At 37.9% G+C, this 547990-nt stretch overlaps 8 protein-coding genes and 2 long non-coding RNA genes across 50 annotated transcripts; 3 read left to right on the top strand and 7 right to left on the bottom strand.

Annotated features, from left to right (window-relative positions):
• Positions 1–7375: 7375 nt before the first annotated feature.
• On the bottom strand, positions 7376–62947 carry CPE (carboxypeptidase E). Its single transcript, XM_064417638.1, has 9 exons — positions 62610–62947; positions 25973–26169; positions 24058–24225; positions 23013–23130; positions 21817–21999; positions 15893–16032; positions 13762–13861; positions 11297–11415; positions 7376–10107 (listed from the first exon to the last, which is right to left on the bottom strand). Exons 1-9 carry the CDS (start codon positions 62887–62889, stop codon positions 10009–10011), a joined length of 1404 nt encoding a protein of 467 aa, XP_064273708.1. The 5' UTR covers positions 62890–62947; the 3' UTR covers positions 7376–10008.
• A 7423-nt stretch (positions 62948–70370) lies between these two features.
• MSMO1 (methylsterol monooxygenase 1) lies at positions 70371–78826 on the bottom strand. The gene is made up of 6 exons (XM_064417639.1): positions 78695–78826; positions 76776–77085; positions 75675–75823; positions 74675–74801; positions 72800–72954; positions 70371–71316 (listed from the first exon to the last, which is right to left on the bottom strand). The coding sequence occupies exons 2-6, from the start codon at positions 77028–77030 to the stop codon at positions 71109–71111; spliced, it is 894 nt and encodes a 297-aa protein (XP_064273709.1). The 5' UTR covers positions 77031–77085; positions 78695–78826; the 3' UTR covers positions 70371–71108.
• A 797-nt stretch (positions 78827–79623) lies between these two features.
• Positions 79624–133775, bottom strand: KLHL2 (kelch like family member 2). 4 transcript variants are annotated; one of them, XM_064417608.1, is made up of 15 exons: positions 133572–133775; positions 130489–130614; positions 126157–126263; positions 121526–121647; positions 99333–99495; positions 92492–92601; positions 90965–91081; positions 89812–89961; positions 88768–88885; positions 87937–88134; positions 87131–87232; positions 86088–86216; positions 81664–81804; positions 81354–81497; positions 79624–80742 (listed from the first exon to the last, which is right to left on the bottom strand). In XM_064417608.1, the coding sequence occupies exons 1-15, from the start codon at positions 133592–133594 to the stop codon at positions 80714–80716; spliced, it is 1779 nt and encodes a 592-aa protein (XP_064273678.1). In that variant the 5' UTR covers positions 133595–133775; the 3' UTR covers positions 79624–80713. The 4 variants fall into 4 exon arrangements, with proteins under 4 accessions (XP_064273678.1, XP_064273677.1, XP_064273680.1 ...); XM_064417607.1 differs by lacking the exon at positions 133572–133775 and adding an exon at positions 132858–132876; XM_064417609.1 differs by lacking the exons at positions 79624–80742; positions 81354–81497; positions 81664–81804; positions 133572–133775 and adding exons at positions 83572–85186; positions 132858–132876.
• A 10147-nt stretch (positions 133776–143922) lies between these two features.
• On the top strand, positions 143923–161543 carry TMEM192 (transmembrane protein 192). 3 transcript variants are annotated; one of them, XM_064417603.1, is made up of 6 exons: positions 143923–144131; positions 147295–147441; positions 151465–151729; positions 153671–153805; positions 157514–157616; positions 159928–161543. In XM_064417603.1, the coding sequence occupies exons 1-6, from the start codon at positions 143958–143960 to the stop codon at positions 160049–160051; spliced, it is 948 nt and encodes a 315-aa protein (XP_064273673.1). In that variant the 5' UTR covers positions 143923–143957; the 3' UTR covers positions 160052–161543. The 3 variants fall into 3 exon arrangements, with proteins under 3 accessions (XP_064273673.1, XP_064273672.1, XP_064273674.1); XM_064417602.1 differs by lacking the exon at positions 143923–144131 and adding an exon at positions 144304–144540; XM_064417604.1 differs by lacking the exon at positions 143923–144131 and adding an exon at positions 144337–144490.
• A 3013-nt stretch (positions 161544–164556) lies between these two features.
• On the bottom strand, positions 164557–170292 carry APELA (apelin receptor early endogenous ligand). Its single transcript, XM_064417605.1, has 3 exons — positions 169650–170292; positions 169126–169222; positions 164557–166900 (listed from the first exon to the last, which is right to left on the bottom strand). Exons 1-2 carry the CDS (start codon positions 169723–169725, stop codon positions 169134–169136), a joined length of 165 nt encoding a protein of 54 aa, XP_064273675.1. The 5' UTR covers positions 169726–170292; the 3' UTR covers positions 164557–166900; positions 169126–169133.
• A 24792-nt stretch (positions 170293–195084) lies between these two features.
• Positions 195085–208869, bottom strand: LOC135299121 (uncharacterized). The gene is made up of 2 exons (XR_010361173.1): positions 208740–208869; positions 195085–196832 (listed from the first exon to the last, which is right to left on the bottom strand). It is a non-coding gene; the product is annotated as an uncharacterized LOC135299121 (long non-coding RNA).
• An 84447-nt stretch (positions 208870–293316) lies between these two features.
• MARCHF1 (membrane associated ring-CH-type finger 1) lies at positions 293317–525327 on the top strand. 33 transcript variants are annotated; one of them, XM_064417546.1, is made up of 13 exons: positions 320447–320527; positions 321343–321402; positions 347758–347955; positions 375920–375998; positions 397781–397820; positions 397906–397989; positions 434886–435019; positions 478252–478302; positions 490277–490356; positions 490640–491371; positions 502548–502728; positions 518736–518883; positions 521196–525327. In XM_064417546.1, the coding sequence occupies exons 5-13, from the start codon at positions 397805–397807 to the stop codon at positions 521495–521497; spliced, it is 1728 nt and encodes a 575-aa protein (XP_064273616.1). In that variant the 5' UTR covers positions 320447–320527; positions 321343–321402; positions 347758–347955; positions 375920–375998; positions 397781–397804; the 3' UTR covers positions 521498–525327. The 33 variants fall into 33 exon arrangements, with proteins under 33 accessions (XP_064273618.1, XP_064273631.1, XP_064273625.1 ...); XM_064417550.1 differs by lacking the exons at positions 320447–320527; positions 321343–321402 and adding an exon at positions 293399–293421; XM_064417545.1 differs by lacking the exon at positions 347758–347955.
• LOC135299111 (uncharacterized) lies at positions 335188–343169 on the bottom strand. The gene is made up of 2 exons (XM_064417544.1): positions 342992–343169; positions 335188–336823 (listed from the first exon to the last, which is right to left on the bottom strand). Exon 2 carries the CDS (start codon positions 336800–336802, stop codon positions 335501–335503), a length of 1302 nt encoding a protein of 433 aa, XP_064273614.1. The 5' UTR covers positions 336803–336823; positions 342992–343169; the 3' UTR covers positions 335188–335500.
• Positions 525328–525484: 157 nt separating the features above from the next.
• On the top strand, positions 525485–536635 carry LOC135299120 (uncharacterized). 2 transcript variants are annotated; one of them, XR_010361172.1, is made up of 5 exons: positions 525485–526119; positions 526608–526689; positions 529984–530074; positions 530835–530931; positions 533796–536635. It is a non-coding gene; the product is annotated as an uncharacterized LOC135299120 (long non-coding RNA). The 2 variants fall into 2 exon arrangements; XR_010361171.1 differs by having other exon boundaries at positions 529984–530931.
• TMA16 (translation machinery associated 16 homolog) lies at positions 530290–546374 on the bottom strand. 3 transcript variants are annotated; one of them, XM_064417599.1, is made up of 7 exons: positions 545940–546374; positions 544786–544898; positions 538130–538167; positions 537239–537323; positions 536633–536781; positions 531893–531935; positions 530290–530529 (listed from the first exon to the last, which is right to left on the bottom strand). In XM_064417599.1, exons 1-7 carry the CDS (start codon positions 546300–546302, stop codon positions 530361–530363), a joined length of 960 nt encoding a protein of 319 aa, XP_064273669.1. In that variant the 5' UTR covers positions 546303–546374; the 3' UTR covers positions 530290–530360. The 3 variants fall into 3 exon arrangements, with proteins under 3 accessions (XP_064273669.1, XP_064273671.1, XP_064273670.1); XM_064417601.1 differs by having other exon boundaries at positions 545996–546128; XM_064417600.1 differs by lacking the exon at positions 545940–546374 and adding an exon at positions 545684–545900.
• Positions 546375–547990: the final 1616 nt, after the last annotated feature.

Here is a 547990-nt window from a genome sequence, read left to right as displayed (position 1 = left end):
CCAGTGAGGTCCTGCCTGGCTGCACAGAACACAGATTCACAGCTAGTACATATTGGAACACCTCTGCTACCATCCCCACAGCAGTGCCACTGGTGGCCATTGTGGACCTTCAGCCTAATTTCAGTATCCCAAAGTTTCAATGCATAATCCAATTTCAATGCATAATCAAGTTTCGAGGTTTCAACATCATTTCTATAAGAAATATCTGGAAAACTTAAAATGAAAATATATGCTTGAGATTGGCAGAATCTAAACAACATAAATTGTGACTCTGATATTAGAAGAAATATTGCTAAGGAGTTGTAGTTACTTACTTGATGACAGAGAAGTGTAAAGCAGAGTAAATCAAACAGAATCCCCTTTTGAAGCTTCCCCTCCTCCCCACCAATTAACTAGTCAGATGTGAAAATCCATAGTACAGTTGTGCCCAGAGAAGGGACAAAAATTTTGTGGCTTAAAATATAAAGTGTGGTGTTACTGTTATTTTCCTTCACTGTACATTCAGTGTCTCCAAAAACACACAGCCTTCCATTTCTCAGCTCCAGCTGTAGGCAAGAAAGAGTTTTTTCACTGGACGTGCTCCTGGATGTTTGTGTTCTTAGCTGCCCGCCTACAGTTAATTAAGCTTATCCTGATATTTCCTCTCATTACCAAGCATGGTTTTGATTCTAAGATTAAGACTATCCAGGTCGTAATCCAAGACTATAAAACAATAAAGCAGCAGTTCCAACTATTTGGAAGAGTAAGTTTATTAAGTATTGAAATTGTTGTGGTGGGGATTAGGGTAGGTCAAGCAGAGCCATTTCATGGGTCATCCTCTCTTGGAGGAAAAATATGCCTTGCAAGGGAAAATGAGAAATTGAATAAAACCATGAGAATCAACTACAATTGACTGTAATATGCCAAGAAAAGTGCTGGGCCTTGCACCCTTTTAGAAGCCTTTGTTTTCCTTTTATGAGTGCTTTTTCATGGTTTCCACAGTATCCACCTAAGCAGCCCTTTGTCATGGAATAAGCTGTCATGGAATAGTTTGGTATGAGAGACTTAACAATATGAAGAACTGAACTACACTCTATGATCACACCTTTCTAGCCCTATCTTCAAGAAGGATAATACCTGAGTGAAAATCTGATAGAACATGAACTCATCGCCTTCAACAATTTCTATCTAAAAGCCAAGAATAATGACGTTGTTCAACAGAAATGATAAAGCTCTGCATGCTCTGTGACTCTATGACTTTCTATTACTACCAGCAGCTTAGTTTCACCTTTTAGGTAATAGATATCATCATATTGTAATCTCTTTCACATTTACTGACTTGGAGACCAGCAGCTTTTGCAGTGCACAGGTCTTATCAGTATTTTAGCATCCATCTCGGGGGGTCTTAGAGTGAAAATATGAGGGTATGGAGAAAGAAAAAACAGAAAATACTGAAGTGGGGAAGAAAGAATGTATGGCTCTGACATCTCATCTCTCCCCGTGGAAGTAGGTATGTTTCTGAGGAATGCAGACTTGCAGTACAAAATATTTTCTTAGATATTATAGGAGTGAAGCTGCTAACATTAAAAACATTATGCAAGCAAGCCAGTCTTTAATTTGTAAATTCTAGGAATAGTACAATTTCAAGAAAACCAAGAAACATGTAAGACTGAAGGAGGCAAGAAAGCCCTTTGGAGCATTTTAATTGATCTGAATATCAAACACATCTCTGTAACACTTCAGCAGGTTCTGTTGTGTTTGAAAATTCAGCTCAGAATCAAAGCTAAAAAAATCTCACTCAGCTTCATTCAGATCACAGACAGTAAAGGAAGTAACTCAAAAGCAAGCACGGAAAATCAATACCCAGATATTTTTAACAGCATATACATACTGCCCAGGGAATCCAAGCCTGAATTTTTAGAACTTTGTAATTAATGAATCCAAAAATGCTCTTAGGTTAAGGAAGCAAAAGTTCAGAGGGATGTGTGATTATCTAAAATCTCAGGAAACAATTAAACCAGGTGGGACAATCAAGTGAAAGGGTGTACCCCATGAAGAATAAAGTAGCTCAGCCAAGGAACACAACAGCATTTAAATAGCTTTTAAAAAGAACAACAGCCTTACTTCAAAAAAATTATTGTGATGAAAAATCTACTGCACAGCTACATGAACTATCTCAAAGGTAAATTAGCCTCACTGAGAAAATACTGAACATTAGTTCTGCTTCTAAGTTTGCCTAGTTTCAGCTGCCAACTATTTGATCTTGTTCAGTCTTTCTTTGCTAGACTGTGGTTTCAATTATGTGGCTACATTAATAAAAACTACAAAACTAGTAAAAATGCTTTTAAGTGTAAACATTATACTATAAAATATCAAAAATCTGAATTTTCATTTTTATAGATGAAAGAATCAAGTTGAAACAAAATAGTTTGTTTTTCAAAATTTTACTCTTTACCTTTCAATAGCCCTTTTTAAAAATTATTTTTCAACCCACAGTTTCCAAATGCATCTAAGACACCTGGGAACTTTATAATAAATTAATTATTTTGGTACAGAAATGTTCATTGCAACATTTTTCTGTATTTAAAAATTTGTATTTGTTGTATTTTTGTGTTGAAATTCATAGTGTTTTCTATTTTTATCTTGGCTCAAATTTTCTTAAATTTTAAACAAGGGGTTTGAGATTAATTACTTTAGAAACAGTCTGTGAATACATCTCCATATTTAAGTACTTTGTTGAAAAAGAATCTCACTAAAGAAAAATTTCATTCTTCTCTGCCACTTGTTCAAATCTATTATATATAATTATTATTTTTTTCATTTGAACTTTGTTTTCCTGGCAACTATTTATCTGAGAATTCTTAACATATTGTGCCAGCAACTTATGTAAACCCACAACCAATATGACTGCATATTTTTCATGTTAATTTGAATTTATCTTGGCATCTTATAATACCATCCATTGCATTGGCAAACAAATATTGTGTGACTTAATTTGGGACGTCCTCCAAATTTTGTTTCTTTTCAGTGGAAATTCCCTGCAAGCTATGTCTAACTTTTCAGACATTACAAAAATGATCAGAAGATTTTGCAGATGTTTAACATCTTGCATGTTACCACATATGTTAACAAACATTTGATGTTGAATCCTGTCAGACATACGTGGAAATAGAAAACTGAGGACAGAATCTGTATTTATTTGGAAGGGCATTTATCATGTCTTGGTATAACGAGAAATTTCTTTTCATTTAGTCTTGCAGTTTCCAAAAGAAGGCATAAAAAAAGAAGTCCTTTTAGAAGTTTCTTTTGCAAAAGCCCTGCTAAAACAGCTGGTAAGATTGTTGGGTGGAAATGCAGTAAAAGACCCAGCTCTGCAGGCTTCAGCACAGTGCATGACAGGCACCCAGAGCCTCAGAGGCAGTGCAGGGCAGCCACACAGCTTGACACGGCCATAGCTACAGCAGAGCTGTGTGATGTGCACTTTAAAACACTCCTGTAAGCACTAGCTGGATCCCAGGCTTCCACAGCCCTTTCGGGGTTGTCTGCCTGGCTCTCCCAAATCAGGGGCACCTTCTTTGCCCTCTGGGGACACCGGGCCCCCTAACACAAGGCTCAGCCTGGGGGTCACTCGCCTGCCTTAGGAGTCTAATTTAGACACAATTCATAAAACAAGGAGCCTGCATTCCCATTATGGCAAACAGAGTAGGTGCCTTTAAGGATTTCTGGGCAGTTAAATTACTAAAATAGCCTAGGGAAGATGATGTACATTCTTGCCCTGCTCTCTTGCTTCCACACACGCTTATGTATGTATGCACACAGTGAATCCAAAAGATAAACTTTGCAGTACTGCTTTTCTTTGCAGTAAGACCTTCCTGGGTCCTGAGTTTTTATGCATTAAATGTGTGCAAAAATGGACCTCCAAAACTTTTATTTTTGTCTATTGAAACCTAGTAGCACTGGGACTGGAGTGAATGCCCTCCTTTCCCACACATTAATAATAAATGCTGAGCAGCACAAGCCAGTCAGATGTTTTTCAGTGTACTCCTGCTCCCAAAGCTGCTTCTGTATTTCATCCAAAACTTCTTTAAACTGAAAAGCCTTCCCTCCCCCACAGGAAACAAAGCAGATATGCTGATATATGCACATACAGGGATAAATACGAGTAACATGATAAACTTTCAAATATATTACCTGAATCTGAAGGGGAAAATAGGTGGTATGACATTTGCTGATATTCCTTTACAGATTTGAGTTTCTTCAGTCACTTCTCAGAAACCATGTCTCGATCATGTCTAACCTATGGAATCCAGGAACAACTCCCAGCTTACAAGTCAAAATGTGTACCTCCCACATTCTGGTGTGGAGTCACAGGCACAGGCTATCTCATCCCTTCTAAACCCCCAGGAAAGTCTAGCAGCTGTGTTCTGCTGAAGGAAACCCAAGCACACAGGCCAAAAGCAAGATCCTGGTGGGGTCCTTGTTCTGGAGACATGAAGATTCACAATGCCAGGCCATGCCAGGGCACCTGACTGAACAGGATGCTGCAGCACCCCAACAAATTCACAGTTGTGCCAATTATGGTGTGGACAGTACACAGGAAGTTCTGAATGCCTCACCCCTGGAAGTGTTCAAAGCCAGGCCAGATGTAGCTTGGAGCAACCTGGTGTAGTGGAAGGTTCCCTGCCCTTTGCAGAGGGATTGGAATTACACGATCTTTGAGGTCCTTCCAACACAAACCATTCTGTGATTCTGTAATTCTAAGTGCAAACTTGGGATCTTTGTAGACACCAGAGAGCCCTGCAATCCACTCCTGATGGGTCTTGGAACAAGCGATCCTTGAGCTTCTCAAGCTGGGTTAGTTTTTGACACACCCTGCGAGAGAACTGGAAGCAGCCAAGAAAAGCCACATGAGCGGATATTTAGCAAGCTGAAGGGAGGGAAGTCAGACTGTAATTTTGTACTGCTCTTGGCAGCTGAGTCCTCTCTTGAGTGTTGTCCATAGTTTCTGAAATGTGTTTAATTTACCTTTTGTTCAAGGGGTGCTGGAATACAGGGGAAGGAGGCTGTTTCTACACCCTTGGATACCAGCACGTGCACCCCATCACACTGCAGAGCTGATGCTCTGCTAAGCTCATGAACTGGAATCTCCCACGGCAGGTGAGATGCTCATCTAGCTCTGTATTTTGTCTCTAAATTAAGGCCCTGATCACATACTCAGTGGGTGAATGTAACAAAAATGGCATCCAGATTTACCTTTCACTGAGCAGCATTTCAAAGGCTTAAGTGTGCTGTAGGTTGCAACTGGTCCAGCTCACCTCCATGATTTCTACTTTGTGTCTTGCAATGAAACTTAAGTTCCATAACCAATTCTGCACATTGTGAAAGTAGACTTCATTTCTTGTTTATTATTTTGCATCTTTCTCCTAGAAAAGATGAGAACTACTACTGCTCATGCATAATGAGCAGCCCTGACAGCAGATAGTTCTGACTACTAAGATTCCAGGCTTAAAGGTCTTGTAATAACAGGAACCTTTTCAGAGCAGCTTTACCTTAACACTGTAGACATGGACATAGTGCACTCCTAGAATCCCACAGCCACATAACCCTATCCAGCCTTTACTAAAGAATAATCAGAAAAAAGCTCTGTAAAATCCACTTATTTCTCAACACCAGACTGCTTCCAATGCATTTCCAGATGTTGAATTCCCTCTACATTCCCAATGCAGGAGCCAAATTCTTCAGCTTCTCTCTTTGACAATTTCCACTGTGTGCAGGGATGTGTGATTACAAAAATCTGTAGTGGCTTAACTGAATATGAAAGGAGAACCAAGATAAAATAACATGGATTATTAGCCATTAATTCAGGGAAAATGTAGCACTGTGATAAATGATGCCTGATCATGGATGTGTTTAACATTGCTGAAACAGAGTGCCTGCAGCAGAGAGGTAAAATAAGGAGGGGTGAAGATCAGCATTGTGAGGCCATTTAACTCAATTAATATACTCCCATTATCAGAGTTAATAAAAGCAAACAGCAGTTGTATCTCATTTTCATACTGCTGATTCTAGTACTTGTTATACTGCTCAAAGCCTTGGTCTCTGGATGTGTAGGATTACATCAACTTCTCTGTTGTCATCCACTTCTCTCCCTAAAGCAGGCTTTAGAAACAAAAACTCAAAGCAAACTCACCTGGGACCCTCAAGGCTAAGAGGAAAACAAACCCACTGTTTTGGGGTTTTTAATGTCATGAATTTCAGAACATCTCCTGAGTGCTTTTGTTTTCTGGGTTTAATTATCTAAGTCAGAAATAATGGAAAAGAGGCTGTGTCAATGGCCAAAGCTATGAGCCAGTTAAACAAGCAGTCAATTATTCATAACAGACAGCTCTATACAAACATAAACATACACAGAGAATAAAATACTTGCAAGGAGATGATCAGAACAAGTATTTTGCAAGATTCAGGAAGGTAGAAAACAAGCACTGCAGTGGCATTTCTCAGTTCTGCATTTCCAGAGCTAACCACAAGCAGGAAACAAGGCACTCCTCCAGAGAAGCAGGTTTACTGGGGAAGCTCTAGAGAGCTGCTCTAATTCAGAGAGGCTGTCATTAAACTGCTGCTATTCTATAGCCTCCACAGACATGAGTCAAGCTAAACACAGACACAGGAGAAAATCAGTTCACTCGAACAGCACCTTTTAACTTTAAATTCCATCTCCTCTAAACCTATATTCTCTGAAACCTCTTCCTTTCATGGCCTAGTTATTAAGTATTCCTAAGGCACCCGTTATAGCTGAAAAATCTGGTAGCAATTCTTTCTAACCTACCATCTCAGTTTTAATTTACACTTTAAGTATGTTATTAGCAGCTCAGGACTAGCCAAGACTGTATGTGAATTCACATATATGGATATGAACACAACCTAGCGGGCAAACATAATTCAGATGCAATTTTTCTACAATCCTGACCCCTGCAGTTAGAAGGAATGTGTAGTACCACAGATTTGCAAACATGCTGCACTATGTGCTTTCTAATCCTAGAGATCAATACAGAAAAAGATTTGTAAATACTGTAAAACAGACACACTGAAGTGTATGCCCTGTCCCCACCAACCCTGCGTGGAGGCAGAGCACCTCAGTACTGTCCCTTGCTTAGGTTGAAAGCCTCCATGGGAGAACTGCTCAGAAAGACATATACTCTAAAAGGAGGACGCTCTGGCACAAAGTTAAGGGGCTGTGGATGGCTCTCAATGGGATATCAGCAGCAATCCTGGTCTCCTTTCTCTGTTCAAACAGCAAATTAATTGGCACACACACCCACTGAAGATGTTTATGGCATACTTTGCAGACATGCATGGCCACAGAGGTCACATTTTGAACCTGCAAATTACTCACACGTTTTACATTTTAAATAAAACTGTAGATTTATTGTACAATAGTACAGCATGTGCCTTTTTAACCAAAAGCTCAGCATCACATAACACTTTAATCTTCCATTAAACATACACAGTCCTACAACACAGCTCAGCTCAGCAAGCTACATAATGAATTAATTTATTGAGTATCCTGGCTACACTGTTCTTAAGGATGTTTACCTAGAGCAAGAACAGTGGCAGTGGTTCTGGTGCTGTAACATTTAATCACTTTAACCTTTTCTCAACACAGTAATAGCAAGCAGTCATCTAGAGCACAACAAACAGATCACTTGAGGAACACCACATTTAATCGCAAATGTATGAAACAGTAGACCAGGGGATCTCACACACATCACACAGGTGTGGATTAGAAACCTGTTATGAGATCACTTTGATGTAATGTCTGCACTAACTATGCCACAGGAAGACTGGATGCATGACAGGTATTGTACCATGAAAAGCTGTAATTTGGACTGAAATTCTTAGGTTGGAAGAGGCAGACCAGGGTGCTCTGTACAAATATACACTTGCCTTATTACATTAGTTTACACTCCTGTAGCCATTTGCCCATGTGACAGCAACATCTCTGAATGTTATAAATTATAATTCATTTTTATACCATTTACTTCAACTTTACCTGGTTCAGTTAAAGCCAAGATTATTACTTACAGACACAGAATGTGTTCTGTGCCACATCTTGGCCTTTCAAATTGTCATAGACACCCATGTTGGTGTAACCAGGCATCCTTTATGCATGCTCTTGTGCACAGCTAGCCACAAGGTGTTATTAAGACACATTCAGATAAGATTCTTTATTTGCCCCTGGGGTTTTTCATTTCAATGGAGAATCAAAGCTCATCACTATATAATCACTTATAGTATATAAATATACTCTGAAATTTGGAGTTAAACATCTACAACCCCAATGAGCTGCAGGTTACATGACAAACTCTTCATCAGAGAGAGAAGGTTTATGCTTTTTTATTGCTGTTTAGTTTATCATTGCGTGTCAAACCTTAAGCCTGTTCCTTAAAATGATCAAGTTCTATTTTTATTAAAGAATTTAAAATTCTCAGAAAACAGTATTTGCAGTAAATTTTTAAATACCCAAAGGAGGTAAATTTGGATCCTGCACCTGAATATGTGATTTTTCACTTACAGCAGGAGTGTGATAGTCCACTCTTGATTGGTTCTGAACAAGCATCAGATAAAATAATATGCCAATCAAAACACAGAGAGTGATATTAAAGAAAGAGAGGAAGGAAATCTATATCAAATATCTGATCTTGAATTAAAATAGACTAGCAATATAAGTAAGCTTTCAAACAGACGAGATGCTTAGCTTATCTCAAGTAGCATACCAGGAGTCACTTCCGAAGAATTGCACCAAACTTGCACCTACTATGGTCCATGTGTATTCTCTGGCTCTGCAAATTTCACTCACCTGGGCCAAAATGCTATAGCATGTTAATTAAAAAAAAAAAAAAAAAATAAAAGGGACCAAAAAGAATTGTTTTAAATCAAAGTTGCTTTTGTATCACCTTCAACATTTTTCTGAAAATTTCACCACACTGCAAAAAATTTCATGTATCTGTCTTGTTTCTAGTTTTTGATAAGAGAAGCCAGCAGAAGAAACAGAGCTTGAAACAAATCCATTCTTGACTTGCAACACTAAAAATGCAATCTCATCAGATTTCCATTTAATTGTCTAAACTGTAACACTTTGACAGCCTTCAGTGAAAAGATGAACTCTTGGCTGATTATCTAGACATCACTGATAACAAGTAATGATTGTTGAAAAGGTAATTATTTAATTAAAACAGATTTCACCTGAAATTATTTTTTCTTGCCATAAAACAAACACAAGCAGCATATAAATGAGATGCACTAGCTCTTCTCCTTTCACTCAGAATTTCTAATTTGTTTAACAAGTAATGAGAAATCATTAAAACTTGATCTTCAAAGATTATCAACTGTTTAAAGAATAAAGCTCTGCTTTTTCCTGAATTCATTGTATGCCATCTTTTATTAAAGAGTTTATGCAGATTCTTTCCGCTTACTGAAATGAAGTCAGCTTGTGTTTCTTACATATTTAAATAGCTCCAACACCAGAGACATACAAAGTGTTATACTGAATTTTAATCCCTGTAAAACATTATTTCACCACACACTGTTATTATATACCTTTTCAATAACATCCATTATAGAACTCAGTAAAGAGCACTGTCTACTACTATGCACTGTCAAATATTTCTGGCAGTATTGGTAATCAACTACAGCATATTTATTTTTTAAAATCAAGTGTTAACCTACATATTCTGAACTTGCAAATAATACACAACAGATTTTACTGTCATATAGGCTGCATATTCATTCACTTTTTCTGATTTTCATAGAAGAGTAAATTTTCTATAACAATATGAAAGAAAATTAATAACTTATTTATCTACCTAGGAGGCTAGTAGTTATTTGTAATCATATTAATCAAAAGATGACTGAAAAATTCAGAGTTAATTATTGTGAAGTGCACAAAATCTAGAATATAGGAAGTTTCCACAGTACATTATACTAAGTCAACATATAATAGATTAAAAGCTGTAAAGCCAAAATCCTCATTTAAAAATTTAGTGTTTCTGACATCATCTTCCACCATTCCATCAACTCTTCTTTTTCCTCTTCTTTTCTTTCAGACAATGACTCCAGCTCAAAATCAACCTGATTAAGAGAAACAATTTAAAACATCAGTAAGGCTTACAGATAGAGAATAGTTAGGCTTTTAAAAGTCATTTATTGAAAGAAGATGCTTGACACAAACATAGGGCTTACACAGGTACCTTCTGGTTCAGCTGGGTTTATTTCAAAGTATCTCAAAGCTGATTTAAATATGTGCAATACTAGTATAACAGTACAGTAACTTATCCAAAAATACACACAGGTGAGCAAAATTTCGTAAAGAACCAAACATCTGTCCACTTGTATTTGACTTGACTAAAAATTTCAGAAAGTATGGGCCAATGAAATTAAAATTGAATAATAGCCAGCCACACAAATCATATGGCATATTACAAAAAGTATCATCAGCATATTGCCAACACAGATCACAAAATATTCTGAGGAAGGGACCCACGAGGATCATCAAGTCCAGCTCTCTTATGAGCTCCATTCTCTAACCAGCTGAGCTAATCTCAGCTAACACCTAGCACTGCACACCCCCAGCATTTCAAAACATGCATTCATTTTTGTGCCATCAAAAATATCCAGAGAGCTTTTCCTAAGACATGGCTCATCTACGTAGATACAATGTGCTAGTTTAGTATATCTTAACATGTGATTCACACCAGTGAAATAGCATTTAATTTAAATACCTCCACATCTGTTCAGAGAGTGAATTAAAAATGCTTCTGAAACCTTAGATGCAATCTAGGTCTTATTAACCTCACATACTGGATATCTATGCAAAGCAGTGGCCCATTGCTACCCTTCTGCATGGAGCTGGACGCTGGTTTTAACCTAAGCAGGTACTCATTTGACAAATTAAATTAAAAATATGTCTCAATCAAAACCTCAACATCTCTTACTTTTTATGTTGTGCTATTAAAAGATATTCCATAATATTCTGACTGGCTATTCAGACATGTACCAATAACATGTTATCTCAATATTATCCTTCTCTGTGTCTTTTTATTATAAATAGGAATGCCAAGAGATTAAATGAGTTCACAGTGAAATTACTCTCAGTGGCTGGTGCATCAAGTGCTAGAAGAGTAATTTCCAGACTTTCTAAATTAACATGTTCTGGAATATTCTGAAAAATCACCTCCTGCTTACATTTATACTGCAAAGGAAAAAGGAACCTTTTAAATATATAATAGGGGATAAATGAACACAAGTGGTGAGCACTTACCACAACAGCAGGGCTGAAGGGCACAGCCACTTTTTTAGTTATTGCTAGATAGCCTGGTGCTGAGGCCGTAACTTTGTAATTTCCAGGCACAAGCAATCTCCAGTAATCACCATCCTTGGCTGAAAAGAAGAAGAAAAGAAAATAAATATATAAAAAACTAATTACACAGCTAAGAAGAAAGGCTCATATGTCAGTCTTTTATATTCCTCTCAGTGCTTTCTTTTTGACTGCCTGAAATGAGTCTTCATTCTTTTTTCCTTCAGGAAAAACTGTGTGTATATATATATATATATATACACGTGTGTGTGTGTGTGTGTGTGTGTGTGTGTGTGTTTACCATATTTTCTTCCTTTCAGGTAATCGAAAAAAAAATTTAAATTTTGAAGTTGTGCTGGAGCCCCCATGAAAGATTATGCCTGCTGAGGCTGAAGGCTCTCCATCACACTGAAGAAAAGGACATTATGGGACATTATTCCACTTTAGAAGCACCCCCCAGCCAATGTAAAGCCCCTGCAAAATGTCTGAGATTCTGTTTGCAGTGTGATGCGGATTTTTAGTGTTCCTCAGTATTCTGATAGCCCAAGTGTAAATAAATTTTATTCCCATCAAATTTAAGTAAAAGTGGGACTACCTTTCTCATCTTTCAGAAAAAGCTACATATCATAATTTCCTAGAATATTGGATGTGTATCACCCTTGAAGCATCATTATCTACAGGTTTCAATATTCAGGCATTGTCAAGGGTTTTTTCTTTTATTCAGAGTAACAAATAAATGGAAGCTTGATCCACTCAGGTCAAAGAAAGGCTCCTCCCACACTGCTACTACAGTTTATATTTTCCAGTCACAGAATCAAAACTCATCATCATCATCTCTGGAAATGACCCTATTGACTTTTCACTAAGACTCAGCTCTTCCCTGCACCAGCAGCAGGCAATTATCTAATTTGTCACAGGCTAATAATTTGAATTTCTTGACCTCCAGAAAAGATTGCAGAGCTATTCTAAAGTTCAGCTAGCAGTGCCATTTAGAAGATTTGGCCATGCTCTTTGTACTAGTCCCTTAAATGCTTTTTCACCACATCTGCAGCTACACAGGGTACAAAGAGAAAAATTACTTAAATATCTGCTATTTACATAGTCAAAAGAAATGTCAGTAGTCAGTCCAGTTGTTCCCAGATTTTTCTCTTCATAAAAAAGAATGGAAAAAAAAATTGCTGTAGAGCTACAGCAATGATCTATTCTAATTTCTGTCACTGGAACAAAGCAGAATTTCAACTCATGAATAAAAAAGCAGGAGAAAAGCCAAAGAATATTTCTCCCTCATTTTGACTGTGCTAATATTCAAGTACTTGTTTTCATCCCTGTTTTGACAATACATGACTTTAAGTCTTCTACACACACAAAGATGTGAAAAGATTTATAATTAGATGCAATTTTTGTATCATAGAAGCATGAGCTCCTCTCTCTCAAATACCTCTTTGCACAGTTTATCCCCTTTTTATTATGCCTGACAATTTATTTCCAGTTTCTGTACATTTTGCCTCCTTGTTTGCAGTGACAGAAAGTAACTAATCTTTTCACAGACTGTTCTCCTGCTTGGCAGAAGTGCTGGTGGTATCTTTGCAGGTGATGTGCAAACAGAAATCAGAGGTGACTGAATAATCTACCAGTCCTGTTCCATAATATTCTGCATTTCTGTGACAGTATAGTGAGACATATCATCGAGAAAATGACCATAAAATAAGCTCATGCATAAAGCAGTGACATTTACTTATTGGTATCTTTTGCAAATCAAAAAAATATTGTTCAGGATAGGAGAGCATAGGTGTACAGGGAAGGCTGAAAGTTGGCACACTGTGCAAGCTACCTTATGAACTCACTCCTAGAACAAAGCACATCATCACTCAAGAGGTGACACGTCATTTTCTGTCAACACCAACCAACACAAAGCTTTCATCTTTTAGAATCACCCTTCTGAAAAAACATCACATAATTCTAAACAGCAGAGGGAATTTATCTTTGCTGAAGGAAGTTATGTAAATTGGAAATCTGTCAAGAATTTATATACCAAAAGGTATGACTGCATTGTGAAAAATATAACACTTTTGGATAAAAATTTAGCCTTCAAACTGAAAACAGCACTGTTAACAGGGCTTTAAATCCTGTCAGAGCTGTGAAACACTATTTGCTTCACAAACCAGAAGACAGACTAGAGCATTAATAACCAAGAGCCACCCAAACCAATTTACACCAGAGACCCATGAAGTAAAAAAACCAGTCTCACCTACTCTGAGTGCAAAATGCAAGTGAAAGATTCAAGAAATCCTGTGGGCAACAAGCTTCTTGGGGTACAACGTACCATCCTGGTTTCGAACTTTTGCTGCCTTAAAACTGCAGTTAAAAAGATGTGAAATGGCTCCAGGCTGCTAAGCCAAGGAGAAGCACTGCTGAGGTACCACACTCACCTGATGTAACATCATGGCTTATGCCCTCCACAGAAATTGTAGCATTTGCTATTGGATTGCCCTGAAGATCTTTAACAAACCCCTTCACTCCTCGATGAATCTAAAATAAATAAGGTCAACAACAAATGATAAATAAAAAATTCTTAAGAAAAGATGGCGTTTTTTGGCAATGGAATATCTATTGATATATCTAACAAAGCATGCTATGAATCCCACAGTCCACAGGATGACCACTATCAATGATAAATTATAAATATGATAAATACTAAATATCATAATGGAACGGGGAATGAAGAGGACACATAATTCAGCAGATAGTTATAATAATATATCTGTTCAATGCAAGTAATTCTCAGAAATACCCAGCAAATCATAATACATGTAAATATTGACTTGCAAATCTTTATCATATTGGGGATTAATGAATGCACAGAAAAGCTTTGAAAGAACGGCCTACAGAAACCTTTTCTTTGAAGTTTCATCAGCTGTAAGAATGTAGAGCTAATGATATTATTCCTTAAAGGTGAAGCATTAGCAAAGTAAATGCAGTCACTTGGACTTCAGTGGGCAATCCCCCTGTGAGAGGCTTGAGCTTTCTATTGCACACCCCAAAATCCAGTTCTGTGAGCCGGGAGCACAGAGAGTCAGGACACTCTTCCTGGACTGTGGGAGAAGGGCAGTGGTGGCTCATGTCCTTGCTCCTTCATGCTCCAGGTAACAGCCCCAGCAGTAGATAATCTATCTGCTCCCACTATGTATGAAATTAAAACACTAGTATGATCTGACTGTGCAGAAAGACCAGTCCTGCCAGTGTATCTTAAGCACAGCCTGAAAGCAAACTCCTCAGAAGCAAGAAACTGAGGATCAGCTGCCTTCTCATCTCCAGAAATAGGGAACTCTTGGTGCTGGGGCTGAGGGGATGTTGGGAACCTCTGTGGAGATGCAGCTCACTGTGAGCCTGGAAACAAAGCAGCAAAGTACTGGGAAGTTCAGGCTTCTATCAGGTTCCATGTCCTTTGAAAAGGCTTGTGGATCCCGAGTTTCATTTTGGGATATTGACGTTCCCATTTATGAATATATATGGTGCATTCAGCTGCTACATTTTAGTTCAGATTCCTCTAATATACACTCTGGGAGAAGCCTTAGAAAAGCAGAAATTACATATTTGCACTGTCCCCAGCACTCCCAGGGGAGCTGGAGCAGAGACCTGGTCATTTTATCCCGCAAGAGGATAAAAACCAATGCCAAACAGACCATCTGAACTTCAAGGATAAAGCCGGTAGCTCTGCAGGAGCAAAGGAAGTTGGCAAAATAGTATCTTATACATGAGCAATTTTGAAAATGCAGTGACAACACAGCTTTCCATGAGTCAGAGAAAATTAACCCCTGTGCAGAGGAGCTAACAATTTGAGATGGATTCCATAAAGAATGGGTAAAAACCCAAAGGACAAGTACAGCTTTTTCCTCAGCCTACAGATAATGTTTTAAAAGAACAGTATAACACTTCAAATACTCAAATATTTCAGATTTCTGGCTAACTGGAGCATTTCTGCATAATTAAGTCCTTAAAGAAATGAATGTATTAATTGATCAGCTCTGCTCACAAAGTGTGTTTCTCGTTTTACAATCTCAGGTGTGCAATCACTAATGACATCAGATTTATTTGCAATTTTTAACTAAAATATTCAGGTTTCAGAAATTCTATATGGTCTAATCCAGCTGCCCAGGTTGCTGTACATCCACAGAATGATCCATCCCACATCTGCAAACACACTGGAATATCTCAGAGAGAATATCCATCTCTCTGAGAACAAATACCAGCACTGGGGGGAGTCAATCATAGACTATGGAGATTTGTAATTTTTTTTTCATTGAGGAACCCAACACAAATAATTTAATGTCTGCAACAGTTTAAGTAGGGTGAGAAGGATTCCATACTGTAAATTTGTCGTTCTTTACCACTCTTCTTCCACTTATTTAGAAATATCACACAAGATTTACCACCACAGAGACTAACAAGAATTAAAGCAACATCTGGATAATTATGATATTTTGAATTAGATGTTCACAAAGCACAAAGTTTAGAAGCTTTATGCACAATGACTGATTTTGCCATCCTCTCTTCTGTTACCTGCTCAATGTAATTTATAAGAGAGTTCTTGTTGTCCTCCCAGTAGCCCTTCAGAGTTTCTTCAGGTGGGAATTTTTCACAGCTGAGCTCCACTGTGATTTCAAAGCAGTTGCTGCTGAGGTAATTGAAATCCTGCATTCCTGCAATGCCAGAAAAGAGGCAGTGATGCATTTGGCATTACTCTGAAGTAAATAAAAGGGGCACACACAAAATGCTGGGATTATTAAGAAAAAAACAGTCATAAATACAATTGATACAACTCCATGCCATCTGCTTAATTTTGAATTCAGAAGCTTTAAATCAGAGAAACCAATAGGACAAATAATTCCAAATATATTTTCTTCCCAGAGCAAGTTTAGAAAAGCCTTGATAAACAGGCTGTATACTTCTACTTGATGCTACACATGACCTGTATACTTTCAGCTGATGCATTTTTGGATAGCTGACATATAAATTACATTTTTGATCTTTGGGAAATAAAATTATTTTAGATTATGGCTAAAATATTTCCATATAAATAAACAACAAAAAAAAAACCAACCAAAAAGATGCTCACCTTGTAAGGTAAGAAGAATGACAATTAATTACAAAGCAAATTAATTGTAATAAAGTGATATTGAAAAGGAGATTTATAAAGATGGGTCAAAAATGTGTTGAGTTTTTTTTCTGAAAATATAACATTTCACGTTACTAATATTTTACATAGAAAACATTTCATTATCAGGAATTTCTGCATAGATTTCAAATATTCACCAGAAATATACAAAATAAAACTTCCTATAAAATTTATTTATATGAAAATTTTTCTATGGATAGGGTTTCTCCAACTCAATGCCTCTGTAAAATTAATATTAGATAGCCTTTGAAAGAGAGGAGAAGCATCACTATAAATGCAACTTTAGTAATTGAAATTTTAAAAAGTAACTAGCACAGTGGCATCATCACTAAGAATAAAAACTTGATGGAAAATTTTCATTCTTTTACATTTCTGAGCCCCCCCCCTCTTACTACATGAGTATATTGGCCATTTGCTTAAATTGGTCAACCAAAGTCGAAGGAGGTTTCCTGGTTTTTGTAACAGGATCAACCAACTGGAGAGAGACAGTGGCAATCCCCAGGAGAGTTACAAATATATATTTAGCAGAAGCTGCTGTAGGACTACCTCTCTTCTCCCCAGTCTGTCTAACTAGCAGAGTCAGTGGATTCCCAAACGGAGGCCTGAAAAGAAAGCAGCTATCAAGCCTTTTGAGCAGCCCCATGGAGGTCACTGAGGGATTTAGATGTGTTTCTAGGACAACTACTAATTCATGCAGCTCTGTGCTCCCCCACGCAAGCTACTTGAGACCTGAGGCACTTCACTAAGCACCAGTGTTGTTCAGGGTCTATAACTACCCAGAGGGCTGGTGGCACATCCCAAAGAGAACCCCAAGGATGGCAAACAGACTGAGTCACGCGGGATTTTGCCAGCACACTAAGGTGAGGAGGCTCTTTTCTGTCAACCAGGCAATGAGAGTCCCAAATACTGACAGGCACAGGGATTTTTCTGACTGCTAAAAGAGCCCTTTTTATTTCTAAGCCTTTTTTTTCTTTAGAAAAATGAGAACAGAGAAGGCAAAGGCTTCTGGGACGGATGGCTCTGGTGTTCCAGCAGGCAGAACTCGTGGCTGGACCATTCAGCAACACACAGCAAGAGCAGTGGAGTAATGAGTAAAATCCTGACAGCAGTGCTTACTATCATGCATCTGTTCTGGACATCAGATAATGCTGCTTTTGTTGATTTTTTTACTTCTTCTAAAAGAAAGAAAGAATACATGAAGAAGAGAACGGGGAGTCGAAGGGCATAATGTAATTTTCCTGTAGTGGCAGTAATTTTTGACCATTACTGTTCCAATTCTCACAAAATTTCTCTTTCCTCCCAAAGTATTACTCAGGGATGCCCTAGTTTCTCAAGAACAGAGAAAAGAAGCAATATATTTTCCAGTTTTGTGCACAATGTCCATATTCTATAGTTTGTTTCCAGGGCCTGGCTTTGTCCTTGCTTTATATGTTGCTCCTGAAAAAAAATCATTTTTTTGTATCTCTGGGACAGAGAATGGGATGAAGCTGGCCAAGATCTAAACTACTAAGCCTGCCACATATGCAATCTGGAGTGCACTGGGCTGTGCACTCTTGACCTCACTGTTCACAGTGGTAATTATGTGAAATGCACAAGAAACCAAAACATTCCTAAAATATTGCAACAACTTTGTTGCCCTGATCAAGCCCTCAAAGTGCCCTATCCGTGGCACGTATCACATGCATGCACATCATCACACTCCCAAAGCCTCTCACTGTGACAAAGTGTAGCACTGACTTTCTCACACTTTAACAGGAACTTCCCTTTGAAGATGAGAAAGGCTTAGAGACCTCAGATGTAACTGAGATTCAGCAATGAATGCCCTTTACTGCTGACCATGAGGAGGACTTTGAGAACACAAAAACTTCTCTGTTGCACTAGCCCAGTGACTGAGGGACTATAGTGTCTTTATGCTACTGCTTACAAAAGTAAGCTTGGAATATGGGGAAAAAAACTAATTTCTTCATGTTTTAATAAAGTCACACCAAGCTTCATAAATAAAATGGAATGGGGGGTGTGCCCCTGGCATCCAGGCATCAGAATTACTTCAGATTTTGAACTGCAAGCTACAGCACTAAGTTAGCTCAGCTTCTTCACATAGAAAAGAGAGTAACCTTTATCAGGACAGGATGTCCTTGAATGGGGAGAACATGAATGCCTCCTACATTAGTATTTAGTGAAATCCTAAAAAAAAACCTAACACTGCTTCCAAAACTGGTTATCCAAGTTAGGAATTAGTTGAGTGCCAAGGGTGATTTGAGAGTATCTGAAAATTAAAAAAGACAGTTAAACAATAGCCTAATGGTACAGCAAAGTAAGCTGCTTTAAAAAGCTATTTTTGTAAAGTCATGAATCTGATTAGACTCAGGTGACTCTGTAATGACAGAAAAAGCAGAACAGGCATGTGGCTAGGTAGTTATTGATTACAGTCTGTTCTTCTCATTTATGGTTCCAGATAGGTACTCCACACAAAAGGTACATTAAAAAGTCATTAAGGATGTTGAAAATTTATACAGTCAGCAGCTAAGGAAATGCCAAAAATGAAAGCTGTTTGTGCAAATTTAGTTTGGCTTTCTTGTGCATGAGTGACATCATTAATTAAAGGCTGCTAGAGGGAAGGCCTCTGTTAAAAACAACATGATTTTGTGTACAAACTTGTTTCTCCCCAGAGTCTGATGGCTAAAAGAGCCATTCCTGAACACAGAAGAATGACCTCTTTGCCTTGGCTTGCTGTCTCTGAAAAACCTATACGGATCAGCTGATTACAGATGATAACTACTACAAGTGTAACAGCATCATGGCCTCAGACTTAGCACAAAGGTGCTCTTGGGGAGAACTTTTCTCTGTACCCCTGCTCTGCAGAAGGAAGTAACTGCCAAACAGTAATGCTGAGAAAAACCTCACAGAAACTGTAATTAAGAGAGAGAAGAAAAAGTCAAATATTCCTCTACGTCATCTACTCTCTCCATCCAAAAAGCCAGAAAGGGGAATTGCCACCTTGCATGAGGTTGCTGAGGAAATCCTGAGGTCAGACAAAAGGGAAGGACAGAGCATGAATGCAATGGAGGGTTCCTCCTTACTTCCAGTTACAGCCAAGGACTATTACCAGATGTCCCTGCCACAGATGTTCAGCCTTCCTACTGAAAGAATCCAGGTATTCAGAAAGCCATGAAAATCAACCCACAGTCACATGAGAGCCATCCATACACCGCCCTGAAGACTGAAGAGCCAGGAGATGGCTGCTGGCCCACCTGTCTTTTACAGAAGGTACAAGGCCCTGAGGATCAATTACGTGGGCAAAGAATTGATGTTGCACAACTGGGGCACCATAATAAGCTCTTACCATATGGACAGCAAAAGATCACTGATACCATCAATAACTTAATTACCACATCTTGGTTTTCAGATGGAACTTTTCATATTAAAACTTCCCAGAAAATTTGTACTTGAACTGAGCAGTGTTTAGTCATTTTCCCCAGCACTAGACATAGAAAGAGTAGAACTATTCTCACTGAATTATATTTGGTTTTTTTAAGTCAGCAAACACTACCACAGAGGTTTTGTTCAAAAGTCACAGCTCGCCAGCTGATTTCTACACTTGAAAAAAAAAAAAACAAACCAATAAAGGATTAAATCTTTATGGTCCAAAGTATATTGTTGTCTCTCTATTTTTTATTAGCTGCACCATATTAGGATAATAGAGCATGCTTAGCACTAGGATTCCTGCCTATTAATGTCTATACAAATATGAAAAAAGAAAGGCCTCACTTGGGGGATTAGCAGTCTAACTTAAAACAAGATCCAAAAAGAGGAAATCAAACTTTCCAAAAACTTTTTCCAATGGAAAAATGTGTCTTTGCCATATGCTGTTAAATCAGAATCAAAGCATTTCATCAAAACAATGGAAAAACTGCTTTTCATAGCCTTTTCTTAAGGAAGAAAAAGCTGAAATTAAATATATCCACATTTTTATATCCAATATTTAATATTTCATTAAGATAAATTTTAACTGAATTAAAACAAATTTTAATTACTAAACTTTTCAATATTTTGTTTATATTAATATTTTTCAGCTTTTGCAAACTTCAGTTTTCAAGGGTGTTTTAATGGTTCCAATTCACAGTCTTAAAAGCCTCACACAAATATTTTGGAGTTTTAGTTACATTCGGAAATGTCAACATTTTACTTCACACTCAGCCCCTGGTGATCACTGGCTGTGTGAGCACTACCAGTCATTGTTCTGTTTCTAATTTCTTCACAGAAGCTTAAATATTTCCTTCTTTTAATACCACCTTTACTGTAAGAGAAGCAGTTAGGCTACCATTTAGGCTGTCCAATGCTTTGAAAGATTCCAATTCACTTCAGGTAAAAATTTTAAATTCATTCAGAAACTGTAATTGAATATCAAGAGAAAAGCAAAGAATAAAACAGTTATGTGTGTTCAAAGTTATCCAACATAAATCAACAAAGCCAAAGCACAGGCAAATCACTCCAACACAAGCTGGCTCAAAAATCTTCAGCTCTGTTTTCATTCCAAGTCGAGCAGTTGCAGAACACTCAAAGATTTAGTTATCCCAAGACCTGATTGGCTCAGTTTACAAAGATATCATAATTCTTAATAGAAAGGAATGAAATGTCTCATTTGAATTGTGTCTAAATTCAGGCTCCTCTTTTGGACTTCTGGAAAATTAATCTGGACATGCCCATAGTAGCTCTGCTGCTCCTCTTAGCACAGAAGGCTCTACCAAAGTCTAGGGAAACAGAACCTGGGCAGGAATCAGGCACCAACCAAGCCAGAGTATGGAGATGTAAATGCAAGCATCTTCATGGCTGGTTTTGTTCCCATTAAAATCCAAGGCCAAACCCCCATTTTCTCTAACACTGCGAAATCAGCCAACCATGCTTCCCTGCTTCCTTCAGCTTGGATGCCTTTGTTATTGAGGTTGAAATGAGCCACCAGCACTCTGCTCTGTTGAGAGTTTGTTGGGGGATTTTTCACTCTTTTCTTGACCCCTCCCCCCCAAAAAACCTCACTTAGTATTTCATGATAGCAGAACTATCATTCGCTCACTGTAGAACTATTAAATTTGCAATGATATGGAGCCTGAAGAAATGCTGTAGAAAAAGCAATAAATAATAATAAATAAATAATATTTTAATAGTTAGCACAGTGAGCTTTATCAGATTTTACAGAAGTACTGTGGTGAGCAACCAGGCTTTGATTTAGCCTCAACCAGACTAAAAGTTGTGGACAACATAGCTCAAGCTCAGAATAAGCAGTGACACAGACTCCTGTAGGTGGGCTCACCTCCTGGGACGCTGTACCACGCACCACCATTAGTTGTTCCATCCACAAAGCTGCTGTCATCATCATTTTTACGACACGGTGGTCTGTTTGGATCAGACATAGCAGGGTTAAAAGAAGAATAACTGCGAGCCAGGCTTTGAAAAATAGCATCATCAGGGCAGGAGCTGTACTCATGAGCGCTGCCTAGGGAGGAAAAAATCCCAGGAACAAAGATTATTAAAAAGGCAGTCACAGTGACTAGACTCACAAGACAATCACTGCACAGCAGAACTGTGCCTGAAAATACTATGTACACAGGTAAGCATCCTATAGCATCACAAGTTAACAGGCCATTATCTTTTTAACTTTAACATTTTCCTATTACCTCAGCAATTGTTGCCCTATCGTTAAAGTGGCTAATCATAAGAGTCTCAATATTTATGAAAATACTACTTTAAAAGTGCACCACAAAACCTAAACTATTCCAGGCTTTAGATATTTTTTTAGAACACAGAGTCCAAAAACACAGATTTCTCCCTCAAGAGTTTTATAGTCAGATATTAGAAAGACTTGCAATTAAACCATGATAAAGTCAAATGAAAGAAGAGAATCACAAACAATATAATTTAATTTCAAACTTCGGTCATTTGTTCATCCCATAGTAGCAGGAAAAATCAAACTAATATTGCTGTATATTTATGATAACATCTATGCCACAATATGATCCTTTTTATAAAGAACCAGTACTGAAAACAGTAACAGTGATAGCTGTTTCTGTCAGCCCACTACTGCTTTTAGAAGTTCATTTTTTATAGGTGCAGGAAACCATAACCTAGATACATCTTTCTCACTTCATTTAAACAGGATACAAACAGCCCCAGGTAATTTAAGAGCTAAGTTGACTTGATTAATATATCTGAGGGACTATGATTCCCTCAGGCATTACATCATTTTTGTAATGAAACAAACTATCACCTTCAAAACTAGAAAATATGGTCATACAGTGACTAGCTTTAATCGCGTGATTAACATGATAAAATAAGTCATTAAAAAACAATGGCTATAAATAATGGGGGGTTTTTTCCATTTTTATATGGTTTTGCAGTGTTTTATGGTTTTGTTTGCAAGGTTTATAAAGTGGATCTTAGCTACCAGTGAAATAAGTACAGAATGAAATTTCTCTCTCATACTATTTCATGTAACTCCTATTTACATACCACTCCGAGTCTCATCATAAGGATAGTTTGCAACAAGGTCTCCTCCATGAAGATTGGCAGAAAGCACAAAGGGAATATCCATAATCCAGTGAATGACACCTTTTGTTTCAGGAGCAAGCTACAACAAAACAATATTACAGCAGTTACAAATGGATAATCCAATGTAGAAACATTCCATTAAATACACTGGGCTTAATTATTACCACATAAACTGTGCAAGACACTTAAGTGAACAGTAATTTTATTCTGGCTTCAGAGAAAATTAAATCAGTCCTTACGTTAGCTTTATAATTATATTAACTGGATTAATATAAGTCCAAAACTGGTGTCAGCTATCTCAGAATAAGACTACAAAAAAAGCAATCTCAATCTTTTACTTCTTCCCATTATGGATAAAGAACCTACCCAATTTTAAACAAAGAAATATAAAATCATAAAAAGAAAATGTTGGTGCAGTCTTTTCTCTGCATGGAAGGTAAAATTACTTTATTAATATTTTTAATTTGAAGACAGAACACAACTGTTAAGGCCACAGTCCTATGGGACTGTAGTCACAGCACTCCATTTTCTAGAACTTCCTCTGGGGGTAAACATAAGAAGATAAAAATCCTTCCAAATATACAGCTGCATATTAAAGGCTTAAACTTAACAAAAATGCATGTGTTATATCTGAGAATAGCTATCTGGCTAGCAAGATAATTAAGCATAATACACTAGTGAATTTCCGGCAATGGTAAAAATGCAGAATATTTGGAAAACCAGCTTAAAATCAAGAGAGAAGGCTATGCAAAAAAATTGTAAGATATCTTTTAACTGAGGAATTGTCTAAGGATTAAGATGGATCAAAAGAGTTTACCACATCAATCCATTTTGAGGAAACAAATCAAGAAGCATCAGATGGATACATTTAACAAAATGAACAAAATATTCAGAACAAGATGAGTAATAAAGACCACATACAGAGCTTTTAGGGGTCACTACTGTTTGCTTACATAAAAGGGAAGAGATGGGCATGTCAGTGACCTAACATTCAGTCCCTACTTACCTTGGGATTCTGGTCCACAGCTTTTTTCATGTTCTTCAGAAGATGGTTGTTTGGGCCACCTTCCTTCTCATTAACGTAAACTATTCTATCAAGATCTGGAAAATTTCGGTTTAGATCTATCCCCTGGGCATTGCTTCGACCAACAAACCAGTCTTTAAGCTCACCAGGCTAAATGAGAAAAGGGAACACAAAGAGAAGGGAGATGAGTAGATTCAGGAGATTGAATATCAAGCTTTATGTGGGTATGTTTACCTCCCATGTGCTTGAGAATAAGAAGGAATCATGTGGGAGAAAAAACTCCTGAGGCACCAGGAGCTGAGTCAATCTCCCCGATTCCTTCCTAGAGCTCTGTGGGGACAAAACCAGCCTCTATTTCACTGAGGGTCTTGCAGGACAGGCTTATTCTCATTTGGCACACTTGGGCTAAGAATGAGTAAAATTACCAGCAGTATCAGATTTTTCAGTGCAAATCCCCCCAAGATTTGCCTTTTCCCCACTGCCTCATGCCCTGACTATGAATTACAGATCTCATTGTAGTGAGAGTCACAGCACTACAGGCTTATCTGGAAGCCAAAAAGAATGTTTGTTCTTGTTTCAAGTTCCTCTAAATTACTTCCAGGGTAAAAAAGGACCTTAATCTTTACTGGCAGCCTTGTTCACTGAAATGGTAGCCATGAGAATTTTTGCAAAATTATTTCTTTAAATTGATTCTCTAAAATAAGTTTTTGATTTCAGTAAGGAAATGCCTTCAGAACGCATAGTTTTTCCTAGCTTCTCTCTGTAAGCTTTCAGTACTCTTTACTGTAGGTTAAGTTTGGTTACTGGTTTTAATCTTGGGGTATACTGAATCTTCTATCAAACTCTGTGTACAGGATCAAGATATTCTAAATTAGAACAGCAGTACTAAATCGAATCTTATTATAAATCATATTTAAATTTTAAGGCAACCATATAAAAGCAGGTGTACTTTGACTAAGGAGCCAAAGTTTCAGATAATATTATGAACCTCTACAGAGAGAGTGAGATTTCAAAGTAGTAAAATGCCACACCAATCTGAGGACAGCTTCTGCTTCACTGCCACAAGAGGGAGATGTACGACCAAATATAAACAGTCTGTGCATATTTTTAAAGACTTCATGAGAATCAGTTTAATAAAGATCTTAATAAGGTTTGACTTATTTAATCATAAACAGAGAACTTGAGAACTTTCAACATTTCAATATTAATTTAAAAAATAAATATACCTTGTAAGCCAGGAAATTCTTTTTTTGTTTATAACAAAATACACACCAGAATCTGTATAACAGGGTTACTATTTGACTTCCATTTGCTAATTATGCATTAATATATTATATGTTTCTTGACTGAGTCATTGCCCTAAAATGCATACTAAATTTTCTTGACTAATACCTTAATTAAAGTACTTCATGTATGAAATTAAGAATCAAAGTTATTAATATTAATAAGATGGCTCATAATGCTTGTTGTTTTGGGACCAAGCTCTGGTGAGCGTGTGAATAATTTTTTAAATTGTATTTGCATGGGAATATCCTTAAAGAAAACAAACTTTCACTTTTCTAGAACTTTTGGAACATCATTTATTGCTAGTTTAGGAAGCTACGTCTTTAAGAAGCAGTTCAATCTGTGAACTTAGTGAAAGAATATGCATGAAACATAAACATAATTATATTTTAAAATCACAGGAGAGATGGCTACTTGTTGGACAGTGAAGTATAAAATCCTCCTTGCTAAACATAACAAGCGTACAGTACTATTAGAAAATACTTTGGTTTTGTTGTTCCAGCCAACAAGTGGCACCAAGAGTCCATGTATGTGTAAAACTGTTGGTCCAAGAGCCATTATGACAAAACTGACAGACACTGATAGATATTCTTATACACAGAGCCTTACAAACCTGGGATGCTGCCTTCTCAAAGCCATCTGGGTTCAAAGATGGCATGATATGGATACGTGTGCTGTGGATCAAGTTGATAATAGTATCATTTCCTTTCTGGTATTCATTACACAAGTACTGTGCCAAGAAGATGAGTAACTCCCTTCCAACCGCTTCATTCCCATGCATATTCCCAACATATTTAAATTCTGGCTCTCCTGCAAGAAAAAGAAGAACATGTCTGAGAACAACATACAAAAATCACCCATGGACCAGATCACGCAGCACACCTGAGATGTGGGTATGACTATCACTACAACTGGGCATGGTATCCCCAGGAAGCTTCAAAACTCCTTCTAAACACTGGCTTAACAAATGCTAATTGATATTCAGCTGTTTGCCAAAGGCAGAGAAGAGAGGAACAGAGGACAACACAGTGTGCCAAAATAAATGCTAAGCACTGACATTAACATTACTACTGTTGAGATCTAATGCAGTTGATGCATCAGTATTACAAAATTGTGTCTTGATTACTTAGTTTTGAAATATATAAACTGACACTAACAGAGCTTCTTATCTTAACTGTTCTCTCCAAGATATGGTAAAGCTTATTCTATTATACATGCATTAAACTGCAATTCTTTCATGAAAGCAAGGCCATGACCAGCTGTTGATCACAGTGATTGAAAAATCTTACTCAGCAGGTGTTTTGGATATTAATGGTCCAATTATATTTATGGGCCAAGTGCAACAACCTAACTCATAAAATCAACAATTTCCATTTAACATTCTAAAAAACAGAATTAACTACATGCTTAAATATTCCATATATATAATCTATATTTAATGCTTATGTGTATATTTAATATAAATTTTATACATATTACATAATCATACAACACACATATTAAATGTGTAACATATAGATATGTTGTAGAACATACAGAATGTGTAACAAATAGATATTCTCTGTATAAAAAAGCCATCCAATATTCCCAACTGCTAAATAGTCTCGTTTCATGACCACAGGCATGAAAACCACACACAACATATGTCTTATGGAGCCGTGAAGGATTTGCCTTTTAAAAGACTGCATTTTGGGCTCTCCTTCCAGAGAGGTTTTAGTGTACATATAAATAACTAAACGAGATCAAGAGGGATGTCCTGGAACTAAAATGAGGAATATGCTATTTTCTAGGCTGAAGCTCCTTTTCCCTTATGCTTTTCATTTTGAAATGTAGTTCTGTTGTAACTGCTTTAATCAAACATTCAGTTAATTGTAGGCTCTGGATAGTCTTCAACCACACTTTGTGATAGCCTTTAGCACTATAAAAGGGGCAAATACAAGCAAGGAAAAATGTTACACAAACAAGACCTAAGTAATTGCTAATCAAGCATGCAGCCATATCTACTTACAACCCTTCAGTCTGTGCTTGTTAGCCTTAATCCAGTGATAAGATGCTAGCACACACAGTGCTATTAAGATCATGGCTTCCTTTCCCTCCAGCTAAGTTGGTTTTATAAATACGGATTCATCTCTGAAATATTTTTCTAGACAGGTTTAAAAGTTTCCTAATTTGAGCTAAACAGTTTCACTTTGTCTGACAGAATGCCATTACTGTGACTAAACCTCTCCATTTCCTCTTTTGGCATTGAGATCCTATTTACTGTTTCTTTCTATCTGCTAATACCAGGGAATGCAAGAGGTTTAATCAACAAGAGTAATCAGACCGCGCAATCAGCCTGATCCCATGAAAACAGATGGATACTGTATAATGAAATATGCAGCGCTGCACATCACTTGTACTCAGAATACTCACACAAACATACACTGGCATGTTACTTATGGGGGAAATGCTTCACAAACTAACTGCCCAAAATATGAACATAAAATATGCAAAATATGCATTTTGCACCTGTGTTTTTCCCTAGGACATACCTAAGGAAGCCTGAAGGAGAAACTTTTTCTTCTGATTCCCAGACCTGTACATTAATCTCCCGCCTTTCTCACCCACTTGGATTTTACAGGCCTGGTTCAAATGAGTGAAGACAAACATATGTTTCCCATAGGGTATTACTTGGCCTTCCCCCAAAGCAATCGTTAACAGTGTTTGTAAGGGTTCATGGAAACAGTCACAGTCACACAGGGTCCACAGCGAGCCAAGAGTACAGCTTTGTATCTTCAGTAGTAATGACCCAGCCCAAATAAGCCAGGAAGAGCTACCTTCACTGGAAATATAGAAAGTGTTTCCTATGAAAAGTAATTTAAGAGGTCAGCCCCATTTTCCTTAGGTCAAATATACCAATAATTATGTCACAGAGGGCTTGGTCAGGAGAACAGAACTTCTCAATACCACAAACAAGGGAGTGATTTTCAGTGAAAGAAAGAAATGACAGTTTCTGGAATGATAAAGAAAAATCACAGAACTCATAACACAAAATGTGAAACCAGTACTCAGAGAATCCTCTTAGCACTGAGGTGTCAGCACAACTCCTAAGTTTTGCTATCAAATCAAGAGTTAAAGACTACTTAAAGTATTGAAAAGCAAATGTAAAAAGAATGAAAAGGAAAAGACAACAGAAAGCTGAATAACAGCCCTGCTTCAAAATGTAAATTCTGTATTTATATTTTATCTCCCTTGGGCATTTTCTTATCCCTGTCTCTGAAGCAAAGAAACCCATGTCCTCCTACCCATCCTCTGGCTGCAGAGAACAAGGATGCTTGGTCCACACCCACCCACACTTCTGTCAGCTCCGAGCCCTACCACTTTCTTAATTCCAGGCACAGCAACCAAATAAATGCTGGGTTTCTTCTCAATATAAGTACTGAATGTCGTACTATACCCAAAAGTCTTAGGAAAACTCATTCATTTCATCAGTGCAATGCAGCCAGCATTCCACACCCACTGCTGCAGCAGAAAGAACCAGCTGCTGCTGCTGCTCCTCCACTGCATAGGCTAACACACACCTCAAAAGCCAAGGGTGCCAGCAATCAGGTCATTCAGCCTTAGCACTTTGTGGTTTCCCTGGTCCAGTCATAGAATATGTCCTGCCACACCATTTCCACAAAGTTCAGCCTTCTCTGGAAAGCAGCCTCTGGGTCACCTGTTGCCAGCATCATACTTAGCTAGAGAAGAGCTGCTCTTCCCATTAATCCTTCATGAGCCATTTAATGCAGACCCTAATCACCCTTTGTAAGGCTCCATAACTGCAATTACCTCAAAGAATTTTTTTTTTTAATTAAAAGACTCTGTAATTATCAATTTGATGAAGAACTTTTAAACAGTGTCTTCAAACCAGTAGAAAAACTTCTCTGCCACTGCAGAACTGGAAGTAGCTTTAAAGAAGAAGCTTGAAGAAATAATAACTGCCTTTTCTCATTTCTTTGACCCCCCCACAGAAAAAAAAGTAAGATTGTTTTCATGGATTCCCAGGATCTAAGATAAAATAAACACAAAGGAACATTTACATTGTTTGAATATTAAAAATTCTTCTTTAATGAATTTTATTATTTTTCTGATTATGTATCTTGACAAATGATAGCCTGTCATTCCCAGTAGAAAAAGTATGTCTTGCAAACAATGTATGGCATTTATAAATGCTTACACCTAATTTCAGCTCAGAGCTAATTTCAGATACAGAGATTTGTGATAAAGAATGAATGAGTGAATTCTAACATAAGAAATGAAATGCAACAATCAGGTTTGTAAACATCTTAGTAATTCTGGTGAAACCTAAGCCATCACATCATTATTGTTCTTAGAAGGCTTTCACATCCCTCTTAGACTATGTGTGGTATGCTCATTACAGCCTGCTGAACGATTGAGGAAAAAGGATTTTAAAATGTCATGCTTTTCTGGTACCTGGCAAACACTGGGAATATCACCATTCGCTTCTGCAGTTACTGTCAGCAAAGGTCTTTCACAGTTTCCTAGGAATAGCTTTTACATCGTTAATGCCAAACAGGTCATCCAATTAACAGTGACTAACCACTGCCATTTGCAGGTCAGGCTGTATTTGTACAGTAAAGGCAGTAATTTTCTAAAACATAGGGACAAAAAATTTACCACCTACTAATTATATATCCTACGAGTCAAGGCAACATCATGCCACCAGCCATGGTCTAATGTCAAGCAGTTAGCCTTAAAATGTACAGTATTTCACTCGTGGAACTGAAAGCCATATGGGAGAAAAACAATTAAGTCACAGGAAGTTTAAGTGCTTAAGGAATCTTCTGCAAATCAGCCTCAAATATCCTTAAAAATTTAAGTCCTTCTGCTGTCCTTTATTTCTTATGGAAAAGCCAACAACATTCCTGAAATAACAAATTTAGTGTTTTTGATTACTTACAGTTGCTTGTCATTTTTAATATGGCAACCAGCAAAATTCTCTTGTTGATGAATGGCAGAAAAAAAATAAAAGTCTCAGAATTTTGCTGGCAAGAAATTCATTCATTAAATGTTATTGAAGACTTTTTTACACTCCAAATTTTTATTAGCATTTCAAAGAGAAAAAGAATTATCTGGAGATAAACTACATGGAAAAGCAAAGATTATAAAATGGGTTTCTCCTTCAAATATGAATTTTAAAAAAAAAGAGTAAAAAAATAAATGAAGGTGAAATATAGAAAAGTGAAAAAACTAGAACATTTAGGTTTCTAACACCCTGTAAACTGAATGTCTTGAACCTGCCTCATAACAGTATTTCAATGGAAATGTTGATCTCCACAAATTGTGGAGAAAATGGCATTGAAAGACAGAGCCACAATGTAGTATTAGTTTCTAAATCACTGGATAGGCCTTATGTAAATGTACGACAACATTTGCTAAGATGGTAGCATTAGTCTAAACTTGCTGAACAAGAAACTACTGGAAGTTTCACAGGTGGCTTACATGAAAGCAGAAACACGTCAACAGCCAACACCAAAGATTTTTGAAAAAAATAGTATTTCCCTTTCTCACTGCTAGCTGCTGGAAACTAAGACTGGAAGAAAACAAGATTAAAAGAAAATCAAGGACCTTTTGGCAACACCTTGTTTTAAAAAAATCACATGTACTTTTAAGAGCTATGATTTAAAATCAGTTTCAAGCTCTTTCTGGAAATTTTCATAATTACTTGAACACTGCTGCTTAAAATCAAAATTAACAATAAATTCTGTAGAACAGCTTAAACTTGGAGTGAAAGCTCACAAGCAGCAACTGTTTCTGCTGACCTTGACATAAAAATTAAGATGCAATCTCCATTCTACTGAGTACAAAGCCTGTGAGTTGGGCTTCAAAGTAGGATCTTACATGTCCTTGCATTGGAAATGAAATTCTCCAGACAGATTACCTCATGCCCAAGACAGCTATTTCCACCACCAAAGTTCTGGATGACTCAGTGCTTTCTCCAGGTTTCCAACATCCCACTCTCACCCCAGCAGCTACAGGACCTGGCACAGCCTCCCACAAAAAGTGGGCAAAGCATCTGCTCAGCTCCTGCAGCCCCCACCTACAGCTCTGTGCTGGCACATCCCTGTCATCTTTCCACAATATGCTGCACTTACACTGAAGTGTTGCACAATGCAGCACTGCATCCAGCCTTGTGGGAAAAGCCCAGCTGCTTTACCACGGAATACAACCATCTTTCCCTGCTAGATTGGTGTTACTTCACACAAACTGATGGCTCTATCCAATACAGGTGGTGATGATTCTCTAAATCATAACAAATCACTTGTAAAGGAAAACAAGTTTATTTATTTAATCAAACACTTTTAACTTAGTAAGAAACACTGAAATGTGACACGCAAAACCTCCTCATTTTGTGTAAATGTGTTAAAAAGGCCTCTCAAGTTCAAAGCAGATTTTAAAAATCATCAGAACTTTAGAAGCAACAAATAACCTTCTACATATACATCTGGATTAACCAAATTAGTTTTATAACAGATTGCATTTCTTCTGCCCTAAGAAAACTAAATAGGACTTTGCATTTACAGAATTCCTTAGCGTTACAGCAGCAAGCATTGTTAGCTCAGCACTGAAGACGAGGTTCCTAAGAAACCAAACATGAAATTGATTTTCACCCTTACCAATCTGTGAACCACCCTTACCAGTCTGTGGCAGAACACAAAACAGGGGATTTTTTTGCCTACCAGTTTCTGCTCTCATTGCTAGGAAAAAACACAGACCAAAACATACCCTGGCATTCTTTGTAAAGGACACTGGCACTACAAAGATGTCATGAGTAACTGTCTGCAGTGCTGCTGGCTCTGGGCTATAATAGATTCATCTCTTCCACTGTGCTCAGTAGGAAAGGAGGATTTTCCATTTATAACAAGTGAATTTTCATTTCAAAAGCACTCACTGTAACCCTCAAGTTTTGGTTGGCAGAAAGAGCAGGGATTTTTTTATTTTCAATCTATCAATTTATCATCAAAATAAACCCAGTTACGAGCAAGTTGACATAATTTAGACATGTATTCATGATGGTTCCTCATCAAGTTCACTTTAACAAGCTTTCTCTCTTCAGCAAACTCTAGAATCAGCTTTTTCACTTCAGCTACAAAGGTACTTGCCAGTTATCACAGCACTTCAAAAGGACGGAGCTCAACTATCTCATTCCTTTTGCATGTAACAGCTATGTGGGGAATTTCAAAGCTAAACTAGTTCAAACGCCTGCTGCCAGCAGGAGACACATTTGGGCTCTGGTTTTCCTCATTCTCATTTCATGAAGAGAAGAAATAAAAATCAGAAAAAATCCACATTTATATCTAGATTCCAGGCTCTACAGTCAAAGAACTGGGCAAGAATGCTGGACAAATAATTGAAAAAATGAAAGTAAGGTCTCCCTTATTACTGGAAACAAACAAGGAAAGACTTGATGAAAACATGTAAATAATTCTCTTTCAGTAAATTATATGGGCCAAATTAAACATTGCTATGTAGGTTTAGATTAGAAAAAAATCTTCACTGTGAAGGTGGTGAGGCACTGGCACAGGTTGCCCAGAGAAGTTGCGGATGCCCAATCCCTGGAAGTGCTCAAGGACAGGTTGGATGGAGCTTTGAGCAACCTGTCTAGTGTAAGGATCCATGCCCACATCAGGGGAGCTGGAACCAGATGATCTTTAAGGCTCCTTGCAACCCAAACCATCCTGTGATTCCCCCTGCCATATGGGTGACCAAAACCACAGAAGTGCAGCCAAGAGCTTCTGCAGCAGCAACTTCCAAGATGGAAACGATGAACATTGTGATTTTCCCAGCAGTGTCCAGAGCATACAGCAAATCTGAAAAGAGCTGAGGGACTAAAGTCAGGCCTGGGCTCCTCTTCTGTAGCATCATTCTCCAGAACTCACTGCAAGGCCATTTCCCAGAGGAAAGCAAGCTCGGGCAGCGTTCAGGGCTGCGCTGCCTTGGGCCCTGGGCTGCACCAGCATGTGAGAGGGAAGCACAGAGTTCATCTTCATCCAGCAAAACTCCTTGCATTGCTCTCTCCATAGAGGAGAGCTGTTTCTGACTGCAAAGTACCACAATTGCTGTCACAAGGATGTTCCGAGTCCTTGGGAAATATATTTTCTCTGCTTAAGAGGAATAAGAAATAACTAGTGGTAAGCCTCCAGACTTGCTTCCTGGATTTCCAGGAGCCTTCCTGAGGCATCACAGTGGCACTTGTTACTCTACCAAGGCTCCTGGTACTGGATGTTCCTTCTTGATTGGTAACTGGAACATTCTTTTATTTCACTGCTATTTTGTCACAATCTGACACTGTGTGAAAAAAACCTGTGGGCTGCAAATCTGTGATTCAGGCAGATGATGCTGAAGTGCATTGGTCATTGCTAACAGAGGGAAAGGGATAAAATTTCCTCAAAAATGTATCCCTGCAAAAAGTTCCTTGTGTAGACACCATGTTACAGAATAATATCTCATTTTGTACTGGCATGTTTATTCAGCTTCCCTTGCTTAGATGAGCCTGAATATTTACTAATCTTCCCTTCTTTGATTACTGTCCATGGAAGTTACAGAAAATGTTATGAAGTGACTTTCTATAAAAATGACAGAAGGACAAAGGCAAAGTGCAGAAGTTAATTATGCTGTTAATTTGCTCCTATGTGGGAAAAAAAAAGAAAAATTGACTTGTGATGACAAACAGAGACACACCATTTACACCAGAACACAAACAACCTGATTTATGTCAATATTGTCAGAAACCAATAGATACCCACATAGCTTCTTTTAGTCTTAAAAATTATTTTATTATCATGCTTTTGATATAAATATTTCTTAAACGAGTTCTGTTATTTCAAATGCTGGGGAAGGGGAGGGGGGATTCCAGAAAAAATTCATCTGCATTGATGAATGCTGGCAAATTCTGTGAAACTCTCATGGAAAAGTGCCTGATTTTAGCAACTAATGTTCCCTCAAGTTTCTGAATTTAAGGTATGAAGCCTATGTGATAACCAGCAGTAAATCTCAATTGTATTTGTGCTTCAGACCGCAGTGGTTAAATCATGCCAGTATAAAGCAAAATAAAATAAAGGTTAAATGGGTAGAGAGTGATCAACACTGGTAGAGCAACATTACATATCCAAACATTTTAATATTGCCTCCAGAAGTTTTCAATGTTATGTAAACATTTTCAAGAAAAAATTTGTATTGTACCTTAATAATTTATTTACAGCCAGTCAGTAGAAATGCAGACCTGTAAACTTGGAGAAGGTCTGTCTGTTCGCACTCAGATATGTTTGAAATATAGACACTCTTTAAAAAATGCCCCTCATGTCATCTTACACAATAAAAAGCAAAGAAGCAAAATAGTAGGATAATTTAAGAAGAGGAAGCTAATCTGGTGCAGAGGCTAATAAAATCAACCTTCCTGCGTAAGAGGAAGAAGTGAATCATGCAACAGATTTATGACTCAGTAGTAATGATGGAGATAACTGAACCAGACAAATCCTTTGTCTCCACAGCAGGTGTGAGTGGATCCAGAAGGCTTCCTGGAGATGTTTTGCCTTTAAATAAGGGAGCTCTAGACAAAAAAATCGCATATGGACATTGACCCTGACACTGCAAAGCACGGTACAGCTGTATAGATGAGACACAGAACAGCCTTCATAAGATAGAAATGGTTAACAAAAAAATCTGTAATGGCTTTTAGGTCTGCTCAGAGCACACACTGTGGTGTCCTAAAACCAGGTATTTTTCCTTATCAAGGGAACAAACGTAATGCCTTTTATTTTCTCAGTTTTCATCAGAGCTTCCACTGGGTTTTCCCTCCAAAGAGTAGTAAGATATTTCTGCATTTACATTTACAATATGCATTGTACACATGGTCTCAGTCAAGAACAACAGAAATTGCAATCCTGATCTTGAAGAGCACTGTGTAAGTGCAGCAAGTCAACCAGCAGCTGAGCACTCACCTGTTTCATAATGAACCCTGTGTATGGCCATAGAGCTCTGTGAGATTTGGTATAAAATGAACCTAGCTAGGTTTATTCTAATTGCACACAGAAAGGCTATTTCAAAGAAACAAGGCACGTTCCTCTCAAAAGGGCAAATAATAGCCATGTTCTGCCATTATGCCCACTATGCCTCCAATATGCCAAGGACATTAAAGGGCAATGACCAGCAGGTCAGTAACCAAGGAGCAATCCCTAGCACTGTCTAATTACTGTTTCCTCTGAGCAATACAAAGCAGCTACAGAAAATCCATCTTTTGTGGTCCCTTTCATCTCACTTGAAACTTCCTTTCCCTTTTATGTTACTAGCAGTAGATCAGACAAGCTCCTTTTTGACAATGCAGAGGAAACATCATGTTAGTGAAAAAGTACATTTTATCCAAGGACAATTTTGTTCACTAATAAAAGTCCAAGGGCTTTTGTTACTTCTGTCAATGGTATCTGACATCAGTCTGAGCATTTTCACCACAATTTTTCTGCAGCCACTTATATATTTTTAGTAAGTATAATAAAATACCAGGAGCTGAGATTTTGCCACACTTCTGAAATTCAGGCCAATATTAAAGCACTGAAACCAGGAAGAAAATAATACCTCTGAAAGGACCTAACTTTCAGATTTATTGTGTTTTATTTCAATTTTATGCAGGTGTAGAAAACTGGCAAAGTAGAGCAAAGAGGTATAATTAAATCTGGCATGTTGAAAAGCTGGATTCATACATTTTGTACCTTTATTCAAAACATTCTGAGATTTGTGAAATTACTTTTATCACACATACTGCCATTATTCATGGCATGAAGTTAGCCATAAAGTATCTAACTAGCCAGCCCACAGAAGAGAGCATAATACAGCCAAAAAGCATCTCCTGAGAAGCCCTACAGCAATATTCTCACTTGAGGCATTTGGGGCACTTTGAGAAGGAAGACTTCTCTAAATGAAGAAAAAAAGGGAACCTGGGAAATAATAATGCCAATCAAATAGGAAGATGATGTGATGCCTGATCCAAAACACATCTATCAAGCTCTTAATTCAAGAACAGTAATACAATAAACTGAGCAACAGTACTGAGTAGTGTGGCCGCAAAATCTTTTCTAACTATACAAGCACTTCTCCACCTTTGTGCTTTTATGTGCATACAGGCATCTCATAAAAAGGCAGGAACATCCCTCACTGAGAGACTCAAGCAACAAGGAGGTCATCCCCCGGTCATGAAAATAATTTTTGTGTTTCTTTTCACTAATATCTTTGATCTAAAGCACACTTCCAGTTTTAACTAAAGAAATTGCATTTGCAGGTACTCAAAATCATATGAAAAGACAGTTTTGGCACAGTTCACAAACAAAATCAAAACCACATGATTACAAGACTGACAGAGAAAAAACCTTTTGGGAAGTGACCTAGTATTCCCTGGTTTTATTAACCCTGTTACACCTTATGATTCAGTAGTTCATTCTTATTCAATTAAACAATCTGAAAGAAAACATTTTTAATGAAATTATTATATTTTTGTGCTAAAAGACAAAATTGTTTGGATTGTTTCATAAAACATTAGCTTTCCAGTATTTGACACATTTTCTACTTTTTTTTTAAATGTATGTCACTTTTTCTTTCAACCCGGTCTTAACTTTTATGATCACAGTGTGATGGCTGCCAAAAGCATGCTTCAGGACATTTTTTCCAGCAGTCTGCTAAACCATAAAGAAAAAAAGAAATAGTTACAAAATGCAGGTAATCTAAAAAATGTGTTCAGATTTTAGGAACACATAAACAGGAAGGCAAAGGGACTGAAGATTACCACACTGAACACTAAAAACTGCACCTAATAGAAGGCAACAAATTTGGTAAAGAGTAGCAACACATAACTCACTAAGACAACTACTAACCCTACATGAAGGAACTGTACTTTTCTCCCCCAACAACCCAGTGATATTTGACCTGATTCTAACCACAGAACCATTCTTCAACTATATGTATACAAGGACATGTAGCCAAAACATACAAGGACATGTACCCTTTTACATGTAGCCAAAACTACCACTGAAATTGCACTGAGAGCTCAGTTTTGTCCTGTCTTCCTTTATGTAGGACTTGAACCATTAAACATATACATACCTTCAGCATATTAGCACTGGAGGAGTTCATCCGGAATGTCCAGTCAAACACATACTCAGGAGTTTGACAGAACAAGGTATTAGACTCAAGCAAAAGCAACTTTGAGAAAAGATTTTCAAGTTACTCCTGTAAAGTCTCAATCAAGTTTTTATTTCTCAATGTTCCTCTCCAGATGCATTTTTTTAATCTCCATTTGGTTTCTATTCACATTTAACAATTTTTTTTAAGCAAAAGCTTTTCATGTATCTATAAGTTGTCTGAGGGTAAGAAAAATATAGGCCCTATTCAACAACTCTTTTATTTTCAAAGAAGTTTTCTTTCAAGTTGTGTACCTAGAAAAATTAATTTTTTACACTAGAATTCTCCAGGTGGCTTATTTTCACTGAAACCTCTTCAAACCAGGTATCAACCAAAAGATTATACAAAGCTTGACAACACCAAGTTGAATATGAGATTTAGGATCCTGACACTATTTGAAAAGCTACTAGAAAATGTGCACAGAAGGCCACACAGGTGTAGTGGGGTGTCAATGCCTAACTGCCTGATTTTGCTTAAAAAGGAAGACAGAAGGTAAAATCACATCTATGTTACACTATTTCTGTGCTAAGACAACTATTTCAGACTCTCCCCTGTTAGAGAATTACCTTTTTTTTTACAGAGGGAAACCAAAGCAGCACTTAGCAACAAGGCTATGCTGGGGCCAAATACATTCCAGGATCCCAGGAGAAGCTTTTTGTCCCCCACTGGACCTGGAAGTCTAGTACTGCAACCCCACAAAAGCGACAAACTCAAAACCAAGGTCTGCTTGTAAAAGATTTCACACTGGGAACAATGCTGTTATCACATCTTACGCTACTCAGAAGGCCCCATTAGATCTAAATAATCAACTCAACATGTCAAAGGAAGCAGGATATGAGGGCAAACCTAAGAGAAAAAAAATAAAAGGAGTTCAAGAGATAATTTCAGGAACTGTGAGTTTCCTGACTAGGAAATGTTGTTCTTTCATGACTTTATAACTTACAAACTACCAGGCTAAAAGATAACACTGTGAGGTAGGAAGCCGGACTCTATCAGGCTTTCTGGCCCATGCATTACACACATCTGCTATGGGCATTTCATGCTTTGGCTTACAGATTTTTCAAATAAGCCAAAGTAGTGCAACCATGATGTTTTTCCCAGAAAAACAAAGGTTCCTATTTAAGATTGCTTGTTAATGGAAAGTGGCTTGAGTCTGATAAAGAAATACAAAAAAATCACTTCACTATGCTGATCACTAAACAACAGACTTAAAAGCAACAAACAAAAAGCCCCCCAAAAACACATACCAAAAAAACCAACACATCAGTGAGAGCTGATAGACTCTCCTTGCCAACATGCACACAAGCACGATTATAAGGGATAGTCACTGTGCAGAAAGCCATTCTGGGATTTTAACCATGGTTTACCCAAAGCTGCCACTCCAGCAGTGCAACACTTCCCAAACAAGCACTAATGCCATTGTCACAAAGCCTGTACCACCCCCAGGAAAGGACAGGCACCACTGTGCCATCACTGAGCAATGAATGTACCTGCTCTGGGAGCATCTGCTATGTAGGCACAAACATTTTAAAAAAGAGAGAATAGAACCATATGGCCAGCACAGGCAGGCCATGATCTTAGCACAGACCTCATTAACCCCTTTTCCTCCCTTACCTTTAAGAACTGCTGTGACAAAAGTAAGCATTAAAGAGAGATCTGAGGAAAAATATCAAGCATGGCCTCTGACACTGCTGTGGGGAATTTGTTTGCTACCTGTCACAAGAGTGAGTGCAAGAAAGGTGGTTTGAAAATTTGCTCAGTGGACACAGAAGTGATCATTAACAGATCAGAAGTACAAATTAATATTTTAACACTGAGGTTTTAACATCTACTAACACTTTGTCTTTTAATGTTTCAACAAAATCAAGTACCAATCCTAAATTATACTCCAAGCCTTTGGACTCAGAGAAACTCCCAAAACAGGAAGAAGCAGCAATATTCAGCTCAAATAGACAACTGAATATGAGTGCAATTTTTTTTATAGGAATAGCTCAAAATGAAGAAACAGACAGGATGGAGTATGAAAAGCAAGAGTGAGCAAAATGAAATCACTTCACTGAACAGTTAGTATAAAAGCAAGTCAATAATGGCAGAGAAAAAAATACACAGCGCTCACTTGTCATTACAATGAAATTTTTCTTGAGTACATTGCTAATATGGTTCCACTAAAAAAAAATCCAAAATAAGAGCCTTATGATATTTTTGAAAGTCTAGGCAGCAGTACAGCAGAACTTCTTCTTCATGGAGTTTCGCTACAGAAATATCCTAACAGATGCAATTTTGGTATCACATCGATGCACACAAGGGAAAGTGGGATGACACGTGATGTTCAGCTGCTATTTGCTTATCATCTGGCTTTATAGCTACATGTTTCTATTCACATGAAGGAAGGAAATGTCCTATCTTTATGGTTTTATTTTAGGCTTGCTGAATTGGGATTACAGTCACACAAATACACCTACAAAGAAGAACACAAGGTTTGTGGAAACAATGTCACAACTGGTGGACATAACATGTTTCAGGTAAATTACACAAAACTAGAGAAGCATTTTTATTGTGCCCTTCCTGTGTATGCTCATTTAAATCCCATGAATGTTCTAAATCAATATATAAGAATGAAAGACAGCTATTTTTTACCTAGTTAAGTGAGAAAGACAGAGAAGCTGACAATGTCTGCATGGAAATTTTGTCTCCTCCTTCTGCCAGAAGATTTTGGTCTGAAGTAGAACCAGACAATTTATTTTTTATTCCCCCCCCAAGTGAACGATGTAAGAGACTGCAAACATCCCGGAGAGCCAGAATCCAAGCACCTGTCAAAGGCAATGGTCCATGACACAATTTTATTTTTAAAGTGAATCTGGCTGTTAAATTCATCAGTAAGAGATTAAATGTTGATATTTAAATGTATTGTGACAGTTCGGATTCTCACCTTTATCGATACAGGGATCAGAGTGTTATGGTTCCTCTGTGAACATGCAAACTCAAAAAGCACTTTTGTGAAGGGCTGGAAACATTAATTCATAAAAAACCAAAGCTCTACAGAATACAGAAATATTTTAGCACTTCTGAGATTTGACAAAACGATGTCAAGCCACATTGCTTGAAATCCTGCGCCAAATTGCCTACCACTTGAAGAAGGATTAATGTCTGAAGTGATCAGACTACAATACTCCATTTAAACAAGTTACTGGTGAGCAGAAAAGTAGCCTGAAGTAAGTTTGAAGAGCTGGCATAAAGATCACTATACCATTTCATAACATGATTTATTTATTTGTCTATTTATTATAACTTCAGTACCCACATTTTAATAAAAGGTTAAAATCCAGATGTTTGAAAGTGCAAAATCACCACACTTCAAATGCATAAGGACATCTGAAAGAAGCAAGTGTTAAGATTTGGATAGGTAACATTTTCTGGGTTTTATTGTTTCTTTTTTTCCATTACATGTGGTCCTAGCTATATATATTATTTCATACAGAAAGAGAGTTTTGCTCTTTAAAATTATTCTGTGCTGGACTTATTGTTATTGCTTGGTGGGTTTACTCATTCAGTTCTGTGGTATGCGATTACTCTCCTCTCCTAGATTTGACTGTGATTAGTTCTAAAGGAGTAACAGATGCAAACAGATGGGCACAGCCAAGTATGGGTGGCAGAAAACCACAGAAGCAGCCCACTAACTGCTCTAATGAGCACCACGTAAAACAGATGTGCATGCCATGAATAATGCACTCTGAAGATACACTGCTCTCAGTGACACTGTGCATTTCAGAGGTCTAAAAAGACATGACAGGTCCCCCTCAGAGCACATTTTCCATCAGATATATTTTTTCTGCCAAATATAGGAAATTGAGATTTTACTTTGGCATCAATATTCTCTGCCTGGAGATACTGGATACTGAACCTGACACATTTGCTGGCACAAATTCCTAGTGCTTTTTTCTTACAGAAACTTTGATGTAGGTAATTTCAAGGAATTATTCTAGAAGCAGAATCCTGGGTAGCATACCAAGTTAAACCCCACTTCTTTCTAAGTTCAAGTCTCTCCACTAGATCTGCACATTTCAAAAATTATTCAAAAAGCAATGACGCAAGCCAAAAGCATCCAATCAATGTTTACACAGCAGAGCTATAAATCCTACTTTACATCACAGTGCACAAAAACTTCATTTCTCATCATACAGGCTTAAAGAGGGGATAGAAAACCACACTTTTTCTCCTTTATAATTTTTAAGGTTATGGCATTGTAATTATTTGCATAAACCTATATCCTATACATAAAGTATAGCAATAAGACAAAGTGTCTGTTTTAGCAGACACATTTACAGAATGTTAGAAATGGAAGACAGAGAGGCTTATTAAAACTACTTACTCAGAAGAGAAGTTTATTTTAAAAAATTAAGAAAATGCTTAGTACATGCTAAGATTTCCTCTGAAAATCACTGCGGAAATACAAATTATGCTGTGCTCCTGCAGCACTTACACATCCTTCATTCAGGGGAACAGGAGGCCAGGATTTCCTGAGGTTAAAATTCAATACAGAACATAATCACTCTTGAGTTTTTCCACCAAATCAAAATATTTCAAAAGTTATTGTGGATTTTAGGGTGAGTTAAGAGCTAAGCTGCCATAAGAGGTCAAACAATAAAGGCAATTATAGAGAAGAATACAAGACCAGTGTAAGCCACTCTAAGCAGACAGTAAGATGAAATATGAATTCACATACCATGTCAGCCTCTGAAAGGAACAAGCTCAGTTCTGCTGCAAGCCTTGTAAGTGAACAAAGGCAGCAGCCTCACAACATTGCAGTGTCTGGAAAACAGCACTTTGAAATTCACTCACTTGCCCAGAAGGCTATTCTGTGATTCAAGGTAATGTTTTTGAGAACAGCAGAGAAATACTTTGAAGAAATTGGAGGTCCTCTAAAGTAAAGGGTGAGGGAGAAGAAATTTTTATTACAAGGGACCCAGAAAGAGAGAGGACAACAGGAAAAAGATGCAAACTTGGCAGCGTGAGCCCAAACAGTGCTATTCCCTGAAGCCTGAGAAACAGAAGTGCCAGATGTGGAGCCACCGAGCCCACAGCTCTCAGACAAGCAGCACCTCAGTGCTGCATCTGTGGCATTCACATTCTCTAAAAACTTTCTAGCTTCAATCCTACTAGATTTTTTTCCTGTTTTATTTTTTTTAATGACTGCTTTTTTACTTCACTTCTTCACTCACCTTTTTTTTTAAACCATCTCCTCACTACTAAGTTTAAACAATTAATTACTTTGTCTCTGATGAAGTGTTCCACACTGAATACTGTTTCCACATGTGACCTCACCACTTCTTAATCTTTACCCTTTGCTCTCTGTCCATCTGTCCTGAAAAATATTCAATTTGGCACAGTAATTGCACCAATTCACTGGAGACCTGCTGGACACCCAAAGCAGCAGCAGCAGCAGCTATGTGTCCTGGGTTACTGCCACACTGATGTACTTGCATTTATCCTCTTTATGGCCTTGACAAGCACTAAAACCAGTGCTTGGCCTCCTAGAGCCCCCACCATAACACTGGGGTTGTTTATTCAGGGGACTGGAACTGATGGAACATCACATGCATTGGAACAGTGCTGGGACATGCACTGTCCCAGATTATGTGTCAAAAGGTGACATTATTTTAGCTGTTGCCACTACAGGCTCAGTGCTTCAAAACTTAGTGCTCCCTCTGAGACATTTTTCAACCTTGCCCTCTTACATTTTTCCATTATTTCCATCATCACAGTATTCTTACCTCTGGAAAATATCTGGTAACCAATTTCTACCCTCACTTAGATCTGTGGAAAGCAGTGCACTGCATAACTGTTCATAGGAAAGCCAGCTCATTGTTTCCACTACTGTGTTGACTTCACATCCAAAATTACATTTCAACTACAGATTATTCTCAAAAGGCAAATTCATACAAAAATTATATATACCGTGATTTTACTTTTATTAGAGTTACAAAGAGTTTTGCCCAGTTCTTTTTGTTCTGATCATCTAAAAATAGTTAACATTTGATAATTAATTAAGGACACTTCTTTATTCATTGTTTGCACTCCACTTATCAGTGAAATGTAATTCCAGAGTCTATCTACAAACATTGCTTATGATTCATGGTTCCTGAGGAAATTTCACAGAGACACAGGTCTGAAACCATAATTATGACATTATGACAACTTTATAGAGTTGACATGTCAAACACAGTTCAGCATTTCCATGGGAAAAATGAAAAGGTCGGGAATTTCTCTCCAGAGTAGTGATTAAAAAAAACCAAAAACATGAAAACAATGTAAAGAAGTAAAGAACAGAGAAAGAACTTTAAAATCATAATTTTTATACTAATTTCCAAAGTGTTCCTTGAAGAAAGCAAATATTTTTTAAGAACTCATAATAGCTATATTCAATTTCACTACTTTAAAAAATTATATTTATTTTGCCAGGGAAATGTGAAGAAAAAGAATCCATTTTAAGAAGTTTATTAACATAGTAGTATCAAAAAGAATGAGAACAATCAACTTCACCTTTGTGATATCAGTCAAAGACACTATTTCACACAAAAATATCAAGGAAAACCTAATAATAATAATGTCATCATCATTTCAACAAAGAATATTTCTTTCCTTGCTTCTTTTCACAGAATATCTGATATTAGAATACCTCAAATCCAATTGGGAATGAATGTCTCACACTGTTGAAGATCATTTCTTCTTGAGGGTGCCAACCTCCAGATTATTAGGAAATATAATAAATTCATATCTGTCTTCATTAAAAATTCTGTGATGTTTCCTTTAATGAGTGGGTTGTTTATCCTGGTCTTTTCTTTAACTTTCAATTTTAAAAGAACTACTGCACAAGAAAAACTTGTCAATGGAGGTGTGAAAGCAGCATGGACAAGTTTAACCTACTTAAGTGGGTGACAACAGTGACGAAGATGCAGGTTTAAGCACAGGCTAGCACTACAAATAAGCACCAAAAAATTCCAGCTACAACACCCTCAGGCTCTTTTAACAGAGAGGAAAACCTCTGGTAACATATTTTCATTTCTACTTTCTGGTACAACTTCAGTTTTATTATTTAGTGGATACCCTAAGAAGGGATGGGTTTGTCCCTCTCCCTTCTGAATAATTTTGTCCTCCACACATATAATTACCCACATATCAATAATTTAAAAGAACAAAACTTTCCTTGGACATCATCTTAACTCTCGTGCGATTTTAGAGTCTGTTTGAGTCGTGGTAAATAGGCTTGCCATGAGTCTTCAGAGTAAATACAACTGAAAAGATCTCAAAACAGACAGATCTTTTTAACTGGCATCAAAACACTTCTTTCTCTTTTGATATAGCCTACAGAAAATCCTTCCTAGAATAGTGGGCACTCAGTAAACATTTTCTGCTACCACACTATAATTGTTCACATAGCAACACATCAGCACTCTTGGGAGAATTCTGTTTCTTTTTATCTAAAGAACTTTCACAGACTTTAACATTAGCTAGACTCTTTCATGTCTTTTCTCTATTTGCAGAGAACTAAATGAAACAGTTATTCAAGATGCACCATATCCCTCTAACCTATCTGCTCCTACCCCTTCAATACATGAGAAAGTTTTAGAAAGTTACCTTTGGTATTTTTGTTCCCATTCTCTAAGACCACTTCCTTTTTGAAGTTATTTATGTTTTCCCCCTTTGAAATTACTGAATTGCAGACAAAGCAAGCTCTTGACTTGAACGTAGTTTAAGTGTAGCAGACCTTTGAAGCTTTTGAGCCTAATGTGAACATTTGAAACACTGTTTTCTGGGGTATCTTTCGTTTGGCCACCTACCAATGGTATTCTGGTTTGCCTTGATCCTCTGGTGAGACAGGATCACTGTGTCCACAGTGTCACAGATACTGACCTCAGTCTTGCAAGTCAAGCAAACAGGCTGGCCTGAGAAACCTTCCCTGAGTGCTCTGTAACTTTATAATAGAGTTGATAAAAAGTTCAAAAGATCTTTTTCTATAACATGTAATAATGCTCCAAATTTTGAAAAATGGGTCAATATATGCCAGGAAATTACCTGAAAAGACTTGGTAAAAAATTGGTGATTTTCATTGCCATGTAAGAATGGCAAACTGAAACTTGAATTTCAACTATATCTTCCTATTTCAAACTGATTCATAACTGGGTAATTTTATGAGTTTATTCATTTTTATTAAAACTTACTTAATCAAGTTGTATTAGGGAGGAAAAAAAAAATCTTTGTTCAAGTGAAACATTGCCACTGACGAATTCTGACCTTTGCAGAAAAGACCACTCCACAGAATCTTGACTGAACCAGGAAAACAAGGAATACAAACACAAGGCAGCAGACTTTCAATTTTTGACAATTCAAAAGTTAATTTATTTTTTTTTTTAAACAGCCAAGACTGTAATGTTTTTTAGATTAGTATTTTTCTTCTTTTCCATTTTGGTAATTTTGAACAGAACAATATCCAAAGAAATTTTAAAAATACATTTCTGCTTTTCAAAGCTTTAAAAACCAAAAGCAGTTTGGAAAGAGTTTCTCATTTGATTTTGCTGTTTGGTTTTCATTTATTGGGGGTTTTTTGATTTCCCCAAGAGCTTAGCAAAAAAGCCTGATCTTTGAAGTAGTCTGAAATTTTAATTGCTACTAGCAATAGCCAAGCAAATAGGAAAGAACAATCAAAGGATCAATTTTGCACATGCTGAAGACCATGAAATCTTTGCTAATAACATCAGTAAAAGCAAAATGTCCCAATTTATTGTGTCTGTCACAATGGTCACAATTGTCTGTGAGTGACTAGAAAAGGGAAAACCATGGGCTTCACATACTGTATCAGCCATTAAAGCTTTACTGTGCACACTTCACACAAAACAGTTTCCAACATGAGATCAGGTATAATGATGTGCTAATTTGTATCTGCATATTATATTCGGATGATCAGGGATTCATTTGCTTATCAAACGCAAGAACTGACAAAATCCCACAGCCATTGGTGCTGTCCTTCTTTTCAGATTTTCCTACCACTGCTTTATGAAAGGTATTTGCAGCATGAATATGAAGGGCTGGAAAGTTTACCAGGTATCTGTTTTAATGCAGACCGCTATCTAAGATAAGGACTAGAAAGTTATGTCTTTCCAGTCTTTTAATTTTACTTTTTCTTACTGAGTATTCCAGGAGCTTTAAAGATCAGCTCAGAAATTACCCCACAGATTGGTGCACCTCCTGTTACAGAGCCCAAAAACTAGATTCTCTGCAGCCAATAGCTGAGAGATTGGATTTTCCCTTTCTATGAGGACCTTTTGGAAGATGTCTGATACAAAATGTGCACAGACACATAAATATGTAGACACAATCATATGATTTTAATTTACAGTATGTTATTTCATATTACTATTAATGGCTTATGAAGACACATATAGCTGTCTCTTGAGTCTTGCTTTTATAGTACTTAATGGTTTAAGCAATATATCGAACTCTGGATCCTTAATGTCACTGGCAAAGCTTCAACTGACTTCATTGCATGCAGAACTGAATTCCATATAGATTTTCACACTTTATAATTTTGACTGCTTTCCTGGAAGACACAGTGTGAACCAGTTAATGGGAAAGCTGGAAGAAGCAACTCCTGACATACATTTCTTGAAATGCACTTATGCATGTCTTATAAACTGCTTCAAAAATTAAACAAGATCTACCCAGTTTGCCAAGTAAACACAATGAGAAATTATTCTGCATTAACTTCAATGTGTTTTTAAGCAACAAAGAGTAACAAGGGTAACCAAAGGGAAAATAACAGAAAAGCAGGATGTCTGAACTGGACTTAATTTCTAACCTAAAGCAACTGCAGGGAAGAGTTTGATCCACAGTCCTGTTTTTTGAATGATTAAATTATTACAATTTTTTTTTGCTTGCTTCTATTCCTAGACACTAGGTTAGACCCTGTACACTTCCTATCTCTTGAAATCCCCTCCTCTTTTGCTCAGAGGTTTCCATTTAGACAATAACTGCAATGACAAATCCCAGTTCATAAGGGACTGCAGCAATCATCTTACCATCTGCTGAACCACTGATGTCATCATTTGTGTATTCCTTTTATGTATCTAAATGTAAATGTGATTTCTATCTCTGTGCAAAGCTTTGAAAGGGACATTTAATGACACAGCCATAAATAACAGAGGAGGATCTCTATCTGTGGTTTCTCCCTGGCCTTTTTAATGTACAACTCCTTTTACAGCTGCAGCTGCTTCAGCTTTCCTGAGATTCTGCTGGAGAATCTCCTGCAGAAAGGGTTTCTGCTCTAAACCACAATGCTATAAACAGATTGCTGACTAATGTGCCATGTTCTTATTGTACATTACAACTACAGCTTCCTTCTAGACAGTACAATCTTGATACACCCTGTAATGAAGCCTTTAAGGCTGGAGAAAACAGAAAGTTTACAGAATCTGTAGCAAAGCCACATTTTTTCAGTCTTCTCTGTTTCCTCACCTCTATTTCACCCATGCTGTATTTTGAGAGCTTGCTTTTAAAAGACAACTGCAGTGACTAAAAAAAAAAAAAAGAGTAAAAAGGATAGAAATAACAGCAAAAAGAAAGGAAGAAAAAATGTTTTAAATGTATCTTTCTATAGAAAAATATACATGCCATTCCCCACTTTCTAGGGTGCAATGAGTCTAAATCATAACTGGAAACTTGCAGAGGTTTTAACCTACATTTTGAATAACACATTTTTTATACCAGCAACAGGGTACAATCTATCTAGCTCAATGTTCATGTATTTAATACAAATAATCTGGGAAGTGCTCCCAGATGCAGGCAATGACAATAAGTAAATTTTAGTTTGTTCAGCTGTGGATGTTCATTTTTTTCTTGCAACATGCAGCTCTCTTTCTAGACTCCAGTAGCATGATGCTCAATGTCCTGCCTCACATTAATCTGTTTTATGCTGGAGGAAAAAAAATAAAACCAACATGAGATCTGCAATTTATATTTAAAGCTACATAAAGTAAATTTTGATACCAAGTGAATAAGGAACTCCTAGAGACACCATATTCTGTGCTAGCAAGTCCATACAGAGTGGATGTGTATGAGCAGAAGACAATGTCACTAACTCATTAGAGAGGACACCTTTTTTTCTTGTTAGGTTATCCTAATCCTTTCAGCTCCTAGGAAAGAGAAAATGAAGAATGGACTGGACTGCACCAGACAGTATCTCCAGTTTTTGTGATGTCTGGCCATCTCAGACACCAAATGATTCCCTACCATGGGCTGCCACAAGCTGTGCAAGCCCTGCTGCCCCAGGGCCCCAGAGGGTGAGCTGCAGAGCAGGCACAACAAATGTTCCCTGCAACTTTGAGGGGGAAGTCAGAGGTAGACACGGGCACCAAATCTTCTTCCAGCCTTCACATCAAATAACTGAGCACTCCAGATTGACCTCATACTGTGATTTCACTGGGATTACAGGAGCAGCACTGGAATGATAGCCAAAGGAGCAATTTTCCTGGGACAAACCTTAGGAAGCATAAATCTAATAACAGCTCTGTTTATATTTTTGGAGACTTTTGTTGATTCTTCATATAGGAGACATTCCACCTTCTGATGATTCAGCTGTTTTTATCTATAAGTTTCTGAAACTGCCCCCATCATATGGAATCATATTTTAGTAATCCACTGAAAATAGAAAATCTATTGTTAAAATAAATCTATTGTATCTACAGTGCTATTGCAGTGGTACTTGGAGAACAATGTGTCATTAGCCACCTATGGCTGGTCATTTCAAAAGCACATTTCCATATCATTAGTTTTCAGGGCTACTGGTAAAATATATCACAAAACCTGAAAAACATTAATCTGCATTCATTCCACTTCATTTTAATAGTAAATTTAAATAATTGTGATGGAGACTTCAGACAAGAAAGCCTCATTGCAACTATTTCAATTTCAGACAATCAAGTTAGCAGACTTTGCAACTCAGCAGAGTGCTATATAGCACAACTGGTGCTATTTCAGATGCTATTGTTTCTCAATTCTATCACCTTTTTTCACATTGAAATATTCAGTGAATAGCTTAATCGGGTGCAGTCAGCTCATTTAAATGCTATGGAAATGCAGCAAGAATTGAAGCATCATTCTATCCCTGGAAATGAATGGAATGGAGAAAAACCAGAAGCTCATTCCTAGACTATAAATAGTGATATGTCTAATGTCATTATCTGGAGAACTGAAAAAAATCAAATAATGTGAAGGAATGAAGTAGCATCTGGCCAAAATCCGAAATTAATTTTTTAAGTACGAATAATAAAACTGAAAACCAACAAGCACCCAGAAGACCAAGCAGTGTAGGTGGCTTACACCCCAACTCCTCGGGCCAGGATCCCTCCTGACCTCCCCAGGGATGGAGAAGGCTACTCCTGGCCCACAGGGTCTTTAGGAAGTTCTCACTTGTGGGTTTATCTAAACCAAAGTGCCCACAATTATTTAGGGCACAGCCTCTCAGGCTGATTTTAATACTTTTGCACTCTGTGGAAGCGTGATGTGTTGTGAGAGTAGGAAGATGCATGGGAGGCTACAAGACATGACAAGCTAATGCTGGAAGACTGCTCAGGGGTAACAGCAGCCAAGAGCTCTGTGGCAGTAACATCTGTATCACCACGAGGTGGGTCCTGGGGTGCACTGACACCCAAAACTGCACCCAAACTTTGTTTCAGAGAGAACTGAATGTCAGCATTAAAAACAAGCAAACAGGGGGCAAACTGATTTGCAAACTAGGAATTGGGGATTGGGAGCAGGCTGGGAATACAAGTTATTTGACTTTCTTCCTGTGCCCTATATTCATTTTATTAAAACAGAACTAAGCTGTAAAAACATTAAGCACCAAACATAATCATTCTAAAGCTATTTGCAGGAGCGAGGACATTCACAGCTATGTATTTCTTGGGTCCTGCACTTGAAGCAAAATTATATGAAGAATTTGTTTTGGAACCAAAGTCAGAGCTCCAGAATAAAAGCTTAAAACTTAAAGATTTGTGGAACAGACCTCATGTCCCTGTTTCATTTTATTATTGTACTACACACTTCACACTAATATGCAAGAAATACCAATCACATCAATACCCAAGGACAAATGTTGCAGAACACTGCTAGAAATGCTCTCCATCAATAGTTTCAGAATATCAGTAAGCTGTAAAAATGTAATGTAAATGTAAAAATGCCTATCAAGCTTAGGGATAATTATCGAGACTTGACTTCAAATTCCATCCAGTTTTAACTCTATTCAGGAGAACCAAGCCTCCAGATAGTTTTCCTCCTAGCCAGGCACTTTCCTTACCATGCCCAGCCTCCAGAAAAACCTCCATACTGGAACTCAAACTCAGACAGGAATATTTTCTGGCTCTTATTTGGTCACTCTAACCATTCATCTCTCTCTGGGGAAAAAAGTTCTGAGAATAATTAAGTACCATGATAATTATTATCAAAGAACACAATAGTGAAAATTTATAAGCATCTGAGGCATGTCAGCACTGTCATATAAGCTCCTTTGGAAGATAACTCCCACTCCAGAGAGGTATTAAGGAAAGCAGATGAAGACTCATTGATATAAATAGATCAAAGACAAGGTTTATCTTAGTCTCTACAAACTGTCTTTCTTATCAAATCCTTTGCTAAAAATATGTATTTTTGAAGGTATAGAGTCAAACTAAAAGAAATTTTTTTTTCTTAAAATCATGAGCTCTAAAGGGTCTCTGTTTGGTTAGACCTTAATTTCTTCATTTAACCCTGAAACATTACAACATACTCTTTCTTAATAAACAATACGATCTTGTGTTGGTTCAAGGTGGTGGAGCTGTAGTTCCCAAGCAGCTTTACAAGGAAAAGGCTTATTTTTGAAAAACTGTGGCTGCCTTCACATTCACACCTGAAGAAACATGCAGAAGTGTGTATTTGTGCAGAGAATATTTCAAATATGTGCTGACTGAGTATAAAGCAAACTTCTGAAATTCCTCATGCTGCTTCCCAAAGCCCCACTTCATCTCTGTACAAGCTGGGATTTTTCAGGATATTTTTGTGCACAAGACAGCTTTTCCAAGACCCTGCAACTCTTTTAGCTTGTCTTACAAACTCAAATCAAACCATGTTGCCTAACTCCTTCCATAACAGGACTGCACCTTTAAATACCACTAATGCCAGATGGTCTCAGCATATAAAGCAGCATGAGACAACATATTAATGCTACTCAAACAAGCAACTTGTGCTAGCAGCAGACCAATGAAATCAGTCTCAGGCTGCTAATCCTATCTGTCTCCATGGCAACATCTATTTCAGACAATTCTTCAATTTTCAAGTCAGATGAGCTTCTTGGCTCCTAAACTTCTCTATTCAGGAGGTGTTCCGTTGTCAGGTAGTTTTTCATCTTGTATTGGCTACTGTTATAATACAGATTTTATTTTTATCAGCTGCTTCATGGAGCATCAAGGAACAGATGTTCCTCTGTTTCTGTTTATTTATAGGTTTTTCCATTAAAGATTTGTACTGAAAGATTTTCACTGAAGGTTAGCAATTTTTTTTGACTATGGATTTGTTCCCTTATCTGCAACACGTGGAAACCTTGCAAGTATTGATGTCTCTGTTGTGACTCTCCCTATCAGCACTAGAAGAAAAGGAATTGCTTCCTTCTTTATATTTATCTGCTATGAAGGCAGATTTTTAAATAAAACAAAAAACTGTGGTTCTCCAGCAGGCAAATAGGGAGAGAAACTCTTGGTGACTCCTCACCATATGTCCATTAGCATAGCTACGTCAACACAAATATTGGGGCTACTTGCTATTAGGCAGAATCTGACAGGAAGCAGGTAGGAACTGCCTGTTAAAGGCAGATCAAATGCTGAGCCACATGCTGTCTCTCAAGTACCTCTGCACTGGGTACATGTAAACCCAGCATGGAAGCTGAGAACCTAGGCATGGAGAGGAGAACCTGAGTCACACGGAGAGGGTGCTCTGGCCCAAAACCACAAAAAACTCCCACCAGAGCCAGAAAAGCAGCCAGCCACCCTTTACCACAAAACAGACCTTCCTCTCTGTGAAACAACTTCTTACAATGGCAATGTTTAAAATTTAAGCATGTGAAAGCCCAGCTCCCAACCACACAGCTTTTTCCCTCTCCATCCCTCCGTGCACTGATGTCACCAAAGAGAAGGAAGACACTTCATCAAGAGCAGCATAAACTTGGACCACGCACTCCTTAAGTGCAGGCTATTACAAAATTAGAGTCACATTTAGTTTTCTTTTTTTAGAATACACACGCAAGCTGGCTTAAACATTTAGGGTACGTTATTATCAGGATTTATACGTCTCCTGCTTAAATTCAGATTAATAGCTCCCACTGACTTCAGTTTGATTTATGGATGCTCAGCAGCTGGGTGGGAGGAAAAATTTAATCATGGTCTAGTCTTATCAGGTGCAGATCTGACATGGAGAGTCAGCCTACCATAGTCACAAGGCTTCCTTTGAAGTACCATTTTTCAGGTGTGCAAAAAGTGTCTATTCATGTCTTAGACTCACCCCAATTTTGCTTATAGTTCTAGAACCGCGCTTTTGTGCAATAAGCCAAAATGCTGCCAAAACTGCAAAATATTTGGTTTAGCACAGGAAAAAAAAGTTTCATTTTGAATGATCAGTGTGCAAGGAATGCACCACTCCTAACACTGAAGGACAACAATGTGTAACTGAAGGACAGTGATGCTGAGTTCGAGGGACCCAAAAATAAAAGTCAAATTAATGTTTTGCAGCCAAAAATGCCAGGAGACAACCATGTGGTAGTTCACGCATGTATTATCCAGATATCTCTAATGTGATGGTCCAGGAAGCACAACTATGCAGAAAGTTTTAACCTCTGACTTCCACTTTCTTTGTATCTTAGTTGTATCTTTGTATCTCTTAGTTGTATTTCTCATAGCAAATTACTGTATGATTTCTCTTTTGTTTGGAGAACTAGTATGGCAAATGTGTGGGCCATACTTTCTAGACACCTACCAGATCATTAGACTAGCAAGGATGCCAAGAGAGCAGTTCAATAAACTTTGGCCAGTCCGATGTCTCCCCTGATCAAATAACTCTTTTCATTTGGCCTTAAGGCAAGTCCATCCCTAAGCATAAGTACTCAAAACGGCATTCAGGTTGTGTGAAAAATGTTTTTGTGATTCGTGTCAATTGGCAATGGAATCAGCAAATGCTTGTATCTGCTGTGCCAAAAGTGGATATGTTCCCTGGGATAACTACAAAGAACAGTTCTGAAACTTTCTGACCAAATAGCCAAATAAAGCATCAAACAAAGAAATAGAAGAAGGATAGTAGAGTGAAAGAGATGAGGTGGCAAAATCGACTGACACTTAGAATAAAATAGAGGAAGTTGAGGTAAAGCTAAGGGAAACGGCAACAAAGCAAGTAAACGCTTATGTATAATAAAAAGCTTGATGCACTTGTACAAGATGCAGCAGACACCAGTGAAAGGCGTCCCTGCAGACAACCACAAGAAAGCCAACGACCACCTGGAAAGATTATGAAATTGCTGATCCCAGCTTATTGATATTTGCTGATTTGGACTAACCAGGCACACTGGAAAATGCTTTGTAGGCTTACAAACAGTATATATACTCTGGTGAACTTGTAGTGGTGTGTGCCGTGAGTGGAGTGGTGACTCCCCTGCCACCCAGCACTGCTTGCTTGCTTTAAAAAGAAGAGATACTTTAATATTTTAAAAGATATAAAAATAAAATTTGGTTTAGATATCGAAATTTTATATCAGGTTGTTCTTGCTTTGGGCAGGCTCTGCAGCCAGAACAGTACTTTGATCATAAATCAGGCAGCTCACACTCCACGGCCATGCGCAGCTCCATGCAAAGAACACCTGTCTCCATGGGACTTCATTTGCAAGCAAACAAGGATGTGAGGTTCTGCTCATAATTCAGTATGAACAACTACCAGGAAGCAGCTACTAGCTTATACAGTTATAAATGTCTCTCTTTGGAAATTAATTAAAAACAAATGTTTACTGCCTTTGAACTGCCAGACACAGGTTTATGATTCAAGATTCTCTCTTACTTGGCCATTGTAGGTACATAGAAACATCTCTAACATATGGCTTCATATTGACCCCTCAAAGCCCTTTGACAATACCTGCTGCTGTGACAGGATGGACCAAGACCTCACTTTTAGTTGTGTCCTTTTCCCCAGCAGTGTCCCTGAAAGCAGCAAGAGAGGCGACAACTTCATTGCCAGGGGCAGCTACTGCACCCTGGCACATACAGTCGTTTCTTCCCAGTATGGCAGAACTGCTCCAAAACCCAAAGCCCCAGCTCGTGAAGCTGGGACTAGCTCAGTTTCAGCACTGCTGTTCTGCACAGCTGCTAGCCCACTCCCAGAACACACCAGCTTTCACCCTTATCCTGAGATGATACAAGGTGATGTATAGCAGATAAAAGAGCTCCATTTCCTGTCCCACAGCAGACCAAACCTGCCTACTCTACCACCTGATAAGGACTTTTATTTCCAACCTTTTTACTACATAGACCCCTGATGTCTTCATTTAGCCCCAGCGCATTAGAAAATAACCACCTATAACACCCCATTCCCACTGAAATCACTGAATGCCGGCTTTTGATGTGCACCTCACTCCAAAATGTGTTTACACCCTTTACTATGCTCCTTGTAACCCTAGCAATCATTTCAATTACCTTACCCTGATGCCTTAAAGTACATACCTTGATTTTCACTTTTTTTGATTCCACAAAATTTTAAGACAATTGAGTTACTAGTCTTCTTTACAGTTTAATTCCCAATCCAATTGGAGGGGAAAAAAACCCCAAGAAAACAAAACAGCAAGGCTCTATGGTAATACATGCATGAGACATTTGTTTTAAAAAAAATGTAGACCAAAAAATTATGTGACATGATGTTTTGGGTTTGTTTGGTTTTGTTTTTTTTTCCTCTTAGGAGGAACATGAATTAAAATAGATATGAGGACTTAGCAAAACAATGTGCTGAAAAAAGCTCAGACATGGTTCATAAACTACGTTTTGCAAAAATAGCACATAAAGCACAACAAGGCACATTGGATGATGACACATGAAGGCTGGGATTCACAGGATCTTAACCATAAGCTCTTGCACACATTTCTAAGTCAGAAGCCTATCCAATGTTAGCTCCTCTTACAGTCAGTGGAGAAAATAGATGCTTTCAGAGGGCACTGCAACCTAGCCTAGAGGTGCTCCTGCCGACTAGGAAAAGGGAGATTACAGCATGAATATGCATGCCCAGTATGTAGGCTTCTAAATCACATGCCATCTTTGAAAACAGAAATTAGATGTAATGAACACAGAATTAATTCCAAACAAGTTTTAGTACTAAATTATCAGTGAGTCTAGCAGCAACTCCACTGTCACAAGCCAAAAACTTGTGTTTATGCTGAAATCAGAACACCTCTCTTGTGTTTTTCACCCTCCATGTTATTGAAAGGCTTGAGATATTGACTACTAAATTACAGAGTAATAAACAGTTTTTCCTAAAAAAAAATTAAAATATTTTAATAACGACGTCACTTTTGATAAATCACACAACTCCAACTTACTGGCTTTGACAATACATGTCACAAAATCTTGGGAATGCTTTATAGACTCCTCACAAATTCTCTGGAGTCTGCATTATTGCCACCCTAATAAAACATCACTTTAAGACGAGACAACAACAAAACAAGCCCCCCCCTTCTGTCTTCTTTGGGAACTGATAAGGCATTCTGAAGGTGTGGGAGGTGATGACAACTCCTCTCTTTGAAAGAAATTAAAGTAATCAACTCTTTCAAAAGGAGTGGAATTGTCAAAAGCAGTCGGGGTCAGATCAACAAACCCTGAATAGTCTGCATACTCAGACTTATTTCAAGTCTGAAAAGTAAAACAGCTGCCTTCTGTAGAGCCATGTTTATTCTTAATGATTACAGACCTTTTTCACCCAGCTTGTTTACCATTTGTGTTATTCCAGTAAATAAAAGATAAACCGCGGAGATGCAGTAGCTGGGATGCACTGTGTTTCCGCAGGTAGCACACAGCCTCTATTAACCCCTTCTTTAATGTTCTGACAAGAAGGGATGTCTTTAAATACCTGTCAGTGAAGCGATTTGGAGTGAGGAGAGCACTGTATCTGTCGGGAACACTGCAGACTGCCTAGCACAGCTGCCTAACCACACTTACTGGGAATTTCCATTGACTTCAATGGGAACGTGAATGGCATTAACAACTAGCTGGAATGAGATCTGTAAATGTGTCTGCCTCTCCTTGATTTGCACCAGTTCTGTGAGACGTTTCTTGCTTTGTATTTTACACCTCTACTTTTAGCTGAACACGAGAACTGAGATAGGATGAAATATTAAGGAAATATTATTTAAGAAAGATAAAATTAAGGAAGAAGAATCTAAAAGTCTAAAAAATTCACTCAGCATATACATGCAGCCATCTTCATGCTGCTCTACAGCCCTCCCGAAACCTGCACAGTCTGTGAAGGACACTGAACATCCCTCTCTGAATGCAGGCAGTGTTAAAATCGTCCTGCCAGAAGCTACCCCAGGCCAAATCCTGGCTGGGTGACTTCAGAGGGATACCCTAACCGGCACAAAAACCCATGAGGGATTTTGCTGGAAAGGTAATTACAGCTTCTCAGCCTTCTGTAGAATGCAGGAGGTACAGCCCGCCCCAGATCTGCACTCCCAGCAGGCGAGTCAGTAGCATATCCCTGACAGTTTTTGATGAGAAAGCCAGAACGTTCTCACAAGCTCTGAAAAATCTGTTCCCCGAGGCACAAAGGAAAGAAAAATTCCAAATGCAGAAGGCTACATGAGGAATAAGCTCAACCATGTTTTACTCTGCATTTTCTAGCCTTCCCTATAGAGGCACCAGCAGCTGCCCTGCTCCTGCTCGCCTGGTGCTGCAGTGCCCAGACAGCAGCTCACCTTTAAAGAGGATTGCAAACCTAAGCAGGAGAGCAGCTAAAGCACAGCTGACAGAAAGGATGAAAGCACAACAGGGCCAGCACAGCATCTCCTGTGTTCCTGATACAAAGTGCTCTGCTGACACCGACCTATTTACAGCCCCTACCTTTGTTCAGGGCAGCTGGGTGAGTATGAACAAAGTGCACACACATCCACCAGCCCTGTACCCTTCAACATCTCCCTTCAAAAAGGGAACACTACATGAGTGGCCCTTGATATAAACTGGTGTTTGTTTAAACCTCGAGCACACAAACTGGGCTTGCCCTCCAATATCTAGATTTAATAACAAGCTCTTGCCAGGTGCAATTTGTATTAATGCTTTTCAAATATGGGAAAGATCAACAGGTCCAATCAAAGAGCTCATAAGATTTTTACATGCAGACTTGGGGCACAAAGAAAAGAAAGATACAGAAAATCAAGTGCCATTAACTGTAGATAATGAGGTGTCTGATGACATCTCCATAATCAAGAGATAACTGTGTGCTTTCTGACATCGCCAGGGATACAAGACTCTGCCACCAACCCCAGCACTGCACCCACTCCTCTGAAGCAGGGCAGCCCATGACACCCACAGGTAACATCCAGTGGTCACCCCACTCTGGCTGCCACCTACAGTGGCACAGCTGATTCCTGCCCATGCTGGCCTGAAACCTCAGCAGCCTCCTACATGTTTGCTCATTCTCCTTCCTGCTGTCTTTTGAAAAAGAGCAGCACTTGCTCATGGTTCTCTTAAACAGCTGCAGAGTCATTAGATTACAATAAATCAAGAAATATTTTTAAATGGGTTTTGTGCAACAGTGATGAAGGCATTATGAGGAACGATTTTTCTCCCTGTAAATTCATCAGCTTTATTTACGGCAACTTCTTACCACTGAAAGTACCAGTTTGCATGGTTGGTGCCACAGCTGAGTACAGGAGCACTTCATTGACAGAATAAAAACCTGTTTGTATTAGCAGACAGATCTTGGATTTCTCCATTCATCAATACAGAGCCATGATTTTCACTTCTCTCTTAGTCACCTTCTAAGTATTTTTTTGCAGGAGGAAATGGTACTAGCACTGCATGGCTGAGGTGTGAGAAAACTGAGAGCCTCACATCTGGGGGCTTTGGAGGGGCTAGTACAGGAGCTGCAATTTGGGAAGCCTAGAAGCTTATTTAGGCTCAGTGCCAGCAGTGACCAACCCAGCTCATTTCCTCACCCTGCCAAGAGGAGTCTTTGATAAAGTGATGGGTCCAAGAATTATTGTAGCTGAGTTGCACCTCATAAAATTGACTTAAGTCACACCCACAGGGCCCTGTGAATGTTCCAAGTCACAGCTGCACTGCTCAGTTCACACACGGTGTGCTCCTGCCGCACCACTTCATGATGCCTTGTTGTTTGAAACTGCAAACTATGTCAATTTCTAGAAAATCAGTTGTCTCACTCCACTACAAATTAGTAGTAGTTTCCTTCCATTTGAAGTATTTTTAAAGATGCTTGTGGGCAAAAGGATGAACAATAAAATCATTAACATTCTTTTCAACAGAACATCAGACATCCACAGCAAGAGGCTATTTCCTCTCTCAAGAATAGTCGGTATTCTGCATGTGAACTAAGGCAAAGTATTGTCCCAGAAAAAAAACAAAAATAAATCTGTGCTTTGCCATCAAAGCAAATTTGTCCCGTTTTCTTCTCATTTTGTCTGACCTTGCTGTCCACAGGCTTCTGTCAACTTTGCCAGTTTTTGGTGGGCACAGGGACAAAACTGTATTTTCTCATGCAATCAAAGCTACTCCAAAATATTCTGATTGCTTCCAGTCTACGTTCATGCAACACCTGCTACACTGACACAGTCTCATTCAAGTCTTCTCTGCCTTGCCCTCGGCGACTCAAAGTGATGTCTTCTGCCTTGGTATAATACTTGATAAAGTTCAAATACCTTCATCTCTGGGTTGTGTTTTTCCTTATTCAAGGGCTTCTTTTCCATTAGTGATTGCAGGCTCCAATCTCCCATATAAATGCAGTATCACCCTAAAGAAATTGTTGCCACAATAAATGCCCAAACAAACATTTTTAAAAAACAGAAAAAAAAAAAAACACACCACAAAATGCACAAAATTGCAAATATTAGTCCAAACACTATGTGGCATGAAGCAGAGTTGAAGCACAGGTAGTGTGGTGTTCAAGTTTGCAGAAAGGCAGCACGTTCTCTCAGTGTTTAATGTAGCATCAGAAGCTTCAGGCAGTCTCACGCTTCTGGCATTTATCGTGTCCTGGGGAGAGCTCAGTGCAGGCTCAGCTCGCGGTGCACAAGCGACTAATTCAGGTTTCCAACACTCGCAAAGACAAGTGGTATGACTGTGCAAGAAACCAGACTGGCTCATGTGAAGTGAACTCTGACTTCCAATGCAGTATCAGAACTTTTAAAAAATCCTCCTAATGAATATTTACCCCAGGAAAAAATGAGGCCATTATGATTTGTTCCAGTTTCTTCATTCACTGAGAATTTTTTCCAGTTGCCTTGGAGGTCTAAAGCACATTTCTGAAGTTTTCCTATTTTTCTCAAGCAATTTTTTCAAATATTGCACATATATTACAAATTAATTTTCAAAAATAGCTGATACTCAAAAATTGGACTTGATTTATGTGCTTGCATACAATCAAATGCATTCACACAAGGCTACACAGCCATGCAATACATGTGATTATGCAATGGTTGCATGTATATGCCGTATTTGATTTACTCAGTACAAAGCCTCTTTACTCAGTACAAAGAGTCTTTACTGATGCTCTGCTGACACTTTCCTGATCTGTTTTGTCATCAACTTGCTCACTAAGTGAACACAAACATTTTTTTGTTTCACAGCTGTTCACTAGATTATTCAGGTATCATCCCTGTGTACTTCTAGAAGCATGAGCTCTCTATAGACTATAAATCTATGAACCACAGCATATATTTTGTTCATACCTCCTTATATTTAGAAAATAATTCCTGTGACACTCAGCATGTCCTGCAGGAAGTGATTATGTTCGGAACTTACAACTTTTTGGCTATCTGGGAAAAATGAAAAGTAACTATATGTATGTATATGTGTGTCTTTGATTCCACCATTTTTTAATAATAATAAATCAGATTCTGATCCTGAAAGCTTTACCACACAAAATATCCTTACTCTGGTTGTTGCCCTGGGAATCAAGCATGGAAGGTAAGAGAGAGCAGGGTTCCCCCTTCAGGTATGAGCAGAATCAGTCTCATATTTCCTGCCAAGGCGGGTACAAGGCTCCACTTCTTTTACTGCACAGCTTAAAAAAGCTCCCATAGAAAAATAAACAGTGCTGCCTTTTACTACACAGAAGAAGAAAGGGCACATTTTTAAGAAGAAAACACCTCTAATGCAACCATTGGCACAATATATAGGTGCTTAGGCTCTGTAATAAAGAAGCAGGGGTGGTATCAATGTTTTTACAATTCTTTCTAAGGAGTGCAAGGGAAACTATGCATGAGGTCTGTCTTGGTGCCTTTCCCAAAAAGATCCCAAGTTTCTCCCATGCATCACTGCAGACAGGAATAGCACTCCACTTTTGGAGAAATGTTGAGAACCTCACAGAATGAAAGCGAGGACTGAAATAAAACAATGAATTTGCTGCGGTTCAAACCCTGGTTAATCCCTTTCAAAAACCAGCATTTTCAGCATCCACCACTAAAGATTGCCAGGCCTCATCACATTCCCTGACACGTGATTTGGACATTGCAACATGTGGCATTTTTGTCTATAGGACTCCCTTAGTAAGGTGCCGAGCACATTCCAGGAAATGTTTGACATTGCCTATAGCTTGTATGTGGATGCAATCCATGGGAAATTTTCTTCTTTGCAGTTTGTTATTCATATACTGCTGGATTCCCTTTAGCTTGGGCTCAGTGACAAGCCCTTTCTCACATCGCTGACACCAAGAGAAGTGTATCTCCAGGAAGAGGCATAGCCCCATCTCAGCTGCACAGTGTGCTGCTCTTTTTGTCCCTTTCAGCTGGCTTGACACAACAGTCACATAAATGAGCTATAGCTGCTGTTCCCTGGCAGCAATGCAAAATCCCAGAATTACTGTTAGCACTCGTGTACAAATTACACAGCGGCAATAGACCCATTCTTAGCTTCAGGATCCTTACCCCCTCTTATCAAGATGGTAACACACCACAAAGACATTTTTCAAATTTCACTTCATTCCCTACATTTTTCATTCCAAGACAATGCTTTGCTACCCTGCCTTCCTCTCACATCCCCCTTATGTCCAATATCCTATAACCTCTAAGTTCTATCTGCAGCCCCAACATTAAGTCTCTTGAGGACACAAAGCAAGGTTATATTCAGGCCATAAAGAAGAATATTAAGCACTAATTGTATTGCCCAAATCCCCGGAGAGCCACAGAAGCCACACCTCCACCTAAAAGTCACGGACTTGCAGACCTGTGGTGTAACCCAGAGAGGGAATTGTGAGGACATGACTGCAGAAGGCTGATGGCTCGGCCAAAGGTACCGAGCAGCCCTCACGGACAAGCCCTTTCACAGACGGACATCGGCGACACTAGCGATTCTAAAAGCGAAAACAATGAAATTGACACAATCGTAGGTGGAATACAAGCGCACGGCATCAATCACATTCCCTCTGATAAAGGTGTCCCAAACTCTAAGTAGGCGCAACCACGTATCCCGAGGCACCCGCAGCGTGCCGCGGTGGGTGACACATCCGCGGGGCCCCACGCCGCTCCCCGGGCGCTGCGGTTCCTGCGGGGAAGGGCGGCCAGCGCCTGCCCTGCCGACCCGCTCCGGACATGCTGCGGGCACTCCAGGCGTTCCTTGCGGCACCGGGCGCTAAAGCAGCGGCACACAGCCGCCCCGCGCCGGCTGCGGACGGTCGCTGGCAGCCGGAGCCGGTGCCGCAGCGAGTCCAGGGACGGCGGCCGCGCCCGCCCCGTTACCCGAGCGCAGGTGCGGGCCGCGCCCCCTTACCGGGCTCGTGCTCGCCGGGCCGGTCCGAGATCTCGATGACCAGGAGCTCCCGGCCCTCGGCGCTGCGCCCCACCGTGTAGATCCTGCTGATGGCGGGGCACTGCAGCCACACGGCCACCAGCGCCTCCCGCAGCTCGGCGTAGCGGTGGTACTCGAAGGAGATGCCCTCCTCGGCGCTCAGCCGCCGCCGCCGGCTGGCGGCCGCCGCCGCCGGCTCTGCCGCGGCCCGGCAGGCAGCGAGCACCGCGCACAGCGCCAGCAGCAGCACCCGCGCCGCCATCCCGCCCGCCTGCTGCTCCGCCAGCGCCGGCGGCACCCAGCGAGGGAGGGAGGGAGGGAGGGAGGGAAGCAGGGAGCGGGAGGGAGCCGGGGGGCGGCGGGAGGGCGGGGCGGGACCGGCCGCTCCGCCCCGCTCCGCGTCCCGAGCGCCGCCGCGGAGGGCGCGCGCCGCGGCCGCACGGTGCGGGCGAAAGCCGCTCAAGCTGCTGTCATCCACCAGCTGCGATGGAAACGCTGCGAGAATCCCGGTGCGCGCTTTCCGCACCGCCTCATCGGCTCATGCGGTCCCAGCGGGCTAAGCCACTGCCACAGACGTGAAGTAACAGAGTGCTCCATGAATGATTCAGTGCCATTGCAGGGCAACACGGATGCATTTGACTGACAGGGAAAACTATAAAGCGTCATCTGCAGGGTCGCTTTGATCCCCATTTATGAGGCGTCTTTGCTGCATTACAGAAGGAGAGACTAAAGCTAGACTTATTTTCTGATACCCACAGTACTTAGAGAGCACGCTCCAGTCTGTTCCAAGCAAATGCTCGTGTGAAGAGCCATTAACCATATATTAATAAATCCGTTTCTTCTAGACTGCAGATTCTACAGGACTTCGGAAGCCTTGTTCTTTTCAACTTGTCTTCATAGGCACAGCTGTTTAGATTATGTTGAAACAGCCTGCAATGGACGAGTTCTGAAAGCAAAAGGCTTGCTAAAGAGCAACTTCCATATCATGCTGTTGATTTGGGCTTTTTTGCTTGCTTAATTTTTTTTTTTTTTAAGGACACAAAGACTTGCCGGAAAACTTTGAGGTTCAAAATTTTGAAAAGTACACATCCAATTCATCCTTCTACAAACAGAATTTTGTTCTGAATAATTTAATGCATGTTTATTCTGATTTTAAAGGGTGAGCCAGTATAACACCTCCTTCTATCACCAATTAATACTGAATCAATTTTCAGGAAGATTGTTTTTAATGATCTTTGGTGATATTATGAATACTTTCCAAAACTGTGGGTGTCTACTTCAAATAAGCTGATAATGGACACAATCTCTTCCAGGATAATGTTTTCACTCACCTTTGGTTATGTACCACCTCAGAAAGTGATTCAGCATCTAAACCACAGACCTGAATGTGAAACTACTACATATAAATACTTGAATATCTGTCTCTATTTACCTATACTTCCTACCTTCCAGAGCTCTAAATCTCAGTGCTGAATTATTTGATGTGTTTCTTCATAGCAAGAACCAAAGTTCAGCCCTTCCAGTTCTCACCATCTTTCAAAGCCAACTGGGTTCAGAAGCTGCCCTGCCCAGTTTAATTCCAGGCAACCACAAGCAAAGGCACCGTCAGAGCGCTTTTTGAAGCCTTCAACTCTTCATTCTTACTGCTAGAAAACTTTTGGAGATGCCTGTCATAGCATGTTCCATTAGCTCTGAGGTTATCACAACACTAATTTGCGCTAAGTGTTTTGCAAGACCTGGACGTAAGAGACTCCTTGATATGGTGTTTTCTCTGACCAAAGATCACTGTTTGAATTTAGGATCACAAAAGGGCTCTCTTTCTGACTTCTACCCTTCCTAACAGCATTAATTGGATTACATTAAAAAAAAATTGTTTATGACATCACACTGCTTTAGAAGGATGTGCAACATGTGCAGCCCTCTCAGGGCTCCAGACAGGAACAGCAAGTAACGGTAGCTGAGCTAACATTCAAAAGATTCACCTTCTTTAGCAGTATTGGCTACATGCACCACAAGCTAAATATTCCTTTTTTTTCTTCATCGGTTTTCCTTGCACTCAATATACAAAGTAAACAAATCTGCTGATGCTGGTTACATTATCATTTTCTGGGAGAACTTTCTGATCCAAAAAGCCTCCCTTTTGTTCTTGTAGCAACTGTCATTGGCTTCTCTTCTAATTTAATTGACCAAAGTACATCACTAAAAGATACAAGTAGGCTGGGAAATCATCTATTTATTTTCATCTCCTCAAGCAATGAATTATTATTCATCTACATAAAAGTAGTCTCACATCTACATCTGAATGGATTTACTTCTGTTTTCATATTTATTCACCCCCACTCTTAAACTTATAAAAACTTATGTACTTATAAAAACACATATCTTTTGTAAAGCAGGGTGGTTTATATACTATCAAATATTTGAGTTCACACATACTAATTTATTTTTAATAAGGGATTAATAAACAATGTTTAAACTCTCAGACAACACAGTAGCATATGCAGAACTGAGTAGGAGGAATAAATTGATGTCTTCCTTTGTATCTAATCCTTCCTCCTATTTTCCATAGTTCCGGGATGATTATCTTCAAAGGCCAAATTTCTTTGTAATATGTAAAAAGTTTTGGCACTTGCCTCAGTCTCAGAGGAATGCTCCAACCCCAAGGGCATTCCCAGCCTGTAAGCATAACCAGGCAGCTGGGCATGGCCTTTAAAGCTGATAGTAGTGAGAGCAGTGAGTAGATCACACATGCTCCAAGAAACCTACTGATCAACAGATTTTAAGTCTGTTTTTCCTGTCTCTTATATCTGAATACAATGCAGCAAATAGCAAGTTATATTTTGCCAACAGACACAGACTAAATAACTTGGTAATTACAAAAAGAAATTCATTAGCATTTCCAAAAGTACTTATTTATAGACAAATCTACATGTACAAAAACCATACATATAACACTCATATATTTACAGATTACTTCATTCCTTTGGCCAAAGAGAATTTGCTGAATCAAGTTTTCCAATACTTTTGACTTGTTCTGAATTTGTCTTTTTCAGCAAATCATTACTCACCAGGAAGCATATATTTTCCAAAATAAACTCACTCACAGAATTTTACTAACAAGACTTACAAGTCTTTGAATATTTTTTTATTTGTGTGACAAGACGAAAAGGCTAAGGCAATTATTTTCTTTTATTATTCAAAAAGATAACCCTAAATCCATGTCCATTGCAAACAACTGAAGTACATATGGAACCTCAGAAATCCTAAAAACGCTCTGTGATTGAGAGTAAATAGTTACATTAATAACAAACTACTGCTAATACATACACCATGGAAACATTAAACCTCTCTGGTTTGTAATTGGAAAGAAGTTTTAATGCTAGAAATAAAATTACCCCATCAGTTTAAAAGACAGAACAGTTGATTTTGGCATTGACAAACCAGACAAGGAGATAGAGATAACTGTAACTGAAAGAAAATTTTATAAAACTTACCAGAGTGCTGATTGTATTCCCATATACTACACCTGACAGCTGTGGTCACTTGAAGCTGTATCTTCAAGACAGAAGCATCTATTTCCAACCTTCAATATGTCTTGCATAACTCAGTGGCTCTATTTCTTGGATAGACTTGCAAAACAGGGTTGAGATACAGGAAGCTGAGATATAGGAAGTTGAGACTTTTCCAGTACCTTGAAAAGGTGATTAATGTAAGGTAGTGTGGTGTGGTTAGATAGAAGGTAGGAGAATAGAGACAAGTGGTGAAGTAATCTGGCCCCTAAGGAGTTACAGCTGTGCCAATTATCAAGCATTAAGAACAAGCCTGCTCTTAATAGGCCACAGCTGGATCCAGTTAAGAGGGGTATTATAAAAGAGCAGGTTGGCTGGTTGGGAGAGGAGAGATGGAGTTTGTTGGCTGTGCTGAGAAGAAGGCGGCAGTGCTGTGAGGGGCTGTGTGTGAGAAGGTACGGAACCTTTGCAATAGGACAGCAACAAGGTAGGGCAAAAGAAATACTACTGCCAACCAAAAACTTAATAATAAAAATACAAGTCACTTCTGCAGGAGGTGACAGAAAAGGAGAGGGGAAAAAACCCACCCACCTTCCAAATTATTTACTGCAAGGGCAAATATTTTATTGTCTCCAGCTGTTAGATGACTCACAAGTTACTGAAACCCAACCCTATCAGGTATTTAGAACTATTCTCTTGATGGGGGGTGACCATCCTATATGTGTAACAGTTCTGCAGTGATACTCTATAGACTGCAACTTCAATTTCATACAAAATGTATTTGACATTTACACCTACACAAATAGCAGTGAGTTACTACTGCCTCTTGTTCAAGTTTGCAGGAGTAAAAACTGCTCCCAGGCTGATGCTAGGTCCTGGATATTGGACTGGAATGTTGTTTCTGAGAGATGCTACAGCCTGGCTATGGTGCCAAGTACTCACACAGAGAAACTGCCATGCAGGATCATTGTGAGGGTTTGAAAAAGTGGCTGATAGGGCCTTTTAAAAATGGTGAATCATTATCTTAGAGGAGCATTCTTCTGGTCTTCCCCAGGGACTGGTATTTCAAGTCCAAGGGTTAATTTATTCAGTGATTACATAAATGTGAATCATAACTGATTAAAATGTGTGGATGACATAGAATGGTGAATAATAAGAATACAGCAGCTCTGGAATGTGATTTACTTGTTAAGTCAAGCACATTTAAATATTTCAGAGCAGCAAATTGTGAATTACACTTAAGAGCAAGAAATGTAAAACACAGATGACAGTCTGGCAAGCAGCATTGCCAGAAGCATTGAGAGATCACTAAAGATGGGTAATGACTGCATTTTCCAGTGCAATGCTTAGAAGGATAATGGTTAAGTGGGAGTATGTGATTATATCACAAGGTGGTCTTAGAGAGAACAGCATGGACACACAGTTCTGATATCTACAGCTGAAACAAGACTGGAAATTCAGAGACAAGCCAGAAAAGTGATTTGAGAAACAGAAGGAATGCCTTACCCTAGAGGATGATACCATCTGGTGAGCAGGTGAAAAACAAATTGAAAAGTGACTTGACTACTGTGTTTACTACTTTCACAGACAGAAAATTATAGCAAGAACTAATGACACAAAGTTGCCTTCTCCCTGGACCTGCCAGTTACAGGTTTCAATGAATCAGATGTGCCAGAGGGGTGCAGCTGCCAGAGCAGGAGAGGCAGCCATAACTGGGGCAGAAATTTGGAGGCAATTAACCAGACACTGTGGTTAACAATAACTACCAACAGCCATAATGAAAGTTTCAATAACGTAATTTTCCAACAAAAAAGAACATTAAAAATCTAGAAACATATCACAGTTTAAAAAAATATCATAAAACATGCAACATAACTTTGTGAGGAAAATAAATGAAGTAATATAATCTTATAATCATAATATCAATCAATATTAATATTTTCTGGCACACTGTATGATAGTGTAAAACAAACCACCTTATTTTGTATTTCATATCAGCTGCCAAAAGCTGATTATTTTGCAATCCTAATCATTATAGTTTATAAACATTTCCAGTTTCCATGGGTTTTTTTGACATTAACTCCAAGAAATTAATTCATAGTTTACATAGGACTTAATTATTGTCATATCCTAATGCATGGTACAAACTGTTATTTCCCACTGATGAGCTTTAATTAAACTAAACCAGACTTTCAGGAAAAGATAATGTAGTGGAAAGTGTTCTTCCTTCATTGATTCCCCGGTCCTACCACATTTAAGAGTTAAATCTGTCTCCTTGTTGAAAAAGATAAAGGACAACTGATTGTGTAAGGTTTTGTTGTGCATGGTGAAGCCCCAAAACTGTTAACCCATATGTTTATCATTTTTTACTATTGCACAAAAACCTCTTTGTTTTCAGATCTGCATGTACTCTATAGTTTCTCTCACAAAATATTGAGGGGGAAAATCAGTCTTTGTCTTATTTGACAAAGGCCTAAAATCTAAAAAATCTAATTTCCTAACACAATTCTTCATTTGCATAACAGACACAAAGGAATGAGGTAGGTCATTTACTCGCTAGCATCACATTTGGCAATAAATACAGGCTCCTACATTTGAAAAAGCAGTGGGGTGGTGGTAAAATGCAGGTCCATCTGAGTCCTGAAGAAAACAAGCCTGTGGTTTTCAAATGCAAGCTCCTGTGTTGAGAGGTCCAGCAGGCACATTTTTGTTCCACAAGAAATACATTTATAAAGCACAGCTTGCATATTCTCTAGGGATTTGTTAAAGAAAGAAGATCAAAAGCAATGATGTGATCACACTGTACACTAAGGATGTATATAAAATAACCCAAAAAACTAAAATAGCAATGGGTGTCAGAAAAACGTGGATTCAACTAATTTTAAAAGGTCCAGAAAAACCGCATGCACGCTTCCCTAGATGATAGTGTGTTTAAACTGCATTCTTTATTTTTAAACCTCTGAAGAATGGAATATACATTATAACTTTTTAAGTCAATCCCATCATGTTTTTAGCACTCTGCTTCATCTTTCCAATAGACAAGGAGACACCAAGCTTTTACAAACACCTTTACTGGAATATTGAAGCAAGTGGCTCCCAGTTTTGTGTAATTTTGCAGCAGTGTGAGCAGAGGCATAAGCCAGCAGGGTGAAAACAAAAAAGTAGAATGATGTTCACAGGGAAAAGATGAAGCTCTGAAAGCTCCTTCTGTTTTTAGGCTAATGCTTCAGTCAAATAAAGCAAAGTATAGCTGCAGGATGGGAGTGGAAGTTGACAAAGCAGAGGATAATGGCCATCTTTGAAATCTGATTAAAGAGGCTGCTTCCACCATGGAGAGTTCAGGCAGGCAGTGCAGATGGATTCAGCAAGGCTTAAGTACCAGTCCCTGCTAAAAACTGAACAAGACAGGGATTTCAGCTTCTGTTCACCTGCCATAATCAAATATATTGTTTTTACTCCTTTTTAGAGGGAAGAGGAGAAATACTGAATTTCAACAGGGATAAAGAAGTAAAAGCTCCTACAAAACATGTACAAAAAAGGAATCTGAACTACTTCCACATCTCAAGTAATATTTGAGTCATTCTGCATGTCATTAACACCTTACTTTTTGTTAGAAGCCTGATCTCATCTGCACTTTCACTGGATTGCCTGTTTTGACAGTTATACCAATTGCATGTGAAGCAGCACTAAAATTCAGGTGTGTTCTTGAGTAAGCAAAACACTGTGAAGTTGTGTAAGGGACTTGTCGAGTAGATGAAGTGGCATTTGAGGTCTGAAGAGCAGCTGACATGACAGTACAGAGTGGAAGATCTTTTAAGAGTTTAAGCCCTTCTGAAATACTTCACTGTTATTTCCTGTGCAACAGACAAACACTTACTAGTTGATTCCAAAATATTATACTACTGCTTCTGTGACTAGTGCAACTCAAGCAGTAGATTTTGAGCTTCTAGCTTGTGATCAAGCTGCAGCCTGAGAACGCAGTCATCCCAAAAGATGTTGCTGCATGGGCAGATATGTATGCAAGTCCTTCAAAACAAAAACCAGCAGAATTTACATGTTCTTTTTTTCCATTTCGCACTGTTGCCTCTGTAAGCAGTTTAACAGATAACACTGCTGCAAACAATCCTAACATATAATGCTTCTTCATTAAAGAGATGAAGAGTAAGACCCTGTATCCTACATGGTTTTATCACAGCTTTGTGTTTAAAAGCGTATGAAAAGTATAATACATGCATCAAACCAAACCACGTTTATTTCATCAGTCACAAGTGCAAATATAGCAACAAGTCAGATCAGCAAATTACAACACAGAGAAGAATGTAATGTAAATGCTAAGTACACTGACAGACCAACTTCAAGAGAGCAGCAAAAACCAGTGTCTTCAAATAAAAATTTCTATTCTTTTTACCTGTAATCTAAAATAACATAATAAATCTAGATCAGGAATGTCTCTGATAACTCATGTTTAGCCAGGTATTCTGTTATTAGCTGTTCACATTATCCAGTGTGCAAAAGACCTGTCAAAGCTTCCTAGTAACAGACATTTTGGTTTTAAGCAATTTTTACCCAATATTTAAATAATACAGTGCTGATGCTAGTTAATAACTTCTGCTATTTGATATTATAAATTTAAGAATATATATTTAAAAAAACTAAGACCAACTTCGGTGTACATACATAATTCTACCCGGATCCAAAAATGGGCAACATTATAGATAAACCTGTTTTTTTCTTGTCAGAAAAAAAAAGATAGACACAAATCGTCTCTGTTTTTACCATCATCTTTAAATTTGTAGTTAAAATATATGCAGTACTTATGTATAAAATAGAAAACATTCCCATTAGAAAGATACTGCAGTTCAATTAGCTGTTTTTCCCTACCTCTCAGTAGCCAGGGAACAAGATTTATGCTAAACACCCAATCACTATTTTGCTTTACAGAAAAGCAAAGGTTGACTTTTACACTGGAAATTTAGTTAGCCTTCTTATTCGTTATGCATTGTTTCTTCTTCTCTTTTTCTTGATAGGCAATGAATTGAGAGTCTGTACCAAAGAGTCTGTCCCACCATGTGAAGGTCGAGGCGTAGTTGCCAATAAAGTTCATGTGATGGAAATCATGGAAACGGGCCCCAGCATAGAAAGGCACCAAATGAAGAGGGTTCAGCGGGACATCGTAGCCACTGCAGGGCAGGGAAAAAAAAAGCAGCTAGGGTAAGGATTTTTCTGAGACATAAACTACAAAATATAGACATTAACTTGTCATTTCTAGGAAAGAAGTATATTTTATAGTATTCTAAGGTCCTAAGGTAATCACTATGATACTGGCTTAACATGAAGACAAGTTCCCCCCACTTCTAGCCAAATGACTGTAGATTATCTCACAATGGCTTTGGCAATTGCTTTTCAGCTCAGTTTACTAGGCAATGCAAAAAACTTTTAAGCAGGTAACTTAAAAAATCACAGTGGCTGCCTTCCTGCTGGCTTAGCAGTTTTAACTTAGAGTGACTCTAGGAAGGAGGAACAAGAAGTAACATTAAGTATAAGCTATGGCCATCAGCACAGCAGCTCATTAGAGAGCATATCAAATCACTGCAAGTTCTTCAAATATTTAAAATCCAAAATATACGATTAAAGTAAGATTAAAAGCAGAACAGTGCTCTAGAGGGATTCCAACTCCTTTGCTTGGTAGTACTGGGAAGCCTCTTACCACCACCTAGTGGGGAGAGTGCAAGGCAATTCATTATAAACCCCCCCACGTGGAGAACAAGCTAAAATGACAATTATAATAGGAAATTTGTATTTTTTATCAATGAGTTTATGGTATGTCACAACATATACTTTAGGAAGTCTACAAGCAAAACATGACTAAACCTGGAATGCTTTACACCATTAATTTACCGGTAGCTTATGTTCCATTGAAACGTCCGATACTCAATTTGCAATAAGACCCTATGTGCTTCATAATATATTTACAAATACAAGGTCAAATGTTAATAATATCATTTCCAAAAAAAACTATTAGTGTCCCCTGCCTCTTGAACACAGCAAAGAAAATCTCATTCATGTGCAGATGAACTACACTAAGCCCACTGGGATTTGCCCTAAGATTTTGGAGCCAATTTGTCAGTTTTACTACAGCAACATGAAGTCTTGTCCTTTTTATTGACAATAAATAAACAAACAAATAAACAAAAGAAATGTATGCATTTGTTTTAAACACATTTGTATGCATGTGTTTTCAGTGGTCACAGAACACAAAGTTTCTCTTGAGCAAGAAAACAGTCTGACAAAATATTAAACAGAAATAACTCTTGGCTGGAATATCACCTCTTGTAATTGATTTTTGGTGTTCCAATCTGCCTAAGATCACTTGCACACCAAATAGCAATAACTAGACATCACAACCAGGTGCCTAGCTTCTCTAACCCTCCTTGAGATGCTCTAGATGATAGTCCACACTCCTTTTAATCAGCAAGACCTGCTGCTAACACTACCTCAAAACAGAGAAGAGTGCTAACTCTTAAGGTTGTCTCATTCTTTGTAAGACACAGAAACACACTTTAGTGCAAAATAAAAAGTACATCTCAGTGACAGAGACAGGTGAGTTTGATGTAGGGACAAGAGAAAAAACAATTATTAAGAAGCAGCGAGCATCTCTCTCACCTGTGTACATCAATGGTTTCCATCAAGCGACAGATCACCCATGCCCACAGAAGAACCACATGGTTACAGAAAACAACAATTCCAATAAAAAAGCCAGCTCCAAGGATGAGTGTTTCCAGAGGATGTGCATATTCTGCTTGCATTCCAAATGGAGACTAGAAAGAAATAACAGACAGGGAACAGTCACCATTTTCAGTTTTATGTACTCCCAAATCAGAAGCACCATTTTGCAATACTCTCCCTTTCCCATTACCCCACAAGACTACAACGGGACAAATGGAACAATGCTGTGGGCAAAGGGAATGGTGTCATTGAGCAAGGGCCATAACACATATATTTAGCTCCTCTTTGGAAAAACAGTATTCCAAGGTAATAAGGATTATCACTCTATTAGTGATTCCAAACACTTCACTACTAGTTGAAAAATTGAAAACTTTTGTTTAGGCTTACCATTACCCCAGGTCAAAGCGTTATTTCAGGAATATTAAAAGTGTTTGGCAAGCTCCTATCAGCTTTGCTATACATCCAGTCTTGGAAGCAGAAGAAAGAAGGAAGCCAAAATATTCTCAGAAGCAGGACTCACTTAGAAATTTATTATCAAAATAAAAATGAAAAACCTCTCATCTTTGAACACTTTTTAAAATAAATTTGTACCCCTCAAATGTGATTTTGAGATTGATACAAAACATATACATATATACACACACCCCAGTCATTCCTATATTTGGTTTAGCAAAAAAAGACATTCTAAAGAGTTTTCAATCACAGAACACAATATACAGAGAACAGCTTAAAAATTTTAACCCAATACAGAAGGTTATAAATAAGATCATCAGAAAAAAAGTAAGTCCATTTTGTCTTAAGGATACTTTAAAAAAATCTCTTTTTACTGTCAGGAAAAGTTTTTAGTGAAACAGCCATTAGGCTACAGATCACTTCTGTGAGAACTGCCAACCACTCTCAAGAATAATGGCCAAAAGCTGCTCCAGCTAGAGACCTGAGGGGCTGCCAAGAGCAAGAGGAAGAGAGCAGCTGCTGCTGCAGATGTCTGTACATATGCATGCAGCAATCCATACCAAGCTCCTCTATTGCTGGCAGCATGCATAAAGCATCCGTGACCCAGCAGCTTGCAGTTTCCTTTTGGCACAGCCTAGGTTACACACTGCAGCACAGAAACTCACAGCACTGACTCCTGGGCTCCACAGGCAGTGCCTCCTGAACACAGCAGTACATTTACCAAGTGCAAGCACTGCTGGATCCTACCTGGCTCCAGCCAAGCGTGGTTCATTGCCTGGTGCTCAATGCCAGCTCCAACACCACTAAATACAGAACCACCCAAAATGCATGCTCTTGACAAATTTGTGTATTTGAATTGCACAATGGGCCATACTGATTCCAGAGGCCCTCATCCAGAGCTGTAATCCCTTCCTTGGATCAAGTACATGATGCACACACCAGGGTTGTGCAAGAGCTGCCTGTCTGATCATGTTCTGGGGATTCACAGGATCTGGGTAACAGCCCACGTGGTGAGGAACTGATGAACAACCAAATCCAGACATCTACTGTTTCCCTTCCCCTAGCAATGAGACCTACATGTGCATTTTTGAAAGTCCACTTCACTTTGCTCATAAATATGATCAAACTTTAGCAAGAGTGTGATCTCTCATTTCACTGAAATGAAATCAAATTACAGGAGGTGTTTTCAGAAACAAAATGGATGACAGCTCTTGACAAAGTGCCTAAGAAAAGGCATCTAACCACGCTGTCAAAGGAATGCAAAATTCTTAGGTCTTTCAAATAAGATGTTTAAGTAAGTTCTATGAAACATATACTAAAAGCTATTATTAAAGAAAAAAAAAATCAAGTAATACATACAACAAACTCATGGTGAACCTTATGGATATACTTGTATATTCTCTTGTGATGCAGCAATCTATGCAGAAAATAGTGCCAGGCATCCTCAATCACTGCACATCCAAAACACTGGGCAACCAGAATATACCTTTAAAAAGCAGAAGATCTATTAGTTATAGAAAATACTAGCAGACATCTGTTCCTGAAATAATGTTCAGAAATGCTTATACCTATTACTGACTGAATAGCAGCGCACTACTTCTTTAACATAAAAAAATACTGATTACCAGGTAAAAAGCTGTGGTGCTTATCAGCTCATCTGTTGATATGCTGAAGTGAGTTAGCACAGGTTAACTCACAGTCAGTGTAACAAGCTGTCATGTCAATATTACAAATGCAGTCTACAGAGAACAACCACAGACTGTGTGAGACCTTGATAAAAAACCTAGAGCAGCATCAGCCATCTACACCAGAGAGCAAACAGCTCTCCAAGAAAGATGACCTTCTGAGATGAAAAAAACTACTGTTGCTGGGGGGAGTGGGGGAGAAGGGGGCACCTTAGAGCTAATCCAGCTTTGTTCAAAAGCCCATCAGCTCAGTGCAAGAAAAGAACACTGTGAAGGTGGTACATTCTCCTTTGAGGAACACTCTACTGCTATGAAATAAAACAAGGAGGAAGGTAGAGATACTTAGGAGGAATGTAAAAATTTACATAAATAAAACCCCCAGAGAGTCTAACATTTAACCCACCCAGCCAGGAATTTTGCTTTGCTTCCATAATCTCCCTCCTAATCCCCCTTCTCTCCCAGAGATTAGAACAGCTTGGGGCCATTTTAAAAAGTTCAGAAAATTCTAATTAGCTCTCACAGCAGCTAAGCAGCAAATGAAGGATGATTAACAAACACAGTTTACATTGCCAAAAAAAATTATTTCCTATTAAGAGTTGACAACACTAATTGTTAAATATTCTGCCTCCAGCTGTATGTAACTCAGCATCACCATATCAGAAAAATCTACATACCATCTTGGCATCTCTTCCCACCCATATGGGATGCTAAAATACTCTGTGAAGTAATAGGTACCACAGATCAGGGGAAGCTGAATGAAGAAGTGATTGAAGAGGAGGGTTTTGAAACACTTCCACTGTTTTTCCCATGTTTCTGGTTTATCCTAAAATGAAGCAAAAAGAATTCATTGTGTTACATGTTTCTGTTGTACACAAGTGAAGTGCTCCAAAAATTCATTTGGAGTCAGTTTAATTTCACCTTGGAAGACAAATGCCTTCCAGTAATACAGATTAACTCAAGCAACACAAATAACATGGGATTGGATTCAGTTTTATCAAAATCTCATTTTTCTAGGCTAGTGTTTTAAGATAAGCTGTCTTGTCAGACACCTCCAAACTATTTTTGTTTTTTCAGTGTTTATAGTTAGCAGGAACATTTCATACTCAACAGTTTAACACAATCCAAGTTTTCTTTACTTCTTCACACCACAGAATGCATTTCCATTGCTAAAATAATAGAGGCTGAAGAGACAAGCTTTTGAAGAAATAGTTGTCTTGAAAACATTCAGTTTTTGCAGGGAGACATTCTATCAATTACTGCAACTTTAGAAGCTGCTGTTATTAACTTCTAATTCAAATTACAATGAACTAGGGGAAACCAATGTGCCTGGATGTGCCTTTGCCCCCAGTTAGGAGTGTGCAATCCATCCCAGGCTTTCTTCATTGTCAAAAATTTTCAAAATCTTTTCAAGGGGATGTGCATAGAAGTACTTTGAAGAAGTTCACTGCTATTAAAAAAACCACACCATGCAACTATTTCATACTACTAAGACACACCTCTAGCACCAGATGCCAGTATTCTATTCACCTTTCCTTGCTGATATAAGCAACCATGTATGTAAAACTACTAACAATAAGACTGACATGCCCTTTCCTCTCTATAACACCATGGGGAAAAGCATAACTCTTCTTCAGGAGAAAAAAAATTCCTTTTCTTCCCTAATATCCATTTCTCTTTCTCTCCTCATACACAGAGTAAATTTACTAATAAAAGTAATTACTAATAAATTTACTAATAAAAGACAAGTCAGTGTATACTTCATAACTTTCTCTTACCTGTTGAATTTTATACTTTTGCATGTACGGTATAAACTGAAAGATAAATCCTGGTACACAGAGCAAAAAGTATGAAACTTCATGAACTATAAGTGATCCCCAAGTTGCAATCTGGAACTTTGTGTAGTTATCCAGCATGTAATTCCAGGCATTTTTAAATGGTTGTTGTAGGGGATTGTCGGGTAAGAAGGAGTCTATATATTCCACTGCCAGATAAGCAGAGTTCAAGATATTAACGCTGTCATTCATGGCCATGGTTCAATCATAAAACATCACAATTACAGTTCTTCTGTAGTTGTCTGTAAGTAACCTGCAAATTTTGAGAAAAATTCAATACACAGATGTTAATCTTCAGAAAAAAAAACATCACATGATAGAGTCGTTACCTAGTTTGAAATTAAAAGCTGAGAAAGGACAGGAAGGCAGATTCTCTTCATACAGAATAGCCTAAAAGAACAAAGCTTTAGATTGGTTTGAGAGGCAAACCAATTTGAGAGGCAATCAGCTCCTAGGTTTTGAGATTACGTCAAGGGAGCAAAAGAATAAAGAACAATTAATTACTAGCCAAATTTCTCTCAAGGCTTTTGCAGGATAAATTGTATTCTGTATTAAAAGAGCAATGGGAAAGTTCAAAAAATATTTAAGAGATTAATTAACTGTGATCTCTTGATTATCCAGTCCCATTTTTCTCATGGCTGTGAACCAAAATTCCTGCAAATTACATCAACACTGCAGCTACTCGAGGCAATCCACCTTTCTCTCAGTAATGGACTTTTCCTCACAGCTCCCAAAACCACAGAGGCTGCATTTCTGCAGGTGCTCTGAACTCATGCCATTTCCACAGACTAGGCTCCTAGCTGTTTTGGCCAGGAAGGGACTTTAAAACATCATTTACAGTACAACCCTCTTAGGATGGGCAGGGACATTTTTCAAGACATCAAGTGGCTCAAAGCACCATCCCACCCGGCCTTCAGACACTTACAGGGACAGGGCATACAGAACTTTTCTGCTCATCCTGTTCCAGTGCCTCACCACTCTCACTGTAAAAAGCATCATTCTTATGCCAAATCTAAACCTATCCATTTTTAGTTTAAGAACACTGCCCTGTGCTTTGTCAATACAAGCCTTTGCAGAAAGCCCCCTCTATGTACCACAGTATGGTGTCCCTTAGACCTTCTCTTCTCCAGCCTGCACAACCCAGCTCTTCCAGCCTCTCCCCACTGGTGATGTGTCCTCTGACCACCTCCAGTGCCCTCCTCTGGACCCATTTAACAGGTCCGTCTTCCACTCTCACACAGGCTTGCAACCCACAGGCCAGAGGACACGGGTCCATCCTCAGCTGGCACACTTAGTCTAAATCCGACACAAATCACGTAACCACAGGGTGGGAAAGAGCTCTGAGACCCTGTGACCATGACCCACCCATAATCCATGACCCATGACCCACCGCCACCCCACCAACCAGACCAGGGCACCAAGGGCCACATCCTTAAAGCCCTCCGGGGAGGGTGACTCCATCACCTGCCCGGGCAGCCCATTCCAATGCGTAATTAACTCTCACATATTGAGCAGCACACCAAACCAGTATCCAAAACATCAGTTATCGTTTTTCTCCCTTAGCAACAGCACGGCGATGCTGCCACTTCGTACTGGCAGCAGAAGCACCGCAGCAGACGCCAAGGCACCGCACAGCCCCAGCTCCCGGGCGGACGGAAGCGCAAGGCAACTAAACCATCGCCACCACCCGCGAACGCGGCCGGGCGGCGCCGGGGCCCCGCCAGGCGGCGGACACATACCGGCACACGCCACCCACGGGCGGGGAACGCCGAGGAGAGAACCGCTCCCTCGGGGAGCGCGCAGCCCGGCACCCACGGCCCCGCAGCCCGGCACCCGCACGCCGGGCCGCCCTCGCCCCTCACCTGGCGGCAGCAGCAGCAGCAGCAGCAGCAGCAGCAGCGGCGGCGGCGGCGGTGGCGGTGGCGGCTCCGTGCGCGCAACAACACCCGCCGGGCCGCCCGCGCCACCGCGCGCCGCCCATTGGCCGCCGCCGCCGCCCCGCCCGGCGCTGCCCCATTGGCCGGCGGGCTGCAGCGGCGCAGGGTCAGGCGGGCGGGGGGCGGCGCCGCGGCGGAGGTTCCCGCGCGGCCATTGGCTGGAGGGGTGGAGTGAGGATAGTGAGACCCCGGCCCGCGGCCAATGGGGAGGGAGGACAGCGGGTGACGCGCACGACGCCATGGGGCGGGGCCCGCCCGGGCGCGGCAGCGGCTCCGGGAGCGGCTCCGTGCCGGGGCCGGGATGGGGATCGGGATCGCCGTCGCCGCCTCCCGCCGCCGCTCGCCCGCGGCTGCGGGGGGACGCGGTGTCAGCCCTGCGGGTGCCTGCGCCCGCTCCCTGCTCCCGCGTTAATGAAGAGATGGAAGTGCACAGGCGGCGCTGTCGCCATGGCAGCCGCGGTGCCCAGCCGCATTCCCGGGCTGGTGTCATGCGGGTGAAAGGGCGCAATTCAGATAGAAGGTTCCCGTTCACAGCGCTGCCTCGCCCCACATGGAATCGGGCGCCTACGTGGCTCCAGCCCTGTCCCCGGTGTCACAGCGCGGTCGCTTTCGCGGGAAGCCAGTGGTGGCCACTCCTGCACTGATGGACACCGCAGCTTTCCGAACCTGACCTGCCGCAAACAGTGATGTTCACTGACCGGCTCCTAATCCTCAGTAATTCTCCTTCGTTGGCATGCAGCCCTTTAGAACACCAGCTTCCCCCCGCTCCTTCCCCCAGCCCCCCGCCCCCCGTTTATTTCACTGATCATTTGGTTTGAGACTTGTATTGAGAAACACAAGTTTTATGCGACCTGTTGGCATTAGGAAACAATGTACAAACTTTTATTTGAAGAAAATGTCTCAAATATGACAGTAACTTTGGTCATGTTAAAAGGAGGCCATCCAAGAACAAATAAAAATGTGCTGCTTTATAAGCATGGCCATATACAGTGTATTCAGATATTGGCTAATAGAAGCTGAGATTACACGCATAAATAGGCCTTTGTACCATGCAAGTTCAACGCAATTGCATACATTCACTATAAATTTTCTGTTATTTTCATGCCAAATCACCTTTTGGATAAAAAGGTAAAAAAGAATTAACATCTAAACGTGACCAAAATTGAACAGGAAAAAAAAAAAACCCTGTAAGTACAGACAACATTTTTATTAAAAAGATACTGAAATTACACCTGCTCAAGAAGTGTTAAACCGTCTCTGATCTCCTTCAGCGGGAATTAGTGCTAAGCATTGTTACATATCAAAAAATACATCTCTGTTTTACAACATAGTACTGACATATTCAAAGTACTGTGCCAAATTATAAATAGTAAAATCAGGTTTTGAAGAGTTTCAGTAGAGAGCAACTTATGCTCACACAAACATACGCACGTAGTATAGTTATGTAACAAAAGTTTTATAAAAGGAAACAAATGTACCCCATGCCAGTTTGAATTACTGAGGTGGGATTCAGTACCTACAATGAAGACTGACAGTTCATTTCCTTAAATATATTTATTAGTCTCTGGAAAAAATAAGACAAAAATTTACTTTCACCAGAATACACACCATTCTTCACTCACAATCCGTTTCTCAGTCATGACTGACAGAAGCCGGTCCTTATGAAAGTGTTGGGTTTTCTCTGAAGACCTTGCAATAAAAAAAATGGTCCACCAGACTTCAAAAGTTCAATCAGCTTCTGCTCAACTGCAGAATAATCCTACAAATTGCTTCTACCTAGAGGAATCTTCATCATCTGTCATCTGCAATTGTAGACAGTCACATCTTCCACTGTGACTCAAGGTGCAGCTACAAGTAGAGAAGTGCTTAGATACTCAGTCACTTCAAATACACTTGTTGAAGACTGCTTCTAGTGCATAATCAAGTTGAAAATCCCTTTACTGATCATAATGGTTTGTCAATAACTGTAACACCTAGAGGGAGGGGAAGAAAAAGGGAAAAATCTTTAGGCAGTATTGTTTATTAAAAAAAAATTAATATGATACATTTCAAAGAACATTTAACTGTACACCAGCAACAATGTACATATTTTTCCCTAATTTCTCTTTGACACAAAGCTGTCTGAATCAGTGCCAAGATCTGAAAGTTTCTGTGACTAATCAAGTTAAATTTTGCTATCAGTGAAATATATCCTTAACATTAATTTAAATAACTCATTTGAAAAACTGCAGTTATTGAAGGAAAATATTCCTGAAACAGCTCATTTTCTAAATATCAAATCCCAAATAACTTTGGAATTGGAGCCCTTAGATTGAGACACATATTTCTTGTTAAAACAACTGGTCATACCAGAATCATCTTTCTGACTCACCACTTATGTGCTAAATCCTTCTTGAGTACACTTTAATCCTTTTTTTTTTTCTTGTAGTGAGTAATTTGATTTGAAGTCATCATTCAAAATGTACCATCAATTTCTTCCTACCCATTTTATTATCTTAGATTTTAGCTTAGACAAAACTCTGTTTGGATGCTTTGTCAAATGTTATAATTTAAAAAGTGTGTTAAAAATATTTTTATGCCTTACCTGCATAGCTCCTTCCTGTACTCATACAAGATGACACAACTGTCCATTTATCAGTTGTTGGATTATAATACTCCACTGTTGATAAATTACAGGAACCATCATCTCCTCCAACCACATACAAGAGACCATTTACAGCACAAACACCTGAAAAAGGGCAGAAAACCACAATGAAAATTAGTAATTGACTTCCACATCCCCCCAAAATCGTGGGTTTTTTTTGTTTTTTTTTTTTTTTATGAAAGCAGCAGAAGCCCAGGTACATGCCATTGACAACTGACATTGGTACAATTTTAGTCATTGTTGCACATACCTGCATTCCTTCTGCACATGTTCATGTCTGCAACCTGCTTCCAGGTACTGGCAATGGGGTCAAACACTTCAACACTTTTTCTTACCAAAGGACCATCATGACCACCTACTGCATACAATAAATTGTTTAACACACCAACACCTGCAAACATATGAAAATACGCAGAATTAACCAGAGAATTATTTGAACGATACGAAGGAGAAACAACAAATATGTCAGCTAACATAAATCCTTCATTAAGTCAATGTTGGAAACGATTTCAGAAAACATTTGGCTCAGGATGCATTAAAGCAGAGAGACAGTAACTACAGCAAGACACTGATAAAATGCCTTGCTTGCCCATCTACCATATTGCAGCATACAAAGACCAGAGCTGTTCTGCAACAGAAGATTTAGAAAATTTTGGACGAAAAATGACGTGCAGGAAAATGAGGCTTGTTGAAATTTAGGACTAATTAGAAGTGACAGTAAATGAGACAATGTGCTCAGCCAGCATAACAGAAATCTGACAAGATGATAAAGTGTAAGTGAACTTTTAGAAAGTAAAAGCTGCGCAGTACAGAGGATAAAAGCTGAATGGATAGACATTATACAATAGGGATGTTTCCACTGAAGTGTTGGAATACCTTGTAAACAGATGGAACAGAACTAAACAGTTAGCAGTGAGTACCTTCTCTGGGGTTTGAAGAACACCAAGCGTCTTTGAACCAAGCTTCAGTTATCAAAATATCCAAAAGGATATTAAAGGGTGTCCTTTAATCCTAAGGTCTCCTTTACTTTACAACAAAAGTTTATCAATCTGTGAGCTTGGAATGAAGGCGTGAGTAAAGCTAGATCTATCTACTTGCTATTCGGGCTGCACATATTGAAAAGATGGAAATGGGGGAAGCAGAAAGAAAGGCCTGTTTATTTATTACTCCTTTTATAACGCATTAGAACCAAAACATAATAAATTTCAGAAACATAGGAGGTTTTTTTGCATTAAAACTTCTGAGTGATGGACCATAAAGACAACTAAAAAAGCACTTCTATGAAAGTATACTGGGAAATCTAATAAATGCCACATTTAAGACTATGAAACTCAAAGCAGAGATACAGATTTGCAAATATAGCTCATAAAGTATTCCATGGAACCACCTAAAATCTTTTTAAAGGGAAACAACAAATATGAATGCAAAAAATCAGGTAAGTCCCTCAAAGAAAAAAAAAAAACTGGAGGTAGGAAAAAAAAGGAGGAAAAAAAGGGAAAAAAATAAGAGAACCCCAAGACCTTAATAATGAGGTGAAATATCTTTAAAAACATATCACTAATTTTGTAATTAAGAGCCATTTCTATATGTGAAGACAAACAACTCCTGCTGAAATGACTAAATTTTCTTATTAAAGAGATTGATTTTAATAATTAAAGACAGGAGAAAGGAAATACGGAAGCTAATTGGTACTGTAAATCTGAAAAATAGCTTCTTGATAGGACACTTATAAATCATGCTATTTAGTGCTTTATCAGTGATACTCACTACTAGCATTTCCCCATATCCTTCCCAGTTAATTTAATTCCTCTTTTATTGCTATTATTTCTAGCTATCATGCCACAGTATAGTATGACAACTTTTCCTTCTCCCACTCTGACCACACTTTATTATACAGGGTAGTAAAACATTCATCTTTTGCAGAATTAAACATTACAGAGCTAGGAGGAGGGCTAATATTTTCAGTTTAAATATGGGATGTGACATAAATCCCCCCCCGCCATGCCTTCAATAGAGTTACTGGCCTTCCTATTCAGTGCGTAGAGCTTTCCCTCTGCCCCATTGCCACTTTTTTCTTTCATAGCTCCTTATTTTTAATAATGTTCTCCGTTCCTCCATGGTGCTTCATTTTCCCTTAATCCCACACCCAGTTTCCAGGTCCTACCTTATTTCTTGCTCCTTCCGTCTGTATCCTCTTGTTGGCGTCTTCTGAGTTCTCCTTTCTTTGTTATTTTTCTTTCCTGCCCATTTTTCAGGACCCTGTCTTATATCTCTCAGCCCTCCCAAATGGCCTATATCTGGATCTGAAGTTCCTCCTCCCAATATGTTGCTGGAAACAGATCTGTCCCCGTATTGATCAACTGAGAAGCAGTGGGTACTAAAGAAGAGTAACTGAGGGTTAACCTCTGAAAAGTTGCTTTTGAGTGAAGCTGAAGCAGTAGGAACAGAAGAGATGAGCTTAAGTTCTTTGAGATGACCAGACATCCAAAAGTTGAATACAGGAACAAAATTTTCTTTAGTTAGCCCCCACAACACCACCAGGACTGATTGCCAGTTGAAACAGTTCTGGTGGGTTTGGCTATTTGGCCTCTACAGCCAAGCTCAATCAACAGTCACGATTTTCACATTAGCATCCTCTGCCATGCAAAAATATAATTTTTCACGTATTTAACAGAGTGGCACAGAAGAATGTTCATTATTTTACTCAATTATATGAAACTGGAATAACTGTCTACATTTAGTTTTCCTCTCCATTTTTTTTATCAGTGGACCAGGTTCAAGGCAGAAGAGAGTTGAATAAGCAAACACAGGGACAAGGCAAGAGAGGAGAGGGGCAGGAAGATCCTAGTAGTTAGTATATTTAAGGAACTAAATTTCAGAGTTGTAGAAGAAATTCAACATTAAAAAAAAATCTGAAAACATCTACTATATAAATAGGCTACATGCATAACAACAGTTTGCAAAAACAGAGTATCAAAAAATAAACCCCAAATGCTGAAACAAAATGTGTGTGCAGGCAGACTGCAAAATGAAAGTTTGTCACAACCCACCAACACTATTTGTCTTTAAAATTATTCCTGTAACTTGCCCATTTTATATAAATAATTTCCTCCAAACTTGCCAGTATTAGACAGGAATATTTTCCAGTACCCTTACTGCAACTCTGTCCAGTTTTTAATCCAGAATTTAATTCCAAGAAGCACAGACTGAGTTACTAGAAGTTTCACAAGGCAACTGTGTTTTCTTGAGGTTTAGTGTATAATATTTCCTTCATTAATATAAAAGTTTTAGTATAGAAATACAATTGAAATGTGACTTCTAGTAATAAGAGTTATCAGCTTGCTGATCTTGTAAGGATACGATGGAAGTATCACAGACTATCAATTTTAGTAATGAATTTAGTACTTTGATAGATTTCTTTTGAAATTATTTGAACTTAATTTATTACATGGGTAAAAACTGTTCAGAGTTAACAAAGAATAATGGAAGGTAAGATGAGAAGTTAGGGTAATTATTAATCATATACTGAGCATACTAGAAGTCCATTCAGATTTATTTGTAGCAATATCTCTTCCCATTATGAAGCGCATTATTGCAATCACCAGTAGATACTTGAAGGGTGTTGCTAAAAACCACCACATTAAGTACTTAGCAAAAAAAGTTACTTAACTACTAAAAAATAAATGTAGAAAATAATATCATGGAATTTGACTTGAAAAAGTCCATGGGAACGCATCTAGAGAAATAAAACAACTTCTGCGAGTTGAAAAAACCTGAAATACCAAAAGACAAATAGAGGACAGTGAACAGCAAATGAGATTCAAGTCCATAATATTAATAGATAATGAAAATGCTAAAGTCAATTTGGAGCTGTGGAAGCATCATTTCATTAAACAAAAGTGGAATACCATAGGCACTTTTAAAGATGTCTTTAAAGAGAAATATACACACTCAGAATTGCAAGAAGGAAAAAAGAAATCCACAAGAAAAAAAAAAGGGATTTTTAAGATTATATAGAAATAAATTGATATTCCTTGGCTAAATGATAAGGAAGGATAACATGTAGTAGGCTGTACATGTACAGAGGATGCAAACACCAGGTGATGAAAAGAATTACTGAAGGTGAAATAAAGGGTACATAAGTGGAAGTAATAGGATGAAACCAGTTATACAAACTTAGGAATGAACAAGGACAAAATTTCCTGCAGTGAATCGGAATGCAGAACAAGTCCTCCAAAGAGGTGGAAACCTAGTCACAATTCACACGTAAAGTCAACCTGAAAATGCTGTTAGAATAATCAGCCCTAACTGGCAAAGAGATCCCTGTAGAAAAGACATTTTTTCATGCTTGCTGTATAGATTTTGATACTTAAGAATTGAGGTGATAGTGATTATTACAATCCATGAGTATTAGTCAGTATGTTAAAAACCATTAGAAGTTGTGGGAAGAGGAGGAATATGAAAGTATGAAAAAACAACAAGGGATATTTACTCTTAACAGACTGAATCTTACTCAGTGGAACAGTTTTGTTTTTATAACCTGCTGTGTATCAGCCATCTAGGACTAGCACATTCCATTAGATTCAGACTTTAGCTTACCTTTCATGTTTTTAGATACATTTTAAACCCACAAATTCTCATCTTTGCACGGACAGCTGATCCTTGTCCACTCACCTGCTCCGCTCCGCCTGGTGCTCATTTCTGCGACATAGCTCCACTCGTTGGAATTGGCATCGTAGCATTCTACTGAACTAAGGCACTGCCGTGACGCTCCGTCATAGCCACCAACAGCATACAGCTTCCCTGGGGGAACCAAAGGAGCCTGCCAGCTGCTTAAGTGCATGCAGGGACTGCCACACCAGCAAAGAGGAAAGCATTGCTCTCCAATTAGCTACTAATCAGCACCAGTCAGTCACTTACTGAGATTCTATACTGTAAACAGTTTAGGTTACCACAATCTTGTAGTTTTGAGAATGTAAAAGGCACCCAGTACCTATCAACAACAATGCAAGTAAAAAGATTTTAAATTGCCTAGCCAAAATACAAAGGTAAGGTTTTTAATTAGGCATTGCTCAAAAGCAAGCTATTTCAAGTATGTTTGATACTGGAAGCTCACAAATAGGCTTCCTAGGAATATCAGAAATTTAGTTGAAAATCACTCGTTCATTCTGCATTTTCAGATTAGAAACAGCAGTGGTTCCTATGCAGTTAAAGCACACACCCACCCCTAAAACTGTTTTAAGATCCAAGAGCCAGGCCAGGTCTCCATTGTGCAAGTGACATCCAGGCTATTCACCACCAAGCTGACTGAAAAGTCAGCATTTTCCTGGCACTGCCCTTGGGATTGTCCCCAGTGTGCAGCCAGCAAGGTCAGCCACAGATAACAGAACTGACAATAAAGCAGTGCTGCATCACTAAAGACCAAATGATAAGGTCATCACGTCAGCTCTCTGACTTTGCTGACATACGTAACCTAGAGCTTAGCAAAGTTTTCTTCAGCTGCCTCAGGCACAGCCGAAGCACTGAAAGAAAATTTAAAACTACTATGCTAAAAACTGGTCAAACCCAAGCAGAATGATTACATATTGTTCATATCATTTGAATTACAAGGTTGAGCAAAAACATAAATCTGAAGTATGTTTTCAGAAGTAGGAAAAACCAGTAGGGTAAATGATTGCATTTCCCTCTGTTCTTTTTAATATCATTTGTCAGCTTACCTCCAACAACACCTACACCAACACTGCTTCTTCTTGTGTTCATTGGAGCTACATGAAACCACTCGTTAGTCTTTAAGTTGTAAACTTCGACTGATGACAAACCTATGAAGACAATATAACATTTTCTCTATAAATCTAGGTGCAACATACTAGCTTTCAGGAGACTCTTCTTATCTGAAAACTCAAATTATTTCATTTTAAAGATTGTTAAATACTGAACAAAAAGCACAACCTTTTGTTCTTTAGACAGGCAATTACAGTCAACCCAACTTTAAGTCTGAAAATGGGCAAATTACTGAAAACTTCTGTGGAGCTTTGAAAACTTCTTCCGTGGATTATTTATTTTCTTTTTAATTAAGACACATGCTTTCTCCTCCATATGCTTCTATAATAGTTATTCAGGACAAAGATCACATCTGCACTAATTGTTTAATGCATCTAAATAGGGAATGAACAGTGTATGTCTAAAGCTTTCTCACAGGTCAGAAAAAGCTGTTTATAATCTTATTTACACTACATGAAAATGCAGAAATCAATTTCCTGTGCAAACAGGACAAACCAGATCAGATAATTTTTCTCTCATATCTTCCACAAGTTAAGGACTCTGACTATAGAAGAAATACTGGAAACAAACTTGCCAAAAGTTCACTAGTCTTTAACTCTGAACTATTAGGAGCAAACAGTCCATTGTTCTGGTAGGGGGATGTGACCACTTAAGCACATTCCACACTGTAAGATGCCAGGCTACCCTCAGACTACCCTGCAGAGTAGTCAAAGATGTTCAGAAGTGTCTCAGGCAAACATACCTGTACTCCCATCAAATCCTCCCACAGCATAAAGAAGGCCATTTAATACAGCTGCTCCCAGTGTGCTTCTCCTGTCTTGCATGTTGGCAACACTTGTCCACTGGTCCTTCACTGGATCATAGGAATCTACTGTACGAACTCTCAAAGAGCCATTGAAACCACCAACAGCATAAACCATGCCTCCCATGTACACCATTCCTAGAGCAGGGACAGGGGAGGAAAGATGAGTGTTTCAGCCTCTCTGCCAATTAACTGTATTCTGTAACTGTGACTGTCCTGTCCTAGGTATGCAGATATTGACACAAACTACAGTATTCAACTACACTTGTCGTGCTTTTGACAGTCCCCTAGAACCACATTTCATCCAGATTGAGCCCTAGAATTTTTAACACTTTTTGCTAACAGTGCACATTCCTGAATACTATTGCTGAATTTCTTCTTGCTTAAATCACTCAGCTGCTTTAAGATCACATGTTCATGTTTTCAATAGTGAATTATCACTTCTTCACATTCTTTATATCATTTAATGAGATTGGGGTATTTTAATGGCAAAATTAATATTTGTTACAATGCATTCATATTTAAATTTATTTATCCCTTGTTTCTGTGGGAGGCAATAAAGCAGTTTATCCTACAGACTGCAAACTGAAGCTCAAATTAAGCACATTTGATCAAAGTTGTATTGTTCAAGATTAGCAAGTAATTCAAATAATCAGTGAAGTTGAAGTTTAGCCCTTCTTAGATAACCATCTCAAGTACTGTTCCAGAGAACATACAATGCCTAAATTCTGAAGCATTACCAACCACAACAAAAAAATTAGGCATCCTTACCTGCTCTACATCTTCTGGAGGGCAATTCAGCTACCTGATGCCAGCGTTCTTCTTTAAAATCATAGCATTCAACACTGCGAATTGCCTTTGGAGCCTGACCCCCAACTACCATCATCAACTAACAGGGAGATGATAATAATAATAATAACTGTTAGTTATCTGCATATATGAGAGCACCCGAAAGATCAAAAAAGTGTTTAAAAATAAAGCAAGCTTCTGTACAAAAAATAATTAAAAAATGGCTCTCCTATAGAAATTTGAGTCTTGTGAACCAGGCCAAATTAATTGTTAGTGTTTTCTATAAACAAATGTAATTTGTAGGGGTTTTTGTCCGGAGGAAATACCAAGGGTAGAAAAGCAGAAAGCAATCAGAATCTTGGTGAAGCTCCCATGGAAGAGAGAGACCCTGCTGGATCTTCACATCCTACTGTGATCTCAGGTATGAGAATTCACCATCTATGATGTGTAATGAAGCTGTGACCATCCATCACGTAACAGCCTTATCTTGTTCTTCTAAGAAAAATGTACTAAATCTGCTTAATTGCATCTCCATTATTACCAAACATTGCATTATTACCATTTTCACAACAGTACTACGAGAAAACTTCTTTACTTCATTGTAAAGAAGAAAGTATCTAATCTTTATTTTTTGCTAAAATGAACAAAAGATTAAATTTTAAAAATCTCAACACAGTCTCTTCAGTCATTCTTTGTTTTGTTTTGGAGTTTTTTTGGGTTCTGGTTTTGTTTTGTTTTTAACAGGCTTACTTCTCCATAATTGCATCGTTCTCAAAAGAGCTGAAGTACTTTTTTAAAAATGTTTTCTGGGAAGGCAGGTAGTAGTGATTCTCTGTTTAAGTAGGAGGCTAAAACATCTATATCATAAGTAGCATGGAGCGTAAAGGTAATCACTTGCTACATTTTTATGATAAATAATTCTGGTACAATTTTTTTACAGGAATACCCCAAGACATAGTCATACTCTCATGAAAGTTTTTAAAGTGCAGTTTGAAATTGTATATATTGGAAAAACAAGGGCCTTACTTTTGGAAGGCTGGCAGGTGTTCTCAGTTTTGTCCGTGTGCTTTTCATCAATGCCCGTTGCTCAGTTGGTAGCAAGTGATACTTCATAGCTTCAATGAGGTAATCTTTACAAGCACTGCTGTTCTTAACCAATATTTCCTCTTCAACTCTCTGTTTATTAATAGAAGTTTAACAAGGTCTGAGCATGTTAAGAAAGTAAAGCAGAAATCACAGTCCAAAGTGTATTAAAATCTATAAGCTATCACACAAATGCAGATTAATCTACTTGTTAAGACTGTAATTTAACCAGTAGGACACAAATTTGTGTTGGAAATGTGCAGTCACTAGAAGAAAAATTAAAATATGCTGATTGTTAATTAGCAAGGGAAGAAACAGTGATTGGGAAGCTAAATCACATTTCTTACAATTGGGCACATTTCTTCATTTTTAAAATACAGACAGTGCAGAATATTTTAAGGCAGAAGAAGCAGAGACTAATTGAAAAAACTCATAAGCCACCCCACAACAATAAAAACCACAACAGAACACAGCAGCAAAAAACCCCCCAAATCCCACGCAAAAAAATCCACACAAATTGGAGATTCGTATCACAAAACCAGAATTTTTAAAATAAACACCTACCAACCTACTTATGCATACTTACCAATGTTAATACTGAACTCATATTGTCAATCTTAAATATTTGACCTGACACCAAAATATCTAAATGAGTTTATAAAATTTGAAAAAAAATATTTTATCTGAACCAGGTAAAAGAATGCTTCCTTTGTCATTAACTCCTAATCAGCTTAAACAACAGATGTAATTCTGAAGTTGAAAATTCACTTATGAGAACAAATCCTTTATCAAAAGGTGGCATTACAAATGAAACCTAACCTGATCTGAGCGAATTACATTGTTCAGATTCCTGGTGTGGTATGACATGCAGTCAGCCAAACAGATAAATTACTTACATAAGTCATCCTCTATGTGGCAATCTCTCACCTTGGTGGGTGCATGTGCACATGAGTAGGTGGTAGTGGCTGTTTGTTTACTTTTTCTATCACTAATATACTAATGACACTGTTGTTGAAATTTAAAGTTATCTATCTGGCATTAAAATAATGAACAGAAGTATTCACGTGCAGAATAATTAATATTCCTTTTTGCTTACCTGAACTAAATACTCCCGGGAAAGCAAAGGCAGCCGAACATGCTCCATCAGACGTGCCATTAACTCCTGCCTCACATCTTTGTCATGGTTTACCCAGGCTATCACTGCTTCAAATACCTTCCAGAGAACAAACAAATCTAGTTCTTGACTTAAAAGTTCATAAGCACAAAAACATTAGTGTGCCTCCAAAAAGAATTTTCCTTAAACTAAAACTCCTAATGTAAGAACAGATGACAGTGGTTACAGCTCCCGTTATTTCCATATTTATCAACTATAAAATTATGAAGGAGCATTATCTGGTCTCTTTTTAGATCTACTTCTCTATTGGTGTTTCAAGGATAGCTGTGCTACATTGACAAAATTCACACAGTGACTTCACTGATACTGAAAACTAGGCAAACAAACAACACAGCAGCAGGAATATTACCGTGCTCATACTTTTCTTCCTTTCTTGGAGAACTGACCTGCCACATCACAGTTCAAATGACTTATCATCACTGAGTCTTAGCAGTGATCCCAAGTGATCCCAAGCCTGGTTTTGCCTCCATTGCACAGCAGGTCATCATTCACTAGAGCATTAAAACCTTAATTATACTCCACAAAAGCAGCATCACATGTATTTAAGTGATAGAACCAGACCTTCAGGGCATTACAGGATCAACAACATAGCTTTGATAGTTGCTGTTTAATCAGATAGTTCTTAGATTCAAAGTTTCAAACATGAAACACTGCCTAACTGTACAAATGAGTATTCAAACATGCTTTTGAACACAATTTGTGTATAACTATAAACTTCTTGGAAAAAAGAAAACCAACATATTTCAAATAGATCATAAGTGAATTTAAAAATCTCAAAATTAATCCATCCACAACCTGAAAAGCATTAGAAGTTTACTGAGACACCCTGGGCTCACTGAAGAGCACAGTGTTTCAAAAATAACTTTAAAAGATTGGCATCTAGGCTAAAGGTGAGCCAACATACATTAAACTCTGGTTTGGTAATACCAAGCTGCCATGTCATTTCCTGTGCAACCCACATGTGTCCAGTTAGGTTAAACAGCTCACATATACACACAGAGCTTTAACACCTTTGTGGAACTGCTGATGTTAAAGTTACTAAATGGCATACAATTTCTCTTCAAACTAGGAATTATTTATCCCTTGGTAAATCAAACTCCTGTGGATGTGACTCAGAGCATGTGTTCTGGTTGTTCTGTTTGAAGGTGACAAGGAATTTCTATTTAATGTAGTTTTGGTTTTTGGTTTTTTGTTTTTTGTTTTGTTTTTTTTTTCCAAATAAGGTAATGTGATTTAATATAGTTGTAGGATTTTTAAGAGTTGAGACTAGTTGTCAACATCAGACTGACAACACTTTTGGGAAACATCCTTTAAACTTGAGCACAATACCTGCCTAATTTTGCTAAGGAAACACAGAACATATCTGAAAAAGGGCACAAGATCAGTAGGAGCCAGCTTGCTCTTTCACATGAAAGGATAAAAAGAAAAATGGGATACAGATTGTTTTACCTTCTCCTCCGAGGCAATTGTGAGTTTGTCACTGGATATCAGACTGCACACCTGCTCTACACCAAGATTGAGGTATTCTTCACTGAGTACCACATCAGAAAAGTGCTGTTCTGTTTGGAAGAAAAGAAATATGCTAACATAGAGCAACAGGCCCCACATGTATAACAAGCATTAAAGCAGCAGGGGAAAACAGAGGAAAATTATTCAATATGCAAGCTATTTTACCCTATCTAGAAGCAATATATTGACTTAAAACCTCTTCTTTAAGTTAAAGCTTGGTCTCACAAATAGCTTTCATATTTAAAGATTCTTTAACTGAAATATTAAGGCATATACAGTACTTTATACTAAAAGTACTGTAGCAATTTTCAGATGCTTGCTTCATCTCAGTACTTGTCCTTAAGAATTACCTAAGTCTCAGTTTGCTAAATTTGTACACAAAAATACAGAAAAAAGGCTCCAGAGTCTTTATACTCTGTATGCTGTTGACATGAACAATGGTTGATTCTTTAGAACCAACCAACAATAAAATACAACAAGTCCTGTTGCATCTCTCAGAGCTTCTCCAAGGTCACAAAATATTGCATATTGCAATCTCTATAACATGCAGAAGGTATATAGTTTTTCCTCATTTTTTTTAAACCTCAAATAAAACTGAAAAAAATTCAAGTTGTCACTCATTCAATCATTCCCTCCCTTCCTTAAAATTGTTTTTTATGGCATTATTTTGCTTTAAAAGTCATTCCATTCAGTTAAATTATTTTTCCCCTTCTTCTGCTATTAACAGAAGTCAGAAGGGAAAACTGTTACTAAGAACTTAAAAATTCTCTTAAAATTAGAATAAATGAAAGGAGGCCAGCAAACATACTCAAACCAAATAACATTTTATAGCCTTTTCAATCCCTGTATTAGTACTACTGTAACTAAGACTCCATACTTAAGAAAGTTGTCTAGGTTGTTAAAAAAATTGAAAGAATGGTGAATGCTTAAGCTCACGAAGTCTAATTTTTCAGTTCAACTTTGCAGGGTACAAGAAAACAGCTGGTTTACATGCAATCATCATCAGTACAAGTCCCTCTAATTCTGCAGCATTCTCTTATGATGGACAGGTACTATTTTCTGCAGTACTACAGGCAATGGGAAAGAAGGGATGAAAAGAAATACTATTGATTTTTATAACATCCCCATTACTTTTCCACTCTACAAATCTTCTTGTTTGCTTTTCAGAAAAGTATAATGTTTCTCAAGCTAAATATCTGATGAGTTTTATTGTTTGCAAATAGAAATTGAGAAAGATAATTTGTATACATTATTTTTACAATAAACTCCAAATTTTAGGGGACAGTGTCACAAACCAGTATGCCTGACTGTACTGAGAAGCTGAGTTTGGAAGCAAGAAGAAAGAGGAAGCAAGATGCATCCAAATCTCAAACAAATCTGAGATTCTGAAGCACTCTTAATCTTTCCTTGAGAAATACAATGCAATAGTGGATCACATCCGAGAGGATATATTTAATAAATTAGAAATACCTGGTTGATTTTATAGACTCGCATACAAAAGCCTTGCTTTTTAAAAGTTGGTTTAAATTTATGTCATGCATTAAGTAGGAAGAGATCCACCCTCTAAACCAGGAGAGGTGAAAGTTGAGAATTTTCAAAGGAATACAATGAATGTGAGGCTGTCTCTAGTTTTCATGCTAGGCATAAGAACTAAAAAAAACCCCCAGTGCTTGAACAAGAACTGTTTTACTGGATGTCTGCCTCTTAAAGCATAAAACATGGCACATGGTCAAGGGAAGGAGGGAAAAAAGGAGAAACACTAAACCAAACTACTCAATCAGCAGCTACAGATCCTCAGGTGAATGAATTACGGACAACAGAGGGGATTTCTACATAAATTTTAGTCATCAAAAAAAGAGGTAAGATGAAATAACTTGTCTTGTAAGAATCAGATCCTTGTTGTCTAGCAGACCATTGTAACTGACTGATAAATAACATTTGGGCAGAAGCCAATTGCAATTACAGCTACAGGAATTATTTAATATAATTAAAAACTGAAAAAGAACAAGGAAATGTAAAAATCTATTAAATCAACCTGGTTCAAGCGTTGAAGACAGAAGGCTTCATTATACATAAAAATCACACTTATGAAATTCAAACTTTTTGCATCCTTTTAGCAAGGAGGGTATCAGCATCTTCGAAATAATGTGACTCAGTACTAAAATTTCAAGAAATCACACTTGGATCCTCTTTTCCCAATAATGATCAAAAAATAGTACTGGAGGTGTGTGGATTTTTTTGCTTTCTGGGTTAGGATTTTTATTATCTCATACCACTGCTCCCATCCTGAAAGCTTCAATAATCTGAAGACATTAACATCAAACATGATGAATGTTATGCTTAAACGATTAAATATTTTATGTAACTGTCCCCTGTAAAATCTCAAATTATCTTGGTTTTTATTTATTGTATTATGGAACATATATCTTTCTTTATGAACATCTCTTAGAGAAGCAAAGAGAGAACTACCCAGATGGAAGTTTCCATGAGAGAACAAAAGAATTATTTTTTCCCAAATCAGAATCTTCCACATAGTATGAAACTTTGACAAATTTGTACTGGAATCCTGTCCCATTTCTTGCCTCTTTACCCAGAAATTGAAGCCAGCTGGCTCTAGAGTCTGGCAGCCTGGAAACAAGCTGGCTTAGGACCTGCAGAGGCTTGGCTTCTAAATTCCCACTTCTTAAGCAAGTAAAGTCCTACTTCTTTATTATCAAGACTAAACTCTGTCTTAAAAAAAAAAAAAAAAAATTAGGACATGTCTAAAAGATCTGTTCCAATTGCATATGAAAAACAGATTTTCACATTTTTGCAACTGAGTCGGTTTCTATCTGAATAGCTAAAGATGTGTCCTTGTCTGCCCTGTGCCAGTAGGGTGTGACAAATGAAAAGAAGTCTTTAACAACAGGAAAAATGTCTGGAAGTACAATAAACAATGCCAGTGTGGAGGGCATAGAAAGAAAACAGGAGCTGTAAATGTACCACTTTTTGGTATGTGTTGTTCTGAGTCTGGAGCTATGCGTGCACATTCAGCAAAAAGCACTTGACACCTCTTCTATCCAAAAGGCACACAAATCTGGCTACACAGATTGAGACATTAACTTTATATTTTTCATTTGTATAGGAAGGAAAGCTATATCTGAAACCTGCACAGGACATTCTATGCTTTAAACATTAATTCACAATGCCACATTGAGATTTTTTTGGCTTGGGACAAATGGCCTTTGCTCTTGGCCTATTTTAAGGCACTGGTCAAACAGGAACCCCAGCTTTGCTGCAGAGGGATAGACACAAGCTCTGCCAATTGGAGAATCAGCAGAAGCTAAAACTGCAGAATCACATATTTTTTAATTGATTTGAGAATTTTATACTTAAATAACTGTTTTTTAGAACACCATGAAATTCACAACAGCCAAGGCAACAGCAGCATAGCAACAGACGTTGTTACTCAGAATAGAATCATAGGAATGATTCTGACAACTCCATCCTTTCCATGCCAGGCATACGGATGCACACAAGAACAGTCCACAGAAGACATGCACGCTTCCAAGTCTTGCCAGGGCTCAAGTTTTAGACTAAGAGCACCAGAATCAAGAATGCTGTTATCCCAAATACAATGCAGCAATCCCTGCATCACAAAACATGCTAGGGTTCCCTAACAAAAGAATTTTTAACATCTCAGCACAGTGCTAAAAGCCAAAAAGGTTCACTGTGCTATGCCTCAAAGGACACCAGTGGCACAGGTCTCCCAATGCCTGTACTGCCCTATGCAGTGGGTGAAATACATTATTATTCTTTGGATAAAACTAAGAAATGTTTAAGGGCATAAGCACTGAGCTAGAGTCTCTCTAGTCCAAGATGGCACACCCCTCCTCATTAAAAGGCTTTACCAATTTATCTTCAGGTTGTATCATTACAACACCTACATAATGGAGGAAAAATTGTTTTGTGAACATCCTTCAACACTACATAAGGTATATCCCAGACCAAAGCTGAGGACAGACTAGCAGTGCTCATGCCACATACTCTTCCTTGGAATGCTCACAAAAGAAGGAGGAGAGGCCTCAGCTGTACACAGTCTCTGACTGTGCCAGTGTAACAAGACCCAGAGCAGGACTGCTTGCTGGAACATCATGAGGATATGTGGCATCTCCAAGTTAAATTGCAACAGAAGCTCATGCCAAGTAACCTTTTCCAAGTATCAATTGTCCACAGGTCAGATCACAGGTGCATATAAATGACTCTCCTAGAAATCTTGCTCTCTGCTACAAAGGACCAACCTACCACAGGAATATGAAGCTCCAAATTTAATGGAAGTTGCATTTTCATTCCTACTGGAAGGAAGTTCTAGAGTTTCACTTTTTTAATAACTTCTGATCCATTGGCATCCATTTGTTTTTACATTATCATTGTCTATGAGCAGAACTATCTTACTTCCTCTTTTTTCTAAATCTAAAATAGCAAGTGTAACACAATAAAGACTGGGAGAAGTTACAAAATAAAATACTTTTCATTTTCTCTAGCAGGGAAATATTTTCACTGCTTTTTTCAATCTAATAATCCTTTTCTGTACTCATTCTAATTTCTGGAGCCTTAATCCAAAAATGTGTGCTCTGGGAGTTAAGCTGCCTGTGATACAAAGCTTAACTCTGAAATGGCACAGCCCTGTATTTTTGGCTCAGATTTTTGAGAATTTTTTTTAAGTTGTAAGAAACCTGTGACAAAGTACAAAGAGCCATTTGAGATAAGAACAGGAGGAAAAAAAGAAGCTATGATGGTTGAGATAAAGGCAGTAAGCAGCCTGAAAATTCAAGAGCAAAAACATTGACCTGAAAAGGTACAGAACTGTATGAAATGAAATCAGGGAGTCAGCAGACAGAAATTCAGCAAGACTGATGATGAGCCAATTCCAAGGAGAAATGGATCCTTTTATGAGGAGTACTGAGCATTCTGGTGCTCAGCCTAGCATCTTGCCTGTCCCAACCTCACTCCTCTTTTCACTTGTCTGTGTTCTGCTTGCAGACACTCTCTGTGCACAGCAAAGGATGCCTGAACAAAATGACCCAGGAAAGAAGGGTTAACAGGTGGACACAATTCCTGTGCTCTCAAAACACATTTACCAATACTGCACTCAAGGTCTTGCCAGGGTCTTAGAATCTTTATTTCTAGAAAGTACTTGATACAAATATTAGCTTCAACTACCAAACAGAACAAAGAGTGTTGAGAAGTAACTGAAGTAGTTTACAGGTTTAGTTTAGAAGTAACTAAGGCCTGTAAACCTTAGTATCGAAATGTGTTCCCTAAAACATTAAATATCTGAACATTAACTCTAGTTAAAAAATGTATATCTTGCTTCCTATTTCAAAAAATGTAATAGCTTTTAGATTTAATAATGCATTACTCAAAGACAAAAGTATTTCATTAAAACCTTCTGCATAGAAGTCTAAATAGAAATATCACAAAGTCATTCAGTCATGTACACATCACAACTTTGTGAATAAGGTAGGCATTACAAAAACTAGTACTTTCAAAAACAATCTGAAAAGCTTTTGAATTTTTTTAATTGATATATCAATCATTCTTGACAGAAATATTATAATCTTCTGTGAGTTAAAATAAATCTATACCACAAATCAGCATTTCTAGGAATGAAGACAACTGAAAGCATTCATCAAAGTCCTTGCCTTTCTGAGATCTAAATTTATTCAAGGCAATAAAAAGCCTATTATTTGGACTTGAGTTGAAGCACTTAGTGCTCTATTTCAGGAAAATATTCAATTTTAACTCTGTACTAATTGTTAATTATGCTAATTGGTCACTGTACATTTAAGGAAAGTCATGAAAAGCAATGCAGTCATATGTATTTTTTTCTACAGCCTTATCAGGACATTTAATTTTTAATTCTCTTTTTCTTGCTCTTGATCTAAGCCTGACAGTGCTAGGAAGAGGAAGGCAGAGCAGAGAGTGGACCTGACTATACACAACATATTTATCTCAAGAGTAAGAACAAACTGTGCATTGCTTTAAATTCCACAGACACAGCAAATACCCAGCAGGAGTTGAGCTGGCAGCTTGTCATACAGGCCAGCAGTACTCCAAGAATATGACGATAATACTGCAAGCTTTTGGGGGGAAATGTAAGAAATGGAAGGTGGTTTTATTACAGAGGAATGATAAGGTTAGTACCAAGCATGAAAACAGGAGAGCTGGAGAGAGAGATGAAATACAAGACTCAAGTGGATGAAACTATAGGTACCCTTTATACTAAGAAATTTCAGGTCTTTGGCTACATGAGCAGGATTTTCAGAAGATAAGTTGATTACATAATACCCAACATTACATTTCTTCCTTCTTCACTAGTGCAGTGCAGGGGCTACCCCTCTTCCCAACCTCTACCCCTACGCCTTTTTCTTATTGCTTTCCCCATGTAATTCCTACACACTTTGACTTATGGTAGTTGTCAGAATTTTAATTCTTCTTTCCCAATTTCCTCCCCTAAGCGACAGTGCAAGATTTTAAACATTTTAAGCTAGCTTCTTTCTGGATTGGAAATGTCTCGGACCCTGCAGAGTCGGAATAGTCTGTGAAGATGCTGCCCCATTCAGCTTAAAAATAACTATGGGCCAGCCAGCACATTTTATTTCTCTTGAAGGCATTCAGATCAAATGCAGTTTTTATCAGGAGATACATGTCTGCAGTACCCTGGAGAAAACTCAGGTTCCTCTGGAACCCACCCACACTGTCACATATCAAGCTGTGTGCTCCACTAATGATAACTTGCCTGCATATGTGTTGGCCTTGCTCAAGAGATCTGTGCATGCATGCATGTCAGCAAAAGCACGAATCCCCAGGCAGTTGATAGGATGAAGCTGAGATTCCAAAAATTCACAGCAAGTCCTCTTCACATCCTGCAGTTGCAAGAGACCAGCTGCTGGGAGCAGTACCTGAAAGGAGAAGCCAGAGCTGGTTAATGTCCCAATTTAATTCTGATGTTATACAAGAGTATTGTCAATATTAAGAAAGCAAAATAAACCATTAAAAAAACAAGATCAAAACAAAGAGGAAGATTTCAGCATTATGTAACTGGAGAAGTTAAAGCTCGGCATAAGCATGATTTTACCTCCCTACAGATAGCATTTAGAATAACAAGCAACATCTCTACCATTGTGTTCACTGGGGAACTCGCTCCACAAACTGTAACTTGCGCTTTATTTAAACTCTTCCGAATATTCATTCACAAGTTCCCTTCTTGCATTTCACAATTACATCTCATTTTCAAGCCTTCAGTGTTGGATATTTTTAAATTAACGTTTTCTAGACCATGATAGAATATGTAAATCTTATTTGCATGCAAGAACTGGACACTGTACCATTTTTTTGTTACCATCAAAAATTAGCATCTTTATGCAAGAGATTCCAGTAAGGACAGAATTCAGACTTCCCCAGAAGTCTGTGACCATCTTGGAAGAATAATAATTCAAGATTGTCTGGCAATCAATATAGACAGGAAAAATAAAGGATCACACATTTAACAAGAGTTTGGTTTGAATATTAACTGTTAATGAAAGAGAAATAAAGAAAAGTCACAAACGTGATTGCACTCAGATACACAGTCTATTGCTAAGCAAAATACTTAAAAATTAGTTTAAATCTTAGATAATTCTTCAAAATATTTAGTAAGTCTAACAAAGTAAGTGGAAAAGATGTAATAAGCATAAAAGTCAGTGTGTCACAATTCCAAACAACTTTAGTAATCTTAAAGGTTATTAATTACAAGGGTGAAAGAGTACAGTGAAACAGTTTTATTTTAGCATATGTTTATGTAATTTTTAAGATAATATCACTAATACAATTTATATTACCAGAACACAGTATGATTAGTTATAATAGTGAATAGATAAATTCATTTGATAGTTAATTCTATGATAAGATATAAACATTAACTTACAGAGCAAAAATCAATGCCAGAAATCTACTATGAGTATTTATTTACACAGCTTGCCCCAATGAAGCAAACATTTCATACCTGATCACAAATTCAGTAACTAATTCAAGGACAGTCCTGGATAATTTTAGGCACATTATCAGTATAGTTGAGCAAATAATTCTGAGAACAATCCTTGACTGCATAAATGGATCCAGTAGAAAAATTTGTAAAACCATCATCAAATCAGAATACAAAATGGAAATGTGAAATTTAAGAATGGTATGGAGAAAATAATTTAATACTTGTAATCACAGTTACCCTGACATACTTATATGAACAGTAAAGGAATGTTACAAGGACCAGATTACTCTTCATTATGGGAAATTATATTTCAATAGAGATTTCAATACCTTTTATTTATCAGGAAACAAAACATTCAAGTCTAAATGTATTTTACCTTCTGCTGCTAAAAAGGAAAAGAGAAGCAAAGTGCATCAAATTTATCTGGTTGAATTACACATTGGGCTTTGGTTACTAGGCAACAAGAGCTGTGATAACATCTAGCTATTTTCATTTGTACCTATAGAAGTGTTGGTCTGAAAGCCATAACAACCTGCATTCAAAAATACAGTTCCATCACAGTCAGATTTACTCTGCTGAAGCCAGGGACAACTAAAGAGGGAAAAAATACCAAAACAACCGAAACTCCTCACAAATCCATCAGGAAAAAAAAGAAAAGGAAAAAAAAAAAAGGACTACATTAAAACTGCAGTATAGATTAAGTTTAACTGCTACTGACTCTAAACTGGTCAGTTATAGCTCAGATCGGTTCCAAAAATAGCCAGTAGAGGGTATCATAACTTTCCTTTAAAGATCAAAAATACTGTAATGCGCATACTGCTTTGTACTGCAAGAAATGCAGAGGTGAAAAAAAATCTCCGATTTCTTGAAAATATGTTCTATGAAAATATATTCTCAACATGGTTATTTTTTATAATCAAAGAAAACTGAACAGATTATTACTACCGATGGCAATAAGAAATTAGGTATTCTCTTTCTTTGTGTCAAAATTGTGGTGATGAATCTCAGAATGACTGTTAGATTTCCTAGAGCAAACGCTTTAACCCTTACGAGCCTGTGAAGACTCTTCCCTGGTTATTTCCTTTTGGTTCTCCCTGTAGTGACATGCCTATTCCCAAAGCTCTGTGCACCCATCATGCCAAATACATCTTTCCAACCCCACTGAGAAAAAAATGACTGTGACCAGGTTCAAGTATTTGTTTTAAAATCCACCTGCAATGTCACCTGCATAGTCAGGAGGAATCTACTTAAGGCCTGGAACTTGGGTCCATGTTTTCATTGGAGTAGATTCAAGCCCTTCACAACTCAACTAGATCATCAATCTGTAAATGAGGCTGCTGCCCTCTCTCGTAGCCCTGCAGGTACCCACCAGGAGTATGTCAGGGGCTGAGGGTACTAATGATACCTGAAGCTTTTCTCCCTCCTGTTTTTTTGTTTTTTATGACTCTGTACATCTTTGTGCAGCTGGACACATTCACCTTACATGACTGAAACCTGTGTTGAGTTTGGAAGTGAGGAGCAGCTGGAACAGGCAGGCACCTCTCCAGGCCCACCAGCTCACCAGGAATACATTTACAACAGTGCCAAAGAGATACAGCCTGCCTGAGTGATGAACAAACCTCTACAAGGAAAGAAGGGTCAGAGGAGATGGGCACAGGTGATGAACTCGAGGAAGAATTACAAGAATGAGCATCTAGTGGCATAAAGTCAAATTTATCTCCACATAAAGGGGACTGAAGGGTGACTTGTCCTTTAAGTATATGGCTGGACCAGTAAGTCATCAGGTTATGCAAACAGCCTTTTGTAAAATAATTACTAGCAGGTAAGGTCTCCCCCAGCTAGTCAGGCCAGCAGGGGGAGAAGTATATATGTGACACGGCTCGGTCCCACAAAAAGTGTAAAACCAAAAAAGCAACAGGAGGAGCTCTCAAGAGAGCCATAGGCTTGAGAGGGCTTTAGCCCACATATTCCTTCCTGGTGAATGGGAGATGCCCACCATCCTGACAGTGGGCAGATGTAGATCAGTAATGGGAATCGCTTTGGCATAGTGATCCAAATGTATATTTCAAGTGCTGTGTCATGCTTGTGTTGTGAATTCAGCATATTGCAGTATGTCTCTACTAAATCAAAACATAACACTATGTAGTACCAAGTATCTTCAAAACAGTAAATTTCATGGCAATGATTAAATGCCCCTCAAGCACTATCCAGAAGAAGCTGGTCAGAGCAGCTGCCCTGGAGTGCCTCCATACCAGACAAGGGTGTTCATCCCACCTGAGGGCTGCTGGATGACCTGACAGGCACAGCCCCTTGATTGGAACACACAAGGTTTTAGTGGCTGACCTGCTAGTTGAGAATGGGGGAAGAAGTCCAGTGGAAGGAGCCACCAGGATGATCAGAGGGCTGGAGCATGTGATATTACAAGGAAAAGCTAAGAAAACTGAGTTCATGCAGCCATAAAAGAAAAAAAGGGAGATCTTATTACAGTCCACAGCTACTTAATGTGAGGGTAGAGAAGAGCGAACCAGACTGTTCTTGAAGATGCATAGCCATAGGACAAGGAAAAGTATGAACATAGGAAAATCTGATCTGAAAAAAAAGAAGTTAGGCTGCTTTTTCTGTTTTGTGTTGTGTTTTGTTGGGTATTTTTTAAGTGAAGTTGGTTAAGCCCCAGAACAGGTTGTCCCAGCCAGCTGCAGAATCTCCATTCCTGGGAGATATTAAAAATTCAGGGAACAGGCCTCTCAACATGCTTTTAAAAAAGCTCAATAAAAAGTAAAATTTAAATTTATTAAAGTTTTCTGCCTGTTAATTTAAGTCAATTTGATCCAGTAATTTTATATCCATCCAAGCTGTCCTCTTTGCATTCCTTTTTGTACCGTGAGGTTCTCCTAGACAGACCATATTGTTATACCTGACATATGAAGACGCTTAAGACAATATTTTCTTCTCAACTGCTTTCAAATTTCTTGTAATCGTCTTAAAATTTCTGCTGGAGTATTTGTCCAAATTCAAATTGATACCTACCAGAATCATATTAAGATCAGTATCATGTCAATAGGAAAATAGTGACAGACCATTTTGCAGGTTTTGAAACAAGATCCCACAACATAAACAAACGCAAAATTTCTCAGAACACTGAAGCACTTTTCAAGCAAATAAGCCAATAAAAATCAGAGCAGTGTATGCCAAGAGAATTGAATAATGTGCTGTCTAAAATAGAAAAATTCCGTACTTTATTGCATGGAGAGGAAAGAAAACAAATCTGAGACATTAGGAAAGATACTAATCAAAGAAAGCAGATGCACGAGAATCCAAACACTACAATACAACATAGAGGCTCACAGAAGAGCAAGTTACATCCTTGCTAAATAAGATATTGCATATTTTCAATTACAATATTAAAATGAAATAAATTTTAGGGAACGGTAGTTATGTTAATGCCTGTAATAAAGAAATCTTGAGGGGATAGATTAAGGTTTAACATTTATTTTTAAGTTTTAAATAACCATTTCAGCAAACTAAGCTCCTTCATTTGCTGTTTACATTATCATAGCACGGGGAAGAAGGAAATTAACATAGTGGTTAAATATAACCCAAATGATCTTATTTTTTTATTCTCATCTACATGCATCTGTGCCATAATTAAAACTGTGGTTTGTAACTGAAGTGTAATCTAAGTTCTCGTGAAATCATTCAGCACAGCATTGAAATTATGCTATTTAGGAGTATGCATACAAAACCACTAAAATAGACACAAATATTTTAAGGCATCTGTGGGATAAAATGTGGAACTTTCAACTTTAGAAAATTCAGCCCTGCTTGAATTTCTGTATGAACAACATATGCATGTTAAGCACGGTGTTCCAGTGTCAAAATACAAAAATAAGAGGCTGCACTGGAATTAAAGATGTGCATGAGCTGCAAGTTTAGAACATGATGTCATGCAGCTTATGAAGTATACCTTCTGGATATCTCAACATCCTCAAGGCTATTGCACAATAAAGACATGGATGTATTAATTTTTCCTTTAGCTTAATGAGCCCCACACAAATAAAAATCAGGTGCAGGAGGCAGTTTCATAGTGTCACAGAAAGGAATTAGATCAAGAAGCGTCCTATTCCTTCACATTCCCCTTGTACTAGATGCAAATTGGTAGAGCACCACTTCAGTAGAAAATGGCTGAATAATCATGAAAATGTAGTATTTTAAATTATTGACATGATCTAAAAAATACTAAGCAGCTCCCAGCTTGGAAATCAGTGTGACAGATTTAAATGGAGGATAAGGAAAAAGTAAGTGTTTTACACATCTGCTTTTTAACTTGCATCATAATCTGTACTTAAGAGTCCACTTCAGTTAATGACATGCAATTGATAGGAAGTAACCAATTTGCTCTAAAAGCAGCTTTTGAAGAGACAGCACCTTAGAAGATTAGTCTTTTATTAATATTAATTATTAATAAAAACATTAGGTACAGAGGTGGGTTTTCTGTTCTTTTCTTGGGGTTTTTTGAAAGGGGTACTTGTGGAAGTTTTGGGAGGGATTTGGGATGCAGTTAGTGGTTGCTGAAATGCAGAAATAAGATTCATGAAGCAAATGAAATTACAGAAGAGTCACTTATTTAAGTAATACACTATAATGAGTGATATCCATCTAGTCTACAGGGGAGAACCATGCAGTCTTCCTTGGCTTCAGGGTTCTCCTACATCTTCTCTACCAGAACAGTGCCTTAACCACCGCATGAAAGTGTATTTTGGCATAAGCTTTCACACAAGAGAGACAGATTGATTTCCTAGTCTGATGGTTATTTTTGTTAAGTCAGAAGCTTAGCCTTTCATATCCTTTTCTTCTCTTAAAACATACTGGCAATAGAAATGAAACCTTCTCTCACTTGGAGTAAAACATCACAAACCTAAAATAATTTTAGTTAAAGTTTTAGATTTTTCTTTCAGTGAAAAAAATTGTAGACATTTTGATTTTATAGGAACAAAGCTCTTGATTTCAAGTCTGGCCACTGAATTTAAGTATGTGTATAGTAAGTAATCTAAAATGAAAGCTCAGAATCCTTCATCATACTTCAATTAATTCAGTGTTTAGAAGATTACACAGCTGCATAAAAACACCATCATATTTTCTTAGGGACAGCATAATTTAAACAAGACTAACTTGAGTCTGAACAAAGCTACTTCTGATATTGTGTCATTCAGGAACTGGACAATTTGTTCTTTAATTACAGCACCAGGAGTGCTACGCAGTCAAATCATATACAGAGCTACCCTGCAAAAGGATTAGAAGAAGCTGAAAAGATTAAGTAGGCAGGATAACATAACTCACACTGCATGGTCTGCTTTCTTCCTATTAGGGCTGACCCACATAAAGAATCACTGCATCAGCTGCTGCTCGGAGCTTTCAGGGAGCTTCTGCCAAGGCACTGAACTGCAGCAACTCAGCCTCCAGCACCACAGCACCCTCAGCTCACACCCCAGTGACACCCACCGTCACTTCGGGTGTACCAAAGATTGCTACGATAGAGACGTTTTCAAAGGACTGCCTAAAACTGAAGATGGAAAGGGTTGACAAAAAACTAAAAATGTTAATTTGCTGTTTCCTAGAGTATACAAAAAACCTTTGAAGAGGCAGGGAGAGGGGAAGGAAGGAATTGTTGGTTTGCTGGGGGTTTTTGTACATTACAGACTGACTTGTGACAAACAAGGTTTGTTCTGCTAATATAACTGAGCATTTTCTGGCAATTTAAAAGAGAGGGTTGGAAAGGCCATTTGCAAAATCCTAAACCTGGGCAAGAAACAAACAGCAACATAACTGGGATAGTAGATTGTGAACATTTGCTTGCTCTATTATTTCATTCTCTGGTACAGAAGCTATATACTACCAAGTCTTAAAGTAATACAAAACCAAGAACTAAGGACAACAGAAATAGCATGAAGTAGAAATTATTTCTGTGCATGGTGCTTGTCTTCAATACAAAAATTATGTCAAGATTAACATCTAATATGCAGTAAATGGTCCTTCAGTGGACTCAAAACACATTTGATTACTTCAAGCTTTTACCATAATTATGTTTTTGTAGTTTATTAAGATAATCTTTTACTTATCATTCAGTTTCCTACAACAGACCATAATTATATTCTAGAAATGTCACAGAGGATTTCCTCGAAAAAAAAGCATTAGGCTTAGTGACAAATTTCATAAATGCTTTAATCTAGATGTTGTGCTTTAAAAATTCAGGTATGTGGAGCCCAAATTCCCAAAGTAAATAGCATCTACAGCTTCCCATTTGATTTTTCTTTGCGGATGCACATTTAGTCCATACATTTAATGATTTAAAGCACAACCAATATCAAGAAAACAGAAACATTTTCAAGGAAGCCTTTATGTAGCTTTTATCTGACATGTTTCAGCATGTCGTGAGCCTACCTGCAAGTAAGAGAGGTCAACCATGGAGTCTCTTTAAGTGACTTAATGTACTCATAATAAGCACCTTGAATTTTACAGGGAGGTGGATGAGCACACATGCATTCATTTAAGCAAATGACCTCTGCACTTTAAGTTGGCACGGGCTACTTTTCAGGTTTTGCCACAGGTAGCTTTATGGTCATATAAAGATGGTCATGGATGCCTACAGTAAAAGTCATAGCTCAGACAAAAGTAGCTGCTTTCATCCAAGCTGACTAGAAGCATCTCTAGCACTGCCTAGCAGTATGATGATTTTAAAGACTCAGAAGTCATACAAACTTTTAGTCTGAGAAGGCAGTTTATACACCTCCATTATTAATGTTTAGCTAAAGGGCAATCACATCTGAGCAAGGCAAGATGAAGGCATCAGGTTTTTGAATCACAAAATTTGTGATGTCAGTACTAATTACTTCTGATCTACCCAATGGTCATAATATCTGATACTCTTGCTTTTTTCCTTTTTTTTTCCCTTTTTTTTAAAAATCACAGAATGGCCTGGGTTGAAAGGGACCTTTAAGATCACCTAGTTCCAACTCGCCTGCTATAGGCAGGGACACCTTCTATTAGACCCAGTTGCACACAGGCCCGTCCAACCCAGCCTTAAACACTTTCAGGGATGGGGCAGCCACAAATTCTCTGGAATTTCAAGTCTATTCAAGTCTAAATTCTCTGGAATTTCAAGTCTATTCAAGTCTATTCAAGTCTGTACATTCTTTTAGGCCACACCTTAGAGCTTCTTGCTGTAATTCTGCTCAATGGAATCCCAAACTCAGGTGGATAAAACGAAAAGTTAAAAATATCTTCCAAGCTAGTCTAGAACTTCACAGTTTTCCAGAGGAATGTTTATATAATAGGTAAAATCCAGGCCTTCTAAAAAGAAAACCCAACACTTCTCCCTAGTCAACTGCACATGAAAAAAGAGAAATCTCAGTTTCCTTCTACAGAAGGAAATGGCAACATTTTTGCCTTTGTTAGAACAATTTGGTCTAGCTGTGCTACAACCAGCTAAGGATCTCCTCCACTCTGGATAACACTGGAAGCAATTTTGGCATCTGGTTTGAGATAGAATCTGTTATGTCCTCCATCCTTTCCCAGCATGTGGTTAAACCCAGTATTTACTGAAATGAAGCTTCACAGCACTGCTCTGCTTCCACCAGCACCATCCCTTCCCCTGTCTTCCCCTCTTCTGAAGAAAAGGGGAAAAGGAAACCTAGGATGGAGACGATTAGAACAAGTCAACTCAACCCAGATCTGGACCTCATATGGTCTCACCTAACTACGGAGGTAAACCTTAAGAGATGAAAATACCTGCTTTGAAACACTATCTAATCTTTGCTTTGCCAATGCTATCTAATGGTAACAGGTTCCAGGTTTCCAGGGTTCACAGGTAATTATTTTCAAACCAAACAGCACAGCTAGAAAGCAGCACTGCTCACCTTGGGCATCGTAGGCAGCTGCACTCATGCATTTTGCAGCAATGTTCTATTCATTTATGCACTCACCTTAAACATACTAACAACTCCATGGATGCACATACGTGTTTTTGTGCGCTTCTCTTTAGGTATTGTAAAGAAAAGCTTGTTATCTTTCAGCATAAATTAGTAACTCACCCTTTTACCCTTTACAAGTGTACGTAGAGTCTTTGAAACAAATAGACACCGGAAGAAAAATAAGAGTCGTATTTTAGTCAATTCACAGTCAACCTAGAAAAGGCCTGAATTCCCTTCCTCTCCCAAATGACAGCTTTTCCATGCCTTTAATGGAAGCCTTTCCCCAAAGCATGCTATTCCTGTCATATTTAAGGCCATCCAACAGTGTTCCAGGTGATAATGCAGATTTCTACAATGACATACCGATACTGCTGTGCCATTTTTTATGCTCGGTTTTAAAGACGTTATTTTATAATAGCAGCTTTTCTAAGGTGACTTCAGTATGTTATTCTATACTAGGAAAAGTTGTTAATGTAAAACACAGCAATATGTAGGAGTAATTCAAGTTTTTTCTCTCCGTGCATTACTTTACACTTTCCAACATTAATTTTGGTCTGTGATCATGATAGCCTGACATCTAGCTTAGCTAGAAAGCAGTGAGATTTTCTATTTTTGTCTGATCTTGAAAAAATACTTAAACCAGTTCATCACCTACATATTTTGCTACCTGCTTTCCAAAACTAAAGGAAATGGGTCCTTTGGAAGCCTGTGACACATTACAATCACTTTGATACAGCAGAACCCAACTATTTATTCCTATTTGTTCCTTTCCTCCATAGGGATTTTTGATCTATATATTGCTCATCATGTGACAATTTAGGAGGGACTACAACTAACTTGACTTTCAAAAGCCTTTGATATGGTTATTTCTGGACCACTCTAAGAATTACAGGAGGTTTTTAGTAGCTATGCACAACTCATAAATACAATTCTGAAACATATGAGAAATTTGAACTTCACTTATCTCACCTGCCATTAACAAAAACCAAATCCTTGATAAAATGTCTCTATGAAGTCTCTATAATGCCCAGGATCACTAATGACATTGCGGTGATTTACTAAAACATGACCTGAAATTCCAAGGACTAGCCAGCTACAAAACATAACATTTTGATAGTCTCAGCCACCTCACTTCAAAAGTTTCTCTTCTGTGGGTACACAAGGAGTAGTTTTACAAATACATCTATAAAATCCTGTTTGCTCTAGTGATTGGATGTTTTTATTCATTTGCTTTTGCACCTCATCTTTTGACCCTCTCTCTAAGCCTATCCTTGATAAATAAGAGGATGCACCTTGCACAGTCTGTTGGAGTAACTGGGACTTTCTACCTTAATTAGTTTTTGGCACCTTTCTTGTGCATGGCTCTGACAGCCCACACGCTCTCCTAAATCACTCATTTAAGAAACAATATGCAGGAAATGAATAGATGTTATATTTAGAGCTGAAGTGCTGAGTAAAAGTGTTTTATTCTTTTTATCATTTAAATTAAACATGCCTGTTTAAATCCCTCGGTGACTTCCCATTCACCTCCCACAGTAATCAGAATCACATGCTTCTGAAGTGCAGGATTACAGATCAGTATCTCTTCTGTAACACACTCCTGCCTCAACCCCACTTCTCTCTCACCCCATCACCTCCTCCAAGAGTTTCTGATTCATTCCTTGGCTCTTGCTTAGACCATGCTGACATAGCCAAGCTACAAGCCTCTTCACCGCCTTTGCCCAAAAGTCTCTTCCAAATAAGCAGAAACAAGTGGTTTCATAAACCTCAACCCACATTCTCCCTCCCACAAAAAAAAAAAAAAAAAAAAAAAAAAAAAAAAAACCAAAAAACCAGAACACCCAAACATCTTCTGAAGGTACAGAGATTTTGAGACAGGGGAAATCTGTGACTCAGTCCACAAGACAACAGTCTCTCTCTGGAAAAAGTATGACTCTCTGCCTCCTACACACACTGGCACTTGATAGTCCAAGACAGTCTTTTACAGTCTTGGGACAATTTTAATCCACTCCTCATACCTTTTGATCCACATTTGAGATTAATTTTCTCTCTGGTGCTCATTCTCAGTTCTATTTCTCCCTTATGCATTTCTCTTTGGCACCTACAAGCCGGTGTACAACAGCTCAAATGTCCATTCAGGTTCATTTTTTCATTCATACAATGCTCATACCCTTCTGCCTACTCAATTTTCTTTATGAAAAAAGTTCTTGGATCCCCATTCAGATGGCCAAAAAAAAAAATTTAAAAAGCATCATTTGGAGGACAGAGAGAAATAGTAGTAAGATATCTGCAGAAGGGAAAGAAAAAAAGGAACATACAAATGTGAATACCTCAGGAGAGAGTATATGCCATATCTGTGCAACATCTGCTTCTCCTGGTTCTAGTGGTCCTGCCACCATTTTTCCCTCTGCCTTAACCACAGCTACAGCTGTACAGACACAGTAATTGCTTTCTCTGCAAACTCCTTTTGCTACTTACCTCGTGAACTTCACCATCCTGTATAATCCGGGGGAGGACATGGGAAAGAATTTATCCCTAAATGAAGTAGTATGAATTGTATTTATTCAGTTTGTCTTAACAATACAAAAGACATTGAATAGACATGCCCAAGAGACTCTTTAGGAAGACAGCCCAGCTCAAGAGAGCATCGAGACCCCAGGCAAGTGCTTCTGGCTGCCCTGCTCTGCGGGGCTGGCAGTGTGCCCTGTACACGTGTGGTTGTGCATGCACCTACTGCCAAGGCATGCTCAGCCTCACTGCCAGGCAGCAGCTTGGAGAGACACAGCTGCAGCCACCTAGATGTTATCAGGCTACCAGTTTCAGCAACCCTTAATGCTTTCCTCACGCTGAGCATACAGTGTGATTTCCTCCCGTCACATACCACCAAGCAAGCCAGATCAGAAACGGAAATCCTCTAAGAAAGCATCAAACATCTATGAAATAAGCATGAGGCTTTGAAACACATCTTCAGCCACATCAAAAAAACCAGTTCCTCAGTTAAAAACAAACATAGGGGAGTGACAATATAGCAACTGTAGCGATTCTGCAATGCACATAATAATGTGCTCCCAAAAAACAGGCAGTTCTACTTTGCACATATAGAATAGCTAATATCACAAAATATATATTATGAAAAAAACAGAGAAAAATACAATTTAAATGCATTTTTAAATTGTCATAGAAAAAAAATATTAAATTTTCCAGCAAAGCTGTTTGCTTAGTATTTTGGTCAGCAGCTCTTAGGTGAAGCTTATTCATTTAAAGTGCAAATTAATGAAGCTTATATTTGTAATAAAATATGCCTGTAAAGAAATCACGCTCCACTTTTGCCTTCCCTCCTACACTCATTCTTCTGACAAGCAGGCACATATAAGCAAATGAAGAATGCCTACTAGGATTATTTCAGTGGAAAAAATGAGATCATTTACTGTTGCCTGACATGTCTTACAATGCATATAAATTAAAGGAGTGTGCCGCTGTCTCTCCTCCAGCTATGCCACATATTAGTAGTGCCCTCATATTATTAAAATCCTCAAAGCTGTTGTCATAAATACAAAAATAGGGCAAAAGGAGGTAACCAGATGGTTGCGTGAAGCCTTAAGTATAAAATACATTCAATAGCAAAACCCAGTGGTAGTCTTTCAGCACACAACCAAAGAGCACACTATAAGGCTGTTTAGTCCAGCATTAAGTTCTTGCCCAGTAAGACCTAAACATGTTTCTATGAATAGGGTTTGTAATGAAACTCATGTCAGCTTGGATTTAAGTATCTCTCTGCAGTGTCAGCAAGCCCCTCTAATATTATTAGAACTGTTCTGTCATAAAAGAATAAAAGTGAAAGTTTGGATTACCATGTAGTTTCAACACACATCAGAATTTAAAAACATCAGTTAATCCTGTTTTAATCATAAACTCATTAGGATGAGCAGTTTCATAAAGCATTTTAACCAGAATGAGTTTGAATACAACTTCAGTCTTTGCCGAAGCTTTCATAATTTAGTATCTATGCCACAGCAGCCAAAATGGAGATGAGCAGAAAGGCCAAAGGCTTGTTTATTTTTAAGGCTCTATAAGATGATCCAATAAAGAACTCCATCTCTTCCTAAAGCTTTAATAATATCTGTGTCAGGGAAATAAGATAACCAACTGTCAATAGTTTTTGACACTAATAGCTCGATTACATAAAACATTTTTTGAAAAAGAAAATACTTTCAAGAACTTGTGCACTTGCCTTAAACCTATTAAGAAAGAAAGAAAGAAAGAAGTGAGTTTATGGAGAGAACATTTTAGGTTTTCATGAAGGCAAAGCAAAAAGTGATGGTAAAATGAAATATGATGGTGGAAATATGGCTGTTTCAAGATTAATCTGAGCCTGGAAAAAGTGAGGATATGGAAGATAAGGGAACCAAAGCCCATGACAAGTACTTTCATTATCCCAGAAACAAGCAGGATTGTAACCTGTCACCTCAGGGTTCAATAATTAGCACCTTACTCATGATATGTTGAAGACAGGAAGGCAAATCTGTCCAAAATTTTATAGAAGATTATTTGGGAATCAGAACTCAGTATCAACTCAGAAAAATAAAACTATATGAACAGCTTAAAAGACAGCTGTACAGTTTTAATGAAGATTTGGCCTACCAGTCTGTCTAAAAGGACATGTGCTGCACTGGGATATTTTGCTGACAGTTGATGGCAAGTTAAATTTAAGTTACAGGAAACAAATTCACAGATTTCACCTCTAAAAATGCTATCAACAAACTTTACATTAAAATCAAAGATATTTTCATTTTTTGAAAGAATCTACTGTGGCTATTGACAGGGAAATCAGTGCAATATAACTTCACTTTTTTAGGAACAGTAAAAGAAACAACTTACACTCATTTACTTCAAAAAAATTATCTCTAGAAAGGAAAACAAACCCACAACAAAATAAGTATCGCTGTTATCTTCAATAGGATTGGTATTATCTGACCTAACTGCATTCTTCTTTAGAAACATGCAGACTTTATCAATGAATCAGTGCAGAGAAATACTCACATGGTCCAATACCCTGTCTCCAGTACCTAACAGGTAAGCGGCCATGTACTGCAGGAAAGACTCTGGAAGCTAAACCAAGATGGAGTGACTGTCTAGGCACTGTGGAGATCCAAGAGGAAATCTGCACAAAGAACCAGTCAGGACGGGACAGGGACAGCCATAATGACAAACCACTGCTTAAAACATGCCTCAAAATTCTATTTAATTAATAAATACTGTAGGGATTATTTTTAAATGCTTTTATCAGGAAACTGTGGTTAGCAAATAGAGGCAAATCCAAATAAATAAAACGCCTTTATGAACAACCGATCAGCAAACTTCAGAGATGCCAGCCTGATTAGCCTGTGGTACAGCAGCAACAGTTTTATTAAGTTACTTGCATCTGCTAGAATACTGTGACTGCTTCTAGCTAGAAAAACTGCGATCATGACCCATGCTATCATCACCAAACTGCACTGTCTAGAACATCATCATCTATTTGAAATTGCTGCTAATTTAGAATAAGCTCTTCAGGAGCCCCGCATTTCAGCAGAGTGCACAACCGGGGACATACTGGACCTGTATTAATTGGTCTTTGGTGACATGCAAGGTGTTAATCATGACCAGTAGGGATGCAATTGCCTAGATCCAGCCTACCAGCACCCACTCTTCTCAAGATATACTTCTGTTTAAGATGTTTCGCTTTCTCTGATTACCAAGAGCTTTTTAAGGAAGAGATGGCTAGAGGCACATCTGCCAATGCATCAAGATCAGACATTCCCTTCCTGCCCCTTTTAGGTTTCTAAGTGTGGCATTTTTTTCTACACATCTTTTTCTTAGGTTCTCTGAAGGAAAACAGCCAATTCCCATAGAAGCAATTTCAGCATTACCTTCTCTCAAACCAGTCTCTTATGTAAAATATGTGTTATATTTGAAACAGAACCTACTGCATTATAAGATTCAGTGAAAGCTTCACAGGATTCAGTTCAGTTGAATAAATATTTCTTTTATCTCTTCCACCCACTTACACAGCAGCAGGCACACTTCCAGGACACAGAATGCACATCTCTGTTCAAGCACTGAATTCAACTCCCTCCTCTTACAATGCCTAATCACACATTTGTAAAGAACCTTTGTAAAGTCAGCCTTGGATTCTAAAAAGGAAAAATCTACCCCAATTAACACAGAAAGCTTCCAATATTCATAAAGAAAATATACCCCTTTGGATAGACCCCTTTGAAAGGGAGGAACATCTCTTTGATCCAATAAGGGAAAAGAGAAGTTCTGTAGTTTTTGAAGGTATAACTTATCAGCAGGCCTCACAAACTCCTGAAAAACATTCCAAGTTAGATATCTAAAGCAAAACTAGTTCCAAAAGACATGCTTTATGCCCTTCACACATCACAGTATATAAGTTAACTCATATAAAGACAGTTTAGTCACCTGTTCATATACACAAAACACTTGTTTTCAAGGATAAAGCTTGAAAAGTATCACAATATTACTAGGAGTATTTTGACTCTCAGCTGAGATACAAAGTTAGTATGGCTCTGAAGACTACTGGAACGTAAGCTCTATTAATTTGATCATGTACGTGCTCAAAGACTGTGGCAAGTATTAAGTAAAGAGATCAGCCTTATAACTAGCTTATATTAAGCCATTCTGTATTTTCTTCAAGCTAAAAGCACACACAACTATCTGCTGTTGTTCAGTTGATGTGCAATAATAAGTTGTTAAAATGGATATTCCATCATGATCCTGAACTCCCTTTTTAATTAAACTCCTGTGAACTGGTGTACCTGACCCTTAGTAGAAATGGTACTGAAGGAGAGAATCTGAGACTATCATGAGACACAGATGTGGGGAAAAAAACAACTCCATTATCAAATCTGACGTTCTGGTAATACAAGTTTCAGAACAAACTGGTACCCACTAAACAGATTATTTCACATCCTATCCACATAAAACTGCACGGGCTTCATCATAAGCACACCAATTCTAAGTACAATACAACAGTTTATTCTGAATATTTTTATCTGATTTTATTCCAGTGCTTAGCAGAAGAGCAAATAAGGAATGCTTCATGCTGCACAAACTTTTATTTTTGCCTTTAAATTAGTATCCAGCGAAGATTAGGCACAGTAAACGCAGACCTTATGTTTGCATGGGCTTGATCTAATTGCTCATCCATAGTTCTACTACATTTTATTGAAATTAATATCTACTCCTTGCTGATTTGCTGGGGGTTTTTGTCCTCCTCAACATACACAAGTACTGTTCATTATTTTGCATTCTATTTTGTGTAATGCTCTCTTCTACATTTTCCTTTCAGTTTTAAAATTACTTGTACATATCTTGCTTCTCTGCTGCCCTTCCACCCCTAAAGCAGATATCATTTTACAAGATTTTCAGTGCTATTTTTTTCTGTTATTGGTGAATTTTAAAATATAATTAAACACTTACCCAAAATGAAAATACTTTATTTCTTTACATTTTTTTATTAAAAGCGATTTTAACACGTGGTTGTAGTCTGGAAAAAGACTTGCTAATTAGCATCTCTTCCTAACAGAAAATTCCTGGTGTGAACCTAAAGTCTTGCCCACTAAACTTACCAAAAGACATGCTACTATCATTAAATCAGATAATGACTTCCACTGGTTGCAGTTTTGGTTCATTAGAAGTATTATGCTGATAAACACAAATGCTTAAAACAACAAATTCGTCAAAATGGCTTTTATCAAAATGAAGAGGTGCCACAATTTCTTTCTCCCACTGTATGCCTACTTTCATGTTCTCATTCTTATTCTCTCTACCAGCACAAACATGTAGTGACTACTAGAGTCAATGTCATAAAGACATAACATTGTCTTTACCGATGACATAAAGAATCAAGCATTGTAATTTTTATTCACATAAGATGTGAATAGACAATATTCAATAGACAGTATTCACATAAGATATGAAAAGATAAAAGTTTCACTCTTGTCTGTAGTAACAAGGCCTTAATGGACCAATTTGGCCAATGCATGTTAAATATGCAGATACAGGTAAAATGGAGAGTCTAGAAGAGCAAGAAGAATGGTAAAAGATTTAGAAACTACTGTCTCCAAAGAACAGTCTATGATGTTTAGCCTAAAGGAAAAAAAATAAAGTACATCAATAATAACAGTCATTCAGTACATGGGATTATTGCAGCAAAACAGCAACAAGTTGTTTTACAAGACAACAGAAGGAAGTACCATTAATTAGCCTAATATAGACCAGGAACGTTTAAGTCAGATACTACCTACCTTTTGAACTAGAAAAACTATTAAAGCAAGTGGAATAAACCACCTAAGGATTATTATCCAGTTTCCATTGTTAGATTAAATATGTTCTGCCAAGTCTAGATACGTTCAGTCATTGTTTCACATCCCAGCACTCAGCAGCAATTATCCTTTATGCTACTCCCTGTAACATCACATTTCTTCTTCTTTGAGCTCCTTTAACATACCCTCAGTCCATCTTATGGCATGACCCAATGCTTGTGGGTCATGCCACAAATATAATTCAGAAGCTGACCATCTTAAAAAGAATGCATCTGTTTTCTTAAGCTGTGGGACTTCTCTGGGTTTTGGTGTGAGGCACAGGCTCATTTTCAACCTTGAGGATTTTTCAGGATTTCAACAACCCTGCAACACTGATTAGCTAGAGGTGATGATATGCAGCAGGAATAGTCAAAGCCTCTACTACCAAATATGGTACTGTAGAATGTCTACCTTAGTAAATAGCTGGGACAACATTAGGATCTTCTTTTTTGAGGATTTCTTGGGGAAATCAGCTGCTTTTTTGGACCTTGTTTTGACAGCACCTTAAATCAAATGTGCTGTCAACTCTTATGCCCACACCCAATGACACTATACAAATAGAAGCATCTCTGTTGTACTTTTTATGGCAATCTGTGTGAACAGTAAGAGTTACAAAGAAAAAATGCATACATATTACTGTTCATAATATGCTTATTACTATGCAAACATTGTTCTTGAATAATTTCAGAAAATGAGCAGAAAAAATGATACTTCTTGAAAATGACCCTATTCAGGATTCTGGACTTTGTTTGTTATCCCTAACAAAATTCTTTAAAGGAAAAAATATGCTAGGACACAGCTATACAATTGTAAAAATACAATTTTTTGTGATTTTCTCTTCTACTATCTCTCATGGACTCATCTTGTTCAAAAGCAAGACAGCAGTAGCAGCAAGTGAAGCTACCTGTAATGCTTATCCCAGGCTGCAGAGAAACATCTACTCCCAACATTGGTGTATGTACATTTAGTACACTAACCCCAAGTATTGGGTGAAAACAGGGCTATGAGCCAAGTTAAGAATAACTCAAAAGTCCCCCAAAAACCAGTGTGGGGTGGAAGTGGAGATACAGAGTATTATGCTGTCAGATGTTTTTTTGAGTTCAGTGATCTGCTTTATAAAACAGTGCAGCAAAAGTTGTATAAGCACAATTAAAGGAACAGAGACCTGTAGCAGGGAATCAGAAAGGAACTCAATCACCTAACTTGTGTTTATTCAAATCACATTCTACTTAGCCTGTATCAGGCTGACCTTTAAAGCCCATAACAAATCCACAGCCCACCAACAACTGCAGGAATTTCTCCTCCAATATATTTGTGCTCAGGAGAGGCCCGAGGTGTACAGCTGACTAAAAAGGGGCTGCAGAGCATTCGCATAGCGTGGGAGAGTTACTCACGCATGAGCTTCTTATAGTAACCAACTCTCCCACATTGTGCACTGCATGTAGTTAATACCTATATGGATATCAAAAAAATTTGATATGGAAGAAAATTTATTTGCCTTCTGAAAATGTTAACTTGGATATTCCCTTCTTAAAATATGAAGAATGAGATACTGCACTAAGTCTGACATTTAGTTTCATTCCTTAAAAAAAAGGGAAAAGCAAAGAGTTAAGAATGCAGAAAAATGTGACTTAATATGTAAATACAGCAGAAACACTGGTATGGCATTATGCAAAGTTAGTGCCACTAGAGATGAATTATAAAATAACTTGTTCTAAATGAAGGACAAACACTAAAAGAATGTACACATTCATATACCAGCTGTCTTATTGTTGCAGGCTGGGGGGAACCTATTGAACCAAGAACTGAAGAAAAGAACAAATGTTCTTTTGTATTTAACTAACGTAGCGATAACATCCAGTGATTAGGGCCTCCCATATTGATAGTTTATGGGCTAAATGAATGTGGTTTTCTCCTCAATCACAGACTTACACCTAATTTTTCTACTTCCACACCTGCCCGAAAACACACATAAGTTAGAACAGGACACTGGGGAAAAAAAAATGGACAGCTCTCACCAACAAAGTGCAAAGGCACAGTCAGGAAGCATTCTCCTGTCCACATCTGGATCAAGTAAGATTCTAAGGAAAGAAGCTCAGAGTTAACCTGCCCCTTGAGAAAGGCCAATGAGCTGGGCTACGATTATGTATTCCTTTATAATTAGTTTTCATAAATATACAATGCAGCTATTTTAATACCAAGAACTACTTAGCAATTCTACATTGCTTAAACATGAAGCTTGCACACCCTCTTCAAACATTGTATCACGTATTAGAAATTAATTCAATACCTATTCTTACTATGTATAACCTGAAAAGATGGAATGATACACTTGAAATACCACCAAGGGTATCAGAATAAGAATCACAAGCACCTAACTAGAAGATGATGCTCCAGTTCAACACATTAATCCAAACATAAAATGGCATCTTAGATTTTCATGCTTCTGTATTCCTACAAGATAAATTCCTAACTACCAAAATTTCACAATATCTTCTAGGTCATATAGACAAGAAATTGAGAGCTAGAATTAATCTCAATAGCATGCAACACACTTATGGACAGAACACATTTTTAACTAAAGCCTGACAAGCTGCACTAGGTTTCTAGGTTTCCAGAAAGTCACAGTAACAATTTTCCCATCTTGGCTTTCAAGCATAAGGAAAAGAATTTGCATCAGCATATTTATTTTTATCCACAGTGTTTATTTCTGCTGTAATGCAAATAAACTCTACATATCTAGTAATAATAATGCAAAAAAGATGAAAGTGACAAAGAGTAAGTTTGCATTCAATACAGTCATATTACAAGTATATTCACCATCAACATTAAAGTGCAACTAATACCGGAAAAAAAATCAAAACCCAACTTAGAAGCCCAACCTTCTTCTCAGTACTCAAGTAACCACAAACTTGTGATATCACTGACCAAGCCATATTGTTTATACTAACACCCCCAGCATCATCAGATATCTATCTATCTTTAGACAGATAACCTGTAGCCATCAAAATTAAAGCCCTATCAGACTCAGGAGCGTTAAACCCGTGGATTTCTGGCCTTCAAAGACTCCTGTATGAGGAAGAAATGTAATGCTTTCCTTACTAACATGGAAGAGTCAACATTGCCAAGGATAGGTGATAATGCCTCCTCTTAGGCAGCACCTATAGCCAAAATACAGTAGCACTGCCTGTTAAGTCCACTCCAATGTTATGCATCAATTGTGCAAGATTAGGGCCATCAAGTTCTGTCAGCAAGACAGAATATTCTACTTTAAGGATGAAAATCCAGAATGATCAAGCAGCAAGAGGTCTGTTAGGGAATGTCTGAGAGCTCTAGATTTGCTCAAGGTCTTCACAGCGATATAGAGATTTGGGCAACCACCACATTGGTAAAATACAACCGAATTTCAGTCTTTTTTCTTTTCACTACGCACATTCATCATCAGACCAGAACAATTCCTTAAAAAGGAAGATTCTTAAGAAACAAGTCATTAAGAAAGACAAGAAATTAGTCCTGCAGAATTAAGTAACTTATGATATGACCTAAGATATGGAAGTCTTAGTAGCAGGGTATTTTGTTTGCAGCATTTCTCATTTCAGGAAGTATTCACTCAAGCATGGCTAAAACAAGCAGTGTCCCCATTGGATTCTGCAGCCAACAAATCCTATTAATTTCAGCCTAATGTCCAGTAAAAGCAATTAATTTCAGAATACATAATTGCAACAGAAGTTTTCAATGACAAATACAGCAACATGGTTTTGCACCCTGCTAAAGCAGCAAAATAACTGCTAATACCCAGTTATTTGGCATTGGGTGAGAATAAAAAGCAGAGCATAGCAGTACAGGGAGAACATGAGAATTAAATGTATCACCCCTTATGCAAGTAGTTTTAAATTTATCAAACCTCTAGAAAAAATCTCAAAATATACTGCAAGGAAAATCTACTCTGTCTGTCTTAAGTCCACCTCCATTTAGAAAATATTAAATGCAGGAGGCTATGTTTTCTAAGCTAGTATTTGGTTTATTCTAATTGAAGCTTCATCTTAAGGTACAGCCAATAGGAAAAACTTATTAGCTCTGTGTGGGATGGACAAAACCTTCATGATAGATATCAGTTGATTTAATTAAAAAAAAGAAATGGCAGCTAAACATTTCTGCAGAGCTGGTCACTGGCAAATTACACAGATTGAGCAGGAAAAAGTACTTTATTGCGCAAGCTAACAGGAAAAAAGATAAACAGGACAGCTTAACTGGACAAAATGGTTTCACATTAAGGAATAAATCTACTTTGCTTATGTAAATTTCACTTAAATATTAGAGAAGAGCTGATACAGAGGTGGCTGACAGCATTAACTTTAGGCAAAGTAGACCATCTATTTTATTGCATTACATAAGGTTTGGTTGCAAAGACCACTAAAGTCAACTAATTCTTCATTTACTTGAATTGTCTTTGAATTTGACCCAGAATTTAAACAGCATGACTACTTCCTATGTAAGCACAAGGTCTGAAAAAATTCCAGTTTACAGATAAGATTTCCCATGTTGGAGTTGAACCAAATAGTTCAACAGTTGACAAAATAAATTACTCTGCACATTGCATCTCATTTGTTGCAGAAAATATTCTCACTCTTACCTGCACATTTTCTTCTGTAACTTGAATTTCAGCAGTGTAAATATAATCAATGAGCATCCTCAGAGTCCAGCCATCAACTTCCTTTATTCGAACTTTTTTTGCTCGGCTTTCACTCATCTCACCTACAAACACAGCTTATTAGTCAAGTAAATAAGACAGAAACACAGCCCAAATATAGAAGTTTAACAGCAGCAGAAATTTTGTGTATGAACACTTGTGATAGTAGAAAAACTTCAAGACCAATAATTTAATTTCTTTCTTTCCTTCCTTCCTCCAGTGAGGAAGGAAGATTTTGTTGTCATCATGCAAATGCTACCTGGGTTAATACTTTTAGTGCAGGTGACCTATTTTTTCCAGTGTACAGTATCAGGAAAATATTGTTATCAGAACCTAAATATGACACTTCAAACGCATAGAAAAACAGTTTGCTGGGAAAGCAAGATATTATAATACTCTAGCTTTATTAACTTCTTAATTGAAGGAGCATATCAAACACAGTCTGGAGTAAATTTATTTAAATAAGAAAAGTTATATCCCCACAGAAGAATTAACATACATATTTCTTTGCTTGCCCACTTATTATTCCCTTAGCGATTTCACCTCTTTTGCAGCTCCAATTTAACAGCTTAAACTAAGATAAAATGGTAAGCAAGGGAAAACTTCTAGGATCTCATTTTGTGGAGGCTGACATGTTGGCCATATGCCACAACTGATCTTCATAGAAAGGCCTGCAAAATATCTTCCACCTTCCAAAATATGATGTTTCTCAAAGTGCTATATTTTCTTTATGGCTGAAATAATTATCCAAGTATATATTTTGAAGCAATGACTATAACCTTCTTAATGACTTCCAGATCAGGTCATCTCAGACCTTTAAACCCTCTTGCACTGACTTTCAAACTACAAAAGTGATGTTGGAAGATATATAAAATTTCACTTTGGAAGAGTATATCCCAATCTCTGAATACATTAGTTTCTTATTCTTCTATGTTGGATATAATTTCTTTCCCTTAGGCATAGACATCTAGAGATAAGGGCATTGGTGATACAATAAATTTAATTTATACAACAAGAAAAGCAGACAGGATGGAGAAGTGAACAAGAACATGCTAACCATTGCTGATATTTTCTTATGAATTCATACACATTTTCATTGTTTGTTCTTTCATTGTTCTTGTCTCTAGGGTTAGTGTCAAACAATGCATTTTACCCAGTGGTTTCAACAAAGGGATCATCACTGACAAATCTGTTATCGCTATTCATGTTACCATACCTTTTTTTTGAGCTGAAGGGTAAAGAATGGCATTGCAAATCAACTCTTTAAGTGGCAGGAAGTTCAAAAGACATAAAAACCAGCAAAATCCAGCTCCCACAGAACTTTCTCCTTTCACCTGCACTTCTGAAACATTCCCCTACACCTTTGAAGGATGACTGCAGAATGTTCCCTGCAGGGCCCTGTATTCCAAGTTTCTACTTCCAGTTTGACACAGATTAAACCTATTGATCTTCAGAGCATGTAAGCTGCAACTTATTTATTATGCAAGCTGCTGTGGAGGTGGTCCTCTGGGAAAATTGTGTGTGTGGGAGAGCACATTTTGATATTCTGCAAGCACATTAGATTTGTTTTCAGATTTTGTGTCAAGGCTTTTAGAGTCATGGATAGGCACCTTCTCTGTTTAAAAACCAAGCCCAGAATATAAAAATAAAAAACCCTGAACAAGAAAAAAAAACAGAACACCCAACATCCAAACAACAACAAAAAAACCCAGCCAAAATAACCCCAAAAAATACTTGCTTCCAACTTTCATGTGAACCAGACATGCAATCTTACCACAATTCTAGATCAACCCATATCTGTTTGATAGATCATATAGAGCAAATCAGAGATGCACTCAGCAGGCAATCTCAATCTAGAATTCAACCTGCTGAAGAACTCAGTTTATGACTGGGAAGCAGCACCACCATGTCCCCACAGAGTTCATAGTGACAGGAAAGCATATCATGAACGAAAGGAAAGCACTGAGCTGATCCAACCTGCCAAGCAGCAGCTCAAAGCACCAGCTGAGTTAAAGATACTAAGGGGCTACAAAGATACAAAGGGGCTACCTAAAAAGCTTACATGGTTTTTTACCCAAGAATTTTACAAATGGAGAATGGAAGTGAAGAGAGCAGGTAAATCCCGAAGGATAACTGCTACGGTAGAAAAGAAAATTAAAGCCACCCTTATCTGAAGTCAGGCCCTAGAACCACTAAAGAGTCCCTTCTCTGATGCTTTAAAATCAATTCTTCTAAACATTTAAGTAGATTTAAATCATATTTCTAAATAATTCCACTGTGTAAGACAAAAGAAATACTCCTATTAACATAGATTAAATAGCAGGGACTTTTTTCCCCCCTCTCCTCATTGGATAATTGTTACTAACTTACTATATTCTGTAACTTTAAAAGACAGTAACTTTTTATTTCCTGACAATTGTTAGGGCTACCATTACATGTACAAATGAAGGGGGAAAAAAAAAAAACAAAAAACCAAAACAACCCAGGCCTCTGTTTGAACCTAGTTAATGCCATATCCCAGCCTGCACTGCAGTAATATTTAATGACTCAGAGAATGATGGAATCAACCTGCAAACACATGTCTAAATAGAAGCTTCTAATTTCTAATCAAAAAGTAACCCTAAAGCATAAGAGTGCAAGTTTTTCATTGTCTTTCCAGTTCCTGTTTCATTCTGGATAGAAGATACTTCTCCTTTTGGTTGTGGCTGATTAAGGGATCCAATTTGCTTATTTGAACTTGCAGATTACTGGATGAGAATAAAAATCCACCTAAAAAGCAGGGATTCCAGGCTTCATGGAGAGAACAATCACAATGACTTTGGGAAATTTTTGTGTGGGGAATGGCTGAAATGCACCAATACCACAGCTGGGCTGTGCTGTAAGCAACCTAGAAGCCTAGCATAAAATCTGCTGCTAACTCTTAAAGCCACAGCTGAATTCTATTTAAGCTCCCACCTATTTGGCTCACCAACTACACAAACCTCACTACAGATATATTAGTTAAAGACTTGACACCCATTACTCAAGTGAGTGTTCCCACCTCCTGCAGCACTGGGGCTAAAGAACGCCTACATTTAAAAACATAAAACAAGTAAAAAATTTTAAAAGGGAATAGAAGATTTCAGTAATTCCATCTGCAGAGCAGCTACAGACACTGCTGCACTGGCACTCTGAATGGGTAATAAACTTCTTCACAGAAAGGGCAGTCAGGGCAAGCAGAAATGTCTTAATCACAGAAGACATAATAAAAAGCTACATACTGAGCAAAGAGTATTTGCAATGTGATAGTCAACAACAATTAGTCTTTAATACAGAACTAACATAAGAGGCTTGCATTTCTCTGCTGCCAAGGTGATAAAAAGAAACTGTAGAAGCAGCTTTTTTTACTCTAATTTTATAGACAGGAGTAAAAATGAAGAAAGGACTTATCAGACACCCATAATGTTTGCCTCAACCACAAACGCAAACTTAAAGAACTGCTTGAGGAAGAGATATTTAATTTTATAAGCAACTTTAAAGCATTCTTGTAGAAGTTACTCCACTTCTGGCCTTGAATATGTCAAAATATTTGCCTATAAAATCCAGAATGATCGGCTGCTTCCCTGGAACACAACAGTATTTGAAATTTCACCCATCTTGTTGCATACAATTAAAATTATTAAAACACCAATCTGTTTGCATATGGGCAGGCCAAGAGTCACATTTCTACCTCCATCTGAGCTGGTGGTCAGAAGCAATGGATTACAGAGAAGTCTTTTCATTTCAGACAGTTGACGTTAACTACAAAGCTGGCACAAGATTGGAGGATGAACAGACAAAACCTCAGAAGCTAATTTTAACATGCATTTAGTAGCATCCTTACTTTGAAATAATGTGAAATTCAGTGCCAATGTGATTTATAACTATGATGGAATTAAACCCACAGCACAGGAATTTCAGCTGGAGGCTCCTATCCTAGACCTAAGCCTACCCTAGCCTTGCAAGCCCTCAGCATTCCTGCTCTAGCAGTAAAGCAATAACTTGGCCAGCATGGAGCGAGCAGAAGTTGAATCAAGCCTGTACAGAAAAGTAGTGGCAATGATGCAGAGTACATGTGTCATGGAGAATTACCCTAAAAATATTGAAACATGCACTCCAGCATAGGCTGCCAAAGCCACAGAAAGCTTTCATATCTATTAACAACCTAGAGCACTCATGGACTGAAGAATGTAGGAGCAGTAGTTGTTAAAGGACATGATTTACTCCAAAATTCACATGAAAGTTATTTTAACCTTCCTTTGGACAAATGAGATTACTAGAGACTTAAAGGGTATAACAACTTGACTATCGCTGGCTTACTCAACATCTAATTTGGTTTTTTATTAAGGAGACTTTTTAAAGCATTCATCATGCTAACAAAGGCTACATTGACAGAATGTCCTTAGACTGCAAAAAAAAATTCATTAAGAATCCCAAATGTTCCTATTGGCTTATGTAAAAATCAAATCAGATCCTAAAAAGCAAAAGTAATGAAATTTTATTCTTTATACAGTTAGATTGGATTATAACATAGTAAGTATTGAAACATTTGGTACCTGTAAACATGGCATGGAAGTAGGGGCTGCAGGCGGCTAACACAACTCTATGCGCTGCAATTTCCATGTCTTCAGCTACTATCGTCACATCACACAGCAAGTTTTGACTATTTAGAAATATCAGAGAAGGCAATTTCACATAAGTGAACTACAACAGAAAAGTATATACGATATCACACACAATTTCTTTTCCCATGCCATCAAAAGAGGAAGGCAGACAATGTTGATGAAGCATTGTTTTTAAATGTGTTACACAACCACATGGCTGTTACTCAATCAGATTATGGATGGAGCTTGGGTACACAAAACTGTTTAAAAATCAAACAACTGAATTGTGATTCATTGCACAGAAGTTTTCTGCATTGAATAACCATAATTTGTATCAGCCCAATTTATAAACATTCTCTCTGGAAGTCTGGGCCCCTTTGAACATCTATGATAGAAAAAACAGAATTTAATATATACAAGCACTAAAAAAAATTACGTAAGAAACAAGGTTTTACAGACAACAAAGAATCCAAACATCAACTGAGATGCATGTGTCACATTACACTGGAAACTTATGCCTACTTAATTGTACAAATCTACTACTCAGTTTTCTCTATATTCACTGTTTTCCAAGCATTTTTCATATTCAGCCCATGCACACAAGAGCAATTCTTTTTTCCAGTCTGAACAGTTTAGAATTTATTATGGTTTACTTCATACCTTGACTGACTTTGTATCTTCATTACATGCATTTGCATTCTTGTCCTTAGTGCCTGTAACATATTTCCTCCCTGTCCAGTTGCAATAAAGTAACATCTCATTTATAACCATTCCTAACACAGGTATTCCTTATGCAGTTTACAGCTATTGGCTGTACCTCTTCCACTTAAACTCGTAACACGTATACTCCTTATAATCCAATTTTCTAGATTGAATATGGAGAGGGGGAAAAAAAGAAGAAAACACACCACAACATGAAAAGGCTGCAACTTCACATCATCTAACTAAGGGTTACAGTCACCTTTTATTTCCTGTTCATGCTAGCACTGTCCCTGTGGAGGTAGTATGGAATCCACAAAACTCAGACCCACAGCAACAGAGGGAAGAGGGAAAAGTATGACTTAACAGAACATATTCCTTAGGGATGGAGCAAGAGCTGTACACCAATCTAGTCATTTTTATTCTCAGTAACTTTAAAAAGATACATTTTTACCATTCCTGAATACTAATAAAGATTTTTAGATAGTTTGCAACTCACAAAGCCAGGTGAGCAGTTGCATTTTGCTCGGACAGAACTAGAGCTCTCAGCCAAACAGCTCAAATATTCACCTCAGTCCAAAAGAAAACTCTGATCTCCCAGTTCTGCGATTATCCAACTTTGATGAGTCCAGACTCAAGTAAGGTGGCTTTGTGGAGGTTACACATTAAAAATTTTGGTGGCCACAACTAACCTTTGGGGCCATATTGCAATCCTGGCAATTATCTTTCTCACTTCACATTATCTTTCTGCTTTCAACTCTTAAAACCTATAGCAACTATGTAAATCTCACAAATTTACCTTGCAGTATAGTTCTTATCAAATCGTACATAATATGTGCAATGTAATGACTGTACCAGATGAAACACACAATTCAGAGGATCTTGAAACAATCATTAAATTTATTATTAAAAAAATGGAAACAGAAAGCTACACATAAAAGGGTATTAGATGGTTATCTGATGGATAGTTTTATTGGACACCCGCACTTATCCTGACAACACGAACAAGACATTTTATACTTAATTGCACAGAAAGATAAAAACTAAGATAATACTAAAGATAACAATGAAGCCAGAAGCAACAGAATTACATCAATGCACAGCTAGGGTTACTAATTACATTGCAGGTACATAGACATAGTAACACCTCTAGTCTGGAACTGCATCAGGTGAATGAGTATGCTCTGCATTACTACAGAGCTGACAAGCTAAAGAAATTACTGAAGAAACAAGCTTAAAAACTTCATCATGTACTCTGCTGCAAGCATCTTGTGGCTTCCTCAGCACCTTCATTTCATGAGAGCACATCAATTTATTTTAGAAAAGGTTGTGTTCTGAAGTTTTAATGAACCAATTTGCTTATATAGAGTGACTGAATGAACAGAATTGTGGGGGATACACCATCATGGTACAGACACTGAGAAAAAGGTTGTTAAGCAAGTATGCATTTAAGAATAATTGAGCAACTGTTTACCAGCTTGCAGGTTATTCTTCATTTGCTCATACAGAGAAAGTTTTCATTACCCCCATCTTCAAAAGGTTTTGGTAAAGTCTTTTTTGTAAGAATGAGAATTTTGATAAATATAGGTAACATCAAATTCCTTTCTGATAAAAGCAAATTATAATAAAGCGAAAGGATAGGCACCAGAGTGTAATTTTATCACATGTCAAGAACTAATTAGTTTTTCTAATGAGCTTTCTACTCAGCGTTGAGGTGATGCTGAGCAATGAAATGACAAAAAATACAAAGAACAAAATTGCTGAAATTTGTCAAAATTTGAAAGCACATAAAAACTCATTAACAAGCTACTAGAGCCAGACAATCTAACAGCAGGCAAAAATTTAACATAAACACAGAGACTTAAGCATTCAAAACCAAATCTATTTAGATGCTTAAGCAAATTATTTTTTCACTAGCTATTCACTTCCTGGAGAATATACCTCTGGCAAATACCTGTTTGTGCTACATTAATGAAAAGCACTGAGATTCATTACATTTTTAAAGTTGTTTCTAAATTAAAAAAAAAATAATTACTGGATTAATATTAGATCTTTGTTTAGAGCAATAAAGTCTGAAACATTTTTAAGATTTTCTGTTTATTATTTCAAACAAATGAATGCAACTAGAAACGTTTATAATTTTATTTAATTACCACTTACCATCTTAAAAGCTGTACTCAGCTTAAATTGTAAATATTGTTGCTTTACCTTATTAAATGGCAACTAGTTAAGGTTATATGGCACAGCTCCTGTTCAAACTTTAGGTATTTATACATGCAAGGCAAAATTGCTCAAATTGCTTCTACAGCAATTTGAATTTAGGTAACCATGGAAACTAAAGTATATTCTGAAAATAATCCATGGGCTTTAAAAATGCACTCTGCTGGAAGACTGTTAATCTTTTACTTGAAACACAGCAAAATGCAGGTAAGGTTTCTAACTTCCAAAATTATTGTTAAGATTAATTCTGGGAAACTTCCTCCATGTAAAATCTTGCTCATCCTTAGGAAGTCATTGCTACTGGCTCTAGCCAGGCTCTGTTATGCTCCTTGAGACACTGCATCTGGTTACTGGGACACTGGAGAAAGCCAAGGGCATAAATTAGGTGAAGCAACAAGTGTCAGTCTACCCAGCACACAGTTTTAAAGATTTACCTATATGGAACAGCAAAGGCCAAAGGCAGAGGCATACTTTAAAAGGGTATCAGTTGCTGTGTTTCTATGTTGTGAAGCCTCTCAAATTTTTAATTTTATATGGGAAATAACAAAGAACTACAGGATTTTCACAGTCTCCAGTACTGTCTCTGCTGAAGAAGTGTTTTTATTTATTTAATTTCTCCATTGTTGCTGTAAGTTATAGTGCTAAATTACTATCAGTGATAGCTGTGAGTCCTGATTTTCAGAGCTCAGTTGTGATCTCTAATTACCAGCTGTCACAGTTTTCAACATCACTTCACCTACTCATATGTAAAATATAAATCAATATGGATGCTAAGAACACCATCAGCACCAGCCTCCCAGTTTCACTGAAACTGATGGTATTATCCCTCAAAGTCTTACAAAACTCTACTGAGAAAAGTTACTTTCAACATTTGATCAATTTCTCCCAGAGGCCAAGCGAATGATAACTAAGAAAATGTGCAGTCAGTTGGTTTATACTGTGACCTATGTCTCCAGAACAGAAAATTTTAACATTTTTCTGGTTCACAGCCTAACAAGAAAATCAACAACAGGCATACAAAGAGCCTAAGGCTCAACCAGAGTCACTTTTTGTCTATCCAGGATCAGCTGCATACAAGAGAGGATTAGTAGCTGTTACTCCTTAAGTACAATCCGTAAGTATTTTTCAAGTCTCATAAAACTAGTTCTAAGTTATGAAGTGCAAAAACATACTGCATACATTACAGCTATCATCACACGGCTATCATTCAGTTATCACTTCATTGTATATTTAATCCTTCTCCTCAGCTATACTTCTGACATTGCGTGTTCTTAATAAACAAACTATTATTATTAATTTAACAAATGCAAATGAAAGCAAAAATGAACTTTGGACTCCAGGCAGGTGTATACAGTGAGGTCATACCTTCTTAATTCATTCATAACTTTAAAAGCTTTCTTCATGTGCCATGGATTTACTGTAATGGGACAGTGAATTTCGGTGTTATCATCTTTCAGATCCAATGGCTTCTGATGACAAAGTTTGGTGCATCTGGAAAGAAAGAGAAAAAAAAAAGTTAATTCTTCTGTTGAATCTCCAGTGCTGTCACTTCTTTCTTTGTCCACCTTCATCTTGGGGAGAAGAAGATTTGCACTTCAAACTTCTTTACTCCAAACAATTTTAGTTTCCCTATTACCAAAGGTGGAGAGGAATAGGTAGAATTCCCGTGGAAGTAGTAAGTTGGTGAGTAATACTGGTGACATTGTCAGAGGCTAACAATAATCTACACTAAAAAAACATGATGATGTTTTCTGGTTTTGTGAATATTATTTTATTTAGTGGAGAAACAGTCTAGAATATTTCCAATAGGAGGAAGTGAGAGCAGAATTAGAGTTTTGGGAACTTTTCACCTAGTGCCCATACAGAGCAGTGGCAGAATGCAGCAACCATCACCCCAGTCTCTTAATGCCTTCACTGCCTGTCAGGTAAGAGCTCCTCTCTGCCCTTCTATCAGGACCTCAGTTACTGTTTCACACAGCTCCTAGTTCTCCTCTGACAGGAAGACCACACAATGACTACTGCAATTATCCAGGCTTTCCCTACCCACAGCACAAGAAGTGGATGACAGAAATATTGTGTACTTTTGTAGAGTCACTCAATGTTTTGAAAACCATAATGTACATAAGTGACCAACCTTTTAATTTTTTATAACTCTCACAACCCCACTCCAAACAGCAAGAGAAGAACTAGGCAGTGTGAAAAATCATTACCTCTAGCTACAATGAATTCTTTCTGTAAGACATACCCAAGTTATACAGACACTAACTTCTGTAGAAGAATTATTATATACACTCCTCAGTCATTTGGACTGTCCAAACAGCAGGCGGACTTTTCATGCCAAACCAAATCAATGAGTTTCCTGTTTACAGTCACAACGTTGTACTTACAAAGCAAACTGTGTTGCTGTAGCACTTAGAAAATGCTTAGCATCAGTGATGCTTTATTCTATAGTATTGTAACTGCATTCCTGAACCTCTAAGCTGGAAATAAGCAAAGGCACTGAGAAGTCATTTGGTGGGGCAACAAACCCTGGTACATCAATGATCTGATTGCAAATGAAAAGTCAACCTTAACAGCATTAGGTAAGCACAGTCAAACTGAACATATTCAGTGACTCATGTAATTGCAACCTCTCTTCTACTATACCAGAAATTTTTTAATTGGCCATGTCTAATGAACTTAAAAGAAAAAGCCAACAATAATTTAAGATTTTAACCTAGAACTCTAAGTTCTGTGCACTACAATAGTGCAAAGCCAAGTAATTGGCTCTATTTCTCATTATCCCTACACTAGCTAGAAAATTTTGGAGCAAAGCGATACAAAATTGCATCAAGCAACAAAGGAATGTAAAAAGTTTCCATAAAACTAACCAAGTAACATCCATCCACAGAACTCTAACTGCAACCAACTTACTACAGCGTACCATGAAACTGACATGAATTAAAAGTTTCATGTTCAATTTTGAAAATTATACAATTCATTAATGAAAAAGGACAAATAACAGACAGGAATTCTGCATCAAAAAAAAAAAAACCCAAACAAGTTACATGCTATTCAGCACATAAATATGCTACTTCATAGAGGAAAAAAAAATACATTCTATCTAACAAACTCCTTTAGACTGAAGGTTACTTTTCTACATTATGTGACATACGTTGTGATTAGAATTCCAAAAAATTATAGACAGAAATCAATGATGGCAGAAAACATTCAAAACACCAAAGACCTATAACCAAGAGACCCAGCTCTTAATCATACCACTGACCTATCAAGTCCAAGATAGAACACTTTCACTGCAACTTTCTACATCCCAAAGCAATGCATCAGATACCAATGTCTATTTGCATATGTATAGAGGCTGTGTATGCATCAAATACAGCTATACAAGGAAAAAAAAAAAGTGATCCAGGAAAACAAAGTCATCCAGTGATCCAAGGAAAAAACAAAGTTGTCCGTAAAGAGCTGCCAAGCAACCTGGATTAGATGGATGACTTCACATGAAGCGTAAATTAATTTGCTGAAGTTTCATTTGTTTGTCACAAAGGGTGACTGTTTTAAGGTAATGAACCCTACAAAACCATCAGTCATGTGCTTTTGGTTTTGGGAATTGCCAGTCTGCCTGAAGTACTGGGGTCTCTCTTACCATTTCCCCAGCTGGGCCAGAGCTGTCTGCAACTGGTTCCTTCAGTTTGTTCTCAAGCACCTCATGCACAGCACGCCTGAAATCTACCTACCGAAGGCACAGGATGAAGTGGCACTGAAGCGGAGCCTGTGAAAGGACTGAGGAGGCCAGCTGAGGTGCAGCTGGAGATGGTTGCCTGGAGTGCATCGCCTGGGCACTGCCACTAAAAAAGATGCTTAACTAAATAACCAGAAAACCGGGAGTGAGATAAGCACGACTGCTGAGTCAAACAAGGAGTAATTTGGGACCACATATGGAGGAAGCAGAAGGAGTGAGGGGGAGGAGGGCGAAAAAGCCCGCCTGTCCCCACAAGCTGGAAGGCGCACGGGAAGGCGGCGGGCGGGGGTGCCGGCAGCGCTGCCCGCCCGCGGGAGCCCCGCGCCCGCTCCCCCCGCCGCACGGCGCCCGCGGCCGGCACCCGCAGCGGCACCACCGGGCACCGCCGGCCGCGCTGCCCAGGGGAGAGCCGGCCAGCCGGGCACCCGCTCCGCCACCAGCTCGCCGGCACGACCCTCCCGCCGGCGCTGCCCCGCGGCCGGTTCCGAGCGTCCCCCGTCCGCAGGCACGGCTCCTCCCGGCGCCGAGGGGCCCGGCGGGGCCGGCCGGGCTGCGGAGCGCCGCGGCAGCTCCGCTCGCTGCTGCGCGGCCGGGCCCGCCCCGCCGCCCCAGCCCACGGACCGCACAGCGCTCCGCTCCGCTCCGCACCGCCGTCCCGGCGGGCGCCCGGCTGCCACCCCGCCCGCCTCGCCGCCGCCGCCACACTCACACGGGCGGCAGCAGCATCTCCATCGCGGCTCCGCTCGGGCTTCCTCCGTGCAACGCGGGCTCGGCGAGCTGCCGCCAGCACCATGCCAGCTGCGCTGCCCCGCCGCTGGTGCGGGGTGCGGGGAGCGGCTGCGCCCGCCCGGCCGAGCCCCGCCGCCGCCGGGAGCCGCCGGCGCTGCGGCTTCCGGGTGCCCGCCCGCGGGAGGGCGCGGCGGGGACGGGCCGCTCTGCGCAGGCGCGGCGGCGGGACGCGGCCCGGCCTGTGCGGTCCGTGCTGCGGTGGCGGCCGCAGCTCCGGTACCCGCGGAGGAAAGGAGCGCCTCGCCGGAGTGTTCCGCCCCGGAGGTGGGACAGCCTCCTCCCAGGGGCTTTGGAAAGAGGAGGCTGAGACGCCGTTGCTCCTGCTGAAAGTGTGGCCTCCGAGTGGGATGAGCCAGGGTCTAGCGCCCAAGTGCGCGTCTCCCGCTTCCCGGGAAAGCGGTGGCTCAGGACGGGCCGGAGAGCGACACGTCCCGCCGAGCGCCCGGGTCAGCGTGCCCTCAGCAACAGCGAGGGTGGCTTGGGGCGCTCGCGTGGGGCCACACAGGGGAAAAGAAAAAAAAAATTAAAAAATGAAAGCGGTCCTCAGTGAGAAAATCCACCAGCAGGTGCACACCATGAGGGACATGGGCAACTTCTTGGCAGGCCAGCCAAGGAGCTGGCCCGACACCAGCTCATGCAGGTGGCTTCTGCTCGAGCAGGGGCCGAAGGGAAGAGCAGAAGTGCGTCGGGACGGAGGAGTTGAACAGGGTCTAGTTCCCTGTGACCTGCTGGATGTTGCCGTCTTTTATTCGATCAACTCCAGCAGGAACACTGCTGCTCAAAACAGCTGGCCTCCTGTGTTTTGCAGACATTGCTGACGTTGATCATTAAGTACTTGAGTTGTGTCTCAGGGTTTGCTGAAGTCGCCTCTGTGATGCAAAATGGCAAAAAGAAAAACGAACTGACATCTATTTCAAATGTGTCTTTGTAAACAACACTAATTCAAGCAGTGATCAGGAATACTACATTTAGAATTTCTGACTTGGGGCACTAGAGGAGAATTTACTGTATTTAAACCTCTGTAAATTACTTCGAAATCTTTGGAGATTGTGTAGTGGAAAATGGATTTAGCAGGCTGAACACAATTCAGGTATTTAAATCTGATTGTGTCTGTAAAATTAAAATGCTTCTTTACTGGACTAAAAGATTTTAAATTGGAATAGTATCTCTAAAAGAATAAATCTACTAATAACCAACCAACACTATTTTTATAAGAGTGAGAAGAGTTTGAGGCAGCATATTTCAAGTAAGACACAAAACAAACTGGCAGGAGTGTTTTGGGTGAAGACTTACTGTAGATGGGTAGTGAAAGCCTTCACCAGTGTTTCTAATAAAATCACTAGCTATTAAAACTAAATGTATTTTAATCTGTTATTTTCATTTTTGCTAATCTCCAATAACACTCCTCACTAGGCAAATTCCATTTTCTTTTAGTTTTCTCAGTTTACCAATCCTTTTTCACTACAGTGATGTTTGATTTGGGAACACTTCAAAATTTTTTCAATGGGTTACCACTGGAGGTTTTTCTAAATTAAATAATCACAATTGGCAGTGTCTGTTTTTATGAAGTCTGTGCTTTGTAACTACTGAATTTTTCTCTTCTCAAGAGACAACTAGATTTGCCTCTGAGTTGTATTGGAGAAGACAAGGTACTTGCTAAAGATTTAAATGCACAACAAAACCTGCTTGCAGGGAAGTCGGCTCCAAAGGAGCCAGCCAGAAATAATGCTCTCTGAAATGGAGGTTTAAATTCAACTGGCTCCACGTAGCATAGCATGTCCGAGGTCTGAGTTCATAAATAGGTGTGGCCTGGGTAGATCCGAGAGTGGATGATGACTGTCACATCACACTTCCAGGTTTCTGTAATTCAGAGTAAACTCCTGGACACATCACTTTGTAAGACAAGGATCCCAACTTCTACTGATCCGTAAAACCTAAGTGAATTCTACTGTGTTGTGTTTAAGGGTCCGCACAAGACCACTGTAAACTTGTGAGCTGGTCTGGAAGCTGAGGGGTTTTGTTCACTCTTCACATATAAATCCTGCAAGTAGGTAGGCAGCTGCAGATTGTGCACATTCTGCTCCATGCTAACACGAAGAACTGTTTAGCAATGTTACTATTGTGGTTTAACCCCAGCCAGCAGCCACACCCCAGGCAGCCACTCACTCACTCCCCCAACAGTAGGATCAGGGACAAAATCAGAAGGCTAAAAGGTAGATAATTTTGGTTGAGATTAAGTTTAACAGGGAAAGCAGAAGCTGCACACACAAGCAAAGCAAATCAAGGAATTAATTCACTGCTTCCCAGGGCAGGCAGGTGTTCTGCCATCCAGGAGAGCAGGGCCTTGGCTCATCCTCCAGGAAAGCAGGCCCCCATCACATGTAAGGGTTACTTGGGAAAACAAACACCATCACTCCAAATATCCTCCCCTTCCTCCTTCTTCTCCCCACTTTATATACTAAGCATGTTGTCACATGGTGTGGGAATGTCCCTTTGGTCAGCTGGGGTCACCTGTCCTGGCTCTGTCTCCTTCCAACCTTCCATGCACCTCAAATTCCTCACCAGCCTGGCCGTAAAAAGCAGAAACAGCCTTGGCTCTGTGTGAGCCCTGCTCAGCAATAACAAGAACATGTCTATGTTATCAACTCGGTTCAGCACAAATCCAAAACACAGCTCCATGCCAGTCACTGTGAAGAAAATTAACTCTACCCCAGCCAAAACCAGTACAAACATTTATTCTTAACATTAAACATTTCCTATCTGTGACTTCTCTCATTTTCTTGCAGTGTTCTTTTGGCTTCAGAGCAAATGTTCAACATCAGTTAATTTCTGTGATGCAGAGCATCAAAAAGAAACAAATAGGGCAAGGTTCAATTTTTTTTTCCTGAAAAGTATATCTTTGTAGTTCAGTAATTTCAAGAGGAATCAAAGCAAAAACTACTTCATCCAAAATACATTATGTGGTTATGGCAAAACAACTTGTATCTCTAACCATGAGAAAACACGTCCTTTAAATACAATGCCTAGATTTTGATGGGATCCAATACCTCTTCTTAGAAAAGAACTTTCAGAGAAAAAACTTATTTATATATGTCTGTGGGTGTATGTATGTAGTTTTGAAAGGAAATGGGCTATGTATCTTATCTATGATGAAATAGCTGTCATTTTTGTTTATGCTGCAGCAATTCAAATTACTGCATTTACTGAGAAAATTCCCTGTCATGTTTCAGGCTGTCCCTGTAATAATTCTCATCGCTTTTCCACTTGTTTTAGTGAGTTACAAAGGAATGTGGCCAATGCTTACTTAGGATCACATGGTTCTTCAGATCTATTGACACCAGAAATACTTTACTCATACAGAAACCCCAATACTATCCATCAGTGAATTGCATCCAGTGAAAATGAAGTCATGCTAGCAGAGCTCTGCTTGCTAACAAGATAGTCCCACAAGTTACATGGTCCTACAAGTAGAATAACTGATCCTAGTAAAAGTCAATGTGACTGCATATATACATGGTGGTGTATTAGCATGTTTAAGGGACCATGCTCTAGGCTGATGTGGTCACGTTAGAAGAAAATCTGGTTTAGGTTTAGCCACAGAGGACACTGATATAAGTCCTTAGTTATTTTTAATTGACAAATGTAGGTTAGGATGACATCTCCAAAAAAGGACAAAATATAAGGTGGTAAGAACATTTGCTCTTGTTTAAGATGTTAGAAGTCATAACTGCTGAAGGGTTTGGGTAGAATGCTTATGAGGACATGCTGCTGAGGCTGGGATTCTTTTCATGAAGAGAGGAGAGGAAAGGAAGGGCTCTAGAATGGAATACTTCAGGACCTCTCAGTACTCCTATTGCCTCAAACAGAAAAACAATGTGCTTCTTCACTCTGTTAGCTTTTAGATTATCCATTATATTTGTATCCTACTGAATTGACTTGAGAGTAAATTATGTACAAAAATATACGTAAAGATAAGTATGCATTTATCCAAAATATGTGAGGGCACACATGCATTTTTTTTTCCATCAATGACACAACCATCCAGCAGCAGACCTTTATGCAACCCAGGCCCCTGTATCTAAACAAATCCACAAGGACCTTTGTGGAATTCATGGCAGGACTTGAGTTCAACACAGACACTAGCTACTACTACATTCTTTTGTCTAAGCCACCAGCATTAATATCAGCATTAATCCAGCATTGCCTAATCTTAAAAGGCCTCACTCTAGTAGAAGAGACTCCTTTTTCTTGCTTGAGAAGCATGGAATATTTAAATGGTTCTTCAGAGAACCATTGAGCTAAGGACATCAATGCAGTTGAGAAGAATTACACTGAAAAGTAATGTGAAAAGGAAATGCGGGAAAGTGCATGCAGCAGACTGAGAAAGGGACCAGATTGCAGAGGAATATGTACTGGAGAGTAGGCAGAGAGAGAAAAAATAAAACATGTAAATTTGGATTGTGAAATAAGGAATAGCAAAGCAGCTGCTATCAAAGAGAAATTGTACTGTGACCAAAATCAGTTAAATACAATTAAGCATGGATTAAAATATTTTGTCTTTTCTAGCATTTATTTTCCTGTGTGAACAATTGCAAAAGCACTAAGAAAGACACATACTTAATGACAATAGGTGAAGGGATAAGATTTGTCCTGTAAAATTCATGGACCTTATAATGATGATGATGATGAAAATTAGTAACTATGAACTGTTTTTTCAGTGTTCAAAACCAGATATAGTGTAATTCCTAAAAGGACTTGATAGGACACACAATCTAGTAAACAGACTTTAGGTACTCTAATCCTATTTCTGGAAAATAAGGACACATAAAAAGCAAATGGTATGACACTTTTTAATTCTCCTTGATGGAGAAGCCAGGTCCCTGTGGTCAGTGCTGTGTTCCTTCTAGATTACAGCTTCCAAAAGGAAGTCCTGGCTGAAATAAGAATTACAAATGGAAGCAAATGTAGGTCATAGCCATGATTCATATTTGTACTGCAAACTACAAAGATGCCAAGATATCTTGTTGAGTATTCTGAGACCAAATGATGCAAAGGTTTGGATTTCACATATAGTGTATTCCTGAGATGACTGTGAAAGGGATGGAGCAACTCCTGCTCTCATACCTGCAGACTTGTGTTGCTTCCTGTACACTGGATAAGGCAGTCAGGTCTCTATACTGAGTGGGTTCCGTTCACCAAACCAGAAGAAAGCCCATCAAAAATTACCAGATTTCACGTTATAGCCATGTTACTGCTTAGACCTGATGCAAAGGTACCAGCAGAAACCTGCAGCAAGGATGTCTTGGGAAAAGTTGGACCATCCCAATCAGCAATGTGCAAAGCTGATGAGGAGTTTCACCCTTAACACAGAATTATATGTTACTGAAATAAGTTATGCACCATTTTTTTGTACAGCCTACACCAGAAAAAAAATTACTTATTTGTAACATTTAGGTTTTAGCAAACAATGCATCATAAGCAGTCATTGGAGTTTTTTCCTGATTATTTTACTTTATAAATAGAGTGTAGAAAAGACTTTTGTTTATTGTTGTGTTCTCTCCTACTTGTTTAGCTTGTCAAAACATTGTTTTCTTGAAAATGAAGCAAAAGTAATTTTCTTCATGGATAATAACTGCAAGCTACCTATTACATGCAGCCCGTTAAAGTCTGTGTACTTCTCCTCCATCATATTCCCACTCTAACAGCAATGTTGGGAGATAGTCCTAACCAGGTCAATCAACCAACACACCTCTTTCTCAGAAGAAAACGGCTACAGCTCATTAATTAAAGTCACATTTAAACAATTGATGTACTGCCATCTAGTGCTTCCTGAATGCACAACGAGACAGAGAGATGGACTCGTTTAGGTAGTCCTGGGTATCCAGGATTGGCCTACTGCATACCAGTAGTTAAAATCATCAATTTCCTCTAATCGTGCTCATTGTGAGCTTACCTAAGAACAGTAATTGGGAGCAATTTATACTGTGAAAAGAGACATAGTATGCTAAAGTAAACAATCTGAATATTTACTGTTTCATATGCATATAAACAAGACAGAAGGAGCAGTATTTGCAGAGTCTATATCACTTGAGGGGACATTTAGTGAAAACGAAAAATGCTGTAGACTGGGAAAAAGCAAGTGGGATATACCTCACACATTGTACAGATTCTTTTGTTGTACAAAGAGGCAATGAAAACAAAGACATTAAAATACTAAAATGTTTAGGGAGGTATAGCAATTACAATCACATAGGTCTAGTTACTGCACATAATTTTGCAGAGAGGCTGTTCATAGAAAGTGAAAAGCAAATCATGCTGCTGTTCCAGAAATTGAGTTTATCTTCATTTGGAATAACCTTTTCTGTGTGTGTAAGAAAGACTAGAAGTATTTATACTTCTTGTATTTATAAGCATATACTCATTGTTTAATAAAATAGCTCAGATCAGTACTTGTAGCTATACAGAATGTCTATTAAAATTGGACTCCTAGTAAACTGGACAAAAAAAATTAAGGGGAAATTTAAGTCAAAGATAAAGATATTAAAAGATTTAGTCTAATAATTCTGGTATAAGCAGGTACATAAGGAGGAGTTTATTATGGTGTTTCTGAAGTGGAATTTTCACTGGTATCAAAGACAGTCCCTTGCCAATATTTCTATGCAAAAGAACATTGGGATCCAGACTAATATAGTGAGGTTAAAAAATTGGTAACTTCAGAACTTAAAATATTCAAAAGAATATTTGTTGGAATGTTAATATTTAACCATACACCCTAAAAAGTTAGTTTACACAAACTAGTTCTTGACAAAGTAGTTTTAAGATTTTCAGACAAACTATACAGAAAACGAAGAAAAAAACTGTGGGGAAAAAAATAAACTAATTTTTCCTTGAAATTTCATTTTCTGTCTTTATTTCAATTTTATCAGTAGTTTTCCCAAGGTAATTATCTCAAACATACCTCTTTTTTAAGAAAATCACCTTAGAAAGTATATAATCTAAGGTGATTATATAATACTGAAATATTTGTAGAAAAAGCTCTATTTCCTTTTATATAGTTCAAATAAATGCTTGACATATTGTGATAGCTTTATAACAGAATGTAAACAGAAATGTGATTTTGAAAAATCAGAACAAAGTGAAAAAATTACTCTGCAGAAGGAGTACTTTTTACCCTGCAAATTAGGCATTTGCTTAAGTGCTAAATCATTTAAAACTCAAAATCATCTTTAGCACAAAGTAAGATAGACTGTGATAGTTAATTCTGAACTTTTATACTGCTAGTGTATATTTCTAAGAGTAGATATGAAATTGAAAAGTTGTATCCTTTCTTTAACCCCAATTTATTTGATTTTTAATATATCTAAGAAATCAGTAATTTATTTTTTTTTTAGGAATCAAGAGTGCCCATTCTGTTTTTCACGCTTTTTCTCTTTGGTATTATTTTGCTCTTTGTCTCATCTACATAAAGTAGTCCAAATTCTCTCTCTACAGCCATATCATCTACCCTTTTTCATCAGTCCTAACTCTGGAATTCATTATGGACATGTAAGACATTTTGCAAAATCGTCTGTACTAATAGATTAGCTGAAGTAACCCATGGCCACACTAAGCCTCCAGCATTCAAATTTGTATATTAATCAGTGAAAGACTGAAAGAGTTTTTATCAATGCCAGTGTAACGCTCTTCTCTTTTCAATAGCTCACATTTAAAGGCCACAGAATTTTTAATGGGCATTTTTCTTAGGAAGCAAAATCTGCATAGCAAGTGGCAGGTTTTGATTACGTGATTACCGTGCATAAATAGCCCCGTGCTGCTCAACACAAAAAGTTGACACTTACATGATATGAAAATCTGAAACTATACACGGATTGAAAGGTTCCTTTGTATTAAACATATTCAGCAGTGAACTATTTTTTTTAACCTCCACAGGAATTTAAAAATTTACAGGAGCTTGAAATAAAATTAGTACTTCTGAAGTGTCTGTAATATGAGGCTACAACATAGACTGCACTTACTACAGTATGCCTTTCAGGATTATTACAGCCAATTCATGCAAATAAAATTTTCTACTATTATTTTTACCTTTTCACTTCCCATTTGTATTTTAAGTAATGCTGGGATCTGTCACAACCCCATATTCTCAGAGCAGAGACTGTATTCTTTACATAGAACTGAATACAGTTGAAGTACTAATTGTACTTGTAGTATGAAAAAAGAAACAGTAATGATAATTATATCTTATAGCTGAATGTGAAAAAATTTGTGAGCTCAATCCTGTTTCCATTCATGCCAAATTTTACATGAAACTAAGAGGAAGAAAAGTAGATATTATGTCTTTTTGTGAGGATACAATTGTGACAGCTAGTCCCCAAATATTGTAATTAGTGATATGGCAAAGGTAATGCCTAAGTAGAGCATTTACTCCTGTGCATCTGTCTAAGTAGAGCTTTCCCTAAGGGCAGCATAGCACTGTTGGGCCATACCACATCTTTTTATCTTACCCTTACCAGATACTTTCATCATTACTGATGGAGTTGCAGTGGAAATAATTTAGGACAGGCCATATCTTCATCTATTTTAGACTGCCCAGCATTAGATCATGCTTCAGGAGGCAGACTTGCAAGTTTGTGTACACTAAAATTACAATGTCTGCAAAATTTGATGAAGATGGAACAGGAATGGAGCAGAAGAGAATGCTTCTTTATTAGAACCTATCTACATCACTAAAACCTCTCACTATAAAAAATACTGTGAATTTAGCAATTAAAATGATATATCAAAACCAAAACAAAGATTGAGTTATCTAGTAAGAACAAGAGCAGACTACTACTATAGAGATTACATACGTGTTTTACATAAACCAGTTGAAGCTGGCAATCACATATTTCTGACTATGTTAACTGGTGTTGTATGCAGTAAGTATTTATGCACTTCACATATTTAAACTTGTGTTTTCCCTGACTGGGCTCTTCAGTAGTCCATTGGGAACTCTTCATTTCCTATTCAGTAAAAACAAAGTTTACAATTATATATAAAATTATAGCTGTTCAAATGAGTGCTAAAAAATGTAAACTTACTGGGACTTTAGGATTCCAAAATTACAATTAGAAGAATTTGTTCTTTTGATTTTATCTTAAACACTTGTCTAATGGCATGTCTCACACACACTGCACATATGTATGCAAATTGTGGCCTCTGTCACTGAAAACTTTTGTCATCTGCTGATTAGTAGGATCTGTGTTCTTGTCAGGAATGGAAAAAAAAGAGGAAGCACAATAAGGAGGAGGAAAAAGGAACATTTAGGCTGAAAACTGGAACAGACCATGCTCTTATCACAGGAGCTGGACTTTATCTGAGTCAAACCAGCAAGTTTAGAGCCTCTTTTTAATTTAAGATAGTTGTCCGGTTCATTAAATGTGTGTATCTGTATTAAACAAGAACAAATGAACGCAAGTGATGAACGTAAATGCTCTGGCTGGGAGGTTTCAGTTGAGAATTTTTTTCTAGAAAAAGATAGCCAGGAAAAGTCACAGAAACTGAGATAAAAGACTTGGAACTTCTTCTCTGAAGAAGCTCATACCTCAAGAGCAGTTTTCACCCCTTGGCACTTCAACATGCTTTCAAGAGAGACAGAGCCACTGCAGCTGTTCAGGGCGACAGTCCTGGCTTCTCTTGAATAGTACACACAGAACAATTACAACCTGGAGAGGATACAATCTTACTTGTCTTTCAGCCCCTCTTACAGCTTTGATCCTGTTCAGAGTCCTCACTAGCATTAGCTGAAGGGTAAGGGATGTTCTTATAGAACAAACAGAAGGTTAAGAAACATTAGCTGATGAACAGAGCACATAACAGATAATAAATATGATGCTTTGGAAATTCATATTTTGCACGTGCTTGAACAGTGTGTCATTCTGATCCTTCTCATTTCAGAGATGTTATAGCTGAAAAATGTCAGAGAGGCTAGCAAAAACTACCAATAATAACTAAGCACAACTATGTGGTTGAGGAGTATGCAGAATACACAAGGCTGTCAATGTCAATAAGACAGAGATCCATAAGGGAGCAGTCTGGACACTGTCAGTGGCCACAGTTTGTTTCAGTGTGATCATAAAGGGTTAGAAAATTAAATTACTAAGCACACGTGTTTCTTCCCAAAATATACAACAGGGCTAGAAATATCTTAGAAAATGTATAAAGTGCCTCATGAATGCTAAAACTTTTCGTGATCTGAAGGGACAACCAGATCCACTGGAAACAGTAACTAGCTGCATAGACGCCATGCTTGCCGCAAGACCCGCTGGAGATGAGAAAACACTCTGCACCGCAAGCCGACACCAACCCTACGCTGCCTTTACCCACACTTTGGCCAACCATCTGGGGTACTCTCCCCTCCCAGCGCTGCCTCCCGAGCCACGGCCCCGCAGGGACACCAGCCCGGAGCTGCTGGAAGTGGGCTCCGTCTGGAATTCAGCCGCGGGTAGCCGAGAGAACTGCACCGAGCAGGGCCACGGGGCAGCGCGGCACCCCAGGGCGGGCTGGGGGTACAGACCTGTGCCGGGGCGGCGGGACGGGTGCACCACACCCAGACCCGGCCCCGGCCCCGGCCCCGGCCCCTCCGCCGGCAGGGCCGCGCCCCGGGGCGGCGCTGGCGCGGCGCGGGCCCAATGGCGGCCGTGGGCGCTGCTGGCGGGGCGGGGCGGGGCGGCGGCGCTGCCCGTGGCCGGCCCAGGGCGGCAGGGCCGTGCCGGGGGTGCCCATTAAACGCCGCCCGGGCGGCTGTGGTGGGAGGCGGCGATGGCGCTGACGGCGGGGAGGCGGCGGCAGGATCTGGACAACGTGAGCGCGGCGGGCGGGAGCGGGGCCGCGGCCGCGGGGACCCCGCCCGGGTGAGCGGCCGGGCTGCCGCTGAGGGTGGGCGCCGCCGGGCGAGCGCCTCATGTTCCGTGCCGTCTCTTCCTTCCGCCTCTTCCTGGCTGTTTTCCGTCCCGGGCGCCCGAGGCTTTATCTGTTCCTTCCGGGGGCGCCCGGCGGCCCAGGCGCGTCCCCAGGGGCCGCCTGCGAAGTGAGGAGGCCGCCGCGGCCCCTCGCTCCCCGCCCTGCCCCTCCCCAGCCGGGCTTGAAATATCCCCGAGGCATTTGGGCCTGGGCTTGTTTTTAATCGAGGTTATTAGCCTCTAATCGGGGCTGCTCGTGTGGCTCCTTCAGGTTTTCTGGGTTATTTTTCCACAGGCGGATCCTGTCTGTGCCATCTCTGGATTATGTGCTGCTCGCTGGCATGACCGCGGCGTTTCTGTGTTTGTTTGAATGTTTCTCCCCGCCCCAGCTGGAAGCCTGCGTGGGCAAGGCTTGCTGGCTGTGGCTTGTTCCTGCCTGCCCTCCTCCTTGTGCTGCCGCTGGGCTGCTGTGGAAGCGATCACATGCTGGAAGTGGATCAGGGAGCCAGGAGGCTAAAGCTTTAAACTGTGCTCAGCAGAAGTGCCAAGCAAGTCTGGATTTAAGGCATCTTGGCTTTTGACAGTTGTGGCTTTGGCTCATCTTAATGCAATGAAACCCATGTTTGCTCCAGTTAGGAAGGACGCTTACTGGCTTTTCTTTATGTCAAATTGACTGCATGGGAACATCATGTCCCATGCTTTAATTCCCCTCCTCTCCATGTTGTCTGTAATAAAATCTATTTGAAGATATTATGTAATCTAGTGCTTCCTAATACTAGCTGTATTTTAGGATACAAAGATGGACTGTAGCCAGTCGAGTGCCCTGATCCCTCATGGAAATGAGGGAATGGTGAAATGCAGAAATGGTGAATAATTTAGTCCCATGAGACAAAGGATATTGTCCTAGGAAGAATTGCTGGGTTTGTGGGAGATGTGAGCTGTTAACCCCACTACTGATTCTGTGATCATAGAATGGTTTGGGTTGAAGGTCCTTTAAAGATCTATTTCCAACCCCCCCCTACCATGGGCAGGAACACCTTCCACTAGACCAGCTTGCTCAAAACCCCAGCCAGCCTGGCCTTGAACACTTCCAGGAATGGGGCATCTGCAGCTTCACCAGGCAACTGTTCAATGTCTCTCCACCCTCACAGTAACTAATTTTTTACTGATGTGTAATTAGGTGAGATGCCTTGGCTGCTGGAGTGTTGGTCCTTGCTCTCAGAGCTTAAACTACACCTGGCCTTTGAAAATGGGCGAAGGAGGGCTAGAGGGCATCTTTGCTTTCATGGTTCTAGATTTTATATCAGTCACAAGAAGAGTGCCATTTGTAAACATTTAGGTGTGCAGTAAAAGGTCATTTTACCAGTCAGGTGTTTCAGTAAGGGTCATTTTCAGTCAATGACTGGGCTAACTAAAAGGTATCAAATAGCTGAGGCTGGTCTGTTCACACTCCTCTGTGGTAGGGCAAGTGTAGTGTTCACAGTTCTAAAATAAAACTGGTTGTTGACTGAAATAACTCCTGATTACTATTTCCTTCACTGTAGGTAGTTGTCTGCAGGTGAAATAACACTGGGGAGACAATCTACATTGTCCTCATTGACATGAGATCTAAACCTAGGTGTAATCCCTCTCTTCCTGTGTTAGTGTGTAGAAGGATGGCATGTTTCATTTGTGTTGAGGCTTGTGCTGCTTTTTCTCATGGCAAAGAGAAGTCCTCAGTTTATAAATCAGTAAATAGCCTGGTGAAACCTGGCACATCTGAGTAGCCAGAAGCCTGGAGTGGGATGAAGTCTGCCCTTGTCTTGTTCTGGGCTATGGTTGGTATCATGAAGAACAGCAGTCAAGACTTGAGTGGAAATCTTGAGCTGTTTTCTCTTCTGAGGCAAGGGACGTAACAGGATGCTAAGGGAGAAACTCTAGCAGTTTTGGCCATCGTAGTGCCTTGTGTGTGTTCCACTTAATACGTATTGAATGACTTTGTCCTGGCCTGAAAGGAGCAGGGATGCATAACTGTGGGGCGGGTTCCTTGTCCAAAGTTTTTCCCTCCACCCATACTTAGTTTTACCTTCTGCTTAGTAAGAGACACTACATTTGAGCTGAATGTGAAGTCAAAGAGCTAGCCCTTGGCTCCAACATGACATGGGCAGGCTGCACTCTCTCTGGTGTAGGTAGAGAATATCTTGCTCCGCACTTGGTAGCGCCTTCTCTGTGAGCTGCTGCTTCTTTGCTGCCTGAGTTCAGCTCTAGTTACTGCTGCAGGTGTTTTAACATGTCAATAGTATCAAAGGCTGAATACTCAAAACTGTTACACTGCAACTTTGTTGTTGCCTCCAGCTATAGTCAGACAAATGAAAGAACAACAAAGAGTTTTGCAGTACCTGTATAAAGCATGTGAGAGAGACTTTGTGCCTTTTTCCCGTAAATATACTGCTGCTTCTGACATCTTAGGATTGAAGCTCAGATATTTGTAATACATTTTAAAAACTGAAGTTCCTGAAGACTCAGTGTGATACTGGGAAGTTGGATTCTTCAGGGACATAAAGATGTGATGAGAGTTTACCTAGATTTAAGAGCTTTCTGGAGATATGAACCTAGTGGAGGTTTTCCTTCTCAAGGCTTGATTTGCTAAGAGGAAATTCTAAAACCTTTGTACATTACTTTTAGAGCTTATCTGTTGCTATTGTTTGCCTTCCCCTTCTGTTCCAGGGCTCCTTGGAAATAACACAGAGTTTGGAAGATGATCCTCTACTGGATGCACCACTCATTTCGTCTCATACATTGCATTCCCAGCTGAGGCCAAGATTTCATGCTATCCCAGCAGTTCTCCTTGCCAATTTCCTGTTGCTAATACATGTAAGTTTAAGAAGCATGATTTCCCTAAGACACTTGCTATCTCTTGTCTGAATCCTTCAGAATCCACTGTTCATCTGACAGAATTCTGATGATATTGAATTGCATACACTGGCTGTTCTTCCAAACCAGTGAGGTCCACTTTGCCAATAAATTTTGATAGTGTATATGCTATCAAATACTTTCTGCCTTCTTGTTCTGGTTGCTGGTGCTATGATACATCTTGTTAAGAGGAAGAGCATTTTAAATAGTAGTTCTTCTATGCTGTTGGAAATGTAATTTAAAAATAATATTATTGCCATAGAAGTGCTATGCTAGTTACAGAGGGCTGAGATAATTTTCGTGCCGTGCCTTCTGAGAGCAAACCTAATTTCAGAGAGAGGTTAGCTAAACAATTAAAACTGGACTTGCTTAGGGGGTGTTGCATGTTAGTGGAAGGAGAAAGAAAGTGATCCAAATGTTACTTCCTGCTCTCATTTCTGGAGTTAAGAGCAAAAAGCACAAATACTGAACAGTATCTAGGCATTTATGGAGGCTGGCAGACAGAAGCAGAGAGAGAGTCCTGCCTAGTAGTGAGTTTTTCCTTGATAAGCTGAAGAGGCTTGTTGTTGCTTGTGAGTATGTAGCAACCAGATATGAAGAAGGAAGGCTGAAGAGCTCAGAGCCCAAGATCTGGCTGAAATGTCATTTTCATGTCTTTTAGGGACATGGGTTAGTGGTGGATGTGATAGTTTTAAATAAAAGGTGGACTTGATGATCTTAAGGGTCTTTTCCAACCTAGATTGGAAATGATTCTATAGTACCAGTGACACAAGCTGTTTTAGAGCTTCATTAGATCTCAAACACAAAATGCAGTGCCCAGTGTTCTTGAAAACATGCTCTCTGCCAGGACTTGAAAAGCACATACCAACCTCTTTGGGCAGTTGTTCAATGTTCTTTAGCCTTCTAATTTTAGGAGTAGCTGTTTTGTGGCCCTTGTAGTAGTATCCAGAAATGCTCCTCTGGCTGTCAGGTAGACTTAGGAAAGACCTCTGCTGTTCTGCTGAGTAGACTACCACAATTCCCAACAGAAACCATGTACCCAGCCTTCTCCCTTCCCCTACCAAAAGAACTCTGTGCCATTCCCTTATAGAAGGCACTTGAAATGTGCTATTGGTAACAGGGCAGTGACTATTTTCTGCCAAGCCTTGGGGCTTTGCTGTCTCCTACCATAACTAATGCAGCCAAATGTGAAGTCACCTAGATCCTATGAAACTGCTGCCTGTTGTCCTCCCACTTTTTCTTTCCTGCAAATGGAGAGAAGTGTGGTTAGATGAAATGGGAAAACTTCTGTGGCATCTGTCAACAACACATTTTCACAGGTTAAGTCTTGTTGTTGCTGAACCTGCTTCAGTGACCAGTTGGTCCTTGGAGCAAAATGGAGAAGTATCCTTTTCTGTTGGCAAAATAGCATTATACTTGCTACCTTCAGTGGCACTGTCTCTCTCACTGAAAGGATGGGTGGGCAAAACAAGCTTATTGGATATCCTTCCCCTGTGCTTCTGCAAATGTGCATTAATCTTGTGGAATGTGAAGAGAGGCCAGGTTAGCTTCTGATGCACAATCTGCCAAAGGGATAAATGTCCTGGGGAAGATAAGCCATCATAGGATTGTGCGGTAGAGCTGTAATACATCTCTGAAGCAATTTGTATGTAACTTGGAGTATTTCTTCTCCACCTTCATGTGCCAAGAAATGGAGTTAGGCATCAAAATAGCTGCTGTGATGCAGCTACCTAGTTACATACAATTCTGGAAAGTGGTAGGATGTACTGGACTGTGGTAGGACTGGATTTTTGAGTGCCTTTCCTTTTGCCAAGCTTTCCTTTTCTGAGGGCTTCCCATCAGGAGGCTGGAGAGCAATGTGAAGTGTACAGGCTAGAAATAATGTCCTTATATTAATCCTTTCTTTCCTTTAACCTCTGTGTGTGTGCACGTACACAAAATTGAACTTAAATACTACTCTTTATAAGAATAACTTTTTGTATGTAAAAAAAATGCATGGGGTGAAACACCTATTATTAAACTGCCCAACAATGCAAGTAAACCATATTTAATAAATACCACTCTAAATGCCAGCTTCCTGTTTCCTCTTGTGTGGACTTATGTAGTAGTTTAGTGGAGATGCAATGCTAGATCAGTCCTGCTTGCATCAGTTTAATATAGCCATTTTCTTTACTGAAATATATTCCTAACACCTGGAAGGAGTAGAACTAATTGTATCAGTATTGTAAAATGGCAAACCTAACAGTAAACAGATCAAATAAAATAGCTGAATTATTCACAGCTTTATAAGAAAAGAAGGTGGTAAAATAATAGATTAAACAAATGATAAACCTGCCTCTTATTTCACTGCTTAACCTAGCAACTTGACCTATCTCAAGGTAATATGGTATTTAATTTGTATTTGAAGTAATGGTTTTATGGATAATGTGGGGTACACTTCTATTTTGGTTTGGGTTCCTTTCCTTCCACCTTCTATCCTATCTGTCCTCTGTAATGTCTTTTTTAGGTATTGACAGTTGTGTGAAAATTATTCCCCTTTCTTGCTCCCTTCCCAATTACCTAACTCTGGTCACAACCTGAGCAAGCTAAGAGCAGTTTATCTCAAAAGTAATTAAGTAGTTCTGAAAAGTTAATTTCTGTGAAGAGTGCTGCTTGAGAAAGTATAAAAACAGGAAATAAAAGTTCAAGGGGGTGGAAAGGAGGCAGTGGGATGTTAAATATTCATAGAACTAAGTGTGGAAACAAAGGCTGCAAAAAAAAATGGGGTGCTTTCCTCTGTCTTCAGTTCTGATGTGCTGTTTCTGTCAGTTATGACATGCAGAACATCTGACACTTTTTTTAAGCTAAGTGTATTAGAACTCATTTTTAGACTTGAGACAAATTGGTTTCTTTGTGTTTTGTATATTAGTAGCTCTCAATTTATTTCTGTATTGGTGGGAGTTGTTTCTCTTTACAGTTCTGTTTTAAAAATATTCCTGTTCTGTAGAATGAACCAGGATGAGAAAGTATAATACTGTTCTTGTTCACTGAATGTACACAGTAGAGAAAATATTTTCTGTGACAAAACTCTACAAATATTAAGAAAGCCCTATGTGTATACATATACTACAGGCAATATGCAGGCACAGCTTTGCTAATTGGCCAAGAGATTGCTGATGCTTGCTGCTGATGCTGGAAATTTGGAGAGGAGTCTAGAAGACAGGAAAAGTTATGGCATAATGGTAGTGGTCTGAAAGGATAAGTATATGTACAGTCTGACTATATATGCACTCAGACTGACAATCTGTCTGGTTTTTCTGACAAGTAAAAAGGTAAAGTGGAAAAATATGATGGTAAATATACTACTAAGGAATGATTACCAATTGGCAAAGATGCCTACCCGGTGCTAATTCACTTTAAATTACTCTGATGATTCACTTTTCTAAAGTCAATGTGGAGATGATCTTCAGTGGCTGTAGGAAAGCATTGATTTTCACTTAGGAAATGTCAATTTCGGGAAATATCAGTTTCAGGAAATATGGAGTGTACTGATAAGAGCCTGTCCCACAGAGCAGCATTAAGTGTAATTGAATGAGTCTAAAAAGAAGTGGTTTCTCTTTTCTAGGAGCATAAATTAAGTTTTCTTTAAAGTAAAAAGGCATAGTAAGGAGGGTCCAGAAATGAAATAAATTCACTATGAAGACTCAAGGAACAGTGGAATTGATTTAGTAGAAATTCTGGGAAGGGTGACAATTACCAGCTCTGTTCTGCTGGAGACTGCTTGCCCTCCTGGAAGTCAGTCTTACTATTTAGCAGAGTGAAATGTAGTGGCTGTAACAAGTGTCTAATGTTTTATATGTTACATCAACTCTAATAAAATCAATTCAGAAAGCAATGCATAATGAATTAACTACATAATCCTGGTTTTGTTTCAGGGTTTTTTTCATATATATAGCTAAGTGTTGACTTCAAAGATTTTTCTAAAACTCTTCCTTTCTCTTCCAGGTTGCTTTTGTTGTTCTAGCATTTTTAGCAGCTATGTTTTGTTCCTACCCCAATCCAAACCAAGATAAGTGCCCTGGAAACTACACTCACCCGCTTAAAGTGCAGACTGTCATAATAATTGCAAAAATAATTCTGTGGGTTCTGCATGTCTGTTTTGAACGATATGCGCAGCACCACCACAGCAGAGTCAGAAGAAGAGGTTACTTCTCCATATACCGATCAACAAGGCATCTGAAAAGGCTGCCACTGCTGATACATGCCACAGGTGACATGAACTTGGGGTTTCTTCCATCTAAAGCTTTAGACTGTGACACAATAAGAGACTGAGCAGGTTATATATCATTGTGTATTCTATATTATGAACTTTTAAGAACCTGTCTGTGAGCACTTACGAATGATCCTTTAGTCAGATTAACCTCTGTACTGATCTTTCTGGTGCGCCAGATGCAGGTTGTAAGGAACTGTTTCTAGTGCAAAAATGCTCAGGACTAGGTTGAGTAAAACATTTAGTCATTAGCATTTAGTCTTCAGCCATGGAGTATTCAGTCAGCAAGGTTGGTGTTTGGCTGCTAGTGATCTTGATTTGCATATTCATTTGTCTGGTTGGATATGTGGTAAGCCTGCTAGTCCTTCCAGGAAGCTGCTCTTCTCTTTTCAAATTCAGCAATCCACATAGAAACAGATGAATTGCTTGTTGCCCAACAGCTGTCTGAATTCAGTGAAATAACCAATTTTCTGACCTTCACTGAGGATGTGTAACATTCAGCCCTATATCTGACTGCCTTTCTCTACTTTCTATGGACAAAAGGTGGCGTATTGGAGTGATTTAACTATATTTTAAAGTTACATCTCTGCCAAGTTTAGCTGTAAAGCGTTGGTGCACCTAACTAATGAAGCTTTTCTACAAGTCACTGTAAAATCTGAAATCCATTTAACTTAAGGGGATTTTTCCCACAAATAGCAGTAGAAAAGGGCAGAGCAATGGCTTCTGCAGTGTTTCTACCTCTTATGATCCCACCTCCCTCCTGGAGTCAATAAATCCCTTTTTTTCACCGGAGTTAATAAGTGAAATGGTCCTGTTCTATATAGGAATCTAGCTTTCTTTCCACACAGTCTCTAAAAGAGCTAGTCAGCTTGATAGATGTGCAACACTTCAGGCTCTGGCCACTAGATAGAGCTCTGAAGATGTAGAAATGTTTGGGGTGCAGTGACAGAAGCAGACCACAGGAGGCTTAATCACGTAAAAGGATTATTTCTGCCTGTTGCAGTGTAATTGGCAATCCTTTACCCTGGTTTCAGTCTTAGATGGAGCCCACTTCTCCCCTACTAGACAAACTCTGGGCGTTTGTGAATGTTCAGATGCAATCAGGTGAATTTTGATCATCTGTTGTTCAGAAGGTAGTTCTTCCATTACTGCAAGCTTCCTGCCATGGTAATGACTGCTGATACCACTTCCTTCACTTGACTGGCACAGCAGGAAAGAGAAGTACAGTTCCCTAGCTACATTAATGGTCTTTATAAATGTAGTTCTTTATCCAGACACTGATCTGACACATTTTTACAGGAAGGAAGAAAACACTTCACACTCAGTATTAGAAAAGATTTTCAGGCCTGTAACTCAGTATTTTTTCTCCTTGACTAATTGTACTAATTTCAATTAAATTTTCAGTTATGTTCAAGTATTAAGATAATAGCAAGTGGAAGCCTATGTAAGTAGGCTTTGAAAGGAACCTGTTAAGGTTTTTTGTTTTTTGCTCTGTTAGCCTAATTTAAATATGTTTTAAATCCACTGCTTGAGGAAAATACTCCCTCATTTTCAGCTGACTTACATGATCTCTTAGGAATTGAAAGAATGACTAAGAAGAATAGCATCAACAAAGCCAGAAACAGTTTAAGCCCATGTACCTATTTTAGGTATTTCTAGTGTGTTTCTTCCACTCTTGTTTTTTAAGTCAGAAGAATCTATAAGAAAACTCCTAATTGTCTACCATTACAAGCATATCCTGAAATGAAACCTCATTTTGCTACCAGCAAGTATAAGCTTGCATGTTAAGGAAATTAGCTGAAGGGGCAAGCATGGTATGAAATGGAAAAGCATTACTGAAGTGTTGCAACCTATGCAGATACTACGCATGAGAAAGCATTTGTTAATTTTCAATAGCTAATAAAATTAATAAATCTTTAAAATATAACATTTGTTTTCTAGGTAATACAGCCCTGCTCTTGATTCTGTCGGTGCAGCATTCCTTTCCTGATCACAGCAAAGTTTACCTGTATCTTATCCTGGGAATCCTGAGCCTGGAGATGATCAGTTCCCTGACATGCTTAGTGATTTACACAGGTGAGAGAGGCAAGCTTAGCCTTCTTGTGTGACATTCATTATAGCTGGTACTCAACTGTTTGTTTGCCCTCACAGTAGTTCACTTGTGGTTCCCCAAGGCATTTAACTGCCATTATAAATACAAAACTATTCTGTGCTTGTAGAAGGAGAACTAAGGCAAATTCAAAACAAATTGGGAAAGGTTGTCAGGCTTGATTTGGTTCCAAGGGCTGCTAAATGAAAGCTCAATGTTATCTTAAAGCTGTTAATCCAGTGAAGTGGCAATAAATGCCTAATTAATTCAAAAACTGTCTCGTGAACAGGTTTGTCTGTTTATCAGTGTTTCTCAAATGCATGCACCACAAGCTGTGAAGCAGTAAGAGCTAGCTGGCTTAGTCAGAACTGTGTCGGGGATTTACATGTGGGGTTTGCATACCTGATTGTGTGATTGTGCCTTTTCCAGTCTCTTCCTCTTTCCCTGGTCCCACCCCAAAGGCTTCAGTTTCTCTTTGACACTAAAATGGAAGATTCCTTCCAATGAATATTTAAAAGATGGATGGTTTTGGAAGCTGTGATCATATCAAAACACTGTAGTGCTTTATAAAACTGTGAGGCTTTGCTTTGTGCTATCACTGTTGGTTTGTAAGGTTGTCTGCTTTAGGTTTGGCATAACGTATGAGACTTGATAAAACATTTGGCTTTACCTTTGCAAAACTATCTAAAATGCTGATAAATGCTTAAAAGAAAACTTTGGTGTGTTCATAGTAATGCAATGGCACACAGAGATACTGGTAAGTAGCTTGTTTATCTAGGAAATAAAATCTATTCTGACTCTCCTTCAACAGCATCAAAAATGCACCAAGAAATAAGGTCCCAGTCCTAAACTGTGTCTTTGTCTTACAAGTGTGCAGAAGCCTGAGTGCTGCAGGCTGGTCAGGCTTTCCCCTCAATGGCCCAGCATGGCTCAAGTAGACTGACTGTCTTCTGAAAGAATAAAGGCGGTGATGAGGGAATGCAATCATGGCAGTCCTGGAAAACTATTCCAAGAATGCTGGAGATCATCCCTTCTTTGCATACGCATACTTACTTTCCTGGGAAACTCGGGAAATAAGAGATAAATTGTAAAACTTTAATAGTATGCCAGGAATTTCAGAGAAATGCTATTTCTAGCCCCGAGGCCTGCTGGAGCTCAAAGAGCTGCATTGTATGACTCTTACCTTGGCCAAAAAGAATAAGTGCAAGAAAGATGACCTGCATAGTAGTAAGGTCTGAGCTTGTACTTCTGTAAGAACTCTCAAAACTATTTTTCTGCTTATTTGTCACCAAAAGGGTATTGTTTCCTGATTTTTACTTGTGCCAGTTCCTGTGACCTTCAAATTCATTAACCATGTTTGTGCTATGACTGTTGGTTTGTAAGGCTTTAGGTTTGATGTAACTTATGAAGACTTGATAAAAACACTTGCCTTTTAAACTTGGCAAAACTATCTAAAATCTTGATAAATAAATGCATAAACAAGGAAGTTGTGGGGTGCATTGTTGTGCTTTGCAGCTCAAAGAGGCTTGATGAAGGGTCCAGTGAATCTTGGAACTAAGGAGAAGAGTTAGGAGTTGTATTGCTAGGAAGGAGTAAGGCAATGTCTTCTACCAACAGCTACCTTATCTGTTGAGCAGACTCAAATCAACATAAAATTCATTCTCTACAGCTTGGTGTACAGAACTAGGGTTAATTTTTATGTGACTTTACACCTGCTGAAAGATGAGGAAGACTTCCAGTCACCCTAAGTTGCTTTTTCCAGTGGGTGGTGTAATTTGTTCTCTTGTTTTCCATCCCAGTGCTTGAGATAAGCTGAGACTGCTTGCATGTCTGTCTTTATCTGTAGTGGTGGGTTTTAAGGTTTTTCAGCATTTTACTATCGAATTAAGGCTGTACTGAGGCAAAACAAATGTATTTGGGGAATTTTGAAAATACCCTGAGAATCTGTAGTAATAATGACATTCAGATGGGTTTTTTCTCTTAGCCAGAGCAGAGTATGTGACTGGGTGGAAGCATGAAGCTTCTTTAATGGAATAGTTTTAAGGGCAGCCCTCTGCTAAGGTTTAGAATTCCCCTCTTCAAGGCAAGCACTTAGCAGATTCTGCTAAGATAGTATCAGCTGAGCAACAATGGGGAGACCAAGGTAAATTTACACTAAGAACTACTGACCCACCCTTTTTTGTATTAGTTTTGTATAATTTTGGAGAGAAGGCAGCACCAGTTCACATACTGTTTCTTCACAGTTAAGTAATTATTTAACTATGAGAATGAGACATAAATGCTTATCTGTAGAAGGTTCATGTACCTGACTTATTTTCTGTTAAATAATACTGTCTCACAAATCAGGAATACCTGACTGCAATTCTAGGTACTTCTCATGCTTGTTGGACCTGTTTATCAATTGTATGATAGACAATTTCCTGTGAAGGACTGCTGCCTTCCTTAAAATTATCTCCTTGCAGCAGTGTGTATATATAGCTGTAGGATGCAGAGGCAGAGATTCAGAAATCTACAAGGAATTGCTGTGATTGACCTATAATAGGCTTGACATATATAAATCGTTCACGTGAGGTAAAAGTGCATGGAATGAAGTACGATACAGACAGCTCTAAATGTCAGCTTACTATTCTAAGTTTTTTACTGCTAGGATAGGGAGTAAAGCTTTTAAAGACTTACTAAATATATGTATTTAATTACTTTCTCACATATTTCTAATATCACTTGAATAAAAGACCAACATTCCCACAAACAACACATGTTGAGAATTCCACATCCATTCCTTTGTGGTTTTATTTGTAGAGAAATACCATCATAGAAATAACTAACCTTTGAGCCTAACTCGTAGTTAATCTCTGGAGGGTCTTAGCATTGTTTTAGCAGGGTGGCCTGTAATAAACCCCATCATTGTACTGACTTGTAAGGACACTCCTCTGTTACAGTAGTGTGGATTTCTCACAGAGTTGCACTGTAATGTTTTTTGTGGCATTAGATGCATTGTTTCACAAGCAGCCCTAACTGTAGAGTCCCAAATGCATACTCTGGATATTTTGATATTTTCTCTGAATCAGGATCTGACATTGAATGGCTTTAAATATTTTCAGCTTCCTTTTTGAAATAATGCAGAGGGTGCCTACAAATTTTCCCACCCATACATCTGTTAAATTTAGCCTTAAACTCTATTCACAGGTGCCCAGGAATGACTTCTGGGTTTGATAGCCAAGACTGCTTGGTTCACAATGGCTTTCTGTAGCAAGTCTGCCCTCGTCTGAGCAGGCAGACAAGCTGCTGCTTCACTGCAGCTGGTGTAGTTAAAGTAGTATTTATTGAAGAGCTTAAGCTAGAAGTTCTGAACCAGCTACCAGTACAAAACTTCTTAAAAAATTTTTATGCCATTTAGCTTAATTTTGCCTGAACTTGGGAGAGTGAATCTTGGTACCCTGTAAAAGGCAACGAAGGTTTCATCCTCTCTTAGGGGGCGGATTAAACTTTGCAGATGTTAAGCAGTATGTTCAAGCTTCCCCATTAAAGTCTGCTTTTGCTTTCCCATTTCCCATTCTCTACTTTGTCTTTCCATGTCCTATCCTAAGGTAATCTTAGGATCATCTGTTACAGATTTTTATAACTTGGACTCTGGTGTAAAAGCTTCTTTTTTTCCCCCCTCCACTTTCCAAGTAATTTATAAAGTTTTCTTACAGTGAGAATAAGCAACTTCAATCGTGCCAAGCCAAGACCTGACATAATTGAAGAAGAAAAGATGTATGCCTACCCTAGTCACATTACCTCAGAAGTTGGATTCAGGTAAGAATTCTGTATTCATTTCTGTGCTGTGTTCAGCCATGGTATATAGGTAGCATGAATGGAATTGCTTGATTTCCTGTAGACTTCCATGCAATCTTAAACCTGTCAGCTAAACCAGAGGTGGGAATAACAGCTCTGAAGGAACTGTGTATAAGCCTCCCATTTTAGATGCACAGATGAGATGCAGCAGTCTTGTAGTTTCTCCATAGTAAATGACAATTTACTATGATACAGAAATCCTCCAACATAAGGATGGAGGTGATTTGACCATTTATGGCTGGTTACATGAATCTTTAATCTAAATAGTTGTGCTTAATCTGGTTTAGTTAATTTTATATTAGGTTTAAGGAGAGAGAGTGTTGTCTTAAACTGTTACTTAAAGCAAGCCTACAGAAGCCTAGCTGCTTTAGCTAGTTTTTTCAGGGAAGGAGATATATTTTGGGCAGTTGATAGACAAAGAAGAAAACTGAGCAGCTCTCAGTTCTGTGCCAGCAGTTGGACATGAGATTCTAGCAATTGGTTTGGAATCTATTTTGAGTTTGGGAAGGAACTTTTAAGGTGTGGTGGGCACTTAAGGAGTAAGGAAGGTCTCAGTGAGAGTAGAAGCTGTCCAAGAGTAACCGAAACTGTCCCAGGCACTGAGGCTTATTTTTCATTTGTTCTTTGTGTACCTGCCAACTGCTCAGTCATTTTTCAGTTGCTGAAATCAGTCTGGTATGACTTAATATAAACTAGTAATTGAAAATGTCATGGATTTCTGTAGAAGAATTAGAGATTTTCTAATACAGTATGACTTGCTTCTATATGTGCTGCCTTCATGAAAGGTTGACTAATGAGAAATGACTAATACTTTGGGACTTTCCCTGGTATCACAAATGCAGCATGCACATGCTTTTATGGAAGTTGGAAGTAGATGTCCAGGATACAGGAAGGATTTAGAATTGTCTTGAATTTTGATACCATGTCTGACTTCCATTTTGATATAAAAACCATGGTGATTGTATGGTGGACCTCATTTCTTTCTCATTCATATTCTCCCCTGAGAAATTCTCAAATGCCCAGGGAATGTGTCTGCAACAATGACCAGCTAAGGAAAAAACTCTGCTCATTTTTGATTAAAGAGTGCAAACTTCCTGTGAGAACTGATTGGAAAACCGTTATTTTAATTTAGCTCTATACAACTCTGACTCTCGTTCCCTTGGGAGTTAACATCTATTGAAAAGTGAATCCTGTCAGCCCTTCAGTTGACCTTGGTATAAGAATGTTTTTTGAATATCATAACCTCTGCAACCTAAGCTACTGATTGGGAGCCTTAAGTTGCTAGTGCACTTTACTGGTAAAGGTTGCAAGTTTTCTGTTTACAAAATTTGTGTTCTGTACTTTCCCCAGTTTATCTGCAGTGGGTTTTTAATTGGACCTAAGCTTTTTTTCACTCAATATCCTTCTCAACACTTTCTAAGAACTATGAAATGGGCAGTGTTCCTCTACAAAATGCTGTAAGGCTGAGGAACAACTTTCTCAGCACTAAGATGCTCACAAGTGTACTAAGAGGGCAGATTCCCAAGTCAGCTGAGAAGAAATAATGTGTAACAAAAGCGTAGACTACACTCAGGAATTGGTATTTCATCTTGCTGTATCTTAAAAATTCCTAATTAGATTTGACAAAATTCTGTACTTTTTTTCGCTCAATTAAGTGAGCTTTATTTAAATGTTTCAGTGTTACTATTGAAATTAAAATGAGAGACATCTGAAAACTGGATATATTTTAAGGGGGGAGGGTAGTTGTACAGGAGATCGTAGAAGTAGCACAACTTTTTGGTGCTGATGCTGTCATGGTGTGTGACAGATATTGCTGTATATAGTAGCATATAATGTATGCTACTCCAGGTTAATCAATTTCTATCTTTACGATGGAAAAACTTATGGTCTCCCACAGCTGAAAGATATTATGCCTGCTCAAAACAAGCTTCCTAATGTGTGTGGGAAGGGTTCCACATTTGTTGCTACAATTCTAGCATATTGTCTGTCTTGGTTTCTTAAACAGTAAGATCCGCACTCTGTAACTGTCTAGCAGGATATATCTAACTCAGTTCTATATACATGGCATGAAATCCTTTCTACATTCTCGTGCAAAATAGAGTTACACATATAGGTGTTGTAGATTGCCTCTTCTCTCAAAAATTAGTCGATCCCAGGAAAAGTGAAACTAAAATAAACAACTGTTTAAGTATGTGTTAATTAGCTCTGATATTTCACATATTAGAAGGCTGCTGTCTTTTACTGAAACCCATATTTACTTTTGTTACTCAAGGGAAAATTCCAGTTTAGAAGAGATAGTTGAGAAGCAAGGAGATGTGATAGAGTATCTCCAGCGACACAATGCACTGCTCAGCAAGAGACTGTTGGCGTTAACATCTCAGCAAATCAAAACCTAACAGCATTTGGGAAACTCCTGCAAGAGCTCTGGAGGAGAACGTGAAGTAATGTAATATCCAGACTGGCTTGTACAGATGTGACTCTTCAATCATCTTTCACGTTTTGAAATGCAAGTTAAGCTGGAAGGATAAGCTGTGCATAAACTATAAACCTATTACAACTGGACACTCTGGCTCTCTTCAAATCCTCAGTCCTGAAAAAAAGTTCTGCAGCTTCAAGGATTTTTAATTCCTCATCAGTTAAAGTTGGACCTGAGTTAATGGTTTAACTTTGCCCAGTTGTTGCTATTATTTTGTACTGCTGTGTAACCATTAAGCTTCAGGCTACCAAAGTATTTTATATTTCTGGAATACAAATTTGTTCTGTAGAAAAATCTGACTTTCCAAGGGATATATATATATTCTATTTCTGAAGCTGAGATTAGATGTGTTCTGTCACTGATTCCCTTTACTTCCAGGGATAGAGGTGGATTACTTCAGTAATCCAATACAGGTACTTGTTTTCTAGATGTCTCCTTTTCTCCTTTGTCAGGTAAGTGGAGAAATTTGGCATCCAATTTGGGATTATAAAAAAGTGGTGGGTGGCCTAAAACTGTAAATCTCACATACAAGTTTGTGGTACAAAAACCATGCCGTGATAAGCAATTGTTCAGAATTCTGGCTTTAAAGCTCTTAAGAGGGATCCTTATTACTATCCCATTACCAGGAGTTTGTGTTAGTAACAGGACTCCTAGTCTGCCAACTGAACTAACAAAGCAAAAATACTTGAGCATGAGCTTTTCCATTGATCTGGTAACTAACTTGTGTTGAATGCTTTTAAAGATGTTGTCAAAAATGCTTGTTACATACTTGCTCTTCACTTTGGCCCTTCAAGAAAGTCAGCATCTTGATTCAAAAGTTGAAGTGGTGTATGTGGGGAAGTGGAAAGCAGCAGAAGACAGGAAGGTCTTTTAGAAGTTGAAGAAACAAGAATTCTTGGTTTTAATTTATGGTGAATTAAGGCTGGTGAAAGAAACATTTTGTTCTGGGTACTATTTTGTCTACCAATGTAGACAAAGAATTATTTTAGAAGCCAATACCTCTCTGGGATAGGGTAATCACTAATCAAAACTGGGAAGAAGACTCTTAAGAGGAATGGTCTTGTAGTTGAATATAAGAAAGGAAAATTAATTCATCCTACTTTGGTGTTAGGGCACAACTTTAGAAGTACCTAGACAGTTTAGTGTGCAAAAAATATGGGGGTTGTCTCATTCAGAGCAAAATAAATATTGGAGGCCTTGCTGCTATCCAACATTAGACTGTTCTCCTTAGCTGTTGTTTCTTGAAAATGCAGCCAGAATTTTATAGTATACATGTATGGAATAAAGTTACTTGTTTTTAGAACTCAGGTTTTGATGTGACTCTCTATGTCAATTTATATAATTTCTATGAAAACCAGTAAAATGTGACTGTGAAATCCATGCACAATAAATGCAACCAAGAAGAGTGTGAATTCTGTTATTTCCAAGCTCATGTACAGATGGTTCCAACAAGCAACCTGCAGATTTTTCTGTTATGCTGAAGTTCTTACAGCAGTGTTGGCACTTAAAACTAGCCAAACAAGGATAGCTGTTCACTTGTTTTGAAGCTTTAAGTTTAGCTTTATTCCCCTTTCTGGATAATGTGTCTTTCCATCATGCTTCAGACTTCTCTGCCACTTGTATTTCTTTCCAGCATTGAGAAGGATGCTGCATAGCAGAATGAGGCAGAATGGCTTTCCCGTGTTTTGAGGTCATTACTCAAACCTTCCTCTTATCTCTGACTGCTCAAGGTAAACCTTGGATTAACCAGTGGTGTTGCTTTCTGTGGAACATGGTGACTGGAAAAAAAGGCAAGTATAGCTTTCTGTGTGCACACATGTACATCTTCTGCCCTTTAAATGTTACCTTTCCTAAGTACACAAGTGATAACAAATGATAACAACCACCCACCCCTTGCCCCAGTTTTATATCTTTATCATACTCCCAACTAGGTCTTGTTTTCTCAGTGTCTTTTTAAGCTTTTTCTTTGGGCAGGGTGGAGGCTTTTAACATTTGTATGGGCTCCAGCTGGAAGCTAGTTATCTGTAGTACTCACTCTGAACACTTGAACCACTGGCCATGGTAGAGCTGCAGTGAATTGTCAAGTAGGAGCTGCTGCTGTGTGTGACAGACCCAGGCCCCTTGTCTGCAGCAGATGGGCCAAGGCCAGCCTTGTTTGGAGGCAGAAGTATTCCCCAACCCCAGGTTCCCCTGTGCTGCCTGCCCCAGTGCATGGCATGGTGTTTCTGGGCTCTGTGGACCTGGCCACCAGAACCTGTGTTCTGGTTCTGCGGGCACCTGCCTCCTCCTGGTCACCACCCTGCCCGTGGCCGAGCTCACTGCAGGTGCTCAGGGGCCTGTGTGCAATCAGCTGCTTCACAGGCCACGTGGAAGGGCTGAATGGCTGCTGCTGTGCAAGGGAGATGAAGCTCAGCTGTGACCTTGCTGTGTCTGACATCCACAGTGCTAAATTGAACAATGACTCCTAATTGTTCTGCTTCTGCTGTATCCTGTTTATCAGATGCCTCTCTGCTGCTGCAAGGTTGGGTGCTGGGGTGGCCAGTACTGTCCGTGCCCAGTGTGGCAGCCTGGGTGCCTGTCCCTGCAGTGCCAGCACCTGCCCATGGGTTGTACTCTCTGAAGTGAAATCCATGGTGTGCTGTGCACGCAGTAAGCACTGGAGCATTGGGTCCAAGTTTCAGGGGGGCAAAAGGTGCTGCTTTGTGAGCACGGGTTTGCATGCGCTCTGCTGCAGAGTAGTATTTTGCTAACCACCAACACAGCCCTGCTCTGGTGAGGTGTGGCAAGCCCACAAAGCTGTTATTCTGAACAGCTGAAGTGATACCCTATGTAACCACAGCTGCTGAAATCAATCTGTATTTGCAGGTCTTGGTAAGAGCTACCTGATTGTAACTGGCGCAGCAGGAAGATAACAAAAGTGAAGAAATGTTTCCTAATATATGCTTAAATTGTACCTTAAAATAAAAATTAAAATAATGTATCATTGTTTTATCCTCTTTTTTATTATTCAGTGCTACACCAGTAGCTTTTTATGTCTAGAAAACCAATATATATGGTTTTTAGGTCTAAGAAAATAAGTATTTTGTGCCACCTAAGGAATATGTTGGGTTGCCTGAAAAATGTTCACATTGTGAGGTTTTAATAATTTTTAGATTAAATGCTGAACTGTGCTAAATATTCTGTACACCGGAAAGACAAGATGTGATCTCTTGTGAATGCACATCTTACATGAGGGAAAACTCTCAGTCAGTATTTCTGTTTTGTCTTTCTGAATTGCTCGTACTGGATATTCTGTATAGACACTTCAGTATTTCACTCCATGAGGGAAATCACTCATTGTAAAAGATTTTAACAGTGTTTTCCTGCTTTAAGGTTCTATACTAACATGTAAGTAACTAAGATGGAGTTAAGCAGGCTTGCTCTACGGGAAGTCCTTAATCTAAAAAACAAGGTTGCAGCAAGGACCACAGACCTGGGCAGAAAACAGTCTGAACAGGTAACTGGAGACATGGAAAAGCAGCTTCAGCCCTGAAATGAGTTAGGCTTTCTTTCTAAAAGCCATGTTGCCCTGTTTGTGCTGTTGGAGTGTTTCCTGCTTGGCACAAATATTTTGCAGCTGATCTCTAGAAGAGAGAGGCCAGTAGAAGAGCAAGTAGTGAGACATCAGTTGGCTAATTGTACTCTGATAGTCAACATTTGAAACTTCTTTGCCATACTAATGTTTCTCCTGATTGATGTAAATTTAAATATTTTGTGACCTTTAGCAAAATTTGGCTTTGTGTCGACACAGATATTTATAGCATGTGTATGTGGCGTAAGGGAAATATTTCCAGTCTTTATTCTCCTATAATTTCCTTTTTTCCATACTGGAAAGGGAAGAGGTGAATTGTTTATTATCCTTTGGGAACACGCTAAACTGTTGTTTCTCACCAAAGCCTTGCATTTACCTCCGTTTCCTGCTGACCTGCTGTTACAGGACTTAATGAAATGTACTTTCAAATTATGTTTTCGTTTTTCCCATATTACAACTAAGTACAAGACAAGGAGTTAACTCAATGTTTTAGAAACTCACATTTTGCCTTCCAGAACTTGAGGTCTTAATCTATCTTGGGATCATACCTTGCTAGATTCCATCCGTGCAAACATCAATTCTGACTTTGACAGCAATTTGTACTTGTGCAAGCTGCCTTCAAATGTACACTGGTACATGCACAGGGAGAGCTCAGTCAGTTTGGCTGTTGCAGGACTGTGTCCAAATTATTCAAATTTATAGATGTGGTCACACTGTAATCACACAAAGCCATTCTTACCATGAGCCTTATGTTTTGCACATCAAATGGAAACAGATAGTTTCAACAAAGTCAAATGCAAATCTGACTTGAATCAGAATTTTGCATTTTTAGAAGGACAGAAGATGTCAGGAAATTTTTTCCATTATTAGCTATCATTTATTTGTGTCAGAAATTGAGTAAAAAATTTTCAAACACTAACTCTTATATGAATCCACAGGGACAATAGTCAACTTCTCAATTTTCTTTAGATGCATTGCCTTTGACAGCTGAAGAATACAAACTTTGAGGAGTGTACAAAATTTATTTCAAATAAGATATTATTTGAAATGCATACTGTCTTTTTACAAAATATACAATCAACCAGCTAGTTGATAAACATATCTATTGAAGCTCACAATTAATGCCTTTTTTCAAAGCAGATCTGATGGTATCAGAATGCCTTTAAAAACAGATATTTAGAATAATTTTGTAGATTGATAGGGGGCTTCCTAGGGTGCTATTTTATTTTTACCTTTGTGAAGGAACATGCATTTATAGCTATTTGATAGATGCATTATGTATTTTTTACCATTTTATCAAAGTTAATTGAATAATTGTGGTTATATAAAAGATCCAGTGCCACAATAGATCCATATACTCATTCATAAGACATAATTGTTAAATAGTTACTCTTCACCTCTCTTGCTTTCCCACACTCTTTACCTGTAGTTCTAAACAGAGTTAGCCAAGGATACATATCAAAGCCAAGTTCAATAAATAATTTTTGAAATATATGTAAGTGGTAGAATGCTTCTTTGGGAAACTGCTTTTTTTTTTTTCAAGATTCCAAACGTTTACCTGCAGGACTGCTTGTTGGTTTAGATAAGTTTGACCATCTTTTTATGATGGTTTTACACAACTCCAGAACTGGGTCTGAAGTTACATTTTAATTTTTTTTTTCATGGAGAAAAATTTGTAACTCCTATTAAACTCTGCCAGTATTAATTCAAATAAAGTTTCAAGTTCTTAGAGATAAGGGGTTACATATACACACTGATTAGAAAGTTTCAACTATCCAGTTTTTTTGATTGTTGTTCTTTCAATTATTAGAAACTATGTGTTGTAAGTTAAAAAAATTTAATACCAGATTTAAACCTCAACACTTCTGTTCTTTGATCGTCTTTATATATTTTGTAAAAAATGTTGGCATTTAAAGTCTAGTGCAATGAGTTAAAAATTTGGGTAATTTTATTTTCAGGTTGTTTTGGTTATGCTAATGAAAGGGCTATCACGTTTTCCTTTGTATGTAGGTAGGTAATTTCTGCTGATATAAAAGGCAGATGTGAAGCACGTATTTTTAAGACCAAAACTCAGACTAAAAGCTCAATGTATTCTTGACCTCCAGTGCTGAAAAGAACAGCCTGTTTTCTGTTTGAAGTCTTCATTCATTGTAGTGCCATGTTCAAATATCCCATTCATTTAAATTACAGGAATAGAGTGCTATGTAACACTAGGGCTGACCAAACAAAGGATTCTTTTCAATGGTCTATTTTTATGCTCTATTTATAATACTGTAGCTGGTATTTTAGGAAAACTACTATTAAGCAAATAGCTCTGTAGTACTGAATTTTCAAGCATGTTTAACTGTCTGGTTTGGCAGCCCACTTTAAGAAAACAAATGATAGGCTTTGCAGTAACAGCTCATTAGACAGGAGGATGGGCTTGACCTTAAGGCCCGGCTTGAGAGATCTGAGTTATCAGTTTGGCATGACCCTTGGCTAATCTCTTATCTCTGTGTGCTTCAATTCTCTATCTACACAATGAGGGATAACACTCTCTTTGCTTTCTTATATTGTAAACTCTTACTATGCTTACTATACATGAAGCCAGTGGGACCACTAGTGTGGTGCTGGCTTTGGTGCTATTAGAGTAATGCATTCTATGTTTTTATTAAGGTAATTCTATAAAGATGTTAGATGTTAAAACATATATGTATATATTATTAATATATAAAAGCATAAACAAAAAATGGACTTTCAGAATTCCATACTGGAGTCTGATACTATTTCATCAGCCTGAACTGAGTAGTCAACAGTACTTTCAATTTCACTCAGTCTGAATATACCATCAAGAGTGCCCTTGGACAGATCCTTCCTTCTTACTGCCACCAGAAATCTAGCTCAGATCAAAATCTACCTGATGTTTGATTTGATCTTTGACTTTCACTAGTCACTGTGAGAGCCAAACAATTTGCAGGGAATGATCCCACCAGGTAAGTTCATGTACATCCCCCATCACCACACTTCAGCCCCCACCACTTCTCAGGGTGTGAGACAGGGGCCAGGTCCAGGCCCAGTAGAATGTGACAGACAGGACTGCTGAAGGTGGCACTGTGGTGGCTGTCAGGTCAGCTGTTGTTGATCTGGACTTCTGACAAACTTCTCTTATCAGTTTAACTGTTGCTCCTTTAAAACACTGGAAAGTCCAGAATGAAGTGGCTGGGGGAAAAAAAGAAGAAAATGAGATAAATATTAATGAGAAATTTAGTAGTCTAAATAAGTCTCATATAAAATAGAATCTATTATTTATTAACAGAATAATATTATTTATTATAATATTTCTTAATTTGGAAATTTCAGCTACAAAGTTGGAGGAAAAAAGACAAAAGCAAGAAGGCTGCTAATATAAAACTTTCTGCCATTTTTTTTGTCCTGTGTTTTGTGTATGGAACTAATGAAAAATCAAATTCAATCTTCTCATTCCAAATGCTGCAAGAAGCTGCTATGCTCATTTTAGTTTCCAACCGCTAGTTGAAATTCAGGCTTAAGGGCGCATCCTGTTTGCATCTGCAAATGGCTCTATCCATATGTACAACTCCACTGAGATCAATAAGATTACTCATGTGAGTCAAGCAACCCAGGCATGTAAATATTTGCTGAATTTGGACTAAAACTGGAAGGGAATGTAAATGTAGGTGGTAAATCCTACTTAAGATAAAGGATAGCACCCACAATGACTGAAGTTAAGAGAGTTAGTTCAGGTGCCTGTCTCCCCTTACGCCCTGGTAGAGGTTTACTGAGTTCTAAACAGTTTTATAAAGCAGAAGGATCTTTAGCTACATGTCTACAACATTTACTGAGAATTAGTAAGTACACTGTTTTGTTTGGTCATTGACTTTTATTACAAGAAATCAGCTCCCCAAAGAAAAGGAGATAACCCTGAAAGTACCTTTTATCTTCATATTCCGTGAGGAAAGGAATTCCCCACAGAATATGGGGGGTATATGCAGCTACTGCAGTCTCAAGCAAAATGCATCCATTATATGAGGCTTCAGAGCACTTTACAGAAAGTGTAGGTGCCTTCTACACAATTTCCAGACATGGATGCTGAATGGAAGGGGGTTAAATGTTCTCTTCTTAGGAACTGAAACAGATAATTCACAATTGAATCACAAAGCCACTGGGTCTAAATTCCTCTGTCCCTCTCCATTCAGTCTCTGCCTGCTGAGTGAATCAATCCAATTGCTTATCTTTTTAGTTTCAAGCTTAAACTGATGATGGAGTATGATTTAATCTGTCTCTTGTTTAAATGTAGCAGTGAGGAGACATGGCATTCAGTAGTAAAGCATCCTTCTGGCATGTCCTTTCTACTTGCATCTCAATTCTGCCACTCAGTATTGCAGCCCATCTGAGATTCACTTTAAGATATGGCAATCTTTTTTTCAACCTCACAAACTTGCAGTTTGCCATCCCATATGCACATTCCAGGTGTTTATGGGCCAGCACTACAGAGTGGAATGGTACCCTTTTGCATGGCAGTTTTGCGAGTGGTGTTGGTTCTTTTCACCAAGGCAGTTTATGCACTGGCAAGATGCTTGGTATAGGGTTGTTAAAAGTTTTACTTTAGACTCCTTTTCACTGTTAACCACATAGTAAATCAAAACATTTTGGCTCCAGAATACAGATTCTGCCACCATTTATTTAAGATGCTGATATGCCTGGGGCTACAACATTATTTTAATATATAATGAGGGATGCAAAACTACTGACTGCATGTTTTATTCATTCTTAAATTGCAAAGAGAGCCTGGTTTCCTTTTGATGCCTGCCCATTAGCATATGCTACCTGTGTGCTCCTGCGGTCACTTAGTGTTTGAATGTATCTGCCCTCATCAGCTATAAAGCATTAATGTTTTGCACTTGTATAGCCTTTCATCCAAGAAGCTGAAGGTCTTTTGCTGACAGTGATTAAGAATTACAGTCCCCTTTGAAGTGGATTGAGTGCTGCTACCTTCATGTTACTGACGGGCAGAGTGAGGCGGCTTCGCCCTGCATCCCACACGGGGGAAGTGTCATCGCTGGCAGCCCCGAGCATCCTCTGCAAGCGCCGCTTTTCCCAGCCCTTGCACTAGCGACACTCTGCCCCGCAGCCTTGCCAACAGCCTCGGAAGGCAGCGTTCGGCCCCACCAGCGGGCTCAGTTGTTTTTCACTGCCTCAAGAAGGCATTTGGCAGGCGGGGTGGCCTGGAAGGGGGAGAAAGCTGCAGCGTCCGGCGGGACCCGCGGCCCAGCCCCGGGACAGCGCCCGGCCCGCCGCGCGCAGCTCCAGAGCCCCGTTCCCAAAGCAGACCAGGGGAGCCCGGGCGCAGCCGTGCCCCGCGCGCTGCTCCAAGGGCAGGAGCCAATTGCCAGAGGCGCTCGCTGCGGCCCCACGCGCGGATTTACCTGGCCGCTCAGGGGAAGGGCACCCTGGAGTGGAGCGGCATGCAGCGCCGGTGCGAGCAGCCGTGCCGGTGGAGCTTCCTGCGCAGCGCCAGGCTGGCTGCGGACAGAGAGAGGGAGGGAGGAGGGAAGCGAGGCGTGAGAGGGGCCGCCGGTAGTGCCTCTCCCCAGCTGGGCCGGCCCCGGTGCTCCCTGGTGCCCGTGCCCTCCCGCGCCGCCGGTCTTTCCCGGTAGCAAGTCTGCAACAGTTGCCCACCTTGCGTCCCAATTTATCCCTGTTCCTCTCCCCCCACCAACCCCCCGCCTCCCCCAAAGTTGCCGGACTCCTGGGAGAGGCGAAGCATCCTCTCCCGCTGCCGCTAGAAGTAGGGATGAAGCGCACAGATGGATGCGCCAGGTCCAAACTCGTGCCGAGGGCACACACCGCGTGCTGGACGCGGTCAGACGGACGCGCCCGAGGTGCCCAGGGCCGGCACGAATGCCCGGCTCCCGCCCCGGCACGAGCATCACGCTGAGGCATCGCCTACCTGGCCGCTGTCCGTCGGCTGGGAGGAGGCTCGCCAGGAGCACAAGCACGACCCAAAGCAGCAGCTGGAGCCTCATGTCTGCAGTCAAGGCGGAGGCGCGCTCTGGGGGTGTGTGTAAGTGAGTTCGTGTGTGTGCCGGCGGGCAAAGGCACGCACCGCCGCCCGCGGGGCCGTGAGGGGCCGTGAGGGGCCGGCAGCCCGCGCCGCTCACGTGCCAGGGCCGGGCCGGGCAGGCAGGGCCAGCCGCCTCCGCGCGGGGCAATGGCCAGGCAGGGCCGAGGCTCCCGGCCCCGCTCTCTTCCCCTCTCCCTTTCTCTCTTTTTCTGTCACTCCCCCTTATTTTCCATAAGCAAACAGCGCAGGAATGAAAAGCCCGTGTAAACAGCAGCTCCTGTCAATGCGTAGGGGCAAGGAGCCTCTCGAACAATGCGGCCGCTCCACTTTAAATTCAACCCGGCCAGGAAAAAAACATATGTAAAACAAGCCCCGATGTTCCCTCCCCCATTTGCAACTGTTTAAGGTTTGCATTGCCCATATTGGTCCCACATGCAGCCAGCAATGGCAGGGGCAGGAAGTGCCCCCCCGACCTTTGTTCCCCCTCCCGAAAGCGGGGGCAGGGAAGCCCCCCAAGCACGGCCCTTGTCCCAGCTCAAATGCCTTCTCTCTTCTCCCAACTACCTGCCAAGCTGTGGCCATTCAAAGTGAAACTGGCAGTGCTTAAGGCTAATGGGTGTCTTTTGTACCGTCAACTATTTTTAAAGGATCGGAATATTCAGGAATTAATTTGTGAGGTTGTTTTGTTTTGTTTTTTACCGTGTAGGGTAAAATAGATATATCTGTTCCAGCAGTGCCGGTTTGTGGCCAGCAGTTTCGGGTGGGACATCCACCTGTACATTGCATTATATTTACACTTGGTTATGATGAGAGCTGGCTTTAACAAACCTCTGAAACCAACTGGTGCAGATACCCAAGGCAGAAGAGAAAAAAGGCAAAACCTGCGGAATTTGGGAGCAGCACTGATGGCTTTGAAATCCAGTGAATTACTGGCATCAATTGAAATTCCCCTGATCCTTTTCTTTTTTCCAACCACCTGATTTCTTGTGATGAGATAGTACCTAGTTATTTGGGAAAAAAAAAATGTTCCTTTCTGGGAAAAATTTCGGTTCTAAAACATGCAGGAAAGAGTACATTTCTATATAAGTGAGGCACTACTATTATTACTAGGTAACTGTTATTGAAAATTGAATAAAGTTGTTATTTGTCTATTTCCTAAAAGAGTGGAATATATAGTTAGTTTGTTTTGGTTTGTTTTTTTTTTAGTTTTGGTTGTTTTTTTTGGCGGGGGGGTTGGTGCTTTTTTTTGTTGTTGTTGGTTGTTCTGTTTTGTTTTAATTCAGTCACCCCTGTATTGCTTTCCCTTATCAAGGGCTTTCCCATTTTAAAAACCTATTTAACTCAATAGTACCTGCTACTCTCTCCTGGAAGAGTTATACATCATTACTTGGTTGCCTAATTTGTCTAGGTAGAGTATGCCCGTATCAATTAAAAGACAAATTACAGCTTCAATACATGGAGGAAATAGTTACTAAATATTGTTTTAAAAGACTGCTGAGGAAGGTGTCTCAGACAAAACAGGAAAACAAAAGGAAAATCCTTTGCTGGTTGATCAGATTTGCCTGTTATAACCAGGAGACACATTCCAGTGTTCTTCTTTACAGCTTGGTGGTCATTAAGTTTTCTCTTTGTGATTTCTGGCCTTTAAAGTGAACTTTTAAAACATATTTTTGCTACTAGCTCAGACGAAATCAGAGTCCCGTGGTGGCAGTGACAATTTTCTTAAAGAGGTTATAAATTCAAGTACAAATGTGGTGGAGTAGGAGAGGAGTGCTGTGCCCAGATCACTCAAGGGGTTTGTAACAGAGCCAGAATTACATCCTCAGCATCCTAAATGTCATTCTGTCTCCACCAGGACAGGTTTAGTAGTGTGTTCTCTTGCTCACCATGAATGAGAACACACTGGCCACCTCATTCATACAGCCCTGCAAATGACCATCACTTTCATTCAGCAGGTGAGGTTCAGGCTCATAACCTTAAGGTGGAAAGTAGTATAGACTTCAAAGTGATAGGGACTCTGCAAAAAGCTAAAAGGCAGAAGGAATGCATAGACCATCACCAATCCCTCGGGCTATCCAGGCCTCTTCTGCACCTGAATGTGGTGAAGTTTACAGATGTTCTGGTTCTGAAGTGACATTAAATTTAGGGGACTTGTGTAGGATGCAATCATTAAGTGCAATATTTATTGGGGGTTTTTTCCAGTTTTGTGTACTATAATCTGTTAATTCCACTGTTGACTCTGTTTACAAACTCTATGTTTACAAATGTTTATTTGACTAATAAAATCCAAGTCACTATAACATGAGCATCACATAGTTATTATCATTTTCATGTTAAGATACAGTAATAATTTTATGCTTCCCCACTAAAAAAAAATTCTAAAATGTAATACAGCCCCCCTCTAGAGTTTGTAGTTCTTTTGCAAGAAGCTTTCCCTCAGGTACTTCTTTCATGTGGCATAGTGCTACTTGAAATTAGGCAAATAACAGCTTGGTAGGTAGAATGCAGTGATGTAATAGTTCTGCCTTTTTCACAGTGTTTACTGGTGGGGTTTGTGCTGACTTAAGAGGAGAGGGAATGCAAAGTGCATAGGAAAGCTGGAAGTCTGTAGATAATGCTTCATGAACTAGAAGAATTGGTTATTTGAATGAAAAGCTTTCCTTCTCTTATAATCTGGAAGGAACATAATGAAGGAATGACGATTTCAGCATTTATTACCTATATCTTGTTACTTCTCCAACAGACATTCTCTTCCCTATTTCCTCCTTGCTATGATCAAATAGTCAGATTATCTGTTTACATCCAGAAAGTGAAAAAAATAGTTAGCATATTACAGAAACAATTTTGAAAGTGTTGAATAGAAATTGCCTTTCCTGAATTTCAAACATTAACTGTAAGTAACAGACGACATTATCCTTTGCTTAACACATTTCTGTAAGTACTGTATCACTTCGCTGGTTATGAATTCTTCTGGGTGGCACTTTCAGTAGAGTGACTACTACAGTCTTATTTGGGGAAAAAGTGTTGAAAACATGGTTTCTAACAAAAAGATTGGAAGAAATAAGGGAAAAGTGTCACATATAGAAGAATAAAAATTACCTCAATAAATGAAAGAACAAGTCACTGGAAGAACAAAAGATGAAATAATGTGAGGAAGCAGTAAAATACACAGTATTAAGAAATAGAATAAGCTTGGATGATTGCAACAGGAGAGAAAGATAATTGGGCACCTCCAAGTATGGAGTAAGAGATTAATTAGCATTCCTATTGCTCTGTTAGTCAGAAATTGAATACTGCTTTTGGTTTGAAGGCCAGCACATTGTTATAAACTCTAGTGTTTATCATTAATATTTCAAAACAGCTTTCACATGCTATGAATATAAAATGTTAAGTGATGCTTCTAAAGTACAGGAATTAATTGCTATATGTGGCAGTACTGTTTTCAATCATGGTATCTCAGATACCCCTTGGACAATAGCTCTTCCCCTCCTAGAAGCCTGTAAAAATACACAGATCATTGTGGATCTCCACTGTTTCATAAGAAAGCATGCTGAATGCTCAGCAGTGATAGTAACTGGTAATAAGTGAAAATTGTTTATTTTGACATGAAGCTGTCAGATAAGATATAATACCAGAGTTTCTAGTCAGATTTTCTAACTTAGTTTTCCCCAAATTAATCCATCCTGCTGATCCAGAGGAATTATTTCACTAACCAGACAAGATCTGGGATAAACATGTTTATGGGTCAAAGGAATTTTGTGAAGCATATCTTTGAGTCAAATTGCAAGTATCACTAGGGAAAGTTCTCAGCTTTTCCTTGCTCCTTTCTGTTACATTGCAAGATGATAAGTGGGCTGTGCAACAAAGAAAATTTTAAAAATGCAGAAAGATCATGTGAGTAACCGCTTGAAAGCAAGAGGTTGGCCAAGAAATGCTCACAGGGATAAATTTTGAAATGTTGTTTAGGTGTCTGTGATTTTTTTTTTTTTTACCACAAGTTTCACTGGGATTATTATCTCATGGTTTTATAGGGTCTATGTGCCTACCATGAATATAAAGGATGTTTTTTCTTCAGCCCAGGGTACAGCACCAGATGCCAAATACAATGTTTGCCTTCGTTGTTGACTGTAATCATGAAGACTACTTTTTCCAGGCAAAACCCATTAGCTCAAAAATTATGATTTTGGGAGAAAATTATACACTCTGTCCTGATTTTTATCTGTGCTTGGAAATGAAAACCTACCTAGAAACAAAACTCTATTCCTCCTGTTTGCCATTTTATGTTTTTTTCTGGTGGAAAAAATAATCCACTTCCCTACCTATTAGTGCTCACTGCTTTTCCTGCCTGGGGGGAGACAGTGCTCTGGAAGAAAATGGTAGTCAGCAAGCAGAAGGAATGTGCACTAGTAACCTGACACTGGAGACAGATGTGCTCAAGGAAAGGAAATGGGGATGGCTCAGACCAGGCTGAGCCTTGTATAACTTATTTTTAAAGTTTTCTATGTGTGTTGCAGAGGGGCACTACCTAGAAAGTACCTTTTCTTTAATTTTAATCTAGAAAGTAAGTATTCTGTGTTCCTGCCATCATTTCCAGGTTCTTACTGCAATACAGGTCAAAATTACAATTATTAGAATAATAATAGAAGTAAAACATGCTCTGGTAGACTTAGTCTTACTTCTGTGACCCTACAATCTGTATGGTTGATTTTTTAAAATGCAATGAAATACCAGCCCTACTCCTGAATAATCATAAATTATGAAGTTCCTCCTAGACAAAAGACAATTTCATCAGTTACCTATTGAACTGCATTGATGAATTTTCTTTTTTACTTAAGGAAAATACATTTACACGGGCTCCAAGGTGCACTTATTTTTCTGTTTCCTTCCATCCCTTAGAAGTAAATTTGATTCTAAGATTAATCTAGGAAATACATAGGCATATTTCTTCCTAATAGGAAAACAAAGAGGTCAGCTCGGGAGCAGCAGTGCCTGTGATCCCCACCAGCGCGACCGCATGTTCCATCTCAGGCAACCCATTTGGGGTCAGATTCTTCTCTGGCACTGGTCATAATTTCAGAGCTTTTTTAATTTAACGAGTCATTTAAATTGTCTTGAATAAATGATGTTCAAGAAAAAACCCACAATTCTTGCAAAGCACAAGGTTCTATAATAAATTTTTATTTGCTGGTTGACTTTCAAATATGTAACCCCCTTGCATATCCAGACCTTTCATGCCCTAGGTTTCAGCAGGGGAAGTATTTTTAAAAGTATACTTTTCATGATATAAAGAAAATTCTCATAAGTTATCACATAAATAAGGCAAACATATTTGTACCGTTCTGCTGCAGCTTGAACACACACGTGTAGGAAAGAGAGGTGCTTACTGTAGTATTTAACATTGAAGTTACTGTTTATATTTACTAGGGAAATTTGAGGAAAGAAACACAGACATATTTTTGTCCTAAACTCCAAGTTTTAGAGCTTCACATGCAGTCAGAATATTATTAGTCATACCTAAAGCTATTCATTTAGTTGTACAAATTTCTGTAAGCTTTTCAGACAGAAAGAGTTAACTTCCTGAAGATAATTTGCTACATAACTGATCTTCTGTTTTGGATTTGGGCAGCCACTAGCCACAGTAAAATTTTAATGCAGGAGGTGTTAGGACAGGCTTGGCAAATTTCTGTAAAGATTGGTTGAGTGATTACTTGAAAGAGAATTTAAAATTAATCTCTGGCTTTTTGCATATTTATACTTTTGACTTCAGGTAGTAAATTTAGGTTGCAGCTTCAGCAGATCCTTTTTCTATGTTGCTTGCACCTTGCTATTAAGGATATGGTGTCTCATGAAGCAGCTTTGTAGCAAGAGTGAGCACAAGTTCCCATCAGGGAGTCTAGCGTGATGTAATGTTTTAATATTCCAAATAGTAGTCACCATTAATGCTAACCCTCTGCAAGCCTGGTCATCATCTTGAAACTAGGTGAAATGTGTGCTTTATGTAGGGGTTTTCTTACAAGGGTTTTGACCTGTTTAGTACAGTCCTCTGAACTTTGCCTCCTGGCAAAAAGGTTGCAGAACTGCCTTGCTCTTTATCAACGTCTGGGCTGTGACACTGCCTTTTCAATGTTTCCTATCTGAATTATTTCTTTATCTGCTGTGATCAGGAAGGTCAGTCTTGCTGTGGCCAACACAGCTGGTGAGAGGTGCAAAAGAAGAGAAGGTACCTATGGTTTCTCTGCATTTCTGACCATCAATCTTAAAAGAAGGAATTGCAGGCTTATGTTTAAATAAAATATATGAACACAAGAAAAAGAATGGAGGCAAGAAAGTTAAGCTTATATTTAGGAAAATGGTGGATTTCTCATTGAATTCCTGTGTTGTTTGTGTGGGAAAGGCTAATGTTTTCTGGTTGCATTATATGTAGTTTTGCTTATTTGAAAAGTTTTGTGGTGTTTACTCTTAGTCAGGATAACAGCACCTACATAATAACTAGCCTTTTGCTAGCTGTTCTAGATGTTGCATGCTTCTAACTAATAACAGATTTTTCAAAGTATAAGCTTTACATTGTAGACTTGTGAGATCTTTCTATGCCAGCACCCTTTTTTTTTAAATTACATAGGCTGGATGACTGTGTAATGTGCTGGGGTAACAAGTCTGCCAAACTGAAGAGATTGCCTTGGAGAAGATCTCAGTGCTTTAACTGCTGCACTTGCTGGATGCCTGCTGCGATCAGTGCTCACTGTGGATCTCACACGCTAATGATCTTACCATTTCTCCCCCTGCTGAAGCTACACTGATAGGAAAGATGGGAAATATTGAGAAAAAAAGCCTACTACAAGACAGAGCACTGTAATCTGTCACCCCTTGTACTAATCCAGTAAGGTGATTACTGGCTGTACAGCACTTATAACTATACCAAAAAAGGTCCTGGCTGTTTTGTATTTGGTGGGGGTTTTTTTTGTTTGTTTGTTTTTTGGTGGTTTTTGTTTTTGTTTTTTTTTTTTTTTTTTTTTTAGAAAATTTCTTTATCAATGGAAAGACCAAAGACTAAATTAGCAGGGATGATGTAATGGAAATGTTTGCAAAACCTGACAGTAAGTACAGGATATGGCAAAAGAATATCCTGCTGAAGAAGGAAAGCATTGGTCATGCTTCTGCAATATTATATTAAATAATAATCATGTCTAACATGAATAAAAGGCATAAAGCTCAAAGGTTAATTTTGTTGATCTCAATGTTTACCACAAGAATTATTGTGTTAAACCCTCAAAGAAGATCTTGAGACTCCAGACTATTCAAATTTTGGTAATGGATACTGTGCTCCCTCAAAAATAGCTAAATCCAGGAAACAAAACAGCAGCCCAAACCATCAACCCTCAGACAAAATACATGCTTCATGGAAGAGAGGTTATGTTAGGTTATGTGCATAACTTAGCTGTTGTCAGGAAGTGCAGTTCATGAGATGTGTTGCATCATTGAATTAGAAACCCTCAGTTGAAATTGGCAGTGTTTTTATTTGCTTTCAAGGCTAGTAAATATTTTCAGCTTGCAAATTTCTACAAAATAGTAATAAATGTCTGTTACCAGAGACCCTGATGAACATTCCTTTTGAAATGTGCTATTTAACATTTTTCTGTCTTTATTCAACTTATTTCTCATTGCAGCATTTGAATCTGCTAAAAGCACAAAGATAATGTTATTCTAGATGCAGAGGTGAAGATGCAAATGTATCAGGTCTGCAAAATTTCATTAATTTTGAACAGTTCTTCCATTGTGTAATAATGGCTACTTTTTCCCCCCCTTTTTTTGTTTGGTTTATTGGAGGTTTTGCTTATTTGTTTGAGGGGGGTTTGTTGTTGGTTTTTGTCATTGTTGTTTTGTTTGTTTGTCTGTCTTTGTGGTGGAATTTTTTGGGGTCTTTTTTTTTGTTGGTTGGGGTTTTTACTTTTTTCTTTTTGTTTTTAATGGGCCACCAAGGTGAGTAGTAGATTACTAGCACCGGGCTTACAGGTTATACTTGGAGCCAAAGTGATTTGTGCCTTTGTAGTTACATAAATTGTCTTAATTTTTCTGGCATGATACATGCAGGATGGAAAAATCACAGCAGGAATGTCATGGTTCAAGCATATGTTGTGATGCTGATAGGTAGTAAATCACAGTTTTTAATTTACACAAAATATAATAGAAAATTTCCTTTGGCCAGTCCATCGTCCTTCCCATCACAGCAGCATGTGGTAACTGCAGTGTCCTGGCTGTCACAGCTGCGTGGGGCTGCTTTAGCAAAAGCGCCACAAATGTGTGCCACCACTGTCCAGGCATCTCATGCAGCCTTTTCCTTTCTTCACTCTTGGGAAGGATCAGAATGGAGAATACCAGCTGAATTAATTGGTTTTGTGTCAGCAGTGTCTTGCTTCTGCTGTCTTTCTTGAGAGGCCCTTTGGTTTTCCATCTGTTTTATGGTGGTTGTACAGCTTTCACTGGGTGTGGAGAGGATATGGTGGCCTGAAGACTGGGAGAGGCTGAGAACAGGCTACCAGCTCCACAGCTTATTCTGGCAGACAGAAAATGTCATGTGGGCTGTACCTTGGATAACTTGCAGATGGCATTTCAACTGGAAATCCCAGTGAAGAATGGATTTATGGAATGAGCTTCTTCACAAGGCTCTTACTCTTATCACTGCAGGGGTTTACCCATAGCAGGTTTCAATGTGCTACTCCAGGTAACCATAGCAGTGTAACAGTGAAATAGCCATGCTCCTGAGTGTTTGCTCACGTCCTCTGATGAGTTTACAACTGTTCCTAGGGCCATGCTGCCATGGTGACAGGGATAGCCTTCCTGAGCTAACTGATTTAAGGCCATCATTCCACTGGTACTAATTTCAGCCTGAAACCCCAAAATTAAATGCTGTGTACTTAGAGAAATAAAAAAATAAGTAGTGTGAGGAGTATCTATATTAAGGTATAAGTGCATTCACTTGAAGGTCAGCAGCTTACATCTGCTGTCCATCACTGGCATGTAGCAAAATAAATAGACCATGATCTACCCTTGTATGGTACTTCACATTTGTCTACAGCAGCAGCAGGGTTTTGTGGTTCTAAATATTTACAATACAGTGCTAGGCATATGAAAAATGTTTCAGAATTCAAACAGAAATTGACTGCAGTCACCTTTGTAAGGCACCAAAAAATTTTGCTGTTCCTTGTCCTGTTTTTCAAAGGATTAATATGTTTTTAATCAGACCTTTATCACGGTATAATCCCAGATGGCCACTGGGCCCCATAATACAGCTCCCTCATGCTCCCACGGTTGGATGGGGGAGAAGAAATAAAGAGTAAAAGTGGGAGAATTCATAGGTTGAGATAAAGACGGTTTAATAGGTAAAGCAAAAGCTGGGCATGCAAACAAAGCAAAACAAGGAATTCATTCAACACTTCCCATGGACAGGCAGGTGTTCAGTCATTCCCAGGAAAGCTGAGTTCCATCACACGTAATGGTTACTTGGGAATGCAAATACCCACTCCAAGAGTCCCCTCTGTCCTTCTTCTTCCCTCAGCTCTATGTGCTGATCATGATGCTGATCATGATATGGTCTGGAATACCCTTTTGGTCACTGGGGGTCAGCTGTCCCAGCTGTGTCCCCTCCCAGCTCCTTGAGCACCCTCGGCTTCCTTGCTGGTGGGGTGGGATGAGGGGCAGAAAGGGCCTTGGATCTGTGCAAGCCCAGCTCAGAAGTAACAAAAACATCCCTGAATTATCAACACTCCGTTCAGCACAAATCCACAACACAGCCCCATACCACCCAGTGTGAAGAAAATTAACTCTACCCTAGCCTAAACCAGTCCAATCTTTTATTTGAATCTCAACAGCAACAAATTTGGTTCACAGTCTAATAGATAAAGAAAATACTGTATAATTTTCTCAGCATGTGTCAGTACTAGTTCAGGTAATGGTAAGGTAAGGTAACCTTTATACTGCAGATATATTTCTTCCTGTTTGGTTTGTATAAGAAGACCTGAGAAAAACCCAAATAAAAATTCAAGGTTTATTAAACTCTAAATTACACCTAAATGACTTCTAGTGTCATATTTATAGAACTGTGACCACACTTTTTATATAGAATTTTTGTAGAGTTTTTAAATAAATCTCAGAGATTTACCAGCTGTCTTCTTGAAATACATTATTTTCAGGGTTTGTTGCAGTTGTTACACATTAACTTACAGTGTGCTAACAGCTAAGTAAATGTTTGGCAACTGATCAGAAGCCCTAAATGAGGTCATAACATATGGAGAGGTGCTGAGAGGTTACAATTCCTGTGTGTCTCAATTAATATTGTAGCTAGTAAGCATTCTTTGCAGCTCATAGGCTCCGATCCAACAGTGTGCTGGAGTGGAAGTGTATATTTAAACCAACAACCCAGTAAGTAGATCTGTCAGCTTCACTAAGGGTGCTCATATGCTCAGAAATATGTTCAGGAATGAATTCTTTGCAGGGTCAAGGTACCTTGGAATAAATATTTGTCGGGAAAGTTTCAGTACCACAAGCTGAAAAGCTTGGAAAACATCCTTTTCCTGAACGCTACGTTGCATCTCATCGGAGCATGTGAGCAGCAATAGATTTCTTTTATGAAAAGTGCTATTTTCTATCTGATTGCAGCTCATTTAAGTATAAACACATTTAATATACTCTTGTTTTATCCTTGTCTAGAAGCTATCATTGTAGCTGACACGATGAAAGCAGAACTGTAGAAGTTTAGGCTAATAGGCATATTTCTTATGATGTCAGGCTTTAGTGAAAGGCACCTATTCAGCCCAGTATGTCAGAGGGATTAGTTTATGTTCCTTTCACATCATCTCTCACTGTTTTGGTATCATTTGGATTGACTGTATTCCAGTGGCCACTAACTGACATAAGTACAAATGCATAAAAGAGGAAGCATCTTCATTTATTTTTCCTATAAAATACTTGGGTATTCTGTAGGAAAACATTGTCTAAAGTATTTCATTGTAAGCAGAGAATATCAGTCTTTGCAGTTTGCAGTCAAAGCTGGTGACTAATCCTTAAGATTGAGCAAACCTAAGAGAAATGAAAATGTGAGTTATTTAGATATTTGTATGAGATGCCTCTCAACTCCGTTGTAGAGACAACAAAAATACTGCTAAAAACCACAGAAAAGACAAAGTGTTGTCTTGAATTTTTCTGTCATATTATCAGTTAATTCAGAGTTTCATTATCTCTTCTGTTATCAAACAGGAAATCCTTTCTTTGCTTTTACTGCCCCTGAAAGGTAGTCTTATCAACCAACCATTCTTCACATGTAGCTCCCCAAAGTTTTTTCCACTTCTAGTATCTCACAGAGCTATTAGTTCTGACAGAAGCATGCAAAGCCAGCCTGTGTTTAGCACTTGTACACACTACTGGATATTTTATTTGTGTGAAGACAGAAAAGATTAGTCTTGACTCACTGAGGCTGATTAAAGTAGTGGCCTGATTTTCAGTTTGTTCAAGATCTGACTTACTGAAAATATAATCATTACTCAGAAGGGATCTTGCCTTCAGAGAGGTCAGAACCATGTTTAATACTATCAGTGATCTATCTTTGGTATTATTAGTTATACAAAACCTACTTACCTGAAGATACACATCTTCAACTACAATGATTTTGAGAATGTGGTTCAGTTTTTGTTGGGTTTTGAGTTTGGTTTGGGGCTCTTTCCTGGTGTTGGTGGTGGTTTTCTTGAGGTGGTGTCTTTTTGGTGACAGGAAAAAAAATTATCTTAAATACAGGGTACTCTTTGAGTCCCCTTTTTCATAGATCTTATTCCAGCTGGGATTTTGTCTTGTCATGAAGATCCAGAATATGTTTTGGGTTTTTTTTTAATATTGTTGGTTTTTCAAACCAAACTTAAGAAAATTTCCATTGACTTAAAAGTGATTTTTTTTTCCAACAAGATACGTTAAATGAAAATCCCAGTAACCTTTATTCATAACTAATTTCTCCCTGAATCAATACATAGATATAATCCCATACTAAATAGCAGCCATGAGCAGTGGAGACTTAAAGGATGAAGATGAAGCTAAATACTCATAATAATTTCCTCGTGGGTTTTAATAGGTAATGCTCATATTTTTTACTTGGTTTTAGCTCCCTCCTTCATGTAGAAAGGCCAGCAGAAATAGAAAATCAATCAAATGTGAAATAGACCTTATAATCATTGACTGCATTAAGACCGTCCCTTTACCTGAAGGGATATGTGGTATTGTGATTTTACCAATACATATTCTACTTTAGACTTGACAATTGCAAAATATCTTATTTCTGCAAGATGGCATCGTTGTGCAGCCATTATCTTGCCATTTAGGAACAAGCTTGTTACAGATTTCAAACAAACAGCAAAGCTCCAATTATTTTCTTGATTTCCCCCCACTCTCCTTGGTGTTCTCCTTGTCTATCCATAAGCCCAGTGGGTATATTCAGATAGGATAACAAGTTTGCTTCTGTTTTCAGTTTATCCTGTAGATGTTTCCAGGTGATGAAAGGAGACCTTTTGAAAATTGCATGTTCCTTTCTTTTTTCTGCAGTGATGAAAAGCACACCATGATGCTGACAGAGACTGCTTTTGTCTCGTTGACATGTACGCATAATTTATACAGCCTTATAAATCTTGGTTTTATGGACCATGTGTCTAATAAATGAGATTAAGGGTGTCCCTATCCCTCTCCCTCTAACCTCTTGGCCACCCCTTGGTAAAATAGCATAGCTTTAGAGTTAATGGACTAATTGCATGCACAGCAAACATCTTCATTTTCAAAATCAGTGCAAGCTGACACCTGTATTGTCCTGTATTAAAAATAAATAAAGGGGACGAAAAGGTTGGTTGGGTAACTTATACAGGAAAGCATAATATGTTCAACAGAGCAAACTTTGAAAGACCTTGTCTGTGTTCATATCTGTTATCATAGTTATAGAAGATTATGGGCGTAGCAGGTACAAGACAATTATATCCCTCCTAAAATATTTAAGAACTTTTTATAAATGTTTCAATCTCCTGATAATTTTTTAGGTTTTTTAATGGATAGCTTTGATCTTTAGTATTTTGGAACTATTCTTCCCAAAACTAGCTATAATATTTTAATTTTGATTTTATTCAGATAAATTTAGACCAATTTAACAAACATTCTCTCTGGAGACAAAATCTGTCCAAATGACAACGTATTTTTTTCCCCTCTATTTTTCCGGAAAACTGAAAGACCTGAGTTATCCATTTGTTTTAGTATTTCATAGTCTTTTTTTCTTTTGTCCAGAATTATCTTTGACAAAAGTGGGGGATTCCATCATAGCATATTTAGGAAAGTGTCCCAGTTAATCAAAGACAACTATTTTCAATTCAAAATGTATACATTTATTTTTTGTTAAAAGAAATATAACATAATATGTTAAATTTCCCTTTAAACACCTACACACTGAAAAACATAGTAAAAGATCTGTCCAGTATTCTTCACCAAATCATTAAAAAACTGCTAGAGGTGAGCTACCTACAAAAAAGTAAACATAAGTGAATATTTGATGTCCTGTGTAAATGGAAAGTTAGAAAGAAACAAAAACATTAAACACAGGTCTTCTATTGAGAAAAAAATATACTCCAAACCCAATTAAGTAGTCAAATTCTAATTATGTATTAAAGGTGAAGATTCATTGGAAAAAAGACACCTTTGGTTCCTTTTTCTCCATCAGTTTTTTAAAATCAGTTTGCTACAGTACTGCTTCAATTGGTTTGAATTGCTCACACAGAGCTAGAGCATATGTTCATCTGTGATCCTTGTTTATATGCAGGAATTGTGCCAATTTAATTCATTCAGATTCTGCTGTAAATTGTCACTGCTTCTTTCTATAACAATAACAGGTGATTTAATGTTTTCTCATAACATCTTAATGCCAATTAGCTACTATTTTTTATGCAATTCCATGTATTTTACATTAGATTAGGCTTTGAATTTTTTTCTGTTGTAGTTGTTGGTCCTTGACTACACAAACCCAAAAGCTGTCATTTTTAGAAGGTGTAACAAATTCTGTAAGAACTCTACCTCTTGACAGTATTGGTCCATCTAGTCCTATGTTCTTCAAAAGTTTATCCTGAATCTGGAAGACCAATAAGTAGGAAATAAGTGATCGATGAAAAAGTTTTGTGTGTATAAAAAGTGCAGTGCCTGAAAATATTCAGTGAGCATCATACTTGCTCTGGTGTAGCAGTTATGCAAGCTGGGGCAAAGACAGCTGAGGAGGTTTTCATACTGTGACAAAACCTCATTCAGAACAGGAGTTTCCATCAAAGTCAAAATTTCTGATGTTAGCGGCCTAATACCTCTTCAGCTTAATATTTTATTACTGGGCATTGAAATGTGGCTCCTAACCCCTCTAATTAGACGCCGTGCTGATCTATAAGTAAATGAGACTACAGTGAGGCAGCCGTAGGGACTGATCGGTGCCTGGGTCGGTCCTTCATGCAGCTCATCCGGGGCTGCTCACACCTCCAGCCACCGGGCTGCAAGTGCCCTCAGGGAAAGAGGGAAGGCAGTTCAAACTTCCCTGGCTTCCAGACGAGTGCATTCCCTCTTGAATAGATAAGGCCTCCGCCTAATCTGTCCTCACTATCTCTAATTCAAGTCTCTCCTGTTACAGATTTTTCACAAGGTACTCTTTGCTGCCTCCTTCGTTGTCCTTTTTTGCTTGCTCTTTCTGAACTGCTCCAGATAGCAGTAAGATAACAGTGAAATGTAGACATTGGTAAATTTTAGCAGTATCTGCTGAACAGCCTTCTAAACAGCTCCTGCAAAGTGGTTTCTAAGTACCTGAGATATTAAAAATTAAGAGGGTAACTACTATATAAAGCAGCCCTGCCAATATTGTCATCATCCATGCCAATACGTGAAATGCTTTCTCTGAAATTATTTTTCAAATAGGGTAGAAATTTGTGGCTGTGTAATGAACTTTTCTATATGTGTCAAATTGGATATTTTAAACTTTGGGTTTCAGTCTAAGCATTTTTTTATGGTGGCTGGCAGATTAAAAAAAACAAAAAAAAAAAAAAAACAAAAAAAACCCCCCAAAAAACTGTGAGAACAAATTGTACTTACAGTTTTCTAGACTTTTGGTTGCCCAGACTAGAATGCAATAATTCTGCATTCTGTCTTTTCTATATTTTATCTGTCTGGAGACAGGCCTGAAATGTTCTGGATGCTTTTATTCCTACTCCACACAACTGGTATATATTGGAGAACACAGATTAATATAGAGATGCATGAATTTGTTGGTAAACACAAAATTGGGAGGGAAGCTTGTTTTCATGCAAATATATATATATATATAAATATAAAATAGAAAATATTTAGATATAAAAACTAAGTTTGTCCCACCAAGTGGTTTCACATATATTTTATATGCGCTTGAGAAGTGAAAGAAATACTAATAATGATGCATGAGAAGAAAAAAAAAAGAAATAGTGACACATGAGAAAAAACATTTGTAATGTTAGTCTAAAAAACATTATACATGAGTATAATGACTGGATATTTTAAGGAGATGAACAATGTTAAAATGCACAGCTGGAAGGGCAGAGCCAAAGTAAAACTTATTTCAGAATAATCTGTGATCATTTGTTCAGGAATACGTGGATGTAACTGGAGTTACAGTCCAGAAAAAAAGGAAAGCTTTTTCAGCTTGTGGTATGCAAACAAATGAAAAGATGTTGGAAATACTGTAATACAAAGGACAAAGCCAGTCGATAACCTGTATCAGGATCCTTTGAGAAGGACTCGCCCCAGACAGTCACTTAGAGGTCCCCAGCCATGTAAAAACCCCAACCAAAGAAAAAAACTGAGCTGTGAAAGGGTATTACTAGTGAGAGAATAAAGCAAACCTAAATTGTGGAAGTCTACGATTCCAAGTCTATGTACACCAGCACACCAGAATAAGCTAGAGAGTCAAGGGCAGAATTATATGTTGTCCCATTTTTTGGTTACTGCTTCATCATGACTTGTTACATTCTCATCATTGAGGTGACTGAAAGCATTGAAGCAAACACTATTTTTTTTTTGCTGTTTCTAGAGCATTGTGATTGTCTTAGATTCCTCTTTAAAATATTGTTAATAATTCCCGTAAGCAATGCATATGTATACTTTGTGAATATGCATGGACACAATGTCTTTATCCTGAAATTATTGGTGTGTTACAACTAGAAGTTGCAGTTCAACATGTTTAAAAATTCGATGTCTTCAGGGCAACCCTTAAAAACTCATTAGGTTCACAAATCAATGACTCTTTGAACTGAATGTTTGAAATGGAAGCAGTTTAAAAATAACCTGTTGGTAGCAAACAGAAGTAGAACTTGGCTAAAAGTAAAATGCATGCACTTTCAGAAGTACCTCAGGAAGTGTTGAATCATTCAGACACTGAACTATATTTTGTCCCAGCAGGCAGCCTATATAAGATCACTTTCAGTAACAGTCACTGCATCAAATTTTTTTGTAACGTCATTGCATATTCTCTATTTGCAACCTACTAAACTTTTTTTGGTTGATTGTGTTTGTTGTTGTTTTTTAAGGTTTTTTTTAATGTTCAATATAGACAACCCGTTCAGACAAAAGAACAATAGTAGATGAAAGTCAATGACACTTCAAAAAGAATCTAAAGGTAGGAAAACAATTTAAACCAAGAAAGTTAAGCACTGAAAATCTAAGACTTCTGGAAATCACCACAGTTTCAGTTATAGAGGTGCAATATTGTCATTGCCATAAGAAATGTCCAGCTACTGTTGCTCTCAGCTTCCTTTCAGTGAGCTGCCCTTGCTCAGTAAGGCATCTTTGGCATATATTCAGGGGCTGGTTGCTGAAGAGAGATCAGCTTAAGCACTTTCTTAACACCTGTCTTGTATGAGGCCTTTCAGTCTGGGTCTGCATTTACTGACCTGGCTTCCTTTGCAAGGTTTTGGCCAGTCCTAATTCCCTCCGGTGGCAAAGTTAAGGAGGAATTGTATGAACTTGTCAAAATAAATAAGTGACACAGGTTCTTCTGGAAGACCTCTTAAGGTCTGTGCACCTTTCAGGTTATAACTATCCTGGTTAGTAATACTTTCACATAAGAGAATAGGTTTCTGTGAAAAGAAACAGTGACAGTGGAGCTTAAATTGGGAAAGTTGTATCACAGCCTGCATGAGCCTTAACTCCTTGCTGAGGAAAGAGGGGACTGTTCAGTGCATTTGTTATCTGCAGCCAGCTAAGCAAATAAGTAATAATGCTTTAGTGGGACCACCTGTCACCAAGACACCAAAAGCTCCTTCCTGAAATAGTACTGCTGTTCAGATATCCACCTGAACAAAACCAAGTGCTTTAAAAGCAAAGCACACACTAATATGAATTGCTCACAGCGGGAGGCACGGACAACTTTTTTCCTTACGATGGGGTCATTGATAAAGGCACACAATGTAAGAAAACTGGTTAAGAATTGCCATTCATATTCCCCTGCGCTTTTTATGTCCTTTTCTACTTACAAAATCAGTAAAAGATACTTGGGAAGAGAAGTGTAAGAAGAGATGTTTTCAATGCAAAAGACAAAAAAATTGATGAAATGAGGTAACTAAACCACACATAGGCTTTTTTTTTTCCGAAATAAGGGGAAAATAAATAAATAATTTAAAAAATTAGAGAATTTGGTGACTGATAAAGAATGAAGGGATGTTTTACTTTCTTCAAGCACTGAACTTCCTGTGCTATGAATGAGCAGCAGTGGATGCTGATGTCTAAACCAGTTTTTCCTGAGCATGCAGAATGTGTCCATAAATTGCTTTTTGGAAGGGATGTAATATCTTCTTCTGCCTCAGTTTCTATTTCTTTTTATAGTGATTTTTTCCTCTGCTAAAATTTCTTCCTCCATGTTTCCTAGTATTGCTGAGTGTGTATTCTTGGACTTACTTGGTTTTGTTCATGTGACAAAAAAAAGAAGCTGTTGAACTTGCTAGTTGTGCCTTCTGGCTGTGTTGGCAAGGAAATATTATGCCTGGCTGAAACTCATTTATGAAAAGCACACCAAAGTGGCAAAAAATTTTTCCTTTACATGTATTTAAGGGCAACTGTTTAGCCAAGGATAGTAGTACAAAATATTTCACTGAGGCCTTTAACTAAAACAGAATTCTAAGAACTTAGGGATACAGACTATGAGCCAAGTTGGAAAGAAAAAGTTTTAAATATCCAAGAGTCATTTAAGTGATTCAATTTGAAAGAAAGGTAGTTATTTTACTAAACAATTAAAAGAGCTTCAATAGAATAATAGAATGGCTCTTTTTTTAGTGCAAGATCAGGAGTAATTAATTAAAGGGATACAATTGAGTAAAACATGTTCAAAATCTATTTCTTGCTTTTCTGCTTTTTTCTTCATTGTGTATTTTTCTTCCTTTCCTAATCCCTCTATCCATGATTATTTCCATATTTTTCTTTTACTCTTACTCTTCCTCTGTTTTTCTCCTTTTGTGTCCCTAACTCTCATCCTCCCTCCAGCCCCCTTCTTTTAGTCGTGCCCTTGTTTTCTTACCATTTTCCGAAACTGGTTCCAGTGTGCCAAGGCCACAGAAACTACAGTGATAGCAGTTTATGTCAGCTCCAGTAATTCAGCTTCAGGTCTTAAAAGGAGAACTAGACCCAAATCTGTAACTTTGTGTCAGTTTTGAGCATGTGGCTGGGCAGAGCTTGCTTCTTCATTTGGTGTTCATTTTTTAAGTTCAAGTGTTATCATTCAAAGATAAGCAGTGTTGGATCTATCAAGGAGGAGGGGAGCTTAAAGAATGTTCAGGAGGAGCCAGCTTTGGAGCTTTTGTTTTGAACTCAAGTCGTCTTTGACTTTTTGCTTTCAAATTTACAACCAAAAAGTGCTCAAGCAAAAAAATTAGTTTAAATCAAATAAATGCTGACTGAAAGCTAGTTACTTGAATTTCTGCTAATTTTATTCTAAATCATAAATTAATCAGTTGTAATTTATTACAATTTGAAACATCTTAATAAATGCAGTAATTGTAACAACTCTTAAACTTATGATTTTTTTCTTATACAAAAATACATAAATTAATTTGCTTTCACTACCAGTTTGTATCTTAAAAGGACAAGGTTGTGTTACCCTTTACTGTCATTTAAGCTATGCAACTAGTGTTAACTCAGGGATCTGAATGCTTTTCTGAGGCGGGGTAGGGAAAAAAAAAAAAGAAAAAGATGCTGTTAAAAGAGGGAAGTATTTTTCTGTAGAAAGTTAGAGATTCATAGGTGGTCACAGAGCCTGTGAGTGGGATTGAGATGAGTAGCTTTGACCTCTACGACTACAAATGTATCTGACTGAAGACTTCAGGTCTCAAAAGGAATTTCTGTATGTGCATGCATAAGTGGTTCAGCACATTACAATGTCAATGGAGCTGTTCTTAAACAGGTGGTAATGGGCAATTTTAAAAGGAGCTAGATGTTCTAGTATGGTAAATGTGTAGTGTAGAAAAAAACATGAGTATTTACTGTAAAGAAAGCTTTGTTTCAAATACCGTGCTTAAGCACAAAATCTAATACTCGAAATTATAAATCTTGCATACAGTAATTCAGAGAATGGTAATAAAATACATGCTTTTTACTTAAGAGATAAAAAATACATTTGCAAGACTGGAGTAGTAATTAAGGCTGATAAATGACATTTTGGTAAAGTAAATTGTTTATATTAAAACAAAGCAAAAAACCACTGCAGTCTTTCAAATCAGCCCTGGGAATAGTGAAAATTTTAATAAATTATAAATAAGATGCATCCTTATTGACTGGAAGAGGAGGACTAACAGAGTGGAAGGGAAGAGGAAGAAGAGGAGGAAGAGGAGACGAATTACGGGGTGCCCGAAAGCATCTCGCCATATCATGACCCTTAATACCTTTGTAAATATGTTTTTGTTACTTTTGTAAGTGTTTCTTGCAAGCAGACCCCAACATGCTGTACCGCGCCATTAGCGCTGCACTTTCATCTCTTGGGCCCGGAGCGACAGCATCACAGAATTTATATCTGTATCATTGTCCCCCAGGTCTGCTAATCTTCCTCAGCAGGGCTGTAAATAGCACCACTCAGATTCCCTTTCAAATAAAAAACTCAATGAAAAAGAGAGAGGGAAGATCTGCAAATAACTCCTCCCAAGGCCATGACCTCCTCCATCTGTCACAAGCAGAGCAGGTAGATAAGGGCGTTTGCTAGGAAAGCATCCTTTCTGAGTGACCACATGGTAAATCAACCTGCAGATGAAGCTTTGACAGATGCTGATACGAAGGGCTGGCAGAGACCACGTGAGAACTGTGTGCTACTTATCCATTATTTTCCTGCTTCCCGAGGGTATTTGGAGAAAGCAGAAAAGATTAAAATCTTCCATCTCTGTAAGAAGTTCTTTGCTCCTCTCTCACTAAGGTCTGTGCAGCTCTTCTGAAGCATTATATTGTTCTGAAGCAATATTTCACTGCAAATCTTCTGCTTGAGAAAAGAAAGACACAGGGACATGCAGCTAACATCTGAAGAGCTATGTTTTTATCAGTTATAATTCCAGTTATTACTTTGGGCTTGCATCCAAGTGTAAATTGCTAACATTTTATGCAGTTTCCACAGAACAGAAAGTTAAATGTTACACCTAATAAATCAAAGATAAAATTATTAAATTCATAAGAGCGTTTCTTTGATATACACTACAAAATTTTCTGCACCTTTTTCTTGTGCTATATTGTACCAATATGACCTTTACTACAGTCATCATCCCATTATTGATATGAGCAAACATGAGTAGTAATAAAGGAAATTTCTTATCAACAAACCCTGCCACCCAGAAAAAATGTCACATTTTACATCTGTTTCGCTCAGTTGAAGAGATCATACCTTGGAATCTGATATATATCTTTGTAGAAAATTTATGAAGAAGGTTATGGGTAGATTTAAAAAAATAGAAAATATACATCAAAGAGTAATCTTAAAGTCTAAATCCACGGTAGTAGCCCAAATGGAATATGCAAATAGAGTTTTAAGCTTCCAGCATGACTGCTTCCAGGACTAATTTGAATTCAACGCTTTAGAGTCAGAACATGTGAAGCAGAGTAAAATGTCAAATTTTAGGGCTGAGTACTTTGCCTGAATTCTAACAAAGCAAGTAAGAATATTAAACTTCAAGTTTTGGTGCCACAACACTAGTATGTGCATTCATAAAATCGTACCCTCTACAGGCGCTTGCTCAATTTGGGATTTATGTCAGGAGTATACTTTTAAAGTGGATATCCCAGTCATTCTGAATTAATATACTTTACTTATTGTCATCAAGTGGTATCAGAAATTGCTAACTGGATTCTTTTTGACCTAACTGTGAATTGAAGATGAGCACAATAGAAGCAGTCCCACTGTTAAGGGACGTTCAATCCACAGGTGTTATCAACTAGTCTGAGTAAGCACACCTGAAACACACAGAGTTTGGATGTTGCATTCTTAGTACCAACACGTTTGCTCTACAAGTGTTCTCCTGTGGGGCTGTCCTACTTGCTTATGCAGTTATAACTTCAGGCTTCTGAGTTGGAACTTGGTCTTTTTGAAGTCAGCCTGGCTGTTGGGATTTAAAGATAAGATGGGCATACTCCCTTATAGCCCATGGCAGCTCATGAGTGAGCCTCAAAGAAAATTAGAAAATAACAAGGAGCCCAAGTACATTATAGAATGAGATAAAATCCAAGACAGGATACATATACATATATATATATATATTTTTTTTTTAATAGAGTTCTCATTTTGTGATTGGTCTGTCTTGAACAACCTCAAAAAACTGTACAGGTTGTTAAGTTTGAGTTTGAGTGCACATATGCATATATTGCATGGCTTTAATGTCACTGTACTTTGAGAATTACTAGGAAAGCAATGAGAATACATCTTGAATTCCTTAATTTAAAAAATAAGTGAATGTTATTTTTAACACTTTTATATGATCTTTTTAGAGTCTTTAACCATATAGTCCCACGAATTTACATCTGTCAATTACCTTTTAATAAATACAAGATTTACATGCAATGTATAAAATGGAGAAAAAGATTACAGTTTGTAGCTAAATCTTCCAAATAGCTCACTCAGACCAACATACAAAATTTGGTTCTTAGTTGAATTAGATATACTATTTATGTCTATCTGCTTTCTTCTTTTGTGGCTTTTCCTTCTGTGTTCAATTACAACGTCATCTTTGAAGACATTATTTCTGGAATTAATTACTTTGCCATATACCAGAGCAGTGGCATCCTGAATTTGTTACATCAAAGGATATTGGCTGAGAAGACAAATAATTAAATGACCCGTAACACAGGTAAATGATACTCCTGGGATCAAAGGGATCCCCTAGGAATACTGTGTGCTGCTTGGTTCAGCCAGTCATGGAAAATGTCCTTGCAAGGACTGTAGTGAGGTAGCTTTTGTCAGTCCTTCAAAGTAAGGGGTTTCCAAACAGGATCTTCCTGTTTGTTTTCCTTGTTTGCCAATTGTTCTGAAAATAGGAAGATGAATGTAAGACTTGGTCAAATATCAATTCATATGACACGAGTACTTTAGTACTTGGGGGCCAGGCTTCTGAGCCACTTCCAGTGAAATAGAAGACAGTCAACAGTAGTCTGTCATGGAAATGAGTGGAGATGGCTGACTAAGAATTTTCTGGTGCAAAAGGTATTACCTTTAAATCTTAAATTAAACCAAGACCATTGGTTTTAGTCCTATAAGTTCTATAGTGCTGCAGTGATAATTTGGTATGATGAATTCTTTACACAATTTCATGTAAAATAATTGTTCACATAACCTTTTTCTTATACTTAGTGGTTTTTTATTAACTCATTACCTTGTTTTTATTACCTTTAAGCTCATGTCTTAGATCTGCACTTTTGGTGAGGTACTTTCCATTGCTTTCTAAAATTAACATTCTAAACGAATGGTACGCTTTCTTTTCTGCTTCTTGTTGTTAAAAACCTACCAAAATTCAATAAGGAAGACAACAGTCAGAAGGAAATAGACTTCTCTGTCAGTGCAAATATAATACACTAAGGAGCAGTAACCACTGGACAGGACAAGAAAATAATTACTTCACCTCTATGGTGTCTCTTGGAAAGGATTGCTTGCCCTATGGGGAAGTCACTCTTATGGGAATTTTTGATAAAATGTTAATTTACTTGAGCCCAACTGGATCCAGTCCTAACTGGATTCAGCCATAAACATTTTCTGACTTCAACAAAATCAGATTCACATTGTATGAAAGATTTACCTTAAGCCAGGATCTTTACTTGGGTTCACTACAGCTGGAAGACTTTGCCATGTATCACAGAAGTAATGGTTTTAACATGGTAGGACAAGGAGGATACTTGGGAAGGGCAGAAATTGCCTTCAGGGAAGTTTACAGCTTCAGTGTGGTAGATGACATATTTTGTCCTCTTACAGAACAAAATGCCTCTTACATAGAAGCATAGTTAGAACAGTATCTTCAAATTGTGCATAGCAACAGAAGACAGCACAGAATTTTAATCTGGCAAAGTGCAACTACATGTTCCCAGTAAAACATCTGCCTCTTTACTGTGTATGCATAGCTGCTTCCTGTTTCTTAATGTTATACAAGTAATTAGGTGAGGATTCTATGGTACATTCAATGTTCCAATGTTTATACCTACAAATCATTAAAATTAGGTTTGTTGTGACTGGACAGTAATGGTAAAGAAGTGATTTTATCTCCATATTTCTGATTTGCCAATGTGTCTGTGAAAGACTCATCTTTGCCTGTAAAAGAAGGCTAAGTTGATTTACTATGAAAAGTCTTTAAAGTGATACAACTCCTGTGTAGACATTCTTATTTCAAAGTAGTTTCTGTACAGTTCATCTTAAACGTGTTTGCAATCAGACTCTTAACTAAGTGTATGATGATCTGTTCAGAGGATCTCCTCTTGTGGAGAGAAATTTCTTTATAGTATTTAATCCTAATTTTTAGAGAGTCTCTTAAGACAGTCTCCAAGATGAAGCTGAAAATCATCTCCACCTAATGGCAGCTTCTGTTTGAAATAGCAGTTTAATAATAAGAAGGGCACAGTATTTTTTTCACACATAAAACTCTTTTCATTGTATCCATGTCCCATTATACTGTCCCCTTTCAAAATGGAATTTTACATGTTCTTAAAGCCATTACTCACTTAACTTGTAAAACAGGAACATAGGCCACTGAAAACATGGATTGAGATTAAAAAAAAATACTATAATTTAATTAGTACACATGATATTTTCTAATACATTTACTGTACTGGGTGGTTGGTCCTGTACAGCTTTTATTAGTTAAAAGAAAGTTCTCTTTAGTTTTTCCCAGAATGTATGCAAAAACTTGGACTGTAATTTCCAAGAAGGACTGGAAATTCATGCTTCCAAGCTATGATTCTGAGTTAGTTCCCCTCTTATCTTTGTGTCAACACTGAAGTTTTCTTTCCTGATGTATCTCCCCACAAACATGAGTTGTTTTGAATGAGAACATTGGATGAGAAAAAGTGGTTTCTTTTTAATAAAAAACCCCAAATTTGTAGATTAAATGTCATCAAAACAGTAATTAAAATTATTAAATTAATTAAAATTATTAAAATAATTCAACCTCAAAGAAACTATGTTTACAGATAAATACACTTTACTGTAGTTCTTAAATAAAAAGAATTAGAATGTGTACGTATTAGGTTCATTCATCTTAGAATGATTTGTAATCAACTCATGACAAATACCTATTAGAGCACTTTCTCTTAGAAAGTTTTGTTTACATAGAGATCTCCCATTAAGTGTGTTTACATGATATCTTAATGAAGATAAAAACAATTATTTCTTCTGTTATGTTTTATGTCCAGAAATACTGAAGTAGTTTTGGGTTGCAGGAAATTATTAAAAGAGTGGGCCTTTAAAGCATAATTTGCCTGGTCTGTGGGTGGTTTATTCACAATGTTGTTTATGTTCTCTGCTTACATATTTGCAAAAATTATTTGGTGTTTACACAAGGCAGACGGTATTTGCAGCAAACACTATTTCAATAATTTAAAATTTTTGCTACTTTTTAAACTGCTTATTTTATTTTTTCACTAGTCTGACCATGTTTTCAGTACCAGTAACATTTAATGAGCTCTAGGAAAGTTAAATCAAAAACCAAACAGACAAAATAATGAAGACAAACATGAACTTGTCTTAACAATAGCATGCTTGCTAGTAGAGACAGTTTCAGGGATTTTTGTCATGAAGACATTTAACACAGTGTGAAGAACTTTGTTTTCTTTTTAATTGAGAAAACTTGGCTATAATAAGGCAGTTTATTATTTTAACTGCTATTTAGGCTGTGGAAAAATATTATAATACAATAATTCTATGAGCTACTTCTCTTGAAAAGCAGTGACTCCCAGTGAGGTCCTGCAAATACCAGAGACATTTCCATGTGCAAGAGCAAACAGTGGTTTTCTTCCAGTTCAGATTTAAAGAGGCACCAGCTGCTGAGATGTCTTTGCTTGATATAAAAACAGGGGAATAATGTATTTTACTATGGGAGGCTTTGACAAGGGCTATGTTGGACAAGGATTCCTGGGATTGTCTATTATTTCCAAAAAGCAATTGTAACATAGATATCAGTTTTGATAGCGAATTGATTTGTTTTGGGAAAATCATTTTTATGCTAGCACTGTATACACATCAGACCTTGGCTGACCAATAATGTCTTAACAAAATATATGTATTCTTCCAGCAAATGGCTCTAGTATTTACTCGGTCTTGGATTATTATGCAAATTGATTATTTTTAAAATTAGTGACAAATATTAGAAGAAGGTATTCTCCTTACTTTCCTGAAGAACATTGACGATGTGAAAGCATCATTACTAGGCTGCTCAGCTATTGCCATCTGAAGCTTCATGATACAACAGGGTCAATTCCCTGGTATTTTTATACATGTCACTGTGGTGAGGAAAATAATTAATTCTTTCCTCTGCATATTACACCTTATAGCCCAGCCCAGAGCTCTTCCAGTCAACTCCTAGTATGCAAAAGGCAGTTTTCTAACAATTAGTCTATGAGCTACTTTGTCCTTCTCTTTGCTTCTTTTTGCATGTGGATAGAAGAAGCAGTGTGGGTGTAGCACTGGTTGAGACCTAAGGGAATGAATAGGATGTAAAAACTGCAGCAGTGCTTTGTCCATGAGGCAGGAAGGATCAGTTCCAACCTCAGCCTAAGAAGTTCAGCAGATCTTCTGGATTTCAGAAGGGAGGAAGAAGTATTGCTTCATTAGTTATATCTGCTCTGTAAGGAAACTGAGGACTTCAGTACCAAGGCTGACTGAGGTATTCCAAAAGCAGTAAATCAACCTGATTTTTGTAAAGCATACTGTTTCTAAATATTTAAAATCAAAGGCAATATTTGGATATAGATGCCATGATACTGGAAAAACAAAAAACAACACTGGTACTTTTCAGTCAGACTCAGCAGCTTATTAATGCTAATGCAAACTAAATAAATATTATAATAATATTGTTTTATTGTAAAAAAATTATCCTCCAATTCTGATATTCTGTTGACTGAATAGGTAGAAGAGTAAATACATTGCTGTTAAATATTGTTTATAAATGACTGAAAAGTGGTGAAGAAACAAAAAATAACTTCTGAGTGTAAGCTTCTCCTTTGGGAATTTAGAGCAGATGTGCTCTGTAAAATAAGCCCTGGTACTTTTATGAAGGCCATGAAGTGGGGCTGTAAAAAGGTGCTGAAGCAGCTTCATGGGTCGTGGTTCATTAACTCTAATTGTCATGTCTGGATTCCATCTGATGGATGACCAGATCCTTCCTTTCTCACATCCGTTTTCTCACTATCTTCAGGTGAGCAGCTTCCAGAGATACCTCTTTCACAAGTGTTTCCAGCAGTGGACTTGGGTAGTATTCTAAACCACTTCAGTCATATTTGAATGCTTCTTTTTCTTGTTGGATTTTCTCCTTTTCTTGTATTCTTCCTGTGTGTAGCTTTCTTCTGGAGAGAATAAAGCCATCATTAATGAAAAGCATTTTAGATGTTGAGGGATTATGTTACAGAAAGGTTTTCCTAATTGACAAAACTTAATTTTGAAGGTCACAAAATTTTTACAGACACTGAAAATGGAAAATGTAAAAAGCCTTATCAAGCACCACGTGCCTTCTGATTTCAGGCTTGCTGTAAGGGAGTGAAGAAGCAATGTTTTACATACCGCCCACGTAAAACAACCACATAATTTATAGTATGGGGCCATCTGTGTGTTTCCCAAGTTCTTGGTTTTTTATTAGAATTAGCTCTGAGCCAAAAGCAGAACATTAACTCCAAGGGAGAGAAAAAGATGGGAAATAAGTAAAGAATGTTCCTCCCTTTATTTCAGGCTTTTTGTGACTGAAAGTTGTGTCATGATTATTTACAAGAGGAAGGAAAATCAGTTAATTGAGTTAGTGAAATTAACTAAAGTAATTAATGCTTTTGGACCAATGTCAAATAGCATTTCTTTAGCAGTGAATATATTTAATTTGTACATAGCACTATCTGTTTTCCCCACTAAAAATAGCCAAAAAATTTCAGAACTTGGAAATTTTTTGGCAAGTCTAATTCCAAACCATAACCGAAACCTCATAAGGGTAACAGAAGGAATAATCTTTCATTATTATGGGAGAGTACAATTTGGTTTTCAGTGTGGTTTAAGAAATTTTCTTTAAAATAAGTAAATAAATGATGATGCGGTTTTAAGGGATAATTTCATTAGCATGATTGGTAGAAGGAAATTTTCTGAAATCAAGAAAAAAGATCTATAAATCTGAACACATTTTATGAGTTTAGAAAATCATAGTCTAACATTTCATAAGGCTGTACTTTCTTGGCTGTTAATATTGTTGTAAGTATTCAAACCATCTTTAATTTTATATCCCTGATATACTGTGCCAAAAAAAATCAATAAACTTTAAGCATGTGAAATAGTTGAAACACTCCATATATTACTTTTAAATGTATCAAAATTGTTTATACATGTAGCTAAAGTTTTGAAAAGAATTCTTACAAATCCACTTCACAATTAATAGCACACCAATAACTTTCTAGAACTTGCCAATATTAAATATCTGTAAGTGTATTTTTTTCTTTTTTTTGATTGTATTCAATTTTTGTTAATGATTTTTTTCCCCTCAGAATGCCACCATCCTAGGGTATGTCTACCAGAATTGTCTGATACTGATTTTTCAAAATCCTTTCAGCATTTATATTTCTTTTGATGTATTTCCTGTATTTTAAAATAGGAAGAAATATCACAGATAAACTGAGTATCCAACTTTCCACTTCTGTTAACTTGTTAAAAATTCACTTCAGGTATTGATAAATGCACTTGCTGTCTATGTAATTTATCAGTGTTACCACAGTATTATTCACTTTTTTGGGGTATATTACCTGAGCAGGTTTTTAATGCTTTTAGTTACAATCCTAAAATAATATAATATGCCTAACAAGATAAAACCAGCCTCTCTTACCTCTGTTTCAGCATGTCTTGTGACTTATATTAAAAGAACCTTCCTGTTTTCTAAAACAGTCTGGTTCCACTCTACAGTATAAAGTCACTACTTCATTCTGGGCTCTGTATACTTATTTAATTATTTTACAGCCTCCACTTTTTCATTATTTATTACCAGCTGGGATCAAGCTAATCCTGGTTCAGCCATGGCATGCTTAGCTCATTAATTTTTAAGTCTGCAGTTTTCTCCAAAGTGTCCATGTGCCAGAGGGCATTAAACACTGATGAAAGCTGGTGGCTTATTCAACAGCATCTCTGGTCCTTAGTCTCACCATACTTTTGTATTTTTACTGCCTGAAAATTGACTTTTCTTTCTCCTGCATTTTATCTATAGGTAAAGAGCTTGCTGACTGTTTTTACACTGCAATATTTAAAGTTCAGCCTGTTGTGGGCCTTTTCAATTTTCTTTAATAACAGAAGGAAATGAGAGGCGCTTAAATGTACACATAAACCATTTTTATGCAGATCTCTCACTTCTTCAATCTCCAGTGTTAAATTATTTCCCTGGTTTTCACTTTTCCTATGGGAAGCTCTACTACTCTGCTTCCCTTTATTGTTTCATATGCATCTCAGTCTATGTTTTCAGATGTTTGACCTCTACTAGCTGAATAAAAGAGAGTATAGTTTCTGCTTTGATAACATTCAAATCCTAAAATTTATCATTAGGGAGTTACTCCATTTCCAGCTCTTTTCTTTTGGACCACCTCTAGTGGTTTTAAAATTGCAGTCATTGCATAGGCTTAACATACTTTGATATCTGATCTATACAATCTGCCATCAAAGAAAACAAGGCTAACATATATATATTTGACCTGTTGCATAAATTTGCAGCAAGGAAAAATATATTTCTTAAGAAGACTGTTGGTGCCTTTAGATACTGTGATGTCTAATTTGAATTTTTTTCTTTTCTTTTTTTTGTTATTCTCTCCTCTCCATCTACTCCTCTGTACTTTCTCCATGACTGATTGGTCCTGAAGTATTCAGGCATCTGTGTTCTTACCTTTAAAACATGCACTTTTGTTTTTGCAGCCTTCCAAAGAACAGTTATTCAATACTCAAACAAAGTGTTTGTCTAACCTGTTCTTTAATTATGTCCTCCTATATTTGAACTGTTACCAGGTGGAGGTCTTTGCTCTGGCCTTGGTAACATACCTTTTTAGAATTGTTCTCTCTGGATGGGCTCATGAGTCTCATTTGTCTCATTTAGGCTATGGCCTGAGTCGAACACAGCCCATTTCTGTGAGCAAAACAAGCTCCAGATGAGAAATCCTACCTGCTTGTGTACAAAGGTAGTGCTTGGGATTAACCTAATCACTGCTAACTTCTAATGCCTTTGTTATTAATTGTCTCACAATGTTTCCATTTTTTATAAATATTTTTGATATGAAGAGGTCACTGAAAAACAGCTGTGCTTTCACCTTAAGTTTGCCTATGTCTTTTTACTTTTAATTCTCCCTCACTTAGGGCTAGTATTTTCTCTTTTTTCTTCACCTCCTAATCCTTCAATGGTTATCTTCCATTGAAACCACAATGGCAATCTCTTAGTGTTGTTGGGTTGGGTTTTTTAAGAACCCTGTCAGCTTCCCTCAGGTTGAAAAGTTTTCTTGAGGATCTGGAAGTCAGGAGCATCCTTTTACATGGAGCAGAGTACAGAAATGCTGAACTTAGAGGTTAGTAGATTCCTCCCTGTATTTCAGTGTAAGTTGCATGAAATTCAACCATAATGAGGAAATATATTGCATTGTATCTTAAAATATTTTCATATTTTAAAAACATGTTTTATAAGTAATTTTTTCTACTTAACCTTAGGTATCAGTCTTAGTAGCAAAATTATCTAGAAGGAGGCAGATTTTATTTTTAAGCAACAAAGCTTATCTTTGTTATAAAACAGTTTAAGGACAGATCCATCACTTTTTTGCAAAAATCTGTCCCCACCTTTTCTTCACACTCCATCATCCACAAACAAAATGTCTATCAAATTGAAGGCTGCATAGTGAAGAATACAGGAAACTAAAGAAAACAAAATTTATTTTGAGATATGTTAGCAAGATTCCAGCTGGGTCTGGCACCAGCCTGCCTAAGGTCACTGATCTGTGTTTCTACAGTTGCCTGTCCTTCACAGGTGCAGTTAAACACTGGCCTGAGAGAGCTGTGTGGGGTCAGTGAACACAGAGGCAGAGTCAGAACTCAGACAAATAGAGAACAGCACATGGGAGCCAAGCAGGAGCATCAACTAATTTCAAATTTCACTCACATTTCAAACGTTTCTAGCTACAAGATGAGTCTGAGTGCATGCCTCACACGTGCAGCTTTGCCATAGTTTAAGGATGTTCTGGAGCACAAAGCCAGCAGAACTCCCTGAGATTGGTGACTTATTCCTTTCTATATTCTTTTAGATATTAACTCTCCCACAGGCAGAAAACTGCTTGTAAAACAAGTAGTTTTTCTCGTAGTTTTACAAAACTACTCAAAAGTCTTTTCTAGACACCACTCACACAGATGGGGTGCAAGAGTATCATATTTTTAAGGGAGAAATAAAATTAGTAGACAGAGAACAGGAGCTGGTGGAGTAATCTTATTTATTGCCTTCTTTGAACCCAAACTGTTATTTTTTTAATCTGGGAATGGCTACTTAACCTCTCTGGCACTTACTTTGTTATACATATATATATATCAGCAATGTTTACCTCCCAGGGAAGTAAAAACTGTTGTATACTTCTGAGTTTAGTAAGAATGTCCTCCAATCCATGAGTGTTACCCAACATTTCAAAAGCAATCCTATGACAGCAATATGGACTGAATTTAGTCCTAAAATAATATATGCCAGTTCCTTAGGGATTCCTGGGAAAGTCTTAGTGTTCACTCTAACTCCCACATTATTAGTTTGAAAACACAGAGCTGTTTTTTTCTTTCTTTTTTATCCTCCCCTGTAGGGTTTTTCAAAGGTGACTTATTTTCCCTGAGTTTTGCCACTGAAGGGAGTTATTGAACTTTAAACTTTATATGCTGGGAGGCAAAGGGGTGACAGGAAAGCACCCTGGTAATATTTTTGTGTGTGGGAAGACTTGCTGTAGGCCTATTAGGTTTCTCAAAGAAAAAAAAACAGCAAAAAACCCAAACCAACAAAAAACAAGACAATAAAACTATCTTGCTTATAAGGATGTAGATCCCTTGGATTTTGTGTTTGATGTTGATACTACTGTCTTTAAATACCTCAGTTTCATTCTGATCAGCACATGGAATCTCCTGGACCACTCATCATGGCTTTTTTGAGTTGAAATCATTAATTCAATCTGCACTTGATGGAGCAGTAGCAGGTGATGTTTATGAATGAAAACACCTCCTTGGTCCTTACACTGAGTGAATGGGAGGCAGGGAGGAAAAGCACTTGTTGCTATGGGGTGTTCTTCTTGCCAGCCAAATTACAGAGTTTTCACTTTCACCCACCTCTTCCTCTTCTGGCCTGGAGACCATTATGTACTTTCACACTCCTAGCAACTAAAATTGTTTATAAAATACCTTCAGACAAAGGAGTTCCTATAATAATTTCAGATTAAATTCATTCTTTTATTTAATTATTCAGCAATTACCTGCAAGTGTTCACCTCTAGGACCATGCCTGTGTTGTCATACAGATGGTTGTGCTTCAGCATTTCCTGTAGTTCCATCCACCCAAGGTGCTACTGTCACTAAATCTGTACACCATGGGTAGCCCTATACAGATTTTTTCATCTGAGTAAAAGGCCCTACATTTTCATTATGCAGTGATAGTCTGGTTTTAGTAGTACATCTGAAAATTCTGCTGTAAGCTATATTCTTTCCCCCAAACCTCCATGATTCTTAAGAGAAATTTATATATGTCCAAATATGTATAATACAGAGAATAATATGAAATACAAAAATCCTCCCACAGGATTTAATTCTCTACCATTTATAAATACTTCACTTTAAATAATCAAATAATTAGATAATCAAATTTGGAACAGAATCTCCCACTTTCAGTGTCTTCAAAGAGCTGAATATTTGGGTTACTTATATTTTTAGAATGTCCTCTTGCATTGATCTTCTATTAGGTGTAACACTGGTCTTAAGTACATTTGCTATTTTGGCTTTAAGGCTAAAAGTTGTTTTTTTGAGCATAAATCACATACAGTGATCAATACAAGCTGTCTCTCAAGTTGAGAAATTGTAAAATGCATCCCAGGCTTTTAAAAAACTGCTTCAATTCATAAGGAATCTTTAAATTATAAAGCAAGAAATGAGAACAAGGTGGAATGTACCTCCATCCTTTCATATATCGAAGGGTGTCATTGTCACTTCCTTGGTGCTTTGATAATATTCTTAGGTGACACATGTTGTGATTGTGACATAAACATGGTTCTGAAGGGATTCTGATTCTGAACCCCAAGTGAGTCTTTCCCACTGTAAACCTCATTTCAAAGTGCTGCAAGCAGTAAAAGGAGCATATGGCACATACTGATGGATCTTAAGTGTTGTGGTGATTTCATTCAATTTGAAACCATGATCAAAATATCTGCTGTGACACCCAAGTAGTACCTCTGAAGTCCATAAGGCAGTGTAAAAAGCAGCAGAGTTTAAAGCAGTTACTGAAAAATACCTTTCTTTTTTTACTACAGTATCAAACTGTACCAAACGATGGTAAGGAGATCACATTTATAGTGTATTTTAAACCCAGGAATATAAATTCCATATTCTCTTTCATCAAATGAACTGAAATTTTACTGTAATCTCACTTAAGTAGGTAGAATACTTCTGAATAACTTATAATAAAAGTAAACCTTTGACCTCTTATTAGAGAGATACTAAAAATATTTTAAAGAGTTTTCACACAGGGCAAGATCAAACACTAATTTCAGAAGGATCACAGGTGTTAAAGGAAAGTGCTGATTGTAGCAAAGCCTGAAAAATACTAATTACCTTATTCCAAGCAGTGACACAATCTTTAATAAGATGTGAAACTAACCTGAGAACAGTTAGGCAGCAGAGATAAAAATCATTAAGTAACTGCGTAATCTCACAGTCTTTAATGTTATTAATTATGCCAGTGGGGTGAACAAAAACCCCCAAGCTAAAGAGCCTAAACCTGACTATTTTGCTGGTTTAGAATTTGAAAATACTGACCTCTAGAGCAGAATGCATCAAGCATGTGAATTGTGGTATTTCCCCTTTTCATGGAATGAAACTGGTACTAAATTATCAAATCAATGCAGGCCACTGAGGATTGTCCCAAGGATGGTGAAAAGTGTCCCTTTGTGACTAAGGGAAGGTTAAATATTAATTATCCGGGTTTCCTCCTACAGATCTAACACTGTTACTTGCTTTAATTTTCCCTAATAAGAACAGGTGCATGGCCAAGGCTCTTTATTCCTGAAATTGTGCTTTGTAGGTAACATACAGGTGAAGATTGATTCAGCTGGGATGAAAATGTGTAGAAAACTTTATCATGGCATGCAGTTTTTTATTCAAAATTATTCAGGAATTCCTAGTAATCAGTTAGAAAAAAATGTGTTACATGATTAGATATTTCCTTTTGTATGGCATTTCCTTTTGTATGATATTTCCTTTTTTATGATATTTCATTCTCCAGTGTAATCAGATTTATTGACTAGTAGGAAACAATGTTACTCTCTTTCTTTCTTGCAGTTCTCAGGACTTGGCCCATACCCATTCCATTCTGTGAAATAATGGCTGATGTACAAAATTTATTGTTCCCTTTGGTGTGATTTTGCAGGTTTTAGCTGATGTCATTTTGCTAAACATCACCTGTTCTTTGTAAATGTGTGATCACTAAGTTTACTTGAGTCTTTATTTTTATAAGAAAAAGGACTAGAAGGGTCCTTGTCTGCAGATTTGTGTGCTTGCAGGATTCTGTATGACTCCACGGCCCTACAGGGATCACCAGCACTTTGTAAACAAAATAAATTATCTTTAGAGAAATCATGGAAATATTAAACTTTCCTAATATCCAACATACCAAAAATATTAGAAGTATCTTAAACAACAGAGGATGGAAGTTCTTGAGTGCATTTACTGTTTATACTTATCACTGCTTAATATGTCAGTACTCCAATCATTACAAGTGAAGTCTTCACAGTGATCAGCTCAGACACCTCAGTTTTTAGGGTCACTATTCTTAAACATGGAAAAATTTAAATAATTTTAATGTAAGTAAATTTTTAAAATAGTGGTGTACTGTAGGCAATACTGCCTTTATTTCCACTATATGTATAGTTGTTTTTTGTTTTTTGTTTTTTGTTTTTTTGTTTTTTTTTTCTTTTCTGCAAAAAAAAAAAATAGTTAAGGAGAAATAAATTTTCTGGGTATTTTCCTTGCTGTCTTACCATTTGGATTATGCTGTGTAAGTGGAGCAAAACAGTAAATTTCTTCCACTGAAATTCAATTAGTGCATTCAAAACAGTAAATTTCTTCCACTGAAATCAAATTTCCCTGAGGCAAAAATCTGCTAAGTAAATAGAAGAACTCCCTTGTGTGCACCTGTGCTTGTCATGCAATGGAGATATAAATGGCAAAACAGGCATTTCAATCTTCAGACTTGAGATTTCAATTCTAGCAGACACTGCTGAAAGCAAAACTTCCAGGGATTCATGTGCTGTTTCTGGTCTTTGGAAGATAATTCTTCTCCAAGTAGCAGAGCTAGTGGCTCACGATGACTAGACATCTCCCTCCAGTGGGAGATTTATTGCATAGACTCTGCTTGGAGCTGTTCTTCTCACGACTGTCTGTTCTTGGCAGCAAATGCATCACAAGTTCTTAAAATCTCACTCTCTTTTACCTTTTTACAATAAATCTGTCATCTTTTATATTCCTTAGAAGAAAACTCTGTGAAGCACATTGCACTTTGCCTCAAGGAGCTGTTGTTTGGCTCCTGACAGGGATACTGGTCAAATAGGGAAAAGATTTAAAGTCAAGGCTTACCTCCTACACAGAAGAAAGAATCCTAGAAAATCAGAAGACTGCTTCCTCACAGTTATTCCTTATATAAAAGAGTGGCACTGGGGCATGAAAATTATATTCCATAGAAGTTGTGACAGTGGGTTCAGCCTCTTCTAAAAGAGCAGCAGGAAACACGTGCTGCGGCCTCCATCAGAACATCACACCACTACAGATTTCCAAACTTTTACTCTAATCCATGTCCTGCAGATTGTGCCAGATGCCAGCCTGTTGGCATCCAACTGTAAAGAACAGCGTGTAATGCCAGCAAAAAAGGCCTTAGAACACAGGCAATGAGGATATTCTTGATTTTACATTTAGGCTTTCTGTAAGCTTTTGTACTACTTCCAGTAGGTACTATTATGCATAATGATGCATGGCTTATTTTAAATTCAGTTTTCTGAGTTAAGTCTCCTTATGACAAACCTAGTGAAACATTTCTGCATTTTTCAGCAGTGTCCTTCTGCTTGTTCAGTGCCCTTCCTCAAGTATCTCGGTTGTCATGTTATGAACAGTTTCCCTTACTTCCATCCCAGTTAACGAATAAATCCTCTCAGATTTCTTATTTTTCTTCCCTGAACAAAGAACATTGTTCCAAATATTCTGCTTCTTTTATTCAGGTAGATACAGACTTTTGAAGGACAACAGTCTTTACATTTGCATGAATTATTGCATTTGTTCAAAGGTAGAATAATCTTACAGAACATAACCTCATTTTTCTGAGGGAGGAAAACACTTATCTTCTAATAGACGGTAAGCATACTTCTCACTTCCTAATTACTGTATTTGATGTGTCTAGTTTGCCACACTTAGCCATGCACACTCCTCTCTCCCAGTCCCTTTTATCCATTGAACTGGCAAATCTGGCTTTTGAGCTAGAACAGGAACAGCTGATTTGCACTGTGTCCTCTGCTATAGAGTACCATGATAAAATACTGTAATATGTGGTGAGATTGGTTTTTTAGAGCAATTTCCCTCAAAGCTAGTCTTAGAAGCTTGAGAAATACAGGATAATTTTTCAATTTCTCATTTCCTTAACCTAAATAAATATCTGAAAAATACACACTGTGTTCTGTGTGGTGGGAAAAGCACATGATGTGCAAACTTCCTGGCCCCAGGAGAAAATAAAACAAGCAGTCATATTTCCACAAAAAAAGTACAACTATCTCCTCTTAAATAACTGAACTGGAATATAAATTAGAATCCTCTTGTAGCCCTCCTTTTCTGTTCAGATAACATGCAAGAGGGAAATGAAAGGATACTTCTTCCAGCTGTGAGTAGAATGTGCTGGCCCAGTGCCGTATGAGTGTGCTAAAAGACTGATGAAGGACAGCACCTCACTGAAACATGTTTCACTTAGTTTTTCTAACCAGACATCTGTCAGTGTCAGTGCAAAGAGGGTGTATGGTTTTCATTCTCCTGTTGCCACTGCAACTTAGGCAGCAGGCTTTTTATAGATTCCCTTCTTGCTGGTCTTTCCTCTAAATGCAGATTTTAAAAAAACATCATAGGAGAAAGGCATAACATGGTAACAAAGCTCTGCTACTGCAGAAGGACGTTGCCTGAATTCAGGGGTTATTTAACTAGAATAGTAGGCATGATTTGTTCTCACAACAAAAAGTTCTGCCCAAAATCATTGCATACAAAATTCTTTGAATATAGTTCTATTTAGGAAAGTGAGAACTAGGCCTGCTGAGGGCACACCAAGGTTTTTGAGATATTTGGCATCTATGAGATCTTAAATCAAGATTCTGCTCTCATACAGTGCTAGCAGAAGATTCAGCTTTCTCTGTGGAGGTGTGGTTGTGGTGATACAAACAGGTTAAGAGAGAAGTTTGCATGAAGTTTTGACACTAAGGAGATGCTGTCAGAAGTAGTCACCCTACAACTCCATTGTGAATTATTGTGGAAGCTGAGGGCAAGGAAGGGGACCTAACCTTGTCTTTGCACAATGACAGGCATAAGTTTAAAATCAATATGATTCTATTAACTTTCTTAAGTTGTTATAAGACATATCTCAGCTGTAGACTGCTGAAATAGGGTCTCATTTCCAAGTTCCTGCCTATGCAGAATTTGTTGGTTGCAAGAGGACTGCATGCCTTGCAGCACATGCTTCCCCCATCCTCCTCTGAGTGAGAGGAGTGGCTGCTCTTGCCATGTCAGTACAACAGACTTCTCCCAGGAAAAACCGCTTATGTCCACTCTGTCTGAATGAGGTCAGTTCTCATGGCAGCCACACTTTAGCCACAGAAATGTGCATTGTTTTCAGGCACTTTTCCCTTCTGTGTAGAAATGATGTAAGATCTGAGGCAGCAGAAGAGACAGAAAGAAACCTAATTGACATGCAAGCGGCAAGCGCTGCGACACTTCCTTACCTTCTGTGCTGGTAGCTACTGCTTCACAGATTACTAGGCAGGCCAGAGTTTTACAATATGAGACATACATTAAGAGCAGTCCATTAGGGTTGCTCAAAAAGTGTCCAAAAGTGTTCCTTCTTTTCGTCAGGAACCAAGGTAATGCAGTATTACTTTCTGTCAGATATTGCAGAAACAACAGCTATATTGCTGTGTGCCTCAGGAGTTTATTGCAGTCTCTTTCTCCCTACCTCCTTTCCGTCCTCCCTTCTCCAGTTTGAGGAAGTTTAGCAGGGGTAGGGTGATCCAGTGGGAGGCTGGGAAGAAGAGAGGAGCTCCTTTACTGGTAGGGATGGCCAGAGCTCCCTGCTCCCGCTCCACTCCAGCAGCCTCCATGACACTGCTGCCAGCAAGAGATTAGATGGCATGAAGGCGGCTGTGACAGCACTACTGTGACACGGGAATTCTCTGCCGATGGTGTAAGGTTATGTTAAATCTCCTTTGTAGACCTAGTAGGGGATGTGGTTGGGGTTTTATTCAGATTTCAAAATCTTTTGAATGGGAGAAAGACACCCCCACCTGTGCTTTTAATGGCATTTTCACTCTCTTAAAAGGCAGCAAATTCTTGGCTTCAGCCTCATGAAAACAAACATTTACCTCGATTACAAGAACATCCTTAGTTTTGCCAGCCTAAGCACTTTATAACTCCTCAGACCATGAAGCAGAACTGCTGCCAGGAGAAAATCCTCCCCTACGGAGAGCAGAGGCTGCTCACAGCGCTGATCTCGGCTGCGTGGCACAGCTCCGGCCAAGTGGGCAGACCCGGCTCTAAAAGGTCTCGTTCTCACACCTCACGCAATTTCTACACTAGTGACTTTTACTGATGATTTAACCAATTACTCTCCGCCCCTTCGAATGGTATTCCTAAAGCTGGTGTCAGGTACTGTAAATCTATCGGCAAGAAAAATCACAAAACATGTAGTTAGAGTATTAGTAAAACCTGTAAAGTACTACATTTATTTTAGATCATTACCTTCTTTGTTGTCATGGGAGTCACTGTAGATAGAAGCCAGGGTAAACAAGGTGAAAATGACAAAAGCCAGCAAGATGAAAGCTACTTCAAGGTTTGTGAAGGGCAGCTCCATGAACTGCTACTGCTTCGCCTAGGAAAAAGTGTAAGCGTTTACTCATCTGACTGGCCGTGGAAAGGGACTGCTCTCAATAGAGCAGTCAAGTCTTTACTCAGGAGGATACTAGATCCTGGTCAAACTGGTTAAGTCACTTCGGTGGTTAAGAGGGAAACAATGCTGCTGGCTCATACAAGAATGTAAGCTCAAACCCTTTTTATCGAGGATTCAGAATCTGCTGTTGCTGTAGGGGACGCTTAGAACAGCTGCATTTAACTGTATGTGCAAATACATCTATATGCTATATCTATTTTATATGTTTTTGTGTGCAATGCCTTTAATAACAGAAACATACCTGGGCTCTGAAAGAGTAATAAAACCCCATTTATTAAAAAAAAATCTATAATGATTTGTAGGAAAGCATAGATTTTTCTTAATAGAAAAATTGCTAGAATATATCCCCCCTGCCTTCTGTGTAGTGGAAAGTTTAAAATGTATGAGAGAAAGCCCAAACGTTACCACCAAATTGCTAATCAAATTCCAGCCAATAGTCCAGGAATTCTGAAGTCAGTGGAAGTTTAAACTGTTCAGTTGCCCATATGATTTAGCTCTAAAAAACACTCGCCCAGAAATCTTAAAACCGAGGAGTCTGATACAGTTCTACGGAGTTTTGTAGGGGGGAAATTTTTTTTAAAAAAACCCAAAAAACCGAAAAAACCCAAAAAACCGAAAAAACCCAAAAGACAACAACAAAAAGACAACGACTTGTAGTAAGTAAAGAGAAGCTGGCACTTACTGATTGCCAGCGATTTGTGTATATATTCCATTGGGTTTCCTTCAGGAGTGTCCCAGTCCTATGAAATGGACCGAGTGCATCACCCGAAGCTGGGAGGACCTAAGGGGAAGTGATTCCCGATGGTTTTCAGGCGCTGCCTTGCCTTCCGCAGGTACAGCCCACATCAGAGCAGCGGGGGTGAAGGTGGCGGGAGGGAGGGGCACAGCGCGACATCACGCGTGTTTCTCCCTACCTGCCCCCAGGATGCTGGCATGTCAAAGCAAACTGAAGGCGCAGAAGTTGTAGTAATGCCTTTGGGGCAGTCAAGACTGAAGTTTGCACCTTGTAGATCGTGTTGGATTTTAAGCCCTGGTGAAATATTAACATGATTGTAAACAACACGAACAAGTTTACAGAAAGAACCCCAGCTCAGAAAATGTATCAGCAAGAACTTTGAAAGTCGGGTCTATACTGATATAAGCAATAATTGTTAGAATGATATCACTGTGTTAGCAAAAACCCAAACCTTTATAGGTTCAACTTACGTAAAAAATCCCTTTAAAGGACCTTTCTGATGAATCTGTGACGTTTTTCCCTGTTGAGCCTTGGTTTGAAAAACACAAACACCATTTATACAAACTGAAGCATCATCCACCTTGGATTGCATTAATTACATGTTAATTAAAAGGGATCTCTAAACAATCTTTTTAAATATTCTGATTATTCTGTTTTTTAAAACTATAAAATATCTTGACATCGCTATTTCTGATTTTTTTGTATTGTAATCTAAGCTGGAATATTTCCACTGCAGGCAAAGGAATGATACTTATGAAAACCCATGTCAATACATAAGAATAGAGCACATAAAATAGAACTACTCTTAAATTAGGAGAATGATGACATGATTTGAACATTGTCACATCCAATGTGTCTTTTGGTGGATCACCTTTGCAACAAATATTTCATTAGCAACTATTATAAATTTCTCTTTATTATTTCTAGGAGTGAAAAGATAGTTACACATACTCAGCTTCATTGTCTGTATGATGGATTCGTTGCCCCAGTTTATTAAATAAACTAAGGATTACCTATTCCAGTCAGAAGAAAACTTACACCTGGGTATATATTGAAAAATCTTTGATTGACTGTGTTTATGCTTTCTTGCTCTTTGCAATAGATATTTATACATCTGCCTGGAGATAGATGTGAATTAAAAACTTACAGCTTTTCCTATAAAGAGAGTTAAATTCTTCTACTTCCCTTATCTCAATAAAGCTGCTGAATCTTTCATGCTCTGCTTAACTGATAGAAATAAATTTATGTGTAGTTAAAGAAGGGACCTGTTTCCTGAAATCATGCTTTTTATATAACAGCCTACAGTTTCTTCAAGCAAAAGTGATGTATTTTGTATTGCTGGGCATATGTGTAGTACATTCATTTATACAAATGAATGTTTTATCTATACATCATTAAATAGTTAAATATCAGTCATGGTTTAACCCCAGTCAGCAGCTAAGCCCCAAGAAGCTGCTTGCTCGTTCTGCCACCAGTGGAATTGGGAAGAGAGCCAGAAGGGTAGAAGGTAGAAAACTTGCTGAAATAAAGACAGTTTAATGGGAAAAGCAAAAGCAGCACACACAAGCAAAGTAAAACAAGGAATGAATTCACTGCTTCCCATGGCAGGCAGGTGTTCCGCCATCCAGGAGAGCAGGGCCCCATCACAGGTAATGGTAACTTGGGGAGACAGATGCCACCACTCCAAATATCCTTTCCTTTCCCCTTCTTCCACCCTTTTACACACTAAGCATGATGTCATATGGTGTGGGACTGTCCCTTTGGTCAGCTGGGGTCACCCATCCTGGCTGTTGCAAATTAGCATTATTTGCTGCTGGAGGACCTGAGGAGCAGCTTCTTTGGTGAATTATAACATGATCAGTCATGTGCTGTGGAAATAAAGGAAATATTTAAAACCTCTTAGCTATTTGTGCAGCATAGGTATGTACCTGCTCATTAGCTCAAGAGTGAACTGAAACAGAAAAAAATAAATGAGATAGCGTGAGAAAGGTAAGAGAAGGGCTGTAGAAGAAACTGCGAGAGAAGCACCAGTAGAAAAAAGTAACCAAATGAATAAATGACAGCATGTATAGAGTCTATATACCAAAGAGAACACAGCCTTTGGACTTGCATATCTGAAGCTTCCTAGTTATCTCAGTATAGCCTAAGTTCATAATGGGTAGGTTTTAGATTCTCATTTGTTGACTCTGCTCATTTTGCTTCCTTGTGTTTTAATCTTATCAAGGCATAACTTAAGTCAGTTATGTTAGCTGTGAGGAATGCAATAAGGTATAACTTTAGTATGGCATACTGAAACATAACCAGGCCCATGTAAAGTAAGACATTCTTTCACTTCATAGGATCTATCTTTATTAACAATTATGTATAAATGGTATTATAGAGATAAATTTGGCTTTCTCCCTAGGTCTTGCTGCTCCTATGGTTAATGATTGGGGAAAGCTCCACTGAGAGCATACATCCTTCTTTGTTATCTCAGTAAAGATGTGAGCCAACAATGTTAGTGAGTCAGCAAGGAACATAAAAAAGCTCTTGGTAAATAATAATAATAAAAAAGGCTGTTGTGTAGTCATAATGCTACTACAAAAATAGTGTTGATGTTTGTCTAACTCTGCCTTTTTCTTACCTGTGTTTGCAGCTAGACCATGTTCAGTCCAGGGGCATTTTCTATTTGTAGAAATTGCCAGTGACAGGTAGTTTTTCTAGCTACCCTTTTGTGGGTTTTTTGTTGGGTTGGTTTGTTGGTTTTCTTTTGGTTTGGTGTTTTTTTGTTGCTGTTGTTTAGGCTGGTTGGTTGGTTTGGGTTTTTTGCTCTCTGGATGTTGTGGCCAATGTCTTTAATATTAAATGAACGTGTGTGATTTTAACTTTGCTGTCCACGTGTTCCATGTTTTAACCTGCCTAAGGAACTAGCACAGCTTAAAAGGTGAAAGATCCTGTTGTATTTTGTATATATTTCTGTGATATTGATGACTTCATAACAGCAGTGGAATGAAATTTTGTTTGTAAAACTGAACCTAATGCTGCTGATTTACAGGAAAAATTCTAAATATGAGTGATTATTTTCATTATTGTTTCTTAATAACAGCTTGAAACTCTCATAGGTCAGAATGCAGATAAGTTCAATGTAAAATTTGATTACTTTTGTTCTGTCTCATATGACAGCTGTACATGTAGTTCTAAGCACATCTCTATCATTTCTTACAAAATGCTCGAAGACATTTTCTGTGCAAGAATATAACTATGAATAATTGATATGTATTCTATTACAAAGGAAAGACATGTTCAGTGTGAAATGTGAACATGTGGCAAAACTTTTGGAATGGGAGCAGGGCTTTCCTTTAACCAACATAGGCTTGAAATTGTTGGGGTTTAAACCATTTGAAAGAAAAGATTTGTCAAAATGCAGTTTTCTATATCCCAGTGACAGTCACATATTACATAAAAATTTGGGAGGGGCTTCTACATGCAGAGGATGGATCAGTTCAGGGCACGTCAGCTCCAGAGGCCAGGAGGGTGCAGCCCATTCCTGTGCATTTCTTTCCAGAGCACCTTGTGGTAAACCAGTGCCAAGCTGAGACTGTCATGGTAGCCTGGGATGTTCAGCTGTTCTACTCCAGGAAGAGTCAGTCTGCCAAGCTCTGCAACAAATACCTGTGCAGGGGGAAGAGAAGGGTTTCTTTGTCCTCTGTAACAAATTAAATTGTAATATTGTAATAGTATATGCTTAAGCCAAAGTGAACAGTGAGACTGTTACTTTGTGTGCTGTTACATTGAATTCATATGGAGTGGTATTTCCAAAAGTATGTATATCAAATATTCTTTCCTTTAAAATTCTATAAACAAAATAGCAGACAGAAAGCCTCTCGTTCAGGGAAACTTTATCTTTCAAACTTAACTAGGGTTAATTGGTCAGAGTTTTCTCCCCTTTTTTTTTTTTAATTGGCACTAGCAAAATGATATATAAATATATAAATATCTTATTATTTAGCAAAAAAATAACTTTAAGTGAACTGTTGGGAAAGAAAGGATTCAAAATGATTAAAAAGGATTCAAAATTACTAAATGCTAATTAAAATACACTATTTTCAATCAGAATCCCAACATAAAAAGAAAAAAAAGTGGTTAAAAGGGTTTTTAAAATCTCTTGGTTTTAGCTTGTTTCTTTTTCCCTTTTAGCAATTATTAGAAAAACTCTCTGCCTGTGTGTCTAAGCATCTGGATGGCTCTACTTCAGCGGAGGTTCTTAGTGACTCAGACAGCCTTTCTAAGAGAAGATTGATGATTTTTAATAACCTATGTGTAAATTGTGGGATGCAGGATATACCAGCAACTGAAACCCAGCAATTTGCCAATTGTGATATTTACAACTGTGATCTTGTTAAAGCATCCTCTCTCCAGTGTCCATTTCCTTGGTCCAGCTTTTTTTAGGGAGTATGTATCATCCTTATCCCACTACATTAGTCATGTGCTTTGCATTGAACAGCAGCACTGCAGCTCATCCTCTGCCCCTCCCTTGATTAAAGGTGAATTGCATGTGCAGCAGAGCCTGGGTAGGGCTTTGGTTTGTCCCTTTTCTCCATAGACACATTGCTGCACATTTCTCTTTAGAAAATTTGTATTAAATAGGTGATTCTAGGTTGTTCCTTTGGCAAAAAATTATATGCTTTAGTGTAGTACACATGATCTCCTGGACTTCAGTAGAGAGACGAAACTGAACATTTTGCAGTTGTATAAGGACAGCTTTCTGAATTCCCTTCAAGATCCTGAGTGCTGGTTTTTTAGGTTTTTGTTTTCTTTTTTAATGGAGAGAGAGAACTGAGGCCATATCAGAAAGTATGCACATCCTATCTCGTGAGATATTAGAAGCCATAAAGGGGAACTACAAAATTTTCCGTTCTAAGTCACTACTAACTACTCAATCCTTTCAATATAAAAGTTAAAGAAGATAGAATTATTGCCTCATTTCTCAGTATAGGACACTTCTAGCTTAAGTTGTATGAAATGAGGTCCTGGTGAGGTGGGCAATTGGCCTTGTCTCCCAGGCAACTAGCAATAGGCCAAGGGGAAATGGCCTCAAGTTGCACTAGGGGAAGTTCAATTTCATTATTAGGAAAAATGTTTTCACTGGAAGAGTGATTAAACATTGAAACAAGCGCTCCAGGGAAGTGGTGGAGTCACCACCTCTGGAGGTGCTCAAAACTATGAGTAGATGTAGCACTTGATTACATGGTTTAGTGGCCATGGTGCTGTTTGGTAAAGGGTGGGCCCAATGACCTTGGAGGTCTTTTTCAACCACAGTGATTCTGTGAATCAGTAATAAGAGATGGTGTTCATCAATTTATGGGAAGCATGACTCAGAGTAAACAATTTTTTTTGCAATATAACTCATCTGGATATGAAGACTTTTGGCCTGTACTATCAGTAGATAATCTTTACTTTGCCAAACCAGGTGATTGCCTCTCTACTGACATTCCTAGAAAGATTATGTTTAATGTTCCATGGCCAGATTATTTGTTTGTGCAGCACATCTTTTCTGTTCAGAGATTTTCTTTTTAAACCCACAACTAAAATGTAGTTAGGACTTGGTAACAGCAAGTTGCACTTAGGTTCTTTTTTTCCCTTCTCTGTTTTCTCACAGTTGTCTAAAATTTGATTTTGTCTCACTAAGATTTGGAACGAAGAACACTTCACAGCATGCAGAGCTCTGCAAGTATTTAACCACTTGAAATACACATTTACAGATCCATTTTCATATTCACAAGTATATCTATATGCAAAGAAAGTGATGTGTGTATAGTACATAAAAACAGTAAATGAGTTAGTAAGAAGATATGTGTCAGCTTTCAAGATCATTGTATCAATAAAATGATGATGTAGAAAAAAAAAAAGCCTTAAAGGTGAATTTTCTTTAGAATTAGAGGCTGAGGTTCAGTTTGACTCATCTGCTTATCTCAGGGGAGTGGAGAAGTAAAGTAGCTGGATATGGCCAGTAGTGAACCCTTCTATGCTGTCAAAAGGCAGTGGAAATAAGATATCTGCTTCCATTATTTGAATAACCAATAATGGGATATGCATGCTGATTTGATCTTACAGTCCCAATGTATTTCTTCAGTTGAATCCCTCCTTTTATAAATCATCATTATACCTGTCAACACTTCGATAACTTATAACTAGGTTCAGTTCTGTAAAAGTTTAAAGGAGAAATTTTGGAAACTTGCTTTATGCCTTGTACCATCTGGATTCTGTATATTTCACCTTTCTGACTATTTTAATGGTGGTGTTTTGCTGGTAAATGAATATGAAGGGGACATTGTAATCTGTCTGCTTCTCTGGGTGCTTAAAATATGCAAGGATGTGAATTAACATGCCAGATTATCTACTCTCCTTCATTTATTGCCATTATCCTAAGAACAATAGGTAAAGTAATAGCTGACATAAACATATACTTTATAGTTTTCTCAGAATGTTAAAGTCTGTAATTCATGGTATGACTCAGTCTTGTGTTTTTATATATATTTTGGTATCTCAAAAAGAAGTCAGTCTGCCATTTCCCCCAAATGGGTGTTTTAAAAGTTCCCTCCTATATCAGTCTATGGCACTTTAATACAAATACATGGTATTTGTTTTTAAGGAGTTTGGGGCAGCCTATCAATTTGTGCTCCTTGCTAAGCTAAGGTTAATGTGCACACTGAAATCAGTGAAAAAAAAGAGAAGCATCACCAATTATTTTCATATTCCAGTTTCCTTTTCTTACCTCTTTATGTTGCATGTAGCCTGTTGTCACCAAAATGCTTCTCCAAAGTCTTTTTGGACTGGAACTTTGCAGCCATAAGAAACTTGATTGAGATAGTTGGGGCTTCAGATTGGCTCCTGTTTTAGCTCTGCTGCTGAATCTCAGATGGCAAATTTGATTGGAGGTGGTTGCCCTCTTTTGCATCTGACTGAGCAGATCCTACATACTTGGTACAAAAATACATAGCTGGTGATGTTTTATGGAAAAATTACTACAGCCAAGTACACTTCCAAGGTATTTTTTACAAAAATCTTTTTCCATTTGACCCAGTTTATGGATAATTCTGTGTGCAGTCATAATTTTTGAGCTATTAGTATAGAAAGTGATACCAAATATGCTACAAGGAGTGGTAGTAGGATATAAACGTTGGAGGAATAAACACCTTCATATTTCTGTTGTGAGAAATAACTATCTGATAAAAGTTGTTCTTTTCCTTGAAGACAGCATAGTCCCAATGCTAGCTCATTTGAGGGATGCAAATCAATAATGACACAATGTTAGGACACCTACATTTCATGCAGCCAGCTATTAGATATTATTTTAAAAACACACTACGGTATGCAAAGTTTCTTGAGACTGACTAACTCATTCAAGTTTCTCCAAGCTGCCTGTATGCCTCTTTTCAGTTTGGCCTTTTTGCTAATACCTTAGAGTTTATATCATATGCAGTACCTATAATTGCAAATGACTAAACTAAAATTGAAAGGGATAATAAACTTTGTGTTCCTACAGCACTGACAGGCCCTAATCAGCTGAAAGGGCAGTGTGTATTTGAGTAACCTTCTGCCTGCAGTATGCAATTTCCATTTTCAATTAGTTTACATTTCAGGCACTGGGTGAAATTTGGTTTTGCAGATGTCTACTAGAGATCTGGTTTTGTTCCTTGGTTTTGACCTCTGAGAGGAGAAAGTCCGTAATACTAGAAGAAATGTTTATTTAGTAGTCTCAAGTTTCCTAATGCCCACAGACATTACTGATTTTGTTTTCCATGATATTTACTTAGGGATTTAAATTAACTTAAACCAACATAGCAATATTTTTCTATTTGCTGAAATCAGAAAATGGTATTTTAATTATTTTTAAAGGGGAAATAGACAATTTGGTATTAATTGAAGGATGTATTTATTAAAACTTAGTAGAAATAATTTTGGGAAGTGCATGAAAAGATAACTGAATTGAATTAGAAGCTGTTGTTTAAGACCTCTGTCTATACATAGACACTTTGGAAAAACTTTCAAACAAAGATATTGTCATTAATAAACCCTCATAACTACAATTTTACATATTTATTAAAGCATTCATGTTATCGATAGCAGGCTGGTTTACTTTACAACCTTCTGACTTTAATGATTGCATTTGTATTTATATTGGATAATTATTCAATAGAGGTATAGGACTCTCCCAAGTTCTTGTAAAAATCCACGTTTATGTGAACAGTCATGTCATTGCCTGTGTTTTTCTTCCTAACTTCCAAGTTCTCTGCATTTTTTGAATAGTTAGAACAATTTACACATCTCCAACTTCCAGGACACAATCCACTTGACATTCCCTAACTACTTAGTGAAGCATTTGCACTCATAAAGTAATGGTCCAGTCTAAAGCCTCAGAATGAATCCAAATTCAGTACAATATCACAAGAGGGAGCCCTTGTTAACTCCAAAAATTCGCTACCTGATTTGCAGATCTGCATGAATCATTTTTCAAGAGAAATGTGGGTTCTGTGCACTTGCAATGAAAGTATCACTAGAAGAGAACCTTCTAAGGTTCTAAGGCTATATACAAACTGATTTTTTACACAGGAAAAAAGCCAGGAAATTATAGTTGAGCATATGAATAGGTTTGAATAGTGATTTTTAAATTACTGCATTTTCTATTTTTGGATAGCAAGGGACATGAAGCTAGAGCATTAACACGGATTTATTTTTAAATTTGTGAAAATTCAATATTCCTCTCTTGTCACTTGCTATCAATGGGCATCTAATCTGTCAGTTTAAGGTATTAATACATTCTGAATTATATTTCTTAAAAAAATTTTTTTTTTCCTATTTTAGGCACTGCTTTGCAGGGGAAAGTATTCAGTCTGGTTTAAGTTCAATTGTTTGGCTTTGAGTGAAAAAATTTTAGGTCTTACTTAAACGTGTGTATCTAACTGCTTTAATAAAAGAGGTCTTACACTAAAGATTTCAGGTAGATCCCAAGTATTTTAATGAAAGTCAGAGTATTTCCAGGCCAAATTAGTAATGATTCTGTGTCTCCTCTCTGTCTGTCAGTAATGTTACTTCACCATCGAGTACTATTTTTTCTTCAGGAAGGTGAGATTCCTAAAAAAAACATTGCTTTATCTTTTTTGAATATTTTAATACACTGTCTGTGTAAAAATCAACAGGATGAAAGGAAAAATAAGGAAATTTTCTCCAGAAGACCAACCAGAGTTTTGATTATTGTTGTTGTTTGCTTGTCAGTTTTTTTTAAATAACATTTTTAATAAATATTTTTAAAATAATTTAAAGTATCTGATGGAATTATTTTCTCACCTAGATATGCTTCAAAATCACTGTAATGGTGAATGGATCAAAATGTTGGTGCAAAAATCATTGATAATGGAGCACACTGGCACAGTCTGAAACTGATGCATTGCAGCAACTCCTGAGAAGACATTATGCTGCTTTTTTCTCTGTTGAGGAAATGATGATGTTAATATCGTTACAACCTACAATATACATTTAAATAAATTGAAGTGTTACTCTGTATATACTGTAGAAAATTTAGTTTTAAAAAATGGATGACATAGCAACTTCATTTTTCCCACTTTCACACAATACAAGCAAGTTTAGAGTGTTGACTTTAGTATTAAATATTCATTTTGAGGCAAGGAGATTTAGTGATAGAATTTCTTTTGCTATTTATGGGAGATTATGTGGTTAACCCCTGTTCAGGTGTCATGATTAATTCACTTTTGTCTTTCTGAAAGGATCATTTTTATTCTAGGAGAGTTAAAGACTACAATTCATTGAATTGAAAAGAAAAGGAATTACAGGTGACTTCACTTAGGGATAAAAAACATTTTGAGAAAAAAAATGCTTTGACATTCTCAAGGAAATGCTGAAGCCAAGTAAATATTAAATAATAGACCATTTTAGCTAAGCTTCTTGTGTGCAATTTTGTATTTTCTCCTTCTTTTCCAGAAAATATATACATTTCTCCACCAGTTTTTTAAGGTAGGACTGTTTGGATGTAGAATCTGATTCTTTCAGGCTGAGGTTGAATAGCAACATTAAAATTCTTTCACCTATTTTTTTTTTAATTCTCCTCAATGGCATATTTATTACAAAGATATAGAGCAGAGACAGATATGGAATAGGCAGCTATGCTGCTGGTTTGCTTCTTCCCTCCCTTTCCCAGGCATGGATTTTATAATGTGCATGGCTTTTACACTGAAGATTTGCATGCTTGGGAACCCAAACATTACCTAAGTGTCTACTTCCCTGGTTTCAGATGGGATAAAGCTGATTTTCTTTCTAGTAGCTGGCACAGTGCTGTGTTTTGGATATAGGATGAGAATAATGTTGATAACACACTGCTGTTCTAGTTGGCACTGAGCAGTGCTTACTCGAAGTCAAGGATTTTTCAGCTTTTCACACTGGCCTGCCAGCAGAGCGGGTGGGGGACACAAGAAGCTGGGACGGGGCACAGCCAAGACCCCCACTGACCAAAGGGATATTCTGCATCATATGTCATTGTTCTGAATGATAAAACTGGGGGGAATTAGCCAGGATTGGGAGCTGACTGCACATTGGTCTGCAGGTGGTGAGAAACTGTGCATACTAATTTTGTATATTCTTTCATCACTTGCTTTATTTTCATATTATATGAAATATAATTTTTCTGTCCTGCTACACTGCCTTTCTCTCAATGCACAAGTTTTACCTTTTTTCCCAATTCTCTCCTGCTTTGCAGCTGTGTGGTGATTGACTCCCTTCTGGATTAAACTGCACCAGCAGATTCAGTAGAGCACAGGCTGGCTTTTAGCTGTATTTTATGTCTTCTTACCAAGAAGGACAGAGACTGCCCTAACTCCACTCCCTATCCATCAGACATGGTATGCTCATAGCACAGGCTGCATGGAACAGGGACAAGTCCTCCTTTCCTCAGCACCAGGCCACTGGGAGCAGCTCTGTCACCAAGCAAAGTAGTGACTGGGGGGCTCATTGAGGAAATTGGTCTCTGCCATCCTCAGTTTGGCTCAATGGCCCCATGGCTTTCTTGTCTGGAAGTTTATCATTGAAGTTTGTGATTGAAGATCCCCCCCATATGAGGGAAAGTGGCTCTGTGTGCTCAGATCGAGCTCCTGATCTCAGAAGCTGGGCTGTGCACTTGGCAGAGGAGAGCTGTTTGCCTTGGCTCCCAGGATTTGGTGGGAGCCATGCAGAAGGGCAGGAGGACGCTGTGGGGGGATAGAATGTAACAAAGTAAAAATAGTGCAGAAGGTAATCTCACCCCTGAGGGGCTGCAGCTGTACTAATCACTAAAGATGAGGAACAGGCCTGCCCTTAACAGGCCACAGCTGTCACCAATGAGAAGAAGAGTGCTATAAGAGGGTGGGTTAGCTACTTAAGAGGGAAGTTGGTGTTTGTTGGCTGTGTTGTGAAGGAGGAGGCAGTGCTATGAGGAGCTGTCCATGCAAAATCATCCAGAAGGTATTGAACTTTTGCAATAAGGAGACAACAATTGAACTTTTTCAAATAAGATGACAACACTCACACGATCTGTGCCACTGACTCAGCTCCACTATAGAAGTGTACACTTGAGCAGTGGGAATCAAGAGGTTGAGTTGATAACTTCTAAGCTGCCTAAGCTCTCTGCTTATCTCTTTACTCTCGTGTGACAAGATTGTATTTAAAGGAATAGAGGTCTACACTGTGTTCTTAAAAGTTACCAATGTTTTTCATGAAGGGTACACATTTTTCATTTGCTGCAGTTGCTGGAGTAATGGAACCACACTATGCTATCTTATGTGCACAAGAAAAAAGAGAAGGAAAAGTGGTTCCTAGGTTCCTAACAGAAATATTTTATATTTCTTCTTTATATCCATGCCTCTGTGAAGGAATTTTGCATGTGTGGGAGATGACAGAAATATAATATAGATGTTCAGCTAAAGGGCCATGACCAAACAAAAGGAACATCACAGAAATAAAATACAAAGATTAATAGTAGCAGAAGGATGGAAAGGTCTAACTATTGTTATTATAGTTAAACATGAAACATTTTTCTCTCAGGTTTCTGTTTTCTGAAGACAGGGTTGGTAACTCATTCCCTAGCCACTGTCACATTGGATAAAATGTTCGTTTTATCAGCTTCAGATCCAGCCAGTATATCTCTTGTAAACTTGCTTCTTGTTTGTGCTCTGCACAAAATCATTTTCCAAAAGAATGACTTCTGGGACAATCAAGTGGGAGTTGCTTTTTTTCAAGCTAGGATCAATTCAGCTATCTTTTTGTAAGCTACTTCAAAGTCATACTGTGAAAAGCATCCCTTTGTAAAACTTAATTTTTCTTTGAATAAAGATGTAGTTAAAATTTTAAATGAGATGTCTTTATCAGGCTTACACAGTACTTGTCAGGAAAAGGCAGAATTAGCAACATTGTGGGCCATCTCTTCCATTTGATTTCATTTGTGAATTCCATGTTGTGTATTTACCCGAAATGAGGGAGTAAATTGGATTTGTCCCAAAAGCTGTTGATTAAAACTCTTCCGAAATACATCCATATAAGCCACACATTTCAGTTTATTTTTGGAAAATTGCTTCTGGTTTTATAAGCACATCAACTCCAGCAGAGGAGTTTGAATAGTGTTTCAGTATTCCTATGTAAATCAGAAGGCTATGCCACTAAATTCTATCATTTGGTAGCTGATAAAACAATTCAGATTGAATTATTGTTTTACTTAAATTTGTTCTTGGTTTTACTAATACAGATTTTTCAACTTACCTAATTTTTAGTATTACACAAAGACATGAAACTCATCTAACACTGATTAATTCAGTTGAAGGATTACAAGCACCTTAGGCACCAGCAAGAGATTTCAATCTCTTAAACTCTTTGGGTGCTTAATTCTATTTGGTTTTATGGTCTCTACCACTGCAATACCATTCACATCCTATATTACTCTAGCTCCCATTATCTGACTAATTCCAAAAGAGGGATTCTAGTAGTTGTGGATGAATCTCTGAACTTTATGAATAGAAAAGTAAATTTAAAATTTTTCATGCCACAGTGTTCTGTTGTGTTTTCACTGTAGAATTCAACTATGGCCAAGTGGACAATTTTCACCACAGTAAAGATAATGTCTGCCATTTTAGGTCAATGTGAGGCAAGCCTATAGAAGAGTCCTTTTGTCTCTTGAAAAATGGGAAGTGAAAATGGTGTTTACTGTGTAATTTTTAACTTAAAAAAATTATAGTTAGATATACTGATAAAAATGAGTCTTAAGAAGTGGAACCTAAGCTTTTATATTAATCTCCAGTGATAAACGTATGTTACCATGTCAATTCTAAATAGCAGGATGCACATTACCAGGTGATTCTTACACCCCAGGGTAAATAGAGCTTTAAGAGATGATCTTAATACTCTCCTCTGGCACTAAAACATGAGTCTCTAAATAATATGTGAGTATCTAAATCTTCCTCAGAATGGCATGAACATCTGACTGTCCCCACCATCTACTAGTAGAACACAGTTACACTGTACAGATAGCCTTAGTTATTAAAATAAATGCACACAATAGAACAGAGAATACTTTCTTTCATTTGATTCTCCCAAAATCATGACTGGTAGCAACTCTGAACTTTTCCTTCCAGTGAGCATACTCAAATATACCAGTTTCCAAAACATTGTTTTAAAAACAAATAGTAAGAGGGGAAAAAAGGAATAAAGATCTGTTCAGTAAGACATGAAACAAAAAAAATATTGAGGACAAATTTCCCTGCCCACTGAGTCCTTGCAAGTTGGTGTGGCAGTCATATTTTCTGGAGAAACCCCTTTGCCCAGGATTTCTCTCCTGGAAAGCTGAGAAGCCTCAGAGAAAAAGGAAAACAATTTTATCTCACTTGATTCTCCTGTGTTTTGCTGCTTTGGAATGTGGTTGGAGATTGTTTACCAACAGGTGCTTGTTTTATTGGTTTCATGTGAATTGTTTTGACTTAATGGCCAATCAGGGTCAAGCTGTGTTGACGCTCTGGAGAGAGTCACAAGATTCATTAGTATCTTTCTAGCCTTCTGTCTGTATCCTTTCTGTATTCTTTAATATAATTTACTATAATAGTCTTTAATATAGTATTACAAAATAATAAATTAGCCTTCTAAGGACATGGGGTCAGATTGATAATTTCCTTCCCCGGCAAGTACAATAAGTTGGTCCTCAGTTTAGCAGCTTTTCAGAGGCTTCATGAGCTGCACAACTCTCACACAAGGCTCCATAGATGTAACAAAGAGCTTCTTTACTCTTGCTCTGGTTTGTGAGTCTTTTCCATGTCAAATTAAGCCTATTTCCTGTCGGGAGGATCCCAGGCCCAAATCTTGTTGCAGGTACCCCTTCTTCTCTGCTCCACATGCCAAGGTGTGTCCAAGCTGTGTGTACTTTTTGTTTGGCTGTCGTGTTGAGTAACCCTGTTAATACATTGGTACTACACAGAAATCAATTGAATTTTTGCACAAGATGGATTCTGTAGATACTGATGTGAGATTTAAAAAAGACATTTAGAAAACTGTAAATTCAATTATTCCACAGCCTGTGCTTACCTAGAAAGGAAGGTACACAGATTAGGTAGGTTAAGGCCAAATGAATAGTGAAAGTATTTAATGCTTTAACTGAGATAATACCTTAGCCACTGCCTTAAATGTCCAAGGAAGGACAAATGTAGCACTTCTGGCAATTGAAAAGGAGTTATCTCTTCCTTAACAGCCAAATCATAGCCAAAAATGATGTTTTCAACAAATGACAAAGGGCTTCTGAGAGACAATTACAGGACATAGTCCAGATTCCTTCCAACCATTTAAAAAAGGAAAAAAAGGGTCTATAAGAGAGAAACTTTCAGTTTTATATTCTCTTTCTACCTAATATAAGGGAGAGGGGGTATGTATGACCTTCCCCTTTGAGCATTTCCTTTGCTGAAATCATTCAAAAAACCAGAAAGATACCCCATGAAACATCTTTCACAAGAAAAGATACTTCAAATCTTGTATTGTGCTGATTATTTTCTTAATTTACTTTTCCCATCTGCCTCTAAAGGTTTGAGACAATGATTCTAGCATGTAAGAGGTCAACTTTGGAAACATTTCTAACTCTAATGCACATGGATGCTCTTTGTTACCACAGAAGCACATAAAACCATTGACTGAGAATATCAGCAGTTACCAGTGCAACTACCAGCCCAACAAGATAGTTAGACAAAGCAGCCAGTAAAAGCAAACAGCAATACTGTGTGATGCTGCAATAACTGGTGTCTGATTTTTTCCCCTATGTCTCAGCTGCTGTAGCAGGTTTCAGGGAGTTTTCTCAAAATGAACAATTACCTTTTCCAAAGTCAGTTGTTCTAAGTAGTGGCCATTCGCTTCTGAGGACATATGGTTCCGTCTAATTCCTGATGGTAGCCAGGATTATGTAATCTGAGGTCAGATTAAAGTAGCAGTGAAGATGTTGCTACTGCACCATATAGACACCAACAGAATCCTTCTTGGGTTCTTATTAACATTAAAGTGCTGAACAAAACAGACATGTGGGGCATTGGGGTTAAGATATCTGAGGGTAGGTAAATCCATATATTGTAACAAAATAGTTTTAGATCCTATTGTGCACATGTACAGGCAAACATGACCCAAGCCACAGAGACACTATGGTTAATATAAGCACCTGCTCTTGAGAGGTGAAAATATTTTATTAAGATTAGTGATGGTTTTCAGGGTTTTTCAGGGCAGGAATCCAAGGTAGGCACATCTGGATTCCTGCATTAAACCCTGAGTGAGGTTAGTGCTAGGAGGTCATTATGGTGTGCCATAATTTATGTTTTAGTATGACTTTGCTGTCTGAATGGTTAATTCAAAATTTATCAGTAAAAAAATCTCTGAGGAAAGTAATAATGGAAAGAGGAAATTGAACAAAGTAGAAGAAAAGAAGTTTGAATTTTAAATAAAGACAGACTCTCATTCTGCTGTCTTTGCTTCTCATTTCTTGTTTGTAAGATAATGAAGATGTCAAAACTTTTCCTTAAAGACAAAATGTTCTTTCTTTCCCATAGAAGTTATAAAAATGTCAAGAAAAATCAGAAACTGCACAGAGCCCATAAAATAGGACTGTTATAAACTCCTTGACACATTTATGAAGAGAATTATTTATTTAAAATATTTACTTTGGCTCTAACAGCCTAGTTTTTACTCTGCATGTGATATTATAGGTATTTTTTGATGATTTCTCTCTTAGGCTCAAATAGTAACGTTCAGAAAAGCAGCTACCTTTTACCAATGGGCAGCTTTTGGAAATGGGAATTCAGTGACCTGGGCAGGTCAGGATTTCATATCATAACATGCTACTAACATGGTAATGGTACAGTGTAAAATGAGATTTCCCCCAGCTGCAGATTCAACCTCTAAATTATTCTCCACCTGAGCTGACTCTTGTGTTGGGCTGGAACACAGATGGATGCCCACCAAATCTGTACTGTTACTCCTTTCCCCAGCTGGACAAGGAAATAAAAATACAGTGAAAGGCTCATGAGTTAAGGGCACTCACCAATTACCATCATGAGCAAAGCAGACTTGACTTGAGAAAATAAGGTTAATTTATTACCAACCAAATCAGAGAAGGGTAATGAGAAACTAAACCAAATCTGGCAAGCACCTTCCCCCCAGCCTTGTCTTCTTCCAAGACCTGACTTCACTAACAATTTCTCCATCCCCTCCCCATCAGTGGTGCAGGGGGACAGGGAATGGGGACTGCAGTCAATTAATCACACATTGTCTCCCCTGCTCCTTCCTCCTCAAGGACTCCTTACACTCCTACCCTATTCCAGTATGGGGTCCCTCCCACAGGAGATAGTCCCCTACAAAACTCTCAAACACAAGTCCTTCCCATAGGATTCTCCACAGATTGCTCCAGCATTGGTCTCTTCCACACAGTTCAGTCCTTCAGGAACAGGCTTCTCCAGCATGTAACCCCATGGGATCATAAGTCCTGCCAGCAGACTTCTCCAGCATGTGCTCCTCTCTCCATGGGTCCTCAGGTCCTGCAGGAATCTACTCCAGTGCAGGTTTCCTATGGGGTCACCCCAATTCGCTCATCCATCTGCTCCATGGGCTGCAGAGGAACCTCTGCTCTGGCACCTGGAACTCCTCCTGCCTCTCTTATTTGCTGACCTCCGTGTCTGCAGGGCTGTTTCTCTCACATACTCTCTCTCACTTTTTTCTTCACTGGCTCAAAGTGCCATTTGTGCATCTTGCTTCTCCCTTCTTAGATCTGCTATCCCATCGTTGATGGGCTCAGCCTTAGCCAGCAGTGGGTCCATCTTGGCTGCCATTCCAAGGGGAAGCTTCTGGAAGCTTCTCACAGAAGCTACCCCTGTAGCCCTCCCGCTACCAAACTCCTGCCACATAAACCCCATGTAAGTCTTTTAGTTTTAAATCAGCCAGCTGATACCTCTTTAGCTGTTAGGTTTCTCACTAAGCTGGATTTTATTAATGTTGTCTCAACACCTGTGGGAAATTCTGTTCCAAGATCACTTTTAATTGTTTGTGATGTGTAAGTGGAACATCAGTGACATCCTGTGGTAGCCCACAGGCAAGCTGTGTTCTGGACACCTTGAGGGATGAGTTTCATGAATTTGCTTCTGGTTTCTTATGGTTTGGCTCAAGGTCTGCTTCTGGACAGCTCAGGCACATTTTGGCAGAATCAAGTTGTCTGGCTTAAATAGCAGGTGAGCAAGCTGTTACTGCACCATCCTTTAACAAATAGTAAAGGATGAACAATCAATCAATCTCAATTATCAGATGCCATCTCAAAGAATAAGTCATCTCATATGCAGTGTTGTGTTATCCTGGGGGATTTTTTGTTAAAATACTTGACAAGAATTTACCAGAATTGTCAAACAATAAAGCAATGAGTTTCATAGGTGTGTGTAGAAGAAATGATGAGCTATGTTAGAGCTAAAACATTATTTGGCAATACCATTTCACAATATTTTTTTTTAAGGTGACAGAACTTAGAGACTTTAATGCAGAGTATGGTAGTGTGCTATTTGAAAAAGTGGTATTATTTTAATAGATAAATTTGTATGTCCTTCACCAGACCATGGAGCCTATTGTAAACATTGTAAATCAGTTATTTAAATTATCTTCTAAAATAAGAAAGGCACAAAAAATGTGACATTAAACATTCAGGTATGTACCCGCTTGTGTCTACCTTTGGAGAAGAACTGATTTTCTATCATGCAAGTAAAATTCAGTTATTCTGCCCTGTTTTCATAAGGCGATGTATTAGATAATGTCCTTCGTCCAGGTAGCAAGTCAGGACTATCAAATTTTCTTTCTCAATAATTTAATCTGGATATTGTCACTAGGACTTGACTTCTCTATTTTCATTATAAATTATTTTAAAATATTTTTATTTCCATAAGAGTAAGTGAAAACAAAGTGGAATATGCTGGGTAATCAGTGATTATTTTCCTCCTAATGTTTTCTATTTTCTGCAAATAAGGAAATATAACACACTCATTGTACTATGCCTAAATGCTTTATTTTCTGGTTTTATAACTATATATTTATCACAGCAATTTCAGACAGATTAAAATTAATAATTTTTAAAAAAATATAATTTCATTAAAGAACACCTACTGTTCTCTTCAGTCAGTGCAAGTTTTTTGATACCAATGTAAACAAGGACATCAGCATTAGATTAATGAACGTGAGACTGTTAGAAGAAAACAGAGAGCGCTATTTAACCAACATAAATTTTTCTTCAGGAACATTTTTCCAGCTCAGTTACATTTTGTCCAACAGAAAAGATCAGGAGATATTCCCGGTACCTAGAGACTGTTTCTCCTCTCAGTGATGGAAAATGGCCACCACCCATCATTCACTGAATATTCTCTTTCCAGGAGTATCTCAATAATAAAAAGTTTTTGCTGTTCCAGTTGAGAGGAAAAAATAAAAAAAGATAGTTTTACAATGATCAAAATAAAAGGGTAAACTGGACTATTTTCATGTTGCCAGAACCCTTTGCTGATTCTAAAATAATGTGTAAAACCTCCATAGGTTTTGGCCAAAAAACCTATTTGGCTGACATTTTTCTTACTGTGCTTGTACGTGGCAATGATGCAAGCAGGGATGTATGAGTGGGGAAAAAAAATCAAATTGGTGAATTGGATATAAATTAGCACATTTTTAGATATCAGTGTATCAGAACAGAGATAAAGAAAATACATGCCTAGAAAGGAAAGTCAGAGTGAGAATGAAACACCATGTTTTTTCTGTTCACTGTTTATATTGTAAAAATAAGGAGAAGGCAAATCTAAGGAACCAGCTCCATTTTGCTGGAGAGGGTCAACTGATACAAAAGATGTCTGCAGTGTGGAAGATAAAGTAAAAGAATGTGACCACAAAAATGGACAGAATAATTCTACCATATTTTAATTTTTATCTGAACAACACCATAAAGGAAATAAGCCCAAGGAAGTTACTTTCTGATTTCTCAAGAGAATACATGGTCAGATTTGTTCCATGTGCAATGAAGATAAACTCTTTTTTCTGTGATAAATTACTGTTTCTCTTTATAAGAAAGGAAGATGCAGTCAGAAGAAAAATTCTGTGTTACAGCTACATTTGTCAGGCTCCTTGTTTTACTCCGATTTATTTGGAAGAGTGAGGACATAATGCCTGATAAATCCATACAAACAGGATATTGTGATACTAGGATCCAGAAGGGAAAAATAGAAACAAAATCCAAACAAAACCTCCAAGCAACAACCAAGTATGATGCAGAGGGTGGTGGAAGTTTTTTCCAGGGAGTGGGAAGTTCCTAAAAATATTTACTAAAATTGTTATCCATCTGTATTTATTTCACTAAACCAAGGAAATACCATTTTATATTCTTGCATGTAAGGGGAGAATCTTTGAAACACACCTGTAACATCTACTTTCCCAATTGATTTATAGCTTTTACTACATATGCTTAGCAACTGATATTGCAAATTTTAGACTGTCACTGTAATTTCCCTGTTTTTTTCTCTACTCTCTGCTGAATCAACCTATATATAACATATAAATATTTTTAAACTATATATAAAGTTAATTTTGAAGGGTTCATTATAAGTACAGCTTTGCTGCTCACTATATAAGAATTCAACTTCTAGAATTTGTATCTCCTATTTTGCCAGAGAGCTTGCCCAGACATTTTGTAGACTCCCCTCCCCATCCCTGGAGATGTTTAAGACCAAGCTGGATGAGTCTCTGAGCAACCAGTCTAGTAAAAGATGTCCCTGTCACCTTAAAACCAAACCATTATGTGATTCTGTAATTTTTTTAAGATTTACGCATTTTTTTCATGTTCAGAACATGACTTGCAAAATCCATTTTTGAGCATTTTGAAATACTGTTTCTGCAGCCATGAGTTCCTTTGGACCTTGTGACAAAAGGCTGATATTGGTCATTTCTTCATAAAGCATTCAACTTCCTTATTGACACAGCAGAACTGAATTCCCAACATTTTCCTTGGTGAATTCCAAGGTAAACCTTTACAGCTGTTACCCCTGAGGGCACCTGACTACATAGATACAAGTGGAAACCACATTTTAACACCTTGCTCTTTTTTTAGGTGTATGTATATTTTCTGATGAGTGCTGTCAATCAATTTCTGATATGTAGATTGTCACAGCCAGAGGTGATCCTGTCCTCTGTTCCAGCAATATGAAATCTGTGATATCAGAGCCATTTTTATTCAAATTTGGTATAATGAGGCTTAATCTAGGTGAATTATTGCTTTTACCACAGTGTTCTGGAAAATGTGATTGCTGGAGATGTTTTCAGCCTGAAACTCTTTCTGTTAATTGTGGTGGTTCTGCAATCATGTTTATCTCTCCAGAGGTACAATTTGTTGGAGACTATGAAATTTGGCCTTATTAAATACACCTGCCATGGAATTAGCTGGAGGTGTGAAAAAAACCAGTAAAATCCCATTTGAATTTTCTTGTGCCATGTCTTAAGTAATCAAAGACAAAGCATCACACCTGGGATGTAATGAGAACATTTTTCTTCCTGTAGGTGCTCTTCAGTAGAAAAAAAACCCCTCGGATGCTTAATAGCCCAATGTTTTGTGATTTTTGCATTATTCAGGTTCTACCCTCATGTTTAGACATGGGCCATTAAAGTTATTTTATAAGCTTGAAGTATCGCACAAGCAAATATGTACACTGTAAAAATAATGACAGATTTCTTTGTCCTGAAAATTGGCAAATAGTCCTTAAATATATAAATTCCAGTTACTGAGATGTGGTGAACTATTTCTGTTAATCTTGAGTGATAGTGTCTGTACAGGGATAGTCTCCCTGTAGATAAGAGAAAGTACTATTGTTAGTAAATAATCACCTGTACAGCTGAAAAATAGAGGTTAGAGTGAACTGGAAATCAATTATCAACCCTTTGGGAAGTCTCTTAATTTATACTTGATTATGGCTCCTTTCTTTCAAAGATGTAAGTAGAGAATGTATTGGAGAACTTGTTTTCATTTTAATCCACCTAGCTTCCATCTGTCTGTGCATATTTTTGGTGAAAGATCATTTCTTTGCACGAATCTGTAAAACCACTGCTCTACTGTATTTCACAAACTTGACATTTAAGAGATTATTCTGCAACTTACTTTCTTCTTTCTAATGTTAAGCCTTTCAAAAATAGCCTTTCAGTCTAAAAATAACCATTTTGAAACATATTAATGAAAGATGTGGTTAATGTTAAGTGAATGGATTGTGGATGGTGATCAAGCTCTTGTTCAAGAATGTGGGTGCCGAGCAAGAGTTCTGTCAAAGTTGTTTCTTCTGATAGCTGCAGCAAATCATGTTATTGAACACTTGAAAATGGGGAGGTGTATTCCCTACTTTTACTCATCTTCTTAAGTTTCACTAGAGTGAAGGCCTCTCATCATACTGCCTTAAGGAAGTAAAGAACAAAACAGGTGAGAAAGAAAGGTTTATATTGACAAAAACACCATGGTATGTTAATGGTTTAGGACAAAACAGGTTCTGTAAGTAACCTGCACTAGGAGAAGGAGAGCATGAGATGCTTAGGTTTGGAAGCAGGAATAGGAGAGGCTATATGTCCAGATTCAGAGATGGAAAGAAGAGGTGCTGAGACTGGAGTAAGGAATCAGCAAAGGAAAAAATGTTCAGAAAGGCCAGAGTCTGGGTTAAAAGCAGCAGAAGGGCTCATTACTGCCTGTAGTATTCACATCCAAAACCTGTATGTACCCTGAATTTTCAGTTGTCATTTATTTGCTCCAAGAGAATATTTTATTATATAGAGAAGTAGTTGCAAATCTCCTTTTTATGACTGGTTTATAGTAAATAGTCTACTACTGTAAAACTGATAAAATTTACTACTGTTATAAGTTGTTTCATCTGATCAAGTATGAAAGATCTGTGCAGTGTTTTAAAAATTACAAAATAATAGTAATTCCACATATAGGTGTCAATGTGGTATATGAAAGAATCTGAACTTTCAGTATAGTGCTTTGTAACATACGTGACTGAAGACAAACTTCATTTAAAGAATTCATCAAGACTGCAAAGTCAAACACTGGAAAGCTGTGAAATGCAGAACTCAGCATGAATGTTTATTTTCCTCTCCCACTTTAACTAGAATTACATAGCTTCTCCTCAGGTCTCCTTCCCTCCTTTACTGGTAGGAAGATTGGGTCTGATTGTAATTCATAACTGCCTTTGTGAAAAGAAAATGTGCACTGAATCACACAGAAAAGGTAGGCAAGAGCCCCCTCCCTTCATACTTACCAACTTCACTAATAATGAGAAGACAGAAAATATGTGTGGGGGGAAAAAACAGTTTTTCTGATTCAGCAAACTGTGTTCCTCCTCATTCAGGACAGCCAGTGTCATGTTTAAGTGACTAGCATATTCCAGCATTGTCTTAAGTAGTTCATCCTTTGGCACTTGGATTGGATGGGAGACACAGACTGCAGTGTCTTGAGAAAGTCATGTCAGTGAACATGAGTTACATATCTAAAGAGTATGTGTCTGGATAGTTTTCCTGATTACAACCAATATGATTATTCAGAGACCTAGCCTAGATTCAAAGCCTTCATGTTCTGAGGCTGACGCAGAAACCTCATCTTCCTGACCCCCCGTTATCCAGATGAATGATGTTCCTTATTTACCTTGCCCGCTGCAAGTAAGATTCCTACAGACACTCCTGTCTGACTCCAGTGTTTCAGAATGTGACATATACAGGCTTCCTTGTAGTTAAAATTTGCCATGAAATATCACAGTGTAAATTTGAAATAACCTTAAAACATGTAACTTTATTCTGCTTACCATGAGCCCCACTCTAGTCCCATCAAAGCATGGCAATATCTCAATGACTTCAGCATCATCAAGAGTAAGATCTACATGTGGCTTTTAAAACTATATTAGTACTATCTTTCACTTATATGGCATAAAGATTCCCCAGATCCCACAGAGCTTTTCTGAAAAAACCTGTGTTTAGATAAAAGCGTGAACAGAGCCATATGATACATAACCTGCAGAGCTGAATACAACAGAACTTTACTGTTCTACTTTATTTTATGCCAGTATAATGGTGCTCACAGCTTGCAATTTGCAGTAGATACTGCTACTCCAGTAAAGAAACAATGCTTCTCTCTTCAGAGAGCACAACACCAGCACAGAACTGGAGGCTGCCAAATAGTCCTGCAAGATGCAGGGATGCTGCCACTGAACAAAGCCAGGAGCCACAGGTACCTCGGTAATCATGCTGTGAGCAGGAGCATTGCCTCTCAGCCAGGATTATCTATCTACACCTGCCATCATCTCCTTAGGAACCACAGCACATTTGAAGGATCATGATTTTGTGGCACAATATATTCGGAGAAGATGAAACTTTCTGATGCTCTGCAAAACTTTGAGGAATATGGATGTGGTGACTTTCACTGAGAGAGAGGTTTTGTATCTCAGCTAAAATAAAATGGTGAAAAGTAATGGAAAAATCTCACAGAGAAGGAATCTCCAAAGTTTAATAGTTTTTCACTATAAATAGAATTCTGGTGGGGATTGCTGAAGGGAAGTGTAAATTTCTTAAACTTTCTAGTATATTACCACTCCAATTTTTTTCTATATATCCATCATATGAAGGGATGAAATGCAGTTATGATAACCCAGCCACTTCATAAGTGTGTGTATACATATTAAAAAAATTATATATATATACGTCACTTTTAGAAGTATAATTTGCTTACACAATGTGAATTAATGATTACCTGATGACTGATACTGAAGCCAGTCCCATCAATATCTCATCAGAATATTTTACAGGCCAGGTATTAAGTTTGATATAGAGTGAAATCATAAATGAGAGACAAAATAGAAAGTAACTGGTCAAAATATTAATTTAATGACTTCGGTTGTTTACATCAGCCATGAAAACACATTCAGGGCTAAAATTTCTGTAGTCAGATTAGAACTCCTCTGTTCTTGTTTTGTTTTGTTCTGCAGCAGATTTTCCAAATCCATAGCACTGAAACAGAAATGGAGTCTGTCTATACTGATGACTTGGAGCTATCAAGGTACAGACACAGGGGTTTTTCCAAGGGATGAACCTGACACATAAAGCCTGTTTCAGTTCCACTGCAGGCTCTCTTTCAGGGAGCTGTAATGACTTTGAATTAGCAGGGACTTTGGATAGAGTTTTCAAAACAAAGGATTATTTATTGATCTTTAGGAACATAATAAGCCTGGAAGATGGTTAAGTAACAAAAGCTGATGTATGACTTGTCTAAATTAAATTGCAGCAGATTGGCTAATATTAAATATATTTGAACAACCAACAGTGGGATTTAGAGATGTATTTTTCTCTGCTGCACATTCTTTTCAAGACTGATATCCTGCTTGGAACTTTGTATAAATCCATCTCTTTTGAACATGTTTTATCTATCTCAAGGCCTTTGCCAGAAGGTTTTTTGAGATCTGGATGAGGAATTTTAAAGCTGATCAGACAGTTTTACACAATTGATCCAGACAGGTTATAAAAATCTCATGATAAATCATTTTGACAAGTTGGATAGCACACACTTTAAGCAGTCACTGCTAGTTTTCTGCATAATCTAATCTTCAGATTAAATTTTGGAGTTCAACTTTTGGATTCACAGAGCTAGCTGAACAGACACATTCATTGCACTACTTTGAATTTAAACCATCTTATAGAAAAAATAATAACAATTCACTCAGAGTCCTAATGCTGTTCCTCACTGGTCTGAGACATAGCCCTGAGAAAAACCTTCACGGAAAACATGTGGTTGTGTTATTGCTTTGGTGGATCCCTCTGAATCAGTTGTCTGCACGGCACCACACTAACTAGTGGCATTGCAGCCTGGCTTTGCATCCTGCTTCCTTTCCTTAGGAAGCTGGGAACAACATTTCACTGTAGCAGCATATATATATCAGCCTGAGAAGGAGGCTGATATATCAGCTTTAAAGTAAGAATTACTTTGGACAAATTAAGTCTTGTATCTTAATGGGTTTTAGTATCAAAGTCTTATTAATGACTGAATAGTAAGACATTTAGTTCACAGATTGACTTGAAATCACCTAGGTAAGGCAAATAATTTTTATATGCTTTGTTTCTGAGACAGAATCCTTAGCATGAAAAAGCAACAACTAACAACAGATTAGTAAAGCATCAGTTAAAATTTTCCTTAGAAAAATCCTGAGAAAAACTTACGAAAAAACAAATATTGCTGTTGGCTCAAACTTGTCCCAGAGGGCTCTGGCTAAAATAACAGAGCTGTTTAATTATTCTGAAATTGATTTATACACAGATTTATGCAGCTGGGAATTTTGCAGGGCTCTGCACCATGACAAGCAGTTGAATTCTGAGTAATTATTTCTCTATAACTAGCTTTCTGAAAGAATTGAGTTAATTTCTCCTCAGTCTTAAATGAATGTGTTTATACAAGTATATCTAATATTTGAGATAAAATTCCCATTTTTAAAATGGAACACCAGAAAAATAAATGGTACCAAAAGCTCATATGACAAAAAACATATTAAAAAAAAATCTGTGAATTTCATGGGGAAGCTCATTGCAATTTTTGTAATTTAATTGTTTTAAGTATACTGGGTAGAAATTGTAATTTCTGATATAAAGTTTGCCTGGTATTGATGTGTATCTTGGGAAAGGTCATAAGCAAAAAAATGCATCTGAATGAAGACAGTACTTGACTAAAATAATTATATCACTTGTCTATTTTGGCCTGTTTAAAACCCAGATTCAGAATAGAGCTCAAGACAGGTTTCCTGAGAGACCAAACAAAATATATATAGTTGACACTCTTCTAACTGACAGATAACCGTGTGAGAATCTATAAAACAGACTTTTAGAGGGAATTTTCAGACAGATTCCTACTTGCTGATGCAGCCTGGATATCCCTAATACTTATTTCTGGTTCTCATTTATTCTGTTGACTTGTGCAGTCTGAGTAGGAGGGTTAGGAGAGCAAAGCTCTTTGCCAGCTCTCACAGGTGAGAGATGTTCCACCGATGTGTACAGCTCTGTCTCCAGGTATATTGCACCTATGGAAGTGGGCACTGGCACCACAATACAAAAAGGACCTTAAGCCATTAGAGAGCAGCCAAAGGAGGGCAATAAATGTGCTGAAGGGCCTTGAGGGGAAGCTGAATGGGGAGTGGCTGGGGTCACTTGGTCTGTTCAGCCTGGAGAAGAGGAGACTGAGGGGAGACCTCACTGCAGTTACAACTTCTTTGTGAGGGGAAGAGGAGGGGCAGACACTGATCTCTTCTCTGTGGTGACAGTGACAGGACCCCAGGGAACGGCCTGAAGTTGTAGGTTGGATATAGGAGAAGCTTCTTCATGCAGTGGATGGTTGGGCACTGGAACAGGTTCCCCAGGAAGTGGCCACAGCCCCAAGCCTGACAGAGTTCAAGAAATATTTGGAAAATGCTTTCAGTCATGTGGTGTGACTCTTGGGGTGTCCTGTGCAGGGCCAAGAGTTGGACTTGATGTGGGTCCCTTCCAACTCAGCATACTCTGTGACCAGAACCAAATCAAATTTGAAGAGTACATGTCCTTTATTTTTTACTGTATTATTGTAATGAGCTATGTCTTCATCCCTAATGCTAAACCAGAAATATGTTTTTACCATATTAAGTATAAACTAGGATAGAATAATCTTGTTGAGTGTAACATGAGCCTACCTTTTATATTTAACATATCCAGCAATAAATTGCCATCAAAATCCGTAAAAATTAGTTTGTAATGAAGAGCAGCTTTGATGTGTAGGTTAATTCTAAGTGTAGGCATATATTGATCAATAGTCAGTAGAGCTCTTTCCCTGCAAGCCCAACACTTAAGTGTGTTAAGTTCAACACACACTTCAGCAGCAGTTTGCTTAAAAGTACTCAGGTGGAAGACAGACCAACAAAGGTCAAACAAATTGAAGCACTTCAACTGAGGAGTTAAGGACAAGAAAATAAATGTTGCTCTTCAATATGGCTGTAAAGTAAAGCAATGGAGGGAAGCCAGTATTATCCAAAAGGGCACTTGGAGTGGGTTGCTCTTATGTGTAGCTTGTGTGTAGCTTGTTCTCACATTATACTTAGTTGACGAATAACAAAAAATCACCTACAAGCCATTACAGTATATTTAATGGATTATATAATGATAAAAACCCCATAGTGTTGCATATGAAAATGTTAGCTATAATGTCAGAGCTATGAAGAATTATAACCTGACCAGGCATATCTTAGAATATAAATGAAAATAGATGACTTATTACAAATTCTATCAATAATATAACACTATTTAAGTCAATTTCAGGGACAACATTTTAATTATTTTAATTAAAAACAAAAAGAACACTTGGTTATTTTGAGAAATGAGTGGACTTATGGTTTGACCTGTATAATCATAACTAATTGTTTTGATAACCCATAATGTCACCATAGGAACACAGTATTTTATGCTCATCACATTTAATAGATGAAGGTGTACGTGGTCATTCATTTGGAGTTGTATTATTCCTTCATTTTGATTATAATTTTCTCAAGTAGCATCCAAATTCGACAGATACAGACTTTGAATGTGCGGATCTGTTGTAGAGAATTTAATTTATGTAAAAGTTACAGAAGGCGAGTTTGGTTTAAATACTGAACACATTACTTGAACAGCCCCAGGAGACATTAACAGAGTATTTAACAGAAGCATGGTTTGGTAAGCAGAGTAGAGTCTGCCTTGTCTATTTCCTCTCCTTTTGAATGTAGCGTACAGTCTGTTCTTACAAAACTTGAAACATCTAAATCTTGGCACATTGTTACAAAAAAAGTGTGCATTTGATTGAAGTAGCCCTCCTGTTATCTCCCATGTGAAATCCCTTATATCCACTCAGATATAAACACATTGGTTTAGTCTGCATCTGTCCTGCTAGACAAGAAAAAGGTGATAACAAAAAAAAAAAAAAAAAGGCAACAGAGAAGGTACAGAAATCTAAAGCAAAATCTGAAATTGAGCTGAGGACCATCCTGCTCTGTTACCACTAGCATTTTTAGTAGTCTGCTACGCAATCTTCCTTTTTTTTCCCCTCCCCCCACCCTTTAGAGCTCCCTTAGGTATCTATTACCCTTCCATAGTCTCTGCATCTCTGTCCTGTACCCATCCTGGTTCTTGCTCTTCTCTCATTCATACTTATAGCCCATTTCCTTGCTCAGTCCTCTTATTCCTTCCTGTTTCTTTTTTACCCCAATCTTTTCATGCCTTCCTGGTATCACCAACCCACGCTGCCCACACTGTTTCCAACTGCTCTTTTTTATTGCCTCTCAAGTTTTCTCATTTACTTTTCTTCCTGGACTTTTTGCTTTCTTCCTCACTCTGATTTTTCATTCTCTGTTTTTTGTATTGTGTCCTTATTGCTTGTCTAACTTCTTCATCAAGTTTCTGCCTGTTATCTTCCTGTTACCTCCTCTATCAACCCTTTCTGGTTTTATTCCCTGTTGCCCTACTATTCTTTACCAATAACCACATTGCTTGTTTTCCTCTTTTCCCTGTTATCTTCATTCTTGAGTAGAAAACATCATTGAAATATAGGGCAGATTTTATCAGCACAGTTATGTTGCAGACCTGGTCTCCTCTGTTATACAGTAATTTCCATTTCAGTGTATGTAGTCTTTTACTACTAATTCCTTTGAAGTGTGAAATCTATTGTTCTGCTAAAATACAGGAGTAATGCATTGTGGGGGGAAAAACCTATCTGTAATGAAATTTTAACTCTCTAAATCAACATCACAATGTCAGACAGGTATGTAAATAACGAGTTATTTGTACTACCTGTCACTCTACCTTATCTAGAAAATAATTCAGTAGTTCTTATACACAATCGTGCCTGGTATGTATTTTGATGTGTGATAACTGTAAAACATTATCAGTGTCAGGAAGTGTGTATACTCACATCGTTTTTCACTTTAATGGAGCTGAAAGTGCTGAGAACAAAGCCTCACAACTGATGCAAATCTTGTGATTAACACGAAGTCTGAAGGGTGTTGTGCATGAGAGAGTCTGCCCAGCCTTGTTTCTATAAGCATCTGAAAATGAGAAGGAAAAAGTATCATTAGTGTTTTGGAATTGATTAGGCCTGTATCCAACTGGTTGCAGGTGTTTCTTGTGTGCATTAAAACTGAGCATTTGGAGAATGATAACTACATTGCAGCAGCTTGCTAAATGTTTGTTGTAACTACATTTTCTTTCCTTCTATTTAAAATCCCACCCTAATCTAGACATTCTGACTCATTTTATATGTTTGCAGAGACAAGAGGTTCCTGCATTCTTGGAACATATGCTCAAACAGTTTTATCATCTACCCCTGGTTTCCTTCTTTCCCATGTCCATTGGATTACAAAAATTGTCTACACTGGGAAGCACTAGGAAACCTCTGTTAAACAGACCGTGGAAAATGATAATATCAATTTTCAAACTGTGACAACATATGCAGGAAGAGATCTTTATGTCAGCCTGTGCAAAGAATACAGACTATCTTGGCTCATTTTGCCTTTTCACATGAGATGAGGTAATCAGGAGAGCAGTTTGTGCTGTGAAGGGATGTGCTTGGATGAATTCCACATCCACTTGCTGGCACGAGCTGCAAAGCCCACTCCACATTTCCTCTGCTCCACACTTGCTGGTGCAGTTGCTTTTCTCCAACATGCACCCATAAGAAAAAGACTGTTCAGGATGTGAAGAGGTGATGCAACATCAGGGCTGCAGATTTCTGCTAAGATTTAACAGTAAGCTAAATGTTGAGTGGGATGGTAGAATGCAATTCCCATAAGTTGTTGTCTGGTGCAGGTAATTTCTTCTTGCACTGCCCATTTTAGCTGTCCATTTAGAAATGTCCAAATGCCATGCAGTTGCCATAGAATGTTAGGAATGTCGTATATCTCAGGGGATATATGGCATACATGCAGAATCTTGGGAATGCCACATATCCCAGGGGACCAGGATGGAGCTGGTCCAAAATGCTCTGAATCCTGTGAGGTTTTTTAGGTGCATTCTAACACAAATTTAAAGAGGTAAGAACTTTACACAAAGTAATTATACAGTATTTTAAGCATCCTGATTGGATTTCTTCTATCACCCCACCTACAGTGTTAAAAGCATAATCAAGCCAAAGAATCTAACCTGGAAAAAGATAATAGACAAGATATTGAAGTTATAATTCTTTTGAACAGCAACAGAAATTGCTGGCTTCAGTAAGACAATTTATTCCACACTCCTTATTTTGAAATACACTTCTAAGCTTGTTTGTGGCTTTCACTTTGAAAAGCTGAAATATTTATGGTGCAAAAATTATTTAACAAAAAATTTTCTGTTACACTTAAACTTTCTATTATAATGGGAATGGAACTTGTGCCAGCCCTTTACAGAGGTGTATTAAAATGAAGTTTTCTGATATGTGAAGCATTTTTGAGATTGTGAAAACTTGTTGATTTGCCTTCATGCTCTTTCTCAAGAGAGGTTTCATTTTAGATGAATGAAATTAGTGGTGTGGCAGGTTCCCACTATCTCAGCTACCTATGGAAGAATCAGGTAGAGAAAAGATTTATGGCATGTGCTACAACACATTTGGTTCTTTAGTGTGAGCGTAGCTTGTGAACAAACAACTAAATATCGATGGAACTGTACAAAAAAATTTAATTTTTGGAATTAGTATTTTGTTTTCCAAGGTCAAGTCTTGATTCTGGTCTGCCTTCTCTTGAGTAGATGTGTAGGTGTGTAATCCTCCGTGTAGGTATGAAATCCTGCATGGCCCAAGACAGTGAGGAACTTGCAGAGTGCACAGGGTCATTCTTCTTTCCCTTTATGTGTCTTGTGTCTTTTTCTTTGCCTCCAGTCCAACAAAGATCCATGAGAATACTTCTGTACATAACTACTGTAAGTTTGTGTGTCATTGTTTTAATTTTACAAGATGGGCTTTTTCAAAAAAATATGTGAGTCAGATCTTTCTCACACCATTTTCACACTCATGCAGCAAAATTAAACTGTCACAAAATGTTTCTCTGCTTTTCCTGCTCTGAAATGGAGAACTACATCTATTTCTCCTTTCATCTGTTGTAAAGATGCAAAACGCCCTGAGGTTCAATATAGAGATTTAAAACCATAAGGAGTTTCCTGTGAGCTCAGAAATGGTTCTTATGTGTGTGAATATATGCATGCATGTGTGTAGGTGCATCCTGTGAGAAATGAATGTGAAGGAAAAAACTTAGCATGGGATTTTCTGGGTTAGCATCTGCTTTGCACAAAAGGGCTGCCTTATGCACCATTTCTCGTTTTACCCAGATGCCTGTACGAATTCCCATGCTCCCTGTGGAACAAGGTTTTGATGTTGGTCAGTTCCGTGTCAGTAAAACCTCATCACCTCACATTTTCACCTTCTTTTGCAATCCTGCCCTGGTGTTTTTTCAAGTGCCTTCTGCTATGCACTAGATAACACACAGCATTAAAGGCAATCACTTTGAACTCAATGACTTCTTCCTACTGTTCTGTTCTGCTTGAGATAGGAGACAGACTGTTTTCATATTTTTCTGACTTATTGTCAGCTGAAGTTGAAGTTATTATTGGATCCTCAGTAAATGTACAAATGTCACTGCTACATTCTCTTTGAACACACAAAGAACCAAAACCTAGATATCCTGGGAGCACGACTTTTGTTTGTACGTATTTAGAGTGATGAAGAATTAGGATGGTTGGCTTAAGAAACACTTATTAGGAAATATGTGTGTAAAAAATAATCTACTGGTTTTTTTCATCTGTGCAGGATGAACTCTGCTTTCCATGATGAATCATTATGTTTCTTTGCAGTTTTTTCCCCATATCTCACAAGATCCTACGCAAGCTTTAAAAAACTCACCAAGAAGAAGAAAAAAGCCAATTTAAATAACATACCCAAGGCTTATTTTCCTCCTCCATTTGCTATGAAATCCCAGCAAAAACATTATGTATGACCAGTTTTCTGTAGATCTCATGCTAACTAGCTGTTAAACAAGAGGACGAAATTCCTAAGGATGAGAACATGCAAATACCCTAAAGAAACTACTTTTTTCTGAGGGATCATATGAATTTCAAAGAAACTTTCTAAAGTTCCAAAGTACTTTGAGACAGAATATCTTCTTGAAGTATCCATGCTGCTGCTAGGCAGCAATCATAAATTGCAGAAGGCATAGATTTTCAGTTCTCACACCAGTTTTATGTCTGACAGAATAACTCTATCTGTTATATCTTGTTGCTACCCAAGAAGATTTACTGAGGTGAAAAGCATTGTATCCTTACTGAAAGAATACAGAACACACTTACTATATATATGTCCTATCTAAAGTAGTTTATATTTTTGCAGGAGGCTTATACAGTGTATTTTGTCCAGACTTGAGTGATAAATTTTTGAAAGTTCTCAGGGATAATGAACTGGAAAATGTATTTTCCCCACAAGGCTCTAATATTTTTTTAGCAGGTGGTTTCAGGATTCTATAAATAATACACATTTTTAGCAGGTATAAAGTGGTTTTGGAGACTGCTAGTGGCAAGCTAATGCATGCACCAAAAGAAGTAGTAAAAAAATCCTATATACTTTTTTCCTAAAGTTATAGTGCTGTGATATTTTGCCAGAGGGTCTGGAAACAGTCAGGACCACAATGCCTGTTTAATATTCTAATATTACCAGGGAGATGTGCCTTGGATAATCATAATTTTGATGACAATAATCTGCACCAAGATAAATTTCTAGGAAAGAATTGGTTAATCCCCTTGTGCATTACAATATGCTGTGAATAAAATTATTGTTCACAGCTGTACCGACTCCTGCCCTTTTCCTGTCCCAATAAAGGTGACTAGAACAATACATTTTGGGAGGTAAAAATAACTAGGACTAACTTTTGATTAAAATGTACAGTTCATAGCTTGTGTTGGCATTGAGGTGGTTAATGCAGTTAAGTGACAAATAAGATCTGTGACTTTTCTGATTAAACTGTTGTATCTGAAAAAGTGAAGGGAAATATTTCCCCACATTTTGCAACTTCTTTGCTGTCTTTTCCAATCAAATATATATATCTTATCTAGGAGCAAATCCTCTTGTGTAGCAGCTATTTAGCATAAACTAAAAAAAAAAAAAAAAAGAGAAGTCATTGATCACGAAAATGAAGATTTTTTTTAGCTTTACTACAGTTGTCTTAACTACTAATGTAGATCTGTCACCATCTCTGGAGGTATTTAAAAGTTGTGTAGAGCTGGTGCTTAGGGACAATATAGTGGTGGTCTTGGCAGTGTTGTTTATGGTTGTACTTGATTTCCGAGGTCTTTTCAAATTTGATTGATCCTATGGTTGTGTAGAAATTATTTCCAAAAATATTTTGTTTTTCCTCTGCACACAGCCCCAAAAATCACTCAATTGTAGGGCAGCATTTTAATTTTTATGCCTTTTTAACACCTGCTTGCTCTCATTGTTAAAATACATATTATTTTATATGAAGCACAATTTCATAGGAAATACTTAAAAAAACTAAATGCCAAAATGGTCTTGAAGGGATGACAGTTTTTCAACTAGACAAATGTGCTTTCTGTATTTTTCCATCTACCTGTCTTATGGAAAATGGGGATGTTAAACAGCAGTAAGAAAAAGACCATATGGAATAGCTGCCTTGAGAATTATTCTTGAATAGTTTTGCCCCGATGAGGTCTTTCTTCCATACATCAACAAATTGCATTTTCCCTGAGGTAGTTGCTTTTCACCAAATGCTGCATTTCAGGAAGTAATCACTGCTTGGCTGCAGCTTTGTGATCTGGGGAGTAGGATGTTAGTAGGTGCTACAGAATTCTCCAGAATTAATTTTTATAAATATGGTTGGTAAGAAGGCAGCTTTTTAAATTTCAGACACAGTCCAATAAAAAGCATATAAAAATGTAGATGATTAAATAATTTTTTTATATTTACTAAACTGCAGTCTACATACATTACTCCAACATAAGTTATAGTGAGATGAAGTCAAAGATATATCTTTACATGCAAGTTATTGCTTGAAGAATGATGTGAAATAGTCCCTGAAAAAGTCCTACCTGGCCTTTTAAATATCTTATAATCAAAACATAAATAGATTTTAATACTTTTAGTAAAACTGAGGATTCATTTCAAATGGCATATTTTACTGTGTCCCAAAAGAGGCTCTGGCTGACTGAGGCAATTAATACAGGCTTGCTCAAAGCAACCTGAGGTACCACTGATGTTTTAATTTAATAATGTCTTAATTTTATTAGATGCACTGTTGGCTTATTACAACCAATTACTTACAAGTAATCTCTTTTTGATCTCTCATGCTTTCCTTCTTCTGTATGCAGACTTTTCCCCTTACTTGCCTTTTCCACCAAATTAATGCCAATCCTATCCCAGGCATGACCTTTGTTTCCCCTTCTTCTAGCAATTCCACCTTCCTGTATGCAGCTAGAGATTCCCACACCACATCACAACAAATACCTAAGAACAATCAGGATGTTTATGAACTTTCTTGGTTTAGAAGATTAGTTTATCAAAGATGCTTGATTAGTCTGTCATAATATAGCAATAAAAAAGTGATATAATATTTAATCCTTTTTTCCTGTTTACTTTTACAGCTAAAATTAATGTTACTGCACACAATATATCTGAGTTGCCTACTGCTAAGGTCACATTACAAGACATGCAGCTGTCTGGATCACATTTCCTTTTTTCAACTGTAATTTCTATGCTTGTTGTTCATTAGTTCTACACTTAGTTCCTGATTTGGTAGATTTATTATTAGCCTTAATAGGTGATTTAAAATTATATTGGATTCATTTATTGTCTTGAGATGGAGAGTCTATGGAGACATAAAATACTCTTCAGTTTGATTTTACTGTATTATAATTTTGTTTTCAGTATTAAACTATTTGCCCTTACGCCTTTGACACCTCACTGGGCACCATAATCCTTATGAAAAACTGATGCAAAGTTTTAATTTTAATTCAAATCAGAAACCTCCATTAACTTTAGGTTCTAGGCTCTCTTTACTGAAAAAATGCCCCAGGTTGTTTTTTTTTTTTTCTTATTATTTTCTTCAGTAAATTGACCACTTTCTTTTAGCTTCTCTCACACAGTCCAGTTGAGCTTGTTCTATCACTACTTTCACTTTTCATGTTCAGCCTTCATGGCACACTCCTTTATATTTTTTTCTATTCTTTTTTGCTTTACAACTTATTTCACTGTCTGTTTGCTGCAACTTTCGGTCTTCATTTGAACAATTTTTGTTTTTTAAAATTTATACTTTACAAATGTAGATGCTTAATTGGTATTTTTTTTTCACTCCTTACTAGTGTTGATGACCACATACATCTTTTAAATATAGTGCAAAGTTCTCTTTGACTACCTACTTTCTTGAAATAATGTATTTGCTCTCTCTTCCTCCATGGCTTAATGGCAAAACAGGATGTCAATATAAGAGTCAAGGAAAAATACATATATTTGTACATTTTCAGATGTACAAGGAATGTAAAAAAAATAACTGAAGAATGTGTATTTTCCAGGTGCATAGCAGATGGTAAAAAGATTAAAATGAAAAAAAAATCAAATTTTTTTTCATTACTCCAGTAACGGTTTGCTTTTTTCTCCGATGAATAATATACTGATGACACTTGACACCATCATGGGAGAGAAAATGCAAATGCTTTAGATCTATACATTTTTTCTGTTCTACAAGTACCCTGAAAAACATTAACGCTGTGTACTGGTATTACTCTGCATGTTGACACCAGGAATCTTTTACCTCCCCGAGGTCCAAATAACTTACAAATAATGTAATGAAATTACTTAATCACTTGCCACTGAAATAAAGATAATGGAGGCACACAGGGGAATTTTTAGGATTAATGTCTGGGCTTGGATCAGGAGTGTGCTTTTGAAACACATCTCTTGTTCATTGTCCCCTATTAAGCCTTGGCTCACATCTCACAGCAATCTTGGACCACATGCAGTGAACCTCTTTGGGATAAAATTAAACTGGAAGTTGTGATCTGTGAGCCCGTAGAATGCACTCTAGCTACAACTGGGCATGCAATTCATTGCATGATGTCCAAGATAAGCAGCTCTGGTGTGCAGAGCACAGACTTCAGCTCTTTAGCTCCTTTGTTCTCTTCCTACTGGCCTGTATTACCAACTAAGGCAGGCAGAGCTGCTGATCCTTTGGAAATCAGAAGTACAAGGCTTATTTTTAAAAATTCACGAAGGAGGCATTTTATAGGAGATGAAAATACTCAGTGTTAACTTCATGACCATTTTTCTGTTCTTCCAGAACACTAAGCTGTTTTCTAAGGAATGCTATAGGGCTTTCAGAATCATTAATTCTGGTCTAGTTTGAAAAAAATCTTTATTCAATTGAATAAAACATTGACAAGTGAAGTACTTAGCTGATATCTGTAGTGTTTTCAACATTAGATTTAATGGGCACCAGTATTTAATTTTATGTTCTTGAAGTAAAAATGCTCTTTCAAACTCTTCAGGTCAGAGAAAGTGTAGGAGTGAGTAGAGGAAGGTAAGTGCAGGAAGGGAAACAAAATCTGTAAGTGATATGTTTAAAACAATCCCTGCATTCTAAAATCTCTGTAGCAAAGTATTACTTTGAAAATGGAATCTAAGAAACTTTTTAATAATCAAATTAAGTTAGTTAATTAAATTAAATTGCATGGTAGTCTAGCTATAAACGGATGCAGACCAATATCATCCCCTCTGAAAGGCATTTGAAGCCTGAATACAGATGTGTGCAGTTCTGTATTAACTGAAGTGTGAGATAAGTACAAATAACCAGTAAAAACATGGTCAGGAACAGAAAGATTTAGTTTTAATATAAGATCTTTTCTAGATTAACAGCTTTATTCTTTTCCAAATGAAGGACTGGCAGCTAGAGAATATTGCCTGAGCTTGAAAGAGTACACAGATTCCTTCATAGCCTAGGTAAAATCTTGATTATATCACTATCTTATCCACATTATTCACCTGTGTCTGTATCAGTGGCATGCATGCTGTGAGAAAAAAAAATCTCCACAGACTAGGACTGTGACCTATTGCAGGGAATAGGTTGCTTTCTGAATTTTTGAGATGTAGCATTTTGGGGAAATTCTACAACATTATTGACTGACCTTCTGTAGGACTACTGAGAAATGTACTGCAAGATCAAAGCAACTTAACTGTTATATTTTGATTGAAGCTTTTAATTCTTCAGAATAATTTGTCCTTTGATTGGGAGTTGTTCTTTTCTTTCTGTCATGGGTTTCTTAGGTTTGCTAGTAATGGTTGAAAAAAGTGTACAAAAAAAACCCTTTAAAGTTGCAGTGATTATTTACAACATAAAATCTTCAGTGATTATTTACAAAGTCTTCAATTGTCCAAATGTACACATAGTGTATTATTTATTATTTCTGTTGCTCCTCTGAGTGACCAGTGGTCTTCCTTACTGACCACCATTTATCAATGATCTTCCACTTAACTTTTGCAAACTTCTAGACAATGAAAAGCAGGTTTTACACCTCTAGGATAAAACACAGCACAGTCAAGGCCTCCCACTGCCATTGTGGGACAGAGGTGAGGTGGACAGCATGCCCAGGCAGGGAGCAGCTTCCAGAGGACATGGGGCTCTTCATGGGAATATTTGTGGAGAGGAGAGGCTGACAGGCATAGCTGGGGGTTCGGTGAGAGGCTGGGGTTGTGTGGAGGAAGGCTGGGCTTGGTGAAAGCCAAGGTCCAGGGATGCAGGAAAGGCAGGTCCAGGTCGGAGCGATGCACCAACACAAGCAGCCCTCACTCCTGGTTATGGGGCTTGGACTTGGACCTGCAGGGGATCTATGGTCCTCTGCAGTCCTGACCATGTCATCCTCAGGTATTTTTCTGGCCAGGGGCTCAGACTCAGGACTCTGAACAGAGCTGCAAAGGTTTGTGGGGGCCTCAGACTGTTCATTCTCCTCTGTGTCCATGTGGGCACCAGTGATAGTGCCTGGAGAGAGCTCAAGCTTACCAAGAGTGACTGTAAAGGTCTGGGGAGTGCAGAGAGGTTGGGGGCAATCTCTTTTGTTCAGCCTGGAGGAGGCTTTGGGGAGAGGAGTAACACCTAATAACGATTGCCTGGTACCCACAAGGAGGCCATCAAGATGGAGCCACACTCTCCACAGCTGGGCAAGGTGGGAGGATGTGAGATAAGACTGTAAGTTGAAATGCAAGACTTGGGTGGAATAGACTGAAAACCTATCCCCTTATGGTGAAATTCAAGCATTGGAATAAGTTGCCCACAAAGGTTGTGCAGTCTCTGCTCTCAGAAGTTTTCAAGACCTGAATGTGTAAAGAAAGCCCTGAGCAAAGTTGTCTGACCATGCAGTTCACCCTTTCTGAGCAGAAGGTTGGGCTAGAGAGGTCCTGAGGTTCCTTCCAACCTTGCAAGCCTAGGACTGAATCATGATCTTATGTACTGTGTAGGAGTAAAAGCTAAAATAAAATCTCTGAAATGCAACAGGATAGAGATGATCTGGCCTGCCAAGTGCTGTTAACTTAATCTGTCATGTGTTGTCATATCACAATGAGCCATAATGTAATATGACTGAAGCAATCCAAAGGTACCTACAATTCACCTCCCAAGGTGACAGATTTGAAGGAGAGTATGAAACCTGATTGGTTTTCTGCAAAGTGACAAGCATCTGTAAAAAGCATCATCTATTTGAAACACTTTAAAATTAGATTTACTGTAATAACAAGTTAAGTGCCGGTAAGCCTTTGTATTTTCTGCAGGATTTAAGTTGCCTTTTTAAGTTTTAAGCCCTCCCCAGTGTAATAGGGCTGGTTTAGTTACTGTGGACCTTCTGTCACCAAAATTTCTGCTCAGCTCTTAAGGATGTTTTCAGCTGAGTGTTTTGTTCCAGCAGGAAAAAAGAGACAATTCTCACAAAGTAAAAGGTTTCTCCCAACTCTGTGAGCAAATTGGGCTCCTGTTGGGAAAAAAGCCCCACCCAATTTCACTGGTTTCGCAGGAATTGTTTCCTTTTAGTGTTCCTGTTGAATCGGCATTGCTCTGTCACCAAAGTTGTAAAGAGCAGACTTAGTACACCATCTGAAAGCTATCATAAATGTGTAGTATTGAAAAATTATTTTTTCTTGCTCTAAATAAATGTCAAGAAGATTAATTCAGGTTCCACATTAATGTTTAATTTTGCTTTCTTTGGGGAACTGAAATCCTGAGCAACCTAGTAGCGTCTGTGTGTCACTGTTTGGATCTATGAGGACCAGTTTAGGACCAAGGCATGGAATTTTGACGTATGGGTGATTTCAGCTTACCTAAAGACAGACCAGAGTGCACATACCTGCCTAAATGATAAATTCAACAGCTACAAACCAATTGCCAGTTACACTGTACGCTCACAGCATGCCCACCCACGTCTTCATTAAATGAATGGGAGAGACTTTAGCACTTGAAAGATGTAAAGATCTTCTGTGCCTGTTACTTATGGGCAATGGAAATTGAATTTTTGTGCATTCTTGAATGAGTAAAGGGCTAAGCAAAATATTACATGGTCTTGTGTGTTTCTGGATGGTAGAAAAAACTAACTGAAGTTGCCATGAGCATGAGTTATGATAACATGCAACTTACCCCAATAAGTTTTACTTTTTCTGATGGTCAATGGATGTATACATCACCTGCATATTATAACTTAAATATAATAGAGAAACTACCCAGATAGGATTATGCATGCAGTAGTCAGATTTATCTGTTTCTTCAGGCAATAGTTTTGATGATTCAGAGAATCCAAGGCCCTATATAGTCATGCTGTAACCCATGCACTCAGGAATTTAATCCACAGTGTTAGCTAAAACAATTAGTGTATACATTAATTTTCTTGTATGTATGGGCAGAAGATAATATAAGAGTCCTGGAAGTTTTCAAAGCTACTTGTGCTCAGATTTTTCTTCATTCTTTACTGATTCCACTATACATATTTTAAACATTCAAGACAGGAACTTGTAGTAATTTAGCCTCCTTTGATTTCTAAGTTTCTAGGGAGCACCTTACTTGGAAATTCAGACTGGACTTAGCAAGAGCACACCATACATTATGTAGTTAAGATGGGGGTGTGGGATAGGTATGTTTTTCTTATTTGTTAGAATTCCAGCAGTCTCGTACAATTCCTTGACAATCTCAGACCACCCACTCGCCTTTCACAAAACCACATAAATAAAAATATTATTAGTCAGTAGTTGTTTAGTATAATCAGCAAAAATGCTAATGCTTCCTTCTTTCCTAGATACCAGTAACATGCTAGGAACACCAGCTATTTTCGTGACTTGAATGACTAAACTGAGTGGATTATTAATAAAATGTAAGGTGACCATAGACTCCACTTTTATATTTCTCCTTCAGTTAAACATGCATTCATTTTTAAAAGAGTGATTAAGAAACCATATGTGCTTATTGATTTAAAAGACTTTATTTTAATATTTATACACATATGCAGATAGGTTCACATAGTATTATTAAGAGAAACAGATAACTTGGCGTATGTTTTCCATTTTACTCAATCAAAAAAGTTACTTCAAGAATTGCTTAAAATTTTTTGTCCTCCACAGGACTTGAAGTGCTGGGTTAAAAATATTTTCCTAATGCTGGGCATGTGACAGACAATTTCACAGATACCATGGCTGATGACATATGCACACACACGTTACTATGGCAGATACAGTTACTAAGGCATAGGTGTGATTGCTTTTCCAGGACTTCACATAGCAATCAGAATGGCAAATACTGGCAAAGGATTTGCCATCCAGCACGTAAATGCCAATGCTTCATGGATTGCTGTCTAGCACTTGAGGTTTATGGCGTTTTTACTGTGTGTTATGGGATGGCATCAGAGTAGTCTAGGAAAGAGGATGACCCAGGAACTAGTCATCCACCATGGTGGTTTTTTAACTCTATCTCATTCATTTACTTGTTTATTATTACATTCTCTGAAAAATTAGTCTGAAGAAAACACCTAATACCTTGCTAGCAGCTGGTTATGTTTTGGTTAAAATGCAATAAAAAATGCAGGATGCTGTTTAGCCATCCAAGTGTTTTATTTAGTGAGCGGCTCCACCTGTGGTAAAATGGACAGTTCTATGCTCCTGAACAGTTGGAAAATCAGAATCTGACGCAGCTTGTGACTAAAAGAGTATGCCATATTATGGGAATTTCTTCTGGAGTCCCTTGTCCATTTAGAGCAACAGCTCTGTCCTGTGACAGCGGCTGAAACCTCCAAACCACGTTAGGCCTTAGTCAGTGCCCAACCTGTTGGGACAGTGCAAGGCAAAAATGGTTGTCCTACAGTTGTGCCCTCCCCTGTGATGCACAGCAATAGGAATCTGAAAAATGTGCAAGGCTTCGGGGATATAAAGCAGCAAATCTCCCCTAGGGTGCATAATCAATTTTTCCCCCCATCCCTGTTCTCTCTTTTAGTACTGACCAGAACAGAATGCTTTTAAATCACTCTGTCAGTCCTGGCAAATCCTGGAGTTGGTCTGTCGATGTTAATATTGACCTGGAAAGGGTTTGATACTTGCAATGTCATGAACACTAGATTTTTTGGGAATATATAATCAGGAAATATTTTTCCAAAACAGAGTGGCACACATTAGTGAACATAAATTGTTCTGATTAAAGCCAGTTTAGAACAACACTGAAGAAATACTTTCAAAGAACCCTGAAAACATTGGACATGCTGTTGTTATTACACTGGAAGGGGAAATTTAAGTCTCTCAAATCCCTACATTTTTGCTCCTAAAACTTCCTGAATACTTGCAAATCCTGATACAGAACTATTTGAATATTAACAACTTGAAGAAAACTGAAGACCATTGCTCAAGTTTGTATTTGGAAAGCATTAGGGGAGGAGAATTTTGCATATTCTTGAGGCAGTATATGAGGTTTGTTCAGTAAATGTTATAATTATTATGAAAGAGAATATGAAATTTTAATCATTAAGATTCCTGAATAACATAGCTGAAAACTGTGAAGAGGAGGGGCACTTAGAAGGACAAGAGTACTGTGGGACATTTGTAGAAGGTCATTGCTTTAAATATTTTCTGTAACACTAAAAACATGGTATTTCTCAACTCTTCCACTCCTAATGCCCATAGTTCACGAAAGCACTAGATTAACTTTGAGTTAATTGAATATTAAAATTTCTTGTTTATTTGTGATCCCTTTTAAGTCCTTATAAGTTGTAAGATTTGCTTTACTAGAAAGTTACATTGTTTCTTGATGACTCCATGTGATAGACAGAAACAAGGCTGAAGTCTCAATTTAACTGCAAAAATCCGAAAGTCTTTGCAAAAGAACCCACCCATCTTTGCATTTTTTTCCTGTTTCAAAATACAAACAGAAAATATCCGTGGGTGTTTAAATGGAGGATTTCTCAGAATTTACTTTTTAGTTAAAAGCAGAACGAGGACCTCAAGGAACGAAATAACTGCTAGGATGCCTACACAGGAATTACCAGAATTAAGGTACTCAGAATAAATATTTTCAGAATGCATTTCCCATTTTTCAGATAGGTGTGGTAATCATATTGTCCAGTAGGCTTTTTTTTCCTAATGAAGGAGTTTTGGAAGGACCTTCTTATTTTGGTGTGGAACAAATTGTAAATCAACTCAGCTGAATTTAAGAAAAAAGTTCTGTACTTTGCCTGTAACTCCTCACTGAAAAACCCCCGTGCCTGAGCTGCCGCTGTGCACCCTGGCTGCATTTCAGTGCACCTTGACTCAGATGTTTCCAGCACTCCTCTTTTCCTCTTCAGCCCACACCTGAGAAGCTGGGAGTCCCTTGCCTCCCTGTTCCCTGTGCTGTTACTGGGGGGAGCTGGGCTGATGAAAGCTGTTCTATGGCTAGTGGCAGTCAGGCCAGCCAGTGGCTGCAATTCAGGGCTCAGGCAGTGCCTCCCCAGAAGGCTGTGCCATGGCCTGATGGCAGGTGCCCAAATTTCCATCTTTTGTCATTGAAGCACTGACAGTACTCAATTCAGCAGCTGAACTTTATGAAATTTGTGGGAAACCAGACTTGGTGGGACCTCTGGACCTGATGAAATTTGAATGTGACTGGTCAGTGCATTTAACAGGTTTGTGGATTGTTATGAAAAATATTTCTGGGTTGTTTCTAAGCAAAATGTTTGGAATCAAGAAAGATGTCTTTGCCAATGAAGATGATTAAGGGATTGGAGCATCTCTCTTATGAGGACAGGCTGAGGGAGCTGGGCCTGTTCAGCCTCAAAAAGATACAACTGAGAGGGGACCTCATCAGTGTCTGTCAGGGTCTGAAGGAGGGTGCCAAGAAGAAGGAGCCAGGATCTACTTGGTGGGGCCAAGCAACAGAACAAGAGGCAATGGGCAGAAAGTGATGCACAGAAAGTTCCACCTGAACACAAGGAAGAACTTTATTATGGGCTGACTGAGCACTGGAACAGATTGCCCAGAGAGGGTGCGGAGTCTCCTTCACTGGAGATATTCAAGAACTGTCTGGATGCAATCCTGTGCCTTGTGCTCTGCTTGAGCAGGGATGCTGGGACAGATGCCCCACTGTGGTCCCTTCCAACCTGAGCCATTCTTTGATTCCATGACCCTGCCTCCTGTTTATGCTAACAATAAATGTGAAATGGTCACAGCTGAAGAACTGATGAAAGAGCAGGCATGGCTCTTCACACACGTGTGCGCTAACATTCAGTTTATGGGGGAAGCTTGCTGTGTTGGGAGGAGGAAAGAGGAAATAGTGTTTTCCAATGTAGGCTTGTAGCATCTGAAATGCAACAGTTTATTGTAAGGGGCGATTCAATGGGCTTTCTCTGGAACAGTAGCCATAGCAACCCCTTTGCACTGGACCAGCAGCTCTAAAAACTGTGAGAGCTGAATGAATTTATACAGGACATTTGTATGCATTTGCTAAATACAGGAAGATTTCATTTCATGTTTTAAAATTAAGTTTCTAGTATTAGTATTTAAACACAGTCAATCATATAAATATAGGGACATTATATATTTTTAATCTTATAAATCTAGCTCTAACACTCTTTTCCCAGCAATGTATATTCTGGTATTTGTTAAGTCAGACTCTGTTATTAAATGAATCTGCATTCAATCTGTCAAGCAATTGAGAAAGGAATCCAACTTGTAATTTTGTCAACCCACTTCTCTGTGTATGACTCCTTGTGAAACTGTCTCAGGATGTCACTTACTGGCAGTCACCATGCAGTATTGTCCACGACTTCTCTAATGTAAAGCCCTTATTCATCCTTATGATCCCCTGCCATGCGAAAAGAAAATTACATTACTGTTGATGCATGCAACCAACCTGCATAAAATCTGCCTTATTCCTGATTACTAGAGCTGTCATTAAAAAAGGAGCCCTGAAGTGAATGAACAGAAAGTAGTTTTATTTTTCCTGCTGCTGTAAATGTAGTGTGAACAAGGGACCAGAAAATTTCTGAATGTATTTGTTCTGATAATCATTTATTTTACATTATATTTCTAGTGTTTTCTGTTTTGTGCAGGAGGAAATCAGCAATAACACTTCTGTATTTTATTTAATAATGACAATTACCATTGAAGAAACAAAAAAATTTGAGTCTATAGAAACATCCCCATTTCACTCCAAAGACAATCTTTGAGGTAGGATTGTATTTTTGTGTGCTGTTTTTCATCTTTTATTCTCCTAGGGTCAAAGAATCTTTAACACACAACAATCTTTATCATCCAAAAGTAATTCACATTTAGCAGGAATATTTAATTACTTAATTGCTTAAAAAATAAAACCCCAAATCAAATACAGTGATTTATGCCTAATCTTCCTGAAAATTTTGCTTGTTCCCTATTATGAGCTAGAGAACAACCACAGTTTGAAATTCTTAGTTTCTGTTTATTTTTTTTATTTTCATAATACTCTTCAGTGGTTTCTACTGTAATCAAGAAATGGAAAACAACTGAAAATATTTAATGGTGGAAATCCCTTTAGTTACAGGTAAAAAAATGTTGCATATTTATTTCAGATGCAAGATGAAAAATTCTGAAAGTTCCAAAGTTTCTAGCTTCAGATAATTTTTCTAGACTTATGCAATATCTCATTTATGTTTTTATTTTACTTCCATGGAAATGTAGATGTTTTGCCTTCAGAAGGGTGCATTCCCCACTCATGCATTCAAGTGATACCTGCATGGAGCACTGATTTGGAAATGTAAGATCTCAGCTGTCAGCAGAAATAAAAGGTCACCTTTTATTTTGTGAAGCAGGATTTTGAGGGCTAAAGATGTCTGGGGTGGATACCAGGCTGTGTTTCCCTGTTTGTTAGAGCTTATGTAATGTGAATTCAGTTGCTTTGGCTGTTCCCTACACGCTCTGTGTGACAGTGACATTGATCGTAAAACCTTCCAGGATATACAGGAGAGGAAAATGGGTAGGGAGGCATGCAGAAAGGTTCTGCTGATTGTGCTCCTTCACCAGTCAGCATCTGTTAAAAATAAATCAGCCCCCAAAAAAAAGCAAACTTGAAATGGGATTCTAAGTCATAAACAAACTAATCTGTTTGTGTGTGCTCATGTGCATACCAAGTAGGGATACCAAGTTCTCCTTGAATCTGAAGAACACCATGAATTGGCATGCACAGGAAGCTGACAACTAATTCTTTTAGCTGATATTTGTCTTATAATAGCATAGAAGACTCCCACATAGGACTTACTGACAGATAATACAATGGAATTCCTATTCAAGTATTTTTATGGACTAAGTACCAGCTTGTGGGAATAGCTCCATACCTCCTGAATTAGAAATTCTGCATAGAAAGCTTTGTGCTATTAAAAAAGCATATGTATGCAGTGTCCATGGCTTTGTATGTGATAAAAGTCAAATCCATCCTGTGCATCTCACACCTGCATATCAGGGCCTGACAGGATTGTCCTACAGGACCACCAGCTTGGCATGTTTTGATAATTTGCTTTAAATTTGGGACTGTAACAGCTCCTGTGACCATAGTAGCTAGAATTATACTGCTTTTACATCGAGGTTTTTTTACAGGAAGCTGCAATATACTTGAGTGTGTTGTGGTAATGCAAGTCACATTTTCTTAGCATCAAAATTATTTACCGATTTCTTTTTGACGTAGCCTGGTTTTGGTTTTTATTACATGTGAATGAGACATTTTGATTTGATATAAAGCATGGTAATACATTGGAGAGGCTATGCTGAATAAACTATTTTACACAGAGTTAAACCCCAGCAGGTTTAAGGCTTTTGTCACTTTGGTTTTGATAAAAAATAATTATGTATGTCTTCCTTGATTTTTCTGTCACAATGAAGAACTTAGATCTTGAATTTGCTAGCTGGACCCTTTAGTCAGACTGTGTCAAGGATTTTATTTACCACTGTGATTGAAAACTCTTTCTTTTCTGCCTTAGGGCTTCTATGCATAATTTTGACAACTTGCTCTTTATCAAACAAATTGTGTCAATCTTTAAAACTGCTGTTTTCCTTATTTACTTGCAAGGTTTGAATATCCAGCTCCAACAGGAAAGGAAAAACCACATGAAAGAAAAATGTCAAGGTAATTTAAAACCAAAGGGATGAGGTTTATCTTTTCCAGGTTTTTACAAGCTTTGCTCTGCACTCCTGTTTTGCTTTTCAGCTACAGCCCTTTGGGTTTCCTTTGGGCTGTGCTGGTGCAATATTCTCAGTGCTCTACCTTATGTTCCACTTGTTTCCACCAAAGCAAGAGGAAATAATTATTTTGTTTCATATGCATATAAGTTCAAATCCATCAGATAAGCTCCTTATTTAGTGGGCTTTCTCACCAGGCTCCTTGCTCAGGACTCCTTGTCTGCCTCATTACAAAGTATCCAGTGAAACTAGGTTGATCCTAAAATAATCTTACTTGGTCTGGAACCCCATGCACAGTGGTACTGCTGGATATTCTGTGGTGATAACTGAGGAAAATAAGAGTATAATGGTCCTTAAGTTGAGGTCTTTGAGAAAGCATTGATTTATGCACTGACCTTTCATGGATTGTAGTGGAGAATTTCCTTTTGAAGTAAGGATGTGTTCCTGAATCAGGGTGGCTCCTGTTCTGAAATTGCTCAAGATCTGACAACCTGCAGCATTGATGATATGTTGAGTTATCTGTAAAAAGAACATATCTTGGCTACCACAAGTATTCTCAGTCACAAATTAGCCATGGCTTGTGTGAGCTAATTCACTGTATATTTGAGTGCACAAGCATTGCATAGTAAATTAGCTTGTATGGAGAGCTAATATGCCACAGACTAACTGCTTCTGCTGCCCAAACCTGTGCTTTAGGTATGCTCCTTATAAGTCCTTGACTTTCGAGCTGTACTTCAAAAGCAGCTCAATGGGGAGGCATTTGTGGGAGGCCAAAATGCAGAAATGTTCTTTGAGGAAGCAGTTGGGTGGTTTTATTATTGCATCTTTTTGGTAATGTTCCCGTCTTGTGGAAGATCTGAAACAACATTGCATGGTGATTGGATTTGGTTTTGTAGCTAAGAATTGATTTCAACAGATGTCAGATCACTCTTGGAATTTTAAACATAAATTTTAAAACATAAATAAAACTGAAATCACTATAAGGGAGAACCGACAGTTAAATGGTAATAACAACTATTCTTTGTTTATTGGAGTAACTCTAGAAAGTATATAATGAATTTTATATACATCCAGAATTAGTAACATCAAAGATGATTCTGTATATGAATGGTGATACAGTCCTTGTCTTAAAAATGCATTAACAAAAGGAAGTGAACAAGGCAGCTGTAGGAGTAGTGCAACTCTTTTTCCCTTTGCCAGATAACAATGCATGGAAACTTAAGAGACTGACTAAAAGGCAAATACTTGAAGATTGTGACACTGATAATGAAACTTTTTAAAGTCTGTGTTTAAAATTGCCACTTTCCCTTAGGCATGTACCTGTCAAATTCTAAACCTTTTGAGGAGTATATAATAAACTAATAAAAACTTGTAATTCTCTTTAATTTTGCAGTTTTCCTCTAAAACTAATTTTTTATAAAGACTAAATATATAATATATATAATTCATAAAGACTAAAACTAATCTTATATATATTATAGCTAATAAAAATGAAATATTTTTCTGTTGAAGGAGAAGGGAGAGGAAAGGAAAAGTAGGCTTCAGTGGTACTAGGTACAGTCTTAGAAAAACTTATTTTAAGCTTTACTACCTTTAAAGTACCATCAAATTAGAGTCCATATCTTGATGTTGACATCATGAACTAAAATATCCTATCCTTGCATCATCAGAGTGATATCAGAAAGCTCTAGAATTTTCTGTAACCTGAGTCTGCTCATGCAGTTATATTCAGATGTTTCCTTATTTCTCCACATATCTGAGTGTGTGTGTGTGTGCATGCTCATGAATAATTCTCAGTTTTTTATACTGGTGTCAGCTCTAAGGAAATTTTAAGAGTTAATACCTGCTCTCCTGAAAAGAAAGCTTTTCTTTTTTTTCCCCCCTAGCTCAGCTGAAAAATACACATTAATATTGGATTAAATTCTGAATATGTTGTTTTATTTTATTTTGCTTTTTTCATAGTCACTATTTGGTACCCACCGCATTACCTAACTGCATGCACTGAATCTTCTTCTCATTGTTATTTATCACTGCTGATTTATTAGAAGGAATTCAAGGTTAGGCATTAGCAAACACCAGCCATACTTTCTTGCTGATACAGAATGTAGTTTTCAGCAGTGGGAGGAAAATTCCCTGACAGAATTGTCTGCTCTTTGAATGCTGCCCATAGAGAGACAAGAAGGAGAGAGAGATTCTCTGAACAGAAGAAGCAAATCTGCTTTGACAGCTGCCAGTGTAGCAGTGCAGACCACACCACTTCAAAGCCGTGGTGCTCTCTCCCATCAGCATCACTATCGGTGCTGCTGGGCTTTCTCTGGTCACTCTGCAGGGACAGGATAAGCACCTGAATTCTCAAGTATTTTCTATTATTCTCACTTCCTCCTGGCTCAGGTGAAGATGTGGTGCAGAACTGTTATCTGCAGCCCTCTCTCACTGACAGAGGCAGGCAAATTTGTAAGCCTGGTCTGTCAGCTAGTGATAAAGACTGTCTCTGGGCAGGCAAATAAATGACAGGTCCAGGACATGAACACTAATAATGAAAACATTTTTAACCAATATAGCTGATGTCAATAATAATCTATAGTCAGCTACCTAATAGAAAACATTATTTTTACTGTGAAATAGTTGTATTTTCTATTCTTCCTTTTTCCGTCTTGTGTGAGGAGAAGAAATGTTTGCTGGCAATTAATTCTTTGAGTGACTCTCCCAGTCTTCATCGCTGTGTAAGGTAAGAAACTACAACACAAGCTGCCAAAATTGTGCAGTGAGCCATGTCTACTGGCTCTTTAAGTCCTTGTAGTGAAGTTATCAAGGCAGAAGTGAAAAACAACCTAATGTCTTCTGAGGTGCAAACACTGCAATGGATTCACATTATGTCACTGTCATGCTTATGAAATATAAGAGAGACACAGAGCATTTGTCTCTTTCATCAACTAACTCAGCTCTCTCAACATTGCTGGTGGCATGAAAGCAGGTTGAAAAAGAAAAAAAAAAAAAGAACGGCGACTGAATTTTAACTGTCTGTGTGGCTGAGACTATTCTTTGTCAGGCCTGGGTATTTTCCAGTGTACTTTTTCAGTATTTTAAACACCACTGTGAATGGCTGGCTATCCCAGAAAACAGAGATTAATACGGAGGGGCAAAAATAAGGGAGGGCAAGGCTCTGATTCGGAGTTTGTTACTAAGTATACATATGTAAAAGGTGGGGTAAGTTTAACTGGCCTATTATTCAGACTGCAGAGGGCAAAAATGACACTCATTCCTTTAGTGGCAATAGCTAAGGAAATCCAAGGTGATCTGAATTACCTTCTGGGATATATCCTAGTAAGTAGAATAAATATTTAAAAATCCACACGTCACTGCATGCAGTATAAACAGTCTTAGAACATTTTGGGTTGAAAGGGACCTTTAAAGGCCATCTCTGGTCCAGTGTCCCTACAACAAGCAGGAACATCTTCAAATGGAACAGGTTGCTCAGAGCTCCATCCAGCCTGGCCTTGAAGTAAATATGAGTAATATGAACAGCTTGAAATTGTTAGTACCTGGTGTCTTTCACTGTAGTGAAAAGCTGCATAGCATGTCTCCTGCTTGGTGCTTGAGACTCTCCCTCTATCACAGATTCAGGTTTGTAAATATCCATGTATCAGCTTGCACTGGATCCACCCCTGGGTGGAGAGGTATATCCTTGCTTTGCATGTGGGCTTTGGTATTCCTGCACCATGTTCCTCCCACTCTTTCAGTTCTAGTGTTAGTGGCAACACCTTCTGTCTCTGTACACACTAAATCAATATATGTCTCTGCAACCAAGGGCTGACAGGAAAATGTAACTACACTTGACAGAGCCTTCCTGTGTTCCACTGCTCAGAGGTGTTACTTGGAATATGGATCATAGTTGCTTTTTTTGCTTGATGTTAATAATGACTTGGAAATAGATTGTCACATACAATTTATTGTAAATAAAAATGCATTTTCCAGTGCTAAGTGTTATCCATGTTTTCTAGATCATGAATATAATAAAAAATATTTGCTAAGGAAAAAGGGAGTGGTTTCCTGCAGAAAAAAGGAATATCTAGGGCAAAGCTTTTTTTATCTTGATCTGAGCTGTACAGTGCTGTTTGTTTCTGTATAAAATGGTTATGTTTGTGTTGTGGTTTAAATGTGTTTTGAATTGGGTTTACTACATCACATTCAGTTCAGAGTTGTGCTGTGTGTAATAGCAAAGTGACCCGTGTGTGCAGGAATACTGCCTGCTTATTGTAACACACCTGGACTCTCTTGGGGCTTACAAAATATTTTGTGTTTCTGGACTTATTCTTTCAAGAAAGCCAGCATTTTTCTGCACTTTACATGCTCAGAATGTGTAGAAAGAATATTTAACATTTGATGTGTAATGTAAATAACATGTATTGTTATTAGATGTCAGGACAGTGTGATACAGAGTACAATGGAAACTGAAAAGGTATAGCTTGGAGCTCCTTTTTTGCCTTGGGATTCAGGAGATGTAGGTAAGCTTGGGGTTTTTTGTTTGGGCTTTTGTTTCTTGATTTGTTTTCTATTTCCTATATTATCTGTGTGCCTGAGTGCTGCTTTTGAATCCAGGACTTGTTTTAATACCACCAAGATAAATGCAAGTGTTCATGTTACCCTTGCAGGGCTTTGTGCTTAAGCTTTTTATCTGTGAAACAAAGATGTTGAATAATGGCTCACCTTGTAGGCATTATAAGGACAAATTCTCTTGCCTCTGTGAGGTAGAGGTACAGGGATAACTTCAGGTTTTGGCTTGTAAGCATCTTTTGATGTTACGTATAATGAAAAGCTGTTTGTCTTAAACTGTATTCTTTGGGGAAAAAATAGTGGTTAAGAACACAGAGATAATCTTAATTTACATCACCCTTGTATTCAAATCCAAAGAAATCTGCAGCTGTAAAGTGTAATATGGTTATTCACTGTGCTGTGATCAAAACATAGTCTTGGGACAAGGCATACAAGATGAGCTGGCAGGGTGTGTGGCTGAGCACAGGAACAGGGATGGGGCAGGTCTGAATTGCCTCTGGTCAGCTGTAATCAGGAGCAACTCACAGTCCTTTCCCAAACATAGTTATCTGTGCTACCTCTTTCTTGGGACCAAAAGGGTGCAATGGATTGTTTTAGCTTCAGCAAACATGCCATGCAAAGCTCCCCACTGGAGACTGCACTAAGTGTATTCAGAGCCCATTTCCAGCCGTGTGTTTTGATTACTATTGACTGAATCACAAACCTCACGTGGTTAGTGGCTGAGGCAGGTTTACCATGGAAAGTGATTAACTTTGGATTGTGCCCCACAGTACAGACCCAAGTAAACCCTCCCTTCACCCTATCACATGTGCAATTTCCATGAATATATATTTTTATCTTTCTAGATTTTTTACATCATGACATATGAAGAGAGAACACAAATCTCATCTCTGAAAATTGTATGCCAAGAGAAACAGCAATACACTCTGCCTCCTGTTCCCAGCCCTAGTTTGCCATGATTATTTCAAAAGATCAAATTCATCCAGAAACCAAAATATAGATCTATTTTGTGAGGAAAAGAAAACATAATCCATTTTTCTTTCAAAGCAAAGAACAGCATGAGACTCAAGTCATGATTGCATTTTTTTACTTGTTTAGAGCTTTCATTTTCACTATTTAGTTTCCTTTCTATGGTAGCAGAATGTTACTGTTCATTAATCCAAATTCTAGTTGTGGCTGTAGTACAATTAATCAGTAGCTGCAGATAAAAGTAATTGCATATTTCTGATTTTCCTAATTTGTTAGAGCACTTTTGGCAGTTACTGTTAGCTGAGCAAGAACTGTGTTCTCAGAAATTATTCACTGGGGTATACTCCAGTCATAAAGATGCAGTTCTGGGTCATCTAAAGGGTGTGCTGAAATGAAGTGAGGGAAGCATATAAAAGTTGCTGCTGAAAAATAAACTTACTGAACCAAAATTAATGTGGTGTTCAGAAGAAGGATTTTTTAATGTCTAACTTCAAACATTACTTTCCCATGGATCAATGACTGTTTTCATGATATCTCATGAAGTAACATCAGCTATTTTTTGTTTATTATTTCATAAAAATAATTCTTTCACAAAAATACTGAAATTAATTTTATTAGGCACCCTATTTTTTGAATTTGTAAACTTTACTGAACAATACTTATATTAAAATTATATAAACCAAATTTTATTAATCTACTAAACTGTGGAGATCACCTCTCTTATTTGTGTAAAAAAAAAATCTGTTAATCATAAGTAAGATTTTGCTGTGAATTTGATGCCATATGTTAGACATATGTATCAAATATGGAAAGGATCCTCCAGAGAAAGGATCTATGGACTTTCCTCTCCGAAGTCTTTATAATGCTGGCAAAACAGGATTTTGGTTCTTTTGGGTTTTTTATTTTTCTTTTTTTCCCCCCATGATCCTCATTTGAAATAGATTATATCAGAGCTAGGATTACTTGATAACTTTTAGAGCCAGATTCTAGAAATCTTTTAAGAATGTGATGGCAGAAGGACTTGAAAAATTCCTGCAAAAGAAATTCTATACTTGTGTAAGTAATTCTGACTGCTTGTTTGTTAAAGGAGAACTACTATAAATTTGCATTTCTTTCACTTTGCTGTCTATTTTCATAGCTGTAACTTGTTGCTAACTCCCTTTGTGTGGCAATATCTTCATTTTGTGGTGCAGGAAGAAAATTGCTACAATTGAAAAGCACCTTAAGACACTTTATGAACTTCCAGCTTCACATGGAACTCTGTGCATTAAACAGTTACATCAGATTTTAATCTTTGTCCCTTGCCCATGACTTCTGAGGAAATTGTGATAATTCATGCCCAGTTTGCCACGCCATTCAGTGGAGTGCAGAACAGGTGATAATTCTCTTTCTGTGTCCTGCATGGATATATTCTGACTAGATGTTGCAGTAAGATTAGTGGCCTTATTATTTCAATCCACACATGATGATTGCTGTGCTTCCTTTTTCCGTAGAGCTGTCCACAATTTCACAAGTTCTTTGGAAGTGCCTGAATATAGTGTAATATTCATGAGGTAAGGCAATTTTAGTTACTACATCTGTAGTATGAAAGAGAAGTTCTTTATTTGGAGAGCTAAAAAACTTGTGTTCATGTTGGGCAAGAAGATGTTTTTTCCAAAGAAGTTTGATTTCAATCTCGATATCCTAAAACAACTCTCTGGGATTTTGGGGTGATTCACAAAGTCTCAATCAACTTCTTGTTGAGGAAATAAATATCAATTCCAAAACAGTGCATAAAAACGTGTAAGGAAAATGTGAGTGGGGCATTGCACAGATTGGAAAGCACTGAATGCAAGCACAGAATCTGGAGGACTCTAAATTTGGGTGATAATGTGAATTCTTTTATTCAAAAATGTGGAGCTCCTGCTGCACTTTGTGGATCAGCATACTTTTTTGATCTGTATTATTTTGACCTAAACCCCCCTAAACCACACCAAAAGAAACAGATCCTAAAACTAGAATGTTTTGAAGTAATGCTCTAATGTGTAGAAAAATATCAGTTTTGCAGGCTGAAGCTCCTAGGTCTTATTTGTGATATGAATACTTGAAAAAAATAAGGTAGTAGTCCAATTGTCCAATTGTAGTATCTTCTCTTGTTTCATATCCTAAAGATTTCTAGACAAAGATATTAAATCTATCAAAATTTTATGCTTTCACATGTGCAAGTACTTTATGCATTTGTTGCGTCAAAAAGACATGGAAAATACAAAAGTATTTGAAGGTACTTCACGTTAGGTTGATTTCACAGGTTCTACTGCAATTGCTGAAGGTTTGTCTTTGACAGAACTTTTGCTAATTCTTTGTGCTGTTTCTTTTTTGCCCCATGTGGCTATCACATTCATATTTATTCAAAGCAGTTTTTTCTTCCCTCCATTTACACTGAGTGAGTTTACAGGTTTTGTAACTTGACTTTTATAAGGCATTAACATCTGCACATATTTATTATCACTGTTGGCACTGTGTAGGAATTTTGCAAGCAAAACTTGGTGCATGCATTTCTGTCTAACTTATGTTTTTACACAGATTCCCCTTTAGTTTGGAGGGAAGAATATTCTTGTAAAGTCTCAGGCCCTGCTATAATGTTTGCCTTTAAATTCTTTAAGGAAGTATTACTGAACAAACTCCAATTAGTCTATATGGATGAAAGACAAGTGAGAGCTTTCAATAAAGATCTAGGATATATGATAATAATGCAATATATTTTATCCAGTAATAATAAGGCTGTATAACTCAGTACGTATTGTATCAGGAATAATAAGATCAAGCCATTTCTTTATGGCCCAAAGCAGGGCAAAAATCAAACAAATATTTGCATTCTCATGTTCTTCTTTTTCTATAAAACAAATGTTCTTATTCTTTCATGAATAAGAAGAAAAATGTCTTTTTTTTGGGCAAATATCTGGTGCCCTATATTTACTTTTGAAAATAGCTGCTAGATTACCTTATAACATAAAAAGTCAAATTTATTTAAACTAGCAAAGCAAGTCATCACAGTGAGAAAGAATGCTTGTAGGGAATATTAAAAACAAGACAATTTTCAAAACAACCTTTATGAAAAGTTCATACTAGAAGCATACTAAAACACACCCGGATTCCCTGGATCCTGTAGAAGTGATTGAGACAACTCAGAGGGATACTAAAAAGGAACAAGATGGTTTTTCTCTCTGATGTAATGGACGAGATAGAAACAAAGGAGGGAGAAGAAGCTTACAAGCCAGGAAGCATTCCTTTGTGACAGGAGTCAGGCTGTCTGGGAGCCAGCATCCAGGCTTCTATCTTAAATGCCCTGGTGTCTTGGGAATGCAAGACATGGCAAAACCTGGCATTTCCTCTGTTTGTCTGTTGCTGCAGATAAGACACTCTTCTGTGAGGAATTCCATCTCCTATATATTTCCTGCTTGGGAGATGTGATCTGAATATCTGTACAAAAAATGCACTGAATGCAAAAGGTGAACTGGAATAATTTTTTAAACTAATCTAAGAGTCATTATGGATAACAAGTTTGCTTTAATCTGTTGAATCAAGTCCTTCTCAACCCATATTTAGTAGGAAAATCACAGACAGAACTCAGAGCAACAAACTATAGCAAATATCATTTAGTAACAAAGACAGAAAGAAATTTCAGCAATTAAAGCTAGAGGTGTACAACACCAAAACCCTTTAGAAATTCACAGTAAAACCTCACTTGACCCTTCAGCCTGCTGAAAATCAGGGTTATATTTCATCTGTCTTTGAGAAGAAATTAAAAGATTTATCTTTATTTATTTGGATATTAATGGACATGGGGCCCTGAGAAAAATACCTTTTTCTTTTAGAATCTTAAAATTCATACAGGTTACAGATCACGAAGTGCATTCCCTTGGTGTATAGATTTATGGTAAGAAAAACACATAAATGATACATTACATAGCCAGTGGGTTTTTTTCTTTTTTTCTTTTTTTTTTTTTTTTTTTTGAAAGCACCTACTATATTCAATGTCTTTTACTTTTCATTACTCCTTTAGGTTAGTGTTTTTCAGAACAACCACAGTTGGACTGTTCCCATCTTCACTCCAAGTTTCATGTAGCATGGTTGAACAATTTTCAGCTAGTGCTTAGGTAATTTTTTTTTAACTTGCCAAATGGCCCTACTTTCATTTTAGTTAGCTTTTTGGCAGAGAGATTTGATTAGCTATGAACCTACCATCATTACTTGTGTCAGTAATGAAAGGCTTGCCAGGGCTTTAATACCACTGATTTCTGTATTTTAGAATTTGCTGGATGGCAGCTGTCCTAAATGATGTTCCAGAATCTTGCAAGGGAATTATTTTGATTTACCATCTTGGCTTAGTGCAGATGATGCTTACTATGTGGGAACTGGCAGATGTATGTGAGAAGGCATAACTTGGCTTGCCAAACAGTTTAGAGCACTTTACTGGGTAGAGATACAGAATGTCTGTATGTGCCACCCAGCCTAGAAACCAGATAATGCCCTTAGGAACAGTCTATGTATGACATAAGTGGGCTTCATTCAGATAAACTTGCTGTTCACTTCAGAAACAATAGTGAATTTTTAGGATCAGTTTCCTGGCTTAAAATGGTATTAGTAGAGACTTTGCAGTAGGACAGATTTATTATAAATGTTTTTGTTGTTAATTTTATGTTAATGGGGAGATAAACCTCTCTCAGTGAGAATGACTGATGAAATGACCAAGTGAGATTTCCAGAATCTGATGTTATTGAGTTAGTTTCCAGATCCTTGGGTACTCTTGGGCTATGAGTTGTCTCATGAGCAATTTAACCTAGAAGTCCCTTCTGGCAAAGTGCTTACAAGTAGTTAATATTTAAATACACATTCTATAGCATGTATGACAACTTAGGAAGCTAGTGGGCCAGGGAGTTCCATCCAGAGGTCCCTTCTTTGTGTGCAGATGTCTGGTAGTCCTGCAAACTGCATCACTATGAAATAATTTTGGCTGCAATGAGCCAATTGTAACCACCTCATTAGACAGCATTTTTGTCTCAACTTCCATAAAGTTATTCCTGCATATTGGATTGGGGGGATAAGATATTAGTCTATGTGTCTTGGGCAGAAGTGAGGGAAGGGTGTTATTAGCAGTGCTGCTATCAACTACCCCATTCTAGTGCTTAGATCTGCACTATTGTTTTGGCCAAAGCTATCTGGAAATATGTTCAGCTTTGGCAGATGGAAGCTGATGCATTCTCAACTCTGCTGCAGATACTCATTGTGGGAATTTCATCCTTGACCAAATATTTATCAAAAACACTCCGGCAAATAATGAGGAATTCTAAGCAAACAATAGATCAAAAAGTTCCTACGATTTTGGGAATGAGAAGGCTGGTTTTTTGCTTTTTACTAGAAGATGTAAAATTTATAACCAAATGCACATTTGGTTTTGCATTTTAGCAGCCATGCACGGTAGCACTCCAATTTAACATTGCAGTCACCGAGGATTAAGTTTGAAGTTGATAACCATAAATAAACACTCTTGGGTTATATGCAAACTCCTATAAAACAAGCCATTTATGCAAATATACATTTTATTAATTCTTTAAGAGTGACCATAGGAGACAAGGTGTACCTTCCAACATTCCCTATTTCTTGAATTTTTTATACAGCTGAAGTAGAAAGCTTTTCCCTATTATCAAAAGAATACAAATTTCAAATTTCTGGAATGTTTCAAGAGAAGTGAACCACAGAAACAGTTATTTTGTATAAATTTGTTATTGCTTTAAAATTGTGATATTCATGCAGGAGTTTTGAATGTAGCATTTGGTTTCACATATAGCATTTGGTTTTACATGTAGCATTTTAAAAACCTTATGCATTAATAGTATGGAGTTATAAAAGTGCTTGAAAAAGAAAGTTATTACTTAGCTTGTAAACAGCTCTACTGTCAAAGTGTTTTGAAGATATCTCACTTGATTTAACAACTTAAGCTCAAGATAGAACTTAGGTTCTAGCCCATCATGGGTTCATGAGACATAAAATAAAGTACAACGTACAAAATTTCCTCTTAGAGGATTTTAACATATAGGTCAACAGCTGAAAGTCTGAACTTGTTGGAAGACAGAAATAATCTGTGTCTGTGGGTTAGAAAGTCATAATAGTACTCTTCTTTTCTTGGGTCTATATTAATAATTTGGCACTCACTACCACTACTGTCAGTGCTCTGGGCTGCAAATGTTCTTGCATAAAGAGAACCCATGGAAAAGTTCCTAAACAGCTTCTCTTCCACCAGCTGCAATGTGCATTGGGTTAAAGATTTTTTTCTCATAAATATACATGGTGGTGGCTAGAAAATCCTTGCAACTTTATGCCAGTTAGACTATTGCATTTAACAGATGCAGCATCTGCCTTCCTTTGCCTTGGATAAGAGCTTTTCAACAACTGAGTTTTCTAGTTGCATATGCCATGTATTGTTTTTTTTGGAGGGGTACTTAAAGATAGTTGGTATTTCCCAAGATGGTCTGTATCATCAGAAAACCAACTGTCAACACTGATCGTAATTCTGGTGGCGTTTGTTATGTTGGTGGCTTTTTTTTTTCCTATTAACTCTGATAAAATGTCAATAGTGATGCATATCCTGAGTAAGCTGGCTATATATACACCTATGCATCTATTTCTCTCAAGAATGTCTTGCAAGAAAAAGATTTTCTGTCATCTGTGGTTGCTCAGCAAAATTGTCAGAGGGTTGTGCAAAGTTGGTTACAAATTACTCCAAAGTAAATGATATAAAGGTTGCAGAATCCAATCAGTAAATGTCAAAACCTAAGGACCAGTTTGAAATGAGATAAATAAAGTTAATTACCAACCTCATTAATTCAGGTGATTTTAGGAGGATTGTCTCCATGGCAATGCAGTTTGTGAATAATTATTATGATTAATAGATTTGATGAAAATACAATATTTTGCCTACTTTTATTGCCTACTGCAGTAGTGGTTGGTGTCACTCTGTGGTTTTAAATTGATCTGTGAATTAACTGTCAAGCAATTAATAATTCTCTTATGTATCTATCACTTTTATTAGATTCAAGAATATTAAATGAAAACAAAAGATTATCAGTTTCAAGGGAGGCATCCACTGAGTTTTCAAAGCATGGTTAACATTATGACAGGGAGAACAGAGAAACAAGTTGAGGAGTGGTGGGGTTGTGGTCAACATGAAATACAGCTGAATGAGTTCACATGGCTGACAATCGGATGGGCTGGTTTTGAATTTTTCCAGTTACCTTGGTATCCTCTTTATTCCTTTCATTACTGCTGGAAATCCTAGTTCTGGCAGTATCAAAAGCATAGGATGCTAACCTTGTATGCCTGTGCTTTGGGGAGAAAAGTGGCTGTACTTCAGCAGGAAATCCAGAAACTGTGGCCTCTCTGTGGAGATTGATGGAGTGTCCGTCTGTCCTTCTGTGACCCTCTGCCTTCCCTTTGAATTCCCTTTGTTCATCCTCTCTGCTAGAGTCATTCCCAAGGGAAAACCCTTGCACACTCACACCCACACTACAGTGAGCTAAAAAAGGGAAGAACAGGGACAGAGCAGTAGCCTCAAGAGTCTTGTGCCATCACTTGATTATGTGATTATGCTAGAAGGGAAAAAATGGATTAAATGTGATTCTGTAGCCAAAACGATCCTTCTCCTCCTCCATACCATCTGCATCATCTGAGAGCCAGGCTGTTTTGAGTTACAGAAATTTGAATTAACTATCTCAGATAGTACTTGTTTTGAGCCTTCTAAATTTTGACAAAATTTCTCACTTTAGCAGGCAAAAATGATAAAAAGAAGCACAAATATCTGGCTTCCAAAATGTCAAAGAAAGGGAGCAAATACTGTGCTAGGATTTCAGTTGGTTGAAATGGAAATAGTAAATTCATTGGAGTAGTCAATATTTTTTGGTAGGAATTTTTTCTCACAGACCACGTATTTGCCTCACTCAGCTCTTGCTAGTAAAAGTAAACAAGATGATATGAAGTCATTTGCCCACATGGGGATAATATTTACTTAATGTAGAGTAATCTTTTGAGTGAACTACCAGCAGTAGGTACCTGTATTCACATGTGTTACTCCTTTAAAAAAAGAAAGGATGGCCACACATTTTAACACATTTAATGTGGTTTTGGGTTTTTGGTAAGGTTTTTTTTGTTTATTTGTTATTATATCACCAGGTGTTTATACTGGCTGGCCTGACTGGGACTCCTTTTTGGGTTTTGGGGCTGTTGTGGTTATTTACAGCCTTGGGGAAATCTCTCCTTCTTTCCCTACACATCGCATTGCCCATCCCTCCCCCCCGCCCCCAGGCTCAATGCCATTCATTGCATTTTTATGTGTGTTATATATATGCATACAAAAAGATGAAGTCACAGGTCTGTGGAATGGTACTGTGAAATTTCTTCCTGATTTTTTTTCCCTTAAAAATGCCATTAAAATAAGTATTTTTAAAAGGTTTTATCTTGCCCAGTTCCAATTTCAGCAATTGTCTTGTGGTGGAAAATATTTTGGGGTATTATCACAGGATGAGCTTTCAGACAAGAACTTTTTGCAGGTGTCCTCCCGTACATGATTAGTCCAATAACAGAACACACATTTAGTTTGGTACCATATGTTGCAGAGATTTGAATATAACAAGGAATTGTGTTTTAAACAGAATATGAGTGCCCATTACAGTAGCCAGCACAAGCCAAGTAGAGCATTAATGAATATAAGTGAGGTTTATAATGGCAGTGGTGCTGATCACTGATAAGAATTTGAAAGTAATGGCTGCTTTTCACATTACTGAATGTAAAAAGTGCTCTTAAAACTCTGCATAGGCAATGGCAGTCCTTAAAATATCTCTGTTTAAGATGTATCTGGAAGAAATATTTCTGTTCATGTGGCAGAAGAAATATTTCTGTTCATGTGACAGTAACTATCAGGCCTAGACTATTTAGTCCATGAAGGAAAAAAAATCCTATGAAATTTTCCCTAGGAAACTCTGAGTTAGAAAATCTGTTATCTAAAGCGAATGAATAAGGAAAATAGACTAGTTTGACATAGGGTCCTCTGTAATCCTCTATACAAATTTAATACAAGAGACTAAATTTATTCACATCTGGTTGAGCTGCTAAAAATGTAACTGATAAATGCTGCAGATCTTTTGATGACTGGGAAACTATTCTGGCTGTTTACAGGAGGATCTGATGCACTTCAGCCTCTCCAAAACATAAATACTTTTTGAATATGGGAAACATCACAACCTCATTCTGTGTGTAAATGTCTAAAAATTAGGTTAAGAAGTATAACTAAAAATGTGCTAATTACCAAATGGATGCCATGTAAATATATGAAGTGACTTTTTCTGAGGAGGAAGGTGAACTGTAGCTTCGATTGAACACCTACAGGGTACTCAATGAAGGATACAGCTGGAGATCATGATAACATTTCTGCTGGTCTTTAATCCTTTTCTCTTGCCACTGTGTGTGTTATGCTGTGATACAGATTAGCTAGAAATCAATGCTAAGGCTGAAAATTCATGTTAGTGTGTGCACACATGGTTTAGGTACCAGGTGGACTGCCCTGTTACAATGGCAGTCATTGCACCATAGAACTGAAGCAGTGTGGAAGACAGAGGCAAAAATGCTGTAACTCTTGACATATTTTCATCTGGGTAGAAGCAGCCAAGGAAAAAAACTCAAAAGATTGTTTTAACATTCATATCTCTCATCCTACACTCCTTCAAAATGTTGGGTAGAGAGCCACAGTGTTGGCAAAGTAATCTCTGCAATAGCTGAGGTATAAAGCTTTGCATGTAGCAGAACCCTGCAGTCCAACATTCTGATCTGTAGTAAAATAAAATATTATTTGCGTTGGTACAAATATTTGGCAGTGTACAAGATGTCTATAACACTAAAAAAAGATAGAAATCCAGCAAATTGAGTTCTTAAGGACAAGATGATATCAGCATTTGACATAGTAAGCAAAAATAAAGTGCCTGTAACATTAGCAGTCCAGATACTGTGTAATAGAAATCCCAGAAATATAACAGTATTTATAATTGATTTTATTATATTAATTAGATAAAAATATATTAATATATATACTGATATTTATACATATTTAATGACAATGTATTTATATTCAAGTTAATTTTATATCTAGATGAGAATACTTTAATTAAAATCTGTAATAAAGGAAAACATCTGAAAATGAAACATGTAAAAACAGAAAAGCCTTTGTTGAATCCAGAAACAGTAAAGTGGAATTCAATAATCTCATAATCATGCTATTCTCCACCTATTATGATCTTCATAATGACTATGATGAGCATGATGAGCACTTATAATATTCCAGTGTCCAGAAGCCAGTCTGAGCAGACTGGATTTATCCATCATCATTTTGTGGTTCATTAGATTTTTATATACTGTAGTAGCCAATAAGGAAGCATTGGGAACTCTTCCAGGAGTTATATCAGTGCTTTGTTAGTCTAAAGGCCACCTTTCAGCCTCATGCTTACTTGTAAAAAAAATAATTAAAAAATCCTTATTCTCTGTGGAGTAATGAAAGAAAAAAAAAAAAACTCTTATCTTTACAAGGTTGTATTTTTTTTCCCAATAGTATATTATCTTCTGACCTGAAATGTACAGAAAATTGTGGCTGGCTGGAATTCTACATGTCCAGGTTATAGCCTTAAATATAATGGGCATTCATGTAATTGAGGTGTTGATATGAAACTATCAAAGACAAACTTACACCCAGAAATGTGAGTGGCATTATAAAAGTCACTATTCTTGACACACAGTTAATGATTTTACAACTCACTGAGAAAACACTGACAAGTGAGACGCTCACTGTCTGTGAACACTGTGCACACCTCCACTGGAAAGGAAATGGATGGCTCCCCTTCAGCAAAATACCGTGGGGTGCATGATCCTCCCTGCTTCCCCCTTCTCTGCCTCTGGCCTGCTCTGCACTTCCTCTCCAGTTTCAACAACCTGTTATCAGGCCTTGTGCAAGAGCTCAACGCCCTGATCATAGTGGGAGCTCCTGCAAGGCTGAGGTGCCAGCAGCACTGACAGTACCAGGACAGCAGTACGTGCAGCTTGGACAAGATGGGACAGGAGAGGAGGAGTGGTGAGAGTCATCCCCTGAGAGCTTTGGAACATTCCTTTTCTGAATTGGAAGGGACCACAGTGGGTCATCTAGTCCAGCCTCCCTCAAGCAGGGTCATCCCAGAGCACAGGGCACAGCACTGCATCCAGCCGGTTCTTGAATATCTGCAGTGAGGGAGACTCCACAACCTTTCTGGGCAATCTGTTCCACTGCTCACTCACCCCCACAGTAAAGAAGTCATTCCTCATGTTCAGATGGAACTTCCTGTGCATCAGTTTCTGTCCATTGCCTCTTGTCCTCACTACTGAGCAGAGCTCCATCCATCAATGAGGTCCCCCCTCGGCTGTCTCTTCTTGAGGCTGAACAGGTCCAGTTCCCTCAGGCTTTCCTCGTAAGAGAGATGCTCCAGTTCCATAATCATCTTTGTTGCCCTCCCTGGACCTGCTCCAGAAGCTCCACGTCCCTCTTTTGCTGAGGAGCCCAGAAGTGCACTCAGCACTCCAGATGTGGCATCATTATGGCTGAGCAGAGTGGGATCCCTTGAGTGATCAGTCACCTGAGAGGAGCTGTACAGGTCTTAGAATGAGCTCTGGCTCAGAGTCTTTCGGACTCAGAATAGGTACTGTCTCCCCCCAGCTCCTAAGTATGAGACAAAGTCCACTACCATTTGTTAAAAGTAATTTTGAACAAGAAATAACCATTCTGAGATCCCCTTTCCCCAGTTTTTTTCCAATGCTTTGGAACAGGAAAACCTGGACTACCAATTACCTTCATTCCAGGGGAAATTTTGAAAGAAAACCAGGCAACAAATATAAGGGCTTTAGATATTAAGTTCTGCTCTGAAATACAAATATCAGAGTAAAAACTCTGAAGAACAGCAGTTTCCACCCAGTGCATACCTTGCATTTATTTTGCCCTTAAAATTCACCTTAATTTTGCAAGCATAATGAAATGGTATTGTCTCTCTGAAAAATATAATCTTTAAAATTTTGCTTAGGTTTACTTAAATTGTCAGTGACATAGTGCTGAAATATTTAAATAAGGGAGTAAGGGTTTTGCAAACATGCCTCACAGTATATTCTATCAAGTAAGAGAAAGATAATCATGATGATTAGTCATGTCCAGGTACAGCACTTTTCTGATAGCTAATCATGTCAAAAATATTTCACCATGACTTGAGTAGAATTGTCAACTGTAATTTCCATTTTATTTAATGCATTTTGCTCTGAAACAGTGATATAACCATTTCAGAAAGAAGGCCTCTTTATTTGGCCAGCTATGTGAAGAACCCTCGTGTATACCAGGAGGCTGCGTATCATACAGTGCTGTAAAATCATCTTTGCATCCACAGAGTGAAAATCATTCTCGTGGCAGATCAAAATAACATTGTTCTGATGTTTTCTCTCACAAATGGATGAAAAGTTGTTCTCTTTACCTCACTGCAGTTTACCTCTTTGACTGAGTTTCACTTGAAAAATTATGAGCAACAACAGAGAAACCCTCAAGTTTTCATAGAAATAGTTAGCATACAGGGTAACAGCCTTCTGCTTCTTTTGATATGGGTTCTGTCTCTCACTGCCAACATACAGGCTTATAAACTTTATTCATTCATATGTGTTTTGCCTATTCTGTCAGGGAATTTTTTTCCGATGATTCTTATTTAAACCTCCTGAACTTATCTTTCTAGCCAGCAAAGGTATAATATTTTGTTCCAGATCAGTTTTCACCACATTTTTTGATTTTGCTGAAAATGCCTGTATGATTAAAGCCAAAGGTACCATTTAATTTGTCTTTAAACAAACACACGTGCACACCCCAGTTTTGCTTCATGGGAGAAGATTTCACTTCCCTTTGGCAGGAGGTTTTCTTACTTATTGTTCTGTTTTCTATTCAGGAGCTAACACTTAATACTGATAGTGTAGATACTGTAATTCTGGATAATGCCTGTTTTCTTGGGTCATATTTGGCAGGCCTGTGCATGGGTTGCTGTCAGCTACAGAAGATAGTTGCTTACCTGCCTATGCCTGTCAAACAATTAAGGAACATTTAATAGTGTTTTAACAGACTATTACAGGTGTGAAATGTTCTGTAAAACAGTACATTTTCCATTCTATATTATGGGAGTAATTCCAGCTACATACTGATTAAATAACCCCATCTGCATCATGCAAAGTAAATATACCACAAAGTAAACACCACACTTGAAACTGGTGTCAGAATTAGTTGTGCTATACTGCTTAAATTTTCAAACCTCAAGATGTTACCCTTATTACCAAGCTTCCTACAGTGAGACTGATGCTCTGGAGCCTTTTAACAACCAGGCACCTGCAGTCGTGTTCCTGATGCCAGGCTAACTCAGAGCACAGGCAGAATTCAAGACTAAGTATCAACCTCTTCAATTCTCTGTGTGCAATGGCTTCAGACCATGCTGAAGATTTTCTTTGCCTTCTCCCAGCCCCCTTTTTACCACAGATTTTAGCTCTCTTTTTGGCCGCAGCTCCTGCTTTTCCTGTGTCTATCATTAGTAGTAGTACCTACAAAAAGATAGTAGTACCTTACAAAAAAATGGAAATATAATAAAAATATTTTATATATATATATATATATATATATATATAATGTATATATAATGTATTCCTGGTTGTATTCTCATTCTCTGAGTTGTGTCTTCCCAATTTTCCTGGATATCTTATTTTCTTCCTGTAAGTATACAATCCTCTTTGGCAAATGACATTTATAGTATTATATGCAGATCATTGTATAGCCTTATAAACAAAAATTGGCAAATTTGTAACAATTAAAGGCATTTACATTTAATATGATTGAAAACTGGGCTCCTACAAAGCTCACATACCAATTCACTTATAGATTCAGCATCCAAGTAGAATAAATCCTACAATTTTCCCACTTCTAATCTTCAGAAAACAATTTAATGTAAAATGTAGTTCAAAAAGAATGTGAGGTGCCTCTGGTTTTCTCTCTAAATCTTTTACTTTCTTATTTTCAAAGATCATGAGTATGCTTTTTATTTCAACCTAAAACTTAGGAATGTAAATTTGACTGTGTGCTGCATATCAAACAGCAATGTAACACTTGCTAATTTCTCACATGTTGGGAAATTTATACAGTTTTCCACTGCTCTTAAGTTGCAAGTATTTGCATTACAAATAATGCACTGAAAGCACACTAAGCAAGAGCTTCTCAGAACAGAAGCCCTGGAAAATGCAGTTGTACAAAGAGAATTAATTGGCTTTTGTCCCTACTGTGTTCTACAATATGAAGACACATTGCTAGAGAGGATTGTAAGGGGCAAGGAAGTTTTTCTTCACAAGCAAAGCATTATGCTCCTCTGACCATAGATGATGCTTTCCTTATTGATAAGATTTAGTGCAGATCTTCAGGAGGTGGCAGTTTTGCTTTAATTTAACATGAGCCATTTGAAATCACTTCCTAGAAAACAGCCATGGTATGGCAATTACATAGATGAGTGAAAAGACAGTTGCTGCCTCTGTAATTGAACCAATATAATCGTTGTCAGTTTTCATGCTTTTAACTGTTTTCTTTTTAGATCTGCAAAAGGGAAGCTCATGTTTTTCAAAATGTGGATTTGAGTTATGCACATTTTGATTCAGAAATATACTAACTTGAATTGTTCCCTATGGAGTCATCTCTTTGTGCAATACACTGAAAGCAACAAGTAGCAGTTTTCCATAGATTTGTTTATATTTACAAGAAATAATGTAAAGAAATAACAAAAAAGTTTCAAACAAACAAAACTGCAACTATTTTTAACAAAGAATGTTATTCACATACAATTACATGCCAGTTCCTTTCAAAAAGTTGTCTTTTATGAGGTAGGGTTACTTTTCAGCAACAATTATTTCTTAGCTCATTTAATAGATTGTGTTCCACTCAAAAAATACAGAAAAGTGTCCAGTTAGAGTAGAATATGATCAGACTTTTTCCTTAGGCTTCTTCACTAGAAGAGAAATAGCATAATATCCATATTTAATAAATGACTGACCTAAATGTTTAAAGGATAGAAATTTCATGCTGTGCATTCACTTATTTGTATAACCCCCCTGGTCTTTTTAATCAATAAACGGCATGGCCACTTGGGATCCAAGCAGATTCCTTGAATTAGATTTGCAGTATTTTATATCTACCACTTGTGATAATTCTGGTTTATTCAGGCACATTTAGATAGCATTTGGCAAAGTGAGAAACGTGTGCAGCTCATAAGAGGTCTCTCAGAGAAACAATTGTTTTCTGGACCCCTGTGGTAAATTTTCAGACTTGCTACAGAGCTGCCTTAAGCTGGTGGTGAATTGATTGGGCTGATTGAGAAAACCATGAGCTGGACCCCTCAGTTATCTTGCATCTGGCTCAAGAAAGGCTGGACAATGGAATGATGTCTAGAGGGAAGTGGAGGGAGCCCAGTGTTGGTTCAGTGAAGCACAGAGGAGCACCCATGGCTCTGTACCAGCTATTGGCCTCACCCTTCCTTCATCCTGAAAAAACAAGACTTGTTCAAATCTGATCATTTAAGAAGACAGGGATGTGCACAAAGACTCTGTTGAGGCAGCCTTTACTGCTGTCTCAGTGGGTGGAGGAGGACCGAAGTGTTTATTTTACCTCTTATATCAGCTATAAATTCAGACTGAAAGTAACCAAGATGATCATTAAGGACTATTTGCATATTAAATTTCACACCCCTCCCAGTGCAAACAAGGAACAAAATGAGACACGTAAAACATGTTTGACCAAAGTCACCAAACCCCACCTATAACATGTGGTTGTTCCATCCAGTTGGGAAGGGCCAAAAAAATCTGTACTAGAAAAGGAAGGGAGGTTGCAGGGCAAAAAGCAAGACAAGGGAGTGTCTGTTTTCTCAGGATCAGTAGGTGGACTGCATCTGTCCTCCTCCACTGTAGGAACGCCTTTTGGTGAGTTTTGCATATCCAATGGCATTGGAGTAGGCCTGGGAAAATTAATTTGTACAGATACAGCACAATAGATGTCTGTTACTATACCTCCCACAGCAATACATATTAACCCTCTCTAGTTAGCTCATTTATCACTAGCAATTCTGAATTTGCTTTCCTGTTTCTTCAATAAACCATTCTTTTTTATGAATCTACAGGATGCAAGTTCTTACTGTACTTAGCCAGACCACTGCCAGATTGGTAAGACAGATACATGTGCAGGTTTTGGCTGGGGTAGGGTTAATTTTCTTTACAGCAGCTGGCTAGGAACTGTGTTTTGAATTTGTGCTGGAAACACTGTTGATAGTATACAGATGTTTTTGGTTTTGCTGAATGGGGCTTGCAGAGATCCAAGGCCCTTTCTGCTTCTTGTGCTGTCCACCAGCAGAGACTTGGGGTGCACAAGATGATGGGAGAGGACACATCCAGGGCAGCTGACCCCATCTGACCAAAGGCATACTCCATGCCATATGGCATCATGCTCAGGAAATAAACACAGGAAAAGAAGGAAAAGGGAGATGTTCAAAATGATGGTGTTTGTCCTCCCCGGTAACCATTACACAATGGGAAATGGAGAATGAATTGCTTGTTTTGCTTGCATGCCCAGCTTTTGCTTTACCTGTTAAATTGCCTTTATCTCAACCCACAGGTTTTCCTACTTTCCAGGTGTCTCTCCCATCCCACTGGTGAGGGAGTGAGCAAGTGGCTGTGTGGTGCTTGTTTGCCTGCTGGGGCTGAGCCACGACCCTGCATTATTTGTCAATCAGCACTTGTGCAACTTCTTACTGAACTCAAACAGGCTGCTAAAGTAGAATTGACCATAAATAGAAATGAAGCCAAGCCACACACAGCCCTCCTCAGGTCTGAGTACAGCTGGAATGCTCAGGGGTTTGTTTTCTGGCAGAATTCAATAGCCTTAATGCAGCAGCTCCCCTGGGTGCACTTTGGAGGGTCTGTTGTAACAGAGGGACTACTGGGCTACGAGAACTGCTGCGGCCCACCCTGCACAGTGGGACTGCTGATCTTTCCCTCAGGGTTTATGGCTTCAGTTATTCTGAAATTTTGATATGAAATGTGAAATGCAAAGCATTAGGAAAACTGCTTATGCTTAATCTAAGGACTATTTCATCAGCCCAACTAGTCAAAAAAACAACAGTCTTTGTTTAAAAAAACAGAAAAAAAGAGAAAAAAACCCAAACAATCCAGTATTTGGAGAGGACAGAATCCAAAAGGATCCTTTCTTGTAAATGAAGGAATCTGATAGACAAATATGGGTAGTGTAATGAGAAATTAAATTAGTTTAAGATTTGGAAAACAGATTCAATCATCTCAGACAGTCCACAGCTTGAAAATACCCTTGGTATTTTGTAATGAAGTGTTTGTTAAACATCTGGTGTTTCTTTTTAAGATTAGTGCTCATGTTATATTATGGTATCTCAGTGCTGTTCTTGACAAAATGTAGGTGGTGCAAATGGATAGTAACATTGTAAGTTAATCAGAATTTAGTTGGAAGGTAGAGAAATAAATTGGCTGAGAAAAAAGGACAGCTAACATTAACTTTTCAAAATAAAAAAATGTCCAGCTTGGGTTTGAATCAGCTTTGAACCTGTTCTTATATTTTTTTAAAAAACAACTGTTTTCTATTCACCAGTTTTACACAAAAAGGAAAAAGATTTTCTGTGATGAAATATAGAAAATCTTCCATATTATTAATTGAATTTATAGTACATTAAAGGGAAGATGTTCTAATGAAAATCATTTATTTGCTTTGAAGCTAGTGTTCAAGCTGATACTGGAAATAGATGGCAATAAACAGGGAAAACTTATCACTTTATCACTTTATTCATGAAAGAACTAATTTATCTTAGCAATTAGTAATTTCAGGGGGTAGCTGTAACTCATATATCTTAAAATAGTTTTATTTAAATATAAATTGGTTGGAGGGAGATAAGAGTATTTTTCTCCACACTATAATATCCCTTATTCATAGTCAATATACAAAGCAAACACAGGAATTTGTTTTTTTCTTATTTTCTTTTTGAGCAGACTTTGGAATTGACCCGGGGTTTTTGACATAAAAATGGCCAATTTCAGCCGCAAAGAACTGTTTTGAGTTGATCCCAGACTGCAGCTGGGCACCTACACAGCTGTTCACTCCCCCAGTCCCAGCAGTGTGTGGGGAGGAAGAAGGAAGAGGAAACTCAATAAAACTCCTGGGTCAAGATACAATCAGCTTAATAAGAGCTTTACCAAGAGTTATAAGTTCTTCCTAACAAGAATGTGGTGCTGGTCCCTAGATGAGTATAAAAGAACTGTGCTCTGAAGTTTTGTGGTAGCTGTACTATCATTCCTGAATTTTTAAAACTTAAGAAGTATTATGAGTGAAAAAACAGCTCTTGATTTTAGATGTAAATTAATGACAAGCCATTTATTTTGATATCATTTTCCATAAGAGGGCAAGAGAGAGTTTCTGTTAGGCTTGTAAGACAGCATATGAAGTGGGGGCTGGAAATGAAGTGCTGTATATTGTTTGCATGCCAAGAGATCAGCTATACATTTTTCAAATGAAACGTGAAGTTAACTGGCACTTCTGACATTAATTGTTTTTCCTTATCATGTACCACAAAGAATAGAGCAGCATGAACGTGCTTGAAGCAAGTTCAGCATAAAGAACAAAGATAAACATACAGAATAAAGTCTAGAACCATAAATGAAAACTCTTCGCTCCTTCTCATGCCCCTTAAATTCTGATTCTTTAAATGCTTGCCTTTCCTTTCCAGGCTAAAAAGAATATCACCCCACTGACAACAGTTAGCCTTACCTCCAGCAAAGATCACGATAGGAAATGACCCTCTTACTTGAGTGTTGATACAGGTCATCCTTTTCAACACAAATGCTATGAGTGGGGAATTATTTTAAGTAGAAAGGAGGTCCTGGGGTTCAAGACTTGCCCCCACATACAGCAATTCAAACTTGCTTTTCAACATGGTCTGAGGCAACTTTGGGTTAAGACACTTCTTAGCACTGGATTTGAAGTACAGCAATTCTCTAGTCTCTTGTTGGGTGACTATGAAATCCCAGGCTGTGACTTCTGCCTCTAGAGCTGTTGTGTGTATCAGACAGGTGAATAAAATGTGTGCTTGAGCCTGGCATCAGGATTGTCTTGTTTACAGCAGTTTGATAATCAGATTACTCATGTCAGCATTTGTTTTATTTCTAAATCTTTGTTGTTTCAGTTTAATTGTAGATCTATCGAGTTTTGGTTTTAAGTTTTTCATCCAAGTCTCAGTTTCATTATAGGCCAGTTTAAGATCAACAATAAAACTCCCTCTGCTGACAGAAGATGCAGGAATTTAATTTGAAGAAGCTATGTTCTGGCCAGGCTGCACAACAACCATCCTACTCCTGTTTGGATTTAAACCACAGTTCTCATGCTGGAGTTCCTCATCTAGTGGTTTTCAAGGACAGAATGAACTCTGTCCTCAGGAACTTATTTGGAGCATGCAAAAAAGGCATGTGTATCATCTTTGCCTGTGAAAATGAAGTTCTCCCTCTGCTCATTATCTGAACAAGAAGCTCTCATCTTCTTGGGGTATTATATACTACATGTGTTAAGCATGGAAATGCATTCTTACCAGCCTTTACTGGACACGTGGAGAGCAGTTTTACTTTTGCATCTTATAGAAAGCAAAAGAGATTGACTAAAAGTACACTACTGCATGCATAATTCTTATTTTATTTTTTATCTGTGTGCATTGTTTCAATTTTGTAGAGTGTTTTCTGCAAAAGGACTGTGATATTAAATGTTACCCAAGGTAAATACAGATTTCAGAAAATGCTTTAACATTGGAATATAGTTTATCTGAAAAATTCCCACATAGTTTAACACAGTTTTTTTTTTTTTTTAATGACTGTAGAAGCCTCCCACTCCTTATAAAATGCTTGTTGCATTAATTATGGGGTCTGTTAGACAATTGATTTCCCCCATATCAAAACAAAGGAAATACTCCGGGGAACATGAGACATTTTCTGAAAATCAGTATCTGTGCATATCAGTTGCCATGCAAACTAGTACTACTGTACTCTGATAAAACCAACAAGCAATTAACTAATTAGTATTTGTTTCTCAATATGTATGAAGCACCAGGATAGCATGAAAACTGGCTACAAAACATTCAAAACAGCACGTTCTATATGATAGAAATAAACTTTGAAAGGTCTACTAGTCTGAAGAAAGAAAAAAGCTTTAATTCATGCCATGACTAACTCTTTCAGGCTTATTTCTACACAGCCCTTTTCTAGAGAAAAACTGGCTTTATTAATCCTTCTGTCATTTGCTCTTTATACATTTTGTCATAATATTATTGGCATATCAGTTGTTTTCTCCATGTATTTTCAGTACTTCATTTTTAACTCTCCAAGATGGAGCTTCACTTTGTTATATTCAGGCAATAATAAAATGAAATATACTTAAATTAGATTAAATATATTAATTGAACATTCTATTAAATATAATTAAATTAGATTTCTCAATCAAATAAGATACTTAGATCTTTTTGGTAAGAATGCTATGCATTACCTACATGGAGATCACTTACTGTTAGAGAGCAGCTATATTTCTCTTCATCAGTAATATATTTGCAGGAAAGAAGATTCAAAATTTCCCTTACACACATAGGTGATGGCTTGGCATGTCTTCTGAATTAGAGTTCTGTTGGGCATAGGCATAGTTTTGTATGCCCAAGAATAATTATATATAAACACACGACCACAGTGAAATTGTGAACAGAAATGCAATGAACAGTAACCATTAAACACTCTATGCAGTTTTAAAAAGTTTTAACTTGTAGTGAGGAGCATAGGACCATGAGGGATGAACTGGATCCAATATGCTGTCATATTAAACAAACAAACAAACAAACGAAAACAAAAACAAAAAAAACCCAAAAAAACCAAAACCACACACACACACAAAAACCCCAAAAAACCAAAAGAGAAAATAATTATGGAATAGTTTGGATGCAGTGATAGATATTTTAATTGATACACATGAATTATAGTTCCCTTTCAATCAACTGGAAAAAAAAGAAAAGTTCTGGTTCCAAGAAGCATAAATTATGCATCTGCGTCTTTTGAGTTGACTCTGCTGTTTCTTTATAAAATGTATCTTCTAATGACTTTTTGAATTATCATTAGTGCATTAAGAAAAACTGTGAAACTTTAAACTGAGTCTAACTTTGGACCCCATTAAAAACCATCTCTTTCTGTCTGAGCCCTGTTTCCTAGCAAATGCAAGAGTTAGTGCTTTTTCCCACATTTCTGTAGGATGGGTAATAGCTCTGCTCTTACATCACCTTTTTTGTAACCTGCTGTGCACAATGCCTGCCGCATCATTAATCCCAACAACTTTTTGGGACCTCGATTCTGGAGCAGGTTCCCTTCTAAGAAGCCTTCCCATGGTGAGTAAATAAGTTAAAAGATCTCCGTGTACTCCAACAGGTTTTTGACTTGGGAAGGAAAGGTTGAAGAAAATGTTTCCTCAAAAGCAATAATACACATCCTTTAGTAATTTCTAATGATTGGAATGAAGAGGAAAATGGACTTGTATACAGTGAGGATATTTTTTGTGTTCTCTGCATGAATTATTTTGTGTTCTCAGCATGAATTATTAACTAAAATGGTATTTCTAAGAATACCTGCAATGTTGCCACAATAACAATAAAAATGCCTTATCAAAGTAGCTACAAAATTAGACAGTGAAATATTTATTTGAGGATAGTTGTTCTAGCTTTCAAAGGCTTGAATGTAAACCAATTCAAGTATGTGAAAAAATTCAACATTCTCCAAGTGGTCTTCAAAAAAATTCAGGTGTGGTAGACCAAGAAATTGAAGCATGAAGGTGATGCTCATATAATCTTTACTCCATTCTGTTTGAGCATTGCTTTCTGTGTACAGAACTATTTCAGTCTCCCAGTCTTTGATCTACAGGGACAAAAAAAACACCTTTGAAAGAGTAAAATACAATAGCCATTCCCCAAATGGGTTTGTTTACCCTTTTCTGCCAAAAACTTTTGCTTACCCCTCAAACCCTAAGGACTTTCACCACTGCTTGAACACCATGTGCCATTGAATAACCTTTCTCTCAGCTACTGAGTTACCTCTTTCCATATGGGCATGGCAATGGACTGAGGATTGATGTGTTCTACTTGAGAAGTTGGTTTTGATTGGTTTGTCTGTTTTTAATGAGTTGTATAAGTTGGCAAAGCTGGACACCACTGGGCAGTAATTTTCCTGAGGGTTTTGACATCCTCTTTGATGTAACTGTCAGTGTGTATTGAAATAATATGTATTTGTAGAGGGTAACAGTAGGACTGTGAGAAAGAACACTCACACAGCTTCTTTTCTAAAATCTGGACTCTTGTTATGTGATATTTGCATTACCCAGAAGATGCTGTGTGTCTGCACAAAATTAGATCTAAAACCAGGAAGAGACGGGTTTTTTTAAAAATTTTTGTCAGCCACGTACTTAAATCTTAGTAAGGCACTAGATCTTTTGGGGACTTAGTGAACAAAGGTTTCTCCTGGGTACAAACACCCTCGAAGCTTTAGCATTGTTTTCAGGACTTTGGAGAGAAGGAAGAATGCAAAAGATTGGGGATCTGTGTTATCTATTTTACATGAAAACAAACAGTTACTAACTTATTCCTGAAAGCTCTAAGGTAATGATAATAGCTATTATGGAGTCATTAAGAGCATCAGCAGTGACAGCTACAGCAAAATTGTTTTGAAAGCTAACCTGTTTTTAACTAGGTAATGTAGGCTATTACATGCTTGTCCCAATAAGCAAAGCCTGATATATGAATGTTGGTTTGTGGGTATCCAAAGCCACAGATGCTGTATTTAGACTTTGTGAAATAACTCCTCTGTCAGTGCATTCTGTGTAAAATAAAGCTGCATTTCATCAGTCTTAATAACCAGCACAACTCACTTACAGCTTTTGTTTTGATTTATAGGGTGATCATATAGCATTTGTTCTTTAGTATGAGCATATGTAGTTTCATAGAGTTACTTGTGTGAGTGATATTGCAGCAATCAAAGCAATGAATGTGTGGCAGGTTCACTCTTCAGATAAATTGTTACTATAGATTTTTTATAGGTTTCATTTTGGTTTGAAAATTGTTGTCTTCCATTGCCTAAACAGTGGATGAGTCTTGTCAAGTGTGGGAAGAAAACTGATCTTTACACATTAATGCTAACTACAGGCAAACCTCAATGAAAATACACATCTGAGCATATTTAAATGAGTTCTTGACTTACCTTTCCTTTCTTTGCTGTATCAAAACAGATAACTTCGGCAGGGAGTTCTTTTTCATGTAGTATTGTGTTGTCAGGCTTGCTTACATTTTCACCAGCATGTAAAGACGGATGCCATACTTTTAAAATTAAGAATAGAACCTCAATTATATTTAATCAATTCGGAATAAATTGATGAATTTATTTTCCAAGACCCCCACCCATAGAATATCCTGAATTGGAAGAGATCATCAAGTCTAGCTCCTGGCCCAGGACATGCAATATCTTAATAATTATATCTAAAATAGTCATAGTAACATGAAACAAAAAGTGATTCCTGCTATAATTTTCAATTCTGGAGTTGTGAGCAAGTCAGACCTATGAATTCTCAGTGATTAGGCTACTAGGCTTCAGGAAGTTATATAAGTTATTAGGCTTCAATTATTACCTTTCTTAAAATGAAACAAAAACAAGGCATAAAGGAAAATATTACTCAAGTTATCTCATCAGCAAGACACATTTACAAGAAAGACTGAAGGGGTTTCTGTTGCCAGAAAGATCTTTTTAATTAAGAAAATCAAATCTAATAAGAATTCAGCAATTTCAAGTATTGAATCATAATGAAATGCAGTAAAAGAGACAATTTGGCTCCTGTAGATCTAATAGTACTCAAGTTAAGAGAAAGGAAAACATCACAATCTGTGCATGTAGTAGCCACATTCAACAAGTTTAAATAAGAACCTGAATTTTATTGAAGACCAGTGGGAAGATGTTGAATTTTTCACATACTTGAATTGCTTTAAATTTAAGTCTTTGAACTTGACTGCCAAGGCAACTATCTACTTTATGGGATACTTATGCATCTTCAGCACAAGTACAAATGTGAAAACTAGAAACCAACCAAGTGAACTACTCCAGAGGTGTGTAGCCCATCTGTTCACAGGACAGTAATTCCAAATTAAATAAAGTTCAGTGACCAGAGTTACACCGTGGAATTGGTCTTCCACATCTGAATGAATGGGAAACTGGAGTATCCAAAAAGAGACTTAATTCTGATAATGAAAGTCCCTGAGAGAACAAGGTAGATGTGACATTTGCAGATGAAATTTGGGCATGCAAGCGTTTAGCAGCTGCAGCATAATGACAGCCTATAATGAGTTATGAAGGTCCTGTAGAGCATTAATTTATTATTTCAACAAAAGAACTGCTGCTGATGAATTCTTGAATAAGATGTGGTTGTAAAAATGCACTTTTTATAGAGACTGGAAATGCTTGCTCTGATTTAATATGAAGAATGAAACCAATGGAGCTGCTTGGTAGGCTACAATCAAGCATTAGAGAATACACAAGCTGCCACATCCTCAACAGGGTGTGGAGCAGTGCCTCCTTAGAGGAGACATCCTCCTTCTCCATGCATGGATAGCAAACGGTGTCCAAGGGCTGTCTGGAATGATGACCTAGATGTCTTGTTGGTATGCATGTTTGATTGTAAATTGTTCTCTTTTACTCCATGAATAGTGGAGTCCAGGGCCTCCTGAGCTGTTCTATTGCACCACAGGAACTTCCCTTGAGCATGAATGACTCTCAAGGTGCTCCTTGAGGCTGAGGGATTCCTTGTTGCAACAGAGTCTTGGTAAGTGATTAATAACATGCTAAACTTCTTAGAAATCTTACCTAAGTGATAAAAAGGATCAGTTGTGCATATATAATCCTTTAGTCATAAACCACTGACCAAGTCTGGGATTAGCAGTGGATCCATCTGCACCTAGACTCCTCCTTAAGAAGGAGTTTAGAACTCCAGGGGGTCCTTTCTGAACCTCATGACCCAACGGAAAGGTCTCAGCTTTGTCCAACCCTATCCTCTATGCAGTAAATAATCCAGTTTACTGTTGAATCTTGTTAAGCCACTGCCACATTTACTATTGACTCATTAACTCTTTGTTTTACATCAGTGCATTCAAAAATCTTGACAATTAAAACTCTCTCCTTATACAAAAATTAAAATGCCTGACTAGACAATACCCTTCAATCTGTTGCATTAATTGAGGCCACTCTTCTGAATCATAGTTCAACTCTTCCCCTTAAGCTGCTAAATACAATGTAGAGGACAAACAACCCCATGGGCACAAATCAGAACAGCATACTTGATATCCACCTTACCAAGAAACCAAGACATGAAAACACTTACTAGTAGCTTTGGTAATACCTTACTTACCCTTTCTATCAGATCATAAGCATTGCTCAGGAGCAGAACATTCATCCTGGATTGTAAAGTACCAAAGTGTCCTTACCTTGTAGCAGTTTTTTGCTCGGTCTCTTTTTTTGAATAAATTTTATTGCTTGTTTTTGGTGGTAGGTGGCTTTTTTATACCTTTTTGTTGAAATGTCCAGTGTTTTCATGGAATTAGTGATCTTGAGTGAGCTACAAAAACAGCATTGTATTTGCAATCTGGGAATAAAAGCTCAGAGAAGAAAACACCTGGTGTAATATTTGTAATGTGAACTCTGGTATGAGAGCAGAGAACAGACTGGCAGCAGGAACAGCCCAAGGGGTAAGGAGGTCTCATGCCTTCTCAAATGTGAGCAACAGATATTCCACACACTCGTTAGTGGGGAGCCAGTGCAACATCTTCACATCATGTATAGAACATGAAAATGTGTAGGTCTGAGTTAAAATCATATGAGAGGCAATTTGAAGTGCAGTGCTTGTAGGCATGGTATTTCAAGGAGAAAAGAGGAGGGCAGCTAACAGGAGATGTGATATTCACACTCATGATTCTACATTACCAAGACAGTTTTTCTGTTAGGAAATCTTTACATATGTGGATTTATGTGTGCTGTGTTCCAGTAGTAAGTTAATATTCAAACTGTATCTTATTGAAACGCTTTTCAAATTGCTAATGAGGACAATCCAGCAGGTAACACCTTCACCTGTAGAACTACATAAAGCACAGGTTTTATATTAGCACAACAAAGATGACTCAGTCCTCTTCAGAGCAGACCTTGAATTACTACACGTCAAATATTTCCTTACAGCCAGATATCCTCTAGTCCTCAGTTTGAAGTGATTTATTTCACAACAAACCAGTGTTTTTTGCATTTTGGCCCTTAGGCTCTCAGCAGACATTTGTAGAATGAGAGAAAACAAATGTCTGGGTTATACAAAGTTAATAAAGCCAGATGCTATTAAGAACTCACTGTATCACTATTCCGTGTACCAAAATGAGCACTGGTTTATATTGTTTCAAGAAGAAGGAAAAGGAAGGAACTAGTGTTAGGATGAAATAGGAAAAAATGCATAACTCAGCATAACATTTAGAAAGTTTATTTATGAAAAAGATGGTTAGTTAATTCTTTGTATTAAAAACCCTTTGTGTAGAGATGTCTCTATTCCAAAAAGTATTGTGGAGAAACCCATCAATCTCTCAAAGGCATAGGGCTATGAATGTGATCACACACATGACGACATCACTTGCATAATTTGTCAAAGTAAAACTGGCTCATTAATGATCAGTAATCAAGGTCAAAGTGAGAAACCAGAGTTATGCCTTAATAATATCATTCAGGTAATTGGACATTCCCTGTTAACATGGTGAGCTCAGGCAATGGGCAATATGCTTTTCTGTTGGTGAATGTGTAGCAGGAAACATGACATGAATTTGGATGTGCAACAGCTCTACCTTTCTGCCTTCTCTCTTACCTCCTTCTTCTGAATACATGTAAACTCATGCCTTAAAGACCTAGCAGCATGGCAAACAGCAGGCTAGGGGAGCAAGCCAGTGAAGCTGGAATAAGTGTCTGGCTTCTAGGTTCAGAGTTTTTGGTTTAACAAACACCTTTTTCCTGGTCTGGGGGATATGTATTTCTAGCACTGTTTCACTGTGCTTAGCTTTTATCCAAAGACCAGTAAGACCTTCAGCGTGAACAAATGACAATTTTTTATTTAATCTTGAAGAAAATCTTCAATGCAAAAGTAATTATAATGGAAACGAGATTTTATTTTTCTAATAACAAATTTCTAAATTTTTCTAAAAATTAAAAAGCAATTAAAACAATGATCTTGCAAAGTTGTATATTCACTAAAAGTCAGGATGACTTTTTTTATCTGTTATCTCTGTGACTAACATGCTTGCCCAATCTAAATGTTAAACTTCAATCCCTTTTTCTGCCTGAAGGGATTAAAAGCTGTGTTTCTCATTTTAGCCTAACTATACCAGGTGTGGTCAGCTCTGAGAAAGCATTAGCTTACTCCTTTCAATTTTGAGATGTTCTCCTGGAAACTAGACCTGGTTACCAAGATAACTGTTTGCAACTTAGTGAAACAAGAATAAATGGAAATCAAGAGGACTCTGAATCTTTGCCTGTGGGTTGACTGCTTCACTCCCTGTGTTTTGCAGCTGGCTTGAGTTAGTGTTGCCATATCTCTGCTGGAGGGTTTCCCCTTAATTTTCTCTCCTCCCGACTGAGCTCAGCCCCTGCTGCTCTTGTGAGAACACCAGGGATGGGTGACAGCTGAAGAAGGGGGTGTACATATGAATTTATAGAACATCCAGATTTGTTGGCAGTCTAATAAGTAAACTGGTCTTGCTCACCACATCAGTCATGTATTTATTAATGCTGGGAGACTTGGGAATACCTGAAAGAAGAGTTACTCTTGGTGAGCACATCTTACTGAGCTGTGAACTGGCAGTGTACCACATTCTGTGAGTACGGCAACAGCTCTCACCATGACGTTTGTTATTTTTGCACCATGGAGTTTGTTATTTTTTAATAGAAGAATGGTTTTCTCCCTATCTTTCGTTCCATGAATCAAGCCTGCAAGATCTGACTCAAATTTATTGCTATCTTTGGGAAAGCTAATGCCATATTGTTATGTAAATTTGAATTTTATTGCAAAAATTATAATTAACTACTCGCAACTTTTCCTACTTCAATTTCCTAATTGTATATTTTGCCTTAAATAGTGTGCACACCATGATTTATTCTTTCTTCTCTTTTGCTTACCATGTCCTCATAGAAACACAGAAAATATTTATAAATACAATGTTAACTTTTGACAGGATTTGAAAGGATTCAACCAGAAAAGTTTACTCTTGTGTTTAAATTCTATTGTTCTGAACTCATAGAACTGCTTTCAGGACCTTCTTCAGCACAAACTCTTCCTCAACTTTAATGTCTGTTTAAAACTCTAAATATACTGTCTGCAAATAGACAGAATATTGATGTCTGAAGAAAAAATTCCAGGTGCTCCAGGCAAAGAACTCAGACATGTTTGGTCATAATAAATTACTCCGGTGTGTGGTTCTTGGTTGTGTTAGCCATATGGAGTCACAGCAGCTGTAGTTACAGAGTTGCTAATGTTCTTAAGATGTGAAGGAACCTAAAAATGTTGCTAGAGAAAGCTGCAGTGCCCTGTAAACAAGTATTTCTGCTGGTGTTAAGTGGCACAGGAGCAGAAATTGCAACTCGCCTTTCCAATTGACAGACTGATGCTCTGCTCTCCTGAGGCATTCACTCTGAAGAAATTGCTCTGCAATGGCAAACTGAGCTCATCTTTTTATATTAACTTCTCTGAATTAATTGCCTACTACGTACCTTCTCTTTGGTGCACATCTTCTTTCCAGTTAAACATTACTGTTCAAATGTCAGCCTGCCCCTTGGTTTTTGCTGGTAGCAGCCTCATTATTCACTCAGTATCAATTATCTGTGTAAGTTTGAGGTGTTTTTTCTCTTTTAAATTTTGTGTTCCACTGGACTCATGAGATCAGCAGCCTTTACTAGACCCTGGTGATTAATCTACTTAGGCAGAACAGTAAGCAAAGGTTTCAAACTACTGCCCCTGCCTGGGACTTCAGGATCCTCGGTGGGTGGAAGTCTTTTGTGGAAGGAGAGTCTTAATTCCTGCATGTGTGTTCTTACTGATCCAGTTTTATGAAAAATCGTTCTGCAGATAACAAGAAACAACTTAACACCCAAATACTTTCTTTGGAAGGGAGGAAGGGAGGTAATTTTGATGTGGCGAGCAGTCATGAAAGTGTGTTAAGATGGTGAGGCAAAACAGCAGTAATTGAGGCTGCTGTACCTCCATTTTCAATTTTATTTTCAGGATAAAGCAATTGCTGTTAGAAGCCTGAATAGGTGAAATCTCAATAAGAACAGAAAAAAAAAAAAAGAAAAGATGAATAAGGCAAGATAAAAATTGCAACGAGTGAATGTACCTGTCTATAGCTGAGAATTAAGAGAATTTTTAAACTAGTGCCAGAAGGTGAGAGAATTTTGAGCAGCTTTTTTTCCTTTTAATTATTTATCAGAAAAGGAGAAGAAATACATAACAAGCAGACACAACTTTAGAAAACCTCTCACGTTTTGATCTGCAGGTCATACATCATGACCCAGAAAAAGAGAAAAAGTAGTTTAATCTGCTTGAGTGAGCTCCATAATACAGAGGTATCTGCTTAATGTTTTGATCATGATGAAGGTGATGCTTGTTTAGACACTTGCCCTTACGGAAAGACTTGATGGTCTTCAATCTTTACAGTGGACCTGTCTGGAGAAGCCTGAGGCTTGTACTACCACTCCCTCCACACTGCAGCTCAGGCTGAGGTTCTCTTTAATTTCAAGACGTGTCAATTGAGTACAACTAGTAAAAAAAAAAAAAAAAAAAAAGTCTGTGTGTCCTCTTTCTGCTCTTTCTGTCTCCTAAGACATTGAGGCATTATTTAAATCAACCTGGAATGGTTTATTCTGGTGATGAAGCCTGTGTCAAGATAGGTAAATAGCCAGATGTATTGTGGAAGTCTGGTCTATGGTGATTGTCTCATTTTGTTTTATTTTGACAACCCCACTCTGGACCGCTGCCTCAGCACCTTAGTTTGTTAAGCTGTCTAAGACGTTCAAACTCGGACTTATTTTCAAACGTGAAATGAGAATCAGGGTACAACATGGATTCTGAGCAATGGAGGTACATGTTGTCCTGTGCCCCCTCCCGTCCCCCGCCCATTCTCCGTGCTGAACTAAAGGCTGCGAGATGCCATTTCTGCACAGCTCTCCGAGGGGAAGGGGACAAGCCGGGAGGCCACTCCGCTTTCTAACGCGGAGAGATAAACACGCAAATAAGCCCCTTGCCTCCCCTCGCCCGGGGATTCCGCGCACCGTTCCTATACTGGCAACAAACTGATTTTTAAGGCTGTTCCACGGGAAAAGCAGAAAGCGGAGGAGAGGAGCGGAGGGCAGGGGGCGGATGCTCCGGCGTGGCACGCTCTGACGGCGCGGCTGCCCCGCACGCTGCGGTTCCGCCGCGGCCGGAGCGGGGCGGGAGCCGGGCCGGAGGAGCGGGGCCGGGGGCCGGAGCGAGGCCCGGGAGCGGGAGTGGGCCCGGGGCCGGGGGCGCTGCCGCCGCCGCTGCCCGCGCGGGGGCGTGGCCTCGGGGTGACGTCATGGGGCGTGGCGGGGGCGTGGCGCGGCGGCGGGCGCGGGATGGGGCGGGGGGCGCGGCCGGAGCCGGCGGGCCGGCAGCCGGCTCCCTGCGGCACCCGGGCTCGCCCGGACTCTGGTGAGAGCGCGGGGGCGGCTCCTCTGGGCGCGGCGCGGCTCGGCTCGGCTCGGCACCTGCGGGGTCCCGGCGGGGACGGGTGCTGCCCTTTTTAATTTTTTTTTTAATTTCTTTTTTTTTTTTCGTTGGGGAGGAGTGCGGGTTTGGTTTGGTTGTGCGTTTGGTTGGTTTGCTGGTATTCTTGGTGTTGTGGTTGTTTTGGGGTTTTTCGGGGGAGGAGCGCATGGGGCACCCGCGCGGGCTGCTCTCGCCGTCCCTCGGCTGCGGGCTCCGGTGGAGGCTCCCGGCAGCTCCGTCGGGCTGGCAGCAGCGACCCCCGCTACCCCGCTCTCTCGGGGGCGATATCACACCCTCCTTCACTTGGCGCCACCCTAAGTGTCGCTTTAACGATCAGGGATTTCCGAGTAAGTGTGGCAGGTCGCGACAAGAGGGAACCCAGGTTAGAAAACCTCGGCTGCGAGCGCTGACGAACTTGGTCTTTGTTTGTAGTCATGTTTTAAGTAATTTCTTGTTTAGTTGATGGTCTGTGTGCGGGAAGGCGGATAGAAGTACCAGTCCTTGGGAAACGAGACAGTGAAAGCTGTGGAGATGTGTACGGAGTTGTTGAGGTTCCCGCTGCTGTCGGCGCATCTTGCTGAGACTACCTGGACAAGGTTCCTCCTGGTCTGACAGTTCTCACTTTTCCTCTGCCCCTGTATTTTGTCCAGACTTCTTGAGAGCACAAGCGTCAAATGCCTTCTCTCGCTTCTTCCCCGTCTTCTTCTTGCTTGTATTTGCAAGTTGTGGCCAGGAACGAATTGAAAAGAAGGAAACACAATCTTATGCTTCAATGCAATTTAAATTGTCTTCATTGCCTAGCAGAAAGGTAATGAACTGCCTCGTGTTTCTCCTTCTCGGTTCGAAATACTGCAAAGCACATTTATCTTCGTGTGTATGGAGATGTGCAAATCTGATATTACTGTTGTGCGTTTTCTTAAATCCCTCTGACAGTGAAGTTAGTAGACAAGCTGATGTACTACTACCTGAGAGAATGAGCTTATCTTGCAAAGCATTTCCTTTTTAAGACTGATCAGCTAATATGTACTCTGCCCCAGTACTTCATTAAAAAGTTGGGAGATAATTAGCTGTTTCTTACAGCTAGAGTTCCCGATTTTAATTAGAGTTCCTGCCTTTAAGTTTAAACTGATTAAAGCAATGCCAAAGCCATTCTGGTTATTTTCAATGTTTGTTTAAAAAAAATGGGGAAAATGAGTAATTTTAAGCTCTTTGTACTTCATGTTGAAAAACAAACACTTCTGTTTGGGGTTCTGTTCCTGATTCTGTAGGGTGTGGGGGATGAGATGATGATGTTTATCTTGTATTATCTTGTATTCGGGTGAGGAAGTAAACTAACTAATGGCAATGAAACTCACATGTTTGTTTTACAAGGGTCATTGGTTTCAATAGGAAAATCACAATTTGAGAAGGAAAACTCAAATGTGTTAACTAACAAAGATGTGGATAAAGTGGGTAACCTGTGGGCACTCGGGTGGTTTTCTCAGTGCTCAAACCACATATAGGGCCCTGTTTGGTGACTCCTGTAATGGTGAAAACTCTGCTGCTGTCTAATATTACTGACCAAAAGTCTAATTCAAACTTACATAAAGCTGTCATGGTGGTTAAATATCATCCTCCATTGTGTCCTCTATTAATCTCATGTGTATACTTCAGACTTCATTCTGCTGAAGAACAATTACTTGCAATCGACTTAAAAAAAGGGGGCAGTCTATGGCTCATACATGGGTACCCTGCTATATTTTAGACAACATTTTAAAACCTGTTAGGGGTTTGAGAGCTTTGCAAATTAGTAATTCCTGAGGGAGTTGTTATGCTGATAAGATTTACAGTGTCTTTATTCTGAATATTTCACAGCACTTTTGACACTCTTTGTAGGAAGAGTTTAATGTTTGTTGTACACTGCTAAGCACTTGTGACAAGATTTAGTAATGGGTGCTTTAAAGTACAAAAAATGAAGTTCTGGAAAATGCAAAGCTAAAGGAATGACACCCTTTTAAGGTGCAGGATGGGGCAAACTGGCAGTGCTCAAAACTCTCCTGTAGACTGACAGCTGACCTTGACTTTTAACTCTATGAACTTGTTTGCTTTCAGTATTTTGTTGTGTCAGCACTGTGATAATGCTCATATTATGGCAGAAAGTTCTCTTGTCTTTTTTTGACATTTAAAGGGTATTGCTGTTGGTATTCTTTCATAGCGACTGAATTCTGTGCAAAAAAACTTCATTGCAAAACCTTTGGTATTAATTGGCCACCACTAGATATTTACATTCAAGGTGCTTGACTGCCCTGGTGTCACGTATGCTGCCATTGGAACCTCTGTAGTCAAATCTCTAAGTAATTGTGACCAATTTCCCATATTATGATTTTCCATATGTTTGTTAATGACCGAGCATATGAATTAATATGATGCCAGCATGGATAATGAGGTAAACCATCATCTGGGTTTTTATATTCAATGTGGGATGTTGATATGTGGCTGCTGCAATTTTTAATATGCTCAGAATAACTGTCTGACTTAGACAATTGGCTTTTCTCTTGTGGGTGAAGCAAGTTTCCATACTAGGAATACCTATGTGCAAAAATGAAAGCATTTGATAGGTATTTAGAAGACTTCACTGGCTAGAGAGTTGTCCATACAGCCTAAGAGCAGAATACCCCAAACATGCGTTGTTACTTGGAAGTGTGGAATCATGGAGTGATTTGGGTTGGAAGGGATCTTATGGATCATCTAGTTTAAAGCCCTCTGCCATGGTGAGGGACATCATGGGAATTGAAAGTGTCTCTTTTGTCTGTGGAATCTCACTGGAATGGTCCAGCTAGGAGCAGATTCATCTGCTGGTAGTCTTTTCCCAAGCCATATGCATCTCCTTGTAATTTTGGTCTTCTCCCTTTTCAGTTCTCTCTGGTTTCTGCTGTCACAGCCGTGCTGCTGCCAGATGCCCTTTTGCTGTTTTTGCTGCCTGTTTGCATTGCTGCCTTACCCCTTCTAGTTTTTGAGTTTTGATTTTGTTTGGAGTTTTTTTGTATGTATGTAATACATTTCTTAGTCCTGTAGGTGTGCTAGTTGTGTCCCTGCCCATGGCATGGGGCTGGAACCAGAGGATCCACGTCCTTTCCAACCTAATTCATTCTGTGGTTCAGTGTAGCATACAAGACAATGAAATTATATGCTTTGACTTGAAAAAATAGTTAAGATCTGTAAAGAGAAACATCTTGTTATATGATATTAAATCCAGAATAGTCTCATCATCTTAATGACAGTGCAAATTCAAATAATGACTTAATAGAGGAACTTAAACCTTTAATGTGATGAGAATAACCTTGTTAATTATCAGGGTTAATGAGGTGCATTTCTTTGAAGTGAACGGAGTGATCACAGGCCAGAAAAAAAAAATCTCTCTTCTGCTGGGTAGTATTTTTCCAATTAATTGGTAATTGAAAAGGGGATTTTGTTCCAGGCAAGTGTGTGATATTACAGTAATTTATATCAGATTCTTCAGGAAAGAGGGATAAACACCTATTTAAAAAGTAGACTTAATGGTACAGTTAAAGCAATAATGAGAAGTAAGCTAATTTTTTGTTGTTTTCTGTGTTCTGTGCCATTTTGATGGTTCAATGCCTTCCCCCCCACCCAAATGCATTGGCAACCAGGCATACACTGAAACTTAAATCTCATAGATTAGAGTTTCATGATTTAGAAATAGTGGGGAGTTTGATAATATTGCATTATCCAGTGTAATTTCACTGCTCCTTTGGGTATTTCCATACAGCTTATAACTTTTCTGCTATGGAATAATTTTTTGGGATGCAGAGGTGCTGAAGGTGCTTTGGGTGATTGTACTGCCACAGTGCTGTCCTGTTGGTTTTAGGACAGGTGTGCAAGATAGGTCTTGTACTGTATTGGGAGAGGCTTTCATAGTGCTGAGCTGTGGATGGCTGTAAAGTTAATTTCAGACTAGGTGACTGTTGAAAAACAAAGTTTGCAATTTTGCAGTGAAGATGATAATATATTTGTGGCTCTTTTATAATCTTATAAAATGAATGCTTTTTCAGGAGTGGCTTTCAAGGTGTTGAAAGCTTTTCTAGTACCTCATGTTTAGAAAGAGTTCCTGCCTGGATTTTGTCCCACTAAGTTTGCTTGTTCATTACCAAATTTCTTCACAAGAATGACTTCCAGAACTGACCCATCTATAGCTGTCCCTCTGGCATGTGAGCCTGCCTGCTGTAGGACAGTGGTGGGAAGTACAGCACAGTGGGAACCCCCAGCTTGTTAGCTGCTACCCTGTACTGGTTTGGTTGAACCTTTTATGCTTTGGGGTGAGGTAGAACTTCATCTTAGTCACAACTGAGTGCATTTTGCAAAGTCAAACTGCATGATTTCAAGTTGACTTTGTTTCACTGGTAGTAGCATGGTTGTGCTTTGTTGACAAAGAATGGTAGTCCAAACCCTCAGATTTAAGTAGAATAAAATACATAACTTAAGTCTGGAAGGTCGAGAAGGGTATGATGTACTGGGAATTTTTTTCCACTTGCCCACCAGCCACTGAAATCCAAGACTGGTCTACTTGTACCTCCAAGCTGACTTCCAGGTAGACAGAATTAAATGTCAAATGTGGTTTCTGCAGAAATGTTATGTTCAATTTGATTGTATCAAAATAGTGGGCAATGTACTTCAAAAACTACTTTAGAGCACTGAGAAGTTTAATTACTTCAAAGCTGTTCAGCAGGAGAGTTTCCCAGTCTGAAAACCAGAGGCTTGTTTCATTTGCAATTTGGGTTAACATTCGTCCTTGTCTGTTTATCTTCATTGCAAAATGAAGTTTTTTAAACAAGGGAGTGCTCACTGACTGATTTCCTGTAAGACTTTCTGTTTTTCTTATAGGAACAGTTTCTCTGTTTTTTTTTTTTACATATTTAGAAGTATTACAATTAACTTGTAATGCTACAATGCTCCCTTATATTATGTTATTTTTTTACTTCATGCTGTGTTACACAGCTTTAGGGGGGACTCGCTGCAGAAGGGAAATGGCACCAAGTTCTGCAGGAACTTGTGGAAATGTAATCCTTGTGGCATTGTATGGTTAGGTCTGCCAGTGAGGAAATGCAGGGGGCAGCTTCTGTGCCTGTCAGAGTTCTTTTGGTTATGCTGGGTCGTGGAGTGAAAATTATTTTGATGTCAGTAGCTTATTAATCCCAGTTTTCCAGTTTCTGCCTGTTGGCTCTCTAAAGCAGAGAAGACATTGCAAACAAAAGCGCAATGAGGGAAGGCCAGGCCATCTTTGCTGTCATGGGAGCAGCTTCCTTGGCCTCTGTAGTTCACGCTGTGATGGCTTGATGACTTCTCATAGAAGATAGGTTTCTCTCCCCCTTCCCCAAGGTCATCTTCTCTGAAGTCTTTTCCAGATGGAACCAAAAAAAGTACCAATGATGTTAAGGAACAAAGGGACTTGTTTAGCATGGAGGAAAAGTTCGAAGCAGAAGCCAATTATTAATAACTTGATTCAGAAGTTAAACTGATACAATGTGAACCAAGTTAAATACATACCTAACCTGAGGGACAAAATTTTGGCATGAGATAAAGTATCGATAAAATAGGGACTATCATAACATTTCTAGCCAGTGGGGAAGTGAACTTGTGGAGCTATCTTCTGCCAGAACAGGGGTGTGCATGTCTTACATCCTTTCTAAAACTTCCTCATTGTAGGAAGCAGAGTGAGGGTCAGGCACTGATCTACTCTCTTTGGTGACCAGTGATGGGACCTGAAGGAATGGCTTACAGCTGTGTCAGGGGAGGTTTAGGTTGGATATTAAAAGCAGATGTTTTCACCCAGATGGTGGCTGGACACTGGAATAGACTTCCCAGGAAAGCAGTCACATCACCATGGCTGCCAGGGCTCTTAGGCACACGGTGTGACTCTTGGGGTGTCTTATGCAGAGACAGAAGTTGGACTCGATCATCCTGATGGGTCCCTTCCAACTCAGGATATTCTATGGTTCTGTGGTCAAAGTTTTGTTTGGTGTAAGACATTGTGAGTGTAAGGCATTAATAAGTGTGATGAAATGAGACTGGGAGAATAAGATGGAATGCAGCTTTAATCCTGGTGTATTGCTGGAAACCGTGAGTTGGTACCTTTTTCTGTAGCAAAAGGGCATGGGCTGAGCTCCAGATCTCTGATTTTTGGGGTTGGCTGAGTACAGAGGCAGCCATCATCTGGAGTAAGGAAATAAGGAAAAACCCTTGCTCAGAGGCAGGCTGAAGAGTGGAAGTTCTGCATGCTGGCATAAAGCAGTGTGTAACAGGATGGAATCTAATCATGCTTCCCTGGTCTTGGTCATCATCAGAAAGGGATGATTATGGTTCCCAAGGGAAGACCTTGTACTTCAGCATTTCTAATGTGTGAAACTGGCCATGAGTCCTTGCTGTGTAATCTATGAATGCAGGCACGTTGCTCTCCTGGCCTGTGGTGAAAAATGTGCTGCTTTACCTCATTGCTGCTTTAGGCTCAGAGGGTCTGTGCTGCTTCTTTGGAGAGAAACCTAAAGCACAGCTTCTGAGTGCTGACTTCAAAAGATGTCCACTATCTCCTCACAGTGGTGTGATCTGTTTAAGGTCTGTCTGGCAGGTGCACCCAAGCCCAGGTCAGCTGATGATACTGAGTTGTTTCTCTGGTAAGTACTAACAATTTCAGTGTCTTGTAGAAAATTTATGTATGTAATGACAGTATCAAATTGTCCTTGTCTGTGCTGGCTCTCTGTGGGGGTAAATGGCCATTAAAGAGCCAGCTGATGGGTATGGGATTTTGTGGAGACAGATGCTTTTCCATAAAGTTGATAAACATTACTCTAGAGGATTGAAAATATTTACTGTGAAATTTCCATGTTTGTGTAGTACCTCCTTAAAAATCAAACAGTAACATCAATGCCTTTGGTTAGTGGAAGTCCTAACAGATGATACAAGGTGTTGGCTGGAAGATGACATACCTGCAAAAAGGCCAAATTAATTACACCTCCACAGGCTTCTCAAATGCTGGTCTTCACAGCCAGTGGGATGCAGTATTCTGTGGAGCTGGGAGGAAGGGACGGACTGTCCACTGGAGGCAAAATGCATCAGAAAGATAACAGCTCTGTGATAAAGTCTGCTAGAGTGAAGAAGTGAATTCAACTCTGCAATTGTATAAGGATATGCTGAAGTTGGTAAGGTGGGCAACTTAAGGTAGAGCAAAGCCTCAGAAATTAAATTAAATTATATCATTTTCTGTTATTCTGAAACCTCACAGAGGGGAGGAGGAAAGAGGATATAGATAAAATGAGTGTTTTCTTGTTAAGTTTGTTACATGAACAGTCCCTTGCACTTTGTGAGTAACTTTTTTTCCTTTTTTTTTTTTGTGCCTTTTGAGCAGCATTCATAGTAATAGTCTGCTGATTCTATTCTGTCCTCATGTGAAAAAAATCCTAATGCAAACCCTGTTCAGTGTGTGTTTGAAAATAGCTGTGTTTTATTTAACTATGAACAAGAGGACTTCAAATGCATGTGTTTTTCTTTGAAAGAGAGCGCAAGGCAATGTTACAAAGAAGGAGTTTTGGCAAGTGGAAAGAATGCTGAAGAGAAGTGACAGAATGTGAAAGGGACAGATTGTGTCCCTACTGAAAGGGTGGTTGAGGAATTTAAAGAGAAAGGGTAAAAAAAAATGGTGGAGGGGAAGACAGAGGTAGAGTTTTTGGAAATGGAGAAAGATCTAAGGAAGCCAAAGGAAAAAAACCTGCTAAAATCTGTGATGTATGGGGTAGAAGTGAGAAGGAGGAGAGGAAATATTTATGATAAGAGAAGACTGATACAAGTGGATGAAATGACCAGAGTGGAAAAAGGAATAGAATCGAGAGATGGAATGAAAGATCACTGTGTGTGGAACAGGAAAAGAGCATTTTGTTTTAAACATGTGCTATGTTGAAATTTTCAAAACTCTTTTTTCCCCCTGTGCTAAGGGAAAATGTCAGGCTGGTTCTGCAGGCTGAGAGAGGTGAGACTGCCACAGGTCCATGCCCCAGTTCCAGCCAGCAGCCGGGCAGAACACATCCTCCCAGTGCACTGACACAGCGGATGTGCTCCCACGCCTGCTCCACGTGCTGCACTGCAGACAGGTGTTCCCATGGCCCAGCTCAGGCTGGCACTTCCAGTCACTCGCCCCAGTCTCTCTGGTGGTTGGCAGTCAGAAATTGCTGCACTCAGACCCCTGTGCACATCTGCAGAATGATCAGAGCCACTCACCCAGAAAAGAGCTGGAAGGGGTTTAATAGTCATATAGGACAGACTAAGCTGATCAGGGCACCACCAGCCGCTGAACCAACCACCAGAATATTTGCATGCAACTGGCCCTTTTTATCCACTTACTCCTCTGTTACCTCATCCTTGTTCTCTCTCAAGTCCTGTAAATCCATTCCTGCCTTTGGTTTCCCCTGTAAACATCTCATGGCAAGTCCTGTGCAATCCCCAAATGCCCCTCCCTTGCATCCCACAGTATGTCCCACATCTGTGAGCACTCATGATGGTTTCAGAACTGAACAGTGTGACTGAGGTCCTCCTTGGGACTGCCCTGAGAAGAGTCTGGATGGGGCCTCCCCGCATTCCTTCAAGCCCCTTGTGTCCCTGCCTTTTTCCATACTTTTCCTGTCCCCTAGTTTGTGTCATTCTGCAGCCCTGTGGTCCTCTGGCCTCATAGAGGAAGCCCCTTAATGGGCTGATTGCTCTTGTGGTGGGCCTGGAAGATGATGGGCAAAGTATAATTTGTGCTTCCCCACTTGCCACTGTCTGTGCTCCATTGTTGGGATGCAAATGAGTTTTTATCATACAGTCTTAACCACATAAAACCATCTTCATTTGCTCTGGACATTTTAAAGAGTAAAATTGTGATGAAAATTCTTTGTTAAAAAATATGTAGCAATGAAAAATATAGAGTTGCTATAAAGCACACGCTTCTTGCCTCCTTGTTTGGCTTTATGTTGTGGAATGCTAAGTATAATGTATGACCTGTGAAATCTAGTCAAGTTAAATTTTTGTTTTAAAACTTGAAAGGGTATGTTGTTCGGCTAAAGGACTACTCAGTAGCAATGAGCTACAGCACAGGTTACAGCACTACTTAAACATCTGTGAGGAATCCAGGTAGTGGTAATTGTTATGAAACAGATCTGAGGGAGTGCTTTTGATTGCCTGTGGTGATGTTGTGCCTAATGGAATAGAACTAATTTTTTCCCCAGAATTGCCACCAACGTTCTGTATATGCCTTTCAGAGCTTAGATGACTTCTAAAGTCTATGCTATAATTACTTCTTTTTTAACCACGATTAAACATATGTGTGTTCTGAAAAGCTGCCATTATGATACACTTGAATTCATGAAAGAGTGATTGTGTTCCTCATTGCAACTGGATTTTTTTGGTGCCTTAGGACTGAAGGCAGGACTCTGCACAGAGGAACTATCGAGCTGAGTTAAACCCTGCAAAGAATATTGGGGACAGGAGCACAAAGTTCATCAGAGATGTTTCCAAGAGTGGGAATGGGAAACACTAAAAGATTAGGTTTGTCTAAAAACTTAATTGAGTGCCATGTTTTACACCAAGTGCTTCCAGTTGCCTACAGGAAAAGGAATAGAGGTATGGAAATGGAAATTAACGTGGTGCTTGAATGTAGATTGGCTGTGAAGTGTGGTGTCTAGCTAATTGGGCATTAACAGGGAAGTGTGCTGTTTTCTTTAAAGGGGCAAAAACTAATCCAAGGAACTGCAGGATTATGGTTTTGACGTCAGTGTTAATCAAGTTCTTAAACTGCTTTTGTAGGAAGAGATATTTCTGTGCATAATAGTCAAAGAATATTAGAAAAAGGTATTAGGAGTTTACCAAGGAGAGTGGTACTATAAGGAAATGTGACAGATCAAAGACCCCTTTGCCTCAGCTGGGCTTATATAGCTGTTTTCATTGCTAAACTTTAAATAAGATAAATTTTGTTTTTAAGAAACAAAATACACTGTCAACCTTTTTTGTCTTGTATCATGTGATTATTTTGAAGCTCGACTTCTTTGGCAAGATGAATTTTATACAGTAAGTACTCTGTAAATGTGTGGGTATAATCACAAGGGAAGTATTACCTGGAATAAGACAATGCTGACAGAAGAGCAAATAACCATGTGTATAAATTCTAGAAATTGGAGTAGGGTTTCTAATCAATAGAATAACTTTCCAATTGAAGGTATTTTATATCAAGCCATATCTTACTGCATTAAAATAACGTCTAAGAGATTTCTGAAGAAGTTTCCATAAAGATAATGAGACGCCTGTCAGAGCAAGAAACTAAATTCATGGAGCATGGGAACTATTTTCTGTAGTATTTTCCAAAAACAATGTTCAAAAAAAGTGAATGCACCAATGTAATAAAAGTATATTTGGCAGCAGATGTGTCTCTCTCTCTGTGGTGGTATGGAGAAAGGTTTTTCAAACAGAAGCATCCAGTTTCAACAACTACAACAAAGTGAAAACAATTTGGACATCATGGCATTTTCCTTATACAGGTGATTTCAACATGTAGAAATTTTAAATTGCTAAAAAGGGTAGAAAGGTGTTTGCTTGGGTAAAAGTTCTGAAATACATAGTTGAAATGATAGTTGAAGAATGTGATGTAATAAATTATGAATACCCTTCTTTTACTCTAATAATCTATTTAAAATAAGCTCTTTGTGATATATGACATTGGTCATTGTTACACTTTTGCTGGGCTTTAAACTCCCTCTGTGGTGTCTGCCAGCCTTTTGAGTAGAAATTTTTGAAGGTTTCAGCAAGGTTAGAGAGCTGAGCTGGCGGGCAGAAGATAGCTGTCAAATGCTTTTGCAAACTCTCAGACTCTGATGCTTCAGTACAGGGGCCTTGAAATAAAATAGATTGATTCTTGTCCAAGGTATGATTTTCTCCCCTTCCTCAGAAGATTTATTTGCTTGTGGAAAATAGTAGACCTCAAAAACACCTGTTTTTGTGCTAGGAAGACTTAGACTTTATTGGCTGAGGCTTCTGTGTCATTTAATGGCTGGGCGAAAAGAGGATTACTCTGAAATCACAAATGTGAGTCATTCAGGCTGTGGGAGATGAGGGTTTGAGCAGCCAAACTGACACTGCCTGCTGCCCAGGAGCTCTGGGAGAGAAAGCTGCTTGGATGTAAAAGTCCTGAGGATGCAAAACAAGGAGGAGAAAATTATATGGAAGGGAACAAACCGGAAGAGATGAATACTTGAAAACTGAGAAGTCACATTGTACAATGGGGAGGTGATATTCAGAGTCTTGGCTAGAAAAGAAGAATAAATAAGAAAATAAGAATTAATCTGGTAGGACGTGATTCAGATGAAGACACTAATGAGAGAGGATGACAAGGAGCTAGTTAAGAAGAACAGTACTGCCTCTGTGATTTGCGATTTGAAGGCAGACAGGCAGGTGTGCCCAACTGAAGCCAGGTTGAGGTGCTCGTGTGACAACAATGTCCATTGGATTTGAGTTCTTGATCACAGGGGTAGTAACACCTCAGCACTGCTCCCTACTTTGGCTGTTGCAGCAGGCCCCAGTTACTCTGCAGGTGTCTTTGGTGTATGCATGTATTGCAGACACATATAATACATTTTTCCATACTTTTCTGTATAGAAACCATTTCTTTCCATAGAACCATTGCTCAGAATTCTGATGTGCTGGGGATAAATCAGAGCTGTATGACATTTTTATCTATAGAGCTCTAACCTCATTTTATAGTGCATGCTGAATGCACAATGGGGGAAAGTGTTTTTTGTAGTTAGGCAGCTAAATGTTACCCTGGAGATAGGGCTTACATGGCTTATGGCTTCTTTACCCGCATAGGTCCTGTTTGAAGCTGGAGCTATTTAAAAAAATAATTTATTTTTATTAATATTTTTATTTTATTGTATTTTAAAATTGGACACAACAAAAACATATCTCTTCATTCTCTCCTTTTCTGCCCAATCTGGAAATCGGGATCTAATCTGTAGAAGAAATGGATGATTGCTTCTAAAGCCAAAGGCCTTTTAGTGCTTTCTTGCTGTGGAGACTGTCCCAGCTCTACCTGTTAGTGTCTGGAGATATTTCTGAGCCAGGTATCCTGTCTATATTTAGTAACATTCAGTATTATTCAGGAAATGATATTATATTACAATAAGTCCCTTTTGGTTTAGCAGGTTGGTAAAAGAGAATTCTGCTCTCACCTGTAATAATTTAGCCTCAGACCTATCTTCCTACTTAAATATTGCTGGGGAGTAGTGCAAAGCTTACTCCAGTACCCTTTCTGCTTTACTCTGTGCTGTTGTGGTCTGTGTAGGACTGCAGCTGCACGAGTTGTGCTGTTATTCCCTTGGAACAGTCATTCCAGAGCTGGAAGTTTGCCCCTGCTTTACTGCTGTGTTGGCTGTGCAGTTCCACAATGGTGCTTCACGCTTTACAGTGGCTGCAGTTCCTTCTGCAAGCGTCACAGTTCTTGCTGCATTACTTTCAGTGTGCAGAGAGAATGCAGACACTTTCCTGGAAACGGAAAAACAGAATTTTTTTTTCCTCTCCAGATATTACTTTTCCACTTCACCTTTAGTGAAGCCTATTTTGGATCCCTAAATTACAGCTTTTTGCCTCAGCATCTCTACAATAATACTGTTGAAGTTACTGTGGAAACTTTGTTGTTGCAAGGCCAGTGAATTACACTCTTCTGTGCTGACAAACTTGTAAGAATTGTGACAGGCCATGATGCTTTTTATGCTAATGATAGGATAGTTTCTCTGTTTCATGAAGGAACAAATAAAATAAGAGACATCTGAGAACATGATCATTAAGATTCTGAGGGAAAGGTTTCCTTTTCCAATGCTAAACATATAAAAATGGGAATAAAAATGCTGTTCAAAGTATAATTAATATCCTGTGTGTTATTTGCATCTTGGGGTGATTTAAATCACTTGCCAGGGGGGGAATGCCAGGAAATAAAACAGATGCTGGCTTGCAGAATTGACAGAGAAAGTAGGCACCTTCTGATAGTGTCTAATTGGTAGTATTCTGGGAGAGCAACAGTGATCCTGACGGGATCCCTCAGCTTCAAAGAAGTTCAAATGTTAACATCTCAACAGCTAAAAGTTGCTCATGGTTATGACCTTTTATCTTTATTGCCTTGCAATGCAAAGAGATTAATAATTTTTTGTGATGACAAAGTATGTTATAGAAATAAATTAATTTATGGTAAGGTGTTGTGGAAAAGCATATCCTAGACTTTCTTAAGCTGCTTATAAAGTAATTATTTAAGGGAAAATTTTGAAAATAATTCAATAAGATTATAAGAAAGAGAATATAGGAATAATGTGAGCTTATTTGCCGAGGCTATGAGATGAGACAAGATGTATCTTCCCAGGCACATTTAATTTAGAATTCATGTTCTTTTTTCCCTTTGATATTGCCAAACACCACCACCCCCCCCTCCCCAGCTGCAATTATTCACATCTCATGCATCTTTTTTCTCCCCTTGGTAGGATGATTTCTGCAGTGTGTGTTGCATAAAATAGTGTTAAGTGATGCTTATTATAAGCCAGGAAGCTTAATGAAATATTTACATGAACACTTAACTAACAGACATAACTTTTAAGATTTAACGGACCACCTGCTCAGCAACTGAAATAGAGCAATGCTGTTTTCAAAACCAGTTAGTTATTCATGGCCAAGGAAACATCCTGGGTAGAGCTCCCAGAAAGCTGTTTTCTCATCCCATTAATTCTTTTGAGACTTAAAAAACCCTCAACCAAACAATAAACAATCCTCAGAAAAACTTGATGGATCACAAGGCTTGCAGAGAAAAAAGAAGAATGGAGAGAGGGAGGAGAAGAAAGAGGAACAGAAACTGTTAAAGAAATGCAGTTTAAGAGTTTTAACATTGAAGAGTGCATTCTCTTAATGAGGTCAAATCTTTCATATCTCTGCCTTATCTTAGTACCTGGCTAGTTTAACACATTGTCCTCCTTGCCGCGTTCAGAGCTGTCTGTGCTCTGCCTTAAGTCCGGAAGCTATATAATGCTCTGTACTGTAAGCATGACTTAATTTGTTGGTTCTTTTTCACAAGCCTGATTAGATGAAACACATCTAGTGCTGCTTCTGGAGCAGTTTGAGTGTACTTGTCTATGCAGATGTCTTTTGTGTAATGGAGAGGCATGTGCTAAACTGAAGTAATCCTCAGCCATTGCTGTGATCAGAAATATCACTGCTTTAACTGCTGGAAATTTTCTCTCAGCTGTAGAAATCTAGGAGTAGACAGGCATATCAAAACATTTGTGACTATATCTGTTCCAGCAAGGACTTTTATCTGAGTGAAAAATAAGCATCTTTCAAGTATAAAATCAGATAGCAATTAAATGCAACATTTTGCCTTGCAGGGTGAGGGTTCCTTGTCAAACACAGTTGCTGTGCTTCCATTTTTGCATTTTAAATGGTTATCAAGTTTGTTCAGTCTGTCCTCTGTGCTTGTGTCTAGAATGAGATGAGATATATAAAGTTAGAAGTCAGTGCTGTCTCCACAGCTTTCTCACAACACCTATTTCTACAATACCTATTTCTTTGTAAGTTCACCTGCTATGATAGACAGCCAGTGAGGAGAAGACTGCAGAGGAGCTGCAAAATCTGAATAGTGATATGAGCTGAATGAATCCAAAGAATTAAATATCCAGGTAGACACCCTTGACAAATCTACGGTTAAGCAGTAGGTGTGGGATTACAAACAAACCTACAAATTCTCTTCACTTGTACTAGCAACTTTGGTTGTGAACATTGACTTTTATTTTCCCCTGGCAAAATGAAAGTAGTTGTTCTCAACTAGTTCTGGGAGGGTTAGTCTTTCTCATAGGCAGGAAACATAAACTAACTTCATGGTAGATAATATTTTTTTTTTAATGCTGAAGGAACAAAGAGCATGTTTCCCATTTTTTTTCAATTAGGTGACAGTTATGCCTTCTGCCATACAGCTACAGTGTCAGTACCATGTGTAACAGAAATTATGGGACAGTAGGTAACAAATGGGGCAAGGGTGTCATACTCCACAGGAGCGTACAAGTCTCAGTCAGTGCTGTAAGTGGTTGTGCTTTTTCTTGGTGGACAAATGCAGCATCCTCACCAGACAAACACCTACCTCAGCTTTGAGCCTGGAATAAACAGGAACAAGCACCACCCTTCTTGCAGGACATGATTTGAATGTTTCCTATCTTGAACTTTGAAAGTGAATGTTCTGCCACAGCTCTCATTATTACAATGTTAATCAGGATTTGGTTTTGAGAGTGTTAAAGTTAAGTGCCTGCTTATTTTTGGCATAATATTCAGACTGTTAGAAATCAAGCCATTTTCTCTGGCTTTCAGTCCACATTTTAAGCTTAGGCTTTGCGTTTTGTCCTGTAACAAATGTTCGAAGGATTGCAGAATGGCCAGGTGCTGCAAATACTTGGAAATAACAGAGGTCATTTCAGGTCATGAAACATTTGACAATTTTGGGCATTTCTGCCTGGAAATATTGCTTGATTCCCATTAGGGAATGTTCTGTAACAAAAAGTATGCCTTGAATAATTTTATGTTTAGGTTAGAAATCGTTTGATTGACACCATCCCTTGTAAAGAAGGTACTGACAAATGGTTAACTTAAAACTTTTGTGAAAGGCCTAACTAGAAATTGTCTAATCCACTTTCTGCACATGAGCATTTATTTGCTTATGAGGGGATTTTGGAATCAATTTGATGTTCATTGAGACTTGCCTACTTCTGCCTTAATTTTCTATTTCATCTTTCTCCAGTTACTTTGGCTTGGAAAACGTCTTCCTTCATAGTAAAGTTCTCTTTCCTAATTTTGTTAGTTTATGTACTGTGTAGCAGAGAATTGTATTTGTTGAGAACTTGAGTTCTCAGTGGAAAGCATTAAGTGTGAAGCCTCTTAGCTGTTGGAAGTATGTGCAGTTGATAAACAGTTGTTGCACAAATGCCAAAACCATTTTCTTTACGGAAGAGGATTCCCTGCCAGCATATCTGTCTTGGTACTGTGGAAAGTTCTGAGCACATGGTGCGCTCTCTGGTCCATGGCCAAAATCAAGACAGAGGAGACAAATGCTGTAAAGGCGGGAAGTAAAAGTATTATGAGGAAAAATTTTCCTTTATGAAGAAAAATGTAAGCTGTTATCCATAAAGATATTGCATGTTGGTATTTAATTATGCCTTGGAAGTCTTCCCATATGGTACCTTGTCATTATGAAAGACTAAAACCTATGATTTACTGGATAGTGGGGAATGGTCTTTGCAGATGGACATTTAGAAAATAGAATTTAAACAAACCTGCACAGGACACCCTCAAGAATCACACCATGTACCTCAGAGCATTGTCCAGATACTTTTGATACTCCTTAGCTTTTGGCTTCTTTGCTGTGATTTCCAGGAACAACAGTTGTGGCTTTTTTAAATCTTTGTTAATCTTTTCTGGAGAACTGTAATAGAAATATTAGGGTTGGTATGAATGAAGTAGAACTTGTGTCTTTAACCACCAGAAGCAGCAAAAGGGGTAAAAGAAAGGCGTGTGATAACGAAGATCAGCTCTTCAAGAATACAGCTCAGAGAACACCATTGTCAGGGGAAAGACTGAGGAGTGCTTACATCAAGACCAGGATGCCTGCTGTCTGAAAGAGCTGATAATTTGTCAGTGAAAACTTATTATGTGTGCTAATACTTCTCCTACCTGCCCAACAAATTAAGGAAAACAGCCTGGTTTAAGATTTATGGAGACTGAGATAAGTAAGGTTGTGGTGTGGAGGATCACCCCAAAGTGGCTCCTAGAAGCTATATAGGTCTGTAGTTTATTGTTACTGGCTGAGAAGAAACCTGCGAACTCCAATAGAAGAAAGGCAGTCCTCCAGTAGTGAGGACTTGTCCTTTTTGTCATGTACAGGTGATCCTGGCAAGACCACTTGGACAGATGTGTCACTTGTGTGTAGGTCAGTTTGAGATTGGGAGTGAATGAAATCTCTGCAAGGGTGAGCATGAGTGGGATATTTTCCAATTAATACTTTCACCTTTTATAAGATCTGATGTAGATTTTTGCTGCAGTAATTTTCCCTATTACCAGTTTCATGCTGACATGAAACCACTGTCCAGTTAGAGACTTTAACAGCCTTCAATTTAATTGTCAATGTGAGAACTATTGGTGGCATTAGAAGGTGTCAAAGGAAGAAACATCTTGAACTAATTTACAATTTAGAAAAATCTTCTGTAGCACCAGAGTGCTAAAATTTAAACCATAAATGAAGAATGGTTCAGAGGGGAAGGAAAAAGACTGGGCAGTATTTATTACTAAACATCATGTATTAGTTAGATAATTTAATATAAATTGTTTTATTTTTTTCACATACATATATCTCAACATTATCAATAATAGTAAATTAATAAAATTAATTTTAATACAAGCATTTTTAATGGATATACAGGATCTCTGAAGGTATGAGCATCTTTTGATGTCATTAAAAAACCTTGGGAGTGCAGGAGGCAGTTTGACCTTTTTTTATCCTTGGCTATTTCAGCACTGATGTGTGGCATTATCACTGTCAGGTTTCCTTTTTTCCTAAAAGGTGTGTTATCACTGCTGTTACCTTCAGGGGAGATAATAAGTAGAAAACACAGAGAACAAATAGGAGGCAGCAAGAGGAAGCTATTTTTATAGAGTTCAGGCAGTTACGTCAGGTACAAGCTTGGTAGGCAAGAGGTATTTTGCAAGAGCCAGAAGAATAGCTGTGTGGTATGTGCCGTAATTTTGGGAACTGCCTTTTCAGACTGAGAAGTGTAGGCATCAAGGTAAACATTGTAGTTGTGTGCTGGAGCACGCGTTATATTGAGTGTATGACGGAGCGTACGCAGCAAACCAGTGGGAAACACTGCGTAGGGGACAGACAGGCTTGACTGCCTAGCAGCTTTGTTTGGGTTATTTGTAGGATGTATTGCAGTTTACATGTTTGGTTTGGATCTTTTTTTAATGTTCAGTAGACTGTAACATAGTACTTTTGTGCCTGGAATCATGTTGTTTTCCAGGGCCTTGTATGTAGTTTAATTAACTCCCGAGAGTGAAGGGAGTGGGAGGGGGAAATTCTTGGATGTGCCACTTGGTAAGAGCTGTGCACACCTGCAGGGCGAGTAGAAGGAGAAACAGCAAAGCACCTGATTGCTTCCAAGTGTCCCTACTGCTTTGCTAGGGAAGAACAATACTTTTAAAACAAACCTCCAAACTTCCCTTGTTCTCTTGGAAACCTTTAAAGTAATGATGGCATTTTGTTTTGGCTTTTCTGGAAAAAAAAATCATACTTCATTAAACTTCATGGATAATGATACTGGGTTATTCAGTGGTTTTTAAGATGTCTTTTGCTACATGGTTATGTAGTAAACCTGTGGCTTGTTCTGTGTGCTCTTTTTGAAGTTGCACAACTGGAGGCTGTGCAGTCATTTCACTATAATACATTTTTGAATTTCATTTGGTATAGAGATGGTTTGGATTTCTCAGTTTCTAAGGAGGAGTGCAGCTGAATCAATGAGCTGGGAGTAGCAAGAGAATAATGCCTTATTTCATACTCGTAGAAGTGAAACTCATGTCTTTAATTTACCTGTTGAAAGAAGTGGTGGTGTTAGAAGCCTTGATCTTTGGCTTAAACTTAGAACTAAAGTCTGTGTAATGACAAAGCTGTCAGAAATGAAAGGTTATACAAAAAGTGATGAATTTTGAACTCCTCAAGAACATGTACTCTAATTCCCTGCTGATTTACCTAGCCAAAGCAGCATTGCTGTCACTGTTCACTGAACACCATTACACTTTTATTCATCATTTCCATGCAAATATTAAAACTCTAAGCAGAATATGGAAACAGTCCAGCCTAAACAAACAGTATATTTGATTCCTTAGGAAATATGTCAAATTGGGTCAAAAATGTTATCAGCCTGAATCAATTCAGTAATAGTTGACCTTGGCTGTATGATTTTACTTCCTGTTTCTTAGCAACTGGAAACTTTTCTGCAGGATGGTTGTTTAATATCCTAATCTGTTTTAGAAGCTTTTATACCTAAAGAGGAACAGATGGTCTAAGGAAATGTTATTTGTATCAATCGAGATAGGGAATATCTATGGATTCTTTTTTTTTTCCTCATTGTGTTGTCCTGCACTTATAATTATATAGTATTTCTTTGATGGTTGCAAAAAAACCTTCTTCTAGGATCAAAGAATAAAGGAAAGTCTTCAGATCCTACAGGGTTTTGGTATTTTTTGTTGTTTTTTTTTTTCTTGGTGCGTGATGCAGGAAAGCATCATGCATAAAAATATGTTTGCTCTTACATCTGTGCATTTCTAATACAAAGTGAGAGAATTCCTATAATTATGTTCTGTAAGTGTTGAATTGTACTTGAATGAGCTGTCTACAATGAGATTTTGTTCACTGGCATTTGCTTACTCTCCTACTCTTAAAATCTGTCATGTGAATTGGCTTCCTTTCTCCTTTTTGATAGATTGCAAAGGTTCTTTATATTTCAGTGTAAAAAGTCTTTTTTGAAAGGCTACTTCTGTGTGACTTAGTGTTCACATCAGTATAATGAAAATGTAGCTTTCAAACACTGTGTTGGGATTATTAAGGGCCCAATGAAGAAATAATCTTGTTGGTTTTCCTGTGGTGTCAAATCCCTTACTTCCAAAGAAGCAGGTTGAATGCTTGTAGGAGATTGGACAATCTAGATACTTTCTACATTAATTTAAAATTAGTGTAGAAGCCTTGATTCTGAAGCCTTTATTACAGTCCCCTGTAAAGGATAGGATAACAAGACCTGTCCTCTTCTAATCCTTTCCCAAAGTGCTGTGTAGTACCTTTCCTTCCATGTTCCTGAAGGATCTCATGCAAATAAAAGTACCTTCCCTGCATCACTTTGTTGCTGTCTTAAGAATTATCCTGTGATGATGCTCATAAATGCCTGAGAATTAAGATGTCTGATTTTCTGATTTCTGTTTGTTTTTTCATGGGGACATTTTTGACATGCAAATTCCAGTTAGAAGGGAGAAAGCTTTTAGCTGCAAAGTGGGATGTGAGGTTCTCCCATCATGGCAACTCTTGCCATCTTGTGCCCCTGTTGTCATATTTGTATGTTTTTGTCCTAGCTGTCATCCAGATCGCTGGGAGGGGGCATGGCCGAGACATTGTGTTATTTGATACCATCCTACATTGTGGTGAGGGGCAGGGAAAGGGAAGGAAAAGCATGGATTCTGATTGGGAGCAGGTGTGGTAGGTGGAGTGGTTGAGGTGGGGTGCTGCTAGCTGTGGTCGTGTCAGGTCAAATTTTGGTTTGCTTGTGACCAGAGGCTCACCTGACTGGCAGCTGAAACCTTTTTGGCCATCTTGCAGCTCTGGGGTTGGAGTTGAGAATTGAAGACACAAAATGGTAAAGATTACGGGTCGAAATAAGAACAATTTACTGAAAACAACGAGATAAGAAAATAAACAGCAGCAGCAACAACACAATTAGCAAAAGTGTACAAAGAGAGTGAGATTTATATGCAAAAATGCTCACTAAAGCCTGATGTGACGTGCTCCTGGCTGGAAACCCTTCTTTCTTCCCTTTCCCTTTCCCTTGGCCATAACATAAGATGGTATTGAATAACACAGTGGCTTGGCCATGCCCCCTCCCACTGACTGGGGCTGCCAGTGGACACTGGTGTGCTTCGTTATTTTAAGAGTTAGCCTAGAAATATTTCTGCTTACACTTTTTTCTTGTTGCAAGAGAAGACAATGTCATCTTTGTTTAGTTCCACTTAAGTAAAGTTTTTCTGACTTCACACATTTTCACATGAAGTATTTAGAAATGAAACTGAAGTGTGGACCTTCACTGTCTCTTTTTCACCTTCAGAGAGTAGTTCTTCCATTTTGTTGTGCCTCTTTTACTGGTATTTTAATTAATTGGTTAGGCTGAATCAAATCAGGAGGCTTATGTTTTGACATTCACCCTCATCTACTCCCTTACTCCCAGATTTGACAGAAAAACTAATTTGAAGGCTAAAACAGGCTTGCTCTCTAAAAACATCAAAACTCTTTGCTTAGGAACGTTTTGTGCATCCCAGTGAATCCTTCCAAGCAGTGAGTCTCTTGTAAGTCATACACCTGGATGGCATGCTCAGTCCAGAGAAGAAAGAGTTATGTTTTGAAAACATTTGATGGCTGCAGTGAGTCTCCTAAGAGAAGCACGAAAGAAGGCAAGACAGGGTGAAAGTTGGAAATACTTTGTTTTCATTTTTTTCTTTTTCTTCTTTCTGTCATATTTCCCATTATCTTTTAAAAGGAATGATAGAAAAAGAGAAGAGAGCATGACTTTTAATATGTACCTAATTTAATGTTAAAAATAAGTTTTGGTTTCTGAAATCTTTCACAGAAAATGACCCTGTGTAGCTGCCTGAATAAGTGAAATGCCTATTTACATTATCTTGCTTTTCTGTGGTTTTGGCTTTCTGAGAGTTTGCTCATTAATGAGAGAAAAGGTAGTGACTCTCTACACTCTGTTATTATATCTGATTTGTGCAGAAATTACAGCCCTTCATTAACACATAGCTGGTATATTCTGGTCTTTGTATAACTAGGAAGATCAGTCTAGGAAGGAAGAACTCTTCAGTCTTAATGGAGTATTGTCACCAAGCACAAATGCGAAATTGAAAGGGCTGAAAAAGTAAAAATTAATTAATTATTACTTACTCTTGCATCCATCTCTACTTGTGTGTCTTTTTCTGAGGCACAAGTCTTTTATTGGCACGGGGTCGTCATTTCACAATGATGTACAAGACAAGTGATGTACAGGCTCTCACCTGTTGGTTCATTGAATTTTAGTTCCTCCTTTTCCTTTCCTGATCCTCCTTTTCCTGGACTTGCTGAGTCAATAAAAAAAACAACCAGAAAAGCCTAAACAATAAGCAAACAAAAAAAACAACCTAACAATTCCCACAAGCCCCACCCCTCAAACAGAACACAACCAACCAAGTACAAATCCCTGTAACAAAAGAAGTAAAACCTTAAGAGCTCATTAAAAGTTTTGCCCTTTTGGTATTATGACAAATTTGAAATTAAGAGAGAGCTGTTGCATTACATTTACAGTTTATATAAATACATAAACTCAAAAAAAACCAGATAAAAATGCTAAAGTAAGGGAGAACATGGATTGATATCACAGTCTAGAGCACACTAGTATCTGGAGCACAGTAATTTTCTTTTCATGCATTATATTTCTCTTTAAACATGTTAATTCCTAAGGTGACCCATTATTTGCTTATTTTAGATTTCATAGTTAGGAATATAACCTACTCCCACTGCCCTCTATAAAAATAGCCTGATGGTGTCACAGTTGACTTTTTAATTTGAAAAGCTGGATACCATATGTAATGCATTGTAATATAACTCATTTGTCACATTCACTCTGACTAACATACCTTGGCATCTGTTAACAGGGTCCTGGTAGATATCATCATTAATGGAATTTAGGATTCTTAATTCATGTTTCATTTTTCTGTATCAAGCAGACAAAGCTTAGCTTGGTTTTGTCAAGTGTTTTGTCCAGAAGAGCAAATCTAATAATACTAATATCAACAATAATGAAAAAAGGACCCACTTTATTGATACGGGTAAATTTCTTTTTCTGAATTTGTATTTATGATTTCTCTTAAAAGCCACATGTGGCAATGTAAATCTGCAAGCATTTGATTTTCTGCAGATGTCTGTGAGCAAGGCAGTCAGGTATTGATAAGCAGCATTTTCCAGCTATAAAATTAGATCATAATGTTGATAGCATATGGTGGGCTGTTGGAAAGAAGTTTTATAATCCAAGAGCTCCCAAAAGCCTGTCTGGATAATGTTTTAAATTAAATTAATGTACTTGTGTTGTCCATTGCTGCCTATACTTGCAAACCTTCTGCAGCTCACAAATGTGAACGCAGCATGTCTGTCAAACTCTGTAAAATAAACATGCTTGTTAAAGTTTTTTTTAGTTTTCACACATCCTATTCTAGGTCTGAGAAAACAGTCTGAGGCATTTGTAGCAGCTCATTAGGCTTTTCAGAACCAATGAGACACTGTACACCCTTGTTTTCACCCCTGCATGAGATAAAATAGGTTGTTGGCTAAAAATAACTAATAGGGGAAAAGAGTCACCACAATTCTCCCAATCTAAACAAACAAACAAAAAAAAATCCCTTAATCTTATCCATCAAACCTTGTGATTTATCTTAATGGTTTATTCTTCAATTACTTGCCTAGAGGTTTGTTTTTCTTCCTTAGGAGGACAGCAAATCCAGTGCATCTGACAACTTTTTTTATTTATTTCAGTTTTTATTTTACAACTGTTGCTCATCTGTCTTCCATAAACTCCCACACCAGTAAAAATGCTTTAAATTTTTTAAATATGTCAGAATTCACACATACCCACGTAGAACTTGGAGTATGGTGTATCATCTAATCATTCTTCTCAGTTTTGCTCCATCTTCCTTAGGACTGTTTCTCTCTTCTTTTACTTTTGAGTGACTATTGATGGGAGAGATAGGAAGATAAATGTATAGATTCTTGACTTGTAGCAGTTGATCTGTGGCTTTCCTGGCCTATTAGTCAATACTGAATTTGTCATAGTTTTCACATAAAAAACACAAAACCCAAACAAATCTTGACAAAATTTGGGACAGTCCAAAATTTTAACAACTTCTTTCTCAGAGCGTTATGAAGTGTTTTTTGACACCTTTTGTATATATGAGAAACACATATGAAGAAATATCATAGAATTGTTCAAGTTGAAGGGCATCCAACAGCCAAACTCCACCCCAGCATCTTGCTCACTCCCCTCTTCTGTGGGAGGAAATAGAAAAATGGGTTGAGATAATGACAGTTTAACAGGAAAAGCAGAAGCACGACACTTAAGCAAAGCAAAATAAAAATTAAAAAAAAAAAGACTAATTTGTGTAGTCAGGCAGGTCTCCAACTGCTTCCTGGGAAGCAGGGTCTCTGCATGCTTTGCACTCACTTTGTGAGTGCCATAACCACGATCATTCCCCCTCTTTCCTGCTTCCCCTGAGCTTTTATATCTGAGCATGGCTTCATATGGTATGGTCTGCGTGTGACAGCTGTCCTGCTCGTGTCCTCTCTCAGCCTCTAGCTTACCCTTGGCTGACTGACAGTTCAGCAGTAGGGAGAGCACTGTGTGTCACCAGCACCATTTGAGCCACAAATAAAAACCAGAACACCCTAAGGGCTTCCCTGAAAAAAACGAATTCTATCTCAGCCAGACCCAATGCCATGCCTTATTCCATACCATTTCTGTGTCATCTGGAATTCTTCTGTCTTACTGCCTGCTTGGAATAGGGATGGCTCTGAAGGTATGTGGGCTCCTCTGTGCCTTGTCTGCTTGTTCTGGATTTTTTCAGGAGAATATTCCTCAGTCTTTTTGGGCAACCACTTTTGGTTTTTGATCATCTTTACTATGAATGTTTTTTTTTTTCCTTTTATCTAATCTGAATTTCCTTTGCTTCAGTTTACATTCATTCCTCTTATCTTTTTGCTGTGCTTTTTCCAGCAAGTATGGCTCTGTTTTTAAATAGTTGAGTATAGTGCTGTGATCTCCCCTTAGATTTTCCTGTAGAGGTTGAACAGGCACAGTTCTTTCAGCTGCTCCTTGTATAGATCATACTGCAGCCCCAAACCATCTTGTTGGCTTTCCATGTGTACCAGTATGTCATATACCAGGGAGCATAAAATGAAATACAGTACTCAAGGTGTAGGCTGGCAGGTGTGGATTAGAATAATAAGAAAAATTTCCCTTTACTGGCTGGTTTTGCTGTAGTGAATGCAGCCTAGTGTGCCCTTAGGATTCAGTTTCTGCAAGGGTGCATTTTTGACTTACATTCAAATTGTCCATCAGACCCCACATCCTCTTGTGCAGAGCTGATTTCTGCTCTTAGGTCTCATGCTGGACTGTTGTGTGGGGCTTTTCTATCACAGTTACAGTACTGTGCATTGTTTTTTGCTGTTTTTTTCTCGAGGTTTGGAAGCCCATTTCTCAGGTCAGTTGAGATCTCCCTGAAGCACAGCCATTTACCCTGGTGTGTGAGCCTCTCCCCTCAATCACCACTGAACTTGATGAGATGCATTCATCCCGTCATCCATCCATCCATCCATCCATCCATCCATCCATCCATCCATCCATCCATCCAGCCCATCATCACCCATTATGAAGGCGTCAAATAGAGAATTATGTAATCATAGAATATTTCAATTTAAAGGGACTTCATAAGGACCATCATGTTCAACTCCCAGCTCCTCACAGGACTGTCTGAAACTAAACCATATGACTGTGACATTTTTATATGCTTCTTGAGCTCTGCCAGGCTTGCTGGCTTGGAGAGCTTGTTCCAGTGACTGATCACCCTCTCAGTGAAGAACCTTTTCCTAATGTCCAGTCTAAAGTTACTCTGATGCTGCTTCATTCCATTTCTTTGTGTCCTGTCACTGCTCCCCAGAGAGGAGATGGTTTTAAGGATACTGCTCATCTTGTGCTCATAGGGTCCACAAATTGAAGAGACTGTGGGGGAGTGAGTTGATGGTTGAGGCCTGCAGACTGTAATTTATGCTGCTGCTAGAATGCAGTCTGTTACAAAGCAAATGGTGACTTAAAGTTTCAAATGTCACTTGGGTTTCGTTTGTTGATTTGTTGATTTGTTAATTTGTTTCAATGCTATGGTTAGAATTTCTAAGTTGTCAGTACTTACGCTTTTGGTAGATATTGAATGAAAGGGAAAGGGCTGAGTGATAGCAATGTGGATACTAGTAGGAGGAAAAAGGGGACTGTGAAACCCTGACAACAATGTAACATTTCCCTGGGACAAGGAAATATTTAATATATTTGGATATATTTCTCATTTGTTACCCGAGCATTGGCAAATCTCAGTGTTTAGAATAATTTTGTTGCATTTGTTTTATCCAGAGATAAAAGCATTTCTGCAAAATACCTAGGCTTTACCTGAATAGATTCAAAGTGTACCTGGATAAGATAACCAGAGATAGCACTTATTTTGCTGATTCCAAGTAGAATAAAACAATATAATAAGATAAGAGAGTTACAGTAAAATACTTGCAAGATTTCATTTCCTAAATGTTACATTAATTTTGAGCTAATCAATGGCAAAATCAACTAAGGTTTGGGCATCCTTTTTTAAGTGCTACTTTTTGTTTTTCATGCTTTTTTTTTCTTTTTGCTTGCCTTTAGATACCAGTACACAGAAAATATTGTTTGAAATTTCTTCAGTTTTTATTAGGCTGTATATAAGTATTTTTCCTTCTGCAAGTTTTGTGTCACTTAAGCTGTAGTATTGGATGTATTTAATGACTTAGCTGGTCTTTGAAATAACGAGTATAACAAAAAAAATCAATCAGTAGAGAGGTGGTATTTCTTTATTGGCCCTTTATTGAATTGGTTATTGTATATTTCAACACTTTGTCATTTATAGTTTGTGTTTTTTTCACCTCATTCCCTTTTTGTAATTATGGTTCCTAAAGCAGAGCCTGGTTCTTTCTCTTAGTTGGTCAAAGAGTTTTTCAGTGGATTTTCTCTTCTCTCAGCCTCTTGAAAATTCTTACTGAAGGCATTCCTTACAAGAGAGACATTTTTTTCAGAAGTACCAAAGCTGAGTAAAAGCACAGAGGTGCAGGCACACAGTTTGTGGTAATTGGGAGTGGGGCTGTGGCCCAGCCTCATCCCCAGTGGGTGCAGCTGTGAGCAGCAGGTGAGCAGCACTGACAGCAATGAGCCATGGAGTGCCCAGGGGCTCTGGCCAACCACCAAAGGGAACAGAGGGCACTCAGGTGCAGTGCATGAACACGAGTGGTATAAAAGGTTGGGCTAAAGAACAAGGGCAGGTGCTTGCAGCCCTCTGAAGTGGACTGATGTTACTCTGTATGGGCAGATTCCCGAAGCCTTCAGATGAGGTATGGTTTTACTCTGTATGGGTGAGTGCTTAAAGCCTTCTGAGCTTGTATGGTGCTGCTCTGTGTATTGTGGCTGTCTTAACTGTGACACAGAGGCAGTTTAAAATTGATGGGTGTTTTCCTAAATCGAGATAGTTTTGATGCTCACTTGACTTTTGTTGCTAATAGCTGAAAATTCTACAAAGACTTGGTTAGTGTAAGTGCTATGTAATGGGTGGAATTCAGGAGTAGAATTAATACTGATAGATATTTAATACACTCTACAAGTTTTTTTGTAGGAGAAGCTTAACTAAGTGGGAAGTGGTGGAAAGATTTTCAGCTGAAATGTTATCTGTAAATGTCTCAGTATTTCATTACTTGCTGTTATGCACCTTCCTGGGAATCTGTTGAATACAGTGTTGCTATTCTTAGTTAACTTGAGGGTATCTTGCACTCTGAGATAAAACACTCATTTTAGTTTTGAGTTACATAGCTGTGATATTTAAGGTTTACTGTCCCTGGGGATATTTTGTTTTCCTCACAAATAGTTTAGAATCTCAACACTAAGCCATGATTGGCCTGATGCGTTCTTTCATTGCTGTCAGGGAGCAAATGGGTGGGAAGGGCATGTGTTGGCTTTTGACATCACCCCGCTTGAGCCAAGCTTGAGGAACACCTGCTGTTAAAGCTGTAGATTGCTGTGACACTTCATTGAAAGACTGAGAACTTTTTTGCCTCCACCTTATTTTTAAACTAGAAGTGTCTTTCTAAAACTATAAATTATCATGTTGTAGCAATAGCCTTAAGCTGCTGTATATATATGCAATTCATTTTAGATATAATTGGACTTTTGAATGGTCAGTTAGTGACTGCTGTAATCACTCTTCAAATGCTTGGTAAGTGATCAGAAACTTTCATGCCTCCCTTGCACATGCTTCCTAAATTATTGAGTAAATCTCTTTCTGGTCCATCTGTTTGCGAAATGCTGAATCTGAGAATTCAGCAGAAATACATGTAACAGATAATGATACTGTGTATTTTTGTTTATGTATGTACAAAATTATACTTAATTGTTGACTCAAAAAAACCAGCAGCTTTTCCAAAATCTTGTAGATTGGATGTAAACTTTGTTTTCTGGAAGCTTGTCACAATCTTTAGTTGTTTCCCTGTATTGCTACTATCTTTTCTTTAGACCCCTAAATTGGGAGGGGAGGGGAAAAACCCCCACAGCCTCATGGCAAAGAAAACTTGCAAAGAAGCTTGCCAGATCTAGTTAGTTTTTTTCCTTGTCTTTGTTCTCTACCTATTTCTTTTCTTCCATGCTTTCAGAAGTAAAAACTATTGCACTTTATATTTTTCTTCCCTTCTGTTTTGAATCTCTTCCTTGCAGTCTGTAAAGTGATAGAGTCCAAGCTTGTTTCCTCACTGTGTAATTTCCTTTCTGTAACATTTTATTGGCTTTTCACTGAGGGTATTAGGCTATATTCCACTTTCTTCCGTTTGTTCCTCAGAATTGAGTTATTTGCTTTTGTTTATTAGAAGTTATTTGGTGCCTTTAGTTATGAAACATACATCTTTTGTTCAGTAAATGTACCAAATGTTTTTCCAGTGTGGAAATTATTTATTACTTTTTTCTTCAAGCTTAATATATTGTAGGATCTTCTGCAAAGAAAATTCTTTCTTGTTTGTTCTTTGTCTGTTGGGAAACATTTCAATGACTCCCTTCACACTTCCTAGCTTTCCGAACACTTGTGCCAAGGCCTGCTGTAATTTTCTGTGAAGAGCACTATTTGAATATAGAGAGTTGTCAAACACATGACTAATCTTTGCTTGCAACATTTCTGTTGTGTCTTGGCATTCAGACAGACTTCTTTTCTGTATGCATCTAACACTGTATATCCAATTCTGCAGTATTGTTAATTTGCAGCAACCTTGGTTTTGGAATAGTTTGGATTTCCGGTCTGTAAAACTCATAACACAGTTGTCTGAGTTGTATTATTTTATTTTCTTTGCCTCTGCCTCCCAGGTAACTGTATCAAGGCACAGTTTATCAAAATCTTGATGTTGCACTTTGCCTAATGTTGTGAAAAACACACGCAAAACATGTCCAATGTGAGGCATAAAGTCATGCAAAGCAAAATGAAATAAGTATACCCTGGTATTTACCAGAATGTTTCCACCTGATGTGGGAAAAGGGTAGGGCTTTGAAGGAAGTTAGGTCTTTGGGATTACAGGAGAAATTGAAGGCTGATGTCCATGTCAATGGAAGGTGCCCATTTACCCTCCCAACTGCAAGTTCCTGAATTTATTCATATATACTGCTAGAAAATACTGATGTAATACCTGGGTTTCACATTATTCTGTAATCCATTTGCTTTAATAGAAAACTGAAATGCGCTTTTGCCAGTTGGGAAATCATAGTCCTTTCCCTCAAAAACACCTCTTTAATTTCTTCAGATATGTAGCAGCTCTCCCAGTCCTCTGAAGATGAAGATTCACTGCTGCTTTAGGGGTGACAAGGTATATTTTAGGTGGATTATCTAGAGGCAGGGAATTCTACCAGAGGGGATGGGATTTTTGTCTCCAAGATATATCTAGGGGAAGGTTACTGTTGTTGCTCTGACTAGTAGCATAACATTCATAATGCTTTATGATATAACCAGAAAAAAAAAATAGGGTTTAGTTTAGGTGAATTTGGGAATACCTCCTTGAGTAAAGGAAAGTGTGGATACTTTTCTCCCAATTAAAAGTACGCTTTGGGGTAATTTTGAATTTGTTTTTAATCACAGATTACCTGTAGGGTGTAGGCTCAAGTAGAAAACTTTCATAAGCCATGTGTCCCATTATGTTTTGAGCATCCCCAAGGATGGAGACTCCACAACCAGCCTGGATTTTGCTGTATTTCGGTTTCTGTCTGTTGAACTTGGGACTGGGCACCACTTACAAGAGCCTGCTTCTGTCTTCTTTAGTTCCCAGCATCATGTTTGTAGATTAAATCCCCCAAGCCTTCTTTTCACCAGGCTGAACAATAACAGCTCCTTCAGCCTCTCCCAAAATGAGTAGGCTTTAAACCAGTCCTGTCAGGTCTTAAGATAGTCTAGAACAAATTCTACAGTAAGTGACTTAGAGTTACGGAGGAAAGGGAATATGACCCTTAATTTGTGTGATGGGAGGATATGAAGGTGTAGTGCATAAACATAGGCAGGAATTTTGAGAAGGTGCTCTGCTACTGTATGCACTGACTTTGCTACAGTTCAGCCTGGAGTGTGCTTGAGATCTGCAGTACGTAAATAAATTCAAGTAAGAATTTGAGCAAAAGGATTGCACTTTTTGTTAAGTTATGGTTGAAGCTGTGTGAAATGGAAAAAAATATAATCTGGTATTTATGGAACTAGTTTATTTACTTCAAAGCAGGAAAAAAGAATTAAAATTGGTCCATCTAGCTGTTTTTTTTTAATTGTCTATGTTGTTATTTCAAGCATCCATTTTATTCCATTTTTTCTTTGTTCTATGAGTGACTTGTATTTTTAATGTTGTAATGTAGTTTCTGCTTAGGTAAAAGTCTGCTTTTTGGCTTTGGTTAAAAGTCGCTTAAAATTCTAATCTGGAATGTCCGCTTGTAAAGAACATAACAGGCAAACTAGACTGTATCCAATTCCTATCCTTGTTGAATGACTTCTTTAGGGTTTCTTTTTGGTTGCAATATTCATGAGGTTTGACCTCTTCATTCAATTCCATAATACTATTGGAAAACCGATTTTTTTTTATACTCTAAGGCATTCAGACTTCTTGGCAGTGCTAATACTGTGAGAATCAAATGGAAGTCCTCTGCTTTCCTGCACTTAATGGTGTGTTCTAAGCAGACAAAAACAAAAAAAAACTGCATTCTGGGGAAAATAAAGTTTATATTTGACACTATACCATGCTGTGTGAAAGTCCCTCTATTATCCCTATTTCTGTAAAGTTTTTTGGTAAACAGTATATTGATTTTACCTTTTGGGAGCAAAGTGCTTCTGTTTAATGGCTGTAGAGTGCTTCAGCCGTGCCCCATATGAGCTTCTCTTCTGAAACACAATCTGCCATAAAATAATGCGGTTATAGTTGATCCTCTATATACTGTTCAAGGAAAAGATCAAAACCTCTTTAATATTATTTCTTTTTATGCTGCAGTAAATCAATTTATTAATTTTGTGAACATTTGAAATTATTTTTTTCCTTTTTCCTTTCTTTTCCCTCCCCCTCACATCTTTCCTGTCGATGTTTAAAGATGAAGAATATAAAGTCAGTAAAATTTGGGTGGGTGATGGAGTGGAGAGTGAGATCACTGGGTGATCACAAGGGTGCATCAATGGTAGCAAGCTGTCTGTCTTTTCCCAAAGTTTGCTGGAAACTTGACCTGAGATGTGATTGCCTAGTTCAGCTGTCTTGGAAAAACACACTTTCATATTCTCAGCACTCCAGTAGTATCTGGCAATAGTTCTGTGCGTTATGCACCTGGAGGTACCTTGCCTGATTCTTGGTCATGTTTAACCAAAAAGCCCCACTAATCGCTTTGATTACTTTGCTACTGAAAGGAGGCTTAGAGTTGAGGAAGATGGCAGTGTTTTCTGCCAAAGACTAATTTTATATTTTCTGTTACAGGCAGTGATTCCCTTATAGTTTAGAGAGACTCCTTAAAACTGTTCTGTGGATAGAGCAAACCAAGGAGATGAAATAATGCTCTCTTGCCCTTTAATATAATCTAACAAGAAGCTCTCTGCAGGCAATATATTTCGTTCATATAATCAGTGCATGGAACTGTGGAAGAATAAATTGATGTCTGATTACCTAATGCTACAGAAGGAGAACACAGAGACATGAAGAGCTTATTCTTCTAATTTACCTTGTGTTTCTGAATGAGAAACCTGCTGTACTTGTTACCAGTACGTGATAGTTCAGAACAGAGGAAAATTCTCTTGGTATGAGGACTTATTGTTACCTGCTAGTTAATTCAAAATGGGAAATTTTTAGAGGTCAATGAACTGTCAGGGAAAATATGCTTTTTAAGGGTATAATTGTGTTGACTAGTTGTTGTTTGCCACGAAATCTATGTTCAGCATTTTTTTTATTCTATTCAGTCCTATTCCAGTTTGTTTTGTTTGTTTGGCCACCCTGCTTTCCACAAAGAAGTTGTTTCCTTGTGGAAGGAAGGAATAACTTATAGAGAACATCTGAAACTCCAGGAGCTGCTGGGATGACCCACTGTGTGAGTAAAAAAAATCCCCACACTCTATGTAGCCAAGCAGCTTTTTCAGTATCTAAGTGTTTGATACATCTCAAAGTTGGATTAACTTTTTTTTTGGTAATGTCCGTGGCTTCATATTTTTGAAATGCTGTTGTAGGTGAAAGAAATACTTAGCAATTAACTTCTAAACATTTTTTAAATACTAAAATTAGAGGTCTTCTGGATATTTGTAAATTAGATTTCAAGTGGGTTTCAAGCTGGTGTGTATTTTCAGGAGATAAAGCAGCAATATTTTTCAGAACTCTTAAATATTAATGGGTTAGGAGAATTCATATATCTAGCTTTGGTATTTAATTTAGAATTTGTCGTAGACTTATATTAATGGGCAGTCTCATTCAAAAATTAGTTCAGAACAGGCACTTAGTTTATACTTAAAGTTTAAGTATAAAGCCTGTCTTTGAACTCTTGATGTGTAGATGAGTTATTTCTGACTCTTTTCTGCATCACTGGGAGGAAAATCTAGTGTCTGATTCCCTCAAGTGGAGTGAGGGAGAAGAGGAGAAAGCACTATGAACACTGTGGGTATTGGTAATTAGGTGGGTAGCAGAAACTGCCTGGGCAGCCCTCACAGCTAAAGAATCACATACCAAGAGTGGCAGCTACTTCTGGAGGGCACAAGTGCAGCCTCATGTTCAGCAGGAGAGGCCAGAGAAGGTGTTCTTCCAGGCAAGATTTGCGTGTCCTTTTTGGATGGAGTTATAAAGCCTCCCTGAGGAAGTTCTGTGAACTCTCAGCTGTCTGGCAAGGGGGAGGTTAACTGCTACTACTAGTCAGATTTGCAACAAAAACAATGTGATTTGCGCCACTGTATTTAGACTTGAAAGGCTGCTTAGAAGAAGCTTTTTCCTTCTGTTAACTGTTGCATTTCCTAGAATAAGACCAAGTTATAACATGGAGTAGTAACTTTATCATAGAGGTTCCTCTGGACATGGTGAAGTATCTGTTCTGCTGCTTTGCTTTTGTTATGTTTGTAGTCTTCTGGGCTTTTTGGTTGGCATTCCTAGCCCAGACCGGCAGTGCTTGTCCTGTTCCAAGTTACATCCAGTAGTTAGGGGTGACTGGTGAGATTCCAGTCTCCGTATAGTTGCCTTATTCTGCTTTACAGAGTTCACACACACTCAGATATTAAATCCAGTCACAACTAGGCGTGGATTAATCCTGATTTCTTGGCGTGATAAAAAAACATAGGTTAGAACTTGCTGTCAGGAGCCTCTGTTACGTGACTAGTGTGAAATGTTGGTCTAAATAAAGTTATAGAGCACTTCACAGCTGTTGTGTGTGCTGGCAGAAGAGTGTTCTTGCTGTGTTCAGTAATAAAGCAGTGAAAGTCAGGCACATGTGACTGCACAAATCAACTACAGCACAGTTGTGAACACGGATAAAACTTGGTACAACAACGTGTCAGCCCATAATGGAGCACTTCAAGGGCTCAAAGAATCTACATGGGTCTTAGTGACTTTGATAAACCAGGATGATGGTTGTTTCAATTCAGACGTTTTAAGCTGATTTGCCTGGTTTTTATGCCTATTTGAGAGACATCAGTGTCTGCCTCCTGTTGAAGCTCTACTTGAAAGGTAGTAAATTCTCTGGAACAGCACATGCCAAGTGTTTCAGGTTGCTGCTTAATGGTAACAGCAGCAAAAAGTATTTTTTATTGTTACATAATAACAGTACAGTTGTTGATCTCTATCTATCTAGAGATATATAGGTCAGGAATTCTCTATATAGCTGCATATATAGATATCTGTATTATCTACATATCAATGTCTGTCTATATACTACAGGGTTTTTTGGTTTGTGGTTTTTTTTTCTGGTTTCTTGGAATTTGTTGTGTGTGAGTCAGCTCTCAGTGGAATTCTCGTAGCCTATTTGCAGGGTGGTTTGTGTTAATAAAGTGGCTTATTAGAGCACTGTAATCAGCTATTCAGCTTAACTGGCTGAAGTGTTCACAGGAATTGGCTGGCCTGTTTTAACTTCCTGGTAGGAACTATGTGGTTTAGCTATTCAACAAATATATGCAGACTTAGAAGTTGCAGCTCTCTAGGTATCTCTTTATAGGTAAGCAAATCTTCTCTTAAAAGTATTGTGGGGAAGGATTGAGAAGATACTTTCCAATTTTTCTTTCTGGATGTCCATGTGTAAGATGTTGGTAAAAAATGAAAAAAGCTTCAATCCATTACTCCATCTTCCTATTTGGGCGGCCATTAACATTGGAAAGGTTTGGCTATTTTTTTTTAATAGAAAAAAAGAAATGCTAGAGGTCTGTCTCTTTTCAGTAATATCAAACATGTCTTAGGTTTCAATTTCCTTTCTTCTTCACTGATAGAACCAATTCTTTGAATAAAGTTTTTCTGAGCCAACAAAGGTCCTGTGAAACAGGTCCTTGTAGCCTTGATTACTCCATCAGCCTTGTTATTCATCTCTGAACATGTTGAGATGGATTCTGTAGCTAGCTCCATATTCAGCTGCTGAAACTCATTCCTGTCCTGTCTCCTGCTGTTCTTCATGGGCATTGTTGTTGCATCAAAATATCACAAATCCCCTATTGCAGTCACTAGAGAAAAATAAAGTATTTATGGAAAATTCCACTGACTTTTCAGAGGCTTCAGATTTATAGTCAGTTTTAGACAATATTCCTAGGGACTGTAAATGGCATCCTTCCTGTTTGTTTGTTCTTGGCAAGCAGGGGCAGGTAGCGCCAGTATTAATCTAGCAGCATTTCAGCTGTATGTACTGCAATTTGTGGGTGCCACAGAGCAGTGTTAAGACATGCGTACAGACTCATTGAGAAGACTTACAGCTGTAAGGCACAGATTCTTTAGCATAATGACATTTTGTCTAGAATTATTATTGTTACTTGGAAACAGCCCAAAATAACCATAATTTATTGTTCTTTATAATCCAGTTTACCATTAAAATTGGAGTGTTAAAAAGGTGTTAAAAAAACCCAACAGTATCTAAAATGAATTGAAAACTGGAGGGACTGTTTTTGGGCTGAAAATGTTCCAGTAATTTGTTAGTGTTTTATTCCAAATTAATGTGATTTTATTTTTTGGTCACGTGAGAAGAAGATTCTGGGGAATATGGTTTTAGAGACATTGATTTTGACACATCCAAATCAGTGAGTTGCCTGACACCCTAGTCTTCCCCATGGAGGTAGGAGTAACTAGAAGCCTATGGAGCTTCATTTTAAAGAACACTTTAGGGATGTTGTGCAGAGAGAAAACAGGATTATACCACAGAAATGTGTTTGTTATCTCCTTGGACTGAGTGTGGAACGTGGATGGCAGGCAAGGCAAGCAAATGGAAAAACTTCCAAAAAATATAGCTGGGGAAGCAGCTGAAAGGAGGAGTTTTGGATGAAACAGAGAACACAAACCAGGTAGAAAACATCTTTTTCAGGGCAGGCTGACAGAGGGATGAGTATTTTAGCAGAAAGAATGACAAAGGAGGACACTTAAAAGACAGAAACAGTAGAGTTTAGTGAGAGTGTTTGCAGAGGAAGAAAGAAAGGTGATGAAAGATGAGACAGCTTGAGGAGTTGGGTAGTGCTGTCATGGAAGATGGTGGAGTTGTCTTCAGAGAATGTGTAGATGGGAAATATTTAAAATCTCAAATAAATATTACATGGTTAGGCAGCTGAGAGAAATCCCTGGATTTTATTTTGGGCACTACTGCCTCTGGGGAAAACTGCTAAAAAGTTCATGCTGAGCGTTCTCTAGATGAACTGTGGTGCAGAAGGATGCTGGTAAACTTTGAAGTTTCTGACCTATAACTGAGCACAGATCCTCTTCTGAACCTATTTTTCAGAGCATTCAGTCAGTGGAGGAACTGATTCTTCTGCCATTTCTACTGTATGCGCTAAAAATATTAACTCTATTGTGATACAGTTCAGTAGCTAGAATCAAAACAGTAATGACATCAGATCCAAGATAAATGTGGTTTGTTTATACCACTGGAAGCAGTAGAGTGACTTGAAGTTGCCAGGCTGTCTGGTCCTATTTTGCTTGACAGTTCTTTATATCCACAGGTGTTCCCCCTCATTGTAAATAGTCTGTGTCTGGGTTCCCTTGACCATTGTGCCTGACTTTTAGCTCGATGTTGTCCTGTATAGAATTCAGTGGAAGTGTACAGTAAGGAAACAATGTGTTTATCACCTTGCACAAAGTCAGTTTTGTTCTCTCTATTATTGAAACTATACATGAAACCCAGTTAGCATTTGTAAGCTTTGTTAGTATTTATAAACTAGATACTTTTTCTCTCCACAGATTTCAAAATTCTAACAATAGACTTGGTCATCTCTTTAAAAACAGCTATGGACAGCTGAGCAGTTTCTATATACCTGTCTGGATATATAGAAATATATGGATATGCTCAATGGAAGAAAAATGAGAAGCAAATAAAGCTACAAAAAATTAAATCAGGAAATTTTTTGTGGTTGTCATGAAAATTACAGTTTTCAGAGAAAATTTTATAGCCTTCTAAATTTGAGTATGATAGTTTTAAAATTAAGAGATCAGTTGGATGTAATAAACTGATGTGTAAATTTTATAATGCACACAATATTTTAGGGCAGTGGCTTGCAATTAGTTTCAGATATTTTGATTTTTGACAAGCTCTGCACTTATGCAAAATTTTTTGATAGAAGTCCTTGTGAAAATATGCTTAATTAATAGCAACTGAATCTGAGTGTACATACTGTAAGTTAACCAGTTATATTCATCAATAAAAACAGGGGGAAGAAGTGAGTCTGCATCCCAGTCATGAATTTTGTTATCTTTTGGAGGTCCTGCAGCTGGCAGTGTCTGCCACTTTCAAATTCTTTGAAATGTGCTGTTTGCATTTTTGGTACCTGATAAATTCCATTTGTATATTTTCTATATATCCTCATATAATGATGATTGTATTTAAAACATTGCAAAGCTGGAAGCTCTAATAAAGATCAGGAAAGTAGCAATGTGCATAATATTGATTTTAGTTTCCATGACATATGGAATTCAAACTGATCTAAGTTAAGTTGTAATATGAGTCTAATTCGAGTAGAGGAGATTAATATTAGTAAATGTTGCATCAAGTAATACTGCCAAGGGAATGACTGAAGTTGCAAATTGGAAGTGTGGGCTGTTAATTACTGATTGTCTAGTTCCTGAGGTGAACATTAAGCATGTATTGAAAAAATGTATTTGTAAGTCTATCCCAAGAGCAGAAATCATTTGAAATTGAGTCTGTTTCTTTTCAAATTAGGCAACATGCTTTAAGAAAGTAAGTTTTTCTGCTTTGTAAAATATTCATGAATGCCTCTTAAAGACGGGCATCAAAACTTTGCTTTTTTTCTATCTAGTTAATCTTTATAACACCCTCAGGCTCATGGTGTGATCTTTGGGGTGTCCTGTGTAGGGCCAGGAGTTTGACTTGATCGTCCTGATAGGTCCCTTCCAGCCCAGCATATTCTGTTATTCTGTTCTGTAAGGAAAAATTTGATATTTGAATGCCCTTTTAATCTAAAGGATTCAAGTGACAGAGACTTTTTGATAAGAGGAGTGATGGTAAAAGAAGGTACTGATACAAACAGAAGTCTGTAGTGTATTTCAGGAAGCATATCTAAAGATCTGTTGTAGGGGCCAAACAAAGCAAAATAAGCTGGAAGAAAGTTACATCATGTCATTTTTTTAATAGTAAAAGTGATGAATTTATATACTGTAGAAAGGGGTGTATTTGAGGAATGTTTGATTGTTCTAAATTGCATCCAGAGGGCCATTATACATAAAAATGAAATTAATTTTTCCTGTGAGAATATTAAATACCTATGAATTCTGTATGAACTATGATTACCAAGACTGCCATTCTAAAATACTGATAATTGCATATGCAAATCCAGATGGCCTTTGGGATAAGGTTCAAACAGATGACTTTTTCAAGATGGTTACAATTTGGATTTTGTTTTCATCTCTGTATCAAGCCATCTAATGACAAGTTTCACTTGGCAGAGATGCTTCATCAGATCTAGTACTGAGATGCTTGTTTGAAAAAACAAAGTGGTTGTCTTTTAAAGACATTCCTGTGTGAGTTGAATGTTGGTTACTATAAGGCACATTCTGTATGTGTCTATAAATGAATTTGGAGAAGTATATTCAAAACTCTTCAGTTTTCAGGTAGCTGAACTGAGGTGGGAAATTTTTCCAAGCATGCTCTACTAATCACTTGGCTTCCTAGGAAAACCTGACATTTAATATAGTTAGTACTGTATGGAAGTAAATTCCTGCTCCATCTTTCTTTTGTGTGTCTGTGTCCATAAAACATTAAAGCCTTCTGAGTGTTATAAATGGCCGTTCTGATAAGAATACTATTTATTACTTCTTTGAGAATAAATTGCAATGTTTCTAAAATTGATGGGAGACTGCATACTGGTTTACTTGTAGATTAACTGAACTATATGTTTGGCTGGTCTTTCATTATTGAGCTTTGTTGTGCTTTGTTTGGAGGGCCAGTCAACTAATTTCAAGATTACAATAATAAAAACAAATCACAGTATGTCTTGATATATGCCATCTCCTAAATTTGCATTGAAAACTAAATTATCCAGGTGTTTTGAAGGTAATGAAGTTAGTGTGTGGTCTCATTCATATTAGTATTAAAATGAAACGCTATTTACACTCACAGAAGGCAAATAGCAGCAGTATAAATGTTTACAGCAACACTATCACTTTCAATTTTGATTCTTCAGCTCAAATTTAGTTTTTTCACTGAAGGAAATGAATTCAATTGCTGGTCCATAACGGTTTTATTTCATTTGTAGGTAAGGTATTAAGAAGACACAAGAAATTATCTTGGCATATAGGATTGTATTTTGATTTCATTGACTAACAAAACTGATAGTTTTTAGCCTCTGGAGAGAAAAACACTATATGAAAGTAAATATTCTAGTCATTGAACAATGTTGTTGTGAGTTTTTACTTTTTACAGTCGTACTTTTCAGTGTAACTTAAAACCTGCTTGTGTTTGTGTTGCCAAGATAAACATCTTCAAGATAATGTATGTTTTAAAAGTGTGTTTGGTATTCTTTTTCCAAGGAGCAATGCCAGCCAGTGAAAATAATGGGTTGTTCAAGAGCTTAAACAAAATGTGTCTGAAAAATTTTCCTGTTTCTCAAGTATTAAGAGACATCTTGGTTAGTAATGAAAATTTACAAGATAAAATTTTGAATTTAGTGTTGCTGTCATGCCTCTAAACCCAGCAACTTTTATCTATGCTGTGTGTTACACACATTCACAGCCCCTCTCCCCCCAGTACAGAGATATTTTTTTTAAATTCCAAGGACACAGTACAAATCTTTGCTATTAAGAAATGAGGGCATACCACAGTGGAACATACCCTGGTAGCGCTGGGTATGGTGGCAACGTTGCTGGCACAATTCAAACCTCAGTAAATTTTGCTAAATGTTGTTTGTTGCATGAACCTCTGATCTGGGCTTAGAGTGGGAATTATTACTGCCTTATGATTTGTGTTCCTGTAACACAAAAGCTTTGAAGAAAAATGGTTTTGAAAATTCAGGACATAGAATATCTATAGTGTGGTTTCAGGATGGTTAGGGTGCTGTGAATGAATTGCAGGGCTTCAAAATATTTGACTGTTTATTCCTCGTGCTAATTTCTTCTGGGGAATTGATGATGTACCTTCAAAGTAGGGTGACCACACTGTAGGATGACCACAGTGTTTTAGGTATGGCTGACAGGTGTGCAGGAATACTACTAGGAAAGGGATTTCTGATTCTGGCATGTGATGAAAAGGTCATGGCAAACTGGAATATAGTGGCTCTTCCAAACATGGGCAAGTAGGTATATTTTAAATGGAAAACATGTAATGCTATGATTAATTCTGTTTTAACATTCATAGTATCACACACCTAATTAATTGTTTTAAGTGCACTTAAGATATGTAAAAAATCTGTGACCTGATATTTGAAGAAAAGGATGAATTGAAGGAAGAAAATAGGATAAAGTAGGTAGCAAAGGCTAGTTTTTGCATGGTAATGTTAAATGTCGAGTATTTTACCTGTCAAAGGTTTTCATCAGTGTAGAATCAATATTAAGTTTTGTCAAGTTGTTAGATTGGAAATTGATAAATAAACAAAAAAGATTAATAAAGAACTTACTCTGCCCAAGAAATGATCTATTTTAACATCAACAGTAGTCTACTTAAGATATTGCTTGACTTCATTCCCCTGAATCATAATGTGCTCATGAAGTAAGTGCATCTCCATTAATGGTTCATTTCGTTACTTTGTCATAGCAGCAGATTTTCATGGTGGCATTTTAGGCATATTCTCCACATCTGCATAGCTTCCATTGCTCAACTAGCAAAAGTGGACAGATTTTAAATTCTAACCAAAGAGATGAAAGTAGGAGACATTGACTACTGGTGTGTAACTGATTTAGGTCCTCTGGTTTTGTTTTCTTAAAAAAATCATGTTTTCTTCATCATTTATTGCAGTTCTGAATTTTGAATTGAAGTACACTGTATATGAAGCCTTTGTGCTGGCTTCATTTGTATAATAATGTAAAAATTCTAGTTTATAGAGGTATCTTCCAGCTTGTAAATATGTCTTTCCAAAAGATTAGTTATTATGTGAGTTAACACATGTGGAATTGAATTGCATCTGCCATACTACCTTTATTCAGTTCATTTGGCATCAGAGATGTGTAGTGGAGGTTTAGCTTCTTGCAGTAATAAGTAATGTTTGGTAGAGTTTCTGTAAGGATTAGTGAAGTACTTTTATTTAAGATGGCTGAAGGTAAAAGTGTTGAGTATAATCACATAAAGGGAATTAAACTTTTCTACTGCAATTAATATTCCAACCCGTAAAACAGAAGTTTCTGCTCTTCCAATGCATAGGTTTAGAGCAGCTGTCTCCAAAGAGTATAAAACCTGAGAAAACATCCATACTATCCTCTTTCTGGAGCGTGTGCCTTAATGAGACTGCCTCCATTTGTCATTTGGTCCTAGGAGAACTGACATCCATAGCATTCACAGCAGGGCTGTGAATTAAAGTTTCTGACCACCCGCTCTCCGTAATTTCTATCTCTGTGTGGTTCCCAGGCTGTGTGCAGGATGAAACAGGACCTGAACAAAGAACAAAAGCAGATTTTTTGGGCCATGAAGTCTTAATGTGAGAGGGGACTTTCCTGAAGATCCTTATAGCTGTACCAGTTTATGGAATGCTGTAAAAGCTAGAAGGCTGGATAATAAAATTAAATATTGACTATGGCCCCCCGGGGCAGAAGCCCAGCGGGGAGGCCGGTTGTCCAGGATAGCTCAACGAGGGTCCAGGATCGCCCAGCGGGGGTTCAGGCAGCCCAGGCAGCTATAGTGATTTGCCGCTCAGCTCTTTAGTGATTTCAGCTCTTTTAGCATGCCTGGGGCCGTCACCCTAGGTATCGCCGCAGCAGACGCAGAGAGAGAGAGAGAAGCGCTGTGTGGATTCCGCAGGGTTCTTTTATTGGGGTCTCTGCGAAGGGTCCAGGGACAGCTCTCCTCTGCCGAACCGGGCAGAGCTAGGGGTTTTTATACCTTATAGGGGGATTGAAAACTGTCCAATAGTAAGGGTCAGGGGAAAAAGTGGCCTATGGATCTACAGAGAGATAACAGGGTCCGAAGGCGGAAGAGAGGGGCTTCTAAAATCCTTAGTCATGCTGACTTTGGTATTTCCTAGCTCAGGCTTCTGATCTCCAGGGCCTTGCAGGCCCTGTGCCTGCTACAACTCCACTTTCTGTATTTAGAAAAAAGGCGTTCCCTATGGTTCTTTTAAAATAGTGGACAAGGCATGAGAACATAAGTAACACGATGACAATTACAAGAAAAATCCACAACATTCCCTTAACCAAAGATGCAACCCATCCCGTTAATCCCCATTGACCGAAGAGGTCATTGACCCAGTCTGGGGTCTGTTCTACTTTTAAGTCCTTCACAAGTCCCTTCAGTTTCTGGATGTTGGCGTGGATGGATTCCGAGCGTGAAGAGAGATTGAAGCAGCACATCCCTTCGAAGTCCTCGCAGCCATGTCCGTGGGCAAGCAGCAGGAAGTCAATCGCTGCTCGATTTTGGAGTGAGGCATGTCTTGTGGTTTCTTCTTCCTTTAAGAGATCGCTCAGGGCAGCAGAAGTAGCGTTAGCTTGCTTACTGAGCCAGCACCCAAGGTGATTTATGTCACCCAGGGCCTTAGCTGCAGCTACCCATGGTAGGAATATAGAGACCGCTATCTTTTTAGGTTTGTTCCAATCGTATAATTTGGGATCGCAATTTTCATCAAATGCTGTGTAGGACCTTTTGTGGCGTTTTAACTCGCTCTCTTTTTTCCAATTGTGCAACAAGGTGATATTTGGAGTAAGGGTGGAAAGTTTTCCTAGGGTACAGGGACCTCCCTGGAGTCGTGAGGGGATCCCAGCCCATACTCTGTCACCACAGATGAGAAACGTTCCCTTGGGTAGAATTTTGGGATGGAGAGAGGACACAGAGATCACACGAGCAGTGTAATTACACCAATCGTGAGGGTTGTAGGCTTTGTTAATTGGTGATATGTCTTTTCGGTATGTGTTTTTGTTCAGATCAATTTCAGGCAAATTATTCTTTGGACGTCTAAAGTAAAATTTGACACAGAAGGTGGCCTTAGAGGACCCCAATAGATCCAATTCTTGAGGTTCCTCAAGAGCATTGGGCAGTATTTTTGTCCACTCGTCCCAAGTTTCTACCTGGTGGGGTCGCTTACCTGTGGTGCGGAGAAGCTCTGAATTATAGGCGGGCCAATCATCGGCTACGAAAGGAATTCCTACTAGACATGTGGAAAGTGGGTTATCAACGCTCCCCATGGATAAGCACATGTTATCCTGTTTTAATGTTCTTGCTAAGGTTACCCAGACATTATGGCTCGGCTGTGGGCCGATCCAACCGACGGCACATGGCACGGTGAGGAACATCCAGGCAGCAGTGAGGACAGCGCCAACGGAGATATTTTTCATCTTTGGGCAGGAATGGGGCTTCTGATAGGGAATATAAGCAAAACTTGTTATTTTTATGGTAGGAGGGGAGGGTTAGGGTTCCTTTCTTGTTCCTTTCCTCTGTTCCTTCCACCTCCCCCCTTTATTTTTAGTTTTTTACTGTTTTTTGTTTTTGTTTTTTTTCTATGGTGCTAAGGGTGGGGGAGTGGGTAAAAGTTTAGAGGCTTTTGGTAAGGGTAGATAAAAGGGACAATAGGGTTTTTAGGGTAAAAAGGGTAATAACATCTAATTCAGAGAACAGTTTTGTTTTCAGGCTGTGCCTGGCCTAGGGCTTGATGCCACAGAATGTTGTTCAGCTTTCTGGTTTGTCTGCTGCTGTGTGATGGGACAGTCGTCTCCTCCACCTGTGGATGTTTGGCGACGTCTTCGTCTCCAGGCCGAGCTGGTCTGGTTTTGAGGAGGTCTTGTGTTTGACTCAGGAGGATTCTTGTCACTGCTTGTGGAAGTGGTATTTGCAGTGCCTAGGTATGGTTTTATGTTTTTCCCTGGGTACCATCTTGGACCAGATGGTAGCAGAACACACGCGTATCCTCTTCCCCACGTGATGAGTTCGAAAGGTCCAGAGACTTTATGTGTTTCTGGGTCCTTCACCAGCACAGGTGGTTTCTCTGTGAGCTTTGCTTGGGTGGTATTTGCAAAGTGGCGAAGTATTGGTGGATCAGGCTCTGAGGTTGTACAGTTCAGGAAGTTGATGACATAGAGAGCCTTGCAAAGTCTTTCAACTGGAGAGGTGATTTTTGTTCCTCTCTGTTGCTGATTGAGGACTCTTTTGAGAGTTTGATGTGTCCTTTCCACGATGGATTGTCCTGTGGGGTTTGCAGGTATACCTGTCTTGTGTTGTATTCCCCACTCACTGAAGAACTCTTTTAACTTACGAGAGGTATAGGCAGGTCCATTGTCTGTTTTGATCTCCTTTGGTACTCCCAGGGTTGCAAATGCCAGGAGAAAATGTTTTATGGTGTGCTGCGCAGTTTCTCCTGTATGTGTTGATGCAAATACTGCTCCTGAGAACGTATCAACCGATACATGCACGTACTTTGACCTTCCAAAAGGTGCAAAGTGGGTTACATCTGTCTGCCACAGCTGGCAGCTGTTTAAACCTCGGGGATTGACTCCCGTCCCCATAGATGGTATCTGGTAGTTTTGACAGTTCGGGCATGTGGCAACAATAGCTTTTGCCTGATCTTTTGAAAGCTTGAACATTCTGATAAGGGCAGGCACATTTTGATGAAAAAATGAGTGTGACAACTTTGCCTGGGCAAAGATGTTAGGGACATTAGCAGTCTCTATTGCCATGGCTAAGGTGTCTGCTTTCCTGTTCCCTTCTGCAATGAAACCTGGGAGGTCAGTGTGTGACCTCACATGCATTATATAGTAAGGTTGTTTTCTGTGGGAAATTAAGCGTGTTAATGTGGAAATCAATTGGTATAACTTTGGATTGGAAACCTCTTTGAGAAGAGCATGTTCTGCTCTCATAGCTATGCCAGCAACATAAGCTGAATCTGTGACCAGATTAAAAGGTTCGTCTTTGAATTTCTCAAAGGCTCTGACAACAGCTGCTAACTCCGCAATCTGTGGAGATCCCTCCACTATTTTTATGTCAGATTCCCAATTTTGGGTCTTAGGGTCCCTCCATGTCATTACCGACTTGTGGGATGACCCTGAGCCATCTGTAAAGACGGTTAGAGCTTTGAGAGGTGTCCTACTTTGGACTAATTTTGGAGTCAGATGAAATGTCACATCACGATTAAAAAGCTTATGTTTTGGGATATGCACTGAAATTTGGCCTGTATAGCTATCTAAGGCATACTGGAGACTCTCATTGGTCTGGAGCAAATGCTCCAGGTCCCCAGTGGTCATTGGCAAATATATGCATGTGAACTCACACCCTGCAAGGGAACGGAGGCGAGTTCTAGCCTTTTTTATTAAATGTGCCATAATTTCTTGGAAGGTGGTAATGGTCTTTGTGGGTTGGTTATTTGTAAAGATCCACTCCAGGATTAGTAAAGGGTCTCGAAGTTGAGTGTCCCATTGGAAAATCAGTCCATAGAACCTAGGTGCTTTTCCCAGAATGACGAACTGGAAAGGCAGGCTGGGCTCAAAGCGATGGGCTTTGCGTGAAGACAGGGCTTCTTGGACCTTGGTGATGGCATCTCGGGCCTCTGGTGTTAGAGTGCATGGAGAGTCCAGATTCTCCTTGCCCCGAAGAAGGCTGAACAGTGGAGCGAGGTCCTCTGTTGTAATTCCTAGCAGTGGACGTACCCAGTTGATGGATCCGCACAGACTGTGTAAGTCTCTCAGGGTTTTTGGGTCGTCTCGGATGGCGAGCTGCTGGGGTACGATGGTCCGTTCCCGGATCTGGAGTCCAAGGTAAGTCCATGGATTGGTGTACTGTATTTTGTCCTCACGGATCTCAAATCCTGCCTTTTCTATGGTTTCAATAGTCCTTTTAACCGCTTTGTCCAAGTACGTTTTTTCTGGTGCACAGACCAGGATATCGTCCATATAGTGATGGATGATCGCATTCGGGAATAGGTTCCGAACAGGAGACAGGATGTGAGCCACATACCACTGGCATATACTTGGACTGCACTTTAGTCCTTGTGGAAGAAAACACCAATGATATCTCTTGAGTGGAGCCTCTCTGTTAAGAGAGGGAACGGAGAAGGCAAACCGTGGAGCGTCCTGGGGATGCAGCGGGATGCTGAAGAAACAGTCTTTAATATCAATGATAGCAAGTGTCCAGTCTCTAGGCAGCATCGATGGTGAGGGCAGGCCAGGCTGAAGGGGACCCATGTCCTCGATGACCTCGTTGATTTTTCGAAGATCGTGGAGGAGCCTCCACCTGTCAGTTCCAGGCTTTTGTAGTACGAAGACTGGAGAATTCCAAGGGCTGGTGGTCTCTACGATGTGGCCTTTGGCGAGCTGTTCATCCACAAGGGCATGTAGTGCGCGCAGTTTGACTTTAGAGAGGGGCCACTGCTCGATCCAGATCGGCTTATGGCATTTCCAGGTGAGACGAGGAGTGTCTGGCAGTGCGCGCTCCTCAGTGGCCCCAATTAGAAATCCGGACTGGGAATACGTAGGGAGGCTCCCCACTGACATAAAATGTCCCGTCCATACAAGGTGATGGGGGCCCTTACCACAAATGGGCGGATGGTTGCCAACTTGCCTTCAGGCCCTTCGACGAGGATGTTGTTCTTGCTCCGCATGGAAACTGTAGCTCCACCGATCCCTGTGATCATGCCTGCCACAGGTTGTAGCTCCCAGTGTGCTGGCCATTCTGAGCGGGCGATGATGGTCACGTCTGCACCGGTGTCCAGCATCCCTGGTAGGTGGAACTTCTCTCCTCTGCAGGTAAGACCGCACTCGACGACAGGCTTACTCGGTCCCACAACTTGTATCCACATTGCTGTGGGGTTGAGAGGAAGCTGTTCCCTGTGATTCTTAGGGAGTAGAAAGGCCTGTGCGAATGGGGTACCCTTTGGAAGAAAATATGGTGAGTCTGTGCAGTACACTTGGACAAAGATTTCTTGTCCCGGGTGCACTGTTTGTACTTCTGGAACAACAAATATTTCCTTTGGGCTATGGAGAGAATCACCTATAATTAGGATGTTAGAAGGACCTCCTTTTGGTCCACGTTTGCCTGTGGGAACACGATAAACATTGTTATTTTTAAAGTCAATGGACAGTGCAGTTACCAGCTGACGGCGCGTTCCCTTTGGTATTGCTCCGTGTGTTGGATCCTCCTCATGTGGTCTGGAATCTCCTGGGATGGTGCGTGACTGGGTCTGGATGGCCTTTGATTTGATGTCCTTGCGTGGGGCCCCACCACGCTCCGATGGAAGTTTCCCGGACGCGGCTGATAGTACTGCTGATTCTGGGGCCTTTGGTGGAAATTGCGAGGGTGCCTGGGAGGTGACCTCTCTGGACAGTCCTTTATAAAATGTCCAAAATCTCCGCAGTGGTAGCAGCGGACCTGATCTTTAGAAGCTATTACTGCATATGCACTAGAAACTCCTTCTGCAACACCCTTAGTAACTGCTTGTGCCACTGTATCTTCAGTGGACAGGTGGCGTGTGCAGCTTTCCAGCATTTGCTCTATGGTAGGTTCTATGTCCAAGGGTAAGGCTCTCAGAATTGTTTTACATTTTTCATTCGCATTACTCATGGCAAGTTTACACAACAGTTCTTTTCTTGCCTCTGTGCTCTCTATTTGTTTTTCCAGAGCATCCTTAATTCTATCCACAAATTTGATAAAGCTTTCATCTATTCCTTGTTTGATAGTAGAAAAATGGTGGGTAGGGGTAGAATCATCTGGGGTGAGAAATAAAGAGGTTTTTGCTGCTATAGCCACGTCTTGTAATGTTGCCTTAGGTAAAGTATCAGCTTGGTCAGAGGGTTTCTGCAAATCCCCTTCACCAGCCAGCTGTTCGAGTGTAAAATTTGGCTTATCAGCATCTGCAGCATAGTTATCTGATAATGTTTTTAATTGCTTTTTCCAATGCCTTTCCCAAAGCATGTACTCGGCGGGAGAAAGGAGGCACTGGGCAATATTTTTAATATCGTGGGGTACCAGAACATGTGCTGAGAACGTAGCTTCTAGGAAATTTCTAAAAATATGTGAACTTCTACCATGTTCTGTGGCTGTATTTCTTAATTGCACAAGTTCTTTATTTGTAATAGGTTCCCATGTCTTTCTATTAGTGGCACCTCCTTTTTTCCCCTTCTTATATTCTACTGGAAAGGCAGTAATTCTCTGAGCTAATTGCCAGTCCCCTGCCTGTGTGGCTTCCATTTTTATTTTTGCCCAAGGATCTACATATTCTATTTCCAAATCAGAATCGCTGTCACTGCTGTCATCAGATGACGAGAAGTGAGAGCTATCAGGCCTTGCCTTATGTTTCTTATGGCTGGCTGGAGCTGCATTTGGCAGAGGTGCCTGTGGCTGGACCGGGTATAAGGCAGCACATGGCAGGACGTGGCTACACGTGGCACATGGCGGGGTGGCCGTGCAATGCGTGATACAGCAGGCACAGGACTGGGGGGCGTGGGGAGGGGGGGCAGAACTGAGGGAAGTCTGGGGGGTCCCGACCGGGGGCTGCGGAGCGTGGGTATGGGGTTGCGCAGCGAGGGTATGGGGGCAGGGGGTGTGCGGGATGGAAGGGGCGGCGGGACTGAGGGAGGGTGCGGCGGGCACGATTCCGGCGGCAGGCAAAAGCGCGGTGGTGGGGGGGGGCGCGGGTACCCAGGCGGGCTGATCCCGTGCCGCAGCAGGGATGATGCCGGCGGCAGGGAAAGACACGATGGTAGCGGGGGGGGCGAGGGCGGGGGAGGGAGTGGGGGCGGACGCGGCAGGGACAGGAGGGACGGCAAGGGGGGTGGGGGTGGCCCCAGTAGGGTCGGGGGGAGCAGGGGGAGGGGTGGGGTTTGGGTCAGTCCCGGCGGGAACTGGCGCAGATGCTCTCGGAGATAACGCAGAGCAAGGAGGCGCGCAGGATGTGGCTCCCGAGGGGAAGGCGGGGGGGAAGAGGGGGTGGGCAGGGGCCGTGGGCGCCCTGGGGTCGGGTGGTTGCGGCGCAGATGGCGGGACACTAGGACCCAGCGGAGTGCTGGATTCCAGGGTGGAGGGGCTGTTATCTCCTCCATTAGCATTTGAAATAGGCGCTTCTGTTAAGTGAGATAAGAACTTTTCGTTTCGTTCGACAGAAGTTAGCCCTGAGGCTAAAATCTTTTTGTTAGTTTTTTCTACAGCTTTAGTTATAGCGTGAAACATAGGTAAAAACCGAGTTACAGAAAAGTCTTGGTTAGTTTGAAACTTATATATCGTGGTCCCAATTGTATCCCAAAAGGAGTCTAAGGTAATAGTCTGTGTATTAGTATCTGGGAAGTGGCAGAGAATCCATTTTATAAAACGTTTCAGGTTAGTTTTTGAAAGGTTACCTTTAGAAAAAGAAAAGTTGTTAGAAGATAGGATTTCTAGGATTAGGGAATATAAATCTCTCTCGTTCTGGGATCGTTTACTAAGCTTTGATCCCATTTTTCAGTTCCCGCCAGCAGAAAAAAGAGAAAAAAAAAAGAAAAAAACCCAAAAAAAAGGACCCAAGGAAAAAATATTTTTGCGCGCAAGAGAGGCTGTGTTAAACTTACACTTTTCAGCCTGTTGTGGGTCAAAGTTCTGCTGGGGGTCGTCTGCTCATCAGCCTCCGCGAACACTCGCGTGCCCAGGTGTCGTTGTTGCGGGTCGGCTGACGTCCTGTCCAGAAGAGTCCTTCTAAAACGAAGAGCTTCTCCTTCCAGGATCTCTGGCGAGCGGAGGCAGTGACAATTTCACGAAGAAGTGCTGCTCCTCTGAAATGCCAGGTCCGGCATTCAGTTCCGCGGCCAGGCTATCACGGCGGTTCAGATGTTGGCCCAGGGGCCCCCCGCTGTTCGGGCGTCGGCTATGTTCGGAGCGCCAGCTATGGCCCCCCGGGGCAGAAGCCCAGCGGGGAGGCCGGTTGTCCAGGATAGCTCAACGAGGGTCCAGGATCGCCCAGCGGGGGTTCAGGCAGCCCAGGCAGCTATAGTGATTTGCCGCTCAGCTCTTTAGTGATTTCAGCTCTTTTAGCATGCCTGGGGCCGTCACCCTAGGTATCGCCGCAGCAGACGCAGAGAGAGAGAGAGAAGCGCTGTGTGGATTCCGCAGGGTTCTTTTATTGGGGTCTCCGCGAAGGGTCCAGGGACAGCTCTCCTCTGCCGAACCGGGCAGAGCTAGGGGTTTTTATACCTTATAGGGGGATTGAAAACTGTCCAATAGTAAGGGTCAGGGGAAAAAGTGGCCTATGGATCTACAGAGAGATAACAGGGTCCGAAGGCGGAAGAGAGGGGCTTCTAAAATCCTTAGTCATGCTGACTTTGGTATTTCCTAGCTCAGGCTTCTGATCTCCAGGGCCTTGCAGGCCCTGTGCCTGCTACAATTGACCATTACTCAAGCATTCCAGTTTGATTTACCTGTAAATAGCAATGACATTTGGTATCCAACAAGAAATATGTTTGGGAAAAAGTCCCATTCTGCTGTGAATAACCTACATATAAAACCTTGTTAAAATGGTAAATTTCCTTTCCATATGAAACTGATACTTTAAAAAAATAACTTGAGGTTATTTAATTTTTTAGCAAATCTGACTCAATATTTTTCTAATATTTTGTATTTTCAAGAGTGTGTGTTTAGTTTTTTTGATTGCTGTTCCTACTTAGAGTATATACAACAATATTCCTATCCTTAAAAGGTTTTTCAGAATTTTATAAACTTATGTCTGTCAGTATCTGAAGGGAGGCTGACAAGAGGATGGAACAGGCTCTGCTCACTGGTGCTGAGCAATAGGAAAAGAGGCAACGGGCAGAAACTGATGCTCACGAAATTCCTCCTGAACATGAGGTAGAGCTTCTGTATGGGTGAGTGAGCACTGGAATAGGTTGTCCAGAGAGGCTGTGAAGTCTCTCTCGCTGGAGATATTCAAGAACTGTCTGGATGCAATCCTCTGCCTTGTTCTCTTGGATGACCCTGCTTGAGCAGGGAGGCTGGACCAGGTGATGCCCTGTGCTTGCCTCCAGCATTACCCATTCTGTGATCCTGTGACTGGCACAGTTTTCTGACAGAATGATGTATTTTGGAAAAAGGAGGAAAACATCAAGTTTCATCTATCCCCATAAAAACGTATGCTGGAAGTTCAGTAGATTTCTTCATATTCCACTTCAGTTTCTAAAACGTTGAGAAGTCGTCATGCTTCTAGTGTTTCTGATAAATTCTGTGTAATATAATTATATCAGCCCTCAGTTCTGAGAAGGTGGCAATCCATGGCTAGCAGGAATAGCACATTATCATCACTCTAATAACATTTTCTATTTTTTTGTGGAGAATGTTTCTTGATTCATATTCACCAAGCTGTTTATGTTTCAAACATGAAAATTGCTAGTGGGTGGCATACTCTTATTGTGCATGTGTATCAGAAATCATCTGTCATCTGATTTAAACTTCAATTTAGTCAGCAGAGCATCTCAATTTGGAGAAAATTGGACTCCATTATAAAACACAATTGTGATAGGATTATGTTTTTATGGTAATGCATGTAATTTATTGCTCTTATTATCATGCAACAGATTGTAGAGTAATGTTTTGACTTACTAGTTTAAAAATGCTTTGGAGTATGAGCATTATAACATTACTCTTATGGGGTTTATTTTTTTTTCTTTAAAACTTTAGGGAGACATACATCAACCTGACTATCATGGATAACATTATAAGGAATTTTCAAAAGGTATTTGGTACTATGAGACAAGTAAACAAGGGATACAATATTTATAGAAAGATGGCAAAGGTGTTTATTCAAGAGTGAAATGAAGATCTTTTAATTAAGTTACAGCGTTCCAGCTGGTTTTATTTACCATAATCTTGTATTTTGCTTCATGCACTTGGGTGGTATCTTGTCTCTGAGCAGATTAAGTGCTAAAGTTGTGAATACACAGTAGTTAAATCAAACAACCTTCCTTTCCTGGGAGGAACTTCATAACACTTTTGCAAATATTGAGCTATAACAACAATTCCAGTTTCATAAAAACTTCTAATTGAACCTACTGGCCAAGTTCATGTAATCCCTGGGAGGCTGGATTCTGTCATTTTGGATTTTCTCCTCTTTCTTGAAGCACAAGGACTCGTGCTGGTCAGCAAATTCTTCTGTTCCAGAAGTGTAGGGTCTGAATGTCTTGTGGCTCTTGGTCAAGTGACAGCTCCCCTGAGAAATGGACAGCTTCTTTCCATCCAGAAATGTGCTTGATAAGGGATGGCAATCCTATAAGACCTCTCTGCTATTTGTAATTATCAATTTTAATTTATATGCCCAATCTGTTCCATCATTAGAACATGAGAGATATTCACATACTCAAAATTTCATGTAGCTTAGGGTTTTTTTTAAGTGGATAGGAACAACATGCATTACTTTCCTGGCAGAAGAAAAATAGTATTGTGTTTTTGCAAGTGCCTTTTACTTTGCATCACTGTGTTCTGAGTACAGTTATTCAGTAGACAGCTATGAAGAAGTGTGTATGTGTAGGTCAAGCACATGCATTTAGAGTCGCCTCATGTTTTAATTTGTTTTAGTTTTATTACAATGGGATACAGTCTGGACTAGGTGTCTTCCAAATCTCAAAATTTAATTTTTAGTGTGATTTGTTCTCAATACTGTTACTAAAAGATAATCGGGGAATTTCAAATTATTAAAAAAAAAAATTAACTAACTGAGATTGAAACAGTGATTATTCAAGCCACTGACAAATTTACTTTTTCTTCTATATATGGGGAGCAGGGGGAAATTCAGGAGTTACGTATGGGTAAAACTTAAATCGGATTTACGCAAGTTCATTCTTAAAATTATATGTTAATTGTTTTCCCTAGTTGTTGGTCCTCTGGCACCCTCAGAGTTGTTGCTGATATTTGTGCAGTTCTGTCCATTGTCCTAAAGTTGGTGGGTGAATGACTAAATTATGTGAAATGTTGTATTCTTTAGTCTTCATAGGGCAAAATGTTGTTGATAAAGCTATTCATTTTTTTGGAGTTTTTTTTTTCATTATGTGGAGTAGTTCAAGCAGATTTGCAGGTGAGGTCTGCTCATCCTGGAGGGCAATGCTGCTTTGTGACCCTGCTCTGTCATTACCTTGTGGAGGTGGGAGATCAGATGGGACGCTTGAGAAATGTACATTTTGATGGTAACATTGTAGATGGTGGCATCATCAGTAGGGGAGAACAGTTGTCAAGTGTTTTTTTTTTATGTGAGCATTTTATGAATTATGTGACAGACGAAAAGGGAAGCTACTGCTAAGCTACTGAGAAACTACTGTTTCTCAGAAAAGTTTTTGTTTTCTTTGTCCTAAAGACTAAATTTTAAATTCAGATTTAATCACTTTCCTGATTGTTTTTAAGTCTTTCTTCTTAATATATGCTTTTCAGAATACAGTCCCAGAGAATACTTTTGATAGGGATTCAGTATTGTTGTCCTTCCCTTTACAATCCACAAGTATGTCTGTAATTTTCAGCTTACCTCACAATTAACATTTACTGGTCTTTTTCTGCTTATAGAATGTTTATTCTCTCAAAAATGCTTCATTCTGTTCTTTGCTATAATAAATGTTGCTTCTACCAGATAGCAAAGTGAATGGACAGAAGGAGTGAGATCTTTACTGAGACAGCTAAAATTAATTTTAGAGTAGCAGAGGTGAGCCACATAATGGAGTGCAATGTGTGCCTTTTGTGCTGTAGTGAAGCATTTGGGCAGTATGATTTTGGAGTGATTTTCTTGCTCAGTAATTTACTTAATTATCAAGTCTCTTCTTTAAAAAAAAAAACAAAACTCTGATTTTCTTTGCCAAAAGGAAACTCAAATTTTTTTTTTGCCAATATTTTTTTATTAGCTTAAAATTAAATTTATACAGGTTGTTCTATTCAGATACTCTGCCTTTTTGTAAGTCAAATTATTTATCGCTTCATTGCTTTGCAAGTTTTTCCTGCTGTAAGCATTTTTCCCAAACAAGGAGATGTAACTACAGCCTTAATAATGTCTTTCAGTGTAATGGATTATAAAAGATTCTGAAGAAATTGGTACAAGCAAAGTTATAATTCTTTGTGCTATTTTTCTTTGCTTATCTAATGGCAGCTCTTCCTGCAGAATAGACAAGCTTTTATGTCTCTCTACAGCTCTGTCATGTGACTGCCTTACTATGAGCATATTTCTTGATAAATTCTCAATATTAGGGAACAGCCTTTGGCCTAAAATAAAGCACTGAAGACTGCATAAATGGCAAGCCAATTTACTGAGGATTTTTCTTTGTCTACATCCTGCCTTTTAAACACAAATATGATTTTTTTTTTTTTTTGGTCATAGGCATTTCATTTTGGGGTTTTGAATTGAATTTCTTCTGAGGCTTATCTGCCTTCATGATGCCAAGACCTCAAAAAACAGAAAGGTATAGGAAACCAACCCAAAGCAGCAGCAGCGACAACAAAAAATAAAGCAGGAACAGAGTTTTCTGCCTGGAAACTTTGCAAACTAAATGAAAGACAAATTAATAAATTCAGACAGGTAAGAATGAACAAATACAGGATGAAAATATTGATGTAAAAATAAAGAGGGGGTCAAAAATTGGTTCAGGTATTTGTTGCAACCTCTTACATGCTCATATTAGTGTGGTTTTATTTACTCAGTAAAGCATGTGACATTAAATGAAATCTGTTTTGCATTTACACCAGAGAGATCTGGTGCTTACAGGAAAAAAATGTGTCCCAGGGGAAGGACTATGTCTTCAAACCTTCTGGTTTTCCTCCTAAGGTCATATTGTTCATGGTTAGCTTGTGCTCAAATCATTCTAATAGCTCCTTCTTCTTAATTTCACTTGTTCTTTGGAGAATATGGATCAAGGTAAAAAGACATCAGTGTGATCATACAGGCTGTGATAGTGGGGAGGAAGAAACCCGAACTAAGAGTGAAGCATCTGTGCAAGTGGTTCTCAACTAAGCATTTACTGAATCACAGGAAATCAAAGTCTGTTGGGAAGGATTTCAGGGGTTATCCAGCCTAAACTTTGGGCTGAGCAGGGCTGTGGCCATACCTGGGTCAGATCTCTCAGGACTCTGGTCTTGGACACTTGGAAGGATGTGGAGATTCCATAGCCTCCATGGACAAAAAATCAAGAGCAGCATTACTTTTCTAGGGAAATGTTGGCTCCCTGATGTTTGGCCTGAAGCTCTCAAATGTCCATTTGTGGCTGTTTCCCCTTGCTTAGCTGTCTGCCACTACTGAGAATTTCCTTGTCTTTGTGGTTCCCCTTCCCATCAGCTTGTGCGTCTAGCCTGCCAATCACCAGACTGAATAAGGCCAGCATCCTCAACCTCTCCTCATGTGTCATGGTCCCCTGAGTGTTGTGACAGTCCTCTGCTGGCCCTCTCCACACTGCTCTTGTGAGGCTGCAAAAACCAGCACTGTAGGATGCCAGTCGCATCACTGCAAAGTGTAAGATGGCAATAAATTGTTCTTTGGGCCCTGTTTAATGATGCTCAGGGTGCAGTTTTCCTCATTAGTGACAAGAGCGTACTGCTGGCTGTTGTTCATCTGTTCTTCTCTGTGTCCCTTGTAAGAGCTTGGGCCTTGACTGCTGTTCTACACTGCAGTTACAGTGCTGAAGGTGTAAAATTTAGTACTTGTCTGTGTTAAAACTTTGTGAGGTACATGATGCCCAGTCCTCAAGGTTGCTGAGGTGTCTCTCAGTTGAAGTTCTGCTCTGTCAGCCATTTCTTCTGCTTCAGTGTCATCTGCAGGTTTGCTAAGGATACAGTCTCACAGATCCTTTACTGATCTGTAAAGTGTTATACAATGATTGGAAAGGATCTATGAGACCAGCAAAAGGATGATAATTTTGGCATTAATAACATCAATGTGACTTTGATGAGACCTATTGAGGTCACCTTCTGAATATACAGGAGAATAGTTGCTGTTACTTTTTCCGGACATTGAACTTTTCAAAAACTAGCCTGGGTCTGCTTAAGACAATGTTTATTGTAGGGAAGAAGCTAAAGATCTTGATTCCTATTCATAGGTTCTGATATGGTTTATTGTGTTCCAGAGAAACACAAACTCAGTCTTGGGAAGTATTCCTTGGTGAGGTCTGTCCTAAAGAGAGCACTAATCTTCAGACCCACCCCTAAGTCCTGTTTTCTCTGCTATATGCTCTACCAGTCTAGATAGTCATGTTCTTGCTATTCTGCCTCAATTTCCTTTTTTTTTTTTTTAAACTCTTATCATTCCCAGAAGCTTGATGAGTAACACAGTCTGCTATGACATGAAGGATGTGTTAACATGGACTTAGTCTTCTCAAGTTCAGGAGACAGTTAAATGTTCTCTTGCAAGCCAGACAAATTGTGCTGCAAAGTTGTATGAAGTGTCTTCAGTCTTGTAGTTTTAAAAGTGGGTGTGGTTGCCCCTATTCAGTAGTATGGATTCATGGGTGCATGAAGCAATTCACTGCACTCTTGAGGAACGTGCCTAAATTTGTAGAAGTTAAGATTTAAAACTGCACTCCTGCCCCTCTTGGTATTGCAAACACAGTGAGGTAAGAATTATGTTGAAGTTATTTTAGCATTTCAGAAATAGGAAGTCTGTTAAATCTTTCCAAACTTGGTCAGCCACTCTGGAGTTAGCATTTTGTACTCATGTTCTCTTCCATTAAAACATGTTAAAACTCACAGCTGAACTGAAATTTAGCAGTTATTATGTAGGTAAGATTCTTGTTTTTAAGCTGAAGTTTTAAACCTGTGAAAACTCAAGGAAATAAGTAGTCATCTATACAAGTCTTCAACATTTCAACCCTGCTTCATATGGAGGCTATTCTATAATGGTTGGAGTAGGATAATTAAGTAACCAATATGTATTTGCACTGTAATTATTAAAATTAAAGAACTTTCAGTTGGGTATCATTGAAGCATTTAGCTCTCAGTGGAGGGGAAGTAGTAGCTAGTTGTGTACCAGAAGTACAACTTTTGATTGCCAGAGTAGTTGTGAAACAAGCCTGTGTTTGACATCTTTTCTGGACAAAGGCGATGCCTTCAGAGTAGAAGCTGATTGGAGTACTTTTGTTATAAAAGATTGAAATTCTAGTGTAAACTACCCAGATGATTACCTTCCTCAGAAACTTTGATTATGATTTTCTGTTCCTGTGTGGCCTTAAATGTTTGTAAATTAACCATTTTCACTTTTCTTCCAGTGCAATACTGTCATTTGTTCTTTTTTTCTGATGCAGGGCCAGAAGTTTCTCTACAAGCTCACTTGCTATCAGCTGGTTTAACAAAAATGGTCTCTTCAAACTTTTCCTCTTTATAAAACATATTACTTGTTTTTCTATGGTAGTGATTCAGTGGCATTATAGTATAATTTGTTGTAGTGCCACAGCAGTGAGCAGATGAAAGTTTTGAGTGTGTGCAGTTAATTAGATGAAATGTATTTTGACAGACACCTAGTAATTAGGCTTTAAATTTGATTTTTTTTTTGCATTTAATTATGTTTTATTTCAGCTCTTTGCTGAGAAGCTTTTCATTAGCTGTTAGGAGTTTGTGTTTCTGAATTCCACTGAATTGCATGAAGTGATGTAAGTTAAGTCGTTATGAGCTTATTATATGTGCAAAGCTGTCAGTCTGTTTTTCTGAAATTTTTTCCAAGCTTAGGATGCAACATGTTTATGGAGTGACTGGTTTTAAGAGTCAGTTTAAGCACAGGGAATAAATTCAGATTACATGTGTGGCTAACCATGTTGCTCTACTATGATGTATGCTGCCAGTGCTACTTGGCACGTGACTTGGGTTGAAATAAACAAAAATACACTAAGTGTTCTACTACATCCACCTAAGTATAATACTTAAATGTATTTCCTAAGTTTGACAAAGTTGTTTCATAGAGGAAATCGATAAACTTCTGTTGTTGCAGTTCCTTTTCCTTCCCAAACTCGTTTTGTGAACTTGGTACCGAAGCTGTTCAGTTACAATAATGGCATATTTTTCCTATTTAATGCACTTTATTTAAAACCAAAAAACCCTACTGTGTGTAGGACTTGTTCATCTTACCTGGTTTCCCTGAAGTCCTGACATGAAAATTACCTGTGTGAAAACCATTTTTACTCTGAAAGAATTGATTTATAAGCTTGTTCTCACACAACATGTATCTGCCCATGTTGTTCCCCAGAGAGTGTTGTGAGGTATTTATCTTAATGTCCTCTCTCAAGCTGTAACATAGCTTTTGGGAAGGTTCTATGAGTACACACTGTGTAATATTTTACTATATTGATTACTGTGTAGTATTTTACTAGATTGATTGATAAATGAGAGAGACAAAATAAGGGGTGTGTAGCAAAGCTTTTAACCATAAACTCATTCCTTGAAATACCAAGTTTTCTTGCACACTTTGTCAGCATCATTAAGCTCACCTGTATGGTTATGCCTGGTTTTATGCTTTTGTGAACACTAAACATGAATGGAAATTTGATGACGAATGGATTGAAAGGTAGTTAAGGAGCTACATGCTAAACTGTAACCAGCCACCTGCCCATTTTCTCTCTCCAATTCCCTTTGGAACACTGAAGGACCAAGTGCTCATGAGACCTGTCTCTCATGCCTCAGGCTCTTGTGTTGGATCAGCTGGATTTTTTGCTGTGATCCAAATCTTTTTTGTCCTCTGTTTCATGTGTACTGATTTTTTTTTTTAACTTTTTGATCAGAAATTGTAGCAGTTAGTGTATATAATGAATTTAAGGTTTGAGATAATTGGAAAAATGTTTTGCTCTGGCAGTTCTTAGAGCGAAACAAAACAAATGTGCCTGTAAATGCACAGTATTTCTTTTGGGTTACTGTGGGAGCTGAGCACAAGGACTGGTAAAGAGCAGTGCTGGCAGAGAAACAGCTCTTCTGGGGAGTGAAAGTAATGCTAGGCTTTTCTTAAAAACTGTCTGAAAATCTTTGCTGAGATTTTTGTAGTGAGCTCATCCTGAACAAGCTGAAGCAGTGGAGCTGGAAGAATCCTTACCATGTTTGTATTTCTATGGAAGAATGAGCACAGAATATGTTGTCTGGGCCCTAATGCCTGCATGGAGGAAAAAACCTGTGACATTATTTAAATATCCCCATACACAGAATTGAGTGTTAGTACTGCTCTTGATATTGGGGAGGTGGTTTTTTGTTTGTTTGTTGAGGTGTTTTTTTTTGTTTTGTTTTGGTTTTTTTTGTTGGTTGGTTGGTTTGCTTTGTTTTGGTTTTGTTCTGGGATCCCAAGTAATTTTTGTTTATATGAAGTGCTCATTCTGAGAGTTTTGATTGGTCATTTTTGGTTTTTTCTTGTTGGATTTTTTTCCTGTGCTAGTTATTTCTTTTTGTTATTCATATCCAGACACAGAACCAGTATGGTAATGAGAGATACTTCTATGTGTATGTGTGGTAATAGCTTTACATTTGTTTCTTCATTATTTTTTCCACTGTTTTTGACTCTGTCACTGGGGGAAACCTGAGCCAAAGGAAGGAAGTACACAGAAAACCTACTGCTTTGTATACTTAGAAATCAGCAACTTTTTTGTAACAGACATATTATCAACACCAGGATTGCATCTATGTCAGGGTTTCTTGAGATACTGTCCTTGCTGGCATATCTCTGATAGGAGAGAAGGAGTTCAGATGTAGCCATTGAAAAACAGAACACAGTTCATTACATCACAGTATTGTTGTCATAACCAATGCATTTACAGCATTTATTCAGTAAACCCTCAGTTTGTATAGGTCAGCATTGTTATTTTTATATAAAAATGCAAATTAGAAAACTGTAACTATGAAAATAATAAAACCATAGCTGACTACAGGAGACAGTATATATCCACATGACTGTAAGGGAAAGATAGGGGTGTGATTTAATTATGCCCTTAGATGTCAAATTTTACCAGTTTTTGTTGCAACAGGAATACAAGGCCCTGACAAAATTACTAGAAAACTGGCTAACATGAGGCTAACGTAAATGTTCATTTGTTGAGCAGAAGAGTCTTTGAAGGAATACACCAATGCAATCAATTTTGCATTTTATTTTCCTTGAAACAAACAAAAATTTCATTGAGACAGTTTGTTACTGTTTCTACCTTCTGCATAAATGCACTTTTACAGCTAGCCATATTTCTTAATTAGATTTTAGAACTAAGATCTTTGCCAGCCATTCTTTTTTTTTCACATTCTGTGTTTCAGCAAAACAAGGTACTGTCTGAATTTTAGCTGACAAATGTTTTCAAGAGTAAACCCACAAGAAGCTACTGTATGTCTTGATAGGTAACATTTAGGAATGTGATAAAATAGCAAGCAATATGTTTCTAACAGAAAAAGCTCTGCCTAGCTCTGGATGGGGTTGTACTTAGTGTGTACCTTTCATTCCTGAGTTACTACTCAGACTTTTTACGTTACCTGATTTTTTTATTTTTTTTTTTAATTTGCCAAGGTGTATGAGTCTTTCTGCCTTAATCTGGGATTAATTTTAGGTTTTCAATGAATGAAGGTTTTGTTGTTTCTGAAAACTGCTCTTAGCCTGTTTCTCCACATCAGTTTCCTTTTACCTTTTAATTATTTCTTTAAGGAGTGATGTCTGCTGGCACTGTCTTCAGTGTGGTATCTTTCAGTGAGGGATGTGATTGTCTCTGGGATTTAATTCTTTTAGCAGTTCTGCCTTCTTTTTAATGGGCTGTCTCATTTCTGTGTAATTTTCCTTTTGGAAGTCATGTACAGCTGTGGTGGATTTTTTGGCTTCTGTAACTCCTGTAGGGGTATTGAGTCTGAAAGCATTATTAGTGTGCCTTTCAATAGAAAAAAAATTGAACAAGATCCTGCACACACTCTGGGACTGTCTCTAATGGTTTCCCTAACCAGCTCTCCATGAAATGATTATTGTAGTGCTGAAAGTTTCATCTCTGCTTTGTGTTCCAGTGTGATGCTTGCCTGATACTCATGGGTATCTGCCATTACAATTGTATTTCCTTCCCTCATTGCCTCTCTGATTTCTTTGTGCATCATTGGTGGTCAGTGCTGTCAGTCCACAAAGGGAGTTGCTAATAAAAAGCTGCCTTGAGCTCTTACATTTGGATCCAGGAACACTGAAATGTTCCTTCTTACAAAAATTTGGTCAAAGACAGACTACTCCTCTGGACTCTCACTGAGGACAGCTGAGAGCTGAGACTTTCAACTTGGAACACTTCATTCTACCTAATACCTTTCTGTCCTTCCATTGGGGGAGAAATGTATCAAGCTCCTAAGCCTCTTATAGCTGGTCTACAAGATCTGGCATTTCACAGGAACAGGACATAATGGCAGAATACTTCAAGTGTGTCCTTACTTCATCACAATTGATTATCCCTTTTTCTGAACACGAACTCGTGCTTTGGTGGGGAAAAAATGTACACGCTGTGGGCATCTCCAGAGCTCTTCTCTACTGTAATTATGTGTTTGTTGGTTTTTAACATCATGCTAGAATAGTACAGATATCCAAAGGGTGTCAAAGGTAAGAGTGAATTGCATCACTAATTGAAATTAACAGGAATCCCTGTCTCTTTTTATTCAGCCATCTGTTGTCCTCCATGCTCTGGTTAACTCTGCATGTCTTTGTTCAGAGCATTGTCCATTCAGATTGCTGTAGTACAGCTAGTAATAATTGACTGGAATTTCAATGCTAATCTGCAGCATTCAGCTCCTGGGTCCAATTGCTTATTGTTGAGCAGATAGAGAATCAATGGTGATGTTTGTCCACCTCTCCCCTGGATTATATGTACTATGTTGTACCTATTTAAATTAAAAAAAAAATGCACAGTTCTAAGAATATGATGCTATTATTGTGCTGTCAGCTACTGACTCTCAATATAGGGTTTTTGTGATGGAATAGAACACTTTTTTTGAAGTCTGGTACTTTTCATAGTTTTTGTTCTTTAGCCTCAGTTTAAAGTGATTGTATTTACAGTAACAGCAAATTCAAATAATATATTTTGCTAGGAAGCTTCCATCTTTCATATGTAGGTAGAAATTTAACTATAATCAAAATCAGCTATTTGGCATATTTTTTCTTCCCCCTGGTGGAACTCACAAGGTTTAACATAAAAATATTCTTCCCATCTAGATTTGTAGATTAGTTTTATGAAGTGCTGGTTAGTAAATAAATCAGGAAGAAGTCTGTTGAATTAATTTCACTTGGAATTAGACCGCTAATTCTACTTTTTGTGCTGATATGTTGCATTGAATGGTAGAATTGTTCTGCTGTCTTCCATGGGGGAAAAGTAACCTTTAAAATAAGGCAGGGAAACACTGATTTAGGTATAAGATTTATGAGTATTTGTTATCTGACAAATGAAAGCAGTAATACTTGGCTTTTATGTGATCCTTTATTAGTGGTTTTGGTAACAAGGAGATTTAGCTATTAAGTGATTATAATAACATAATCCAAGTGTAGGCATAACCACAGATGGAAATACCCTAGTTTGAGTAAGAAGAACTGGGTGGGACAGAGGGAAATTTCAGAACTTTATCAGTAGTCTACATAATATTAAGTACATTTCTGTATTTACATTTTTATTCCATGTAGTTGCATGGCCAAATTTTGACTTTATAGCTCTAGAGTATATTATTCCCAGCAGACTAAGAGAATTCCAGGAATAAGGAATGTAGCAAAGCAGCAGTAAGTTCTGTGTGGAACAGTGACATTGCTTGCAAGTCAGGCTTGTTTTTACAAAAGTGTTATAAAACACTGAAGTCTTGCTTTACCAATAATTATGGAGTGGGAAAATTTGTTCAAGATGTAAGGATATATGGTGAAACTTCTACAGGTTAAACTTGTAGAGTGATGAACAACTAATTCCTCCTATTATAGTTATGTTTTGCTGCTAGTATAGTTATATACTGCTGCTATTATGGAATATCTGTTTGATGCACCTGAAACTTGTACAGTCAGAAGAAAAATTTCTAGAGCTAAAACTAAAGCTGGAACTTTGATTTTTTTTTTTTAATCTTTACAGCTACTTTTATAATAATTACGTAGTTTTATTTTTGAAATGATATCACATTCTGTTATTGGACTGTTTCAACTGCTAAAATTCTGCCTCAGTAGTAAGCATTAGAGTATGATAAGTGTTCCTGCATTTTTCCAGGGCATGGGTGTTATAACTTTTTGAATACTGAGGACTAAAATACAGATTTATTGTTTTATGGCATAAGGAAATATTTACTTCAGCAAAAAAGGATGGAATGAATAATAGATATCAGAGGTGGAAAATAAACTTATTAAGCTGTAATTTGCACTTTGATGAGTATGGTGTAAAAGTACCTTTTGTATTTATCTGCTTTCTTACACTGTAAATTCCTGGCTGTTTCAGCTACATACTTTTTAGCAGGTTTTTTTATAGCCTAATAAATATCAATATATGAAGGCTTTCCTTGGCATCCCATTTATTCTTCTAACCTTAGACTATTATTTCTAATAATTATGTCCTGAATAACACACCATGTTTCTTTGTAGCTATCATACAGGAATAATAATTTTCTTCTGTAATCATCTCATGTCTCTTTCTTCTTTAAGATAGGGTTGTTTCTTTGGGCTGCTTTGTGAGACTTTGCTGTTTTTCTGATGACGAAAGAACCAAGTTTTAGCTTCATTTATTAATTAGTGAAACTCTGAGAAGCAAAAGATACATACTATATGGGTCCAGTAGTTAAATACCATCGTTACTGGTGGAGACTTTTGGGGGCTCATGTTGGATGTGTTGGTTATTTGATGCTGGATTCACCCTGCTTGCATTTCAAGCTGTGATTGTGAAATAGAAAGCTTTTGGAAAGTGTATCCTATTTAAGGAGGATTTTCTCTTTGTGAATATACTAATGTTAAAAAAAAAATTTGGAAATTGTGGACTGACAATAGCAATAATCTGTCCCTGAATCATTTGGCTAATCACATACATGCAATGGTTTTGGATGCTGGTAGAATAGCATTTGTGGAAGAGTAGAATTTTTCATTGGCAAAACTTGATTTTTTTCATAATTGTATGTCTTTTGGGAAATTTTTTCACAACTTGAAAAACAGCTGAGGTCTCCTCTAGCCTAGGTGCTTTGTAGAAGTCTGAATGGTAGGGCTAAAGGAACTTTGTATCATGAACTATCTATTTATTGCAAGAAAGTAGATTATTTTTCTGAATTAGCTCTTTACCATAAACCTTTAAACAACCCTCAGCATTTAAAAACCTAAGCAACAAGCTACCTCAGTAGGTTGCTCTCCTACCATTTTGACATGATTGTTACAAAATCATAGAATCATATAACCATATAGCCTCACTTTCTTTTATTCTGAAATGTAAAGTGAAACTCTACATCCCCTGAGAGTATTTCATCGCATAACTTTTTTTTTACTTTAGTTGATAAATGCAATGAGAGTAAAGTAATAGGCCACCATGCTTTTAGAAAGCAATTAAAAAAAACCAATCTGTGTAAGTCTTCTACTCTTCTGTTAACGTTGTAGTAGTCTATTAAAACCAAAAAGCATAACTGTTCTCTGAAACAGCACACAAGATTTGCAGTTACTATGAGAACTATTGATTTTAAAGTTCTCGAAGAGTGCCTGTAATCAGCATGGCTGATGGCTTCTTAATTAGACTAGTCCTGGGAGAATCTGGCTTCCCATACAGTGTGTTTATGAATCTCATCAACCAGGCAGTGAAAAAAACAATTATAGATACTATCGTTATTTTTTAACTTACAAAGGAGCAAGAATTGCAATACTGGATCTCTTGCTTCTGTGATAATTAAAACATGGATCTGAACGAATAGAAATTAAAAAATAAAATACTGCTGTGAAGAAGTCTGTTCATCACAAAGTGAGGTCATTGACAGCAAATAGAAGCAGTAGAAGGACATAAACTCTTGGACTGTGCCATAAAATCCAAGCTATTTGCTGGACTAGTGTGTATCAAATTTTTTTTTTTTTTGGGGGGAGGTGTTTCTCAAGGTACAACAGGTCATACATCAGAGGTTTTGGTTTTGTCATGGCAGGTCAGTCAGTCTGTTGCCTAGATTAAAAGAGGAAACCAAGTATTGTCTATATCAATTAGTGTTCTTGGATTTGTCTTGTTTCTTATTGCAGATGTGTTATGAATTTGTCATTAGTTGTCCTTTGTGTATTAAGTGATTTGTAGTGAAAATAGCTAGAAACAGTAGTTAGATTCAACATTACCCAGACTTGTTATTTCTTTCACTTGTTTTTTCAGTAGGTTAATTGTTCATTCACCATCTGTTTGTGACTCCCAAGATTTCGAGCTCTGTGCTTGCCTTTCCAGCTGCGTTGGCAATTGGGTGGTGTGTTGTATTCTGAGAACACCTCACTGTAGTAGTTGGGGATGTTAGTCTGCCTGGTGGCTAGCATCTGTCTGGGGTTTAATTATTGCCTTTTCTTTCCTTAGGGAAGAGGTTTGTGCATGGATCTTTTTCTTGTTCTTGATAGAAAAGACTTGGGTTTTTGTTTTGCACTACGGTTACATGGGAAGGTTGAGTTTGTTAAATGGCTGTGAGACATTCTGATGAGCCTAGGTAGCTCAGGAGCTAGAGGCTTTTACAACTAGAAAACTTTGATTTTGCACAAGTAACTCTATCCCACAGGGCAGGCAATTCTACTTCACTTTTGGAGTGGAGTAATTATGTTCTTTTCCTCCAGCCTCTTTTACAGCCTTGTAGCTCTCTTTAAGCTAGACCACTCACTGGTTGCCTAAAGCTGTGGACTGAAACCTGGCACTCAGTAGTACTCTGGTAGGTACAGAGCAGAAGGGACAAAATGTATGTTCTTGTAGACATCATTTACCTTAGTGTAAATGACGAGTTTTGTCTATGGGTGGTTTTCAATTTTATATATATATATATATAAATTATTAATAAATCAGTGGAAAGTAGAGCAGTAGGAATTTGTCAGAAGGCCACCTGGGGCTTTCAAATGTGAATGTATTTATTACTTTTTTCCCTGATTTACATCTTCTGGTCTCCCTTTTCTGATTTAGCAGTGATTTTTGTGAGGGACTATTGGTAGTAGTGGGGCAGGTGCCCACCAGACTTGCTAGGCCCTTTTGGGAAGGGCCCACCGGAATATCAGTTGTTGTTATATTAAACTCTTTGCCATGTTCAAAGCAGTTTAATCATTAAGTGCTGTCCTTCTGTTTCTTGATTACATGAAAAGAATTTGGATCAAATAAGGATTTTCCTCCTAACAGTTGGAGAGAGACTTCAGAGTTCAAACCAAGATAGTTGGTTACTGTGAGCAAAAGTGTTTAGGGTTAACTAAAAGACACCTGATGGCAGCTCTGAGAATTAGAGATATTTTCTCAATTTTACAAGAAATAGCAGTGTATGATGATAGGCAAGATGCAGCCACAGGATCATGAAAACTACATCCATAAGGACATGACTCCCTGCCATGTTTGCTGTCGTTCATTGGACTCTGTCTTGAAGGGCAGAAGTGTCTTTTTGTACACAGACTGCATAAGCTATTCTGATTGGCATTCTGGGTAGCTTTGCTTTAGTGTAGCTATGTTAGTAGGTAGGTGGTTTTTTTTGTTGGTTGTTTGGTTTTTTTTCTGGGTTTGGTTGTTGGATTTGTTTTCCTTTTCTGAAGGATCTAATTTTTTCTTTCTCTGAGGTTTTACATTTCAGCAGGGACCTGGAAGATAATTTTCTTTCTCAATTCAGTTCCTTTTTAAGTGAACTGTAATAGAAGGACAATTTTCAGCCTCTACAGATGATGTGGAAAATATGCTTGATGATGTATCTTGGGGATATTTACTTAAGTGCAGTACAGTGATTGAGTTTGGAGATGATAAGCTTTGAGTTGCAGAACTTCATGTCTGAAGTAATTAATGACAAAAAAATGGGATCCTTAAATGTATTTTAGCCAGCATTTAGTGCTTCAATGGGGCAGAGTGTATCGGAAAAACATGCGTAAAGCAGCAGAGAACAAACGCTGTTTAATATAGCATGAAGGAATCTACAGAAATGTTTCTCGTATGAACTTTACCTCAAATAATTCCAAATTTGCACATCTGTAGAGGTGTTGTCTACCTGATCACTTAAGAATCTGCATAGATGTGTGATGGTTGCTCTCTGCAGTTTGTTTGCAGTTTATTTCCTGCTCTCTATCTGCTTCTGCTGAAAGGGACATAGCTAGAGCATGGTAGAAGAGGGCTGTCATGCCTCAGATGCTACGAAATGTTTTTTGAAAGAAATCATGGCAATGTAGGGGTGACTGCTCCTTGCCAGCCAGCAGCTCCCCATTTTTGCCTGGAGAATGGCTTGTTAGGCTGGGTGGAGTAGGTAGTCATAAACTCTTTCAGCTTCTAGGAAGGCTTAAAAAAGGCAGCAAGATGGGCTTTGGAGAAACAGTCTGGGTTCTGCGAGTTCAGTTTTTAAAGATGGTTAGAAAGATTCTGGAAGATAGAAAAAGAACTGCCTGGAATTTGTTACAAACCAGACTCTTGCTGGAATTTCAGGCTTGATCTGAGACCAGTACACAGAAACTTGCAGTGCAGGGATGGGGAAGATGATTATGTGCAAAACTGCATTCTGGTTACCCTTTAGAACCAAATTCCTTAATCCAAGATTTCATTTTTCATTCAAACTTATTTGCAAGGGTAAGGTGTTGCATCAATTTATCAGAATTTACTGTAATTGATGACTAAAGTAGTAGTGCTAGTAAATCCACTGAATGGATTTTGAATTATAGTAAATTTGAGTGACCATTGCAGTGTGCAACAATTCACTGAAATAGCAGAAGCAAATGCCAGACAGGGTTTAAATGACAGAGCTTACCTTTTTTTTTCCCCCTTTAAGATCTTAACACCCTTTTTCAATTCTAGTGAAGCTCCCTCAGTCTTCAAAAGTTAGCTACTGGAAAATATTTAGTAACAAACTGATGACGGTATTTTCATGTTTTCGGTAGCCAGATAGTATCTTGAGTTTATGAAGTGTAGAATACCTCAATGTAGCACTGGTTAAAATGCTGGTATTCCTTGAGTATTTACTAGGAGAAAAGTCTGAGAAGATGTACCTTGTTTGTGCATATGCAAAATGGAGCTGGGTTTGGTTTTTGTTTTGGTTTTTTTTTTTTCCCCCTGAGAAAGGTGAAAATAGCAGCTAAAAATGGTTTGGTCCTGTGGCAGTTTTTTTATGAAGATTTTTCTTAACAGTAGCCATTTACTGTAGGAATTTAGGGTATACATGTTGTCTGGAAAAATACATTGCATAATTTTTCTAGACCAATTATAGTATTGTGGTTTGGTTTAATTAATGTCAAGGCATAATACTGCACCCGTCCTAGTAGAGAAAAGAAGTTATGCAGTGGAGATTTTGTGAATATAGTATACAAGTTGTGGACTGAAAATGTTGAGTGAGTGAGGCTGGTACTGGTCAGACAGTGCCTTGAGTGTTTCTCCTGTTCCAGAAACTGGATTGCCCGAGGCATGAACTTAAATATTTTGCTCCAACTTTAGGACAGCATTTTCATTATATTGCATCTTAGATACGCAGGAGCTGCAGTTGTACTTCCTTTAGCTTGTTAACTTTGTTAATTTAGCAAAGAGGCACACTGGGAGAGGCAGTTACCTAAATGCTGCTTCCAAATGGTACCATCAGGGATAGCAAATTTTATTTCCTCTTTGCAGAAATCATAGTACAGAAGTGAAAGGCTGTGTTATGACTATGACACCTGTCTTATTTCCCTGTCATCCCCAGTGTATTTTATTGTCATGAGAAAGCAAGTACCAGATTCTCTGTGACCTAGTGAAGTTTATGCACCCTCCTGCTGGTTATGTATCCTTCATCCTGTGTTATACTTCCTTTTAGTTTCTGCAGATGTAGTTTCATAAAAAGTTGCAACTCAGTAATGCCTCAGAAATCCTCCTTTTTTTTTTTTTTTTTTTAAATCTGCTTTTACTTCCTTCCTTGATTTTAGGAAACGAGTCAACTTAGCAGCCTCCTGTTAACTAAGCCTGGAAGACACCTAGGTTTAAATGAACTTAGCATTAAAAAAAAAAAAAGCTAGTGATGATTTTAATTGAGGAAAAATTCTAGCTGGATATGTAGGTGGGAAAAATTGTTTCAGGGAGAGGTAGAATGATTCCCTGTTGCTCTGTTAGGAATGGAGGTCTGTAATAGGAGCCAGCATTTGGGGAAAGGAATGTATGTGTAGCACTTCTGCCTCATGACAGCTTGCTGGATGTCACTTGACAACTAGGTAGTATAAACTCTCAGTTCATGAATTTGAGAAAACTGAGTTTTCTTCAATTAAATATTAATTTAAACAATAGATTAATATTCTATTCACAAAGTGTTGAAATAGAACATAAAAGAAGGTTATGGATGAGTTGACATAACATTTAAATTGTAAAACAGTTGTCTGATAAGTAGAAAATGCAAAATGAGAGATACAGCTCACTTCATAGAGAATTTCAAACTTTGAGAGTGTTTTTTTGCATTTTGAGTGATATGCAATGCCTGTTTTGTATAGTGAATGAGGATGGCGGGGATTTAGATTTATTAATGGCAAAATCTATGAGGACTTGAAAATCAGATGGTACTTTGAAAAATCTACACAATGGAATCCAAGTGTTCACATTATGAAAAAATTATAGTGTAAGGCAATTGACAAAAAAAATCACTGAATACTTATTCCTGTAAATACTTTTTCCTAGTTTATTTAAGATTTTTTTTTCACAAATAATTGAGCACTAATGTTGCTGATGAATATGAGAATAATTTCTTTCAAAGCAACAGACAGACATAATGAGAGTGGTTCAGTTCCTCATGAAGTTGACTCTATGCAAGAACATGGATCACAACAAAACGCTGTGTAGACACTCTAATTCTCTGTGGGTTAGAATCCTTGCCTGGGTTCACTGTTTTAAAACCAGACATGTTCATTTGTAAGAGACTCACAGAATAGTTGAGGTTGGAAGGGACCACAGGGCTGTATCAAGTCATATTTTGAGCTTATAAAAGAATGAAGACTCCACAATCCACCTTTGAGACATTTTCCAATGTTTGCCCAATCTGACAATAAGAAAAGCTTTCCTGATGCTTGACTGCAATTTCCTCTATTTCAGTTTGTGTCCTGTTCCCTCTGTCCTGGGACTGGTCACCACTTGAAAATGCCAATCTCTTTTATGCCTCCCATCCCTGAGGCTTCTTCACCATGCTGAGTGCCTTTATCTCTGTCAGCTTCTCATAAGAAAGGTGATTTTGTCCCTTAGTTATCTTTGTTGCCCTTCACTGAACTTCTTTCACTGTGCTCTGTTGTACTGGGGAGCTTGAGGCTGGAGTGAGCCCTACAGATGATTCTCACTAGTACTGAACAGAGGGAAAGAAGCACTGGTTTTGACCTCCTGGAGAGGTCAAGTTGCTCTGAGCTGTCTTTGATGTGAGGGCACACTGCTGGCTCACGGTCAGCTTGTCTGCCAGGACTGTCAGGTCCCACTTGGCAAAGGTGCTTCCCTGACATTTGGTGCCCAGCCCATACTGGTGTCTGGTGTTCCTCCAGGGGAACAGGACTTTCCACTTCCTCTTGGTTGCGTTTCATGTCTTTTGCTCTTTTCTCAGCCTGTCAAGGTTCCTTTTAATAGCAGCACAACCCTCTGATGTATCGACTGCTTTTGGTTTTGCACTGTCTGTGAACTTGCTGAAGGGGCACTCTGTCTCACCTTGCAAGTTATTGATGGGGCTATTGAGCAATATTGGCTCTCCTGTTGGCTCCTATTGATTCCTGGGGTGTGTCTTTGGTGACTGGCATAGAGCTGGACTTGGTGCTTCTGATCCACAGTGCTTTAAGCTCAGCGCTGTGGACAGTTTTCATTGTTGATCCCTCTTGATTTTAGATGGAAAACTTGATTAATACTAGCTGTTGGTGTGAGCAAGGATTTTTAAATATGCATGGAAATGCAGTAGTCTGTGCATAGACACTGAAATATTTTGCAGAAGGCAATAATATGTTAACATAATTCATCTAAAAAGCCACCCAACAAGTACAGAAATCTGTTTTCCTTGTTTCTGAGGTTCATGGGAAGCATTAACATCTGATTCATCCGGCTCTAGATAATCCACTGATGTTCCAGTCTCCTCTTGTTTTCATGTCAGGACAGGGTGGAAGGACAAGAATCCTAGTTTCTCTGTCTACATGGGGAAACCTGAAATCAGCAGGGTTAGTGTCATCAGAAGAGTAACTTAAAACAATTTGGTGACATATAAGTGAGAAAGATGCTAAACATACCAAGCAGGGAAATAAATGCATCTATGGCAAGGTGCTGGGCTGTCACAGATGGCTTTTAGTCATTGTTATTCTAAGGTTAAAACCAATGCAGAGTCTTCAAGTATGTTCATAGAAGAGTGCAGTTTTGAGAGATAAGGAACAGGGTGATGCTGCTTTGCATATGAAAGATCACAGGATGAATATGAAAATAACCTTCTCTGACATTTGATCCTCAGTGCTAACTGTTGAGCTAGAGATGCTCTGTGACAAAAAATTCTGATTTACAAGTTTTATGTATGCTAATAAGTGGATGGGTATGATTTTTTCATAATTCCATTAGGTTCCTTTCCCTGTTAGCATCATATTTTTGTAATCCAGATGGGTTCTTTTCATCTCATCACGTTCTCTTTTGATTTGGGGTATGGGAAACAAAAGCTGAGTGGCATGTAAGGCACCTGATCTAACAGAATAGAACAAACTGAATGGGATGTAGTTTATAATAATGTATTAAAAGAGTATTGCAAGTTATTAAATCTTTACCTTATATTTATTGTGACAATCACATATTTTGAAGATAAGACATTTTTTATAATCATGTGTGTGTGCTCTTTATCTGCGGGAAAAGTAGGGAGAAGAGTTTTTCTTTGGAATCTTCTAGCAGGGTCCAAGGATCCAACACTGCATTTAGTAAATGTAGATTCATTTCTAGAAATTCTGCTTTTTGGAGAGATGCAATGTGTACCTGAATTTTATATATCAGTCAATAGTAATCTGTATCACATTAAAGTTTTCAAACACAGCACAGAATTCCACTAAGCAGAGTTCTTTATATTCCCTATTCCCTAAGGGCTAACCTGTGGAACCTCATGCAGAAATATCTGCTTTTGTTTATTATGAAACTGTAGTTAAGTGACTTATGTGTTATGGTCATGACATTTGTTTTTTGCCATTTGTCAAGCCAGAGAAAAGTTTCTGATAGCATCATTTGTGTTCATGTGATGAAGGTGTAACTGTGATTTGTGATTTGTGTAACTGTGATGAAGGCATCTATGGAAGGTAAATCCATAAATGCTATAACTTGGGCCCTGTTTACTAACTTGTCTTTTAGGAATTTTTAAGGATTTTTGTCATTTTTGGAATTTGGAAAGAGGCAACCTGATTCCACTTGGGTCATCTTTCTTATTCAAAACTGTTTGAATCATAATCCCAATTGCATGGTGAAATTCTTAGAATATATTTAATGATTTTTGCTGTGATTCTGGTTCCTATACCTTCATTCACCTCCTATATTCTCATTGTGGCTGAAAGCTTACAAATAAAATAATCTAGTCTTCAAAGAGACATTTGTTTCAGTGTGCCTTGGCACCTGCCAGTGTTTTAGTGAAAATTCATGGCAAAATTTCTGCACAAACCTTGAAATATTTTGCAGACTTTGAGCCTTTGGGGATTTATTGAATATGAGGTCACCACTCACAGTGTGGTCATGCAAAATGGTAACTATGGCAACTGCAGATACTGGCATGGAGAGTAAGCAGGGTGGTTTATGTGAAAGAAGTAATATCCTTGGACATAGAAAACATCCTTAGAGAGCCTCCTCAGATGAAGATGACATGGGCAGCTTTTTGGTGTGAAGTTCTTTTGTTTTCTAATGCCAAACAACTAGTCATCAGAAGTTTTCTTTTTTCTTCCAAGTTTATTTTAATTAGTACTTCAGGTTTTGTAGATAGGTTTAGCATGTATTTCCTCATAATTTAAAACTTGTGAATTACTCTTAGGTCTTTAAAGGCATTAACACCTTAACTAAATCCAGGAGAAACCAAAGCTATGAAAATATGTGCCCTAAAATTTTGGTGTCGCTCTTAGTTTAATGAGAAAAAGAAGAAAAAATGGCTTTTGAATTTTGACAAAAATTTTATGGAATAACTGTAAGTGAATGTTATGGTTACCTAAACAGGCATGTATGTAGACAGTGCTGTGCAGTCTTTTGATTTAAAGCCTATGGGATCAGAAAATTATTTGTGTTTATCAAGGAATTCTAAGCTGTGTTACTTGCAGAAGCTCTCATTGGGTTCTGCAACACGTGCAAGTCTGCTGGGAGCACCTACACTTCTTTACATTGCATGAAATCTCCAGCTTTTCTGATTTGTTGTGATGGCAGTTTGGTTGGGTTTTGGTTTTGTTTTGGGTTGTTTTTTGTAAGTCTATTTTTCTAGATACTCTTCAGAGCTGGATTTGATTTCCTGTGATTTTTGCCATCAGTGCTGCTTCCTGTTGAGTTTTTGCATCAGGAAGACTGGGTAGAAAAAGGAAAGGACCTGTATATCTTCTCCTGGATTTCAGTTCATAGAGTATTCTACCAATATATACAGCAGTACTTTGTTCTCTAGCTGATTGGATGAAATTGTGCAGTCACTGCTAATGACAAAAGGTGTCTTGTCAGAGTGTTCTGTTAAGAACATCCCTGCCTTCCTCAGTATGCTCATAGTGTTTTGAAGTAAAGGTGAGCCTCTGTCAGTTCTTCTTTTGAAAGGCAGAACCAAGAGTACTTGGAAAGAAGCACTTTATGCATTTTTCTTTGAGAGCTGAACTCCTGGAAACTGTTAATGTTGCTTTATGCCATGACTTGTAGAAAGTACTGTCATTCTGATTTAGACCAGGGCCAGGCTGTTGATCACAGAATCATTGGACAAGCCAGTTGTAGGAGCCATGATGATGTGACTTGGTGTTCTGCTGTAGTGACAGAAAAAGCCTGACCTTTAATCCTCTTGTGTCATCCTTGCCATTAAATATACATGGGGTGAAATCTTTGCTCCAGTGAAGGTTGTGGCAGTTTTGCTGTTAACTTCAGTAAAGTCAGGGCTTTACAAGTTGTGTATTGTAGGGAAAAAGGAGAAGGTTTGGATTCAGGTAACTCATGAAGTTTATTTTTTAAAAAATTCTGTTGAATGCAAGTGTGAGTTCATTTTGCAGTTTTTGTGGTCTCCTAAAAATAATCTTGCAGTCATTCTTTATCCTATACAACTACAGCCTTGCCATTCTTTCTTGTTGCTTGTTACAAGAAGGGCTATGGCAGGATATGGAGCTAGAATGCAGAAATAAAATGCCAGTATGGATAATATTCTTTTATTAGGGGATATCCTCCCCTTCCCCAGCCCAAATATGCACACTCTTGCCATGGCAGAGATTTTATCTTTGAATGATGTTTGATTCTAATATAATGCAGAAGCAAATGGAATTTGAAAAATCAGCAGAGGATGAACTAACAGTAAAATAGCTGAGGAGGCAATGAAAATTTTTAGTTAAGGAATATGGTATCCAGTACTAAGACTCAAGGAATTTATCTTTCAATTAATGGTTAGTGGAATATATTCCTACATTGTCAGATTCCATCTGTGGAATATATACCAATTGCTGGCAAAAAATGTGCCTTGTCCTGGTTACCAAGTGTACCTTCTTGTGATTAGGGTTCAAGCAAACAGTGATCATGTAATTAGTTTAGTTTATCTGTAACCAGTGTCAGGACTGAGCTGGCATTTGAAGTGTAGTGCTGTTGTGACTAAAAACACCATACAGATAGGATGGAGGGTAGAGCTTATCCTAGTCTTCTGAACTATCTAGTTTGAGGTAGTCATTTGTAATTCCTGATGGTAACCTAGTTTTAAAATTAATTTTGAGTTTATCTTTTGATGTCCTTTTTAATCTTTTGGTTTCTTTTGCTGTTATGTATAAAGCATAGATATGCAGAAATTGCTTTTAAAAGAAATGCTTGTCGCCAACAATCTTTTTCTTAATCACAATTTTTTTTTTTTAATCTTTGGCTTTGATTATGGTAGTATTGAATCCCAGATTGAAACCAGCTAATGGATTTTGCAGAGAAAAAACATAGTTACTATGGCTACACAGCACCCTGAAAGCTTAAAAGGACAAAGTATAAATGAACACAGTCCTGGCTGCTTAGCCATTTGCAGAATAGATTGTAATAACTTAAAGTCTTTATTATAGCCTTTCAGATTTTCAGAAAAAGCAGGATGTTAGTCCTCTAAGAATTTCTTTATTTTTAGATTAAATCATAACTTTTGAAGTAGCATATTTGAAAAATATTTTTTAAAATGTGCTCTGCTTTGTAGCCAGTTCAGTTCACATGTATCACAGGTAGTAGCATGTGATGAAATTTTACTATTACTGGTCACTTCATCACTGATGTTTTTACTATGGCATTTTAAAATGAGTCAAAATCTAATCCTCCTATGGACAGGTAAACACAAAATATATGTGGTTTGATGGAAACTTAATGTTCTTTATATAGCTTTCACTGTAGTTTTGGCTGAAACATTTTAACTTTGATTTTCTTACAAACCAAGAAAACCAACCTACATATTTAAGAGAAACACTTTGTATACAGTAAAGAATAATAAAACATATTCATGGTTAGGCTTATACAATTAAGGATTGAATTAGCAGTTTTTAGGATGACCCTAGTGACTGATGGAATCAGTACTACTATCTGTCTCTGCTTGGAAAATAAAATGCATTAGAATCACAAACATGTCACTCAGAAATTCACAGGCTTATTTCAATGGCCTATTAAAAATGCAGAATAAAACTTTTTAGAGTGGAATGAAAAAATGCATCTGTTGTTCATGACTGTACACAGACAATTGTAGGCAGTGTATTTTGGCTGATGGGTAGTAAACCACAGGAAAGGTAGCAGCTGAGCATACAGGTGGTTTTGTAAAGGCATATTTATCTGCTCTTATTTGCAGGCAGAGGGCTCGTGTATTTGTATTTTGGTTTATCCCTCCAGCAATATTTGCATGTATTCACAAAGTGGACTGGCTTGCTGCACACACAACAGACCAGCTGAGCTGTACTCCTATTGTAGATCTGCCCTGTAGAAATGCCACATTTTGCTTCCTTAGTCCATGGTGTCATTTATTTCTAAAACATGTAAAGAAGCCTTTCTAACTAAAAATAGCAAATCATTGTACAGAATTTCACCATAGAGACCAGAAATCTAGACTAAGCTGCACAATGTGTTTGGGCCAAATTCCAAGGTGACTAGATGAGTGTGCCTGGGAAAACCCAAGAATAACCCAAAGAAATTATAGGGAAAAGTAGGGTGATTTCATCCCAGCTGGCAACTGAGTATCAGGCAGCCACTCAGCCACTCCCTACCTCTACCCTCCAGTGGGGAGGAGAATCGGGGAAAAAAGTAGGGTTTATGGATTAAGGGTTTGTGGGTTTAATAATTGAAACAAAATAAAAAATAAATAATCCTCATCATAACATTAGTAATGAAAAAGAGGAAGAGGACTTGATTCTATGATTAAAACCCAAGAGAAACAAGTAATGCACAATACAACTTCTCACTCCCTGCTCATGGATGACCAGCCCTTCTGAAAGTAGTGATCGGCCCCTTCCAGCCGGTTTATATACTGGGTGTGACATTCTGGGATAGGGAACATCCCTTTGGCCATTTGGGGGCACTGTCCCAGCTATGCTCCCTCACAGCTTCGTGTGCACCTCCTCACTGGCACAGCACAAGACAGTGAGAAGTCCTTGGTTTGGGGTAAGCACTGCTCCAACCAAACCAGGAGCAGCAGCCAAAAGCAGGAGCGTGTTAGAACCATTATTCCTGCATTGAATCCAAAACGCAGCACTGTGCCAGCTACTAAGAACACTAGTAAATTTATGCCAGCCATAACCAGGACAGGAGGGGATGCTGATGGAAAATTATTGTGGGAATTTAATCCTGCTGTTTGTTATGGATCCGAGATTGCTAAATTGTAGTAGTTCTTAAAGTAGCTCTAGGCTATAAACTACCATAAACTAAAGTGTTGTGGTGTGGGAGTCGCCCAGAAGGTTAGATTATTTTTCAGATCTCCACAGGGCTGGTTCCTAGCTGGTCTTGGTCAGACAAATCTAAAACAAAAGATATCAGATTTTGAAATTCAGTAGGTTAGTTTTCTTAAGTCTGAACATTTCTTCTTTCATGTACAGCTTCAACAACACTTCTGTTGCAATTTCACACAGAATCAGTGTGCTCAGGACTAGGGTGATATTTACTGAAGAGTTTGGGATTTTTTGATGCTTACTTTAAGAGAGTTTTTCACGAGAACTTCACTTAAAAATGTATGTTTCTTCCATGTCTTAACTGAGGGAGAATGAGCTCTCAAGATAGGATCTCAGGTAAAATAGGAGTTCCTTTCATGAAATCAGTGTTATTGGTTTATCTTGAATGAAAATGTGTTGAGAAATTTTCCTCCTATTTACATTGTTTAGATCACTATAAATATGAGGATGTAAAAATTAGAGGGGCTGGTTAGTAATAATTTGTAGGTGATGTCTATCAGAAGTTGTCCCACAGTAAGCAGCCAATGTGGTCTTTAAAATTCCAAAACTTATCAACATATTTCCTTATTCTTTAAAACTTATTATGTTGCATGTAGCAAAACAAATTGTGCATGACTTTGAAATTTTAATAAAGTAGAAAGTGCCATCGGATTGGTAGGGTTTTTTAAATAACATACATCTCCCACCTTGCCTTAGACCGTTTAAATGTAATCCTCTTGAAAAATGAAATTATTAAAACAATAAAACAAAAATAAATGCCTGAAGAGAGGGGCTTATTAATGGGCATTTTTTTCATTCATGTGGATTTTTTTTTTGTTTGAAGAAATACTCCATTTATTATTTACTTAAATGCTGCAGAAAAATATGCTGTTTGAAATTCAGGAGTGGATCAGTTAGAAGGGCTTTGATGGAAAACTGAGACTATGTGATATTTGGTGTTGCCATGGGAAACTGCTTTGCAAGAACATTTGCAGAGCAGATGGACCAAGATAAATAAAACAGATACAGGTATTGAATAGAGATTGTTTAATGCTCTGTGAAAAAACAGGAAAGCAGGAACTTAAATCTATATAACATAGTCCTTTCATTTGCCCTTTTTTAATGGGTATGCTGTTTGAGATGACTAGTTCCACAGTGAAAGTTTCCTTTAAATTTTGTTTCGAAGAAATCAAAGAAAATGCCAGGTTTGTCTGCCTCATCTTCTGTAGAATGCAAAATCCATAGCATCCTTACTTTATGCCATCATCTACTGCCATTTTAGTCTAGTCTCTGAAGTTACACTTCAGTATACAAACACTATGAAATGAAAAGTCTTTGTATTTAAGATGTTACAATTTTGTTAGCTTCACATGCTCTTAGCTACTGGCAGCTCTTCTATAACCTTATAAACCAGCTTTTATCCTTGATTTAAGAAATAAAAAAAGATAACTCTCATACTCATAGTTTCAAGAGCTAGAATGTCTTTGTAATCATGTTTGATTCCACACAAGTTTGTTTCCATAGCAACATGAACACAAAAGATGCCCATGTGACTGTCTACATATAGCATGCCATTGTATGAGTACCTGTGTGCAGAAATACACTGTGTTTCTGTTTAACTTGTGTTCTTTGTTTTGCCTCGCAACAAATAAAACAGGCACATGCTGTTTACTTTTTCTCTAAGGAAATAAGTCAGTAGAAAATTTAAAATATGTTTTGTAGTCCTATCTTTTCAACAGCTCGAATTTAAACTTGCAGGCAGAAAAAGTTTGTGGAAAAATAAAAATTTTATCTGATCCCTTGAAGATGTGATTTCAACTGCTAAAGGATTTTTTTTACTCGAAGTAATATGTTGATTATAAAGTATTTCTTCAGGTTTTCTCCAGTCTAATTGTGCCTCTGTTCTTCATGACTTATAAAACTTATTCCACAGGTTGATGTCTCCACATGAGTGAAACAGTTCTTTGGGAGATGCTGCCATAAATCTATTAATGCTTACAGAAGTGTTGGTGTTTTCATTTAGTATAAAATGCCATGAAATTCTGTTCCACTGAACATCATACAGGTGACTCACATTTTTAGGGTGCATGTTAGCCAACTATTTTGAGTGGTCAGAGCAAAGTTTGTTTGCTTTTCAGTATATTTTTCTATTATGAAAGGAAATACATTTGATGCATTTGTTATTAATCCATTTTAAATATCAGGTGTGAATACCTAACTGAAGTTCTGTGTTTATTTATGTTCTGCTTTCTCATGAGAGACTAGGAACATTAGCAGCAGGAATTTTAGGGGAAAATTTTATGTTTCACAATGACAGAATCACAGAATTGTTGGGGTTGAAAGAGACCTCCGGAGATATCTGGTCCAACCCCCATGACACGGCAGAGTCAGCTAGAGCAGGTTACACAGGAACACATCCAGCTGGGTTTTGAATATCTGCAGAGAGAGACACACAATTAATTGGATCAGAGTATCTGAATTTCTCCAGTTGCTTTTAATCTATGGTTTTAAAATCTTGCCATCAATATCCAGGAGTCCAAAAGACATGTTGGCATTCATTAGCGTCAGGGTTACAATATATATTTCTAGCTTTCAGCTACAACCTTTTAAAGTCTTTAAACTAGCTAAAGCACAATAGAGTTGATTGTGCATTTTTTTCCCCCCCATGCGTTGTGGAGAAGAGATTTCATGGGTGATTGATTTAACCTCCTTTCAATTTATTTTAGGCAGAGACCAGTTAAATAACTTTTCAGAATCATACAATTGTTGTGGTTGGAAGGTACCTCTGGAAACTGGCTAGCTCTTTGGTCAGAGCAGGGTCATGGGGTCACCTAGCACACATTGCTCAGGACTATGCCCAGCAGGATTTAGGAGATGCATCTTGGGCAACCTGTGCCATTGGTTGAGAATCCCCATAGAAAAAAAAAAATCCTGGTGTTTAAATGGGTTTTCTTGTGTTTCATTTGTGCCTGATGCCTCTTGTCCTTTCACTTGATACCACTGAGAAGTTCTGCCTTCCTTATTCTACTCCTGGACAGGTGTCTATAAGCATAGGAGAGACCCCATTGAGCCTTCTCTTCTCAAGGCCCCCACCTCTCACAGCCTCTCCTCATGCAAAAAGTGCTCCAATCCTTTACTTACCTCCGTAAACTTCAGCTGGCCTTGCTGCAGTAACTCTTTGTCTCTCTTGGGCCCAGTTCTGGCCCACCTACCAGAGCATTCAGGATGGCTCACAGTGCTGAGCAGAGAGGAGGGATGACCTCCCTCAGTATGCTGGTGATGCCCTTCCTCGTGCAGCGAGGGTTGCTGTGGAACTTTGCTGCAAGGACACACTGCTGGCTCATGGCCAGCTTGTTATCCCTTGGGTCCTTTTCTGCCAACATGCATGCGATTATTCCTGCCAAGTGCAGCATTTTGCCTTTTCCCTGTATTGAACTTCATGAGGTTACTCTTGGCCAATTTCTCAGCTTGTCAAGGTTTTTCTGAATGCCAGGACAGCTTTCTGATGTGTCAACTACTCTTAGTTTTGCAGTATCTATGCCTTCTGTCTCAACTTGTGAGTTATTGATGATTTGCTGAGCAGTATTGGCTTTTGTATTGACACTTGGTGTGTGCCTTTGACTAGCCTCTAGTGAGCTTGGTGCTGCTGATCCACAACCTCTATTGGCCAGCAGTTCAGTCACTTTTCTGTTTGCCTTACTCCCCATTCATCTATTTAGTGTTTCATCGGTTCTTCAGGGCGAAAACAATGCAAGGCTGTGACAGAAACATTATTAAAGTTAAGATAAGCAATGTTCAGTGTTCTGTCCTTGTCCATTGGGGTCAGCCTGCTCATTGTGCAAGGCTATCAGGTTGGTCAGGCACAATTTCCCCTCCATGTATTCATGCTTACCATGTCCAAATATGTTCTATTCCCTCCTCTATTTGGCAGTGACTTTCAGGTTTATTATCTCTATTCCTTTCCTAGGCATCAATGTGAGACTGGGACTGAATTTCTTGAAAGTAGACGTGATATTTATTCTCTTCCAGTCCTCAGTTTCCTCCTCTCACCTGATCTCTGTTACCCTTTTTGATCTTTCAGTGATTGAGTGCTCTCACAATGACATCAGCCAATCTTCAATATGTGCAGTGCATCTCATTATGGCCCATGGATCTTTGTGTTTGTTTAAATGCTTCCTAACTTGTCTCTCCTCCACTGTGAGAATCTGCCTTGCTTCAGGCTTTCCAGTGGTTTTCAGCGACCTGGGATATCTGAGGGATGGTTTTATCTGCAAAGAGGCAGATAAAGAGGGTATTCAGTGTATTGGCCTTCTTCCTATCTTCTGTGACAGGTCTCCATCGGGACATGTAATTTCATTCATATCTTGTGGCAGAGAGACCATAGCCTTCCTTATGCTGCACAGCACCCATAGAAACTGTTCATGTTTATATGAAGTATCTACCCATGTCTGTGATCTCCATGAAGTTGGAATTCTCCAATTGCATGCAAACCTCTTAATTCTTCCTGTTTGCTCTGCTGTGTGCCTTAGCAAGCAGGCTATTTGGAGAGGCACAAAAGCATGCTTTTTTCCCCAGAAAAGATGGAATACCTTTACCATAATTGTGCCTGGAAGGTATTTCCCTATCTGCATGTGCACAACTGGGGTAGGACCCCTACAGCCCTGTTTCTTTTGCTTACAAATTTCTTCCTGTTGACATTACCCCGTACTGTTTGCTTGCCAGCCTGGTCCTTTACTTCCTCTCTTGATTGCTGGTCATACTCTCCTGTTATTCCTAGTTTGAATCCTCATTACTGGATTTGCCAGCCTGTTGGCAAAATGTTTTTCTCCATTTATGAGGGCAGCATCTCTGCTAAACCATCCTCTGTCCTTGTAGAACATCCTGTGATCATTTAAAATCTAAAACCCTGTAGCCCACACCAACTGGACAACAAGTTCTTATGGGATCTGTTACTTCCTTTTTTATACTTTCACACCTTTCTGGAGAACTAATTAAGTCTTTTGGCCTTTTTTTTTTTTTTGTTAAGCTTTGTTTATTTTTTAATGTTATCCTGCCAATGCCATATGGGTTAGCTGGCTATGCGAAGGCTTTTTGTACCAGTATGATTAATAGAGGGAAGATCATGTGTGGTTTCCCTGTGCTCAGGAAGGTCAGGGAGTAATCTCAAACCACTTTGAAAGTCTACAGAAAGATGAATGGCTATCAGTATCTGGTACAGGATTTGATGAAAATTTAAGACTGCCTTTCAAGTCCAGAATTTTTACTTTAGGTTATGCCTTTTGGAAGACTCCAGCCTAAAAAGTTTTCCCAAACCTTGCTTCATAAGCTATTTTAAGGCAATGAAATAGATGCTATTTTAACATTGCAACTGGTTTCACGTTTCTTTTGTTTCTATTTCTTCTAGGAAATGAACCCAGGAAGTAATGTGAAAGGTCATGTGAAGCTCTGTCATAGCAGAAATTTTCTAAAAGATTGCTTTACCTGTAAGTTCTTTTCTGTTGTTAAATATTAAGCTATATCATACTGTGGTGGGGAAAAAAATACTTCATTTTGGCATTTTGACTTGCAGCTTAGTTGTGAAGAAAACCTTTCCAAGTGCATTATGTAGCAACATGTGCTATTATTCACTTTCTGTATTTTAGTAAAGTGCAAACAAACATTTTTCCTCTAAGTAAATAACTAAATCTCACGTTTTCCCTAAAACCTGTGTAGGTTTTGAATCCAACAAGTAAGATTTTCATGCTGTTTCATTACAGATTATGCATCAACTGTGATGCATTCTAAACTGCAATTACTTGTTTTTCAGAAATTATTTTAAAAGTGAAGGGTAAAAATTATTCAAACTTGTATGAGAGTGAAATTACCACTAAAAGCTCTTTGCAAGGATATAATGTGCGGGTGCTTGCTGTGACTGAGACATCTTTGGGATTCAGAGTTATTAAATTATATGATAGTGCTCTTTACAATTGTGTCACTTGTGGCAAAAAATTTTCTTCAAGCTAAAATAAACTAATTTAATTTTGTATATATCTCACAATAAGCTCCGCCTACGAAGTTAAACGGTGGCTTTCATCTTGGTTCTAATTGTCTACATCAAAATACTTAAATTGGGAGATATGAACTTGCTCTCCTAGCAAAATTGCAAGAAAAATATTAAAAGATCCGTTTTACACAAGGAACCAAAACCATTAGGCTTGATTTTGGCAGATTCACATGGGTGGTGGCAGAGCTTAGAAAAGGATACAGAAGTTCTTAGTCCCTGTCAAAAAATATAATTTGAAGATATATAAACATGCCAAAAAAGTATACCCTGAAGGAGATTATAGCTTGCAATCTCTCAATTTCAGCAATATGTTAATTTTTTTCCTTTTGTATGTAATTATAGTTCAACTACACATCACCTAGATAGCAAGTTTTTGAAAATTATAAGGGGGAAAGCACTACTGAAAAATGTTTCAAAACTGATAGTAGGTGTTTAATCCTTTAAAAGTAATAATTTCAGAATTTTTTCGTTATCTAGTACTCTATTTTAAAGTAGCAGCAATGCCTGTACAGGGGCAGCAGAGGTAATTTAATTTGACATGAAATCTTCAACTAATAAAAACTTGCAAACACTAGCCCTCCATGTTTCAAGCTCTTTATGAAGTTTCAGAAAACCTGCTGATATCTATTTGATTTTATTTAAAATGTCCTTCTTTAATCTCAGTATTTCTTTACTACTCTGATGTAACTTGAGACAACCATGAAGTACCAATACAAGTAAATCTGTTAGAAATTAAAATCTAAATTCTGCACTTCAAGTTGTGAAGTAGAGACTGAATGTTATTGTCTTCATTATATAAATATTCCTACAGTACTGGTGCAACTTCAGCAATTGTCCTGTGTTATCCTAAGTGCATTAAAAGTCCATCATTGGGGCATTTCTTTTGGTTTTGTCAAAGAATCTGTATGGGTATTTCAGGATAATTGAAGGAGACTTTTACAATTAGTCAAGGAAGAGAGAAGAAAAAGTGCTCCTCTGATGAAGCTGTCTTAATAACTGAGTTAGTCAGATTTTCAGTATTATTTGAGAGATTTAATTACTTAGCAGTAGTCGATGGATTTCCCATATCATAACAGTAGCCTTAAAAGAACACAAATGATAAGAGATAAGATGGAGGTAGAATGGGCTAATTTATTTCAATTTGCTCTTCTCTTTCAATTAATTGCTTTTGTTATTTTCTTCATATCTCCCTGAGAAATGTTAGTATTTTATTTGTGCGCACATGTATATGTATGCATGTGGGTGGGTGTGTATCCATTAGAGATATTTATAGTCAGTGAAGATAAGAAAACAGTTGGGACAAAAGTATAGAAGTGACTTGGAAAAATGGTAGGTGAGAACATGGAGAAAAGTCCCTGACAGGATGCAAATGCTGAGTGTTGTATTGCACACTGAGCAATAAAGTAAATATTACAGCCTCCCAGACAACAAATGTATTGTTTGGAATCCTGCAAACACGCTGATTTTAGTAGTGTGACTGCATTTGAGGACAAAATAGCAGATGATTTTTTTCCTGATCTAAAATATTTGAAACAGTGTCTATTACTGTATATAGACACTTCTGAAGTTTGGTTGAAGAGCTGGCAATATCCAATAATATTTCTTACTGTAGACTGCAATTGATTTTGTGATTCACATACTCAACAATTGTATTGGTATAAATAGGAAAAAAAACCCAACAACATAAGGAGGCAAATGATCTTGTTGTTATTATAATTATTTTGAGTATAGGTTGCTACATGACAGAAATCTAGTATTTTTAACCGTTACATAGTTCCAACTTATTTGTCTCTTTGCTAGAAATAGTTCCATACTGCTAATTTTTATATTGACTAGAAGCCTTTCTGTTATACATGTAATGAACCTGCCAGTATTCTGAATTAATTAATTAGTATTGTACGACTGGCTGTCATGATACACAGACAAGCAACAGCATAACTCATTGAGATTCGTAGATTGTGGCAGCAATTAATTATGATCAGTTTCGTAGTTGTTATATTTTTCTTCCCAAAGGAGTTTCCATGTATGATTTCTATTAATATTAGCTGTCTAACAAATCATAGCACCATAAAATAGTTTATGGTCTCTTACAACCCAAAATGGGTTGGAAGAGACCATAAAGATCATCTCATTCCAGCTCCCCTGCTATGGGCAGGGACAGCTTCCACTGGACCAGGTTTCGCAGAGCCCCATCCAACCTGGGCTTGAACACCTCCAGGGATAGGGCATCCACAGATTCTCTGTGCAACCTGTTCCAGTGCCTTCCTAGCTCAAAATCAAGAATTTCTTCCTAACATCCAATCTAAATTTTCCCTCTTTTAGTTTGAAACTCTTCCCGCTTGTCTGATTTTCCACTTGTGTAAGAAGTTACTCTCCCTCTAAGTACTGGAAGGCCAAAAGTTAGAAAATAAGAATCTTTTTCTACCTTCCCCCCTCCCAAAATTGGATTGTTCTGTGTTCAGATTGAGATCATCACTATCATAACAATATTTCAGTCCTGTGCTTATAAAAGATGAAAATCATACCCATCATAATATGTACTGTGTAAAATAAGGAGCAGCATAAAGTATACTGCTATATGTTTTTAGAAGAACCAGAAGTTCTAAATATGAACCAGAAGTTTTTAAAATGATAGCCATTCACCTTGACAGAAATTTAAGAGTAGAAATGTTCTGTTTACACAATGAATTATTCCCATTTAGGAAAGGCACGTTTGTTGATGCACAGCAACAAGTGTTCCTCATTTTCTTTGAGTAATTCCCTTTCTGGATCTTTGAGAATTTAGCTTTTTCTCCTATTCTTCTCATGCCCTCTGGGAAAAAAAATTTGGAATACCTTTGCTTGATTCACAGCTACAGGCTTGGGTCAATTATTTGGAGATCGTTGTGAGAGTCCAGTGCAAGTACAGCAAAAGGAAAGACTAACAGAGCTAAAAAATTAAAAAGACACTACCAAAATCAGTAGTAAGAATTGAAGTACTGTCTATGGAAACTGGTGAGCACTAACACAGACTTTTTTTGCTGTAGAAAATTCCAATACCCTAAGAGCACATTAATTTTCAAGGAGTGTCATGCACAGCTCTAATTAAGGTTTCACAGATCACCAGGGAATGAATCTTCCACTGCTGTCCCCATGCCTGCCTCTTGTCTTTCTGAAATGAACTTAGATTTGAAATTTAATATCAGGTGTTACCTGGCATACATGTTTTCATGTCAGCTTCTGTCACTATATTCAGGGAAATACAAGTTTTAATTGTAGCATTTCTGCATACTGTAAGCATCTTCCTGATCATAAATTTGTACAAACCTAAATTGCAGAGTAAGGAGAATAGAACTATTGCAAAGGTCTTTCATATTTTGCTTCATTGCTTATTATGTAGATTTTTTTTTTTAATAAGGGGTATACTGAGGAATATAAATAGATATATCTGAAGTGATGACAACAAGAAATACAACAGCTGTCCCTGTTGTTGCTTGTTAATTTGCTGTGCTGAGGTGTAATTTCATGCTTTGTTAAAATCAGACCTATTAACTATGATTTGCTGAAGGTGAAATAAAGGGATAGGCTCCATGAAATTTCTTTATTGTAAAAAATATGTGGTACCTAATATTCACTGAAAGTAGTAGTCTGGGAAAAGTGTCCTTTAAGTTAAATATGTTGACACAGTAAAGAGCATTGATTAAACTAAACCAAAATATTTTATTCTTTACAGTCAGTATGCAGTTAATATTTTCTCCAGGCATAAACTTCCTAAATCTCAGTTTACAATGCATGTGTAGATATCAAGATGGTAATGTAGATATCAACAGGTGTGCAGCATTCATAGTCTACCAGTCATGGCTTCATTAGCTGCTGAACTTAAGGAAAGCTGGAGAATTCTGTGAGATGCCTTAAAAAATTAAGTTTGATGGCTCCTTATGACCTAAGCAGAGCTAAAGTTGAAAAGAGCTGATGGGAAAAAAAAGATACAAATAAAAGAAAAAAATATCGGAAAGGATTTTCAGGAATGGAAGGTAAGATACTTTGTTTAAATTAATAAAAAAATTGAGGTCCAGTGCAAGAGAAGAAAGAGAATGATACAAGCAGTGAGTACCTCTGAAAAATTGATTGGTTTAAAGTTTTTCAAATTCAGTAGAAGATACTTCTTAGTTTATTTTCAGTGTTGTGCAAATATACATTAGTTCTATATATCTTTATCATTAGTAAGTCTGGTTAATTATGTGTAGATTTAGAGAATGTATGGGTAAAGTTATAAATGTTTTGATTCCCTCAGTGTGGGTACAGTATATGCTTCCAAATAGTGCAACAAGATTTGGCTTCACAGCATCTCTGAAGACTGAATTTGCATCTGTTCCTCTTGACTGTCTTGACCATGCTACAGAAGTAGCTTGGCAGGGAAGGAATGATGTGTAGCCTGTCATTTTTAGCCTGTTTGTTACACTCATTGGTATTACTCCACAGTCCTTTGACAGGAAACATTACCTGGGATTAAGAGCCGATGAAAGGCTTTTATTTTCTGAGACTGTTTGCAAATAGTTGTTTGTCCTGCAAAGAATAATGCACTTTATAGCACGATTCTTAATGATGCCAGAAAAAATACAAATAAAATTCTTTATGGTCTAATTTAACAAATACACCAGTTTCGGGTGAGATGTGGTATTATGTTGCATGTCTACATCTCATATTATCTAGCTTCAAGGGGAAAACTTTGTTTCAGCTTCCCAGCAGACAAAAGGTTCAACTCCAGTACCGACAGTTTACAGTGTGGAAGGTTTGTGTTGTCATAGAGGTGCAAGGGGAGCATCAGGACCTCCAGAGTGCCCACACAAGCACACTTCTCTCTGGGGAGCTTCTTTAGACCCACTGAAAGCAGAACACTCTTGAGAAGCCTCACGTTAGTAGAGAAGCAACTTCCATTTTTTTCCTTCATGCTGCCTAGAAGTTTGTTTCACTGAGTGTTGTCTCCCTCCTCTGAAGGCAGGTTTTAGGTGACTGTCTCAGGAAATGCCATTCTGCAGGATTGCTCTTGTAGTTGTAGACTACTGATAGAGTTGGAAGGACTGTCATGCTTGTAGCCTTCTTGTGCCTTCCACAGAGCTAGAGGATAATTATTGATTCATGTGATGAACCAAAGACAGCACTGTTTTTATGGGCTGATTCATGTGAGAATGGTTTAAGGATTCACTGTTTCGTGGAAAAAATATGTAAGCTCTTGCCTCTAAACTTGAATGGGAGAGGTAAATTCATACGTCTGTAATTACTTTGATTGCAGTTTCTTGTTGTAGTCTATTTCAGGTAAACCTACACTGCATGAATCATAAGAAATTGCTAGCTAGAAAACAGTTAAAATGTCAAGAGGTGCTTTTGCTCCTCAATTAACTAGTTTAGCATTAATGTCAGGTCTGTGTAGCTGCAAGATTGGTGTTGTTTTTATTTCCTTTTTTAAATCATGTGTGCATTGTGAGAGCATTGACTTTCAGCTGTGCAGTAATCTCTGATAACTTATTTGTATTTTTAGATTTTATATAACTTTTGTACCCCTCACTCTTCAAGATGCCCTCTTGGTTTGTGACTATTAGCAGAAGGTGTGTTTAACAGAAGACAACTGAAGAGTGACATTAGAAATTGCTGTCAAACAGACAGGAAGGCAGTAGGAATACTGATGTGTTTCTGCTTTTGTAATTAATCAGTGAAAGAAGTCTACATTGTAAAAGTAAGTAAACAGGCAAAACTTGTCTGCCTGTGCTGCTGTCTGCAGCATTCTGTTGGCTAGGAGCTGGGAGGTATCAGAAGCTTGTGGGTTTTTCTGGTTGAATAGCCTGGCAGTGTACATAGTTTGCATCATACAGAGCTGGGTAGAAGATCTTGAGAAAACAAGGTTTTCTGCACTGTTGCCACCTCTCATTACTAGTATTGGTTAGGTGTTGCTGCAATCCTTGGCCTTTCCATGTTCAATTGTCTTGTTATTAGTGGCAAAATTGGAGAAATAGTCCTGATAGGTGGTTGTTTTTGTGTTTGACGAGCACATAGTTGTAACTGTAGTTATAGCTAGAATTTCTGAGCAGGTACACCCTGCAACATGTCTTGGTCATCTTGTTAGAGGTTGGAGACGTGGCTGGACTAGAGGTGTGTGTGATTCCTCATGTGGGGGGTTTCCCTGCTGAGGCATCTGGCACTGCACAGGTCAGAGAGGAATGATGAGTATTAATGTTGTGTTCATTTGGAAGATATAGTTCCTAGAATATTTTGCAGAAGTCATTTAAGAATTCCTGCTAAAGTGAAAACTTCATTTGATAAACTTGTTTGTGTAAAGTGTCCAGAAAGTTAATTCCTGAGGCTGTTAGCACTGACAGCACTAATTTTCTCTGTTAATTTCGGAGCATGAAATTTGTCCAGACATCTGGCTTTTCAGAAGAGAGTTGTTGCTTTGGAAGGTAGTCTGTACGCACTTGTTGTGGCTAAGGGTTAGATTGTGTTTATATACTTTTTCCCCAGTGTGTATCCATCAAAGAAACAGGATGGCAACAACTTCCATTTTGAAATAAACTTGGCTTTCGTATTGAAATGACCTCCTGAAGAGGTGGGAGCTGTGTGCATGTTAAAGAAGTAGATTAATTATCTATAATGACTCCCTTTGGCTCAGTTGACAGTGGGAAGGAAGATCCTGGAGTGACCCCTACAGCCTCTGTTTCCTAGGTGCTCCCATCAGGAGTGTCCCCTGGTTCCACCAGCTCAGTAACATGTGGCTTCCATCTACTGATACATGAACAGCTGAGCCTTCTCCTGCGGTGGAGAGGAGCCCAGCTGTGGCACTGGAAGGCTGGAGCTGAGGAGGGCTCTGCCCTCACGTGCACTGATTTGGCACTGGCAGCGTTTGTGTGTCAGACTGGAGCTGGCTTTGTGTGAGGTGATATAATGAAGACATTTCCTGAGAGCCGACAAAATGTAACTGCATTGCTCACAAAGGGAGATGGAAGGCTGATGTTCAGTTCTTGGGAAAACAAAATCATAGCAATTCTTCTCTTATCACAGATTGGGATTTTTTGTTTTAGAAGAGATTGAGTGTCTTTTAAATTACATTGTTTTTTTTTTTTCTTCCTTTTGCCTAAGTAAATCACACTGTATTTTAATGGAGCTAAATATACAAAATAGAGAGGACCTATGCATAAGCAGAATTACAATGCAAAAAGATATAAAAGGAAGCTATTATTATTTTTCCCTGAAAGATTTCTCTGAATTGCAATGTTTTTAATAGTACACATAAAAAAATTTTCAAAGAAGTCACCATGAATAAGAATTTTGTTGTATTTGAGAAATGCATTTAAGTACAGCTATGCTACTACTACCAGTAGTATTGTTATTATTAAGTGGAATGATGGCGTGTTGAACACTTTGAAGCAGACAGATGTGAACTCATCTTGAGAGATGTTTTCTTAACCAGCAACAACAAAAAATTATCTTATTAGCTCTTATAAGTCTCATCTGAGACCTAAATTTGGATTTTGCTAATATATATGATAAACAATTCCATTAACAAAGTGTCTAAACAGCTTCTGATTCTTAATGTAATTATGACTTTAACTAAAGCCTGTAACTGAATTATTTAGGTTGATTTTAGGCTATGAGAATGCCAGCCTTTTACATTTTATGAAATTTATTCCTTACAATTTCATTTAATAGGCTCTTGCTTCCCGTTTCTGACCTACTTCTGTGCATCTTTCATTACTTGCTTCACTTTTTTTCTTCATCATTCATCTCTTCCAGCTGGATGATCTGCCCTTTTCATCAATATTTCTGCAGGTGGAAGTTTTGTAGATTTCGTACTGTTTAGGTGAACCTGATGGGGTGGGAGTGTCACTGTGAATGTTTGACGTTGCAGCCATGTTAGGCTGCACCTATTTAAGCATATATATATTCTTACTTGATGTTAGAGTAAGTCATACCAATAATCTCCTTTGTTTGTTGCAAGAAAAGTACCCCAATACCCATGCTTAGATGTTTTTAGAATTGTGATCCCTGGATAATTTGAAAAGATGGTATTACAATTTGACAAGATGGTATTTACATAGGTTGAGCACTGTTATTTTTGCAAGGAGTGTGAGGTGGGAAGGGTTGCAATCATTCTTTGAAATCAGAGAATTTTTACTGTTTTTAACAAATGTAATTTTATGTTCATATACCCTGAAAGTTCTAATTTTATTTAGAGTGGGTTTCTAATTTTCTAGACATGGCACACATATAAAGAAATATTTTTTCCTGTAGGAGTGCCTAACATCTAAATACACAAAAAACACGTGGGTTGAAAATAGTTTTGCAGTAGTGGCTTTTTTCTTTAAACATAGCTGAGTTGTTCTGTCCTTTATCCCCTATTTTCTGGTTGAGAGAGAGTTGCTTGTCAAGAAGCTTACAAGGAAAGTCACTTAAAACAAACAAACAAAAGAGGAGTATTGGTGAAATGGAGAAATTGCACCCATAGCTGAGCAGACAGCATAGAAGGCAGATGCTCCTACGTGCGTCATGCTCGTGTAGTCATCCTCTGCCTTGAGTGAACTGGGCTCTGCAATTCAGAGAAGGGCAGCTTTCAGCTTTTTGTTACTCATGTTCTACCAGGGACCTGTGCTCAGGCAACAGTGGGGAATTTCAACGCTTTTCTAAAGCAAACAGTTCCAAAAATTGCAACTGTAGGGCACTTCATCTAAAAACAGATTTGTACCTGCTATTAATTGGATCCAGGGTGGGCTGCACAGTGTGCAGCAGTAAGGGAAAATTTTTCCTTTGCGTCACAAATGCAATGAAACTCTTGACCCAGTGCCACTAATAGCTATGGCTTAGTTGACACAATCTTGTAGCTTTTTTTAAGCTACTGGGACTGCAACAGCTCAGGACTGTGGGAAGTATTTCATTCTTAGCTGAGTAATAGGAGAGAACAAAACTGCTTCATTCAAAGCTTTGTGTCTGTAAGACACCAGCTTTTTAGTCTTTCTGGTAAATGCATGTTACAGTATTGTAATTATAGGTCTTATTCTGTTTTGTGTCACTTCAGTTTTCCTGAGGGAAAATCATCTAGCAAGGGGTCATTTTTAACTGTGTTTTCTATCTGAAATGAGAATTTCCGTGAGATAAGAAAGCTCTGGGTTTTCGATTGAGTCGGTTTAAGTTTACTGCTTAAGCTGGACAAGTCCAGTGGGATGAGATTTAGGTGATAAAATACCTTGTCAGGCAGCTGAAGAATATTGGAGGGAGGAAGCAAGAACCAAGTAGGAGGAAATTCTACAATCTATTTATGAGATGGGATATTATTATAAGGTAAATGATTCTTAAAATACTAGTATCTACAAAGTGTTTATCAATACATAATATTAGAAAAAAGTGCCTCAATTTTCGTGAATATTTTAAGGTGCAGACTTTGTTCGAGGTGTTTTGAGACTCATCCTTCTGGGAAACATGGAAATGTTATCTTTACATGCTTTCCTAAAATAATTTTTAAAATCTCCCCCCCAAAAATATTTGGGTGAAAGATTTTACTAACTTCAGAAAATACCCAGTTTCTCCTTCAAAAATATTTTCTGTTTCTAGATTTCTCTTATTTTAATCTGAACCAGTTCATTAATGTCATGAAGTGTGTTTGATATGTAGTGTGCCTTTTTTCTGGTTAGACTCACATTTCTCTGAATTCTCTCTGAAGAAAACAAAGGACAAATCAAGAAAATTTGTCAATATATTAAGTGTAGATTAAATTCATCACTAGAGTGAAAAGGATGGTATTTTAATATGGTCATAGTAGATTTTCTTGCTGTGATTTTGCTCGTGTGTTTAATGGTTGCTTTTGAATCCCAGAAGCAGATGGGGGGAGTGGTTTCACATCTTGGAGGTGTTACAGTGTAATCCGGACATTCACATCTGGGATATCTGTGCTGCTAAGAGAGTGGCAGATGAAGTCTCTTAGTTTCATAAATCTGAGTTTTATAAAATTGGGTTTTCCTTTGCAGAGTATAAATGGCTTGGGAACTGTTGCTAGTGTTTGGAAGTCGATCCTAGAGAGTCTTAAACTGTTGTGCTACAAAAACATGAGTGACAATTGATAATGTAATGGTAATCAGTAAGATACTCAACAGTACAAAGTAAACTTTTAATCAGTATGTGATGTGAAGAAACTGCATATATTTATAGTGCAAGGGATATGGGTAGTAAATCTTATTTCAATCCTGAAAATGAATTTTTTTAGCTGTTTTTAATCAGGAGATTGACACATCTGATGTTTTGTTAATTTAGGCTCTTAATAACTACTTCTAACTGTTTCAAAAAATGCAGTTTTTCAGTGAGAAAAACAAGAAAAAACTTACTCTTACCTGAAAATATTCCTGGAAAAGATGACTTCAGAAAGTGTACTAGAGAACAATTGTAACTTTTTTCCCTGATTATTTTTGATTGCTGGGCAAATGATGAAAAATTACGCTCACCAAAGGTGAAATAGCTGTGTGGAGGAGGTGGGCACTCTGAAGTGCTTAGTGGAACTTAAAAGAACTGTAACTGGTATCGGATCTTAGGCTGGATTTTCTTCCAGTAGTTAAGTAGGAGTGTGATTACAGAACAAGTGCTTTTTGTGGTATCCTCACGTTGCTCGGGAGTTAACTCCAAAAAGTACTACTTTTATGTGGTATTGGTAAAAATTCAGCTTTTTATTGAAGCCTGAAAGAAGAGATAAGATTAAATGTAATGTGGTATTTCATTTATCTTCCAAAGCAAAACATTCAGGCAGAGGTAAGATAAAAGTATGATCAAATTAATGTTACAGTGTTGAGAAAGCTGGTAATGGGGGTAACACAAATATATAATTAAATCTGTGGAAGAGGTGTGCTAATTTGGAAGGAATATTTCAAACCCATAATCTTCAGAAATGCATAGGGAGAGTTGCAATGATAAGCCTGGGAGTTTATGTTGGAGGGTGCTTTTCCTTTAGGAAATAATTTTATTGTCTTTTTTCTCCTGCATGTGCCCTGCTGAATTACCACTGTTAGGTGCTAAGCTCCATGGAAAAGTAGCAGACAAAATAACCTCTTGCCAGCCTCTTGATTCCTTGGTCAATAAGCAACACTCAAAAATCTGTATAAGTTTCATTTCAGTGTTGCTTTTCAAAAAATGTTCACAAGTTTGGAAGTAACCATTGGATCCTTCAGAACCGGAACGCAAGGGATTTGTTTTCTGAACTGCTACAATTTAAAATGAGAAAGCTGTATTGTAATAATATGGTAATGTCCATCTAAGTGTAATAACTGATTACAGAAGTAGATAAGCATCATAATGCCAAACTGCATTTGATTACAAATGGATATCTTTGAGCTAGTTATGTGACTCTGCTTTTGGTATTCTTTCACAATTTTAGGGTTAAATTACAAAGTTAATCCCTTTTTTTTTTTGGTCTTGTAATTTAATGAGACTTTGAAATTCTTATCTGGATAAAACGAAGATGGATGAGGAAAAGTCTTGTGCTTGTTTAGAAGACTGCTGTATCACAGATTGCTAAACTTAATTATCTTTATTTAATCTGAAATATATTCCACATTTGTTAAAGAAATAACTTTTTCTGATTTCATTAGCTTTTCAGGCATGTGGAGTTTCAGCCAGGGAATATGCTTTGTTTTGAACTCAGCCAGTGACCCCTGTAAAAATGTTTAATTAACTTTTGCCAATGTCAATATAGTTCTATTATACTCAGCAGGCTGGATGAGCTCCCTCTGGTGGCTCATTTACATTGAGATTCTCTTCTTAATATCTGTTTATTCTGGCAAACAGGGCTGCTGACCCCAGGTATCAGTCAGGCATCAGTTCCTTCTGGGCTTACACTTTAATTGAAAAACATCAATAATTTCCTTACAGAATGAAACAAAAGCATTTAAATGCACAGGAGGTTAAATTTGTTAGCAAAATAAATAAAGAGCTGCTGGGTAACAAAGTAAGCAAATAAAACCAAATTACTTCCTTCTAAGTGAAAATCACACAATGGGTGGATGGCAGTAACTTAGCTATGTCACCAACTTACAATAATGCTTATTCTTAAACTTTAGGAAATATTTGGATATTAAAGTGAAATATTTAGACCTTGACCATGAAATTATGGAGTTTAGCATGAAGAAGTAGAGTAGTAAGTAAGATCACAAACACGGGCTTCAGGTGAGCAAATTTTGGCCTCTTGAAGGATATTCTTGGAAGATCCCCATGGGAACAGGCTCTGTAGGAAAGAGGAGTCCAACAGAGTTGGTTGATATTCAAAGATTGCTTCCTTTAGGCTCAAGAATGATGCATCCCAATGAGCAAAATTGGGCATAGGCAGCAGGAGATCTGTATGGATGAATAACTCCTGTTATTAAACTCCTTGAGCTTAGGCTTGAGCCTAAGCAGGGAACACAGAAGCGATTGAAGCAGGGTCAGGCTGCTTGAATGAATACAGAGATGTTGTCGAAGTAGAAATGAGACAAGGAAGGTGAAGGCCCATCTGAAATTAAATCTGGCCAAGGATGTCAGGGACAGCAAATACATCAATAATAAAAGGAAAAATAAGGTTAATGTGGGCCTGTTACAGAATGGATGGGGGACCCTGATAACAGAGGACACAGAAGGCTGAGTTAGAGAATGCCACCTTTCCATGGGCCTTCACTGGCAAGACCAGCTCTCCAGAATCTCTGACTCAGGAGACCAGGATAAAGGCATATTGTAAGAAAGATTTCCCCTTAGTCAAGGAGGATTGGTTAGAGAACACCTAGTGGTGAAGACTTGACATCCACAAGTCCATGGGCCCTGATGGTGTGCATCTGTGAATGCTGGGAGAGCTGGACAGCATAGCTAGACTTCTCTTGATCGTCTTTGAAAGGTCTTGGTAATGAGGAGAGGTGCCTGAGGACTAGAAGAAAAAACTGTCACCCCAGTCTTCCAAGAGGGCAAGAAGGAGGATCCAAGGAACTACTGGCCAGTCAGCCCCACCTCAGACCCTGATAAGGTGATGGAACAACTCATTCTGGGGGCCACATGGGGGACCAGGAGGTGGTCAGGAGTAGCATGGATTCACTAGAGGTACATCAACAAAGGTGATGAAGGGACTGGAGCATCTCTCTTATGAGGAAAAGCTGAGGGAGCTGGCACTTTTCAGCCTGAAAAAGAGACAGCTGAGAGGGGACCTCATCAATGTGTGTGGGTATCTGAAGGGAGGTTGCCAAGAGAGTGGAGCCAGGCTCTGCTCAGTGGTGCTGAGCCATAGGACAAGAGGCAGTGGGCAGAAACTGATGCACAGAAAGTTCCATCTGAATACGAGGAGGAACTTCTTTACTTTGTGAGTGGCCAGAGCAGGTTGCCAGAGAAGGTGTAGTCTCCCTCACTGAAGATACTCAAGAACTGTCTGGACTCATGTTGATGAGCCTGCCCAAGCAGAGAGGTTGGACCACATGACCCACTGTGGTCCCTTCCAACCTTCCCATTCTGTGATACTGTAAAGAAAATGATTCAAGAATGTGAAATATGTGGTTTTAAAGTTATCTAGGTTAATCCTGTAGATGAATTAAGAGTTAAAATGAATCTTGGTATCGAAATTCATTTAGGCTACTTCATAGCTTTAAAGAGAAGCATGATCTCACTTTCCATAGTCTTCTTAAAATTAAGAAGCCAGGGGGATTTCTGGGTCAAAACCACCAGCAAATGTAAAATGAATTTTCTACCTCTGTAATCTTAGTTTCTACAGATACTTTCTAATTTCATGCTGTTGTAATTTAATGACATCCTTATCATACTGGCATTGAAACCTCCTCTTTCTGAAGCAGTGAGAGAAGTTTTGAAGCCAGACAAGGTGCAAATTGGACATAAGGTTAAATATTTGTTCAATATAGAAGTTTTTAAAAAATAAGTTATTCTCAATAAAGCAGGTTACAGAATAAAATACTCAAAAATCAGAAATTATAGTTTTTGAAATATGAGTATTTAAACAAAGATAAAATTTTGCTAGGGCAAAGGGGTCACAGCAGATGAGATTAGGAGAGAAATAAGTGTTTATAAGGAGATCAGATAGCCATGTGAAGTAAAGGGGAAAATAGAATATAATCAACAATAGACACCTGTAGGAAGTTGAGAGAAAATATCTTTAAGAAAGCGGTTTGAACAAGTATTCATTTGCATATTTAAATTCTTACATTTTTTATGTTCCCTAAACATTCTAGCAGTTGAGATTCACAAAACAAATAATGCTTATCAAGCATGGCAAATCTCTAAATTGTAAGTCTGTAGGCTAACAATATTCACACAAATGAACTTTTTATTTTTTGATCACAAATTGTTCATCTGTCTTTTCATCAAATAGCAATTGAGAACACAGTTTGTAGCATAATACTGTGTACCTGAATATCTGCATTAAAAATAAACAATCCTGGTCTTCCTGTATAATTATATGTGACTAGTAACAGAAGCAGGTGGGTTAGCAAATAATTTTCTTTTATGCAGCTTCTTTAGAACAGTTTCCTACTGTTCGAAGCTGTTCAAGTTCAGGATCTCTTTGATGTTGGTGATCAGGGTATGAGAAAAAAAGTCTAGTATTTGAGGAAATTACTGGTGTACTGTGTACAGGACTAAGAAGAATTGGAAATAACTGAGTTGGTGCACCCTGGGACAAAGTTCATGTTTTTGCTGATGATAACTAGCATTTTCCAGTCATCTTTTCATAAAGGAATATGCTGATCCCGACTGATCCTTAAATCAGTCTGTGCTCCTGGCTGCTACCCAATTTCTTTTTCTTGTTCTACCAGTGCCATGACTGGGTTGCTTGTGCTATTGAACTTCATCCTGTTTCTCATGCTCTCATCTAGAAGGTTGTCCAAGTCTTCCAGGATTGTGCCCCCATCCTCCTCTGTTGACTGACAGCTTTGAAAGCTGGCCAAGAACTTGAGTCCATTCTTACCAAGCAATGCTGGAACTCTTTAAGATTAATGGATTCAGGTTTGCAGCATTTAACCCAAAAGTGAGCAGGTGGATTCCACAGCTTGCTGAATTTTGATGCTTCTATCATAAAGACTGTCAACTGCTTTATGTTAGAGAGCTGTTTAAATACCGTCTTCATGTATGTTGTTTAGAAGTGGGAAATAATACTTTGTGTGGCAATGTTTTTGTTTACCTTTTCCTCTGAAGAGGCACATGGACAACACCATTTAAATTGTGTGTTGGTGGAAATGAGCAGCTAGGCAGCATGGCATGCAGATTACTTCCACCACTACAAATGCAGGAAAATAATTTTGTATATCATAAATATAGATATATATATATATAAATATATATTGCTATGAAATTGTGCTACCTTTATGTTGCCAAAGGTCAGCAACATTTGTAAGCAGAGAGGTGCTTGAGAGTTAATTATGGAGGTAGATGTTCCTCACACCTGAACTACAGAGGTAATAGGACCTCTTAGTATGTGTGGGCACACACACAAATTGAGTATTGTAAATTAGAATAAACATAGTAGAATCCTGTCTGTGTAGTGAGTAGCTAAGTGTCACTGTAGTATAAATAATTTCTTCAGTGGACACTTCAACAGCATAATTTCATTTCTTTTTTAGTGTAAATTGGCTAAATACATAGTCTGCCCATTCTGCCTAAAAGTTGGTAATTTACTTTTTCTGGTCATTTTTATAAGCTTTAGTTACATTTAAACAAAAATTCTAAATTCTAAATCAGCTGTTCAAGTTACTGGCAGTTTTTAGAACTTTACAAGTCTTCCCTTGTTCCCTTATTTCATGGGGGCACTCTAGTCTGATGAGGGGGTAGTATACTTGGTTTAATTTAAATAAAGTAATCTTAATGCAAACACTACACTGAAGGTATCCGTGAAGGTCTTTGTGTTTGGAAGTGAAAATCAGTTGGTTTTAATTCTCTTTGCTTGGAGATAACAAAGATAATTGGTTTTAATGGCTGGGGGCAACATTTTATCTGATTTATCACCATTCTGTCATTTCATATCTCACTTTCATCCATCTAGGTTTTGGCTGGGTAAACTTTTGAGGTACCAGTCGTATTTTATTTCAGTCTCAGCTATTACTTTTTGGTTTTTAACTTACTTTTTGACTTGTACCATTCCATGACCTTGGATTTTCAGATGTTTTAGAAATGTTCCAAGATGTTCTACTTAGGTAATATATCTGCACAGAATATACAAGTGGCAGATAGATTCCTCTGTGTTTGTACTGACTTCTGTTCATCTCTCAGTGGAGGGGAAGATCACCTGTGCTTAATGATGCTGTTGATGAAATTATGTGTAATATGTACAATATCCTGTGAATGGCAACATAGAAAAATATCCAAAGACATTAGTTTGAAATTTTTGGTTGATTGCTTCCTTAATACCTTTAATACACCTCTGTTGCTCTAATGCACCGTATTACGTTATATGGTACTTCTCAGCAGTTCAGTCAATTGCAAAGCTGAAGGAGGCAAGGAATAAAGCTGCCAAAACCTCCCTGAGGATCTAGTAACATGATGGCTGCATTCCAGTCTGTACCAACTTCATGTGGCATTTAAAAAGCAACTTCTAATATGATATCTCACAGCCAGTCTTATTTGTGAAGAATGCAAATTCTATTCAATTTTTTAAAACAACTTTTAAATTTTGCTTCTGCTAAGGACTCTCTTGAACATGAATTCTCCTGAAAACTTGCATTCCTGCTGGTCCTCCATGGTCCTCCATTTGAAGCCAACCCACAGTGCAGCACAGTATTTAGGACATATTCATATAGCAGAGAACAACAGGTTTTCCCATTCCCATCTGGAATCTGCTGCTTTGGAATACTTGTGTTTGGCTAAAGATGTCTTTCATATTTGCCCTAATTCCATGGCTAACTTTGTGCTCCTGTAGGCTTAAGGCTTGGGAGAAAATCAAAAGGAATTTTTCATTTATCTGAAAACTTTATTTGGTTCTAATGTCAGCTTCAAGATGCTATGGAAACCCAAGGGATTGGTTTACAACAGTCCTGTTTGGTCTGCATTAGACTACTGCTAGTTGCACTTTTAATTTGGGTGTTAGGACCTTCTGCTAGATAAAGTGACTGTACTCATGCCAGTTGATTACCTCCTCGTATCCATCTGCTTCCACACTGCTGTAGAGTTCAGATGTTTGTCTCTACACCTCAGTTGTGATTACAAGAGAAGCAATTCCTGTTGGTAAAGGGAGCATAGCATGCACAGTGTTTGTAGCTCTTCGATTTTGTTTTTGGGGAAAGTGAAAGTCATTCCTAAATCTCAGGACTACAGACTATATGTCTATATCTTTTTGCGTATTGTGTATTTGACAAATAATGTGGAGTCCAAACAACCAACTTCTGTTTTATGTCCACAATGATTTTTTTAAAATGTCAGTGTCATATAAAATTGAAAGATCATATAAAAGCTGCAGTACATCTTATCAAAAGATGATTTTATGTGAGTAAAAAAGAGCTGGAATTACCTGTTTCTGATAGTGTTATTTAGGCAGGTAAACTTACTATGTTTTTTTTTTCAATTCAAGAGTCTTGTACAAATTTTTCTGTAAGCCATGGCAGGGCTATTATATATAAGCAGAGCTATTATATATAAGCAGCCAGTGAACTGCCAGTACACTAGTACATTGTTTCCTTGCAATTGTGTTGCAAAAGAATTGTATTGCTGTTTTTCTTTCTCTCATTGGCACTTGCATACCATATTTGAAACCATTAACCATAGTTGATCAGATTGTGTTCATAGTTCAAAGCAATAGTCCTGTGTAAATGGGTATGCTGAGAAGATGATGTGCTCCTTATTAAATTAAACAAAAAACATTGTGTCTGCGTAGGGTTGTAATTCTGATCCCTTTTTGCTGTCAGATTCTTATGGAAGTGGCTCAAGGAGTGTTTTGTGCAGGGAATGTATGGGCCCCGAGTACCAAGGGGAATGTTTTGGGTGACTGAAAATACAGGTTTGGATTCCTTGGCTTATCTGAGTTGGGATTAGTAGGGTTTCAGTGAGAGGAGGGAGAGGTGGTACTTTGCTTTTCTGTAGTTACTTGCTTCGAGACCTGTGAATTATATTAATGTAAATCAATGACTAATGCACACTGAACCCAATGACCCAATGTCATTTTCACCTGCTCCAGGTGAGCACTTCTCTTTTGTTATTGTTACCCTCCCGAGAAACTCTATCATGCTGCTTTGCACAGCATCTTCATACTTCACTGAGCAGCTGTCTCACTGTCCTTCAGGTGAGGCATGGCTCTGAAATTACGACTCTTTGGGTGGCACATGTGCCAAAATTAGTGTTCTTTAAATAGGACATCACAGCCTGTCCACCATGGAGGATGAGTGGAAGTAAACACATTTTCTAACAAGAAGGGTTGTGTGTGTATATATAAAATCACTTTGTTTATAACTTAGGGACTCTGGGATCTAAAAACACGTTATAAATTGAAATCAATAGTTTTGCTGTTTCTTTAAGATGTGCCTGGTGTTCTGAGATCATAGTTGTAGTAACATCTGTGCAAAAGCTTATGTTTTATAATTCTGTCATAGTAAACTTGAAAAAGCCAAGACGGAAAATTAAACTTAATTCTAATGAAAAATGGTCCCACCACACCTCTGCCACTAACTTTTACAGTATGCATCTGGATATGTCCTGTATTTTCTAACAGCTTCCTTACCATGGAGCAGTGGTGATCTCTGTATTTCTAGGTATAGCAGCACGGGGCTTGGTTGTTCTGCCACTTGTTTTAGCACTTAGGCTGAGAAGAGCCATGTTCAGCATATGTACAGGGAAGGCAATTGCACATTAATTTGAAGTCTCCACGTGGTGAAGAATTGTAATTAGTGAAATAGTTAAGCAAAATGCAAGCATGAACCTACCCAATGTTAAAATACAGCCCTTGTTTGGAACTAGTTTTGTTATGTATATATTGATGTTATAGGTTCCCTGTGGGGGGAAAAAAGGGACCATGCATCATTTTAGAAAGAACTAAGTACATCCACACCCTGTAAGGTCTTTTTTCTGGCTAAAACAGGCATAGGTGGGGTTAAAAAGATTACTGGTTAACCCAGAAATCTTTGATGTAAATCTCAGGTTCATATGATTTCAAATGCAGAATTATTGGCACAGTATCAAAAGGCAGGTTGACTTTTTTAAGCTTAACTAGACATGAAAGCACATTTACAGGAAGATTCCATTTTAATACCACAAACCCTCTACTTTTCTATCAATATTTTTATCAAAGAGGTGAGTGATTATCATGACAAAGCAGAGTCAGGTTTAGGAATTCTTAATCTGGTTGTGCCTCAGAGGAAAGGAAAGTTTCTCTATAGCTTTAAAACATTCTATTGAACTAAAAAGGATTTTCCTTTAACTTCAATCTTAAACTTGATTCTAATGTAAACTTTACTAGCCTGGTGTATAACATTTCTTGTCTTTGAATATTTCTGGAATAAATTTTTGATTTACCACTGTCTTCATAGAGCTAGAGCATGTCTTTTTTTCCTTTATTTATATTCAAAATCTCCCTGTGTACATTAGAAGTTATTTAAACTTACATTCAAATTTATTTTGGAATATTGGAAATTAAAAATGAAATTAGCATGTAAAGCATAACTAAAAACGTGTAGAAGGAGATGTGTAAATGACAAGACTTAATTTTATTATTTGTAAATCTGTTCCATGACTATAGATATACAGAATATATGTTATAAAGATGTGCACATATATTCAAATTTTGCAGCATCTCTGAACTCGTAGCAGATTGTTTGTTAATGCAATGATAAACTCTTCTCTTACAGCCAGTCAATATACCTTAGTTTAAATCAGTGATGTAAAACCAGGATGGCAACCTGGACCCGATCTGAATTTATCTCAGGCTAGTCTCTTGTAAGCTCTATTAACTCAGAGAAATGTTAACTGAAGTAGTGGAGTAGTGAATCAACAGTATTTTAAATCCTCCCTACTGGCTTTGTAAGAGAATCCAGGCTGTTTATAATGCTATTATTTCTTGTCAGAATTCTAAGTGCCACTCTGTGCAGCTGGAAATAAAGATGATGTATTTCAGGGCTTGGGTAATATTTTTTTTTCTTTAATTGATAGCATATTAAAACATTGATGGTGACTGGTGTGGGATTTTTGTTTTCTTTCATTCCCGCATTATTTATACAGAATACTCTACATGGCTAAGAATTTGACTTCTGATCTAATAATTTCTTTACCATTTTTAATCACAAATCAGTTTTGCTGGTATTCATAATACTTACGAAGAATAATCATTTTTTTAGAAAAGCATAGATGATAGGAGTTGCTTTTCTTCATATCCATTTTTGTAATACAACACCTGTGACTTTCTCCTATTGTTTTGCATATTGAGGGGAGGGGAAATGCTGAAACAGTTTTCCCGAGTGTTTGGCTCCGCAGTGACTGAGAGCACTGAAGCTGCTGGGAGGCAGAAGCTCACATAAGTGACGTTCTCGGCGTGTGTATGACTACTACAAAGGCATGTGTGTGTCTGCCTCTGGCTCATCCTGCTGAGCTGGCTTCTGGGCAGAGATAAGCGCAGCAAAGGGTTAACTTTTTACTATCAACCTCAGAAAGGCGCGTTTGCAATCCCTCCCAGTCTTGTCTTCCTTTTTACACCTCGCTTGCTCACCGCTACTCCTCACTTCAAGGCAGATCCTTTGACCTAAGCAGATTATTGTAGACGCATGAAGGACACAGCAAGCTCTCCTGTGCTTTTAAAGGAGGAGATTTTGCCTCCAAAATAGGACACTAAGCTTTTCAGCCTTCTGCTGCCGCACCTAGCGGGCACGAGGCAGCGTCTGGGGTGCTCAGAGGGCTCCTGTGGGATCGCATGGGAGACAAAAGCACCACTGGCAGCTGCTGCAAATGTGGGAGCCGGTGCCGGTAGCGGGAAGCGGCTGCTAATAAGGGCCTGCGAGACCTGGGTTTCCTTGGTTTCCATGACACTTATTAGGTAACAGAAATTGAATTGTCTCCCACAGTGCTCTTGGGGGATAGTGGTATGGCGGGGTGCTCCAGGGACACAGACTTGCAGCAACTCCTCACTAAGCATGTGAAACTCCCTGGATTGTTGTGCCTTACTTCTTTGTTTGCTGTGTCTCGCTTGTGTTCGCAATTTGCTCTGCTTTGTTGATTTTTTTTTTCTTTTGATGGAAGACCCTGGCTACACCGTTTCTCAAATAATATTTTCCCCTTTTTATTTAGAGCTGAGCTTGGCAAAGAGAGGATATGAACAATTATACAGGTGGGCTACTCGGGGGGAGTGAAGATATAAGGCATCCAAACAGGTACTGGCAACCTGCAGCTCTGTAAGAATGCCACTCCAGCAGATTTCTGTAGTTCCAGCGCGGGAGACTGCCAGCAATGGGAGAAGTTCAATGGGCACAAACAAAGAGAAGAGCAAGGAGGTGGAGGTAAGAGGAAGGTCTCAGTTTGCTGGGACAGGGTGATGTGCCGGTGGCAGGCAGTGGGCTTGGCTGCGGAGCGGGATGCGGCATTGCTGGAGCGCTCAGGGGTGCAGCTGTAGCACACTGCGGGGATGCTGCGAGAGCAGCACCTCAGCCTCGCAGGACGAGGAGCCTGCTGCAAAAGTCAAATAAATAACTGAAGGAAGTTACAGACTGTGTCAGAGGGTTTTAATGTGCTCATTTAAATGAGTGCAGCCTGCTCGTACCGGCAGTCATTGTTCCCTGTAAGCTGTCAAGTAGCAGTTTCTTTACAATAGGTTGGATGGAAAAGTAGTTTTAGCAAAATTCCTGTCTTTGTTTAAAACCAACAAAAATACTGTACTAAAGTCTGCCTTTCTAATGTGAGTGTCCTAGAGGCATAAGCTTAGTCTTTTTACCATTTAAAAGGCATCAGTGTTTTTTTGTTTATCTCTTGGCTTTCTTTGATTCATAAACATACAAAAGTGTTGTTTCATCAGTAAAACCTGTATCCTGTTGTCTCCCAGTTAAGAAGAAACTGTAGATTCATTTTACATTAATGGTTAGCACAAAAAGAAATACAGCAAATCTGTGCAATTTTAATGGTATTTTTACCTGTAGGAATCTCTTTTGCTAGGTATAGATTGAATATGTATTGTGCAATACAAAAAAAAGGCATCTCTTCCAAACCCAAAACATAAGTAGTCTGTTGATAGATATAGCAGTAAATGTATGTAACATAGACATCTGCTTTTTACAGACATGTTTTTTGTCTCTGTGCTTTTCTTTTCCACTTGCTGTATGGAAACCAAGGAACTACTGGGAAAACAAACATGATGTCTTTTAAGTATGGTCTGAGAGACTGTGACAAACTGTATCCCTGAAAGAAGTCTTTCTTCTGGTGCATTGTGTGACGTAGTTTTCCTGAAATTAAGTTCAATAGATGGTTGATATTTGTAAGAGGTCTGGGTGACCGTGGAAAAGTATTGCTTGGGTTTTTTTTTTAATTCTTAAATTTAAGATAATATTTGGGTATGATGAGTTCACTGAAAGTAGTTATTCTGTTTTTTGTTTGAGCACTCTGGTATAAGTAGCATCCTTCCCTGGAAGTAGTCTCCAGTTGTCAACTGGTAGCACAGTCATAAGAGTCATAATATTTTGGGATTTCTGTCCTGAAATGGACAATTTTGGTTTGGTTTTATTCTTCCATTAGTTGATTAAAGGTGAAGGTTCAGGTGAAGACCATTCTTTGTTTTAAGGCTCAAGGTGTGAAAAGCAGAAAGACCTGGCTTGAATTGTCCTCTGGCATTCTTGTTTTAATTTGATCATTTGAGGAGGAGTACATGCAATATTCACACAGGAGTGAGATAAATGTGAGACTTGGAGGGGAGGGGGAGTTGTGGAGATTGAGTTGTGAGAATCATCTCATGCACTTTGGTGTTTTGGTTTTCCCTGTGAGGGCTGGGTTGCATAATTTCAGCAAGACTCCAGTGTCTCAGAAAACAGTTTCTTCTTGAATGTTGTGGAAGTTATATATCAGAAAAGAGCAAAATGACAAGTTTATTAAAGTTCTCTTCTAAACTTAATATAAAAAGTACCAAACACCAACCCTACAAAACTCCAAACCAAACTTAAAGTACATGGTACTCATTGAAATGTGTTTGCCAAACTGCTCTCTGCTGGGCAGAGCCGAATCATTCTGCTCAAACTTCTGCTTATCCTATGAGGCTTATGGCTGGAATTCATACAGTGTAAAAACTCCCTAGTGCTGTTGATGGAGATAGTAGCCCAAACACTGAAGACTGCTTTGCCTATAATATCTACTTATATAAATTATGATGATGTTCAGGTTTGTTTTGTGGATGTAATTTAGGAATAATGAACCAGCGTTTTTATTGTGTAAAATAAAGAGATTGCTCAGGCTTATTTAGATGGTGGTCTACCCCTGCATGGTGTGGCTCTCACAAGGGGAAACTCCCCTAGCTGGTCCTCAGTGTTTGTATTGGTGAGGGTCTTCTGGCTTCATGGTATTCTGATATTGTTTCTGCAAGTACCTGCTTCCTCTGCCTTTCCATTAGCAGGCTTTTTGAGGTAGAAGCTGAGTAAAGTAGTTAAATGGGCTTCTAGCTGAGAGCATCAGGTTGGTTCAGGAAGACATGGAAAAAAGATGTCTGAAAGGTCTTCCAGTTGCTGGGGTTAACTACTGTTAGGACTGTATGCCAAATCCTATTATTGCTGAAGAATTTTGTTATGTTCATACAACAGCATTAAAATTTATGAAGAAGAATTAATCTTCTGTCTAATTGTAGAGCTGGATGCAATGAACTGTTTCCAAGTTCATGGTGAATTCACAGATCTGCCTTAGTCATAGACAACTGAGGTTCTTAATGATGCCACTCATTTTATAATGCTTTTCTGTGATTTTTAGATGACGATACCAGTGCTTTATCTGAAGGTTTTAATAACTGTCTGCACACAACTTACAAATGATTGCCTAGCCCTGATCTGTCATTAAGGATGTTAAGTGCGGTGTCACTTCAGAGCCCCAAGTGCCCATAGGGGATCTCTGGCCAATATTGGGAGTAGAGGTGTGATAGCAATGGCTACAGGGAGTGTTTATGGGCACTCCTGTGCAGTGTCCTTTGTGGGAGTAAAAACTTAGTGCAGGCCATTCCTGCAGTTCTTCAGTGATTTGCCTCAGTAAATAGCAGAACTTTGTAGCTAACAATAGAATTGACGTCAAATTTAGCTATAGAGCCTCTTTGAATGCAGCATAAAGATGAAGTAGGTTTTTTTCTGTAATGAAGCAGTGAAGATGCTTAAGTGTCGAATAACCTGTTGCAGCAGCTGTACACTGCATGTCCATGCCCAGGTATAATCTTCTGCTAGTTTGTTTCACTGATTTTAGTAAAGCTCATCAGTCACTAATGCCACTAGCTTTGCCTCAAACATTTAAGTGTACAAGCTCTCTTCCTTACTTTTTTAGTAATGCAGTTGGAAAAGTTGGTTGCAGAAATGAAGACTAGTGTAAGTGCGTTCACAAGATGATGTGAGCCTTTTTTTATTAAATAGTTAATTCAGCTTTGTTCAATATTAGAGAAATATCAAGTTTATAGTGAAATGTGGAATTGGGTTTCTGTGACAGAGGAAAAACCCTTGGGTGTCTGTTTTCGGAGGAGTTTACTAATAGATCTGTTGTTCAAAGTGAATTAAGTCAGTAACCTAAAGATCAAATTATGCCATCAGGACTACAAATTTAGTTTTTTTAATAAATAGACTTCAGTGCCTTGGGACCAATGTCATGGTAACATATGACCCCCATTTTTAATGTATATAATATTTCAACAGTTACTTTGAACTTCTGGTTGATTTTCTCTGCTGTAATAAAAAAAGGTAAAAAATGTATATGATTCCTGAAGAGCATGGTTCATGAAATGCCTACTCTGGCTCATAGTTTTATTGTTCAGTCATGAACATGCACTGTGAAGTTTCATAAAGTAGCCTCAGTTTACATTGGCTTTTGTACGGGCATGCATTATTATTCTACAGTAAGTACAGAAAGAAAATTTCATCAGGTGAGAAAATTGGACAGGCCAAGTGAGTGAAAGCACTAACACTAACAAAGAGTTTGCAAGGGTCATTGGGTAAACTGCCATGACTACTGTGGAAAGCCAGACTTGAATGGTGCCCACTTGGAGTGGTGGGAGCAAGTCTGCACAAGTCAAAAATTGTCATGGTATGAAGACACTCCTTGATGCCAAACTAAATGTTTAGCTACTGCACCTCCTCAGCCTAAGCAGTTTTCAATACATGGTACTGGAAAATTTATGTGTTACCTGAAGGTAAACATTTCAGAGTAGAAAATTACCTTAATGAAGAAAGCAGTGGCAGATATCAGTCAATCTTGATTTGGTTACTTTGCAAGACTTTGCTGTAAAGAAAAGAACCCCAACCAAATAACCTTTGTAATATGGTTTTTGGACACATTCATATGCTATTATAACTTGCTTGTTATAGAGATGAGTCTTACTCTGTTGCCCCAAAACCTTACCCAATATCCTAAAGATGTTACAAAATTTGATAGTCTGTAGTTAACAAGTAACAAATTAGCCATGCTATTGCTGCTTTTTTTTTAGCTTTGATTCTTTGCTCATAACTGGTAAATGGTTTTCTACTTGTGCCTACTGTGTTTCTCTGATATTGATATTCTGGTAGAAGTGCTGACGACTATTAGTTTCCTTCACAGAAGTTCACAGAATGCAATATTGCAAGGAGGAATCCTCACTCCACTGTGCATTGTACTTTGGCATGAAATTTAGTTCTGCACCCTGCACAGTTCTGTGTTGTGAAGGAAACTTGGGACCTCTCTGTTCTTCAACAGAGTTTTCATGTTCTGCCTTCTCAGAAGCAGTAAGACAGAACCTGTAACTTTGGAGGCTTTAAGCTACATGGGAGATACTTGGCATTTATGGAGTACAGTAAATTGAATTTGAAATTGGTGGGTTTTTTTGTACAGTTTGTACCTTAAAGAAAAAAAAGAATATATTACTCGAAATTATGTACACTTGTTTCTTGGGTAGAGCACGCATTTTTTGGTAAGGAGATCTTCAAGTCAGAATTGAGACTGAAACCTGAGGGGTCTTGTGAATGGCACTTCTGAGTAACTGCTAATGTTTATTTTAAGCACCAGACTAGAGTGACTGCTAATGTTTGCCTTAAAGCTTGTAAGCAGTTCAGGAGAACTTGACATGTTTTTTAAAGGAGGAAGCAGTAGCTAAATGCTATTGATGGGAATTAATTGTTTTACATTTATCTGTATTATCTCACTTATTACCTATTTAATTTTAAATAGATGTAATGATAGAGGAAATTTTATTACAAGCTTAGACTTCCTTACATGCTACAAAGGAAGTGTTTTTACAGTTCTGTTAAATGATTTTCGAGGCAGTTATGTGAAGTACATAAAGAGATGTTGGATACTTGAAATATGTCAGTAATTAAGGAAAAAGGTTAAAGGCTTTCCATGCTGATGATATTTTATTGCCTTACAACCTTAAGTCAAACAATGTATTGGGTTTTGTTATGGGGGTTTTTGTCTGGTTGTTTTGTTTTTAGGATTGTGTTTGGGTTGGTTTTTGCTTTTTCATAGGGAGGCGTAATGTTTAGTGTAGTTAAATTTGTTGGTGGCTTTGGTCACTTTATCAAAGGTTGAGAATAGTGCAACTCCTAATATGTGACAATTTCACTTATACCAATGCTAATAAAATAGCTTAAGGCATGTAATGCAGGGAATAAATGTCTTAGAATTGCAGGATATTGGTGAAATAATTCATAAGCCAGATAGATGGTTTTGGCTTCATGGCTGATTATCTCACATTCTAAAAATTTCTTAGGTATAACTTCACAGATAAATAGGGATGGTCATTCATTGCCTAAAATACACTGGGATTTTTTTTTTCTACGGGAAGTATAGAGATATTTCTTTTCAATGACAGCTGCCTGGGAAGAGTCACGTAATTACAGTCTTTTTAGGAGGCATGATTTTTTATTCAGCAAGAGATGTGGGGGTGGGAGAATGGGGAGGGGAAGCTCTAGCATATGAATCAGATTACTGGTGGGTTCTGACGTGTATTGCTTTCCCTTCATAGTTTTTCTTAATGTAAAGCTCATGTTGAACATAATGTCACACACAATTTATGACAAAATCTCTAATCCTGTTTATCATCAATATTAGATGGTTATTTCTTCTTCTCTTGACGTGACCATTGTTTGGACTTCAATGCTGTGTTTGCATGGAAATCCAACTGCATCTGCAGTTTATGACACTTCCTAGTGAAATTTTTCTGTATTTTTGTGGTGATAGAGTGCTCCTATGATCAATGGTTGAAGTGCTCCCAAAGTACACCCATAAATCAGCCTGTGGCGTGCTTAGTTATCTTTAGGATGCTTTGGAAAATTAAGTTCTTTATCAGTAAATCTTCTGGTCCCTGTTTGGGAACTGTTATTCTTTTGGTCTTCCATGTGATGCTTATGACAAGCAATTTCATGACAGTGGGAGAAATGGGAAATGTTAACATGTTTGGTTTGTTATAATAATTTTGAAACATTGTTTCTTTTTTATATTTCTATGAATAAAAACATTACTGTGCTACCAGTAAGAAAATAAGAGATTCCTTGCTGTGCTTTTATTAGCATGCTTTGGGATAATGCAATTCTTTATAGGCTGCTTTTCCTGATAAGATTATGCAAAGGCTACTGGCTGCATGGTAATTTTTTTTTGGTCAGGCTTGTTACGAAAAGCCTGTAAAAGCATATTTCTCCAATTTTCTTTGTATTGACTAAGCATCCAATACTAGTATTGATTTTAAAATTGATCTTTTCACTGATAAAGGATTTGAAGCTCAAGATTCTGTAGCTGAGTAGCCTTCTGCCTCTTTCTTTGTAGCCAGTGCTTACAATCTGCTGGCATGTGTCTTTTGTTGCTGGTGATGTTTGACTACAAGTCTCATGAAGAATTTTATAGTTCCTTTTATCTCTGGAATTCCCAGTTCAAATAAATTGAATTGGGCTTGTGTGTTTAATTCCCACCCCCCCCACCCCCAGTCTAAAATGCCTCAGAGTTTAAAGTATTTGGCTTCAGATTTAATTTAATTTGGATTTCTCTCTAAAGTTAATCTGAGGTTTTACAGAGGAAGAGTTTCCATATTAAAATTAATTGTAGAATTTTCTTGCTGATTAGCGTTTTAAAAAATAAATGCAAAACCCCAACAGTCCAAAACCATGAATGCAAAAGTTTTCTATCTTTAATTGATGGTTGTTTTGTCTTCATGTATAAGCTTCTGTACTTTAGTTTAATGACTTTCTTGGGTCCTGAATTATATTGAAGCAACGTCTGTAATTAAGACAGTTTGCAATGTGTTTGTTGTAGTGTGTAAACCTGGTAGCTGAAGAGGGTACCAGGAACCAGGTACAGTTCAGGAAGCTGAAAAGCAGCTATTTTCTCTAGGTACCTTTCACACTATGAGCAGTTCTGTGAGCTGTTTGCCCTGTGGAGATGCTTTTATTCTGGGGGGTTGGCATGTTACAAATAAAGTTCAAGTTATCGAAGGCAGAACTTTGTCGTCAGCAGAGTCTGTGTCCCAAGACTCGTTTTAGAGAAGTATTTTTGAATCTATTCAGCATTTTTAAAAATAGCTTCCATGGTCACATATACCCCAGCATATCTTTTCTGTTTAAAGATGACTCTTGGGCATTGAAATCTGGTAGTTGGCAAGTATTTGATTAGTTAAGAAACAATATAATAGAGGCTCAAATTGCTTGAATATATTGCCAGCTTTGCAAAACCTATGCTAGCCTGATAGGTTCCTCCAGTTTCATCTGAATCTAGCTATCTGAGCAAGAAATGTTAAAATCCTATGTATTCAGGCATATCAAATTCTAGAAAGTTATTACTATTAATACTAAAATTGTTATTATTGACAGTAATATTTAGTTCTTCATAACCATGAACAAAATGCTGAGTTTGGTATGATTTTCTTCTAAGGAAGAGAACACTTGCCCAACTTGAGGATCTTTCTTAAAGTCACTGCAGATCTCAGTCTTACCATGAAAGGGAAAGATTATTTTCTGTCTAGTGGAGATGACACTTTCAGCTCATATCACCAGCTCTGGAAGCTTCCTGGCTTCAGAGAAATGTCATAAGCATATTAGAAAGACAGTTCTAGTTTCTGCAGTGTGCACATGTGTAAAGTACTCAAATTACATGAGGCTTGTTGATTGTTGCCCTTTAAAATGAGGTGGTTATTGCAGATCTGCTAGTTCTGTACTTGGACATGAAGGCATTGTTCCACCACAACAGAGATCACACAGGGTCAGTCACAGCCCCTGGCCTTCCTTCTGCTGCAAAGGCTTTTCTTGTATCTAGAAACAATTTTCATAAAATACACACATCTCTTAGCTCCTATTTATATATGTACATTTGTAACTTTATGGTTTTGAAGTTTTCTTGGTTTTTTTCCCTTTTTTTTGGTTTGGTTTTATTTTAAATAAAAAGGCAAGATTTTGTATTCAAGAGGGTAATTTGACAGTGTAACCTTGCTTTTAATGGGAATACAAACATCAGCTGGTTTATATTTCAGGGTGGAATAATTTGACTTTAATAAGAAGATGGACGATGGCTCTCAGCCTACTTTGAAGTATCAGTAGATCTTTCAGTTCTTCTCCTAGACTTTGAATATGTGAGATTCAGGACTTCATTTCCGTATCAGTGCTGCCTTTTAAAATTGTGGCAGCAGGAATAGTATGTATAGACAGTGGAAGCATTTCCTTGTTTAGAATATGTTTCTTAGGATTATCCATGTTGTAGAATGAAAATTTTTAGTAGGTAGCATGTCTATACCTTCATTTATCTTAATTATTAGCCAAGTGTGTCCAGCTATGCAGTCATAGGATTATGTGACTGGAAAAGGTTGAATTATTTTAGTGTCAGTAATAACGAAACTGTTTCCTGGAGCAATTAGGTGTGTCTTAACCCCCTGACATGTGATCCTAAGGAAACTCTTAGAGTTTACTCACTAGGTATGTTTGAGATTACAGCTGTGTTTTACAGTACCATTATGCTGAAAAAGTTTAAATAGTTACAGAGATGTCTCCTTGATTTTAAGGAAATGCTTGTCTTATTAGAGAGATTTGTTGTCTTGTGGCAGCCCAAACAGAAAACCCTCACACTGCCTTTTCTCTTAAATAATTGTGCTTGCAAATACTTAAAGGGAGGCTTTTCCATCCTGTGCTCTACCTACCATTACTGCAGTAGCCTGTTGCAATGGCTTTGTTGTTTTGAGAGGAATAAAAATGCAGCAAACACTTTGCCCTCTTAGTACTCCCTGTGTTCTGGGCAAGAAATCAGAAACCTTAATTTCAGTATAGGATACAAATGTCAAGTATTCAGTGCAAGAGCAAAACAAAGTGAGGATAAGAGCCAGACAGCAATGTCTTGTTAGTATTTCTAAGCTTTAGTTATTCCTTCCCTTTACTTCAGACACTCTGAGAGGAAAACGAAATCCTTCTGATCATTTGACTTCTCCAGTGGTAGGCAAGACATTGCCACAGGGCAAACGATTAATTGATCAAACCTTGTGAAAATAGTGCTCTGTGTTGGTGAAATTCATATTTGCCTTTTTGGCAGTGAACCCTGAAGTGCTGGTGAGTAGGCACCAGGATGTCTGAGTATGCTGTATCACATGCTGGGTGCAGCTAGAGAGGGCTGTGCTTGGCAGTGTACATGGCCTAGAGAGGAGTCAGTTTGGAAACTGTGAACACTGTGTGCATGGAATGACACTGTATCTGCAATTCTCTAAGAGCTTCCAGACTTCTGCTCTGAATGCAAGAGCTCGGACACAGGTGGGAATGTGAATTGGTTTTCCTGAACGGTCTGACAGTGCTGTCTCACTGTTACAGATGGGCAGCGACAGGAATGCCTGTTAAGACCCTCTAATGCTGCTGCAGCCTCCTCCAGTGCGGAAAGGAGGTCACAGCACGCACAGGGCAGTGCTGCTGTGAGCTCAGCCTATCCACATGCCGTGCCTGAAATCTGTTTCAAGTCTCATTAGTGAGGAATGGCTGCTGTAGCCCCTGTCTGCAGGTAGTGAGGTTTGGCCCTCCTGAGCCACAGTGAGAGCACTGAATGCTGGTTTGCTGACGTCCTCTGCACAGGATCCATGGGCAGCCATGAAAATAGTGTTATTTTTGATGGAAATTTTTCTGCTATATTTTTTCTTTCTCCCTTTATCATCTATGAATGCTGTTCTTTGGCAATTTGATGGACTACATTTGACAGACACCTTGCAGTGCTCTGACTTTGGTTCTAATTCCAGATGTAATTTTCTGTGCTTTCATTTTTCTCCTCTGAAGTAAGGGTGGCACTGCTCCTTCTGCTTTCACAGAACATTATGAAATCCCCCAGTGAAGTCCATTTTCTAGGGGATGGATGTGTTGTGTTGTTTCCTGTGGGTGGATCCTGTAGGTAAAAAGTTTCCATGGAAACAATAAGCCCTTACACTTTCACTGTTCCCATGTAATCATGGAAGTTCTGTGCATATGGTACGCTTTGGATCAACCTATTTTCTTATGTGGAGATTGCATGGTTTTCTGTCATTTTAAGCTTTGTTTAACACACAAATGCTAGTTACTTATCTCTTGTGCATGTGTTGAGTGTGGTTGAGAATTTGGACTACTTGTTTCACTGTCCATTTAAAATTTCTGAACATAAACACATAAAAATTAACATAATAAATTATAAAAAATTGGAAGACTAATAGTAGATAAAATTAAGATAAGGTTAAAAGGTGATACCAAATGTGCAAGGAGTTACAAAGAATCACCTTTTAAAAAGATGGTGGGCTGAAATATCATCATTCAGAATTGCCTGCTTCAAAACATTTCAAATGAAAGAAAAAGCCAAACCATTCAGACTAGGTTTTGCTTGTTTTCACAGATTGTCTTGCCAAACTTTTTCTCTGCAATCTTAGATGCAAGGCAATGACTTGTAAGAGAGATTTGGCATTCTTGCTTAATAATACAACTCTAAGAATGTGCATTGCTTTTTTTAATTCCAGAAGTTCCATGGTTTCAGCATCTGCCACCAGCTAACCTGGACAGAAGATTTTGAATTCATTTAAGATCTTAATATAGAACTCCCTACTTTTGAATTGCTGCTGTCCAGGTGTTTTACAAGAAATATGACAGAATCAGTTTCCTCTCTGAAGCTAGAGTAACCTTTATTGTCAAACAGCTAAGCTTAAACAAATAGATTATGGCATCACTGGGAATAGTTACTCTGCTGCCACACTTCACAGTGCTGCCGTAACGCAAGTGACGGTCCTGCTCTTTCAAACTTCGAGATATCATTTTTGTGTCTATTCTGAAAAAAATGGTTAACCTCTAGCATTTTGCTAAACTCAATTTATCCTCAATTAGGGAAAAATTTAAACATCTGATGATTGAATTGTTGATTCACATAATGTTTTTTGCCGAAATGATTACCCCAGTCAATATAGATGTCTCTGTGTGGTAACTTAATGTGCAGATAGGATGAGTGCAGATAAAGTGTGTCTGACTGATGTTAAACTAAGCTCTTCAATGTGATATCTGCTTTGTTGTTGTTTTTTTTTTTTTCTTTTGGAAACCCTGCATTAAGACTTGATACTTTTTGGTGTGCAGAAGCATATTCTGTTTGCCATTCACTTTCTGGCAGAATAGTGTTTGGCACTGGTAGAATCAGAAGGGTGGAACATTTAAGATACAAATGCTGTACCTCTACTACTAGTGGAGTATTACTCTGTTCAAAATAAAAACAACCAAACCCTGCTGATATGCTAGCTCTTCTATCAAGCAATTCATCAAAGTAGACCTAGCCTTGAAATCAAACAGTTTGACTGCAAAATAGGTTTTATGTCTCCTTACATTACTGATAATGAAAATTTTACTGAAAATAGTAATGTAATATGTGTCACATAAGTTTAAGTGACATTATAAGACATAATAGCATGTCTGAGTTCTCACGTCTGCAGTGCAAATAACTATTCCTAATTTTATGCTACTTCAGTTTAATGAAAGAAAAACTAAATGGTATTTCTTTGGTCTTTACTCTGTCTGAATTTCTGCTAAAATATTTAATGTTGAACTACTGTTTCAGATGTAATTTGTAGAAACAGATTGACTTACTGTCCTTCCCATGATGAAGAAGAAAAAAGCAAGTTTTATCACAATTTGTCCATACAATTTATGTATTATTATATTTATTATTTATGTATTATTATTACCATTATTTGCTTTGCATGTTGGTCTATGTTCTGGAGGCTTCTCAGTTGTTAATTGTGCTGTTGTTTATGGTCTAGGTTGTCTGCTGAAGCTATGTTCAATATATTATCTGAATAATTAGACATTTAAACAAAGATTTTTTGGGGTGGTGTGGTTTTTGGGTTTTTTTCTTTGTTTTGGTTGGTTTAGTTTTTTATTTTTTTCTTTTTTCACATTATGGACTTTGGCTGTTTACATCACTGGTACCTTTGCTTTATCTAATGGGCTTGATTACTTCTGCTTATTGAGTACTGTATGTGGGAGTCATTTTGGTTAAACAATTGGTTCTATAAGGAATGTTAAATCTGTTCCATGAGAAGGGTTCTATGCCAGTATGGATTGTTTTTCTGTCTCTTCCAGCAATTTGTAGGGTGTTGTTTTTCATGGCAGTTCCAAAGGGGATTTTTTGTGCCTCATGCAGCTGCTTGTGATATAATTTCTCTAAAACTGTAACAAATTGAGGCCATCAGATTCGGGCTAAAAGCACTGTTAAGATAGTCATGAAAAGTATTTACTTGTGGCTGACAGAGAATCAAGTTTTGAAATACTTGAACCTTAGGAAAGACTTGTCCAAATTTACTCCTTTTTGATGAAAAGGGCTGGTTTTGGAAAATGTGGCGGAAGGGTGGCAGTTTCAGGGTAAAGAACACATATATTTTATGCACTAAGCAACAGGAAACCTTTAGCAGGTGTCCTCATAAAGTCAGTTATATTTAGTGTAATGTTAGGGCCACCAAAAACCACATTATAAAACATTGGCCTTCACTTCTGCACTTGAAAATACATGTCTGAATAGCCATTATTTGTCATGCATGTAAAATTGTGGATATAAAAACAGCAGAGCGTGTCCCTAGGAAAATCAATTCTAAACACTTTGCACACTGAGTGGATGCTCCATAAAATTTATCTTACACAAAAGGAAATAAATGCATGGGCTGTAAAGAACTGTGCAGTACAAACACCAACTGTAATTTTGTGGATTTTTTTTTCTGTGTAAGAACTATAGGTTTAAATGAAAAAAGCTATCAAAAAATCCCCACTTCACAGAGCTGAGCAGCTGGTAGAAGGTGCCTCTTGACAAAGCTAGCCACACTGATCCTGTTATTACTATGAATTTGTACAATTTTCATGACTGCTGGAGAGCAGCAGCCTGCAACTGGAAGATGCCAGGTGTATGTGCCTGCAAGTCTATAGTCTGACTTCTTGTACAGGAGTCTGGCATACATCAGAGAACACAGTAGTTCTCTGACATACTTTTCCCCGGTGTAAAGGGCATCTGAAGCTATTTCTGTAATTACATTTGAACTTTTTTGGGGTTTTGTTTGTTTTAATAGGAAACTTTATTGAAGAAAGATGGAAATTATGCATAAAAGAAGAAGCAATAACTTATTGAATAATTAAAGATAGATTGAAAACTCCCATTTCAAACAGAAAAAAATATTGAAGCTCATGATCAAGCATTTATAATACCTGTATTATTTTTACCTAGTGTATGTGAAATTGATGAGTGGGAAATTGTTTTCAAATATTTCTGAACATGAATAATTAATCTTTGTGCATCTCCTTAAGTATTGTTTGTGACTGCATAAAGTCAATGCCTCTTTTCTTATATGACATTTAGAAATGAAGTGTAATGATACATATTGTTTTCTTAGCTTTCAAATTTGGAGTAGTTGTTAAATGCAGAGTTGTATTACAGCATGAGGTGTTTGCAGAATTTTCAGTTAATACTAAATACCCCCTAATCAGTGTCAGATATGTTTTAATTTGCAAAACTTTAAATACAAAACATATTATTTTAATTCAATAAATTTAAAAATATTGTAACATTTGATGATCCAGTAGCTCCCACCTCTCACTAATATATTTAAAATGTGGTGATGGCAAAATGTATTTAACCTGAGTGATTTTTGAAGTACGTCTTATTGCATTTTGAGGGGCCCCTGAGTGCAAATTCAATTGTTATTTCTTAGTGGTACTGTTGTGGATTTCATGTGAGAAAGTTCTGCACATAAAATAGAAGCTTTTAGAGGGGAAAAAAAAGAATGTTTCCCCTGGGGAATATAGCTTGGTACCTGCAAAGAACAGGAGTGCAGCATGGCATAGGCGTATTTGGTAAAAAAAAAATATAGACTGAATTGAAAACCAGAATGGTAGAGTGGGTTGACAGCAATTTCTGTTGTAAGATTTGTTTTCTGTGAAATCGGCAGGTACTGTAAGGGTGCACACCCTGACCATGTCTCCTGCCCCTCTGGCCCAGTTGAGTGGCACAATAGGTTGAGGGCAGAGGGCACAAACTCAGCAGTGTTTGTGTTCAGTCCTAGCTTGCAGCTGGCTTTTTTGGGTAGCCAGCTGTTCTGCATCATACTCAGCCTTCTGCATGGTTTGTGGCACCCATACAGGGCTTCTCATTGACAGGCACCTTTCTCCATTTTTTATTAGCTCCTGACATGGGTGCTCACATTAAGATGCCATTTGCTTCATTGTTGTATGGCCCCAACTAACCTCTTTGATTTTTTTCCCATGAATCTGAGGGCAATTTGTTGTTGTTTCCTGGGTTTCTATGACTGTCTGGCCTCTCACCACGAAGATATTAAAACAACATAAAGTTGTATGTTTACCTTGTATTCTTTTTGTACATAGCTGGGAAACAAGATAGACCCTCTCATTTGGAAGATATTTGGGTCAGCCTTCCCCATGACATTTACACAGGTGTTTTCAGGGAGAACTATATTTTACAAATTGTCATTAATTAGTGGGCAAACCTATGGTTCAGACCCTTTATCTGAGTGACACCTTCAAGTAAGCTTCACCCCGTGACACACTTACATACATGGTATATATACAAGTGTTTTTTCAAGAAGCTTGCTGAGGTAACAAATTAGCAGTATTCAATGTTGTTCAGCACTTTTCATTGTGGAGGTGTTTTTTGGCACTAAAAGTCTTGCTGAACTTTGACTCTTTGGCCCAAATGGCTGTCTCTTAGTTGAAAAGGTTCAGAAGAGATGGAACAGGTATGTCCATGAATGAAGCTAGGAAAATTACTTGCTTTGATCATGGTGAATATTTAAAATGAAAGCATAATTGAAGTTCCTGGTCTTTGCTTACCTTTTGTTGATAGTATTTGCTCAATAAACCTCCTAAAAAAACAACAAAAAATTACTGAAATGAAAAAGAATTTACTGGTTTCCCCTCGGAAAGTATTAATTGAAAGAAAAGCCACCTTTCAGAATACCTTAAGAATACACTCTAAGTATGGCTTAACTTTTTTTAGTTTTATCATACAATGGCAAAAAAATTAATTCTGAAATTAATTATAATATGACTTTTCTTGTGGTTTGAAGTTTCCTGAATAGGAAATAGACAAGATGATTTTACATAGTAAACAGCTCAAAGCATATTTTCTTTACTTTTATTTTTTTCCAGTATGATTCCTGCAACATCTCATGTGGTCTTTTTTATTCTTTTGTCGAACATTCAAATTTGGTAGTTGTCTTTTTGCCATAATTTAACACTGAAATAAGTTGTGATTGATGTGTAGTGACTGACTGCTGTTAGAATAATACTGTTTAAAATAATGTATGAGCTACAAACTGTTGAGTAATTTATGTGCTGTCCCTTTACTTCCCTGCCATTTAATTGTAATATGGCATGTACCAAAATTTGGTCTGCCTTTAAAAGTTCATCTCTTCAGTTCCTGGTTTAATTTCAGTGTGTTGGCTGTTCTGATAGTAGCACTATCTGCACTTAGTCAAAATGGGGATATTTGCTGTGTGAAGTATATATTACTGGTTAATAAAGCAACACCCATCTACCTGTAATTGGTTTATGGAGAGTTATTATTTGTGTAAGTTTCCTGGCATAGGTCTCCCGTTTGAAGTGCTCTTATACCCATCTGTAGTTCCACAGATTTTGTTTCTGCAGTAAGGCCCTTCATTTTCTCTTTTATCTAATGGTACAGTTTAATGCTGGTTTCTAACACAGAGTAGTTGTAGAATTTGTCTGACCAAATAACACAAGAGCATTAGTTTAATTGAATTTTGAGGGTTGGTACTTCAAACTTCCATCATATAAAAGATACAAAAGATATTGGGAGATATAAAAGATATTGAACTAGCATAAATTGTATCTAATTCCCCTGTCCTTTGTCTCCTTTCTCCTTTTAGAAGAGGCTGTAGCAAAAGGCTAAAAGCCAGCTAGCATTTGGTGTTATGCACATTTTCTTTTTTTTTTCCTTAGTAAAATCAGATGAAGGTGTAGTAAATCCAGCCCATTAAAATTCCAAGTGTGCAGGTAATTACACAGGTTTTGTTTTTGCTGCAGCAGACACCCTGTTGTTTTACAAAAAAGTGTACAGTATTTCATAGTCTTGGGTAGTCTTTTGGAAATTCTGTACAAGTATAAATTTGAGCAAGACTCCTGTCTTGCTCTCTGCAGTTTGTTATTCAAAGACTTGCAACATCATCTGCTTCCAAAATGCCAAATACCATGATGCCATTTAAGAGTGAACAATAAAAATATAGTTGGACAGGTAAACCAGCAAAATTTACAGCCCTAATAAACCATGACACATTTGAGAGGCTGATACAGATTTGTATTGTTTTCTGCTAGGAATGTAATACTGTAATCCTTACAGCAGTTCCTTACCATGAATCAGAATTGCAATAAATGAAGACAAAATGCAAACTACAAAATTGGTAGTTTTGAGTGCCTTTGAATATTATTTGAAAAAAAAAAAAAAAACTGATAGTTTTCTAGAAAGCCTTGAGTCTTTAAACTAGACAGTAATAAACTTCCTGCTCATTTGCATGAAGAGTATGATTTCTGAGATCCCTTGAGTTCTTTTTCCTTATATCCAGTAACAAATATGATAATGTTGATCCTACAAACATTTTCACTGTACTCCTTTTTTCATAATCATTTTTCAGAACTACAGTGATACAAAGATAATATAAACAGGTTTTGCCCAGAAACTTAGAAGAATTTAATGGAGAATTAGGGAAAAAGCAGTGCAACAACAATAAAAAAAATAATTTAGGGGAGGTGTATCCATTACTGCAGGTCAATTTTGCAATTTTATATATCTTCATTTTAGAAAGATTGGTTATTTCTTCTTATATGTGAATGTGTATTTATATGAAGACAATCCAAATTCTTTATACTAAGCAGAGGCTTAGTGAATTTGTTTCTTGTCCCTGTTCTTTATAAGGAGTTTCATTTTCTATTAAAAATTCAAATGCTCTTATGCATCAAGGTGTAAGTCAAGCCATGTTACTACTAAAACATTCAGTTACTTACTGTATTAATTAAAAGAATTAAAACCATGCAAGTTCACTGTTTGTTAAAATAATGTTTCAGCTGAGGAAACCAATGGTTTCAAGTTCAAGAATATTATGTTTCTTCACGAAAGGTTGAAGTCCTGTTACAAAATAATTGTTTAAAAATTGGTGTCATGATTAGCTCTTTTGAAAAGTGGTGAATCCTAAAACAATTTACAAAATTCCTTTCTTTTCCCTTGCACATGAAGGAGTAGGTTTATTGATCAATGTCTTTGGGAATCAATGGCATCAAGAATACCTTCATTCCCCTGTTGATCAACAGGGGAATTTAGCTATTTTAGTGAAGCAGATAAAGAGAATCTTCAGTAATTCCTGAAGTATCACTGTAAGCAATCAGCCGAAATCAGGAAAAAACCATTTCTTAATTTTTGTTGTTGCTGCTGTTTGGGTTTAGTTAGTTTTCGTTTTGAGTTGGTAGTTTTAATATACAGTAACTTATTTTCTCATTAATATCTCATCTTTAGTAAGTACTGGTTAAAACACAGCAATTGCTATGTTACTGTTACATTAAATATAGCAAGTATGACAGATTTTTAACAGCTTTGTTATTGTGCCTTGAGCATTCCTGCTTATAAAGTGCACTTGTACCCATGTTTCATCCTTCATGGGACTGTGCTCATTATTCATTGTCGCTTCTAATGTACCCGTGAAAGCAGCTCATTTTTTTCTGCTCAAAATGAAGTGTATGGCTGTTTGTGATGGTGTGAACATGGAGTTCACATGGAATAAAGTTACAGAGAAGAAAAATGCTTGCCCAACCACCAGAGAATGCAGCATCTGCGACCTCACCACGATCACCAAAGTCCAGACCTGGAAAATCTGAAGTTTGGGCTAGAGTTATGACAGTTATTTTGCCACCTTATATCCAGGATGTGATGTGATCCCAAAATCTAGAACCAGGTTAAGGTGATATAATAACACAAAAATAAGAGGAGTAAATAGGACCTGCAGTATTGAAGATGAAAAGGTGTAATTTGAATGTGCTTTGCTGAGTTAAGTCACTGCATCTAATTTTCAGGAACTGATGAGGGTTAAGCTCAAATGAGCCAAATATTTTGGTGCCAAAACACCTTTTAGTTCTGTAGCAGGCATTTAGGTACTAAATCCATTTCAAAATCTGAGGTTTTGGTATAGTGATAGTTATTTGGAGAGGCTTCTGTTGTTATGTGAAGGCATGACTTGTGTTTTCTTTCGCTTTTTAGAAAGTAATGAACTGAATTCAGCAGGTAAGTTCTCCAAGCCTAACAGCGCTCAAGATAGACTTCTCTTCATGTTTGCTAGAATTTAACAACTAGGAAGTGTTAACAGAGTGAATAATTAAGAAAACAGAAATGCTTAAAAGGATATGAAGTTCTCCATTTCTAGATTACTGTGGAATGCATTTGCCTCTTTGTTGAAGAAGTATTTAAGAATGTGGATTGTATATTGAAGGGATTTTTTTATAAGCAGGAAAACCAGCAAAATATACTCTAATTACTCTGTGGTAGTATATTTCCAAGAAACTAGATTAGATATAATTATCTTGGGAGGTTAGGCAACCCTCTTATCCCCATTAGTGTACTTACATAATATATGTTTTAATACCATCTCACAGTAAGGCTACTGGTAAACCATAGGGGATATGCAGATTGGCTTTTCATTCTCAAAGGCACAGAAGGGATGTCACTATTCCTGGAGATATGGTTTTCTTTCTTGTCCTCTTTTTGATATAGCTCATTATGGGCATTTTTCATTTCCCAACAAGCTTGGCCTTGGGTGTGTGTTTGTTCTAAAGGAAAGAAAAAGGTGTTTGTGAACAGCTGAGTATTTCTCCCTTCCTTGGAAGGGGGTTGGGCAACTGATGATAGCTGGTTGATTTGATGGTAGAAATTGGCAGTAGGAGGAGATGATTCCTGATTTTCTATGCTTTTTTTCTGCTTGTGAAGTAAGATGAACTGTTGTGCAAAACCTGATATACCTGGGAGTAGTATTGAATGTGTAAAGTTCCATGCTAATTGCAAAATTTCCGTATGATGTTACCATGGTAACAGCATAAATATTGTTGTTGATGTAAACATATTAGTAAAAGAGCACATTAAGTTTTAGGATTCAAGAAACCCTTCCTTAAATCCAATGAGTGCAGCTCTTACTGGTTGTTTTAAAAAGGAAAACATTTCCTCCATGCCCCTGTGGATGGAGAAACACTGTCAGAAATGTGTGAACTTCTTGAAATATCTTTCAGTGGCTCAGTGGAAGATTTTTCTTCTATTTTTGTTTCTCTGTGGTTGAACACTGTCAGTTTTAGTGATCTGACAAACATGAGGGCTTCGCAAGTGTTGTCTCCCTTTGTTTCAGCCTTCTTGCTAGGATATAACCTATTTAGAAACTTCTGTTTCAGTTTTTTTCCTTTTTTTGTCTTGGATTTTGGTTTATTTTCATGTTTGAATCATTAATTAAATTTTTTATACAAAATAAAAGTATAAGAACCAATACCCAACACTGGCATTCAGGTTTAGAATTTCCTTGTTTCTTGTATGCATTTGAGATTGAATATTTTCCTGTAAGGTATACACTTACTGATGTGGCCAATGGCCAGAATAGTGATAAAGAGACTATTAGGATGAATTGTATTGATCTGATGAGGGCTGACTAATAAAAGCGGCTTTGATTTAAAAAGCAGCAACAACAAAGTCCACAACAGCAACAACAAAAATAAACAGGCATTAAGAAAAAGAGCTACGTTTTCTGTTGACACATTTTGCTAATTCCACTCCACCTTTGGGCATCTATTTGAAAAGAAATTATTGGACATGCAGCCTTCTGTGATGGTTATTTCCAGTAGGTACTTACTCATCTTAGAGAATGTTTTCTCCCCTACTGAGCTCTGTGTGAGCTGAAGTTATTTTGAGCAGTCTGGATTGGCACAAGGTAAATCATTAATATTAATGCCTTTACAACTTTTGCATTTACAACTTCATGGATCCTTCTGGGGAGAAGTGCTGAAATCCAAGATGTTGATTTCACCATGATAATCTTGAGCTTTGCATTCGTTACAGATTGTGTGTGCTTATTTAGGAAGTAGGCAAATTCTTGACAAGTTGGCCTGAACTTTTAAAACCATCTTGCTTTCTGAACTTCTCTGATAGGTCATAGTATAGACATATCCTAGTGATAGCAAGAGCTGTTGGTGGTACTAGAAATTACAGGAGAATTGTTTCACATCACTACCTTTGCCAAAAAGGGCTGCCCTCTTTAGATACACAGAACTGTACCAGAGTTAACCAAAGGTGATGTGAGTCAACAAAAATAATCCTCAAAGGGCATTGCATATTTTCTCAGTTTGTCTAATTTCAGTCTAAGGTCTGAGGGACCTTTTGTTTGACAAATCCCTGAATTTTCCATTGAATTCCAAGTTGTGGCATTATAAAACAACACTTCCTTTTTTTCTAACCAGATATCCAGATATTAGTGAATCAAGTTTTCTGTGTTTCGAGCTATTGCATTCAATGCTTCAGAATATGGTTGTGTTTCTGTGTGTATAGTTGCAGCTCTCAGAGGACATTCCAAATGAAACATTTGGTAGGCTGCTGCCAAGATTTTATGTGAACATTCCCTTGGTTTCAGTATTTGCTTTGTTTTTAAAACATATTTTAAAAAATATCAGAAACAGTATAGGATGTGATCTTAAGGAAATAAATCATTCACTAATGGTTTGGAGTTTTATAAAGAGCAAGGTGGAGTTAAAAAATGTTAGGCAATTTAAGTAGTACTTTTGGTAGTTTTCAATAATGGTATAATGATAATAAGTATCAGCATAGAATCACAGAATGGCCTAGGTTGGAAGGGATCATAGAGATCATTTTGTTCCAAGCCCCCTGCCATGTGTAGGGACCCCTTCCACTAGACCAGATGGTTCAGAGCCCCATCTAACCTGGGCTTGAACACCTCCAGTCCACAGCTTCTCTGGGTTACTTGTGCCAGTGCTTCACCCTGCTCATAGGGAAGAATTTCTTCCGAATACTTAATCTAAACCCACTCTTTTTCAGTCCCCCTTGTCCTGTCACAGTAAATAATCTCTCTCCATCTCTTCTCTAGATCCCCTTCAGGTACTGGAAGGCTGCAGTTAGGACACCCTGAAGCCTTCTTTTTGCCAGGCTGAACAATCCCAATTGTCTTAGACTTTAAACATACAATTTCTGGTGGACTAGATTTTGAAAAGAGGGGGAAGGCTAATATGATCCAAAGAATCTCAAGTAACTTTTTTAAGAGTTTATTTGCAGCTATAGGTTTTGCTTTTTGTTTGGATGAATAGGCTATATAGCAGTTGCGAAATATAGTGATTATACTATAGCAGTTGTGATATAGTGATAATTTTATCTCTATATTTTTGTCATCTTTAATTCCCCCCCATTGACATTCTTCACTGTGTGGAAGCAATGTAGAATTATCCTGTTGCAAATAGAGACCATACAAAACAACGTACACAAATACGTGAAAATTTTACTCTAAATAGTTGAAGTACTATAGTACTTTCACTAAAGTGAAACTGCTTATAGTGCTTGTTGTGCCTCTCAGTCAGTTCCTTAGCTTTCCCTATGAGGCCGCTATGGATAGGAGTGTGGTTGTGTTTGAGGGTCCCCAGCACGAGGGAAGAGATGAGAATCTTGACTCCATGTTTCAGAAGGCTGATTTATTATATTATGATATTAAATTAAAATGCTATACTAAAACTGTACTAAAAAGAATAGAGAGAAAGGATCCTTCACAAAGCTAGAAAGGAATAGAATAAATAATAAAAACCCTTGACTCTCAGAGTCCAGCACAGCTGGACCATGGTTGGTCATTAAGTGGAAACTCATATGGACCAATCAAAGATGCACCTGTTGCATTCCACAGCAGCAGATAATTATTAGTTTTCTTTGAGGCTTCTCAGCTTCTTAGGAGAAAAATCCTGGCAAATGATTTTTCAGAAAATATGGCAGTGACATAGGAGCAACTTTGCAGGTGCACAAGTCAGCTGCAGAGCTGACCTACAGTTGTTCCTACATGTATAGGGATGACTGCTTTGGTAGATTTTCCAGTGTGCACTTGACTTCGCCCTTACCTATTACCCATGATGCAATAATCTATCACACAATCATTTATTGTTATTTCACAAATCTCTCATTTCAGCCCCAAGTGCTGTTTAATTGGACCGAGTTTTGCACTTACATCCAAGTTACTTAATTTTTATTCATGTCTAATTACTTTTAATTGTACAGTAAAAAACAGGAGATGGTGCAAAGAAATAGGCTGGATTCTGGTTTTAGTGTGCAATTAATATTTCTTTGTTAAATTCCAAACACTTTTATCTGTGGGGAAAAGAGTGGAATTGCAAAGATAGGAAGAGAGAGCATTCTGTAATGTGCTGTGTATTTTTGGATAAGACATGAAATGGTAGGTGTTTCTTTTTGAAGCCTAGGCTGATTTGTCAACATCTGCATTTAGAAAATTTATGTAGTATTCAACACTTCATAGCAAACACTGAAAAAGAAGCACTGAACCTGCAGCACCATTTTTATTGCCTCTAATCAGAAACAAATTGCAATATAACTGAATTTTGTACTGTGTTTATTTAGTGATACATAACTAGCAACTTGGCATCTGAATGTTTTCAGTAGTGAACTACCTCAAGTATGAGATTTTTAAAAAGTCACTTTCACTCTGGGATTGGCTTGCTGCTGTCAGCATGCCAAATTTGAAACCAGATTGAAAGTTGTGAGTGTGTCACAGATCCTATTTTCAGCAATCTTCATCTACTGCTGAGAAAATATGAAATAAATCCTATATAGAGAGTGATAGAGGAACACCAGGGAAGGCATCCACTAAATTGAACACTTAGTGGAAAAGCACACACCTCTACATTTTTGGACAAGTTTTGTTGCTTCCCTCCTCAGTTGTCTGCTTGTGATAAAGTGATACTCTCAGAAGAATATAATATATGCTATTATTTGATCACTATGAAAAAGATTAAACTATATATGTATTGTCTTGGAAACTAGTGTTTCTTTGAGTCTTCTGTGGAATTTAAAAAAAAAATTTGGTACAGAACAGTAAACCTTCTTAAAAATTATTGGATATTGCTTGTCTTTAAAATTATCCAGGCTGAAGATAATTCAGATTTGGTACTGGCTTAATTTCTCCTGCTAAACTGAGAAATGTCTTGATAAACTTTACTGTGGGGACTTTTTTCCTTTCTTTCTTTTTTAATTTCTGGAGCAGATGTTTTTCTTCTGTGTGAGACATAAATTGTAGGATGTGGTAAAGGTGTTGAAGTTTACACTTTTCATTGCCTTCAAAAGTTGCTGTAAAATCAGCAGCTGTGTTCCCAAGGGTTTATCAGTCAATTGCCCTACTCATGCAGTCCTTGAATTTAGGGAATGACAGATTTCACTGAGTCGGTTCTTGAAACAAATAATTTCTTTTTGCTTAATTAGGTGAAATATAATTGTGAAATACGCGATGTCTATTTTTTCCTAACTCTTAGAAATCCTTAAATAATTAAGCCCATATGTTCCTTATTCTGTGCAAAACTGCTAAGATAGAACAAAGCCAGTTAAAAATTCAGGGATCTAGTGCAACTAGATAGCTGAGGAAGATACATAATGTGAAGGGTCATCACCAAGTTTTCCACCTAGAATTAGGGATTAATAGGATTTGAAAGTCACACAACCTTAAATTTTTACTGGTGAATGGATTCCTGACAACTTGGGTCAGATCTTCTAATGGCACATGGTACATTGGCAAGGGCGAAGCTGTTGTCACACGGAACTCCAGGTCTATCAGCTGTCTTAAGATCTTTAAATTACATACAGCACTGCCTTAGCCTCTGCTTGTGGTGGGATTGGAAAGATATGAATGTTATTGTGAGGCAGGTTTTATTCTCCTTCCTTGTAATGCAAAATGCCATGTGTTGCAGAGGTGAAAAACAAAGCCACGTATCTATGAAAGACCTCACAAATTAAGTTTATGGATGTCACAAGTTTAAAATGAGTGCTTAACATTAATGAAAAAGTAATAAAAGAATAAATGTCAGTACATTTTTTCCAGTAAAAGTGCCAAAGAGGGAGAATACTTCAGGGAGGAAATTTTCCTATCTAATTCTCATTTCATCCAGTCCCAGTAAAGGTTGCTCATAGCATAAATCCTGAAGAAGTAGTTATTAGGAACACTTCCCCTTAAAAGGTGTACAGGTAGGCACCTGTATTTCATGAGAATTAGAACAATAAGAGAAGCTTAATTCTGAGCTGTTGCCTAAATGATTTCTGTGAAGTTTTAAAACTAATGTATGCTAACTTAGACAGGAAGCAATCAGTTTTTCATTGGAATAAAAACACAGGTACAGGAGTGCTTGGGCATCCTTTCACATGTTCTTGCTGTGGCTTTGCTAATGAGCCTTTGCAGGCTGTGGCTGCTGAGAAGGGCAGTGCTCTTGTGGCTTTTCAGAAGCCAACTTGTGTGTGGTGTTAGTTAATAATCACTTCGCACCTAAACTGCTGCCAGGCCTTGAACCTGTGTCTGCAGTCCTGTCATACGTCAGCAAAGTAGGTGTTTGGAGCCAGGCTGTCTCTGTCACCAACTCTGTGACTGTGTCAGAAGCACAAGTAATTTGTAACCTGTGTGGTGAGGGAGATGTGGGTAAAGGAGACTTTTCTGAGTGTTAATTAATGCCATACTAAAATCTATGATCAATCAAAATTAATTTCTTGAAGAAGGACCTGGAAAATATAGTAAACATGGTTTCATGTAATGGGGTTTTTCCCTGCTCTCTGATTTTTTTCCACTTTGAGTATGAAGTAATGCAAGGAAAAGCAGTATGTGATCCTATCAATGAAATTATGGTGTGTGTATAATAATTGTTATAATTTTGAGCTTTTTCTCTGTTTATTATTTGCTTTGTCAGCTTCAGCAACTTTCCTTGAGCAAGAATTCCTAATGCACAAAATGGGAAAACCCTGGTGTAAAACCTTGAACACCTCTTTACAGCAGAAATAGCCCATATATTCCTGATTCAGCCTATTGTTGCTCAACAGACACACCTTTTTGTCTGACACAGAACTTCGCATAATGCCTATGATTACTCACTTAAATATCTTTTTCAGGAAGGTATGACCTAAAGTTCTTTGAGAGTGCAGGTAAATAGTAATTTCTATTCCTTGTTCATTATACTGTTGACTTTCCACCAAGAACCAGAAGGGGTCAAAGAAGCAGGGTTTATCTTATTAGTATTCTGCCCATACTTTCCTATTACCTTATGGTGATCTGTTTCATTTTAGATTTAGCTCATTCAGAAGGTGCCTGGCTTAATTATTCTGAAGGCCATTAATGCTGTTTTTTTCTGAAGGTAGTGACAGCACGAATTGCTTAGGCAGCCTTAACTTGTGTGAAGCCAAAGAGTCAAGGCCAGGTTTCATCTCTGTGTGAGTTCTAACTGATGAAACCCCTATGATGCAATAGGCCAGAATAAGTTAAAATTTACTTGTAGCTTTTGTTCATTGTGAATATAGTTATGCCTCACTATTAGCAAGAAGTACTGTCAAGTGAAACTATTTCAAATGTTCAAAGTGAAACCAATCTTCTGTTAATCTGAGATTCCCCATTATAAAACAGACAGTAAGCAGAGTTTATTGATATCTTAATATCAATAAACCGGTGAAAAACTAGATTTTGCAACATAAATATTTAGATATACTGTATCTTCAGATATGTCTGGAATATGGATCTGTGACAACAGATCTGTGATTACTCATTATGCAGTATTTTTATCATAATTATTTTGTTAAAATTATGTAGTTCAGCAGTTCTTGATATGAAGTTCAAGAAGTGTTTGGACAATACTCTCAGGCACATGGTGTGAGTTGGGGATGTTCCTGTGCAGGGCTGGAGTTGAACTCAATGATCCTTGTGGGTCCCTTCCAACTCAGCATGATCAGTGCAAAATCTGCTGGACAGATTTTTAGTGATAGCAATGTTTTACTGCTGTAAGTAGCTCAGAAATGTCTAAAAGATCCTAATTGATTTCTCTCCAAGAACTACTGTTTTTAGCTAAATAGTCACAAACTAGAAGAGCAGAAAAATGGCAAAAAAAAGGTCAGTGGGGCACAGTTGCTGGGAATAAGGTAGTATCTTGCTTGTCACGTAGCAGGCAGTCTTGGTTTGAGAAGTGTACACTCTGGTACTCCACTTCAGTGGCAAATGAGAAAAATGTAATTTTCACACTTTTGATACCATGCCTCCTCATAGCTGTACTGAGCTTACATGAAGCAAAATGTGTTTTAATTTCCAGTATTGTTTCTGTTCCAGGACTTCTTTGATACTCTTGTAAATTTAAGGACTGTAGGATTCTTTCTGTAAAACTGTATGGAATTCCTTCTGTGGTAAAACTTCTGCTCTGCTGAAAAGCAATTTTGATTTGGCATCTTCATTCTCTGCTGCAGTCATGGGCTTTTACTTGCTGGGAAAAAAACTTTTTGGGATGAAATTTTACATAGATGATAACAGAAAGATGTATTTCTTTCTGCCTTATGATAGAACTTATATTTAAATGTCATTTTTAAAGGGCAGTAAAAAATTGAAACTTTGTTTTCTTGATATTATGATCTTAGATATCAGCTGGATGTATATTTTTTTGTGAAAAATAATTTTTTTGTTACAGTGCAGGAAACATAAGGCATTAAAAATGAATAATATTTGTACTAACAACAACTGATAATTCTCTATGCAAACTGGAGTCCCATGGGTTGCCAGTAAAGACTTAGTAAATACTTGTGCTGGGAATTAATATATTTGGTGTCTGAATAGTCTGCCCCACCCTGACCACACCATATTGTAGCACTTTATACTGGCACAGAGGAATGGATTGTCCTTGTAAACATGCCAGTGCCTCTCCTCTGATAGTCTGGGGACATCCTGATAGTTCAAAATGTGCCATTGCTTCAGCATGGACATGAGATGAGCAAGATTGTCCTTCACCAATTGCATGTTGGGCTATAAAATTCCTGAGGTGCTTTACTTTATTGCATGCTCAGTGCCCGTTTCATTTTTCCAGTTTTCACGTCACAGATGAGTGTCTGGCCCCACTATTTGAGTATCTTCTTTGCACTTTTCTATTTATATTTTGCTTCTTCCCACCGCCTTCTACCCAATTACCAGGGGCCTGACCTGGATTTGTTAATATCCCAGATATTGCCTAAGCTGAGAGGGAGGTTGGGCTCTTCCTTTTGTGCTAGGAGACTCTTAAAATGAATACTTCAGTAGCCACAACAATAGTCTGTATGTAATAATTTTCACCAGTACATTTCTTTGCCCCCTAAGAACTTCTTGAAATGCTCCCTGGTTTGTGGGTGGCTGGCCTGTGGTTAAATACAGTTTTTACTTTCAAAGTTAGTTTTTCTCTGCTTAGCTTCTAATTAAGTGTTGAAGTTGAATGTAGGCCAACTACCTACATGTGCTTTTGCATTCATCTCTGTTTTCCATTATTTTGTGTTTCCTGGAGCATGCTTATTTTCTGTGGAGCTATATATAGAGAAAGGGTCCTTAATAAAATCTTATCCATTGAGCCTGCTAAGTGTGTGTTCTCAATCTCAAGAGAATGGAATGGCTTTGGGAACTCCAGCTAGCTTGTTGAGCCTTGTAGCATGGTATCTATTTCCAAATTGTAAACAAGTCCTGTGATGATGTAGTGAAGATTATTTGTTCAAGTTGTATGATTTTGTAGATGTGCTTTTCTATGTGCTTAATTAATTTTATAAGTGTGTTGGTTCTACTATCTTGCCAGAAATTTATTGGTGAAATTTTTATTTATTAACTATTTCAAAAATTATTTCTAGTTTATTTTTCTGAAGATAATAAAAAACCAAGCACTAGCATGGAATGGTACTTGCTTGTTTACTTCAAATAAGAAAGATTAATGTAAAAACGCTGTGATTACAGACATGTATATATATGAAAATAAATAGTATAACAGAGAGCTAAGTGTCGAAATAATACAAACCTTAATAGAATCTTAAAAAAAGAAAAACATCTGAATTCAGGGTAAAGCATGTAAATTTCTAAATGAATAAAATTTGAAATTGAAAGAACTGAGAAATCAAAGAAAGAAGGTATAGCCCATGTACCAGCTCAAGAAACGATTTTATATTGGAGAAATGGTATGTATTCAAGTGATTTAAATAAAAAGTACACATTGATTTGTGTCGAAGGCAGAAGAAGCCAGAGGTGGTAAATGAAGAGAGAAAAAGAGAGAAATTTTCAGAAAATGGGGAGCATAATCATGCATCGTTGGGGGGAGGGAGGCTGAAAGAAACCAGCCAGTCAGGACAAATGTTTATGCACAAGGCAGATCCTGTGTTTGTGAATTACATCAAGGCCATGGAAGGCCTTGATTCCAGGTATTGTTGATTCAGAAACGAGGTTACCCTTGAGGAGGCATTTACTACAGGTCACAGAATCCCAAAATGCTTTGGGTTGGAAGGGACCTTAAAGTTCACCTACTTCCAGCCTCCTTGCCACAGGCAGGAAATCTTCCTCTGGACCAGATTACTCAAAGCCTCATCCATGCTGGCCTTCAGCATTCCCAGAGATAGGACATCATCAACCTCTCTGGCTGTCTGGTTCCTGTGGCTCACCATCCCCACAGCAGTGAATTTTTTTCTATTATCTAATCTAAACCTACCCTCCTTCAGCTTAAGGCCTTGTCTCTAGGGCTTCTCTCAATCCATTTTCTGCTCGGCCTGTGTTTTTACGTACCCAGCGCAGGTGCAGGACCTTGCACTTGGCCTTGTTGAACATGAGGTTTACACAGGCCCACCTCAAGCCCGACAAGGTCCCTCTGGGTATGGCATCCCTTCCCTCCAGTGTGTTGACAGAACTGCACACCTTGGTGGTGTTGGCAGACTTGCTGAGGTTGCCCTCAACCCCAGTGTCCATGTCTGGACTGAGTGTTGCAGTTGCATTGTCATCAGTGTTATAAGGTGTCTTAGGAAAGCTAAGGCTTGTCTCTGCTCTATCCCAGCTGTGGAAGGGACAAATAATTGGAAGCTGTCATGAGGGCAAGGCTTATGGCTTAACCGTGGAGCTGCTCTTCAGTACAGCAGCTAAAGAGGTTTTGGAACAGGGTCTTGTATGGGACGGCATGAGCAGGTGCTGCACAGCTGTGCCAGGCTGTGTTGCACACCTGTGTGTGCGTCTCTGTGCCATGCTGCGCTGCATACTCTTGTCTCAGTTTCAGCACCAAGGATCAGTGTAGCCTAGTAGAAAGCAGTATGAGTGGTAGCAAAGTTGGGGAGGGCTGTCAGAGGTAGAGATCAAACCTTCAGGATGAGACTTGGCTGCCTGAGCTGCTGCACCACAGCCACCCCAGAGTTAGAAATGTTTGTGTTCACCCAGTCACTAAATGGAGCCAGGGAGCAATGCTGTACCATCAAGCATTGTGTGTGTTTTCTGCTGTACACTCCAGATTTCGGTTTTATAACTTTATATTTTGTCAGTATCCTTGCCAATGTCATCTTCCTTTAAGGTTCTTTGGAAAGACTTGCAAGAGGATACTTAAAGTGTTCTTAATATTATATTTAAATAGAAGAGAGAAACTAATGTTATGTCTAGTTTCACACTCTAATTAGCAAGCCCAACAAATACTACATCTTTAATTTTTTAAGAATGGCATATTATAACTGTGACATGCATATGGTCTGTGTGAATTTTAGCTTGCTGACGGCTGTGTGAGTTGTGGTTTTAACTGCATGTACTACACTGCTTTCATCTCACAAAGAAGCAAACCCCATTTTCTCTATGGAAAATAATTAGTAAACCATTATGGTCTGGCATTTTAATAAATTAGGTTCAGGCTTAATTTGAAACTATTGGAAGACACTTTTAAGAATCCCACTAATAAGTTTAGAGGGCCATACTGATATTCATCCAATCTTCTTGCATCTCTCCAGATTTATTATCTATTCAGCAAAACTTTTCTGTGTATTTCCCAACTACAAACACAAAAAACTAGGACTAGATAATCCTTCAATGTTTTTTTTCCTTACTCAATTTCTCAAGGTTATTTTTTGACAGCAACCAGAGCAACAAGAATAATTGTTTACAATAATTATGCCACCATTCTTATTGTTTAATGAGAACCCCATTAAAAAAATTCAGCTATTTGAGTCATACTTTTGTTCCCATACATTCACTTCTAAGTCCTACTCTTGTATTTATTTTCTGGAAATTTTGGTCATAAATTATCAAAGTAATATTATTCAAATACTTATTCACATAATTATTAGCTTTTAGGTTAATGTAATCTTTACTTATGTAAGGGTCTAGTTATTTAAGCTGTTACCAGTAACTGCAGTATTAGGCCAGTAGGCCAGTAATTATTTATAACTTAAATCCATTTATCCTGAAGAAACCCTGAATAGGCCATCTGTCATGGCTTTCTACTAGCAGAGGTCAGATCGTAAGTCAGATCATAAGTCATAATCACAATTTCCACTAGAAGGGGGTGGTATATTACAGTATATTTCAATTAGTTTAGTGGTGAACAGCTATTTAATGGGCTTGTTTAATCTTTATTAAAAAGGATTCCAAATATTCTCCTTTGGTAAATCTGTCAGAAGTTTTCCTTACACATTTGGCTCTTTTGTCAACTCATTAGGTGGTATACCCTTGATGACAACAAAAGTCTTCTTCAAAATATTTAGCAGAATTTTCTTGATTGTAATGCATGAGATGTAACTTCAGTAAGTGTTCTAAATACCTTCCAACAGAATATTAATTTTTACCTTCTAACTAATTACAATTCAAGTCTTTAGTTTTTAGAAGAAAATAGCTGCATTTCAGTTTCCAGAAGTGACCCTGAATTTTCTACCAACTAGCATTCAGATTAACTATTTAATGATATTGCTCAGTCAGAGAATACCTCCTGGTTTGTATTGGTGGATGTTACTGCAATTCTCACTAATCACAGAATGGTTTGTGTTGGAAGGGCCCTTAAAGATCCTCTAGATCCAACTCAACTCCCATGGGCATGGACACGTTCACTAGACTAGGTTGTTCAGAGCCCCATCCAACCTGGTCTTCCAGGGATGGGATATCTACAGCTTATCTGGGAAACCTGTTCCAGTGCCTCACCACCCTCACAATTAAGACTTCTTCTAATTTAAACATACTCTTCTTCAGTTTGAAGCTATTCCTCCTTGTCCAGTAACTACATGTACTTGTAAAAAAGCCTTCTCCATTTTTCTTTTAGTCTCCCTTCAGGTACTGGCTGTCACCCTTACCAGGAGTCCATTTCTTGCAAACACTGATTATGAACAATGGCAACCAGAAACCAACTCATCAGTTAGGTTTTATAAAATTATATAGTAGACTATGAGAGCAAATGACTAAGGCTAATAATGGCTGAGGTTACTCTAAAAGAGATTCTGAAAACAATCTGAAATGAGGTAAGAAAAATGGAAGAGACCAGCAAAGCTGAAGTAGTAGTGGCCTGCCCTGCCCTGGAGTTGTTGCAGATTGTGTTACAAAGAGCAATGATACCTAAGCAAGAAGATAAGCCCTTCTTTCCAGCAGTGATTACCACTGTCTAGTGTGGGTTCTGCATGACTGACCACTCACAGGAGCAGTATCTGGACTGCTCACAAGCAAGAGCTTTCTGTGTTTAGGGTTGTCACAGAAGATTGTTTATAGATGCCCAGAACTTTGTATTTGACAGAAAAACTTGTGTTAAAAATGCTTCTCTGGCAAAGGGGAGATACTTCTTCTGTTGGACCAAGCATGGTCTTAAGCACATTTTGGTGTGTATACTTCCGGTATTGCAATGAAATCTGATTTTCTCTTTGTTCTTAAAAGTTAACTTAAATTCAGTATTCATGATCTGTCATTTGATACAGTGGTGTTTAATGGTTAAATCGTGTCTTTCAGGTATTTAACCTTTATTGGGCTTTAAAAAAAAAGTTACTTCTCTCTTTGTTGTCTTATTAGTGAGCTCTGCCTGATGCAAAGTGGATTTGGTTTTACAGCATAAATATACCCGTCTTCTGTAAATAGATCACATAAGAATGAGAAGAAACTTTAAGAAATAACTTCTAATTTTTCATAAGCAGAGCCAAGTCCATTAAAAACTTACTGTAACTTCTTATGCCCTGTTCATTTGGATTATTGCATGCATAACTTCATGAGATAGTTAACGCTTTAGCTTCACGTGGATTTTTGCTTTTTAACAATTTCTGCTATGTCTGTATCTTCCCTGAGGAGTTTTCATCTGCCAAGTGCTGGGTATAGTTTATCAGGTGCATTTACCAGTCATGTCTTTATTGTTGATTGAAGCTTTGATTTAAGCTGCTTGGCAGTCATGTATGGCTAAATATATGCAAACTCACAAAGCAAAAACATGTACTTTGTTCTTGTTCTCAACAAAACAAAAACCAAAAAACAAACACCAAAAAACCCCAGAAATCAAGGCTGTTGTCCTTCCTACTTGGGAGTCTGATGGATCTGAAATTTACATGGAGAGGTCCTGAGGGAGGGGTCAGGCACCCTTTCACTGCTCACCTGCAGCAGTAGCACATGCAGTTGCATTGCTTTTTGAAGATCTGAGGAAAATTCAACAGAAATGTTTAACCTTGGATGAGCAAAGCATTCCCTTGAAGAGTGGCTGTGATATTGACAGCAAAGTCGTACTTGAGGATGGAATAGAGGTTGCTTATGAAAGTAGTTCAAAAACTGCATCAGCAAATACCGATGTTTATGCAGTATCTAAATGTATAAAAGATGGGGTTTCTTAAACATTAAATCAGTCGCCATAAATATACATTTCTCAACATTTTCTTCTTGAAGTCTTCACAAATGCAAAATGGCATAATTACAATGCAAAAAAATTACCACAGGGAAAAAATCCTATTGGCGTTTTTCTAAAGAGCTTTGAGTGATTTAAAATTGCTTTCTGCTTTACAAAAGAGATACTCTTCCTTGTGGGGGAAAAAATGAGTATGACTATGAAGGCAAACATACCCACAAATTCTAAATTATTAGTAGCCCAAAAGACTATTTTCTTTGAAAATATTTAGAGCTTTCTTGTCATGCTTTGGGCATAGCAGTTATGGAGTGGTTAAACAGAAAGCAATATTAAGGACAATAATTTTTGTACCAGTCATCTTAAGTATATTTATTTTCAGTGATTGAATTGTTGGAATTAAGAAGTGAAATTTGCATCCTTAGTTGTGACAAAAAAGAGTGAGGGTCTTAAAGGACTAAGGACAACTTTAAATACATATTAGCAGTATAAGAGAAAAGAACAAATCAACAAAAGCTGGATTTAGTTAGAAATAATTACATGGTTAATTATGGTACAGGACCATCAAATTAATTTCTGAAAATTGATTACATAACATAGGTATTAATTTAAGAATATGCTGGAGTTGGCAGTTTGCAAACTTAAACTATAAGTTCTAGAAAACTTGGTGAAAATGTAATGTCTAGTACTCTAGAGAGGGACGTTGATTCTGCAGCAATATTTTGAAAGAGCTGCATAGCTAAGTTAAATGACAACTCTATTTTGTCTTTACAGGTAGGGAAAGGCATTTAGATGTGCATAATTTGGTTTACTTTTCCAGTAGTGCCCTAGAAGCACTTCTGAAAACAGTCATTAATAAACATGACATGTTTGAATGCAGAATCTTACATACACTTAATGCAGAGGTGTCTGATTGTGTATATGCAGTAGCTGGTACCATTATAGTCTTGATTGGTGCCATCATTCTATGTGTCAACTTAATGATTCTTGTGCATGTGTGCTTGTTTTCTGTTGGTCTCTGCATTGTTTTTAATGAGGCTAGAACATTAGGTATTTAAGTTAGTTGGTTGCTGCAAGTATCAGTCAGGAAGACTTCTCTAGCTAGATGGCCTTTCATGCTATTTTAATTTGTTGCTGCATTCAAAAAATTAGTCTGCTGTTTGGAGGGGCAGAAGGTCCTCAGCACTTCTGGTGATATAGGTTTTTACAGGTAATTATCACATTTGTATGTAGAAAGTAATTTTTTTTTTCTCCTTGACTTGAAAGAACCACTGGTGAATCACCACAGCACTGTTATTACACCAAAGCGCTGAAATGAAAAAAAAAGTACTTTTATAGCTGTTGACACAACCACATATATTCTAATATGAATTTATTATTTTTTTAATATAGGAGTAATTTTAGAACCTGAGGTTGAGCTTCTTATTTGTAGAAAGTTTTAGTGTCATTATGTTGTTATGCTATGGCTACACTGAATTGTCCTTGTGAAACGCAGCAGTCATAGGATAATAACTGGCTGGTTAAGAAAAGCCAGTGGCTTGCTTGTGACAGAGAAAAGCAGAAGCTGTCAGAGATTTCTATTGCATTAGCCCTTCAATTAATGGTTTTATTCAAATTAGAATAATTCATTAGAAGTCACAGCTTGGTAAGACTCAGACAAAAGATACATAATGAAATAACAGTGACTGTATTTATCTTAGCAAAGCTCAGCATTGAAGGCTGTTTGTAATTTCAGAATTCTTGTAGCTCTGGTGCTGGAATATTTTGATGGTCTGCCAAATCATGCAGCTGGACAAATACCATCCCTTTGATTACTGTTGGGAATCTTTGAACACAGAGAGCAAAACTTAGCTTAGATAAAGAACACTGTGTTTTGTGTTCAATTTCCTGCTGTTCTGTGATAGCGGTTAGATTCTGGTAAGGACTGAAAATCATAACTTTTGTTACCTGAATCTGACTATGCTCCTGAATTAAGCATATAAATTCTTTTCTCTTGCTAGATTTGTGACTTTTTAGCAACATTTTGCTTTTATTTCATACAAGCAGCTAATTTTTAATATATCATCCTTAACCCCCCCTTTTTTTTTACAATTATTGTTCCTCTTGTGCATTGATATTGTACAAGATGAACAATAATTGTGTGACCCTTTGCTTGGCTAACTTAAAAGTAAAAATTTTCTCACCTCAAAAATATGAATAAAGTCATCCTTCTATTTTTTTAACAAACCTAGAGATGATGAATTAAGATTGTTTTCAGGAAATTTATTTGTGGTGGTTGTTCAGGTGTATAAGCAAGAGCAAAATCTTCCTTTCAGTTATGATCTGGACAGTGGCAGTCATTTTGATTGCTCGGGGCAAAAAAATAAGAATTGCAAATTCTTCCAAAGGGTTCTGTGCGCCAAGGAGAGCAGAACAGAAGTGTACCTATATTCAAATTATTTCTTTTCTTCACAGATACAGGCAGTATAGAAAGAATTGATTGATCACTTACTGAGCATGATTTTGTATCTCATGTTAAGATTTCAAGAGACCAAAAAATTGCAAAAACTTCAGTTAATCTGTTGTCTCACTCACCCAGTCATCTCCAGTGCAATAAAGCTAAGGCTAATTTCCACTTATTCCTTTCAGTTCCATGAGGTAGTGTGGGGAATACAGCTTTGTGCATTTCATACTTTAAAAACTATATGTTAGTGATAAAGTGGAAATGGTAAAATTGTCATTATGCAGAAGAAGGGTTGTAGTTTGTCACACTCAGAACCTGGAAAGATAACATCTGCTGTAAATATATGCATAATTTGTGTCCTGCATGGAGATGTATTGCAGGAAAAATAAACTTAAGTTACAAGTGCATAATATTCAGTGAGGCTGCATAGTGCCATGGGAGGTCTTCATCATTATTGTATTTATTATTCCATTATTTTCCAGTTTTATTCAGCCTAGTGCTACCCTTATTTGGAATACTAGGCACTTAGTCTGGTAGGTTAATCTTCCTGTTTATTATGTTTCATGATTCTACAGAATAACACATTTTAAATTACATTATGTTATAAACAACCAGATTAGAAATTGTTTCATATGTTGAGAATAAAATTGTTCTAAGTTGTTTTTTTTAATTAATTAGCAAAGTTTTGCACTGAATACCTTCAGTGCCAACCTAGGCTGGGAAAAAACAGATTGTGAGATTTTAAACATGCTTATGAAGGCTTCTTACACTTAATAGCATGCTGTATTAGTGCTGCATTTCCAGAATGTGGTATTGTTACACCGTATTTTATTATTGTTTCAAACTAGAAGTAAATTTAGAGGTAATTTGTAGTTGGCACAGAGCATTTATTTCTGGCGTGCCTACACTAGTTTTTGCTGTTTACAACACATCCTAGCATAGCACTTTGATATGAGCCAGGTATTGTGGAGTGTCTGGGCATGGGTACATACAGGTTTGTGTTTTCACACTGTTTATTTGTATCTAGTATCTGCTACTGCTTTAGGGCTGCTTCTCCTTGTTTCAGTGAATGTGTGGGTTTGTATCCAAATGCTATATAGTTTTTGGGATGGTATTGGAGGTATTCTGTAATAAAAACCCTTTAACACTTTTTAGATTAAAGTTACAATTTGAGGAAGATTTAATATGGAGAGAAGGCACTGTATTTGCTGACACTAAAATAGTATTAATGCATGTAAGGTGCACTGAAAATGCATGACTCTTTTCTAACCTTTATGGTTTAGCACTTTGGAATAATTTAGAACAACGTGTTCTTTTAAAAATATGTTCATTAGCTTGTTCAGATATAACTTAAAAAGCTGTTTTTAAAGGCATGCATCCAGAGACATGCACACAATGAATTCAAAGTGCCAATGTTTCAGGGAATCTAAATTATTTTCAGAATTTCAGAAATTGAGAAGGGATAAGTGGAAGGAGAAAATGCTGGGCTGGTGCCAAGCGATAGCTCGTAACCCTCACAGACTTCCAAACAGCACAAGAACACCCGAGGTCTCAGGTGATGCTTCACATACTTTGGTGAGTGACAAGTTGCATTTCTTGATGGTGGCATGCTCAAAACTTGAGAGGTGTTAAATTTATTTTAAAAATTGTACTGTCTGCCATTGTTTGCATTTCCTCCACATGTGAAACCCTTTGATATAACATCTGGTTACTCTTTCTGTTTGCTTTTTTTGGGCTTTTATGTTGTGCATGGTTCATTCTGACTTGCATGCTGTGACTATAAACCAGTCTTGATGTTTTGTGAATGGTGAAGTCTTTAAGCAGGAGATGACCCAATATGGGTCACTTACATTCTTTGTGATCCCAGTCAGTGCAATGGCATTTGGTCCATGATGAATACAGCTGGACATTGTCTAAAGGCACCTCCTTTACTCTTTGTTCCTGCCTGTAACAGGAACAAAGTATCATGTGTCTAAACTTGTGTCAGACAGCTGGATTTTAAAATTATCTTCATATATTAAACATGCTGTTGCAAGAGATGATTGAATTTCTGCATGCAAAGCTATTGATAGTAGATGTTCAGGCAGTGTAAAGTTGACAGCTTACATCGTGGGGTTAAAATGTATCATGTGAAACTGAATAAAGTTACTCATTGATAAGAATTTTAATCCTGCAGTTTTTGTTCATTGAAATAAAGCCACCTACATCAGTAGACCTGACCAGGTGAGTAAGAACTGGTACTTGTATGTAAAGGCTTCCAACTGCCCCGTCTCTAAGAGCAAAATTGTCTACTTGTCTGCTTGTTTGAATTCAACTGACACTTTCAGGCTACAGCAAGACTGAATATTTGAAACGTATCCAGTTTAATATGCCCGCTCCAATTTCATTAATGAGTGTTAAATAGGCACTGTGTTTCCCATCCTGAGAAACAGGAGTGATCAGGAAATACTGCCCTGCAGTTCTTGGAACATGGACAGGGTGACATCAAAGCTAAAAGGTGAATAATTGTTCCTAACCACTGAAGAAATGTGATAGTCCAAATGAAGAGACAGGGGTCTGCTTGAAAGCTGTTGAGGTTTTGGTGAAATAAAGCCCCTAATGAATGTGGCAAAATTATCATGTTCAGTGGTAAATTATGCAGAATGTAAGTTTCTGCTATAGAAGAGAATGCAAAAAGACAGCATTAAAAGCTGCAAATTTTCTAGTTTATAATATATATCCTAGAATATTGTTATACCTCACTTTCCTCTAGAATACTTTACTTTCAGAGAAATAAAAGGAAATTAAAAATCAATGATTCTATGAAAAAATATGTCAACTATATTATCCCCACGTTTAATTACTATTGCTATTTTATTTTTAATTTTTATTTAATTGCTTTTACTATTTTGCTATTAGTAGTAATAGGAGGTAGCTATTAAGGAACTGGGTTATGTGGAAATTTGCATATTTTGATTTCTGCTTGACTGCTATTCAACATTTAATTTGGTTTGATATTCATGAAATAAGTATTCCAATCTACCAGATGGGATTTAGAAATTATGAACTGGAAATACAGTTCAGAACTGGTGAATCCATAGACTTAGCATCTTTTAACCCTATTAATATTAAAACTTGTTGAAAAATAAGTTTGCATGTAGACTGCTGCTTAGTTGATGAAGTATGTAAGAAAGCCAGAGAAATAAACTACTGGGGACAATACTGTGTGTCATTTAGTGTCGTGTTTGGCTGTAGAACAATAATCTTCACAACAGGAAATAAAGCAGTAATGTCTCTTGAGGACTGCCAAGCTTTTCTTGTCATTTTGTTTGCTTCCCACTCTCTAAACCATGATTTTTTTCTATCCCTCACATCTGAAGACAATGATATTCAGTATAAGCTTTTGCTGGCAATGTCCTTCCAACTTGCAGGATGTTGACTGAAAATCCTTATTTCACTTGTGAACATTTGTAATCTGAAATTTTGTTTGAAATCAGTTTTGCTTTTGCTTAGTTGTCATTACCTTTTCAGTATTGAAAAATTTTCTGGCTGGTCTTGAGTGAAGATACAGAGTTTAGCACTGGAAACAGCAGAAAATAAAGAATTATTTGCTCGAAGTGTACAAAACCACTTCTGGTGAGCTATTCAAGCCCCTTCTTTCTGAATTAAATTTAATTTTTCAATGCATTGCAGCTCCTCTGTGGACCTGATTCACTCAGTATGGGTTTATTTCGTGAATCTTGTGCCCCTGTGAGTCTGTGTCATGAAGACCCAGCTCTTTGCTTCCTTATTCTTTAGGTGACAAGTCTGAGTTCAGAAGGAAACAAGGTGGGATGTAGACTGGAACTTTTTTTGACCTCTGCCATATGTTTTTGTGTACACTTCAGAATATCTTCTTTATTTCAAAATTTCAGCTAAAACATTAAAAAATACTTTCCATTTAAAACTAACCCCAAAGTGGGCATTTCACAATGCCACTTTTCCGAAGGAAAAGGGTCTGAAAGTGGCAAGCAACTCTCATTCATTTTTTCTCAGAATCCTGGAATACCAGGATGGAAGGAATCTCAAGGGTCATGTGGTCCAACCTTTCTTGGCATAAGCACCATACAGACAAGATAGCACAGCACCCTGTCCTGCTCAGTCTTAAAAATATCCAGTGTTGGGGAATCCAGCACCTTTCCTTTGGAGATTATTTCAATTGTTCTCATTGCAAAACATTTCCTCTTGTGTCTAATCTGAGTGTGCCCAACTTGTACCCATTACTTGTCTTCTGCTTCTAACTCCTTGTAAAAGGAGTCTTCATCTTCTTTGTAGCCACCCTTGAAATACTGGAATGTGATGATAATGTATATCTCCCCTAAGCTTTCCTTTCTCTAGGCTGAACAAACCCAGTTCTCTCAGCCTTTCCTCATGTGGCAGGCTTCCCAGTCCATTTTTATGGAAAGAAATATTTTGCTCTCTGTGAAAAACAGAAGGGAGCTTACAGAGCAGGAAGCAAGTTATGATCATTAAGAAATTGCTTTTTTCATTAAGCAAGTAAATGGAACACTGAACAGCAGTGGAGAAAAAACACAGAAGAATTAAACTCATAAAAACACTGGAATGTATTTAAAGAGTTTAATAAAAGCAGTTGCACCATTTCATTTTATTTGATGTTATGATGTTCTAGCTTCATCCAAATCAAATAAATTCTGGAATATTTGAGCAGAATTCAACTAAGGAGTCTTGGAAACATTTTTCTGTTATTGTTGTCAACTTAATTATAATAACATCCCCAAGCTTTATCACCTTAGTCTACTTCATTTGAAGATTAAAAACTTACATTCAGTTTTAGATGGCACTCTAGCTTCTTGGTTCTGAGCACACCTTGAAAATTTTGAATCATTCTGTCATCAAAGGAGGCATCAGTTCTCAAAAAATACTGTTTAATATTGGTATTAGTATTTTATTGGATTTGGGGGTTTGTATTGATAGTTTTAGATCCGTAGTGAGTAAATATTTTTTTTTAATACTTAAAACAATTTCATTTGGTTGGTTAACTTTGTGTAGTAGAACATAAACCTGGAATTGACTTTGCCTCTCTGATAGCTAGAAATCATCTCTTTATCAAGCTGAATTTATTATCAGTTTGTTTCTGTATGCATTATTTCTAAACTTTGAAGCACCATCCTTTGTAGTGTTCATCATATTTTGAGAGACCTGTAATACAACTTTCCCCTTTCGTCAGTTTCCATATTCCTATGAGTATCTTAAAAGGTCTTGTCTATTCCTGTTCCAGTTTGAACAGGGATGACCAGTTTTATACAGTATTCCAGATCAAGCTTTCTGTTCCTAACAATTGTAACATTCTGTCCAGTAGCACATTTATCATACTGCATAGATTTAGCATCACTTTATTGTTGCTTTTTTTAGCTGCTATTTTAGTTTTGAGGTGAAACCTCTAGACTATGCTGACTTTTAATACATGAAGACTGTATCAATTCAAATTATTAATGTTTTTATCCTTTCTATTCACCTGGTAATATGCAAATTCATCTATTTTTCATTTTCCCCTTTCTCTAATATTTTCCAGAATTGAAGAAAGAATAGTAATTTTTTTTGCCTTTATTTGAAAAGAATCTAGATCTTGAAAACTCACAATTTTATGCAATAGTATTTGCAGGGTTTTTGTCTTCTGAAAAGAGACAAAAATTGAAAATAAGAAATTTAAAATTATTTCTTCATTAATCAGTCTGTGCTGACAGTATCTATTTATACTGTGATTCTCTAAGCATATGTGTATGTGGTGGGTTCAAATGATTTTGATGGGAATACGTAAATATCTATTAACATTGATTAAGCAATTTGTCTAGAAGCAGTTCTGTGTTTGACTGTTTTTGCAGAGTGTCTAGTGTTTCTCAGGGTCCTAGTTCAAAACTTGAGCATTATTATAACCTATGTTCCCAACTGTTATTTGCAGGCTCTTCTGCATTGGGCATGGGCTGGTCCTTAATTCAGTACATGGTGTGAAACACATGGAACTAATTGCACAAAAGCATGCACTTGGTGCTGAATTGTAGCCATTAGTACAAACCACTTTTCCCTATTGTATTCCCATCCTGAATTATAGGTGAATATATGTGGAAGTATAGTCAGGTGAGTAACTAGGTAATTTGTGTTTCTATATGCAAATGAAATGTAGAAGTCATGGCAAATGATCAAGCATGTGATTTAACTCTAAGGCAGGATTTCTTTTTTTGCGAGCAAGTGATGCCATCTGCTTCTCCAAGAGAAAGTAAAATATGATTGTGAATGATCTATTTGACAGGGGTAGATCCCATGTTGTCATGTCTGATTTTGACTAAGCAAGTGAATAGTAGTACATAGTCATTCTGAAATATAATTAAACAAACAAGGAAAAGTGGGTGGTTTTGGGGTTTTTTTGCTGTTCACCTTGACAGACAGCTCAGCCCCCTACAGCTGCTTTCTCACTTGATCAGTAGGATAGGGGAGAGAAGCAGTGAGGAAAGGTGAGAAAAAACATGTGTTGAGATAGACAGTTTAATAGGCAAGGCAAAAAACACACTTGAAAGCAAAGTAAGAAATTTATCTATCCCCTGCTTCCCATGGGCAGTCAGGTGTTCAGCCATCTCCAGGAAAGCCAGGTTCCATCACGTGTAACTTTGGAAGTAACTTGGTTACTTGAGAAGAAAAATGCCACTCTGCATGTTTCTGGTTCCTCCTCCTCCTTTCAGATTAATATGCTGAGCATGACACCACAGAACATGATTTATCCCTTTGGTCAGTTGCAATTAGCTGTGTCTCCTCCCAGCTCCCTGTGCAACCCCAGTCTCCTTGCTGGTGAGGTGGGGTGAGAAACAGAAATGTTCTTGGATGTAAACCTTGCTTAGCAAAAACTGAAACAACCCTGAGTTATTAACACTGTTTCCTGCAAAAATTGAAAACATGGCCACATGAGAGCTGTGATGATCAAATTTAACTCTATTCCAGCCAAAACCAGTACAGGTTTTCTGCCAGTGATGTTAAAGTGAGTATCTGGGATTTAATTGTAAGTTATGGTAACTGTGTGAGAGTTCTAGTAGTGTAAGAATGATTTATCACTAGATGGTCTTTAAAGGTCCTGTCTAACCCTAACCATTCTTTAAATCTGGGATTTTATCTAAACACCCAAACTTAATTTCACAACAAGAAAGATTTATTCATCTGAGTCTGAAGTGTTTGGCTGCCTGATTTTCATAAAGATAATGTAATTTCTTGATGAAAAGCTTGTGAAATAGGGTAGATCTAAGTTTCCTTTCATACTGCAAGCCTTGAACTGTTAATCTGAAAGGGAGTGATGGGATGTTTAAGATCTGTATTTTAATTTGTTATAAGAAAACCACATAATTTAAAACTCAAAAACTAGATGTGAGAAAAGAGTAATTACCTAAGAATATGGAGTTTTCTTCTGAATTATCATCTTAGCTCTATAACTATTAAGTAGTTTTTATGAATGAGGCTGCAGAACCAGCTAGGAAATCTACAACACCATACCTTAAAAGGTCTGTATAGACACTGGTTTTAAAAATATAGTAGTAACGTTAATGTAATAGCCAAACAATGTGTGCATATGAGTAAAACTATGGAAGAGAGGGATTGTGCAGGGAAATGTAATTTTAAAAGCTGCAGAATTGTTCACCAGTATAATAAATTACATGATTCCCCTAAGCATCTGTTCATGTGAAAGTTATGAAAACTGCTCCTTGTACTGTAGGTGTTCCACACCCTTGTGCACAGTGCAGCATGCTGGCCGGCAGGGCAATTGTTTTAACAATGTATTACTTTACAATTTACAGGATCAGCCTAAGCTGGCAGTGGCCTCAGGAGCCATGCCACCCCAGGCCAATCTTGTTGATTTTCCTTATATTTAAAGCCAATTAGCAGTTGTAACCTTGGTTACCATCACCTTCTACGTTCTCACCATGAATGTGATAATAAGGATGTAAAGTTGTTAAAAGCTCATTTGTGTTCCTTTTCTATGCATACATAAATAATTAGAGCAGGGTAGATGTAGGCCAAAGCTTTTGGGTAAGTCTCCCCAATAATTAAGTGTCACTTAATTATTTAAGAGTGACAAAGATATGGCCAAGTTTTTGCATATTTGACGAGTGATTTCAGTTAGGCTTCCCCTATAGCAGGCTTAAAATGACAGTCCTCACTTAAAGAATTTTCATTTTGCTTTTTCTAATTTTTCTAACCAAAAAACAGAGGCTACGTAGAAAATTAATAGTGTTTTGAATTTGTATGCACAAAAATAACTTTAATATAGGAGGAAAAAAGAAAAGCTTATCTGAATGCTGGATTCAATGAGGCAAGAAGGTTTTAATATTATAATTATCACTATTAATATTATTATAACATGGTCATGTTTTGTTTAGCTTTATAACTCAAATTATATTTCAGGTTTTTTAGCTGTTAGATTTCTGCATTTATTATCAGTGAAATTTGCAATAAAATATTTTTCTCTATATAAAATTACTATAAGAACACATTGGCATAACATATATGTTAAATGTCTATGTAACTGTTTGAATAGGTTCTATTCAACGCTTTATTTTCCCCAGAACATGTCATGCATCTTGTGTCTCACAGCAACATGTGCTCACAAGATTGGTTCAAATCTATTTCACATAAATGATTCATAATTTGTTTCCTTTTTGTACAATTGAAGCTGTCATTAATCTTTCACTTAGGAAAAAGGAGCATAATTTCAATGTAGAATTTAACACCTATTAATTTTTTAGCTTTGAGGCTGAGAGCTGTGTCTGACTGCATTAGACTGTTTCACATAACTTTTGACTGAAAGTTCAATAAATTATTTTTCCATAAATATTTCATATGTTCATAAAAATCTTATTTAAAATATGTAAGACTCCGGGTTGTGTGATGTAGCATTACAGGTGCTGAAACAAGAAGGAATTGCCAGATCACCATTTAGTTTCTGTCTGGCAAATGAGTTCTTGAAAATGAGAAAATCAGACAGGGCGAAGTAATTAACCTAAGTTTTTTATACTATGAAATTGAGTTATTCTCATTCTAGCTCAGTGAAGCCTTCAGTTCCATCATTAAGTGAACACATTCACTGTAGTGGGAAAGTCAAGATGATAGCAAGCATCAAAGAAATCTCTGCTCATTCATTCATTTCCAGATTAATACCAGCAAGGACAGCTATGAAAGCATATCATGTTAGGAAAAAAAAAGGAAAAAAAGTGCTGGTGGAAGATGATAATGCACTTTATCTTGTTAAAAATCTCAAGGTAATACTTAAGTTAAATTGCAAGTTTATTCATATTTTCATTCCTGAGGTTCTCTAGTACTTGTATGGTATTTTGTTGTCTCATCCAGCTTGATTTACAAGATCCAGCAACAGCTTAAGGATAAGCTCTCTACTGTGCTGACTACTGCACTTTGTGTAACTCAGTGCTGTAAACAGAAATATGTATGCATAATTTGTTTAAATAGTCTATACTGATACCATTTGCATGCTTGCAAATATATGAATATATGCATGTAAGTTTGTGTGTATATATTTTTTTTTCAATCCTGCTAGTTTAAATTTTACCTAATCATTTAAGTTTCTGCAACAGGATTCATTCTCACTCTGAAGTGGTTTGCTAAGTAATGATTGCTGCAAAATATATTCCAAAATATATTCTTAAGAGGAAAATAGGGTTGTACGTGCACACCTAGAAGCCATTTCACGCATTCATATTAGTACATAAGTTTTGTTACAGACAGGGTTGGAAGAAGAAGAAAATTGAACAGCTACAGGAAGCTGTGTATTGCCCTAGATACATCCCTGGTGTATTCTTCTGCTTTGCTCTCCTCAGTAAAAGTCTTCCCAACACTAAATTGGTTTGGTCTTGGTTTTGTGTCCCAGGAGGCTACGCAGTGCAGCACGTCTCTGCAGCTGTGCTTCCACTCCGTGCCAGAGCATCGTGGCTCCATTTCAGCACACACTCAGTTCTGTTCCAGCCAGGCTGGGGGCTGGCTTTCCTGCAGATAATGAGCCTGCACATATCAGGGCTGTCATGTGAGCACCTCGCCTGGGTAGGGACAGCCCGTCGTTCTTCCTTTTATCACACAGAGGTGTGATAGCATAGAAGATTAAGTAGGGCCTCTTGAAATCTGCAACGTGTGTGATTTCCCTTTCTTTGTGGTTTTGATGGAGAACTGAGGTGGAGTAGGGTCTGGGGAGATATCATACCTTCATATAAAATATAACCTTTACCAGCAGATTCTTCCAAAAATATGGTCTGGGAAATCTCTGAAATCCAATGTCTCTGTTTGGTATTGTTGGTGTCACTGAACACTTGCCATTGCAGCTGGAATTGTGGTGTTCCCTTTAAACAAAAAATGGCAACAGAAAGTGCAGGAGAGGAAAGGAATCATAATTATTGTGTAGGTTAAAGCACTGACTTCTGTTGTATGTAACTTCCATGTAACTTTGTGAAAGCAATTTCTACTATATTATTTCAGCCTCATTAATATGAACTAATGAACACTTGAAATGAAATTTCACTTAAAATAGTAAGGTGGTTCAATCCTCTAGAGACAAAGGTGTTAGACTTATCCTGGTTGATAGTGGAAGGATTTAATAACTTTGGATAATTAATACAAGGAAGGAGGAGAAAATATTGCAAGGACCTAGGTTTTTTTTCAAGATGAATCAACAGACAGGCTGCAGTTTAGTGTTTGATCCACAGGAGATGGAGACAACTGGATGAACCAGGCACCCTGCTGCAATTTCAGAGGTGTTCAAATATTTGTCTTAGAAATGCCAGTCCTATCAGTTTCATTAACATGGGTATGTGGTCAAAGATGGCTGTATGTGGATGCTGACCGTAATCACTTGTGTTGACTCTGCTGACTGAGAAAAAAAACTACTTGTGACCTTGTTAGGCTAATTACCTCTGGGTTAATCTGTTATTCCCTCCCCCTGGCCCTTGCATAAAGTATGCGATGGGAGTAATAGGATAAGGTTAAGAAGGGGAAATTTAAGCTGAAGGTGAAGACCATAATCTTGCCGACAACATGACTTAGGCTGCTGTGTGATTTTATGTTGGGGGTTACATAAATCCCATGTCTGTGATACTCAGAATTTGGAATGGAAATATTCCCTATGATATTTTTGTTAGCTTTTTTCTGTCTCTGATTTTCTGTCCCTGTAGGTTTTTTTTTTTTTTTTTTTTTTTTGTTTTTTTTTTTTTTTTTCTAAAGGAAATATTTTCCTCTTTCCAAAGGAAACATTTACCAGGATACTAAACAGTAGTCCTGGAAAGACTTTGGGTTTGTTTAAGATTAGGATTCTAAACTGTGTATGAAAAAACCACATTAAAATGTATTTTTTTAAAAGGTAGTTGGCTATAAAATATTTGAATTGAAAATGACAGATTAGGCAATGTTTAAATGAACTTTTATTGCTTCCACAGAAATTAATTTGGTAGCTTTTAGAAATTTTGCCTCCCTTTTTTTCCTGTGTTAAAGAAAGGAAAAAAAAAAATCAAAAATGTGAAGGAACAAATACTGAGAGAAAAAAATAAAATTAAGGACATGGAAGATTGTATTAATTCCATGCAATCTCATTTTACTCTTCCTGGTTATTATTTGTCTCTTCACATTGCCTTAAGTCCCAGAGAGGAATCTGTTGTAGGGCTATCTCTACTGTCAGTCAGTCCATTATTGGCATTTTCAGTATAGCCATTGGAATAATTATGTTAGAGAAATATGTAAATAAAGGGGAGAGGTGTATTGTGGGACATAAAGTGGTTGTAGATAAAGCTCATTTGCCGTACAGGCCATTAATTTGAACTTGTGTCCTCCTTAGAGAACCTCCCAAACAACCAAACAAAAGGAAAACCTCCAAAACTGCAGACTTTTCACCTTTTGTAGTTTATAGAGAACCTCTTGAGTACAAGCTCTGACTTGAGTAGATTTGAAGGCAGGCAGAATAAACTTACGTGTAGTGAAATTTGAGGTAATTGAGGTCATTGAGCAGAGGTGCATTGATGCTGCTCCATCTAATTACAAACTCACAGTAGAGGAAGACAACAGCAGCAGTGCAAATGCTTCTGAGAGCTCCCAGGATGCTCTGTTGGTAGTGGGGTGCATCAAAACTGTATCTATATTATCTACATAATATTTTGCCTATTTGATGCTGAAATAATTGAATTAATTTTTGTATTATGGAAACTTGTGTTTTTTGAATTGTGTTTGATGTTTGTTTTCTCTGGGTAATAGTATTCCAGAATGTGTTAATTGCTTCATGTAATCTTTGTCATCTGTAAATATTAATGCTTATGAAATGTTAATAACAGCTGATAAAAACAAAATGCAGAAAAATGAGCTATTCAATTAATCAATTTAAATTATAATTGCATGAATAATTACTAAATTGTCAAAACATCAATAATTATGTGCATTCAACTACAGCAGTATGATATAAGTTGAGTATTTTCTGTAGACTAAGTATGATTTCCCTTCAGTTTTGTTGCTGTTGTGGGTTAAGGCCATTTTGTTTAGAACTGAGATTATAAAATGCTGAAGGTCTCATCTTGTGAATAGCCACTTCGACACCAGTGTCATTTTTAAAGAAGTGCTAATGTCCCAGTAGCATAAATGTCTAATGGTGCTCCCTGTCTGAAAATCCTGGTCTGTAATCAACAGGGGTGTTTTCAAATGGGTGAAGATAAATTTTGGATTTAAGTCATTGTTTTGGCATTTCGGTAAAAATGGTCTGCCTTTCAGGAAACCAATAGAAGTTATATGTTTAGAGTATCTGAAGTGATGCATTTCAGAGTTGATGTTACTGATATCAAGGTCCTATAATGGAATTTTAAAAAATAATTAGAGGATGATTCAGACAGGATTTTAAAAAGTTATTATGTAAAGAGAAAGAAAAAGGAATGAGGAAGATAATGGAGGAAAAAAAGTGAATACTGTGTTGTGAATACTGACAGATGTCAACTCCACTTTGATAAGTGTCTTGTACTACTCTGACCTCACTCGTTCTCTAAAGAAAGTTTGCTTTCTTCCAAATGCTTTATCACACCATATTCACAGTTCACCTTGGCTTCTGTAGTAAGCAATATCAATTAGCTGAATATTCACTGTGCTGACACTTCTAGCTAAGTGCAGTTTTAATGTTCTATGGGTGCCTACACTTTTGGCATGCAAGTATGTTTAAAATACAGTGTAAAAATTTTTTTTAGATATTTATCACTACTCTGTTTTTGAAGGTCGGTTCTTAGGAAACTGAGTTTTTATGTGCATCATCATTGACAGGAATCACAGTCATCTTGCTGTACTTTATTCATTAGAACATTCATTTTTCCTGCTTGATCTTGTGTGTTGATCATGTTTCTTTCTCAAAATAGACTTGGAGAACATACAGGATGACATAATTAATGTAAATGTGCTTTGTGAAAAACTTTTTCCCATGGATGCAAAAAGTGATTAAAATACAAAGAATTCTGCAAAGTGGAACATTAAAACTTTCTTTTAATGCTGTAAGTGACCTAAAAGTTTTTTGTTTAACATAAACAAAAAGTTTTCAAGTAATACATCTTCATTTATAGGGTTGAATCAAGAAATTTTAACTACAGTATCGTCTTGAAAGTACGGTCTCTTCTTTAAAAGAAAAAAAAATCTTTTTTTATATGACTTTTCTTAGTGAGGTCAGACGTGAAAGATTTTTCAATCAGTGTTTAGAGTTTGATGAGCATTTGCAAAGAGGTTTTTAACAATGTGGGTTGCAGTAACACAAGTTAATGCTTTGGTCGTTTCTGTAGCAATTTTGCATATTTATTGTCAGTTCAAAGGGGTTGGTAAAGCAATTGGTTTATTGCAGGTAAAAATAAATAACTGAAAGCAACTTAGTTTTGTACATGGAAATTTTACATGGTTTGGTTACCTATGTATGTACCTATGTACTGTCTGCATTAAAATGTGATTTGGAGTCCAGCATGTACTTTAATTAAACAACAATCAAAAAAAATCACTACAAGGAAAGAGCCTGTTTCATTTTTCAAATCTTTTATTTTCTGTAATCTAGAGATGGTATCATTAGGAATTTTGTTTTTAGGGGCCATTGTCTGGAGGTTTTGTTTCCTATTTTTCATTTTTTTAAATTGCATGGTACAGATAAACCATTCCTTTATCAAAATATGTATAAAGGTAGAAGACTATCTGAGAATTTTGTTTTCTGTTAGCTCATAGGGGATCAGACCAAGTTCACTAGTGACTTTTTCACATTTGAAACAATGTAGTGGGTTGAATGAGACCTGACCTGTATGTTCTTTGTTCTAAATTGAGAGGTTGAATTTTTCTGATTACAAGTTTTTATTTTGATTTAATACAGATTGCCTCCTGCAGAGAAATAAGCTAAAAAGCATTCTGACATGCTTGCAGATTTGCAGCAATAGCTTTCTGGTAAAGTAAATACGATTTTTAACAATCTGTTGGAACTTCTCTTAAAAACCTAATGTACTTACTTGAATTAAATGAAGTAATGCATCTTTGAGTGTTTTTCTACATTATTTTATGAGATATAGTTTAAAATCAAAGATAAATGGAGTAGACTCCATAGGGATAAACTCCTGTTGTGGCTCTATGTAAAATAATAAGCAAAATATATTTCTTTAATTCAGTATTGTCAAAAACAAAGCAAGCCAGTTCTCCAATGTACCTTAGTAGCTTTCCCTGTAGGTAGTAGGGTGTCTACTTTGATTCACAGCATTTTATTTTTTTTCCAAATAACTTGAATTTATTTTGTAGCTTACCTATGAAATAACATCTGTGTTACCACAGAATTGTCAGTGGTGGTGTAGACATCTCTGTTCAAACAAGCTGAGCACTTCTTTAGGGCTTTCTGCACATTACCACAGTCTCAAGTTTAGTGCTTAGACCCCTTGAAATCTAAAAATTATAAAAAAAACAACCTGAGAATCAGTAACTTGTGGCACACATGAATGACGTAAAGTTTTGCGGTTTGTTTTAGTTATTTCATAAACCTTCTATTTGCCGTGGACTAATTGCAGACACCAAGAAATGTAACTGATTCAAGATTTCTTGGCTGAGTCTTTACATTATTCCGTTAGCCACCTCAGGTTGCTTCAAGTATTACTGTTGTTATTGCTATTATAATTATTTACATAAAACAAGAAATCAGAACATTTGCATTATTTTTTCAATAATATAAAATTTATAAATACTTTGGGAAATGATGAATATTTCCACATCAGACAAGAGAATTAAATTACTGCTAAATTGTCTGTGCCATGGCAAAGAATGAGAGAAAATACATTTTACTGTTTTTTTTTTCTAAATGGGGTGTGTGAGCAGAATTATTTATGTGATACTGAAAACCAGGGGGTTTACATGTTCATACCTTTCCCCTTCAGACCCAATATAAATGAAGCCCAAAACTCAAGCCTAAGAAATGACAGCTTTTTAAATACATTATTTAGAAAGCTGAGAGTGAAAATTTAATGTATTCCCATGCATTTGACCTGTAGGTTATCTTTAAAACAATATAAAAAAATTAGATTCAGCAGGATGTCTGTGAATAACATGTCTGCTCAAGAAAGCCTATTAGTTTTCTCTAATAGCCTTCCAGTTACTGCCTCTGGATTTGGATGTCCTGAGATTGTTATATTAATGGAAACAGTGTAGTTGAAACTGCTTTATAATCCTCACTAAAACCTATGCTGTTGAGAGATATCTGTGATGAAACTTTCCACAATCGTGAATCTGTTTTTGACATTCATGCAAATGAATGTCTTTCTTTTTTCTTGGAAACATATTTTTGTATTGTGTTCTGTAAAACTCACCTTTTGAACAAAACCATGATTTTTGCTTTGTGTTGTAAGAAGTAAATTTATTTTTAATAGAAGTAGAGTCATTGTTGAGTTCCTTTGCTTAGAAAAGTTTTAAAAAAATTAGTTGAAGTCAAGGTTTAAGTTTTCAGAATTGTTCTATGTTCTTCTTTGAAATAGTAAAAACTAAAACCTTTCAAACACTTTGAACTTGAAAATCATGATCAGAATATTCTACATTGCCCTTCCTGATTTCTCATCATTTCCCATCCCATCATTTCCCATCCAACCTCAGTGGTGCACATCTGTCTTCCCTAGATCTAAAGGTCTTTTCAGTTGGGAGGGAATTATTGTAGGACTTGATTTTCAAATTTCAGTAACGGACAGCACAGATATCCTTGTGGGAGGATGGGGCGATTTTAAACACAATTTTCTACTATTTTACCTTTCATTTTATCAGCTGTGTATAATTTTTCAAAAAATTTAAAATCACAGATATGATGTTTATAAGATGAATACATTTTTATATGAGTCTCACTTCTAATCAAAGCTTAAATACTAAACATTAGAAATATTTTTGTTCTGGTTTGAAAATTTTTGTCTAATTTTCAGATTAGATTTGGGCAAAACCAGTTTCATGTCTGAAAATCCACTATAGAAGGTTCAGTAATTAAAGATACATGACTGATTTTGTTAGAGCACCCAACTCTTTCTACCTGAGTAATCCCCTTGGTTGCAAGATGGTAATCATTTAATACTTGGTGAGCTGAGATGAGAAATCTAACCAAATATTCATTTTAGTGCTGTAGAAGGGCATCTTTTTCAATGGATGTTTATAACAATATGTTCATAACAATACTCCTTAGCCATGTTTTGTTTAAAGTGTGTCTCTAAAATGTATATGTGCATGTGAACTGAGGGATGAGAAAAGCTAAATATACTTGGACTTGCTGGAAGTACTTTAATCTTATTTTTTTAAAATTCTGTTTCCCTAGTCCCTTCATCTCACTCCAGGCAGTAGCAATGGGCACATTAACAGAGGAAATTAACCTTTCATACTGCCATGAGCTGTATTCTTGTCAGATCTGGTGGAATAAGCCAACCTGGGCCTAATCAATAATAAGCCAACCTAGTATTTTAGAGATCTGCAAGGAGCAAAAATGTAGGTCTGCAAAACAGATTGCTCCTCTGTTGTTAAGATTTCTTTTCTTTTTTCCTAGAAAATTTTATTGTGTAGTTTTTAATTTATCTTTTTCAGGTACCTTGTTTTGAAAATGCAAATCATGAGACTTCCCTATTCATCACTCAATTCCTGGACAGCAGTAACATTACTTTACCTCTTCTTATACTGAGTCTTTCAAACAAACACATCAGAGTATAATATATGAAGTAGCTTACAAATATGTTTGTAATTCATATTAAGTTTAATTCGTGCTATAGCTACAAGCGTAGTATTTTCATATGAGGGTGAGTATGATACAAAATAAGGCATATTTTGTATTTTGGTATCAAAAGATGCTTCAATATGGCAGAGGTTAATATTATTCACTGTGCTCCTAAAAGTCAAATATTGTGCTGCTACTGGAATTATTGTGTATTGTTCTGCTTTTTTTTCAGGTGTTGAACAATGAGAAAGCAATAATGAAATTTAAATGGGAGAGCTTTACCTCTTGCTCCATCTAAAAAAGATGGACATAAAAATAGTCATGACTCCTTCAAAAGCAGCTGATGTCTTTAGAATAATACAAATCTCTATTTCTGTGACATGCTTCCCAAAACTGAAGAGAGGATAACATAAGTCATTTACCAGCCCAATGATAAAAGTATTTACTTCCATTAATTTCATCAGTTGTATTCCTTTTAATATCTATAGAACATTAAATTTTAAAATTTACCAATTTCTCTGGCAGAATTTCAGATTTAATTACTGGGTTGTGTGAAGAATGACTGCTTGTTATTGTTAATGAAATCCCTGGGCTCCTACTGAGATGCATATTGAAATAAATTGTCAAATCTTACATGGATTTAGAAAGAGTGCCCTTTATGCCTCTTCCATAGGCCATATTAAAAAAAATTGTAGAGTCTCTGAGGACTGGCATGTCTTTGCTGTTTCTGTACAATTTTTAGGCTACTGTGTAAATTTTTAAAGGAAAAAGTTATTGTCACTTACTGGTACTATCTCCAAAATTATTCATTCTACCCCTTTGACAGTCAAAATTAAAGAAATTAAACTCAGAGTATTTGAAACACCTGGGGTTTTTTTAGTTTTTTTGTTTGTTTGTTTTTTGTTTGTTTTTTTTTTTTTTTTTTTTTAAAGAATGTGAAATACCTTCAAAAGAATTTCAAGCAGAGTACTGCTCCCAATTTCAGGTTTCCCTGCAGTGGATTCCCAAATAATCAGAGCAGGATGAAATCAGTCAGCAAATTGATGGGTGCTGAAAATATATTTGAATTGAAGAGTAGCAGGTGGCATTAACTGCTCCATTTCAGCAGATCCCACTGTTGGCTGCTGCCTTGGTGCCATGCCTGGTTCCTTCAGGAACGAGAGGCCAGGACATGATGAAAAGTCAGCTTGTTCATCTGGGATTCCCACCCAGATGTGTGTGATTGACCTTCACAGAGGTTGTGCTTGTGTCACTTCCACCATTCTTTGGAAGGGGGAAGAGAACAGCAGCTTTTCCTGGGCTGCTGACTTGATGGTTGAGGGATTTGAGGAAGGAGGTGAAAGTTCAGTGTAAATAAAAACTGCTGACTTTTTTTTCTTTCCCCCTTTAATTTTTTTAGTATCAAAGTACTGCATGAGTTCGGGGGATGATTTTGGATTAAAATTTAACCAAGAATTTTTGATTTTTGAAAATGCTTAGGCAGAAAGCTTCTTGGAATTAGGGCAGAATCTCTGGAGGAGTCTTTATCCTTGATTATCACTTCTTGTAAACCTTTCTGAACACGTGCAGGAAGAAGTTAAATTAATAATTTTGTTCCCAGGCTAGTTCTTGGTACTTAGGCAGTAGAGACTCTTACATCAGGCATAATCAAAGGTGAAACTAAAAGGTTCATGATTCTGTTTGAAGACACATCTTCTGTGATGTGTGTACAAAAAGCATCACTAAAAGACTGATCCTGTCTTCTTGTATCTGTGAATTCAGCAGCAGAATAGTCATATGTGTTTCAAAAGTAATTGATGTGCCTCACATAACCTGATTCTGAGATGCCTCAGCACTGTATATTGCTTACAGAGTACTGTGGCATTGCCTGGTACACTTAGCTAGAAGTCAAATTTTTCTTTTGGTATGGTATGGGACGGAGTAGTTTATGCAGACCCTCTGCAATACCTATGCACTGTAACACTTGCTGGGAATTTAACTTCCCAAAGTCTGATCTAAATCTTAGTTTCATTTCAAAGTAGTTATTTTTATACCTTATATATTTATATGGGAAGTCTTTAATTTTTCTTCATGATTTAGGCAAACAGGTGACTTACCATGAAAACATGGAAAAAACTTTATATTCAATGGCTTTACTGGAGTCACGTGCTGTCATTGAAAGCTCTCTCACTGGAAAACAATAATTAACATTTTTGATGTGATTTTAATGTGATGAAAAGCTGAAAGGGTGGTGATCATGATGTGCAGCTGTGCAGGGAGAAAGGACTGAATGCTGGCTGTATGTGAAAGCAGCAGAGTACTGCCAGACTACTTCTGAATCCGGGGCTGCAGGTGACCTGTTTAGTTTACATACTTTTTAACTTAATTATTCCCTACTTAGAGGCATGATTTGTTTTTTTCTTGTTTGCAAAATTTGCATAAGCAATTAATATACTATCATAGGGAAGAGGTTTTCTATGATTTAGAAAAATCATAAAATGCTGTCTTTTAACATCAGCCTCAGTATATTTTGAAACTAAGGGTTTTAAGTGGGATAATAGCAATGAGATGCTTTGGTTTTGTGTTCAAGCACTTTTGAAATGTTCAGCCTGTTTTCGGAGTAGCTTGGGACTTCATAGATTCAGAGGAATGCTAAATGTGCTTTTTGCTCTTTTCTGTCACACAGGCACTAGGATGTATAAATGCAAGTATTTAAAAAAAGTTTTTCAATAATTTTATACTTGTGTAATAATTTCTTATTCTGTTGTATGTTTACTATGCCAAAGTGTGCTAGGTTTCATAACTTCCAAGTTGAAATGTCAAGGTTCTTGTTAACCATAATACTACTTCTTTCAGGTATGCACTAAGAGATTATAAAAAGCTTATTAATTCCAGTAATTTAGTGAGCTTAAAAAAAAGACATTTAATTCCTGATAGATTGCTAAATATGAGCATATGCTGTGTTGTGTATGTTAAAATGTCAGCACTGAATTATAAGTAATGCTACATCCAGCCATATGATCAAATTCTTGAGGTTAATGTAATACTTTAATGGTTTAAAAATAACACCCTAAATAAACTACTTGGGTATACATTGCTTCTCTTTTCCACTACTCAAATGGCTGAAAACAAGCTAAGACACAAATTGCTTACATCTAGTGGGAAATTTGCAATTCTTCCGTGGCACCAGCAAGATTATCTGTACCAAATTCCCAAATTTATCCATGAACATAAGAAATAATTTTGCCATATTATACCTGGCTTTTCAAAGTTCAGTCAGCACAGGAATTCAAGTACAGAGTGATTTAAGTATATTTTTGAAGAAAAAGGAGTTTTAAAAAAGGAAAAGTTATGGTTTTGCATGAAGGTAAACAAAACCTTTTACAAAAAAAAAAAAGCTAGGAAGAGATAAAAGATTCAGTTTACTAGGAAAATAAAAATTAGCTTCTAAAAGTAATATTCTTACTTTAGTAGCTCTAACCATGCCTAGACTGTTACAGTAGGGGTAAGGGTATGTTCAGGGTCACAAATTTTTTCATTACTTAACCAGAAATTGACTTAAAAATATATCTCAGAGTTTTCAGGTTGTGTTCCACCTTCTGTCAGTGGGCTGGCACAGGACTCACTGCAAGCACTGGTAGCAGCATTCACCAGGAGCATGAGTGTATCATCAGGCACTTTCTATTATTTTGTGTATTTTCAGTATTCCAATGGCTTCATAACAATTTTATGGCTGTCCAGCCATGCCCCCATCATGGGGTTCAGTTTTCTAGTGAAATAAAGGAAACCAACGATAAGCAGTTCACATCATTCAAGCTGAAGCTTTACACTCCATGTGTAGATTTGCATTAAAGCCTTTGATGTTGTTACCAAATTGAATGGAAATTTTAGATGTTATTTTCTGTATTGTAAATCAAGCCTGAATGAATCACCGGTGGCACCATTGCATTTGGTTGATAAGATAAGCAGAATGCTGAGCATAGAGAGGAGATAATGCACTAATGGACAAATCTTCACGTGTCCTGCATTGCAATCTGCACAATAAAAGGCAGTAGGTAGCGGCAGAGTCAGTTCCAGAGATGTGTAACCAAGATTCTTTTAAAAAAGAGAAAAAATATCAGCCTTTCTGGATCTCCTTAATTTAGGGAAAAATAAAATGGCTGGGGTTTTTTTCAGTTTCTTACCTCATCAGTACTGCAGAGTCATTGCAGTGTCATATCAGCTGCAGGTATTGAAACACGTGACATAACCTGAACTTATTTATTTGTCAGAGACTGTAATTTTGGTATTCTGTTGGGTTAAAGGAGTGCTGTGACACATTGGCCACTGTACATGGTTTGATTTGGAAAGTAAAATTAACTTTGATGCTTATAACATTGCGCCAGTGTCACAAGTTGAGTTTCTCTTTTAATTTCTGGTTTAGGTTGGGGGCAATCAGAGTTCTAACAGCGTGGTGGATTTCAGTTTTTTTTAATTGAGTGCTCATTGTTGAACACAAATCAAATGAGGAAATCCAATGTTATATCCTGTTACCAGAGCTGAATAGAATAAACAGACGTGAGAGTTTAGATATTCACCAGTATCCTAAGGTACAGGGTTTATGGTATATCTTGCAAATTAGTATGTTTTAAATCAATATACTAGTGAAATGCATGGTGTTACAAAATCAAAGCCATTGTATTTTGATGTTTGCATTGTTTATGAAATTTGAATATGAAGTGGTACAGATTTTGGAACAGTTTGTGTTTATAGTTTCATGTCAACTGAGCTGACAGTTGTGGAATCATCTGTGAAGTACAGAAGTGCTGCAGGGGAAGAAGAAACTTTTCCCCATGAATAAAATAGGTCTTTTTTATTAATGAATGAATGTGCTCTAGTGAAGTCTCCTTTACTGAGTTTTTGCTGCCTAATTTCTCCTATAGGTTGAATTAAAAATTGTGCTCCTTCAAAGTATTCAAGTAGTAGCAAGATGCAAAATTCACCGTGAAAATTTGGAGTCAGTCCAGCTGGCTATATTTACTCAAATGGTGCTATTTTAAAAAGAGCAGGCCAGAATCTCATTTATTGTTACACCTTTTAATAATAGCTTCTGAGAGTAAGATTTAAATAATGGAATTATCTGTCACTTTCAAAAGAAGAGGTAATCAAGGATTCATAGAGTTATAAAATTTTAATGGAAATATCTTACAAGGTGCAAATGTGTCATAGCTGGGATAATGGTTGGTTGGCATAGAGTATATTTTGAATAAAATGTTTATCTGTATGAGAATAGTTTTGTTGGCAATTATTCTAAAGAAAAATTGACAAAATGCGTATTTATTACAAACACTAGTAACTAGTTTTAAAATTTAACAGGAAATTGCTGTACAAGGCAATACATATATAACTAGCTAAAGTAGCTAAACTCTCAATGTTCATTTGAGTCAATATTCACAAATAAAGTTCTGTTGGAGTGTTTAGTGTGTGAAAGGCAGAATGAAAAATCACAAATGTGTTTGAGAAAGAAAAGGTAACAATGAATGGAAATAACCTTTGGATGAACAAAGGGAAATGCTAGATTAGAGAAACCCAAATCCTTTCTGAGGCTAATGAGGTCCTTGAATGGTTTTGAAAACACTGAGGGATACAGAGTCAAGGATTATATGTTTGTTAATTATTTTGAAACTGGCTAACTAAAAAAAAGGGGTAAGTTCTGTTGATACTAAAGGATTATTCAGTGGACAGGAGATCATAAATTATAAAAGAATTAACTATTAATCTCAGGTTTGATGTAGTACTAGATTTCCATCTTGGATACAGTGTGTAATTTTGTCTTGTGTTCCTGAAGAATGCTCTTAGCAAAATACCTAGTGTTAAAAAATGTGTGTTTCTTGCTGAAAACTGAGCTCTTCTGCCCAGTTAAACAAAAATGTGTATCTAGGCTTTCAGCTGAAAATTTAGCTTCTGTGTTTGAAACAGGGGAATGTAGAGCCAGGTTTTTGATACTTGCATTAATTGCCGCAACTGCCTTACTTATACTCTTTTTTGCATGTTACAGCCACAAAATCTTTAATAAGCTGTCCTTTTTTAACATGGAGTTTGAGCTCTGAGAGGTTGTACTTACACAGTTGCTTGAGAGCAGAAGGCAGTAAAGTGCTTGTGCCATTTTGTGCTTCATACGAATTTCAATCCCAAAACCTGGGTAATTTTTGCATTGGAAACATTACTCAGGCCATTCATTATTCTACATATTGGCCAAATTTGAAACAAAATTTTATGTTTTATTGATGTTAATAATTTGAAGTTTTAAAAAATCATATTTCTAATGAAAAGCAGATTGTTAGAAAGAAAAATGTCCTACTAAGCAGCAATTTTTGGTGAAAATTAATCACTCTCTCTAATCAAAGCTACAAAACATTCTCTCCAAAATAAAATATATGTTTAGAGGTGACTTACTCCATGATGGAGTCCATTCATGTGCTGTTATAATTTTCATGTTATTCTTTGATTTATTGTCAACAGTTATATTTGTTTTCTTCTTTTACTGGGAAACTGTGCTTCTAGCAATTCAGAATATTCTGTGTCCTACCTAAATTTACTCTGCGCATATTTTAAAAGCATTTATTTTGTGCAAACTGTGGTTTATTTTAAATTGCCCCACCCCTAGTTACCTACTGCAGCTATACCTTTATACATATCAGCTGTCCCATTTTGGCCATAATTTTGGTGATCTAAACCAGTCAAGCTCTTTAAGACTTTCTAGGAGTGTTGGCTTTCTCCAGTGATTCTACCTGCAGTTCAGTTTCAATTAATCTTCCTCAGGTTTATGTCCTTGCACATGCTATTATAGATGTGATCTCATCAATGCCTAGCACGATGATAACATTTCCCTGATAATTTTCAGAAAGGATGTGTATTTCTTTTAGTGCCAGTTAATAAAAGGCTTATAAAGAAACCGGTTATTGAAGAATTTGGATTAAAAATTGTTATATGTGAACTATTGTGCTAAACCACATGTGTCATGTAGTAAGAATAGCAATTACCATTTTAATCTTGAAAAGAAGGAATTATTCAGGCAAGTAAAGAAATTAAGTTTTCAGCTGGAAATTAGTCGCTTTCAAAGATACTGAGGCTGAAGGTTCAGGAGGGAGCTTCTATGATATGAGCTTTATATGATATAAAAAAGTTTACATGATACAAAAAGTAAAAAAAAAAAACTAGTACAAAGCTAGTTGGGTTTTTGCTTGTTTCTTTATTTTGTTTTGCCACTGCAAATACTGAAAGTTAGATATGGTAATTTAAAATGGGTTTTATAGCATCCAAAGTAAACGCTTTTAGAAAAATGGTTGGTGTGCTGTTACGCATTCCTCAGGAAAATCTTCCACAGGATTAAAGTCTATATTCTTTGAAACTGTAAGTGTGAGAACTGATAAATATGAGAGTAAATCACAGGAATGAGACCATGTAAATCAGTATTAAGGCCTAGACAAAAATTCTAGAGCACTATACATTTGCCCAGATTTCAGAAATTCCAACTCAAAAAGATTTAGATTGTATTTTGATGTTCGAGCCTAATGTTCAAGGCCTGGGGGAAGAAAAGAAAAAGTAGCAAAATGGGAAATAGCATTCAGCTCAAGGAAAGATAAGGCTAGACTGCTGAACAGCAAGAGAAGACCATGCACATACTGAATGTCATAGCATACTGGTTTAGGAATATTATAACTTTCTCATAATGCAGGATTTTCTGTTGTGATCTGATTAACAATGTCAAGATGCTACTCAGCTGGGGTAAGGATGGAAAAACGTAAGAGTTCCAGAAAGGGAAGATTGACTAATGAGCTGTAATTCAGTTCCCAGCAGAACAAGTTGTGAGGTACTGTGTACGATTTAATTTTATGGTTGGGCTGAATTATGATTTTGTCAGTACCAAAATGTGAAGGTCTTTCCTTGCTTTGTGTGGAGTTAATCTTCTCTTTCTTTCCCACAAACAAAGTTATACTTGGAGGCAAGAGGCTGAAAAGACATTTAATATTTGTTCATATTGTTGATAGTTCCCTTTCTTTTCCCAAAGCCCCTGAGACTGTATATATTTCCTTAAATGTTTCCTCTGAAATCTCTTTTCATCTAAAGGGCTTGAATTAAATTTCTAGGACCAATGGGGGTCTTTAGTACTAATGAAGATCAGCTTTTCCTTTTATTTGTATTTTATCTTGTTCTTGCTTGTTCATTCAGTTCCTTCCAGTTTTCTGTACAATACGGAGTGTAGTGTCTAATGAAATTTTATAGCACTAATCTACTCATAGGGTTGTCAGTATAATGATTCTTCAGAGTCACAACATGAGGCATGCATAGCATGACTCTTCTCCCTTTCCCCTCCTTCCCTCTTTCCTGGCATCATATGAAATTATATTCCCACATTGCTATTTAGCATCTGGCTTTATTTATCAAAGTGTAGCTGGGATCTTTACTAAATTCACCAAAGATCTTTTTAAAAAAGAAGCTGAAGTATTTAAATAAACTTTTCTGAAACTTTTGTTAGGTGAGTTAAGGACATTAAGAAAGGAAGGAGTACCTAGTGTGCTATACAATAGTTTTTTTCTATGACCTGTTAAATTAGAAATGAGAAGGAGAGCCACTATTCTTGATTATCCTGCCCATTAGCAGGGTACTTACTAAGTGGATATAGTTTCTGATGATGATTCTCGTGCAGAAGTGATGTCTAAATTCAGGTTAGTTCAGAACTGTATTGGAATGTTCAGCAAACATTTTTCAAAGCATACTATTACGAAAAAAACTTGCTCACCTCCAACACCAACAAAAATAAATGTGTTCAGAATAGGATGAAATGAGGATTTTTTTTATTAGCTTAATTAATGAACTGTTTCACAGGAAGATTAGAGCATAATAGAAGAAAAGGCCATGAATGGTTAATGGTAAGCAAGAAAATAGTTTTTCATGGTGGCCAAGATGAATTTGCAAAGGTAAGACTAAGGGAAAGGCACAGAACCTTTGAGAGGAAAGCACCTTTTTTGTTTATTTTTAAAGTTTTGTCTACTCTAAGTAAAAAGTATGTTGTATTGTGGAATTTCTGTACAGCAGTTGTTACAGCAGAGCTGACAGATTACATTTAAAGTGTATATTTAATAAATATGAATCTTGTTATAATTAATTCATTGAATTAACTGAAAAACATTTTAATGGCATTCTGTTTTGTGTTATTTTCATCGCTAAAAATATCATGAGCAATTTCTTGTATTTGTCATTATTTACTCTTTATGCTTTTTAAAGTATCTAGGAGTAAGAGAGGAGGGTGAATTGACCTTAATTTACCTGAGTTTTTTTAGTCGCCAAATATACAAGCTTGTTGTCATGGAGATCAGTGCACAGCTCAGATGCCTGATTCAGTGCCAGTAAAGGGAGCACCTCAGTGGATTATCAGGTAGATGTTTGACTCTATTAAATAGGTAAATAAACTATAAGTGTTAGAACACATTTATTTTAGGATGCAGGGGAAGTTACTAATATCCCAGTATCTATTCTCAAATTCCAGTATTTGTAAAACCACTGCTTTGCATCCACTGCTCCACTTCCATGTCACAGATTCTTAGCACCACAAAAGAACTTGTACCAGCTGTACCCTTGGAGTAGTGCACAGTAAAAACAGAACTGAGAAGCTGATGTAAATATGAACTAAAAGGTGCATCCACGAGGGCACTCAAAGAGCAGGAGTGCGTTGCAGAAGTGATCTGGAGTGGTATAAAAGTATCTGTTCTTTTTATGTTTTAAGTGGAACAATGGATTCTTGGTACTGACTGAGCATCTCAGAGGCAGGATGGGGATTTCTTCCTTGGATCTTTCACATCCTGTAGCTGATTTGGGCTCCTGGTGCTAATTTTTGTCATGACACCACTGAGGGACTGACAGCAAGGCTGTGTTAAGTGTATTTTTTTTTTACTGGAAGTATTCCTTAATATTTCTGCAGTTAGGAGTCAAGCTCACTTGCTCTCTTCTTACATGGTGGATATTCTTACTGAGTAGCTGAAATACAGACTTGAGAAGGGAAGAACATCTAGCTGTGCTATTTCTTCCTTCTAATTACTTGCAGAGGCAGTTGAGCCATGAGAACCTATCATAGTCAGAGAGTGACCCCAGGGAGATGGTGTTATCTGTTGTATGAGAAGAGCTGGGGCATTTACATGACTTCTCTCCCACATGGATCTCCTTTACACAAAGAGCTGTTATTCTTTGCCTTATAGATCCTTTACATCACAGAAGCTTAACATATTTTACCTGTGTAGCACTTAATCTTCTGCTTTTATCTGAGTCTTCTGAGCACATTTTAATCCAATTTCCCTGAAGCATAATGCAGGGAAGGAAGTGATCTCACTTTGTGCTCACTGTGAGTAGTGCAGGCTGAGAGAATTTAATGGCTGAGATGTTCATTTCACAGGGACTGTCGTTGTGACTGTCTTTTTGCAAATAAGGGGAAGGGGCTTCCACTGTCCTGTCCAACTAGACCATGTGTGCATTTTACTTTTAAAAGAGAAATCATATTGGAACTGTTATTGGGGATTATATTTTCATCTTTTATCACCGGTAAAGTTTCTCCAGTATGAGGTTATATTCATCATCCTGCTAATTGGCATCATTTTCAGAAGTTCTGTCAGTTTGTCCTTATCTTTCCTCCTTAGTTTGTCTCTAATATGGATGAGTAAGCAGAGTTATGTGCTGTAGTGCTTGGATCTATCACAGTTCAGTGGTTTTAGCACATCTATTTTCTTTGAATGCAAAAGGTTAATTTCATTTCAGTGTAGGTTCAATCTGGATACTGACCTTTACAACTGGAAAAACAGATAGAATCATAGTTTAATTAACCTTCCAGCTAGGACACATATTTGAAGCATACTCAAGAAGCCGTATGTTTTAAATACTACTGGGAGTCACATTGGAGCAGTGGATCTTTGGTATCCAGAAACATTATCGCTGTCCTGAATTAGACAAAAGGAGAGGTTTATTATTGAAGTGGTGGAGCACACAGCTGGCAAGAACTAAAGTAAACTGAAAACAGAATATTTAAACTACATGTTTATACTTTGTCTTTATTGTGAAATATGAACAGCAAAGACGATACTGAAACTGATTGTCTATTGACATTTTCTCTAACCTGTCCTCTTTTCTAGCTCATTGTTGTAGTTTTCTATGGCCTTTGTAAGTTGAAACACAAACATGTTTTTTTGGAATTAGTTTTTGTTGTTGTTTTTAAAGAAACTCAACTCTGGAAGCAAGTAGAGAAAAAAATATAGGTTTAATCCCTTTACTTTGTTTTCTGCTTGATCACTCATAATTTCTAATTAGTTAAATGCTTAATAAAAATATCAGGACCTAAAACTGAATCCTTAATCCTTCCCTTGAGTCTCTTCTCTATGATACTTTCTTCTCTAGAATCTCATTCTGTGAAAGCTTTGTTTTGCTTGTTTGTAGTAATTATTGGTACAAGGGAAAAAAGCTCATTTAGAGCTAAAGATTGTATTTTAGACCTAAAAGAGAATCACCTGAATACCATCTACATTTGTATATTTGTGTAAGTCAGTGTTTGCCAGCATTGGGAGGTGAAGTTTCCAAAAATCTGAAAGGTAACATGGTGCTGAGGATGTTGTATGAGCATCAGACTGCTAATTATGGACCACTACCTGAGATGAATGAGTCAAATCTTCAGAGTCTCCATTTGACTCTGAGTAAGTCAGCAGTTAAATACCTGCTTCAGATACAAGTGGCAGAATACTGTATATTTTCTTAAAATAAAACTGTGTTTGAACATAGATGGCTGAAAATCTGGAAACGTACTGAAGAGTGAAAATTTAGAGCATTTATTACAGTGGGATCTATTGAAAAGTGAGGAAGTATGGTATTTATTATTATTGTTGTATTTAGAAAATGATGCTAGAGATGTGGCTCTAATGTTATTTCACTTAGTAGTGACTAAGCATGGTAGGATTTTTTGGTGAGAAAGCAAAGAGAAGAATAGAATGAAATTACACGTTTCATTGTTGCCTGCAGTAATGGAAAAAATGAAGAGCATAAGGTAGTAATTAGAATGTTTCATGAATAAGAGACTGGATAATTTCAGTGGCATTTTTAGCAGCAACAGCCCTGAAGACAAACACACATAAATGCGTAGAATATTGTGAGCAAATACTCAAATCAATTACAGTGTCAGGATGTTACTCCCAACACATTAGTCTAAATTCTTAGTGGTAATTAACAGATATTAATAAAATAAATGTAGTCTGTTCCGTATTCTGGTAAGTAGTTATTTATAGCCACCCTGGGAAAGTTTGAATTATTGTCTGTCCTAATTGTGCCAGGGACTTTTTTATTAGGCATGAAGGTCTGACTGGGAGGAATTAATAACTACCTGCACAGTCTCTGCATTACAGTTTATCAGATATCTTGGCATAGCTGCTTCTTATATTTTGGTCTTATTTTTCTGTTTGTTCATTTGTCACATCTAGAATCAGAAATTGTGCTCTCAACAGTAAAATCTTCTCTTGCTAGTGTAACATTTTGTCTAGACCAGGACAGTGTAATTATTATCTGTTTTCTCCAGCCTTCCTCCTCGTTAGCCCCTTGGTGTTCCTCTTTACATCTAAGAGATTTCTGTTTATAACACAAAATCTGCTAAGAAGGAGCAGTCAGTAAATGCTGTGCTGTATGTGCCCATCTCTCCACGCATCTTTGAGTCTAAATGTAGGTCACGTCTGTCTGTAGAAACCTTCTCTCATGAATATGTATAACTCGCTTGGCAAGTTTGCTAACAACAGGTGTATGCTGTATTCCTCATTTCTTTTTACTTGCATTATTTTATGTGGAAAATAGAACCAACTTTCTGCCTTTTGATTAAACATTAAGGTAGCTATAGAGAAAAAGAACCAAAAAAATCTTTTGTATAATAGTTTCCTTCCATTCCCTGACTGAATAAATGAGTAGATGGTATTGGTTAGGGCTTGTGAGTGCTAAGAATAAGCCCAACTTAATTATAATTTCCCACAGCATACGTTTATTAATGAATATAATAAATATTTCAGAAAACAGAGGGGGGAAAAAATGCTGTCCTAAAATATTCTAGAGGTAACTGAAACAAGGTGAAGCGTTGGAACAGGCTGCTGTCCAGGGAAGTGTTTGAGTCACTGTCCCTGGAGTTATTTAAAAGGCACGTGGGTGTGGTGCTTGTGGATGTGGTTTAGTGGTAGATCTGGCAGTGCTGGGTTAACTTGGTGAATTTAGAGGTTTTTTCAAACAATTCTATGATTCTGTGTTTTATGAAGGATGGATTGAAGTACATAGAAGGTTTGAGTTAACTTCAGTGTTAGTTCTAAAGCAGAAAAGTGGCTTTAGAGACATGTTTTAACTTGAACCTTTCTCCAGTTTTCTACACCTTTTACTGTGAATATATATATCACTCCCCTAGCTTCCATGTAGAGCTTTGACAAAATTTCTATACAGTTATTTTCAACATTCAGGCCCTAAAGTTGATATTTTGCTTTGATGGTTAAAGAGACATGAATTGCAATGTTCACATTTATGTTGAAAATTACAAATTACGTAATAAGTAATTTGATTATATTAAATGATAAGTCAAAATCCGCTTAATTATTTCTTAACCTGATTTCACATTGAGATTAATTTAGGGATTTCCAGAAGAAATAGGAAAGTTGCTAATGATTATATCTATGGAATCTATGTACACCTTGGATTCAACTGGCATAAAATTTCCTCATGTTCTTAACATTGTTTATTTTCAGCTTGTGATTGTAAGGTTTCAGACATGCTAAGCTCATAGCACCAAGATTTACAGGGCCTGCTGGTACAAAATAAATTACTCAGCTGGTAACATTTATGATTTTTTTGTCCATATTCAGAAGTGGAAGTCCTGGCCACCAATGTGCAACATAAAGACAAAACTTTAATTGGGTAGCAGATATGAGAGGGGTGATATTGAACATACACGACATAATCAAGTAATGTTTTATAGCTCTATTGTAATTGAGGCACTTTGTGTATTTAATTAAACTTTTATTCTTTGATAAACACTTGGCTGTTAGAAAACTACTTGACCGCCCAGAGGCTTTCATCTCTGGTTCTAATTCATTGGAATCCAGGAGGTCACAAAAACACAGACTGCAAAGTGATCCCTGAATTCCAGCTTTTGCAATGCGTTAGCTGGTCTTTTCCATTTAAAAATCAGCATATTTTCATGCTTAACAAAGATAAATTGGAATGCATACCGTCTTATGAAATAAAATCAAATTACATGGTCCATGCACCACATCTACTTTCTTGTAAAGAAGTTAAAACTCTTGGCTGAAACTTAGACTGACCACCAGGAGTGTTCTTACAATAAAGAATTGCAGAGACCAGGTGTTTGGGAGCATCCAGACTGATAATGGAACAAACTATCAGTTCAGTATGGCAATGAAAAGCCTTTTCTTCAAATTCACTGAATTTTATGGAAAAGCAAAGTTGCATCTTGCACTGGGAGGTTAGGAAAATAAATACAGTGCCTAGTGTATTGAAGGAGACCAGAGGAACAGTTGATTGGCTCAAAACAATCAGGTGGGAAGTGCCTTATTCCATCAGAATGGTCTGAAGTTTGCAGGAAAAAGTTGTTTTGAACCTCCTGAGAATGCTGTTGTTTTTCCTGCACAATTCCCACAGTAAATCCAGCTACTTTCCACTAAATCCACTGAGCAGATTGGGGTTTACAGTGTACTAAAATACTGTCATGTTGTACAAGAAAAAATGAAAAGACAGATCATTATTGATTAAGGATGGAAATGCCTAAATACATCATCTGTAAATGATAGTAATGTGTAAATAATAGACCCATTTGATTTAAGAGTGCTGCAGTGAAATTTATTGTGTTGCATTTCTGTTTGTCCCAGGGAGAGACAAAATGATAGCTTGATGTCAAAGTGAGGAGGATTCTATTTCACTTTCTTGTTCTATATGTCACACCCATTTAAAAAGGGTAATGTGGTGTGAAAATAAGTGATAATCTAGGAGTTGCTTTATTTCATATCTGAAACCAAGATCTGTACAGTGACATATCTTGGTTAACATACAGTGACACTTCACACCTGTCCAGAAGTAATAAAATTAACCTGGACTGTTAGTCTTACATTAGAAAAACACATTGACAAATTAAAGCCTGCAGGCTGTTAATTACATTTGTATTTTAGAGGGGAGAAAAAAAGGCATGGTGGGTTTTTTTCATTTTTTATAGCTGAGACATGTCAAGAAAAAGAAGTATAAAACATTTTCAGTTTTTCAAGATAAGGTATCTTTATCAACCACACCCAACCACAAAATCCCCATAGCATGTTTCCAGTATTAAATAAATGTAAATCAAGTGTTTGTGCAATCATGCAGGTTGTTGCCAGGTAGTTTAAAAATGAGCAAACAAGTAGCAGACAAGATGTGAAAAGCTATCTCAGATTCTGTGGCTTACCTGTTTTAGCTAAAGTGCTCTGATTAACATAGTGATATGGTGGAAATTAAACAGGGTACAGTTAGACTTTGATACAATAATAATTAAAAGCTCTATGTTTTTGCTGAAGAGAAGTAACTTGGCAAATAGCAGTGGAAAACAAAACCATTAATAATATGTTTGGAGGCCAAGCTGTGTTTCTAAATGTGACAAGTGAATCTACAGATGCTATGTGTCAGAGAAGTTGGAGCCTTGTATTGAGTGTCAGTAAGTGCATAGTTCACTGGTGAAAAACTTAACAGTGATGAATTCGTGCAACTGCTCACCCTCCCAGTAGGTTTCTCTTTTGTGTTAAAGAGCAAGCTTTTTAAAATGCCTGTGTGCATAGATAAAACATAAGAGTAGAAAAAACTCTTTATAAGGTTCCATATTTTGACAAAAAGGGGACACGTTTTCCTATGTTTATTTTTCATTCCATCGCTTTCCCCTTATATTTGCCTTTTTCTTTTTTTTCCTAAATTTATTTATTTTCATATTTTCTTCAGTAATTAATAATATCCCTCTGTATTTTTTATTTAGTACCCTTTGTGAATAGTATTCCGTACATCTTGGTAATGCCAGGGTATATCATTATAGTACTGACTAGCAGTTTATTGATTTTTAAGTTATAGTCTTCCTTGCTTTTTCTCTGTGATGATTTAATAAAAAAATAATGGCAAACTTCACTTGTCCGGTTTCTGCCTTTGCAGATTTTAATTTTTAGCTAAGTGGTCAGCTTTGGATAAAACAGGCAGCCAAGTTATAATCGGAAGAGCATGGGCAGCTAAATTTACTAGATTTTTCATACAGTGCTGTGCTTAATGCATGGTGTTCATCACACAGTTACTAAGTCAACAAGGGCAGATACTATTTTCGATGTGTCTTTTTGCATACTAAGTATTTTAGAATGCCTTATGATAGAGAACAACCCTGGGTTAGATACTTGTGATTTTTCTTAAGGTTAAAGTATTGTCAGTCAGCTGATGGATTCAGTGAGTGAAGCTAGCAGTGTATAAAAATTTGACATCTATTTAAAGAATGAAAACAATCATGTGAAACTAGGGGGGGTTTAGAGTATGTTAACCTAGAAAGTGGTTAGGATACTGTTGTCCATAGTCTCTGATTGTGTCATTTGGAATTGAGCTGGGTCTTAGGAGATGGAGGGTTTTTTTTTTTGAAAAGAGGAGTGCCACAAACTTTTGTGTCAGTAGGTTCAGTCTGATGTATTGCTCTGAACCAAGGAAGCAGAAAGATCCATTGTGCCCAGCTGTTGCCATGCAGCAGTGTACTGCTTATTGCCCAAGTCTATCCTTAGTAACACAGAGTTTCACCTCCTGGTAGAGCTAAGTGGAGACATTTGTCAGATTGGGATGCACTGCGTTGAATAGTGCAAATACTGGAACTTCTTATTGGCACTTGTTTCTATGAACAAGCAAAACATACCTGAATTGTCAACACTGTTTCCAGCACAGTCAAAAACACAGTCCCATACCAGCTACTGTGAAGAAAATTGTCCCAGCCAAAACCAGCACTAACCTTGTTGCCAGGATTTTTAGTGAAAAAGCCTCTGCTAGGATTTTTCCTGTCCTGAGGAGCTGAGGGCCTCAGGAAAGAAATGTAAACAATAACTATCTGCTGCTGTGGAGTGCCACAGGTGAATCTTCCATTGGTCCATGTGGATTGTTTTCAATCAGTGACCAATCACAGCCACCTGTGCCAAGGCTGTGAGCAGTCACAAGATTTTTGTTATTCATTCCTGTTCTATTCTTGTCTTTGTAGCCTTCTGATCTTCTTCTCTCTGTTCTTTTAGTATAGCTGTAATGTAGTATTTAGTATAATATATATCATAATAAATCAGCCTTCTGATCAACATGGAGTCAAGCCTCGTGTCCTCGCACCAGGGGTCCAAGTCAAAGCGACAATTGGTGAACCCTGGACGTGTGAAACTGATGGTCACCCCAAGAGTGACCACGGAGCCCAGCCTGGAGCTGAAGAAACGAGACCCTGAAGATGGGCAGAGTTCACAGCCAAGGCGAACAGGAGAACCTGTTGGACTTTCCTGGAGATTGTGTCCAGAGACCGCAGAGCAGCAGAGCTGCACAGCTGGATCCACAAGGACACTGTCTAAAGGTACTGTTATTTTTTCCCTTCCTGAAGATCCTGCCATTCGCAAAAGGTGGGAGGAAAGTTGGAAAAATGTACCCTCGGAAGCTCAGGTTCCGTTTACTGCGTCAGAGGAGAAAGTTATTAAACTCTGGCACAGATGGGGACGCGAGGACGGAGTTAATAGTCTGTGGGAGAGACTGTGTGTTGAGTTTTTCAGATGGGCAAAATTTCATGGATTTTTTACAAATGTAGCATACTCCCTCGATTTATATCTTTGGGAGTTCATGGACGCTGCTTTTGACTGGACAATGGACCAGGGTGTTACACTCCCAACAATATATGGAGTGCACCTATGGCTTTTTTTCTGTATTTTGGAAAAAAGGAAGGCTGCGGGGGACGTCGTGGCCTGGTTTGGTCGCGCTCCGTACCCGCCAGGTTCGGCACGAGAGAAGCCTCTCCAAAAAGACGAACCGCGGGTTCCCAGCCCCCCCGCACTGCCCACAGCTGAGCAAAAGTTTTTCTCTGTTCCTTCGGAGCAGACAGAGCTGCCTTTCCGCCCCGCTCCTTCTCTTGGGGGGGACGGGGCTCCGAGCCCGCCGCCCCCGCCTGTCCCGCCGCTCCCTGCCGATTCAATTGCAGTGCAAGAGCTTGCCGAGAATGGTGCTGAGCCCACGGATTCGACTCAAGAGTCGACACCAGCGCCCGTGCTGCCCGCACCACCCACCCCAGTTGTCCCGCAGGTTTCCGGAGCTCCATCGTTCACATCAGACCCTGCGAAGAGCCTGTCCTTCCGTGGAGGAGGCGTGGCCCTCCAGCTAACTGCAGGAGCATTTCGGCTGGCTGTGTTCAAAATCAGTATGGTTTCTGGGTCACTTCGTGTGTGGTCGGGGGCTTCTCCCTGGGGGTTGGGGTGCCTGCCTCCCCCCGAGCGCCCCAGCGGCGTGGGGGAGTTGGCTCCTGTGGTATCTGCCTCTGGTTCCCAGCCCAGTGGGGATGGGGGTGGTGCCGAGGGGCAGAAAGCAGGAGCAGTGGCATTTTCATTGCAGGAGCAAGAGAAACAGAGCGAAGCAAGCATTGCTCGCTTGCTCTGGGGACAAGAAACCCTCAGATCTGGGATGACAATTCCTGAGAAAGCTTCTCTTCCCGAGCTGCCGGTGTGCACCGGTGCTGCTGGGGGGAGGAAGCAGTGGGTCATTTCTGCTCTGAAGACACTGGCAGCATGGTCCTGCCAGGTTGTGAGCACACAGAGCCCGCCTCACAGGCTGGTTCTGGGCCGTTTGGCTCATTTTCCTGGGCCGGGGCCACTGCCCCGCCCAGTGCTCAGTTTGGGGACTTTGCTTTCCCCACAGGGACCTGGGCCACCATTCTGTGAGCCAGGTCTGGGTTCTCTGGTCCGTCCACCAGGACCAGGGCCACCGAAGGGTCCTGGAGACCCTCTGCTGCTGCTACTCTTCTTCTTTCAAAAAAAAAAAAAAAAAAAAAAAAAATTATAAAGAAAAGTGGAAAGAGCTAGCAGCTCAAAAGCATTGAAAAGCTAAAAATTAGCCTCAGGCCAAGTGGTTCAATGAAGGGCTGTGGCCAGGGCATTCCAGAAATTTTCTCTGAATTGTTTGATGACTGTCAATGGATTTTTGATAATTCTTGTTTTCTTTAGCAGTTCTTTGTTTCAGAATTCTGCAAGCCTGTTTCAGGACCAAAGGGGACTTCCAGAGATGTCAAAGAAGAACATCTTCAGTCCATGGACTCTGTCCTGAAATTCAGCTGTTTGGACTTGAAACAATGAACTTTCTTTGCATGAGTTTTTGCATTTTCTTATATTTTAAGATTGTTATAGTGATACGATATAATTAGATGTTTGATAAGTGAAGAATTTCCCTGAATGTTCTACAGGTGAAGAATTTCCCTGAACATTCCACATCAGCAGATGATTGAGATTTTGATTGGCAACAGATGAACCTCAAGAGGTGTTGTTCTCTTTTCGGCAAAGCCCTAGTAGAAGAGATTGCAAACATTTCTTTTTCTATTTAATTTAATAATTTAAAAGGGTGAGATGTTGCCAGGATTTTTAGTGAAAAAGCCTCTGCTAGGATTTTTCCTGTCCTGAGGAGCTGAGGGCCTCAGGAAAGAAATGTAAACAATAACTATCTGCTGCTGTGGAGTGCCACAGGTGAATCTTCCATTGGTCCATGTGGATTGTTTTCAATCAGTGACCAATCACAGCCACCTGTGCCAAGGCTGTGAGCAGTCACAAGATTTTTGTTATTCATTCCTGTTCTATTCTTGTCTTTGTAGCCTTCTGATCTTCTTCTCTCTGTTCTTTTAGTATAGCTGTAATGTAGTATTTAGTATAATATATATCATAATAAATCAGCCTTCTGATCAACATGGAGTCAAGCCTCGTGTCCTCGCACCAGGGGTCCAAGTCAAAGCGACAAACCTCATTCTCACTTGTAGTAGGCACTGCCAAAAATGATTTTCCAATAAAAGCCTCTGACTAGATTCTTACCTCATGATCAGTCAAGGGCAGCTACGTGACACACATTGTCTGTTAACTGATTTGTGTTGAACAAATTCCCAGCTTCGTGGTTATTTAATTTCTAATTTGGGTGAGGATTTCTAGGAACTTTTCATTTTTGCTACATGTGGCAAGCTAAAATCTGGCCCTTTTTATGATCTGAGAAAGGGATTTCAGTTACATCAGGTGTGTGTTTAGCACAGTGTTTTCTGACTGCTTGCTTTGCATGCCTGCGCTTTGTTTCAAGGCTGATTCAATGCTGCCTTTTTCCTTTTTTTTTTTTTTTTGTGATGGTGCATTTGTTCCCATTTGAAAACAGCTTTGACCTTGGATATATGTGCAACATAGAGAAAGTAACTGAATGCTGAAACATGGAAGATATGCATGTAATTGCAGGAATTGCAGGTAAAACATCACTGTGACAGCCTGAACAGGAAGCATGCTATTGACTCATCTTGGCCTGTGATGGAAAGTGCCCTGAGCCTCATTAAAGTGTGATTAGCATTTTCAACTCAAAAGGATGGCGGATCAGATTCTGATGTATTTATCATGCTTATTAGCAACTTACCCTGAAAAAAACCCTGACACACTGAGACTGATATGGAGATAGGGATCTAGCACACTAGATATACCAGGGCAAGAAGCAGCCATAAGTAACACAGCAATATGTCTGTGCCATGCAGTTGGTGGCATTGCAAATTTTTGTTTAGAGGATAAAATGCTGAAAAAGAGGATAACTTCCTAAAATGTTTAACTCTGAACCTTATTACAGGGGAAGTACCAATGTAAAATTTTTATGGTCTTATGTGCTGCAAATCTGGCAACAGGGTTTTCTTAATTACACAGAGCCTGTGCATTATTCTTAAATAAAGTTAGCCAATAGGTCATGAAGAGATAGGTTCCTCTATGTACTCTCCTACCCATATGGTAATGTGGCAAATATATAACTTCTAAGGTAATTAAACTAATTTTTTTTTTTTATGTCACACTGGAATATGTAGTCTGGTTCCACCAGATGACAATCAGAATGGCGTTTTGAAATGGTTCAGCATCCTCAACAACCCTTTTTGTGACAATTAGCTGGTTTTGCACAGTTGTACTTTACAACAGATACCTTCAGTCTGTTTAGATTCATCTTCTTCTGCCTTTCCCCTAGTGACTTTGTAGGTGATTTGACATTAATGTTGAACTTCTTAGTGGAGTTAAAATGTCTTAGAATAAGCTAGTTATTTGTTTACAAAGAAGGGAGATAGTTTTTTTTACATTTTCAAATATAGATTTGATTATCAATAATTTTATACTTGGTGATTTGGTGGTATGATTCAGGGGAATTATATGTCTGTTGAATATTTGAAAATATGAACGAATAGATAAAATATGTAACAGCACAGACAATAATTGCATGAAAGATAAAAGGTAACTGTCAGCTGATGATAGGCTTTTTGCTCAGTATTGTTTTAGAGCTAAAATCTGCTTTGTCTTTCTTTCAGAACATAAATTTCCCACATCAAACCTGTTTAGGAATTGCCAGTTACTCTGAATTTGTTAGGATGTTATCACCAGCAGCTGATTTCCCCCCTCTTCTTTCCCATGGAGAAAGACTGTACAAGTCCAAACTGGCCAGGAGGCAGGGTATATGCTCTGTCAGTAGTGACATTGCCATTATCTTCTTGGCATAAATAATTTTAAATAAACAGTATTATGCTTGTATTTGTTTTAAAAACATAGACACCAACACAAGAAACTGAAGTAATTTTTAGTAATGTAGCAATAGCCACACCATGGGAGACAGCTTTATCCTGGCTCTGGCTATTTGCAGTAGCAGAGAACACAGTAAATACATTTGCACATCAATTCATACAAAGCGATCAAGAGATAGTTATTTATTTTTAGATGCTTTATTTATATATATATGTGATGCAGTATATATGAATAATACAAATGGTAATATTCAGTGTATTTTGTTTGATATTTAATTTTATTAGTAGTTACTGTTGTCTGTACTTCGTTCTTTTAATTAAAAGTTGCATCTGTATCACGGTCTTTAATATTCACAGTGAGCTTTTTTCCCTGTCACTTGGCACTTTGAATCTAGCAGTTCTGTCATATTGAAAAAAATTCTGGGTTCCAGTAAAATTATGCATGATGCTCAGTAATTACAGTGTGTTTATGTCTTAGATAATTATGGGCATTGGCGTTTTTGTTTAACAGTTAAAGCAAATATTGCCTGGTTTGTGTTTTTTTTCTTTTTGTTTTCATGTTGAGATACTGAAATAAGTGTATCCAGTCTGTACATCGGTTTTAATAATGTTAGCTCCTCCTCTTTCAGCAACTGATGTTCCTTCTTAAGATCATCCTACTTAAGATCAGGCCATAAAGGGAAAGCAGTTTCTGCTCCTATTCAGAATTCTAGAAGTGAAAAGGTGCTGAGAGGAGGCTCCTGTGCAGATCCAGTGAGGGGCTACTATGAGGAAAGGCACTTCAGGCAGGCAGAGCTGTGTTTGGCCTGTGTTGTGCTTACATTTAGGAGGCATTTATTTTTGTGACATGTTGTGGCATGACTTACAGATGGCTATGTGTTGTTGCAGTCATGTGTGGAACTCCAAGGCTGTGCGCAGATGTGTGAAGCAGCATGTGGCACCTCTGGGATGCAAAAGTCAGTCAACTAAAAAGAAAACTAAGACAAAATATTTTGTGAAAGGGGTTTTTTGGGGGGTGGGTTGGTTGTATTTGTGTGCGAAAAGCTGTTGCTTAAGATTCTCCTATGAACTGAGATATTCTGGTGAATTCTTGATGCTTTCGTGCTCACTTCAGAGCGATGAAGTGCAATTCATTAGCAAGGTGCTTGGGTCAGCCCGAGTGATTCTCATAGCCAGAGCAAACAAGGGGCAGCTAAGGAAAGAAACCAGACAAATGGATTAGTTTAAAATTTGCTGTGCTGCCCAGCAGGACTTAAAATCGTTAACCGTGCATATGAATATTTATATATGAGCCAGAAAGCAACTAGCTAATTTCCTACTTTCCTCTTTGTAATGAGAGCCTGAACTGTTCACAGCAGTATTTTAGAAATGTGTTATTACTAACCTCTTCCTCTGCCCAGTCAGGGTTTTATTCTCTTGCTTTAAAAACAAAAATGTGTTTATAGGCAGTATAAGCTGTATTTGTAAATTAAAAAAAAAAGAAAAGAAGAAAAGAAAAGAAGTTGTATCTAAGTATTAGAAAGGTTAATGGGTTTAGATTTAAGATGGTCCCTGAAAATAATGTTACTTCAAAAACTCAGTTTTGGGCTGAAATGAAGTTTAGGCAGGAGTTTACTATCGTAAAAAAACAGATTTTGCACTTATATTTAATTATTTTAATTATCGTTTGCATACAGGGGTTTTTTTCTGTTGTTTTTATGTGATGGGACAGGTACATGGAAAATTCCTCCCAAAGCACTTTTATTAACATGTCATAATCTGAAATTTTGTGGTGTTATTTCTCCTTTGTCTGCCTCCCAGAATTTATATTGAAGGCTGAATTACATTTTCAATTATATCCGTAGAAGTGATCTTGGTAAAACCTAATTAATAGGAAATTTACAAACAAAACCTGATTTTTCTCGATATTCAAGTAGAATAGTTAAAGGAACTTTACTTTTCAGCCAAAACATTTTAGAAGATATACATGATGAGTGTTTGAAGGCTGTAGCATAGAATATAGGAGATGAGATATTGGTGGTACAGGACATCTGGTAATACGGAGAGGCATTTCAATGTGGTCTTCATATATAAGACAATCCAAAAATCTTGTGCCTGTCCAGGAGGACTCTTGGGAGGAGCTCTTTTGCTACTTCGTTGACTGGATTAAAACACAGTTTAAGAATCTTATTGAGAGATCTCTCTGAATATCTTGTTTTCAGTTTGCTCAAGGGCCAGAACTCTGTGTGTGAATTTAGAAAACTCAGTCACGGAGATCAAAAATGCTCTTTACAGACATTAAATAATTCCTGCTGAGAAGTGTAATTCTGAAAGGTGAATGCTATTTTCTTTGAAATAATCTGATTCAAAGATTAAGGAAATTGAATCTGATTTCCTTGATGCACAAAAATATGTGTAGATATTTCAAATATACATGTGTTTGGTTAAATCCTTTGGTTATGTCTTTCTGCAGTGCTGTAGCCTGACCTCGAGTCCTGTGTGCAGTTTTGGGGACCCCAACAGAAAAAAGATACTAAGGCATTAGAGAGGGTCCAAAGGAGAGCCACAAGGATGGTGGAGGGCCTTGAGGGGAAGCTGTATGAGGAGTGGCTGAGGTCACTTGGTCTGTTCAGCTGGAGAAAAGGAGACTGAGGGGAGACCTCACTGCAGTTACAACTTGTAAGAGGAAGAGAAGGGGCAGGCACTGATCTCTCCTCTCTGCTGACCAGTGGCAGGACCTGAGGGAATGGCCTGATGCTGTGTCAGAAGCATTTAGATTCAATATCAGGAAAAAGTTCTTAATCCAGAAGGTGTTTGGGCACTGGAACAGCTCCCCAGGAAATGGCCACAGCACCAAGCCTGACAGAGTTCAAGAAGCATTTAGACAATGCTCTCAGGTTCATGATGTGACTCTTGGGATGTCCTGTGCAGGCCCAGGAGGTGGGCTTGATGATCCTTGTGGGTCCCTTCCAACTCAGCATATTCTATGTTTCATTGTAACTTTTAAGATGTAAATTACTATTGAATCTGCAAAAAATATAATCTTACTGTTTAACAAGCTTGTAGGAAAAGCATTCTGCATTTCCTCTTCACATAGTTATAACAAAAATCAATTATTCATAACACTGAGTTCTTTGTAAACATAAATCATCAAAACAGAAGCACGCAGACAGTCTTTAATGACACATTTCCAAAGTGATTTTGCTATAACTTTCCTATTCTGTTCTTTTGTTGTATGAATAGTTCTGCAAGTTGAATAGGAACTTCAGTGAGGCATTCTCTATTTGATTTATGTACTGTAATTTAGTGCAACACTTTTTGTTCTATTTATACTGTAGTTTTCATGATAGATCACCCTGAAATGCCTGAACCTAGTAATGATGATTAAATTTATTTGTTTTTCCAAAGAATGGTTGGGACAGCACTCTTTCTCTCAGTTTAGACAATTCAGTGTATGAGCAGAACTTTGCAGAATGTGGATGCTGTGAATGTTCAGTTTGGAGAGTCAGAATTTTGTGAACCAAGTGAAGGAGATAATGTGCCAGAGAGAAGAATGAATCATGTAAAAAGCCTGGAGAGTTGTAGTCAAGGAACAGGTTTTGAAAATGAATCTTGAATGATGGATTGTCGAAAGAAAAGAAGTTAGAGTTCCAGGGTTCACTATGCTGTCAGTATTTCTTAGTCCAAGGGATGGACAATAAAGGCTGCATGCTTTTCGCAGGGAGTTTCTCAGCTGTGATCCCTGTTCATAATTTCTAACCACAAAATGGGAACTAATTTCATGGGTCCATAACTTCTATTATTTTGAGGTCAAAGTAGAGGTACTCTAAATGATGTACCCAGAATATCCAAAGTATGTTTTCTGTGGATATAAATGCAGACATTCAAAACTGTATACATTTAATGTCATTGAGAAAGGATAAGCCATTATGAATTTATTACCAAAGCTACAGTGGATGATATACGACAGAAGTAATATTTGAATCACAGGATACTTCAGGTCAGAAAGGATCATCTAGTCCCTGTTCAAAATGGGCCCAGCCTCAAGGACAAAATGTAAGAAATTAATGCATAACTTGAAGAATTTTTTTTTCTAAATTGTTCTTTAAAAAATAAATTTAAAAAAAGGAGTTACAAACAAACCTGAAGGTTGTTAATTCCTGAGATTTAGTTTCTACAATAGAATAAAATGTAGAGTGCTGTGTGGTCAGGGAACTTGGTGTTGCTTGGTTTTGATAACAAATGCCCATTGTGCTACTTAGTGCTAGTGAAGATAAAGTAGAAAGAGAGATGATTCAGGATATTTATGTTTGCAGTACAAAAAAAAAATTATTTCACTGAGGGATGGAATAAAAACATAAGCCATCTATAGTCTGGAGGAAGAAAGATAAATAGGTATATGAAGCAAGTAGTTTAAAAACTATTTTTTCCTGTGGATGTGCTTACTCGGGTTGAGAGCAAAGTGGCTTTTTTACTACAAAAATGACAAATAAAAGTGGTTAAATGTTTGCTAACAAGTTGCCCAATGTTTCTTTTCGGTCATTTTGCCACCACAGAGCTGTTCTGTGCCACAAAGTGTTGGGGAAATACTAATTTCTAGACTATTTATGCATTAATGGAGGAGGAAATTTAGTCTTTGGTAGCTGGTACCTTCTGTATTTTTCTGTAGTTTTATTGAATAAAGGTTGAGGAGAGATGGGTCATAGTCAAGTTGAAAGCTTCTTGTGGACATGTGTGCATGTATGTGTTTGCACGATGCATGAATTGCAAATAAAGCTGCAGAAGCAAAAGCTCTGCTTTGGGTTTCAACACCCTGTTCCTCCAAGCAGGTTCTCTAACAGACCTGGGTATCTCAGTTATCTGACACACATGATATCTAACTCAACTCCTTCTAGGTAAAAATGAGTCTTGCGGATGTGAATGTTTCACTTGAGTGTTTGAACCTACATTCTCAAGTGCTGAGAAAAATATTTTCATTATTATCTTAAGATACATTGCATTTACTAAGGGGATGAGCCCTGTTTCTGCAATGTCTTCCCTTTTCAGTGAAAATGAAACTGAATCAATTGCCAGGAAAGTGTAAATACTGAAGAAATGTTTGAACCCCTTCTCCACTCCCTCATTTGGATGTCTAGAAAAATCCCCACAACAACCATGTGCTGTGGAAATGCAGCTCTTTGGCATGCACTTTATTAATGCACTTCAGCCTGTGGTGTTGGTTTGTGTGTGTGTTGTTCGCAAGAGTGAGAGGGGTTGGAGGAGGAGATGTTAAACTGAACTGCATCTTTGCATGGTCACAATTTGCTTTTCTCTTCATGTATCTGTCCAGGAAGTCATCTAGTAGCACTAATTTACCTGGAGGATGAGTTCTACCTTTTTTTTTGTTTTGTTTGTTTGTTTTTTTGTTTGGTTGGGTTTTTTTGTTCAAGCAGGAGTATGTTCAGTGTAACTGGGAAGTTTTTATCATTGAAAATGTGTTTCCATACATAAGTACCAGTTTACATGAGAAGCTCTGATGATTCCTTGATCTTTGACTCAAAATGTTTTTTCTAAAAACCAGCAAAATAAACCAACAGTAATTAAATGCAAGCATTAATTTCTTACAGAACTTTAAAAAACTTTTATTCATGTAATTTGCAAGACTGTTGTGATGGTTTGTTTCTTGAACTGTCTCCCATTGTACAGTTGGTAGCCAAACTAAAGAAAAATAGAAGAAGAGAACCTTTGTGCAGTCACAGTCACAGAAAATATTAGGTAAAATCCAAATTACATAATTTTTTTTCATATTTTAATTTTGTTTTCCAGAATGACAAATCCCCAGGGCGTTCCACTAGTCGATCAAGTAATATTTCAAAGGTATGTGAAATCTATTTTCTTTTTCTGGAATTTAAAGAAAACTAGGTAATTAAATATAATATACCTTAATCCATTCTATTCTTATGTAGTATTTTATTTATAAGAATCAGATTTTAAAGTTTTGCTGCCGAGCATTAGCAATTTACAGGTCACCCTGTAAACTCTATCGTAAGTATACAATTAGCCATTACTGAGAAATGTGTAATAATGATAATAAGCTAATAGCACATGCACTTTTTTCCACCTGCTTTCCCCAAGTGTTTAATGTTACCTTAGTACTTCAGCTTAAGATAGATTTATAGCTTTGCACACTACAGCTGTTAGTATTTGGGTAATGCAAGAGGAGAAAAATCAAGCAGTAATTCTATCTTCATTTCAGCCTGAATTCTGAATTCTTTTACAGGGATATATGGTTCACTGAAGCCAAGACTTTACATCTAGATGCTTTTTGGTTTTTAGGAAAGAGAAGGGAAACTTTAGAAAAGGCAAAATGTGATTTTTTACTGTAGTTGGTTTTAACCCCCTTTATTCTGTATTTTTGGTTCAGATGTGGCTGAAATTTATGCCAAAGATGCAGGATGTACAGGAGGTAAAAGATAATTGTTTGTTTTTTTAAATCCAGGCCTAAACATCTGCTGTGCATTATGTTTGGTTCTAAATATTTTGCATTTAGGGCAAGCACACTATCCTTAAACCTCTTCCCAAAATATTTTTGTCTTTGGGGAACCCACTGTGAAACTTTTTTCTTCTCAGAGCATAAAACAAAAAAAAGTCAACAAGCCTCAGCTGTGATTTTAAGTTAAAATGCTAGTTCCATGTTAGGTTCTGCTCTCTTAGGTTAAGAATGGAAAAAGGCAGGGAGAAAGATGTAGAATATATCGAGGATATAGCTGAAACTCTTCTGGGCTTACTATAAGCATATAACTATGCTTACAAACTTGATCACCGGGAATTGTATTAATTATTTTAATTACCAGTTTAAAATGCAAGTGTCTAGCAATAGTTACTATAAATCTATTATGAATTGATATTACTTTTTCTGCTTTTTTAAAGACAGGTGCATGGGTTGCACTGTGACAAAGCATTCACTGACATGAGAAACATACCAGTGACTAGCATTTACTTTGAAGTGATTTCTGCAGAAATCAGTATAGTTGCTTATTAGAAAGTTATATTTGCACTGGTTTAGGTTGCAAGCTAAAAATCCAGGTTTTCAGTCATGTACTTTATCTTTTTCTGATGTATAGCGTCATGCATTGTTTTGAATCAATTTTTCTTTGTGAAGCTACATGCCAATGAAGTTTTTAAAATGCTGAAAGACATTTGATTGGAATTCCAGTTTCATTTGTTGTCTGACTTGAAATGCTTTCTTTGTAAAACAGGTTTTTATATGTGTGTGTGTATATATACAGAAAAGCAAACACCTGACTTTGCAGGTTAATATTGCATGGCAGAAAGTGATAGTAAAAAATACTCCACTTCAAAACAAGACTGAAAGCTTCTAGGCCAGATAAAATACATGCCTAAGGCAAGAACTGTGTTCTGTGCAATGTCAGATCTTGCACACAACAAAAATTTTAATGGGCAGAAAAATTAGATAGTCTTTATGTAAAGCTATAAATTAGTGTCATCAAAACATTGTCTTTGACTGTTTTCATTTGCCTGTATGTGTAAGTTAAAAAGAGTCAAATGGAATTATATTTTAATAGTTACCATGTTTTGTGTATTCCACCTTTGGCTGGATGTAGAGCTCCTGTCCCAGAGTAGATACCACTGGATTTTGTACCAACCTATTTGTGAAATGAAATACAGCACAGATTCTGTAAATGCAGATTCTTATTTCATAATGCTCTTAAATTGTTTATTTGGAGAGGACACCTGAGGTTTGCAGGGTATGCTTGGGCAATTTTGCATGATAGGTACATGAATTTTAAGTCTGAATTTTGTGGTATTACAGATTAAACTGAATTGTTGAACACTGAATATGTCTTATCTAGTTATAATGAGAAGGAATGGGTTTGATTTGGTATTTTACAGATACTGCTTAGTATGTATCTATTCAGTGTAGGTTTTTACAATCAAACATTCCCAAGATGGGTGGATGTGTGTGTGTGTGTGTGTGGAAACCAACACCTCAATTTTACCATCCACTTTTGCAGTCTGTTGAGAGTGTAGAAGTTTAGCATGTTGCAAGGACTTTTCTTATTGCATGTAATTTTCTGTCAAAAATTTCAGTGACAGACCATTTAAGGCAAATGGACGAACAAAACTTAAAATATTTGACTGACAGCTGTGGCTCTCTTCAGTGAACCTGGGAATTTGTTTGTTCAGCTCAGCCTTTTATTTATTTATATCAAGAAAACTCCCTTGAAACTCCAGAAGCAACTGCTTCTGTTAGTTTTCCAATCAGAGACAATTAGGAAAATGTATCAGTGCCTGATTTTTGCTGCACTTCTGTTCAATCAATAAATAAATAAACAATCTTTTTGTGTTCTGCCCTGCTAGCACTTAATTAGATATGATTAATAATTTAATAACTAGATTATTAAGTCATATTTTGGACTGATCAGTATTTCACATTACCTTGTATTGACAAAATGTAGCCCTAGTTAGTAGTTATGGCTTTCAAAACCTATCTACATAAAGAAACCTATGCACATAAACAAAAATATGAAACACTTGGAAATGTGAGCTATGAACCAGCCTTGTTGATGTTAAATCATTACTATTTTCTTAAGCATTAGAATTTTTTCCACCTATTTCCTATGTTGCTGGCAGCAGAAGGAACTTAATTTTTCTTTGTAAGAGATAGTATTGTACAGATTTCAGAGTTGAAATTATCCTATCTGCATGTGTTTAAAATCTAAGTAAATTAAAAACTTGACCTTGATCATTCATTACCTATTTGTCATTGCTTAGTTTTCTTCACACTAACTTCTTTCATTAAAATTCTTATGTCTTCCAAAGTAGATGTATAATTCAAGAGGAAGGGTGGTCAGAAAAGGATCTGGAGGATTCATTGTTTTCTGTTGTGGTTAACCAGTGGAACAAATTTTGTCTGAATTACAGTAGTGTAGACTTTATGCTCTATATGTGTTTCTGAGGCTGCATGGTTATGTTAAAATGCTTTCTGGAAGAAATGGTTCTAAAATACTGTAATTATCTTTCTGTATGTTAATTATGATTCAAGAGCTCATTAGAGAAGGATGCTATCTCTGCAGCAAGATCTAAAATTCTCTGATGGGAACCTTGGGCTTATTTTTCAGTGCAGAGAAAATCAGACTTGGAGCAAATTGCCTGAATTTTGATTTGCCTCAATTACTTCTCAAAAGCCTGGAGCAGGTGTTAGAACACTTTTTATTTACAAGTCTCTGAAGCTTCCATCTAATAAAACTGTGTTGAGTTATATCAGGAAGCGAGGTGCTTGTTTTGGAATATTCTGTGTGATAATATTCACATGTCTAATTTAGAATATGAATAGCAATAGAGGAAAGAAAGAAGGAAATAATTGTTTTTACTCTGTGCTAGCAATTTCTGATTTCTTGTGTTGGGTGGGGCTTCCTTCAAGATACAAATGAAAACCAAAAGGCACCAGGATGCCAATCTAGATGAAAAATTTATCATTTCCAATGTATTGATTGTTGATCTGAATCACTCAGTTTTTGACTCTGAAATGAATTTCACAAACAGGGCATCAAATTCTGTAATAAGTAATACAATATTTATAATAATAATAGTAATAGTATAATAGTAATAAGTAATACAATATTTACAATAGTTATAAATTACCGTTTAATCTCTTCCATTAAAATGGAATAATCTTTTACTTGGGTTTTGATGTTCTCAAATATTTCATCCTCTGTCAATATGAGGTGATTTTATGAAGAGTATTATATTGCAGTTTGGTTTACCCAGCTTAAAGCAGAACTCACTATTACACACTGTAAGTGTTTGTAAATGGCCAAATGTCACCATGTCTAAGGCAGTGACACCAACAGAGAGCACATTATATCTCCTGATAGATTTTATGGTGAAAAAAACATAAAAGAACTTAAGTCTTCTTTTTAAAGAAGTTCTTACCGTGGACTTTGTTTGCCAGAACCAGGACTGCAGCATTTCCAAGATAACCTGTTGCATGACTGAATCCTAAAGACCAGTTGTGTGGCCCCTTGTGTTTTGCTACAGGCAGCTACCATGCTCCATGCTGATCCATAGTTCTTACTGTTCTTTGCCAATTTCATGATAATCACAAGTTAAAATTCTCTTCCAGATTGGTGGTTGTATTTTTTTCAAGGAACCATGAAGCTCCATCCCTTCCAAGTGTAGGTGCTAGATTACTGTAGTGAGCAGCTGAGGGAAAACTTAGGGCTTTAAAAAAAGAGAACAAATCAAGAGGAAGAAAAAGTCCTCGCTTTTGTAAAGCATAAAATGTCAGCCTTCATAAGTGCTTTTACAGTAGATAATATGGTGTATACAAAACTGGCATTAAAATATGAGTATAAATGTTACATTAGTCATCAAATCATTCTTCTTGCTCATAAACAGAGTCATTATTATGAAAGCTGAAGACTAACCTAGCACTTAGCTCTCATTTACTGAAAACAACAGTGCAAAGTAAACAAGTTAGTGAAAAGATTTTCTTCATCAGAACAGAATTTGTTTTGAACACAAAAAACCAGGCAGAAACTAGATGTAGATCCATTGTATAGTAACTGTTTCTGCACATTCTTAAGCTCCTAGATAAGAATCTTTGATTTCTATGTATAGAGAATGCTTTGTGGTTTTGTCCATACAATTTATTCTTTGCTTACAATAAGCTTAACAAAAGGCATGACAGCAGAATTTACCTAAGTCTGCCTGAAAATTGAACTGAATGAAATTGCATGAATATATGATGGTGTTAAATACATGGGGACAACCGTTAGAAAATAATTCAAATTCAGTTTACTCTTGAATTCACCTTTTTTTTTACCTGGTATAAACTGTTGTTCTAATGAGAGGGAATACATAAAAATGTGTGATTGTATGTCTGCAAGAATGTGTACAATTTTACCGATTCTGATTTATTCAGTCACAGTTCTTACCAACTATTCTGAGTTTACCTACATGTGTCACATTGACACATCCAAATAAAACTGCTTATGTGTGTGGAATGTGTTGTGCCACAATTTTAATGTTTTTATACAAGCTCACTCACTGTGTAATGCCCATATAGAATTTTAATTTCTGTTGGCACAGAATTCAGTTCTATCTTGTGATAGCCAATATCATACAGAAGCACCTTTGATTTGTTTTCAGTAAATGGAACATGCAAGTTATTACATATGCCTATTACATACAATTATTATAATTATTTCTATAATTATAAATATTACTTATGATCTGTAACATACCTTTTACAGATATACTCTGGAAATCTTTGCATGGCATTTGTTTTTTCACCATGGCACTCAGAAGCACATTTTGCATATTTGTCCTAAAACCAAATTCAATTAAGCAAACTTTGTTTCTACAGTGGAAAAAATTAGGGGGGTCGTGTAGTTTTATGTTTATTGCACTTCATAAAAATACAATATTTCTTGTTTTTCACAATGATGCATTCTCAGGGTTTCGTTTATTTCGGTTGGGTCATTTCAATATTTTTACTACAACTCTTTTGCTTGGGCACATTTAGGCTTCTCTCCTCCCTTAGGGCTGGAAGAAATAGACTTCAAACACACACCAGGATGGAGTTATTCAAACATAGGAATGGTATCCTCACAGATGGGATTTTATCCAGTCCAGCAGACGCAAGGAAGAGCATGGTGGGTGTGTGCACTCACATGCACTTGTGAGAGCATGGCAGGACTGTTATCTGAGTGAAAGCTGTTTAGGATATAGGAATGCTATGGGGGTTTCAGTCTTGCAGATAGAGGGATGTGTGAAACAGATGCTCTCTTTGGAACAGAAATTCTAAATGGTTCTCTGAGTACTGCCTACCTTTAGAAATAGAGTGCCGCAAAATCCAGTAACAAAGAAAATGCAGGTTTTGTGCTTCACCTTTCCTATAGGCTAAATTTCCATTTAAGCTCCCTCCAGACAGTCAAAAGCTGCTGATCTTATGGCTCTGCGGCTTTTGTATAAAACCTGGCTCGTTCTTTGTTCCAAATATCTATATATTTTTAAAAGAAGTATGAAACGTTTTTATTAAGAAGGTGATAGTGACCAGAAAGATGCATCCTTGAAAAGAATCATGAATGAAAAATACTGTGTTGCTATGATACAAAGACTTTTGAATACCATAATTCATCTGATAATTCAGAGCTTAGCTAGCAGTGCTTTTATGCCTATAGAAAAAGTGGGTTTTTTAGTCAAACCCGTAACTTAAAAATAAAGATTAACATAGATTAGTAAGGCAGAAGAAAACAACTTAAGCTGATTGAATTTACAAGTTAAAGCTGTAATTACTTGTTTGCTTCATTTTTTAAATGATAGTATGGGTTTGCCACTTGCAATTTTGATTTTAGATTTCAAACCACTTTATAACATGATTATACTGACTTTGAGAGGTGCTGAATGGTGTTGTTTCACAGAATCCTAAGGATTTTTCTGCTCCTTCCTTCAGTGTTACTTTTTCCTTAATTCAGGTGAAAGGAGGGGAAGAAAAGGTTTGGAGAAGAATTGTGCAAGGAATAATTTACAGAAAAAGAAAATCTGTGAAAGATAATTTAACAGAAATTCAGTTGCCAGTTAATGTAACAGTTGCTGTAAAGACATCAATCAGATTAAAACAACTTTGAAATCTGAGCGCAAAGCAGGAACTCTATCATAAAGAAACAAATAAAGGAAAGAAAAACATAACAGCCAAACAAACCAAAATGAGAAACCCCCTCTGCCAAACTCATGCACACAAATTTCAGTTGCCATCAAGTCTGAGCTTGTAAAATAACACCCACCTTGGGTCACCTTCACCATGTTTTGGAAATTGGTATACATAAAAGTTCCTGAAGGTGGATGTTTTCTGCAGAATGTTGCATTGTTTACAAAGCAGAAATTTTCAGACTAAAATACACAGACTGGGTCTTCTGCTGAGCTTATAGCCAAACTGCTCTAATCTTCTAAGAGATCCATTCCTTTGTGTACTGTTTTTCAAAGAGGATAGAGTTTCAGCTTTTTAACTCTAATGGCTGGTGGGATCTGGAGTGTTCTGTGATGCAGCACTGCTACTAGAGCAAACTCAGCAGGAGAATAAAAGCATTAGACATGTTCCCTGTCTGCCCTATCACCCGTCAATTGTCTGCAGCTTTCTTCTTCAGCAGTTCTCAGTTGACCACCTTTTGGAAATGCTTCTATTCAGAACAGAGACAGGAGAGGTTTCATTAGCCCTAATGATAGCTGTGAGGCCATTTTATGTAAGCTGCCCATTACATCATCTAGTTTGTCAATTTAAAGCTTCGCTCCCTCACTATGTGATTCTTTGCACTTCTGGAATCTGCTTTTACTCAGCTTTTCTGTTGTGCTGAAGCAGATCCCTTCTGTGTTCTTAGGACAAGAACAACTTGACTCATGTTCTTGCACTAGTATCAACATGAAGGTTAAGCAACAGATGGCCTCTAAGGACCTTTTTTCCCCATTATTTTTTTTTTTCTTATCTGGAAACTTCTATCAGATCCTGAACACCTAAGAAAAGGTAGTCTTAATTTGAAATTCTTACTGTTTTCACCAGTTGTACTTATTTCTGTCCCCTTTTCTGACTTTGCTGGTTTTCTAGCAGAGACATGTGTGTGAGACTGAAGTCCCCTTTTGCTGGGTGATTATCATCTCGCTTATCCTGAAAATTTTGCATTTACCAGTATTCTGCTTGAAAAGCACGCTACCAACATACCAAAAATAATTATGGATGAGTGCCCTGTCATGTCTGTTAATTGAATTACTTGTCCTTGACAAGAGAGTTCATCTAAACTAGCCGAGACAGCAGAAGGTGGTGGCTGGGGAATCTCTCTCTCCTAACAATCTTTTTGAAATGCCAAACCTGATCAGCTGGAATTGGCATTCTCCCTTAGACCTCTTCCTTGTGCTGGTGGCATAGAGAAATGAGCTGCCTTGCTTATAAATTAATTGTGAGACAGCTTTATTTTGAAGTACCACATTTAATTTTGCTACTGATGTAATTTGTTATGATAAAATTAGTATGGTGCTTGTTTAGTTTTCCCATTCCAGTGAGCTGTGCAATATACTTGTCTGAAGAAGACATTCACTCAAGGAATACTATTAAAAAAAAAAATGTTGTTATTCAGCCTCCCCGGTGGAATTGGAGTCCTCAGCATCAGTCTGACCCCTCTATTCACTAAATACAGTATCTCAAAATATTCAGTATGCTGTATAGTAAAATAGCAATGGGATAGTGATTACAGCAATAAGATCTGTCTGCTTGAGACTGTTTCCAACATCTGTTACATATACATTCCCAAAAGAGCTGGGCTGATAAGACGTGAGCAGAATATATTCAAATTGTCATGTTCTGGTTTGTCAGATATGCCTTGAAAATACACAGTTCTCTCTGTAAACACACTACCCAAGTAAATGCCCCTTTAGATATCTTTGCTCTCAGACTGGATTTAATTTTTTAAAGTTCGTTTGGGATGTATGGCTTGTAAAAGAGATGGCAGAGAGGGAATATTGCCAAAAGAATTGGGATAAACCTAGAGGAAGTGCTGGTAGCAGAAAGCAGATACAGTTAATGCTGTCAGAACAGAGTAGGATGAAAAAGTAAAGGGGTTTGGGGTTAAAGGTCTGGACTAGGCCTCCAGATGAGTTGAAATTTACAGGTTCTTAAAAACAGCTCATCTAGCTGTGAATTGTTATATTCATATGACATGTTATAGCAAGGACAGACTTGACATTAGCAGGTCCTTCCACTCCTATTTGATTTACAAAGAGTGGACCTATTTACAAAATAAGGGCCTTCATTTCCTGTGAGGGACACAAATCAACATCAGAAAATTAATATCAGAAACACTAGCCTTTTTGGTTTTAGAAATCACTCCATCAGTTCATTTTTTTTTCCATGACATCAAACACTTCTAAGATTCAGCTGGACGGGGTGATGGGACATGTTGTCCACACTGCTTTTGCCAAGAAAGGTTGGACTAGGTGATCTTTGAGGTTCCATGCAAGCTGGTATTCTATGAATCTATGATTTTACCATGAAAAGCTAATTTAATGTAGATAAATGCATATAAATTTAGGTAATGTAGATAAAAATTTGTGTTACAAAGTTGTAGAAATGGAATTAATTATATTTGATCACAGGTAAGAATCTGAATTATCTTGTATATAACTTGTCATGCTTTGTTTTTGAAGACTTAAATGGTGCATTGGCTTTTTGCCTGCCAGTTGTCATGTTTGCTCAGATAGGGCTTAGACAAATAAGCAAAAAGCATTAATTTTGTAAAAGCTATTTATGTAAATCAGTTTTGAAGGAAATAAACTTTCTTATGAATTATGTACAACTAAACATAGTATCACGCCTGTACAGGGGAACTAGAAAGTAAATTTGACTGAGCAGGGCTGAAACAGTCCAGACCTCTTGACAGTTCAAAGTGAAATGTAAGGTTTAAGTAGTCAAACTGATAATGTAATTTTTATCTTAAAAGAATTAGTTTTCTGCTGGTCTGCAGTTCCAAATCATAAGTGTAAAAGCTTTTCAAGGAGCTTATTTAGTTTTTGGCTTTATTTTAGCTCTCTTAAGAGTTGTCTAGCTGGCTTCCTGCTTTAATAGCTGCTGAAAGTTTCTTGAACTTGTGCAGACTTGCTGTATGGTTGCTGGGCCAGCTTAGCCAATCTCCTTATCCCTTCAAAGGGTATTGCTTGTGGCAAGGTGATGTAAAAATTCATTTTACTGTATGGTGTTGACCTGACCACCATTAAAGACCAGGCCAAACCCCTGTAGTGCAGAGATCCCAAAAGAAGCAATGGTAACAGTCCTGGAGCTGTGAGGGGAAGAAAGAAATGAGCTCATCATGAGGCATGAATTTAGGATTCCACAGGTGATGCTTAGGCTGGGTTTATTCAGCAGTTTTTCCACTGGGGCTTAGTCTGGAGGGATGTTACTTCACACAGCAGCATCACGTAACCCAACAACATTAGTTATTGGTGCTGATGTCTGCATCTTTCCTCATTAGGTAGCTTAAGACATGCCTAATTACTTAATGCTAATCTCTGAGGCTGAGATGGAAGGAGATTATATATACCAAACCATGCATCTAACATATGTTTCCAATATGTATGTAGGAAAAACTCATACTCTGTCCCAATGCATATAACTGAAATACTGCTTTTATAGAAAAGGAGATACGGAGTACAATTTCTCTCACAGATACTTGTCCTTTTCTTCCAGCATGACACTGCATGTATACACATTAATGTTTCTCCTTTGATGGTGACATGGCAAAAACTTAGAACACAAGGATTGTGTCAACGAATTTATCAATTGCTTTATCAATTTAATTTATCATTTTGGCTTAGGTGTTGTATTTCTGATTTTCATTCATGGAACCAGAAGTAAAGAATTAGTAATATCGTTGGTGGGTTTGGTGTATTTTTGTGATATTGATCAACAGGTAAAAATGGTTACTTGAATTCCAGGAGCTAGAAGAATGTTTTCATGCAAAAACACTATTCTTAAGTCTCAGCTGGTATCCATATAAAAGCAAAAATCCACATAGTGGTGACTGATGGTTCCAAAAGATGCTTGCATAAAATAGAATGGATGTTGAGAACCTTGGCTGAAAATGAAGTGTTGGCAGGTACTACTTGCCGTTTGTAATTATTTTTGCTTTTACTACTAATTTTCCAACACCTTTTTAACACCACAAAAATGTCTGTGAAAGTTGAGCTAGAAATAATTTCAATTATCTGACTGAATTTGGTTTGCTAGTACAAAAGATTTGGATAACAGGCTTTACATATTTGTATGATTTGTACTTTGTACTCTTTCTTAACAGTCATCCTTCCCTTGCATCTGGTGCTCGATCTTGTGGAATTCTGAGACTTGTAGTATTTTGTCTGCATTTGGAAGTGGTGATCACAATGGGATGGATGGGGTTGCATACTAAAAGCTAATAATACCCCTGATCAGCTACAGGAAGGTCATAGCCTTAAGAATGATTTGTATTGAACCCACTTCCCACAATACTGTGTCTTGTGAGGGATCCTGAAGAATCACAATGCCTTGCATTTACATTTGGATTCCATACAGTTCTGCTGCCAGTAGATAGCAAGGCAGATTGAAATGGTTTGTTGTTAACGCCATCAAAATATGTTTTCAGTGAAAGTATTGGGTAACTGAATCTGCAATTTGTAGCAACAACCTTGTGAGCAAAATGTCACATACTAAACATGTTTTATATCTCTTCTGCTGTTTGAGAATGTGATCAGCTCTGTAGAGATGCAGCGTGCACTTTGAATTTTTCTGGCTCATCTCAGTTTAACATTTTCAGCTCTTCTAGAAGATCTGATTGCCTTGAAAACCTTTTAAAACACACTCTAATCTTCCTGCTGTTTCATCAGTCCACTCAACCTGAGTTAGCTTTGTGTTCTTCATCACTCAATGTATCGCAAATGCACTTCACGTGATTTGGAAAGGTATCATCATGGTTGGTTGACTGCATGAAAGAAAACCAGTACTTTTTCCCTTCAGACATTTACAGTAGAGCCAAATGAAAATTCAAATGCTGAAAGCTGCTTCCTCAAACAGTGACAAAAAGCATTCGTGAGCGAATGAGAGCTCTAACACTTCAGTTGTACTTAGTTCCACAAATAGGTTTCACTTTTGTTCGAGCTTCCTGTATTTTGCCAGCTTCTGTGTGTTCAACAGTGCGCTATGAACAGCAGAAGCAGTTATTTTGATTTTGTGATCATGTGGCAAAGCAGTAAAATATCTGCAATGTATTTCATGGACAAAGATTCCAAACTGTCTAACTTATTTCAACAGGCAAGCAGTCCTACAACAGGAACAGCTCCCAGGAGTCAATCTCGGTTGTCTGTCTGCCCCTCCACTCAGGACATTTGTAGGTATGTGCTGAGAAAAATATACTCTCATCTGGCTGATACTTGTTAGTTGCTTTTATTAAATATTATGTAGCTCTTGCTTCTGCTTAACTTTATTCATAATTGACATAGACTTTAGTTTGCTTTTGATCTCTGTTTTGGTTTTGTTTTTGTGTTTTAGTCTCATGTTTATTAAAATTCATGTTCTCATTCTCATACTTTTTACTTTTTTTTTTTTGTGTGTGATTTCTCTTTCTACCCACCCTTACCATTTCCATCCCTTTCCTTTGCTTACTGCTTTGTCTAGATCTACTGCCTTGCATGATTTGTCAGAAGATGAGCTTGAACATGCAACCCCTGTCATGGTGCTGGCCCCTACTAATAGGGAGCCTGGTGGTAAGAAATTCATAAAACGAAGGTTTAGGCGGAAAAGAGAGACTGGAGACAATGGTGAGCACACAGAAAAGCAAGGAAAGGGGAGAAACTGTAAATTGCATCCTGAGCCTCCGAGATCCAGCTGGAATGCATCTGATTCATCATCATCTTCAGATGAGAGTCAGTGGGCTCAGGCTAGGAGGAGAGCAAGAGAAAAGGCCAGGATGGCCAGGAGAGGGAGAAGAAACAATAGATCATGCAGTAACCAGGATGGGTCCTCAAACAATAATGCTGTTGAACTTGTCACCTTGGGAACAATGGGAAAAGAGAAACAAGAGGTGTCTGACCCTGAGAATCCTACTTTAAATCGCCGCCGAAGGATTCCAAGGCTTAAGGAATCGCAGTCTTCAGCATCATCTCAGGAAGCAAGGATTTCCTCAAGAAAATGTGGGAAAAGCAAAGGGAAAAGCTACCACAGAGACCGGCAGCCTGCACCTTTCCTTAGACACACGAAGGACTCCTTTGCAGAGGCAGGCTCTGGCAGCGATGTTCTGGCAGCCCCAGATCATGGAGCACCTGCTGGGGCAGGGCCCACTGTGCCTCATGCTGTTCAGAAGCCTCCAGTGTTGTATGATGACTGGTCTGATGATTTAGAAGTATGCAGGTTAGTCCCTAATTAGGATTTAGCATTCTTAAGAGGAGTTTCTCCTTGCCACAGTCTGAGTGCCTTTCCCTTGACTGCTTTCTATCACTATTTCTCAGTAATAAACTAGGCAGGAAATAACAAAGATCCTTTGCTACAGAGAAGTTAGCATATCTCAATCTGAAGAGATACTTCCCTTATTTAAAAAGAGTAATCTTAAAAAGGAATCAAATGTTTGTCTTTGCTCCATGGAGATGGATCCACTCTGTTCTCTGGCAGAGTACTGTTTTTTTAAAATCTCCAGCCAGAGGCAGAGAATGAAGCAGGATGCCAGATAGCTCAATACAATGGGATATGGAGCTTTTCCTCCTTAAGTGATCAGTTCAAATCCAGCTTTGGTCCCCTGTGTAATCTTTCAATGACTTATATGAAATAAATTAGTGATCTTAGAGTTGCCATTGCCTCAGGAAGCCAGTGGATGGTGCCTGGAGAACATAGTCTCTAGTGGGGCATAATTTGTCTGTGATTTTGCACTGCCAAACACTTTCATACTGTGAATGTGTATGGGCTGTTAGTTCAATCACCCCTCTCAAGGACTGGAATGATACAAAAGGGTGATTGGGCAGAATAAGCAGTAAAATAAGTTTTGGGAAAGATAAAACAACATCAGGAGTTGTCTTTAGTTCAGAAGTTCAGGCCTCTGACAATCTGATGCCCTGGTGTGAAGCATGCAACCAGAAGGTGAGCATTTTACCCTGGAAATGAGATTAAGCTAGCCACTTTTGGGCTAGCATTCAAATTTGGAGTACACAGCTGGGAACACTTGAGTTACTTAGTTCAGTGGTAAATGAAAATGCACCATCCCGTAAGTCTAACAGAACTGAAACAAGTATTTCCTTTTTTCTCCCTCACCAAACTTGTGAGCCAGCATTGGCTCTCATCTACAAAGTGACAATCAGGCTTAGTTTCTTCATATGGTAACCCAAAACTTCTCACTTTTCTTTGCTGGGAAGAATTTGCGTGGAAATGTAAACAGAGGATGAGGAAGTTCATGATGCCACATCATGCAGTCTTACAGTATGCTTTAACCTAGTGAAACACTGCAAAGATCTTATTTTTCAAAAGAAAAAGGTAATATGTGAAGGTATTTTGTGGGTTTTTTTTCAGCAGAAGGTATAAGCTATTACTAACACAGCTAGGGCTACGCACTCCTTTTTATACTTAGCAAGCAAAAATGCATATTTCCACTGTCTGTCCATTGTCTGTCTTAATAATTTAAGCTTCTTCAAAGTCCAACTGTGTGCATGAGTTTGTGTATTAGGACCAGGCTTGGGTTCTCTCTGCCTTATGAAAATGCAAAGAAACAGCAGCAGTGGTAAACCATGTTATTGAAATTTATCCACAGGGCATGATGCAGAGGTGCACAGAGATAACTACAACAGCTTCAGTGTTGTCTTCTATTTCTGAACTACCCAGATTGAAGATCCAGTGTAGTACATGCAGTACATACATAACAGGTCATTTGATAATTGTTAAGAACATGAGCTACACAAAACCTGAAAAAAACCACTTCAGATGAGCTTCATTATACTGCAGTAAAAATTACACAAATAAATAAAGGTGTCTGGGGGTATATAAATATACACACATATACTATATATATAAATATAAAAACATAAAGCTCTGTAAATGCATTACGTAGATTAGTCCTAGCTGTTGCCCAAGTCACCAAACTTAGAATTTGCTTTCAGATGAAAAGTGAATCCCAGTCTTTTATTTATCTTCTCAACCCACTGAATTATATATTATATTATTATATTTTATTATAATAATATTATATTATTATAATTTTTCAGGCACTTTTTGCAAGACTTGGAGCTTGGTTCATGGATGGACCTTTTGGATGCGCATGCAGACTTTTCAGCCAGGCTCTTTCTTATTTAGTTGAGGGAAGTTGAAAAATTTTGATAGGTTGTGCCCTTAGAAGGCTTAGTATCAGTGGAGATGTTCTTTGGACAACCAGCATTAAACTCAGTATGGTTGATGATGAGACCTGTTTTGCAAAATTTCTCAAGTCACTCAGAAACGCGTTTTTCTATGTCAGGGATAATACTTTTTTTTTTTTTTGTCATTATCAGATGTATCATAATGGCTGTAATACATCTAGAAAAAAAACAGCGAAATCAAAACTCTGTTAAATTTTTATAGCTGATAAGTTGTCTTACTTAATCAGTTTGTATACAGCTGGAGAAAAAGGAAGACATATTTTTACTACCAATTCAGAACAGATTGTAGTTTCTATTTCTCAGGTATGCCCATGCAATTAATTGATTCTTGATCTGTCATATGGTTTTCTTTTTAAAATTCACAACGTCCAATCTGAAACAAAACCCAAATAAATAATTGTATGTCAGTGTAGCTGTGTACATATGCTCCCCATTGTTCTGCATGAGAAATGGTAAAAAGAGGGCGGTTTTGTCATGTTTATGCTAAGACTGGGTGCATAGCTGGCTGTGATGTGGAAATTTTTTTTTTTCCTGGGGGGGTTTCTTCAAGCTTTTCATCCTAGCTGTTTGTGTCTTTTGCTTGATGTGATGGCTCTGGCTGAGAGGAATGGCCCTCACCTAAATGGTGTTGTGTGGAAATAGCAGAGGAACAGAGATCATAAATGTCTCATGGCAACAGTTATTTTGTCTTTAAGTTTCTGGGTAGGCAACTTTTTTCCTTCATTTCCTCTTGGATTGCTGACAGTTTCTTCACTCTGCATTTATCAGCATGAGCGGGAATGTGACAGTGCACACTCAATTCCAGTATAATCACATTACTCAGATAAAGTACACTACCATTGTGCAATATGTTCTTCAGCTAGTCTAAGGGGAACCTCTTGGTCACTTCAGTGAATTATTTGCCCTTCTAGTGTCACTGATTCTTTCCAAAATGCTGAAAAAATGTCATGGCATCAATCCTGACCTTTACAGTCTCTTCCTTAGACAACTACTTTCTCCTGGAGTCCATTAGGAGGCAAGGTTTCTTCTTCTGAGCTAGAACATAAGTTCTGGCTGTGCCAAGTTGTTTTGGCACCTAATTTAGTTTATTCTTTTTAAAAGATTCACAGGTTAGGCTTTCTAAATCATACAATTGGATACCCCTTTTTCTAAGTTGCCCTGTGCCTGAGATTTTCTTCATACATACTTTATCCTGGAATTTGCCATGGCTTGAGGCTCAGCCACAGAAACAGCTTTCTTTGGTCTGCATGTGGATAATCTCCCCAAAGGGAACAGCTGTGTATCAGATATGACAAAGTGAATGGATTGTGAGAAGTTAGTCCCATGGATTTTCACATGGAAATCACTAAGAAAAGCAAATTGAGTCATCGATAGTACCACTAGTGGATCATAAGTGCTTTGTGTATTGATTCTGAATGTATCTTGTGGCATTTTTATTATTGATGATATAGTTGAAAGTTATTTTCTGTTTAACTAGTTAGGGTTTTGGTATACAATATTTTTGTAGTGCTGATTCAGTCATTTCAGCAAAAACACATGCACTTAAATAAAGTGGAGTTTCTCACTTTGAAAAAAAAGATGCTTACTGGAAGTCAAATCCTGATTTTATTGAATGAAATCTGAATGACTCTTTCTGCAGTCAGGTATAATGGCAGGCTCTCATTTGAGGAGTAGGGCATAAAAGTAGGGCATGTGAGAAAACAAGCAGGGAAGGGGGAGAAGTAAAGGAGATGGTGAGGTTGACTCATGAGAACTGCAGAATATATTTCACGCATAATATTTAAAAATCAGTTTTCAAAATCTAGTGTGTTAATTAAAAGGCCATTGAAAACTTAATATGGGCATTTTCCTGTGTTAGCACAATTATAGATGGGAAGAAATACTGTATACTGCACCTGACAAGAGGCAATATGATTATGTAGTTTCTCTCTGTGAAATCAAGTGCTTCAGCAGGGTTTTCTTTTCTTGATATTATTTAGTAGGACCTGCTAGGACCTGCAAAAACCAGTATTTTTCGTGAAATTACTTACATTCTGAAATATTCAGGTAGAAGCATAATCATGAGATCAGCAGACAGAAAGGTGGTTGGTAGGAAATAAGTCCTTGAGAAAGAAAAAATAGAAAGTTGAACAGAAGATAAATATATAGGTTCAAACTCTACTACTGAATTTTAACACTCATTCTAAACACTTACGCTGCAACCGTGGTGTTGGATGGAAGAAGCTGTAATGCAGAATATGTACACTTGAAGTACCATCCAGAGCCTTCTAAAATCACCATAAAATGGAAGATGCTCTACTTCCAGACTGTGGTTTTTCTCTGGAGGGTTTTTATCCTATTTCTCCCTGGGATGTTAGTGTGTACCTTGTGATCTCAGGATGTTAGGAGCTAAGTCTGAATCTGTCCTGCATGTTGATTACTCACCCCTTTCTCAAAAAGAACTGTGACTGCTGCTTACTTTCCTGTTCAGAGCTTTATTTTTTCCAAAGTGACTTTTTGATAGGAATCTCCTGCATTTTGAGGAATCTCCTCCTCTGCTTGATGGTCTGGTGGTTCATCAGTCTTTGAAGCAGTATGAAATTCTGGTTAATTCTATTATCTGCCTGATGGCTCAAATCTCCATCTGTCACCTCTTCAGCCATCTGGTTATGCAGTCTCTTTTGGAAGCTCTCCATGATTCACAAGGATGCAAGGAGAGCCAAAGTAAGGCAAGTATGTCTTTGTTGTGTTTAGGCTCACTTGTCTGGGGGAGAACTGAGTCCTAATTTCTGCTTGTTTCTTTCAGAACTTATTATTTTTAATGGAAATAAGTGAAATGGTACAGCCTCCTGTTAGAAAGTTACCCTTGATTTTAAGGGTCCCATTGTTGAATACTTAAAGCTTGCATATTTTGTGTATGGAGTTCAGTTCCTTAAAGCTTTGACTTCTACTAGGTGGGTGAGAGGAAATCTATTCCTGTTTTGAGATTCAGTCCCTAGTTCTTTGAACTTGTTCAGTGCAGTAAATCTTGTCAGACATGTATCTTGCACTAACAGTGCATCTGAGGCAGCAATTACTTGTAACTCTTTAGATATCCTATTTATCACCTATAAAGAAAGATTAATAGAAAGACAAGAAATGTCGACAAAATAAAATATTTATGTGCTTTCGCTAATGCTGTTTGCTCTTGGGGCTCTTACAAATTCCCATCACTTTTGCAGAAATGAAGAGAAAGCTTTATGAACTAGGCCCTTATGAAATTCCACTAGTTGGTGCAACATTTTTAAAATGGTTTTTTCTCTAGTCAGGTAAAGACAGCTGACTGTATAGCATAATGGAAGGGCAGGACTGACAGGGAAAAGATATACAAATGGATTACATTTGGTGTGGAGAATTAATGTGCCTCATTCGCACCATGTTTAAATGTTTAAACATTTAAATGGAGAGGAAGACCAATTTGTCATTTAGATTACTTTGTCATTTAAAAGTAGAAAGAATGGAAATGAGATTTAAAAAAAGAAAGCCTGTAAAATGAAAGGAAAAGAAACATGACACTCTGTAGCCTATTGCAAGGTGAATATATTCAGTGGATTTAACCTTTTTTCTTTCCAAGTGATGAACCATGCATAAGCAGAGTTCCATATTTTTGTGGATTCTTTTTATGAATGACAATTACGCGCTATGAGCTGTTCATAAAGCTGTTTAATTTTAGGTTCTAACTATCTTAAAGTACTGTAAGGAATTTATAAATTGGCAAAAGAGAAAATGACCGGTTTTGGACAGAATAGTTGTCTTAAGAAAAAGATCTAACAGTAGCGACAGCAATTTTTTGCATCCTTTTACAATTCTGAGAAATTAGATCCTTTTGGTCCAATTAAGATAACCTAGGAGCTCACGGCATTTCATGCTGGCAGCTAATAATCCCCACAGCCAAAAATCAAATCCAGGGATTCACTTGCTGCAGCATTTTTCAAGCTCTGCTGTTTTTCCTGACTAAGCTCCCTTTAGCAGCAGTGAGATACAGTATGAGATGTACCCATCAAATAGAGTAAAAGTTTTTCTTTGCATAACCATTATGAGTTCATATGTTCTTTCCAGTGAAGGGCAAGACTTTCAATAATTTCTCACTAAAAAAAATTCTGGAATAGGTATTATCTTTCTTGAGTGTATTTATATGGAGAAAATATTTCCCTCTTTTATTAAGGAAATATGTTCAAAGTTCCAAAGTATTTCTCTTGTACTGATGTTCTTCCATCTTCAGGAAAATGACAGTGTGGTTATTAGGCATCTGTGTAAATTTAGTTCATTTTGCCTATAAATTGCATCACAGTTGGTGTAAATGTGCCACAGTCACAAGGCTGTAGCTCCTCCTAATTTAGTGAGTGAAGGGGCCTCCATTAGTTCAGATAAGGATCCTGCTTTTGAAGCGCATGTGATCAACCTTACTTTTGCTATGGTTTAGACCACACTGAGAATTTGTCTCAGAGTGTATTCCTGGACCAGTCGGGCCAGTCTAAAATCAGTTTCAAATCAAAGAAACACCCACCAAGGTTCATCTGGTGTCTATACCCCAGGTTTTAGCACGAGCTGGTTTTTTTTCAAGAGATTTGTTACAATTTCATTGTAATGCTTGTTAGCATGGACATAGCTGTACAGCACCCAGAAAATTAAGTAACAATACAGGTTTTACATAATTACATAATTTATAGTCCTTAAACATTATTGCATGTCATTATCAGTATTCCCATTTCCATGCTCCCATATACATTTCTGTTTTTTAAAGCCTCAGAGGCATTCCCCTAGATTTTACATTTGTTAATGTGGGTAAAATTTGACCTGGTGTATTTTCAAGGAAGTCTATAAAAGCTTCTGTAGCTAAACCCTTGGTCTATGTGTAATGGCCAAAAAACCTTAACAGTTTTACCAGGTAGTGAGATAGAGGGGGCATTGCAAATATGGGATCTGCAGAGAGTTCTGCTGATGCAGAATTACTGCAAACACTTTCCCTCCAGCACTGCTCCTGGTGACAAGGTTCTTAATGTGCCTTACAGCAGAAGCCTGGACATGCTGAACGATTCTTACTCTTTATCACTGTCTTTTGGCAGTAGTCTTCCATGGGAATCAGCTGGATAGATGCTGTCCCAGAGGAGCACTTGCTGGCAGGGTAGGAGTGGAGCACTAAATCCCACAGGACTCCTGCAGAATAAGTGCGTTTTCCACTTCACTACAGAGGCACAGGGATCAGTCTGTTTTCTTAATTTCCAAAGAGTCAGGTGGATTAGTGGATGACAGGTTAAGGAAAACTGCTGGGTTGCCACTGAGGATGGAGATTAGCAGCTATTCTCTTTAATGAGAGTAAAACTGTTAACTGCATGTGAAGAAAAAGCTACAAATCTGTTGGAATCTGCCTGTATCTCCTGCAATAAGCAGTTTAGATGCCAGCCATCTAGATTGCAGTTTCAATTGCCCTGATTTTACCAGAATAAATAACTGTTAGAAACACCTGAAAGCTTTCCAAGTGATTTCCTTGTTCCATACTGATTTTAGACCTTTTAAACTGAGATTATGTTTGTCAGTAGGGAAAATGGAAATGTTGGTCTCTGTGGAAGATAAATAGTTTTAATCTGATAACAAATGTGTTTGGTACATTTGTTTGCTGAAGGTTGTAGAAACAATTTTGTGCTAGAAAAATATGTGCTGGGTAATTAAAATAATGACATATAAACAAAAAATTTAAGCATAAGATGACAGCACTGTCAGTGTATTATTTCATAAGGATTCACAGTGAGTTTTATTGAAAGAAATATAGATATTCTGTGATCTCAGTGCGTAGGGATATGTTTGTAGGTGTATACAAATACACACAAAATTTTGTATATCTGAATCAGAAGATCATCTAATGGCTCATATATTGTGTATTGTCTGGTATACACATGATTCATAGAGCAAAAGCTCCTTTGGACTCATGTTCTCATCTTCTCCTCTGGAAAAGAAAGGTCCTGTTCATAGATAGGAATCCTTAAAGCAGTCAGGAAAAAAAAGTCAAAGGTATTTCTCTATAATAAAAACCATTTATCTACTAAAAGACTAAAAAGTTGAGAAAAGTTGAGTATGTAAATTCTGTAGGTGTGTCTGAGCAGCTAAAACTGCAGCTATTAACAATGATCAGTGCTGTACTACAACTTGTAAAAAAATCAGTATAGATTTAGCAAATTATATATTTTTTTCTTTATCATAGAGAGTGTTTTGGGGTTTTTTCCATTCAGTTAATTTCTAAAGTATGCAAACATTTTACTCTCAGGACAAGTTCAGCCAGCTAAATAATCAATCCGATGCAGGAAAATTTCAAACAGTAGTGATCATTGACAACAGGAAACTAGAATGAAAGTTCTCCACCTCCACTTTGGTTCAGACATGGTTCAGGTATGTCTGTGCTTTGTATCCCTACCTCCATTCTGTTTGCACAACAAACTTCTGAAAACCACCATTAACAATTTACTTTCTCTGATTTGTGAGAATTATGATGTGCATTATAGATGAACACATCAAAGAGCAAAGACACACAAAATTGTGGATCAATTCTAATGGATAAGGAAGACGGAGCAAGTTACCTGCTCCAAGTCTTTAAAAGATGTTTAAGCATTTACCCCACAGTCTGTTACCACAGGTGCTGGGCACCAAAAAATCTTTAGACTGTCACTATAAGTCCAGGTACACAATCATCTTTTAAGCTCATTTCTTCTGGTTAAACAAATAACAAAGAGTTAAATTGCACCAAAGAGCCCAAAGAGTATTCAAGCTAATGAAAGCCATGCCTTTGGTCATTTTCTCTGGACTTAAAATACTGAAGTTTGTTTTAATTCTCATTACATATTTCATGGTTATAAAGCTAGAAGAGGCCATTAGAATATTAATTTGAGTTTATTCATAGTTTAAGTTCTTAGTGTCACCCTGTTGTTAATGCAATTGGCTTGTGACTTGTATACAAGGAAAGCCCAGATAGAATGTGTAATGCATATACAGTTTTTTTGTAGAGGTATTTCTACTAAGGATTATTTCTATTCATTTCAAATTTGCAGTGTCACTTTATTTGAAGATCCCAGTGGAAATTTAGGCTTGTATTTTATCCCTGAAAATAATTTTAAACAATCTTGGCAGTAGTAGAAAGGAAAGCTATTGGATCCATAGCTTAGTTGTCTAATTTCTAAATAGTTTAAATGCGAAGGCTGTAAAATAAATTATGTATGGCTTGAATTTAAATGAACAAAGAATGCTGGTCTTCCTTTGGGGAATAGCTTTAATTTAAAAAGAAAATTATGTTTTTTATGTAACTCTCACTTGGGAATGTATTTGTTAGAAAAATAACTATTCAGTGTTTTGAAAATACAATTCTGTTTGAGCTAGAGGCTCAGTAAGAAATCGCCATATAGGCAATTCCCATCTAAGAACTAAGCTACTGATGCACCTAACTCAGCTGGATTAGTAAAGACAAGACTGTAAATTGAGTTCCTGTAAAATGTGTCTCAAAAAATGAACATGTGCAAGAAGGAAGTTGTGGGTAATTTGTTCTCCTCTTCACTGCTGTGGGGCATGAAATCCTGTATGAGCACTACTGCAGAAATTGAAACCTGGCTTTTGTGGGCCAGCTATTCAGAGCTTCATTTATCTGTTGGAATTTTTTTGTCTCTTTATTTCTGTATGTCCAGCAAAGCAGCTTTGTTCTGATTTCCCATTATCATAGATAGATTTTCTCTTGGCTCTGGGCTACACTGTAGAAGAATAGTGGGGCAGCCAGTTTTGATCTGTAGATCTTTGATGTAGAGACATTGGAATTTCCTGCTCCCCTGCTTATAGGCTTGGCAGCCTCAGAGCTGTGCAGTAGCCAGTCTTTCCTGGGATGGCTTTCTCAGGTTGCTTCCTGACATACATCAGGAGCTCCTGCTCTGGAAAGGTCACACATCTTCCCAGTAGGAACGCAATCTTATCCTGAAGCTCTCCTACGCCAGATGTGCTGTAGTCACAGTTTTCTCTGTAGAAGGGTGAGTTATTCCTTAGATGTGTTCAGACACTTCTGCCTCTGCACTGTCTGAGGGTGCCATTCCTAAGTACTAAGTTTTATTTGTGTGACAACAGGATCTGTGCTGTTACTGCTACTTCTTTATTTTGAAATAACATTTCTCAGGCTTCAGAATATATTTTTTTTCCACTTCCATGCCAGCTGGGCACTTCAGACACTCATTAGAGCTTGGGTACTTTGTTGTGTTTTTCTAGGTTGGGGGTGGGAGGGAATTATTCTTCATTGAGGTGAACCTCCTTAACTTCAGGTGTTTGGTTAAGTCTTCTGCTCTCTGTAAAGCTTTCTCTGCCTTCAAAGAGATGCTTGCCAATAAATCTGACATTGTTTTCAATGGGTGAATGTCTTCCTGATGTAATCAGGAGACTGGAAGAGGGGAAAATCAGCAGGATACTTGGACATGTGTCACAGAAGAAGCCCTTTAGATGACAATGTTAAAACACTGATTACTTTATGCAAATCCACAACATGAAAAGCTCTGTATCCCATCATAAGGTAAAAGAGTTCTGAGACCAACCTCTATCTTAGGGTCTGCTTACAGAGTAGTTTTCATTCTCCCAGATAATGCAGGTGTCTTCCTAAAGGGACAGTGAAGAATAAAAAAAAATGACCATGACTTTTCAATACCTGCCTCCTAAAAAGTATGTGTGTGTGTACACAATATGTCGTATGCATGGCTCCAGAGTACTCAAAACTGCTCTCTGATTCTTTAGCTGAGTAACTCCAAAGAAATATCCTAGGAACTTTTTGTGCTTCACGTGCTGGATATTTTCAGCTTGGGTTAGAATTCTCTGCCTTTGAGGGTTTTATTGGCATTGCTTACAGACCAAGGGCTATTCTGTTTTGGTATTTATCTTAAAGGCTTTGCCATGCATAAAAGGGGAAAAACTGTTATTTCTATTGATTCACCTTCAGACCACGTAGCAAATTCAAAGAGAAATAATAACTAAGTGAGGAGAAGCTGCTAAATAGCAGAAAGGAACAAGGAGAAGGTTCCTGGGCCTCCATCTGAAAGGTCATATACCTGGCATCTTTTGAATGTCAAGCGTGAAGATGAGAAAGCAGTGTAAATAAGCCAGTGCCTTTGCATTGCTGGTTGGCAGGTTGGCTCACTCGCTCTTGCTGTCCTTCCTGTCAGGATCTGTCACTGTGAGGGAGATGATGAAAGCCCCCTCATCACGCCGTGTCGCTGCACGGGGACGCTGCGCTTTGTTCACCAGGCCTGCCTGCACCAGTGGATCAAGAGCTCGGACACGCGCTGCTGCGAGCTCTGCAAGTACGACTTCATCATGGAGACCAAGCTCAAGCCCCTCCGGAAGGTAGGCTGCTTTGGAGTCTAATTATCCTCAGGTGTCAGAGCTCCAGGATGGCTGTGGAAATTGCAAGCACAGTTACGGAAACATCTGTCCAGAATGGCTTTGTATTTGCTGTTGGTAGTCAGTCACGGTGATTTTATTCTTATGTATAAGCTGGTTAATTTTCAGCAGCAGAGAACTTGACAAAAAGACTCTTTCTTCACACATACATTATAAATTCACAAATAGTCTTTTGGTTTAGACTTTCTATCTTCAGCTTTTTTTTTATGAGTTCATCTGCATATTTTTAAGCCAGAAAGAAATCTTTTCATGTTTTGCTCCTGAGTAACACAGTCCAGTTCACCCAGCAATTTTTACATGAAGCCCATAACTTCTGGTTGAGAGTGATGTTTATACCCATGTGGAAACAGCAGTTACGAAGTAACACAGTCAATTTAGCTGCATCTGTTGTAGCTGTGACACTCATGGGAAAATTAATCACTTCTACTTTAAAATTAGTTAATGGACTTTAAAAGACAGGGTGACTTTGCATTCTGAATGTCAAATGTGTGTTATCTCCGCTCATCTGTTTTCTAAGATAAATCAATAAAATACTACACAGATTGTCAGTATAGGGAAGGTGAAGAGTTTATTAAACATATGCAGGTTCTGTTTTCTTTGGAGTGGATAATTTCTCTTCAGTTTTTTATTTTAAAATGCTCTCATCCTTCTGGAGTCCTGTTGAATCTTTGAAGTTTGAGTTGATCTGGAGCTGGGCAAGTTTTGATTTAAAATAAATTTCTACATGAAAAACACATAGCGACTGTTGCTTTGGACTAGCATATGCCTATATAGTAGTGTTCTAACGGCAAAAGACATTTTGTTTTTGTTTGTCTTATACAGGTAGCAGTAGTTCAGAGAAAGGAGAATCAGCAGAATTCCTTCACACTTCCCATTCAAAGGAATTTTCTATTAAATCCATGGTGATAAACCACTTCTGAGGGAAGAATTTGGGCTAATTTGGAAAGTAAAGGTTGTGATAGGGAAAGACAAAGTTCTCAAATGCCAGGTAGATCTGGCCATGTACACTAGAAATTGAAACAAAAAAAAAGATGGCTAAACACTTAATTATATTGTCTTCAGTTTTAGTAATTGCAGATAAATTTTAACTAATGTGACAGGATGAGATAATTGTATAAAGACCCCCTGCCTGTTGCATATCTTTGGGGGATTTTTTCAGTTTATATGTTTCTACTTTCAAACCGAATAGCTTTAACATCTAACATCTAACAAGTACTCTCACAACAGTTACTTTTCTCAAGAGAATATACAGATATTGGTATTTTTAACAAAAGCCTTTTCCTGGTTTTGTTGGATAATATAGCATCTTTTATAAAAGGGAAACAAAATTTATAGCAACCAAGGAGAAAAGGAGTGGAAAGTGTGCATAACTTGAAATCAGAAGTAGGCACTTTTAACTCTGTGTATGGTCAGTGCCACATCTCCTCCCCCTTTTAGAATGGTAATGTAATTCCTACAAGTCTGCAATTTCTTTATTGAATGATTGCCACCTTATTCAGCTTATCATTGGTTCTCAGGTATGGTTTAGATTTCTGCATAGAAAACATTCACCTCTTCTTTCAGGCAGGATATTTTTGTTTCTGATCAAACCACTACTCAAAAGTAGTTTATCTGCCTGGCAGTCTGTGCTGGTAACATTCCTCCCTTCAAATGCAATGCTAACAAATACTTGTTTGTATGGAATGGGCCCAGCATCTAACTATATATCCTTTCTTTTAAGTCACACCCATTTCAGAAACCAAAGCTCCCAAAGATTTCAAAGTTAAAATTGGTTGTCCTTTGGCTTTTATAGCATTCAGCTGTGACACCCTTCATGTTTTAATTTAATTAAACTTGTGATCCTTAATAAGTGTGAACACTGTCATCACCATCATTCACAAATTTGTGAAACACCAAGCATTTTATGAGAAGCTGTTTTGCAAACCAAGTATTTTGACATCTGTAGCAAAGCCAAGGTAAGGGAGGAAAAAGTGATCATGAGACCTGCCATATGAGCAGAGCTGACTGGTAAATTTACACCCAAACATCCTTTATAAAAAACACTGAAACTGTTTTGTTTAGGATCGTTTTTTGTCAGACCTTATATATTTTGCAAAAGTGGAAAGTCCCAATGAAACACTGCCAAATTTCTTGGCAGCTTTTATAAAGCCCAGAATCTCAGGTTTGGGGTGTTCCTTGGGAGTCTGTGTTTTCAAAGAACTGGCACAAAGGGTGGTGGGCAAAGTACTGTGGGACAGGCAGCTCCTAACACCAAAACTCTCCACAATCCTGTCTCCTTGATGCAGGATCTGGAAAACACTACTGACTCTGGGATTTCCAGATTTTGAAAGCTTTGGGTTTTGCTAAAGTTTGGTTTTGTACTAGACCTCTAGAGCCTTCAGTCCCCTAAGTCTGACCTGTCAGCAGTGAATCAAAATTTCCAAACTTGTGAAATCCTCTTGGCATGATGGCAGGGATGTTACGTATCTGAAAACAACACAATTCCTGTCAGCTTTGTTGGATGCCAACTGGAACAGCAAAATTAACCCCAAAAAAGTTATTATTTTTGCTAATAAGCTTTGAGGAATTCTGAAAACAGATCTTTTTCATGCTTCCTAAACAAAAGACCATATATTTTGTTTCAAGAAAGGAGTGCCTATTTAATTACATAAGAAACTAATTTATTTAAAAAACAAAGGAAATTATTTCCCCTAAAGTGACTTTCTGTCCAGCTCCAGATGATGCAATTTCCATGGCCGTTAGACCTGGATGTGAAGTGACATCCTACAAGTGGAAGGGTCACATCTCTTTATCAGTTCTGATTTTTTTTGTTTTTTAATCTCTCTCGTCACTTATTATACAACATTCTAAAATTTGGTTCCTGACTGTGCATTGTTTCATTATGATGAATATTTTCATAATGTCTTTGTAAAATTCCTACTGCTGATCTCCTGAAGGGAAAAAAATTACAGACTACCAAACTTAATTACAGCAATCTATAGTTTTGCATTTTGCAGAATCACAAAAGCATGATTTAAATATAAAACAAACTATGTAATTCAATAATTAATTACCATTTTTATTTATGCCTCAGCCCTTCTTGCACCTTCAATGTTTCATAAGAGATTTTTTATCAAAGTCTAAGGTTTTATAACACAATCATTTTGGAGTATCGTGCCATATCTGTTAGCACCCATAAAGTGACAATGTAGAACATACAAAGTTAGCATAAATTAAGGTAATCAGTATTAAATCAATAGGTTTGTGCCAATGTGTGACAGTTATTTAATTAGAGAATCCCTGAAAGCATCAGACATCAAATAAAACTCAGTTTAATCATTTTAGTGAGTCTTTGCATTGATCAACAGACATTGCAAGTGTTTCATATATTTGGACAGGTCTAATTACTCAGCTCAAGATAAATATAGAGATTAAATATTAAGCATTGCTTAGTGTTTCTGGTTTATTTCTCATGGTCTCTGTTACATCTGTCTGTCATTATAAATAATACAGCAACATTTGTACCTTTGCCTCTCAGCATCTGCAATCCATCATGCAGAATTTAAAAGGTGACTTTATCACAGAAGGAATTAGAAAGTGGTAAGAAGCTGAAGCTTGTGTGATTTCCTTATTGAGCACTATCAGGTAATAACTTAAACCTGAGAAAAACAGTTCTTTAAAAAAGATGAAATCTTAGATATTAACACCTGCATTTCTTATCTCTTGAATTTGGTGTTTGAAGACTAGTAGAAACAGGAATTGAATGAAAATACCGTGAGAATGAAATGGATTAATGCGTAAAATTAAAAAGAGCTTTAAACACAAAAATGTCTTTAAATGGAGATTCTCAACAGTTCCTTGCTATACTTCAAAATACTTCTTGTATTTAAATTTTGCTATCTATTTAAGACGTCTAGTATCTGATGAGATGTCTTACTGTGATGCATCATCCCAACAGATTATTGTGTGGTGTCAGAGATGTCTATTTTCTCTCCCAATTCTATTTTGAAATGATTTACAAATAAAGTCTTATTTATGTGAGGCATAAGCAATATTGCTCATTGTTACTATGTGGTTGCTCTTGGTCATTAAGGAAGCACAAGTCAGTTTTTTTGTTTACAGAAGCGTTATGTAGCAGTTGAGGTGGATTTTCTTTCTGATAGAAAGAGTATCTGAATTTTTGCCTTTTCAAAAATAGAGGACTGGGAATGTTCTTTTAGTACAGAGTGATAGGTTTCTATTAAATTAAACAGAAGCAAAGAAAATGCTGATCATGAAATAAACTCGGTCTTGTTTATTTTGAATGTGTACATGTATCTTCTAAGTGTTTATCCCTCTTGTATTCTGTATTTGCTTATATGCTGATATGAAAAAACTCATAGCATGCCTGAAACATTCACTGATGGCAAAATATGTTAAGGGTGTTTTTTACTTTTGATTCAGTGGTAGCTTGGTAATTCATGTTTACATTTCTTTTTTAAGAGTATGGTGGTCACTGCCAAAAGTCATAGAACCTACAGTGAACTTTCTGTGATATACTGCTCTGAAATAAAAAGTGCTGACCATTAGAAACTACTTCTCCCAGAGTAAACTCTCAGATCCAGACGTGACCAGAAGAGTCTCACAAGAAAAAAACCCCAAACTTTTAGGCAGTCATTATCATAGTGCTTGCTGTTCAGTTCTTACTGCCCTGTGCTGTGAGGTATGAACCACTGGCTTTGTCGTTGCTTTTCTAATAACGCTCATGATAAGAAGTGGTATCAAATATTGCACAGGACTTGGTCTGGGACTAGTTCCCTTTTGACCCAATTTTGATGAATATTTTGCAGTCCTCAACAAAGAAGGAGCTCCTGCATTTTTCTTTGATTTCTGGTGCAGCTACACAGTGTCGTCAAGGCAACCTGCTCCAGTGTTATCTTTCTTCCAGTAAACTGTCTCAAAACATCAGTAGCCTCAAATAATTGCCTGCAATATGTGGGGTCAGACACTTCACCAGTATGCACAAAGGCACAAAGCTATTACTTTCTTGTTGGCTATCATGTCATTATAGCAAATAACTTTGGGCTCAAGGGACAAGGTGTATATTAAAGCTTGTAAAGTAAAAATGATTCTATAGCATTTATATCCTATTGTGATGCCTTGGGGATGCAAGGGTCTACTTTGTTCAGACAGTTGTATTCCTAATTTTTGAGGATAACAGAGCATTACTGCTAATTTATGTGTATAAAGACGGCATGCTGTAGTTCACAGAATAATGCTGCCTTGCATTTTCTGCCACAAGAACAAACTAGAGCTTAGCTTTCTTATGATGGTAGAATTTGTGCTAGCCTGCCATTTCCATGTGTCTTTCTCTTCTGTTCAGAACACAGCTTTATTCACACAGCTGTCCCAGTTCCCACAGACTTCTGACAAAAGATTCTTGTGCTCTTACCTTGAAACCATTATAACATATCCCTAGACTTGCTAGAAGCCATCTTACTGTGACACTTTGCTGGGACACCTCCATGTGCAGCATCCTTCCTGGAGACAGAGCAAGATGTTTGTACGGATATTGCTTTGAACTTCTAAGAAACAAATCAAAAATATTCTATTAGAAAATTAAATTAAAGTGGTGTCCTTTTCTAATTAAATGCCATTAACCAAACTGGCTACTTTGCTGCTCAGCAGCATTTGCAAAAGCAAGGGAATTTGGGAGACTGATCTGCTCTGGGTATTAGTAGTGTTATCCACTATTGCACAGAAACCATGAACATGAGCTCTGGGAGGTACAAATCTTCTGTGCTTTCTGAGGCTGAAATAAGCAGTTTGATCTGAGTTGTTTTACAGATGCAATTTGCATCAAAAGATTCAATTCCCATTTTAGTTAGAGACCCCTACTCAATCCTGTAGTTCATCAGCCTCTCTCTTATTTCTCTTATTTTTTAAGAATTTTTTTTTTTATTTCAGGCCTTTCAGTGTTTTGTTTTACAGCCTGACCTCATCAATAGTTATAAACAAGGAAGGACTGGGAGGCTGAAGCATTGAAAATAATTAAGAGAATCTCTGGCTTTACAAATAAAGACAGTGTAAATGGAATGCTAACACAAAACATATAGCTAGTGATATGAAGTTAAAAGAGCATAATTAACCCAAGTATTGACCTAAACCAGTCATTGTGATTCATGGAGTTTTTTAAAAATGCCATTTTTACTGTTTAATTTTGAAGTTAGGAACTTTACCAGCTCCCATGGGAGAGGGCTGCTATTCATGATCTGATTAATGCAGGTAATTACCTGTCACATAATTAACACGTACAATTTTACAGTTGTTACCTGCCTCAAATTTATTTTGCCTGGGACCTATTGATGTGAGAATTATCTGTTCACAGGCTGATGCTTGCTTGTTGGTGGAATGCATGCTAAAAATGGGTTTTCTTTTGAGAAATGATGATGTAATGTTCTTTTGAACACAGAAATTCCAGTAGTGGATCTAAATTATGACCAAATGAGATAACTTTTACTTTACTCAGGTTCGGTAGTTTTTGTTAATTTAATTTTATTCCTGTAGCATTTTATTAAAATTATTGGAGAAAAAATTAGAATTTTGTCTTTTTCAGAATGAATAGTTCCCCTCAGCTCTTTATTAGAGCACTAGGCTGTAGTTTTATTTTAATTACTATAGCTTTCCTCAGCACAACTTTCCTCTGTTTTATTTTTATTTAATTGGATCGAAAGAATCTTTCTTGTGGGAAAATTAAAAGACGGAGAAAGCAACTGTAGCTATTCATTGGAAAGTCAGTATTCTTCCTAAAGCCATATTTATAGATAATTAAAAGCATCAGCTCCTTTTTTTAATCTTTGTTACATGGAAATTCAGACATATGTGTAGATACTGTGTATATAGCTGCAAAAAAAAGGATGTGTCCAGGTATGTTTAAACAACAATGTATTTAAAAATACCAGGATTTTGGCAAACAGACATTTAAACCAAACTACATCTTGTAACAATTTGAATTTATTCTCAGCAGGCTGGACAATATTAAATAGAGGAAATTAAGCTCTGTGATGAATACTGGAGAGAAGATGGTCGAAGTAGACTAGCAAAACTGTAATCATATCCTACAACTTGTTTTAAGTGCCTAAAGCAACAGATCTCTTCAGAGAAAATTCCCGCAACTGGACATGACTGAAGAACTAAAGGAAATGGAGAGGGTTACAAAACCATGTGATAGGATGCTGATCTCCAGCATGTTGCTATATCAGTTTTTCTAATTTCTCTCCTTTTCCAATTTCTACCATGCTATAGGAGCCTTTTGTCCATGTCCATCACACTATAAGCACTCAGATGTGCAATGGGAAATCCTAGTTGGTATTCAGAGACAGAGACTCAGGCAGAGACTGCTAGGAGATGGTTTCTTATGGCTCCTATAGAGGAGAAAGGACTTGTGGCTGCTTTGACCCCAGCAGAATCCATCTCTGGGGAATCCACTGAGCCTATGTCATGGCTGCTTCTATACTGCCTCTAGAATACATACCACAAAATGCAGCAGCCCTACCTGCTTTGGTCAGAAAGGGAAATCTCAGCATAACTGGTGTTGCAGCAAAATTATTGTCTGTGCTCTTGTGGTATGGCAGTTTGACTGATTGATTTTTTTAATGGTTTTCTTTGTGTGTGTATGTGTCTAAGTTGTTTCAGGACTGGACTGTGATTTAAAGGTATTTGCTGCTTAGTGACTGGAGCAAATGTCATGCCTTCAGTTAGATGTGCTGCTCTTTTGGAAATACAGAGTAGACAGAGGCAGGAGTTGAAAACTGCAAAGAGAATAAAAGTGACAAACTAGATCCTTTGACAGAACCATCATAGAAGTACTGTAGGGAGAGCAGACAACAGTAGCATCTGTTTCTGTTCTTGACTAACTGTGATGAAAGTTAATGGAGACATAGATTCTACCCCTTTTATCCCTGTTTCTTTATGGGTTACCAACATGTAGCTTCTTTTTTGATTTTTGACTAATAAAGTCATATGTCCAGATACCTGAAGTAATTATTTTCTAGAGTTCTAGATGTGTGCTTCTTGTTTGTAGTACCAGATACTCCCCATAGTTTTACAATTATGGTGGTCGTTCACTCCTGATCAGTGGTTAAATGTTTTACCTGCAGTTTCTCTGCCGGGATTATTTTTTAGATAAGGTAGCTAAAGTGTATTGTGCTTGGAGATAGTGATCTTCTTCTTGAAGGTCTTACAAGGCAAGAAAATAAAAAGTAATTATGAATGAGGAGTTCATGATAGCACTGAAGGCTCTGTTGAACAAAAGATTGGTTAATGTCTTCAGCATTCAAAGAAGATGCTTGGAAAGTAAACACTTGGTCAAGTACTTCTGCATTCTATATATTGATGTAAAGCAAATTCCAGCAGATGGGAGCTAGAAAGAGGCTCCTAATATGGAGAGATTATGCTGTAATTACTTCCCACAGGGTTTCTTGCACATCTCTCCAAAGCATCTGGTGTTGGCCTCTATCCGAGACAGAGCACTGGATGAGAGGGCCATGAGTCCTGTATTTCCAAAGCATAAGTGTTGTGTTTTGTTTTGTGAGGTTTTTTTGTTGTTTGGTTTGGTTTTTTTTTTTTTTGTTAGTCTTTGTTGGGATGATTAGGATGCAGGTACTGAAGTTCTTTTAGCTGGTAAATGACAAGTATTCTCAATACCACTTTCATATTGCAAAAACAGCTACTTCATTTTAGAAATTATATTCTTGAATTACTTAATTTCTACACTTCTCTTTTACATTTTTAAGGGTTTGCTAATTGATGTCATACACAGCAAAACATTGCAAAAGCTTGTGAAGAGTGCATGCTGATTATATCACTTAAGTCTGTTCTAACTGTCACAAAAAAGAAATAAGGTACCATCCTTGTTATAAAACTGAATTATTAATTCGCAGATGATAATATTAAGGTGTTCATCAAAGTGAGATTTTTCATTATGTATTTGTTTTGTTACTCTAGATATGCATATCATACAAAAGTGAAGTAAATGTTTTTGTCCTCAGAAATGCACCCATTTCTGGTTCAGTTTAAATTTTTTAATAGGTGGTTTAAATACACCACAGACATTCTTTTGAATTCTGGACAGGTTTGTTTAGTATCTCCCAAGGGACAGAAATAGATTTTGAGCAAACTTCAGACAGGTTTGCTAGACAATGATCTGTACTAGAACATCTAATGAGATAACTAGATGGAAGTAAGGTTGTACATAGATAGGGCCACATGATCCACCAGGTGACATGGGATTTTAAATATTCTTTTCATTTCCCTGTTCAGCACTTAACATAGCAGGGGTCTAATTATTGTCTTCTCTTCTTTATCCTTACAAGTTGCTTCTCTCGGATGTATCTTTTGAAAATAGGTGATGACAAATATGTTTTCTGTATTTTCTGTGAACCTGCTCGGTTCTTGCTTCTCTCTGGATGTGTTTGGGGAAAGGAACACAGTGTAGGTGTTTTCATGGCACCAACCCTTCTCTTGTCAGCTGTCAGACCTGGCTCATTCTGTTGGACTGAGGGGCACTTCTCACACTGGAGCAGGATGTGGGGACACATGCCTTGTCACCACGGTACAGGCTGCAACCACAGCCTGTTGTTTACATGGCACAGAGGCCCAGAATGCTTTTATTCAAATAACAAGGTTTGAAGTCTCATCTCTTACGAGCACTTCCAATTTCTGCAAGGCTATTTTGTTCTCCCAACATGAGTGGAGCCCTGTTGTCCTTTATTACTATTATTTCTTCCTCTTCCACCCACTGCACAAATTCCATTCTGAAAACTACCATGGCAGCTGCTTTCCTCCAGCTGGTAGGTTGATAGCAGTGAACAGCTCACTGTGGAGCCTGAGCCAATTAGTACTGCAACAAGTGACCAGAAAACCCTCCCTAATATAAATAACTCTGAGCTACATGTTCACACTGTTGACATATCTTCACTGCTCAGTTCACTTCAGCATACACTGCACCAGTTCTTTTTCAAAAGTGCTGGCTAAACCCTTTGGGTTGAATTTCAGATAAGAAAGACCTTTTTCTGTGTGTTTTTAAGTCTGTGTGCAGAGTGCAGTTTCTACAACAGCCTCCATTAAATAATTTTAGCCTTTATTTTGCTGGCATAATTACTTTAAGACCAATTTTGGCTGAAAATATTTCTTCAGACTGTAGAAAGAATTAAAAAAATATTGCATCATGACTTTAGCTCTAGGTGAGAGCAGAAATTCTTCCACCTGCGGGTGTTGTTTACATTATACATAGGCATTTTTTCTGCTAAATGATGGATAGGCAGAAAATGTCACAAAAATATTTAATATTAGCAATATTCCCCCCATACCAGCCTCTACTGTCAGACCTCCTTACATGCAATTTTTAAAACAGGGCTTCTGAAAATACCCAGGGGTTAAAAAGTGCAGGCATTCATCATATGTTGCAAAGCAGCCCATTAACTTCACCTTCAATATTTGGCATCCTGAGTGCTGAGCCCCTGCAGCAGGGAGACCTTCAGCTGTAGAGGTGTGAATCTGCAAACCTGCAGTAGAACTGCAGTTGCCTCGGGACATCAGTGTAGACAAAAATCTGTAGCCAGTGTGACAGAATATTACCATGGACAGGAGACAGCACGTGGGCACAGAGTGGTGGATGGGAGCAGGCAGGCAGCAAATTGACAATGCAGAGGTGGGGAAAGGAACCACAGGCAGCAGAGTTTGCCAAGTGCCATTGAGAGGTGTGGAGACAGCTTTCGTGTGAGCAGTGCGGAGCTTTCGGTTCTGCATTGGCCATCATGAAACCACTTTGCAGAAAGCATAATGTATGGGAGGGAATTAAAATTGCAGATTTGCTTCTGTTAAGCTGTGTTGGTATGTAGGACATGAAGCAGCATGCCCACACTCACAAGGAGTGTTTTCAGAGGATGCTAAAGAAAATATCTGTAATTACCTGTTGCGTAATGTTTAATCAAGCTTTATTAGAAGTGTATGCAGGAAGGTAGATTTTTGTTCTTTAAAATAAATATGAGAGATTTTCTCAAACTACTTTACAGGAAAGGGAAGTGGTTGGTTGCACATGGTTTAAAGTTCCCTGTATGTTTTAGGGTTTGGTGGGTGTTTAAATTTTTTTTTTTATTTCCCCAGAAGACCCATGACTACATTTTTTAATTACAAGAGTGGGATTTGAAATCAGTAACCATTCTCTTCAAGTTTCTGAGTGAAATTTTCTTTAGGAAACCAAAACAGAACATGAGGTAGAAACCTAGAACAGGGTGCAGTATTACAGCTGCCACTTTAAAGATTATTCCAAACTTCTCTGGCAGTAAAGCACAGGAATTCCAGCTGAGATGCACAATGTGTCTTAGAAGCAGCTGTAAGTAGTAGTTGGGATGGGACGAGTGTTTCTGATCACATTCACAGTCCAGCTTCTTTCCATTCTTGGTGGGAACCTGAGTCAGGCAGTCTCCTACCACCCTCCAGTGGTTTTCAGAGCACAGTGCAAGCGACCTGTTCAGAAAGCTTATTCAGAAAATAAAAGGGGCTGGGGATATTCCAAGCTTTCTGCGGGGGACATTTGGATTTTTATTACACGTTGGATTTATTTGGTGACTTGTTTAAAAGATCTTTTGGTTCCGGTTAGATGCTACAAAGTGTTCTAGCACACCTGTTCTGTGAAACATTATGATATCCATGCGGTTGCTTGCAGGACATTAAACCATCTGCATTTGTGATGATTTCCAGGCTGTGTTTGTATTGCTGCCAGTATTACAGAATCTGTGGGTGTGACAATTAGATGGACAACGGTGAAGGGGTGTTTTGTAGGGGGCTGGGCAAAAGCTACAGGTTTTTCTTTGAACTTAGTGACTAAATAATTTGCAAGTCATTATAAATGTCTCCTCTGGCTGTTACCATTTATTTCTGTCATTACAGTATCCAAAGCACCTTAGGAGCATTAATATCTAAATTCCCAAAGAAAATTGCATCTGTGTATTTAATTTTGTGCTGTTTTTTGTTCTTGGTAGCATCTGATATTCTATCCATGGCATGTCACAGTGTCATCAACCTGATTGCTGTATTTTCTTGGAGATCACTGATGAAGATAATAAAACATGGCACAATTTATTTTTATCTTTCTATTGTGAATGTGGAAAGCCATGAGAACTGCAGGAGCTTCAAAACACAGCAGGGATGAATTTATCAGAGGTTAAGGAGGCATTAACGCACTGTGTGACATGAAAGGCAGCGCCTGCCAAAATTTCTCACACAACTTTAGGCTGTATCAAGTCCTGGACTATAAAGCAAAAGTAAAAGGGGCTGATGCTTTCATTGTTCATTACATTGTTGTCTCATCCTTTGTTATGGATTTTCCAGCAATTTTTATTTCACATAACTGTGCTTTTGTCCAAGCAAGTCTGTGTTAAAACTAACAGTTAATTTTTTGATACAAGCCCATTGCAAAAATCCTAAAATAGGGAAATGCACTTTTCTGCTCCAGGATGACATAAATTGCTGGCTCATCTACTAACATCACTCATGTAGTAGAGCATGATTCATCTATTCACAAAGTACTCTCTGTTCAGCCAATCTAAAATACATGAGTAGGATGGGGAAGTTACATCAGCTACCACTGGGATCACCAGAAGTACAGCACAAAGTTTAATTGCTTTTTTTCTTCTGAGTTCAGCTCATCATCACCATAGTTGAGAGAATTATGACTGCAGCAAGGGCAGGGCAAAACAAAAGAGCAGCTTTGGAGCATGCTAAGAGCTGTAAAATGCTCCCAGGTATCTGTCCATGACAGATGGAGTCTCTCCTTGGACCTTATTCCTTTCCTGTATCCCAAACTGGGAGTACAAGATATTCTGCAGTCTCCTAGTCCCATAACCACCTGTGCCCTGGTGACCTCTCCCAGTGTCTTGGTAGCCACCTTCTGTCTGCTGTGTAACATGTGTGTGGACAGAATAGACAGGCAAGGCAGGCTGTCTTGTGGGAGAAGAAAAGGGGCCAGCTGGAGAAAGAAGCGCAGTTCAGGGGGCCTTGGCTTACCTTCTGGCTGGATTTGATCATGGGATGTTAGCAGAAAGGCCTGCTTCAGCCAATTTCTGCTGGCTTCCTCTCCTGAGATACCTTTCTTGCAAATCGCAGCAGAACTCTATGAGCTGGTGTTGTAGTGTGTTTTCAAACCTTTATTTACCTATCCTGCCTGTTGGTTGGTTTATTTTGTCTGGGTTTTTTCCACCTACAAATGTTTACATTTAGACTAATGGGACCAGCATTTGTCTTTGCCTGGGCATTAAGATCTACACGAAGGCTTTTGAGTATGTTAGAGAGCAAAATGGCTATAAAAAGACTGCATGTATATATGACTATGAAAATTTTGCTGAGAGTCTTCTCTCCAACAGTCCAAATGGTGTAGCATCAAAGTTGAGATAACAGACAAAATCAATTTAAGAACAAATCTTTCTTCATTATGTTCTGTGTTGTCTCTCGCAAAGTGTCCACAGGTAAGTGAAGGGTTAAGGTAAAATCCTTTCTTCCACCTGGACAAAGACAAGGTTTCTTTCTTTGGAAAGAAAGTCTGTTAGGAGACTTGAATTGGATTTTCACTGCAGAAAAATTAAAATCTCCAGGTCAAAGGCTGTGTAACCTGGTGACTGTAGTGATATAAGACTGATAATGCCACATACTCTCTCGTCTGACCACTGAGTATTACCTACATGAACTATAATGAACATAAAGTTTGGGGGTTTATTACTTAAAAGAAAACCAAAATGAACCTTTTTTTATATCTCCGATTTTTCCAGACTGCCATACAAAACCCAGCAAGCTTAGTTTTCACTCAAAAGTAGATGTACCAGAAACTGAAATGAGGTCTCAGCTAATAAGCCAATGGCTCTGACTTTTTGTATATTACTCAGGAAATATTTATGTTTTTGTAATCAGTAATTTATTCTTTATGTGTTCATGAAGCGTGGGAGAAGTTATTCTTGAGAGACCCCACCAGGACTGCTGCATCCAGCTCTGGGCTGCCCACTGAGGTCGTGTTGGAGAGAGTCCAGAAGTGGCCACAAAAAATGATAAGAGGGCTGGAGCACCTCTCCTACGAGGAAAGGCTGACAATTGGGGCTGTTCAGCCTGGAGAAAAGAAGGCCTCGAGATCTTATTCTGACCTTCCAGTACCTAAATGGGACCTGTAAGAAAGATAGAGCAAACTTTTTAGCAGGGCTTGTTACAGTGGTACAAGGGGTAAGGATTTTTAACAAAACAAAAAAAAAAAGAAAAAAAAGAGTGTATCTAGACTACATTTAGAAGAAACTTCTTATTACGAGGATGGTGAAAAAGTGGAACAGGTTGCCCAGGGAAGTGGTAGGTGTCCCATGACCATGTTTCCCATAGGGAAACATTATGGTCAGGCTGGATGGGGCTCTGAGCAGGCTGGCCTGATTGCAGATGTGCCTGCTCATTGCAGAGGGGTCGGAATGGATGACTCTTAAGGTCCCTTCCAAGCCAAAGTATTCTGTGATTCATAGAATTTTGACAAGGGCTAGAAAATGTTCTAGAGAGTGAGTTTTGAGGCAACAGCTCTGAAACATGCAAGATTTAACTACCATTAAAAGCTGGCGTTTCTTTGGCCTGGTATGTCCTGCTCTACAAGCAGGAAGAAGTATTTCTGAGAGTTATTCCCCTTGGTGACATGACACTGACCCTCATCAGGTTTTACTGCAGCTGTGCTCCTTCAAAACATAACATGACTGCAGAGAGTGTTCAGAGTAGAACGGCTATTGTGGTTCAGGTTAAAGACTAAACACCTAGCTTGGATGGCATCTCCAGCTGTAGCCTTAAGGAATTTAGAAAAATTTGTTACTGCCCGGAAACAAAATTTTAAAAAAATCCCAAACAGTGAAAACAGCTAATAAAACCAAACCAATACAAAAGCTTAAACAAGGAAATCCAAGACAAACTCACAGCTTGGCAGTAAATGAGCAGTATGGCAGTGCTCTGCAGAGGCTGTGGCTGCTGTCCTGGCCGTAGCAGGTGGCAGCAGTGCTGTGTCACCGAGCTGAGTGCAGCTCAGTCCGGTGTTCACAGAGCCGCAGGGAGGTGGCACTCGCATCTCATGCTTTGTACTGCTTTCCTTCCTCAGATGCCAGTACTGGCTCCAAGATTATCCATCAGAATTGAGGCGTTTTCCTTTTAAGTGCTCTGTTCTTTCATCTGTTTTCAAAAGCAAATGTTTTAAGAGAGAAAGGTTTTGTTTTGAACAAGTGCTGGGAAAAAACCCCATGTCACAAGTGAGATTTAAAAAAATCGCCTCAAGAGCTGCATTGTTCAATTGCAGAAAATAGCCTGTTTCATCTTAAAATAGCCTTAACTTAAGCCAGGATTTAGCACCATAATTCACAAACACGTGCCTGGAAGATCCTCCTTGCATTACTGAGGCTATTTGGCTGTTATCATATGATCATTTCCATGTAATCATCTTTTTGAGTTTATTGAATTTAATCCTCAATGCAGTTGCATTTCCTGTGCTTTTATTTTATGGGAAGACTGTTCCATGGCTGCATTCCTATAATTTTAATACATATTGCAAACAGATGTTTGGGCTTTTTCTTCTCACCACCAGAAATGCAAATTTAAAGTAAATATTAATCTTTTTATCTGTCTATTAACATCTTATGGCTGTACTGTAATGAAATGACTTAGGATATCATTCACAAGCAGACAGAAACAGAATGTTTCATTCAGAAACAGTATCCTTCATTCCTTTGAATCTGTGAAAATGAGATCGTTGTGAATTTAACAGGGACAATGGACACACTCCTGTAATGCATATTACCAAAACTAAAGGATTTGTTCATTTTATTACTGCTTGTGTTTTTTGGTAGAAAGAGCCATAATGGCCTAATCAGTTTAATGTCAAATTTTACCACTCCGATTTTTTTAATTACTTTTTTTTTTTTTAATTTCAGTGGGAGAAATTACAGATGACAACAAGTGAGAGGAGAAAAATTGTGTGTTCAGTCACATTCCATATAATTGCAATTACCTGTGTTGTTTGGTCATTGTATGTTTTAATTGACAGAACGGCTGAAGAAATTAAACAAGGCAATGATAACGGTAAGTATCTTTTACCTTCTTCAGTGCTGCTGGTAATGCAGTGCCTGGCTTTGAAAGGCAGCTCTCTAACCAGTCGCATTCTGTTCTTGAATAACAGCTCACATGCCTACACCAGAGGCTTTAATGCAGAAGTTCTGAATGCGTGAATCTTACCTTATGCCCCAGCAGAGAGAACTCTACTTTGTGTAATCATTACAGCAGCTTAACTGGCCTGCTGCTTCTTCCTGGGTTAATCTCCCATTATCTAGGTAATTCTAAAGCTCAGGCAAAAAGATGAGTCAAGTTCCAACAGCTCAGTGCAAGTTCAGGCCCTTAAATAGCAATTTATTTATATTAATCACTTGAACTTTGATAGGATGTAAGGTACGATAGAGCCTCTTCATTTACAGCCTTCCTAATACAAACTTCCAAGAGACTGTTTTCCATTTGTGTTAGTCCTTCATGTGGGACTTGATAGCATGGAAAGCCATTCCTGTGTCCTTTCAAATAGAATTTCACTGTGAATGTCCATGTTCCAGCTGTATTTATTGGTTACGCGCTGGAACAGAGGAGTCATGGAGTCTGCAGAGATACTGAAAATCCAACTGGACACGTGTAACAAAATGCATGCTTAATGTCAGTAAGAGCCATTATCTGCAGAGATACTGAAAATCCAACTGGACATGTGTAACAAAATGCATGCTTAATGTCAGTAAGAGCCATACTTAGCATATGTGGAAAATATATTCTAAATTTAACTACTGTTTTCCATTTCAAATCTAAGTTTATTTGATCTTAAATTCAGTCTTAAATGTAACGATAAAAAGCTTTTGAGTTTTGATCTGAATTGAATTTAAGCACCCTAGAGGAACAAAGGTCTCTAGCCTTGTGTTATATTCCAAAGTTAACATGGAAAACAAAACAGGTGGGGCTTTGTGCCTTGCTAGTTAGATAAATATTTGATGATACTCCTGGTGCTTGCCTTTCTTGCCTTAGAGATGAAAATAAGCAACAAACCTCAGTAAGTCACAGATGAATACACACTACAAAGTCTTGTTTTGAATTCTTTTGAAATGGGTAACCTGGTTTTTTATCTCAAAAAACCTGGCCCAGAGGACAGGACTAGGGATGGCTTTGAATTTCTATTTATGAGTACAACTACATCACCCCACTCATTACAAAGGGGAAGCTATTTCTGTAGATTAGCTGAATTTCCATAACAAAACAGCTAACAGGGAGTTTTGTTGTTACACACAATGCATAAGAATCATGTTCATTAGTCCTGGTAGGCTCAAAAAGTATTTATGATTTGTATAGCATTCAGTATTTGCCAAATGTAGTGGTTGATTCTTTACACTAAAAAATGGACAAAGAGATATCCTGGAGCTACTTACAACATGCAGAAGTAAGTGTGAAGAGGACGCTTTTGCTCCAAAATTTGGTTGTTGCAGGGGAGAGTACTTTTACAAAAGCAAACGTGTATTTGTGGGGATTAAGAAGGACATGTATGTAGTTTGCTTTCTTCCCCATTTTGTCTCTTTAAATGGGAATTGCCAAGACAAAGACAAGTAAGCACTGAAGAAAAAACACTTTAAAAACATATTTTGAGAAGGAGAAAAATTGAAACCCTAAATAATACTAGTATTGTTTGTTAATATTCTAGTTTAAAAATCCCATTTTAAATGGATATCTCAGATTAGTTAAGGGGTTGGGGTCATTTTTTCTCTTTAGGGAAGTATATGATACAAACCCTTTAATTGCTAAACCTGACACTGCTTTATAGAAAAGCAGATTTAAAATATATTTTAAGTATTCTAGAACTTATATGGCACCAGTGGTAAGGAATCAAGTTCCACGTACATTTATTCTACTTGAAGAAATGCATCTAGGTTCAGCTGACCTTTCTCCTAAGAAAGCTCAAGACTGAAAACATGGCAATCCTGGAAAAAAAAGGAGGATACAAAACTCTGTACCATACCAGTTAATAAAAAAATATGCTTCCTGTATTACCGCAGAAGCAGCAGCAGCCTATCTTTAATGTTAAAAGGTGAAAGAAATACTGAAAGAAAGATTCTGAGAGTGGCATAGATTTTTTGGTTGATTTATTTGACCAAATGGTGGTTAAATCAATTAAAAGTAGGAATCAGTTTCCTATTGCATGGGCAGTTTCTTGGCCGGCCTATGGAATAGGAAACCCCATCTATTTTCTAGAGCCACAACTGCCCCAATAGCGTGCACATACCCGGGCATTCTTAGCCAGTGGCTTATTTTTGTATACATTATTGAAACAGTGCTTGATATTCAATATCTAACATAAACTTTCTATTTCAAAGGTGTCCTCGAATGGCCGTTCTGGACAAAACTCGTTGTGGTGGCCATTGGATTCACAGGAGGCCTGGTCTTCATGTATGTACAATGTAAGGTTTACGTCCAGCTGTGGCGCAGGTTGAAAGCCTACAACAGAGTGATCTTTGTTCAGAACTGCCCAGACACCATCAAAAAACTGGAGGAGAAAAGCTCTCCGTGCACGCAGCCCTCGGAGGTGAAGGACGCGGTGGTGGTGCCAGTAGCACAGACAGGTACAAACTCTCAGCCGGCGGCGGAAGAGGCGACATCGGAGGTCATGCCAGTTTGACACGGACAGCATTGCTTCTTCCTTGCAGAGTAACCCGTAGTGTCTGCTACACTACAAATGCTACAAGAAAGTAGAAATGACTGTGCATTTTTTCAGTTAAAGAAGACCCCAACCAAACAACAAGAAAAACACCCCATACAAAAACCAAAACCATACAAGGAAAATGGATGCAGCAAAGCAACTTGTTACTGTACGGAATGTGCCCGTTCGTGACGTAGTTTTGCAACTAGTCAGCAAGTGTAGTGAAAGTGGAAGTGTCGAAAGTGCAATAGAGAACAGGTTTAACAGGCAATGCCAAACCTATGTAACAATGTACTTTTTTTTTTTCCTAACTGGGCTGGCTGGGAAAGTAGAAAACAGAAGTGATACAATGATTTTGTTTACAGAAGACACAAAACCTTTCATCTGTTTAGTACTAAAAGTTGTATTTGCTATTTACCTTTTCAAAGATACACTTCAAAGGGTACCAATCCAAATAATATGCATTAACAGAATCAAAGTACAGAGAGCTGTATTGCAGCACTCCCTCTCTAAGCCTCGTAAGGCAACACCTTCATGTGACTGTAGTGGAGCCTGAATGTTTGGGCAGCTGTGTCAACTATGGATATTTGAACCAGTTGTTTTTAACTGTGGCTGGATTTTTGAAAAGTAAGCTGTTCAAACTAGTATAAACTCACGTCTCCATAAGCTGCAGATAGTTTCTTTTAAATGTCAGGGAAGTAAGTACAGGAAGGAGAGGCTATGTAGATATGCATTTAGAAGAGCAGCTCCACTGTTTATTTTACTTCATAGGAGTGAATTAGGCATAAATTGCATACACAAAGTATTGAGGCAAACTTGTAAATTAAAAAAAAAAACAGTTTACTGCAGAATTACATAGAAGTAAATTGTCTGTTATCAAAGGTGTGAAAAAGGATGACATACTGAAGATGGAAGCTACTTTTGGTTTTATTTTTTAAGATTCATGATACAGAAAGGTAGATGTAAGAGAACATACCTACCTACATATCTTAAGAAAACATTAGTTTTTATCTCCTTCTTCTGAAAAGCTAGTTTTTATCTTCCTGACTGGAAAAAACAGATCAATGGTTTCCTTCTGTACAGGTAAACTTAAGGTGTTAGAGATTCAACAGTTCAGTTGTTAATTTTGTGTTTTGAGCACTGGCATTTAAAAATGAAGTGTGAATAGCATTAAAAGGTGCAATAGATAAATGAATGTAGATATAATCCTGTGTCCAACAGGGTGAATTATGTATAAGGAACCAATTTTGTGATTCACTTTGCAAAACTGTGGTGTTTACTATAAGGACACAAGAGCAAGTATTGACTCAGAGTAGCTATGTACTGGTGTGCACAAGTCTGGGGCCTGAACATAATGTGTATTTTAAAAAGAAGTTCAAAGTTCTTTTTTTAATCTTGTATTTAGTAAAGGAGGAAAAGAAAATAAAGAACCAGAGTAATGCGGACAGGGGAGTAGAAATTCACTTACAGGAGGGGTATCTGCCACAATTACAGGTGAACTAGAGTTCTACAGAAGCCTTGAAGTTTCTACTGGTAAATTTTCTCTTTGTACACTCAAATATTTACAGCGAAATAACAGGCTCATCCCATTCTTGCAAATACCCAGGCTTTAGGGCCTAAGATGTATTGGAATTTATAGACTAGGTATTCCTTTGTGAATGTTTACTGGCTTAAGGCTCAGGGAATACTAGAAGTAGCAGTGTTAGCAAGAAATGTGTCTTTAATCAGATCATTATATTCTTTTTGTATTGGAATTGCTCTTGTAATTTGGCTGTGACTAAGTGATGGTTATCTGGCTAGACAGGACACAAAATCTTGGTGCTTGAATGGGTCCTTAATACTTGTTAATATTTGCTGTCAGTTACTCCAGGTGAGTTGGATTAATGTTGAAGTTTTTTCATGTAATGGCACACACTTTTTATATAAAATAATTTCCCAACTATACAACTGCAACTTCCAATTGTAGCAGCTTCTTATTTGAAATGACATACAAGAGAAACCAAATCAGAGCATGATGACATAACTAAGGAATATCTAGCAACTACACATGCTTAAGATAGTCTGCAATGGTATGGTTTTCAAAAAGCTACTCGTTAAAAGGTAACTCATGATATCTGACATCAGACACTTAAAATTACTAACTGAATGTTTGGAAGGATGTTTACAATAAACCTCGGCAAAATTTACTGACAAAGAACATTATTATGAAAGATAACTAAGAGCTTTCTGAAAGAATAGTTTCTTACTAAGTGAAAGTTATCCTGCTTATTTAGCCAGCTTGTTCTTTGACTGCAGTAGCATCATGACCCCACTGAAAGTACCTTATCCCCTATTTTGTCAGTTTACTGGAGAGTAATTCGCACTGGGGTTTTTTTCTTGAACAAATATAAAATTCACCTAAAATACCTGAAGATTCTGAAAGCAGAACTGTAGCATCCAACAAGATTTTACATTTTTTAAAAACACACTGAAGAGTCAGCAACAGAAAAGACAATATGAAAACGTTTATACCAATGCCTTCAACTTCAAACACTGTTCTGGCACTCAACCATATATGCAACTGAGTTTACAGTTAATTAAATAAAAGAAAGCAGAAAGACTTCAGTTGAAATTCCTCCTCTCCCTCGGAAATACTGAATGTGGACAGCAGGAAAAGGAGTAAAATGGGACACTGTCTGCTGAGATGGACAATGAGGCAAGTCACCAGCACAAGACATTTCAGCTGGCTTGAAGCAGCCTTTAACCTTTTAAAGCATTACAGTGTTAGCCTGTGCATCCCTTTCTCTTCTTAGATGCACTGGATTTTCTAGAGCTTTCAAGAATTTAGTGCAGGATTGGAATTAGTTTCTGAAGCAGGGTTCAACCTCTTCAAGAGGGCCAGGAGCTATTCACACCACCATGCCTTGGATTCTGGTCTTCAGTAATAAGGAAAATACATGGATAGAGAACCTAGACAGATCCTTATCAACCAATACTTTTTCATTCCCAAACAAGTACAATTTTCTGTATTAAGTTATTAACCACAGTATTCTATCCTGGGGGAAAAAACCACCAAAACCACACAACTAAACAGAACAGTATCCTGAATGTTTTAAGATGAAGTCTCAAGACTTTTTAACAAAGATACCATCTCAAATAAAGAACCGTATCAAACTCCTGTGTAACCACAGTGCAGCTCTGGCAAATATGCTGACAGTGGAATTTGGCCTGGCCAGACCCATGAGGGCAGAACCTGACCCTGAGCTGCCATTAGCAAGAACAACTTGTTCAACCTAAGTTTTAATAAAGGTAGGTAGAAGCAATTTGGTGTCAGGTCAGATCTGGAAGTTTGAACAAGATAACTCCTGTATTCCCTCCTGTGAATACATGCACATTTATTTTCCTGTGTTTAAGTTACAAGCATTATAATGTTTATTTCAAACTGGCATAAACATACCACTTTTGACTCTCAGTAGCATTACAAAGATTCTTGATTAGTCCAACTGTGCCATTCACACACTGCTCTATCTGAAGGTAATGTTTATTTTTGTTGTGTAGAAAAAATAATAATTCCCCATCTCCGGAACAAACAGTTATAATTTCCAATAATGCAATGAAACTTACTCTGATGAAAATATTTGACTGTGTATAATATTCGGAACTACAAGTTTGTGTTATTTGTTTAACTCCCTCTCTTTTGCAAAAGAAAAAGTGTATGTTTTTGTGGGTGAATGTGTATTGGAAGACGGAAGGTAAGGGAAACAAAAGTAATGTATCTGCTTAATGTTGTGGAAAAAAATGTATTTGTATTAAACAAATTACTCAAAGTACTGCAGTATTCTATATTTGTCACCTGGTTACCTAGAGCATCACATGCTGAACATGTATTGGCAAGACTACACCCTTGCAAGAAAGGTGAACAATATAACTCAGTTGCTGACTTAATACTGATAAAAAAAATCTGCTAAGATGCAAGGGGCTACTTCTGGGTACCCCACCTTGGCAGAATGCTCAGGAAAATACTTCATAGTACAAAAACACTTGAAAAGACTTACAGTTGCTTAACTTGCAGGCTTTAACCCTATAAAGAAGCCTAGAAAGCAACTGGTTTTGCATCCACAGAACAATGGACCAGTACTGGGTTTCATCTCCAGGGAGGTAAGAGGATGAAAGCTTCCTAAGGAAGCAGTGCCTTTGTAGAAACTGTTACAGTGATTTTGGAATGTCCAATACATAAAAGCTTTAAATATGGACTGGACAGTTAAACACTTCAAAGCTAATCCCAGCTCACATTGTCAGCATGGATCCTGTTCCTTTTTGTATTATTTTATACTTTGATTTAGTGAGGTTTTCTCCTTTTTGAAAACTCTGATGACTTTTTTAATGAAAAGGAATATTGCATGTTTGCATTATAAAAAAAGCCTGTGCGTTTTGTGAAGCAAAGAAAAAACAAAGAAAATCTCTTACCTTGACTTAAGACAGAATGTTCCAACCAGGGTCCAAATTTAGTTTTCTACAGATCCACCTACACCAGATCTTTCTGGTAGATGGTCAGCTGAGGAGACAGCAAGCTAAGTTTCAAAATACCACAGTTCTAGCTGGAATCATATGGCTGGTGATTGGTAAGAATATATGTTCAAAACACAGAAGTAACGTAATAACAAATTTCATTCTGTACATCCATGGCTAGCCACTTGTTCCTTTACTTAAAGCTGCCCTAACTAGCTCACTATGTAAATCCAAATGGATTCACAAATCCTTGCAAGATACAGAAGAAACAGCATAAACAAAGTTACAGTAATGAAGATATATTAATTTCCATTTATTAGCATATGGAAAATATTATATTTCATTAAAAAGTGTGGATGAGATTTTTTGAGCACTTCATATCTTAGCAATTGGCATCACTCCTTTATCAGTTTTCAAATCAGCATGGTACTGTGTTTGTTAATTGGGTTAACTTGAATAAGAACTGATATTAGTAGGATGCTTCCATTTTTATTTAGCAATATTGTTATTGCTCAATTTATTATTTAGCAATTCTGTTTTTAAAGTAATGCTGTCATTTTAGTCTAATAACTTGATTAGTTTTATTTTTTCTTTGTAACAGGTAACTAGTTACATATTAAACCCTCCAATTTAATAAAAGGGGCCAGCCAAGGCTTAGGGAACTTGATTACAGCACCATTATGGTAAGTGTCTCACCATCAGCTTATTTTCATTAGAGGAACTCTGCACAGGACCTTGGCAGGTGATCTTAAGACAACAGCTTAAACTGCAGAGCATAAATCCTAACACCTCATTATCAAAGTCTCTGACCTTCATGAAATTTACTTCTTTTGGAGAAGTCTGGAAATCAACTACAATGAATTTTTGCTCTTAAAAGAGCTAGAACGACAATTTATGCATTGTATCATGCTGAGACTGACCAAACAAGCCAATCTGATATAATTCTGCACTGCAAGCATTTTCTTGCCCTTTATTAGAAAACTAACTTGGAAGGTTCCTTAAGTAGAGAACTTTTTCTGCTGAGAAAGATTTTTTTTTTTTTTTTTTTTTTTTTGTACTACCCCTTTTGTATCTGCCAGGTGTGTAGCAAACCCCAGTTTTAAAAACAGTTAAACCCCAGTATACACATTTTTGGTCCCAGACTTTATCCTCAAATATGGTAGTGTCATCACAGAGATGAGTAAATATGTTACTGTATTGAAAGACAAACAAACATCATTATACTCTATAAGTAGATCTCCTTACAAATGGATTAATTTGTTTCCGATACTAAGGAATTGTAAATTAATTTACATTTACTGTATACAAGCAGCTTTGAGAATGTCAGCATCTTCTGTTTGGCTTTGGTTTTTCATTTTTTTAAATCACATTTGCTTTGTTTACATGAAAGAAAAAAAAAAATCATCACTTCTACCGGACTTAAAATCAGCTGGTTCTTTCCAGCTGAGACCATCAATAGGGTATGTTTCAAAACTAACAAGTCAGCTGCTACTGAAAGTCTGAGTGTAATTCAGCCAGTTCCTTAGAGAAGGTTCCTTACCTCTCCAATGCTGGATGAAGTAAAAGTACAACGTAGTAAGAAGATTGTAACAAACTGGAAAGTACACTAAAAAACCCTGAAGTTCTTATATGAAAGTGACTTTATGTGTAAAAATATTACTTTTTTGTTTGAAATGTTGTATCTTTGAGCCATGGTAATTAATGAAATAATAATCTTAACTATTACAGCTTTTAGTTGAAAACTAAAAAAAATACAGGAACACTGCAATATAGTACTTTGCAAATTAGAATGAAAGAAATCTTCCCTAAAATTAATCCTTTACCAGAAAAAATGCCCTGTAAATTACAGAGAATGTGAACAGAGGATTTAGCATTAAAATGTTAAATCCTTGGCTACAAAAGAACAATTTCAAGGTATTCTCCACAGCAAGTTTGTAAGAACAGAGAACATCACATAATTATTTCTCATTTCCACTGTTACCAGCATCTACTCTGTAAATTTTAAAGAAATAGAATAACAATTCAGAACTCCTGAGAGCATTAGTCTTTTTTTCTCCTGTAGGAAAGAAACTCATTAACATACAACAGTCTAACAACTGGTTATAAAACATTACTGGATGATGAAATTAACTGAATAGATTCCAGCAGCTTGTCTCAGTAACACATGAGGCAAAAAACTCTCTCCACATCCCCCCACCACCTCCATTCCAGGCCTGTCAGGACAAAAAACTCTCAGCACAAAACCCATAAATAAATAAATAAGTGACTTTGGGGGTTTTTGTTGTTGTTTTCCCCACTGCCAAAACTCATTTGATAAACTGGTCTTGCACATCATAAGTTTAAGCCTAGATTATTTTAAATTCAAGTATGAATACCTGACAGCTACATATGATTTTTCTGATAATTCAGTGTAAAAAGTTCACATATAGACACTGTTCTTTTTTCATTACTTGTGCAGTTTAACAAGACAGTTTAAAAGCCAGCTAAACAAGCAATAATGATATGGACTTCAAGGAAGAAAATTCAAAAAGTCAGTAAGATCTGATCTATAATCATGTTGTAGTCTGAATGAAAAATGTTTAAAAAACACTTAATTTCACACATTAAACAGATTTTTATAACATCTTATTACTGAATTGTTTCAAGGAATATAGAACATCTCATCCTTCATAAGTGCATGACAATCTTTTTGAAGCACTCACCAGGATGTCAGCCTAATATACTGTAATTACTGTGACACCTCCCATTTACTGAGTTATCTGCTCATTTTCCTTCCATATTTTACACAGTGTCATGGGAAAGTGACTCAGTGTTTCTACTTGCAATTTCAAACCTCAGACTTTGTATACAAGCAAAACTTCAAAATTAATTTCCAAAAGGCAAAATCTGTCAAGGCACTGAAACAACCATATAGACAAGTTTAGTTCAATCCAATTATTCTGGCTCAGCTTCTACCAGTTTACCACCTCAAGTTTTATAAATCAAAACAAAATAAATTCCACCACACCGCTCAATTTAACAAAGATATAAAAATACCAAAGGCCTGCCATGAACTCCAGTACACTGATCTCTCAAACACAAAGCAGTGATGAGATAGCCTGGAGATGTGCCTGGTGTCAGAGGCCAAGACCTCTAGCCAGGTTTAAGACTTGCAGTCCATGTGAAGATGAATTACATTACCCAGCCATACTCCAGGTCTGCTAAAAGTTATTCAGGTTTCTTCTGTAGAATAATTTAAGGAGGACAGCTGTTAGCTCTATATAACCTACACAGATTGGTTTCCTACAACATGAAAGGATAGCACAAGCCTATTTGTAAAGAGGGAAGATTTAACATTCATCAGTAACTCTTGCTGCACAGCTATGAAAATACATACCTGGATGTCTGTAAAAGAATTCTAAGATACCCACATAACTATTTACTATGACAAAGACTTGACTGTTTAGCACACAGAAGTGTACTAGGGATCATGTACTAGAAAGATCATCCACCAGGAATAATAATTTCCACATAATTAACAGGCATTTGAGCTGTGACTACTGCCATGTGTACAAACAGTTCAGCTGAACTGTGACTTCTGTGCCCAGACAACTTAACATGCACTGAGATGTCTCACTTAACGCCTGCTGTGAAATTATCCCAAATTCTGCCCTTGCCCTTTTTCCTTCTTTTATTCATTTTACAGTTTTTAAAGTGATAATCTGCTAAGAACGTTCCTGAAAGACACATTTAACAGCATCTAAAGAGTTGCTTCACAAAGCAAGCCTACTATTGAAAAGTCCTGAGCAGCTTCAATTCAATTCTCAACAAAAGGGTTAGAGGAAAAATATGGACTAAGATATATTTAAAAACAGACTGCAGGGACTTTGATTGGCTTTTTATCTGAATTCTGTAATACAGATTGCTGAGGACAGTAATTCTTTCAAATTCTCTTGACAAAACATAAAATACTCAGTATCTTATTGAACCATTTCCAGATCTCTATGATCCTGACACAGATTCTCAAAGAAAAAGTACAAAGAGAAGAGTTCCTCATGTTTAACAGATGACTGCAATTACCACAAAAAGGTAAGGATTTCTGACCACCAAGTATTCCAGTCTGAATCTAGACAGAAAAGGTACTTAGCTAGTCAGGGGATTTCAAGACATAAACTTACATGGTTAAGGTTATAATTATTTCTTTATAGTAAAAAAATTTATTCAGTAATATTCAGCTTTATCCAGTAACCTTGTTTACTCTTCACTGTAGGTAAACAGATAATAAAAAAGGAACTAACAAAGCCTTTAGAAATATAGTTAAATTTTATTTTTGTTTCCAGTGAAAATTAAAATAGATTTCTTACAATTCCCTTCACTATTTCAGCTCTTGCATCAGCTGGTGCTCATCAGCGCCCACCTCTTCTTCATTCAAATCTTCTTTTGCTTCTGCATCTGTCACCTCAGGGTGACTGCAGGCAGCATCCCTAGCAGAGAGCTTTTTCATTTTGATGTTTGGCAGTTTCCTCAGATCACCATCCCATTCTCTTGAAGACAAAAAATAGGTAATGAAAACCAGTTAGCAATAGAAAGGAAGTAATGGCAGAGTTAATTCATATTTCCTCAGAAGATGCTAACTCAAGTGAGGCTGCTTTTCTAAGTAATTCTCTGTCCCACTGTGGCATGAATCAGCAACAAAGATTTCACCTGATTTTGTACACTACAGAAGCTGTCATTTCTCTGTGAAGAAAAAAGTACTTTCAGATGTGATATTCTGAAACAAAAATATATGATTCATTTAATTCCCACAGACTTATTGTACCCTCAGTTACTTTTGGCCACCTGCTTTTAGGTTTATCTTATTCAACTTGCAGTCTGGTAAGCAAGCGAAAATAAGGTCAGAAGAGTTTCTTCATCTGGATGCTTGATTTGCATATGTGACATCACATGTACGTAAGTCCCTGGTCATTTATGGTTAATGTTAACTTGTATGCCTGACTTCAAGAGAACATAAAGGCTTAGTAAACATTAATACACATGGTGAGTGTATTATTTCAAAAGGCTGCATGAAGGAAAACGGGTTGTTTTAAATATAAGTCAAACCCAGTACTCACTCAATAGAATGCTTTCTTGATTATAGTAAGTGCACTTTATGGATAATTTTTCTCAAGGGCAAAGACAGTATCTGCCAATAATAAGATATGTTTTTCCTTTACTTCTATCTGATGTCCCTGTTTAAGAAGTCAGTTGCAAATTTATAAATAGAGCAGTCTCTCTTTGGAATTTCTGGCTTTATTCCAACATCCTGTAAATATGACTTGTGGCTACATACCATCCCTGCAAGTCAGTGATATAGCATTCCTTGCAACATAAGCATTCCTGAGTTGTTGGGGTTTTTTATTCCTTTAAAGTATTTCACTTGATAGAGCTGTCAGCAAAAATGTTCACCCAATCTACTACCAGGACATACCAACATGCTGGCCCAAATGAGCCAGCAGCAAGTTTCAAAGCTCCCAGATCTTTTAACTGGATGCACGTTGTAAATTCATTTAAGATTTTCAGCTAGTATATACACACATACCAACTACTGCGAACAGCCCAAGTCAGAATTTTAGGTAAAATATTATTTAAGAATATTGAGCAAAAAAGCTACTTAAGTTACAGAAATGGAATTCTAACTGTCAAATCTATAATCCTCCAATGTTCTAATAACTGGCACAGGTGTTCAGCTTGTAACAACTAAGAAAGGCCAAAATAGCAGTGCCATACCTACTGTGCTCTTTCAAATGACAAATTCCTTGGCAGTTTTGCATAAGTTCCTTTTTTTTATGAGACTAGACATACAACAGGTGTGAACTTCAGAAACACTATTTTGCATAAGCAGATTATTAGAGATAACAAAAAACCTACCTGAAAAATTTAAGATGCTTTCTGTTCATAATGTCTGGGATTTCTAATAGGAAAGAAATTAAATTCTGTTAGATGTGTTACATTATTCAAGTGAGTCTCATTTCAAATGTGAGCTAAATGGCCTCTAACCAAAATGGCTACATGCCTCCTTTCCACTGCATTCAGACTATTCGAAAAGAAACCTACCATACATATATACAAATAATAAATAATAATAATACAAATAAATAAACCAATAATACATATCTATATTACCTTTGCTAGTAAAAAGGAAGGCAAATGTTTTGTATTGAGATCTGTAGAACAGACCGTTTTGCTTTTTTCCTTAAGAAGTAGCCAAAATCTTCCTACTAGAGAATAAATTATAAATTTAGGCAGATTTTACATAGGATGCCAACGCTGCTTTGCCTCCCTTCTGTGTCATTCTTTTCTTGGTCAGTCCTGCAGTGTTACAAGGAGCCTGTTTTTAAAATTATTACTAATTTATGGAAATTTATACCTTAGGAGCCTTGACATCTTCCCACTGTATAAAACACCTCATTACTGTCTATGAATTGTACAGATTTCACAGCCAGCAGGCTTCTCAACAAGACAGATATTTTCTACCTTTCTAACATTAAATCCACTTTATTTTAGCTCTTAAAATTGTGACAATTCAGCAACTTTTATACTGTCCTTGAAAACAGTTCTACTTTTGTTCACCTATCAATTTCTTCAAGTTTTACAGTAATAAATAAAATCATACTAATAAATAAAATCATACCGTAATAAATAAATTCATACTAAATAAAATCATACTGATTTTGCTACTACAAAACATAGCATGATGATACTTGTGCCATTTATCTTTGTGGCCATACAGTCCTAACTATTCAGAAGACCATTCCTTCCTTTCACACTTGGCTATGAAGTTACCAACTGAAGAACAATAATATATGTGAAATATTTTGGTAACAATTACAGTGATTTCTGCAGACTGCTCCTCAGTAAACAGATGAGGTGATACTGCTCACAGCTGAGCAAGGCAAGGCAAAGAAACATTTACCTAATGCTTCTTTGGTCTGCTGATTCTTTGGGTCCATGCCACAATCCATGCCAAATATCCATGCCACATTAGGTCCTTCCTTCCCAATAGAGCTTTGAAACAAAGCCATGGTTGCTCTTGCTTTCTTTGCAGTCTCTTGAGCTGCACTCATGGCAGCACAGTGCCAAACACTAGAACACCCCAGCTCCCAACAAGGCAAAGTAGTTCTTCCCTTCTCCCAGGTATTTTACAAGGAGCAATCAGTGCTACCCTGTTTGCCCCAGTAGTGCATGTAGTGATGTAAACAGTGAGTTTGGCAGAAGTGGCACCATGCTGAGATTTGTATTTTTCGCTTTGATAAAAGCACTGATTCAACATAGTTTAGTGTTCTTGTCAGACAAACCAGGACTACATGACAAGGCTTTCAAATTAAGCCCTTTCATTTGTTTTCCCTTTTCTGGGAAAACATTTAATGGGTTTAAGGTAAGCAGACCTTTTCCAAAGAGAATATTCTAACAGTTTTATCTAGCCTATCAAACAGGGCTCACCAACATCATGAGAAAGCAGGCATTCTGAGAGAAGATTCTGTGACAAATCAAGATTTGGCACAGAATTCATCTTTACTGCTTTGGCAGTGGCAAAATTTTTAAGCTACGGTTACATGTGTGTTTACAATATGTTACACAATATAAACTACTGAGTCGCAAGATTAATAGAGATGTGTGTAGAAATAAAGTAATTATATACTGCACAGTAACTGATTTTCTAAATTATGCTGGATCAGTAACACTTGTCTAACTCAGCTGCATCTCCTTAGCATGAACCAATGTCATGGTTTTTGCTGCTGCTTGTGAACTTCATTTGCTTTAAAATGTTCAGTCATAGGAGCATGTTTTTCTGAACAAAAGACAGAAGAAAATATAAGAGAACAAGAATATATGGAACAAGAATTAGTGGGAATGAAATGAAGACAGAATTTTGGGGAGTAGTTTATTGTCTGGCATTTCTAAGACAAAGTATTCAACAATTTTTGCGTTTAGCAAAACAGCAGTGAAAGAGGTAAGTAAACATTTTTTAATGTTTCTGACCTTTTCAGATAGTTTTACTTTTCTTTCTTTTGAGGATGAACAAACAGCCTGTTAAAAAGTATGAAACTGTAGATGCTCTTTAGGCAAAAAATTATTTGGTTATACAATAATGATCACTACAGAAAACAGCAACTAACGATTAGTACAGAAGTTACATTAGCAGATAAGTGGAAATGATACAGCTTTCATCCGAATTAAATTCATTTCCCTGTAATGTGAAGCCTGCAGAACTAATTAATAAAACTAGTGTATTTAGTTTTAAAAGCAACTTTCCCCCAAGATTAGTATTATGCATCTGACAGAACATGCAAGGTAATTAGAAGTGAATAATCAAAAATGGATGATGTTCGAATGAAATAATTATGATGCTTTTCCACTGAATGCATACTAACTCTGGGTTACAAATAAATAAATAAGTATCTAGCATTGCCTTTCAATAGCTTTGCTATAAACATGTAAGACCAGATTAAACAGAAAACCCAAATACACAAAAATGAAAACATGAGGAAGAAAACTGCAGTAAAACTAGTGTAGATATATTTTAAGGAGCAAGTGACAAGGAGCTGCTAAACCTCAACATCATCACTGATAATGTTCCCTGTATAGCTAGTTTCTCTAAAAAAAGACTAAAATTTACTGTATTTCGGGATGTCTACCACTTTTGTAAAAAATCCTTACATTGTGTAAAGGGCTAATTTTTCATTTACATACATCCTCGACAGGACAAGAGGAAATGCCCTCAAGCTACACACAGGGAAGGTTCATGTTGGATGTCAGGACAGATGTTTTTCACTTAAAGGGTGGTTAAGCATCAGAATGAGCTGCCCAAGGAAACGATGGAGGAATCAGCAGCCTGGAGAGTGTTCAAGAAATGACTGGATGTGGCATTTAGTGCTATGGTCTAGCTGACATGGTGGTGTTTGGTCAAAGGTTGGATTTAATGACCTTGGAAGGCTTTTCCAGCCTAACTGATCCTATGATATAAATAGATTACATCAAATTTTAGTAGACTTCCCTAAAGGAAAAGAATACATATTATGCAGTCTCTTCATAGCAAATGCACATGCATACAAGAAATAACTGAATTCAAGAACAGAAGGGGAAAAAACCCAACAAATCTAAGTCAGTTATAAAAGCTCCACTCACTAAAGCTTCTAGGATTAATAATGAGCTAGAGGCATAAAAGCACTGTTTCCAGCTGATTTCCATTTATGCCCAATCTCTAATTACAGTATTTAGTTGCTATAGTACTTAGCAGCAACTATTTTCTCTGAATGAACACTGTCCTAGACAGAGAGCAAAACCTGCAGCAGCTGTGATAACAAATAATGAATGAAAGTGTATTCAATATGTGAAGTTGCACTGTGCTCTCTGAATGCTTTACTTACTAATTCTATAATAACCTCAAATTTTGCCTACAATATTTCTAGCTTCTTCATTATTTTTATGTTGTGCTTGTGCTTTTGACATCTTTTTCTCTAGCTTTACTGCCTTTTCTGTCCGCTTTCCAAAAAGCAATAAAAACAAAAAGAACTAAAATTTAAAAGCAAAACCCAAAAAGAATACATTCTACAATTAAGCTAAAGACAATCAGAGAGTCGATTTTCCTATGACATTTTCCCCCTTCTTCTAAGACATCAAAGATGATGCATGAAGTCATACAGATATTCTTAAATTCCTCTGCTGGCTGCACTGGCAAATTTTAAAGTCATTAAATTTCTTGGTTTGTACAATACATATCAGGGTGTGCTGATTTTGGACAGGGTAGAGTTAATTTTTTTCACTACAGTTAGTACAGGGCTGCATTTTAGATTAGCTGGAAATGGTGTTGATGAAACCAGGATGTTTTCATTATTCCTGAGCTGGGCTTGCACAGGTAAGACTCTTTCTGCTTCTCACCCCAGCCCACCAGTGAGGAGGCTGAGGGTGCACAAGGAGCTGGGAGGGAACATAGCTGGAACAGCTCTGGGACCAGGGAATATGACACACAACCCAAACCTTGCTCTGCTTTGAATCCTAATTACAGAATACTGTAGATTTTTCATATTTTCCACAACATATTTTACTATTAGAAGGATCAATTATGTGTGGATTATACTTTAACATTAATGCCAAGTTAACCACTCAGCTTCAACCTGTACATTATTGGTTAAAGCAAAATACAAACACTTCACTGCTTATCTTGACTATCCCCAAACAACTCTTTGCTTCTTGTACTTTAATTATCTCTTTGTCTTTCTTATTTCACCAAACTATTGCTGCTTCCCTTCAACCTAGTTCCAGCCATCAAATTAAGGTCCAACCAGCTGTTGTTCAGAATTCAAAGCAGGTGCATTAAAAGCTCATTTAGTTTGAAAAATAGGTTATATATGCCTGCACTGACAAGACACTAGTAGCAAAGATGCCCAAAGGAAGGCAAAAGTAGAATGTATGAGTCAGATCTCCACCATGTTTTTTTCTCCTTTTCTTCACCATGGCCCTCCTCCCAAAAAACTGCAAGGCACAAGCACCTGGCACTTAGGTAGTTTCTTTAAAGAGAAAAATAAGGACAATGCTTAGATAGTTTGCTTAGATTCTGGCTTTGTGAGCAGGTGTGAGGACTGAATTCTTTATAACACTTTTACATACCTATTCCATAGCCCTCATAGAGTTGTCTTTCACGTTCTATTGTCTGCTTGATGACAGTTTCCCGTGAACCATGCTGTCTTCCTTGTCTGCCTTTAATACTGTTTTGTAATTCAATCTGCTCCAATTCAGCATTAAATCGACACATATAACTGAAAGAAATAAAATGCATATAAGCTTGATGCAGTCATATGAAATAATTGCAAAACAGAATTACTGTGATAAATTAGTTTACTAATTGTATTTATTTTCTTTATTTATTGGAGACTCAAGGAGTAAGTAGTATGAAATCTGAGTGTTCAGGTGTCACAGAATAACCCAACAAGCAAATTCATATGATTACTACTGTCTAAATCATTTAAAGTCCTCCACACACTACAAAACTAGGGATATACTTCAATAATTAAAAAACCCCCCAAACTACAAAATTAATTATTTGAATAATTCTAGTATGACTATATACATCTCTCAATATTTGTCACTGGCAACAAAATATCAACTACTTGATATTATAATTACGAATATATAAAAGTCCTCCTCTGAGTCATCATCACATTATTTTTAAAGACAAGTCAAGCTTTTTGATCTTGTTTTTAACACCAGTCTTACTTTTCAATTAGTTCACCAGCTTCCTTCTTTGTGTACTCGATTTTACTGGGATCAAGGTGACTTTGAAACCATTGCAGTTTTTCTCCTGCAAAAATAAACTTAATATTAATGGTTACACCACCACTGTAGCATCAATACATACTAAAGTTTCTCAAAGTTTTTAAATGCGCCCCCCCCCCCCCCATTTTTCAAGATTTTGAATGGCATCACAGACTCTGATACTGTGGGCACCAGGTATGAAGGCTGCTGTAATATAAACATTTCCACATCTTTTCAGATTTATTTTACACCTCCCTTACATGAAAAAAAAAAGATGTTAGGCTTGCTTTGTTTTACTGGAAATTAACTAAAATATCACTATATCAATTACTTAGGAAGAAAACTTAGAAAGGAGGAAAAAACAAATGCAGTGGCTGAGTAAGAGTTCTGATCATTACATCTGTTTTTAAACAGATTAAATTGAAAAGCTGCAGGATCAATCATATGGAAGAGAAAAATATTCCAGGTTGTGTCTCAAAGTTTTGAATTTACTTGCTAACACAATGTGTCTTTTAAGCTACATATATCATCTTCTTTTAACAAGCAGTTATAAAGAGCTTGGAGACCAAATACAATAAATATGTGTACAGATGTACAAAACACTCATTTAGTCTATATTGCCCTGCTGTTGTGTACACTGACTAAAGATGAGCTATGCTCAGCCCCAAATTCAATCCTGTATATATTAAGTGGCATATCAGGTATTTCAGTGTTTCAACACAGTCTATTTGAAGATTACAGAATCAGATCATAGAAGAAGAAGCTCTAACTGGACATCTAAAAAGTTGGTAAAACTTTGAATGTCTACTAAGAAACTGAATACTGTGCTCAGTAATAGAAGTTTCTGCTTACCAATAATACTTAAACGCAAAGCTTTGTCAGTCTTCAACCTAGCAGAGAAAAACCAGATGTGTTAGCCAGGAATGAGTACCATATAAACAATGACCTTAATTTTATTCTTAAAAAGTTCGGGTTTTTTTCAGTCATAATGAAAGTCAAGGTATAATTTCAAATAGAAATATTTGACAAATTCCAAATAATGTAAATATTTTTCTGTTTCACCCAAAAGATCTACTTTGTGGTAAAACTACTAGCTGAAATTTGTGCAGTTTACCTATTAAGCAAAAAAGTTTCTTGGAAGGAAAAAAGACACAACATTTTTCTCAGAGTGCAACAAAAGGAATTACACAAAAGAGCTGCATTGTCACAATTTTCTTAAGTATTCCTGATATTCTTCTGGTACGTTCAATGAGTTGGGAGACTTCACTGCACTGCATTCTAGCAAATCAAGCATGCAATGTGAAAAATAACATTCTGTTACCTTAAAACTTGTAATCATTAAAGCCTGTGCTTACTGAATAATAAGTTAATATGTTAAGAAACCAAAATTAACCACTTCATTCAAAAACTCCCCAACTCTGTCTCACAGTACTTTTAAGTCCACTGGAATCTCTAGCAGGATACTCAAAAGCCTTCTGTACATTACGAAATGTGAGTATACAGTTCTATTTGGGATTAATTTTCATCCTAATTAGCATTTCTCAAAGAAGAGGAGTTCTCTAGCAGGAAATCCTGTGCCTCATACTCTTTTGTCCTGAAGGTGTCAGATTCGATGTGCATCAAAGGATGTTGCAATGTTCCATTGTTTCCAGAAAGGAAAACAAGACATTATTGGGGTAAGTATGAAATTTTTCACTGGAAGAATATTCAGTGTATATATTCAAGGACCTTTGATAAAACTGACTTATTATTAAATAGGAAAATTGGTAATGGATTAAGAAATAATAAATGCTTAAATTGATAAAGAATAAGTAATGCTAAAATTAATCACAATTCAAAGCTATTGTGCTCCTTTATTAAATTCCTTTTACTCTGTAAAATTTAATGAGCATTTTAGAGCTACATGAAGTAACTCAGAGCACAGAAGTCTATTACCTACCACAAAAGTGGGATCAAAAGATAAACCCTTACTTTCCAGAGACAAACACACTTGTGTCACTTGTCCACAAACCTACATTATGAAATAATTATTCAATTTTTCAAGAAGTACTTAATCCTCTGAAGACTCTCTAAAAGCCATGTACAAGCAAATGCACAGCATATGTGAGCTGCTAAGAATTCCACTAACATATTATAGAAATTTTTACTTCTATGGATACCCCAGCATATGCAGAAGAAGCCTTCAATAAAAGCTGGGCAGGCTTTTATCCTCAGAGGACTTACAGCAGGGACCTTTGGATGGTAACAGCATCCAAGAAAAGGACACACACTTCCCTCAGTGGACTCCACACCAGTAATTCCTGCTGGGAGCCCTGCAAGGCAACACTGCCAGACGAGCCTGTCTGCAAAGCTTTGCCACAGAGAAAATGGCATGGCATCTAGGAAAGCTGCCTAAACAGGATCATTTCACACATCTACATTCTAAAACAGTACAAACTACCATTTGCACCTGCTGAGGACCACTAAGTCATTTATTTATCAAAGCAGCAAAGAACCACCATTTTCTTCTGGACAAAAAACCTTCAGTCTCTTGGTGCAAACAACTAATTTCAGTATGAGAAATAATGAATGATAGTCTTGGATGTTGCCTTATTGTACTTTTTATAAAAACCTCACCTCAGTGACTGCTAGAAGACAATAGCATTAGCCGGGAGGCTAATCAAATCAGGTGAGTCAAAGAAACTTCCTCTCCTCTCCTTCCACACAATGAGTGATAGCATTCGCTCGGGGAAGGGGAGGCAAGGCCAGGGACACAGCCTGGTGGCAGGCTGTTGTTTCTTGATGATTTTCTTCTTCACCCACCTTCCAGAAATCCTCTGCTTAGACGCTGATTATTAGTAAGAATGATTAGTTGTTTTCTTGATGCTTACTAGGTACTTTAAAGGTAAATTCTACACGTTCCTTCAGCGGCTCTTTATCTCAGATACTATATTCAACTGTTCTACTCTAAATACTAACAATGAATAAGTATTTTCCAAATCAAATTACAAACTCAGTATTTTTCCCCGATAATATCCACAAATAGAAATGCTATCTGTGGCTCTGAAAACGAAGATAGGCTTTTCAAAAGAAATAATTTTAAAAGCTAACAGTTTTTCAGTTCCTCATGAAAAATCTGCAATAGTATGTCACAAAGCACCACTGCCACAAGCAATGCAAGTAGAAGCACAGTGGGTCAAGAGAGATTATGAAGTTAAACAGGGGAAAACCTCGGAAAAAGAGCACATAGAGTTCTACCAGGAGACATTTTAAGATTGCTTACTCCCAAAGGGTTGCTTCATACCCCATCACTGTAAAAACTCCTTAGATGTCACATCTCAGAGCATGTCAGTATTAGACTGGATTATCTGTAATGAAAATGCACTGACTACTAAGAAATGTATCGTGCATGCACAATAGAAAGGGTCTATTTTGACTCAGGAGGGAAAAAACAGAAAAAAAAAACCTCACAGCTAGATTAGCTTTAGGTACCAAAACCAGATAGGTATTTTTACAGCTGTAGGAAAACATGGCTGGTGTTAGTATATCACTACTACAGAAGTTTCATTAATTTCCCACTATGGTCAGGTTTCCTAAAGTGTAGAAAAGTCAGTGTTCTACTACTGCCAGTGAAGCAGCGATTGCTGTCTCACAAAAACATCCACATAATCATTTAACAGAGCAAACAAGCTGCCTAAAGGAATAAGAATTCACATGTAAATTAAGAGAGAATAAACTGGTAGTAATACCCTGGAAGTTCTTGCTGCTCATTAGACCTTGAAGAGAATTGAGAGGAGATGGATGCAGGCAAGAAAAAGGTGTAATTGAAGTGAACAAGATGATTTAAGATTGTAGCCAATTTTCTAAAAGCAATTGGTCTGTCTCTCTTATTATGGTTAAGATTGGTCTTTTGTAGTGCAGACACAGTTTCTGGACAGTAAACTTATAACTGCTGTCATATTTCGTTACGAATGCTTGCAGTGAAGACTGGACAATGGAGCCCATAAAAGACTTCTGTGACTTAATGCAGAATTTCTCCCTCATTTTTCCCAATGCTGCATTTTAAATATTCAAATTCCTTGTGCATAATCTCTACCCTATTTTACTATTTCGTTTGGGCAAGATACTGCAATATGCATCTCATAACCTGATGCAATTTTCCTTTCTGTATAACATAAACAGGAGCATTCACAGTAGATATTTCCTTCCCTCCATCTTATAGGAAAGTTAATAAGTAAATAGAAGCCTAAACTGTCTCCAGTCCTGAATGCTGTCTCCAGACAAGCACCAAAGGAAAAAAACAAAACCCAGCCAAACCAAAACAAGCAAAACAAAATAAACAAACCACATTAACGCAAAAACATTGACTGATACTTCTATAAAAGATATTCTCACCCTCCAGTAACATACCATTCAAGGGTTTCCTACACCCTACACCTTTGTGTTAAGTACTAATCAACAGATAAAATTTATGTATGTTCAAAAACGTATTACCGCACAATTAAAGCATCCTCTGGCAAGGGAATCCACAGCTTAATAAAAACAGAACATATGACCTCTATGGACTTCCAACAGTCACTGAATACTCTAATCCAGTTTTTCCATTCTGCAGAAATGCACTAGTCTGTACAGAGATATTATCCCCTTCACTCACACCTAGTCAGATCACATTGAGAATTCCATTTCTAGTTTTGTGTCCTATTCATACTTCAGACAACTTCTACACAATCACAAGCATGGTAAGAAAAATGCCAGATTTGTGGACAGGACTAAGGAAGAAAATTCTGTAGAGATTACAAGGCAGCTTCTATTTACCACCAAATGATGTACTAACCTTCCACCAGAGAACAGGGCAGTCATTCAATAGAAGCAATTTGGAAAATTGTTTAAAGACATTTAATAGACCTGCAGAAGCAATGCAGAAGAATAAAACTGGTGTGAGCTATTTCTTTTTCCCAAGAGTGTAGGAGTGGAAAGCTTTCCTCCATTCACAGCATCAGAAATTTGTCTTGTCTTTTTTGAGAGCTATGCAAAATGAATCCAAGCCTCACCATTATATTACAGAAACTGAAAGCTAAGTAATTACAATAAAAAGTTCAACATGTATTTAATTCCCAATATTTAAAAAAAAATCCTGAGAATTTACCAAGCTGATAGTTTAGATAGAGATTCAAAAGAAATTGGAACTCTTAACAAGTCTTTTAAAAACACTAAGGGAAAAAAATCAACATTATTCATATCTTTCAAATTAAATTCCTCTTCAAGCCAAGACAATATAGAAAATAGAACACAGAGAATTGGAGGATGTTTTTAATGCAAGTGATTTGTAGAACACCACAACAAAAGTGATCTATCTACAAAGTACAGAATGTTAGTTTACTGTTCAGGCCCCAGAAGTGTAAAATGTAGAAATCTTATTTATAAGATATAAAGATACAAAATATGAGATCATTTTTCTATCACAATATGCTGTGGATGGTCAAAACTGACACACTATTCTTGGTGGAATGGCTTCCCTATGCAAAATGAAAGGTTACATCTTTTACAATCAGCCTAGATTGAAATAGCAAGGATAGGGCTTCTTCAAATACATCAAGTGACCAAAGGAAAACTAAGGCTGATGTAGAAATCTTACTGAATTGAGGAGGCAACAGAGGAGAGATGAGGCAGAAATACCCAACACCTTCTTTGCAAGGGCCTTCACTGCCAAGGGCAGCCCTCAGGAATCTCTGACCAGGGTTAAGAGATCTCAGAAGGGAAGACTTTCCCCTGGCCAAGGAGGATTGGGCTAGAGAACACCCAGGCAAGCAGGCAAGCTTGACATCCACAAAGCCATGGGCCCTGAGGGATGCATCCATAAGTGCCAAGGAAGCTGGCTGACACCATGGCTAAACTGCTCACAATTATCTTTGAAAGCTTGTGGAGATGAGGAGAGGAGGAAGAAAAGAAATGTCACCCTGGTCTTCCAAGATGGCAAGAAGAACCCAGGGAACTACTGGCCAGTCAGCCCCACCTAAATCACGGTAAAGGCAACAGAGCACCTCGTTCTGGAGGCCATCTCTATCCACATGCATGACAAGGAGGTGATCAGGAGCAGTCAGCATGGACTTACTAAAGGTAAGTCACGTTTGACCAACCTGATAGCCTTCTACGATGAAACAGCTGCCTAGATGGATGAGGGGAAAGCAATGGATATTGTCTATCTCAATTTCAGCAGGGCCCTTGAACTTTTTGCTCTTGCAAGAGGAAGAAAAAGTAGCACTCCAAACAGAAACATCAGCACTGTTGTCCATATCAGTATAACTCTAACCACACCAGACTGTCACTAAAAGCTTTGAGTGTGCCATGTCATAATGAATAACCAGTAAGTATTGCTCCCTCACTAAGTTTTCTTGTGCATGTTTTTCTGTAAGGTGAAGTCACGAATGCAAGCACTAGGAATCAAGTAAGATTAAGTAATCTTATGTGATTAAGAGCTGTGAGTGGTTTTTATGACACAAGGTGAAACAGCTAAGGGACAAAGTGGTCAATTTAGCAGTAGGGAAAATAATCTGCAATAAAAATTTACTATCAATAGTCAGAGAGCACAGAAAAAATATGGAACAGCAGGGAAAACCTCTCACACATTAAGAAACTGCCCAATCAACACTGGCTGCTTGTGAATTCTTGTAGCAGCCCTGCTGGAGGCTACATGACCCCACTGGGGCAGCAAAGGCCCCCCTTCCAGGGAAAGCAACAGTGCAACTGTGGTGCATAAGGTTGTACATCAATCCCAACAATAAAACTGCACAGTCTCTGGACCGGGAGTTTCCAATTTAACACCTTCAGACAAATGAGTATTTGGGCTCAGCTCACATGGTCCATCCAGACACTACAATTTATACAGCATTATATAGTTTATGTAGTGCTATACTATACTTAGACCAAAAATGCTTTAAGCTAGCTTTAGTAACTTCCTAAATAAACATATTTATGCATAACAACAAGCAAGCTGAAACAATGTAATTTAAAGGCCAGCCTTCACCAGCTGTCTTTTCCCTCTCTGGGAGGGGGAATTAAAACAAAGTGGCCATGGAACAGCACAAAACCACCAAAGAGGAGTTAACAGTTTTATTCAGAAGTCTGTCTTCTGCAGGAAGGTTTCTGGGTTTTCTTTTCTATTAAGTCAGCATTTCAGCAGAAGCAGCTAGGCCCTAAGCAGGATTCTTACTGAACTTGAAGTAAAGCCAAACTAGGTGACTCACCTTCATGTGAAATCACCAGCATTGTGCTATTCAGATTATGAAAGGCAAGAAATCTAACTTGTAAAAACACCTAAAGTAAAGCAGCAGAACTACACTTTGTATAAACTGATTTAATGCATGTAAACCTGTCACTTCACATGACCCAAGAGCAGTATTAAGTTATACAGGCCCTTCTGTTTTCTTGTGGTTATATCAGCACAACAGTCCATGTCCCCTACCACAAATAAAAAGTATAATTTGTGATGTTATTCTTTGATCTGCACAGAGGTTTTGCAGTCAACTTACTTTTCTTTCTTTTCTTGTTTGTGTACTTCCCTTGCAAGCTGTGCAGCTTTTCTGCTGTAGGGATGGATAACTTTTTTCTCTTGCTTCCCTCCTTGAGGTTTTCGTAACTTTGGCTGAAAAGACATCAAAGATACTATGCACTAACAAGGCTGAGTAAAACATCAAAGGGAAGACAGAGGCACACACCACGGTAAAGACTGAAAAGGTCATGCACTGATATCTAAGAAAGCCCTCAACTTTCAGTAGCATGTGATCAATTTCACCCACTTCAGTAACAAAATTACTTGAAGCCAGTACATGCTGTAACAAAACCACTAGAGCACAGGAAATGCTGTGTACATCTTACCTAGTGACTACTGTCAGAATAGCTGCTTCACAGAACTCTGCAGCTAGGAAACCAATATTAGCTCTCTGTACCTCTGCAAAAAAATGTCCCTATAAAAGCTCCTATCTCAGTTTCTGACACAAGCCTTATGTAATTTGAACAATATAATAAAAGCTATTTTCTTGTTCCTCTCCAGAGATCATTGGAATGCTTCACACCAGGGGGCAGCCAGAGGCTTTCCTTCTCCATCCCTTCATGCTGCACCGAGAGGGAATACCACTCAGGAATTTCCAAAGCATGGTAATACTACTCTATGTTATGCTACTTTCTGGTAAGAAAATGTTTGAACAGAACTGAATGGCTTTATAAAATAATGTGCTATTTAACTGCACCCAAAAGAAACGCCCTATAGCAATGCGGCTTTCCTGCATCACAATAAATGGCCATCAGTAAACGGGGCTATAGTACATCCAATTCTCTGCGACAGCATCAGCGCTCAGGGCTGCGAAAAACAGAGATGGTGTCAAAGACACAACTACTCTGAACACCTCGGGAAATCTCAGGAAATCCCACCTGCCCCAGAGGGGCACTCCGCCTCCCCCGCCCCGCGGCCGCCCTGCCGGGAAGGCCCATAGGGACGCGAACCCCCGGGAGGAACTGCAGCAGGTTTTATGTGCGAGGCCGGCTCACCGCCGGTATCGGTCCATAGGGCCGCCAGCGGGCTCGCCTCTCCAGGGACGCGGTGGGGCCGCTCCCGGAGGGAATGAAGGGGCAGGGAGCACCGCGTCCCCCGAAGCGCAGGCCGCGGGAGCCGCACCCGCACCCCTACCCCTACTCCTGTCGCCAATCCCAATCCCATCGCCATGCCCGGCCCAGCACACGCACCATGGCGAGCGAGCTCCTTCCGGCGCGCGGTGCAGCAGCCTGAGCGCTCCGCCGGCGCGGCGGCCGTGCCGCGGCTGCCCCGTTCCGCCGCACCGCTGCGCGGGCCGGGCCGGGGCTCGGCGCTCCCGGCGGGGCGGTGAAGGCGCGGCCTCACGGCACGGAGGGGCCAGGCCGGAATGAGACCTGATCGGGTGCTGGGTAATGTCTTGGCAGCAGCATGGTGATTGCTTTGGCAGCTGCAATTAATGGGGCTGCTGCTGCCCGTGAGGTTGAGATAAAAGAAAAAGTAGAAGTAGTCCAAGAACATGGTGATCCTTGTGATGGGGAAATCCCACAATTCTTCCCCATGCGAAGAAGGAGCCTTGCTGAGCTGAAGAAAATGGAACCAAGTCAATAAAAAAAGTTAAATTCGGTGTGAGGAAACCAGGCTTTCCCTTGGTAAGAGAAAGAAACAACCTCTGGAAAGTCCAAAATCAAAACTTAAAGTTGCCGGATAGTGTAGCTCTCAGACTCACAGACATCACCAAAACAGAAAAAAACCCACATTTCTGGCAGCAGTGCTCCTGTGACACCTCAGAGCAGCGCAGCACCGACACCACGGGCCTGTGGAAAAGCGCTTGTGACTGTTCAGCTGCATCTTTCGGTCTTAGAACTTCTTGCTCTTCAGATGCTGATAAATCTATTAAACCCATTAATGTATAAAGAAACATATTAATTTTAAAGGTCGTCCCTAAACAGCAAGGCCCGCAAGTCTTTATTAAATATATATATAAGGAGAGGGGGATTATCTAAAGCAAAGTCTTTATTCAGCTTATATTGGAACATTAGCTGTTTGTGCCCTTGCAATAAAACTGTTTCATAGGTTTACAGAACTGCTACAGATGGCAGTGACAGTAGCAATTTTGGATTTTAATCTAATAATTTAGGATGGAGCAGTCACAGACAGGAAACTGAGCATGGAATTTTAAATAGTCCAGTCGAGTAAATAGATTTAGAGTTATGCTGTCAGACAGCACAGGGATCATAGCAGCAAACTGGGGAATAGCTCTGTTATAATACTGTTCAAATCTGCTTGGGACCAGCAGCTCACATTTAACCAAGGGATGGTGAAGGAAGTCAGGCAATAAGGTAAAATGTCAATGAAAACAATTTAACTATGGGGCCCACTCATGAATACAAATGGAAGATGGAAAAAGTAATTTGTAGATTCTTTCTTCATTTGGATGAACAGCTTGGAGGCTTTAGAGCATGCATGCCTGGGAATGTCAGTAGGTATGGTCCTCCCATCAAAATTCCACAGAGAAACTCTATGGTGTCCATCTAGCTTTCATTTCACAGAGAAATGCTTGGTGGGGAGCAGATGTACAGCTGGCTTTACTTCTGAGCTGCAGGACATGGAGCTGGAAGGGGGGCAGAAGTTGGAGCTGGAAGGCACCCACAGTAAGTTTTTAATGGGAACTGTAAGAAAGAAACACAGACTCTGTAGACACTTAAATTTAATGGGCAGCTCCGAGGGGCCTTTCAGCTGGTCTTCTGCCACTGACTGTAAGGAGACCTCTGGGTGATGATGCATTTAATCTGATAACCTAGTTACAAACCAAAGTGTTCCACCTAAATGTGCATTGCTTTCTAGTCTGGTCTTGTTCTTTAAATAGTTTGTAATCTGAAATTTTTTTTTGTTTGCTTTTTAGTGTTTCACTGTCTCCATCTACAAAGGATCTTTTGCAAAATATCTTGACAGCTGTGTGGAGTAATTGCTGTGTAAGTTCTCATGTATTTATCATGTGGGGGAGGCAAAGGATACAGACACAAGAATGAAAATTTGGCATGTTAATAACTGGATCTCGATTTGCATTTTTTGTATTAATTTTACTGATGCCATTACAAATGCATTAATTAAAATAAAGGGATATCTGGCTGTGACAGTCTTTCTTACAGTGTTCAGTAAAAAACAATAATGTAGCAAAATAAAGTAGATTTGCCAAGTACAGTTTA

Source organism: Passer domesticus, chromosome 4, assembly GCF_036417665.1.
Source record: "Passer domesticus isolate bPasDom1 chromosome 4, bPasDom1.hap1, whole genome shotgun sequence".
Lineage (NCBI taxonomy): Eukaryota > Metazoa > Chordata > Aves > Passeriformes > Passeridae > Passer > Passer domesticus.
This window is presented reverse-complemented; position numbering and strand designations above follow the sequence as displayed.

What these genes read in the sequence shown, in the direction of transcription:
- MARCHF1 (XM_064417548.1), top strand. An exon ending in AGAAGAGCAAGGAGGTGGAG is followed by an intron (nt 397,990 to 434,885) that starts GTAAGAGGAAGG and finishes AATTATTTTCAG; the next exon opens with AATTTCAGAAATTGAGAAGG. An exon ending in GTGATGCTTCACATACTTTG is followed by an intron (nt 435,020 to 478,251) that starts GTGAGTGACAAG and finishes TTTGTTTTCCAG; the next exon opens with AATGACAAATCCCCAGGGCG.
- LOC135299111 (XM_064417544.1), bottom strand. Translation starts at nt 336,802, where the DNA reads ATGAAAAATATCTCCGTTGGCGCTGTCCTCACTGCTGCCTGGATGTTC.
- MSMO1 (XM_064417639.1), bottom strand. Translation starts at nt 77,030, where the DNA reads ATGGCCATGAATGACAGCGTTAATATCTTGAACTCTGCTTATCTGGCA. An exon ending in AAAAGTATAAAATTCAACAG is followed by an intron (nt 75,824 to 76,775) that starts GTAAGAGAAAGT and finishes GCTTCATTTTAG; the next exon opens with GATAAACCAGAAACATGGGA. An exon ending in GAAACCATTGATGTACACAG is followed by an intron (nt 71,317 to 72,799) that starts GTGAGAGAGATG and finishes CCTGCCCTGCAG; the next exon opens with TGGCTACGATGTCCCGCTGA.
- TMEM192 (XM_064417602.1), top strand. Translation starts at nt 144,319, where the DNA reads ATGGCGGCCGTGGGCGCTGCTGGCGGGGCGGGGCGGGGCGGCGGCGCT. An exon ending in ACTGCTGATACATGCCACAG is followed by an intron (nt 151,730 to 153,670) that starts GTGACATGAACT and finishes TTTGTTTTCTAG; the next exon opens with GTAATACAGCCCTGCTCTTG. An exon ending in ATGCTTAGTGATTTACACAG is followed by an intron (nt 153,806 to 157,513) that starts GTGAGAGAGGCA and finishes GTTTTCTTACAG; the next exon opens with TGAGAATAAGCAACTTCAAT.
- CPE (XM_064417638.1), bottom strand. Translation starts at nt 62,889, where the DNA reads ATGGCGGCGCGGGTGCTGCTGCTGGCGCTGTGCGCGGTGCTCGCTGCC. An exon ending in TTATGATGAGACTCGGAGTG is followed by an intron (nt 22,000 to 23,012) that starts GTATGTAAATAG and finishes TTTCCTCCCTAG; the next exon opens with GCAGCGCTCATGAGTACAGC. An exon ending in CCTTCAGCCCTGCTGTTGTG is followed by an intron (nt 10,108 to 11,296) that starts GTAAGTGCTCAC and finishes TCTCTTAATCAG; the next exon opens with GTTGATTTTGAGCTGGAGTC.
- APELA (XM_064417605.1), bottom strand. Translation starts at nt 169,725, where the DNA reads ATGAGGCTCCAGCTGCTGCTTTGGGTCGTGCTTGTGCTCCTGGCGAGC. An exon ending in AGCCGACGGACAGCGGCCAG is followed by an intron (nt 169,223 to 169,649) that starts GTAGGCGATGCC and finishes CTCTGTCCGCAG; the next exon opens with CCAGCCTGGCGCTGCGCAGG.
- KLHL2 (XM_064417608.1), bottom strand. Translation starts at nt 133,594, where the DNA reads ATGGAGATGCTGCTGCCGCCCGT. An exon ending in CTTCCATGCCATGTTTACAG is followed by an intron (nt 121,648 to 126,156) that starts GTACCAAATGTT and finishes CTGTGTTTGTAG; the next exon opens with GTGAGATGAGTGAAAGCCGA. An exon ending in CAATTGCCTCGGAGGAGAAG is followed by an intron (nt 91,082 to 92,491) that starts GTAAAACAATCT and finishes GTTCTCTGGAAG; the next exon opens with GTATTTGAAGCAGTGATAGC.
- TMA16 (XM_064417599.1), bottom strand. Translation starts at nt 546,302, where the DNA reads ATGTTCTTGGACTACTTCTACTTTTTCTTTTATCTCAACCTCACGGGC. An exon ending in GATTGGCGACAGGAGTAGGG is followed by an intron (nt 544,899 to 545,939) that starts GTAGGGGTGCGG and finishes ATGTCTTTTCAG; the next exon opens with CCAAAGTTACGAAAACCTCA. An exon ending in TTTGCGTTTAAGTATTATTG is followed by an intron (nt 537,324 to 538,129) that starts GTAAGCAGAAAC and finishes TTATTTTTGCAG; the next exon opens with GAGAAAAACTGCAATGGTTT.